This window comes from Diorhabda carinulata, chromosome 8 (genome assembly GCF_026250575.1).
Source record: "Diorhabda carinulata isolate Delta chromosome 8, icDioCari1.1, whole genome shotgun sequence".
NCBI classification, from domain to species: domain Eukaryota; kingdom Metazoa; phylum Arthropoda; class Insecta; order Coleoptera; family Chrysomelidae; genus Diorhabda; species Diorhabda carinulata.
This window is the reverse complement of record NC_079467.1, coordinates 4,672,754-5,249,469: the sequence shown is the minus strand read 5'-3', so window position 1 is coordinate 5,249,469 and position 576,716 is coordinate 4,672,754. Positions and strand designations below refer to the sequence as shown.

At 32.8% G+C, this 576,716-nt stretch overlaps 12 protein-coding genes across 30 annotated transcripts; 6 read left to right on the top strand and 6 right to left on the bottom strand.

Moving 5' to 3' along the window:
• The first annotated feature begins 65,692 nt into the window (after positions 1-65,692).
• LOC130897042 (broad-complex core protein isoforms 1/2/3/4/5) lies at positions 65,693-155,850 on the top strand. 4 transcript variants are annotated; one of them, XM_057805537.1, is made up of 7 exons: positions 65,693-66,149; positions 76,383-76,584; positions 101,451-101,639; positions 103,946-104,345; positions 107,993-108,364; positions 109,975-110,025; positions 142,853-155,850. In XM_057805537.1, the coding sequence occupies exons 2-7, from the start codon at positions 76,399-76,401 to the stop codon at positions 143,221-143,223; spliced, it is 1,569 nt and encodes a 522-aa protein (XP_057661520.1). In that variant the 5' UTR covers positions 65,693-66,149; positions 76,383-76,398; the 3' UTR covers positions 143,224-155,850. The 4 variants fall into 4 exon arrangements, with proteins under 4 accessions (XP_057661520.1, XP_057661522.1, XP_057661521.1 ...); XM_057805539.1 differs by having other exon boundaries at positions 142,424-142,928; XM_057805538.1 differs by lacking the exon at positions 142,853-155,850 and adding an exon at positions 122,966-123,319.
• A 16,936-nt stretch (positions 155,851-172,786) lies between these two features.
• Positions 172,787-199,755, bottom strand: LOC130897203 (GATA zinc finger domain-containing protein 14-like). 4 transcript variants are annotated; one of them, XM_057805942.1, is made up of 16 exons: positions 199,570-199,755; positions 198,390-198,523; positions 196,778-196,913; positions 196,424-196,686; positions 193,595-193,670; positions 188,793-188,841; positions 188,140-188,224; positions 184,463-184,741; positions 183,432-183,541; positions 179,821-179,859; positions 178,771-178,872; positions 178,151-178,369; positions 176,797-177,033; positions 174,655-174,684; positions 174,238-174,294; positions 172,787-172,983 (listed from the first exon to the last, which is right to left on the bottom strand). In XM_057805942.1, exons 1-16 carry the CDS (start codon positions 199,643-199,645, stop codon positions 172,962-172,964), a joined length of 1,914 nt encoding a protein of 637 aa, XP_057661925.1. In that variant the 5' UTR covers positions 199,646-199,755; the 3' UTR covers positions 172,787-172,961. The 4 variants fall into 4 exon arrangements, with proteins under 4 accessions (XP_057661925.1, XP_057661926.1, XP_057661927.1 ...); XM_057805943.1 differs by having other exon boundaries at positions 178,151-178,366; positions 199,570-199,741; XM_057805944.1 differs by lacking the exon at positions 179,821-179,859 and having other exon boundaries at positions 199,570-199,741.
• An 83-nt stretch (positions 199,756-199,838) lies between these two features.
• On the top strand, positions 199,839-207,333 carry LOC130897202 (cytoplasmic phosphatidylinositol transfer protein 1). The gene is made up of 7 exons (XM_057805941.1): positions 199,839-200,045; positions 200,101-200,249; positions 200,363-200,459; positions 200,517-200,588; positions 202,602-202,856; positions 203,806-203,965; positions 207,101-207,333. Exons 1-7 carry the CDS (start codon positions 199,995-199,997, stop codon positions 207,235-207,237), a joined length of 921 nt encoding a protein of 306 aa, XP_057661924.1. The 5' UTR covers positions 199,839-199,994; the 3' UTR covers positions 207,238-207,333.
• Positions 207,334-223,280: 15,947 nt separating this feature from the next.
• LOC130897628 (neo-calmodulin-like) lies at positions 223,281-489,142 on the top strand. 8 transcript variants are annotated; one of them, XM_057806573.1, is made up of 7 exons: positions 347,495-347,630; positions 380,212-380,469; positions 394,088-394,129; positions 465,464-465,718; positions 478,576-478,847; positions 481,070-481,218; positions 484,083-489,142. In XM_057806573.1, exons 2-7 carry the CDS (start codon positions 380,380-380,382, stop codon positions 484,112-484,114), a joined length of 840 nt encoding a protein of 279 aa, XP_057662556.1. In that variant the 5' UTR covers positions 347,495-347,630; positions 380,212-380,379; the 3' UTR covers positions 484,115-489,142. The 8 variants fall into 8 exon arrangements, with proteins under 8 accessions (XP_057662559.1, XP_057662560.1, XP_057662556.1 ...); XM_057806572.1 differs by having other exon boundaries at positions 347,519-347,767; XM_057806576.1 differs by lacking the exons at positions 347,495-347,630; positions 380,212-380,469 and adding an exon at positions 223,281-223,422.
• On the bottom strand, positions 256,231-275,244 carry LOC130897626 (coiled-coil domain-containing protein 186-like). 3 transcript variants are annotated; one of them, XM_057806567.1, is made up of 5 exons: positions 275,035-275,244; positions 267,883-269,544; positions 263,779-263,991; positions 258,149-258,436; positions 256,231-256,328 (listed from the first exon to the last, which is right to left on the bottom strand). In XM_057806567.1, exons 1-4 carry the CDS (start codon positions 275,060-275,062, stop codon positions 258,153-258,155), a joined length of 2,187 nt encoding a protein of 728 aa, XP_057662550.1. In that variant the 5' UTR covers positions 275,063-275,244; the 3' UTR covers positions 256,231-256,328; positions 258,149-258,152. The 3 variants fall into 3 exon arrangements, with proteins under 3 accessions (XP_057662550.1, XP_057662551.1, XP_057662552.1); XM_057806568.1 differs by having other exon boundaries at positions 267,883-269,537; XM_057806569.1 differs by lacking the exon at positions 256,231-256,328 and having other exon boundaries at positions 258,160-258,436; positions 263,759-263,991.
• On the top strand, positions 286,435-287,001 carry LOC130897631 (neo-calmodulin-like). Its single transcript, XM_057806582.1, has 2 exons — positions 286,435-286,614; positions 286,672-287,001. The coding sequence occupies exons 1-2, from the start codon at positions 286,447-286,449 to the stop codon at positions 286,969-286,971; spliced, it is 468 nt and encodes a 155-aa protein (XP_057662565.1). The 5' UTR covers positions 286,435-286,446; the 3' UTR covers positions 286,972-287,001.
• On the bottom strand, positions 289,500-300,844 carry LOC130897630 (calmodulin-A-like). The gene is made up of 3 exons (XM_057806580.1): positions 300,639-300,844; positions 293,459-293,648; positions 289,500-289,630 (listed from the first exon to the last, which is right to left on the bottom strand). The coding sequence occupies exons 1-3, from the start codon at positions 300,819-300,821 to the stop codon at positions 289,521-289,523; spliced, it is 483 nt and encodes a 160-aa protein (XP_057662563.1). The 5' UTR covers positions 300,822-300,844; the 3' UTR covers positions 289,500-289,520.
• On the bottom strand, positions 400,198-459,115 carry LOC130897632 (troponin C-like). Its single transcript, XM_057806583.1, has 6 exons — positions 458,895-459,115; positions 456,937-456,967; positions 445,124-445,267; positions 406,117-406,236; positions 405,900-406,031; positions 400,198-400,312 (listed from the first exon to the last, which is right to left on the bottom strand). Exons 1-6 carry the CDS (start codon positions 458,895-458,897, stop codon positions 400,284-400,286), a joined length of 459 nt encoding a protein of 152 aa, XP_057662566.1. The 5' UTR covers positions 458,898-459,115; the 3' UTR covers positions 400,198-400,283.
• A 24,349-nt stretch (positions 489,143-513,491) lies between the features above and the next one.
• LOC130897627 (ADP,ATP carrier protein) lies at positions 513,492-525,263 on the bottom strand. The gene is made up of 4 exons (XM_057806570.1): positions 524,911-525,263; positions 517,244-517,505; positions 516,944-517,178; positions 513,492-514,214 (listed from the first exon to the last, which is right to left on the bottom strand). Exons 1-4 carry the CDS (start codon positions 525,068-525,070, stop codon positions 513,969-513,971), a joined length of 903 nt encoding a protein of 300 aa, XP_057662553.1. The 5' UTR covers positions 525,071-525,263; the 3' UTR covers positions 513,492-513,968.
• A 1,894-nt stretch (positions 525,264-527,157) lies between these two features.
• On the top strand, positions 527,158-576,379 carry LOC130897623 (DNA-directed RNA polymerase I subunit RPA2). 4 transcript variants are annotated; one of them, XM_057806562.1, is made up of 15 exons: positions 527,158-527,409; positions 527,592-527,688; positions 527,776-528,105; positions 545,110-545,349; positions 545,410-545,582; positions 549,105-549,397; positions 549,455-549,679; positions 550,295-550,903; positions 562,115-562,401; positions 562,842-562,996; positions 566,450-566,657; positions 566,718-566,817; positions 566,920-567,230; positions 568,760-568,924; positions 576,134-576,379. In XM_057806562.1, exons 2-15 carry the CDS (start codon positions 527,620-527,622, stop codon positions 576,350-576,352), a joined length of 3,384 nt encoding a protein of 1,127 aa, XP_057662545.1. In that variant the 5' UTR covers positions 527,158-527,409; positions 527,592-527,619; the 3' UTR covers positions 576,353-576,379. The 4 variants fall into 4 exon arrangements, with proteins under 4 accessions (XP_057662545.1, XP_057662546.1, XP_057662544.1 ...); XM_057806563.1 differs by having other exon boundaries at positions 527,158-527,541; XM_057806561.1 differs by having other exon boundaries at positions 527,168-527,515.
• On the bottom strand, positions 553,827-560,927 carry LOC130897625 (UMP-CMP kinase). The gene is made up of 2 exons (XM_057806565.1): positions 560,411-560,927; positions 553,827-557,261 (listed from the first exon to the last, which is right to left on the bottom strand). The coding sequence occupies exons 1-2, from the start codon at positions 560,646-560,648 to the stop codon at positions 556,849-556,851; spliced, it is 651 nt and encodes a 216-aa protein (XP_057662548.1). The 5' UTR covers positions 560,649-560,927; the 3' UTR covers positions 553,827-556,848.
• Positions 571,127-574,348, top strand: LOC130897624 (uncharacterized). Its single transcript, XM_057806564.1, has 2 exons — positions 571,127-572,150; positions 572,625-574,348. Exons 1-2 carry the CDS (start codon positions 572,061-572,063, stop codon positions 573,999-574,001), a joined length of 1,467 nt encoding a protein of 488 aa, XP_057662547.1. The 5' UTR covers positions 571,127-572,060; the 3' UTR covers positions 574,002-574,348.
• Positions 576,380-576,716: the final 337 nt, after the last annotated feature.

The following is a 576,716-nucleotide window of genomic DNA, read 5'->3' as shown; positions in this document are numbered from 1 at the left end:
TTGTGTTTTTCTAGAACTTGGCACAATGATAGTTTGAAGCAAGCTAAGTGAAAGTCTCAATTGTCACGAAACCCTATACCCCTTTCAACCTCATCAAAACTATCCTTGAATTGTTCGAAGGTATCTTGCGAGGAATGGATTTGGTTTTGGCCCTTTTTTTCTAAAACATGGCAAAATCATAGTTGAAAGCAAGCTCATTGCAAGTCTTAGTGAGAACGAAACCCTAAAACATCCCCAATCCCTTCAAAACTACCGTGGCAGTGTTCGAAGATATCCTGGGAGGAATGGATTTGGTTTTGGCCTAATGTTCTAAAACTTGGCGATATGATAGTTCAAAGTAAGCTGATTAAGAGTTTCAATAGGCACGAAACATAAAAACTCCTCCAGCCCTGTCAAAACTACCCTTGATTTGTCCGATGGTATCCTGGAAGGAATGGAATTGGTTTTGCCCCTTTTGTTCTAAAACTTGGCCAAATAATAGTTGAGAGCAACCTCATTGTAAGAATTAGTGAGTACGAAACCCTAAAACCTCTTCAATCCCTTCAAAACTACCCTTATGTGTTCGAAGGTATCTTGGGAGGAATGGATTTGGTTTTGGCCTAATGTTCTAAAACTTGGCAAAATGATAGTTTAAAGCAAGCTGATTTATAAGTTTCAATAGACACGAAACCCTTAAACCCCTCCAGCTTTGTCAAATGTCCGAAGGTACTCTGGAAGCAATGGAATTGGTTCTGACTTATTATTCTGATTAAAAGTCTCAATGGGTACGAAACCTCAAGTATTAAGTGTCTGGGGTTACTTTATTTTACCTTAATTGACTAATAAATGTTTATAAAGTTACTTATGTAACTTATATACCCATTAACGACCCATTAAGAACCTACTTAGCGTGCTATCAATGTTCCAAACTCATGAACAATTGGCCAAAACTAATTTCTCTTCTCCAGGGCACCTTCGAACACTTCCGAGATAGGGAAATTTGGGGTTTCGTGCCCATTGAGACCTTAATCAGCTTGCTTCAAACTATAATTGTGTCAAGTTGTAGAAAAACTAGCCAAACTCCAAAATCAATGAGGATTAAGCGGGTTCTAGAAATCTCTGTTTTCACTTACGATTACGAAATATAATAGTGAACTTCATAATTGAATTTATAAATCTACTTAACAAATCAGTTATAGTAATCGCTACTGAATGACAACAATGTTCAACACTATTAAATTCCATTCAATTCTAAATGTATTAACAAATTTATACTAGTATTAAGTCTCTTTTCCTATTATTATTATTATTATTTTTGGTACCAGTCAAGTTGTCAATAATTTCATTATATTAGAACTTATAGTATTACTATAATTATAGTTACATAGATTAACATCGATGTTACAACTTTTTAGCAGTGTAAATATAGATGTAAAACTAACTGAAAAGTCCTCCCCTCGCTGCGTCGACTTTGTAGGTCGTCTCGATGATCATAAAGATTCTTTCTGCCTCTTGGAGGAGTATTTTAAAATGTAGTTGGTTCCTGAGAAGTCTAGCTTTATTGATTTTATGTAACTAAGACATTCTTCCCTACAAATTTTAAGTTTTAAAACTAAGCATCCGCGGCGTTCTATCTGCCCGGGAAATGCAAAGAAAATGAAGGAAGGTGGGTTGGCGGGGAACGAATGGGGGAGAGGTTAGGGGAGTTGAGCACACTGCCTGAGTTTTTCACTTTCATTAGTGAATATTTCAGGGTACGCTCCAACTGATAATTTCGCTATCATGGCTTCATTTTCAGATCGTTTCGGTTGAAATTTTCTTTGACGATCCCAGCCGATTCTGTGATGAATGGAAATTGAATACTCATGTACATTTCAGGGAAATAAGGCTGTTTCTCTAATCAAATTTTGTTATAAACAGAAATTTTTATAATTATTCCTCAAATAAATTAATTATGTGGGTCAAATTGCATGAAAAATACGAGATTCGAATAAGGTGGAAGCAGTTGAGCTATTTACAGAAAATTCACTGCAAATTGTTGTCTATTATTACTACTGACTCATTAGACTTATTAACAGCTCTCTCTTAAATATTAAATATCAAAAAAAGACTTTGGGAAACTACACAATCTGCAGAAAATGGAAAATTACTTGATAAAGTGACTAAAGAGCTCAAAAAACTCATGAACGATCTGAAGAATGAACAATTTCAAAACAATCTAGAATTATCAACCCCGACTGAAGCAGCCGACTATTCACTATAGAAAACCACAAGACATTTAAAAAGACCTCAACGAATGAAACATCCCATGAAAAAAGATAGAGGCTGGGTAAAAACCAATAAGGATGAAGCGATACTCTTGCAAACTTTATTCAAATCTTTCCCTAATAAAGCATCGCAAGAAATAACGGGACAGATCGAAAATAGCCTGAATACTCCATATCAAATGAGCTTAACGATAAAAAAATTGAATTAAAAAATATAATAAAAAACGAAATCCATCTCAACAAAGCACCAGGATTTTAGCTTATAACGGGCACAGTGCTGCAAAAATTGCCATTGATAGTCAATAGAAATTCAACACAAAAAAATTCGATGCAAAAAATATAAGTAGATACTTCCCTAATAAATAGAAAATTGTCAAAATAACGATTATTTCAAAACCAGTGATAGCCACTATCAACTTACTACCAGCGCCCCCTGAAGTTTTTGAGCAAATTTTTATAAAGAAACTACAAAAAAGGTGGCTATTAAAATAGAACATCAAAGTCATAGTCATGATTTTCTAGGATCTTGAGTTCGATTATAGTTCAGAGAGATGTATGAAACGCCCACCATAAAAAACGTTATGACATTGGAGAGGCCAACAGATATTTTATCACATGTTCTATAGAAAAGTTGGATGGTATCAGTATCAATCGTTTGATATATTCCATTCATTAGAAGTTAGCAGGGGCAATCAAAAAAGCATTTGAATCTTTGATATGAAACTCTTTGATAATAAGACATTCATGGAAAGTCCTCCTTTTTATAATTTCTGAAAATAATTTTTTCTAAAGAGTTAATGGAAGAATTGCTAATACATAAAAACAAGATGTTACTGAATTAAAATACAGGAGTGGCTTTTGAATAATAAATTTGAGAATATGAGTAGAAACGTATAATCTGTTTATAATTTCTAGAGTCGTTTTATGTATATTCCCATAGGACATCAGTTCAACTTGTACTGTACTTTCCAGTGACCACAAATAGAAGGAACCTTCAGTTTAATAAAAAATGCTGAAAATTATGTACTTGACAGAGTATCGTCAAAGTAATTACATTTCAAGAGATGAAAATTTTCATGTCTCTATGGTTTCTATTATTGAAACTCACACACAGGTTTCTTGATTAGTTGAAAGAGCTTAATTCTAATGCACCTCAACAATCATTTCAATCTAATCATTGTAAGCTTATTGTTCAGTCTTGTTTCTATCCTAGTTGTGAAAATAGACGTATCAGTACCATATATTGGTATATTATTTTTTCCACTGCTTCTTTACTCATTTCCCTACATTAATTTTCCGTTTCTTCACTGCCATATTAGAGACTAGCTCATTTTTGTGGCTTATTGTTTTGGAGTATGTTCAGTACTTACTGTATATATCTCTTCTGGAACTAGTAAACTAGTACAAGGGTTGCTACTTAAGTTTTGAAATAAACGAATAAAAATGAATATTTATAATTTCATATGGCTTTGTTTTTCAAAATAATCTCCATTAAGATCAATACACTTCAACATGCGTTTGAAAAAATTTTCAGAACATTCTTTCTTCATTCCAATTGAGGTACCTCGAAAACATGTGATCTGAACGCATCAACCATTTCTTCAGGTGTTGAAAAACTATGACCTCGTAAATTTTGACCTGCGATATTAATAGGAAATTATTGGGTGCCAAACAAGAAATGTACGGCTGATGATCCGTCAATTCATTGCTTAGACTGTTCAAAAACGTTTTTGTTTGAACCGATATATGAGAACTCGCATTGTCGTGGTGGAGAATGATTCGTTTCCTGCGATTTGTTTCCCTAATTTTTACGTTCTACGTTTAGTTCTACGTTGCTCTAATAAAACTGTGGCGACATGTCCGGTTTCTACAAAAAAATAGACGACCATTTGCCTCGAAGTGCGAACAACTTTTATTGGATTTGGCTTATCTTTAAAGACCCAAACAGTCGATTGTTATTTAGTTTCGGGTTCATATACACAGATCCATAATACGTTGCCTGTTACGATCATATACTTTGAAGCAGAGCAACTGAATTTCTCCAGCATTTTTTATCACTAATCGATACGAATTTTTTTTGAGCGATTGTCAAATTATGCGGTATTCAGCTCAAACAAGTTTTTTTGACCTAAATGCCCCAATATTTCTGCAATATTGAGTGTACGAAAGTTGAACCTATGCCCAAGTATGCCTCAATCTCATGGTATGTCACATGACGATCTTGCAAAATCAGTTTACACACAGTATCGATGTTTTTCGGCACAATAGCCGATTTTGAATGACGAAATCTATCCTGTAGCGAAGTGAAACTACAATTTAATTCGGAAAACCAGCGAAGCACGGTAGCTGGAGATCGTGCTTCATCACCAAAAGTCGAAGGGAGTTGATCGGTATACTGCCGTTGGTTTGGTCTACGTCGAAAGTCATAGAAACTCATATCATGTAAATATTGGCGATTTAAGTCTATTTTTTGGCCCAAACTAAAGTTCCAAGTAATTGTAAATAACTCAAGTGTCAGATTTGACATATTCACATCAGTGTTGCCATTTCTCAAAACTTGAATAGCAACCCACGTAGTTTACAAGCTTCTACGTATCCTATTTGATTTTCAATACCAGTAAATTTATATTTATTTTTTTTTTCTATTGCTGCGCTTTATTTGGTATATATTCAACTACGTTTCTATTCATATCATATTTGGGTCTAAATACCTCCAATTAATGATAATAATTAGGAATGTAATAAAACTATACGGCAGATTTAGATCGCACGGATCTTTTATCGTAAAATCTAAATAATTAATACTTTAACTACTCTGATACTTCCAACCGTTCTCAAAATTGAAATTTAGAAACAAAATGGGTACATTGAAATTTTCCAGACAAATATATTAAACGACATATTAACCATTAGACAGGAAGTTCAAAAAAGGACAAAATGAATCGGTGTCCTTCCTCAAGAACAGTCTCTCTTAAAATGTAGGCCAGTTTTTGGTGTTAAATTTTATTATATACAGTGTCCATCAAACCCAACTGTTCAAATTATTGTACATATGAACATTTAAACATATGACAATATTTGTACAAAAATTTATTTAGATTAGATGTGATTGTAGAAATATAGCTCTTTGGTTTTAATAATTTCAATTTAAATTTTGAATTTAAAAACTGTTTATTGTTTCCAAATACATTGAACCAAAGAACGCAATAAATATTATAGTAATAACAATTGAAAGGCTTCATACATTTGTGAAAGAAAATAAACACAAAAACTCTTCAAGCACACAGTGTCATTACTTAAATCAAGCTAAGAAACCAAGAAGCCATTTAGATCATACAGATGATATAAATAATAGTAGATTTGGATTATATAGAAATAATTTGTACATACCTACTGTTATAATTTCTTTTGATAATACCAAATAATTGATAACTTATCAAGGCAAACACTGGAAAAAATATGTGATCTCTTTGAAAACCCCATCAATTTCTTATTGCCGTGATTATTGAAATCGACATTTTAGTTCGCTTCGAGATTGTGAAAAAATCATGTTTGGAGAGTGTATAATTTAGATTACATACCAAAGATTTGAAAAGAAACCAAACTAAGTAACACAAGATGGTAAACTAAAATGAGAAATGGAATACGGTAATACCTATATCAATGAAAATATTCATCTTCTATTAAAAATAAAAATATTATGTTTAAATACCCACATCTAAATGAAAGAGAAAGGGTGTAACAGACTCTTTGTGTTATAAAGGTTCAACGTGTTTAATTGATTACAGGAGGTCCTTGTTAGTAAGGATCTTCAACGAAATGATCAAGAAAATAATCAGGGAAAGGAACTTTGACACAATATTTTGTGAGGGTACTAAAAGAGGGAAGAAACCACTCAAATTTTGCAAAGAAACAAGCATAGGAGCATTTGGAACTAGTACCACATCGCTCTGCCCCAGTCCAAGCATTTTTTTGTCAGAAATACTCTTTCTGATAAAATTATAATATAATTTGAGCGGAAACTATCCTAACTAAAACATATTAAGAAATTCTGATAGTTAACAGCTAACAAAGGAACATTTAAGCCTTTTATCGAATAAAATCGAGAAATACGCACTACTAAAATGTCTTACCGGTATACTGCTAGATCCAAAAAGTATTTTAATCCTAGTAAAACCAAACTACACTTTCTCACAAGCTTTTTTGCTGGAAACTGACAATTTAAAACACTCACTCACTGTATGAATCTAACCCAGATACTGCAAATTTGGAACTATGCCTGAGTTAACTCCTAGCCTACATCCATATTCGATGGATTCGAAAATATTCCAATCTTCTGGGATAAAATATTAGCGATAGCTATAGTTTTGGAATTAATATTCTAATTACCTCATGGTTTTAGAAAACTTATCATTAAAATAGAATTCACTTTCTCCGGAAAACATTCTGACGTGTATATACACAAAAAAAAACAAAAATTTATGATAAAAATCCTCCCACGGGATTTGTAAATTAACTACCATTTAGTTTATCAGTGTACTAGAAAGGGGATTCAATAAACTGTCCTTATTTTCACATGGAAACGGAAGAGATGGTTGAACAATTGCTCATAAGTGACTACGACTTAACTTATTATATTCTAAATGGAGGAGATACAACAGATGAGTTCAAATCATTATCAAATCAATTATTTCTTGTCATTCTCAAACCATTTTCGATACAATCATTCGAAATCTGTATTACGCACATTTGTGAGAATTAAAAACCAACTATATTTAGTAGTCGACGACTACGACGACATTGAAATGAGCCTATTTTTAAAACTATACGATGAATTTGTATTTCACGAACCGAATAAAGATAATCTTCATACTATAACAACAATTATCAAACAAAAAGCCCCGAAAAAAATGTCACCCCACAAAAGGAGCGTTGATTTGTATAATTAAGCAAATTGGAAACACTGAGTAAAAGAGGAAAATTCCAGTAATACCTACGAAGAAAAAAGGCTACTTCTCAAAAAACTAATAATGAAAGCTGAAAAAGTTTTCAGAAATGTTGACGGTCTCATATGAGGTTTCAAAATTGTAACAGCGTCACACTGTCTAAGACCGTCTGTGCGCCTATCGATTGAGGAAATGTTCAAAGAAACTGAGAACTTGTTTCTAAAACAGAAACAAATAAAATGACAAATATGTATAACATATAGATAGCATCAAACTTTCCAATCAAGAAGAGAGAGCAACAGCAAACAGACTTAAATCAAATATCGCACCAAGACCTGACCTTATACAATCTGAAATTGTACAGAGCATAGCCGGTAATGTCACAGGAAAATACTTGTATATAATGAATGAGTCGTATTCGCACAAATATGAATGATCGCTAGGATGCTTCTTCTGGAGAAACCTATAAAACCTGAGAAGAATAAACCAAGTCTTAGGCCAATTTGAATGAGAAAATTGCTCGAACACCTTGAGAATAGTAATTTGGATTTATAGAGGGAAACTGAACTACTGACGACCTCAAGCAAGTAATGGATAAAGAGGAAGGTTCCAAAGCGTTGCCTGGGTAAATCGACAGCTTCAAATGTTCATAGCGCCTGTGATTATTTAACATGGAAAGGCATAATCATCGCTCTGGCTGATCAAATTCACTTCACCAACACGAAAGGGTTAATCCTCTTGAATCTTCTTTCTTTTCCTTTAAAGTCAAGGAGCTGAATTACCTCAACATTGGTGTGGTGATGTATTCGTAGTTTATGGCTTGTGGCAAATTTAACTACAATTTGGTTAACAATGTCTATATCCAAATCCTTATGAAGACTTCTGTTTCGAATGTACCAAGGTGTATGTTCCTTTGTACTTTGTTTTGATTTGTAGACTAGTTTTAGTAGCACAGCCCCATATCTAAATACCATACAATCAGATGAGCTTGAAGGTATATGTATAAAGCATAATCTTAATATCGATGGTTATGTGTTTTGCTGTATTTGTAAATGAGATTCTACATTTATGTATATAGGTATGTGTTGTTGAGCTCTATTTTTTATTTTATTTTTGTCCATTAGCCTATTTTATTCGTTAATACCTGTAATTCTGTGCCCCCTCTTCATAGCTATTTCCTACTGCTAGTATATTAGTATCGTCTGCGAAGGTAACTGCTAATTTAGGCATGTCATGCGTACAAAAGAGGTATAGAAGGGGTTCCAAAACACTACCCTGTAGCACTCCTGAATTAATATAAAGCTCAAAGTAAGGTTCAATTATCTTATTAGGTATATTAGTATATTAGGTATACTAGGTATATTAGGTAGACTTGATCGATTATAGAATTGGTTTCTCCAAACCTGACTGATCAGATTTCTTTTTTCGATAATGGGTTTCAGCCGTTTAAACAGCAGTTTTTGGCTTAAAAAATGTATTTATTTAATGCGTTAGCTTAACTATTGCTTTTCATGGTAGTTGCCTTAGGATTTGGCCAGTAATGAAATAAAGTCTGGGAGCTATTTGAGGATTTACATTTTCTTTAATATCTTTTACGATTTCCTTGGAGGTCTTAGCTCAATCTATTTTTCTTGGTCAAAATCATCATTTCCTTCATTTGGTTGGAAAATGTCCTGTAGAAGTTTGGCGAATTTATTATCTTTATGTTGATTATTTATTTCTCATTTGTTATTTGGCATCCTAATTGGTGATATTTGTACGATAAGTTTTTTCAATCCTTTAGTGACTTTCTATAGTAAATAGTCTGCTGGCATCGTTGATAAATTCACTAATTGATGTGTTTTCATACTTTTTGATTTATCTTTTTAGTATCTGAGTAGCATTGTTTAAATTTTCTTGTTAATATTGACCAACTCTTAATGAATTTAAGTTCACATCATCATTTGAATAAAAATCCTACCTATACAAATACCATTATAATAATATACTTTGAATCTAATTATTCTTTTTCAATTAACCTTTCGAAACACACAAATTTTGTCAAAGTATTGGCCTATATCTTTTTATTACGAAATTAGTCTCCCTCAGTATAACACGCCTAGCTGAATATTTAAACTGTTAAAAAATATATTATATGGTACACACGCAAATCGTATGCTCGGTCCAATGATCCCCCTTTTCTTTTGCCAATGCCAAAACTTGCAACCGACATACAACTATGAAAAGACAAGGACAAACCTAATCGGCGGTGTTGAGAAATCATAAACAAAGGCAAGAAGCTGGGGAAGTTTTTTAACAGAGTTAAATCATTTAAAGGACATTTATAATTTAACCCCCATTTTCTTTTGGGACTGGATACGTTGAACGAATATTTTATTGTATGATAAACATTTCCATGTATTAAATAATAAATAGATAAGTTTCAAATATAGGTCTCTCAACAAATACAGAATGATATTTTCAGATCAAAATATAGCTGCAAGAATTTGATTTTTATATTTAATTTATACGAAACAGAACTTTAGTAAGAGAATTTATATAAAAACAATAGAAAAAATGAAAATTTGGGTTATAGATTATATGGCAACGGACATTCATATGAGTGGGTGTGTGAGTTTTAGAACTAGATATAAAAGAAAATTAAATGAGAGGCTGTTTGGAGCTGTTCGAGAACATAGAGCCAAATTTTTTGCTCAATTCGGAAAGATGAGACTAGACTAGCCATTATTATTCACTGGAATTGAAGCAACGGTAAGTTTAAAACAGCGGAGTTGTCTGAGTTTTCTGATTTAATCGTAAAATGACGCAACTTCATCAGTTGATAGGACTAAGTAATTGGTTTTATATGCGTATTGCTAAGGTGATCTACCGTGGAACTAGTATTTGAATCCAATAGCAGAGTTGATTCACTATAATTTCGCCTCTAGTTAATTTTGTAATTGAAAATAAAACATAAAAGGTAATGAATGAGAAATGGCTTCATTTAAAATGTGATTTTACCATTATGAAATGTTGTTTCAATATAACGGTTCAGCAACACGAAATGATTTTACAAAATGGTTTGAAGGAAGCATCAAAAGAAGGTACAGAGTGGCTATTTGGATAAATTGCTTTGACCAATCCTTCTACTTAGATATTAAATAGTCCAGATTTGATTCCGTTGGATACACGTTTATGGCCGTTTATGAAACATTTACTCCAATATAATGAAGGTACTCACATTATTAACATCAAAATTGAAGTATTTAAATATGAAGTGAATCAAGAATACGGTAATACAATTCTAAATAGTTTAATCAACAACTAATCAACTACTCTTTACAGTGCAATGTCTACCATGTCTGTAGATAAACCAGTATAGCCGTTGTCTTAGTTTGTATATAGGCCGCTTTTTTTTGTTCTGTCGTAAAAATGATCGACGTAGAAATACATCAATCGATTGTTGTGAAATTTCTCATTATTTATTTAAACAAATCTGTAAAAATGAATATTTGTTTTATCCACGTGTTTTTGAGTGATTTAAGCGTTTTTAAGATGAAGATCTTGAAGATGATTCATGTTCGGTTCGCCCTTCCATATTAAAAATCAATGAAATTATCTAAAAAGTCCGTAATTTTGTTTGCTGATTCTATGGGAATTGACAGAATGTTTACTGCAAATTTTAGACGGAAATTTTAACATGCTAAAAGTGTGTTCAAAGCTGGTGCCTGAAATCCTAACATTTGAACAACATGAAGCTCATACAAATATTTGTATTGACACTTTGAATGCCATTGATAAGGACTCAAATTCATTAGAAAAGGTAACCTGTGACGAATATTGATTTTTTACTTATGATCCTGAAACAAAGAGCTAATCCATACACTGGAAAACTTTACTAAGAGCCTATAAAGCGAAAATAAGCAAAACAAACTTCGAAGCAATGATAATTTTCTTGGAAATATATACCTTCACTATGTTCCTATTGGCTAACAATACTATCTTACTGAACTGTGTGAAAGAATAAATAGTAAACGACCCGAATTGTGGAAAGAGAAGTCATAGCTTCTTCATCAAGAAAATGCGCCAGCTCATTCCGTACTGTCCATCAAGAGCTTCCTACCTAAGTGAAACATCCTAGTGTTAGACCATCCACCTAATTCGCCGGATCTTTTACCGTGCAATTTCTACGTCTATTCTAAAGACAAATCTGCATTGAAAGGATTAATATTTGAATAAGCTGAAACGGTGAAAGAAAAAACGGCGTTTGTCTTCAAGGAACAAGGAAAAGACATCCCGCACTGTTTCGAACAATGGAAGATCGCATAGAGCGATCAAGGGATAGAGGAGAGGTGATAATAAATAAATGTACATATATAAAAATAAAATATCACCAGTCTTGTTATTTATTCACAAATATTGTTCAAATATGTTTCAAATGCAGAGTAATATGATTTTACATATTTGTTGTGTTTTGTATTCTATGTACCAGCTATTTAATAATTCATATATCTCAAAAATAATGAACGGATAGACCTACCTACCCCTCTATATATTTTCAACATAAAAAATAGTTATGTAAAAATCAAATAAGAAGGGAGGGATAATTAATAATTAAGAGCTCAGTATACTATTAACTTCAACATAAAGAATTGATTCTAATTCAGTAAGTTAACGGATAATAATTCGCGAAAACGAAAAAAAAATATTTTCATATTTTGATATATTCGTTCTAAATTCTAATAATTTGAAAAGTTCTCTTATAATTTGTAATAACAAAAGACTAACGGATAAAATTTGGCGAACGTTTTCAAAAACTCCATTACATAATTTCAACATCTGAATTGCATCGCAACCAGTAACAAATTATCCCCACTGCTAGCGCTCGTTCGAGACGGAACTGCAAGACCATCGCGCATTTTTTTAAAAGAATGATTTGGCAATAGTGCCGAAAACTATACCGCGGGGTTACTCCCCAGATGGACCACAATCTTAAATTTCGGATGTGCACTAACCTCGAGTTGCAAATCTTGATTTTCGCATAACTGTACAGTGTCGATAGAAGAGGGGGGATGACAGCTGCCTCCTTGGCCCCGCTCAGGTGTGCTTGCAGGTACCTATGAATTTTCAGCCAAATAAAAAGTGGTCCTGCAACTTTTAGGGGTTTTGGGAGTATTTGTGATGTTAGAGTATTACTAGACTCGACTACGGTTTAGACGCTAGTGCAGTGCTGAGCTCCGTGTTACCGAACTGGTGCGCCCATGGAAGCGATGACAAAATATTTAGAAATTTTATATTGACTTTTACGTTTTTTTTTTGGGGTTTACGTTTTTTGTTTTGTTTCATCCGTTGAGTTTCTGTGAGTTTTTATTTATTTTTATATATTTTATTTCTAATTGTATAATATTACTTCGGTTGTACGTCTATGTTTTTTATAAAATTGTTTAAATTTTTATACAAAATATACAACATGGCTTTTGATATAGTTCAATAACAATTTCTAGAAATATGTTTAGGAACAATTTTTGGATATTGGGATACCAAATTGAATTTTTGGAATTTTTTAAATAAAATTAAATAATAATTTAGAAATCACTCTAATATTTGCGCATTATTTCACTATGAATATTCAATTAGGCGCGATGGAAATGTTTTAAATATTTTTTATTGAAATAAACAACGTTTTTTGGTTGTTTAACTTTCTTATCATAAACGTGGGTTCATACTCTCACGTTTCGTAAAACGATTTTTATTAAATATATATTTTAACGTTATTCAAAATCTAGAAAATTCGAAAGATTTCTAGACATCACTATCCAACAATATTTATAGCAAATCTATATAAAACATAAATATTACTAGAGTAATGATATGTTCGGATGTTTACTGATACTTTATCCGAAACTGACAGGAGTTTGAAGGGAAAAAAAAAGTAATTATAGTTTCGTACAATTGTTGATTCGCTTTTTTTTTCAAAAAATTTTTTTAAAGTGAATCTAACTTGCATGAATCTAGTAAAAAGTAGTCAGGAAACTTGAATTGACATCACGAGAATATGAATTATGAACATCATCTTAATTAGAATTTGAGATACGAGGAAGGGTTAATATTTTCATTACAAATAAAATTTTTTATCATTATCTCAATTCCTATTCTTGGAATTAATTATATGAAAAGCATGAACATAGATACAAAGGATGAGATATACATGATGTCCAAACGAAAAAACCCATCCTAAATAAGAGTGGAGGTGAAAAAATTTTTCAATGAAATACACTAACTTTGATTTGGAAGATGATATATTATACCATGATACTTGATTTAACAATTTTAAATTAAAAAAAAAACGGATGATAAAATTTAAATTATTGTAAGTTTTGTTGAAAATTGACTTCCATCCGTTGTACGTATTTGTTGCTTATAAAACCTTTTCAAATTTATATGCAAAATATACAACATGGTTTTTTGATATAACACATAAACAGTTCAATAACAATTTCTAGAAATATGTTTAGGAACAATTTTTGAATAATCCGACACCAAATTGAATTTTTAAATTTTTTGAAAGAAATCGAATAATAATTTGGAAATCACTACAATATTTGCGCGTTATTTTACTAAGAATATTCAACTAGGCGCGATAGAAATGTTTTAAACATTTTTTATTGAAATAATTCACTGTTCTCTGGTTGTTTAACGATCTTATCATAAACGTGTGTTCATACTCTCACGTTTCCCGAAACGATTGTTATTAAATATATATTTTAACGTTATTCAAAATCTAGAAAATTCGAAAGATTTCTAGACATCACTATCCAACAATATTTATAGCAAATCTATATAAAACATAAATATTACTAGAGTAATGATATGTTCGGATGTTTACTGATACTTTATCCGAAACTGACAGGAGTTTGAAGGGAAAAAAAAAGTAATTATAGTTTCGTACAATTGTTGATTCGCTTTTTTTTTCAAAAAATTTTTTTAAAGTGAATCTAACTTGCATGAATCTAGTAAAAAGTAGTCAGGAAACTTGAATTGACATCACGAGAATATGAATTATGAACATCATCTTAATTAGAATTTGAGATACGAGGAAGGGTTAATATTTTCATTACAAATAAAATTGTTTATCATTATCTCAATTCCTATTCTTGGAATTAATTATATGAAAAGCATGAACATAGATACAAAGGATGAGATATACATGATGTCCAAACGAAAAAACCCATCCTAAATAAGAGTGGAGGTGAAAAAATTTTTCAATGAAATACACTAACTTTGATTTGGAAGATGATATATTATACCATGATACTTGATTTAACAATTTTAAATTAAAAAAAAAAACGGATGATAAAATTTAAATTATTGTAAGTTTTGTTGAAAATTGACTTCCATCCGTTGTACGTATTTGTTGCTTATAAAACCTTTTCAAATTTATATGCAAAATATACAACATGGTTTTTTGATATAACACATAAACAGTTCAATAACAATTTCTAGAAATATGTTTAGGAACAATTTTTGAATAATCCGACACTAAATTGAATTTTTAAATTTTTTTAAAGAAATCGAATAATAATTTGGAAATCACTACAATATTTGCGCGTTATTTTACTAAGAATATTCAACTAGGCGCGATAGAAATGTTTTAAACATTTTTTATTGAAATAATTCACTGTTCTCTGGTTGTTTAACGATCTTATCATAAACGTGTGTTCATACTCTCACGTTTCCCGAAACGATTGTTATTAAATATATATTTTAACGTTATTCAAAATCTAGAAAATTCGAAAGATTTCTAGACATCACTATCCAACAATATTTATAGCAAATCTATATAAAACATAAATATTACTAGAGTAATGATATGTTCGGATGTTTACTGATACTTTATCCGAAACTGACAGGAGTTTGAAGGGAAAAAAAAGTAATTATAGTTTCGTACAATTGTTGATTCGCTTTTTTTTTCAAAAAATTTTTTTAAAGTGAATCTAACTTGCATGAATCTAGTAAAAAGTAGTCAGGAAACTTGAATTGACATCACGAGAATATGAATTATGAACATCATCTTAATTAGAATTTGAGATACGAGGAAGGGTTAATATTTTCATTACAAATAAAATTGTTTATCATTATCTCAATTCCTATTCTTGGAATTAATTATATGAAAAGCATGAACATAGATACAAAGGATGAGATATACATGATGTCCAAACGAAAAAACCCATCCTAAATAAGAGTGGAGGTGAAAAAATTTTTCAATGAAATACACTAACTTTGATTTGGAAGATGATATATTATACCATGATACTTGATTTAACAATTTTAAATTAAAAAAAAAAACGGATGATAAAATTTAAATTATTGTAAGTTTTGTTGAAAATTGACTTCCATCCGTTGTACGTATTTGTTGCTTATAAAACCTTTTCAAATTTATATGCAAAATATACAACATGGTTTTTTGATATAACACATAAACAGTTCAATAACAATTTCTAGGAACAATTTTTGAATAATCCGACACCAAATTGAATTTTTAAATTTTTTTAAAGAAATCGAATAATAATTTGGAAATCACTACAATATTTGCGCGTTATTTTACTAAGAATATTCAACTAGGCGCGATAGAAATGTTTTAAACATTTTTTATTGAAATAATTCACTGTTCTCTGGTTGTTTAACGACCTTATCATAAACGTGTGTTCATACTCTCACGTTTCCCGAAACGATTGTTATTAAATATATATTTTAACGTTATTCAAAATCTAGAAAATTCGAAAGATTTCTAGACATCACTATCCAACAATCTTCCTAGCAAATCTATATAAAACATAAATTAATGCATCTAAATGTTCTTGATTTTAGGTCACTTCTGTTTTAAAATTAGTTTTTTTTTGATAGTTTTTAAAAGAAAGAAAAGTCGTAACGTCTTTCTTTTAAAAACTATCAAAAAAACTAATTGGAAAACTAAATATTACTGACTATTACAATTTTGAATTGACATACCGAGAATATATATTATGGAAATTATTTAAATTAGAATTTAAGATACTTAGAGGGTTTAATGTTTTAATTCACAACTAAAAGTGTTTATCATTATCTCAATTTCTATTCTTCAAAGTAATTATATCAAAAACATAAACATAGTTGCAAACGATGAGATATACAGGGTATTCAAACGGAAGTAACTACCCTATATAAGTATGGAGTTGATAACATTTTTAAAAAGTGATGAAATACGTTAACCTTGATTTGAAAGAGGAAATATTATACCACGATTTTTGTTTTAATAATTTTGATTTAAACAAAAAAAACGAGAAGAAATTTAAATAATTATATGTTTTGTTAAAAATTATCTCCTCTGAGTTTTTTACAACGCTATAATATAATTTTTATTAAAGTGGGGTCAATAAACCGCATTTTAGAACTATTTTTGACATATCTAATAAATATTCAAATTAAATGCTTTAGACATCAAATCTCAAAGGGATAGAGAGGAATAAGAACTTTAAGAGTTTAAATCGGGTGATAAGCTGGCCACTTCACAGATTTCCTTCCATTTCATCAACAAGGAAAGTCATTATTCAGAAATTAACGGACTGGTACTGCATAATATGTTGGAAACAGATTCGTTTCATGTTGAATGTTTATTTTTGAAATCCAAAGTTACTAAAACAGTTATTGTCGATATGTCTAGAAAAAGCTCCATGTTAGAATCTCAAACACATTACAATATGGTTGTAAGAAATATTTTGAATGAAGGGGGTAAAATATATCAGATAAATTATGAGATTATTTATTAAAATGATAATTTTCTACCAGGGAAGTAAAAAGTCCTTCACGATAGAATATCTCAATACAAAGATTGAAAATTCTGATCAACATGTAGCCATCTACAGAAAGATCAATAAAATATTTATATGCTAAGATTTTTCTTAATTTGGAAGATATTTTCACTAGTTCCAGCATAAGATGTAATTTATTCACATTATAATACAGGGACTTGATGTAAAAAATTCGGAAATTAGTACAAGACGTGAAAATAATGCTGTGACATAATTTTGAGAAATCACAAATTATATTTGAGTATATTATCTAAGTTGTACATTCGAACATTATGAATTTTGAAAGGATACTATAGCAAAAATGGATTTTTCAATCGATTTTTTAACAAAAAGGTACTCTTTTATTAACTCCATAAAATTTATGGTTTAGGAGATATGTAGATTTTTAGATCGTTGCACATGCCAAGGAAACCGTTCGCTATGAAGAGACATTCTGAAGAAAATTATCATAAATTGTAATTGTTCATTAAAAATACTTACAGGTCGTATTGAAACACAATCATACATTTTTGGAGAACTGATGAATAAATAAATTTGAACTACATACTATCCATACTTTATTACTGGCATAAGGAAAAAATTTAAAGAGATTAATAAAGAAAATAATGGGTGGATTGGTCAGGGAGGTCCATTTACATGGTCACTCGTTCCCCTGAATTGAATACAATGAATTTATTTTTGGAGATTTTATTATAGTTTTTTAATTTTATTTGATAAGCTAACCAATCAAATTTTTTCACGTTTCAATTTTTTCCTCACGTTGTTTGACAGTATACAGTTGAGTTAAGAATGTATGATTGTGTTTCAGTTCCCCCTGTAAGTATTTTCAATAGATAATTACAATTTAGGATAATTTTTTCAAAATGTCTCTTTATGGCGAATGGTTTTCTTGGCATGTAGAAAAATTTTTTATGTCACAGCATTATTTTCACTTCATCTACTCCCGAATTTTTCGCATCAAGTCCCTCTATAACTTCTTATATTGCGAAAAAATTGTTATTCGTTCTTCCAGATTAGGATTAATCCAAAATATTAGAGAGTAATTCTGAGGCCCATATAAAAAAAAGAGAAATTGATAATTGGAAAAAGTTCATGAAAAGTAATAATCTGAAAACAATAACCTTGAAGTATTGCTTCCACAAAAATCATATTCTCATAAACTTTTAACTACAAAATAATGATTTGGGAGTGAAAATAAAAAGTAATTTTGAGTGTGAATTTCGCATGTTACAATAAGAAAACTTTATTGGTGGTATAACACAATAATTATCTCTTTTCCAAATAAAAAGTGAATAATTGTTAACAACAAAAAATATGACTGTTCACAGTTTTTCCCAACAAATTTTAAAATAAGAAGACGATAAAATAACAATAATTAAATGAAATCCATGCATTTCTTATATTGACAATATTCACGATTTCCATTTTTAATTTGCAATTAAAACAAGGATCCAATCATTCAAAAGAGTGAGTATCGGAATTATCCACAATTTAACAACTCCTTTAAATTTTGTAACTGGAATAGCTACAAAAAACATCTTTTTTACAAAATTAATAGATAATCATGTATTAGAGACATTATGTCTTCCAAAATAACTCGAACTATTTATAAGTGTGTTAAATTTCAAGGGAAAGAAACGTAGTATGAATGAATATTAAGAAATCAACATATGACTTTATTTTAAAAGTACGATATTTTGATTAAATGTTGAAAATTGAACGTTATTTCATTGAATAGAAGCACACAATATCATTTTACAAAATGCAAAAAATAGTTAAAATGAATCATCACAAAAGGATTCGTAGATTATTATCAATAAAGTCATTATAGGTCACTCAAATTACATCATAGAAGACCAAAAGCATGAAAAGTGGAGAGTTCTTTCAGCACATGCTGAATTATAACATTCAATGTTATAATATTAACAATATAAATTGAACAAGATATTGTGTGTATTTAAATTAGAATTCTTTCCTTCTGGTTGAAATCTGTATCTTTCGATAGCTTATAGTATATCCATTTCACGTTCTTCAAATAACTGTTGGATACATTTTTGATAAGAGCATTCACTACAATGATAATTAAATTATTATCATATAAAACAAAATTTAATTATCAATATTGGAACTGATTGGAATCATATGCCATCCCAAATACCTATTCAAGAATCTTAAGGAAACGATATTCAATAATGGATGCTATTTTTTAGTGTTAAGAGGTAAATCATTTTTATGGCGTACAAGTAAATAGATTTTCTAAACATTCAAACTAAAAGCTCGACATAAAAATACAGGGCGTTGGAATAAAAAAATATCATTTAATATGTTGTATATATTCCACTTGTGAAACTGATTTGGAAAATATTTGTTGATTCACAGAAAGCATTTCTATTTATCTTGAAGTGTAACAACGTTTGGGGATGATCAACTTATAGTTGAAAATTGTAATAGATTGACCAAGGATTTTATTATATGAATGAATTATTTCTGATGCACTTCTTCGCAATAACGCACAAAATGTCATTTCAATGATTTATACGATATTGAAAAACTTATTATAACGTCAATATCTTTGATAATACTGATAATAACTAATCAATTTTAAACAAAAATCATGAATTAAAATGATATCTTTAGAAACATCTTGAGGTAATTCAATATTTACAATTACGATGACGCAACCATCAAGATATTTGTTTGAAGTTTATTAAATAGTAAAATGAATAATAGTTTATATATCATCACGCCACATTCTTAACTATTATTGATAGATTCAGGAACTGAAAAATCTGAGCCTGTTGAAATGTACTTACAGTAGAAGCCCGATTTCGAGATAATCACACCACAGAAAATTGATTGTGTCAAGCAAATTCACAAGGATAGTAGAAATGTAGAGTTTTAAATTTAAATGTGATAGAAAATCGTGTACAGGACATGCAATTGTTGTACTTACAACTGATACCGCACTCAAAAACATTAAGATAATCTCCTTTGTGAAGATTATTAGAAAAATTGTTGAAGATAGTGGTATTTCAAATGGCATTCACGAATGTTCAGAGATGCAGACTAGCATTTTCGAAAAGATATTTGCAGCCGTTTTTTAACATAATATAGACAAGACAGAAAAAATTTTCTCACCACATATCTGTGCGTGTGTGCGATTAATTCACTTCGACTTAATCTGCTGTTTTGCTACAAAACATTGATACTGTGCGTAAAATGATGTTTCAAGATCGTCATGTGACATACAGTGAGTTGGAGACATACTTGGGCATTAGTTCCACTCGCAAACATTCAATATTGCACGATCATTTAGCTATTAAAAAGATTTGCTCGCGTTGGATGCCGCTTAATTTGACAATCGTTCAAAAAACAAGGAATTGTCTTTTGGTGGAAAAAAATGCTGAAAAGATTCAATGGGGGTGCTTCCAAAAACGTCAATAAGATCGTGACACCGTTCCGATAGATCAACGTAGAACGGTCAATTCTGTATAGCATTTTTTGCCAGAAATGTTCGAAAAATTTAGAAAAACCGATCATTACCTACCAGGACAATGCGGGCGCTCACACATCAGTTCAAACAAAAACATTTTTGAATAGTTAAAACATCGAATTGATGGGTCATCCGTCGTAGAATCTTTGTTAAATTGAAAAAAATTGAATCTATTGAAATATTGCCTCGATATTAGTTCAAACGCAACAACAATCTATATGCAATTATAAATATTTGTTTAGTTTATCTACCTCAAAAGCAGCCCTGGTATAAGTAACAATGGATAAGTAACTGATCCATCGCCCTAATCTAGAGAATAGAATGCAGAGTAAGAATCAGAAACATAGAGGTATACCATTAGATAAAAATATAAGATGCAACTTCAAACAGAGGAGGTCATACTACTTCTATTTTCGAATGCTGAAAGGCATTTGATTTAGTTGAGTATCTATGATATACTCCAGATTTAGTCTGCAGGGATACCTGTTGTTTGCAAAAACTTGCGTGGTGAACGATTTTTTGTGAAAAGTTGAAAAATATTCCGCTAGAAGCGCATCAAAAATGCTAAAGTAACGAAAAAAATATCTGTGAGCCTTGATGCAGACTATATATTAAAAAAAATAATATCGTAGTTATTTTTAATTATAAGGGTGCCAGTTGCTAAGCAAAGGTATCAGCACTCGTTTTTAAACTAGTCTAGTAAAACACTTTTAATTAACTGACCTCACACAATGTAAATTACATTCATTTTCCATTTGTAGCCTTGTATTTATGTGAATCTATTATTAAAAATACGTTGAAATACTTTTTAAATCCAAACAAAATACGTAAAATGACATTTGTTTTGGTTTTAGTTTAATGTTGTTTGTATTTGTGCAAATTTCAAACTAATTTACAATCATTATCCTTGAACTCGGTTATATACCCACCTATTTGTTAAATTATAAAGGATATTTTTGTGTATGAGTCATTTTGTTATAGCGACAGTAATGTAGTAAAATAATTCCAAACGGTTATCATATATCTAAAAATTATTTTGGAATACGTGTTGATTTCATAAAATTTTCCAGAATAGCTTTGTATCAAGTCGTGAAAATATCTAAAAACGAGAGTTAGTGGAGAAATTATGTAATTGACCTAATATTATTATACTATACAAAGGAAATTGACTCTTATGACTTATAAAGAACTGAATCTGATAAAAAAGTTTAAGGAAGGAGTATTTTATGCGAGTTATCAATAAAACGTAGAAACTGGAACAAGATCTTCTTCACAATAAATATTTATTTATTCATCGATATATGATTTTTCCACTTTAAAGTAATCTACTTCTGACATAATACACCAGCCATTTATTGAACTTTTTAAGCATTTTGACTTATCTTTTCCAGTGAACCGGCCTTCACCTTCTCAAAGCTGTCCCCTCATATTTTTAGTGTAATAGATAAAAGTCGAAAGTTTCTATGATATGACATTAGTATTTTTTCACTCAAACTGTGACATTTTTTATTGACTGTATGATCTGTTGGAACTTAATAAGCACTATATTATTTTAATTGACCAAACTAGTATCAAAGTTTTTAAGTTTGGTCGAATCACGATAATTGGGTGATTCAAATCAGACTCTACACACCTTTACCACCTCCGGAAGCTTTCAGATTGTTTTTCGTAAAAATATCTCGGCTTGTCACGTAACCATTCGTGCAAGAAGGTTTCTACCTTTCAGACAAATCAGGATTATAAGGAGGCTATTCCAGTGTTTCCAAGCGCAACACGTTTAATGTTTCCATCGTAAGCCGATCCAAAACCTCGGTACACAACATCTTTCCCACTGACAGTATAACCTGCTCTTTTATTGGCGTGACCTCGTATTTTCATTCCATAGACGTGTATTTACTCTCCGGAGTATAGTGATGTCTCCTCTTTGAAAACGCTGCAGGTAACGCGTGCAAATTTCCCAGCGTGTGTATTTCTGCTTAAAATTCAGAAGTTTTGGTACCAATCTAGTTAAAATTTTGCGGTAGCCTAGCCGAATTATTTGTTCAATATTACATAGGCTGAAGCGTAATTCTTCAGGTATTTAACGTATAGTACTGAGTCAAAAACTCTTGTTCTGGGGCGCCGTGCATGTGGCAAGTTTTCTACCAATTCTCGGTATTTTCACATAATTATCTTTGATGAAAAAAAGTATAATGATGCGTTGCACAACAGACACTAGTACATCCTCATCGCTCAAGAGGCTATAAGTACAATAAAAAGTGACGTTACGAGGTCCCAGCCTTTCTCATACATCCAGTGTACTCACTTTCACCAAACTGAGTTTTTCAGGCGTTAATTGAAAAATTTCGTTTTATATTTGAACCACCCTCGTATAATATGACTAAATGTTTATTATTTCACTACCAGTCGAGAAAAAAAGATACATTTAAATTAGAAACTAGAAACAGACTAAATTAACTAGCAATTAAAATGAATAGACAGCTTAACTATATAAAATACCAAAATATTACACCATATTTCAGGAAAGATGGCATTTTTTATTGACTGACAGTGATATTTTGAAACTTAATATGCACTATATTGTTTTAATTTACAAAACTAGTAACATTTTAAGTTTGGTCGTATCGAGATAATAAGGTTTTACTTTTAATATTGTCAACATTTACTAGTAGAGAAAAAAGTTACATGTAAATTCAAATATTACACTATATTTTAGGTTAGATACTTAATTACATTACTCATTTATGGATAGATAATGGCTCTCAAATCTTGCATCAAGTTAGTTACTGTTTCTTGGATAGATATGATCAGTCCATAGATAAAGAGGTTTAGAATTGTCTATTTGAATGGCCAATCTATTCACGCATTACCACCTATCTCATTCGATATTTTTTATTCAGCCAATGCTTCACAGCTCTATCTCAGTGAAATAATTACCCATAAAGCTAGAAGTGGATTTATTCATTCCTCAATTGGTTTTACATCATTGTACTTGTTCTCAAATCTGCCAACATTTCTTTTGTTTTCTCCTTCTATCTTTTAACTCTTGCCCTATGCGAATCCGTTTCGATATGATACCACCGCTGATTTCCATTGTATGAGCCTTTGTTGCTACTTACATATATATGCGAGTTTAAATTCGATATTCCGAGATTCAACTTTTTTTACTAAGTCTTCTCAAGTTATTTAATTTATTATTCCTTTCTTTTCTTGATTCATTCTCTTCTGGTACTAACTCCAATTTTCGTTGTAGTGATCGTTTCTAATAGATATATTCTAAAGATGTACAACTGTATTTGTTTAGTTAATATATTCAATAAAGTTTCATATTATACTGAAGACATACTATTTTTTTCACTTTGATTATTTTTTGCAAAATGAAATATTATCTCATTATTCACTTATTCACTGAATGACGTATAACTTGATATAGATTTATACTTTACTCATTTTCAGTTTGAGAATCTTCCGAATTCTAGGTTGCCATAACTTTGTTATCAATAAATATTATTTTAGATGACATTCTGAATAATATTCTGAATGTTTGTTTGAAAACAAATCCCAAATGAGAATTTTCTATTTTCCATTATCAAAAACATTGTAATGTTCCGATCTAAATGAATTACACTGTATAATTATGTACAAGTTTCGAGATTACGATTCTCAAATTTAAAGCGTCATTAACTTTACAGATTCTAAATATAACCAAAATAAAATCGCAACTCATAATTTTTTTTTCTAGTAGAATACTCAGACATTACAGTACACTTTATAAATAAAATATATTTATAATAACATATATGAGCCGGTGTCGTTTGAATAACAAATTGTAGTTTCTACATTCATGTATTCACCTAAAGCGTCCATTACATTCACTGAAATATCGTACTTCTTTTTTGTGTCTCGATATTGTATCCACTCAGTATATATTTACCATCACAGGTTTTGCATTTTCGTAACTCAGTCAGTCAAAATGACGTCTTTTAATTAACAAATTACAGTACAGCGGTTCCAGGGGAACACCTCTCGCAAGATTTAAGTCATATCTAAACAACAGAAATAAGCTTATAAGGGTTGATACGATGTCTTCTTGCAAGCCGATAGAATGTGGAGTGCCGCGAGGCTCAGTACTAGGCCATATTTTCTTTCTTCTGTTTATAAACGACATCGCCCATCTAGACATCATATCTTTCTGCAGACGACACTAATTTCTCTTGATCTCACGGCCCTTCATAGGACCATATCTAGTGACCTAATCACCCTTAAATCATGGTGCTATTCTAAACTTCTCTGTCTCTACTTTTCTTGAACTAGAGTTTTATCATATAAAAATACATTGCAGCGTTTTTTATTAAATAACACCACCACTGACGTCGTCGAATCTGTAAAATTCTTAATGCTTGTTGTGGACAATTCCTTGAAATGTTTATTAGATACTTCCTAGGACTAAAAAGCAGAGCTCACTGCAGGGACTTCTTTAAAAGTTTGAAAATTCTGACTATTCCCTCCTTATTCACCTTCGAATTCGTTTGCCTAGCTTGTAAGAAAGCTTCTCCAATTTCAAAAAGGTCGTTGCACGGCTATCCACTTAGGAACACGGAGCACGATCTTCACCTAACACCACTACTTCAGAATTAGTTAAGGGCTCAATATTTTACGATGCAAAAAATGCACAATCACTTGCCGATTGAAATAAAATGATATCATCTTTTCCCGCATGCCGCAATAATTTGAGGGCATATTTACTGAAAAGTACCTTCTAATCTGTAAACGACTTCTAATCTAATAATAATATTTAGTTCCGGGAATGCTGCATACTGGTTTAATTTTTGCTATGGCCTTATATACTAATTACTACTATATACTTTCACCAGTAATTTTTTTAATCATTATGGTTTTATTCTGTATATTGAAATTGTATTTTATTCGTATCTTTATTTAGTTATTTCTATGTTTGTTTTTAAGTTTTTACAAGCTTTTGTCTCCAACTTTTTGACAATAAAGCATTTCTCTCTCTCTCTTTCTCTACCAGTGATTTTTATGGATTAAATTACTATGACCCAGACGTAAGCGTGATATTTTCACTTAGTATGGCTCTTTTGGATGTAGGTTGGGTCCAAGGATTCATTGATTGTTTGATTTTCTTCAGATTGTTCTCTGTTGGACTCTATATGTTTTGTCACGTTCTTAACACACTAGATTTAATTTCGAATTTCATATCTTGAAAATAAACTTTGTCTATTTGGATAGAGTCCTGTTATTTGTTGCTGATCGGCAACTCATCATTGTTTTATAAAATTCTAAAATTATAGTTTATTAATCACAAACGTTTCATTTTTTATAAAGTATTTTTGATAATAGAAATTTTCGGTTATAAATTGTTATGATAGCGCAGATAAATGAACTGTGATAGATAAATGTGATTACAATGTTGCAAATGAAAGTTTGACTATAATATCTATTTTTAACTATATTTAGTTTGATAACAGAATCGTATCCAAAAACTAAGTGAGAAAAAAGTGTGTTAAGAAAAGGGTGAGTTCATATCGATATTTTGAAAACATTTGTAACAATGAATGGGGTTTTCCTAGAACTCCTTTCAAATTTTTTTAAGCAAGCAACCGAACATATCCCTCGTTTCTGAATTATAGGCCTTCAAAATTGCGAAATCAGAACTTTTAAACCATTAAATACGACAACATTTACAACTTTTTGAATCATTATATCTCAAGAACAGTGGCTTGAAGGAAAAAAAGTAGTAATACGTTTCTTGTAAATAATTTTATGATCTACAATTTTTGTCTGAGATATTTTTATAATAAAACTCACCGTTTCGCTGAAAATTGCGAAAAACCCGTTTTTTTGACCTTTGACCTTGAATAATTTTTTTTCCATACACGGAAATGATGGGGAACTTTCAAACTTCATTTTCAATTATATTTTTAACAATTCGACTGATTTTCATCTTGCTGGGAATTTCTGTAATTTCGAATGTCTAAATTGACCGGATTATTAGTTAAATCAAATATTGTTTAATTTGTATTATACCGTAAGAAACAAATAGAACTTCCCAACATCATTCATACTTTCTCAATACCCAACCGACGCAACCCTCAGGTTGAACTGGAAGGGAATAATCTAAATCGTCTTCTCGGTTATCATGATAACGATTATACCTCGTAACATGATAAATATCAACTGCCATCGCTTTTCATAAATTTCGTTTGCGATGTTCTTAAATTTAACAGATTTTTTTCTATTTTTAAATTTAATATCTTTTCGGCAAAGCGAAGAAACAACTCTAGCGTTAATGAAAGCTACGACTATACTGATTTGTTTATGGTAACGCAACGTACTGCATTACAATTTTTTTTGTTAACTGTTGAATGCAGTTTATGTAACACCTCGTTATCAAATAGTCATATCTGGTATGTCAATAGTGGTATTAAATGTGAATCAAAACCGCATTCCAGAATAAAGACTCCATATAATGCAAGCAGTATACTTAATTTCTGAATCTCCATAATTAATTACTATATACTGGCGTGTAGAAAGTGAGTGAAGAATATACATAAATTATTTATTCATTTTCTTATAAGAATATTCTCGACTTTTTGCAATTACTTTGGCCTCTGTCACACAAAATATGATTAACTTTAATCATGTATGTAGGAAAAACAGGCTGTGGTATATAATGTAATTCAAAGAATCTAGTGTCGCTCTTTTTTTAGTGTGACACTGAGGGACGTTAAGTATTTATATATTATCTATTTCCACTTCTTTTATAATGTTATGGGTTGGTTCTAACCGCCAAAGATCTTCATTTCCTATTTCATACACCCCAGGTGTGATGCTCTGAAGTTATCATCTACATAACAAAATCTGCACGTTGCATCCTCTGCTAAGCCTAGCGTTTCAAGGTGTTCTATTTTATTTGCTCACAATTTGTAACCACCGACTCGTTTCCAGCTCAATCGACGGTTAGTTATACTACTCTGATGAGAGGTAATAACGTCGAAACTAGTCAGTGGTTACAAACTTCTCCTTACAATTACGAGCCATTGGGGATGTTAATATCAACATAAAGGTCGATTGACATCACGCCCCTCAGAGGATATGTAATTCAATATTCGCCGAGGCAGGAAAATATTTGTTTTTTCTTTTGAAAAACGGCAGAATACATTTTAGAAATATTAAATTTCGAAATTATTTCTGAGGTGGATAGTAGAAATAATTTATTTTGATATATTTGACACACTTCAGACTTTTTTCAGTTGTAAGTTATCTATTAGACAAATTACTGACTGAAACAAGTTCATTTTGTAGTATGGACTGTTACTACGAACTGAATTTGTTTACATTTTCAAATTGTTTTTGTGCAGTGATCTCCATAAAAAAATTTTATTAGGGCAAAAAGTCAAAAAGCATCTCTTTAGAAAAACATTTACTTATTAAAATGAACCTCAAATCAATGACATATATAATTTATTTTCTAATTTCGGAATATTTCGTTTATAAAAACATAATTCTGTAGTTTGACCTTGCATGAATATCATAAAAATGTTCCAAATGTTAATATTTGATTAGATCTGATAGTCAGTCATAAGAGCTGATAATAAAAATCGCAAAACTATGTTGATATAATTTATATTTTTACTACAATATGAAATTGGCAACGCTATCTTGAAAGATAAGACTAAATCAACAACTAGTGTATAAATCAACTCATTACGCTTACGTCGTCTCGTACCATACCTCCCAGTTTCTCTTCGACTATTTTCTCGCCCACTTAATCTCTTTTTTACCCTCATTAAACAAGCTTTCTTCCAAATGTTCCGATCATAATCGAATTTTCTATTAGATTTATTATTTAGTTGTAGTTAATGTTTTGGTTTTATTATTTCTCTAAGGTCACGACATGGATAATAAAGTAGGTTCTTTAAGCAACAGAACCTCTCATAAGATTTCCCAAAGAACATAATTTTTCTTTGTATCCATGGACAATAATTTTCTTTTATCACAATATTCGCATCAACCGTATACTGGTTATTAGCGATACAATTTTTTTAACTGTACAAGTTAAATGTTAGTATTTTATCTATAGATATTTGTCAATTTAATTTTATGATTGAGTTCTGTCCGAAGAAATTTTTGAGGTTAGTAATATTGTATTTAGGTTTTGTAATTTCAGATATTATTCGTGGTTAATTTAATGATTATCTTTCTACGTCAAAAGATGGACACTCTACGATTGTGTTTTATAGTCAATTTGCATTTGCAGTTGCACATTTAGGCTCAGGTTTAGCATCAAATAAGTAGGTATTGGTCAGTCGTATATGACCTAGAAGGAGACGTGTTAGAGGAACTTCATCTCTACGATTTTTTGATAGTACTGACCATGGTTTCACGGTATCTTTCACTTCCCGTAACTTGTTTGTGGACGTTGACCATTTGTTCTCCTATTCATTGAGAACTTTACGTTTCATGGTTGATTTAATATCGGCACTAGATAAAAAGTTCACGCAGCGTCGACCCCTTTTTCTATTTGAAATTTTAGGTTTGTTACTCACCCCCGTTAGGGGGTTAAAGGCGCAGATCGAATAATATGTTTAAAATGTGTCCCCCTCAAAAGAAAAATCGACGTGTCCGAGTATTTTTGAATTTAATTACGAAAAAAAGAGAAAAGCTAGGTGCAAACTTATCGTTGGACCACCCTGTATATATAATGTTCTTGATTTTAGGTATCTTCCGTTTTAAAATTAGTTTTTTAAATAATTTTTGAAAAATTGATAGAAAATTGAAATTGCGACTAATTTTAAGTCTATCAAAATATGATATTGACACTGACCATTTGCGTATCTATATTAATCAATAAATCACTTACATCATGGATATCAAAATCAAAATAGAACTTTGTTCTAATAAGAAAAATCAATTTTTCCTCACTCCTTACAGTTAATCAATCAAATTATTTTTAATTTTTTACTCTATTTTCTAAATATTGAGAGGTCTGCCCTATGTAGACATCGTCATAATTAGTACAAGGCACTTTATATATAATATTAGGTTGTATTATTAATTATTATGGAATCTAATCATTTTATTCAATACTTCAACGTTACATATACCCTTTTCGTTAATTTTTAGAACTCAAATACCTCTATTCGTATATCCTGTAGGAACTATACGTGGTTATGTGCTACTATATAAGCTTGTCCCGAAGTACACAGCAAAGAACCTTAATAAACAGTTTAGTATCTTGTGAACAGTCGATGCCTAAGTGAGAGAAACTATAATTCTCAATCAATTAATGTTTCGCTTAACGACATCTACTGGCAATGGCTATTTATTTAGTTATTGATTCATTCACGTCCCTGGTAAAGGTATTTCCAGAAGGAAATTGTTAATCTGATAATCTCTGTGTACTAAACTTTGAATTTATTTTATCGTTCAGAATGAGTAAACACCATGGTTAAACCCAGTTATATGCTATTGTGGTGGTCTTAATAAGGATAATGATGCGAAATAATACGAATTTATGAAATTAGTACATTTTCATCGATTCCTAAAGAGGTGGGTAATTTGTCTTAAAAATTGACACAACAAAATAGAGGAAGAAAGATAAATTGAGAACTCTACATACAGTCGCAATTAAACTTAATCAACTGCTGAAATAGATTATTAATCATTGAAACAGAAAACTACTAAAAACGAAAAAATTTAATCCCAATTGTGAGATTTAATTGAATAAACATTTTTATACAACAGTGGAAAAACAATGGAAGCGAAAACACACTGTGTGAGTGATTTTTGCTGTTGCATTGCGCACAAAAATTATCATTTAAGGCAGCATCGGAATACTTGTAAGAACGCAGTAGAATATCTACTTAGTTTCATATTTCTAAATCCACTGACCGATCATTTAATAAAACTAGTTTTCTAGCTTGTAGTCATCATCAGAATATTCCAATAACTCGTCATCTGATAAAATATCATTCAAACTGGGCTCAATTTCCTGCGGTTACAATATTCTGCGACGTTGACTAGACATAGTTTGCACATGCACTCTTCACCCGAAACGACGAAGAGCTAAATTGAAACAATCACTGCTCACTGTTTAGACGCCAATCCACCGCGAAACTATCCAGTGCAATGACCTGTTGTCGAATTACTACTTAGAATATTGGCGGGACAAAAATTTCCCGGTAGCAATTTTTGGTTAATCGCATATCTTTTTATTTACTATTGTTTTTGGAATAAAAAACAGATACCACGGTCGTATAGTATTAAAAAGATATTTCATGTATAAAGTATCTCAACTGGCGCAGTCAATAGAATATAGTATATTCAGTATAAGCGAGAGTAAAGCTTATGAGACCTATTCTGTGAAACAACCAAACTCAGTTCCAGCTCTTATATGAAAGTCTACATTATGTTGATTGAGAATTTGTCGAAATTCTCTTCCGGATTTATGAACAGCTGGTTACCTCTTACACTAAAATGTTTGTTTGATCTATTCCCACCTCAAGAATAAATCGAAAATAATAGTAACCTGAAATTCCAATGACTCTTGAAGGTTATCTTCTTCATCGACATCAAAAAAATAGTATCAACAGAATCTTCTCGAACGTTTATGGGTTGATGGGGTCGTAATCATATGGTACGATCTTTTCTACCGGTTAGTAAATGCGATTAGCTGACGGATTGTTTCATTTGTCTATGGTTTTTTGAATTTTAAAAATTATTTATTCCTCTCAAATGCCTGTTTACTTTTAATTCTCATGAGTAGCGTTATTGATAGGTTACTGAAGTTTGCAGTTTTTGTAATTTTCAGCATTTCAGCATAAAAATAACTTACTAATATTAAGCTTTAGTGCTAAATTCATGAAGGGGGTGAATCTTTGATAAATGCTTAGTAACAATAATTAATGAGAATCTATTTACAACTTAATAAATATCATGGAAGAATCAACGCAAAAACAAATAATAAAAAATCAAAGTTCTTGTAGATCATGTTTTAAATTTGGAATTCCCAAAGAAAATTGAACGCGACGTTCGGGAACTGTGATCTAAATCTCGTTCTGGATTAGGATAGGTAATGTTCTGGATAGGTAATCTACCTGGGTTATAATTTCCGAAAGGTGCTGGACAATAATGTTCGCTTGATCTAAACCTAAAATATCAATACTTAGATGGAATTATTCACAAAAATATCAAGAAGAATCAACTAAAACCTTTTGTTAGTTTAGAATATCAAGTTAAGAATACCAGGAATATCCTAAAACCATTTGAAATCGGGTGAAACTTGGTAATCCTTGAAGAGCAACAAATAGATACAAAAAATTGGATATACTAGTAACTAAGTTAAGCAAAAACCGGAAATGAAGAGCTTCAATCAAAAATTACAGAAAACAAATATTAACTCAACTAAAACTAATCTGTACAATTAGGCCAGGACACTTACGAAAAAAAGGCTTTTGGCGACAAAATTAATAGTAGAAAAAAACAACATCACCGTGTTCTAGAGGTTAAATAAAAGTTATGTGCATAAAATTCAACATTTTTTGTCTATGCGTTATTTTTTTAAACAATAAAAACACGAAAAAATCGGTACAAATTTTGTTTTTGGCGTTTTGCGCTGAGCCTATGCAAGACTTGTCTTTCATACTATGGACAATATTGTAGAAAATTGAAAAATCTTCAAAATAAGCTTCTATAAATTGAATTTCGATAATTTGTTGCTTAGATAATTTAACCGAAAGGAGAAAATTCTTAATTTTTTAAATTGTTCTTAATTTGTTTAATTTTAAATATAAAGGTTTCTTATTCACTCAAAATCTTGATGTACTTAATCAATGCTCTAAAGATGGGCTTTGTGGCCCCAATAGTTTTTGCAAAATGGCAATTAAACCACAGAAGGCTCTTTTTTTCAAAGGGCCATTCTTGCGTACCGCATGGTCCTATCATCATTTGGAATGTAGCGTTGGAAAGAAGAAGAGTTGAACTAAAAATCCCTCATCGCAGTGAATTTTTTTTGACCCCAAAAAAGTGTTCAAAAAAGAAGCAAAGATGGCTCGCTTAAAAATGCTACGACAGACTTCAAATCTGCGGAGCGCTGAAAAATATTAATTATCTCAGTAACTATTGGGCTCATTTTGTTCTTTTTTTTTAACTGGGCTAACTCATTCAGCTGAAATTAGATGTCACATTAGTTTTTTGCTAAAATTTAGTATGTTTTGTATGATATGTATGAAAATATTTTTATTTGTACCCCAATACTGCGAAACAGTAATTTTTCAGCTTGAATCTTAATACTACGTATAACATAAATGAATAATTAATTCCAATTATTAAAGAAATAAAATTATTGAAGCTGTCGTAATTTTTTTATTGTTTCTATGCAATAGGGTCTTAAAACTTCATCAACATCGTCTACATTATTATGTTTCGATTCAGTCTCATTTATATTGGGGACAAAAAAAATGTCTAACTTCGCCCCAAATTAAACTGCCAAAATTCGAATATGACATTGGCATTACGATATTTTTATAAAATGTTCAAAAAACAAAATTGTTTATAAATTTTTTACCCCTTTTTTGAACACTTTTTGAGGTCAAAATAAAATTCAAAAAAACTGCGATGAGGGATTTTTAGTTCAACTCTTCTTTTTTCCAACGCGACATTCCAAATGATGATAGGACCGTGCGATAAGCAAGAATAGCCCTTTGAAAAAAAGGGCCTCTTGTGGTTAAATTGCCATTTTACAAAAACTATTGGGGCCACAAAGCCCATCTTTAGAGCGTTGATTAAGAACATCGAGATCTCGGCTTTCAGTGAATAAGAATCTTTTATATTTTAAATTAAACTTTATTATAAACAATTTGAAAAATTAAAAATTTTCTTCTTTCGGTTAAATTATCTAAGCAACAAATTATCGAAATTTGATTTATAAAAGCTTATTTTGAAGATTTTTCAATCCTCTACAATATTTTTCATAGTAAGAACGATGAGTCTTGCATAGGTTCAGCGCAAAACGCAAAAAACAAAATTTGTATCGATTTTTTGGGGTTTTAATGGAGAGTGTACTGATAGAGTCATCAGAGAATATAATCGACTAAGTTTAATTGAAGCATTGAAATCAATATGACTGAAAAAAGTGAATATTTTAGCAAAAATTTGAAAAAAAATTTATTCTTCATTCAAAAGAATAATTAATTCCCTTTTCATCGATACTTCTCACATATCGTGACACAATTTTTTTCTACTCTTAATCTAGTAAATCATAAAATTCACATCAAAATCAATCAAGTAAAGCTCATATATATCGAAAAAATTCATTTCACCGATCGTTAGATGATAATTGTAGTAATTACAACAAAAACGCGTTTAAACGCCGTTTTAGCTTCTGTTTAACTTAACGACCACACTCTATTAAATAATCACAATCAGACACACGCGATGTGGAGAGAACGTAACAAATTCTTAACGAGCCGGTGGCCGTAATTTCCAACCTCTACGGCCTCGTAGCACACCTGAATAAAATTTAATATCCAGGAAAAGAGTTAATCAACCACGCATTGGAAATTGATCGTAATAATTGGGTTAATGCACCGATATGTCATAAAAAATCCTCGATAAATTTACAATTCATGTAAAATTATACGAGAACCAGTTAGTTCATCACACGTTGGAAAAATAAGAAATCTCGATCAAATGGATTGAAATAAAGAGATCAAAACATGTTAACTTATAATGCTGACAGAAACTAGGTGATATGGTAAAAGCTAGTGGGAATTCCATCTAAATTGTATTTACATTTTTGTTGTATATATTCTAATATATTCTAAAATTTCCTCAAATGTTTCTGACCTGAATGAAAGTCCATGAATGAGCTGTAAGAGAATGCTTAACTTCAAAAGACGCGAACACAGTTACATCAAATCCATATTGCAATTTTCATGAGTGCATCTTTTCTAATCCTCGAATAGTGCCATATTCTGTTTTATAAACAAATCGTGCCCATGGAAGAAATAGTCTCAAAAACTCATGTCGGCTGATCGTAGAGGCTATTCGAAGCCCGTCACATGCATAGCAAGCTGGAAAACCATCAAATGCGGTGTTCTTCGGTGTATTTTCAGAAAGTTTCAAATAATCACATTTCTAAATTGGAAGTTAACTGAAAATACTCACTTAGGTATGAAAAAAAGTAGAGAAAGGTATAAATTATTCACAAAAGCATCAATATTCACCGAATCATTACAGTTTCTCTCAATGGAAAAAGAACTGTTCCGAAGCAAAGTATCGGTTCTTTGAGTAATGTCTGTTTTTACCTTAGGCAGGGAGATAACCTAACCCAAGAACCCTCCTTCTTTATCCGGGTTTGGTACCGGCAACATTACCTTCTCAGCTACTCAATCCACCGATGGATTGAGTAGCGAAGTTATAAATCCTCATAGGACCGAAGGAGTACCGGCCGACCAAGAAAAAGGTGGAGTGACAACCTTGAAGCAGGATAGGAGGCAAGGATGTCAAAGATAAAATGGGCGACTACGGAAGTGTATCTGAAGTTTTGAGAAGTCTAATCTCAAAGAATTAAAATCTTTTTATCTGACCCCAAAGGCTTAACTAAATATTCACAACGAAACTGCGTTAGTTCTTGCAGAACCAAAATATTTTTTATTTAGGTAGATCTACACTGTGTGGTTGCTTCAACTTGGAAAATGTTCTCAAAAAGCTGTCCTTTGTTGTTCGGAATATTGTCAATTTTAAAGACTGCCACTTATTTTTTTATAATTCATGAGTGTTGCGGAAAAAAATACACTTCCTGCTAACGTGTTGAAACCTTAATGTTTCACAAAAACATTTAACTGGATCCATTTCAATTATGTTTCTAATAGTGGCTGCAAAATTCAAAGATTTTGTTTTTATTCAATTTAATGTGCTTTGTCAGCGGTGGTCATTGGCACATATAAATAAAATATGAAAACTATATATAAAACTGTAACAAAATAATACACAAATTATATTGGATTATATTTATTGTACAAGTAGCTTCAAGGGACTCAAAGACTTTCCTGATTTCTGAGTGGCGATTGGGTGTTTCCTTAAATGAATTGCGGTTTGTAGTGATTGTGCAATCGACAATGAAGTCAGTTTTGAAGGCATAGGTATGAAGGATTAAGTCAAAGTCTTTGGTTACATTTGAGTGTACCACAATTTTTGTGGAACATAATATAATCCGTTTTGAAGCCTTCAGGAACCTTTGATTTGTTTTGGGTAATTATTCATCTATGTTCACTTGCTAATGCACCCATTCTTTGTATTTTGCAATCAAAATTCCGTACTAGTCAAAGTTTCGTAAAGTCATCCAATTCGATCTATCGATTCCATCTGCATCAAGCTTTTTACACACCCAAGATATTTAATGCCTTTATCAAATCGCACTCTTTACCAAATATAATAGCCAAATTTCTTATTGACTTCTTCTAACTTAATTTCATTAAAATCTCACTGTCGCCTCGATGGACATTTGAAGATACTAGATATAGCAGATGATGCAGCGAGCAGATTCTATTGCACAGAGGGCGACACCTCAATCCACATTCTCTCGAAGTGTGAGACACGGAACTCCAAAGCACTAAAACTGGCAGCGTATGACGTAGAAGACGAAAGCCTCTAGCACCTACAGCCATCCAACATTCTAAACTTTTTAAAAGGAGTGGGATTGATGGATCAGCTGTGAACTCTGAAATCTCCAATATCCCAGCAAGAAAAGAGGACACAATATATCTTTTGGGTCGTGGTGTAGTGATGTTTGGCCAGCAAGGCTACCCGACCTGAATTCAATAGAGCAAAAGTGGAATACAATGCTGAATAAAAATTGAATATTTTGATAGAACAAAGGCTCCAAACTGCATCTGCGAAATTTAATTTTAAGTATAGGTAGATGCTGCAGGGCAGTTATAAGGACTAAACTCTCAATATAAATTCGTATATCTTAGTGTTAAATTCCTTATCGTCGGGCAGTAATATTAATGTTTTTCTCAGATTTCAATATAAAAAAAGTTGTATAATTCGTTAATTTTGTGTCAAATGTACAGTACTTTCTTAAAAAATATGTCTTTCTCATATGAAAATATAGAAATTTAAGCCGTTTCCGACATAATACTTGAAATTCACTTTGCATACAGCCAGGGAGTGTCGAATTTTCTTTTATCGACTATTATACACATAAGAATTTTCAGCAAATTTTGCTGTTTAGCTCAAATACATCATCATTTTAACGTTCCTCTAAATGATGTTTCGTGACAATATTACGTAACGTTAAGTAGTATAGTTCGCTCCAGTTGTTGGGAAATACCACATAACTTTGGTCGACCTTTTCGAATAAACTGTAACAAGTCTAAGAGAATATTCTAAATAATTATAAAGGCTACATGTCAACGAAATATAACATTTTATTCACCAATGTACAACCAAAAATAACACGAAACGTCCACTGTCTTTCCAAAACTTGAATAACCATATTTGATTTTATTCATTTCAAAATCTTAGGGTGATGTATACTTTGTATAGTTGATTTTAATTTTTTTTTTATATTTTTAAACTGACCCCACTGACTTGGTGAACTGTCGAGGGTTGGAGGGTTTCAACGGTTTGAGGGTTGTTTGGACAACTTAATTAATTACTTGAAACTTGTTCCTGGTTGTTTTGTTTATTTTCTTGATCGTTCCAAAGGATGTTGGAGTGTTTTTGGTAAAAAGAAAACAGCAACATTTATGAAATGAGAATAATTGTTATTTGGAGGGGTCTTCAGGTTTAAACTAATGATTGGATTCTAAATATTTTAATGTAAATAAACTAGTACAAATAATAAAACCATGAAACACAGAAATACCTGGCGCAACAAAGAAAACACAAGAATTTTGGATAAAATATATTTAGATTTCAACGTAATCTCCTTTTTGCTCCATACACTTTTCCCAGCAATGTTCAATAAGTTTGATACCCCATTTATAATAAGAAGCGTCAAGTTATTCAGAATAGTCATATACTACCAACATCTCCTCTTTATTGTTGGGAAAGTTTTGACCATCGAGCCATTTTTTCAAATATGGGAAAATTAAATAATCCGAGGGAGCTAAATCTGGCGAATAGGATGCATGAGGTGACAATTCAATCTTTAATCATTGATTTTGGCCATTGCAATAACGTATGTATGAGCTGGTGCACTGTCTTAATGAACCAACATTCTCTTCTTAGCCAAATGAGGCCGTTATTGCTTGATTTTCTCGCTCAAACGTTGCAATACGTTCGTATAATACTCGCCGTTGACATTTTTTCCTTTTTCAAGGTAGCCAATAAAAATTACTCCACGCGTTTCCCCAAAAAACGACACCATAGCCTTGTTTGCAGATGGAACGATCTTTGGAGCCGGTTATCCCGTTTCGGTCCATTGGTTTATTGTTCTTTCATTTCGGGTGTGAAGTGATGGTCCCATGTTTCGTCCATGGTTATGGAACGGTGCAAAAATTCTGCTTTGTGAACAAACACGTCGCCTATCTTGCGCACAGCTTTCTCATGTCCAAATTTTCGGTTGATATGTGATGTACCGCACTTTAGATTTTCTTGAGTCGTCACCTCATTTGGTGGACCACTGCGATGCTGGACTTCGCAAGGTCGTACGGCATCGTTTAAACACTTCTACCCAATATTTAAGTTGTAGTAGTCTCATACATATTAGAATCTATTGCAGTTTTTATATTGGTTGTGCTAGTGCCTTTAAAATAAAACAGAATGGGATAACCAAATTGAATACAGATAACATTCTGTGAATGTATTATTAATAATTTATTGCTATTATTATTATATATAGAGTGTTTTTTAAGAGTCCCCTCCCAACTCTTGTCTTTTAAACTGTAGAACTTACACTGATGAAACTTGGAGCGTGAAAATGAACTATGATAAGCTCTCTTCTAGTGGTAATAGGCAATAGTAACGTCACCAGGTAACTGAAACCAATAATATTAAATGGTACCTTATGGCAAGTGACACCTCCTTTGAACGCTAGAATACCTATTCAATAGTACTTGTAGTTTTTTTGTATATAAGATGTTTTTGATGGTTAAGATAAATAAATACTGAAATCTGAGTGTTAATTGACAACGTTTCGCTCTTTTTATCTTGTTTCTAGTACTATTTGTATCTGACAAAGTCTTAAGAGAAAGTGAAAGTTTGAGCACGAGGAACGGAACCTGCCTCCAAGATTCAAAATAAATTCTTAATAATTCTGTGGATATTCGGGAATATTTCTGAAAACGCATATTGTATACTGAGTCGACATTAGGTTGGTTAATTTTTAATGAGACGTCGTCATTAAGAAATGAAGGGAGCTAGAATGTTGTATTATATTATTGATCGTTTTTTTTTTTCATAGAAATTCAATTCCCTACATATACAATGAAAATTTTCCGCACTGTTTTCTCTATCATGTAGTGAGAAAATTCAATTAAAATATCTTCTAAAAAAAATTGAATATGAATGTTATGAAGTAATGATAGAGGTATTAAAAGGAATGAAGCGAACAAAAAAGAGAAGATGCTTACAAAATCTTTTCAAACAAGATTTTCATTGAACGTCACATATTTCCATCATAACTGGAAAACATTTAAACGTCAAATCACTTGTAACTCATATAATTTCTTCTTCATCTTATCGTATGTAACTTTTTACACCTTTCCGAAGGTAGTAGTATTGAGATTTTAGTTTTCATTCTCTTTTAATTATTTTTTTCCACCTCGAATCTTTGCTACTTCATTGGTCTGCTGTATTCTTATCCTTTATATTTCCCATTTCTGTGCTAATTGTAGTAAAGTTTTCCTAGGTCTTCATCACCTTCTTTTCTTAAATACTTTTACTTCTGTCACTTTTCTTATTAGGCTCTTATGTGTCCGTACCAGTTTAAACATTTATCAACTGTTCTGTTTTCTTCATATTTTTAGCTCAATCTTCTCTACTAAATATCTTATTTCTGTCCTGTTACTCTACTTCCTATCTTTCTGTACCAAAATTTCTTCACTACATTGATTATATAGTTTTCCTTTTTTCTTTTCTTCTGCTCTTTATAACTTCTTCGATATTATATAATTATTCATTTCAGAAACATAACCCAGCTATCTAACTCGTACTTTCAATATATACTACTTGGGTAATTGATAGTTGAATAAAAATGGTCATCATTTCCTAGTTTTTTCATAGATCCCTCCATCAGATTGAATTCTAAGCAAAATTCCCAAATTTGGGACGATATTGATGATATTCCAGATTGCAGCACTGCTTTTATGAATGAGGCATCAGGCCTCATTTCTCTTACAAGCTCTTCAACGCACCTTTTTAATTTCAGTATATTCGTTAACACTTGTGACCGTTAAATATTGAAATTAGTTTATCTGTTCCAAATGATATTCCTTTCCTTAGTCCCCATTCATTGAGTTGCTTCTTTGTCTTAGCGATTTCTCTCTTCTATTACCATATATCTCGTTTCCTATTTATTCATATGTAGTATGTGCTCTTTTCTTCCTACTTCGAACCTAGCACTTCTTTTTTGAAATTTAACTGTACTATTTCGTCAGCATAATCATTATATTGGGGTTTCTGTTGATGATTTAATTTTTCACCAAAAATGTAATCATTTTTTTTTCTATCACGTCTGGTTATCTAAAAATAGATCATTTTTATCACGAGGATTCAATCCTGGCCACTGAATAATCCGACACATATGACGCACCGCAGTGATTTGGGATTTACATGTACAACGTCGGCCTGTTATACGTCTGTCGGCACCTTCCTTGTAAGCAGCAAATTCCTTTCAATCATGCATCGACTGCAACCATCTTTTTCCACAAGCTGCCCAAAACGGATACAAACAAATACAGTATACGGTAGCTATTTAATTCGTCACTCTATAATCACCAGTCACCTCAGTTCATTGCTTGTTTATTATTTGATGTGTTTTGTCACATTTCTGGTAATATTATAGTAGTGAAACAGAGAAGTGACATAATGGAAGTCCTTGGAAGGCAGAAAACAAGAAGTAAATACCCTTTGGGATCCCTATGGTATGGTGAGAGCCGCAGAATCATTTAAATGACTTCTATTTTTGAAAGGTCAAGACTAGTGGATACAGTTCCAAAAATAAAAATAGCGTTGCTCACTACAGCATTCCGTCAGTAATAAAACCTGACATTTTGATCGATTTACCAGCTAAATCTGAGAGTAAGGCCCATCCATCAGAGGATGAATTTACTCCAGAAAGAAGCAATGAACCATAGCTGTTCACCCAAGTAGAATTAATTTATTTGGTTAGAAGTTCTAGGCTCAAAACTGAAATAAAAAATTTCTTAACCCCAGGTACATTCTTTCCATGGTATCGCTTCACAGAACTAGACTCACTACCTTTCTTCGAAGAAAAACATTAAATGGTGCTCTGTCGTAATTTTCTCGATCTAATGGGATATTTTGGAATCACTTACGAATCGTTTGAGTGGAAACTTTTTATTGATTCCTTCTCAAAGAAGTTCATAAGGAGCTCTTCTACATAATGGCAATAAATACGCCTCCAATCCAGTTGCGCATTGCATTCACTTAAAGGGAGCATATGAAAATATAGGAACCCTATTGGGACACATCAAATATGTGCTGGGTTATACTTTATCAAAAGGAGGCGCCTCATTCAAGTATTTTTCAAAAACATCTTCCCCCCATTACTTCAGAAAAAATCGAGATGGAATAGCTTTGATGAGATTAAAATCGTTTTGCGCGGATTTCTGGGCTACAATAAAGATCCCTAGTACAAAAACCTACTAAGAGCAATGTTACGCTATTATAAAAATCTTGGATGCAGCATGAGCATACACTTCCTACATTACCTCCTTGACTCTTTCCTTGAGAACCTAGGAGATTACAGTGAGGAGCAAACGGTTCCACCAAGACATAAAAGAAATGAAGAAAGGTACCAAGAGAGGTGGGATAAGAATATGATGGTTGGCTTCTGCTGTAATCTCAAGAGGGATTGCCAAGATACCCAGGAGATGTGGAAGAAATCCAAAAAACTATATTTCATAAGCTAAAATAAAATACTATAACGTTGGTTTCTAATTTTATATACTTCAAATTACCGTAGGAGAAGAATATGACGGTTGGCTTCCACTGTAATCTCAAGAGGGATTGCCAAAACACCCAGTAGATGTGGAGGAAATCAAAAAAACGAAATTACAGAAGTTAAAATAAAATACTATAACGTTGGTTTCTAATTTTATATACTTCAAATTACCGTAGGAGAAGAATATGACGGTTGGCTTCCACTGTAATCTCAAGAGGGATTGCCAAAACACCCAGTAGATGTGGAGGAAATCAAAAAAACGAAATTACAGAAGTTAAAATAAAATACTTTAACGTTGGTTTCTAATTTACATATTTCAAATTGTTTCATAATTTTTGCAAAATTAATTGAGAATTCTTCCTTTCTCAACTATTCATTTTCATTCATACATCTCTACACAAGTAAAAAAAAATCATATGTAGTGTGGTGTAATATGACTTCTTCATAATGAATTCTAATATTATGTCGAACAAAGCAGACGAGGATGGATCACATTATCTTAATCTTCTATCTACATTGAAAATTTTCCATACTATACACTGTACCGTCAACTTGCCTGTAGTTTATCCGAAATCATGACTATTAATTTGATTATTTTGATTGAGATTCCAAGTTATTTCATTACTTTATACAACTTTAGTGTACTAACTATGTCATATGCTTGCTTAAAATAAATGAAAAACGTGCGCAGTTGTAGATTCATCTCATAACAACAATGTAGTTGTTTCAGGGTAAATATTTCCCGTTTCTTACCTGAAGAAATACTCTTCAGTAATCTCTGAATCCCAATTTAATCATTCTCTGCTGGTATACTATTATCCATAGATCTTTTATTATTTTGAAAATGTTTCACTCCTGCTTGAATTTATTGTCCCTCCTCATTCTCCATCAGCTTCAAACATCTCTATTTCTTTGTCCTTATGTGTTATTCACTAGCTCTCCTCTTTAGAATCTGCAAGAACTTTCTATTCCGGTTATCTTTCACTTCCTTCTTCTCATTTCTTGGTAGGAATTTCCAATTTCTTTATTTTTTCATTTTTCATTCATATCTGAATTGTTTACTGAACTGAATTTTGGTTTACAGACAAGTATTAAACAAACAAATATTATTCTTAGTCCCTACATGTACTTCCCAGTTTGTTTTTTTCTTATAAAATTTTGACAATACTATTTTTTGCACACTATAGATATTAATAGGAATCTTGGATAAATCTCCTAAACTTCCGACCTGTTTATCCGCCTATGTTCTCAACCTTGCTTATTTCATCGACGGCATAAATCTTTTGAAACCTGACCTATAATCATCATCATGCAAGTGGTATGACGTAAGCAGACTTTCATTAAGTTTTTTACACGTTTTTATTACCTTTTATACTTAACAATGATACATGTATAGTAGTAAAAATACTTTTATTAAAAATGTTTTATTTATACCTATTTAAATTAATGGAGTGGTTTTTATCTACCAACAAAGTAGGATCTGGTATATCTCTAACGCTGTCTGCAAATATACAATTATATAGGAACCTACCACGACAAACTTAAGGCCAACTTATGATTTTGAAATGATCAAAGCTGTAGGTACATATAGTAATAGAATACCTAGTCACTTTATTACCACAGGTGTCACATTTTCATTCATCTCTAACGAGAACCACATTAATAAACTGTTTACCCTATCACTACATCAACACTCATATTACACTGACTGTCGCGCGTTTCGGAAACCAAATTATCGTCTTCAGAGACTGAAGGTAAACAGTGTACCTTGATGTAGTGGGGGTGTAAATAGTGCGCTCATTATGATGTAGAAGCTATAGATGAAAGTGAGGGAATAGTATATTGTGCAAGAAATTGGGAAAATGCAATTTCTTTGAGTGTGAAAGGAATTTCCCTATATTTTGCGCTCTATTCTTTTTATACAATTGCACGATATTCAAAAAAGAAGGTTAAAGTAACTCAATAAGTAATTTTATGTTTAGTAAAACTAAAAAAACACTACAGTATCTCATCTCCAAGGTTTCAAATATTTTATTCAAAATAATAGTGAGTACTGATAGGGAAATTTGCGCAATTTTGTATGACCAAAGCCGGAACCTCATTTATCTTCAATAAAATTTCGATTACATTAAAATTGATGCCTTAGAAGGTCTCAAGCAGTGACCTTTATAAAGATGGAGGTTTTCTATTATAATAAAAATGCAATTGTCTGCCATACTACCGAATTTGTTAATGCCAACTACCTGTGAATTTTCCGTGTTGGTTATTTTTCTGGTATTTCAGTCGGTCGAAGAGCAGCGTATCATTTATATATAAATCAGCGTGCCTCAATAAATTTCTAATATTTCGTATTATCTCAGATTTAAAATTCTCACAAAACAATAGCTTTGTCGCTTAACTCTGAGGTCTCTTTTATGCACACGCTTTTTGTCGCTGGTCGCGGGGCTACAAGTAACGCGGCGTTTTCTAAAAGCACTTTTTAAATGTGCGCTTTTATGCATCGACGTTAATCAGCCGCTCGCCGCCTGTGTCGCGGCGCATTGAAATCCTGTCGCGCGACAGGCGTTTCAAAAGTACATTAATTTCAATTTGTGCGTGCAGCCTGTTTATTATCGTTTGTCGTTGTCATTTTGAATAGTCAATTTGCAGAGTTGTGCTGATGTGTGAAGAAGTACCATGGAAAATCTGGACGTTGAGTTTTTATTGACGCAATGAAAGAAAAAACATGTTTGTGGGATTCATCATCAGAAGATTACGAAAACAGGCAATTGAAATGAGACGCGTGAAAGGAAATTAGCGAATTTATTATTCTCGAATCCAGTGTTATTGATTCAAACAAATGTGTATCTACACATTAACACTATTATTATACTTATTTTCTCAATAATGGTCTTTTCTTTGTACCTACCTCAACGTCATTGGTAACACAAAGCAAATCCCTGTAACAACTTCACATTTGTAATAAAAGTGCTTTTTAGCTCATCAAATGAGCCTGTCGACATACGGTAATAATTGAAGAATTTCTCCCTGTCCACTATTAATTCTGCATGAAAAGTCTTGCACTATTAATTGGATGCACATTCCAACGTCTCCGGCGTCTTTTTTCAATGAAATTTTTATATATCAAATACGTAAAAACACGAGGATCCATTTTTAATCACTGCCGTTGTGTGGCCCACTTGCAACAGTTGAAACTGATCAAATTTGAAAGCGGCACGCGACAAGAAACGCTTGGTTATATTAACATAAAATAACGCCGCGTTTCTCGTCGCCCCCCATGACCAGCGACTAAAAACGCGTGCATAAAAGAGGCCTAAAGGGTCGCTTTTTTATATCAGTACCCCATTTAATAAGCTTGGTTCAAAAATTTTCTGTCAAAATTCAATTTACTCATAATAATTGAGTATTTGAGAGTAGGTATTTGAGCTTTGCAAAAGTTGACAGAGATGATTATTTTCATAAAAATTATTTAATGAAATAGACGTGTTCAATTTTTTCGTCAACTTATATCAACTGAAATAAACCTAGAGTTCAATCCATCATTACTTATAATCACACGTACTATTATTATCATGAGTGCTGCCACCTGCACTACGTAGTGACAATTATTTTTGCACAAATTATGCGAAAAAGATATTGCGAACTATTTCTCCAAAATTGCAAATTCAGTTATTTTCAAATGGCTGTAACAAACAGTCTTCGTTTGAAGATAATCATACCCTATTTTTAGAGTTTTTTGAAACTAATGGCCTCAACTTGAAGAATGTAATACGTTTTTTCAAGGAAAATTTTAAAAAATGGTTAAAAACTGTTTTCAATATTTATTAAATAAAAAGTGACCTTTTAGAGTTGAGCTATAGAGCTCATTTTTGTGAGGATTTCAAATACATGTTTGCCCGTGATATTGAACTGATTGGAGTAAAAATAATCATTCTTTTTTTTACCCTTTTGTGAAGCTGAAATACTCAACTTTAAGAATATAACATGGTTTTTTGTATAAAATTCTGTGAATTATGTGTAAATTCAATTTTGACAGAAAATTTTTTAACCAAGTTGATTGAATGGAAAACTGAAATAAAAAAGGGACCCCTTAGAGTTGAGCAACAAAGCTAATGTTTTGTGAGAATTTTAATTACATTGAAAAATTTGAGATAATACGAAATTTTGAAAATTTATTGAGGCGCGCTAAATTATATATAAATGATTTGCTGCTCTTCGACCGATTGATATAGCAGAAAAATAACCAGCTGGGAAAATTCACTTGACATTAACAAAATCGGTAGTATGACAGACAATTGCATTGTCATTATAATAGAAAACCTCCATTTTTATACAGGTGACTGCTTGAGTCCTTCTAAGGCAACAATTTTAAAAAATGCAATAGGGGATTAACCCCCAACTTCTACAAACAATGTAATCAAACACTATAATTTTAAATAAAATATTTGAAACCTTGGGGATGGGATACTGTAGTGTTATTTTAGTTTTTTGGGATTTTTTTATATCGAATAGAAACAGTTGGGACATTATCAATTTTTTCAATTACTTTTCTCGACGACTTTATTTGAATTATTGTCGAATTTTATACCCACATCAAATAATATACGTAGTGCAGCAGATTCCGATGACGCTGCTTTAGTACCTTCACATCGGGATCCTCAAATTGCATCACAACTCTTTCAAACAGATCTCAAGGGTTCAAAATATCGTGAATTCAATTTAATGATTCTAAAACCATCTAAATAAGCTTCACAAAAAACGAGGAAGCTGCACTTGCGTCACAATAAATTTGGTAGTTTTGGAATTAGGGTGGTAGCCAAACACCTAGGCATTCAGTTGTATAGAAAACACCTGTCGATGTGAACTAAACGATTTGGAATTAAACGTAAATATCTGTATTAGTATATAAGATTCTACGTAAACCTATTTGGATATACATATAGCATACAGTTATTCAGCGTCTTCATCGAGTATAAATATCGAATAAAAAAGATGATAGAAAATACTCTACAAGTTTTCTCGTGTATAGAAGAGCTGAAAGTCCGAACCCATATCAGTCCTATAAGATTTACCCAGTACGAAATCGTTATGAAATTTTAATATTTGTGTTATCATTTTCTCTTTGTTAGTATCTTGAAAAATAAGGTACTCTAAGAAAAATTGTATTTCATTGTATATCATAATATCAATGTCTTAACGAAGTCATGTATTCACATAAACATGCGCACTGTGTTGCAAGTATAATAACTGGGACTATTTCCACATTATCGCCGTGCCACATCTGTTTAATCTCAATTGCGAGATCCGCATATTTGGCCAGTTTGTACTGGTTTTTGTAGAGATTGTTGTTGGCACTTTCTGCTTTTATCAAATTGGGTGTTCGGATCCTTAATCATATTTTTCTTGTAGTTATTCGTGTTAATAAGTTTATAGGCTTCATGAGTCTTTCAGATTTAAGCTGGTAAGCCATTTGTTTGAAGCTTCTTTGTGTGCCTTTCTTGACCACTGTTCCAGCTTCTCGATGTCTAATACTATATTAAAGTCAGATGATGCTGATGCGAGGTTGAGGGGTGTGTAATTAGCTGCCGAGAGTGCAGGTTGAGAAGGTCGATAAAGCCTCTCTCACCATCTTTTCGGTGTAATGTTGTTTTAATAGTGGATGACTTCGGGTAGTAGTTATTCTTCTTCGTCATCATTGTTCGCGTCAATTTTTGAATACCCTCTAGTTCTGTTTTCGTCTACTTCAGTATTACAAAAGAGTACGTTAAAACAGGCGTGGAATAGTGACTTCACTCTTTTCGTGTATTGATCCTGGATTCTACTTTTTGTCTGCTTGTGGTCCAGCCTGTTGAAATCCTAGGTATTTGTAGGTTTCTCCGTTTTCCATCGCCTGTACGATATCTCTGTTGGGAAATTGCACATTTCCGTTCATGACAATGCCTTTCTCGATATGTAGAGTCTTCCACATAGACAGTCTTAACTCCATAAGTATATCGGTGGAGAGTCGATGTGTTATATCGAAGAGATGATTGATTTGACGCTTATTTGCTGCGTATAGCTTGATATCATCGTCTTATTATTATTAATAAAGAAATTTGAATTTGGTCTTCTAATTAGTTCTAGTTATATGATTATTTCCATTAATTTCCTAGAATAATAAGAAATTCGTCAAAATATTTTCTAGATAAGAAAAAAATAATTGATCGTATATGAAAGTTCATTTTCACAATTCTTTAATTAAAAAGGTAAAAAGGACTTGTATTTGGTAATTGAGAATGCCAATAAAAAATGTGGTAGTTCTGTCCGTGATTTAGATCGAATAAAGTTCTGCTGAAAAAGTCGTAACTATTAAAAAGCGATTTGAATAGTATAAAAGGGCCTTTACCAAGGGAATTTTCAATTTCTAAAGCTCCGCCTTCGATGATCAGACAACGAAAAAATGCGAAACAATTTGCAATATTCCGTTACTCTCTCCAGAAACGAACGAAACAAGTATAAAATTAGAGCAAAAGTAGGGGCGTCCTATTGAACCCTTTCAGGGATTTTTCCTAGCAACGCACCACCCTTCCCCTCGTTCAACATTCTGCCTAAGGTATGTATATAACAGCAAAAAGTACGATAATAGTCGGGTGGCTTATAATAATAATAATTGTTGTTTTTTGTTCATATCATTTATAGAAAAACGAAAAACTGAACGTTAATTCAAAAATTCTCAAGTCGAAAAATCTGTATAATATAAAACGTATTTTTTGTTATATTTCCCTTTTTTGACAAAGGCGATTAGCAAAATTAACATTCGTTGCACAATGTTCACTGAATTGTTCAATATATAGGTAAACACTTTATTTATACCATTCAGAATAAGCCTAAGAGTTCTAGACATTTCCTAATAATGTAAATTCGTACACTGATACTTTAAATTAATCCTTCTCATCAAATAATATCTCAAATCTTATCCTTCATTTCGGAATTTATATCAATACCCTGGCTATGAATTATTAACAAGATATGCTGACTATTATTTTTATATCAAACATAATGGATCCCAAAATATGGTAAATTTGAGAATAGTTGATATAAGTTACTTTCAAATGCTTGAAAAAAAAAACTAACAAGAATTTTTAAATTTTATTTCCAACTACTAGATTTTAGATAATTGGTAGTAGAGTTTGAACAATTACTTCAAACATGAATTCCCGAAGTTGTTTCATGTTAGATATTTCTTGAAGGGTTGATTTCACAATTTTATCAGGAATTTTCATTTGTTTGAAAGAAGATGGACAATTTAATATTTTATTATAAATCTCAATTTTCTTATTCCATTTATCTTTTATATATGCTTCTGTTGCGGGGGTACATTTCCAGCTACCAGAACTTAAAATATTCGAAAAACTGAAATACAACAACGGTTACCTGAAATGAGAATGATACTGCAATATAAAAGAAGTTAATAGCAGCCATCAAACTATAAAGGGATTACATTGAATATGTTGCGGATGTAATGATTCGTAGACGTGCTATTACAAGATATTGATGAACAAGTTCAAATCTATAGAAATTTTTTGGTCATAAGCAGAAAGTTACATAGCGCATTCGAGTGTAACATTAAAGATGGCAAAGTGTTACTGTATCATAAGAAGTTTGTATGTGTTCCCGTGCGGTCCATAGGCTCGCAATTGAACTTTCCCCACAGACCAGAGCGTTCCTTTGGACCGCACGACGCGTATTTTGTTTTGGAGGTACCTCAACCGAACTAGAAAAAATGTTTCGACAATTGGTTCAAACGCATATTGCGAAAAAAAGAAAGCCATATCCAATTATAAATATTCGTTTCTATTTTTCATTTTTTATCTTCTCAAAACTTTAGTAATAAATTGTTTTTTTATAAAATTCTAATCTAATGCGATCTTCATGTTTATGCGAAGATATGAAATGCGCATTGGAAATGGGTGCACAAGTGGCTTCACTAAAACAGTAAAACAGACAACTAACTAACTATAACCGTCCCTAGAAACGCGGCGGCGGGACGGAAAAGAGTAGTATAGCGAAGAGGGATGCTGGAAATAAAGATGAAAACATTGCAGGTTTTATTGCGGTATTGATTATAAAATCAATAAAATATGGCCTGGCAAAACGAAACTGGAAAAATATAGCTGATTCACACAACTGTATATTTATTCTATAGGAATTAAAATGTTCATGCGCAAGCCGGGGTCTCCTGTTATCTGGCCGCGAAGAATGTAATGATTTTTTGGGGGTAAATTGGTGGAGAAGGGTGACAAGGGGGTGCCTCATTAGCATAGGCGTCGGCAATTAAAAATAGCCAACCCCTCGCAACTAGAGGCAATAGAAGCAAACCGTGGTAAAATCGCGCCACCGGCGGAAAAATATTTAAATTCTGACTGACGACGATCGATAAAGACCTTTCTCTTTTACTTCTCTGTTCTTCATCGAAAAATAATTTATATTATATCAATCCACATCACGATATTCTGATTTTAAAAGTATTTAGGTAACAAAAATTATTCAATCCAAAGTGAAATTTGTGTTATTCGCATATCCTATCAAAGATATAAAAATATTGATATATGTGGTGATCAGATAAATATAACAAAGGAAATGTTTATAACATCATAATATCAACACTTCAGAATAGGATGGAGAAATGCCAAGTAAAAAAAAAATAGAAAATTTTATTAAAAAGATTGAGTTTAACTACCGTACGAAAAGCTTCTACACTAGTAAACTCGAAAAGAGATGAAATTTTGTTGTAGTACTTCTGAAATTAAGTGAGAAAATGAAGTAGGTGTTTCCCCAATATTTTTCGATTTTGATTGAGTTTTTCTCATTTAATCCAAAATCGAATTAACGGGAGATGCATAGTTGTTTGATTAGGAGTTATGACATATCGTCTCACAAGTTCTAACATCACGTAAGTCAACATATATTTCTGTTTAAGAATCATAAAAAAAGATCGACCTCGAAATTTTGTATTAGTTGTCTAGAGGTACATCCTTCGATTTCCTATCTAACGTTATCTAGAAATCAAGGCATTTTTTGAACTTACGTGGTGCTAGAACTTGAACGGCGATATTCCTTTATACCTATATTTTGATTGATGTTCTATGCTTCCACATTTTCTCCCTTTGTATAAGCTGTTTTTTTCACATTTTTAATCCATAGTTTCTTGATTTATCTTTACAATTTTATCTGCTATTTTGGAATCAATCCTTCGATTCTATTTTCGTACATTCGGCATTTCAACATTTGTCCAAACCAAGTTATATATTTTATTTACAAGTTTTTCTCTATATGTATCATTTCTAATTCTATTTTTTTTTGTTCCATTAAAATTTCATTTTAATTTCATTAATATGAGTTATTTTTTTTATTTGGATTCGATGTCCATGTCCCACATCTGTACACTAATTTTTTCAAAATCTATCGTTTTCTATTTTCTAGTACTTATTTTTCCCTAAGGAATGATGTTTTTATAGTTTTCCTCTTAAGAAGCTTACAATAATAAATTTCAGCTGAATATATCATCACATTTTGAGATTTACATTCATAGATCATTTCTTCAGATTCATTCGAATTCACTACAGACGAGGATGGTCCCAGAAGTACATGGACTAACAAAGAAAACACAAAAATGTACATTTTTAACGTATTCTCTTTTTACCTCAATATACTTTCCCTAACGATGTAAATAAGTTCTATACTATTTTCATAATAAGAATCGTTAAGCTCCTCAAAATGGCCGACATCATATCTTCATTGTTGGAAAATCCTTGATCAATGAGCAATTTTCTCAAGTCTGAGAACAGAAAATAATCCAAAGGAGCTAAATTTGGCGAATAGGTTACGTGAGGTAGCGATTCAAACTCTAATTAATTAATTTTGGCCATTGCAATAACGGATTTGTGAGCTAACACACTGTCTTGAAGGAACATCACTTTCTTCTTAGTCAAATGCAGCAGTTTTTTCTTAATTTCTTCGCTCAAACGTTGTAATAAGTTCGCATAATACTCGCCATTGATAGTTTTTAGTTAACCAAGTTAATCAATGAAAATTATACCACGCGCATCTCAAAAAACCGACGCCATTACCTGGCCTGCTGATGGAATGGTCTTTGCCTTCTTTGAAGTCGGTTCTCCTTTGTTAGTCCCATTTTTATTGTTCTTTTATTTCGGATGTAACGTGATGAACTCAAAAGCCAAACATCTTCACAACGCTTTTTTTTGGTCCATTATGAGCAAACGCGGCACCTATCTTGCGCACAACTTTCTTATATTAAAATTTTCCGGATAATCCGCGAGGTATTGCACTTTTTGAAATGTCTACTATGTCTGCTGGCTCGCGCACTTTCATTCGACGATCATCCGAGTACCGCTTGGCAGATTTTCTTCATCATTTCTGGAGTCGTCACCACATTGGTCGACCACTGCGACACTGGTCTTCGCAGGTCGTATGGTCTCGTTTAAACTCTGCTACCCAATATTTCACAGTCGATAACGAAGAAGCAGTCTCATCCAAAGTAGAATCTAGTTTAATTTTATATTAGTTGAGCTAATGCCTTTCAAATAAAAGTATCGTGGCACATAACGATAACCAATTCTACTATGTTTACAAATTTACTGAAAACTTGCGCTATTGATGGCTGCCAAATACTAAACAACTAGGCCTTCAATCTTGAAACATATGCTGTTTAGATTGTGTACTTTCTAATACATTGATTCAAGCAACTACTGCTACTCTCTAGGTCAGGCCAGGTACTTCGGGGATCATCCTCGTGCTGCTAGTAAATCATAATCCAATGAAACTTAGTGTTAGTGAAGTGTTAGTGAAGAAATTACTTTTGAAGCTTTTCTCTTTCTTCTCTTCACAATAAAACTATATGTACTCTATTTACAAGATGATAACATCAAAACCCTTTACGTAAAAGATGGCACTTTTTGATAATCAATAAACATTTGTATTGAATTATTACATAAGTATGTAATCGGTTAAAACAGTATATCTAATCTAAAACATCATCGTCTTCAAATTTTCAAATCACACTTTGACATTGCTGATTAAATCAAAAACTCGTAGACTTATGGATTGAAAATGGTGTGGACTCATAATAATGCCTACCACATATCCAGACGTGAATCAATTAATTATTTAAAATGTTAAAGTCGAGAGATCGCTGCTTCATATTACGAAGAGAAAAAGATATTTATATTTTATGATCAAAATAATTTTTTATTGTATCTATCACTACTAAAATATTACATTCAATATCAGCGATTAATGTGACATATTTATGTCAAAAATTGATCCAAATAAAAAAGTTATTTAGCATTGTTTGCATGGAAAAGGTTAGAAATAGTGTTAAATATTTGAAAATACTAATAGTCAAAGTTATAATCGAAGATTTATCTACCGAAAGACAGAACCATAAACCATATATTTATACACTATTTACACAGATATCGTTATTTTTTTCTTTCAGACGAAAAATAATTTTAAGTTAATAAATATTAACAATAAATGATGATTCAAAAATCGTTCTAGATTCCAAAATATGGATAAACTAGTGAAAAGCATGTATTTGCTTCGAACACGATATTATAGAAACCGTTGTAGATATGTTCGGAGCTTGTGTACCATACCTTAGACACATTATATCTGTTCTTCCAGTAAGGAATTAGACGAATGATATTGGCCATGATGTTGAAGATAAATTAGATGTTCATTGAGTATGTTTTGCCAAAATCAATCTGGACGGATTTAATGTTCGACAATATGTGCAAATATTGATACTGTTTTATTAAAATTCATGTTCTGTTCAGGTGAAATTTCTCGTGCTCCGATCGTTTTCTAGTCGACAAACACAAGATTTATCGCTATTGTCTTTAAAAGTGTTATCAATATTATCGATTTTGCATCACCGACAAGAGCTCTGCCTTTTTAAATCCACAACCAGGAGAATTTTTCTTCGTAGGTACGTTAAGTTCGTATACGTATAAAGTACAATGCAAGCCCCCACGGTAAACAACGATGACTGTGGCTGATTGTGCTTTGGAATAGGTGAAAACTGACCAGAAAAAGTCACGTTTTGGTGTGAATTGTGAGCTGGCAGTATCATTGACCCATATTGTTTCAAAAAATCATTTGGCAAACCAACACCCTCAGCGACGAGCACTGTGAGTCGATTATTGGCAATATATCTTGGCCTAAATAGCCTAAATGTGGTGTTAATGAGATTGCTGCACAACTCATTGGATATTCTGCATTTAGGGCATGATCATTTCATGTGATGTGAACAAATCACCGATATCTCAAGTTGTAGCCTTGATTAATACACCGGAGCCATGGAAATAAACTTATCGGATGCGCGTCACCCAGAAAAGCTGTGATGGTTCCAAAGTGCTAATTAAAGACGATACATATTAACCTAGTCTTGGTCTAACAGAGAAGATTGTCATATATTTGAGGGTATAAGTTTAAAATAAAACATCTGCTCTGTTTATTTATCTCGATATAAATACCAGCACATAATTCTGTTTATTACTCATTAATAAAGTTATGCTTTTTTATTACTCCTCTCGTACGTTTACATATAAAAAGAGCACAGTGAAACATCTCAATTAAATAACAATTTTAAGCTGTAAATCCCAAATTTGTCACAATTTGTTTTTTGTGGTATTATTTATCTTTCAATTTATTCCACTGGAATATTCACGACATTCTTCACACTAATTTTAAGCGTAAGCGGATCTGGATATGTGTTTTCTCCATAATGCTCCTCCTTGCCCTACAACTGCACCAATGCACATACTTTCAGCGCTGATTGGACAATGCACCCAGCTCCTCCTTTCAAAGATAACTAATATCTTATCAACGTATAATTTTAGTATCGCATTTATGCATTTCTTCAAGTGTATTCGTCTGTATACACTTGATTTATTCCATCTTCCGCTGAGATGAATTCGTGAAATATTTCAACTCATAATATAATAAAAAAATTAAAGAAACGCAGATCCTCTACTTTATCAGTGACACAAATCAAGATTATGTATTTATATTAGAAAAATGAGTGATAAATAGGGATATACCAGTTCATATCACAGATGCTGGACTGAATCAAAATCATGATGGATTTGTTCCAACCTGCTAGTCTGGACCGTTCTTGGAAAGGTTATTGGAAGCATTCAAATTTTCTGTGCAATCTCCGACTATGCATAGTACTTACTATGAACCAAGAATCGATAAGACCGTCCCGGAAACGGTTCACAAACGATAACTAAGTCGGTTGGAACACAAAAGAGAATTGTTGGTATATCTGTAACTGCTCGGTGGGATCACGTAATTTCTATTACGCAGAATCGTCACCGTACCAAGACCTAACCTAACCTAACCAAGAACCAACGAACCTAATGCTTTCAGGAAGGCGCAAAGTTCATATTCTTTGCACGTAGACGCGTGGGGTTTCAAATGTTTCAAATGTCCGACTTTGATAAATGAATCCTTTTTAAGTGTTGTCACTGGTGTTCCATTGACTGAGATTCCTAGCTCTAGCCCCAACTTCCATCTTAAGTTTCGCAAAGTCTGGATCTGCATGAAAATGATTTTGGAATCCATCTAAATTGGAAGTAATATTTGTGGTTCATCAGTCAAAAGTTTTGGATCAAATCTGTTAAAATTCTTTCGAAATGTATATTTAGAAGAACAATTTTCGAAGGGTGTCCTGACTGTTTTTCATGCTCAACTGACTCATTTCCACTTTAATATCATTAATATTATTTTTTAGAGTTCTAAAGTTACCAAATCATCATCATAAAAAGATTTTAATACTCCGTAACACCTTTTTTAACTTGAAACAAAACTTAATGTTAATAGATTGCTCAGGATCTCAGTAAAGTAGACGAATCAAACACGTTTGTAATTTTCTGGGACACAGAAAAATCATATGTTTTCGATGAACCTAGTTTTAAAAAATGGAAAATACATGAGATTATACGATTTTTGAGACACTTTCCTACTCTCAAAATCTAGAAAATGTCTTGAACAGTTTTCTGCTGGATGAAAGCTATCCTAGAGAGGACCCCAATAAACCTCCAATAGTGAAGGAGAAAGTGTAAAGTAAAAAACTTTTGGAAGTTGAATTCGTTAACCAAATACTACTGAGATTTTCTTCATAATCACTGAATCAACTTCCACTAATATGTTGCAAATGACAGAAATTTTTATCTTCATTTTCTCTCGCAATGTCTACAATAGTTAGCCAAGTGTTAAATTATGGTCTATAACTTAATTTGTGCGGTTTGATGAGAGATGGCGTAACTTATATAATAATACATCGTCTTTTCAGTATATGTCTTCATTTGAAGCGTTAACAACAATAATTTTTTTTCACTCAAATATGTCGAACTTTGTTCCTGAAAAAGTGTTTTTGCGGGGAGCTCTTCTTCATTACTTTAATATGAAGAAAAATGCTACCGAAAGTCATCGTATTTTGGTGGAAGTTTATGGTGAACATGCTCTAGCTGAGCGAACGTACCAAAAGAGGTTTGCACGATTTAAAAGTGGTGATTTTGGCGTGAAAGACGATGAACGTCCTGGGGAGCCAAAAAAGTTTGAGGATGAAGAACTGGAAGCATTACTCGATGAAAATTGTCGCCAAACACAAGAAGAGCTCGCAGAATCTTTGCCATTTCAAAACGTTTAAAAACAGCTGGATATATTCAAAAGCAAGGAAATTGGGTTCCATATGAACTCAAGCCAAGAGACGTCGAAAGACGGTTTTGCATGTCCGAAATGCTCCTGGAACGCCTCAGAAGGAAGTCATTTTTGCATTGGATTGTTACTGGTGATGAAAAATGGATCCATTACGAACAACCCAAGTGCAAAAAATCATATGTGAATTCCTTCCAACCAGCCAATTCAACGACAAAGCCGAATATCCATGGTGCGAAGGCAATGCTCTCTATTAGGTGGGATAAGAAGGGTGTGCAGTATCATGAACTGCTAAATTCGGGTGAAACCATCAATAGAGAACGCTACCGAACACAATTAATCCGTTTGAAGAGAGCAGTAGCCGAAAAATGCGGGATTTTCCATCGGGACAACGCTCGGCCACACGTTGCTATTCCGGTTAAGAAATATTTGGAAAACAGTGGATGGGAAGTTTCACCTCACCCGCCTTATAGTTCAGACCTTGCCTCTTTTGACTACCATTTGTTCCGGTCGATGCAAAATGCCCTCACTGGAATACGGCTCAGATCAGATATCAAAACCTGGCTTGATTCATTCTTGACTGCCAAGCGGGCGCAGTTCTTTTGGGATGGGATCCACAAATTGCCAGAAAGATGGGAAAAGGTCATAGATAGCTTCAGATGGGAAATACTTTGAATAATACTACTGTACATATTTTTCTGAAATAAACGTTCAAATTTTGAATAAAAACCGCACCACTCAAGTTATAGACCACAATAATAGTATATTTTCTATAATGGAAGTTTATTTATAATCCTATAATAAGGAAATCCCTTCAAAGTCATCTAAAATTTTTAGAACATCAGTTTGAAATTCTATAGCAACATCATTAATTTTGAGTATAAAAATAACATGGAAAGAATCTTTATTTATCACAGGCAATCAAATGTGTCACAATTCTTGATCTTCATTTAATTTTCCCAACCACCTCTTTGCATAATTCTTCTCCATTTCCTAGGTATGAGCTACAATATAACCACTAAAAATTAACTCTCGTAACAATTTCTTCATGACATAAAAGTCCAAATATTGATTAATTTTTTTTTATTTAGTAACGGTAATGGTACACCATATTAAGCAGTTCGTAATATGTGAATTATTAAAATTTCACTTCAATAGGGTGTGGAAATCTTCTTGAGGTATCTCATTCCATGCCACTATATTTAATTTGGGACAAATCCGGGAATATTGGAGACCCAAGAAGGAGATTTGAGGATCTTAGAATGAGTTTATTATATGTCTATTTTGGAGAAATCTTGATGAATGTATATACGTTGATCTAAATGAAGTCTAAATATGAACTTTAAAAAATTACCATAATCAATAGCTATAACTCCTACAAGGTGATGTACATGCCACTCCATAGAGAATTACGGTTAACGACATTCGTCACATCACCTTCAATGGATCATCTAACATATCGAGGTAGAAAAGAAACTGATCCCTAGTGTCACGCTAGTCGATCTTAACACCACTTAAATAGATTTATACGAGATCCTTTCTCCCATGTTTCGTAAATCAGTGAGCTGCTATTCACTTTTGTCGAAGAGAAACGATCTGATAGCACTGGGAAACTATCTTCGCACTATGTTGTTCTGCTCTATGGTGTCTTGGTACAATACCTGATAACATGCGACATTTTCAAAATCCTTTTTGATATTCCAACGATTTTTTTCTTTGGACAGCTCAGCTTCCAAAATATATCATGTGAAAATATTGTAACTATTTCATACTTGCTACTTCCAAATTTCTGGAAATCCTGAATGAATCTTGGCTTTGCTCTTCTTTGTGTGTGTTTGAAGAAAAAATATTGAGATTGATTTAACTTTATCTAGCAAACTATAAGACGGGATTTCAGATTTTTGATCACCCTCAACGAAAAATTGTTTCATTCCTTCACGAGTATGTTGTTCATTTCGTAAATCATGCAATTTCATCACGATCATAGTAGCAGGTCCTCTGAAACTCCTTAAGATCATTATCGACCATCGGAACAGTGTGGACTACGAATTATTATACATAAAACGTTTGAAGCCATTTCGGGTATGTTTGCTCAAGCTAGTCGCCACAGCCCTGCAGGTTTCACAGTCATAATTCCAATACAAAGTAAAATAATACGCAGCAGTCCGCTAAAACCAAAATCAAATGACTTCAAGTTGAAACCGATGTTTACTAAAAACCACAAACCGTACTTCTATTTCATAAAGATCATACAAAAGTTTTAAGTTGCTAACAGATCTCCTTAAACTTGATGCCTCTTGTTAGATTTCTAGTTACACACCTGAAAGATTTACAACAGTGTTTCTTGCCAATCAGGTGCATTTCAGTGGCTCTGTTATAGTGGAGCTCGACATCTTCAGATTAAAAAATATTTAACTACTATTGTTTGAGATCGTTTTGTCATTAACCTTTTTAGTGCTAGTATTACTATTATGGGACTATTTTAGTTAGTCACAACAGACAAATGTTGAAAACCTTGCACTCTACTTTAGGGATAGCCCGCAAGTACAGAGCTTCACAGGCTCGACTATAGAAGGGCGTCGCAGCGGAAAGGTTTTAAATGCGACACCTTCCGTTTCAAAAAACTTTAATGGCGATCTTTTGCGATCGTTTTGCGATAATATACGATGTCATTAGATCATTTCGCGACGCTACCGCCGTAGCGTTATTTACGATAATGAAGGTGTACTTCAAGGTAGGTTAGGTTAGGTTAGGTTAGATTAGGTTACGTTAGGCTAGGTTAGGTAATAGTAGATTAGATTAGGTGAGGTTAGGTTGGGTTACCTTGGAGCACATCATATTAGCGTTAAGGACGCTGCAATGGCGATATCGCAAAATGATCTGATGACGTGGTAATTGAAATTTTTGAAATCGCAAGATGTCGTACTCCAAGGTAACGGAGACCTCTTCATTATAGGCGGAGAGAAAATATTTCAATAGATCTATGATTAAAACAATACTTAAATAAACCTACATCAGAAAATTATGGTGAGAATAATCGTGAAATGTTTTGATAAGAATCAATTGCTTATTCAACAAAATTAATAACTATCTGTTATTAAATATGATAACTAAGAAAAATATCCCAAATATCCAAAATGAGTTGTGGGACGCTAATTCGACGTAAAGCGATGTATTTTATACCTTGCATTGAATTTATTCATGAAAGATAAAAGTAGGTATTAGTTCTCGCGATAATGTTTAGTATAAAAAATATATATTTGCTGCGCCTAGAAACTAATCGAGATAGATTAGATTCTAATCTAATCATTAGGCCGACCTTAACAATTTTTTAAACTATTAGACTTTAGTGATTTTTTTTGTATCAGTGAACGCGATAGATAAACCTATCTAAATATTACATTTCTCTGGAATCGGGTTTTTATTTAAAATGGCAATAGACAGACTGAAGTTGTAAATTAATAGATAAAAGAGTGGATAATTTGAAGAAGAAATTATTATTTTTAAGAGGTAAGAATAGCCCTACGAGATTATCAACTATAGATTATTTAAAATATTTACGATCCAGGATGTAAACTATAACAAACATCAAATATCGGCAACGGAGAATTTATGGAACAAACTTTTATTTATTCCGTAACAAAATTTTTTTTCTAAAATTTAGGAAAATGCCAATTTCTATAGATTAGTGTCTTGAATTTATAGTAATCTCCACGAAGATAATAAGTATGCAGTATTCACAAATAGAAAATATTGGTAATTCGAGGATTTTTTTACTAGCTTTAAATTTTCATGGAAAGAATTAAGATTTATATTCAACTGAAAGTGTTATACAGATTATGAGGTTTTTAGTTAAGATTTACATTTTTGTTTGTATACTCTTATTATATACAGAATTTTTAGTTCTGTAATAATACGATATGATCAAATGACTTTGTTCAATACACAAAATCTAATAGACGGTACTAAGAAACAATTGATCTGGAAAAAAGTGCATTAATTGTTCTATAAAAAAGATACCTACTTTGGATAAACTTTTTGTACGAGAGTTGCTACTTATGTTATAAGTTGGACAAAAAAGAACAAAATTTATAATTGGATATGGCTTAATTCTCTTTCAAAATATTCTCCATTAAGATCAATAAACTTTTGCATGCGTTTGATCCAAATGTCGAAGCATTTTTTCCATTCCGATTGAGGTACCTTCAGCACCTTTTGTTCGATTTAGCTCGTTTTGAAAGATCCATGAAGTCGATTATTGTTTAGTTTCGGGTCCATATGCATAGATCCATGATTCGTGGCCTGTGGTATGTGACATGACGACCTTGCAATATCATTTTACGCACAGCATCGATGTTTTCTGGCACAACAGCTTTTGAACGATCTGCACGAAATTCATCCTGTAACTAAGTGCGACAAAGATTGAATTAACTAAAACATTCATGTTAGAGATGGTACTTGATCGGTACACTGCTGTTGGTTTTTGACAAAGATGAATATATTAATTCTCGTAAACATTCATTGAAACGGAATTACGTCAAACATTACAAGACAACTCAACTCTACATAAATTACATTGGAAGAAGAATGATGCAAAATTTGCGTTTATAGAAAAAGATGAAATTCTTTTCTGGAGAAGGCAACTTTCAAGTGAGATTACAATAGATTCAGTGAAAGCTGACAAAAATAATTTATTTTTCATTGAGATCTACCATAGATCAATAGAAACCCCTTTTTTTATAATGTTTGGAGGTATTTATAGAAGGTTTCTTCACTAGATTAACATTTTCGAATCCTAGAGCTCACCAATCACATATTTGAGGACAAGGAGGATTCGTGAACAGATATAAATTTGTTTCAAATTGTACAAAGTAATACCATGTAGAAATGCTGATTTTAATGAATTACTATTATATTTCAACCAATATATTACTGACCAAATATGTGTTAGTTATAGACAATGTCAAGTATTATTCAAGAATAAAGGAATCGTTATTTAATGAGAGATATGGGTAAAAACGGTAATATCCAAACAAATATTTTGCACTTATCTATATAATATTCATAAAATGTTAAGAAGTATTTTATATGAAATAGCAAAGAACACGGAATTGTAGTGTTGCCGTTACCGTCATAAAAACCAAACCATCGATATGAGAACATCGATATTTTCAAAAGTGAGATATGGATGTTAGAAACATCGAAGTTTGAACTAATCGATGTTTTTTATTATAAATAATACAATATTTCTTCTATTCTAACGTTTATTTTCGAAGAATAATCATATTTTAACAAAAAACAAGTATGTCATCTGCTTAGAGGTAAAAATCACTAAGTATAATTTTTTCCCAATTCTAGAAAAAGTCATTATGTGTTGTTATTATCATTTTCCACTAGTATAGAAAATCACCAAGTGAATATAATTGGGAAATTTATATATTACATAAGAATTCTCATCAAAGGTAAAGTTCATCATAGTCATTGATAAAACAGATTGCCAGGAAGCCAAAGAGCATGGAGAATCTGGAAGCAGCTTTCAAACCTTCACTTTTGATATGCGAAAAGTGATACAGCAACAAAGAAAAAAGTTTTTTGGAATGAAATAAATGTAAAAAGAAATGAAATTTCTATCCACGATATTCTCTACAATGAAAAAAATATTATCCGACAACTACATAGGATATTAACTGTCCTATATAAAGTCAAGCCATTCAGAGCTAATTGAAGATACTTTTCTAGAATACAACCACTCTTATATTGATTGTGATTCCATTCATTCCTTTACAGAAGGAAAAATATTCATCACAAATGATTACAAGTGAATCTTTGAAGAAGACAGGATCAAAAAAATACTACACTTTACAAATGCTTTGAGCTAAAGTATACAGATAGCTCATCAATTCTTGTAAGACTACGAAATTATGACAATTACTATCCAGCTCTCGTCCCTATTTATAATGCCCAATTACAGTTAAATAAAGCAGAAAAATACTCGATTCAACTTTGTAACAGAGGAATCATTGCAAGGAAGTCCAGTAGTTGCAAGTAATATAAAAAATATCTTCACTAGAAACTTCAGATGGAAGATCTGCAAAATAAATAGACTCTCGATCAATTTTAACCTACAAATTTTTTTTGTATGAGAATATGTATTATTCCATATTTGTTATGAAACATTTTGCCCTTTCAATAAAAGGATTATATGATAATATTTTATTTCCCTAGCACCAACTTATTATTTATTTCTCTCCAGGAGAATAGCTTCATATTAAGAGAATAACCGCTCACTGGGTACCGAAGTTGTCACGAAATGCAAATAGTTCATAGCTAAATTATGAAGCCTGGAAAATAACCCATTCATACCATCCGATACCTCCAACGCATTTCCCTTTATAGAAGTAACAGTAGATGACAGGAGCTGATGAAATTTGTTTCTGCTTTAGTTTTATATTTCATATTTTTTGTTTCATATTAATGTTTATCAATATATAATGGTAGCTGCATATTTCACTTTCACTATTATCGCCATTTCCCGATTCGTCAGTACTCATTTGCGCTCGTTTCAATGTGGACTAAAGAAGCAGCTGCTTCGTTTTGCGCGCGTTTGTGTTGTAGAGCGAACGAGACACTACATAGAAAAATCTTTTGTGACTAAGAGAGATATATGTTTGTGTGTATAGCTGACATCGTTCATAAAACATCATTTATGAAGAAGGATGTTACATCGATGTTTTAGTTTTCGATATCGATGTTAAAACAAACATCGATTTATCGTTTGCATATCTACTTATCTCTGTTAACTTTATATTAAACTAATATGTGTTACATATCAAAAATTTCACTATGCCATTAGCAAAATGTTATACCCGTAGAAGAGGTGAGAAAATTCCGGAAACTTGATATATTATTAAAGGAAACAAAAGAACGTATAATTATTTCTGACAAAAAAGAGAAAACTGATAAAGATGACTCCTTATCCGAAGAAAACAACAAATATTATTGTCTATTTTTGTTGAGTAATTGCACATAAATTTAATATATTTATTTATTAAATTTCAAGGGAATGACCTAATAAATTTTTCAAAATATGGATAGGAACTTTATATTGATCATTCACTAAGTACGCAATTTCGTGTTGTCCGTCACAAACATATAGAACTTTTGGTTATTCACCTGATTTCTGACATTTCTGACCAACTGCATTTGCAGGAAAAAGAATCAGATTCTCCTCACTCATCGATCATATATCTCACAGCAAGAGAATTAGGGAAAAGGATCAGATTCTATTCACTCATCGATCATATATCTCACAGCAAGAGAATTAGGAAAAAGGATAAGATTCTATTCACTCATCGATCATAGATCTCACAGCAGAAGGATTAAGGAAAACGGATCAGATTCTTATCAGTCATCAATTATAGATCTCACAGCAGGAGAATTAGGGAAAAAGGATAAGATTCTATTCACTCATCGATCATAGATCTCACAGCAGAAGGATTAAGGAAAAAGGATCAGATTCTGCTCACTATTCGATCATAGATCTCACAGGAGAAGGATTAAGGAAAACGGATCAGATTCTATTCACTCATCGATCATAGATCTCACAGCAAGAGAATTAGGGAAAAGGATCAGATTCTGCTCACTATTCGATCATAGATCTCACAGCAGAAGGATTAAGGAAAACGGATCAGATTCTTATCAGTCATCAATTATAGATCTCACAGCAGGAGAATTAGGGAAAAAGAATAAGATTCTATTCACTCATCGATCATAGATCTCACAGCAGAAGGATTAAGGAAAAAGGATCAGATTCTGCTCACTCATCAATTATCGATCTCACTGCAGGAGAATTAGGAAAAAAGGATCAGATTCTATTCACTCATCGATCATAGACCTCATAGCAAGAGAATAGGGAAAAATGATCAGATTCTATTCACTCATCGATCATAGATCTCACAGCGGAAGGATTAAGGAAAAACTATAATGATAATTTATATAATTAGGCATCGTTAGTTACTTTTTTTCTGTCTACAATCCTTTGCAATAAAAAACTGTGCTATCATGCATTTTCAAATGAACTATAAACATATTTTTTCCTCTACTATGACATTTTTATTTCTGTATCTCCCATATTGTTTCTTTCTACACAGAGAGTGAATTATTTGAAAGTAACTCTGCATTCGAGCTGTGGCTTTTAGCTTCAACCAGATGTTTCCGAAAATTTTACAAACAATTTGATCCATTTTCCATTACAGTTAACGATCTTTATTAACCCTATTTTTAACAGAGAATTATCAACTTCTAGGTGCTATTGAAAATGTAAAAAAATACGAATTTCTACTAATATTTTTGGAAGTTTGGAAACAAACAAATTAGACAACTATTGTTCGAGAAAAAATTAATTTTACTATTTGTATACTATAACAAATATCAAATTACATTCGCCAGGAGTACAGTACAAATTCATACTTGTAGTTTAAAGTCATAGACCGGTTTTGGCATTCTTGAACCTTATTATAACATACTGTGACGACTAGACAGCCATATTCCAAATACCGCTACTGGTCATAATTGAATATAGTGACAAGTATAGTGTAGTGGAAATATAAATATAAAATATGATGGGTGAGTGCAATTAATATCAAGTAACTATTACTCTAGATGTTTCTGGACGTAGATAACTGTAATAGAAGTTCCTACAGAGCTCTAGAATAATAGCAAGAGGCTGGAGCTCTCGATAGAGTACTTAATTGAATATTAAACATACGTGGCGAGCGATACAAGCAATCAGCGAGGCGAAAAATGATATCTAAAGTAAAGTGCTATTCACTGAAGTGTTGGTAGAAATGTAATTAATGTGATAATTGTGGTGTAGTAAAGTTTTAAGTGTGAAATGAATTTGTGTAATATTCTACTATAAATCCGATTGACATCACAATTATTGATATTGGATATTTGAATTTTTTCTAACAAAAATATTTTTATTTGATAATACCTGTTGAAAATAACTTAATTATTGCATTTTATGTACCTGCTACATCATTGTTATCATCATACAAATAAATTATCTATTTATCTGTATTTATTTTGTCGGAGACAAATTAATTGAATTTCATTGCTTATTGATTTGAAACAACGAATGAAAAAGATCTCCCTACTCCAAAAAATTGACCAAGTTTTGACCGGCAAACAGGTGACGTACTCCGTCCACGCGAATAATAAAGAAAAAGTAAGGGAAAGAGTTTCCTGGCTAGCAAAGCGGGCCCTCAGCAGTAGTCGCAACCGAGCACAGATTTAGTGTTCGATTTTTTTATTTTGATATTTTTAATTGCGGGCCTGTACCGCTGTACTCGTTATTCTGCGCATTTTCATTCTACAGAGAGCGCGGGAGAGGGGTAGCAAGGCACACGCACTATTTTTTAGTGCTAGCTTATTACAGCAGATGTCTCATAGCCATGTCCCAATAAAGAATAAGCTCCCGACATTTTTTTGCGCGCTTCAATTTTTAATATACGCCCGAAACTCGTGATGTTCTGACGAACGGTCCACAATAGCACGATTGCATTTGAAATATTCGCGAAGTGTGACTCATTTATATTTTAACTGAATACAGTTTTTAAATTTACCGCGTTTTATGTGTGTTTTCAAAACATCTGTGTAACAAGGCGCGAACTCACCGCACGATGATATTTTAACGTAATATGGATTCTGCAGAAAAAATAAAAACGTTTCAATGATTATTTTTTTTATCAGGTAAATCTTTCAACTATATTTGTTAGGAATAAGTGTGAGCGACAAACAAAAAAAATGCCATTTTCTAAAATCTTGACCTTTTCACAAAAATTTATACAAAGTGAAACTTTTATTCAATCTTGGAATTTTCTTTTTAAAGAATTTCAAGATCGTGTTCGTTGCTATGGTAACGGTATTTTAAACAAAACAAAATCGTCCCTGACCGGCTTCATAGTCAATAAGCGTAGCTGTGTCTAGCGCCGGCAAAGTACTTTCCCTTTCGTCCGTCTCGCTATAATTTTTTTCTTTTCACAGACAGCTTGATGGCCATGTTTCCGCATCCCCACCACACACATTCGCGCAATTATCCTATTTTTTTATGAAATTGCAGTTTATAGACCAGGAAATATATGAATTTATTTTGAAAAAGTGGTATTTTCGATATTACAAATTGATAAACTTATTATTAAAATCAATTTATTAATGAAATATATCACGTTTCCTTTAATGTGGGAGGAACAAAAAAAATTATTATAATATTGAAAATAATTTTTGTTTATTTCAAGTAGGTAATTGTTTGTCTAATTACATCAAATTCATATCATTCGAACTTCTAGTTTATCTGCCACAAAATTTTTACTTACTCATCAAACATAGCTTCCAAATTTATGAAATAAGTTATTTAATTTATTTTCATTCCTTTCAGTATCAGTTTGCTTCACTGCATTTTATTTTGAATGCTCATCTTATCTGCCATTATATTCCTTATTCTTTATTTATAAAAACGTATTATAAAGTATTTATATTGAAAATAAGAATATAATTTTCTTTAGTGATTTTGCATTCATAAATTTCTTAAAAATTATAGATTTACTGACCAATAAGTGAAAGTTTAAATTGATATACAAATTTTCTGTCATTATTCTTCATTTATGTCATATTATTATAATATTCATAACTACTGATGTCGGAACACAAAAACACAAAAACTTCTAAAAATTATTAAATGAATTTAACTGCGAAAAAATTAGCGCAAAGTCAAAACAAAAGACGATTTGTAGTTGTATTATTGAACATAGTCTCATATAATTTTCATACACAGTGTATAAATTATTAATAACCAATTTCTATTATATCGAATCTTTTGTGTATTATTTGTATTTTGAAAATTCTAAAAATTTGTAACATTTGATATCAAATTCAATAAATATCTTCTATCACCATTCTCGAAAGGAGATGAAAAGGTATAGTATTAAGTTTTTATTTTTTTAATTATCAAAATTGTGAAAATTATTTCAGTAAAAAATATTCCATCATTTAATCTAGCTTTGTGACTTTATATATATGAACTATTTCTTTTTTATCTATCGTATATTCTTTAATATAACATTCATCTATCTTGCACTTATTTTCTTCTTCCTTCTTAATCTATTTCATCTTTATTTATAGTTTTTTATTACTCATTCATTCTATTATATTCGTTAGTCGACTAATCCCCTTAGTTTTTCATTTTCTGTTATTTGAAATATATCACCTAATTTATAAATACTCCGTAGACACTTTTTTCCCAGGTGAATAGTTTTGTTTTGTTCTCCTATACACTATAGGTCCCAGAAGTCATTTTTATATTAGCACTTCATGATAATATCTCACCATTAGGACTCTCTTCAACCGATAAATATATATTAGATTATTATTCAATTCAGCTTATCGTTTTCTGCTAATCATTTGTACATTCTTACTCTATTGAAGCCTTACTTAATATATGAATATTTCAAACGTTTTCTTTTCAAATAAATTGCTCTTCTCCTGAATTTTTTTTCTGTCTCTGATCCGTAATAGTCATATTTATGTATCCATTGTCGTTATTAAAATTATTATGTAGGGATTAGTACATTATAAGATATATTCAACTGATTTAAAATTAGAAAGTTAAAAATTTGACGTTTCAGCTACTCCCAGTCTTTATCAAAGCTAACAGTAATTAGCACAAATATATTTATCTAAGGCACATTATGGATTATTTGCACAGCAATTTTTTTTTATTTTCATATTCCTTACACATTATTCAAATATTTCGACTATTATGTTATCCTCACCAGCAATATTAAGTTTATCTATGATATATCCTTTAACTATTCTATTTTCTATGTTTCTTCTAATTTTATCAGTTATACATCTAATGCTATTAGAAAAAAAAAACTAAACCAAACCTAACTGTAGCCGATAAAGAAACTGGCAAATGTGAGAAAGGTTTTGATATATTAATTCTAATTCTTAAATGATATTTCAGTCTTTCACTGTATTATTTTCATTTATTTTTTCATCAAAAACTCCCAATTCAATCAATTAATATTTTTTTTTAAGATAAAAGTGAGAAATTTCGTAAATAACCAAACATTCGATTCAAGAATTTTTTATGAATACTTTCTCTTGGAAACTTTGATAAATTTCTAAAACTCTTTCTTGAGTAGATCTTATTAGAATTCATTATGAGTAGGTGTACATATGTTTGAAAAAAGTTTATAAATCATAGTTCAAAAAGTGAAGATAGAATGAAACGAACCGTTAGCAAAATAAATTGTCGTTTTAAATTTTATTTCGAGAAAGCTCAGCTCTTAATACGAATATACAGGTGGTAATTCCAACAAAATTTCTCTTCTCAAATTTAATTGAAGATAGATACTTGAAATTGCTATTTACTCACAAGAGATTAATCTCGAGATATTTTCTCGTAACGGAAAATGCAAAATAAAATACAATTAATATTAAATGAAAAAAATAATCGTCAATAGCTTCACTTTTAATTATCACCACCACTCAGAAAATCATTGTTTGGTTGAGGAAATTAGATTATATAAAAGATCCTTCATAATTTCATACTGTTAATTACTTTCTGAATTAAGTAACACTTTGTATGAATCTAAATTTTTAATTGAAAACTATACAAAATTTTTTTTTGCTTCAATTGATCTCTCAGAACAAAACTTTGATTGGGCTAACCTCTAGTATTAAAACTGAAAGCTTATAGTTGAGAAGAAGTATATGAAATTATAATCGAAGATGTGTGTGGCCAGTTACACCATTCCCACCATACATACATCACGTCAATTCAAGCTTTGCAGTTCTTTGTATCACCATCCTTAGAACTCGATATTTGTATCAAACTATTCCATATTTTATACACTTTTAATTGCTCGATATCAATCTGATAATCTCCATTACATTGCTTTTCAACAAAGTATCATATATTTCGATACATAATAAAACAAATTTTTTTGAATATTCGGTTTTTTTCAAATGACCCTAAACTGTTAACCTGTCTAATGATTAATACCGATATATCGACGGTTTACATCTGATCGATGTCAAGGAATTGCAGTTGCAAGTTTGATGGACTTCAGTAAGAGAGTGGCCAGATTATGACCCCGTGAATCGAACAAATTTATCTATATTTGTAATACGTTATAGCCTCCTTGCAGAAGCTCAAATTCAACTTTTAATAGAAACAAAACTCTCTTCATTATAATTTAACTTTATAAACTACCTGCATATTGAGTTGTCACAATCAAACTAGTGATTCCTCGAAGTACCGTCACCAGCACCCACATTCATACTCATAACATATCTGCAGAAGCTGCCACATTGAATTAGAGGAAGAAATTGTTCAACGTGACCGGCACCTAAAAACAAAAGAAATTGCAGCACAGAACGGCATTTCCAAATGTGTTCTAAGGATCCTACATAAGCATTCGATTATGACAAAAATTAGTGCAACTAAATGCAAATGCAGCGTCGAGTACAATTTTGGTGAGGGATTTTAGAGCTTTTCCGCGTGGAGGATAATTAATTGTAACGGGTGATGAAACTATGGTCCTTTACTATGACCTGATATCCAAAAAAGATTTCATGGAGTTGTATCGGAAAGGAGAGCCCGTGACAAAGAAATCAAAGGTCACAAAAACACCAAAAAATTGATGAGTACAATATTTTGGAACTGCAAATCAATCCTTTTGATCAAAAAGCCTACATTTTCTATACCTTTCAGTGATAATTTTGTTTTTAAATTGGTGTTTCTAATGAATTGATGGGATTAAATAAAATTGTGTCAAAACATTATAGAAAAAAGGCGCGGCAAGATTAGTTGAGGTGTTCACTTACTTTATGACAATGCTTCAGTCCACATTGATTCGCTTTCCAAGGCTGTACACGAATTTGGTTTCAAATAGATTGAACACTCGCCCTATAGCCCTGATCTTGCCCCGTCCGACTATGTTTTGTTCACTAAGCTGAAGGCCCAGATTTAAAAGCGACGATGAAATTAAACAGACGGTGTACGAATTTTGACTAATGTGCCTCATATTTTGTAGTGGCATAGAAACTTTCGTCAGACGTTCTGAAAAGTGTTCACAGTATTTCATTTTTGACATTTCTTTTTATGCTAAGCTAAGAATTCATGGAATGCACTACGTACGTTCCAAATCAAGAGGCATTGATTTTGTATTTATCATAAACTTTTTCAAATTATTCAAATTGACCTCGTATTTTTTCAAAATAATTTTTTATGTAGAATAACTGAGTTATCTAGCTGATATAAAATAACGTAATAAATTTATTTTCTACAATCAAATGTTGGTAAAACAAATCTAGTTAGATAATTTTATCCATAACACGTTTCTTTAACTGACCACATTAACATTATGAACCATTCTAATTAAAATAATAATTATTTCTTATTAATATAGTAATTTAAGTTCTTTAATCATTTATTGTATCAAAACAAGCTACGAAAATATAATATATTACTCAATATAATAGCGTTTGTTTATAGTGATCAGTGAATTTTGGTCTTGAACGAGATTTTGTTTATTCAAAATATCTATTGACAGTCAAGGATTTTTCGAACTTGTCGTGATAACCGCATCATCATTCCTTTGATTTATTAGGTGCAACTAATGCAATAAAACGTTAAGAACAGCGATATCTGAACTGTTTTATCCACAAATATATTATATCTTCACTTTTCGCTTATTACGTACCGTCTAGAGAGTACTTAATGATTTCTTCCTACACACACCTTAATAATTTTTCGACTAATTGTCAAAAATTGTGACAAAAAACTTAATACTAGTTACATATGTACGCTCACATGCTTTTTATCCAGTATTCAACAATTAAATCATTACACTGCTGGTAAAGCTGTCAATTATTTCTCTTATTCGTGTATCTTGTATCTGGTTATTGAATCTCTGCATGAATTTACATACTTCGGATTCTATGAAAGTGACCTAATTAAGAAAATTCACGGATTTTCTTGTCCAAGTCTTCTTTCTTAGAGCTAATCATATCTTGTTCTGGAAATACCGATTTACTAGTAGGTTTATGAGTATTATTCTAATCCTAATGCTAACCTGGGACTCATGAAAAGCTCAATTACTTTTTTAAATCACATGTCCTCTCCAACAATAGCTCGTGGAGTAGTTGATCCTATTGCAAATCTATGAGGAGTAAAAATAAATGACTATCTTGCCTATTTCAGTATAGGAGATGCGCGAAAAAGTTAATAAGACTTATTTACCGAAAAGGCTCCAGTTGGTATGACTTTGAACAAGTTTATCACAGTCGTTTCAATAGATTCCTGCATACTTTCAAGAAATGTTCGCATTAAGGAAAACTCCAAAAGAATTTAATGCAATTGAAAAAAGGGCTAGAAGATCATCTTAAATCATCTAGAGATCAAAAGTTCGCTGTTGCAAATGACCATGTGACATTTTAGCAATATCTTGTCTCATACGCATCACTATTTCCAAGAACAATCACATAGAACACTCAATTGACAGTTAGAGCAAAATGTTTGATTAAAAATTTTATTCAATGTAATTTTTTTCGAATTCAACCGTTAATTACTTATCCATATTTTCAAAAACGGTATGATCTTACAAAAACACATTTCCTTCAGGTTTTGGAACCTCCTTGGTCGGTTTTCTGAAAATGATAAGCAATTCTTTCCATTAACCCGTTCCAACTTTTCGAAAATAACACTCAGGATTCCACAAGTTTCTTGATTGCACAACGTTGCTCGATTTTTGTAAGACAGAACGTAAATACTACTTCACAGATGGAACTGTCGAAAATAATGTATTAGAGGGACGCAGTTAAAGCTTGTGAAGTGGTAGGGAAGACCAAGTTGTTGAATCGTTCGCAGTATTTATTTTATTTATAATTATACACATTAGTTTTGCTCCGATTTTATCCAGAACCATTCAGGAACGATCATGCTCATGCGCATTACTAAAAAGGTTTGCCAACTGAAAATAGATCATCGGTCAGTTTTGAGAACGTTCCATCAGTAATTATTTAACCCTTTATGTATAACTCAATATTGAGAACCGAGATTGTTTTATATGAATTTTTTCTTCCAGTGCAGCAAACAAATCTCACAAAGCTGAATAAATATTTTAAGTGGATATGAGATTTAGATCTAAAATTGATTTAAAAATCAATCAAATAACAATTAGAGCAGTTTCTGGATCGATTCTTCACGTTCTCATTATTGTTGATTGGTAATGCTCGTTTATGGAAAATTTCTCATCAAATGATATTATCTTCAATATCATTCTCAAATTTCTAGAATGAAAGTTCAAAAACGCTAATCATTAATTTTTTTAATACGCTTTTAACACTTTAATTGCGTTCGTTAGGGCTAAGTGGGCTAAGGCGTCAAACTCCGGATTCACCGGTCGTGGGTTCAAATCCCGTTCAAGCTGCAAGAAAAATGTTTTAGAAATTAGCACTACAATCTTTCTCTTTACATCCAATCAAATCTTACAGCTGCCTGCCCTCTGTTGGAGATTTACAATGCTAATGATTTAATAATTTTATTTTTGACAAAAAATAGAAAGTGGAAAATAAATATAGTTTTAAAAACTTAAAAACACGTTTCATAATATATGAAACTAAAAAACCAAGAATATAATTTTTTAAGAAAGGTTTCAGTTATAAGCCAGTTATAAAATTAGTATTTTCCATTAATTATTGCTTTAAGCTGTATGGAAAAAAATATTTTTGACTTTTTAGTTAAATGTGCTTTGAAAGCGTGCTTTTTAGTTTTTTTTCAACTATATCTATTTAAATTATAAACATTTGCTTATTTCTACTTGAAATTTATTCAAATTATATTAAAAAAAATTCAAATGAAATTCAAAAAAATAAACTAAGTTTCTTCAATAAATGAAATAAAATAAAATAAATTCAAATTTGGATGTAGATAAATTCTTCAATAAAATTAAAATAATGTCGTCGTTGCCTAACCTATATCCCGGTTTATTTAGCCTGGATTCGAACCATTCCTAGGGGAAACTATCAAGGCCATCTGTCATCAAACCCGTAAAATTTTTTCGCAGTGTTTCATATTGATTTTTTATAATCGTTTTCGGTGGAAGCTCGTAAATACATACCCACACGCACACGTACACACATAATACGGCTACAGGTTTGAGAAAGATTTTGTTTTGGAATACCATGATTCAAGTAAGTGTATGTTGTTTGTTATATTTGTGGATTTCAAATTAGATATCGTATGTTTTATTGCAGAAATTGCGAAAATAGATAAATAACATCAAAGTAGTATATTTATTTGTATATTATTGTGTATAGTTACTTGAATAAGAGCGAGAGAATTGTTATTTTTGAATGTGGCTTGTGAAGTGATTATCCGATTGAAAAATATATTTGAATAGTGTTAATATGTCAGTTTACGTACGATTATCGTAATAATTGATAAGGTTACAGGTATTGTCTTGAATTAAGTAGAATTTATTAGAATAGAGATGGCATATAAATGATTATCAAATATCTTAAATCGTATATTTTTGTTTCGTTTTATATAAAACTTACAGTAAATAAAAATCAGTGCACGAGGTCAGTAAATAATATAAATTTTTTATATACGAGCAGATAATCGAAAGATTTATCTAGTTGTTAGATATCATGTACTTTTTGATGTTATTAATAATTAATTGATAAAATATATTATCAATATATCAAGTAGTAGAACTTCTAAAATAAATATTATATCTTTTAATATCTAATATATAGTGAAAGATAGGGTATGAATAAAAATTATAATATCAAATACTTCGAGATCATTTGCTAAGGAATCTATAAAATGGCTTCATAACTGTATTTTAAGACGAATAGACGTTATAAACATTTGTGATAAGTCTTGTAGTTAATGAGATACAGGGTGTCGAATTGTTTTATTATTTTATTAGAAACAACATGTGTTAACATACAGGACAAAAAGTAAATTTCAGAACATATGTTCAAACTCCAGCGAAAACGCAAACATCCCCTTGACGGGATTGTGTAAATGAGTGATTTTACGAGTATCGATCCATCATCAAGTACCAATATTCAAAAGGATTAAGGGGTAAGCAGATTTACGAGGATATGCTTATTACCCTTGGTGGTCAATGTCCTTCGTATGCGACCGTGAAAAATTGGACTGCAAGCTTCAAAAGAGGTAAATTTTCCATTGAAGATGATGACCAATCGGGCAGGCCAGTTTCTGTGTCAGTCCCCGAAAATATCGATGCAGTTCATGGCATGATTTTATCAGACCGTCGAATTGGGCTTAAACGGATATCTGAAGCACTGAATATTGCATACGAACGCGTTCATTATATAGTTCACGTCAATTTAGACATGAGAAAAATTGCTGCATTTGGCTCCGTTCGACTATCATCTCTTTCCTCAACTGAACAAAAGTTTAAAAGGTAGTAAATTTTCTTCCAACGAGAAGGTAATAAAAGCTGTGGAGGTCTGGTTTGCAGAGCAAGAAGAAACATTTTTTCTGTAAGGTCTCGAGACGTTGCAGTGTCGCTGTAATAAATGAATCCAATTAAGAGGAGAATATGTTGAGTGAAAAAATATTTTGACATTGAAATTTTGTTGGGTTCTATAGTAGGCTAAGAATTTTCCAATATATCCTCCTAGATATACCAACCCACATAAATCCAGAGGATTATGTCCATGTGACCAAGAAGGTCACGGGTGTGTAGATCCTTGTACAATCCAGTGGTCAATTATTTAAAAGCTCGCGTACAATTACTGCAAAATGACCGTCATACATGAAACAAATGCGCCTTCTAGTAATAAGAGGTGAATCTTCTAAACGATCTGAAAGTTTATTCGGATGATCTTCGATGATGCCATGTCAAACGATGACCGAAAAGGAGTTTTGGAACCGTGCTACAGCTGTTGCATGTGAATTTACATCTGCTCTATCAACAAAATAGTTTTTTCTGATGAAACGACGTTTCATTTAAACGTAACGGTTAACAAATTGTAGATATTGGAGCAGAGAAAATTCTCACTGGTTTTGTGAGGCTCATACTCAATATCTTAAACGTTTGGGCTGGAATGGAATTATTGACCCTTATTTATTTGATGGCACAATTAATGATTATTAGGTTTATCTAGATTTTTTTATTAACATCGTAGTGCCTACATTACAAAGACTTTTTCCTGAAGTTAATCATGCAAATAAGATAGATCGATCTATTTACTACCAACAAGACGGAGCTCTACCGCCTTTTGCACGTACAGTTAGAAATTATTTAGTTTTTCGAAATAGGTGGATTGGAAGACGTGTAACGGTCGAATGGCCGGCTGGATTTGACTCCTCCCGATTACTTCTTATGGGGTTATTTTAAATCTGAAGTATATTTTAAAAGACCAAATAATATTGCTGATTTAAAAGTTATGACAACAGAAATAATCCATGAAATCATACAAAATGTTGTTCGTGAATTCAGAGGTAGTGCTGGAGAGGGACAATATTTTCATAATGTAAACTGTTAGTTTAAGTAGTAAATACATAATAACGCTTAAATTGAATTGATTCCATACATATGGACCGCATTGTATATCTACTAAAATATCTGATTATAATAATAGAACAAATTGAAATGTACATTAATTCTGAAAATTATTATATTGAAATATGGGATTGGATTAAAAATCATATTTCATTATATTAAAAATAGATCTGATAACTATTAAAAATAGTTTCCAGACAACTTATGAATCATCACGTCAATTATGAAAAAAGTATATACTTTTTCATCAATAATTCCAAAAGAATTATACCAAGTAACTAAAAGATTCGTTCATACGAATGGATTACAAAAAATTTAGAGATAAAAATCCGTCAAAGGTAGCATATATTTATATATTCTATGTTCTTTCCAGGTGAATTTTATTTACAATGGTAGATACACAACATTTTTGTCTACGTTGGAACAACTATCAGAGCAGCATAACATCGGCCTTCGAAAACCTCCGTGACGATGAAGATTTTGTAGATGTTACGTTAGCCTGTGATGGAAAAAGTTTGAAGGCTCACCGAGTGGTTTTGTCAGCTTGTAGTCCGTACTTTAGGGAATTACTCAAGGTAAGAAGCTTCAAGATTTAACATTAGTAGCATAACACCATCAGGATTGTTAAAGAATATAATTTAAATTGTAATTAGAGTTGTTAACAGTCGACACCGGTTTTTTGCATTAATATATATATTATTTGAACTGAGAAATTATCAGAAAAAAACTCTCACAGATATTGAAATGAATAATATCGAATAATTCAGTACAATTGTACTGATTTCTAATTAATGAATTAACACAAATTGTCTGTTGATAAGCAAGATGTTTCTAAATGAATGAGATAAAATTAAAAAAAAATATTTTCCAGATAGAAATAGTTCTTTCCCATAATGAAATTCTCCCAGCTACAAAACTGATGAATTATATTGAGTTTTTATTTTTCAAAATTTAAGTAAAGAAACGAACTAGCAATTTGTTTAATTTTGTGTAGTCTCAAAACAACAAAACATTACATTATATCTTGGAGGTATAACACCAATAATCGAAAAAAATCAATTTTTTCAATAATTTTGGATATTTGTTGTTGCACAGTATTTTTAAGAGTTCCTTTTCTCCAAATAAAAAATGAAATTTCAATTTTACTTACCACCTTATGAGGGTGATATGAAGATAATAGGTTGAGGGAATTTTGTTACAGGAAAGACCCATTATAATTTTAGGTAATTTTATAGTTTCGCGGTCCCCTCGTTCTGTAGATCTAGAAAATCGAAAAGTCATCCGATTTCGATGGATTTTTTTCTCATATCTTCGTTTTTACGGCGGATTTATGCAAAAATTATATATCTCACCCCACGTAGTTTTATGTTTTATGGTTCATAACTTTTTTACATTAAATTTTTTTTGTTAATCTGCACAAAAAAACGGACATTTTTGAAAGAAAATTGAAAAATGTTTGTTTAATCATTTTTTATCTCGGTTGAAGATTTCATATGGTTTTCTGTCTTTAAATGTGGTCTTGAGATGTAATCCTTCATAACTTTTGTGTCAAGTTCATATGATTTTTTTTGTCAATTTACAAAAAAAAACGAATATTTTCAAAAAATAATTTAATAATAATTCGTAATGCAGTACTGCTATATTTTTGGAGTCCCAACACATTGTGATCAGGACCCAAACATAGAACCAATTCAGATTAAAATCAACGGACACAGCATTGAACTGATATCACATTTCAAATATTTGGGTAGCTACTTGAACAATGAGGAAACATGCGACGAAGATATAAAAGCAAGGATTAAAAAGGCACACAGGGCATTCATCAAATGGAAAAGAACCCTCACTAAAAGAAACCTCACAGTTCAGCCGCGGGAGAAACACTACGTGGTTACGTAAAGAACATTTTGCTCAAAGCTGACATCAGGAAGAAAATGAAAGCGTTCGAGATGTGGTGATATCGAAGAATCCTCAAGATCCCGTGGACTGCATATACCAGTAATGAAGAGGTACTTAGACAGCTGAAAAAGGATCCAGAACTCCTAAACATCATAAAAACAAGAAAGGTCAGTTGTTTCTGGCATAATGCGAGGTGCCAAATTCAACCAAATTTTTATGGAGATAGCCCACGCTTAAAGACAAACACGACACCGAAAGAAGAGAAGATTTATTCACTGTTATGTATCAACGAAGATTCTCAATTGAGTTATGTTTAGGTATCCAAACTTTCGGTTGAATTTTTAATGTGAGCGAGCTTTTGATAATCACCAAGCAATCACGGCACTCGCGTTGCAACCTTTTTATTTTTTATATGTGACGTTTCATGTAAAACATTGCATACTCGTTCGGTTGAAACATTTACTTCATTAGCTATCTAACGTTCGTAAATTCTACTAAAACTAGGTAGAGGGATGAGTATTTCATTATTCAGTAGTTACGATAAATGACGATATTGGACATTCAGCATCATCCGTTTCCATTTAGCCTTTTGGCACATAAACACCTACTTACCATTCCGTGAAAATGTGAAATTTTTAGGATAATATTTACGTAACTTTTTTTCGGTTTCTTGGAGTCAACGAAAATATGTTTAATCAGCACTCAAGAATATTTTTTTCCATATTCACCTAATAATGAAAACAGTTTTCTTTATATGAGTATTAATCTAATTTATCTGTCAGATTTATGTGAAATTTTGACAGTTGTCTTCAGTCCCATATCGAAAAAATGACAATTTAATCACTAATCACTCACTCCTAGAAATTTATAGAATGAGGGAAACGATCAGATCACGAAAAGAAAAGTGCCCGGTAACAAATTGGTAGATACAAGGAAGAGCTGCTGGATCTGTAAAAATACTAGATTATACGTTATTTCTATACTAATAGAATTCAAGCAGAGAATAGACAGACAACAAATGAAATGGCTGTACAATTAGAAAAAAATTGCAATCTAGATGTGGTTCTGATTCACCCACAAAATAAAAGCATGTACGAATAAAGAGAATGAAAAAATTATTCTTTTTTGGAAAATAGATACAAAACAGCACGGTCGATACTACAGCATAACATCTATAAACGAAAATTTAAATGAAAATGCGTTTTTTATCATATTCATATCGTTTAATTTATAAGGATTATCTATTACAAATGACATTTCTTAATAACTCCATGAAAAATTTCATATTCCGATGAACTTGGTGAACATTATCAAAAAACTAGCTATTAAGAGAATAATGGATTCTAGCTTTGATAATGTGGGTATAACATAATCAATTCTTGTTCAAAATCAATCAAAGCGTGTAATTAAAAATCCAATATTATGTGTCCATAGAATTTAATAACAAAGTATCGTTATAGTTAACAATTATTCATTCAAATCAGTTGTGTTAACTATTATATTAAAAATTTTTCAATAATAAAATATTGAATGTTTCTACATACTCAATCCTCGAAAGTGCCACTCATGAAAAATTTATAGAGCCAATGAGTTGAAGCCAATTACGTTGGGATTTCTGAGCTGAACACTCAAATAATGTAAATGAAATTCTCAGCTCTATTCGTTCTAATACAACTACAAATGATTTGGTTCAAGGCTTCTAAATATCTTTGAGATATAAACACCGAGGAAAATTTGTTTTCATACTGTACTGTAAAGTCGACTTCACGGTATTAATTTGAGTCCGGAAAAAAAGCGGTATCCTTGTACTTTTCAGTACCCTTAAATTGTCACAATCCCGTTTGAAATAATTAGAAATAAAAAATCAATCAACATCAATAATTAAACTTTTATTCTAATTTTTTAATGTTAACAGTAATGGTGCAGCTAATGTGACCAAAAATATTTATTGTAGACATTACTTGATGTATTTATTTTCAATAATGCTGGAAGATGTGTGGTTTCGGCTTAACACTTGTACAAAAGTTTCACCCCCTTGTATCATTCTTGCTATTTTCTTTTTGCTTTCGACGGATTTTTCCACATATTCTTCAGCCACTGATAACTCTTCCATCCACCATGTCGTTTTAAAACATTGATATCAGCCCCTGCGTTGGCTAACAAAGCGTTGACAAAGTCCTTCTGAAGCAATGTCCGGTGTACTTTTCTGGATGCTCAAGATTGAGGTATTCAACAATTTTTTTAGTTGCCCCACCAACAGTGTATATCCTAGCTCTCTCAACTACGCATTTTCGTTGCCTGTAGCCCACCAAAAGTGCTTTTAGTGAAAGGTGTTTTCACAAATTTTTATATTTTCCGAGCACATCCAAATATTGCACCGCATTGCTGTTGATCACAGTAAAAACCCGTCTAACATGTGTTTTTTTGTGATTAATACGAACCAGTATCCTCTACATATTCTTATTATATATAATATCTTACCTTCGACCACCCTCGGCAATGCCTAATTAATGCGATAACTTTCACCAGTCAATAGTCTTTGTCTGGGACGTCCCTCATAAATGTTTCAACTTCTTCCTTTCTTAGCATCTTCTCCTGGTTAGGATGGTAGTCTACACTTAAAAAAGCTATTAATCATAATAATTGGTTTGACCATCGAGTATTTAGACTGTAATGAAAAGCTATTTGATGTTTTTTATTGAAAATTTATAAATCAGGAAAAAATTGGTTCAGTTGTTCCTGTTTGCGTCTGCCTACATTCTAACTCAGTAGATCTGAGCCTATCAAATTCATTATTATGCTCTAATAGTGCAAACTTACCTTCCCAATAAATTCATTGGACAAAGAGATATTATTGAGTGGCCAGCTATATCGCCAAACCTCATGTCGTTGGACTTTTCTCGTATAAAACACCGCCAACTGGCATTGCATAACACAGTAATAAGAAATATGTCACTTCTAACTCCAAATAATAATCGAGATGAGTTATATAGTGAACAATAAGACCATTCATTTTAATACTTTTCACGTAAATATCATTATGTAATAATTTCCTCAATTCTTTAAAATGCATAATATATTTTGAAAAATATAAAAATGTTCCAGTCAAATTAGAGAGTAGCTACAGTGCTTGACTTATAGTATAGTCAAAATAAATAAAATTCAATTCAAAAGTTGATTTAAAATTTTCTAAAGTGAGGACATAAATAGTTGTATTCCGTATAAGTAGTTTTTTCATGGTGTTTATTATTCAGAGAAATATATTCATGGGGAAATTCCATCATACACGATAACGTGCAAATCGTGAAATGTACAAAATTTTTTTTAACCGACTATTTCAGTTATTTTTTATTGGTTTATTTAATTCTAGAGTAAATTCTATATTTGTCCAAACCGGTGCGGTGTTTGAAAAATAGCGATGTAATGAACCTTCCTCAAAACATTCCATTATTCAAAATATATTTTTTGTTTACAGATAACTTAGTAATAAAATATTTTTACTGGTTTTTTTGAGGCACTAATAGTCAAAACATTTCTTGTTTTTTTAGTCGCAGGATTGTAGTATTTCTAACAAACAAGATATATCCGTGATAATACCTAAAATGTAAACCAAACATATCTTCCTGGGTAGTACGTATTTTTATTGCAACTGTTATACAAGTTCTAAATGGAAAAAATTGGGCTATAAGTCATAAAAAGCAAAAAACAGTATTAAATAACCAGCAATTATTATGGTTGTATTGTTTATAAAGCCAAAGGTGTATGTAATGTTGATGCCGAAGCAAGTTTCGATCATGTCTGATGTTCAGTGATATTTAAACTGGTGTTAAGGTGAATTAATATACTGACTTAAATATGAACAATCTTGAGCATAGAATGAAATTCTGATCATAAATGAAGATTCTCAAACGATCGATTGGACATAAAAAATACAGGAAAAATAATACAGGAAATCTGTACAATATGAGTAATATCTTTTTTTTCCATAACTGTCCCGTCCATCTTATATTTTTCAAATTTTATCCTTCTTTTTCTGACTTCTATTTCCTCTAATCTACATCTATCTTGTGTTTTCATTTTAGATATTTTTTCTACTTCAATAAAGTTTCAATTACTGTTATTTCCACTTATGTGTTGATAAATTTTGTTTTAAATAGATGAATTTTTTATAACTGCATCATCTTTTGTTAAGATCCACGACACTCGCCTTGTCTCCGTCTCACACCTTAAAAATCAATTTCTAGGATGTTTAGAGTTAAAGGAAACACCAATTGTGATCGATATAAGAAAATTCATAACCTTATCAACACTTCTCACTCCTCTTTGATCTACCAGAAATTTCGAAAAGATCAACAATTCTACTAATCTCGATAGCTTGCAGGTTAGGCATGGGTAATTAAAAATTTTTTGATAAACGTGTGCGTGTAATATTTTGAAAACAATTTAATATGAACTTGGTGTTATGGTTTCTATGTCTTTGATTATATTTTTCATCAAATGACGTATATATTTCTTAAACATTCCTAATACTATCCATATCTAGTATCATTTGAGTAGATTATTTACAATAATTTATCCCCCCTTCACCTTTGTCAGAAAAATGAAGCTAAAATTTTACCCCCCTCCAATTCTTATAGACATAAGTAGCACTTGTAAATCTACAAATAAGAAATATGCTTAGGATAGAAGATTCTATCGCACGTAATATTCATCCAGACTAACTAACACGACATTGAACATATTACAACATATAAATATTCTTTTTCCTACTCTTTCAATAGGACCAGATCCTATTCAATCCTGTACGTTTGACCCTCTTCTTGGATCTTTCTGAGAAGCTGAACTCACTTCTTTGGTGGTCTCTCTACAGGTCTGCGTGTGTTCGGTTAAAGCCCACTTTGCCCATCTGTCTTCTGGAATTCTTTCTACGTGATCCCTCTAGAATCTTTTTCGTCTCACCACATTCTGTACGCCCAATTCTTCTTGTATGTCATCACTCCTTATTCGGTCCCCGAAGGTGACTCCCTTGACAGTTCGCAGATTTTCATCTCTGTAGTTCTCATTATTCTTTTGTTGTTGATGTCTCAGCTTTGCTTTCTGAGGCATAAATGAGAATAGGTCTCACACACGTTTTATAGATTCTGGTCTTGCTCTGTGAACTCATCGATTTGTTTCTCCAAACTATATCTCTCAAACAGCCGCTGACTTTTGATGCTTTCATTGCTTGTGATCGTACCTCCTCTGTCAGGTTCCTTTTACATATATTTACTCTAAGGTAATTGAATCTTGATACCTGCTGTACTATTCCACTATCGACTGCCAATTTGCATCTAATAGGATTTTTTGATGTTACCATTGATTGTGTCTTGTTGACTGAGATAATCTTGTTTTGAATATCTTGTTTTTAGTCGATGACATCCGAATCAATGATTCTAAGTTTTCAATAACTTTGGATGTTTTCTACTCACTCCATCCGATTTTTGTATGTCTACGTTGTTCTCATCGAGCCATACAAAATCTTTGTGATCAAATTTTTATCAGTTTATAAGCATAAGGTTGCTACTTTTATAGGTCTCTGTATCAATAAACGCGTTTGCATGTTTAAGTATCTTCACAATGTAACATTTACTAGCTTACTGGAAGCATTATGAGTCCACAAATTTTGGATGATCGACGTGCTTCAATTTTAGCGACGAACAAAAGTGTAGGGCATTTGCAGGAAATCAAATCATAAACTGTTTGTTTTCTTTTCACTGGTATTCGCAAGAATCCTGTTGCATTTTCTTGGACGACAGTATAGTACAGTTTAAAATTCAAAGCGAGTTTTCAATTAGGAAGACTTGCTCGAAATATATTTGGTATTATCATGATAGCTCTTAATTTCTCAGCTAACACATCTCCTGCATACTCGACCCTAAATAGTCAAGAGGCAATATCAAACAAGCGATTTCTCGACTAAGAGGGTCTATTCTGCGCTCTGCTTTGTTATAGGCAGGAGTATTGGTAGCTAAAAATTTGTATCAAGGTTATTCGACTTGAAGTGTAGTAAAACAAATACTATAACTTTGTGTGATAACGCAGAATTTTATTTTGCACTTCATCAACCGTGATGCTTACCACTACCAGTTTAACCTTGAAACTCTTGAATATGAGTAGTAGATGAACTATGCTTCCCACTTCTCAGTCGCTGCGTGCAGTTTTTCCCCAATTCACTTAGATAACATCAAGTTACTTAGCTTCTAACTTACGCCACACATTTCGAACTTTGATATTTGTATATGATTTTCCAATAATTTGTGGTATAACATTGACCTTCTACTTTAAACGACATCTTACGAAAATGAATAGCGTGCTGCAATTCCATTACTCGATTCTAAGCGAGTACCTAAACCTTTTGATTGTTTGTAGGAATCTCCGGATATATATTCCGTTGTAAAGCATAAAGAATGAGTTGCGTTGTAAATAATACAAAAGATAACTTCTGCTGACGTAATCACCATCTAGACTCCCCACATGTTAACAAAAATTAAGCAAACCAAAGACCTCCGCCACCTCCTTCAGTACTTACTTATTACTTGAAGGGACCCTCAACACTTCACTGGTTCTGTAGTTGATGAAGAAACTATTCGCCAAAGTTTCATAGTAATTTGATTACATCGTACTTGTCACTCATTGGGTTATTAGATTTGAAAACTTCATATTCTTCTACATTAAATCGACTATAAAATGAAGAAAGCTATGAAAACTTGATTTAGTTTCATTCCATGGGAGTTTTCTAATCAAGATTCTCGCTTGAAATTTCAAAACTATTTTCTTAAAACTCTATACGTCCATATAGTGAATTGAAATATAAAATTTTTTATTTAGTAGTCCGTACAAATAAAGTATTTCTGTGATGAGATTTACTATTATTATACGGCTGAACTATAACATAAATAATAATAAATATGTTCTACTAGCGACAACTTTCCAATAATAATTTGGCCATACACAACATGGGAACGGGATAGGCGACAATGTGCTTGTGGAATGAAACTATAGCAAGGAGGGGATCTCAAGAAATAGCCTCTTGTATTTTAAGATACAACACACATAATTTTTAACCGCTTCAAAATAGAGAGCAAAGAAAGTTATTTGTTCAGTCTGAGCGGGCTTTCAGGTGGGTACTTCACAGAGGTACATCAAAAGTTCCTGTACACTGGTCACAGTTTCTTACCATGTGATCGCGACTTTGTCCCATTGTGCCTTCACAATGGAAGTAATAGCTGGTGCAAGGCTAAATAAGGCGTTTCAAATTTTCAACTTCAAAAATGTTGATACATTCGAAGAGAACTTGATCATAAAAGGAAAGGCAATCAGGTCGATCAGTTTCAGGTCGGTCTAGTCTTAATATTTTGAAAACATTTGAAAGTTCTTTGGTTTTAAAACAGTTTCCATATCTGCCCTTTTCTTCAACTATTCACTTCCCTAGATTGTATCATGCTTCATTACCCATAACAAAAGAAAAAAGAAAATCTAATGGTTATGTGTAAATTCATTCCAGTTGGTAATGAGTGGTCTATGTTTTTCGGTAGAGAAAAACTATCAAACAAAAAAGGTTTATAATTAACAGTAAAGAACACACCCACTTGCATTCGTTAAAACTATAATTTATTTGAAATATATCAATATTCAGATTATACTACGGTGAGCCTAATAACAGCTTCCAATCGCTTCCATGGATCGAATCTTCTCTTGATGCTATCCAATTCTTGAATTAATGCCGTTTTAATCTAATTTCGTAGCTGGCGCAGAGTTTCTAGCCTGAACGTTTTTCTTAAGTTCATCCCATAAATACTCGATAGGATTTAAGTCCACGCTACGCATTGGCCAATTAATGGCGACATCCTGTAAATGAAAATGACTCAAAGAAAGACGTGATCTGCTAAAATTTCTTCAACGTATCTGGTCTCCGTTAATCTTCCTGTTGCACCGCCAGTTTCCATGAAAACCAACTCGGTTTTGGTTTATATTGGAATGCTGACCCAAACAATCCAGAAACCTGCTACAAAGCTACGTTTTCTTTTTTTACAACACTGCGCAAATTTTTATCCAAGTCTTCAGTAGACTCATCCTTTTCTGTCTCTACCATGCAGACACACTCTCCTTTCGTATGAGAAGACAATGGAGCCCAATTTTTCATCAGTCTATTCAACGTGTTCTCTGGCAAATCGTATACCTGCTCGGTACGATGGGGTTAATTTGGGGCCACTAGCTGTTCTCTTTTTGGCACAAAGCTAGCTGTCTTAAGTCTACTTCTTAGCCACTTACAGCCACTACTCTAAGCTCTTCCGGAACCACGTCTTCGATTAAAGTTACCAATCTGTTATTAACGACTCTTCTCGCTGACTCTGGCCTCGTCGCAAAAGGGTAACCACTTGAGAAGCTTTATCACTTGTTGTGTCCATTTTCAGGTAGAATTCTTGTTTGTTATTAACGAATATATATTTGAGTTGACTTTTTATGGCTAACTGATAGTGGTGGGTTGAGTAGATATTTTTTAAGGGTCAGTTACCCCTATTGAGCTCTATTGTAAACAAGCATAAAAAGAATGGATACCAAGTTGGATACCAATAATATCATATTGATGGACTGTGAGAGCAAGGAACAATAAAATGTTTTATATCATTTTGAAACTAAGGTTATTAGCTTTAAGATTTCAGTAAGAAAAATAGTTATGATAGTTGAGTTGGCAATAATTAGAAGACAAAGTAATACGAATCCGATTCTTCTTATGATCAAAACCAGGTCTACCCCGGTACCAGCGCTTCTATCATTAAATAAAGTGATTGAAATTGGAACAAATAAATTATCTATAACTATTTTGATTGAAAGATCAAAATCAAATCGCGACCGGACGACTATCGGTTTACCGTCCTATTTTTTGTAGATATCACTGCATTAGAAGTTTATTATCTGAATCATTGAGGTTTAGCATTTCCATATAGCTGGGTTTTTCCACATACACTGTTAATTTGATCAAATACAGAATTAGTGTTAACACAGTGACACAATGAAAATTTGAATAGATTAAATAGTATTCAATTTACCAAAATAAACTGTTCAAATAATATCCAAACTGTTTATTTGTGATGAATACTTTGGAATAACAATTACGTCGAATCTACACATTATTTTACTTCTTTTTAATCATTGTTCTAATATGATAAAATACTGGGTACACTGTTCTATGAATTTTTAGCACCTAATCTAAAATAAGGTGATTGCAATAATGACACATACAGTTATAGTTTTTCCAATATCAATTACAGAAGATAGTTATGCGAGGAATAATCAATATTTCATAAATACGCACGGCACTCATGTCAAATTCAGAAATGAAAAATAATGTTTACTCCCGGTATGAAATTCGGTAAACATCTAACAAACCGTCAGTCCACGTGGACTCATGATCTCCACTTCATAAAATACTACCGAATTTCTAATAGACACATAACTTAACTAGATGAAACATGGTTTGACAGTCACGATGTAGTGAATTTCGGTTCGGTTGACAATAGTAAAAATTGCTGGTTGAATGGGCCATGTTCTAAAGGGAAACGCCGGAAGCAAAGACGGTTTAGTACCTAATGCTTTATTAATATTTGCTAAAACAATTGAAAACTTTGCAGCTGATTATCATAAAGATATGACAGACGAATTATTTGAAAAGTGGTTTAATGAACAGCTTTTATCTAACATTCCAGTACAGTCAGTAATCGTTATGGACGACGCATCCTACCACTCGCGGCAAATCCTTAAGATACTAATAATTGAAGTAACAAAGCACAAATTTTAGCATTTACATCTAAAAAAAATATTCCTATTTCTGTCAGCGATCGTAAAAAAGGCCCAATCAAATAATTGCTTACTGTTGTTAAAGGTCTAAAGTTAGAGAAAATTTATTATATTGACAAGCTGTGCAAAGAAAAGGATCATATTCTTCTCAGACTACCTCCCTACTATTGCATAATTAACCCTATTTAGGGCAAACGTAAAATCAGAATTTCGAAAATGTAATCAGTCTCCAGAACTGAATAAAAATGTTGTAAAGCTCGTAAACAAATTTCTAGCAGTAGATCGTAAAGAGCTTTGTAAAAACTGTGTTGAACATGTTATCAAAGAAAAAGATGATTATATGGTACCACTCTCTTTACAACCCTTCATAATTCAATCAAATGATGACACTAGCTCAGACGATTCGGACTACCATTATTATTTATAAATTACTTTGGAATTGATATGTTTTTTTTCTCTTGTTTTATTTGCAAAGAATTTATTTTCTTTTATTATTTTTGCTTTGAAATTTCGTTTTCCAGAAAATAAAACGAATAAGGTACAAAAAGGTCTCAGTTCACGTTTAGTACTCTGTTTAAACCAAACGCACTTACAGGTAGGTACTTTTTACTCGTCTATTTACGTTTTATAATTTAATATTCAGTTGTAGCAAGTTAACGAGGTGAAATAATGATTTTTCTGAGTTCCAAGTAGGACTACTCCAATTTATAAAGATTCGATGTCCTTTTAACGAATAGTTTCTCGCATAACATATACATATTTTTAAAAGTATTTATAAAAATAATAAGTTCATGAAATGAGGTATCTACGCCTATGGTGGATCAAACAAAATTCTCGGCAAGGGTTTTTATAATCTGATATTGGAAGAGCTATAAAGTAGAGTTCGACAGAGTCAAACTTCTCTATCGAATCATTGAACTGATCATTATAGTTCAATATTAAAATTTGATACTTGACTGGGCCATTTTTCAGTCTACTAATCACGTCGCTCTTAGTTGCCACCATTGAGCATTTAAATTGTATTTTTGTTGTTTTTAATAATTATAAACTAACGAAAGACATGCAACCCAAGAAATCCCGTTAATAAATATAAAAAATGGTTTTTGTTTATTTTGGCATAGGATCGATCGTGAATATTTTAAATTAGAACATTCCTTGAATTTTTTATCAGGAGTGAATTATCCATAAGAATTGAGGTTTTTTTGGCACTAGTCTCCTTTTCTTTTCTACAATACAAGCAATTTTTGAACATCAAAATTTTGAATTTTGATTCATGTTGATATTAAATTTGATAATCTGTATGTCGTTTGTAGAAAATTGTTAAATTAGTATTCTATATTAGGCGTATACTCGTGAATATAAGTAGATAAATCATCCTGTATGATTTTACTTCTTTTCTAGAACCGCAAAGTGAAATAACGGACGTTCGTTGTGACCATGCCTTTGAAAAAACTATAAATATTTTAATTGTGGTTGTGTATTGTCTGGAATAAAATCGTTGAACTCGAAAGGTGTGTGTTTTGCACAAGATGAGTCAACAAGGTCAGCCGCAATAATTATTTTTTAGTTGATTTGTTAGTTTGTTAACGAAACAAAATAAATATTTTGGTGAATAATAATAAGCAACGATTTGTATAATTGGAATAACTAATAAATAAATACAATTTTTAAGATTTCAAATAGAATGTTTTCGAATCTCAACTTTCGTGAAATGTATGTCAAAATAAATAAGAAATATATTGAGTCACAAATAAGAATTTTCTTAAGTGTAAACGTGCATTTATAGTAAGAAATGTTGTATGGAAGAAAAATATGATTACCAACAAAATAGTAAGTGGATATCAAATTCTTTATAGCTCGACCAATCACTGGATTGGACGAGAAGAACGGCATAACCAGATTGTTTGGAATATAATAGGAGTTTTAAATACCATCCACTCTCGAATCCTCTATTTTGATGTTAACTTTTATTGTATCGATAAAGAACCCTGAGAACTACCTAAATCCAGAAAATCAGCGACATAACTAGTTTTCATGGGTTTTGGTTCTAATTGGGCTGTACTCACTGGACCAGTAGTGTCATTTTGGTTCTACCGCGTACATTCTGTGTTTCTAGTTTTAATTGATAAGTGCGACCGGTGTTGGGAAAATTGAATTATTTTTCTTCCTTTTTTTATAGAAACATACCATTGTTCACAGATATATTCAGTGCAGTTGTCACTTTCTAAAATATATAATATAGATAGAAATGTCCTTAAATTCAGTATATTACCTTCTGAACAGATTAAAGAGGATGAAAAGGTCCTCTTTGTTTTTTTCCATCTCAAAATATTCAATCAAACTTATAATAACTAATTTTCGTACTCGTGATTTAAGCTGATTTACAGCCATTTCGTGAAAATAACTGTTGATTAATATATCGTTTCAAGTATAATCAGGCATTTGTTTGACCAATTTCAAAAATTGTATGGAGATTCACAAATTGTACAAAATTATAAGCACTATTTACCACGTCTTACTGTAAAATTTCAAAAGTTTACAAATTAACGATTAATTATATACCAACTGATGTAAAATGAAATAAAAGTCAAATTAGTTCTTAAAAGAAAGCAACGCAGTAAACAAAGCACACGTCAAATTCAACTCATAATGCTGTCAGATATTCACGTTACGTCAATTATTTTTTTTTATTTATTTATTTAATGTCGCATCAACTACAAGGTTATTAGCGATATGTCAGTTGTTCACAATTTATGATACCGTTGAGTACAATTATTGTTCAGCAAAGCAACCATGGTGTTTGGGAAGTTGTTATCTTGTCTTTCGTTTTTGTACATTTGACAGTTCAACAATAAGTGCCACTGGCACTGTACTTTTGTTTTGATTGTCCCTTTATAGTCATTTGCTATCACTTCCCGTAAAATAGTTGCTTCGTTGTTATCTACTGCTTCTTTGGCACATTTGTCTGCATTTTCGTTTCCTGGGATGCCTGTGAGTGATGGGATCCAAATAATTGATACGTTTGCTGTGGTTTGGTGGATAAGGTGTAATTTGGCTTTAATAAGGATACTTAAAGGACGTTTGGGAAAAAGTTGTCAATTATATCGTTATCTCGTTTTATTATTACTACTGTCGATTTAAAGAAGGTATTACGCATGTCTTGTAGTTGATCTTGTGAAGAAGACAATCTATTTTATGTTGTTGTTTGATTTATTTTGATGGAGGAAAATAGGTGTTAGATAAATCGTAGATTGAGTCACGTCAAGGAAGACCTCACGGTTTCCACTATATTTGTGTTGCAATAATGAAAGATGATAATATGAAATATTTGAAAATCAGTTACGTATAAGACAGAAATCATAACTTTGTCGAAAATTTCTTCAAGAGCTGCTTCATTCTTTAGTCTAACAAAAGAAGTTTATAGCTGTCATAGTATGGAGTGCATAACAACCTCATTGGCTAATAGAGATACTAGGGACAAAGTAATTTCGGTTTTGTAGTATAAAATGAATCACTTCTCTTAACGAAGAATAGTTTTTTATCAATAATATATTCACCATTCTGCTCAATGACCTTTGGTCATCTTTAAATCAGCTTCATGATTCCGTGCTCATAAAATTTCTGCTCCTTATCAGTAAAAAACTGAACCAGGTGCGATTGAAGGTCATCGTCATTTATGAAAGTTTGACGATTCAAAGAATTCTGCAAACTTCGAAATAAATGATAATCAGATGGTGCCAGATCAGTGACGTATGGAGGAAGTGGCATCACTTCGCAGCCAAGCTCCAATAGGTTCCCACGAATTGCCAAAGATGTGTGATGCCTTGCATTATCATGGCATCAGCATTTGAATATTCTGGCCGTGTTTCTTTCATTGCTACATCCACTTTTAGCTTAGAAGCAACTCAAAAAACACAACACCTTTGTAATCTCACCAAACTGACAGCATGAGCTTTTCTGTTGTTTTTTAGCTTTCAATGTCGTTTGTGCTGATTCAACATGTTTGTTTCATGATCGTTTTCGAACTATGTTATTGTACAAGACCCATTTTCCATCACCAGTGATGATTCTTTTCAAGAAAGTGTCGGTTTCATTTAGGGTTTAAGGTGCACATCGCAAATGTTGATTCTTTGTGTTGAATAAATTTCTTTCAATTCGTGAGTTACCCAAATATCAAGCTTCTCAACTACCCAAAGACAGTTTTGTGTACGATACATGTAGCCTCTTCGCAACCTCTAGAACAGTTATATGACGATGTGACCAGTATCACGTGGCAAACGGCAAAGTGCAGCACTAACATAAGTTATTCACAAAATAAAGCAAGACTCTCTATCAGTAAAAAGCGATAATACTTAGTAACAAACCTTTTATATGACATTATGAGTGAGAACTTCGTTATAGCAATAAAATTTGTGCTACTATTTGTTCCCAAGAGTCTAAGAGAAGAGGCTAGATATTTATCACACCAAATACTATAAATTTTGGACTAGAAGCTAATTATTAATAGAAACGATAGGAATATGAAACCAATATGAAATCAGTCTATTAATATAAATGTTAATATCGATAATTAACAAATAGAATGTGATTAATTCGACATTTTTCTCCATTCCACCGCTAAAAGGAGTGGTACTCTACACAGTCCATATTTATGGACAAAATGGAATGCAGCTTATTAGAAATGAAATTCACAGTTGATAAATTTCCAAGATATGATTTAGATACAATAAACAGCCGATGAAAATTAGTTGGAGTAGAATTTGAACTTCTGCCAAATAACTGATAGTACATATGGATATTTAATTTTCCAGAAAAATGAATAGTATGATTAATTTAAATAATTCCAGATGCTCAACTTAGCTTTAATATCTTTATTTGTGAAATGAGTTAATTTCTCATTGTGTTGAATATTACGCACAACGAATATTTGACATTAGAATTCCAAATGGGTGATTCGACAGCTTATGAAAAAAATGTATATTCGTACACTTCGCTGTGATTTTGATTGATGTGTATCAACCAAGTAGTATTATACAGTGCTTTTCAGATAAAAGTATCCACCTTTAATAACTTTTGTAATACTGGTATTTAGAAAAAATCCAAAAACACGTCAATTTATGTTGGAAGGGGCAAGCATTATGGCTTATTTAAACTTACTGGAAAAGCCACCCCCTCACCCATAGCAGCATCCCCTTTATTTTTTTAAATTACTTTTCATATTTTTTATGTAAAATTTGGATACTCCTCTTTGAGCTGATTTCAAAAATGTTTAATACTTGTAGGTTAAAGTGGTTAGTTTATGAGATAAACAATTTTTCTTTTAAGAGCACAAATTTTACTTATTATTTACTTTCACCTTATTTGCCTGTACTAAAATGGGTTGTACAACAGTTCAAACTCTTTAATCTTTTTAACTGTGCTATTTATTCTACTTAAAAAATCCAAACAACAAAAAACTCTACTTTTTATTAAAGTTTGACATTGTCAACTAGAATTTGTAGTCACTATTGATAGTGTAATTTGATACATTATTTATTTTGTTTCTCTGAAATGGTTTACTCTTTGCAAGAAAGAATTGAAATTGTAGGTTTATACTACCAAAATAATAATTGTGCAAGAGCTGCTGCTAGAATATTTAACGAATTACATGACGGAAGACATGCAACTCATAAGTATGTAATTCAACTGATGGAGAAATTTACCACAACAGGGTCTGTTTGCAATAAAGTGCATAAGCGAGAGGGACTCGTAAATAACGAAGCAATCCAAGTGGCAATTTTAGGGCAAGTCAGCTTAGAGGCTCAACAACCCCAATCGTTGTCAACAATAAGTAGAGCGATCGGTGTTTCATCTTCTACAGTTTTCCGAGTTCTACATAAATTCAAGTACCACCCATACAAAGTTAAGTTGGTGCACGAGTTGAATGAAGATAATTTTGATCGTCGTCTAGAGTTTTGCGAATCAATGACGCAAATTATCAATAACAATCCACAATTGTTAAACAATATTTGCTTTTCTGATGAATGCTCATGGTCATTAAATGGCTTAGTAAGTAGGCATAATTGTAGATATTGGGCTGAAAGTGATCCACATATTATGCGTGAATTCCATACACAACATCCCCAAAAGTTAAACGTTTGGTGTGGTATCCTAGGTGACCACATTGTCGGACCTTTCTTCATCAACGGAAATTTAAATGGTGAATCATATCTTGAGTTACTCAGGGAAGGGGTTGACCCACGTATTACAACAATAATAGAAAATGATGATAACCTTTCCGAAGATTTACTGGTATTTCAACAAGACGGAGCTCCCCCACACTATGCTATGCCTGTCCGACAATTTTTAAACGAAACATTCCCCGCTCGTTGGATAGGTAGAAGGGGGCAGATGATGGAGTGGCCACCTAGGACACCGGATTTAATACCCCTAGACTTCTTTTTATGGGGGTATTTAAAAACAAAAGTTTATGCTACCCAACCAGAATCTCTGGATGATTTACGAGAGAGGATAGAAAATGAATGTCGACAATTAAATCCAGCCGTATTAAGCAATGTCAGAGAGGCATTTCAAAATAGATTATACCATTGTATGGAAGTGAATGGTACTCATTTTGAACACTTATTGTAACTTCATAATAAATAGCACAGTTAAAAAGATTAAAGAGTTTGAACAACCCATTTTAGTACAGGCAAATAAGGTGGAAGTAAATAATAAGTAAAATTTGTGCTCTTAAAAGAAAAATTGTTTATCTCATAAGCTAGCCACTTTAACCTACAAGTATTAAACATTTTTGAAATCAGCTCAAAGAGGAGTATCCAAATTTTACATAAAAAATATGAAAAGTAATTTAAAAAAATAAAGGGGATGCTGCTAGGGGTGAGGGGGTGGCTTTTCCAGTAAGTTTAAATAAGCCATAATGCTTGCCCCTTCCAACATAAATTGACGTGTTTTTGGATTTTTTCTAAATACCAGTATTACAAAAGTTATTAAAGGTGGATACTTTTATCTGAAAAGCACTGTACTATGATTCTACGAATGCAAACCGCAATTAGTTTATACATAGATGTAGGAAAATATCATGTTTTTTAAATGCTTCTCAAATAGGTAAATAGGTAAAGTTATTTATATTTAAAAATACAACTATTTAAATTTTGTCCATTGTAACTTACCGCAATCTACGAAACTAAAAATAAAATAAATTAGCTACATTATCGGTATATAAAAGTATCTTTGAATTCAAGTTTCAGTGGTGGAGGGGTCCATATTATTTACAATATTCCAATAGAGAATGTTCATGATAAATTATTCAATATGCCTTATTGAAACAAATATTCAATTGAATTCCTATATGTGGCTTTCCACGAAAGTAATTTATAGCATCCTTCCATACAAATGTAGTAACTTTATCTATAGCTGTCTTCGTCCATTCTTCTTCTTCCATAACTCAATGTAGTTTTATTTTGTTATTATTTAGAAAAACGGGAAACTATATTAATGCCGATTTGTTGATACGTTTTGATACCGAGAAATGAATGCTTTTGTTATTTAAGAAAACAGTTTTATTCCATCACGATAATGCGCTTGCTCATTGGTCCGCTATAGTCGCAGAAACATTAGCCGACGTACATCATATTCACTTGAGCTGGCTCTTATGATCACTTTTTGTCTCCAAATCTGGAGAAATGGCTTGGTGGAAAGTAATTATCGACAGATACAGAGTTTATTGTAACAACAAACGCTTGTTTTGCAGCACTTCTGAAATATTTGTTTTCGGATGGTTTGAAACAATTGAAAACGCTCTGAAATCAGTATTTGGAGTTAAAAGGTGGAGTATTCCACTTAAAAGTCACTAATCCATCGAACTGCTCTTTGATTACTCCAGAGTTTTTCGGAAACTATAACCCGGGTTCAGATAGATCCGTCTATCAGCGAATTACGGATCGCAACCCAGAACGACATTTAGATCAGTTTCCAAACGTCGCATTCAAGTTTTGGTGGAATTTTCAAATTTAAAATATGATCTACAAAAACTTCTGATTTTTATTACATTTTCATATTTATTTAGTTTCATATAAAATATTCTAGGTGTTTATTAATTGTTAGGCGTTTAAGGAGAATAAATAATTTTAAAAGCTCAAAAAACAAATGATCTGTCCGCTGATCTAATTTACAAATTGGTTTATCAGGGACAAACGACCTCTTCATATGACTACGTTCCTATGAACTCTGATCAGTTTTCGAACAACAATGAACGTGATCCCGGATAGTTTCCGAACATTCAGATCATGATTAAGTTAACCTGATCATAGGTTCCTAAAAGCCCAGTGAACCTCTTTCACATAATAAGAAACCTATAACTATTAGACTATTAGAATTACTCATCTATCATTATTCTCCCCGTGCTTTTTTAACAGAGTATATATAACAATAATTTTCACATCAACTGTATCAGTAATATTGAAATCATTCTAAATAAACGATAAGAACTACTGTTAAAATTATTTTCATATTTCAACACTAACCTAAGTCATTTATCTGTTAATTCGCAGACGAACTCTTATCTGTTTACAAAAACATTTCGAAAGTGGTCACGTTATCAATTTCTACGATTTGTTAATATATTAGAACTAAAATTTGCTTCGAAGTAACTACATTTTACAATTTGTTGTTTACAAAATATGAGTTATCTAAATCAAATGCATAATTTAAATTTCGTATCAAAGAAACAATGTTTTTCTACTTTTCTCCATCATTGTTGATTGTTTGAGGGTGTAGTTTTGGCTTTACAGCCACTATACACCTATACCTAGAAGATATTTTTCACAAGACTTTACACCTTATTGTTTTACTTCCAAAATACTTAGACACCTTCCAAAGGAGGCTATTTTTGAGGTTTTTATATCCCAATTACTTAGTATCCTTTAAGATACTTGAGCCTTTTAGCAAAATGTTATTCGAAAACGTAGATTCCATTTAGGAAGAATCACTTTTGAGATCACAGATTTTCTTTGTTTCCTATTAACTAGTTTACTGTCAAGATCCTTTACTCTCAACTGATGTTCAGTTTGTGTCTATGTAATTTTTATTCTCTTACGTTAAACATCTGCATTAAATTTATTAATTGCTTAAAGTATATGAGACACTTTGCGATAGAATGAAACATCATCAAAACAGTTTGCGATGTACAGAAAGTGCATAAAATCAGCAATCAAAAGTGTGCTCCTAAGTAACGCTTTTCGCGATCGGGTTCAAACAAAGGAGACATTTTGGGCCCTGTTGCCTTAGAGAACGACATTTTCCGATTTCAAAAGCACACACTTTTTGCGATCGGGTTTAATCAGAGATTAAATGAAAAGAGACACTTTGCGATAGAATGAGACACCATCAAAACAGTTTACGATGCACAGAAAGTACGTCAAATCAGCAATCAAAAGTGTGCTCCAAAGTAACGCTTTTTACGATCGGGTTCAAACAAAGGAGACATTTTGGGCTCCGTTACCTTGGAGCACGACATCTTCCGATATCAAAATTTCAATTGCGTTAGTTTTTCAATAGAATGCGACGTCATCAGATCATTTTGCGAACGATTGCCTATAAAAATACAAAATGAGAGCTCTGAATCTTCTAGAAATCTTCTTCTTCTTATTTTATTTTTAAGATCTCATGATCTGTTAGTTATGCAGGTTCCTCTAAGGTGGTCGTCCGGGTTCTCTTTTCCCTTTCATCACTAAGATAAATCTATTTTATTCGTAGTTATAGGTGATGCTGGCGTCGATACAACTTTTATTATCCTTTAAAAAAAATAATGCAAAATATAGATCTTATCGAAAGTTAGATATGCATAATCAAATTATTATTTTTAACTTCGAATCAAAGGACTTTTCCTTGTAATTTCAAAACTAAGGTTACCAAAAAACAAAAGCGATATGATTCCAAATATAGAAATGTTGCAAATATCACTAATATTTGTTGATTTCCTGTCTGGTAAACTCGACAAATAATAACGTAACTGACCATACCATACGAAAAATTAGACGTAGTAGGACAAGAATAATGATATTGTTTTTAACTACGAGAAGTTGATTTTAAACCGACCCAGTATAACGATGATTATTTTTTGTTTACTTCAATATTTGTTTGTATATAAAAATCGATATACTCATTAATAAACATGTGATCTTTAACGTATCCATCAGAAATTAGGAAATATTCGATAGATCAATTTCCTAATTAACTTATATTCGGAAATAGCCCGTTTTCTATTCGTTTCGTGAGAACTGTTTTCTTTGAAAAATCCTTTGCTCCGGCTTAGATAAGTTTTCCTGCTTTACTCAGTATTTCCACGCTACAAAGTGTCCAGATTTGATATTTTATAGTGCCTGTCATCAAGTATTTTGATAGATGTTTACTCTTCTAAACCACAGAATTTGCACTCGTCTTTTGCAACAGTTTGAGTGTACATCCAGCAAAAACAAGCTTGTCCAAATATTTCTTTCTTCCTTTGTATCGATTTTGGCCATTTCTTTGTGCTAGTTCACTACCTATCTATTTTCATTTTTGTTATTTCTATTCATTTCGTTAAGTATACTTGAACATTGTCGAACCAATTTGAAACTAATAACCGAAGACCATTGCGTTTTAATGGCTGTTTATCTATCCATCGTGATTATTATTTGCCATCTTTCCGATTTGATCAGATTTCCACGTGTAATATGTTTGGAGTTTTTGTCAAGCTTTGAGTTCTCAGGACCATATTCTCCTACGACAGTTCTTTTCTTTCAAACCGTTTGTGTATCATTAGGTAATTTTCTTGTCTCTCCAACTATGATGTTCCTATCCTCATCCTGTGGCGTGCTTCAGTATAACTCTTCAGTGACTAATGAGGAAAGACCTTTTTTTCAGCAGAATCCCCTTCCTACTCTGTGAGTCGTTATTTCGAATACCCTTTTCAGCACTATATACAGTAGCTTATAGCTATAGCGACTCCAAAATATCTCTTCACTACTTCTATTATAAATTTACAGACCAGCCTCACAATTTTGGATTGTCTTTCGTTGTACGTAGGTTGATACTACTACCCCAAGTAATAGCCTATCAGGATATGATAAGATGATACGAACCGCAAGTTTTTAGACAATCTAGTTATTCCAATGAATTATTTCTGGTTCTGGTTCACAAACTTCTCGAAATTACATACGTGTCTTTAATTGGTATTGTTTATTATTTCCTAATAAATGTCACAAAAAAAATCAATTTCGCTGGAAGGGCTACCTGAATAGCTTATGATTTTTTCCACTATTATGACTCGAAGACGTTCAATTAATATTGGGGGTATTTGAAACCTCTCATCGAATTCATATAATGTGTGAAACTAGCAATTCATAAACTTGAAATAACTGCAAAACTAAAGTAAAACAACTGGTAAAAATTAAATATAATTGTAATATGACAAAAATTGATTATAAATAGGTACTCATCCGTATTCACAAGGCTACAAACTTCCAAAAAATTTGCTTGCAAACTTGTAATTTTATTATTCACATAAGAAAAAATCATTTTTCATCATGATTATTCACCGTCTCACATAATTCTCAAAATTACTGCGATAGTTGGTGAACTGAACATCCACCTCATTCGCCACTCTGGGTTCCCTCTGACCTTTGACAGAGGTAATAGCAGCTCTGGAAAAACACTCATAAACAAAAAACTCAACTCTAGTCGCACGCATGCTCGATAGGATTTAAGTCAGCGCTGCAACAGCGCGCCAATCTTTCTCCAGGTTTTCTGTAAACTCGTCCTCTTCTATTACTACTATACAGGAATACTCTTCTTTCGTATGAGAAGACAATGAAGCTCCCTTAAGAGAACAGAACGGATCCCCATTGTTCGTCAGTCCTATTAACATGTTCTCTGGCAAATCGTAAACGGGCTGTTCGGTGGGCTGGGGTTTAGTTACGGCCAGTAGCTAGTCTTTTCGTCCCCAGGTTAGTTTACTTAAATATTTTTTTGACTGTTCAACCACTCACAGTCACACACCTCGAGTTTCTCTAAGCTCTTGTTGGAGTTGAGCAACAATGAGAGCCTAATTTTTCAGTGCTGATGTGCCGACAATAAATAGGTCATATCTTTCGGATGTGTTAATTTTTCTGCCGGAACTGCGTCCTCGATTAAAGTAGCAGCAGACCGACTCATTTTCAGCTCACTGAACACTTCTCACTGACTCTGGCCTTGTCGCGATAGCGTGAACATTTAAGCGGCTCTAACACTTGTGTCCATGTTCGGGGTAGAATTCTCGTTTGTTGTTAACGAAGATGTGTAATTAGCACCACTGTAAATAAGCATGAAAAGTGTGGTTACCGATCATAATCTTGCTGGACGGTATAAGCCAGGCAACAAATTTCGATTAAGAGAAAAAATTGCGGCGTCAAGATGGATTTATCAGAGAAATTACAAGAGGGATTTGAAAAACGGATCATTGCGTTTACGGCAACGCTTCTCAATGGAGAAGCAGGTCTAGGGAAAAATGTAATGCTGCCCGCAAAGAAATGCAAACTCTTCAATTGCCGTTCGGAGGTGACCAGCGATTGCAGGTGTTACACTGAGTCGATTTTTTTGCCCACGAATCTATTTTCCTAGATTCTGCCAAGCTCTCGCAGATATAGAATTTATAAATTAGAATATGGAAGGACTGTGATGAACTAAATTGAATACTGATGCTACAAAACCTAATGACGAAACTGAATAACCAGGAGTATAATAAAATGTGAAATTAAAGTGAAAGCAAATTAAAAAAAATAATAATTGAAATTTGTTTAGTGCAGTAGCAAGTAGATTTGAAAATAGAGAATAATTTTGATTTTATTCTACATTTAATTATATATGAATATTAAAAATTATCTATTGTAAATAAATAAACTGTTTTTGCATTGTTTGTTATAGAGTGCTACATGAGATAATTTTTATTTTCATACTTTATAAATAGATTTTATAGTCCTAAATCTAATGGATGCGATATAGTTGTATGGAGCATAAAATATTTAAAAATATCTGTATCTAGCCGTTCGATACAAAAAAATAGAAAAGTTAGTATCGCTTCTATTAAACAAAACGAACAATTTTAATAGAACTCTCACCTATACATAGACGTTACATCAAATCTTTATAAACTATTATAAAAATTGAATAAAAACTCAATAGGGAATGTAAAGTACAAATGTAGATTATCCCTATTTGTTGGAATAGTACTTGAAAAATTCTTTTCTATCGCTATTTTGAAAATTTGTGGAAATAATCGTAGCTTGAGTGAGAGATTACAACCCAGCAGAAACTCTCAACACATTAGATCAACAAAAAACGAGATTCCAAGGAAAACCATAGAATTTTTCGAATGCCTTGCCCTTCCCGTCGCGCTTCTAAATTGTGGAAATTCCCAAATAAATTCATTAATCAGTTTACCAGCTCAACGCCACACTATATTTTCATTAAACCAAAATTATCGCCCCAATCCATACTTCTTGAATATTGTGGAAGATATGCTACGAGAAAACCATCTCTTTGTATTAAAGACACACCAATTCACCACTGAACAGAATATACAATAACCACAAACAACCATATTCAAGATTAGGTGGATTGAGACACTAAACATTTATCAAATTAGTTTTTATAGAATAAGATGTTTGATTTATAAATTGTCTTATTTCAGAGTACACCTTGTAAACACCCGGTGATAGTCCTTCAAGATGTCGCTTGGACAGATTTGCATGCATTGGTCGAGTTCATTTATCACGGAGAAGTTAATGTACATCAACGTTCCCTCTCGTCATTCCTCAAAACGGCAGAAGTCCTCAGGGTTAGCGGTCTCACACAACAACACGGAGATGGTAGAGAACAGGTAAAGTCACTTTTAACTCGTAGATGCATTATACTTATCATATATCACCCAAGTCTAAATCTTGATCTTTATACTCCATTTATCCATATCCAGTAAATACAGAGTGATGTTAATAGTTGTCTTGCGGATCATCTTTATCCATTCAACGACATTTTTAAAAAGGAAGTTTCGTTTCGTGTGTGTTCCGTAGAATTATTTCATGTCCCCAAACATATTCTGAATTAGTAGCAGTGATATTCTGATGTTAAAATTTTAGTTCAAATCAAGTTCTGATAAGTCTAGAGGTGCTCATAGTTCTCCAAGTACACCTCATCTCTTAATGAAAGTTTCGAAAGTGTCAAAGTATGTATCATAAGGTAAATGATCAGTACCAGTTGAATTTTCTCAGAGAGGAACATCAAATATTTGGTAAGAATACTTCGGACGTACAAGAGAATACACGAATTATACAAAATGGTGCCAAAAATATCTAGTCATGACAGTTTTCGGAATTGATGCACCATGGATGTAACTTCCGGAATTGTTACATAATGTATCCGGAATAGCAATATGTCAATTGTTATTTCCAACATGGGAACTTCAAATATTTTGTTAGTCATACATTTCTCGCAGTCTCAGGCTTCGTACTCATGGTGGTACCTTTCCGTTCAAATTTATAAGTACATTATGTTTTCGAATGTATCTAAATGATGTGAAGGTGATAATGGGCTCGATTTAAACTTCGAACTGTTAAGAAATTATTGATTGAACACACAGCACATTGTTTAGCAGTAAATCGCTGTTACTGATTTCCAAGTCGCTGCCTCGACTTTTAATTATGCAAACGCTGTTACATCCACTATTCCGCGTAATATTTGACATATAAATGAGGAATACGTTCTGAGACCTGTATTCTACAACATAGCTAATATCTATGGATCAATTATAATTACGGGGTTTAGTTGAAATATTTATGAATGTTTCTATCTTTAATAGTTTGAATGAATTAAAAGTAACTATTTTGTTTTTTTAAGAAATTAGAAATTCTTTCTAATAGTCTTAGCTTGAGTGAGAGACAAAGTAAAATTACAAAGCAGCAGAAACTGCAAACATAAGAGATCCATTAGAATGGGATGGAGAAGATAACCTACGCAAAACATCTATTTCCAGCTCCACCCAAATCTACCAAATAACATTCCACATATGATAAATTTCGATTATAGTAAAACATACACAGCAACGGTTTTTTAGTCACCATTTTGAAGCTGCGACAACTACTAATAATATTTTTCTGGAGTGCAAGAAAAATGTGGCTATATTTAATCTATACATTTCTTTGATTTATCGTAAGTTTCCTCTTCCAATAAACATTCGCAAAAAAAATTTCTGTGGCCAATTGCCTACTCTGAGGCTTCTCTTCTCCTACTCACACACACACACACACGAACACACACACAGACCCAGAGAAACTATCAAAAATTCCCATGAAATCAACAGAATTTTCAATTGAAACATATGTTTCAATCTATAACAGTTTAAATGAATTTACAGTTGTTTTCAGAAGAAATGGATAATTAGTTGTCTCCCCATATGTCACAATGTTTTTTTTCCCAGAAATCGACAATTATCAAATGCTTCCACGTTTTTTAAGCCGTTATAAAGTTATTTTCTGTACAGATTAGAAACTCTGAAGGAGAAAACGCGCACCTTGAGTGAAAGAGGACCAATTAGATCGAAACCGATTCCAGCTAATGGAAGTTTTTGAAATTGTGAATTATTCCAAGATAAAGTGGTAAAGCGGCTTGAACTTTTCCAAATAAAAAAGGAGTATTAAAAAGTTTCCATCAGCAGCACTGATGAATTGTAATCTGAAGAAATTTATTGCAACAGTATTGTTGAAGTTGCATAATATTCTTTACAGATTTGACTAATCGTATTGATTAATATTTATTGAATCATCATTTTAGAATATCAATAAATTAAGTTTTCTGTTAATATGTATATCATTTGTTGTTGTTGTAGTTCCTCCATTACAGCATATTTTCTAATTATACTCATTCTCTATTTCTTTTATTTGCTTCTAATTCTACCACGTTTTCTGTGTCCTCCCTTATACATTTCACTTATTTCAATACTGTTTAAAGTAGAAAATATTTATCAATTTTATTTTTGAGGGAAGATTTCGTTAAATGAAAGCGTTCTTGGTTGCTACTTCCCTTTATAAAACACTGTATTCTTCCCTATTTGTCTAATCATTTATTTTGTCTATGTCACAAATCCCATAACAATATTTTGTCAATTTTTTTATCATGATATTTTTATTCTAGTTGGCCCAAGTACAAAGTATGGTCAGATCACAGCAACATTCGACGCCAGTATCCAACCACCATTCGTCATTCACGGATAAGCTAGTAGAAGATAGTTTATTCACGTCTCCTTCCTCCCCTCCCCATGGCGCTACTGTGAATCAGTTGCTCAGAAGAGCCGCATTGCAATACAGGAGAGAAAGAAGGATATCAATGGATCCAGATAATGAACATAAAAGAACAAGAATTGATCATATAATGGGCAATAACAATAACAATAACAATAATAATGAATTAAATTTATCGACGACGCATTCGCAACACCTCCCACCACAAACTCAACCGGCAGATTTTTCCCCTAGCGCTATGAAGAATAATGTGCTCAATCTCAATCTTAATTCGATAAAAACCGATACAGAAGGTAAGACGTCCACTTGGGCAATTGTAGTTTCACTCCTTGTCACATTTTCGGCGATCAATTCCACAATAATATTTTAATATTCATAATCTATACTGTTTGCCTCTAAAATCTAATACGTCCGTATCGTACTTCATTGAAGGCTTTAGTGAGGTCAACAAAATATACGAACTGTTTTGATTTTCTACAATTATTAAGAATATTGAGTTCACCGTCGATCTGTTCTGTCTGAAAGTCTGGTTTTTTTCTCAACGACGGATTCTTATTTTCAAATCACATCGAGGTGATTTTAGTGAACAGTTACAAAATTGGAATTAACAAAGTTATTTTTCGGACGGTATAATTGTAGTCATGTACATGACCAGTCAAAAGTTTTTGCTCACTATATTTCGGTGGACAATTTTGACAAGTAATCGTGGTCTATTTGATTCCATTCGTTTCTCAGGATATTCTCAAGAAGTGTAGAGTAGGACAATGATATCTGACTTCCCTTTCCCACAACAAGTCAATCAGGTTGAGGTCAAGAGACTATGACAATCGAATCATTAATTTCAGTAGATTCCTCCATTTCAATTCTTTAAAATACTCGTTGTCAAGCAGAAAGATAAATTTTCTGCCGATAAGGCGATGACCAGAATGTACTACATTTTACTTTATGATTTTTATAGCCTTCTTTATTCAAAATCTCTTCAATGTTTACCAGGTCTCCAGTAGCCCTTCCCCCAAATCATCAAAGATCCTCTGCTTTGCTTTTACAGTTGGTATTACACATGGATCTAGAATCCTTTCTTCTTTAGACCTGCGCACAAACTCTTTTCTTAGACCAAACAAATCAAATTTTGACTCATCACTTCATAAAACTATATCCCGCTATTCATGCGTCTAATTTTAATGTTCTGTAGCCCACTGCAACTTCCAAATTTGATTTTGACGTCTTAAAACAGTTTTGTTCACTGTAACGCTTCTCTCAATCTCCTTTTATCAAAGGCAGATCCCTAGATTCATTAATTTGAGCTGCTATTTCTTGGTCTGTGTGTCGTCAATCACGTTTACTGATCAATACAATACGTTTATTTTCAACGGTTGTGGTTTTTTAAAAGCTCAGTGAACTCTTCTATCGCAAAAGCTCCTGGTGGATTCATATTTTTCTTCGTTGTGTCCAAGGTTGTAGTCGAGGTATTTTCAATTCGGTGTCAATAGCACGATTACTTTGTTCACGGCTATGAAAACTTAAGATTAATTCACGTGTTCAAGCCGATAGTTCCTTGTTTTTACCCATTTTAAAACCTACAAGTCGGAACGAAATTCACAAAAAGATGTCTTGGTGCAAAAAGTACGTTCTTCCGTCTCACTGGGCTAACTGGAACTAAACTAAAATCATACAACTTCGAAGATATCATTCACAGTTAAAAATTAATGAAGTTTCAACTTGTCGCACTCAACGACAAAATATAAAGATGAGTTTTTATAAAGTAAATAAATAATTAATTATGGGATGGGCAAAATCTTTTGATCGGTAGTGTATATGATAGCTTTTTGTTTCTTTCCTGTAAAATCTATTTGGACAGCTTTGACTTGTTTTTATAATATAAATTTTTTGAGGTGTGGTGATACTTTTTATATACAATCCACTAAAAGCACATCCCCTTCTGCCTTTATCTTTATAAACTTCAAAATTCTAATATATTACTTTAATTAGTTTTGATCTCTAGTATCTTTATAGAAAGTAAGTTAGTAGAAGAATAATCTTTGTATATTAAAAATGCCTACCGAAACGCGTGAAAGATTAATGTCACATTAGCATCAGAGTAAATTCATCTGCAGCTGCTGCATTCATTCCATTCCCTCTGTTAACACCAGCGCTATTCTGGAAAGTCTTTAAATTGTGAACTTTGTTATTATATCAACAACGTGAAGCTGACAGTCTATTAACAAAGAAGGAAATTGTTATTATTCATTTGTAGGAATATAATAGAATGTGGAAGATATTAAACAAATTATAAATACCAAAAAAAATGATGGAAAAAGAAGATTGAGCCCACTATTGTCCATACTAACACTGTATAAAATACAAAAAATGTGAAGAAAGTGACGAAACACCTACAAACGAACATAAGACACCTCAACCTGATCCCAATAAACTTCGAAGCAGATGACATCGTAATTATGACATAAAATCACAAAAAGAAAATTGGAAACAAAGTCAAACTATTAATAGCAAAAGAAGAACGAATAGGAAAAGTCAAAAATTTCTTTCCTGCTTTATACCAACACGGAGATTATGAGTTGGGAAATATGATCAATTTCTTGCAAAAAGCGAAAAATTTCGAACCAAATTATGAGAGTCATTGAAGTTAATGAATTTGATTGTTATAAGCTAAGTACGAGTACTTCCGGGGGATACCAGCTGAAAGAGAGTGAAATGCTTTATTGTTAAAAAATTGTTACAAAAGCTTGTAAAAACTAAAAAAGATAGAAAAGAGGTAAAATTTCAAAATACAGAAAAAAACTACAATGAGTAACAAAAGTATAAGTAATAGTAATATATAATAATTAGTATATAAGTCCATAGCAAACCTAAACAAGTATGTAACATGCCCCGAAGTCGTTTACAGAGTAGAAGGCACTTTCCAGGAAATATGCCCTCAAAGTATTAAGGAATGCGGAAAAGATGGTATTGATTTGATTTCAATTGGCAAGTGATTGTGCATTTTTTTAAATTGTCATATATTGAGCCCTTAACTAATTCTCAACGTGGAGTAGGTAGGTGAAGGTCGTGCTCCGCATTTCTAAGTCGACGATTTTTCTGAAATTAGAGAAGCGTGCTTACGCTGTTTAGTCCGAGTAAATATCTAACAGCTCTCTTTTGTAGTTTGAATATTCGATCAAATTTAGTCGCACCTCACGTACCCCAGAAGAGAAGGGCATATCGGTGATGCGACTCAATAAGGGCATAATAAACTATTAAGGAGGTGGACAAGTTCAGTTCTTTGGAAACTCAACTCAGCGCAAATAAGAAAGAACTTAATTTTTTAGATAAGGGGACAATACGCAATCCCCATTTCAAAAAATGGTCCACAATAAGCCCTAAGAATTTTACAGAATCAACGACGTCAATGGTGGTGTTAGTTGATAAAAAAGGCAGAAATGTATTAGAAACTTTATAATAATAATGTTAATGAAAATATCATGAAAACTGCTTCGGTTCCAGCTCTCAGTTCTAGTGGTATCCAAATAACTACTGCTCAAAATTGGACGTTCAACATTAGTATAAATAAATATGTGGGATGCCAAATGAAAATAACGTGTCTGTATGTTATACTGTACCTACTTCTTAGTTTAAGGTCTTTAATATTCTTTGTTGGTTAGTTTCATAAATTTATAATATGAAAATGACTTATTATTTGGAGATATGTATAACATGGAAGTTTAGTGCCTCGAATTATTAGTTATACTCGGGAGGAAACGTAGCACTTTCCTCCCTTGTTATACAAATAGCTATTTAAACATCATCTACAAACATAAAATTTTATAAAAATGAGGTATTCCCAGATGTTGTAGATATTAGTATTTTTATTGATAGACTCTAAAATTTTTCGATTTAGCTAATACCAACTGTATGTGATTTTTGGCTATATTTACTATTTTAGGTAATAATGGGATAAGTAGTACGGATAGAGAAGCTTCGCCGTGTTCGCCGTCCCCCACCCTCCTCCATTCCCGATGTAACAACAACGACAACGACAACAATAACATAAAAAATGAACCAATAGAATTGCTCTGTAATACCAACCAGGACGACAACAGCAACGACTCAGCCGACATGACCAACGATAACGGGGGCAGTGTGCCTCATGGTGGTCCTCATTCGGGTAGTTCGGGGGGTGGCGGGGACCACGACGATCATGATAGCGCCATAAGTCCTTATTTAACGCCGACGGAAAGCAAATTATTTGCAACGGCGGCGGGAAGTTTTAATTTTAGTATGGCGGCGCTAGCGGGTGATACTTCTATGTTAGGAGGTAAGAAAAACTCATATTAGTCCACAATTAAACAATTTGTCATTTTGAATCTAGAATTTTTCTTATTGTAAGCTGAATCTTAGATATACAGGGTGTGCTAAAAAATAATATACATATTTTTCCCGTTTTTACCAAAACTAGTGGTAACACTATAAAGAAATTTTATACGAATATGTTTTGGAAGCTCTTACATCCCATGAATTTCTTTCTATATTTCTTATAGAGTTCACTAGTTATATGGTTCCACTAAGTAATATTTCAATGTCAATTTATCGATATAAATTTCAATTTTTACACCAAAAATGTACTCTGGATGAGATTAGATACGGTATAACTAGTTTTCGGAAGATTTTAATTTGAAAACTATGGAGTAATAACCATTGCTGGTGTGTATGAAGTAATGATAAAGTTACTAATTAAATAAGAAGTAACAAGACGAAAATTAATATGAAAATTAAGAACATGAAAGAGAATTTCATTAGACTTTCATCATACTTTCAAAATGTTCAACGCTTTCACGTCTATCCTTTTTTCTGAATATCCATTAATCTCCTAAGCGATTGGGAATCGGCTATAAGGTCATTGAAGTGACGTGGGATTCTGTATCCTAATTCATGGCGTGAATTTACCTCTGTAGCACAGACTTTTTCTAATATACGACCAAACTTTATATTCCAAAGGATTAAAATCACATGACTGAGGAGGCCAATAAATGGGGGCTTCTACACATCGATTTGTAAAATGGATAAATCTTCTAAAATCTTTTATAAATGATTATGTAAAGGTACATATCATTATCTATATTTCCAAACTCCGCAAACATTAATTTTACATAATTGTTAGTAATGTGACACCATTTTGACATGTCGGTTCTCATCACACCATTAGTTAAACATACTTATTCTGTTTATTAGAAGGATTTATTTGAATAAAAAATGGATTGAAAGCTATCCTTACTATTAATTTTTAAGAAAAATCCACTCTAACCGATAAATTGTCAGGCAATAGCACTTAGACTTGTCTGTAATGATAAAAATGTAGCTACTGCTCTTCAAAGAGCCTCCAAGTACTTGGAGAAGATGTATTCTTTACGCTGTTGGATCTTGGTCAATAATTTTAAATAATACAGTTCATATTGAAAGTTCTTGTCGTTCTTGGTCAATCAGAGTTCATTTTTTTGGTCTGACATTCCCAGTTTCTCTACAACGTCACTAAAGTTATTATTCCATTATTTTTAAACCAAAATATTCCGAAAACGGTACACATTATCCAGTTGTACCAATAGTACCTTTGACTGATAATCTAACTTTACGTTCAATACAACTTAGTACGAACCCTGTAACTTGTCCTCTATGAGTAGCAGGTATGAAAAAAATCACAGGATCCATCACAATGTTGCCATCAGTTTAAGCAAAAACGTTAATAACGTTTATATATTTTTTCTTCGTTTTTCTACCATTTATTTTTTAATTTTATAAATATCCTAGAGATCAGGTCTACTTTTTTTCAACACTCAGTATAAATACTTATAGTTTTCGAGTGTAAGCTAGAGAAAAACATGTAAACTATATATTCCGTAGTCAGTGAAATTCTATTCTTTGGTGTTGCAGGATTGAATCAGTCTCTACAGGGAAACGACAATTTGGCTGGGACTTCGCAAGGTAAGACTAGAATTCTTTATTAAATCTATCATTTTTCCTTGTTTGTAGTTGTCTTAACTGAATGTGCATTTGATGTAGTGTGCCAGTTAAGGTGACGTATTTTTTATTGTAAAGTGTTTTTTCCCGATATTACCATTCCGACTTATGGCAATATCATTTTATCTATATTCTACTACTTTATCTAAAACGAAATAATTCTCATGATTTCATTTGGCTAGCCCCATTTCATATTATCATAAATAGTTTTTTTTTTGATAAATTTAATACTTTTTTAATTTGATTAATTTTGTAAGTACGTCTCATAAGGGTAAGTAATGAAAATAAAACACTATGAGGCATCATATTTATTACATTTCAACATGTCTATGAAACCAAACAATGTTCCACTGAATAACGGTATATTTTAATAGCACCCGCATAATAAATTTATTCTCCTTATTTTTAGTCTATTAATGTCCACTTATGGACAGTAATAGGCGTCAAATTATTTCCATATCTGCTAGTTTTGAGCTAGTTAACGCCAGGTGTTGCCCGCAAAGAAAATTGTCGCACCTCGCACTTCAATTGAATTCTCTTGGTCTCCTGTTGGTATATATGTTCCTCTTGAGATGGGGTATTAGCGAGATCAAATGTCTTCATTCAGTACTTTAACAAACATCGTGTAAAAACCAAAGTTTTGTAACCAGATGATCTAGAAGTTTTTTGGAAATCTGTTCCCTTTCGGTAAGAAGAATTGAATTTATTCGATAATGGTGATGCTGTATATTGTTAAAACAATATGAAATTCATTGTACTTGATGTTTGTTCCATCATATCAGAATAATCTTCATTATCTTTAGTAGACGTCAACATCCGGTGATTATGATTTCTTGAAAAAACGAAACTAAAGTGAAGAATGATATCCATTGACGTGGCTTCTGATTTCGGCACTTTTACGTTTATTGGCAAGGAAGAATGTTTTGTGGTATTACAATCTGATTAGAAAGAGATTAATGAGCGAACTATGGTCTTACTAACTAATGGACCTTGGAGTCTAATATTTTATAACACTAAAACCAACGTGTTATACTTATCTGCAATATGCTCACTCAATAATTATTGCACTAACTCGAATGGTTTGATCCTCTTTAAGTCTATTAGTCATGTTCATGATATTTAGAAGCTGAATTGCCTCAACATTAACATGATGAAGCAGCCACTGTCACATTTGGTTGTAATTTGGTTAACAGTCTCCATCTGTAGATCCTGATAGATTTCACTCTTTTGGCAGTGCCAGGTTGCACCAGTCATGTTCTTTGGAATCTTATTCTCGATTCTCAAAATTGTATGTCATAACTCCAAATAGTTCTTAAGATTTGCTTGCATAAAAGAAGTTTTGTTGTACGTGCATAACTTCGTCCTAGTAGCCAATACATATTTTTATATTTATTATCAAGCTCTCCATGTTTTTTTTTTATATGGACTTTCCAACAAAGTCTGCCGTCGATATTCACACCCAGATATTTTTAAGTGGCATCTGATCAATACTTTTACATTTATTGGCAGAAATCTTTATGTATATTTAGTAACTATGATATAATTCTAAAAACTTGACTATTACTTGTAGTTGGAGTATCTTTTTAATCATTTTTTGCACACATAATATAAATTTCGATGTATAATGTAAAGTAACATAATTTGCTTATATTTCGATTTATTTTAGGATTACAAAAGGTTTTTTCATATAATTCAGGATATCTACAATCCATTGAACAACTATTTGAATTTAAAATTATAAAAAAAATTGTTCGGGTCAGAAAAGGTTAAGAACGAAATATGTCGATAGGTCAATTTTTACTTGTTTTTAGAAACAAAATTTCTATAAAATGACGTAAAATCTAAAAATTAATAGAATTTTCTGTTAATAACCTAATTGTCATTAGAGAAGGGTATAATGATGATGAGAGGTTAAGATGATTCGTTAAATATTTTATGATAATGATGGATAACTCACTTATTGAATTATAAGTACCAAATATGAATTGCCTAAGGGATATTACACCTATTTCATTCAAAAACCTTCACAGCCTTTCTAAGTTGAGTCCTCTACAAGAAAACACATCTCTGCTATTCATATCCATCACAAATTCAATTCTCAACCACAACGATTGTGAACATTTTGACACATAGACTAAAGTGGTAAATTACAAGATTTCGAAATTGTCTTCCTGATATGAGGTAGGATACCCTATATTAGGAGTAATATTTTGGAATTACTCTCCCTACGAAAACAAAAAGGTTGACTTCAAAAAAAAAACAAGATTTTATTGAACAAGGCAATTGTTTGGAAACTTTGTATTAAATGTGCAATAGCTCATCTAGAGGCTGAGGGAATATTTTCTTTATGTCCCTTCTAGGCACCTCTGTATTCTACACCTGGCCAGACATATCATCAATATCACGAAAAGCTTATCTAATTTTTTTCGACGAGGACAAAATCACCTATTTTTAGATAGCCTGGCTCAAAGTGGAAGAACGAATCTCCATCCACTTTATCTTCCACGCTTTCAGTCTCATCCCACTCGTTTCCAGAAGAGTCAGGCAAATTGTAAGCTTCTAAAACCTGATTCTTGGTATTGCGATTTGGATCCAAATCGCAATCAAATTACCAAAACTAAAATTTGGAGTATTCTGAAACTAAGTTTAAATGAAACTCTTCCATGAACTAACTTACAAAAAGTCGCTACTAATAGGTGAAGAGAAATCATTGGAAGTTATAAAATCAACATTTTCACATAGATTTAAAAAATATTGTACAAGAAATATAGTCTCTCTAAATCAAACCACGTTCCTGTTACATACTGTAGTTATTGAAAAGATATTGGTTCTAGATGGACTCAGGAACACAGAATAGAAAAGACTTTGGAATTTAATGTTTAAGTTTTATCGGCACCCGATTAATTCGAGTGGAGCCTACCGTGTGGAGACTTGTGAATATCAAAGTTCTGTAAGCTGTATTGTTCGTGAAAGACTTGTCTTGGTAGCTGATTCCAAAGGCTTCCACTTCTCCAAAGAAAGCCGATATCTTCACATTCTGGGCGTCTGCAGGGGAACTCTGAGTTCATGAACCACGTCTGCCTGTCGAGTGGGTCTTGCAGAAACTATTCTAGGTGGGGTTATGTTGGACAGCTCGGGAGAGCATCTGCCGTAGTAGTATCGGTCAATTCAAGTCAATCAGTGACCTTTCCTCTATGCTCTAAGCTGTCCAAGTTTCTGATCAGCTCTGAATCGCCTGTGAATCAAATTGGTCTCTTCTATATTGAGTCGAGCATCCTAATGGTATACTTGGATGCCGAGCTCCAAAAAGTTCCTCAAACAAGAAATGTATTCAGTAATAATTTTAATGATATAACAGGTGGATTTTGAGAAGGGGTACAATAAAAACCAGATTTAGATTTTCAGTTCTGTGAATGCCTCAAAACATTACAAGACCAAATAATCGGAATGCACTAAGACATAAAATATTTTCAAATCATTCAATTGTAATTAATAATTAATTATACCAACTATTTATTTTTGTAACAAAAATTAATTCATATGATGATTATCCAAAGTTCATGATTAAAAAAGGGGGTTAATTAAAAGGTTTGGAACAACAGTGCACACCCTGCATACTTCCAATCGTTTTATGCAGGTGGCCTGAATTTTGAAAAAAAAATTTTGTAAACAGAAATCGAAATATAACCAAGCTACGTAACAGTGTGAACATATCTTTTAAACTCATCTGATTAAAAAATATTTTTCCATATTTTGTCGTTTCCTACATCTACAGAGTGATAAGAAAACTATCTCCATTGTATGGGAGCGATGGGAAACATACCTGCATTCTATGAAGATTATGTTTCAACTATATCGACAGATGCCTTACAACTTAGCTCCAATTCCGTATATTCAGTGTCAAAAATCATTTTGTTGTTCAAGCATTGTACTCTAATGACAATTTTCGACTTATATATTCTTTCTAAGTTCCCTAAATTTGAATGGGTATATTGAAGAACCGAGACCAAAAGTTTGTTTCTGGCTGAAGTATCTTTGTTAATAATTTTTATATATAATACATTTAAGACATTTATATTTTAAATTTTGTATAATCAAATTATAAGTAAGAAAAGCTATTTGATTAATATGAAATATCGCTAGCCTCTTGATGAGAGTCATTTCATACTTTCGGAATGTGTTTTATTTTGTGTGTTTTTGTTTATCTTGTCCCTGGTCTGTTTTGTGTTGATTTTTCTTTTTCTTTTGATTCTGAAAATCGATATCGGGGAAGCCAACTAACTGAGGACGAAACAAAATGATTTGTTTGCGCTCAAACTATATATTTTTCATCGATGTTTCTTTTTAATTAAAATGTATTGTAAATTAGAATCTATTCCAAAATTTTTGTAAATAGGGAGTTTATAAACACAGGATTATAAATATGATAATATTTTGAATATTGATTGAATTTTCAATATGGATATCTATTTCCAAAAGAAGTTTGTAAATAATATTGAACTGGTCACTATATTTGTTGATAATAACACCCATGAACTACAGTGTAATAGAGTTAAGTTTAGACCCAGAATTTTATTTTATTTTATTCTATTTTAGTATATTGTGATTTTGATATGACCACGGGGGCTCCCGTCGAAGGGTTTTCGATAGTAGCGCCTATTTCAAACGGCGGCCGTCCACGACATCAGGGGTAGAGTCGGTTGGTGCAGACGATCAATCTTTAGACACCTGTTATTGTTTTTTCATTTCATTTTGTATCAGTCTAACCAATTAGAAACAACTCTAAACTTCCTCCTCACCTTTTCAAATAGTTCTACTTTATACATGTACCACCCGTCACCGTATTTTTTTTATTTTCTCGGGAGATTCATTTCTTAGGATAAATTTCTATATTTTTTTCTTATTTATACAAAATAACTATATTATTAAAAAAATAGATTATAAGAATGTAATTATACAAAAAGAATTCGATACACAATCAAATTTTTCGAGAAATCAACTTTTTGTTTTTACAAAAGTTACATTTTTCTGTTTATTTTAGATATGTAAAAGATACTCTCGCAATTTTCCCGTGTAGTTTCGCTACTCTTTGCAAAACTATGCCTATCTATTTTTAAATAAAATTTCTTTTATTTCTGTTATTCAGCCATCCAAAAAATTCTTATTTCATATCTTCTCGAGTGATTAGTGAACCGTAGTATGTAACACATAATGGCGGTCATCGAATACCCTTCGACAGGCATTTATTCGCAGTAAAACCACAATTTATTCAGCCACGACTAAGCCTCATACGGATAATATATTTAAACTAATTATGAAATATTTTAATATAATTTCCGTATACAATTTGATCTTCATAATATATTGAATTTGTATCAAACTCAGTTATTATTGAATGCTATTCCTGTGGTTAAAACTCCCTCAAAATTAAAAAAATCGAAAAAAATTTTGTATTTTCTGATAACTATTAGCTTGTTATCCATTTTTATTGACAAAACAGCATTTAATGAAAACACATTTTGGATGAAGAACAGGTCGAGCGAAAAGGCTGCTCGTTTTGTACCATTAAATTAGTCCCTCTCTCTCTCTCTTTTCAGTCAGTCAGAAATTTTGATTTGCAAAATTATCTTCAAGATTTTCATTTCCAAACTGTTTTTTTGAATCAGTAAACATTGTAAGTTATTACGATAGTTATAGCTGAAAGTTTCAAACTCTATCGATATAAGATTGTTGACGATACAAATATACAGTGTGTTTAAGCAAATATATTATTTTATATCATCAATTTTAGAAAATATTTCACTGAAAATAGCGTCTAAACCAAAATGTAACCATCAAACATTATTTGTTATTAGTTGTATATAAGGTATAAGGACTTTTGCTCAAGAGCGAGATGCCCTCATTATTAATTTTATTTGACATAGATGTCACTAATAACATTATAGGTAGACATCCCGAAAATTTGGGAAATAAATTGGAATCCATTTTAAAAGACTGAAGCGTCAAGTGTTTTTGAATGTAATTCAATAGCAACTGGAACCATGATTTAAAGCCAGTGACGTTGGGTGGATTCTCCACTTCTGAAAAGCCTTCTTGAGCTAGGGCGAAGGCGATTGGCCAACCAAATAAATTACAGGGATTGACAAGGCCTCCGATTTCTTATGAATAGTAATAATAATATTATAATGTCAAACTAACTTATGAAAAAAAAGGGGCCCCCTAAGCTTATTTGCTATTACAGCCCTTAATTCTGCTCAATAATTTTTTTTCAAAAATTCAGGAAAATATTATTTTTAATATACTAAATCAATATTTCAAATAACAATATAACATAAAATTCCTAAGTCAAAAACAGGAATGGCCATGTGGCTCCCATTACTCCATCCAATTGGGGTAATGAGGGCATGGGGCCATTATTCCTCCAGTCTTTTTGTTTAAAAGTTATAGTCACAAACAAAACTCTTTTGTTTTTCCAGTGCCACGCAAGCTTTAAGTGACCAATTCCCGCAAAAGATAAATCTTAACCAGATTTCATTATTTTTCCTGAATTTACCACAAACTAGGCATATATCTTGGCCAACTACATTTGCATCCCTCTCATCATCATCTTCTTCACCCGAACTTCTGTTGTTTGTAGAATTCCTACGCTGTCCCGATTTTAAACGTCTGGGTAACTTTATTCTCTTTACAAACGCTCAATCATCGTTAGAAAAATATCTTTCTTAGCAGTACCTTTCTCCTGGTTTCCTTCTTTGTAAGTTTTTTATTTGCCTTATCGAACATAGTCCTTGCTCGACATAGAAATTATATTACAGATATTTGTTTCTTTGATTGTCTTTTAGTTGCCTCTTTCCTAGGCTTCGACGCTCCGGGCAGAGGCAGAAGTTCTTGGAAAGTTGCTTCAAGAGCCACATTGTGTTTTTGTTGTTGATTAGCTGGTTGTGTATGCTGAGAATTTGTTCAGGCGTGTTTTGAGGCATTCCTTGCTGTTGTGGTTCATTGAGATCCGCATTGGACGGTACGTAGTCCTCCACGGAAAATGTTTCAGGATTATTAGGCCAGACACCAGTTACTTGGAATCATTTGGCCGCTTTTTCCAATGTAGTAATTCTCATGTAAGCTCAGCTATTTTAAAGGGAGTTAACTTTTCATACGCATGATTTTTCAAATATTTATTACACTTTGAATTAAATACTGATTTGAGCAGAGAAGTGGTTGTAGACGATGTGAAGTATGTGGGGGATTGTCAAAAGAACAATTCCGTTAGCTTTACAAAACTCATAGGCTTCCAGAGTGCAGTGTGTAGTATGGTTATTCATGATGAGTAGCACTGGATCTTCCACAGTTGCTTTAACAGTTTCTTGGAAATGTTTCAAATATAAAATGAAAAGTTTTTTCGTTATTCAGCCTTTACCTGAACAGCAATATGCTGCCATTGGAGGACCTCCTTTCTGAAGCACAGAATTCATTCGTTTTCTGCCATAAATAAACATAGGGGCGTCAATCATCACCTGCAGTTTTCTTATCTCTGTTAAAAAGGCATCTTAAATTGCTTCTGTCTGCATAGTGATATGCACATTTCTTGACTTCTTGTCTTGAAAGTTCATAAAATAACTTTGACAACTTTACTACGTATTCTTGTTCTTCAACTTTGGAAAACATCGTGGTACGACATAGATTTGGATCGTCATATTCATCCTTTTATATGGTGCTTCTTGGTATATTAAAAATTCGGGTGGACCGACTATTTCTTATAGCAGCGACAACAGCCTTAAGTTCTTAAGTCCAATACCCCTTATTGGTTGTCCTCTTGTGAAATCTAGGCATCTAAAAAGATGTTGAGCACATGACAAAAAAATTACGTAATTCGGGTAATAGTGGCCAGCTCCCATTACTCTTTTTGGAGTGGTTGTCATAACTTCAAAAAACACGATTTGCTTTTCGGTTGCCCCGACAAAAAGAATGATGAGAAAAGATATTTACCTTCAGTTTTCCGAATCGTACAGACCCTTGGAAATCACAAATGAAATGAAATTGTACTTTCTGAGATTTACTCCACTGCCATCTTATGGCAGCACAATACATTCAAAGTTCAAAATATAGTCGAAGGCTAATGAATTAGCTGGGAGCTCCCATTACTCAGGTGACCCCCCTTACCCTGACTTCCCATACTTTCTTTTTCTAAATAGGTGATTGTTCTATGATCATATTATATCCAAACATTTCTAACCAAATATTGAGTAACAAATTCGCATACGTTAAGCACTAGAAAAAATCTATAGGAGTAGTGTATGTTTATCTTGAAGGACAAAGAAATTCCATGAATTCGAATACCTGATCACAACACCATTCAAAATCCGAAGTAGAACATCTAGAAAATTTTGATACTTGATATTGTAGCAATATGGGCTTACTATATTTTTCTTCTTTAATTTAGATGTAATCTATAAATTCAGACAATATATGCTTCTAGCCCTTTTTTACTTTTAGCACTTTCTCCACTTATCCCAGCATCCACTACAATAAAAAACCTCAAAGACAAGTCACCATCGTGTCAGGAATCTTCCTTTTCTTCTTAGATATGATATCAACATTCGAAACTTCATTCAATATAGTTTAGTTTCATATTGGTCAATTGAAGATTATAAGGTTTAAATTCATTCGATTTATAATTCTTGCAACTGTACTTCTAATTGCGAAAGTTGTTTTTAAATTATCGTAGAACATAAATTGGAGACATATTGTAAGAATAAGATGGTTTTACTACCAAACACTTGATTAGTTAAACGTATTTTCCTATAAAGTTGCCAGAAAAGTATTTGTCCTAGTCAGCCTTTCTCATCCTCTGCCTTCAGTGACCTCAAATATGTCCAAATAACGCCAGGATTATTTTCATTAGTAACCAAGTCCTTAATGCTTCGAAACATGTGATAATAGCTTGATAAGTGCGTGGTCAAAGACTTTGAGGTAGTTCGTCTGTCACATCAGCAGTATGCAGTCGTGTATTGCCATTAATCAGAACGACGACATCAATTTTTCCGCTTTTTGTGTTCTTTGGTGTCAAATTAGAATAGTCTTTGAGAAACTCATTGTAATATCTTGTGAGAAATGTCAGGTTCAGAGCTATTCATTTTGTAGCTTTCGCTAAAAATTTCTGGAATAAAACGGTCGCAATAGTTTCTGAATCTTAACCAGGTACCCAAAGTTTGACTGCTGTGGAACCCTTGAGGTTTCTGTCAACAGTTTACTGTTCGTAAACCATCGATATTAGTTTGTTACTTCGATTAACCAAACTTACTTACTCAACTAACTTCGTTATGAATGCCTGTTAGACCTACGAAAGGTTTCTTATACAATTGTCTCGAATACTGTCAGCAACACTGCATTCTTTTTATCATTAAATATTTCTTTAAATTAAATTAAATAATTAATTAAATATTTCTTTAACTTTCCTATAATATAAATTTTCAATTTCTTAAAAAGCTCTTGAGCAAAATTCATATTTTTTGGCATGCCTTATAAAATAGGGAAAAAATAATATCTGATAGTTATTTTTGGCGTTTTATGCTATGCAGAGATTCGCATGAAATATGATTTTTTTTCTCCGAAAATTTGGAATAAAAACTTTGATCATATGTATCCATCTTTTAAAACACCCTGTATATCAATGAAAACCAGTTGATTGATCTTCTATTGTATTAGAGCAAAAACTATAGGCTTATTTGTGTCTCACCAAGTATTTGATTTATTGAAAAATGAATTGTTACTGATTCAATGAACTGTTAGAAATATGAAATTCGTGAAAAGTCTTGAATGGAAAATTAGGTTTTCGATCAACATATCAGATAAATTAAAATATTATAAATAATGATAAAAATCAATATTAAACTAATGTAAAGAACTCAAAATAGATAACAGTCAAAATAATTTTCAAATTAAAATGCTTGAATAAGCAGATAGAACAGAATTAAAAGAATTAAAATATGTGATACAGAATATTGACACCAATCTGTAGTTCCATTATTTAAAATTTATTTCATGGTATACTTAATGGCCGAAAGGGTGAATACACATACACATGTGAATACACGCTTCCGAGTTCTTTCCAATTTCCAGCTCCGGCTCGATACATTCGCCAGTCTCAATTGAATTGAATTGGCAAAAGGTTCTGTGCGCAAAATGGTAAAAAATTTTAGCAACTGCGATTTAGCCATGGTGGCACTTTGTTTAGAAGAGGAAGATAAAGTAAACCGGAAAGATTTCATAGAGAACAGAGGAAAACGCAGATTTTGGGTACATTCTGCTTGGGAAACAAGATCCGTAGAAGGAGAATATTCTACACTTTTACCTCATCTGTTGGATGACAGACAAAATTTTACCAATATTTTAGAATGTCGAAGGCGGTGTTTAACTTGTTGGAACTTAAACACCAAGAAACTTTGTCTAAGCAAGACACTTATTTAAGATAAGCAATCACTTCTAGACACCTTTTGGCAAAAAAAAAATATTCTTACCATCGAATATTGTGTATGCGTCTACTTGGATGTAAAAAGTAAGGATAATATTTCATCTGTACTGTACTTTTGACATTTGATTCCTTCGCCACTTTTTTCCAGATCATGTCTTTGTAATCGGTACTGCTCCTTGTCTGGTCATACAGTACTGGATTCTTCCTCACTTCTTCAATAAGCTCTTCCGGTTTTATACCCGACATTATTGCCAATTTAGTAATAAAAAACAAACATTCCAAAAATTCAAAAATATTATCACAAATTCAAACCGACACGCGTCCTGCAGCCTTGAAAAGAATAGACTGCACGATCGGATCACGATGGGGATCACGCCGCCGTCTTCCAAGCCGAGGAATTCGCTGTAATGGCATGCGGACTCGCGATACTCAATCGACACCACAGGAACAAAGTAATCTCAATTTGCTTTGATAGTAGAACTGCCATACAAGCTATAACGGCTGAAAAGGTGTGCTCTTGGCTACTGCTGGTCTGCAAAAGAGGCCTACAGTGGTGATGGCTGCAAGAACCATCTCGTTTGGTAGCCCGGTCACTCGGGAAACAAAGGCAATTACGAAGCGAGCTCACTCGCTAGACTAGGATCGGCCACCACATCTCTTAACGGTCTACTCACAAAGCGGGCTTGGCAGAGATGTGTAGAGACACCTGACAGACGGAAGACAAGCGAAGGCCCATATCGTGCGTCTCACACCAAACAACTGCTCCAAATAAACTAGCGATCGAACTTCTAACCGGACACTGCCATCTAAGATGCCATCTGCACACTTTGGACTTCACGTACGATCCGTAGTGCCGTTGATGAATGGAGGAGGACGAAATCGCCGACCACGTTATCTGCGAGTGCCCTGCACGCAATTTATACACGTGAAAAAACCACACTACATTGTGACTGTCAAACCATGTTTCATTTAGATAAATTATTTGTCTATTAGAACTTCGGTAGTCTTTTATCTGACGCAAATAATCTTGTCGCCATCGAACGACCCTTAGCGGTTCGCTTATTGCCATCCGTTTATTCAGTTTTTTGTGATTAAAACCACATGCTGACAAAACTTGACGCATTTTTTCTAAACTGGTATAATTGTATTTTGGATGATCTACTACCTTTTGCTGTATTACTTCTATAGTCATAACCTTTTTTTTCTTATATAAACTAAATTGTCCTACGTATAAAATCTTGAGTAGCTTTGTCAACTGATTTCATGTTTTCTTTACACATTTTTCAGTTCTATGATTGATCCACCTCAATCCCTTTCGTGACTACTTGATAAATGGAAAATTTATTTAATTTCCACATATCTTATTTTTTTATATTTTTTCATACATTCAAGACTGAACAATAACTTTCAATTGTTTACTGTAAATATCTCGATTTGATGTTTCCAAACTATCTTTTTCTCTATTGTTTTTGGAATTTTTTTATCATTTTTTACCCCCAAATTGGATTTATTAATCCATCCTTCAAAGATATGCTAGCATCAATTTATATTTAAAATGCAGGTTCGCTTTTCATATGTTAATTTGATTTTTATTCTAATGGACTACATGACAAATAACTTGCCAAAAGTAGTACAATATTGTACAGTTTTAGAAATATATCTAACAAATTAACGATCTATAGATTGATAAAAATTAATAAACTCTAGTGCAATTTCAAGATTTCAGATTGATCAAAAACCTAATAAGATATTTCAATATGCTTCAATAACAATAAATTTGATCAAAACTTGTTAAAAGGTATCATTAAAGTTCTTTCATTGAATATATAGCATTTTTGAAATTATCTCAAGTTCAACAGCAAAAAGCCAAAACGCAGCACGAGAGATTTCTTCAAAAAAATTAATAGATTTATTATTTATTACACAAAAAATTCAACAAGAAGATTAGATAGGACAGACAAAACCTTAAATGTAACGGATGACTCTAATATCTAGATCAAATTCGTCAAATTTTATTTCTTATAGATCACAGCCTAGAATCGTTTGAAAAGGATTCAATTTACTACATAAATAGAGAGTCCAGTCTTTTGTAATTCTCTAAATCTTCAAAGCGAAGTTATGGTTTTTAAAATTTTTTGTCTATGAAACCTTCAACTAAAGCATAAGATATTATGGTAAAGTTGATTTTATCTATTCTATTTTGAACCAAAAAAAATATATGGGGATAGTTTTTTTACAAAAATATGCTAGAATCCAGATTAAGATCTGTAGATGTGCTGCTAATTCCAAAAAATCATAGAAATCTCTCGTGGTGTGAATAATGGAAAAGAATAGTTGAAAAAAAAAACAAGAGAGACCAAATAGGGATCGCGTGTACATAGCTTTCCAAAAAAAGAAGCGGCTGAGAGGGGCTAATGAGGCTTCTTCTGCCGTCAGGTCTGGACGACTTTCGCTGTCCACCATGCAACAAAAGCCTCAGTTCCCTTACGAGACTCAAGAGGCATATTCAGAACGTTCATATGCGCCCTTCCAGAGAACCAGTCTGCAACATTTGCAAGAGAGTTTACAGCAGCCTTAATTCTCTAAGAAATCACAAGAGCATATACCATAGAAATGTAAAGAATGTTAAAACTGAAGAGATGATTACACCACATTCTTTTTATCTTTGAGAGATGCTAGTGGTCGCCCAAAAAGGGTTCAGAGGAATTGATTGGTTTTTATTTGGTTGTTTAATTGTTCATTTTAGAGGGGACAAAAATTCATTTTATTATTTTTAATGTCACAAATAGGCCAGTGGAGGTTTTGAATATATACTATACAATTAGAAAACAATAGTTTTTTTTTCTTCGAATACAAATTTTTTCTTATTATTTCAATATGTTTTCAAAAAATGTATATATTTATAGCCTTTGATCACTGCATGTAATAACGTACAAACGTACAAAACATTATGTTCCAAATTCAATTTTTATTTATTCCATAATCGTAAGTTGTTATTGTTTTAAATATATTTTTATCTATGATTCACTGAAAAATGGACGGAATAATTTTTTTGTAAATAAGGTTTGTTATTAAGTTTACATATTATTTTAAATAATTTATTAGAATGAAATCGTTCACAATAATTAGCATAGAGCTAAAAATTTTCACAATTATCAAGAATCTCGATTGATCTTGCTTCTGCAAAAACTTTATTCCAATTCAACCATCAAATAATCGATTCTCTTCATATTGTTCTAGAACTTTAAGAGCGTATAATTTTCTACAAATTCTTTTCATATGAATCGATATTGCTGATAAATTTAAATTGTTTTTGTAATCCATACACATATTATCTTCAATTAGTCCTTTTTCAGCATGGTTTCTTCTTAGATAAATTTTGATAATCTTCGGTATCTCTATTTCCTTACCTTCCTCCATTTCTATTATCTTTCTCAAATTTGTATAATGGAAAAATAGAAATGCATCTACTGAAACATATATACAATAATAGTCCTAGAAGTACCTGGTCCAATTAACAAAAACAAAAATTTCTCATTGTTGGCAAAGTGTCAGAATATAGCAAATAAAGTGCACGAGGTGGCAATGCAAGCTTCAATTCATTAATTTTAGCAATTGCAACAACGGATGTGTGAGCTGGTGCATTGGCTTAGTGAACCAACACTTTCTTCTGAGCCAAATGCGGCCGTTATTACTTGATTTCTTATCTCAAATATTGAAATATATTCGCATAATACTCTTCGCTGATAGTTTTTCTTTTTTCAAGATAGGCAATGAAAATTATTCCACGCGCATCCAAAAAAATCGACACCATGACCTGCAGGTGGAACAGTCTTTGCCGGTTCTCCCTTTCCAGTTCATTGTGTGAAGTGATAGACCCACGTTTCATCCATTTTTATGAAACTGCAGGTCATACGACCTCGCTTAAACACTGCTACCCAATATTTTACTATTCATAACGAATGAGCAGTCACACGCAGAGTAGAATCCTGCTCAGCTTAGATGATCAATTTTTTACGTTAATACCTTCACTGAAAACGTTCACTATTGATGGCTGCCAAACACTTAAGACTGTGGCGTCTTCAAACTTGAAACATATGCTGTATAAATTGTATATTTTCTAATACAGTGGTATTAGTAACTAGCGCCATCTCTAGGTCAGGAACTTCTGGAACCATTCTCGTATAGAGAACAGAATGTATAGTTATGCTTTCCTGTAGGAGATAAGGATCTGTGATAAATTCTCTTCAAGCTGCTATTTACATAAAAAGCCCAATCCAGCTTCTCCACGAGGCTGCATGAGGAAATTCGAGTTCGAGAGTGTGGAGGCTGCACTGCCCTCGCCTCGCTGTCATTCCGCTTTTTGTTATTTTTTCGAACAAGGGTCGAAAGAGGTAAGGCGAGGCAATCTACCACATTTTAGCGCGTTCTGACTTTTCTATTAACTGCTGCATAGTATAAAGTCGTTTCGAATTTTTTATCATGGTGGAATGGAGTAACGATATGTGTCGTTTTTTTGGAAACATACCAAATTGACCCAATCACTTAAAATCTATGAAATCACAAGGTTAAAAATAAAGCGAATGATCCAAGGAATCGAATAACGTTATCCATATTATTGGTAGTCACTTGAATCATATCCGTTTGTAGTAGGAGGTACTTTAGGACCGTCTAGAGCGAGCTTAAAACAAGAAAAATTACTGGAGGAAGGAGGAAGCAAAGTAGTTGTATTGAAATAATGACATTTTGTTAACAATTTAAATATACTTTGAAAATAATCCTCACCATGTTTATGGTTCAGCATTACATTTTATGTTCATTCCTCTGCCTGTTGACAGTTATTATTCTCTGATAATCCTTCTCAATTCTTTGAAATATCTTCGTATCTTCTTTTTTGACTTATACGCTTCATGCTTTCTTTATTTGTAAGAATTGTTTTCATTTTCCAATCTGAATAATTTAGATTTGCTGATACTACAGCTGTTTCCTAAAATCATCAAATATCGTTAGCTTAAGTGTTTTCTATATTTCTATGTTGTATTCTCACCCTAATCTATCAGAATCATCAATAATTTTTTTATTTGAATTTTCTTCATGTCGTCAAACACTCACAATAGGATAGAATGAAGGGGAACTTGTTTGTGATGTTTGGTAATACGTTCAAATATGAAAATATGAAAAAAAATGTATTTTTGATGGTTGACATCGGTTTTTTCTGGAATTTTGGAGAACCGTATAATCTTCCAACTATTACTTTATATACATCCTACATAACGTTTTTGCAGAGATGAATAAGTAGGGTAAGTACTCATTTTTAGCTCTAAGCAATTTTTTTAAAGCCTACCCAATTTTGGTTTATTTTGTTTATTCTGTTGAACAGAAACAATGGATACCCTCATATTATTATCTTCACTTATTTATCTCACGTAAAGCATATTTGAATTGTGAAAAAAACTTTTTTGTGTTAAATTATTCTTTTCAAAAAAATTCTAATTGTGAAAACTTTTCGCACCAAAAGATGTTCACTTTGAATGAATTTTCAGGACATGAGGCTTTTATATTTCTTCATAGATATTAAAGGTGAATGTCTGAAATATATCCAAATCAATTTGATAGGATTGTCTATACAGAAATTAATATTCAATCCCACCCGTTATTACCCAGAATTTCAAATTACACAACCATCAAATATGAATACTGAAAGTGCTTTAGTTTTTTAAAAATAACTTCAGATCTCATGAATTTACCCCTACTTCATATATTTCATTCATTCTTCTTAAGTTGTAGGAATTCATCTATTTTTTATAATAAAATCTCTGTTTCTCACATAATACTAAGCGTTCATAGATTGTATACAGGATGTCTCGCCAAGGTTGATACATACATTCATATCGAAATCTAAATGTCTATAACGTATTCTTATGATGAATAAACTGTTGTTGAAGGGCCCTAGTGACGAGAAAAGAATTGTTGAGTAGCGTATAGTAGAGATTTTCTAATAGTTCCGTTCTAAATCATAGGATTTTTGCACGAATTAAAAGAAATCGTCGTGGAAATAAGAGATTTAAATCATTCAATAATAATTGTGTAAACTCTCTCGCAACTCTACTGAACCAACTACATGATTATTTTAATAATAAATGTATAAGTAAGGGAGCTAACTCCCTGGTAAGATTGCCATCTCGATCACCGGATTTACGCTTATGTGATTAGTTTATGTAAAGGATATTGAAGATCAAGGTTTACTGTAAACAAAAGAAATGAACATTGCACTAGAATTGAATACAATAAATGCAAAAGAACATCCAGACCAATCTGTGTATTTTAGGCACTTTGAACAAATATTATATTATCGGTATCGAAATATGCATCCCATACTGGGCCATTTTTTTGTTTTGCGGATGAACCATGAGATGGATCAATATGAAATCGATACAAAAAATGTGTCTAATGTAGATATCTTACTAAAAAAAATTAGAAGCCTGTAGGGCAGCTTACAATTTTTTCGGAAAACTTTACACATTAACAGGATATTTCGTCTATCGTTAAGCTGTGCCGCAAGTCAACCTACATCCCAAAATAGTGATTATCTATAAAACGTTATATATAAAAACTTATTCAGGTACAGGTGTAAACTTGATTCCTGTTAAATCAAATGCAGAATAAAAATCTATTGAACTTTCAGACTTTTTCCAAAAAATGAGATATCCAATGTGATTAACGTCACATTTTTAATTCCACACCAATGTCAATAATATTTCTCTGATCTCTAGAAGGTTCTCATTGGTCGAATTGAGCGGACGCAGCGCACAGAATACAGTTGATTTAACAAATCTCTGATCTGGTTCTGTCTCAGTTTTTGTTCACTTTTCTCACGTTTGAGTTCCGCTCCATAACTTGTTGAGTTTGTAGCGTATTTCCACCAAACGATTCCGCTAGGGTTCAACAACAGTTTCAGAACGGTTTGTCCACTGAATACGACCATTCTCTATGTTTGTTGCAGTGACAGACTTTTATCTTCTTTAATTTTTCATCGTCCCATTTCTCTAATAGAAAAATAAGTAATTGGTGCCCCAAAAATAATTGAATGTTATCTTCATTTACTAACACAACAGATGATTTCTTTTAACAAAAAGTTCCTAATTCCAAATTTAAATAATTAAAAATTATTTTTAGCAAATCTTTGCTAACTTTGGAGAGTCAAGAAGACTGATTTTGATTCTATCATTATTTGAGAGATAATATTTATTTTAATATTCAATTCATATTTTTTGAAATTATTTCACGAGATGCTGAGAAATGATTCAATAAAAAGGTAATGATCTATGAAAACTGATAAAGGGTAATTAATTTTTAATGAAATTATTATTAATAAAAACAGGTGAAAAAAGTCTTGATGTAACAAAACTTCGGATGTGAAACAAATATTATGTATTATATATGTATACATACATATATGTATTATGTATTACAATGTTAATACTATTACAATATCTATCTTTTTACAAAACTCTTGGTAAACATAATTTATAAAAATTTATAAAGACGTTACCTAGATATATGAGAGGTTCTATACATAAAACTCACTCTGCACTACAAATATTGGAAAGCTGTTGATGCTAATCAAGTAAAAGTGGATACAGAATGATTCATAACGTGTAATAAATAGTTTTTGAACCTGAACTACTAAATTATAGAGTAAGAAAAAAAATAAACTTTTCCTCTATACATTAGAGACATCATTTCTCATAAAAGATTTAATCTTGTCTTTTATAGCATTTTTTTAGATGAGTAATTTTGGTTATTTCAGAATCAACGTCCAGCGTGAATAGATAAATAGTCTAGTCGCTTATCAAACGTTCAGATATCTTTTCATTCAATACAATGATAATCAAAAGACATCATATTATTTTAAATTTCACAAAATTGTTCCTACCTGTCAGTTAATTTTATATGTTGACATTCTGTGTGGTAAGTGCAATATTAAGTACATAAAATGAAGATTTGAATCATCATCCAAATCCTAGTTTATTTCCAATATAAGCATACATTTCAAAAGTTATAGTTGAAAAATACTGAATTTTATTTGGGGGGTAAGAAATAGTTAATAATATGAAAAGATATCAGAACAATTACAAACAAAAATGTAGGGATTTGAATTCCCTTAATTTCTTATATTTTCAATAAACATTTCAAATTTGTTGTTCCACCTCGTGGAATATTAAGAAATTTGTGGGAAACTATATTATCCATTCAAAACTTTTTCATATTTATTTGAGACATTTAAATAAAAGAAATTTCCACTTTTTTTATTCAATTGACTGAATAATTTAAAAAACTCACGAAATGTGGTGCCAAAATATGATCATTACCTTTATATTCAGCATTTTTCATCCATTTTTTTCTCTCGTACTGTCTGTCCATTTTTCAGGTCTCTTTTATTAATAAGAAGTCACATATTGTGAAACTAATTTATATATATATATATATATATACATCTATACATATACAAAAATATTATCTATATTGCTTATTGTACAAAAGCTTGAAGATTTTATATATGCTAAATTATTTTCAGAGGGATATAAAATAGTAGAAAGAAGGTAAATTAGTTCTAGATATTCGTCTTGCCGTGATTCACACGATTATTTTCCTTTATTCGAATATTATAGACAACAAAAGAGGTTCCTTAGTTCAAGGTACATTCATTCATACATTATTGTTTCATTTTACATTCATTTATATTTGTTCTGTTACATACAATATTCATCAAAAACCGTTGTTTATCTCACGCAAACTTTTCACTAGCTATAATTATAACTTCTCTTGATTTGAATTTACTTGTTATCGATACTGTATTTGTGATAGAAAATTTAAACGGATCAGAGGCAAGGTAATTTTCTACAACAAGCATTTTGTACAATTGTAAAATTAAAAAACTTCGCATCTCAAACAGAATAAACGAGAAATCTTTATGAAGTGGAGTGTAACCAAGTAGATTGGATTTCATACAGATAAATAACTCCTCTGTTATCTCGGAAAATGCTTTGTGTTACTTTTACCTTGAGGGTTTCATAATATGCTCGATATTCTGGTTGTATTTACATCGTTTTCCTGGAAACACAACAAACTATGTTACTATAAATAGACCACCTTATGTTCAGCTGTTTCTTGAACTAACTTGTCCAATATCTAAAGACAAATCTTTATATCAAAAACAATAAAGACTAAATTCATTAATTGATCTAAGTAGAAACATGAGAAAACATATAAGGAAAAGTTCAGAAAAAAAATTCATTAATAAACTATAGCATAGATAAATCGGAGCACGTGTGCCAAGATTACTGATCTGTGCAAACCTGCATGTCTGCCCAAGTTTTTGCATGGTTCTGTTTAATCCTTGATTACAGAACGGAATACGTGTCTTCCATGGGAAGAAATAGAAGTTCTCATAACTGTGTTTTACTATTAGATGAGTTAAGAGCGAAAAAAATTTTTGGTTGACTCAAATATTTACGGTTATTTGTAGGATCTGAACTTAGATCTTCCAGTAATCATGTATGAGTGTATCCGTTTCTCTTGGTCTCGTTGGTCTTTCACTTTAGATGTGATCTGTTTGAGATAACAAAAATCTGAACGCAATGTAAATACTATTACAATATCTATCTTTTTACAAAACATCATTTATATACAGATATATGAGGGGTTCCATACATAAAACTCACTCTGAATTCACTTAGCATTCGAACATGGACTAATTGAAATCAACTCAAATTTGCGTCCAAAACATTTATTAATCAAATAACTGTTATAATTGATTGTTAAGCGTATTTTCCTAATTTGGATCCAAAGTTCTATCACAAATGATTATTTCAACTTATAGTTGCCACTTTAAACTTTCATATCTGCTTAAAAATACAGACTTAGCCGCATCTATTCATCTACATCATTTTCTGCCCCCATATACTGTATTATACCTTGTGGTGATTATTATTTGGTTTCGATGAATTCGATGAAAGTGTGAATTCAGTTTGATGATAAGAATTCGAATAAATGAAGCGACGCTTTACTTATTCGATATCAAATATCCATTCCAAATTAACAAGATAAGATAGAGGGTTACTTTTCAACTGATTTGCCTTCTTTCGACGTATGAACGTACCTATTTTTAATACAAAACCATACTTAAGACTAGCTTGACCTACATTTACATAAACATAAGTAATAAAAAGATAATAAAAGCGGGGGCCTAATGGGTTCTTGTCTCTTGTTCTCGGTTGCTCTCGGGAATCAACAGCCGAACGTCGTCTCAGTTTCCCCCTCCCTTTGAACGCCAGCCACCGATGTGACGTTTGCGGCAAGCTACTCAGCACCAAACTTACCCTCAAACGGCATAAGGAGCAACAGCACCTGCAGCCGTTGAATAGTGCAGTCTGCGGTCTTTGCCGGAAAGTGTTTCGAACTTTAAATTCGCTGAATAACCACAGAAGCATTTATCATAGGAGGCAGAAAGACATTCATATTAATAATCCGCCTGTTAAGCCCCCGCTATGATGATTTTTAGTTTCTATTTTAGACTAGACGATGTTTTAGCCATACTTTTCTTAAATCTAAAGAGATAGCAAATTAATTTTGAGAATTTTAATACAGAGAATAATAATTTTTGTAATCTTGAATGATAGAAATATATAAAAAGAAAACACTAAAAAGTAAGTACATTATTAAACAGCGTGTCCAGTTAAGAAATACCCTAAACAAATAAATTATCATTTTTCAGATAGAAACTTTGTCGATAAGAAGTTGTATATTGAATTACAATTTTCCGATAATTTCATAATCATATTCACGTGTTAAATTAAGAAACCACGATTCTTTCTAAAATATTCTTATTTAACATTATCTTAAGCCTTAGAAGTTACTTTTGAATATCCAATTCAATTGAAATCTTTTAGAAAAAAAATATCAGATTTCTTTGTCAGCCAATCATGTTATCTCTATAGTTTACTTATTGCTTTTTGTTCCATTTTTCCCGAAGATTATTGCTTGTTAAAGATAATAATACATATAATATTTGTTGGGGTATGAATTGAGGATTCAAATTAAAAATTAAGCCTAACCTGAATCTGAATAAATTGTTCAGGTCTTGTGTACAAGTTCATAGAAATTATTTTAGAGTGTTTTTTATATAGTTCCTGAGCTCTTAGACAAGATTTCAAAATAACTTAAACAAGAAAAATTATTCTTCTAAAAGTTTAAAGCTGAGAACTAATATTTTTTGCTGTAGAGTCTGAACTAATTTTACTATAGATTTGGTTGATATAAAATCATTTTTTTGGACCTCAATTTCAAAATTGGTGAAAAAATGTCAAAACAACGATTTTATTTACTAAATTACAAATAGTCTAGTTCCAGATTTTTCGAATCAAACTGCGTATTGAAAAAGATTCTCTAAATAAAAATTTCACAGTAAGTTTTTTTTTCTAAATAATTTTTAAGATGATTTCTATCATTATCAATATAAATTTTCTAGAGTAGTTTAATTCGTGGACTAATAGAGGTCCATTTAAAAGGATAACTCTATGTATACTAATTGAAATGAGGGAAATATCTATTCATACCCCATAATCCTAGGTGAACGTAGACTTTTCAAAAACATCGTCTAGCCTATTTTGTCAAGCAGTCGTTAATTATTCCACGGAGATCATAATTTAACAATAAAAATACGCAAAACCTTAAATACAGGGAGATCTTCTCCTCCTATGCATTATTTTTCACTTAAGTTTTCAAAATTCATAAAGAATTTATATTGGTATGGAAAAAATTAGAATTATCACTAAAGCTTATTTCCCAAGCGTCATAATCGGCATCGATATCGATTAAACAAAATGAAATTCACGTCCACTTTTTGCTATCCCATTGCAAATTAATCGAAATTTAATTGTAACTAAAATCTTCTGGATCTATCTATATTTTACGACAATTCTATTTATGTCATTATGTTATTCAAATGAATTTTTTTCAGTTCAAAAGTAAAAGCTAGTTATATACATGATATGCATCAATCAGAATCGTTCAGTTACAAACCTCCAGATTGAGAGAAAAATCACATAGATTCAGCTCCTACGGATTTTTTGGTGTACTTATTTCCTTATTATTGGTAGTAGTAACATAAAAAGTGTCAGGATGTTATGTTTTAATGATTTGTCTTGATTTTAGTTCTCTTTTCACCTGTTATTTTCAACTTATTTACTGTGAAAAGATCAATCAAATCAAGACAAATTATCACGAAAAAAAATATCATTCATACATACTATTGTTAGTTATGAAAATATGGAAATTATTAAATAAACTCACAAACCATTAGATTAAATCCTAGAATTTCAATATCATTTGCTTCTTAACAATATACAAGGTGATTTTTCTTCTTCCCGTGCCGTTTTCTCATTGCAAATTTGGCGACCACGTTTTTAAATGTGTCTCTGTCCCTCGCAACATGAAGCAATTCTCCGACGGCTGAGATTTGTCCATACTTTTATGTTACGGAGCCAAAATTTCTTCTTTCTGCTGATGCTTTTCTTTCTACTTTGCCCTGCATTATGTTCTGTAACACTAGATATTTGTCGTTGTTTAAGACGTGTCCTATGTAAGATGTTTTTCTTATTTTAATAATCTTATCTGTATCTTAGTACTTCGTCGTTAGTGATTCTGTCAGTCCAGGGTATCTTCAGGATGCATCTTAAGAGCCACATCTCAAATGCCTATAGTTTTCTGATCATTTGATCTTTCAAGATCCAAGTTTCCACTCCGTACAGCAGTACTGACCACACATAACATTCCAAGAATCCTATTCTGACGTGGAGGTTTAGATTTCTGTTTGCAAACATTAAGGAGTACTTGGCAAATGCCTTTCGAGCCATTCCAATTCTGATCTTGATTTCTTCATCTGGATCCATTTGAGTGTTTATGACTGAACCAAGATACTAATATTTTTGCACCCATTCTATTTGTTTTCCATTCATTGTGATGGATGAAATGGGGTTAATATTAATATTTTTGTTCTTACTTATAGTCATATATTCAGTATTTTCAATATTTTAAGTGAGTCCTACATTTTACCATTCTCGGTTAATTCTCTCCAATAAAATTTGTTCTTCTTCTCTCCCAACCACTACAGCAATATCATCGGCGAATCGTAAGTTATTGATTAATACTCTTGCGATGTTTATATATTTTGATTAATCGTATATCGCTTGGATCTAAATTAATAGTTGTTAAATTCTCTATAGGTTTATCGCGTTGGACTTTATCAAAGGTCTTCTGGAAATCAATGAAACAGACATATACATTTCTGTTGTATTCTCAAGGTGATTGCAAAACATTATTAGCCTTGTTAAAGTAAACTTCTGACATTTCTCCGAACAAATCCAGTTCATATTGATTATCTTATACTTAATTTTTATTTAGACATTTTCATATTTCATTCAATAGGTCTATAACGGTATTTATTATTATATACGTTACAAAACTCAGCTTGTGTTGTATCTTCATAACATAGATTCGCTGATGATGTCGATAATTCATTCAAAATCCAATTATTTTATAGTTAACTATACTTTAAAATTTAAATTTATGAAAACAAAGTTTTAAGGACAATTAACACGCAGCTTCCTAACGAATATTACAAAATGCGTTTTTCAATTTATGAAAATGTTGAGGGTTCTAAAAATATGTTGCACAAGTATGATAAGCCACCCCACGACGATCATCATGGCCATTATCTCAGGAAGGCTAACAGATATCGAACCATGGATAACTTTGTTCGTTAGGTCTCATCATCTCATCTGTGTATGAAAAGTCATGATGATTGACACATGCACAGAAGAGTGTCTGTGAAAAAAGTATGCAAATGCACTTTTTTCGCGAAAAATCAATAGATAAAATGAAAATTCAGTAATTTTTAAACAAAAATAATTTTCCTCAACCAAATAATTTAATTGGACTTAAATCTATAGCTTTCACGTTCAGATTTACGACATTCTCGTCGCCATGTATATTATATGATTCAGTCATATCAATTATCTGAAGATACATGCTCTCAGAGGTCTCCAGCTGGCTTCAATTCTTTGGGTATGAACTTCGCTATCAGAAACAAATCTTTCTTTGTGATTGACCCACTCACGAGTGTAACCTTCATTGCTAAGGCATCGATAGGCTAGCCAGCCATCTGTATGAATTATGCTTCCTAGAGCGACGAGCTTTTTTGATAATAATGATGCGTTTGCATACTTTTTTCACAGAAACTCTTCTGCGCACGCATAAATCATCAGGACTTTCCATACACAGATAGATCTTGATGAGATCTATCGAAAAAGTTATTCATAGTTCGAATCTGAATGGCCACTATCTCCGGTATTTCCGGAAGTAAATATTTCCGCATATAATATGATAAATCGATTTGTCGTGATGATGATGATCGCCGTGGGGTAGCCTCTCATACTCTTACCAAATATGTTATCTAAACACTAATACATGTGACCTAAAAAGTACCAAATATAGTTCGAAAAATATATGTAAACGCAAAAATGAGTACACCAAAAAATATCAACTAAATACAATCTATGTGCTTGAATTTTTTCTCCAATGGCCAAATCAAGCATCTTACTAAATTTTTCTAATGTTCTAACTGGTGGTATAAATTCCAAGCAAAATGGTCTTCAAATTCTGGGGTAAGTTGCTGAATTTTCAATATAAGTTACTTTGGAGTGTTCGAAATAGATTTTTTGGCATCTCCGGGTAGGGGTGAGAAAAAATTGATGAAAAGTTTCTCTACCTTTGAGAAAATGGTTAAACTCATTTCAAAGTTGCAGACCTACGTTTTTACAATAAAATGGTGTACTTTCTTCACTATTATCTATCTACAGACTTAGGATGGCTAGAGGTTGTTGAAAAAAATATGTACATTTTTTTCAATCATTCATAACAAAGTTATAACTGACTTCTGATCTTAACTCATCAAGTGCGCTTGTGCCTTGTAAGAAAGATTTAAACACTCCTTGCACCTAGCGATATAGAAATTCCGAAGTGCTCCTTTCTTTATCAAAGGAGCTTTTTTCTATACCACAGAAAAAAACCGGGTTGTTTTTTCTTCTTAGCTAATCTGTTAATCCCTCGTACCATAGAATCTTCACTCATCAGTTTCATCTAGACCTAAACTCATCAAGTATGCCCTGTAAGAAAGATCTAAACACTTTTTGGAACTAGCGTTATAGAAATTCCGAAGTACTCCTTCCGAAATTATTTGTTATAGGAGCATGTTTCTACACTACAGAAAAAAACCGGGTTGTTCGTTCTTCTTTAAGAGTCTGTTGGTCCATTCATGTCTTATACAATTAGGTAACCAGGAAAACTATTATTGTATCATATATCATCAAGTTTTATCACATACTAATGGTTTTTCATGGAATTTTCGACACCAAGTTGCTTGAACTAGCGGTGGTACTACTCCCCAATATTGCAGCGTCAGCTTCTGTTATAGTTTTTGATCATCTGTTTACCAGAAACTACTCTTTTTTCCAAGTTTGAGGGGTTTGTTCGTTTTTCTTAGTTTTCCTTTTTACTTGGAATCATGGTAAATATCTTTACGATGTTTTTTCTCAAACGTATACAATGTTAAAAGTATAACAGGTATTGTCCCTTTCATGTAGATAATTTTTAAATTGTTCATTGTTGAACAAAAGAGTTGAGAAAAATCTATCAAGCTATATAGGAGAGGTGTTCCACAGAAAAGGTACCAAACGACACCGTGGATTTAACGTATAAGTCTTTATGCAAAAGTAATCACGAAAAGTCTAGACATAACTATCCCAATGTTCAAGGAATCAACAGCCTTGTGAAGGTGAAAACAGTCTTCTAGTGTGTCTTTCAGTTCATTGTCCGAATTAACGTAGCAATAAAACAAATGGAAATCACATGGCAACATGCCTGTGCTGTAGGACGGATTCTCAAGCTACTCCCACTTGAACTTGGTCAGTACACTTTGTGTGACCTTGAAGACATGTAAATGCGTGTTCATGGTTTTTCTATACTTGGGGAATTCGATGAGTATTTAACCTTGGACTTTGAAATAGATGGTGAGCATCCCCTTGACTGCTAACGACGTGGGCTTCATTTTTTAGAAGATCGTAACGACGCATGCGTTTATTCCATGCTGTGTTCTCGTGTCGAAGTGATTGCAACAGTTTTCCACGATAACAGACAGATCTAGGAAAGCAGAATGTTCACGATACCGGTGCTACAAATGATTCATTTCTAGCCCCTTCAGAATTTCATTTTACGATTAATTTATACATGCTTGGGAATTAAAGGGTAATGAAAAGTTCAATTGCTTCTTAGAATTTTATTATATGATTCAGAAAATAATGAGAGAAAATTCTTTTCTGAAATAAAAATTAATAACTTTACAATTACTCACTCTTTTTTAGTTATAAATTCTTATCATATTCTTAGCTCTAGCTATTGAACTCTGTAAATATTAGTAATAGCGAAAAAGGACAATTTTTATGTGAAATCAATTGAGTTTTTTCGCACTTACCCAGGGGATGATTCCGACAAATATATTTCGTAAACTTCAAAGTAACTTACATTAAAAATTCAGGAGGTGAAATAGTTCATTTATCCACTTGTTGGCTGTCGTTGTAGTTTACCTTGAACTCCCCCATTTTTTAACTATTTGATTTGAAATTTTGGTTTCTTTTATTGCGTATGTAATTTGTAGTTCGATGAATCAACTATTTGATTGAAAATGATAAAATAGGGTCGAAAAATAGATTAAAAGATTCGTCACCACCTAACTTGTTTAACTTTCATATAATGGCCGATTATTATTCATATCTAAGTGATAAAATAATGGAAAATCGAGTACTAGTAACAATATACGAAATTATATGACGCAAAGGAAATCTCTTATTATGCTCTTCATAACAAATTTAGATTTTCTGTGATTATTCAGCTTAATAGTGATTTTGAAGTAACATATAAGTAATTGATTATATGCCCAATAAAATCAGTTTAATCACAACACGTGTTCTTTTCTAATAGATAAATGTTAAAATATGATCTCTAGCGTTTAAAGAACATATAAGATTAGTATAAATCGCTCATATTCGTAATTAAAAACAATGGAGATACTGTATATAGAGAATTTTCAAAAAGTTTATTGTTCAAATTATTACTTTAAAAACAATTGTGATTGGAGCAATTTACTAGATCTAATTTTGATTTTAAAAAAATTTCATATATATTAGTAGTTTAATAAAAAAAAACTTGATTTATTTTGTGAAAGACACAAATTTAGTATAAGGACTTTATTGTTGAATGTGCAAAAATTTGAGGAGCAAAATCTATGTTTCACATCCACATTCAACTTTTTGTACGAAAGAAATTGAAAATAATTCGTAATCTCTTTTCTTATGTGTATGAAGGAATTTGTACCAAAAGGTATATTATATTAAATAATATGCAAATGTGTCCCAATAGTGCAGTGAAGCTCCTCCATACAGTTACACCAGATGAGCAAAACTCTTATGACAAATTAGTAGGAAAATAATATCCAATATCAAACTTCGTCATTACAAGATACTATTTAAAGCTTATAGAGAATTATTGGGAAATGGTTCGCTTTATATCTGCGGTATGTAAATTTATGGCCCAATTATAAAGATCAAATTCAGTTTTGTTGTTTTTTTAAATATTCTCTTGATATATCTTCAAAATATACGTTTAGAATACATCAAGCGCGTGAGTCAGTACAGAAAATCATCATCCAAGTAATTTGCTGTATACAGGAATAAAATAAAAGAAATAGATGCCAAATCAGGACGTTATTGTGGATAATCATGGTATTCCGACTTCTTTTCAGCATATGTATAACAACTTGCATTGGTTTAATGAAGATTTACCTTTTTTTTACTTTGCATGGATTTAGTTGGTCTCAAGAAACCCTTAGAATCAGTTGTTGCTTCATTATATAAATATTTCTCATTGTAAATTGTCGTAATACATTTCAAAACTTAACGTCCTGTTAACTTGATGGATATGGCATAAATCTTCAAACAAAACCCTGTATTTTTTGTAATCTATTGTTTGAATCACTTTAAAACGTAATAATCTTTTAAAAATTTTTCTCCAAAAGTAAAAGAAATTTGGTGTAAAAAATATGCAACACGCAGCGAAAAATTCATCATACCAGATTCCATTTATTTAGGTTTAGTTGAATATTTTGATTCATACTGGATGTTTATCAATCAATTTCAACGAAATTATGAATATAAATATATAGTAGTCAAATATAGATTGTGGATCTGTGTCTATATGCTGTCCACCAATCAATTTAAACTATTGGATACAGATTCTATTCCCAAGTCTTGGTGATCAAATTCCACATGAACATGTAGTGAAATTCTGGGAAATAAAGTCATTAAATAACCGTCAAAATGACTAAACATCACTTGTAATTACTTAGAAACAAAATCAAAAAGGAATTTTGGACACCAATTGTCATAAAAAAGTCACTAATAATATATTTGTACATATTACAAATTCTATCGCGTCATGATCAGTTTCAGACTAGAATAATCAAGTAAATAGTAAACCAAATTAAAACAAATCGACTTGAAAGTTCAAACTTTAAAATAGAAAAAATAGTATTCAACTTCCGAAATTATGCAAAAAATAGAAGAAAGTTATTGATTTCCTTAGAACTTGACAGTCGTCGAATTTGTAACAGAAATAAAGTAACTAAATTACCAGGAAATGTGCGAAAAAAAATTTCACAGCGTTTATAAATTGAAAAATGAACAAACTGAAGTTGATCTTTAATGAGCCGTGAATATTTGAAAGAAAAATGAGAAATAATTTGTCATTTTGCATTAAAATGATCGTCTATAATGACAAAAACTACTGATTATACCATTTGTTTATTAAAACAAATAAGTAGATTACGATTTCTTATCACATGTTCAATTACTCAAAACATGAACTTTATCGCACTTTTGATTCACCCTACATATACAATTTTTATAAAGTAGAAACAATACTTTGGATTGGAAGATGATCTCAATTGAAAAAAATTCGAAAGTATTAGAATATTTAACGGATCTCTTATAAATCGCATGTAGTAACAAGTTGTATTTAACAACTAATTGGCTGTGAAAACTAAAATATCAATCAAAAAGTATTTTCAGATCTAATTTTAACGACAGTATCTCCACGGTTTCATTAGTGGCCGAAAGTATTATTGACTAAAATACGTTATACAATTTTTTGGCTCTGTGATATAATCTGTTTATAAAAATTTGAAAATTTCAAATGTGTAACTTGCATTGGTCAATAATAATAATAAAAAAACAAAATATCGTATTTGCGTGAAAAAAATCAAAGCCTGTTTATATTTTAATTGGTGAAAGGGTTTTTTATATTTGGACATATGTAAAACTATATAATATATATACATTTTTATTTATCATTCTTATATGCTTAGAGAAAAAATGTTTGTAGCACTTAAAAGGAAGAAAAATTTGTGCAATAAATCGAATAGAATTGAAAATTGTGAGTTTAGAAAATCTAGTCGTTAATTACGAAAGTCTAGAAGAACTAGAATCAATTTTTAAAAATTCATATTCAAATTAGTCAGTCATAACAATTTCGAAATTATTTCAAATTCTTCTAAACTTTTGTGATAGTAAAAAAGCAATATTTGGTCGTAGGAAATAAATTGAAACTTAAATTTGGATTTTATGTGCTACATATTTTTATTCGGATTTTTTAAAGGCTTTATATATTGTTTTTTTTTCTACATATAACTATAGTACCTAGTTATTAGTATCCTATTTTTGTATTTTATAAAAAATATTAAGATGTTGCACTGAGAGACAGGACTTAGTTTTTAAAAGACTGAATTGAAACTGATTCTTCTCGGTATTTTTTAAGACTGACTATTTTGACTGATTTTGTTATTTCGGTGAGAGAAAAAGAGATTGGCAACCCCTTAAGTTTACAAAAAAATGAAAGAAATTGAAATTTTTATTAGTCCTGTGTAGTAACTTATTTGATTTTTTGCATTATACGCATGTTCTATGTTGTTTGATGCAATATTTATCATATTTTATGTATTGTTGTATAACATTTATTTGTTTAAATATATTTTTACAATCGCAAAAGCAGCTTGGGTTTTATTTTGCTTGAAATAGTTACTGCCTCTGTCCCTATTTTATTTTTTCTATATTTATATTTTATGTAATTGTGTGTGTATCTTTTCCCAACAACACTTTGTATGTGTTGCCGCCACCAGGAGTTCTGATACATTCTTTCCTTGACTCAAATACCGACGCCACCTTTGCCGCACACTCGCCCTGCATCTGTTCGGGACAAACACAAAGAACACCTTCTTCGGCACGAATTGCGTTTTGTGGGTGGGGGGAGGTTTTTTAATATTGATGCTATTACCGCAGAATTCACTCGAAACTCGTAAAATGACTAATAACCAGCTTCTCATTAGTATTCGAAAAAATATCGACTGATTAATGTTATAAATAAATATTTAGGTCTCAACTTTATAGAAAAAATAATAATAATAATTATTATTATTCTGGCCTGCATCTTCGAAATGTAAAATTTCTTAATATACATTTCAATTCAATTCAAATGATAGTCATATATTTCAATTGAATCAAAAGTTTGGTTTCTTTCTACTCTGATTTGATTAATTTTTTCTAATAAACAAAATTTTCTTTCAACACAAATCCCAAAACTTTCTCTTGACTGCATGAAATATTTAACCAGATTAATAGATTTGGCAAACATTGGCTTAAGACTTTTATTTCATATTTTTATAAATTCCTTCTAGCCTCAATTTTCTAGTACATTACAGTTATAAAATTTGGTTTATTTTTATTGATATTATTTATTGTAAAAATTTCTGTGGAGTTATATTACAGAAGTCCCAAAAATATATATTCAAAGTTAAAATTCATCGCTATCATTTGAAATATGATAATTTTAATTTTATAAATATATAAATGCTAATACGAAAATATTTCCCTACAAATATCATGAAATAAAGTGGAATAAGTTCCACAAAATTAAATGTTAATACGTTAAAACATTAATTAATTTAGAATTCTTTATTTATTACAGAAATTATTTTTGATTTTTCGACATAAGTTCGGATTTTATGACAATGATTTCCCAAAATTAATAATGGTCATATTCAAGAAAAAAAGTTAGAGCTTAAACTATTTTCCATTAAACAACTACTACTACAGTGAACCAATTGAATAGATGATTTATGTAATTTATTTATTTTTGCATATTCTCCAGAATTTATAATTTGTCTTTATATATCTTATTTAAAATGCCAAGCACGAACCGATCAGCATAAACCAAGAAGCTCAATTTAACCACATCTGGTCGAGTGGTTAAATTGTGTTACAGTATTCGTACTGATTCGTTCGTTATCTTTGTAAGAGTTAACACAATTTTATCAATAGCTTATTAATATTCTATGTTGATTGAATTGTGTATTTTATTTTAAAAAGAAAGAAAGAGAGAGAGGAAAGCTAACTAAATTTATATAAATTGAACGAAATTAATTACGAAATATCGGTGATTTGTGAAAAATAGTACCTGCGAACAGAAATGCTGAGGTCGCATGGCCAGATCGCGAGTGTGCGGTCGATAAAATGGGCGCCGGCATTTAGTAGTTAGTCAGTTGGTTAAAAAAATTACGCGATTTGCTTATAATTGAAAGTAAAAGAATAAAATAAATTAGTAGTAGTAAAATCTGCTGGTGGCAACACGCGCGAACAGACCAGTGCGAGCTTGGTTTTGCTGTTGCAGGGGCGTCGCCGAAGAAGGTGTTCACATGCCAGCTGTGCGGTAAGGTGCTATGCTCAAAGGCGTCCCTAAAGCGACACATTGCCGACAAACATGCAGAACGACAAGAAGAATACCGATGCGTCATCTGCGAGCGCGTTTACTGTTCCCGGAATTCTCTAATGACGCACATCTACACGTACCACAAGTCGCGCCCGGGGGACATCGACATAAAGTTCTTTTAGCCAGAGCACCTGCCCCAGCCGCTGCCTTCGACCATACTCCCAGGTACCATCCATAGCCCCTTTTTTACCCCGCTTGCCGCTACCGCAGCTCTATGTGTAGTTATGAATTGTGACGCTTGCTGCCGCCATCAGCCTGCATGTTCGCCCCAGTTGTTGTCCCCACCGACTTCGCCCACACCTCCACCACAGCCCTGTGCTGCTGTTGCAGGGCCGGTGCGGATGCCACCCCCCACTTCCGGAGGCATCAACGAACCCCAGGAGTGTCCTTACTGCCGGCGCACTTTTAGCTGTTACTACTCTCTCAAGAGGCATTTTCAAGATAAGCATGAGCAATCCGACACCCTCTACCTCTGCGAATTCTGCCACCGGCGATATCGCACCAAGAACTCGCTCACCACCCACAAGAGTCTTCAGCATCGAGGCTCCAGTGGCATGCTCAAACGATTGCTCAAGACGACGGCGATCAAGAGCGTCCTCAGTGCCAGTGCTGCTGCCACCGCCTCTTCACCGCCGATCCATCAACAGCAGCCACCGTCGATCCACCAACAACAGCAGCAACCGCCCCCGCGCCTCCAGTGAGCCGCTACTCTGGTAAAGGCCTAAAAGCTATTCGAACCGAAAGTACAAATCCCCACAGAGCCCAATGTAGTTTTTATATGTCTATATTTACTACTCACAAGCATCTTGGCAGGCAGCCATTTAAAACATCCCCTTTTTTCCTTTAAGTAACCCAACCCGATGACATATCTTCATCATATCACCCTCCGGTACATCACGTTCAGTGCATGTGTTGTATATCGTGATTTACCCATTTTATGAGACATTTCCCAGTGTTACTGTGATTCAGTTCAGATTATATTCCCCACTGTTTTAACCAAGCACTAGGTATCAACGAAATGATTTTGAATCGGTTTCTCAAAGTTGTGATTGGATATCATTACTTGAAATTCATTTATCAGAAATGAAAATAGAATTAGTAGCATTTTTCTATTCAATAAAATAAGTAGAGGTTATTGTTGATATAAATCGACATCCAATACCTAGATCATTCAAATGAAAAGAATAAGTTTACTCTCTATGTATAATTATCTCTAATTTTATTCATAATACAATCAAAATTGTTATTTTGTTAATATTTCATTTGACAAAATTTCAATAATGGAACTGTATCGTTTCAGTTCACTTTTTTTTTAGTATTATACAGTAAAATTTTTTCATAATCAACCAATTATTGTGATAATTAAAAAAATATTTTCATGGGGTAATATGAATTTATTAAGTGCTTACCATAACTTTGCACAAGATCATTTCGTTGCTAGATCTTGTCCTTGTGACGATAATTTTATCCTTCCCAATATCCCCCGCCCTTAAATATTTATCACATTCTTCTCCACAAAAATTGCATTTTGAATGTAAAAAAGGTGAATGATCGTTTTCTAATAATGTAAAAATAATTGTTGAATTTTTTCACAGCAGAATATATTTTTCTCTGTGTATGTTAACTTACGAAATGCGATTTTTTTAAACAAAGAAAACTTTAAAATGGTGAATATTTCATTATTAATCGTTACTTCTATTTGTTATACATAAATTCCACAATCTGAATGAATCCTTATTATACAGGGTGTTTTGAGATATATTTACTACTTGTAGCAGTTTTAACTGAATGTAATTAGAGAACTGTTTGAGTTAAACACGACAAAAATTATGTCTTTACATTCTTTTAACCAATTTATTCAAAAAAATATTCAAATCCTAGAATATATTGCATGCATTGCTTACTAACAATTTGGCCAACAATGTCATCCCAATGTTAAGTTATGCTTAGCTTTGTGGTTTTATCAATGAAATGTGAAAATTTGTGATGAAGTTAACCCCTCAACATGCGTAGGAAATTACGCGCCGAAACTATATATTCATTTTAAAGGGAGTAAATTTTGTTTTTATAACAAGAAGAAACGATATCATCTATTTCATGTTTAGCTTCAACAGTCGATAAATACTATTTAAGAAAAACAATTTACAAACTCCCTGTATAATCTATTACAGTTTATATCAGATACATTTAAAACGATAGTGCTGTAAAAACAGTTATCTGTATAATGGAACATATTTTAGTTGTTGCAGTATTTTCGGTTTTTCATATTCACTCTGTATATTTATTAGGATAAAACGTGACAAAATGGAATAAAACGAGGCAAGCAGGCCAACGACATCCAATATATTGGTAATATTTTGATATAATTTCATAAAAGATTACAATCAAGTCGAAAGTACTGCAGCGAAAAATTACGAAATTTTTGTTCTAACTGTTCTTACAATTATATGCAGTGTAAGTCTAAAGCATCTTGACGAACACATCAGGTCAATTTTCAAAATCAAATTCCTATTAGTTATGAATACTTAGATGACAAACATTCATCTAGTATATTAAAATAATATTTATGGTAGGAAATTTCTAGGTTTGCTTTGGAGTAGTGGATTCTAAGGTAGGATAACATTGATCAAAAAGCAAAAAGAATCTCAATTATAGCAGCATTCTCTTTGTCAGCTCTCATTTAAATGAAAGTACATTTTTCACAAAACTTTAGTTCGACGAACCGTTCGGGCTATAATTTATTATCGAGTAACATAATTCAGTTTTTATCATTTTATTCAAGCCATTTCCTCCCAAAAAATCATAGTTATCTTAAAGTGTGGAAGATCCTGTTTGATATTCCTCTATGGTGGAATATCGTAGCAAGGGGTCGCCTTCCATAAATAGCATTCTTTAAACAACTGTACACATCTCCAATTGCCGTTCCAACTTCATCAGTGAATAAATTTCTTGACCAGTTTGTTGGTGATTTTATACTTTACTCATTCTTAAACTGTTAAACTCACAAGAGGAGGCCAACAAGTCTGAGAGTGGTTAAGAAGTTTGATTATGACTTGATCGTAAGCAACAACATAAGAAAAGCATTTTTCTACTGCTTTTCTTATGATTTATATACGGTGGGGTGATTTATGCACAACGTTTCTAACTTAATCTATTTTTACACTAACACTAAATACAATAAACTATACCACTATTCACCAAACTATACACTTATCACTAAACATTTATCCATTTCTTATCAACTAATTTATTTAAACTCGTCAATCCCGTTGTGTTCAGGATGACATCAGATTATTTAATGACTACTACGGCCGTAAACAAATAAAAAAACCTTCTTAGAAATTCACTTTATAGGTAGGACCAAAACATACTGTAAGTAGGTTATAAAAACAATATAAAGAAATTGTCGCCGTATATAAAAATCATAATGTAAATGGTCCTTCTGGCAATTGTACCCACCGGATTCGCCAAACTTTTATGAATATAATAGATCAGGACCGGCTTCATGGTCTACGGCATCGGAGGAGTTCGTAACAGTAAAAAGTAATGAGTTTCTCAAAAGATTTTTCAGTCAAATATTTTCTAATTAGTGGCAATATTTTAGAATTTTGATTTAGCTGAACATAAACACTATCTTTTTGCTCGACACAATACATTAAACGTATTCAAACGTTGTTATCATTAAATGAGATAAATTAGTATTTCGCTAATTTGAAACTAGCTACTAAAGTCGAAATTAAATACGCGTGCTTTTTGAAAATATCAAATTTTACAATCGGAGAAATAAGCTCTGCAATCCCATAAGATTATTACGTTTATCATTTTCCGTTTTATCTGATTCAAAAATATTGGGGTTTTCTTAAGATCCATAATTCTTATTTTAAAATTGTTTAAAAAATTGATTAAGTATGGTGCAAATGAAAGGAATAAGTTCGTTATTTCGTGCACCGGCGACTTGAGGAAAAATTTTGAAACCAATTAATTTTTCTTTTTACACAGGCTATTCGCAAAGATATTTTTGACGTCATATCTGTTAGCGTGATGACGGCATTGCTAAAATTTTTAAATAGAAATGTGGGTGTTGCGATATATTACTTGAAAGGTCTTTCAAATACTTATCCAGCCATATACATATATCTGAATTAAATTTCTTATTTCTTAAACCTTTTGTTATATTAACGCTTCTAAATTTTCTTGATTTTACGTCTAATTTCAAAAGAAAAGAGAACTAAAATCAAGAACATTAAAAGCATTAATATAATTCAGCTATTAAGTTTGCTTTTATTAAAAAATTGATTAAGCATGGTGCAAATGAAAGGAATGAGTTCGTTATTTCAAAACCGGCGACTTTGAGGAAAAATCCTGAACCCTGCTAATTTTATATTTAAACAAGTTATTCGCAAAGATACCTCCTTATTTTTGACGTCATCGCAAGAAAGAACATCAAAAGAAAGGATTGAGGTTGCACAAATGAATCCAGAAGTTATAAAGAAGGTTCGCGACGCGTCCTTCTTTTCACTATATATAAAATTTATTGCCGGTTTACGAGATAACGAATTTAGTCCTTTCATTTGCACCATACTGCATTCACTAAGAAGATCAGGTGGCCACGGATGTACGATGAATTCAGAATGAGGTTATATTTTCCTAAATACTTCAAGAAAGTTTTTCCTTTAACTGCAAACAGGCTTTAATAACATTTATATTGTTTCGTTTCCAACGTCATCTTTTTCGACTCTCTTTGGAGGAACAAATTGTTACCTTTCTGAACCATGAAAGGCTGTAGCTTGGTTATTATCACTTTTTTCTTTGTCTGGATCTTCCAAGACTTGAGGAAATAGCTCTGGCGTAGGGCAACGGTTCTTGATTAATCGTCCGTAATACACGCCATTGTTTGCACTAAATTTTTGTAAAATTAAATTTCAAACATTTACTGACAGTTTTTATTAGTTTAATACTCCAAAAAAATGAACTTTTACTAATAAAGGATATTTCTGCATATTATACGTGTAATTTTTTGTGGAGATAAATGAAACATGTTACTTGACTCTGAACAGATTGTTGGTCAAAAAAAACGAAAATTCAAAGAAATTTCACGTATATTAACTCCGTTGAGAAATGAAGAATAGATTTTGAGTTTGTATCAAAATTTTGTAAGCAAACCTTAGATTTGCATCCAATTCCACAAAGAACTAAAAACTCAAAATTTTTCTGCTAGTGACTGTTACAAGCACATAACTTTTTATAACGTGTAACTAAAAAATGTTGGAATTAAGATGTTTTAGACTAAATCTCACTGTATTTTTCTGTTTCTATTATTTATAAACATGATAAATAGAACATCGATGTGAGTCGAAATGGCACAAAATGAATACTATGAAGATGATTTTTGTATAGTGAATATTTTGCAATGTGATAAATATTTGCTCATGTGATTTTAGTAACTTTCGTAGGTGAATCAATCCTGCTGAAAGTATCTTAGATGTTACTCTATGTATTTATGTTATTTAAACTTGGCTAGGTTAAAAAAAGAGAGGTTTCAGAATCCGATCAAATCACGGCGGTTTAACATAAAATTTTGTCATTTAAGAAAGAAACAATGTCTGAACATATCTTTTACTATTGATGGCTATTTTTAGCTATTTAAATAAGAGTTCACTGTTACGTGGATCAATTTCGAATTGTGCGTTATTAGAAAAGTCATAATGTTTCATAATTTCTGATTATTTGAAAATTATTAGTTATGTATGTTATTGAAATTTGAAAAAAATCCTACTAACTATTGGTTTGTTCTCGCAGAAGTCACAAACAGTTCGGATTTAGTGTAATAATTTTAATGGCTTCTCGAATGCCAAAATCTTTAGCTGGTTAATAGGGCACTTGCATTTCTCAAAAAGTATCTACTTTTTTTGTTTATTTATTATTATTTATTTATTTTGTATATTTAGAATCGTAAAAGTTTCAAATTTTTAACTATATAAGAAAACTATTCTCATTCTCAGTTGTCTGCTTGATAATCACGAGGTTATCGTTGCCGATAACGTAAAGTGTGCTGTTATAATACAGTTTTTATTTATTAGTCACCTATAAATAAATACATTTCTCTATATATAGGAATAAACCTTTTATAGGTTGACGTCTAACATTAATACATAATTACAAAACAAATTAAAAGCATAATATACTTAATTACTATGAAATATTGGAATAAGTTAAATTTGAATCTTACTTACATGGCAACAAAAATAATTACATCTCGCAGGATCGTTTTAACGATCAATATTTTCATAACATTTTTGTTGTACTACATTCGAATTTTTAGCATTATAAAAAAACTTTATCAGGTATTTTACTCGTGGTATTTTCACATCTTGGCACAAAATACGATTTATATACCATTTTTCATATTAATAAAAATTTAATAATAACGCTTTTTAAACTACCTACAAAATTTCTGGATTTTTAATAAGTTTTTTCTCTATGAAGATTGATCAAAGAATTGAAAAAAAAAATTCAAAAAAGTTGTATATAAACTATCCAAAACTATCTTTTTTTCTCAAATCGTGCAAGTACCCTATTGTCAGAAGCATAAGCAATTGAAAGAATAACAGAATTCGAATTCAATGTAATTTTTTTCTGTTCTGCTTACTATACAAATTATTTAATTTTGTTTGAGGAATTATGAAACGATTTATTCTATCATACGATTCTGGATTGTCCGATTACCTGAGAATCTGAGTTCGATCATGTCCCGGAAGAATTTTTTTCATCAAAATCATCCCAATTCAATCAAAAAGAATGATGGAATATTTAAGAACATTAACGCATTTTCAGATTTTACCCCGAGAGCATTAGTATTAGTTTTCAATTCCAAAAAATTAGATTTGGTGAACAATAGAATTAATATTTAAGTAACAGTTGACAAGCAAATCAAACAAAAGCAAATGGCAAACAAGTAGAGTGTTTTTGAAAGTCATCAAATAGAAAAAGTTCAGTTTAGGAGACTGTTGATAGAATTTAGGCGTTGACGTTTCATATCTGTCAGCTGTTCAGACAACAAGTTTGTTTGGAAGTTATCACTAGTTGTTATAAAATTGTCTGCAAGAACAATCCTCCTCCTTATTCTAAATAAAATGTTATTCCAGATTGTGTTATGTGATATCTTCCTGCTGTGTATAGGCATCATTGCCTGTTTTTCTTCACGTCATTGCCTCTGCTCAGTCACCTGGGAGGTTGTCACTCCACCTTTTCCTAGGTCTTCCAAGGCTTCTTTGTCCTGCTGGTGATTTGTCCCTTGATATTTTCACAATTCGTTCTTCCGTCATGCGGTCAATGTGCTCATTCCATTTTATCTTTCTATCCAGTACCCAGTCATTGATATTATCTATCCCGCATGTTCGTCTTATGTTTTCACTCCTTTCTCTATCCAGTAGTGTTCTTCCCGCTATTCTTCGAACTATTTTCATTTCTCTAGTCTCCAATATCCGTTTCGTTTTAGAGGTCTCAGGTCGGGTCTCTGCTGCATAGGATAATATAGGTCTGATTGCGGTCTTGTAAATGCGGGCTTTTGCTTCAGTTCGAATGTATTTATTTCGCCAGATTGTGTCATTTAGGTATGCTGCTGCTCTTGAGGCTCTTGTAGCTTGGTTTCTTACTTCCGTCTCCACGTCTCCGTGTCCAGATATTTCGATTCCCAGATATTTAAATTTCATTTCCTGGTGTATTATTTTGTTATCCACCACAAGCTTACATCTGATGGAAATTTTTAGAGTACGCCTTCATACACACTTTATAGAACCAGTTGAATTGAAAGTTTTCGAATACAGCTTTGAAAATATATATAATAATAAGTTTTTTGTTTTCCATATTTTCTTCAGTCAAAATTACTGATTTAAAAAAATTTGTGTATCACTTTTGTTTAGATGACGCTACGGATTCTTATACGTTGTGAAAATCCGTAAATTGACAGATGCAAGTTCCTCTTAATTTTAGAAATTGCATTGTCTGAAACTTTAAATTAGTTCTGAGACAGAACAGAATCAATTCGCATTAAAGAGTCATATATATGTTTAGCTATATTGTCGAAAGCAGAATAGTTTTGATTTTAATTTGACAGTCGTTTATGTTTTATTGTATGATGATTTGATTGTTTTCCTGGAATCGTAGAAACAGCTAGGCAGGTGTTGCTGTGAAGGTTTTTCAGACTTACATATCTCTCCAGGGTTCAATGTAAATAATAATGTGCCAATTTTTGCATTTGTTCATTATTAAGTAAAAAAATTAGGTTGGTAGACCAAGCAGCAAGTATTTTGGAAAAGTTGAGCAGATTCGTTTAAACGGTGTCACATATTATGCCAATGCAAATATCAATTTCGATTGCTTTGGATAAACATTTTAAATACCTAACCGAATTTTTCTCAACTTTATTTGCCTGGTCTATAGTTAGTTTGTATGCTAGTTCCGATATCACTCGGTATATCGTTTGTGGAACGTTGGGTGTCGGAAAAAATATTTTTTTTAAAAAATGGCGCCCAACTTGTGATTTTTATTTTTCTTTTTTGTTAAAAATTTATATTTTGGTATTTGATAGTATTTATTTGTTGTTATTTGTTGACTAAATTTATGTTTCTGTGATGTTTAGGTTAGAGAACAGACTATATACCGAGTGATAACGCGAACTCTTAAAAAAATTCCTTTTGATCTGACAAAAAGGCACGGTTACGTTTGACAACCGTTAGCATTAAGGTGGTTCACGACGTATCCAGAAACAGTGACACACCATAAAAAATACTACAAAACAGTATCCATAACGCTCGTTAATTGTACACGTCAAATTTGTGAAGATTTATAAAAAAAAAACGATTTTGCATTGAAACATTTTTTTTTGTTTTTGTCCTGATAACGAACAAGAAATATATTACGTATCATAAAATCAAACTTATGAGAGCGCACACAAAATGACTCTTTTAAAATGAATTATTATATAATATTTACTTTAGAAAACTATCAAAACATGCGAATAAATTTTTTGCATGCTTTTTTGGAAAGTGTTGATTGTAGTCACTTGTATTTTCCATAACAAGGTGGTGTCCTTAGAGAATGACCCAGCGCTTTCATAACCTTTATATGCCAACTTTTTTATCGAATCCAGTACAATAAGATGAATGCCACATTGGATAATCTGTGTAGTTGTGGATACATCCTTTTTATCCTCCAGTTCCAAACAATGCTATGAATCATCAATTTATTTTTCGTTTTGATGTACTGGAGGAAACGTTGCACCTATTTTCGATGTTTGAAGCTTGTGTAAAATGGTGTAGACATCGGAGAAACAACACAAGTCAAAATATTCGAAAGAATCAAACCTATAATTATTTACCGAATGTAGTAAACTTTGGAAACTGATTATTAACGGTTGTCATGATAGATGTAGTGTTCGTCAAAGATGATATCACAAAGTCACTTTGTCCAATAATTTTAAATGGCAACCCACACCTCTTCGATGATACTAATTTTTATGTGTTTTTGTGATCTTCATTCACTTCTTTATAGTGATTATTTCATTTTTAAACTTTCGTCTGACTATTTCAAATATGTCTGAAGATATGAAATCCGGTGGAAAATTCTATATGAACCTAATAGTCAAATAACCACGCTGTTCCGTCTTTTTGCACCATAATAGTGTGGAAAAGCAGCAGATTAGATTATCTACGAGAATTTCCAAAATTAACGATTCTATTGCATTTTGCGATATCTATAGATGAAACTCAGATAGATTGGTATTAAGAAAAAGTGCTCTAACAATGTTGTATTCCAGTCCATCTGCTTAAACATGTTTCACGATTTACTTCACTCCAATATTTCACATTATGTGTATTTACATTTCAATTTCATATAAAGCACTTTTATCGCTAAAAGAAATTGTCGTCGCTTTTGAGTGTAAACCTGCTAACCTCACTTTGAGGTGTTCTTACAGGAAAGAGAAAAATTTTTAATGGCTACTTTTGGGAAATAGAAGACGAGTAAATTGTACAGTTAGTAATTCAAATAGACTAACATAAAAAAATATTTCAAATCTCTTACGAAAATAAAACGTAAACTTTTCCCCTTCTTTTTCTCAAAATCAACAGTTAAGTAAAAATCGCGAAAAACTAGCTAAGTCCCAGAAATGTAGTAAAGAAAGTCTGCCAACTCCCAGGATAACGAACTTCTACAGTTAGGATTTAAAAATAATGTTTTTCCTTAAATATCAATAACTCTCACAAAAATAAAACCACACAGATGTTAAAAGTACTTACCTTTGTTAAATAATTATCACGAATTATTTAAACAGCTCGAAATGAACACAAAAACTGTTAATTATTGAGAGCATTAAGTACAAAATGGCGGTGACGCTGGATTTAGCCGCGAAAGTTTGCATGGTATGAATTTAGCAATTTTACTCATCACACATTTTTATACGCTGTCAGTAACTTTCAGATAATAAGGTGATTTTTTTCTTTCAAATGGTATTCATAAGTCATTTGAAGCCAAAAAGGATTTAGCAGGTTTACATTCAAATGCGGAGTTGTGCTGTCGGTTGATTTCCATGTTCATATTTTCATATAATTTCAGTTTTTCTTTATGGTCGTCGACTAAGAGTTGATGACTTGTCAATTCATATGCTTGATATTTTTCTAAACACCATGTCTACTACTTTAACTGACTTTACACGTTGAAAAAACTGGAGCTGTTTTAGAAGTTAGATTGACTATTAATTTTGCCAACATATCAACTTTTAATCATCAGAAAATTGTAGTCTAGCAGATTTTATGACACCATTAATACTAAAAACTTACGAAAAAGTTACCTCAAAGTAGTTTTAGTAACGGAAATCATTAAAAATTCGTTCTGCTGCTTGTATATTTTGTCTATTGGCATTAGGATCGCTGCTTCTACATCAACTGAAGATTCTTCGCTTCTTGAAGCCCTTAAATGTTTGGATTGATTGAAACAAATTACTAAAAGCTACTGAAATATTGAAAAGTTCGATCAACAATACAAAAATAATCAAATGTACAAAAATTTCATTTTGGATAGACGAAAACGTTACATTATTGGATTTATCCGGAAAAAATTTAGTACCAACCAATTCAATTCATCACAGCTTTGTTGTTAATAAGCCAGTTCTAAAACGGCAAAAATTACAATCAATATTTGTATCATTGAATGGAATTTTTGAATATTCTTGAAAACGGGTGTCACTTGCTAGAAGTTCCCATTCAAAATTATTGGTCACAATGACATTTTGACTACATCTTTGATAAATATTTCCATCGGGTCGCAAAAAAGTGTACCAACCTTTTGAAAATAAAAAATACTGTTCTGCTGCCTTTTTAGATATCGCCCAGAAATTTGACAAGATCTGGCGCGACGGACTACTATACAAAATTAGGAAAAACCTCCCGCACAACCTTTCCAAATCCTAAAATCCTACCTGTGGACAAACACTTCCAAGTCAAAATCTAGGACCACAACACAACTTTAAATCCAATTATGTCCTATTTCTTTGTGGCCAAAAACTTCATGTTACCTACACCAAACGGAGAAAGGCGTGTCCAACTGTTAAACGGACATTTTCTGCAGCAAAAAGAGAGTGCAAAATACCTTGTAATTTGGTATTGGGACTAACCTGGAGCATACACATACTAACCCATGGTAAGCAAATGGACCTAAAACTCAGCAAACTGTATTGATTAATATATCGAAGATCTCAACTAACAATCAATAACAAGCTGCTAATATACAAAATAACACTAAAACCTATTATGGTATTCAACTATGTGGCACTGCATCCAACTCAAATGTATCAATTCTAGACAGATTTCAGTCAAAAGTACTTAGAATTATTGTAAACGTTTCATAAAACATACCCACGTTATATTAATAGCCAAGGTATAGCCTGGAAGCAGGCGAGACAATTGATAGTGTTTTGTCTAGGTTCATATGAAATTTTTTGTCATCCTCTATAAACCCTTATGAATGTAAAAAGTCAACTTTTAGCTGGCCTTGACCACGTACCACTCTTCGAATTCAAGACTCGATCATAAATTGGAAAAAACTGTATCCTGTTATGCAGAATTTGTTTTTTGGGTACTTTTTGATCTTCTTTTTAATACCTTGATTTTATTTCCAATATAATACTCATTAGATCCTCCAGCCTCCCCCAATGCTCGGTGTACTTTAGGATGTTTTGCACCCTACAGTTTTCTAATTTATAATTGTCAAAATATATATTATTTTTATTAGAATGTTTCGATCTTAAGTTGGTGAATTGTTCAAATCTTGAGCGATTCACTCCCTCGCAAATTTTTTCTGTAACATTCGTCTTTTATAAAAAGTATGAAAATAATCCTGTTTTGATATATTTTTTATACAAATTGAACAAAAAATAAGAGAACGTTTAAAAATATTTACAAATATTTTGTGTCAATCTAATGGAATTTATGGTTTTTTATATGTCAGGTTAAAACAGAATTATCTCGATATGTTGAATATGAGGTCCACCCTGTATATTCGTGAAGTGAACCACCTTAGTTAGCATACATTTTGACTGTATATTTAGTGCTGTGACTCCTCAAACGTTTTGTCTGATTAGTTTTAAAATTATTTATTTGTTTAGTTTTGTGATACGGTCGAACCAAAGACATTTCATTGGAAAAATTTGTTTCTAAAAGATTCAAAAATATTTTTTTAAACGTGCCATTTTAAAGTAAATGAACATTGACATAAAGTGTCGGGTTGTTGATGGGAATCGATATGTAAGATGGTTATTTTTTCCGCAGAATAATATTATATCACAAAACAAGACCTTCAAGCGATAACGACTTTAATTATAGTTTGAGCATGCAGAATCTATTCCAATTTTTTTATGAGATGTTAAGCATAATATTATTGGTAACAGTATGTTTTTATATTACGGTACTACACACGTTATTAACTTGTAATTTTCGAACGTCGTTAAATGTGACAACTTGAATGTTAACTTTTGATTAAGTTTCTTAAATGTTTGAGTTAGATGAATCTTGGTGACTCAATTCTATGGATTTTTGAATATAAATATAAGAAAAATACAGCATCACAACGATTGAATAGTAATAGAAATTAAAAGCATTAAAATGATTAAAAAAAACATTGGTACATCCATTTTCTAATTAATAAAAATAACCACCAGAAAATAAACGGTTGACATTATTTCTGTTTTCCTATGCCAGTGGACTTCACTTAACGCTGCCTTGACGCAATTAGAATAAATATTAAAAATAGATTATCAATTTTTTATTAAAAAATAGCATTATACAACTAATATATAATATACCTTAAAAAGTAAAAGTTCCATCCAGGAACTTTTTGAAATTAAAAAAAACACGTACAAATCTGAGAGAATTTTCAGTTACAGCTCACATTTTGAATGATAAAAAATACGTTATCAGAGCATCCAGCCTACTGACATTAAGACGAAACGTTCCTTAGTTTCTTAATACGTAAGAAATTCTTCACAACTTTTGCTATATATTAAGTCCACGTTAAAGTGTATAATTATGTCGATTATATCTCTTTTTTCTTGGGTTGGAGAAGAGAAACTTTTTGGGTGATTTTAAGAAAAAACAATTGAGCAAAAGAATATCACATCGTATTTTGTATTTGTATCTGTAACTATTCTACTTCTTTGATATCAATAAAATCATATTGTTAGAGTCATTAATAATCATGGAATACTTTCTCTGTTACTCAAATGATAAAAAAGTTATTTTTGTCTCGCAGTAATTCTATAAAGATTCATGTATAAACTGAGTAGAAGCAACAAGAACCAGCTTAAACTGAATATAAGTTGAAAGAATTCCAGTGAAATCAGGTAACTATTATTCTATACAGAGTAGCGCGAAAGTCTGAAATAATATCATGACTCTTCAACCGGTAACTTAAAAATGAAACGTCGACATACATAGATTGATTTTATATTGGACTCAAAAATATTCTTCTGAAAATCAAATACTTTTTGGTGATATTGACGGGTGAATTACCATAGCAAATGTTGAAAATGTCCTCCAACCTCCACTAATCTATTCTAATTTTCAGATCTTCATATTAACGGACCTACTTTGACCTTGTCGTCCCCAAATCCCTAAAGAAAGTAATTTAATTGTAGCACGTCGATCGATCCAGGAGTCGTGGAGTAGCGTTATCTTGTTAAAACTATATTATTTCATAGGGGATATCTTCATTGGAAAACGTGACAGCTGGACAACGTAATAATTTTGTATCTATAGACCCAAGATTCAGTTTTTCATTATGCCCACACATACATTTACACTTTGGAGACTCGCTTCTAGCATTATTGTGTACTATGTGAAACAAATCTGAAACAGATCGATTTTTATTCTTAAATTCACAATTTAAAGTATAAAAATATTATCCCCAGCACCCCTTCGAAAATTTTAGAGTAGAAAGTGGGTCGTGTGGCATTTTGTTGGTGAGGTATTTTAGTTCTCTATTTAACAATATAAAGTTGTTCAAATTTAGTGCAATCATAACTGAGAAAATCAATTTTTAAGATATCTCTATCAGAGACATTATCAAAATTTTACACCAAATTTATAAAAAAACAAGGTGCCCCGACCCCTCTTCTTATTTAAAATTTTTGAGGGGGTGATTATAATTCAAAGGTGGTTACGGACAGGGATAATATTTTCATACTGTTAATTGTCAATTTGATTTGATGTACTATAAACGGTTCCCGAGATATGGCCGAGAGCCATTCTTATTCGGACACCCTGTACAATCTTATCTACGTTCCATATATGGCCGGCCACTTCTAGTCATATCGTTCACTGTACAATCTTCTCAAAAACTTCTAATATTAACAGTTAAATGCTTGAAATAATACACTTTGATTTTGCGATCTATCCCCATATCACAATATCAGGATTTCTTCAATCTCTCTTTTCCTAGACCTATTGATAAGATTATGCTTCTAAATGTTCTTTATTTTAGATCTCTACTGTTTTAAAATTAGTTTTTTTTAAATAATTTTTAAAAGCAGATGAATATTTGACGTTTCGACTTCTTTTAGTCTTTATCAAAATATAATAATCTTAAATCATAAGAATTTAAAAATCCAGAGTATTTAGAAACGTAAAAATATCAGGAACGATCTGACAATATCATTTCCACAAAAAAAATTTATGATAATATTTTCAATACATACACAAACTAAGGAACTAGACCCTTCAATTCGACTGAACAAAGAAATGTTAAAACTTTTAATCAACGTATAAACGCACTACAAAAAATACGAATCTTTTGAAATGCACTACTCAACAATTGCTAAGAGATATATATCAATTTTATGTTCCAGTTTTTTTAAAAACTTATATTAAAAAAGTACAGGATAAATCTAGAAAGCTTGGTATTCCTGATTAACACGGTTCGCCTAATTTTAATAAATTTCAGTAATATAAAATATAGTATTTTTCACACTAAGAAAGTGCCTTACTACCGAAACCTATATAAAAGTTGATAAGACATAAAATTCGTAAATTTATGGCTATTTATTGGGAAGGCTGCAATATTATATTATAATACTTGGCATCCTTATAGCTTAATGAGAAATTTGAATTTTTATATTATTTATTTGATTTTAATACAATATATTTGGTTTACATTAATGTATCATTGTTGGGTTCGATGAGACTTAAATTTTGATCATAAATCTACTTATTACACTTTATATTTATATTTAAATACATATATTACATTTTATTTATCACTAGATATCATTTAGTTTAATTTCTGTTTTGCTACTATCTTGCAAATCATTTTACTGATTCTAAACTAATAAAACTGTATACACACATCTATATGTTCTCTTTTTCTGTTAAATACAGTCTCTCCAGTTTGCTGCAGTTATATTTTTAATTTCCGTCTTTATCAACTTGACGACTTTAATTTATACCATATCAACTCGATCGGATTAAAAATACAGTAATATGGTGAAAGCCGAATTACTTCGTGATGTATTCTTTCGAAAAATCTTGTATTTCACTTTTTCTACTACTGGAACCTGGTATCTTTTCGCGACTAGGGTCTTCAAAAATTACTGCGGTTGTATCGCAAAGATAGAATCCGAAATATTCTTTGCTGCTAGTTTCCATCCTTCTTCTGGCCCGCCATGTTAAATAGTTATTCTTCCACCTTTATTAGATAGAGCTTTCGTGTAACATTTTTTGAGACATCAACCCATCCTTTCATCTAGGTAGATTATGGTTTAGTTTTCTGATCTGATAGCTGTATTTATTATTTCGAAATATTCTCTTCTAAGTTTTTGCTGTGACTCCATCACAACTTGCCTTTTGTCTATTCATCCAATAAAAACCACAAACGACGTTAAGTACATAACAAAGTTGTAGTAGAACAATTAATTTCACGATCAGTTTCCTGGAACGATCTCCTTGAAAATGACAATAACTTCGACACGTTTTGTTCTGCATACATTCCTCAAAGGTTGCGGCGAATTAAGTCTTCTTGAAAGAAATCGATGCACTTTAGTACACCATTATCTTTTTACAATTTTCCAGGGATGCTCGCTAGAGCTGAAGTCTTCTTCGTGGCGTGGCTCTATCAACTTCAAGTAAACACTTTCAACTTTAATTTTTACTTCAACGAGCAAACATTCGCACTGTTTGGTCAATTTTTTAAAAGACTTGAAAGTTGGTTACGTTGATTCGTTTAGTGGACTGTACTTTACAGTCTGATGTCTCTATTGGTATTCTGATTGATTAATTGCAGTTGAGAGTAAAATTTAATATATGTTAGCATAACTTTTATTTTTCTTTCACTCTTTTTCGACTTGCCTGTTAGAACAAAACATACGAACTTTATAATTCACACTCTTTCTTGGCTCGAAATGAACTAATACAGACAAAGACGTAATCCGACCCTGTTAGGGTCAGGTAGATATATAAGGATAGAGTCTATTCTATTGCATCTCATATGTTAACTGGAGCCTCTTCACTTCCTTAGATCTTCAAAAACCAATATATAAAGAAAGTGATGACATTTTCAACATCCGCTATATTAATTCACCTGCCGATGACACTAAAAAGGTATTTTTAGCATTCAAAAGAAATTTTTCTCGTCTCCTAATGAAGTTGTAAGTATAAGAGTATGATATATCAATAGCTTTCCAACACCCTTAACAAGACTTTTCTTTGCATTTGAAAAAAAAGTTTTGGCTGAAAAAAAATCATTTTACAGAAAGGGAAATTGTTTATGTACAGTTATTAGTATGGTAACTGGGTAAAGTGTTGAATTTTCATCTTCTTCTTTAATTTCTTATTTCTTAAACCTTTTGATATGTTATTGCTTCTAAATGTTCTTGATTTTACGTCTCTTCTGTTTTAAAATTATTTTTTTTTTCAATGATTTTTAATAGATTGATGAAAAATTGACGTTTCGACTTTTCTCTAAGTCTTTATCACAATATTTTGTTGAAAAGTCGAAACGTCAATTTGTTATCAATCTATTAAAAATTATTAAAAAAAACTAATTTTAAAATAAAAGAGATCTAAAATCAAAAACATTTAGAAGCAATAATTTTCATGTTTTATATATTTTAACTAATTTAAAGTATATGTTTTTACCCTTTTCTAGAGCTAAAAAGGGTGAAATAAACATCACCTTAACAGGTACTGTTTTGTGACTTATTGTTTAATGGGAATTTGGATGAATTTAATGATTAATTAAAATAGATTATACCGAGCAGTAAACTAATACTGTTTCAAAATATGATATGAATTGTATCGAGTTTAGAGAAAAGAAGTTTTATGGTTTTTATCTATTAAAAAAGAGAATTGGATTAGAATAAATGGAAACACAAGAAAATATTATGAATTATATGAAGAATTTGTTTCCACATAGGTCTTGTAAGTATTTTTGTCAACGTAGGAAATGTTTATTCTATTTTTTCTTCTTGTCTGTGAAAAAAATAACTAACCATATAACAGGGTTTCCATTGTAAATAATTTTTGTTATATATATGTAGTAAATAGGTGTAAGTTTTTAGTTAAATATAATTTGTTAGACAAATAAAATTTGCATATCTATATTCATGCCAACATACAATTTTTTGGATAATTTACGAAGAAAAAAATTATATATATATATATTGAATAAATTGAACAGTATTAAAATTTGTACCTAAAGGTAGCAATTTTAGATATTTTATAAAAAAAATATATACATATATTTAAAATCTATCTTTTTAATGATAAAATTCGATATTTGGACAAATGTAGCATAAGAAATATGGGGTTACAATAAAAATAATTAAAATCTTACTGCAATATATATTTTATAACTCTACAGAAATAAAAATAACTAGGGATAATAATAACCATCCTCGAAATTCAAAACTAACAAGTACATATTTTGATTCTGCCCTCTAGTTTGTATTTTTGGAAGGGTTATTGGCAATTGTAAAACGGCCTAGGCGCCGTAATAATCACAGATGTTCTAAAGTCATTGAGACGAATCATTTCAAATAGCAACCAACACCAAATATATTGAAAAAACCTATTCAATGATATCAATATGTTGATAGTTTAAATGGATTTAATCATTGAAATAATTATCTCAATTACTGATCGATAACAATTTTTAGAAATATGCTCCTTCTATTTACAGTAAAATCAAAATAGTACAATCCACAACAGTAACGTACTTTTTCAAATATTCTGCGACAGCTGTTCACCAAAAATCCAAACATGTGAAGGTGACTGAGCTGGTCATCATCGTCCTACCCGCTACCAACTACCAGAGAATTCCTCAATGTACCGTCACTTCAGCGTAATAATGCTTCTTGTTTAAATACAAAACGATTCAAAACGAATCATCTTTATTCAGTTTCAATTTCCACAATTAATTATTATATAGAGTTGAGGTTACTTTCTACCTTTACAAGTGCTTAATATGGCCTCCTTTAGATGTACAGGGTCCTTCACGACGAGCTGAATCGATATGCATATGGGACTAGTACTGGGACTAGTGACTACTGACTGAAAATTTGCTTGCATGGGTTTTCCCCAAACTTCATTATTTTAAACGGAATGCTATGGTTTTTATTAAATTTTTGGAATCTACGCAAAATTTCAAACCCTCCACTAAAAAATTATATTTCTAAGTTTAAGTGAGTCAGGTCTAATATTTTGGGATTTGGACAAATTACACTTACAGCTCTCAAAATCTGTGAAAACCTTGACAAAAATTTATATAGGGTATTTAGAAAATATTTCGCTATCTAAAAACGTCGAAAACTCAATTTTTTCAAATAGCAGCCCCCATTTTTCTCTTCACCATTGGATTCTACGCTTTAATTTAAGTGGACTTCGTTAGTAAATTCATACATCTCAGATTAACAGTTTTTGTAGAAACTTGAAAAAACTGAAATCTTCATGGTTTTTAATTGTCGGTTGTCTCGACCAAAAAAAAACAAAAGCTAGCATATCAACAAACAAACAAACAATGAAAACAGCTCGATGTTTAAGCGTTGCAAAGATGTTAAAAATGTCAGTTTCTTCAAGTTTCTACAAAAACCGTTAATTTGAGATTGTATAAATTTACCAACGAAGTCCCCTTAATTTCAAGCGTAGAATGGTGAAGAGAAAAATGGGGGTTACCATTTTAGCTGAAACGAGAATTTCGGAAAACCCATGCGAGCAAATTTTCAGAACACTAGTCGCGATTCTTTCCCATATACATATCGATTCAGCTCGTCGTTAAGTACATGTCTAACGGATACTCAGATTCATTTCACAAATTAGTATATCTTGAGTGATAGATTGAATGGCTGCTCTGATACGGTTCTTCAGCTCAACTCAAGTTGTTGGAAGGTTGAAAAGAGTGGGAATCAAACAGTTTCTTCCATAACCTCTTACAAAAAAATTACGAAGATTAATGTCCGGTTACCTTGGAGGCCAGTGATTGATTCTGCTTCCAGCTAATTGAAGAGACAGAAGGAACAATAAATTTTATTCCGTGAGTTTGCACGAACAACATTTGGTGAATCTCGCTCCTGATATAATTTGGTATGTTTGCTCGGTCTGTCATATCCTCACATTGTAGAAAGTTGCCTCGTCACTATACAGTATGCGTGATACAAAGTCTGTATCACTAAATTGCTTATACAATACTCATGCTCTGAGCTGAAATAGGATAAATAACACCTTGTATAGTACGTGATTCACATTGTACGAAAATCATAGACTCCCATCTACCTAACAAATCATAACACCAAACGCTTTCTGTTGTACTGACAACTACTCTGCTGGGCGTCAACATAACCTCGTGAAACTCCAAAGATTTCTCTTTTCAATAGTATATTTTTCGGTTACATAATATTCATGATGAATAGCTACGATTTTTATAAATTGGAAGATTCTTTTGGATTCCCAAATGATGGTTTCATTTTATTTTCCAAAATTTCGTCTGTATTGCTTGTGAAACACTTCCAGGTCCTATATCGTAGTTTCACATAAAACCTGCTCAAATATCCCCTTTTTGAGACCACTTTGAAACATTACAATTTGACTAGTCACAATTCCCACCAATTGGTGTGGTGGTAGAACAAAGTTTCGTTATTTGATTGTTGGTTAACATGAGTGACTAGATTTTCACAAAATACCAATATTCGAATCTATTTCGTCGTCCGAGAGTTGATTGAGATATTTTCATTTATAAGGGTGAATTTTATTTTTCATGTACACTCGATATAGAGTTCTGTCTTTCAAAGAAGTAGTTCCCTCAAATAAGCTAACAAAATTCCCACTTATCATTTTTCCAATTTCACTAAGGATTGAGATTACTGCTACTGAATAACCTGTACCATGTACTTATTGAAATACTTGAACAAATGTAAAAATTTACAAGAAAAAACGAGATTTCTTATTAGTTATCCAGAATCAGACTTTAAAATCTTCATTTGTTGAGCGCGAATTAGTTTCACCAAAACTAACACAATATTGTTATTGTTCGATGAGTTTTTCCAATAAGTATCATTATAAATTTTAGACTAGTTCAAACTGCTCATATTCAATTTCGATATTTCGCTAGTTTTCATATAACCATTCCAGAGATACATGGTAAAAGCACTTTTGAATAGCATGATTCACAATACAGTATAACCTTCACTATTGAGATATTGGTTTAATCATCAATTACAGAATCGTCAAAAGAATGAATGAAAATCAAATTGAAATTTATATTCTTATGGTGAATTTTTTAGAACCGTTAGTGATATTCACATTGAATACACTACCACTACACCAACACTCACAATTACACTGAGACACTGAAGGTAAACTCTTCAGTCTCTTGGTTGTCGCAACGCGCTTCAGACAGTTTAATTGTGAGTGTTGGTGTGATGATAGTGTGTTCAGTAGGAGGTTTTAATATATGTATTTCGAAAATTAAACAGTTGAATAATATTGAACTCAATAGCGTGTAGTTGAGAGTTTGATTATTTATATAGTAACCCCGGATATCTTGAACTAAAATTAATCTACGGTAGATTTTGTTACTGATGGACAAATTGGCGTGAACTAGAATATAGTGTATGTGGTGTTAAATTTTAAAATTTAAAATTTTTCTCATTGCCTCTTTACCCTCAAATTTTGCCAAATGAAAATTGTAGTTCTTTTTTAAAAAAAATGGATAAATAACATTGATTATGCATTTTAAATATAATCAGTTTCAACATTAAAAATTAAGTTTTGATTTGAAAAAACGATTATTTTATTGTGCTTTTCACAATTTCGTTTTTATTTTTGAAAAAAATGAATATTTTTTTCAATTCAAACTTAATTCTATCAACACTGTGTATAGTTTATAGAAACTTGAACATAATTAAATATTTTTTTAAAAGATCGTACCTCATATTACATAAATATAAACTTAAGCTATCTCTATTAACTGCCAATAGTATTAAAATAATTCTATTTTATATTTCTGTATACAAATATATCTTTATGAAGTTAGCGAATCAAACTGGGCCTAGATTTGAACCTCAGGGAACGTATTTTATATAAAAGCATCACTATAATTTTTTCTGGGCTTAGCTAGGAGCATGTAACCTAACAAATGGAATCTCACAGCTCAACAACGGAAGAAAATTTGAGGTTAGATTGGTAGATTTTCAAACAAAATATGATTATAAATATAACTGCACTGCCCCACAAATGAAATTTGGTTGGTGTTCCGCTTCTTATTAATGAAGGTGACAAAATAGAACAATCCTCTAAAACCAGAAAAAATGCTCCCGAAATATAATCACAAAATATTTCTATTAATAATTTCAAGAATGAACGGGTTCTTAGTTGGAAATTACAATTTTAATTTCAGAACTAGAAATGGATTATTACTTTACTTAAAACTTTTATAGCTATTGTTCCACAAATTTTTTTATTGAAAAGGGAAGCTATAGCTTACATTTCATATAATTGAGTTTTTTCAATAATTTTATTGATCCATTATTTAATCACCATCCTGTTGTCGGCATGGAGCATATTGGATGACAAACTCACCTATGAACTTCCGTAAGAGCATGTGGTGCCTAGTGATGCGATTTCTCATAGAAACAACTCATCACTCAATATTTTATGGATAATGCGTTTTACGATGCCTCTACCTACAGTAACATCTCTAGACTGTCTTTATCCATAAACTGCCCAATGGTGGAACATGCCACGTGGTTCCGCAACTTCTGAAAGTTGCTCATCACTGGTTAACACAAGATTTTGCTGAAACTTTCCTATCAAGCATGATACTACACGGTATGGTATTAATCCCAACGACTTCTACTAATTCATTATGACTTCCATCGCATTTATCCCTCAGATAACGGCTATTATGATTCAACATGGATTATCTTCCATCTCTCATAACACTCACCAACTGAGTGCTCTCTGCTCTCACTGCGCAACTACCAGCTATGACTGAATCATCTTTTGTTCAACACTATGTCAGCAGAACTTTCACAAGGCGCATAGACATTTGTAATTCGTTCACATATTTAGAAATGGCTACCCTGAATTTCTCATAGCCACAATTTTAGATAATATACTTAAACACTTCAGTTCCCGAAATTTTGTTTGTTCACAAATCCCGAGAGATGGAAACGTGTATCATCCCTTATCCAGAAGTTTTGAACAAACTCTTCTTCTTTTCTTCAACGCTGCCCAAAAACGTCGGGCAGCAAAATCGTTTTCGTTGAAGGCCTGAACCACTTAAATCTTATAAGGTGGTATTTGATGGTGCTAATCTGACTTCAATTTATGACGAAAATTTCATGACACTCTGCGGACGCGCTGACCTGGCGTGCTTATTCCTACAGCAACCCTCACGTGCTCTACATTCTCAGAAGTTCGAACGGATCTCGTACGCCACCTCTTTTGCTTGTTGCCCCAATATTTTCGAAATTTATCACCCATAACTTTATTGAATTTACTAGCTGATTGAGATTAACTTCAAAATGAGTATAAAAACAACTGTGAGCTGATACATAGTTACCGGTTTGGTAAAACTTTTTCACAATAAACGCTGAGTGTTGTTTTGACCACTATTTGAGGTGCAAGATTTCCTGCTGCACCCTGTATTAAGGCTGAAGTAGTATTATTAAAATATCATCTTCATTTAGTCTGATTGATTGTTTTCGACGTGATTCTGGAAAAAATTTGTGTAGTGTATTGGATCAATTTTCTGAAGCTCACTTATTAAGAAAAGAACTTTTTGATTATCTGAACTAAAATATATTTTAAGCTACACCTCCCTAATAAAAAAAATCGACTCGATAAAAAATTAGTTCTGAAGTTAATATCTCAGATTCCAACCTAGAATTGTTGCTGGCAAAATCAATACGTGAAATTCAAGTCAATTAATATGGAACAGAAAAGTAACTGATTTCTGAATTTTTTTTATTTGGCTTGGAGGATTATCCAGACATACTAGACGACCGTTGTGCAATAAAAAAAATATAAAAGGAGAGGTTACAACAGGTAATTGCAATACGGCGTTTAGCTTAATAACTACCTTAAGCAACAAGATGCCTTGAACCAGTACAACACATACTGTTTACAACAAAATGATAAATTAACTGTATTACCTCAATACTCAGAAAAAATTCCACAGATGTACTTATATTGTATTGTATTTAGGCTATAAGAAAAAAACTTGAAACATTTTTAGCTTTAGTAATATGCTCTATATCTTGGATCTATTGATGAGGCATTATGTTAGGTACTACTCCATTGAACCAACCTGATTTTTTCTCTCTCAAAACTGAAAATAATATATTTCAGTCGTTATTAATTGGAATATATTTCGACTAGTAGTCAAAAGATATTATTTAAAGATGTTTTTTGATTATTTCCATTTTCTAAGTCTTCAACTTCCACCTTATTAATAGTTAGAGTGAAATTATCTACATATTTTGTAACTTGTTCTACATATACCTATTTTTTTAGAAAAAAAAATGTTTGTGGATTAACCATTAAATTTTTGATGTTAATGATGGATTATTTTGAAGTTATACAAATTATTTGGGAACACACTCATCATAGTTTATGGAAACTTGCTAGCAAAATGCCCAGAAATAGAACAAGTGTACATTTTTTTTGTTCTTAAAACGCAATTGGTTATATGGGTACTTTACTATTTTGTAAATATATATTTTCATATGCTTTACGGGACTTTTTCTATTCTAGCTGCAACAATCCATACAAAATGCTTCCACATTATTCTTAGTTTTATTATTTTTTTGTTTAAATTTTATTTTTAAGGATAAGTTTTGTTATTTAAAACTTATGAATATACGATATGATTGTTGGTGTAATAAAATAAATAAATACACGCATTTTTTTCATTTTGTTCCCATTATATACCATGTGACAAATGAAACCCGATTCCCTAATCCTGAATATCTTCAATATATTTAGAATACATTTACGAATGTCGAAGATTACCTCATAAAGTTGAAACAGATAATAAATTATCACTCAAATTGTTATCTTGCCTGTAAAAGTCTTCAACAAGCAGTTAACGACCTCAAAATTATCTAATAGAAATGATTCTATCCTCTCTGGAATCAGCAAATAGAAAAAAAAAAAGAAATCTCAGCAAACATTGTTGGTACAGGCAATTGCTGGGAAAGTACCTGTACATTTTGCTGGTCCGTTGATAGACCTAAAGCAAGCAGCCGATTTGGCCTTGTATTTATTTATGTATGGATCTGGGGTCTCGTATACACTGCGACCCAAAGCATCTATTGCGCCTCTCTCAGCTGTAAACACTGCGATACTGGAAATCCTAGTGTTTACAGCTGATCCATAAATTTAAAAAATATAGAGTATTGGATAGCTTTAACCTTCGGAAGACCAAGCTATTTTTGGTTTCATGTTGTACCAAGGTTGGATAAAAAGTGCCACCAACTATTTAGTGTGTACTAACGCTTTTTATATATTGTATGAAGTGGTAAAATATTATGTAAAAATACGTCAAATGAAACGTATTTATTGAAAGAGAAAAACAATTAAAAAAAAATAAATTTCATTTCAATGATAAATACATATTTCTAAAAAAAGAGAAGAAAATTTCAATTACAATTTTCTATGAATTACTGTAGCAAGCCAAACACACGTAAGACTTTTGGGAATGAGTCCCACAAGAAAAAATTTTACGTTTGCTACAAATTATTGTAGTTTTTGAAATTTTTTGGGGCGATTTCTGCAAAAGTTTTTACCAAGTATTGATTCCATTCCCAGTATTAAGTACGTAGGAATTCCATTTATATTTTCTGATCTTTGCTCCACTAACGGTTTTACAATACAATATTTCTTGTAAGTAGATTAGCCTCCGATTTGTTTTGTTGCTATTACAAGTTGGTATGCTTCCAATAAACAATGTGTAATAAAGACATGGGTCATCTTCTCCCTTAGTTGAGTTATAAAATAAATTCAGTCAATCTTATTTTTCAACTCAGATCAGATTTTTCCGTTGGAATGTTGAGTAGATAAAAAATAAGCACCTTTTTTGGTTTTTCACGAGGGAAGTATGATACTAATGTAATGGGTGGTTGCCTTGATGCAGGATTAGTAAACGCAAAAAGATTCGAATGTAGTTGTCTTTTTTTGTTAATTTTAACTCCTCTGGGATTCCCTTTCGGTTTGTCTGCATGGTGCCTACAAGCGTGATGCCAAAATTTTAGCACAAGTCTTCTGCTAATTCGACAGATGTATAAAACCTGTTAGTGGTCAAGTTGCATCCTGTATGTTTTAGTGATTCTACTAATCTCTTCACAACCGCTGTTGGACCTCTTGATGCGGGTGTAGTGTCTTGAGATTTTCCAGCATATACTTCCATTCGCAAAACATATTTTTTCTCACAATCTGCCAACATTCTAATGAGAATTCCGTATTGGCCTAGCTTCTCTTTTATGAAGCCTATGAACGGGCATCGTCCTCGAAAAAGTGACAGCATCTCGTCTATAACAACATTTGCTCCCGAAACAATATAATCGAAAAGCAATGCGTTTAACGAAAACATTACGAATTGGGCCAAATTTGTTGGGTTTTCTGCGCTCTTCGCATGTGTCTTTTATCATCAAATCTAACTGTTTTCATAACTGGAACAAATCTATTTTAGTACAATGTCCCGTAACATTGTACTAAAATAGACGGACCTTCCAAACTTACTCGACCAAAGATCTTGATAGTCCATTTTGGTATTATCATTAGCGTCCATCAAAATTCCAATAAAAGCGTACATCTCGGAGTACTCGTAAGAGGAATGTTTTTTCGAATTGCCTCTTCGTTAGTGTGCATGACGATAACACTCATAATTTTGTTCGTAAAAAACTTTTGAAATGATTCTGTACTTTATCATTTTGCCGCAAAGTTGGTTTTTCACTCAATATATTCTGTAGAGAACGACGTGAGGTACCTCGAACATCTTTTATATATACCTTACCATTTTTCGCAACAAATCGTATCTTGTTAAGAGTTGTCTGGCGATAAATCTGGAGCCACTTCTTTTTCTCTAGACGTAGCTTCACCTACTTCACTAACATGATCTTCCTCATCACTATCACTCGAGGATTCGTCGCACTCCATAACCTCAAAGTCCGAAATATTCTCCACTTCTTCAAGTTCGCTCTGAGTGAGATATCGACTCATAATTGCACTTGTTTGAAGAATTGCTACCCAAAAATTAGTCAGTAACGTGCACCGCAGATTTCAAGTTGAATACTGAACAGAACAGAACAGAAAACAAAAGAATCAGCTGACGACTTTGCGAGTGAGCGTGTTGGACCAAGGCTTGGCACTTTTTAGCCAACCGATTTTCAGTTTAATTAAAAAAATACGACGTTGTAAAAACAGTATTAATTTTATAGACCCTACCGAGGCCACATGAATCTATAATTCTTCACCAATAACAATGTTCTGCCGAGAAAATTCATTTTTTCCGCAGCATTCAACATTCATCTAGCATTAATTATACATGTGACTTAATTTTATAAGAATAATGGTGTTTATTTCAAGTCGATAGGATTAGTATTAACAAACTCACAAAGTTTGGAAGTCTGGTTTTATTTTATACCGCCAGAGATCCGCTCCAAATAGGTACTACGTCATCAGCGCCGATTGTGTAGGAGAGCGGCCGGCTGTTGGATAAAATGCTACTGGCTAGAGTGACTTGTTGCTATTTTTGTTGATTTGTTGATAAAAATAGAGCTGGAACTACTTATTTTGGCACAAATAACAATTTTATGGCTGTTGAAATCTGGTGGATGTACCAGATGAATAGACAGGCAATAGAATGACATATCCATGGGGCAGAAACAAGATTTTATATGCAGTGAACCTCTTAATTTTGAGCTACGTTAAGTGTTAAAATTTGAAAACTATATATTACATTCAATTTACTTTACTCGACTTCGATTTTATTGGACTTATTAAAAGAGTGTCTGATTTTAACAACAAAATAATTAAGATAAGGTAGGGAAATACTGTTTTGTAAATTTTATAGTATCTCTAGATTTTGTCATGAAAATCAACCGATTTTATTTTTTACTCAAGTAGTCAAATTTGCTTCATGTTAAACGTGAATTTGAAATATTATTAGTTCTGAAAAACCGGTAGCGCCCCAATTTTCAGATTATTCAGATTAAATCCCGTATGGATGCCATGTCAATGCAAAAAAACAAAAAAATCAAATCTCAAACACCTTAAAACTAACTCATTGTTACAATAATATTTCAAGCTACCTTGTATCGTAAGATTTACAAAATTACTTGTACTTGATAAAACACTATATTCCTTTTACTGTCCTTTTTCATTGTATCACACCATTTGTTTCTGTAATTTTTCTCCCTTAGACATACCTTAAAATACTTCATTTGGTGCAGTAATAGTAATATTGGTACATTTTGGTACCATACAATATTTATAACAAACCTTTGTCTATCTATGCTTATACGACACGAGGTGATAGAATTGTAAAACAGAACAGCGTGATGTGAATGCTACTGTAAACTGGATAGCGAAACTAAATCGGCGCTGGTGACGTATACAAGCGATTTGAGCGTTGCAAGAAAAAATGAGGGCAAGATATTTTGTACAATACTTGTTCTGCTTCCAAAATACATAGACTTCTACCAAAAGAGATTTTTTGGGGATTCTTGTGTCCCACTTCCCTAAGTAATAGTACTATTCCTTCATGGTACTTCAGTCTTTTAGCAGAGTAGATGCTATGCTCTTTCCATGGCTTACTTGCAGAATCTGCAATTGTGTTCATCTGCCATGTCCATCGTATTAAGTTGGCATTTGACGAAGCAGTGACCTGTCAGAAGACCGACCACCAGTTTCATGTCTTTTCTGGTTATCACGAGAAGTTCTTCAGATAGCTGATGCGGTTATGAGTATTTTGGATTGTCTTAGACCTGTCTCCGTTAAGACTCAATCTGATTCTTTAGCCATTCATTCAGTGCGTTATTGATGCGGCATCTCGTGAGGCCACAGTAGGGTTCTGGTCCAAGGCATGGAGTCGTTGCCCGTTTTTGGGCAAGGCTGTCTGCTTCCTCATTTCTTGGTATATCCTGGTGGCCAGGAAGCTATATTAGGGTTACTTTGTTTTTGTTACCTAGTGATTTTAGAGTTTATTTACATTCCCACGCTCAATAGCGTGCAGAACTTTCAAGGCCGTTTGACTATCTAAAAACGTTTTAGAGAGGTTTCTATCCAAACACTCCTGAACACATTTGTTTATTGCCAGCAACTTTACCTAAAAAATGGTAAGTCACGTTCCTGGTTGTATGGAGAGCTTTTATTTTGGTCTAGAAATGCCCAATCCAGCGCTAACTACGAACCAACCGTCTGCGTACCAGAAAGATACATTTCGAGATTTTTGTTGGCACATGATTGGTGGTCGTTAATTACCATTTCGAATGGGGTATCTATTTTCAACATGGACATTTGGTCCATTGGTTTGTCATAGCTTTCTAGCTTTATTAGGTGACCTATCAAATTTCCTGGCTTTAGTTTTACTTATCTCGATTAGTCTGGGAGTCGCTAAATGCCTCGATCTTTATTATGAGATGAAGAGGAAGCAGATTCAATAGCGCCTCATAGGTTGTAACTGGGAAGGTTGACATTGCCCCTAGATGTGCGGTAAATTGCAAAATATATGTTTTCGCGTACCCAATCATTTAAAAATATAAACCAGACGTCGTGTACAGACCCATTCCCATCGACTCAATAAAAATACAGTCCACATCATCCAAAATAAATTGAGGGAACTATTGACAATTCTCACTTTTACCACTAGAGTTTTTTTTTAAACAGGTTGAGTTCTCTTAGCTAGTTTCATTTTATGCACTTTTTGTTTATTTCAAAATATTTATTTTCCGGACTCCAAGGGTTAATATTTAATACATCATAAAAATCGTTTTTTGGATGAGGAACTTTTTTCCCATCAATTTTTTTATTGCAGCAATACTTTTTTCTAAGCAATATTGCGGACCTAATGATCTACGGCACGCATTTTCACGAGCTTACACCCCATTTTTAATCATTTTCAACTTATATACTAGATTTACGAGTATTTTCAACACTGGTAACAAATCGAACGTAGATAGAAATACGAATGGAATACTTATAATTTAGAAATAAGAGTCATCAATTTTACAATTTTGTATGAAATAAATAGTTTATTATAAATGTATTGTTGTTACAGAGATATCAAGTTATTAAAGGGTTTATTAATTGCTATAAAATTTGTTGAATTCACTTAACAAATAAATAATTTACCAATAAAATTTGTAGAAATGAATTACTATAATAATTTACTTTTAATCTTATCTGCTTCTTCTCATTTTCCTGAAACCAAAAAAGAATTAATAAACACATACCTGAAAAATCAAGATGTTGAGACAATACGATAGAAAAAATACCAAATCATGAAAATTGATATTGTTCAGTGAATTTCTAAATTTATTCATTCGAATATGAAAATCAAATCAAAGTGTTATTCGATTCGTTAGACTATTTTTTTGTATCTTTAACTATAAAATTATGGAATAATCTGATGTTTTATAAGATGTTGAAAGAATCTACGAGACAAGAGGGAAATAGACAGATGGAGTGATTCCAGAAAAACATCGGATTAAATCAAAGTTTTTTATTTCACACATCAATGTAAAAAATTTTGCTGGGAGATTAAATCTATTTATAGAAACTTGCATTGTGGGTTCACAGATTACGTGGTTTGTAGTTTCGTCCTCCTTCGTGCACCAGCACTCTGGATAGAAGTCCGGTCACTAGTCTGATTTTGTGCCTATTTATCTTGCAGCCATCACTCACCAGATTTTGAAGGACTCCCTTACACTCCAGCACTAGCCTAGAGCATACCTCAGCTGTTATAGCTTGTATGGCAGCTCTGCTGTCTGAGCAGATCGAAATTACTGTGTTCCTGTGGTGTCGATTGTGTATTGCGGTATAATGAAGCAGTTGGTAAAGGCTATTGATAAAAGTGGATCATGCTCTGTGTAAAAAGTGAAAAAATGCCACAGTTGAGCAAGAAAAAAAATTAAAGCAGGAATATTTGTCGGTCCACAAATAAGAACAGATCTTGTCTAGGTATATCAATAGAAAAAAACATGGACTTCATTTATTGCAGTTGACAAAAATTTTCTAGACATATCTAAAGCGGAACACTATGTTCAACTGGTAAATGAAATGCTTAACAGTTTCATATTACACAGCCTTTTTCCAGAGAATTTAGGAGATTCCAGTGAAGAACAGGATGAAATAATTCTCCGAGATATGAAAATTATGGAGGAACGCTCTCAAGGACGATGAGATATGCACATGATGGCAAATTACTGCTGGAGTTTAAGAAAATGCGTTAAGATGCATTCGAGAATATCGTGTAAATAAAATTTTCGGAGTGTTCACTGAGTATCTGGCGACTACTTAGTCTCATTAATGAACCTTTCTTCTGTCTTTATATCTAATAAAATATTAATATCATATAATAATAAAATATGTATGATTTTTCAATTGACTCGTGAATTTAACTTATAATATTATAATGAAAAAATAAAAAATGTATTTAAATCATGCAGTACTTACTTTTTTAAACTAATTTCTCTTAAAACCTTCGGCCTAGCTGCTCGTTTAGGTCTTGGGCTGAAATAAAAAAAATCAGCTTAGTCACAAACATTTTTTCAAAGCTTAATTTAATATAAATCCTCCAGATTGATTTGTGTTATGCGTGCTAAAGAAAGAAACTGTTGAGTTATAGGCTTGGACCAGCTATTCAATTATAGATTTGTTGAGAACGTCGAAATATCAATCATCTGATATAAAAAATAACTTGAACAAGTCTCCAAAGTGAAGAAATCCACTATCGGATAATAACAGGAGAGTCAGATCACGTCATTTGAACCCCCCCCTCTCCACTTCACCACTTGATAACAAGTAATAACAAGTAATAACAACCCCCACGATTTATAAGTTGAAAATTATAGATTTAGAGACTATACTTACGACATAATTGTTTGTGTAGATCTGGGTGGCCTGAAACAAGAGAGTAGTTTATTTCACAAAAAAAAGGGAATACATCCAAAAAAGCATTTTCGCTTAACACATTGAACCCAACCAAAATCAATGAAGTATTTTCTCTCTACGGTTCAGACCCGTTCTGGGACCTGAGGATAGTTGCCTTCCAGCCCAGAGTGTGTGGACCACACATAAAAAACATATTTCGCTCTTTGTATTGCAAATATTTTTTGTTTAATTTCTTGCAGTATGAATCTTGCAAAACAATTTGTCTCTAACTTCTTTATTTTTAAACCTATGCTTTCATATTAAATATTAAAAAAAAATGTAAATGTACTGTATTAAATGTATTAAATTTCCTCATGACCCAACAATTTTTTCCCTGCTTTAATCTTCATATGACATTTTTTGTATGAAATGTAATTTTTCTTATTTATCTTTTTACATAGAAGCAAGAAAAAAATATTTTGCAAGTTTTATACAGAAATTAGATTGTAATTTTGATAAAAAATGAGGATATTTATTTCAAATGAAAAGGGCGAAAAGATTCATTTCTTTCATGCGCGGTCCATAGACTCGGTCTTGGCCCTGGAAAAAGTTGTATTGATAAACTTGCCTTCGAGCCCAAAGCCTGAGGACCTCACATAAAAAAAATATTATTTCAAATAATTTTCTTCTCTTTTTTTTCAAATTACTTGCATCATGAAACTTGCAAAATGTTTTTCCTGTTTTTTTATTCTTATACCCATGCTTTTATGTGAAAATATATTAAAAAAATTAAAATCTATGAAATTTTCCCGAGACCCAACAATTTTTTTCCTATTTTAGTCTCCATATGGTAATAAGCACTATAATTGACATTTGGTATATGAAATATAATTTTTCAATACACATTGTTTACTTTTTTTATACTTTTACATAGAAGCATAGGTTTAAAAACAAAAAAACAAGAAAAAATTATTATTTTGCAAGTTCCATTCCATATACCCGCTCAGGGCAACGGGGAAAGTTGTATCGACATCGTGCCCATATTGGGCTTGTACAGCAAACATAAAAAACATGATGTTTTCGTACTTTTTATTTCAAATATTTTTTTAAATCACTAGCAGTATTAAAGTTGCAAAATATTTTTTTTGCTTTTCTTGGTAAAAAATATAATCTATGTAATTTCCTGATGACCCAACAATTTTTTCTTTCTATTTTAGTCGCCATATGTGGTGTAATTTCAAAGAAAAATAAGCATCATTTTTTGAAATTATTTATATGAAATATAATTTTTCAATACACATCGTTTACTCTTTTATATTTTTACATAAAAGCATGAGGTTAAAAACACAGGAGCAAGGAAAAAATATTTTGCAAGTTTCATACTGCAAGTATGCAAGAGAATATTTTCAAAAATAAAATGAAAAGATTTATTTTAAATGTGAAGAGCGAAAAGATTTATTTTAAATGTGAAGAGCGAAATGATTTATTTTAAATGTGAAGAGCGAAAAGATTTATTTTTTCCTGTGGGGTTCATAGCCTTTCTTTGGGCCCTGGAAAAAGTTGTATTGATAAAGTTGCCCTTGGGTTTAAAGTGGGCCTGAGGACCATACATAAAAAACATGATGTTTTCGCACTTTTTATTTCAAATAAGTTCTTTTTTTTAATTACTAGCAGTATGAGAATTTCAAATTTATTTTTTTCTTGCTTATTTGTTTTTAAACCTATCCTTCTATGTAAAAGTATTAAAAAATCTAAAATATATTTCCCGGTGAGGTGTAATTTCCAAGAAAAATTCTTTATTTTTGAGATTTTTTATATGAAATGAAATTTTTAAATACATATAGTTTATTTTTTATACTTTTACATAAAAGCATAGGTTTTAAAATAAAAAAAGAGAAAAAATATTTTGCAAGTTCCATACTGCAAGTAGAGTATAATTTCAAAAAAATACAAAGATTTATTTCCATAGACCCACCCTGAGCCTTGGGGAAAGTTGTATCGATAAACTTGCCCTCCAGTCCACAGCGGGCCTGTGGACCACACATGAAAAACATGATTTCTTCGTACATAAGAAAGTGTGGAAGAAAACAATGCAATAATGACCAGTTTCGACTTAACAAAATAAAAGAACAAGTTACTTACATTTTCATATTTTCTTTTCCTTTTGAATCGACAAGTTTTTTCTTCTCCAAATTTTCTTCACTTTCAAAACCAGAACTTGTTTCCGATATTTTCAATTCTCTACTTCTTCTAATTTCAAGATCAGTCACCGTTGTTTTAGGCGTACTATCAGAAACGTTAGTCAGCCCTCGTACTGCCCTGCCATATTTGTCGAGATTCAATCTTTCGAGTATAACTAGTGCTACTTTGGTTCCGAGGCTGTAACATAAAATAAATTAGTACCCGCAAGTTTGGCTGTTGGATTCTAAAAGCTTTAGTTATGGAGAAACTCCTTTCCCTAAATGTATATCAGTACTATGTGATATAATAATATTCATCCTTCATGAAACCATATTTTGTTTTCTCTTTTAGCAATATGTCATCCACTTCCACCATTCTATGTTGTAATGAATAAGTTGTTCTGATTTGAATATTTTGAATACGATATATGATGCTCCTATAATTTTTGGTTTATTGTAGCTATTATTTTGTTATCTTTAATTCTACTTCTAACATCGTGTATAATGATTATTTTATGCTTCTCTATAGCCAATTTCTCCATTAAGTTTACCTTGTTTATGACCATCACTTTGACAACTACACCCTATATATGAAAATGTAGTGCAATATAATTATGTTCCATTGACACAAACAAACATATTGAGTATAATGGGGAATAATCATACCAAACATATCAAGATACAGTATAAATTGCAAGGCAAAAAATAAAAACTAACATTCTGGCAGCAGCAGAGGAAGCGGTTAGCAAAAGAAAAGTCAATAAGTCGTCTACAAAAAACATAAAGCCCTGATGTAGAAGATGGATGTGGAATTTTAATAAGTTCTAGAAAACTATCAACTATAGAACATATTGCAGCTAAGATTTCACCTAGACATCAAAATAAACGGAGTCAAAACTGCAGGAAAAGGATACATGATGGGAAGTAGCGACTTCCGAATTGTATGCTACATAGATGATGCTGTAGATCAAGACTCTCTACACCGAATGCTTTCAGATTCAGCCAATCATATAACTAGAAAATTCAGAGAAAGAGCGTTTGATCCAAAGTAAAATAAGATCGCTCTTTCTCCGCTCTAGAAATTCCCTGTAATAACTTCCATCCGCTAATGACCTGCTAGGTGAGAGTGTAGAAACTCTTAAAAATTCTCTAATAAGTACTAAATTTAAGAGGAGAGTTACCAAATAGTTTACAAGAAAGTGAGTAGAGTTGTGAATATTAGATAAATGATTCAACTAACAAAAAACAATGAAGAAGAAAATGCAACATCTCGGTATGGTTTCCATTTTTCACCTATATACGAACAAGTTACTTACATTTTTCTGTTTTCTTTTCCTATGGTTTGAACAGTGTGTTCATTTTCAGAATTAGAGTTTGGTTCCGACAATCTCATTTCTTTACTTCTCCTAATCCTAATATCAGTTGTCGATGTTATGGGTGTAGTACCAAAAATATTATTAAGCCTTTCTGTTGCACTGTCATGTTTGTCAAGACTTAATCTTTGGATTATTATTTGAGGTACTTTAGCTCCACTGCTGTAACATAATAGTTATTTATTATACAAGTGCGTGAAGTGATACTTTTACGCATGAGTTACTTAAAAGTACTTCACGCACGATACAATATTTTATCTAAAACTATATTGATGATTTCCATTGACATTGGCTTGAGTTTTCCGAGAAATATGCAATAAGAACTTTTTTCGTGAATTTTTCATTTTTTTAGTGTTAAACCAATCCAAAAAATTGCCATATGAATGGCAGCACTAAATAGTGACGTCTTTCAATTCCACTAGTACCCATTTTAGAGTCTCCTTTTCTAGCTTTTAAGACTGCTGACGTCGTTATACTAGCAGTAGTTGATTGGAATAAAATTAAGAAAAAAACAAAAAGTTTACCTGTAATTTGTGTTTTATTATAAATATTAAACAGCTTACCTTCCTTTTCTTTTTGTGACATTTGACCGTTTGATTTTCGTATTTGTTTGTGACTTATCATTTACCCTTCTGCTCTTTCGTTGATTTTGAACAGGTGTAGAGCTGCAAGAGAATATCAAAGATGATTCACAATAAAATTTTGTCTACAGAATGTTTTATAAATATTCGTAATAAAACTGGTAACATTTCAGAAAGGTTTAGGAAACAAGTAGATGAATTATTAGAGAGACATCACAAAATACTTAATTTAGACAAAATAGTTGAAGTTTTATGATTTGTCCAAAACAAATTTGGAGGGAAGAAGCTAACGGTATTTCAGTTAATGAGAAAAATTGTTTGCAGACATGCGAGCCTTTCAGCAATTTCCCCTACTTATATTTTTTGAAAGCTTGAATGATATATGTTGACAGTTAATATTTGAACTGAATCATCACATTACTTTTTGTTAGAACTAATGTGTGTGCCACTTCTGGCACACAATTGCTGGTGTACCATTCAGAATTAACCGTTCTACGATGCACTAATGGAACCATGGCGGCATGGCTAGCTATTCTTAAAACTCAGGTGACCATTTGCTACCTGTCAGCTTCCGCTGAAATTAATCATAATAGATGCTTCTTGAGACAATAAATATTTTTTGAATCTAGTGATATCAAATTCTTTGAAGGATTTTTTAATATAATCCAGACAGGGAAGGCGCCGAGGGTGCTATACTTTCGATTCTCTTCTTCCAAAACCTTTTATAGAAGCATTTTTCTACACCATAGCAAGCCTATCAAGTCATTCAGGACATATCTATATCTGTCTGGGCCGGGTCAAATTTTGTCATAACGCATTCTTTAATGAATGATATTGGATTAAGAGTGTTTTTATGGAATTGGAATTTCAAATATATAGGATCCACAGAGGGGTAAAGTCTTGGTATTGGCCAGCTTCAAAAGCTGCAGTGTCAGTGCCTAGCCTTACGATGGAGTGACAAGACCTTTAGGTAGATTCGAAAGGCCTCGACCAATGGAATAAATTCTATATATAGGTGGGGAATATACTCACGTCGTCATTTCTTCCCTGGTTTTTTCCATTAAACCCAGCCTAAAATGAATAAATAATACATTACATATTAAACAATAATTTGAGCCATTTACTTTATTATTTTTTAAAAAGAAAAGAATGTAATGTAATGACAGACGCTACATTGAACATCTAATAAGCAGTCATGACAACAAGGCGTCGGTCATGTTGTTGATGGTTCTAGGAGAGAAGACATACTGGAGCATTGCTAGTGATTATTGTTTGATGAAGTATGGCTTTTTTGAGTGGATATAGTGAGAAATTGACTCATAATGACCGTAAGAGCTATCAGAAGAAAGTTCAGTAGTGTGGTTGTGACCCTTTTGATCTACGGTACAAAGATATGGAGGAAGATAAGAACTAGTGGCCACGCGTAACCGAATTAGACAGACTGTTTTCCGCACGAGCTTCATAACCAAAGAAGCTATGAAAAATTACAAGGGTTTGGAAGCTCACAATTACCTCATCTCTAATCTTGTATTTTCTCTTCGTGTGAAAGTGCTACCAGAGGAACGAATGATAGTGCTTTACAAAGTTTATATTGTACATGAAGCACTGTAATGTTCTTATTTTCTCTTGTTCGTCTCTTGTTAGTTATAGGATATGACTCTTATAACATTTCATTTTAATGCCCGAATCACTTTTCTAATCACTTTCATTGCTTTCAATTCTCCTAAATCATTTTATGTGTGTTCATATATCTTTCCATTCGATGAAACAATATAAAACTGAATAGTGTTTCTTTCTTTCCACTTGATTTCAATTTCCCTGCTGAAATTTATGTCTTGCGTCCCTAGGAGTAATTGAGATTTTTTTCAGATATTGATATTTGTTCAGTCTCATTATTTCCTGTGCGAAATATCCAAAATTTAATCTATTATATTTATGTTGAACGGTTTCATCGGGAATATGGATTATTGAGCCGTGTAGAGTATATGTAAATAAAGCAATATGGTAATTAGTCGTTTTGTCGATTCTGCGAGATGTAATTATTTTTGTTTCCAGGATCACGTCAATATAAGTAAGATTCAAATTTAACTTATTTTAATATTTTACAGTAATTAACTTTATTATGCTTTTAATTTATAACGTGATTATGTAATAATATAACTTATAACAGGTTTATTCACTTTATTCCTATATATAGAAAAATGTTTTATTTATACGTAAATAATAAATAAAAACTGTATTATAACAACATACGCTATATTGCCGGCAACGATAACCTCGTGATCATCAAGCAGACAACTGCTCAATTATTTCATATCAAGAACTTATAAAATAAACAAACAACAAATACTTTTTAAAAAATGTAAGCATCCTTTCGCCTATGATGAATAAGTTGAGCAAATTTTTGGTTTTTTTACGTCAGTAAACTAGCACCATACACATACGAGTATATTTTAAGATTTTTTATTTCGTATTTGACACTTTCTTCTCAACATCAAACAAAACTTAAAGCATTGTTCAAGCACTGCAAACACGGCCATAACTGCAGACTAACAAGCCAGGAAGGTCATGAGACATACGAGGTTGGTTCGAAATCCCATCAAAGCTCATTTAGAGTCAGAGCGCTCTGCGTGTAAGTCGCAGTGAGAGACTGCTTGTTCAAAGTTACCTTTTTTCACCTTCTTCGAAACAAGTTTACGAGGACAATTCTCTGAAGGAATCAACCGTGAACAAGTGGTTAAGGAAGTTCCAGGAAGGTCGTGAACAAGTGGTTAAAGAGATTTGTGCATTGATTCGATTAAGGGAATTTGGATTGGAAGTTTTTTCTATAATATCAGGTTTAATAATTGAACTTGAACTACCGGTATCTACAAGTAATTTTAATTTAGGATTATCAATTTTGATGTAAGGTAATGCGTGTTCTACTAAGTTACTTCTTGTCGTAGGCTCGTTTGTATAAAATTTTTATTTTCTATTTTGCCATAGTTATGTACATTTGATTTTAATCAGTATTACCTGTAATCTGATTCTGATAATTATGTCTTTCGTCTGATTGTTCATAGTCGTTTGTAAATAGTTCTTCGGAAATAAAATTTGAATTTTGTCCATAATATCCAAATGGTTGATTAGAATTGTTATTATTTGGCCATCTTTGTATATGTGATTTTGTGGAGGGATTTCTGGAAGTGGTTGACATAGGTGTTGGTTTAGGAAGTTGTTTCATGGATTTTTGGTTTGGTCTGAAAACATTTTGTGGAGGTCACAATACTTGTCTATTGGTCGGATATTGTCAGGGGGATATTTGTCTAGGTTAGATATCAACAGGTTGACTAGGGAATTGATTAGCTGGTTTATTATTGTCAATGGAGTAATATGGTTGTTGGTATGTTGTCTTGGTCTTTTGGACAATATTTTTATTGTTGATAAGATTGTCGATGATTACTATTAAATCTGAGTTGATGCTCTGCTATTGTCATTTAGATTGCCGTATAATTTTTTAAAGTTTTCAAATTCATTCAAATTGCATCTTCCAGTGAAGCTGGATTTTTCAGATGCAGATTATATCTTAAGGTAGTACTACAACCTGTTATGAAAGTGCTAAGTGCAGGGAGGCCGAGAAGAAGTGAGAGGAGACTCTCGTCCAGGACACCCGTCGACATCTGATGAAAATGTTAAGCGGATTCGGGCTTGTGTTCTTAAAGACCGTAGATTGACATTCAGAATGATTGCTGACGAGCTGTCAATCTCCAAAACAATCGTTCACGAAATACTGACACAAAAACTTGAAATGGAGAAATTGTGTGCGAAAATCTAACCGAAGCTGTTGACTCCAGAAGAGAAATCAAAGAGAGTTGAGTTCTGTGAGGATTCGTTGGGAATCAGGGGAAGGAGTCATCACTGGAGATAAGCTCTGGTTTTACGAATTCGATGTAGAGCTCAAATAGATAAAAAACAAGGAATGGAGGCTAGCTGAAGACACGAGAACAAAAAAATCGCCAAAATCAAGGTCCAAAGTTGATTGTTTTCTTGGTTTCTAGGGGTATTGTTCGCAAGAAATGTAAAATGATGCTTTGCGGGAGATTTGGAAGCGATCAAGGCAGAGAAGATACGGCAACTAAAGACTTTCAGCAATGTTATGAACGGTGGAAACGACGTTAGCAGAAGTGCATCTTGTCTCAGGGAGAGTATTTTTAAGGAGACCATATTGTAATACCTGAATAATTGTGAAAATAAAATTATTATTCAACTTTCATACATATTTTCCGGAAAAATTTCGTAACTAGTTGAAATAGAAACAATTTCCCCATATTTTTTGATCGCAAAGGAGAAATAGTTTCAGAGCATTCCTACTTGAATGAAAAGTCTTAGAAGTGACATAACTACAGATAAAATGGAAATCAGATTTGATAAAATAATAGGAAGATCTGAAGAAGAAATATTGATGAAAGAAGTTATAGAGGCAAATTTAGAAAACTCGCAAAGAAGTGGTAAATAGGAATTGAAACTTGAGTCTGTTCTGCGCCAATTTTAATTGAACACCCATTCTATAATTAGTTCTGTATGTGTAAATATATATTCCGATTTATGTATATTTATATTTTTGTTAATTTCAGTATGATAAATAATAACATTAATATACTTACCTTTGCATTGCAGCGATTTTTTCATCTTCATTTTTGCTTAGATTTTTATTAGATAAACCATCTACTTCCAGTGAATGTTCATTTACTATTGAAGAAATGTTATCTGCAAACTGATATAAACAAATATATAAGAGAGAGATTTAAGTGAAGATTTAGTCGATGAAGGTTATGTTTTCATCCAGTTTCAGCAAGAAGAAGAAGAAGAACCTGATGCGATAGAGCCCCAGTCGTCATTAAAATCGAAACATTCTGTACCTGGTCCTTCAATTATCGAAGAAGAAACAGTTACTGACTCGATAGAGCTCCAGCTGTCAACAAAATCAGAACGGTCGGTAACTTCACTTTCAGAAATTATTAACTCTCAAAAAATTAAGGAAACAAATCAGGAAGAGTTTAAAAACAACCCTACTAACATCAACACCTAGTAAGAAGAAAAGAATGAAACAGAAAAAGAGAAGAAGAATAATGTATTGAAGCAGAAAATGAGAGGGAGAGGAAGCATTACTTAAGAATTCAAAGATCAAATCTATTCGTGTTGTCAAAAGGAAAGTTTTTGACGAATCATCATCTAATGAATCAGTAGCACTTTCCTATAAAGTAAGTATTGATTTTGGAAAAAAATCATATAGATTATTTGTCTTTACAGTCTGTCAAGTAAATTATGATGGTTATGGTGGCGTATTTTCTAAGCAATTCCCCACAACATTTCGTTTTCGTGATTCTTTCAGATTATCAACTTCAGTAGGATTCTCTGACAACATCGCCAAATAAGTTCTCGTTTAGGTTAACCTTTGGTATTTTTTTGTATAAAGATTAGATTTTTTCAAACGCCCACATTTTTTTTTTATTTGGGTTTTTATACATTTTAATTTTGGGACAAAAATAAACACTTGCGTACTAATCACCACATTTGCAGGGCAAGATTTTTGAAGATGACAGGAGATAACAAAACTGCCCTATGTGTACATACAATTAATTAATGAGAATTCTTAATAATTACGTGTGTGGTTTTTTACTAAATATTCACTTACACTACTAGATGCTTGATTCACGTTTTGCATCTCCATATTTGTGTTTTCAAAATTATCAAATCTTGATTCGGATGGTGATGGCAATGATATGTCAATAGAAGAATTGAGAATCGGCATCCTTCTACTCGGACTTTCGTAAAAATCGTTAAGTAAAGTATCATCAGAAATTGATTCGCTCGCTTCTGCAGTCAAAGAAGACGTTCTTTCTACAACCGACACCGAGGAGTTGTCGATGTTTTTGGTATGCTCTACTGGCACTGGGTGAAGGCATATTCGATTCTTGAAAAAAAAAAACATTATCAAATGATTATTTCGAGAAAATTCCAATTAGTTTTCATTCTATTACTCTGTATTCAGAAATGGAATTATTTTTATAACCTTATTTTTAATTAAATAAAAGTTTAACACGTACAATTTTGGAAACAAATGTCTGACTACACTGCCGGTCATAAAATTAGAATATATTTTAGAAATTTAATTTTTTTTGGTTTTTTGTTCGGTTAAACCACAAAAAGTTTTCATTGTTTTATTCTGAATACACTGTTTACACCATCACTACACCAACAACATTCACAATTACACTATCGCAAAATTAAAGACCAAAGTGTACTAACACTAATATATTTCCCAGCTTTCGAATACTTCATGTATTCATCGTCTGGGAATTATATAGTTAGATATTCATAATAATATTAAAATTGACGTTGGATAGACATAATGAGAGTATTGAATTTTGAAATTGATGAACCTAATGTTATTTAAAACATATTACAAATTTTAACAAACTGCAATTTTTAACTAATTTAATTCCAACACATAAGTATTCAAAAGCTGGGAAATATATTAGAGTTTGTATACAAGGACTAGAATAATAAGGATTCCAGCAAATTTTGAAATAAGAACCCTTAAATAAATTATATTTTCAAGCTTTAGGGAAGTCCTCTTCCAATTATCAGGGAGCTACCATATAGAAAGAACATCATGAGTTCGACTCAATTATTGCTATCCAAAATATAAGGATTCTAGAATAAATTTCAAAAATCTTCGATCGTCGGAACTATGGTAGTGACATTTGACCTACTTTGAGAGAAAGTTAACCGAAGGGCTTGGTAAATCAGTCACTTTCGAATAGAAAACCCATTAAAAGGAGACCTTACTGCAGTACATGTATGATAAGTAAATGGTATAGTGGGAGAACACCTCGAAATAACCCTCGACAGGTCATTTGATCAATTACAAAATAAAATCAGTCCTAAACGGTCCTAGGTTGCGCGGTGGTAACTACCACCGTGTGTTAATTTGTTAAGTTTAAAAATGTATTATTATGGTTAAAACTAACTGATCCATGGGGATCTAATAAAAGAAAGAAAGAGTAAATTTCCCTAATGTCTGATTTTTATTAATACAGTTTTTAAGTTCAGAGATGTAGGAAATTTATGGGAATGTTCTATTTATGTTGTATTTTTCGGTTGTTGTTGTATTTACTGAAACCGTTGGTGATATTCATACTGAACACACTGTTTACACTACCTCTACACCAACAAGATTCACAATGACACTGTCGGATGCGCGTTTCGATAACCAAGTTTTCGTTTTCAGAAAATGAAGGTAAACTGTTTACGGATGTACAATGGGCTCATCAATATCCAGTATTTTAGCGCAAATAGTAATGGAAGAACTTGAAGAGCAAGAAATAAAAAATTTAAAAATGAACATCCATTTTTTTTGATATGTTGATGATTGCATAACAACAATACCTAAAGATGAAAAAGAAAATGTCTTAAAACAATTCAATAGTTTTCATGAAAAATTACAATTTACAATGGAAGTTTAAGAAAGTAATAAAATTAACTTTCTAGATAGTACTTTATATCATAAAAATAACAATATAAAACAGAAAGGTTCATCAAGGAAGCCTGGTCATCTAGATACATTAATTTCAACTCCAACCATCCTTCTACTCAAGAGTAGTAGTCCTTGCGGATCGTGCTATTATACTTCAGATACTAAATACCGAAAAACTAACATCGCCAAGGCAAAAAATGCATTGCAATTAAATGATTACCTTATAAAACTAATTAATACAATTTTCAAAGACAGAATAAAAAATTTTATCTCACAAAATGATAATAATAAATAATTTATATCTCTTCCTTTCATTAATGGTCTGTCATATTAATTTCAACATTTATTCAAGAAATATGATTTTAAAATGTGCATCAAACGCAATAACCTTTTGTCAAAACTCTTTTTTATACTAAAATCAATAACACCAAAATCAAAAAGCCATAATGTTGATGAAATTTCTTATAATAACTGTGAAGGTACATATATTGGCTAAACAAGCCAATATCTGGAAAATAGAATAAAGAGTCACAAATATAGCAAAAAATGCAATAGCTCTAACAAAAAATGAAAAAGAAAAAAAAAACAGTTTGATTATACAAATACAAAAATTATTAAAACAGAAAACAATTTAAAAAGAGAAAAAGACGAAGATAAAATTAATGAGATCATATCACATACAATGCCACACATTCATTCTATTAATATAAATGTGTACTGTATTTCAATTGTGCTGTCCTTATTACGATGAGTTGAGTAAAAAATATCGACATGTAGTTTTTTATTAAAAAAAAGTTTTTAAATAAAAAGTGCAATATACTTTGACGACTTACACTTTGGATGAGTTAGATGTTGTATGTTTCGAAGAATAATTACTTTTAGATTATATATTGTTCGGAAACGTTTCCGCGGTCAGGATTATGAATAACAGGACTAGGTTCACATCAAAGGTGTAACAGACAAAATTTGCAAAATCCTCAAACCTCTCGGTATTCGCACAATCTTCAAACCCTATCAGAAACTCTCCCATCTAATTAGATCCGTCAAATACAAAATATCCAATGAACACCACGGAGTCTATGAAATCCCCTGCTCAGATCGCTCTCGTTCCTATATTGGCCAGACAAATCGGCGTATTTCCGTCAGAGCAAAGGATCACTTGTTGTCTGGCAATAATTCCGATATTTCCTCCACTCTTGCCCAACATCGTGTCTATACCGTACACACAATCGATTTCAATAGAACCAAAACTATCGCTCCACTCTGCTCCTTCAAGTCCAGGATTATTCGGGAAGCTATCGAAATAGAGAAACGTCCAAACTGTCTGAAGGCAAGGGACAACAATCAGAGATTGCCGACAACTTGGAAACACCTTCTTCATCCACTTCGCCCCAATACCACTCCGGCCAACAACACTTCCTCTAAAACCCCCCGTGAAGCAGATCTCCACAAATTAATCACCCCTTCCGCCAACAATGTATTTCCTACACGCGCCAAAAATCTCTAAACCCGTGAATAGGTCTCCTATAATTACAAGGTACAGGAGACTAACTCCTCAGTTAGATCATCACTGGCAGTAAGTGTCTTAGTGTCAACAGTGTTCTTGATGGTAAGCATATTATTTTTATTTTCTATTTTAATCATTTTATATTTGTTTCAGCTTTTTATTTCCTCTCCATTTATATTTTAGTTTCTCTGATGATGGGAAGAACACTTCCCGAAAACAAACTTGGATTTTTAGTTCAATAAATTTCAGAAGTTCACAATTTCCAAAATTTATTCATCTGGAAAACTCTTTACCGACTTAATATTAATTTAATAATATGTATTACCTCCTGAGGTCGATCAGTAAGTGTCTCACTTGAATTTGTACTGTTATTTTCTTCAGATTCTTCTGTGATCGTCCTCAATCGTGGCCTAAAAAGAAAAATTGTTTCAGGCACGATGGTGGTTTCAATTTACCAATGCTAGTTTGAAGTCTGCTGCGATAAATAACCAATACTGAGAAGTATACTTCTACTCGATTTAGTAATTTCAAGTAGATACCTACAAGATGTATTTTAATGAAAATCATGTCAATATAAAGATCACTCCTGAAATTCGAGAATTATGTAATATTATTGTTATATCCACATCCATTTTTGTTTATTTTTCTATCAGCATTTCGCTTTTACAAATTTTTTGAACAATAAGAAATATTATATGAATATTATGATCAAACTCTTCAATAAATGTGGAATTATACGTTATTTTGAATCAAAAATAGTTTTAGTGACAGAAATCCGCATTGGTGACAAGAAAATTATATCACAATACTGGAAATCGATATTATCAACAGTGAAAAATTGTGGATTTACTTAGATAAAATCAGTAATAAAATGCAAAATGTTTATAATGGTGCAAATCAAATGAAATAATTTAATACGATAACTTTGGATAATTGCTGCTCTTTAGATTGGAAACCCAAACAAATCTTTGTTCTCACCAATAATCTTGGTCGCTAGCTTCTCCATCTTCAACGCCAAATTCGTCATCTAAAAAAATAATAAAAACTCAATAATGCCATGAAATTTCACAAATCCAGGAAATAAAGCATTTTGTCTCGCAATTTTTTCGTCCTGCCTGGATTTACTTCACAGGGGCAGACATTTTTTTATATTCTGACTACAGGAATCTATGGAAAAAGTAAAAAATGTTTTTCACGTTTTTTTCGTGAAACTAATATTTTTTGAGTTGTTTGCGGTTGAAAGTAAGTTTTTTAACGTAAAAATCGATATTTTTGCGAATAACTCGAAAAATTTGATTCTTATCAAAACAACTGTAGAAAGCCAAATTGTCGTTTATCTTTATCCTCCCATGATTCTCTTTATATATATATATTATATATATATATATATATATATATATATATATATATATATATATATATATATATATATATATATTATTTATATATTATTTATATATTATATATATTATCAATACACTCAAAAAGTTTGATCAATTTAAAATGGGTAACTTTAGAAAAATTGGACTTTGTTGCAATTCCATATTTTTCACCCTTCACTCCAAAATATCTCCGAAAATACTGAAGATACGAACAAAATGATACGATACTAAATTGTAGCTTTTTTAATGACTAAAATTTTCTTGTTCATAGAAATTGTACACAGTGAATATTTGGCGAGATAATAATACGAGGGAACACCACCTTAACCGATTCCTAGCTCAGTCACTCAACTAAAACTACAAAAATTATATTACTACTGGGCTTATTGCGTTTTCTTGGAGAACGTTATTCATAAGTACCAGTGGCACAAAGATTCCATATGACACAATCATGAATGATTTCTAAAGCACCAGGAAGGTTCCATGAGACGGTAAGACATCAAAGAATACCATGAGTATATAACTGATTCAAATCAGGGGCAAAATTGGCAACTTTTGCGATAAGTCAAGGATTTGTTAGATCTAGTTCCGGTCACCAAGATTAAAAATACCGCTATCAATAAGAAATAAACAATAATATGAAAAGGGGTTAACTTAGTTTGATTTTAAGGACAGATTGTCTGCAACTCCGTTAATCACAGTACATTAAAGTTCGCTGCTATAGTTTTCTATACATTATTTGGATTAAGACTAGGCCAAGATATGTGTATGTTGGTGGAACAGTAATGGTATGAGGTCATCTTTGACATATTAGAACCTATACGTTTTGCTTTCGTTGGAGAAAAAAATGTCTCTCCTTGGTTGATAATACTCTACCACAGGACTTGTCCAAAATAACTTTGAAAACATCGATATCACAGCCATAGTAGTATGACCGCTAATCTCGATGGAATAGACTTTTTTAGTTGATAGTCGTTTATAAGCTTCATTAAGTGTAGCTCAAAATTTACACGAGCTAACTCTCATTGAAACTTTTCCGAAGCATTGAGTTTCAATTTCATATAATCTCGTGAGCAACAAAATCGACTCAAGTCGCACGCTCGTGGTTAAAAGTAAAAGTCTGTAGCTTTTTTTATTTTAGCATCTCATAGACATTAGTTTCAACTTCATAATGAGTGATCCACGTTGTTATTGAGTTTTTTTTTGTAGAAAAAAAAATCAGACAAAAATATTAAGATTCCTTTTCATTTCGCCACTAGTTTCAATAAAATCAAGTCGGTTTTTGTTTCCATTGAAATGCCCATCCAAACAAACTAAGAACCTCCTCCAAAAGCCACGTTTCCTTTTATGCAACATTGCGTGAATCTGTCTTCAGGTCTTCAGTGGACTCGTCCTCTTCTATCGCTACCATGCAATACACTCTGCGTTCGTCTAAAATAATGGAGCCCCATTGTTCGTAAGTCCAATTAACGTGTTCTCTGGCAAATCTTAGGCGGGATGCTCGGTGGGCTAAGGTTAATTTGGGGCTAGTAGCTGGCCTTTTTGGGTCAAGATTTGCTGCCTTAAGTCTTCTTCTGACTGTCCAGCCACTCACAGCCATTCCTTGCGTTGTCGGTGATGTACTGACAATTAATAGGTCATTTCTCTAGAAAGTGCACATTTTTCTTCTGGAACCGCTTCTTCGATAAAAGTTATCAATCTTTTGGTAACGACGGTAAACTATGAGAATACTAGATTGACTCATAATGAGCGCACGGGCCACTTCTAGCTAATTCTGGCCTTGTCACAAAAGGGTGATCGCTTAAGCTACTTTATCACTTGCTGTGTGTATTTTCAGAAATAATTCTTCTTTGTTGTTAATGGAGATGTGTATCTCTTGACGTTTTGTGGCTAACTGACAGTCGTGGATAAAGAGAGAGAGATTCGTCAGATAGAATTTAGTAGGACAAGGAATTTTTTTATAGGGTTTGTTGGAGTGGGCCTTGATATAGGAATTGCTCCTCTGCAGAGCAGGGGTTGTGGTGGTTGCGTTGTGTTTGCTAAATTTTCTGAAGAGGTAAAGTGAAGATTTAGGATTTTTGGCTAGAAGAAAACTAAAAAAACTTTTTTTGTTTATTTTAAATTTAAAAAGGAGGGTACAACTGCAACTGCGTTATTCCCTATGGTCGGCCATTTGGCTCAGAAACCGGTTCACCAGGTTGCAGGGAAACCACAGAAAACATGCAACACCGATGATCGACGAAGAGTGTGTAGGGTGGGTGTGGGAGGCAAGGTTTTATCTGATATTCTCTCCCGGATATGGGAGAATTCTTGGACTTGAAGTCACCCTTTATGATGGCTCCTTTCTATCGACGAGGTCGATAGAAAGTGTTTGGTGGGGGTGTTTGTAATAGGAAATGAAGGTGATTGTCTCGTTATTCAACGAGATATCGATGGCTATGCAATCCAGGTTCTGTTAAGACAGAAATGCTGGGAGTGGGTGGGGTGAGGAGGGGAGTCCATTGCCATATCAGTAAAAGTTCCTGTCCAAGTGGTAAGTGGTGTAATCAGTAAACAACAGAGGGAAGAACTCCTGTGTGTGAACTACATTGGTAGAACAATCGAACGAAATTAATTCTGTTAAAATACTTTTTTTCAGATAAACATATTGATTATTAATAAAACTACAGCAGATTAAATAGCATTAATCATTACTCTAACTTCTTCTTTGAAGTCTTCTTATCAACAGGATACTGAATACACTATTTACACCACCGCTACAGCAACACGCGCGTTTCGATATCGTCTTCAGAGACTGAAGACACACAATTTACCTGTCCGAAATCTTGAGTTTTTTCGTCCTTCCTAATTACATGTGACTTACACTCAGTCATCATCATTCTGGTGAGTTCTATTAATGTTTTTGGGACTTGCAATTTTGACATGTCGTTCCGTAGTATGTCTCTATCCATATCTTGATAGTAACACTTTTCTATAATTTTATTTAAAATCTATTGTTGATCTCCCGGACTTAACTCCATATTGACAGTCTCCAAGATGAGTTTCCGTATACTTTTTCAATCTTGTATTAACGATGGAAGTAAAATCTTGTAGACCATATTTAGTAGGGCGACAAGTCTGTAATTAGAGCACATTTTTGGATTTCCTTTTTTGAATATGGCTCCACTGTTCCATCCGTCTGACATTTGTTTGTTTTTCAGAGTAGCTCTATTAATTGGTGTAGTCTATTCAGTAGTTACTTTCTTCTGTATTTTACCGTCTCATCTGGTTATCCCGCTTTGTTTAGTTTCAATTTTTTAATGGTATCATCTACTTCATTGAGCATGTTGGTTGTTCTTCACCGTCTATAAAAGCCCCTTCTGTGCTCAAATCATTTTCTCTTAATATATTTTTAATGTTCCCATAATTTATCTCTCTTCAATGTAGTTTTTATCTATTTTCATGTTTGATAATTGTTGATTTTTTATGTTGTTTCTAATGTTCTCTTCTAATTCTTTCATTATTTTATTGTTCCACACTTCTCTTTTACGTTTATTTAACTTTGCGCTTCTCTTCCTCAGTATTCTATCTGTTTCATGTTCCAATCTTTTTGGTAGCTAGCCATGTTACTCTTGCCATTTTTCTTTCTTTTGCTGTTTTTAGTTTGTAGTGTGCTATCTGCTATGTCCAAAATACTTTTGCCAGTTTATGTTCGTGTCCGTTCCATCGGAGTCTATCTTTAAAAGTCTTTTCATCTGATTAATGAATTCTTGTGAACTATCTTTCAGTTTTTCTATGTTCCATCTTTTTTCATTTGCTCTGATTTCTTTTGTTGTTATGGTAAGATATGGTGGACGAAACTTTCTTCTTCTCCTTTAAAAAAAAAAAATAAAATCTTCAGCTATGTACCATCAATTTTTACCAAGCATTATCTCTATTGCAATTTTTATTGCTAACCTTAATACTACATTTCCTCAGTAGGTAATGACAAAATTAGATCACACTTACACTACTCACTATTTATAATGTTTAACTGTTCACTACTTGTATAATTTATTTAAATTCACTATTTACTATTTCTTTCACTATAACATTGAATTAGATACTGAGTACTCGCTGATAAACATAAAGTAATCAAAACCACAAATGAAAAAACCTTCATATAAATTAGTTTTTAAAAGCAATATACAAACATGTAAAAAACAATATCAAAGATGCCGCATTCGCCAAACTTTAGACTCTTGCATCATAACCGAACTGGACCGACTTCGCGGTCCATGTCGTGAACGAGTTCGTAACATTACAATAATTAGTTGATAATTCTATTTTCTAATAAAATTGTATTATTTATAACAAATAGCAACAAGTTTCGTCTGACATAATGCATAGATAATTATTATTTGTCATGAAACTACTTACTTTCTTCTTGTACATCCTCCATCTCGTCGTTTTCTGATAAAGTATTTCTTCTTCGATCTTGAGAGACATTATCATTCTGAAAAAATATATAAATGTAATATTAACAGTTAATAGCTGTACTCTGTGTTTAAAATATCTAATAAATGTATCATAATGTATCATAATGTATATAATGATGAAATACACTACCGGCCAAAAGTTTTGCACACTCCATAATACACTCATTGCGATACAAAATAAGACATTTTAACAAATTTCTCTTCTATATTGTCAAACGAAAACTTCTTATCGGCTAAAAATAATAGTGTCCGTTGTTATTTATCGGTGAGTGCGACAAGTTAAAACTTGCAAGTATTGTCTTATTTTTTCATAATTTGTTATCTGTGAATGATTTATTCGGCGTTTATGAATTGTAGTTTAGTCCCAATTAGCCTTGTGAGACGCAAGAATGTGTTGCTACTTTTTGGACCAAGACATCTTTTTGTAAAGTTAGTATACGAATTTTTTTGTTCTGGCAAATTTAGACTTACAAGTTTTAATACAGGTAAAACCATGGAACTATCGGTTGAAACTCGTGCATTAATCGTAAATCTAGGCAAAAGTAACTGTACCATTACAGCCGGACTAGAAATACCTGGAAGTATCGTAGACTACAATGTGAAAGAATATGTATCCACTAGGAGCTTTGGAGATATAACATGTTTAAGGAGGCCTTGAAAATCCAGCACAACTGAAGATTAACGTATTTTATTGATCAGTAAACGTGATCGATGACTCATGGACCCAGAGATAGCAGCTCAGATCAATGAATCTAGGCATGTACTTCTACGGTGAAAAAAATTAAGACAAGTTGGTCTTTTTGCAAGGGTGGCAGTGAAGAAACTCTTTAAAAACGTCAAAATAAAATTAAGAGATTGCAGTGGACTGAAGAACATTAAAATTGGACGCATGAAGAGTGGAAGAGAGTTTTATGGAGTAATGAATAAAAGTATGAGGTTTTTGTGTGCAAAAGCGGATGTTATATCCATGTGTAAAACACGGCGAGGCCTCGGTATGATTTGGGGATGTTCTGGAGGAAGAGTGACTGGAGACCTGGTCAACATTGAAGAAATTGAAATTTTAAAGGAATCTAGTATGTTCTGTCCAGTGCATGATCGACAGAATATTTAGCTACCACCATGACAACGATCGCATGCGTACCCCGTAGCTGGTTAAAGGTCATCACAGTCGCCGTACCTCAACTAGATTGATTTGTTGTGGAACAAATGGAACTAAATAGATGATTATTTGTCAAAATTATTACAGAGAATGCCAACATTGTGCACCGAAATAATAAAAGTAAAATATATATAATATATTCTTTAAAATATAAATATCAAAATTGATCGTTTTGTTTTTATTTGTTGTATATCATCCATCTATAGGGCGGGCAAAAACTTTCGACCAGTAGTGTATAATGTTATTTTATTTAATAATCGCAACTATATAACTGAAATAACCTTTATTCTGACCTCTATTAATGGAACACTCAATAAGACAAATATTTACTTATAACTGGGTATCTGAGACATTGGGTAAGGGGAATACCTCTATAAGTGAAACCAAATTTGCAAATCCCTTGATGTCACACTCAACCAGGTTCCACTGCATTACATGTACTCAACAAAATAAAAATTTTTATTAATGGATAAAAAACCAATAAAACATTGATAACCTTCAGTAACATTTATCAAATATTTATAATTATTTTGAATATATTTGGTCACAATTTAACTTGGTTGAAAAAAATTTTTATTTTAAAACTAAAAAGTTGATGGTTTTTTGGTTTTTCAGCATTTTATGCAAGAGTATTGGTAGTACATTTGGAATGGGAATGGGATACAAAACTAATTCTACAAAAAACCACCAAATTCTTCAACTTATTACATGAACAACGCTTTTGGATTTGATTTTCAACAAAATCGTGATTAATTTCATAAAAAAATGATTGTAATTATCATTAAGTTTAAAGCATGTTAAGAATAGCTTTTTAGATTACCACCAGGATATTGAAGGGACCCTTTTTGAGTCTTGGTTCAAAGAAAAATTGGTACTAGCACTACATGCAAAGTGTAATTGTGTTGAATCAATCAAGGCAAATTATTAAAATTTCAACTCAATATTCTTCCAAAGCAGACATACAGGAGTTTCTACTTGAACAAGATTTATATTTCAAAGAGCATTACACAAAGAAGCAACTCATAGTGGTTTTAGAAATTCAAATAGTTACCAACGAATATACTGTAGACAAATTAAGTTGAACATTATGGAACCGTTGGCGATATTCATACTGAATACACTGTTTACACCAGCATTGCACCCACACTCACAATTACACTAACGCGCGATTTGATAACCAAGTTATCGTCTTCAGAGACTGAAAGTAAACTGTTTACCTTCATACTACCAAGTATGAAGATAATGAGTGTAATGACATTGATCATGATGATGGAAGAGATTAAGGAAATGGATCTGTCGATAATAATCACAGTGTAAAAAATGAAGGACCCCATACTAAAGTTATCTTCAGTAACAAATAAAAAAAATTATATGAAAAATCAAAAGGTTCGACCAAAAAAGAAGATATCAGGTAGCAAGGCTCATATATAATAAAACAACCTATAAAAAATATGAAGAAGAATAGGAGAGAATCCTAAAATCACAAAAACCTTTTAATATGTAGGTTAACATTACAATACCTTTTATGAAGAGTTCATTCTGCATTATTGTGCTTACTTGATCATTTAAGTAACATAAAGATATTTTAATATTTATGTATCATTAACTTACCACTATCCCAGTTACCCCATTGTTTTCATTATTACTATTATTAAAAAAAGATGAAAAGCTTTCATTCAAATCTACACTTGTTCTTGGTGGAGTTGCATGGCTAGGTACTTGGTCGTCACTTCGGCTTTGTCTCTGTGGTGTAATTGATGGCTGTTCAGAATTATTTGGGGAATCTAAATAATTAAATCGAGAAAGCGTTATCGTTGGATTATTTATTATCGTCCCATTAACCATGTGAGGTTTCACTGTCAGTGTTTGTGGTTCTACAACGTATACTCATCATATAATATAACTGTAAATTGGGTAATGTAATACTTATTTGAGGTAACTAACTTTGAGAGAAACTACACTCACCCTTATTTAAGCCACAAACTGCAGTACCAACAGCACACAACTGCATTATTTTAGCCAAGTGTTTAACACCATCTGTCATCTTTGGCACAGTCAATCTGGTTGTGTTGTCAATTGTACTGAAAATACTTTTTAAATTCTGAAACAATAAATAATGTTTAGACATCCACTATTTCCAGAAAAAATTTAATTGAGTCTACACATATGAAATGTTACAATGAGACAACATTGAATGTATGTCGGAGTGCTTCATAAAATACAGAAAATAATTTCTAAAAAACATATTGTGGAATAATTTGTTTTGAATTAGAAACTGTGATGTTTTTCAATTTACACAATTTACTCTTTTTATGTTATCGGAGATACTGTTTTTTTTAAGTTTTGTTATTTTTTTTAATTGAATTGAGTCTTGTTAAATAAAATGTTACAATGAGACAGCTTTGAATATATGTCGGTGTGCTTCATAAAATACAGAAAATTATTTTTAGAAAATGTATTGAGGAATAATTTATTTTTTATTAGGAGCTGTGATTTTTTTCCATTTCCTACAATTTACTTTTCTAATTTTATCGGAAATACTGTTTTTATTTCTAGTGTTGCTGTTTTAAGGGGATATTCTGGTCTAGAAATTTGAAAATTTTTTTTTGAATATTTTCAAAACTTAGACCCTTAAGAATTGTCCTTAAACTGTCCAGTAGAATGAGTTATTCAACTAGAATTATTTCTCAAACTTTGAACACGTTTTTCTTGGAAACTATTTTTTTTAAGTGGTTGACATGATATTTCAAGTTTTACTCAACCAATTCCTTTGAAATTTGTAATCTTTTTTATATATCTCTCTATCGCGTCTGCCTTGGATTTTTAATTTAGAGTATTTTTAAAGAATTCGAAAAGGTCCCAAAGAAGTGGCAAAAAAAATTGATATTTCATGTCAATGCCATTTTGTGATATTTTTTGGCTAAGGTCAATGCAATAGCGACATCTTTACAGATTAAAAATTTTCCAAGGTCACTGCAAGGGCTGGAATCATGTCCCATGTAATTTATTGAAATTCTGATTTTCATTTACAATTTTTTTATATTCATAAAAAGTAAATAATTATATGAAAAACTGGACAGAAAAAGTGCCTAAAATTTAGGATTCTAGACTTTCATGTATAATGTGTAGAGATCCACTATTACCAGAAAAACCTATTGAGGAATAATTTATTTTAAACTAGAAGCAGTTTCCTCGGAGGCTGAGTACAGGTGTGGCAAGCCACCAAGGAAAAATTAATTTTTCCTATTAAAACAAAGTTCTAAGTTGATTTCATCCTTATTTTGATATTCATGATGAAGATGCAGGTCAGAAAGAAATGAAGTAGATGCTTCAAAAAATGTGATAAGCTGTAATTAAGTATTGCACATAGTTCAAACTAAGCGGCTACAATTCTAAATAGCATGTATAGCCTTGTATATACATCCAATTAATTTAATTATTAAGACCAAGTACCTTGTGTCCATTAAGGGAGTATTAAAGCAGTTGAATGAAAATATTGAAACCTAAATACTATCTTATTTACTCCATGGAAGTCTCTTTAAAACATTGTGATTATTATGATTATTATTTTACTTACTACATATTTAGAATTTAATTTAAAATATTCTTCTTGCATTTCATTAAGTTGTTTCTGAATCATTGCCTTTTCTTTTTGAAGTTTTGCCACACTTTGTACCAAATTTTTATTCTTTTCTCTCAGAGCTTGTATATCTGAAAATAAGATATATCTGGTATATTAAACTGTTAATACACAATATGAAGCAAAAATAAATAAAATGGAAAGAAAGATTTCAAAAGATAGTGAAAGAAATACAGAAAGGATCAAAACTCTAATCAGACACCTGAAAATGTGAAAGGAAAAGAATAAATTCCAATATATTATATGGTATGTCAAACTTATAAGGTACTTCAGAGATCTATGAGTATTAAACATATGCACAAAATAATTTTTACAATATTTGATATTGTAGCATGATTCCAATATGCTTTAACAAATATAAAAAAAATTACCTAAAAACATGTATAATATTTCTGAGATGTTCTAGCAGCTTTCTCTAGAATACCCATTAATATGATTCATTGAGTTTTAGCAGCATTGTTGACATTTTGTTAGCAAATTGTACAAATTTTATGTTTTATCATAATAAATATTCCCTATCAATAGACTTTTCTCTCTAATTGAATACAATTTTTATGTATAAAGAACATGCAATTATCAAAAAGAATTACTTTTAATCACTTTAAAATACCAAAATATTGTATAAAATTGTCTGGAAAATCTACGAGTGAAGTTTGGGGTTAAAACCATGCAAATTCCTAGTTTTGAACATCAGTTTCTATAAACTTTAGCAAGATGTATCTTATTGTTAATGAAAAAAATATTGTTCAAAAGTATTAGTCAGCAGCATTTTAATATGAAATCTTGTGCATTGTGCTAACTACCAGAAACAAAAAGAGGAAATTTATGCATAAGTATCAATCTATAATATATATTAGATAACCTATTACTTATGAACAACATTATTCATTGCTTCTGTGTCTGATTCATTTCAACTAATAAATATCAAATAATAATAAACGTAACCAAATAGGATATTACATATTTAAAAAGATTAAATATATATAATGACGTTAAAATCATCTGCCAAATAAATTACTTAATTGTTTGTTTAGTGTTCATAAAGTTAAATAAATCAGTTGAGGGATCATATGAATGTGTATATACCCAAATTCCATCTTGCATTCTATAAACTTACCAATATCCATTCTTACATATTGCTCGGATATATTTGCAGATAATTCTTCTGCGTTAGATTTCTTCCGTCTAACCATTTCAACTTAACATATTTTCAAACTAAAAATCAAAAAATTAAATTCCAATACAAATGGCTTTAGAGGTATTGACAGTTTATGTGTCTGATTAGTTGGTGGCCAGCACATTTAGAGAACACAGCCAGGTTTTATATATAATTCTGTGGTTGATGGCACTTTGATTCTATGGATTCTACTGGATTATTTCGGTTGACAATACTGTAGTATGTTTTGTGAATAACACTGACAGAAAGAGAGTTATTCACAACAAAGAAATATAAAGGAATTTGATTTTGCAGGGTTAATATTGATTAATTATTTATATATCCCTTTTTAATATAAAATATTTGCTTGACGATTTGTTATTACAATGGTTTTAACTAAAGAATACAGGATATGTATGCCCATGAGTGTCGAAGAGGTAAAAATAAAGTTTAATTGTACCAATAAAATAATTTGAATTTTATTCTTAACAGTATCATATTGGACAACTGTATATGATAGCAAGGCATAGTTTAGAACAATCTGGAGATGGGGAAGGAGTAGAAGTAATTGAAAACAGAGAATGTCTAGATGACAAACATGGAAAAGGGCAGTTTACAGAAAAGAGAATTCATCTGTCTAGGTACATTTATAATATATGTAATGAATTATTTATAAACTATCTAAAAGATAGGTTAATGTAGATGAAGACAAAATACCACATCATTTATTTAAATCGAAAATTTCTTATTATAGCCGACTTCCTTATTGGATACAATCCGTCATACCAAAAATATTTTATGTGACTGAAAAATCATGGAATTTCTATCCATTCACTATAACTGAATATACAGTAAGTAACTAGGTGAATGAGTGAATTTTAATCACTTAATATTTGTTTATCTTCTAGTGTTCTTTCATTCCAAGATTTAACATATCAATTGAAACCAAATATGATAACAATAATGGATGTACTGAAAATGTAAGTACTCTGTAAACTAATGACATATACAGAGTGTCCCCCATAAGAACTGACATAAAGCAGAGGTATATCAGGGAGCTCAACATTCGATGATTTGGGATCGTACACAACTTGGAGAAGCAATAGCTGAAGATGTGCTAGACATTTACTATAAGTTTGAAGTTGATCTAGTCAATAGGTTATGCATTGTTTTTGCTCAACTGTATTTTAAAGTACATTCTAAAAATGAGTGGCATAATTTCGAGTAAGTTTTAAGGTATTTACAAGAGGATGATAATCAATGCAAGATAGAGAAGATCTTGAACTACAAATACCGACGAAAATATAGGCAAAATCTATTAACTTGTTCCTTCAGGTCATTGCTTGACGATCAGATTGATCGAGAAACAGATGAATTTGAGCCGTACAATAGATTTTAGCTAGGGAAAGTTACCTTGACATATTTTAATCAATCAATAAAGATTTTCATTCTTTGAAACGTTCACCTCATGAAACAAAACTCCAAACCATGAAATAGCCCACACAAAATACCTTAAGGCAAAAAAAATTAGCAACTTAATCATTTAATGCATTCTGGTTTGTATTCTTTCAACAGGCAGGGAATGGTTCACACAAAATACCTCAAGGACAAAAAAAATGAGCAACTCAAACTTTGGACAGACAAGGAAGGACCCACACACAATACCTCAAGGCCAAAAAAAGGTCTAATGCATCTTTATTTGTATTTTTTTGATAGGGAAGGGCCTATACAAAATAGTTCAAGGCAAGCATCCTGTTTTATATTCTTTTGACAGGCAAGGAAGGGCCCTTACAAAAATCCTCAAGACGTGCATCCTGATTTCCATTCTTTTGACAAGCAGAGAATGGTCCACACAAAATATCTCAAGGACAAAAAAAAACAAAAGAAAAGAGCAACTCAATAATTTACTGCATCCTCATTTGTATTTTGACAAGCAAGGAAGGACTCACACAAAATACTTCAAAGTCAAAAAAAGATCTAATGCATTCTGATTTGTATTTTTTGACAGGGGAGGGCTTGTACAAAATACCACCAGGCAAGCATCCTGTTTTATATCCTTTAGACAGGAAAGGAGGATCCACACAAAATGCCTTAAGGCCATGAAAAATGAAAAGTAAGTCTTTTGATAGGGAATGGCCCCTGCAAAATACCTCAAGGCATCCATCCTGATTTTTAATTTTTTGACAGGCAGGGAATGACTCACTAGAATTATTTTCTTAAGATCCAGTAAACCAACACTTTTACCATGAGGCTCTTGAGACTTAGAAAAACAATAATGTGCAGGAGACTAAACATCAAGAGCAATTGAATCTTGCATCATACTAATGCGCCAGAAATATCCTTCTTACTAAGTTACATCCCTGAGGAGTTATAGGGCCTCAAAGGAGTGGTTTGAAACTTCGAAACAAAAAATATATTTCTTTACAACCCTTTAACTTAAAAATACCGAATTTGTCACACACTATGAGACTGTTAAGGGCATTAAGTAATTGTAAGTAGAAGGTCATCGAACGTTGAGAAGTTGATTAGGGGTGACCTGTAAAAATTTCACAGAAGTTTCTTATCTCTCAATTCATTTAAAAAAATTATTTTGTACTGTGGATACTTTGGCTTTTAAACTTTTATTATTACTATTACTATTACTATTTTTCATATTACTGTGTCATTTTCAAGTAAAAATCGAATATTCAAAGACATTTTTAAAAATGTTAATTGAATAAAATTTAGCAATTTGTCATTCATCTTCCTTTGGAAGAATTCTTCGCATTTTGGAAGCAGAATAGTGAGATGTCTTGTACAAAATATCTTCTAGGCATAGGTGCAGAGCGGCTGTAAAGCCAAAACGACTCTGCAAACAAACTACAAGGGATACAATTTGGTATACAGGTAAATTGGTAAATCCCAATAGTGTCCCCTATACGAATCTGCTCTGTGTCGATTCTTATGTGGGATTCCCTGTACATGTTTGGATGTAATAATACTTTTGATTACAGTGTCTTGGCTTAACTCCAGAAAAATTAGTGGACAGAACAGTTGATTACATAGATATTGCTTACGATGAAGTATCTGCCAAACATTACAAAGAAGAGGAGGATCCAAGGTTCTTTCAGTCAAGAAAAACACAAAGAGGACCTTTAGTAGAAGGATGGAGAAACAACTTTCAACCAATTATGTGTTCTTATAAATTGGTTCATGCTTCTTTTGAAGTATTTGGTTTACAAACAAAAGTGGAAGATTTTATTCATTCTGTAAGTATTGTAATATTTTATTCTTTATTTAAACGATTTCTATTTGTGAGGTGAATTGATAAACACTGTCTCCTACGTTCTTAATTTATTGAAATACTTTACACTACACTAACTCATAATATAAATCACTTATCACTCTCACTTAACTAACTTAAATAATTTATTTAAATTCTTCGATTACTTTCTATCTTTTTGACTGTTTACTATGATTATTTGTTATAAACAGAACTAAACTACTCTACAGAAACTCTTTATATATATATATATATATATATATATATATTTCTAAAAAATTCCAAAAATTCTAGAAAATAAACAAACCAAACAAATAAATAAGTAGACTTTCTTAGAAATTATTCAAAAGAAGCAATGTAAATAAGCCGCCTGCTAAAATAAAAAGTTGAATAAAAAAGTCCTGGATTTAGTGGAATATTTGAAAATTAATAAAATATACAAAACGTTTGACACAGTTATTTCAGTTATCCAAGACAAAGTGCTCCTGATGGTTATTCATAAATGTGGATATATTTTAATGGACTTCTATTCAGTTATGCTTCCTCTATAAATGACTAAAATCTACTGAGTACAATTTATTCGGTTTCCAGTTTTCAAGATTCTTGCACTTTTTCTGATAAAATCAAAAATATTTGAGTTATTCATGAAACATTGTTTAAAAACGTGTTTTTTTCTCAAGAAACATTAAAGTTTTCAATCGCGCATAATTAAGAAACTATTGATTTAAAAAAAGATGCTAAGAAAATTTTTTGTTTTCTATCAATTTCAACATAAAAATTTTCATCTTATATTTAAAGTGAAACTCACTCCTAGTAAATTAGATTTTGCTTTTTGAGGTATTTATTTACTTTCAATTAGCATGCTACTATTTTGAAGAACTGTACATTTAATATATTTCATCTGATTAACAAAGAACTATGTCTTATTATTTCAGTGTATAAGAGAAGTACTGCTGTTAGGTCATAGACAAGCATTTGCTTGGATAGATGAATGGATTGATATGACTATGGAAGATGTTAGAACATATGAAGCAAATTTACAGAAGCAAACAAATTCTCTATTAAAGCAAGCAGAAACGCCTATAACAGCTGCAGGTACCGTTTTTCTAGAACTTCCTTAGAATACCAGTGTATTTGGAGGCTACACAAATGAAATAGCTGCTAGTATTTTTGGGTTAGCATATGAACAATGTGTGTTAAAATATTGCACACAAATAATTGCAAGCTTTACAAAAAAAAACATTTTGTCCTGCTATTTTGGATAAAATACTATTACTGGTCAAGAACTTATAAACAAAATCTGTGCAAAAAACTTTGGTGAAATAAACAATCAGTGATTGACACTTTTAGATAACTAGATTAGTCATAATTTTATACACATTATAAAAAATATTTTATTTGATCTTCATTGGTATAATATTTGATGGATATTTCACTGTAGATGTGCCATAATGATTTTCCATTTGTTTTGTTTTTGAAATTATTTTTTGATTCAGAAAAATTTTACTACAAAAAGTCTATTACAAGAGTTGCTATTTAAGTTTTACGATGGACAAATAAAAACAAATATTTATAATTAGATATGGTTTTTCAAAATATTGTCCATTGAGATCCAATACACTTTGAATGCGATTGAACCAATTGTCGAAGCATTTTTTCCATTCCGATTGAGGTACCTCCAAAACATGTGAATTGAATGCATCAATCGCTTGTTCAAATGTAAAAAAAGTTCACATTGGAATTTATTATTGATCTGCGGGAATAATAAGAAATCATTAGATCTCACATTGTTGTGGTGGAGAATGATTCGTCTTCTGCGATTGGTTTTCCTGATTTTTTTAACACTTCTGTCAATCAAACGCCGATGTATCAGAATTGACCGTTGTCACATTTGACATATTCACCTCAGTGCTGCCATATCTCAAATCTTAAGTAACAACTCTCGTATTGACATCAATTTCTAATGGGAAACTATTTATTGACATCCTATACATGGACATATTAGTTTTTAACAAAATTAAAAATAATACCATGGTGAGCTAACTAAGCTTGACAATTTATTGAAATAAACAATTTTATTTGAATGAAATATGACAAAATATATCAAATATTATAAATAAAACATCCAAACTTTGACCAAAAATCCCTAAACTATGTCTACTGGTAAAGAAAATTAATATTTATTTCTTTGATTCATAAATTTCAGGGATTGGTAAAATTCGCAATATTGCCTTTTTATGGATGAAATAAATGGCTTTCCCATTAAATTCAAAAATTGTTTTGTGTTCAACAGATTTCATGCAAATAATTTCAATTTCTTCTTTGAAGATCCTTTGAACTACAGATACATATCTAAAGCTTGTATTATTTCTTTTTCCTCCCAAAAACGATGCAAGAATAAAATCTTCTACAAAAACATTACCACTCTGTGAACATTCACAGAATGTCTGCCACTTTCTTGCCACTCTTCATCTGAACTCTCAGACTCTTCGTCATGCTTTTTATTCCATTTTAATGTATTCTCAGATTTCTTAAGATTATTTCTGTCCTGAATCTCCTCTTGCCTCAGTTTCATTTTTTTCCTCTTTCTTCTAACTTCTTTTTTTTAATTTTCTTTTTATAGTAATATTACCGTAATGATTCAGATGTTACAACTGCTGGAAATGTTTTCTTTTCTTTTATCGTTTTGGATCCGGACAAAATAAAGTTTTTTGTAAACGAAGTTGGTACTTGACAATGAGGAAATCCTGAAAAAAACTTTTCTGAGCTTATCGCTTTTTCTCGTATTTCGATTTTATTACCTTTTCTCTATTTCGAGGTATGGCTTCGTTAATCTGTTAATTTATTCGATTTTGGGTTGCATTTTCATTATTTTGATTGTCTGTTGATTTTTTTTTTCTTCTGATACATCTTCATTACTAGGTCTTCTCCAAAGACTTGTATCTTCGATTGCATTATTCCAATTCCTGTTGTCTTCCTAACACACACAACTGAAACTATTTTTTTTCGAAGTTGTATATTTTTCACCTCGAAAGGTAAATCCAGTACAATGGAATCCATTTTTAACTATATCGGCTGTTATGTGGGCAAGTGCTTTTTAAAAAACTTCATGAAATTTTTTTGCATTCTAATACCTAAATTTTCAATTCTTCTTTTTGGAATTTCATTTTGTGCAACTTTCAGTGGCCTGAATACAACTACATCAAGTGGCTGCAGTAAATGAGTGGAATTTGGAAAGAGCTACTAACTGTATTCCATTTTGAGCACGAAAATTAGTTCTCTAGCCATGGATTGACGAAATTGCATTAATGTATTCCTAAAATGTGGCTGTACATATTCAACCATTGTCTGAGGTTCAGATACTCCATTTAACTGGAATACTTGAGGCAATGTCTCCAAGAACACGCTTGTAAGGAGAGACAATAATCATTGGTGACACCATATTCCCAGCAGTACTTGTAGTAACCAGGACTGTTAAATCTTCCTTTTCACCACGAGAGGCTGTGTATACATTTTTTGTCACCTCTGCTTCTTACCAAAAATAACACTTTTTCTATGAATAAAAAATAACTAATTTATAACGAAAAATTAAAGCAAATATTCTTTTAAACTTTCAAGTCGAATTAAATATTATTATTGATAAAAGTTTTCAGTATAGCAGACCTTACATGCTCAATAATATTGACAATACTGAAATAGCATGAACTTCTGAACAATCTTTGTAATTTTCTCTCTGACTTCCTCATTCTTTTTGCCTCTGCATCTCTTTCCCCCTCCTTGTTTTTGCCCTCCTCGTGTGTCAGCAACATATAACAGCCTCAGCATAGCTCCAAGGCATTTACATTCCTCATCATGCCAATATAAAGTTTTTTGTTGTTTTTCTCGAAAAATGTTGATACCACTAGTCATTAATACCCATGCGACGTACTCTTATAATATTAGAGGCTGCATGCATGGAGAAGACCGGAGATAAAAATGTGCCCGTTTAGGCAGCAAACTCAAAAGAGCACAACTTTCAAAAAATTATGACACCTACTAATGATAACTGATCAAAGGTGATTGTCAAAGGAAATTGAACTTCTGAACAATCCTTGTAATTTTCAATACTACACGATTTTTTCCACGTTCTATTGTTTTTTTTATGCCAAAATTCTGGGACCACCAGCAACAATATTTCTTGTTGTCTTTAAAATCTGTCAAATTAATAAACTTTTCTATTTTTTTTTGTAGATGGGGGTGGATCTTCGACATTGGTTGGAAACGACGGCGGAGGAGATAATGGAATTTTCAATAATACACTTGGTATAACCCCTCCAGAAACGCCAAAGTCGCCTGTAAAAAAAGGTTATTTTTCTGGTTGGTTTTAATCTTGAATTCAATAAAGGTTGCATCATAATTTATTGTGCAATATATAATTATTATGTTATCCATTTGAATCCAGTTGATTTATTAAAATTTGTTTCAGGAAAATGCATTTTATTTCAAATACATTTTCATGAATTATGATTAGTACGAGAATCTATCAATGATTCAATAGGTCTGTTCCAGCAGTTTGTTCTGATCACACCTACCCAAAAATTATTGCAGGATCACCACTGTAGTGTATGATTACATGGAAGGATAACGCTGGTAATTAATCTAAATAAGGACTAACCCCAATCGGGAATAATGGACGGGAATGATCACTGGGTTATAGTTGTACTCACTACATGTATTATTATGGATGCTGATGGATGTTAAAACTAATGGATGGTTGACCATATTCTTTGTACTGAAACATTAAAAGTACTTTTGAATGAACTATTTATTAAGTAATAAAATAATTAGTTAAAGTTGATTGCAATAATTCGACGACTATACTCGACGAATGCCAGACTATTGAAGTCCTCGCGTATGTTTAGAGACCAATTTCAAATACTAAACTCCTATTGTCCAAAAGGCTATAAATAATTATATGTATGGTCGTTAGAGTCACGTCGATATAAAATAAAAGTAATTTGATACCTTAATGGAATTTCGAGTTTCTAAGGAACTCTTGGAGTCAATTAACTATGATGTGGGTCCCCATTAGGATCGCGTATCATAAATCTTAATGAATATAAAAATCCTTAAGTTATGTAGCTTACTAAGGAACGCTTTGTATCACCCAACACCATGATTAACAGATCCTAATGGTTGCCAACAGGATGTGAGTAAATTTACACACAAGAGGTTGTATCTCTGTCTGGGTTATATTTGTGCATTGTTTTTAAAATTGAATAATTTTAAATATGAAATTATTATGTCAAAACAGACTGTTGGTGTATAATATTAAACATTGTTAGTAAAAGCGGCAACAGCGCTTAAAATGAAGGTTCAGTTTACCACAAATGATCAGCAAAGTATAGTTTAGTCAACAAGTGCTTTTTAGGTCAAAACTTTTTCGCAAGCTCTTGAAAATATGGTTTAGGTAACATTCGATTCGTAATCGCATGTAAAAAGTTTTTGAAAAAATTGAAGATGCGCTCGCAAAAATTACAAAAGTTATAAAACAATTAAAGAAAAAAAATGGGTTTGGTTTTTTGCTTATATCACAAAAACTATTTGAGATATAAATGATATGAAAAAAGATTCGAAAAGCGGAGGAAATTTCCTTAAAAAAATCTGCATGGCCAATATTTATAATTTTTATCGAGGGTTGAAAATATGTCCGAAAACAGGTATTCGGGTTACCGCAAGCTACACCTCCTTCGAACATTTCAACCAAAAATTTTTATTCGAAAAAATTTAGGAATTTGCAGGATCAACAATTCAATCGGCGCTGATGACGTAGTACCTATTTGGAACGGATCATCTTAGGCGATATAAAATATATCCAGACTTTGTAAGGTCTGTTTGTTTAATAGGTTTGTTCTTGGTAGCTGCACTAGAACTGTACTGAACTGGACCAGTGCAGGCCAGTTCATGAGTGTATAGAATTAGTTCGGATACAAAGAACGATATAGTGCAGAGAGCAATGGAGCATTTGTTGATTGTTGTATTTGGGGTTATTTGATGTGATTCAGGCATCGTAGTAATAACAATAATGGATAACGATTTAGTACTTTTTGATATTTTACATCCATCCGATGACGAAGATGTAGTGCCACCATTTCCAGATTACACTTATTGCACTGTCGTGAACTGCACTGACTGAACTGACTCTAGATCCAGTGCAAGCAGTACAGTGAACTGGGTGAACTTGTTCTCTTGCACTGCTACTAAGAACAGCGACACTAGCGCTGGTTCTGCTACAAAGAACGCTTTAGTGTACACTTCCTGAAATAGTTCTGCCAATGCTGCTACCAAGAACAAATCTAATACTAATCCAATCAACTGTGGAGGGTAGAGGTAACTAGAACCGTCTTGTTTGTGGGATTAGTTGAGAAAGTGTCCAGCTGTAAACAGCAAATTATAATACGAAGACTCGCCAAAATAGCGCTAGTGTAGCCAGTGGAAACGATATGAATTCAGCAGTTATATATTTTATGTACAATGTTCGAATGAATTTGTATATTAATAGTTTCTTTGAAATAGTTATGACTTTCAAAAAAGTCCACTCTAATACTCTTTGTGAAGGAATGTCAAGCAAGACCACATACGCCTAGTCGCTGGATCGTTCAAGTTAAAATGTTCTAACAGTGTGGGTTTGAGGATAAATATTGATAACAATTTTAGTTTATTCCCATAAACAAAAGTTAATTTATACTCCTCAATGTTAATTATAAAATGATAAAATTAATTTATAACAATTTTGGCTCGCAGATTACTAAATTCAATGTAGTCAACATTATTATTGGTAATTAGTAAATTTTTATAACCGACGACGATCTTAAGAATGCAAATAATGTCGTTGTCAAACCATAAAGGGAATTTTTTGAAACAATAATTGATACCAGTTGATATTGAGTAAATCGCTGTGGAGTTGAGGGAAATTAGCCCTTCGAAAGCTGTACCTCGGATTCGCTGGTGATGGAAAGGGAGGGCTGGAATCCATCCTCATGGGTTAACTGATCAACGTATCTGCTTACTGAAAGTTGATTCCGACTGAAAACTAACTCAAGAGTACGATTGTGACAGTTGATAACTTTGTTCAATTTGTAACATTAAGAAATTTGGTGAAGTAAGTTGTTTCAGGAAGTCACAAAACTATCATAATTAGTTGAATCAGCATGCATCCTATAGTATTTAGGATTATTAAAATCGCCAATAATAACAAGACCATCATTATTCAACAAGTGAACACAGTTTGTGAGAGTATTATAGAATGTATCGTATACATCTGAGCTCAAACTTGAGGGAAAGAGATTAAAAAAAAAATACCAACAAAACAGTCTTGATTCCAATAACATCAACCACAGGAAGCACGTTCCGACAGGTCGAAAGTGTTGGCGTAGTGGGGTACTTTCTCAATGCAAACAAAAACTCCACCGCCACTTTTGGTATTTGTTGATTCAAATTTACAATCTGACCTGAATGTTACGAAATCGTCGGTAAAAAGTTCAGATTCATGAGTGACAGAAGAGGAATCATCAATTTTTTTTTCTCTAAGGGCGCATTCTCGTGAACTTATTTTAGTTCAACGATTTTTATTGATCAAACAAAATGGGATAAATGTATGCTTGCGAATCATGTTCTCTTCAGTTGAACCTAGAAAGTTCGATCCATTCAAAACTTATCAATCAATAAATGCGTCAAAGGCGAATGGTAGTCAATCAAGTTATGTATAATTGCAGAAGGTAAAGTAAATGTAACTGATACCGATATTTAAAAACTTATACCGATGAAAATAGATAGGACGATATACATAAAAGAACTTACATTGGTATTAAAATCACAAAAAAGCGGCTCAGGAACAGAGGATATTCTAGTTTAAATTAGTTACGAGTAGTAACACATCAAATTTAATAACTATACAATTTTAATTTTCAAAGTACTTAATCTTGATAGATCACTTTATCTTGTCAATAGGTATACGGCACTCGGACTATAGAAATCTTTAATATATTTGTCCCTTTTCCAAGGGACTTAAGTTTTGAGATATGGCAACACTGATGTGAATACGTCAAATCTGACATTGTCATAATAAAGTTTAATATTTTTTATGGTGAACGTATTAAGAACGTGTCGTACTAGTACTATTTGAGTTGTTTACATATATCAAAAAATGGAATCAAATCGCGAACATTTTCGAGCGATGATTTTCTATTACTTTTGACGTGGATCAAACCAACAACAGTGTGATGAAGCGACAACTAGGGTTACCGTGTTTCGCTGCTTTTCTGAATGGAGTCGTGATCGCACTTTGCTAGTGGATAAAATTCGCAAAGGTCGTCCAAAATCGGCTGTTGTGCTAGAAAACATCGATGCTGTGCGTAAACTTATATTGCAAGATCGTCATGTGGTACACCGTGAGATTGAGGCATATTTGGGTATTAGTTCCATAAACATTTGGCTGTCAAAATATTTGTTCGCGTCCCATACCGCATAGTTGCGAGGTCAACGTTTTTCTACACCTGAAGAAGCGTTTGATACGTTCAAATCACATGTTTTAGAGGTACCTCAATCGGAATGGACATAATACTTCGACAATTGACTCAAATACATGCAAAATTGTATTGATTTTAATGGAGAATATTTTGAATAGGAATAAAGCCATATCGAATTATGAATATTTGTTTTTATTTATCTATTTTAGAACTCAAGAAGCAGCTCTCGCACTACATTCAAAAACAATAGTTAAATTAAAAAAGTTGGATAAAAAATAAACTTTTTAATTTAACTTCAAATCCTTCAATGAAAACAAGATGACCCCCAAGATTAAATCAAGAGTCTACATACTCGGCGATCTAAAAAGATTTTTGTGTACTACGATTTTAGAAGTATTCAAGGAGTTAATTTTCTGCTTTGTTGGCAACTTCACCTGCTCGCTCAATCGGAATTAGATTGAAAACATTTTACTTTGATTGCCAAGTTGGCGACCACGACAAGACTAGGTCTCAATCAGTTTGCTGTACGACTTGTTACAGTATTTAGATCAAATGGATCAAAGGTACTCGTAAATCAAAGCCATTTTCTGTACCTATGGTTTGCAGTGAACCTCGCTGTCATCTTACAGACTGTTACTCATCCTCTAGAGACAGAAATGGATTTGAAAGACTATGAAGATGAAGAGTATTTGGCTGATTCAGTTTCTCTGCAATCTTACCTGTTCATTCAATCGAAATAATATGATTTCGTCTGGGATTTGGAGTTACCTAAGACTAAATCACAACTTTTTGGATCGCCACTTTAACAGTAAAAAACATCTTCTTACAGGATGAGATAGTCGAACTTAAAATTACTTTTCCCGGAAGATAAAGGCCTAGTTCTCTGCCCTAAAATCTAGGATGGAGTTTTATTGGAACCCCAAATTAAACAACTTTTCCAAGATTCGACGTTTATTGTACACCTAAACCAAAAAGAAAAACGTTCTCGGCTTGCTATTTCTAAACGTGTGTTAGAACTTTGATTACCCACAAAACTGATAATTACGTCGCTCACGTCGAGGCATTGCTGTTAGTCATGGGATGTAATATGTAATATGTATGAAGAATTACACTTCCGGACTTCTTCTTCCCTGAAAATTTAGGAGCACTCTTCGATGAACAGGGAAAACGGTTCCATCAAGACATCGCTAAGATGGAGAAGAGATTCTTAGAGGAGTGGACTGCAAGTATATTGGCGGATTACGGCTGGGGTTGATTAATTTTTTCTGCATACCAGTGTAATTCATTTGCAAGCTGTTTAAACTTTACTTTTTCATTGGTTTCGCACCCAACGACCACACCAACAACATTTTAATGCAAAACTCACGAAAAAATAACGAAATTTTGTGAAGAAATGAATTCTGTTTCATCATGATCATACATCTGCTCATTCGTCCAGTATTGTTGCAAAAAAAACGAACTGCACTACGATTAATTGCCTAATCCGCCATATCCACCTGATCTGGTTTCCTCCGATTACTTTCAGTCAAATGAAGAGGTGATGGAAGATATAAACTCGTACTTTGAATCCATCTCAATCCCGCAGATTAAAAATAAACTGCGAGGTCAAAGTTTTTCTACACCTGAAGAAGCCGAAATCGGAATAGAAAAAATACCTCGACAATTAGGTGAAACGTATGCAAATTGTATTGATCTTAATGGAGAATATTTGGAAAAACAATAAAGCCATATGAAATCATAAATATTTCTTTTTATATGTCTTAAAATATAACTTATCAAGATTTTAATTTTAATTTTAATTTCGAACCCATATTCCATTGACAGTGAAATAATTCTAAATGAAAACCCTCTGGATTGAGAGTTGAGCATGTATATTACAGACATCACCAGAATATTGACGAATGCTACGATTTTAGAAGTATTCAAGGAATTAATTTTCCGCTTTCGATGTCGATCGACCGAATACTCGATCTTATAACATGAAATAAAGAAAATAGAAACCATTCAAACTAAAGAAAACCATTATAGATTGAATCCTACTCATTAATCTACTCTCAAAAGATTGTCGACGCCCCTGATGTTACTGTCGAGAGTTCCACATTCTGTAATTCGACTTAGTTCTCGACTACCTCGAGTTCTTCATTTAAAACTGAAATTTTCATCCATCTCCCCTTTCGGTGTATCTCGACACTCAGAAACATGTCTGTTGATCGTCTTGGGTCAGGATATGAAGAGCGGCGTTGTCAAGTTTCATCCTTATAAAATAATTCTATTGCCAAATCCGAGTAGATTGTAAACTATGGAATAATTTTCTCCAGTTTCCAACTTTCCAGATAAACTCAAAAAACAAGTCGCAACTTTAAAAATTTAATCAAGATAGTTTGAAATAGATCCTTTTATTTCCTGTTAATCTTTTAATAATCATACAATTACATTACAGGATCAAATTTTCTATACAATCTTCACTTTTACTAATTATTTATTAAAACGTTTCGGTCTCTACGTGTGCCCGTGCTGGTTTTTTGTGCCGTAATTGAACATTCCAGATAAACTCGAAGGCACTTTAAGAAATAGTAGTTTTCAATGAGTAAGCTATTTTATGTAAAAAATATTTTATTTTACATCGGAATCTCCTTTCAACCGTACAGGGTTAGTCCAGAGAATTCCCAATTTTTTTGTAACCATCCAAAAAATAATCTTTTCGTAAAATACGCTCTTCTTAGAGAAGAAGTTAGATCAAGTTGATAAGGAGGATGAGGCAGTAAATCATAACACTTTTCAGTTAATTTTTCTGACACAATTGTCGTAACAGTCTAAACAACCAAAATGCATATTCCTCAGATTAAGTCTGTTGTTTCGATTGCATTTTTATTGAAGGAGAATAGATAACAATCATCAATTTTGTGATAACCAGCGCATTTGGGATATTATTGAGCTTTATTGCGAAATGCACAAAATCACAACATTTAAATACATTCTGAACTCAATAGCATCATAAACTGGGCAGCAATAATACACCATCAAACTACCTCCTTGCATAGTTTCTTGTTGGAGCTTACATCTAGATATAATTCGCTTGATAGAAGATTTTATTTGTCTTTTTTAGAGGGCAAATGTGTATTACGTCAAAAATAGCAGTATCCGAAGAAATGTTTCGATTTGGTATCTTTAGGAAACTAGTTAAGCTATTGGTCCATGCTTCTCTGAGAGTCTAGAGATTCTTAGTCGGGGATTTAGTGTGCCAATTTCCTTAATATCATAATTGTCAGATATCACTGGTCTACATGAAAATCAGCCATGACTCCATTCTTGACCTTAGTTTCCCCCAATCATCCTCTTTTTGTAGGGGAACCCCTACGTCACTCGTCTGACCTTGCAATTTATCCTTGTTCATTGTTCAGTTGCTATCGTGCCTCTGTGGAACGTAGAGCATCGCGTTTTCGTGTATGCCAGTTTTGTGCGGAGTGGCGAATCAGTTCAACGCCTCTTTCGTCGAAGGTTTAACGTTCCTCGATATGGAGACATACCGAGCCGAAGCACCATTTTGTGATGAACAAGCATAAATTGCAAGGTCAGACCAACTCAAAAAACGTCCGTTTCCCGTGACGGATCCTACATATTAAAGTATATAGAAACCACAATGAAATACCAATATATGAGAACATTAATAAGAATGTAAAGAAACAGTTAGGCATATTCCCTGCACGACGCTTGCGCTGTCAATACCACCAGCACATATGTTCGCGGAGGAATTTTTGACAAGTTTAAACCTGCAGTGCTCTTTTTGTTATAGTTTTACGTTGCTTCGATTAGTACATCTTTAGCCGTTGTACAGGTAACTTGTCGACGTTTTCAGCGTAATTTCTGTGTGTTTATTTGTATAAAACAGTAAATATCTCTATACTCTGCGTTTTTTTCAAGCGTGATTTGTGGTTAATATTGGGTATTGATTTATTACGAAAACTTAACCCTATAACTTCTGCTATGTCTGCGAGGAATTTCCTTGAAAAGCACAACGAATACACCTTTGTCCGCTTCTTGAAACTGCTTATAAATTTTAGTTTAAATGCCAAATTGACAAAGAACGATAAGACTTGGGCTCCATCAGTTAGCTGTAGATTGACCTAATGGCTCAAATCAATGCCATTTGCTGTACCCATGGTTTGCCGTCGCTGTCATCTTACAGTTACTTCAGTATCCCAATGATCCATCCTTCAGCTTTGAGACCTGTTCCTCAGAACAAGTCCTTCCCAATCACAGTGCCCCGACAAACTCATACTCTAGGGACAGAAATGGATTTGAAAGACTATGAGTTACAACCTGGGGCATCGAATGATACGTTCACCTATGATGAAGAGTATTTGGCTGATTCAGTTTCTCTGCAATCTCACCTGTTCACTCAATCGAAATAAGATTATCTCGTCAGAGATTTGGAGTTACCTAAGACTAAATCACAACTTTTTGGATCGCCACTTCAGCAGAGGAATCTCTGAGGGGTCTTAAAAACACCTTCTTACAGGTACGAGACAGTCAAATTTTAAATTACTACTCTCGGAATATAAAGTTTTCTTCCCTAAAATTTATGAGGGAATTTTAGTGGGTCCTCAAATTAAGACTTTTCCAAGATTCGACGTTTATTGAACACCTAAATCGAAAAGAAAATCGTGCTCGGCTTGCTTTCCAAAAAGTGTGTTAGAACTTTGATTACACACAAAACTGATAATTACGTCGCTCACGTCGAGTCATGGGATGTCTCTTAAAATACACTTCCGTCACTCGCACCTGGACTTCTTCTTCCCTGAAAATTTAGGAGCACTCTTCGATGAACACGGGAAACGGTTCCATCAAGACAACAAGATGGAGAAGAGATTTTCAGGGGTGTGTACTGCAAGCATATTGGCGGATAACGGCTGGGGTTCATTCATTTTTTTTTGCATACCAGTGTAATTTTTCATTTGAAAGCTGTTTAAACTTTACTTTTTCATTGGTTTTGCACCCAATGACCACACCAACAAGCTATAGATTCTAAATTGGGTTAAGACCTTCATTCATAGGATTTATTATAGTTTATCTAACCGAGTTTTAGAGTTGGTTTGAGTTGAATCTTTGGCTTTAATCACAATAAAATTTGAACAAGAATTTTTAAAGCCACTCATATCATAGTTTTTCTCACATCTTGCAGCTCATGAAATTCATTCTCGACCATAATTTGCAGGTGGTCTTAATTAGAAATGAAGATCCATTGATTTTTTGGTAGCATTCCTTCATTTGATTTATATTCAACGAAACACCTTTATTAAAATTGCTCTTTAAGACTTCAAAATTTTTATCACAGATTATACTATATGTTTGTTTTCATATCCAACATTGATACTTTCTATATTGTTCATCATACTGTTATTACTATTTCACAATTATGAAGAAATTCGTATCGCTAGCGATCATATCTTGAGTTGTAATATCATACAAGGTGATTTTGGAATTCGATTGATGTTCAAAAACCGCGAAGACGAGCAGAATTTCATCAATCTTTTGTAAAATGATAATTTGTATAGTCTTAATCTTCGCGCCAACATTGTTTGATTGGAATGCGGAATTTAAGAGCAGAAGGACATTAGAGGACGAATCTTGTCCAGTGATTTCAAAAATTTAAACCATATGGATTATATAGAAAAGGAAAACGATAACTGGCCAATATTATCCTGATAGGATGACACATTTTAATGCAAAACTTACGAAAAAATAACAAAATTTTGTGAAGAAATGAATTCTGATTCATCATGACCATACGTCTGCTCATTCCCCCAGTATTGTTGCAAAGAAACAAACTGCATTTATTGTCAGATAAATGAAGGGGTGGTGGAAGATATCAATTCGTACTTTGCAGAACTTCCTATAAAAAATATTTTGGGTGATTTGAAAAATTTCGCGTCTCTGTCAATTTTTTTGAAGATATGCAAGCTTGTTTGATGTGTCCTTCAGGCAATATAATTGTTTGTCGTCTTTGATGGAAATTATGACAGTGCAGGAAAATAAGAAAAAAGGCGTTATGCCGATGCTATGGCAAAGAAATCAAAAGACTACAAAATGTCTCCCTGGAAATGTTTGTCGTGTTAGATGGAAATTTTGATTTACAGTGTAGAAAAATAAGAACGGAAACTGAGATGGCGACTTGCCGATGTTGTGGTGAATGAAATCAAAAGACTACAAAATGTCTACCTGGAAATGTTTATCGTGTTTGATGGAAATTTTGATTTACAGTGTAGAAAGATAAGAACGGAAACTGAGATGGTGACTTGCCGATGCTGTGGTGAATGAAATCAAAAGGCTACAAAATGTCTCCCTGGAAATGTTTGTCGTGTTAGATGGAAATTTTGATTTAAAGTGTAGAAAAATAAGAACGGAAACTGAGATGGTGACTTGCCGATGCTGTGGTGAATGAAATCAAAAGGCTACAAAATGTCTCCCTGGAAATGTTTGTCGTGTTAGATGGAAATTTTGATTTAAAGTGTAGAAAAATAAGAACGGAAACTGAGATGGCGACTTGCCGATGCTGTGGTGAATGAAATCAAAAGACTACAAAATGTCTCCCTGGAAATGTTTGTCGTGTTAGATGGAAATTTTGATTTAAAGTGTAGAAAGATAAGAACGGAAACTGAGATGGTGACTTGCCGATGCTGTGGTGAATGAAATCAAAAGGCTACAAAATGTCTCCCTGGAAATGTTTGTCGTGTTAGATGGAAATTTTGATTTAAAGTGTAGAAAAATAAGAACGGAAACTGAGATGGTGACTTGCCGATGCTGTGGTGAATGAAATCAAAAGGCTACAAAATGTCTCCCTGGAAATGTTTGTCGTGTTAGATGGAAATTTTGATTTACAGTGTAGAAAAATAAGAACGGAAACTGAGATGGCGACTTGCCGATGTTGTGGTGAATGAAATCAAAAGACTACAAAATGTCTACCTGGAAATGTTTATCGTGTTTGATGGAAATTTTGATTTACAGTGTAGAAAGATAAGAACGGAAACTGAGATGGTGACTTGCCGATGCTGTGGTGAATGAAATCAAAAGGCTACAAAATGTCTCCCTGGAAATGTTTGTCGTGTTAGATGGAAATTTTGATTTAAAGTGTAGAAAAATAAGAACGGAAACTGAGATGGTGACTTGCCGATGCTGTGGTGAATGAAATCAAAAGGCTACAAAATGTCTCCCTGGAAATGTTTGTCGTGTTAGATGGAAATTTTGATTTAAAGTGTAGAAAAATAAGAACGGAAACTGAGATGGCGACTTGCCGATGCTGTGGTGAATGAAATCAAAAGACTACAAAATGTCTCCCTGGAAATGTTTGTCGTGTTAGATGGAAATTTTGATTTAAAGTGTAAAAAAATAAGAACGGAAACTGAGATGGTGACTTGCCGATGCTGTGGTGAATGAAATCAAAAGGCTACAAAATGTCTCCCTGGAAATGTTTGTCGTGTTAGATGGAAATTTTGATTTAAAGTGTAGAAAAATAAGAACGGAAACTGAGATGGTGACTTGCCGATGCTGTGGTGAATGAAATCAAAAGGCTACAAAATGTCTCCCTGGAAATGTTTGTCGTGTTAGATGGAAATTTTGATTTAAAGTGTAGAAAAATAAGAACGGAAACTGAGATGGTGACTTGCCGATGCTGTGGTGAATGAAATCAAAAGGCTACAAAATGTCTCCCTGGAAATGTTTGTCGTGTTAGATGGAAATTTTGATTTAAAGTGTAGAAAAATAAGAACGGAAACTGAGATGGTGACTTGCCGATGCTGTGGTGAATGAAATCAAAAGGCTACAAAATGTCTCCCCGAAAATGTTTGTCGTGTTAGATGGAAATTTTGATTTAAAGTGTAGAAAAATAAGAACGGAAACTGAGATGGTGACTTGCCGATGCTGTGGTGAATGAAATCAAAAGGCTACAAAATGTCTCCCTGGAAATGTTTGTCGTGTTAGATGGAAATTTTGATTTAAAGTGTAGAAAAATAAGAACGGAAACTGAGATGGTGACTTGCCGATGCTGTGGTGAATGAAATCAAAAGGCTACAAAATGTCTCCCTGGAAATGTTTGTCGTGTTAGATGGAAATTTTGATTTAAAGTGTAGAAAAATAAGAACGGAAACTGAGATGGTGACTTGCCGATGCTGTGGTGAATGAAATCAAAAGGCTACAAAATGTCTCCCCGAAAATGTTTGTCGTGTTAGATGGAAATTTTGATTTAAAGTGTAGAAAAATAAGAACGGAAACTGAGATGGTGACTTGCCGATGCTGTGGTGAATGAAATCAAAAGGCTACAAAATGTCTCCCCGAAAATGTTTGTCGTGTTAGATGGAAATTTTGATTTAAAGTGTAGAAAAATAAGAACGGAAACTGAGATGGTGACTTGCCGATGCTGTGGTGAATGAAATCAAAAGGCTACAAAATGTCTCCCCGAAAATGTTTGTCTTGTTAGATGGAAATTTTGATTTAAAGTGTAGAAAAATAAGAACGGAAACTGAGATGGTGACTTGCCGATGCTGTGGTGAATGAAATCAAAAGGCTACAAAATGTCTCCCTGGAAATGTTTGTCGTGTTAGATGGAAATTTTGATTTAAAGTGTAGAAAAATAAGAACGGAAACTGAGATGGTGACTTGCCGATGCTGTGGTGAATGAAATCAAAAGGCTACAAAATGTCTCCCTGGAAATGTTTGTCGTGTTAGATGGAAATTTTGATTTAAAGTGTAGAAAAATAAGAACGGAAACTGAGATGGTGACTTGCCGATGCTGTGGTGAATGAAATCAAAAGGCTACAAAATGTCTCCCCGAAAATGTTTGTCGTGTTAGATGGAAATTTTGATTTAAAGTGTAGAAAAATAAGAACGGAAACTGAGATGGTGACTTGCCGATGCTGTGGTGAATGAAATCAAAAGGCTACAAAATGTCTCCCCGAAAATGTTTGTCGTGTTAGATGGAAATTTTGATTTAAAGTGTAGAAAAATAAGAACGGAAACTGAGATGGTGACTTGCCGATGCTGTGGTGAATGAAATCAAAAGGCTACAAAATGTCTCCCTGGAAATGTTTGTCGTGTTAGATGGAAATTTTGATTTAAAGTGTAGAAAAATAAGAACGGAAACTGAGATGGTGACTTGCCGATGCTGTGGTGAATGAAATCAAAAGGCTACAAAATGTCTCCCTGGAAATGTTTGTCGTGTTAGATGGAAATTTTGATTTAAAGTGTAGAAAAATAAGAACGGAAACTGAGATGGTGACTTGCCGATGCTGTGGTGAATGAAATCAAAAGGCTACAAAATGTCTCCCCGAAAATGTTTGTCGTGTTAGATGGAAATTTTGATTTAAAGTGTAGAAAAATAAGAACGGAAACTGAGATGGTGACTTGCCGATGCTGTGGTGAATGAAATCAAAAGGCTACAAAATGTCTCCCCGAAAATGTTTGTCGTGTTAGATGGAAATTTTGATTTAAAGTGTAGAAAAATAAGAACGGAAACTGAGATGGTGACTTGCCGATGCTGTGGTGAATGAAATCAAAAGGCTACAAAATGTCTCCCCGAAAATGTTTGTCTTGTTAGATGGAAATTTTGATTTAAAGTGTAGAAAAATAAGAACGGAAACTGAGATGGTGACTTGCCGATGCTGTGGTGAATGAAATCAAAAGGCTACAAAATGTCTCCCTGGAAATGTTTGTCGTGTTAGATGGAAATTTTGATTTAAAGTGTAGAAAAATAAGAACGGAAACTGAGATGGTGACTTGCCGATGCTGTGGTGAATGAAATCAAAAGGCTACAAAATGTCTCCCTGGAAATGTTTGTCGTGTTAGATGGAAATTTTGATTTAAAGTGTAGAAAAATAAGAACGGAAACTGATATGGTGACTTGCCGATGCTGTGGTGAATGAAATCAAAAGGCTACAAAATGTCTCCCTGGAAATGTTTGTCGTGTTAGATGGAAATTTTGATTTAAAGTGTAGAAAAATAAGAACGGAAACTGAGATGGCGACTTGCCGATGCTGTGGTGAATGAAATCAAAAGACTACAAAATGTCTCCCCGAAAATGTTTGTCGTGTTAGATGGAAATTTTGATTTAAAGTGTAGAAAAATAAGAACGGAAACTGAGATGGCGACTTGCCCATGCTGTGGTGAATGAAATCAAAAGACTACAAAATGTCTCCCCGAAAATGTTTGTCGTGTTAGATGGAAATTTTGATTTAAAGTGTAGAAAAATAAGAACGGAAACTGAGATGGCGACTTGCCGATGCTGTGGTGAATGAAATCAAAAGACTACAAAATGTCTCCCTGGAAATGTTTGTCGTGTTAGATGGAAATTTTGATTTAAAGTGTAGAAAAATAAGAACGGAAACTGAGATGGCGACTTGCCGATGCTGTGGTGAATGAAATCAAAAGACTACAAAATGTCTCCCCGAAAATGTTTGTCGTGTTAGATGGAAATTTTGATTTAAAGTGTAGAAAAATAAGAACGGAAACTGAGATGGCGACTTGCCGATGCTGTGGTGAATGAAATCAAAAGACTACAAAATGTCTCCCCGAAAATGTTTGTCGTGTTAGATGGAAATTTTGATTTACAGTGTAGAAAAATAAGAACGGAAACTGAGATGGAGACTTACCGATGCTGTGGTGAATGAAATCAAAAGACTACAAAATGTCTCCCTGGAAATGTTTGTCGTGTTAGATGGAAAGTTTGATTTACAGTGTAGAAAAATAAGAACGGAAACTGAGATGGCGACTTACCGATGCTGTGGTGAATGAAATCAAAAGACTACAAAATGTCTCCCTGGAAATGTTTGTCGTGTTAGATGGAAAGTTTGATTTACAGTGTAGAAAAATAAGAACGGAAACTGAGATGGCGACTTGCCGATGCTGTGGTGAATGAAATCAAAAGACTACAAAATGTCTCCCCGAAAATGTTTGTCGTGTTAGATGGAAATTTTGATTTACAGTGTAGAAAAATAAGAACGGAAACTGAGATGGAGACTTACCGATGCTGTGGTGAATGAAATCAAAAGACTACAAAATGTCTCCCTGGAAATGTTTGTCGTGTTAGATGGAAAGTTTGATTTACAGTGTAGAAAAATAAGAACGGAAACTGAGATGGCGACTTGCCGATGCTGTGGTGAATGAAATCAAAAGGCTGCAAAATGTCTACCTGGAAATGTTTGTCGTGTTTGATGGAAATTTTGATTGACAGTGAAGGAAAATAAGAACGGAAACTGAAAAAGTGACATGCGGTTGCTGTGGCAAAGAAATCAAAAAGACTACAAAATGTCTCCCTGGAAATCATTGAAGAAGATGAATAATATTCCATGAACAACAAAATTGAGAATCTCAATGAATCTTTGAATGTTTTATGGTTCATGCGATTATTCTTCTGAACACTTTTTCGTGTGTTTATTTATCTCGTATCAATTACTCTCTAGGTCTAGACCAACGCTTTACCTTCTACTTCATACATAGCGTTAGCTTCAATGCTAAAATCCCTTATCTACATTAATATTTACTGTTGAGAATAATAAAAATAAGAACGTTATTTCACGGTAAGGACAAATCCGAAATATGGACAAGTTTGATCAATTTGATGTATTTGATGGATCGTTTGCTCATTTTGTTTGATTCAAAATAAAATGAACAAACAAATTTAACTATGTATATAACGCTTAAGTAAGTGGAGGAGATGATGTTAAGTGTTATTGGAAAATCACGGTTCAGTTAAACAGTCTTCAGATTTTATCCTCCTTTCGATATATGTAACTTAAAAATATTTTTACCATTGAAATGAATAAATGAAATTTGGCAACATGCGTATTGGAATTCTGACCGTAGTTTTTCAACCTCGTGTCTGTAATTCTCAACTACTGACAGCTTCCAGTGTTCGCCGTGCTCTTCTCCTGTTTACACGTTCTCTCACTTCAACCAGGATCATATTTTTTAATTTTAAATAAACTTTGTCACTTTCCTAGTAGTCCCAAAGTCACCATGAAGACATCTTCTTTTTCTCTAAGAGTTATGCGGAGGGTAAGCTGACTGGCTGTTGGATGTCCATGTCGTGAAAATATGCTTCTTGTTGCAAATGCAAAATATACTATATACCTCAATGCTTTTGATGTTCTTCAATGTTTTTAATTTTATTAAACAACAAAACTATTGTTTATGTTTTTGATATGATTATATTGTTTATAATATATATATATATATTCTTAGGTTCTGTTATAGAAATAATATTTTGGTTTACAAAGGACTATAGTTATTACACTATACTATATATATTACACCGATATTACACTATATATACAGGATATGCCATTAGTAATGATGAATTGTAACAACGATATGTGAAAAAATTATCTTTGGAGCTGAGCAGAATTGAATGTATACAATAAAAATTTGTTACTGAATTAGCTTTAATTAACCCATGGCTTCAATAATATTCCATTCGCTCAACCTTATTTTGTTTTTGGTCTATTTTTCCCCTTTATTTCTTATACATAAAAATTATATTCGTTTCGGATTTCCTCATCTTGTCATTTCTTATAAGTCTTATGCAGCCCAATTTTTAGATACATATTTCTTCATATATATATCTTTAGATTTTCTTTTACCACAGGTCGTTCTCATATATAACTCTATTCTATTTTATTATATCCATCTTTATCAATTATTGTTTCGTTTTGATTAATTTGACAAGAATTTATATTTCTTCGAAAATATACATTTATGTGAGGATTCTTTTCAAAAACTGAGGCCTGTGTTCCTATTTGTATATGCTTTCATTGCGGAGTTTCATTGATTGACTCAAAACTTTCTTCCATCTACCTCAAATGGCTTGTTTCTTCTTGGTTATTAACCGAAAATTTTGCTTCTCTTATAACTCCACCATTCTTATTAACTCCTGTTTTTTCTTCATGATATTACTGAATCGAAAGTTAAATGTTAAAATCCTCCCTATAATCTTTTGGAATCAAAATATGAAAGCGTTCATAGAACTATAGTCACCGTCATTCTATAAGGCTGTATGGCGGTTAAACTGTTTACCGCAAATTTAGTTTGTGGTTTTTTCACTATGTAATAAATCAGATGCCGATCCTTGTTGCAACACAAAAGATATCTGATACTTTAAAGAATGCAGAGCCGTCTGAAGTTCGTTTTCAATAAAAGAAGCAAACACCAGGTTTACTCATTTTAATGTGATAAGCCAATTCCTACACAGATACGAGGATGGTCCCAGAACTAGCTGGCCTTACCTAGGAATGGAAGAAGTTGCTCGAAAAATAGCACTTTATTAGAAAGTACACAAAACATACAGCATGTTTCAACTTTGAATACATCACATTTCTTAGGATTTGTTTGGCAGCGATCAATACTGACGACACCTGAAATGTTGAAGAAATTTTACACAGCGGAACTGGATAACATTGACTGAAAGTGCGCGAGATAGCAGACATAGTTGACATTTCATCGCATATTATCTAAAAATTTGAAAATGAGAAAGCTGTGCGTAAGATGGGTGCCGCGTTTGCTTACAATGGAATATAAACAGTGTCGTGATGTTTCCATCCAGTGTTTGGCAATGTTTTACAGAAATAAAGCGTTTCATAACCATAGATGGAACGTGGGTCCGTCACTTCAAACCCGAAACAAAGAAATAATCAAAATAATGGACTGAGAAGGAAGAACCAGTTCCATAGAAGATAAAGACCGTTCCATTTGCAAGCAAGGTCATGGCGTCAGTTTTTTGGGATGCCCGTTGGATATTTTTCTTTGATTATATTGGAAAAGGAGAAAATATCAGCGGCGAGTATTATGCGAACTTATTGCAAAGTTTGAGCGAAGAAATCAAGCAAAAAGTGTTGTTTCATCGAGATAATGCACCAGCTTACACATTTGCTATTGAAATAGCCAAAATGAATGAAATGCTACCTCATGCAAACTATTCTATTTCCAGACTTCAAAAAATGGCTCGGTGGTCAAAGATTTTCCAACAATGAAGAGGTGGTGTCGGTAGTTAATGGCTATTTTGAAGAGCTTGATGATTCTTATTATAAAATGAGTATAGAACTTATGAAATCTCGCTTGGAAAAGTGTATGGAGCTAAAAGAAGATTACGTTGAAAAATGAATATATTTTTTCCCAAAATCTGGTGTTTTCTTTGTTGAGCCAGGTACTTCTGGAACCATCCTCTTATGTAAGCACATAACATAAAACAAACGATAAATATATAGATATATTTTTATAATAGATTATGTAATGGAAAAGCTTTATGATATCGCGATAATTATAACTGAGTTCTTCAATCAAAATGAAGCCTTTATCAAGAGATAGGTGAAGATAGGGTGGATATTCGTTCATTAGTAAGAAGTTATCCGATTCCGAGGTCTCAATCTGCCTACACCACGCCACTAATCACAACTTTTTTGGTGGATTCCATGGCTTCAATCTGTCTAATCCTTATAATTTCTTCGGGGAAATGGAAAGCTAAATAGAAATGAAAAGTAACATGCTTACCATCGAGAACACCTTGCTCACTAACACAATCACTGCTGGTACTGATTTAACAGTTAGCTCAAGACCTGTCAATCTTTGAAAACTACCGCGGTTGTATCACAGTGATAATCCAGGCTGGACTCTATTGTAATTTACCTTCTTTCTATTCTTTTGAATAAAAACCCTAAACGACGTAGAGTATGCCACAAGGTCGTAATGAAACAATTAATCTTACCATGAGTTGGTATTTTTTGTTCTGCATACATCCCAGAAGATTGCGGCGAATTAAGTGTTCTTGAAAAGAATCAATGTACTTTGGTACACGATTGTCTTTTCGTGTTTATTTAGGAATTATCGAATCATTCACAATTTTTGAAACTGTACTCTCAGGGATGCTACTTAAAGCTGAAGTCTCTTGCAATGAAATGTTTTCTTCGTGACATTTTGAAATAAACTATCAAACATATTACACACTTTCTTCGCTCGAAATGAAATAACACAGACAGAGTCGTTGGAACCATACATAATCTGACCCTAATAGGGTCTATTCTATTGCATGACATACATAATCTGAAGGCTAGTGAGTTTCTTAGATCGTGAAACATTTTATACATTCATACCACACTTACTGGAGCTATCTGTGAGGCCTCTTTAATAACATGTGTATTATACCATTTTTCGTCAAGATGCATTTTTACGTCCTCCTTCGCGTGATTCTGATTTGCTTTATGTAGCACCAACGAAGCGTCGAAATCGGGGTTGTGTACTTTATTTTGTATTGTTGATTGTGGTACTTGGTCAATTCACTTGTTGTTTTGATTGCTTTTGAATAAAATCATTCTGCCATTCCTTGGTGCAAGTTGTTTACGTTTTTGAGGTTTTGAGCACATGTACATTTACATATTTTCCAGAAAATATCATTGAAGTAAAAAATTTTCCAAATGAATTCACAGTAGAAATTCTTTATCTCGAATTGAAAATGAAAAAATAGCAATAATTAGTTCCATTTCCATATTTTTTCTGGTTTAAATGAGAACATTCGAAATTTGATCTACCTACCTCATTTTATAAATTTATTATTTTTATAAATACTTCTAAAATATGCATATCCTATTACTGAATATTAAATTGTAAAACTCAAATAGACGAGTAAAATGTAGCTACCTGTAAGGGCATTTGGTTTAAACAGGGTACCAGACATGACTTCAGCCCTTTTTGTACCCTATTCGTTTTATTTTTTCTGGAAAAAGAAATTTCAAAGCAAAAACCATTAAGGAAAATAAACTCTGTGCAGGTAACATAGAAAAAAAATTCCAAAGTATCTTTATAAATAATAATGGTAGTCAGAATCGTCTGAACTAGAGTCATCTTTTGATTGAATTATGAAGGGTTGTAAAGAGGGTGATACCACATACTAATCTTCTTCTTTGATAACATGTTCAATACAGTTTTTTCAAAGCTCTTGGCGGTCTGCTGCTAGAACTTTCTGCACGAGTTCTACCACCTCTCTACTCAGTTCTGGAGACTGATTACATTTTCGTAATTCTGATTTTACGTTTGCCCATATTAACTCTATAGGTTTAAATATGCAATAGTAGGGAGGTAGTCTGAGAAGAATATGATCCTGTTCTTTGCACAGCTGGTCAATATAATAAATTCTCTCTAACTTTAGACCTTTAACAACAGTAAGCAATTCTTTGATTGTTGGGCCTTTTTTACGATCGCTTATAGTATTAGGAATATTATTTATAGACATAAATGCTAAACTTTGAGCTTTGTTACTACAATTATTTAGTATCTTATGGATTTATTTATGAATTAAATAAATCTCACCAAGTGACACCAATGTCTGGTAGGAATATTTCGAAGAAATTGGGTATATACAGCTTCGACGAATAGAAATGCATTTATGTTTAGGATTCGATATTTTCATTGATAAACAGTGGAGGTGATGAGTCCACGTGGACTAACGGTTTATTAGATATTTACCAAATTTTATACGGGGAGTAAACATTAATTTTCATTTCGTATTATAGTATGAATGCCGTGCGTATTTATGAAATATTGATGTCTTCTGCAATTGATAATGAAAAACCTATAATTATTATAAATACTGAATATTTCTGCAATTCATTAGTAAGTATAACAATTTTCTGTAACAGTAATTTATACATACTTCTGGAAATTGTTTACATTTGCGGATTTCCGGCACTTTTGTAATAGTGTCAGTTTTCAAAAAGGACATGTTACATGGTTTCAAACCATGGAGATTAGTTTACATTGTCTAGTTACTTCCATAAGTTAAACGTTTTTCAATATACGTTTATTAATTTTAACTAGATTTTCTACCCTACCTATAAAGTAATTTCATTATCCATTCAACCTTTCAAATAATGTCTCTATTTTCACTCACGCACTTCTCAAAACGCTAATACTTATTACAAGATACCCTTTTTGCGTATAAAAGATAGATGAAACAATTTTCGAGGTAATTTGCTGGAATAAATGTTTATAAAGGAATATGTGACAATTTCTCTCCATGTGGGATGGGGTGGGGAGCGACATGAAATTTAATACAATAAGGTTCACAATTCCTCCGGTTAAAGGGTTTATCTATCCACTCAGTTTTAGACAGTAACTGCCAGCAAAGCATCAATTTCTGTCACAGAAGTTTTTCATCGTTCATGCTTCTCATAATTAAGTGAACTCGTGTGATCAAGGTATACTTTTGCTGATAGTAATCAGTGATTTTTTAAGAGGTATATATATATATATATATATATATATATATATATATATATATATATATATATATATATATATATATATATTGATTTTGAAAAAACCACAAAGAGTTTGAGAAAATTGATGTAATCTTCATTGGAATCGATAGAATCAGTATAATGTAATGTTTGAAGATGATTTCATGCATATGTTGACCGCGGCTCCGCTTTAGATAGCCCACTCTCTCCAACATATAGGCCGGTATTTCACGAAGAAATGCTTCAATAATGGCTTCCAGTGCGTAAATCGTTGCTGGTTTATCCCTGTAGACATTAGCCCTAACATAGCCTCATAAGAAATAATCCAAAGGTGTTAAATCACACGATCTAGGCGGCCAATTGACGGGCCCCAAAAGATGAATGGTTTACCGAAGGCGGCTCTCAATTTGGCCATTAATTCGCGTATCGTATGGCATGTGGTACCGTCTTGTTGAAACCACATGTCAGGCATGTGCAATTCTTCCATTTTGGGCAAAAAAATCGTCAATAATCATACGGTAGCGCTCGCCATTCACAGCAACGTTCCGGCCATCACTTTTGAAGAAGTACGGACCAATGATGCCACCGGTCCATAATCTACACCAAACAGTGACTTTTTCAGGATGCATCGGTAGCTCTTGTAATGCTTCTGGCTGGTTTTTACTCCAGATGCGGCAATTTTGCTTGCTGACGTTTCCATTCAACCAGAAATGAGCTTCGTCGCTGACCACAATTTTTCGATAAAAAAGTGGATCTTCCTCCCATTTACCAGCGCCCATTCACCAAATGTTAGACATTGTGGGAAATCGTGTAAATTCAATTCTTGCACCAGCTGTTTTAAACCCAAATCCTTTCGGAAAATTTTCCACGTAGTGGTGTAACAGAGGCCCAATTACTGCGAACGGCAGCGAACCGACATTTCACGGTCATCAGTAACACTGACGGATACAGCCGCAATATTTTCTTTGGTCCTCACTGTACGCTTGCGTGTTAGTGGTTTAATGTCCAATAGTGTAAACTGGGTTCGAAATTTAGTCACAAGCTTCCGAATAATTCCTCATTAGCCCGACCAAACTGCCCAAAAACTGAAAGAAGTGCGCGATGCACTCTCTTAACCGATCATGAATTTTGATATTAAAATTCAATAATTTGCAAACGTTGTTCGTTCGTACGTCGATTCATGATTAAATTATAGACCAATGGTCCAGTCAAATTAGTCCTTAAAAAGAAGTATAGGTTACAAAAATTCTCATAGAGGTAAAAACTGGTATGAATGTTCAGAATACTATTATAAATGAATTGTGAAAAGTCCCCATCAATCCCCTTTGTGCAAAAAATTTAATTGATGGTGAAAGTTTGCAAAAATAGATTTTTCGCGTTTTACAGCTAAATGGTGAGTTTTACAGCAAAAATAGTTCAAACAAAAATTGTAAATCATCCGATTCTCTACAAAAAATGTATCTACACTTTTTTTCATAAGTATTCCTATTTCCGTGATATAGCGGTTGAAAGAATTGAAAAAAATATTTTATTCGTAATATGGACACGTTTTCACACCAACTATGAGGTAGTGTGCATGCACGACCTATTGTGATCCCATTGAATTCAAATTGAGTATTGAAAATGATGAAGCTGTGTAAATTATGTAATATATAAATGGAAAAATAATTTTTTTTCGTACCAAGCTTGATTTAAAATATCATGGTGACTATCAATAAAGTATACGAATTGTTAACGATCCTGATTTTTCTGTAATAATAATTTTATCACAATACTCCAACTTCAATCGCGTTTTAATGGTTCTGTTATCTATTGTTGATTTTTTACAAATACTTTTCAATTCGTCTAATGTGAACTGACAATCATCGTTATTTTCAATATAGTACTTAAATATTTCTCTCAACGCAATATTTGTAGCTTCAACTTGAGGACAACCACCAGTGGTCGGTGTCAAAAATGAATTGTAGCAATCGTTATGATACTTAGACTCGGAAGGGACTAAATAATTTTCATATTTAATTCGAGCACTGATTGAAGCAAAATGTAGTTTCACTTCTTGCTACTTTTTCGAGTATAATTTTTTCGACGCTGCACATGAATTTTTACAAATGTCTGGCCTTTCAGGTACTCCGAAAACTCATCCCCTCATTCAATACTTACATCAATTAATGGTTTCATGCCGCGATCAACAGTAACAACACCACTTTTAGTCAAAGGCTGACTACAAAGTCTTATTTGACTGGACTAAAACACTTTAACACTCGAGTTGCATGAAGAAAATTCCAGAAGATTCTTTCAACTCCATAAAATTATTGTAATTTTGAGTTTAATAAAGTTTTTAAAAACAAATTTTCGGCCATCGACAATATAAAGCTCGTTATATTGGTAGTTATTTTCAATACTCACATAAAATATAGGGTGATTCATTTGAAAAAAATCTTTGTATCAGATTCAATGAATATTAACGAAATAAATTATTTCACAGAATTTTTGTTACTATTGGAATGTTTTGGCCGCAACAGATCTCCATTTTTGAATTACTCTTACATTGTGCAGGCTATCGAACTTGTTACGATTTTTATGGAAAATTGGTTATAATTTTTCATATACCTCGTAGAACACATCGCAATTTTATATCATTGTAATGAAGAGGTCAAGCTGATTCCAAAATATAGGTTGCTTTTTTCAAAAAAATGTAACTTTTATATGGCCCAGCATTCTGGTTATAAATAATTTTAAAATGTGAAGACTAATGATGGCTATCATCCCTCGAAAATATATTGAAATCTCAAAGGACAAAGAAAGGAATGAATTTTATCATACTAATTAATCACTCTTCCAAATCAGATGTTGAGCTTGGTGCTTAATACAGCTTCACGATTCTTTCGGTGCTTCTTAATCCCACTCTGTAAAATACCTTCTTTGTGGAGCTAATGAGCCCCAACTTCAGATTGGAAGACGGCTGCTTCTGCCTTACCTAATCCATCATAATTACAATACTTTTGAAAGTTTGCATAGTTTGTTTATTGTCTTATGATTTTCTATTTAAAATTTCTGTTTCCCTGACGCCTTAGGTGCTGTTTGAAATTCGTCACATTTTTCTTCTTTAATAACTATGTTAATCGTATGAAGTTTCCCCACACCCGATTAATTCCATTATATTCACAATACTTTTATACAAATGTTTGTAAATGATTCAACACAATTAAATATTAATGTGTTTTCATTAACGGGGCTCTGCACCTTGCAACTAAACTAAACTGTTAAGAATACACAACTTGGATCTCCTTGCTATATGGAAAAAATCTATAATCACAGTTTTGGTGAAATTTGTCGAGAAGAATTTGGAATTGAAATAAAACAAACATTATACACGACTTTTGACCAATCCAAACCTTTTTCTGTATAGCTTATGGTTATAAAAGGACAATAAAATCCCAAAAATGCCATCCGGCTTGTTACGTTTTTCTTCGAACATTTTATATATTCCTTTGTTCACGTATTGTGGCACAGTAGTCACTTCGCATTTATTTATTCTAGTATTCCAGTTTTTAAAGAAATTATTTCTTATCGACCTCCCACTTTATTCGAGAAAATCAACGTAAGTTTTTCTCTGCTTTTTTTTATTGTGCTCACAAAAATTTCTATGGATTCCTTTTGTTTTCTTTTTCTTATCAGCGAATATGAAGAATCCCTACAAATTTACTAAAATTTACTTTGATTTAAACTGAAGTGTAGATAAGTAGAGGACGATTTCGAATACATTCCGAGGTTTTATTGAATTTCTCGAATGGAGTAGGAGGTCGATAATAAATTAATTTCTCCAAAAACTGGAATGTTAGAATAAATGAATCCGTAGTGACTACTGTAGCACAATACGTGAACAAAGGAATATTCAAAACATTTGAAGAAAAACGTAACAAGACAAATGGCTTGTTACATCTGTAATAATATTTAAAATGACTGTGCTGAAGTTTAGTATTGATAAGTAGGTTTTATCACTTTCTCGTGCATAAACTTGGATTATAAAACAATTGAATTTTACATTCAGAAACATTGCTCTTCTTCTGATATCTTTGCTGGTACTTATTTTCTTCTTCCTATTTAATTTATCCAAATTCTTTTCTACTTTTCGTTGATTATCATTTGTTTATTACAATTTACTCATTAATATTTCTTAACGTAAACTCTAAAACATCAATTTATTTTTTTGCACAACTCTACGAGTATTTGATAACCCATGAATATAATTTGTTTGTATGTTAACATTTATCTAAATATTCTTATTTACACGCAAACGATTTATTCAGATGCGTGCTATTAGATAAACTCCATATTACGTGGACAAAACGCAAACTTGTTTTTGAAGAGGAATCTGTTGGCGTTGAGTTATCTCCGTAAATTGTTGCCAGAATTTTATATAGAAATTTTCTGATGTAAAGTAAAATCGTTTTCAGATAAGAGAATTAATGCGTTCAGAATATTATTTGCTCTACACCCTCGTCGTCGTTGGCTTACTTCTTTGTACGAATTTTTTTACTATAAATTGACTCCTCCTTTAGCTTAGTTATAAAGATTATGAAAAAAAGATATTCTCAAAAATCTTTTATTAGTTTCAACTTCAAAAACCAAATTATTCAAATGTTGCGCATTGATTAAAATTCGATTGGAATTTTATAAATGCAGCTACGCGATCTTAGCACCTCAGATGCGAAATTTCGATTGACCAATTATACCATATGAAAGGTTAGAAATTGGTCATAAAAGGTCAGTTGGTCTTATTAAGTGGTTAGCGTTAGAAAATTGTTCATTGAGGGCTGAAGCTTTTCAAGGTCATTTAGGAATTTTAGCAACTCATTCGCGAAAACAATAAAAAATCCACCTGTGCGTGATCGAGAAGCGTTCGGTAATAATTGGTCAGCTTATATAAATATATGGTTAGTTTTTTCATTTATTTTTGAGAGAAAAACAGATGCAAAACATTCTGGATGCAAAAAAATCTGTTGTGTCATAAAGAAATTTTCTCATACGACCCCTCGTTTCTGAGGTATAGGCTTTTAGTTGCGAAATGAAAACTTATACTTACATATATTTTCTAAATTATACATTCGAACATTATTAATTTTCAATGAATGATTACGTATTTCCATGTTGTGTGATTGAAGAAATAAATGATTCTAAACTACTATCTGAAGACCAGGGGTGGCTCATGCCCAATGGTTAACAATCTGTAAATTTTTCCAATTTTTTAAAGGAAAAGGTACTCTTTGTTTCACTCGACAAAATTTATGGTTTAAGAAATATGTAGATTTTTAGATCCAATGCCAAAGAAACCTTTCGCCATAAAGAAATATTCTCGAAAAAATTATCATAAATTGTAATGATTCATTGAAAATACTTACATGTCAAACGTGTCACAATGGAAGTTTATTCTATCAATCATTTCGTACTTAGCGTTTACCGATGTAGCATAAACTTACTCCCATTAACTCAAAAAATTGGCTTGGTGGAAAGCATTTTCAGATAAATATTGTGAATTTTGCAAAATTAATTTTTTGGACATACTTAACCAATTAAAAGGAAATTATATTTTGAATTTGTATATTTTTTTGAAGCAATGCATAGAATTTTTCACGGTCTAAGAAATTGACTAGCCTCTAGTCAATACATGAGATGTAATAGACTCTACCTTCATATTTATACCTAATCCTAACAGGGTCGGACTATGTATGGTCCCAACGCCTTTATTAGTCCAGGCTACCAAGGTTTTCACCTCGTATTGAACCTTTATCGATTTTAATGAAATTTCTACTGCATGTAGGTATTACTTCAAAAAACAGTATCCTTGGGGGGGAGTTCCACCCCAACTAGGGATGAAAATTTTTATGTGAAAAATAACCACGGAAAGCGATAGAGAACAAAAAATTGTTCTTAGCATTTTTTTTAAATCGATAGTTTTTGAGTTAAGCGCGATTGAAAAACCAAATTTTTTTCTGGAAAAACCACGTTTTCATGAATAACTCAAAAACTTTTGATTTTATCAGAAAGAGTATGAAAAACAAAAATGAAGCTTATAAAAACACGAAGAGTGCTTTTTAATTGGTTGTAGGTCAAATACAAACCCTTTTATTATTTATTGGAGCTTAAATACATTATTCGAACGAAATTTTTTGAAATTCAACGTGGAAAACCGGAAAAACGGTCAATTTTTCGTGAACATTGCATAGTATCATTTTAAAAAGCTTTGAAATTAGGGTTGGTAAAACTAAGAGAGTTATAGCCAAAATAAAATCGATTTATATTTTTTTTGTAGAAAAAAACTCAAACTCAATTTCACCCTTGGCGATAGGACCCAAATTGCAATAAAAAGATAATTCACTGTCGATTTACTTTATTCACGTACTAACAATGATTTATGGGAGTTTGAACGATTTAGAATGCATAATTTCAAAAAAAATTATGTTTGAAGTCGAAAAATTATTCTCGAAATTTTTGAAACTTTCCAAAATTTTGGAAAAACTATAGGATATAGGATATAGGACGCCAAAAGAATGAGATACTAAATTCCAGTAATAGAAAAAGTTATTGTATAATATAGATAATAATACAACGACAAATTCATTTTCTCAAAATTATTTTTAGGTTTTACTAACTAAAGCTGAGATAGGTAGGTGTTTATAAATAAAAAACTATGAAGTAAATAATAATATATAATGCATAATAGTATATTACGTAACAAGAGTTGTAAGTAACCCATTACGCACGAAGTGAAAAATTTTATGAGTGCGTTATGGGCTTACAACTCGTGAAACGTACTATATTTTTTCGACGCCCATTAATTTTTTTCCATTAAATAAAAATATTATAATAGTTGTTGATAACAATTGAACAATTATTGTAAATCCTCATTATTTAATGGTGATAAACGGGAATTTATAATTGTAGTACTGACGAAGAATGATAATTGGTAATTGCCTCCAATATTCGTACTGTGTTGTCATTTTTATTTTTAAGAGATTGATTCACACGGCATTTCGCCACTGTAGAAGATTGCCAAGTCGTTTTAATGATAGCATATCACCTCCTGCATCAACTAACATAGTTGCTGATGATCTCCTGAAACAATGGCCGGCATATTGCTTTTGTTCCGGCAGCTCAAGATATTCAGCAATTTTACGTGGTGTATTACCGATTGTGTTTATCTCTACAACATGTTTTATGCATTTTACATTTCTGTAATTAAGAAATAAAATAAGTTCCATTTCAGCAGGACACAAATTCATGTATTTTTGACATGCGATATAAAACGTTTCTGGTACTACAAATGAACGTCTCGTATAGTTTTAGAATCTGGAATATCAATTATCGGGGATTTTCCCGTTTCCTTAATGTGTTCCATTTTTATATTTCTAAGTTCTTGTTTACGGTAAGCTCCGCTTAATACAATAATGAGTGAGGATAACCTGAAAACCAAAAACAAAAACTTATTTTTATGTGATGATAATTATACAACATTTTAATTGTTTACCTTTGACAACAAATGTTTATCGTCTAGGACATCTTTCAGAAACTTATTAATTTGTTCTGTAGAAAGGATTTTCGATTTGTTACTTCTAAAACCATCCGATTTCCGCTTCAGTAGTGCGATTAGTTTTGGATAATTTGCTATGTTAATGTTATTATTAATGTCTAGTGTAGTTCTTAGCATCGAATAAGTGGCCCATAAAGAAGATGGCTTCATAGTTTTTGATATTTCTTCAAAATACGCACGTAAAACATTCTCCGAAAAGAATTTAACGTTATGCTTGTGTCGCCAATCCATAAATTTTTGTTAGGTAATTTCGTACCTTTCTTTGGATTTAAGCGGTAACAAATTATGTGTGGCAGCTTGAGTTTTTTCTAAAATCTTCGACGGAGTTCTAATAATTTTATCACTTTCACTACTATTAGACATATTCGTAGATAAAGTTGAGAAAATGTTCGGATACAATCATATTTTGTTCAAGAAATTGACAATATAAATGACATGACATTTAATTTCATAGCATGCTACTTAAGAAGACTTGTCCTATTGTTAAAGAAATTGCATAATGTGCTGCCTAAATTTAGGGACATCACTCTTCCAATCCCAAATATATCTCCCTAATGCTAAAAGCTTTTATGTTTTTTAATTGACTAAATTTGGGTAAATAGACCAAATAAAGTCTTACGTAAATAAAAATTTGATTGTAATTGAATTAAACTAAGAAGTTTAAGTTTTCTTCTCAAAACGCACGTGTATGTTATGAGATCTCATTACGTGCATGTTATTGTTAAATGTAATTTGCAAGGAATGTTGACAGTGCGATTTTGGACGTTTACAGACATGGGCGTAGAAAAAAATAATTACCTTACAGCTTTCCCTCAGGCAATATACAACATGCAGTCATATGAATGCATCTATTTTTTTAGTAGTTTGTCTGATTGTGCTTTTACAAAACAACTTTCACTCATCTTCGTATATGATATTTAATATCATCATATAATAATCAGATTATAACACTTCAGGAACACAAAATAAACAGGATATTCCTTCCAAACACAACCAACACTTTGTTTTGAAGACGATAAATAAAGGACGTGGCTTTTACCGTCTCGATTATCAATGCGTTTATCAAATTTGAATTTCGCTCGCTTATTTTCCACATTTTAATGATCATTTTATAGAATTAAAGATGAATTAAATGTCGATATGATGATTTCATGATAATACTGCGACTATAATGTTTCTGAGAAAAGAATAATCCATCGAATTTATACCACAAGCATATTCCCTATTGTAAATATAAAAAATTATGATTTTTCAAAGAATACATACAAAGTAAGCAGGTTATGAAGTAATTCGACTTCCACCATATTATTCCGATCGAGTTTATATGGCATAAATTAATGTCTAATGTACGTGCTCACAATAAACAGTAGTGAGATCGAATTGGTAAAGGCGGAAGTTAAAAATAAAACTACTAAAAACTGGAGAAATTGTATTCAACACATGAAAAAAATTGAGAATTCATATAGATGTATGTACACAAATATAGTTAGTTAAGAACTTAAAAATAAACTTATTATTATGTAAAATATTGTGATGATTTTCCTATTTATTTATACGATTTCTATTCGTGGGGGAGTTAATAAAAACTGTCTCTTACGTGCTCAAGTTATTTAAACACTATACACTACAATAATTTATTCAAATTTATCCATTACTTTCTATTTCGGTCTGCTCACTACGACTATTTATTATAAACTGAACTAAACTCCACTACAGAAAATCCCAAAATAATTCTAGAAGTTCTAGAATATGAAGAAACAAAACAAATAAATAAATGAACCTTCCTAGAAACTATTCAAAAGAAATATTGTAAATAAACCGCCTGCTATAATAAAAAGTTAAATGAAAAACATCAAAGGCGTCCACCGAACTTTAGAATTTCACTAAATCCAGGCAGGTCCGGACCAGGGCGGAGACGCGTTCACAACAATATATTTAATTAATATGATGTGTATGATTTAGTAGATGATAACAATGTAAACCAAATATACCCTGTACTAAAATCAAATAAATTTTATCAAATTTGAATATCTCTTAAAACTATAAGGAATATGCCAGGTATTATAATATAATATAATATGAAGATTGTTTAGTAGTTTAATTCGTTTTTCGTTTCAGAGGAATTGATCAATGGTGTGGCGGAAAGATTAATAGGTTTTTTATGTCTACTACTGTAAAATCGTTAATCGCATAACACCTTCAACAAGTTTTCTTATTGGTCGATAGAGATGTAAATCAGTCATAAAAATTTGAAATAATCAATTGTTAACCATACATAATATGCAACAAATTGTAAAATTAAGTTTATATCGTTAGAAAAATAATACTAATCAAGTCAATATGTACGTGACTTGAATTAAACACTTCATCTAACTTATCAAGATCATTAGTTTGTGAACTGATTTTATCAATTTTTCACTGCTAAACCAATTCTTCATGTTTGGAAACAAGATATAGCCACTCGAGGTTAAATCCGGAGAATAGGGCGGATGTTGGAATAAGTCTGTTGCTAATTAAAGGCACTGGTAGCAATAAAAAACTTAACGATATAGCAAATTGTCACATGATTACGTTTGTGGTCGATTGTCAGTACACGCGAACTCATGAAAAGAGATTAAACTGTAACTACCTAATTTAGTTTATTGCTTTTACAATTTCGCGCTTAACTCGATTAAGACCGGTTGAGATTTCGTACACTCCATGGTCTTCCTCTTCTGTGGAATCCACTCCATATTTTATTTGCAATATTTCCTTCCCAATCTTCCCAATACGTTCTATAATTGTTTCTTTCAGGTTCACGCACTAACCTTGACGTTCTATTTGGTCTTCTTATGGTGTCCATTTCCCTAGTTCCTATTTTTTACCCCAGAACTGGAGAGTACTAGTTATTATGCACAATGCCTTTCTATTAAATAGCCATAAGTTCACGACTTAGTAAAGGTACTTTCTTAAATTGTGAAAAATACTATACCAAATTTTCATATAAAAAGTAACCTATCAACAAAAAAACAATTAACGATTTCATATAACTTTTCTATGAAATATTTTTTTGTATATTCGTGAGTAAATCAAATTATAAGGAAAAAATCGTTACTTTGTACGAAACCGATTTACAGTTACTAAGAAGTGTTGATAGCCAAATTATGAAGTTAGAAAATAAAGCATGTTGAGTGATTTATTCAACAACGAAAAAAAAAAAACGTAAAACGTTCAATCATTTCAACCAGTTAACATTCTACGCAAAGCTACCGATGAAAAATGCGCCCAAAACTGCCATAAGCAAATAAGCTTCTTTGTAGCTCTCTTAAACATCCGAAGTAAAACGTCTAGAAGGCAAAGTGGAGATATAACTTAAATTTATCATCATTAAAATTTGGTGTTAAAATTTGAATGATGATAAATCTAAATTTCATTTCATTCAGACTATCCATCAATCTCATTATTAACTTCTATTTAACAGGACTGTTTCGAGAAAAATGTTTGATATGAATTTTTAAAAGTGCAATTTTCCAAGGTTTTTCTCATACGTCAAATTATATATTGTGTATTTTTGTTTTAATCATGTATAGTTATTTATTTATAGTGCAGGGAGTCTTTTTATGTGGGTTCCTGCTGGAAACGCGCCGCTTCTTATTCCACAGCTTCAACAGTCTCCAATTTGGTTCTTTTTAATGCGGATTTAACCTTAAGAAACATGTAGAAGTCGCACGGTGTAGGATCTGGTGATGGAGGTGGGTGGTCTAGCAGTGGTATGCTGTACTTAGCTAGCGACTCGGTGCCCAAGCCACGGCGTAAGGCGTTACCGACTTTTTCGAAATATCAGGTTTTGACGAAAATTTTTATACTTAGCCGGTGGTAAGATCAAACAAAATCACCGACTTTCTCTATATATCTGTTTTTGACGTGACCTGAACGTGAATAATCTTCAATGATCTTTTCGGCCATATTGAAAGCGATTAAACCACTCAAAAATACGTGGATGCAACTAACATTCATTGCCATGCACTTTTTTCAATTAATTATAAGTTTCAGTTGTAATTTCAAGTGAAATTTCATATCAATCCGTTGGTCTATCCGTCGATCATTTTTACGGACAAACAAAAAAAACTGCCCTTATACAAAGGAAGACTACAGAATGATAAAACAATACGACACGGAAGCCACAGACGGCGGTTTTATAGAGGGGGATAAAATATGGCGCATAACCCGACAAGGAAAAAAGGAGAAACTCCATACTTAATCAAGAAAAGGATCAATGATGACATCTATCGCATAAGCAAGATCCCCAATGGCAAACCGAAAGTAGTCCACCAAAATCGATTAGTGCAGTTTAAAGGAGACGACGATCTACAGGAAAAAGTGAACCAGTTGCGAGAAGAGCCTAACCTTGCCTCCAAAGAATCTATGGGTGCCTATGAAGGTTCCGGGAAAAGTTAGATATGGAGTCAATATCAAGAACCCATGAGAATTAGCAACCGTCTTCCGGAAGAAGTTTGGGCAGTTGAAAAAATTTGAAGAGCAGACCCCAGTCCCCGGCAAGACGCTGAGAAACAAACACGATTCGTGGAACATGTTTTTTCTGGTTATTAAAAATTAATTTCAAAATCTATCCACCTACCGCGATGTGATGGAATTGTTTCAGAGCCAACGTAAAGGAACTGGCTATGACCAAGATAGCAAGTAACCAGTTGGATTGGCGAGTCGTCAGGAACGAATGATAGAGGTAATATTCCAGGACACTGGGGTGCACATATTGTGGCTATCCACCCTATCATCAGTACTTGGTGAAAACGGTATCCTGTTATTTCTGCAGGACCAGAAAGTGCAGAAATGGCTCCAGTTGCCGATTTAATTATCCCATCTCGGCTATCTATGAGTTTTAGGAGGAACTATCTAAGGCCTATCCTGTTCAGCTACAATGGAATTTTAAAATTAGGCGAATTCGCGTGGCGTCTTTAACATTTTTTATAAATGGCGGAAGCGCCTTTGATGTGTCCTTCCATGAACTTTTTATTATAGAGGGTGTTTTTTTTTTTGATTCTAGAACTTTTTAGAATTCTATTTGTGGTAAATAAATAAGTGTAACCTTAAATCCCCGGCAGGAGACTGTTCCTCAGGAAGTGGTATTAGGCCTCAGTTAAAGTATATAAAAACTGGTACTCAGATGGGGTGAACAATTAATATTGAATTGGACGTCACCAGCTTTCTAACGAACGACCTTAAAAATTGATAAAAGAGGTGGAAAAGCTTAAACACCTTATGAATTAAATTAAAACAAAAGCAAAGTTTCAGCAATAAATAAATTTATTGGGAAAATAATAAATTCGCATTAACTGCGTATCCAAAAGAACACAACGAACAAAAACAACTCAGACATGTCTATATATTAAAGTTAAGGCTTTAGATGTTAGATGTTAGAGTTGGCGTTGAATTTGTAGTCTGATGGTTGGATCCTGTGTGGTTGAAGCTCCCAACCTGGCAGCCGTAGAGCTGCGGGAAAAATATAATGAGAAAGGAAACGGGAACACAGATGGAAATTACGGAAGAAGGAAAGAGTAGAAAGAATAGACTTGATTAGAAGGAGCTTACGTTCCAGCATATAAAAAAACTGAATTTATAATTTTTAAAATATGACCAAACAGGAATCTGTTGTTCCCCAAATAAATTGAAGATACGAATTCATATGAAAGATATAATACAAAATTTGCTTAAAACAAAAGGAAATCCAGAAAGATAACTGAAATTTTTGTGAGCTCAATAAAAAAAGCGAAGAAAAAGTTACCAATGAATATAAAGAATAAAATCACCTCAAATTTATTAAAATTTACTTTTGCTTGAAGTGTAGATAGGTAGAAGAAGAATTCGAATCAATTTCGAGGTTTTATTGAATTTCTTGAATGGAGTGGTAGGTCGAAAACAAATTAATTTCTTCAAAAACTCGAAAGTTAGAATAAATAAATTCGAAGTGACTACTGTGCCACAATACGTGAACAAGGAGATATTCAAAATGTTGAAGAAAAAAGTAACAAGCCGAATAGTATGTTATAAAAGTTTATGTAGTAAGTTAGTTTTAAATAAATAGTTGTAGTGAAAAAAAAAACGAATTAGTGATCGCAGAAATTATTCAAGTAATATTTATAAGTAAATTATTATACGTTAAGTGTATTGTATAGTATATTGTATAGTGTGTAAATACATTAATAGACAGTGTATATTAATGTACCCCACGAATAGAACGAGTGTAAATAAATACGAAATATTTTTATATGAAATGAATATGTATCTAAAAATATCTCAATACTGCAAATATAGAGCGTAAGTTTACCCCCGTTGAATACTTGAATCATTAGTTAGAATTTCAATTATTGAATTATAGGTGTGTGTATCTATCTCTAACAATTCATATTTCACTTTGTTGTTCATGCAGGTCCAATCCAACGATAAACGTGACCTAATATATCCTTCATTTGTTCTAAGAAATAGGTCAATGAAATATTTCCATCACGAAATTGGCAGTGAGAGCAGTAGCGTTTGTGTTAGTTCTTGAGGGTAGATAAGCGTAAACACCCTTGAAATGTACTGGCAAGTTGATTGGTTTTAAACGAGCATTACATAAACATCTCTGATTCTATTTTTCCACTTTCATATTTCCTATTAGAAAAAAGTTTTTAAAAACAATTTAATTCGATTCCTTAGCTAATCATAGTACAAAGTAATTAACATTATTTTAATTATGGATCTTAGGGGGAACGATGTAAGCATTTAAGGAGGTGATAAAGGAACTCATTTAAAGTGTTTTTAACCATACATGTCTTTGTGTAATATTTGTTGGATTTTAAGATATAGTCAATTTTGTATTTTTTTATTTTATGAGTGTTTTACTGCCGTTTGTATGAAATAAAACTAAAACAAGTTTTAAGGAGTTTATTGCCAATTAGTGCGCATAAGGTTAGGTCTCTAGTAAATCAAATAAAAGCTACATTACATTAAAAAACATACTAATTATCAAATTATAGCCTCAAAAATATCAGAAAGGTATTTTTTCGAAAACAAATTAGCTTTCGTAGCTTTAAAACAAGAAAAATATCGATGCTATTTTTATCCAAAATGCTTCAAAAACATCTTCATACTTTTATCTTCACATAAAGGCAAAAATCCCCCGCTTGTTTGTCTTCTGTAGTTGCAAGTTGCTTTCTAACTCCCTGCGGGTGACGTTATTATTGTGTTCCTCTATTTTGGTGTTATCACTCCGTGTTAAGTAGAGATCCGTTGGTAAAATGGCGCTGAACTCCTTCACGTTGAGTTGTTTTGGACTATTTTCTTTTTTGAAAGTTATTCGTACTGATTTCACGATGGATACATTCACAAATCATGAGTATGCAGACATTGTGTACATTTACGGGTTTGCTGACGGAAATGCAGCTCGGGCGCGTGAACTCTATGGTGAAAGCTATCTTCGAAGGAGATTACCCAATGCCCAAGTGTTTCGCGATACATATAGAAGGCTTTCTGAATGGGGCACAGTGCAGCATAGTGAACCTCGTGTCTCTGCAGCAGAGCTACCAGTAGAGGTCGATGAACAAATTTCAAATGCGTTTTCTGCTGACCCATCTACCAGTATTTCAAAAGAGGCCAATCAGCTTAATTTGACTACTTTCCAAGTAGTCACATTAAGCTGAATAAGGTGATCCCGCACGACGCATGATGTTTTGCCGTTTTTTATTAAATCAAGAAATTTGGGATCGTGACTTAAAAAAAAAACTTTGGAGAGAATCCAAATTTGATAGAGAAGGTACAAAATCTCCACAAAAAGAAGCAAACAACCTTTCAAAGAAAGTTCAGTCTTAATGTCTGGGCTGGCGTCATAGGCGCGACATTTATTGGGCCACACTACCTGCCTAATAAGTTAAATGGTCAAACGTACCTGCAATTTTTCCAAGAGGATCTGCCCGTGTTGCTGGAAGACGTACTTTTAAATACTCGAAGACGTATGATATTTCAAAATGACGGATGTCCAGCGCACTTTCATCTCTCAGTGCGGGACTATTTAAACGCAAATTATCCGCACCGATGGATTGGACGAAATCGACCTATTCTGTGACCGGCAAGATCTCCAGATTTGATGCCGGTCGATTTTTATGTTTGGGGTCGGTTTAAAGAATTAGTTTATGACGAGGAAATTCTTAGTAGGGATGATCTGATTCAAAAAATAAACATGGCTTGCGAGATGTTACGACAAGAGATGCGTTTACGCACCACAACCACGGAAGTGTTACGGAGAGCTCTAGCCTGTATTTGTAACCAAGGAGGCCATTTTGAGCACCAAAGACATTAATTTCAAAAGTTATGTTCTAATTATGTGGGTGTTAAGCGATAAAAACGATCTTTCTCCCATCGCGTGGTGTTTTTGTTTCATTGTGTGAATTTTATGTTTGTGCTAACTTTGGCCAATGATTTTTGTCTTTTTGTGAAGATAAATGTACAAAGATGTTTTCAAAGTATTTTGGATAAAAATAGCATTGGTATTTTTTTTTGTTTTAAAGCTACGCAATTACGCTAATTTGTTTTCGAAAAAAAGTAACTTTATGATATTTTCGAGGCCATAACTTGATAGTTAGTATGTTTTTCAATGTATTGTTGCTTTTATTTGATTGACGAGAGAGTCCTTACGCTCATTAATGGGCAATAAACTCCTTAAAACTTGTTGTTTTCGTTTTATTTCATACAAACCGCAGTAAAACCCTCATAAAATAAAATAAAAAAAACTCAAAATTTACCATATCTCAAAATCCAACAAACATTGCACTAAGACATGTACGAGCTTCTTTATCATCTCTTTAAATGCCTACATCGTTCCCTCTAAGACCCATATAGCAGATTTGCAGGTGTCTCTTTATAACAGCTGAGACATAACTAATGATACGTTTTTAATTATTATTATACATTAATGATTCACTTCGTTTGGGGTAACTAGTTGAATGTGTAGATAGCAAATATATTTTTGTCTTTATAGCGTATTACACAGTTATGTAAAGAAAAACAACTATCAGCATTTTATAAGTATAAATATGAATAACTAACAATACCCGTCGCGGCTTCGCCCGCGGATTATTGAACCTCGCTTAATATAGGGATAATTGAATGAGAAATGACTTATGTATTCTATGCATTAATTCAATTTGGAAGTGTTATAAAGAGAAGACACATTATTGTTTAAAAATTGCAGACATTTATTATTTATACGATAAATAATATAACATAAATAATTCCTACATACATTTCATTAACATAAAGTTATTAAATAAATGATTTATTATTAAAGTAACAATGATTACAAAAACGCGAAACAAAATATTGTATCATATATAATTTATGACAATACTCCTCCAATACTTCTCTGTAAACCACATTAGTTATTTTGCCATCTATTGCTAAAATAACTAAACTTGACGGAGAACTTACTCGTGAACAGGCTACATAAAATTGACCATGGGAGAAACAATTCTATCTCAAATCGATTCCTGCCATTTTCAACGATTAATCTTGTGACAAAACGGAGAAATCAGTTTTTAGATATTCACACTGGACCCATTTCTAAAAAAGAATCGCTTTGATATCTCATTTTGTCATGAAGAATTGCTAAATATATGGTTCCGTAATAAGAATTTTTGTTCAATTTTTTGAACCCTTTCCAAGTCGAATTTTGAAAATCGCAGAAATTAGTTTGTTCGTTTTAGTGCAAAAACGAAGTCGATATCTGAATTAGAGGCCGAGAAAAACGAAGAAATCGAATTTGCAATCCCGTTTTACCCCTTTAAAATCTAAATTTCGCAAAATCCTTTCTTAGCGCACCTCTACACACCGATACAAACATACCGTCAAAATTTCATGTCTCTATCTTTACTAGCCTTGGCTGAGCGTTGATGAGTGAATGAATCAGTCAGTCAGTCAGGACATTATCTTTTATAGATATAGATGAATCTAGTTCATTCAATGAATCTTGTTAATTCAATCGTGGAATTAATTAAGTTCAATCGCTTCAAAAATTGTACAATTGTAAAATGTATTTTTAGAAAAATAAATTGTCTGTCGTTTTATGTGTCGAATTTTTACATTAAATTTATATATGGCCCATTCTAAGAGGATTAATTCAGCAAAAAAATCGATGTCTTCGTTTTTTCTCAAACTTTGGGATATTGTTATAAATTCAATTTGAAAAAATATAGCCGATTCCATTTTTCCGAAAATGTTGACCTATCGTGACAAATTTTTTTTAAATGTGCGTTCTTCACTCTACTTTTAGCTGGTGTTCTCAGAATTAACATTGAACCATAAAATTTTCCGGACAATCCGGAAAAACTGAAAAATGATTTTTTGCAAATATCGATTTCTTAAAAACCACACCCTTAATTTACATGAATTTTGGATATGTTTTTTAGGAACTCCTGGCCTACCCTTTTGCCAAACGACAGTTAACCAAAATGCCTCGTTTGGAAAATCTGACCACGCAATGTCGGTTTTGACAAGCCTCACATACGTTATATATTTCACTCCCAGCGCTTACAATATAAGTTTTATTCTAAAATTAACAATTTTACCGTATTCTACATGAAAAAATGCATGAAAAACATATATGAATCTATTAAGAAACGTTTTTAATTGCACTCAGCTTATCCGACAAATAAAAATCGTCAGACGCTACTCATTTACAAATCCCCGGAAAAATCCAATATTATTTCCAAAGCTTGTAATAATTCATATTCTCGATCATTTATTTTGCAAAGAATTAATAGAAAGAAAGAGATAATAGAGTGATATATGTTTTCCATGTATTTTTCCACGTAGAATACGATAAAACCTACATTATAAGCGCCGAGAGTGAAATATATAACGTATGTGAGGCTTAGGTCAAAACTGACAATTTAGTTGCGGGGCCGTATATTCCGAACGGGGTATTTCGGTCAACTTCCGATTGGCAAAAAGGTAAGTGAAAAGGTTCCTGAAAAACATACCTATCCCAAATTCGTGCAATTTAAGGGTGTGGTTTATAAGAAATCGATATTCGCAAAAAAATCATTTTTCAGTTTTTACGGATTTCCAGGGAAATTTTTGATTCTAAGAACATCAGCTGAAAGAAATAAATAACGCAGATTAAAAAAAAAATGATTCCTCCAGCTGAATTTGGGCTATAATGACGGCCGTTAGAAATGCTTTAGCATATTCACAACGTATTTCGTAAAATTGAAAGTGGCCATCTTCAAATTGAATATAGAATGAAAGTTTGTGAAAAATCAATTGTTTTTGCAGGGTGAATCCTTTTAGAAAGGGCCGTATAATGTCTACACTACTTAATGTATTTCTGTATATACAGCATTGATAACTTTCACCTTACTATCTGTAAAATCGAAGCTAGAAATAAAAATAAGTATGTGGCTGCAGTGTATATAGATTTGCAGAAAGCTTTTGATACCGTGACATAGAGCTAATGTTGGTAAAGCTAAACAAAATGGGACTCCAGGGAACTTGTCTTGAGTTAATGAGAACTTACTCTACAAATAGACAGTACTGTACCGTAATAGTTGAAACTGGAAGTCTAAAGAAAAAAATTTAGTATCGGGGTGGCACAAGGGTCAGTACTTGGACCACTGCAATACCTACTCTATATTCACAGTCTACAGTTAGTACGAGTAAATCTCAAATCAAAGTATTACATGTTTGCAGATGACACTGTAATTGTTACATCCGGATACACAAAAGAAGACCTTGAAACATCTGTAAATAAAGATCTAAAATTATACTATAAGTGGCTGTGTCATAATAGACTGAATGTAAATATAAATAAAACTACTGACAACTGGTCATGGAGTCCCCATTTGGATAAAGTCATCTTTTTCTTCTATATCTATAAAAGAGGATGTCCTGACTGACTGACTGACTGATTCATTCACTCATCAACGCTCAGTCAAGGCTATTAAAGATAGAGACATGAAATTTTGACGGTATGTTTGTATCGGTGTGTAGAGGTGAAATTTCGATTTTAAAGGGGTAAAACGGGATATGTTTGCAAATTCGATTTTTCCGTTTTTCTCGGCCGCTAATCCAGATATCGACTTCGTTTTTGCACTAAAACATTCTCCGTACAAATACCTAAAAACGAATTTCTGCGATTTTCAAAATTCGACTTGGAAAGGGTTCAAAGAGTTAAACAAAAATTCTTATTACGGAACCATATATTTAGCAATTCTTCATGATGAAATGAGATATTAAAGCGATTCTTTTTTAGAAATGGGTCCCGTGTGAATATCTAAAAACTAATTTTTCCGTTTTTGGAAATTTCTTTTTGATATATTTAAAAAGGGTTAAATATGAAATTGGATTTCCAGCGTTTTACGCAGCTAATTCTACATAGATATATGATTTTTTCATAATGTGAAGGAGACCGTTTTCAGAAATCACTATAATTTTGTTTCATAAAAATATCTCTCACCGCGGCATACTTGAAATATCGGAAATGGTTCTTTATTTGTTTTCCGTTCAAATTATTAATTAGAAATTAGGCTATTACGAATTGAAATACGAATTAAATTTCTAATTTACTCTGAATTAAACTATTAACTTACTTTTACTATTGTTTATTGTGGGTCAATAAAAAGTCTAACATCAATATTTACCGATAATTCTGTCACGATCTTTACCTGTTGAAGTACATGTGTAAATTTGTTGGAGTGTCAAATTTAATGTTGTGTATAATTCAGACGGAGTCGAGAGTTGGGTTTACTGTAAGTGTTAATTTTAGTGATAATTATTTTTACTGTACAAATTTCAATTTGAAGGAACTACTTTCATAAAATGTCGATAGATAATCTCAACGTTACTGGGGTTAACATACCACATAAGGAGATTTCAATTATTGGCGATTGTGCATTTTAAGTTGATTTTCTTATGCAGTATACGACACAGAAGTAGAGAGGTTCGCGAAATTATCGTCAGGCACGTTGCTGAGAATTGGGATGAGTATTATCATTTGACTCATGATGCTGAAGCTAATAATCATTCAAGCTACACTGAGTCCGTTCAGGACATGGCGCAAGCTTCAACGTATGGTGGAATCTGCGATGGCAGCTGGACAAATTTTTCCGTTCTTATTTTAAGTTTATCGCAACAAAATATCTTCAAACTCATCCTGAAGTTCATCGTAAGGCCGTTTTCACGTATCAGCGAAGTCACCCTGTTCTCAATGTCTTCATAAGCGCTCCCACATGTGCCTTAGACACTTGACGTTATATACTTACTACCATGTTGGGGACATCTGCCTTAGAAATCATTAGAAAAATTAGAGAGACTACAAAATAAGTGTGAAAAAATAATCTACTCACTACCATATAGCACCCCCACTATAAATTTGTAAAGAAACTCGAACATTTTAAATTTTGAGAGACTGAAGCAGTTTGAACAAGTTAAGCTAATATATCAACTAAAAAAATCGCCACCTAAAAACACAAACAACTTTAGTGCAATTAAAAAACTGCCACTCTCACAATACAAATTTGTAAAAACAAAACAAGTCCAAGACTCGCCTTTATACTGCATTCAATATTTGAACAAGATGTTGTAAAAATAATGTACTGTGATTTAAAAAGTTATCTCCTGAAAATAGACTTGAAACATTTATTTACTAAATCATAAGAAATTTGTTAATTTAATTTTTATTTTCATTTTTTGTTATATTTAAAATATTTTAGTTGTTTTGTTAAATTTTAGGCCCTGGTGACAGTAACATTGCACTGTTAGTGTATTTTGTAAAAAAAGCTAGACGTCGAACTCCATAAAAATTCACTCATATTATATGGTGTAGAAGATTATAATAATATGTGCTGAAACGTTTTTTTTTCTAATTTATTTAAAGTACCCCACACCTGCCACCAATGTAATGTTTTACTTATAATCTATTTTAACCATTTTTTAACGGTAGGGTATACATCTACTTCTCACTTACTTGCTTAATTTATTTATAAAATGACAGAAAATATACTAAACTATGCATTAAGACTTATTACTAAACACATATCTAATACTGAAGATATTAATTTATTTAAATATACCATTTACTTGTTTATCTCGATGTGTTCGGGATGACATCAGATTATTTACTGACTCTCTCGCTGATAAACAAGCGTCTATTTATACAAAATGGATTTCTCGATAATTCGGCTCTAGAATGTAAGCAAACAAAAAGGTTTTCCTAGAAATTGATTCTACAGAGGTCGGTATAAGTCAGGCATTTGCATTAAGAGAAAAATGCAGCATCAAAATGAATTTATTAAGAGAAATTATAAAAGGGATTCAAATACGGCTTACTGTAAGTGTTCAAATTGATGTACATCTTTCTCAATGGAGAGGCAGATAACTTTGGCCCATTATGTGACGGCCCACGAGACTTCCCGTATGGATACCTGTCCATACACACACCCCAGGTAGGTTTAAACCTTTTTCAATGAAAACGTGAGGATTCTGGTCGTTCGAGTACCTATACGCAGTTATACCGATTGACCGTACCGTTCAGATTGAAGGTTGCTTCATCAAACCACAAAATGTAATTCTGGAACTGTAGATCATCCTGACTGTATTCGAGGTACTACTCGCAAAATTCTAATCTGCGATCGAAATAATCCAGTGAAATACGTTGAAGAGATGCGGACGGATAAGTTTCAGCATTCATCGCAAAGATCGGACGGATATTTGAAGTTCTCTCAATAGCCCCACTGCAGATTAGTTCGGCTGTGTTATTGTTACCATATTTTCGTTAATTGTTACAGATACCACTCGTTCAGAACGCGGCACGTCGGTAACAGAGCCCGTTTTAAAGAATTTCTCGTGAGTCTTCAACACAGTTTATAATTTGGTAGTAGTGAGAGAAGATATTGTTGTAGAAATTCATAATTTCGTAATCCGCTTTTGTACGCAGATACGACGTAATAAAAAAACTCTTTTTGAAGCATGAACTTGTATCGGTTATTCATTCTGAAAATGCGTCTATTCGATGACTACCTGTTAATATAATATGTAAACAACTGTCTGAGGCACGAACATGCTTCGTTTTAATATTTTTCGATAGCGTTGCCAGTTTTTTGAGTATTTCAGGACTTATGCGCCGATTTTTCGAGGTCGTTGCCTGACTTAAGCTGAAGTCTGTATAAAAACTACAATAACTGACTGTAAATAAGTTAGTAAAAAATATATTAAAGGTTTTCGCGTTATTTCTTTGAAATTTGTGACCAGTGCGTCCACCAAATCTTCGATTCTAACAGGACCAGTCTCACGGTCCATGTGTTGGACGTGTTCATAATAGTATGATCTACTTGATATAACTTAGCTATTTAAAGTGATAAGGATTTTATTTACAATCACCGCATAGTAGATAACCATTTTTTATAAGATGGAATGAGAATAATAGTACCAACATGTATACAATTGCATATTGTTCTGTATATTTATGGAAGACGAAGATCTCAATGTTTCTCAGTGTTTTCATTTTTTATCATATTTCCAAACATGATGGTGGTATTTCAACCAATTTATAATATCTTAGGAAACTATATACTGGAACTTTCAGCATAAACCATTCTATTCATTGGTGACAATCCCTTTAGTAGTTTTTCATTTTATCGCGAACAGACAAACAGACCCAGTGAAGGACTTAGTTTTATTCGCGATTCCCTAAACTAATGTCGCCAAAAATGTTAGCTCTGTTGCAATAACTTTTGGTTAACCCTTATAATCTTTCCATCAACTTATCCAACTAGCTCGTTCTCTTTTCAACTTTTATTTTCTATGTTTTTGTATTATTATTTTTAATTGAATTTATAAAAAAAATGTGTTAACATGGATTCATATCTCCTTATGTTTTGCGGCTTATTTCAATAAGTAATAATAGTAATTATTAATCGTAGTACTTATCCAGCATATTTAAGTAAGAGAGCTGTTACTAAGTTTTAAGATAGAGAATAAAAATAAATATTCATAAGTGGATATGGCTTTATTCTTTTTCAAAATATTCTCCATACTTTTGCATCCGTTTGAACCAATTGACGAAGCATTTTTTCCATTGAAGTATCTTCAAAACATGTGATTTGACGCATCAACCGCTTCTTTAGTTATAGAAAAACGTTGACTACGCAATTTATTTTTTATCTGCGGTAATAACGAGAAATCAAAAGAGAACCGCGGATGTGTGAGAGTTCGTATTGTCGTGGTAGAGAATGATTCCTCTTCTGCGATGGATTTCCCTGATTTCATCGAATACTTCTGGCAATCAAATGCTGCCGTACCGTTCTAGGTTGTTCTAATGGAACGGTCGTGACATGTCCAGTTATTCCGAAAAAACAGGCTTCGTGTGGTTGGATTTTGCTCACCTTGAAGGACCTATACAAAAATAGATTTGGCCTGGTGGCCTACCGACCTACCTTTCGGCAAGCGGTAAAATTCCTTCTCTCTAGCGACACCCCAATAAGGAAGAACACCATCCCATCAACCACACAACACATAAATTTAGATAATTTTGTATTTTTTCTGCAGCTACAGTTACCATGATTGCCGTGTGGTCTGCAAAGGTTGCTATGAACGTCTGCTATGAATATAATGTACAAAAATGATTATTATTTCAGTTTAAAACTGAAAGATGTTCATGTGTACTTGAAATTTTGATTGATAAATGTAACCTTAAAAAAGTTATGCCTAATACTACTTGGTAGGAAACGTGTACCTAGCACCCTCTTTGAGCATCAGACATAAAAACAAATTCATGAGATGTATCAGCTTCCAAAAACATGTATGCATCATTCATTACATTGTTCTCAGTAAAAGGGTACTTGCATTTTTTGAAAAGTATTTATTTTTTTGCTTATTTTATAAGCTCTTGGTATAAAATAAAGTCGGAAAGTGAAATATTGAATTCAAAGTGAAAAAATATCTAAATATTTAATTGAAAATTGCAAATTGGTTTTTAGTTGTGACGTTATAGGTTAGATGAAAACAGTTGTATCACGAGATGATCACGAGTTTATCGTTGCCGGCAATGTAGCATGTGCTGTTATTATACAGTTTTTATTTATTAGTCACGTATAAATAAAGCATTTTTCTTTATATAAGAATTAAGGGAATAAACTTTTTATGGGTTAAATTCTTACATTATTACATAATCACATTAAAAATTGAAATCATAATAAACTTAATTAATATAAAATATTAAAATTTGTATCCTACCTACATTAAAATGATCCTGGCATTAAAAATAATTACTTCTCGCAACGACCAACATTTTCAAACCATTTTTGTTGTATACTCAAATTTCTTGGCATCATAAAAAAATTTAACAGGTGTTTTAGTCGTGGTATTTTTACATCTTGGCACAAAACACGATTAATATACCCTTATTCGATTAATCAAAGTTTAATAATAATGCTTATTTTAGAATAATCGAGAGAATAACTGTCGTATCTTATGTTAAGTGTTTATTTTATATGACGTCACGCAATATAGCGGCCTTACTGAAATGTTGAAACTACCTACAAAATTTTGGAATTTTCAATAATTTTTTCTCCATAAATATTGATCAAAGAATTGGAAAAAATTATAAGAAAAGATGTAAATAAACTATCCGAAACTTTTCTTTTCTCAAACCATGCAAGAACCCTATTTCGGCAAAATTGTAATATGTATAATTTTTTTTTTCTACAACTCTATTTGAATACGGATGACGTAACAAAATTTTTGTAGCAAACGAATCTTAATCAATTTTACACACTTAGTAAGAATCGATGTCAGGTTAAGGATGGCGTTACACCAGTAGAAACATTTACTGATTAAGAATTGTTAGTCTGAGCTAGGCATCTACTGTCCACAAGATGCAAGGCAGAAGACTCTCGGCTGTTTGCTGCTGGACAAGCTTATGTAGTAGTACTCAACTCTATAAGACAACCTGCTATTCCAGTTATATGTGATTTAATGAAAAAATTATAGTTAGACATTGAAAACACGCTGTCGAAATCAATCGAAGCAAAAAATTAAAAATACCTTCCAGTATATGTTCAATAATGTCACTATTTTATAATATTTTTCTAATTGCTTTTGGTATTTTTTATTAAAACTGGTAAAGAATAAAACAATAAATATTGAGCACCTCACATGTTCAGAACCGTAACAATCAAATTCAAAGATCAAAGATTTTTCTTAGATTCAATTTCGATCAGGTAATCATTTACCCAGTTCATAAGAAGGGGGATTTGACAGACTGTGTTAGTTATAGGGGTATCCTTTTGTTGCATATCGTATACAAAGTTCGAGCTAGAATCACGAGAAAATACTTAGCTGAACAACTGGGTGAGTACCAGACAGGTTTAAAAAATGTCAACTAGTGATCAAATTTTTATTTTGACAATCCAGGCAATCCAGGCGATCCAGGCAATCCAGGCAAACAATAGCTATGACCAAGGATTAAGCTTGAAGCTCATCTTTGTGGATTTCAAACGAGAGTGTGATTCAATTAATAGAAAACAATTTTTTCAGGCACTAGCAGCACTCGGAAATACCTAAGAAGTTGCTACAATTGGTAAAAATGATAATGAATATTACCAATAATGGAGTAGTTGTCGAAGGAAGCCTACTGAAAAATTTTGGTAAAAAAAGAGGTTTGAAGTAAGGAGACCAACTACCAACAGTACTCTTCAACCTTTTATCAGAAATGATCCTGAGTAGTGGGATCCAAACCCATGGTAAAAATGATACTAAATGTTTGTGCGGGAGGAAACGGGTGGAGGTGAAGAGCAAACGCAGAGATAAGAGCACTGTGTTGTCAAGCTGAGATGAGATGTGTTATCAGGGCAAAAAGATTGTGTTGGATGGGATATATAGCCAGAACGGACAGAGGTAGTTAAGTGTAAAGATTATTATTAAGGGGAGAAGTAGCGAGAAAGATAGGAATGCGTTGACGGCAAAGGATGTAGAAGCATGTAGATAAAATATAGGAAAAATAGGAATAGAGAACTGGTGTGAAGCAGCTTGAAGAAAAATAATTGGAAGGTAATAGTAGACCAACTCCAAGCATTGATGGTCTATAAGACCAGTTGAGCTGTCCGAACGACGGTTGTTATAACACTCTGATGAGACACAATAACGTCGAAGCTAATCAGTGTTTACAAACCCTTCCTTGCAACTACGAGCCATCGGGGATGTTAATATCGATGAAGAGGTCGATTGATATCACGCTTTTCAGAGGAAAAGTAATTCGATATTTGTCGAGGCGTTAGCCAGAAAAATAGTTGTTTTCTCCTTTGAAGAATGGCAGTTTATATTTTCAAAATATTAAATTTCGAAATTATTTCAGACTTGAATAGTAGGAATCGTTTGTTTAATAATAGAGCCTATTATTAAATTTTTTCAACTACAATTTTTGAGAAACTTCCCGTTCAATATTATCTAAGATTAGACCCAAAGTATATGTACTTTTTCCAAATTTTATTCATTGTAATAGCTAGAAATACTTTAGCCCTTTTGTCGTATTTAAAATGGAAAAGCTAGAGTGAAAGAATAAAAGATATTCTAAAACTAAAACACCGGATCCTAAACTCCCCCTTTTGTAATTTTTATTTTATTTTCACTTGACACGCGTGTGAAAAACAGTAAAAACATGATGAAGTTTGTCTTTGGAGATTCTCAAATTTTTTTAATGTTAACTGGCATCAGTTGACTTGTAATAAATATCAAGATTGGATTTGGATAAAAAGATAACTAAGATAACGTACCATTACAAAATCGAAAATAAAGCTTGAAAATTGGATTGCGAAAAAGGAATTTACTTGGAAAAGACGATAACCGTTGCCTTATCGAAAAAATTAGTACTAACAATCACATATAAAAATTGGGCAAAAATTCATTTTATAGTCTAGAAGAATTAAACATTCTATTCAGCATGAAATTGGTGAAATGAAAACATTTATGCGAATGGTTACTTTTATTTCCTTTAGAACAAATTCAGTGAAAAGCAGTTTATGACAAGGGACAAGAAATACTTCGTACTTCATCTACCATATCTGTAAAAAAAATTTTAGTCATTTCAAACATATATTTTATATAGATGTGGTGTTTGTTACTAATATCTTGTAAGCTCTACCTCTATTGGATAACTACAATAAATAAATAAATAAATAAATAAATGAATGAATAAATAAATAAATAAATAAATGAATAGATAAATAAATAAATAAATAAATAAATAAATAAATAAATAAATAAATAAATAAATAAATAAATAAATAAATAAATAAATAAATAAATAAATAAATAAATAAATAAATAAATAAATAAATAAATAAATAAATAAATAAATAAATAAATAAATAAATAAATAAATAGATAAATAAATAAATAAATAAATAAATAAATAAATAAATAAATAGATAAATAAATAAATAAATAAATAAATAGATAAATAAATAAATAAATAAATAAATAAATAAATAAATGAATGAATGAATGAATGAATAAATAAATAAATAAATAAATAAATGAATAAAACACTTATTTTCACTCCTTTTTACTATCCCAATATTTCGAAATGACTTAGTTACTTTTTTTCTAAATTAAGATGAAACTTACTAGTAGTTGAGTTCTATGTAAAATTGTAAATGTGATGAAAAATCAATGGTTTTGTTTTATGTGTCCTTCATTTCTCTTATTTCTTTCCAAGCTCAACTAATTTGTCTTATCGTACTGGTTGTTTTTGAGTAATTTTTGAATTTGTTTTTGTTTCTAAGAAACATTTTTGCCAAAACCACTAATGCCAACTGCTGTTTTCAGCGTGAAAGATATTGTAAATTTTTGTGTAGTAAAATCAAAGAGTAATTGCCAGTTACTCAACCCCTTGTGGGAAATTTTGGATCGTATGGGAGAGATACAATTTGCCACCATTACCTTCTACCCCATTACCCAAAAGACGACTTCGCTCAAGTGAGTTTTTCCTCATTTTTAACTTTTAATTTTTATGTGATTGCTTAGAAATATACTTTATTTGATAAAATGATTAGGTAGAAGTGGCAAGAATGTTTCTTATGTTCAAGTTTAAGTTCTGATATAATATTATTTGCATTTAGTTACTTGAAATGAAATCGACAAGACTGGTTCTTCTTGAGTTGTTGGATAAAGTTGAAAGATATTTATAAATATGACTTATATTTGCTGAGTCAGATCTTTTGTTCATGCTGGACTGAATACTTTTTATATAAAAAGCCCATATATAGTCAGTCGTAAGCTATGGGTCATACAAGTATAGCATCGCTTGTTGTTTTTGGACAGGTTGGTCCAAGCAGATTTTGTTTTTGTCTAGTAGTAAATCTATGTTCAAGAAATGTGTAATTGATGTCTGTTATCGAATACCGTCATGTAAACAAATAACTGTCGGATGCATAAGTTCTTTTTTGTAAATATCTGTAGAACAGTTTGTTATTTATAGTAGATCTTTGGCTACACTGTTCTAACCAAGTATTCCATGTGTAGGGATTCGAATAAGCGCATGATACAGTGCTTTTAGATTGTTTATATTTAGGATTTTATTGAAGAATCTATGTACCGTTCATGGCAGGTTGTAAATATGAGATTCCCATCTTAAGCGTTGTTGTCGTGGTTTTGTCACAAAGAACTACCAGTTAATTTCGTCATAAGCAATCATTCAAATAAATGATACTATAATATTCCTTGTTGGAAACTTTTGTGTCGATTTTTAATTGATAAGTATACATGTTTTACATCATACAGAGAAATAAAAACGGAAAAACAAATTTTAATTCTGTCTCAATAATTATAGATTACCCTACAAATTGATACCGAAAGCCAAGTAATTTTACAAAATACTCACATTTTCAACAGTGTTCGCAATAGTTCTTATTTATTCTATCTTTCTCATATCTTTTGGTGATAACCGTCATACATTTACAATTACAATTCGATGTACATCTTTCTGTGGTCCCATTGAATATTCTAATGGTTATTGTTTCCAAATTGCTATCACTTCTAATAGTTCTTATTTGATTTTTTTTGTTCTTATATTCAATCAGACTTTTGACGCTTTTCGGTAACCTTTCTAAATCCGGACTTTCAAAGGAGGATTGATACGAGCATTTTGTTTGACTTTTTGTCGAGCATTCTGCAAAATTGAAAGGAGCAAATTAAATTAGCTGATATAGTTTATTGTTATGGAAGAGATAAATTCAATGAAGGGAATCTTTAAATGAATTTGATGAATTGTAAAAATTATGTATTCCAACGTGAAGTAATTAGTATTTTATAAAATATGTTTGCTACAGATTTGAATGTAATACATATTAAGAAACATAAACTTTTAACTTTTAATTTTTGTTTGTGTTTGTACTAGGTTTTCACTATAATTTAATAGTCTGGTCAAATCAGAAATGAAGAGGTACAGATATTAGTCAATTGGTGGAAAATCTTCATAGACACCGTACCAAGAAAAAGCAAAAAGCATAATCAATATTAAAGGTATCGAAAATTAGATTCTCGTGCTTTCCAGCAATACGCTAAGTTTCATCATAGAGCTAGATCATTCAAAGATAGTGGAGGCTCCTAGTTTTTCTACGAAATGAAATTTATAATAAAGAAAAAGGTTAACAATCTGGCAACAGTTTCTGACGAATTAATTTTACTTCAACAAATAAAACTACTCCATGTATGTATGTATAGATTTGGGGTCTGGTATACACTGAAATCCAAAAGGATCTATTGTGTCCCCCTTTCTTGCTGCGATACTGGAGAACCCAAGGAGAAAATTCTTACATCAGTAATACTTGGGGTCTGTGGAACCCTATTTTCCAAATTTCAACATTTACACATTTAACAAAATTTATTTAAAAAAATCATGTGTATTTTGTCCTGCTGAAAAACACATTTTTTTTTCTAAAAATCAGTTGAACAAAAATAAAAATTCTAGCCCTAAAATATGTTTAAGAAACAAAAGTCTAACAACAAGGGAGCGAAAAGAAAAGTCATAAATATATTTGAGAGTTACATACAAGTCATTACTCCTTGTCTGAATTAACACAATTTTTACATCTCAGCATTGCAGGCTCCAAGCATAATAATGAGCAGCAGCGTCCACAGGAGTATTGGGTTTTGCGATCTCGACTTCTGGGGCATACGGAACTCCTTCCTATAACCTTTGAAACCTTGACTGGTGGAGCTTCAACAATATTTTTGTCGAACTTTTCATTTTTCTGACGAATATTTTGGAGTATCCTCGGGTTATTATTCCTATCATTAATCTATCCTTGGATCAGTTGGATGGAAATCCTTCTCAAAAGTTTGTAATCTTGATTTTTGTCTTTGTATATCACATGAGCATTAATATCAGCTGTATTCAGTAAAGAAATTACAATTGTAAATGGCCATCTTCGTGAATTTCTTGTATGTTGACGAAAGTTCCAACACTCTAAAGCACTTTTGCAATTTGGTTAACACCAGGCAAATGTGTAATAATGTTTTCTGCTCTTGTTCGAACACGTCCAATTCCAGGTTGTTTATTCCACTTGGTTGCATCTTTTTCAACGTACATATTTTTGTTTTTTTGAAAGCTTACATTTGTATTTTCCAAATCACTTCGAGTTTCACCTTTTGATGTTTCTTTGTCCGGGTCATTGTTAGGCGTTTGATCTTCCATTGTTATATCTTGCTCAGAATAGATGTCGGAGTTGGGTTCACTTTTAGAAACCAAATCAATGTCATTTTCACTTTATGAAACCACTACGTCATCATCAGTTTCTATCTCAGTTCATAGCGTCAGGAGCCTTTTCTGTTTCTCCTCGTAAGACACGAAGAAAAATTTCAATCAACTTTTTAATATTATTTAACATAACTTAAATAAAAAAAGTTACCACGTGACTAAAGTAACGTCTTTAAACTTACTTTATGATAAATACCTTTAATACCCCCCAAATGCGTTTCAACAGCGTATGGTTTCATTCAGTGTCAACCAAGTATTTAGGAAGTTACAGGGACGGACTCGTGCATAGCTTTGCATTTGGTTTCATTTTCAAAGAGTTTTCCTGGGGTTTATTAAACTTTACGTGTGTAACGCCGGGTTAAAAAGTCTAGAATATGGGATTGCTTCAATTGCCAGAGATCATTCGCACCCAGGTGTAGAGTTTTGGAGTTCCTTAGTGTTTCACACTAATTTGGATAGAGGTTTCGTCCTCTTTGCAACAAAATCTGTACGCCGTATTATCTGCTAGGTCTAGAATCTTCAGTTAGTATCCGGAGATTGTTCTTACTTAGGTTGATACATTCAGCAGATCTACTCTGGTAATAGTTTCCCAAAAGAGTCTTTGCATATCTCAGCTCCTAATAATTGGTTCTGCTCCTATATACCTTCTTTTCCAGTACTCTTTCCATTGTTCTGTATATGATACCACAGAAAAGGGGTCAGGTCTCCAATCCATTGTAGGGTAATTTTACTTTTCTTGTCTAGCTTGCTTAATTTTTCTAGGCGATCCCAAACGAGTTTGTATTCTATTATATTGGAGCCTAGAGCTGTAATAGCTGCTTGACTATCAGACAGGATAATGATCTGTTTACGATAGTTCCTATCTAGATTGTTTCAATTACTACCCCTAACACAATTTTATAAATAAATATAAATTGTCGGAAGTAAAGTATCAAAGTTTCTGGAATTGTATATTTATTGAAAAAATCACCAATCTCGTATTAACTGCGTATTCAAGAAAACAAGTACAAGCAAAAACAAATCTGGACTGGTTGCGAGATTGCTGCAGTCCTTAATTGTGATCTAAGCTGGTGGCGATATTACCGTTGATAGTGATTTAGCTGTTGGTGGTTTGGTTTGATTCTATTTTTTATTACTTCTACAGAAGCTGCAGAGATTGAGAAAATTATAAAGAAACAAATGGGAACAACTAAAGAGGAACGAGTGCGTGGAACAGATCTGGACGAGAAAGAGCTTATGCTTCAATTCATATGAAAAACAAAACCAGACAAAAATCTATTCTATTCGTTCTAAATAGAGAATACTAACTTCATGGGAAGGAATTTACAAAACGCTTTTTTTCAATAGATATCTGAGTAACATAATCACTTCCACGTTATTGGTACGATCTGGAGTTTGAATACTTCATTTCTGAAGATTGTGAGTTTCACAACAACCCTTGGTAATTGCTGGAATATTTTTCTGTTTTTAGGTCGTATTCCGGAGCTTTTTTGGGATAAATGCTATTTTCAATAATTTTCATCACCTCTTTAAAGTGTAGTAAGCTCTTTTTTTTCTTAGCCTGCACTTTTTACTATAAGTACATTAGCCTTTCGTTGTTCGTCATGTGTCCAAGATTCATCTTTCATTTGAATTGGCGGGATCTGTTGAAATGGTCTGTTTAATTTTTTCGTACATTTCCACAGTGAATAGTCCGTGGTTTGATCAACTCTTAGTTCACTTGAATGGTTTAGGAATTCGTTTTTGATTTTGTCTTTTCTTCTTACCTGCTGAGTGAGGTTATTTAGTATGTTCTTATTTTCTGGAGTTCTGGTCTTCTGCCATGTTCTTCTGTTTTTTTAAAGAGTTCTCTGATTTCTTTGGGATAGTCGTTACCTTTCCTTTTTCTTGTAATAGATTGCAGTATATTTATCAATAAGTTCTCAGCTTCTTCGTCTAGTTATTCATTAGTTCTAATTGGTACATTTGAGTCAATTATTTCACTTAATTCTTGTTTCAAACTTTCTCAGTCAGTCCCGTTATTAGTTAAAGTTTGCTTCGATTCTCTTTGTTAGTAATTAATATAGGAGAATGATCTGAGTTTGTGCCTTCAGTATTAGTAGTAGTTCCTCACCTTTTGTATTGGTTAGCCTATAACCCCTACTAATATTTTTTGCATTGAACGTGGCACATCAATTAATTATCGAAATAGGGAAACCTTTGACGAAAAACGTAACATGTCAATTGGCATATAACATCTAACAAGAGCATTTATCATACGGTACACGTCATTTCTAGAAGGCCGGTTGGTAAATGAGGTACGAAGATTGCTACTTAATTTTTGACACATGGTAATACAGATGTGAATATGTCAAATCTGACATTTCCAGTATAAAGTTTGACATTTTTAATTGTGAATGTACTCAGTATTATTTTACGAGTGGTATTTGAGTTGTTTACAGTTACTTGAAACAAAAAATCGCGAAAATTTTCGTTGATTAAACCAAGAGCAATGAGCCGATTAACTCACTTCGACTTTTGGTGATCGAACCATCGTGTTTCGCTGGTTGTTCGAATTCAATCGTGGTCGCACTTCACTATAGGATGAATTTCGTGCGATGCCGTGCGTAAACTGATATTGCAAGAGCGTCATGTAACATACCGTGAAATTGAGGCATACTGGGGCATGCATGCATTCAATATTGTATGAACATTTGCCTATCAAAAAGATTTTTTCGCGTTAGATACCGCCTAATTTAACAATCGGTCAAAAAAGAGCTTGTGTCGATTGGTTTAAACAAAGCTGAAAAAATTCAATCACAGTGCTTGAAACTGAATTAACTGTGTGGGTCTTTCAATACAAGCCAAATCCAACAAAAGTTGTTCGTGCACGAAGCACTTAGAAGAAAATGGTCGTCTGATTTTCCGGAATAACTGGACATGTCTCCACCGTTCCATTAGAGCAACTTGGAACAGTAAATTCTCAATGGTACACTTGCATTTGTTTACCAGAAGTATTCGAAAAAATCAAGGAAACCAATCGCAAACTACGAATCATTTGAGATAAAACCGCAAATCTTAATTAATTATTTCCCAGATGATGAATACATAAGTATTAGAAACCTCGGATTATGATAAGTTTGTTGTCTAGACTTCGGTAGTAGATTTTGTATGCAAATAATAATTAAAAAAATCTGAATACTCATGGGTATTAAATTGAGTTGTTTCTTCTAAAAACCTTTATATTGGTCGATTTAAAAATCAATATTCAAATTTACGCTTGTTATAGAAATGGCTTCTAATGTTACTCAACATTTCAGTTGTGACTTATCTAATCCCAAGCGTGATTAGTTTTTTTTAGAGAGTTTTCTTTTGTATTCAACATATCCTCACAAAAAGAAGTCTAATGGAGTCTGATCAGGAGTTCATGCTGGTCATTCTGTCGATCCGCGCCACCGATTTGAGAAAAATTAGTTCAGGTACTGACGGATATCAATATTTGAGATTTAAAATTTAAGTTTGTGGATAATCTCTTTTATATTGACGAAATTGTAACCACCACACTTTCAATCGAGGAAAGAAGATTGTTTAAAAGTTATAAGGGGGATCGATTCGTAGTGAAAAACCAGATGCAATCAACATTTTCGTTTTATCCACCTTATACGTTCCTAACACTAAATCCAATATTACATACACTATGCTTTCAAGGAATTTTAACAAAAAATATGTAAATATCTAAAATTGTACTCTTACTAATATTTATTTTGGTTTACTTGTATTTTTTCTTCTGGATTTTTGAATGTTTGGTGTACTAGGTGCTCTTTGTAAATTTATGTAATCAACTTTTTTTTCGGGGCAGCTTCTACATCTTTGATTCGGCTTTTTATGCGGTGATGTACTTCTTGATCTATGTTTGCCTTTCCTAATTGTTTTCACTTGACCAGAATCTATGTGACTACACGTACAGCTTGGGAAATATGATTTTCCTAGGAATAAAACATTTTATTGTACATAAGCAAAATATGATAGTTATTTTTCTCATTAGCTACACAACATGTTTTCATTGAACAATTCTCACAATTTTCAATTATCTTCATTTGGTTTGCTGCTTGTTGAAAGATTTTTTATTTTTCCTCATTTCTCTGTTTCCAGTACCTAGTAATTTCTCTGTAATATATAGACCTTTGCTTAACCTATTTTGAATCTTCATTATTTTTTTCTCCGTTACTTGATTCAATCTAGGTTAACAATGGTGGATGACTCTTAAGTAATTTGGAATTAGATATTCCATTTCTCTTTGAAGGACACTATATCATAGGATAATTGGACCTACAAGAACGAGGAATATGCGGCGATGACTATTAGAATAATCAATAATATAGTTGAATCCCACAATTGTATAGAGTATCATATTGTAGAGCGATTCTATAGGCCGATTAAATTGAATGTTAACCCTCTACTAAAAAGTTGTTTTTGATAGTTGAATTTTTGAATACTGACAAAAAAAATTATTATTAGTTAATAAGTAAGTGAGTCTTAACAAAAACTGTTTAATTTTTTAAAAATTTACAAAAAACTTTCACTTTTAGTTACTCTCCAAAGACTATATGTTAAAATAGTTTCATGGAAAATGAAAAAATAGAAATAGAGGTGGAAGCTTTGACATATTTTTTTGACTATTACTTATTATTATTGGTTTATTAGTCATTACCAGAACAGGTTTTTATCAATTTGATCTATTCATTTTCAAACTCTTCAAATTTCCTGATGAGATGTTCGCGACAAAATAAAACGTTGTCAGCGTCTATCTAATACATCTAAAAAAGTAAACACGTTTTCATTGATTGCACCAGACAACAAATGTTTAATGTTCAAGGTAAAAGTTTTAATTATTCAATTAGGTTTTTGAAGACAAGAGTTGTATAAAATGAGAATTGATAATATTGAAAATAAGGATGAGTTTCATCTCAACACGATTCCAAATTAAAAATACGCATGCTAGTCGGTGTTTCACAGTTACAAGAGAATCCAATTCAAACATAAATTTAATACATAGATATCAAAAATATGGGAATTTGAGACCGAAAAACGCAACCAACAACCACTTCTTTCTATCATATAGAAATGGATAATGTACAAAATACGTTTCGACTTATTTCGGCATCGCTTCCCGTTGATTCGGATGGAGACTTTCTTCAATTAAAACAACATGGAGGATGAAAATCAATGATGTTGCCGAAGGTTATGTGAGCAATTCTTTGATCACAAAAAAAAATTTTATAAGGAACTAAGCACAGCAGATTTTTGAACTAACCTTCTACTTCATTTGAAATAAGAAAGAGATAGGACTGTTACCAATATTCACCAGTTAGATGGAGCTTTATCTGGTAATAAAACAGAGACAAGCTTGACTGGATCCAAAATTCACATACCGGGATGGTCCCAGAAGTATCTAGCCTGACCTAGAGATAGCGGTAGTTGCTTGGAAAATACCACTGTATTGGACGCCATTTTGTTTAGTATTTGTTTGGTTGCCATCAATAGTGGACGTTATCAGTGAATTTGTAAACATGGAAAAAATTGGTCATCGTTATGTGATACAATACTTTTATTTGAAACGTCTTAGCCCAACCAATATAAAAGTTTGAACTAGATTGTACTCCGGATGAGAGCTCTGCTCCTTCGTTATCAACAGTAAAACATTGGGTAAAAGAGTTTAAACGAGGCCGTACGACCTTCGAAGACCAGCATCGTAGCGATCGACCAAATTAGATGACGACTCCAGAAATGTTGAAGAAATTCCATGAAGCGGTACTGGATGATCGTCGGCTGAAAGTGCGCGAGCCAGCAGACATGGTAGACATTTCAAAAAGTGCGGTACATCGCATATTAACTAAAAATTTGGACATGAGAAAGCTGTGCGCAAGATGAGTGGCGCGTTTGCTCAAAATGGAACAAAACCAGCGTCGTGCAGATGTTTCCATCGAGTGTTTCGCAATGTTTCACAGAAATAAAGCCGAATTTTTGCACCATGGATGAAACGTGGATCCATCATTTCACACAGGAAACAAAATAACAATAAAAACAGTGGATTTAAAAAGGAGAACTGGTTCCAAAAAAGGCAAAGACCGTTCCATCTGCAGGAAAGTCATGGTGTTGGTTTTGTTGGGAAATAATTTCCATTGACTATCTTCAAAAAGGAAAAACTATCAACGGCAAGTTGTTACAACGTTTGAGTGAAGATATCAAGCAAAAACGTCCGGATTTCGCTAAGAAGAAAGTGTTGTTTCATGGAGACAATGCTCCAGCTCACACATCGAGTAAAGGAGATTCCATTGAAAAATAAATATATTCCTTCAAAAATTTTTGTGTTTTCTTTGTTGGGCCAGGTACTTCTTGAACCATCTTCGTAAGTTAACCCAGCAATAATTACATTGCGAAATGGAACAAAAATATATTATTTAGTTGTTGGTTTTCTTCATATCGTTGCCTACAATTAACTTTCAATTCAATTCAATTAACTTTTTCCATTCGTGAAAAAAGTGTCACTTTATGTACTTGTACCACAACGTTTTCTTTCCAATATGTTAAACTAATTATGATGAATTTGAGTAACAAATTATGGAGAACGAATCATTGATCGATAATATTGTTGAAGAGTTGAACAGACGAATCCAACAAAGTAGTATTTCAGCCGCGGTATACACTACATTTTTTAGACCACGCATCAGAATGTAACACGAATTCTATTATATTTTCTCTAGTTGAAGTTTTTGATTTTTTTGCAGTGTACCCTTTGTTTTATTTCTTCAGGAAATTGATGAGTTTTGGATATTTGTTGATGTGAACATCTTGTTTTATTGCGAGAGTACTTTTAATCATCGAGAAAGTAGACCATAAAGTAGAAATTTTCCAGATTCTAGATTTTTATGAAAATAAGCGAGCACTACGTTTTCCGTTGGGTTTTTCGCCTTTTTCTGGTGACACCACTTCATAAAGAGCTCGTACTGTTTTTCGAACCCTGCACGAGATTTATCCGACAACGAATTAAGAACGGCCGCATTGCTTTTTTCGGTGAGATCAGGTGGCGTGGATTCGACTCTTCATCGCTTATGTTTTCTTTTTCATCATCATTCATTGTTATTCATTAATTTAGTCAAAATTTCGGATAAAACAAATAATTTCAGAAAATTAACAATTTAAGGTTATGCAAAATCATAGAAGTGAAACTGTCAACTGTCAACATTGAAGTGGCTAGAGTCACTCCAGAGTGATTCCAAAGTGTTTTGCAGTACGGAACTGTCACTTTCACTACATGGAACACTCAAAACGAAACTTTCGGTTTGTGAATGAATATTAATAATATTCAAAAGTTAATTAACAATATAGAAATAAGCCAATACATAATTAATGACTTTTAATCAATTTTTCAATTAAAAGTACTAAAAATCTAAGAAAATTATTGTTAAAATACAAATTTTCCAAAATTGTTCCAGGGATGACCTATTGATGATAACCACTTATGAAAAAACGGAATAGATCAAATTGTTATGATCAATATTATTGCGGCCATCTTTCACAAATTTCGGAACCAGTAATCCATAAACATGACTAAAATTACGTTGCAGTTTGCGTACAGATGTAGAATCGATTGGATGGTTCCGTAATGGCGTCTCTAGCTTTTCGATGCGCAAGCGCTAAACTAAGACTCTACTACTGCGATGGCGCAATTTAATATTTTGACGTTTCTCGTATTATTGATGTTCTCATAAAAACCCTTTTATAGCTGGATTCACTCACATGGCGGCGTAGTTTAAATGATCAAAATAGAATAAAAAATTTATTTATGTCGTAAATGACTGAAGAAAAAATATTACCTGAAGTTAATTGTGGACGAACTACCCTTGAGCATTCCCTATTTCTGGACAAATCCTGGGCTCTATCAAAACAATCAACTAATTCTGTTTTAATATGTTTCAGATCTTGCTTTTTGGCAACAGCTTCCGCTAACAAATTCTTGTACTCCGACTTGAATTTTTCTATATCTTCATAGATATTTCCGAAGCAATTATTTTGATTTTTATTTAATATGTTACATTTTATTGCTAGGCACTGATTTTGAATCAGTTCCCCTTCTAGTTTACTTTTTATATAACGCATTTCCCTTTGAAATTTCGAATTCCGCTGTTCGATTAAATTCATCTCTTTCTCGCAGTTGACCAATATCTCGTTGCTTTTATCTAGACATTCTTCAAGACTAGTTATTATGCTTTCTTTGTTACTCAGTTGTTTCTGTAACTTTGTATTGATGCACTGTAATTCTTCTATTATTACGTCCACGTGGATCGCTCCATTTGATTTTGTGTCTAAGATAGATTCTAAACTCGAAATTTTTTTTTCCAAAAGTTTGTTTTTGTCTTTCAAATCTCTTATTGTTTTATCGCAAAAATCCAATTTGCAATATATTTCACTTAAGAATTTTTGTAATGATTTGATTTGTTTGAAAAAACATTCGAACTTTAACTGACAATCTTTGTATTTAGTTTCCATTATTTGACATCGCTTATGCTCATTATCTAAACAAAATAATTTTTCGTTGAGATATTTTATTTGCAAATCTTTTTTCGCAATTTCTGTTTTATTATCACCTTCCGAATAGTTACGCATTTGTAACTTTTTGTTGAGCTCTTCTATGGTTTTGTTTTTTTGTTCGTACATTTCTTGAAATTCGTTCCGCATATCATTTAATCTCTCAAAATACTCTTTTTTATCTTCATCTGATCTCAGCTTAGATTCTTTTAAACACTTTATGGTTTTTAGTAGGGAATCAATTTTTTGACAGTAGCAGCGATTCTCTTCTTCATATTCTAATAACTCCAAATTAGACGCTTCTAAATCTTTCTCTGCAGACTGTAACCTTCTAACTAATCCATCAAAATCTTGAGCATCTAAATTCTGGTGTTTGATTGATTGATTATTTTGGCTCTTTTCGTTCTTGTGCATCTCATTTTCTAGTTGTTGTTTCAAGCAATTAACGTTTTGTGCAGGCTCTTCTCTTCCCAACATCATAGCTCTATTATTGACATCTTTTTGCTTCAAACTAGAAATTGTTTTATCTTTTTTGTTAATAACGCATTGTAATCGTTTCAATTGATCTCTAAATTTATCTCTTTCCGAACAAAGGACTTCAATATGTTTCGATAACTTATCTATTTCACAATTATTATTTTCTAGTACATCTAAACATTTTGCTAAATTGGCCTGCTTTTTACATAAATTATCTTTTATTTTCTTGTTTTCTTTTTGGAGTTTCTTCAATTCCCTCTTCATTGCATCCGATGATCTTTCCTCTTCCGCACACGGATTTGCAACTTTCTCCATTGATGATTTTCGCAATTCTTCTAGAAGTTCTAGTAGCATCGATTTTAAAACCCGATTTTGAGTTTGCATCATTTCCTGGATGTTGCCAATTCTCTCTTTATTTTGAATGTGTTTCCTACATTCTGTGCAAGATTCATGTGGATCATTGTATCTGAAATCTAAACGTCAGATTATTATCACAGTAAAGCAAAATACTGCTTAAACAACGTCAATGACATGCGTTGTTTTAACTCTAAGCATGATGACTGATCAGTCAGCTGTTTCAGTGGTAGTTACGCACCACGCCATCAATGCTAATATTGATATTTGCACAAATTTAGTAGTTTCATAAATATTACATACTTATTAACGATATAGTGAAATGTCTAGTGATGCCAAAATCAAAGGAGTTGCATACACAAACTGGAAAGGAAAAGCAATTCCGGCACGTGTGACAAGACCAGGTAAGTTTTTTTATCCAAAAAGTATTTATAACTCCAGAGCCAGTATATTGTTTTTCATTTAGATGCAGTAAACGGTGTTTCAACGATCTTGTACAAAGCGACCTCGAACACAACATTAATAAAATGAATGGTTTTACCAGTCAGCAACAACATGTTGGAAAATCTCACACACCACGGAAGGAAGGTGCAGGTCTAGACTTCATTCGTTAATTTCATTATTTTGCCAGAAAAAAAGAAAGAAGTTCACAAAAGCATTCGAATCTGTTCATAACATTACAAGAAACCGAGTTAGAAGACACTGTAGCCGACTTGTGAAATCAATTACTCCTCATGCAAACACAAAACCTCCACAAGTTCTCAAGAAAACACATGAAGAAAACAAACGCATTATTTTGGAAGAAATATAAAACACCTTGATGTTCGCTTGAATGTGAAGAAGATGTTCATCTTTATTGAAGATAAATTTCCAGATTTTGAATTAAAGTATAAATTTTTTGTGAAATACTCGAAGGAAATTTTCTCTTTGCGATTTGAGAGACCTCAAGTGGCTACATGTATAACTTGTGAGGAATTGTGTGTGAAAATCGAAAGTCCAAGCTTTAATCAAAATGCCACATTAACTGCACATGCCGATTGGGTAATATACGAAAGAATGGCAAAGAAATTTCACAAAAAGATATCCGATGTAAAAAAAAATTAAATACGTGTTAATGTGGTAGCTATAACCTTGGATTTCATGCCGTGTTCATGTTACACATTACCGAGTGTACCTGTTCAGAAGATTTTCTATTTACGTTAACTGTGGGTTAATTGTTTCGGTATAAAAATGAAGGTGTGGCTAGCATAGGGGCAAATGAAGTTTTTTCAATGATACTGGATTACATCGAAAATTATTTAGATAAAAGCATAAGAGATCTTCTCGTTTTTCTGACAACTTCCCTAATCAGAATAAAAACCAAACGGTAGTAAGATTTTCACTAGATTTACCAGACACAAAACGTTTCCACAAAATAACACACTATTTTCCTATCAGAGGTCATTTTTTCCTCCCTAATAATCAGATGACTTCGGTGTACTAACACGACAAATAAAAAAGGGGCAGGGGCGTCCTTTAAAAACAAAACACCTATGGATAGCTTTCCGCGTCTTTTCTCTTTAATTTTTTCCCGTAGAGTGGTCAGTAATGTCGAATAGTAATCTCCAGTTATTGTTCTACCCTTATCCAAAAAATCAATCATGATCACTTCATGGAAATCCCAAACAACTTTTCCAGCAGATTTTTGGATACGAAACTTCTTAGGTCTTGAGAACCAGAGCGTCGCCATTCCATCGATAGTTGTTTTGTTTCTGGTTCGTAGAAATGTACCCAAGTCTCATCCATAGTAACAATTCGGCTTAAGAAGTCTACATCGTTTTCAAATCGAGCACAGATCGAACGCGATGCTTCTACCCTTGCATGCTTTTGGTCAACATTCAAACATTTGGAGATCCATTTTGCAGCATTTTTTCTCATGTCCAAATTGACGTGACATATATGATGAACGCGTTCGTATGAAATATTCAGTGCTTCAGAAATCCGTTTTAACCCAATTCGACGGTCTGATAAAATCATGTCATGAACTGCATCGATATTTTCTTGGACTGACACAGAAACTGGCCTTCCCGATCGGTCATCATCTTCAATGGAACATTTACCTCTTTTGAACCTTGCAGTCCAATTTTTCACGGTCGCATACGAAGGACATTGATCACCAAGGGTATTAAGCATATCTTCGCAAACCTCTTAACCCTTTTAGATACAGGTACTTGATGATGGCTCGATACTCCAATTTTTCGATTTTCACAATTTCGGTGGACATCTTTTTTCTTTTAATTTATTGAGTGGTTTACTTTTTTGACGTCAAACTTTACACTGACACTTCTAATAAGTTATTGTTCGTTGCTACGGTATCGCAATTTTTGTTTATGCATGGAACTGGTCTAGGCTAACTAGATATCAATACATCCTCGTGTGTTTCAGAAGAATACTTACTACTCCATTATGGCGAAAGCAAGTTCTGCTTTCTGTATTCGTGATGTAGGTATCTCAAATATTGGACTTTAGCAAGTGGTGACCCAAATATTACAAAAAAGATTGTGTGGCGGATGAATGTTTTGGAGGAAATATTACCAAAAGAACAAAAAATATTTTTCAGCAGTATGTACATACATTGGTCTTAAATACGACACAAACATAAAATGGATCTTTTCCTTCGAATAGGACATCAGCAGAAGTAACACTACCAACTGAAAAGGCTTACGCCAATGACTGTTTCTATTAATCCAAAGAATATAGAGAATATCAAACAGGTGAAAACAAGCATTCCCGAGGAATATTCATCTTTTTATACAAAATATTTTGGCTGGCCTTTGAATGTCGACATATCTGTTGGTAATGTGGAACCCGATGAAGACTATGATTATGTGCCCTCAAATAATTCGCATACTCCATAAAAATTTCCAAATGATTTCACATATTTGTTTATTATCGAGGTATATTGCTTATTGTAAAAATTACAATCAATACATTGAGTCTACAAAGATTTTAACCTAAGAGTAATGATACATCCACATAAGTCACAAATTTATTTTATTTTCTTACAAACACTGTATAAGATGCTACGATTAACCTGAAATGTGTATAGAGGGATTGTATATTAGTAACTAGAATTGTTTACCAAACTAAAAATGTTTTTATTTTATTTACCTTTTTGTCCCTACTAAAATTTGATTTTTTTGACTTAAGTTGTTTTTGAAATGACTGATTAAATTGTAGAAAATATGGTTTATACGAGGGTAATGCTATATACTTTGGAATACAACAAACCTATGAGTATTTTTTATGAAATAATTCTATTTATGTTCATAATAATAAGAACCTACATTCCATAACCTAAAAGCTTGATTTGCTTTATTCATCTCATTGCCCGTCGTGAAACGTTGACCACGTAGAGGTCAAACTATGTATATACAGGATGATTCATTAAGAATGTCCAATCTCTGAACTGTAGATTCTAGACCTCAAAATATGATGATTCTGCTCAACATGCCTTATGCAAATATTGCTAGTTTCCTAGATACGGGGCGTTTAAAGTTTAAATTTTGATTTTCGCAATAATTTTTTATGTTTTCACAATTTCTCTTTGAAAATTCGCAAATTTTACGTTTTTTGGCATGAGGAATCATAATTTGCACTCTAATTTAACATTGCTAATAGAGGGCGCTAGTTACACTTATTTGTGTTAATTAAATCAAAGTAAACCTTTCTACCTTTTCAATCTGAGCAAACCCGTTAATGCAAGAGGTTTTGTTCAGGAATATATTTTGGCACCGACTTCGCACAGACTTTTGTCATGTTTAATTTCTCATATAAAATTTTTCTGACCGTTTCTTTATCGGCGTTTACAGCCTCGACAATCATCCGGATGCTTATTCGACGATATGCACGTTTGCAATTTGGTTGATTTTGGTCACTGTTTCCGGAGTCACTGGGCGACCTGGGCACTGATCATCTTCAATGCTCTCTCGGCCCTCACTAAAGCGCTTACACCGCTCAAAAAAACAAGCACGAGATTGAGAATTGTTCTGATAGGCCCCTTGCAACAATTTATAGCACTCAGTCGAAGTTTTTTTCAATTTAACGAGAAATTTGAGATTGATACGTTGCTCCTGTTTTTTCATCACACATGGTTTTCGGCACGAGGAAAAAACACTTTCGTTTCAAACCACTACTGCACAAATACTATAATAATGACTGAAACGTGTTTTGAGACGTACAGAGACAAGATATCTAGATACCCATCGTTTTTTACTCCAGCCATCAAAGGCGCCCTCTAGGCGTGCAGTCTCGTTATTTAATAGCCAGATCTCGTAACTCAGTTTATGGATTGTAATTTCGATTCAGTTAAGAGGTCACTCATCCGATGGACTATAAATGTATTATGTGAAAACCAGCAAAGATTGGTCAGTACTTGGGTCTACCTAATATTAAAGGATACACGGGACATTGTAAAGTAAAGTAAAAAATTTGAAATTATGGAAATCTTGTAATATTCATGAAACAACCGTTAAGGTGATATCAGTCGGTTCACTTTTCATTCATTTCTGTCTTTCATTCAGCATAGTTCATTAAAAATGAAACGTCTAGGTATTAAATGAATCAAAAGTGATAAACGAATTTATTGGTGAACCAATCCAGCGATTTGGATATCGGCAGTCGGCATCAATCATTCGCACAAATGATCGAAAAATCGAAAAATGAAACGCATGAACACGAAGAGAACGTTCACTTGTTCGTTTGACGACATATTCGAGGAAATGAGTGAATTAAGTTCATTTATTTGTCATTTTGTGTGTGTCTTGTGAGCGTGGAATGAAAAAAAAAGAGAACATTCACTTGAGTGATCATTCATCCGAATGAACCGAAAAGTGAACCGTCTGATATCACCTTTACTTTTGTCAACTGAGTGACTAAGTAGCTACTTATATAAAAATCCTAGTCATCCTACAAAAAAAATCAGCTCTACAGTAAAAATTTTGGATTTTGAAACTTTTTCACCCTTTAGATCAATATTTATATCAAAAGGATTCCGTCAAATATGTTAATGTTAACCATATAGATAAAGTACAAACAGTCAAAAAAGTTAAATTTCTTTCTTATTTACTAAATCGTAGAAGGAATATTAATCATATTAGTCATAAGGATTATTTCTACTAAGTACAACTAAATATTGATTTGATTCAAATGAATATTGGTGTTGATGCATTGGACACGGAAATGTGTTTTAGGAAAATCAATGAAATGAATGTCGCTTAACTTAGGTAATATAATAATAAAACAGCTTCTCTGCAATGGAAAACAATTTTCTGAATACACTGAAACTCATAATTAAATCGTAATTTAAAAATTAACTGAAATAAATTGAGGAAAGACATTAAGTAATAATAGTGTATAAGTGGTTTATGTTATAGTGTGTTCAGCATTTCTATAATAATTTAAGGTGAACAGTAAATCTGCAGTTTCAAATGATTTAACAAAAATTTATTGATATGACCAGCAGTAATTACAAAAACTCGGAATCGGAATAACTATTCGCGTTTAGATTTCAATTACAATTCAAAGAGTTTTTAGTTTCTAATATAATAAGATTTTTTACAAATACATACCTTTGTGAATTTTAGTTTTACAATCCATGATGAGGCTTTTATAAATATGTCTGTGAATTAAATACACTACTGGTTTTTAACATCATTCGCAAATTGCCCGATTTGACCTTTTTCTTTTCTAAATGGAAGTCTGAATCACATCTTATTATTGTATAAGAAAAGGAAATGGAGCTAAGACATTGAAATGACGTTTAGATTTCAAAAATTTGATGTACGTGACAAAAATGAAGTATTTCATTTCTTGATGGTCTATTTTCTGATGATAAATATCCACATTAACTCAATTACTTATTTTTTTTACACAGATGCTATGAAATATTAGTTTTGTCATCGCTTCCATACGTTCGAAAAGGAAGATTTCTCACACTCTCATAAGTAGTGAGAAATGATTTCTCATTGTTATTATAATGAGTCAATCATGATTTTTTACATGTCAAATTGATACCGCATTTAACGACGCAATGCCGACGATTAGCGTGCGTCAATATTTACTTGGGCCACAAAAACATATTCTTAACAACACGACCAAAACATTACACACTCATTATTGCTGTCAACCTATTCCTAGTCCAGGTCATTTAGATCGAAGTCGACAGGAGTGAAGAAAAACTGGTAAGCAGTAGATCGAGATCGAGATGTACTTTATTGCATTATCTTCATAAAGCGGCCGCAAAAGAGTCAACATATAGTGGTTGCGTCGTTTTTTGAAACTTGCATTCTGGTACAATAAATTCATTTGGCAGTTGCATAATTTATCTAATAATTATACGATTTCAAAACCTGAAAAATAGCTCAAAAATTATGGTTTTGAATTTCGCCGCGGACTACAATTTATTACGACAGTATGAATGATAAAAATGTGAGTTCAATTCTAAATTTTATTATGAATAGTATGAATTATAGAAATTTTAATTCAGTCTATATTAGGAAGAGAGAGAGGGAAATGCTCTATTGTCAAAAAATTGTTACAATTTGTAGACAAAAACTTGTAAAAACTAAAAAACAAACATAAAAATAACTGAATAATGATAAAATAGACAAAATAAAATTTCATTATACAGAAGAAAACCACAATGATAAACAAAATTATAGTTCATAGTAATATGTAGTAATTTGTATATAAGTCGATAGCAAACCAGTAAGCATCATGTCCGGGATTGTGTATTATTATTAGAAGTCATTTACAAAGTAGAAGGCACTTTCCAGTAAATATGCCCTCAAATTATTGCGAAATGCGGGAAAAGATGATATCGATTTTATTTCAATTGGCAAGTGATTGTGCATTTTTTTGCATTGTGAAATATTGAGCCCTTAACTAATTATGAACTTAGAGTAGGTAGGTAAAAGTCGTCGGATTCAAATATGAATATGAAAGGAAGAGTTTGAATTTTGATCTTTCAAAGAAGTCCCTGCAGTGAGCCCTGCTGTTTAGTCCAAGTAAATATCTAACAATTCTCTTTTGTAGTTTGAAGATTTGTTCAAATAATAGACTGTTAAGTGCTTTGGAAACTGATCTCAGCAGAAAACAGGAGGAACACAATTTTTTAGATGGCGTCAATTTTTAACTCCCATTTCAAAGAATTGTCCTCAACAAGCACTAAGAATTTTACAGATTTTACGACATCAATGGCGGTTTTATTTAATAAAAAAAGCAAAATAGGGCCTAGTACTGAGCCTTGGGCCACTCCACATTCTATTGGCTTGCAGGAAGACGTCGTTCTATCAATTAAAAGTTGACTTCTAATTTTATGGTATGACTTGAACCATGCCAGAGGTGTTCCCCTGAAACCGTAGTACTGTAATTTTTTAGTTAAAATATTCTGATCAACACAATCGAAAGCCTTAAAAAAATCACAAAAAGTTGCAGTGGAGTGATGTTTGCTTATGCTAGAGTAGACATTATTTGGGAGGAAGGATATAGCATCATTTGTCCATTTTTTACTTAAAATATCAAATTGAAGAGTAGTAAGTATTTTATATTTAAACAGAAATGATAAAACATCTTTTTGAGCATTCTGTCTATGATATTAGATAACGTGGGAAATAGTGCAATTATGCATTGAATTTTATCTCTTTCTTTATGCAGAGGTATAATTATAGCCGTCTTAAGGCAATGTGGAAAAGTGCATTTTGAAATGAATCCTTAATTAAAGTGGTGAGGTGATTTTTAATTTTTTTAATGTAATTAATGTAATTCCATCAGTTCCAGAAGAGTATCTTTTTTTGATGTCATCAATAATACTTTGTAGCTCTGCTAAAACTACGGGCATAAAGAAGAAGCTGTGTAAGTTAGCATTAGCTTCAGGGAGATATAAAAGCTGAACATAAGAAGGAGTTATAGAATTTATTCAATTTTTGGTTACATTCACAAAGTAATTATTGAGGATATCAGAAGTAGAGATTATGCTCGATTATTTCTTAGATTATTCACAATGGAGCATGTTTGTTTAGAAACATTACGAGAAGTGATGAGTCTACTATTATAATCAATGTCTTTGGCAGCTTTTATTGTCTGAGAATAAATTTTTCTGTATAGTTTCATGGTTATTTATATGGTTATAATACATGGTTTATTTTGCTTATTTTCAATACGCCTGAAGGGAAAAGAATTGGATGCCAGACTAGTTAGTGTTATTATGAAGCTAGAAAATTAGAGGTCCAGATCACCATGTTCCAGTCAGTTGTTTAACAACCGTGCTTGAAGTTTTGAAATATTTTTCCGAAATGCTACGGCATAATTTGCGAGGAACATTTTTAGTCTTTGGATCTACGGAAATTTTGTTAACAATGCTTGATGATCGGAGTGGCCTGAATTAAATTCAATACAGCAGGTGGATTCTGAATAATACGCGATGACACGATATAGTCTGTAGTACTAGAATTGGTCTTAGTTATTCTGGTTGGTGCCATTATATGAATAACTATATCAAAAGAATGAAAAGATGTTCTTGACCAGCACACACACTGGAAAAATGAATATAGAGATCGCCGCATTTTAAGTTTGCTTTTTAGAGGTTATGAGATCTCCCGTGTTGACGAGAAAGGAATATGAGGTTACTCCGTGAATAGTCAGCTTGTGTATCAGCCGTTTAGTACCACGGTGTTTTCTTTTTTTATACAGAAATATAGTGTTAGAGTATTCAAATTACCTAAAAACCACCGAGCAATTATTTTCAGTGACTTTTTATAACCCTTGCAATTTTTCCGTAAGCCCCGTACATCTCCTACTTATTTTAATGCCTGAATTAGACTCAACATTACCGAAAATCCCTAAGAAATGATTTTTTTTGAGGTTTGTTAGAGAAATGCATTTGCAACATGCATTTATTGTACTAGAATGCAATTTTCGAAAAACCTCTGTAAGCTTTTTTGCGGCTGCTTTACGAAGATATTGCAAAACACTTCATCGCCAGATCTACTATTCACCAGTTTTTCCGATTCGGTTCCTATCTTCCCTGGATTATATAGATATTGATTGCAACTCGAATGATGTTTGTAATGATTTGTTTTCAAACATATCAAAACAAAAATATAATTCAGAAGAATTATCCAGACAATTAAAATCATCAACATTATGGTTAATTATTAAAAACTGTTCAGAAAAGCTTATGGAAAATTGCATTTTTATCATTAATTTCCGATTGCTTCAGCTATTTGCGCCGTTGTGTGGAAACTCGAAAAATTGGTGACGTGGGAGATGTTAAGTGAACCCTTTTAATGAAATTACTCAATATTAAAACCAAACTTCCTACAAATCACAGGAGAATTCGACCATGCACGGACGAGACAAGTTATTTTTTAATTTAACAAAAAGGCAAATGTACAAAACAACCCAATCAATAAATTTTGTAATATATCAAAAGATATAACGAATTTTTGCATTAATAAATATAGAATTATATACCCCGTTTCCCAAGGTCATTGCCGACTATTTTAGTAGAGAAGAGCATATCTTTCAACTCTAAAATGCTATGGATTTTGAAAATCCACTAAAGTTGCTGATTCCTATATGGATAACTCTGTGGCTAACAAAATAAGAATATCAAAATGTAGAATCGATTCATCCTTCAATGCCAATAGAACATGAAGGCTGTACAGGCTCAGTACGTTTCACCATTAACTTTAACTTTGACAAAAATGTGTTTATGCAAAACGATATATCAGAAATTTGTGTCCAAAATTGCTCAAATATAAGTTGTAATCACAATTTCAACATGAAACATAAAATTAGTTAATGTGACATGTATTATACATTTTTAGGATTTTTTTAAGTTTAAACAAGTGTCAGGAATAAAATTAAAGTGTACGACACCTAACAAAATTGAATATTCATCTTTCACTTGTTTTGTTTCTGCAGAGTAACATGTAATTTTGTTCACGAAAGATCGGAGCATATCATTCGTTCGTTTGCTCAGTATCGCTCTTCAGAGTTGAAGTAGACTTATTATGGTTCTTCACTCTTCAACTAAATAAACAAGAAGAACGCCTCGTTTATCCAAAAAACCACAGTTTTCTTTTGCTATTTCATAATTTTCTTCCAGTTTTTTCAATCGTTTTCTTTCGTCTCTGACTTCTTGTAGAGATATCTATTTTTAAAACGGAAATACCCGTCCAATAATAGAAAAAATATTTATTAACCCTAACACGTACCACTTTTCAATAGCTTAATTATCCCTGTTTACATTAGCAGGTAGGTAATTTTATAAAGAGGCGGTTGATATCGGTAAATTTTATGGCCGAAAAATACCTGAATTGTATTATTCAGAATAATAATAACATTTAAAATTAGTATTCTGTTGAGTTTCTTAGTAAGTGGTTCTCTGTTCATAGAGCAAAAGTGATTATAAAGAAAATGTCGAGCCAAACGCACCGCAGTTGCAAAACTTCTCCTAACAAATTTTGGTATATTTGTGGAGAATTTATGAAATCACAAGCCAGGTCATTTTCCTGTAATGTAAAAAAAAACTACTTCAAATATTTTAGCACTTCAATGTATCCAAATTTGCCGTATGCTATATGATCTATTCCCCATGACCGATTGCGCCTTTAGATCCGCAAAATATTAAGACAACGTATCATCAGGAAGCTCTGAAAAACAATGCACCGACCATATTTTAACTCCAACCAACGAGCCACATTTAATTTTTCAAAGTTGAATGAAGAGTTGAATGATTTAGCACATGATTTGGGATTATCGAAGCAACAGTCTGAATTTCTTGCCTCCCGTCTTAAGGAATGGAAGTTGTTAACCAAAGACACAAAAATTACTTGGAATTTGATATTGAGCATAATCCTAGTGAGTGATTCCTATTTATTGAGTCGTCTAAATACAGTTTAAAAGCAGTGTTGCGACCCAATGGAAATTGAGAACCATCTATACCAACTGATAATTCTGTGAAGATGAAAGAAACTTAGGAAAATATTCGCTTGCTTTTGTACAAAATGAACTAGAAGAAGTATAAGTGGCAGATATGTGGGGACCTGAAGGTGATTGGAATTTTAATGGTACTTCAGGGAGGGTTTACAAAGCATTGCTGTTTTCTTTGTCTATGGGATAGTCGGGCAGTAGATCAACACTATGTGAAAAAAAAAATTGGCAAGCAAGAAGAGAATTTCAACGGGGATATGAAAATGTTAAGTTTAAGCCCTTGTAGATCCCGAAAATGTCCTTCTGCCCCCCCTTCACATTGAACTTAGATCGATGAAAAGCTTAGTGAAGGCTATGAATAAAGAGGGTAATCGATTAAAACACCTTAGAGAAGTCTTTCCTCAGTTGAGTGATGCCAAATTAAATGAAGGTATTTTTATTGGACCACAAATGAGAAAATGCTGGACGATGACAATTTTGCAAAAAAACTCACCAGACAGGAACGTAGAGCATGGGAGGCATTTGTTAGTGTAGTGAGAGGATTTTTGAGCAGCAATACGGATCCAAACTACCAACAGTTAGTTGCTGAACTTCTAGACACCTTGGTGCTCGAATGTCATTGAAAATTTATTTCCTCCATTCCCATTTGACATTCTTTCCCAAAAATTTGGGAGTTGTCAGTGATGAGCAGGGTGAAAAGTTCCACCAAGATATTAGAACAATGGTGGTCTTCTAGTGATCAGGCCAGTCTCAAGAAAGCGCTGGTACACCTTTTCCACACCACAAAGACTAGCACCATTTCTTGCCACAACAATCGGATCTTAAGGCATTATGAGCCTGTTAGATCACTACACTTTGCAATCGTTAGGCTTTACACAAAGAATCAACAGTAAACTGGAAAACCGGAAAGGGAAATGTGAATGTTCAATTAGCGCAAAGGAACATTTTTCATCAAAGTCGTACTCGAATACATCGAATGACAGATAATGACAGCTGTTAAGTCTCGGAAAAAATTTGCTTCGACGTCTACTAATCCTTATCAATATCGACGCTAATATTATTCGCAATTTCTGAAGTGACCTCAATTTTTTGCTCGCCCGTGTATTTATACAAATTTCATAAGAAAATACTCGAGTTATAAATTCAAAATATATTTTAATTGTCTATTAAAAATAATGATACACCTGTGGATTACAAATGCTTGCTCATTTTATAGCTATTTAATTCATAAAAATATAAGTTTTTAGATACAAATGCTTCATGAAGCCCTCACATCATTAAAAATTAATTATAAACGGTTTGGATATTAATTCCACTTTTATTGCTTCCTTTCATGTGAAATTGCTTTGCATGTTTAACGAATGAACTCAAGCCAAAATTGATTGTGTTTCATAAAATTCAACCCATAACTTATTCCTATGCGCCTGCTTATCCTTTTTATCTAGTCCAGAGAAAAGCTACATCGGGTTACCATACGTGCTGCACATTATAAATACTTCGTATTGGAAACTGATTTTGCCACTATTCACACCACAATAAATCGAGTTCTCTAGACATGACTGGACTCAACCAAACCATAAAATTATTTAAAAAAAATACAGAGAATGTTACAATTTGATATACTCAGTTTTCTTTTCGCTGAACGAGATTATGATCGTGATAAGAATAACTAATAATCCGTCTGTCTGTAGCAGCCAGATCTCCACACAGCAAACATGTAGTGAGGTCGTTTTTTTTTGTATTCAATTCGTGTCTAGGTGCAGATGTGCCAAAACAAAAGCCATTATTAGAGAAAAAATTAATGAAATTAATCAAAATGAGATTTTCCTGTACCTTTGCAAAATTAAGTGCTTATAAAATTGAAACTTTTATTTATGATTTTTATACACCAATTATATGAGAATTGTCAAGAAAAAATAGGACAAGATGATCAAATGAATGAAATTATTGATATTTTTCTTGTTTTATTTTTTGTTGAGGTCAAAAGCTTGAAATACATTGGCACGACACTAACACAAGATGAAAAAATGGAACAAAAAATAAACGAGAAAATTGGAGTAGCTAGAAGATTCTTCAATGCAATCAAGACACAGTTGCTAGGCAAAAAATGGGAGGATATCGTTTACTAAGGAGGATATATGAAATACGAACTTACGAACAAAAAGAAAGAAAAACCGAGGATAAGATGGGAAGAAGAAATTAAGAAAGCAGGGTAGAGTCGAGGAAGAAAATGGCAGGAAATTGAACAAAAGCCACAAGGAGAGAATGAAAACTGTTGTAGAGGAATGCCGCACATCTGAAAAGGTACAAAGACTCCAGGATTTACCATTGAAACATTTTATTATGAAATAAGTTTTCTGTTAATATTTACTGATTGCTAAAGGTGAAAAATGAGTTATAGTCAGTCTCTCGCGCTGAGAGTGTGACAAATTTTTTAATTGTTATTGTTTATTGAAATTATATGCCTCATGATATATGTACACTAGAATCCCGCTAATCTGAATCCCATTAATCCGATTTTTGGGATAATCCGAATTACTGATCGGTAATAAATTTTATTTGCTTAAACTTTTTTCACGCTCTAAAAAAAGACAAGGTTATTAATCGTGTCCTCACTAAAACATCCTTTTGAACGGAAATTAAGATTCATTGAGGTTTTACAACATTGTATTACACCAATAATTTCGCAAACAGTTCGTCATGTCGGTCAATTTCAATAGCTTCAAAGAAGAAGACCTGTTTGATACAGGTGTAGACATGAAGCTCTGCTCTGCTCTGTGCAGCGCAGAGAAAGGTCGAATGCGGCTGCTGCGTTGAAGTGCGATACAACTTCATTGCCACCGGTGCCGCTTTCCTCGTCGTCACTTGTATCTGTTTCCGCTTCACTGCAGCAGCTATGTCCTCAATGGCAAGCTCCTCGTGGGTGTCGGGATCTTGTGCCAACCACTCATCGATATCTGAGTCGTAAACTTCGCTGCAATCAGAAATTTCTCTCAACAGTTGAAGAAGGGGTCCTTGGTTTGAACTGTCATCTGGCTAGTCAACAAAGTTAAGGGAAATCCAAATTTTTCTCCAGGCCTCATCAGTAACTGTATTCCATATCTCAGCAGACCTGTAAGCTACATCTTTTACTGTCACTTTATCGATTTTTTCAATGTTAGTATAGAATCTTCTTCAATAAGTAAGAAATTTCTTACAATTGGCTAATTTCATTGCCTGGAGAACCCCTTGGTCAATAGGCTGTATCAGAGCTGTACCATTGGGTGAGTGGATAAATTTTTGATTTTGCCACTTTGTAAATGTGTGATGTCTGAGTGAGATGGTGCGTTTTCTATAAACAAAATTTCCCTATGGCAAGTAGTTTCCTTTATTGCAACATTCAAAAGCCATGACGAACTCGTTGTGAAATCAGAGTTTAATTAGAGCCATGTCCATCCACGTTCGTGTTTGTTCGTGTAGTAGACCGGTTGGGACTATGTTTACACGCCCATTTCCTCCTGGAATTTTTTTATTTTCCGTTCATCATCAACGGTAATACCGGTTACTGGCAGTATTATTACATTTCATCAATGTAACTCGTTCCTAGTCATTTTAAACCCGGGTTTCTTGTTGTGAAGCTAAACTTTTGTTTAACTGAGCCATCAAATTTAAGCCGGTTTCATCAAGATTGTAAAACTACTGAGGAGAATATCCTCTTTCAGTAATAATAGAAGTGAACTCATGCAGATAAGCTTGTGCCGCAGCTTTATTTGAAGATAATTGCTCTCCAATTATTGTCAGTTGGCGGATGCCATGACGAACTTACCAAAGGATTAACCACCCATTGCTCGGAGTAAGCGGTTGATCACCATTCATTAAATTGTTAAGTCGCACAGCTTTTTCTTGTACAAGAGGTTCACTTGAGGGTGTGCCTTTTTTTTCTCTCTTTGACAAACCATAAATTGAGAGCTTAATCGATTTTGACGAACTTAGAAACTTTGGATGTTTGTCTTTGTCTAAGCGAATCAAAACCTCGAGTTTTTCTTTTAAGAAACAAGTCGTATGTTTACGTTTGGTACCGGTAGCCATTATGTTTAATAACCAACTTTAATTTAGGCCATAATAATAATTTTGTGCGAGTCAATAGATGGTGCAGCAAGCATTTAGCAAACAACCAGTTTGCTAAATGGTATGATGATGGTACCATTTTTGGCCACCTCAGATGTTTCGGAAAAATCAAGAGCAGATAGTTCACCATAAAGGTTCAGCGGCAGAAGACACATGGTTCGAACGATTGCACACTAACGTTCGTCAAACAATAATCATCACCTATTGTTTTCACAAGGATTTTCAGTTGAACAGACGATAAAAGAGGTCTCAATCTTGGAAACAACAGTTTCGTCAGAATCGGTGAGCGTCGTCTTCAACTATGCCCGTGAAGTTCGTATGGCCAGTTTATACCTAGCATATAAAGATGGAGGCCAAATTGGTGGGGATAGTTGCGTCGTTGAAATAGACGAATGTAAAATCGGACGAAGAAAATACAATAAAAGGCGCTTGGTCGAGGGTTATTGAATATTAGGAATAATCAAGCGTGGCGGCGACGGCTACCGATTGGAAATATGTTCTGATAACTCTAGAAGTGGAGAAACATTGATGGAGCTGATAAAGAAGCATGTCAAAGTCGGGTTTTTCATTCATACTGATTGCTGGAAAGGATATTTGGCGCTAGAAAGTGAAGGCTACCAGCACTTTACAGTCAACCATCAAGATCACTTTGGTGACCCTGAAACAGGGGCCCACACCCAAAATATTCAATCCAGCTGGAGGCAAATTAGAAGAATATCGAGGGGGAGAATCAGAGGTAAGTTGGACCTGCATCTTTGTGAATTTCTCTGGAAATGGCGACTCCGGCGAAAAAATGTGGATCCATTCGATGCAATCATTGTAGATATTAAATTTTTATATCCTGGAAAGAATGATCGACCTCCAATGGAAGAGGATGAGAAAAGTGACTAAATTTTTGTGGAATAAAATTGCTTTTTATTTATTTCTATTGTTTTTATTGCTCTTTCGAGATCGGGAAATACGTCGATGCTATGCTATAAATTCGGTCAGGTTAGGTTAGGTTAGGTTAGGTTAGGTTAGGTTAGGTTAGGTTAGGTTAGGTTAGGTTAGGTTAGGTTAGGTTAGGTTAGGTTAGGTTAGGTCAGGTTAGGTTAGATTAGGTTAGGTCCGGTGCGTTTACTGTCGTTTTTCTATTTTTCTTTGCTTTTTCGTGGCACTAATAGTCCTATTTAATTCACGTTTACCACGCATGCGCACGATCCCAAGTATATTTTCTTAGTCTTTATTCGATTGTGACCATTCCCTAGCATTTTTACCTTCCAATTCTTGGCGTTTTTCGGAAGTTTATTCATAAACTGGCGCAAGTAAACAAACGATTTGTCAATTTTTTCCGTTGTCCCGTTTCCGAATTCATCCCTCTACAGGTTTTGGAAATACGAAGAATAATTTTTTCCTTTTAGCATTTGAATGATACGATTTAAAGGTAGAGACATGTTTTGTTGTCTCAATATGAACAAAAACAACGGTTGATTAGAATCTGTATTCCTTACGATATACAATGAATTTACTCTCTTTACAGATTTCCTCATTTCCGGCATGATAATAGGGATTAGAAAACCAATTACTTCGTCTTTTTCTAATCTTGAAACTATTCCGGAGTGATTTATTGCCAAAAGGTGACTACAAACACAACAAAACATACATTGTTAAGTCTACTGAAAAATCGAAATGATTAAACAAGTAACTTTTATACATATCGTGGCAGCTGTTAAGTAATTTATCTTCATACCTCGGTCGAAAGTACGTACGAAAGTTTAACATTTACTTTCTGTGAGGTCACATTACACGGGCCAAAATTTGAATTTTCGGGCCTGCGTGTCATGATGCTCGAGGTAATACTATTTGTCGAAGGATCTAAAAACGATCCAATAGCATTATTTGTCTGATCTTGTGAAGACAACTAATTTTATTAAACTTCAGTTACCAAATTAGACATAATGTCAGTTGAAATAGATATTAGTAATGGATTCTCTGCAAATATTATTGATGAATTTAAAGAAGCCTTCACATTTTTCGACAAAAATCTAACTGGAACAATAACTACTGATAAAATAGGTGAAGTCATGCGAGCCTTGGGCCAGAATCCCACCGAAAAAGAATTGAAGGTGGTAAACTCCTTAAACCTAAAATTTGTTTTATTCTTATTCTCTACTCCTTTTTAGGATATCATACAGGAAGTAGATGGAAATAATAAAGGTACCATAAGTTTTGACGTATTCATAGATATGATGAAATGTAAATTATTCACCAAAGATATGGCGGAAGAATTGCGTGAATCGTTTCGTTTTTTCGACGAAAACAATACAGGTCTTTTGGATATACATCTTTTACATACTGTGTTAACTACAGAAGGAGATACAATAGAAGATTATCAATTCGAAGATTTCCTGAAAGATAATGAAATTACAGATAACGATGAAATTAACTATGAAAATTTTGTTACCTTCATTTTTTCCAAATAAAATAAAATGTATAACAATTAATCACATAAATGTCTTTGTATCAATTAATATTGTATAACTGTAATGAAAAAAAAATGCTTAAACATAATATGTTATCAAAAGGCTTTATTTGTTTCACTTATACAATAAATACACCAGAGGGAGAAGTAATGCAAATGAAACTAGAATTACCTGTAAGGTAACCTTTCATCTGCTTTAGTGTTATTGCCTCATTTGCTTACTTAGAAGGTACGTTTCTAGCTCCACATAAAAAGATTTGAATGAGAGGTGTTCATAGTTTTCCTATAATCTACTCCACATTTGATAGAAAGAAGATTTTTGAAGGCTAGCCTTATGATGTTGAGATACTTTATGAAGGTTATTATTTCTATTGAACAAATAAGTAGGTTGAGAGCTTTTTATTATTTTGTCGATAACACTAAGCATGTGTCGCTCCCTATGATTCTTCATGTTAAGAATGAAATTTCTGTTATATTATAATGTAAATTGAACGAAAAACGTATGCAGCTGCCTTGCAATTTTTCAATGGAGCTGGAAACTGCAACAGTTGTCGAATAAGAATAAACTATATTTCCGTAATCAAGTTGTGGCTTTAGAAGGCCAGATGTTGTTTAGATGATGTAAGATTTATAATCAGACATAAGCCATTTCCAGCTTATGTGACTCTCAAAAGAGAGAAATAAGTTCAAAAAAACTCCCAGCTTTTTGCTTCATTTATTATTGGTGTGTCTAAGTTATCAATATCCATGTCGAAAGTAGTATTTACATAAGGTAGTTGTTGTCTGCTGCAACCGAAAAATAATGCACAAAATAATTTTGTTATTCCGATCGTGTCACTAAATCTGGGATATCGAATTTTAAGAACGAAACGTTTTTGGTGGCAAATAGATGGATTTGTCTACCACCTCATTATTCTTAATTGAAACGCAATTACATGTGTTCTGGAGAAATGATCTGAAGAAGTCGCTAGCTGGTTTTGAAAAGTCAAAATAATCCAATTTACCTAAAGGCATATTATGATCAATGGTATAAAATGCTTCGCTAGAAGAAGCAACAAGCAGGTAGCCTCTCCTAGATTTTCTCTAGATCTTATCTTATTTACCATTTTAACCAGAATTGTGGACTTACTGAAAAATTTCCTATAACGTGATTGACTGTTACGTTTGATGCTAGACGAGTTGACGAGCTCGCCTGTTTGGTGGTGTCTTTCTATAATTTTTAATATCACTGGTAATATGCTTATTGGTCTTAATTCTTTTGCTTTTTTTTGATGTGTATTTTTAGCGAAAGGACTAAGATAAAGGAAAAACTCATTCCAAAAAGCAGCTGATAATCAAATTTATTGAATGCTTTATGCAATAGGGTAAACATAGTTTAAGTTCTCTAATTGAAAAATCGTCTTCACCGACAGCATTTGTATTAATGTCGTCTACTATCTCAAGATAACTTTTACATCGATTAAATTAAAATTTAATTCATTTAACTTTCTCATGTTTGTTGGCTCGTAGTCGTGTTTGACGATACTTCTTGAAAAATAGTTTTTAAGTGAATTTACGCTATTTTGGAGATTGAGTAACTCGAAACTCTTGTTTGTTAGCTTAAGTTCTCTATTGGTGTCCCAAAAATCTTTTTATTTTAATGAAAATTGTTTTTTCTCTGATTATTGCATGTGCAAAGAATTGGTAACATAAATATGTGTTTGTATCAATACATATTGATGGCTCATGGTCTACCAAATATAAATACATTTTTTAATTTCTTTAATTAATCTTAAATATTAAAGTTCTTCCGTCGCTATGTACCGCTTTAACGCCAAAGTTCAGGTATCGAATTGCCTCGGGGGCTAGTTTTTTATGCTCCACTTGCTACGGGCAGCTTTAGTGAAGAAAATAGAATCCTCCAGGGGTCAATACGTTGCTAACTCGAATGCGAAAGCCATTTGAACAAATTTTATTCGCTCTCCTGGATTGGTAACCTGGGTATTTGCTGCTGATGTTCTTTACGAAGCTTTCCATATATTGAGTCGTAGAAAAAAGGTGATACAAAGGCTTAACACAAGTCTCTTTTTGAAAAACTAAAAAAAAGCTTTACAAAAGACAGATAATTGTGAATAAATTATCCGGAAAAAGCAGCTATACCAAAAGTGTTTAAAAACTAAGATCTCGCATAGTCAAAGCACTACGGTAAATACTTAGGTTCTCAAATCTCGTGTTATCAAATTACCGCATGCGCGTTTACCAACTTGGTTGGCTGAAACACGACCATCACTGTGACAGGAAAAATCAGCTCTCTCAACAGCATTTTCGCGCCTCCTACTGAAAGATGAAAACTCAGTTAGTGCAGTAGTAGTTTTGTAATTAAAACGTTAACATTTCTTCAATATTCAATCCTTGATTTTATATAAAAGCTACATCATTGCTTCAGTTATATTTTTTGATAAAATGATGATAAAATTATTCATTCTACAAGAAAAATGGTACTTTATTTCCAATTTTTTCTTGGCAAACATATTATAGAAACAAAAATAATAATGAATGTAAGAACTTTCTTTATTTAGAAGTCATCATCGTAACAAATTCTTCATAATTTATTTGACCATCACCGTCTATGTCGGCTTCCCTTATCATCTCATCAACTTCTTCCTCGGTTAGTTTCTCACCTATGATAAATTACAAATTATAGTCCATTTTTATGTACCAAATAGTAATAAAACCTAGTTTCTAATCCAAAACTGAGTACGGTCATTTTAAATATTATCACAGAATAATGTAAATATTTTTTCATAAATCTATCTGAGCTAATAAAGAGAGATATGCGTTGTGTATATACGAGGATATATTGAAAAATTCTTAGCCTACTATAGGACCAAACAAAATTTCAATGTCAAAATATTTTAATAACCAACATATTCTTCTCTTAATTGGATACGTTCATTACAACGAACCTGCAACGTCTCTAGACCTTTCAAAAAAAATGTTTCTTCTTGCTCTGCAAATCAGACCTTGTCAGCTTTTATAACCTAATCGTTGGAAGAAAATTTACGACCTTTTGAACTTTTTTTAAGTTGAGGAAAGAGATGATAGTCGGACGAAGCCAAATCTGGTAAATAAGGGGGTTGTTTCAGTAATTCAAACCCCAAATCACGAATTTTTTGCATGGCAGCATGAGATTTGTGTGCAGGGGCGTTGTCCTGCAAAAACAGGATAGCCCTTTGGATAGCATTCCTCGTCTTTTCTCTCCAATTTTTTCCCGTAGAGCGATCAGTGAAGTCGAATAGTAATCTCCAGTTATTGTTCTACCCTTATCCAAAAAATCAATCATGATTACTCCGTGGTAATCCTAAAAAATTGAAGCAAGAACTTTTCCAGCAGATTTCTGGACACGAAAGTTCTTAGGTCTCGAAGAACCAGAGTGTCGCCATTTCATCGATTGTTGCTTTGTTTCTGGATCGTAGAAATAGAAACAATTCGGTTTAAGAAGTCTACATCGTTTTCAAATCGAGCAGATAGAGAAATCCAATGGTTGTAGTGTTGTAGTTTGTCACTACAATCCAGTGGAAAGGACATCACTTCGCCGTACCCTTTGGTCAAATTTAGTACCTTCACGTTCAAATGAGAGGTATTATCATTATATACTAAAAAAACACGCCGTTTCATGAATGGTTTGAAATGTTCCATTGATACAAAGCTTGAGCTGCAGCCCATCCGTTGTCATCGCCAGCTTCTATACAGGAGCACCACCATTGAGAAAGTGGCTCTTAAATAGGTTGGGAATCAATATGTGTCCATTTCTCCAATTTGTAAGAAAAAGTTTGACATTCGAGCATCAAATGATGTTATCATACTAAGGCTCTGGGTTATGGCTTTCGAATATACAGGGTGTGCCACGACAAGTTAAAAATATGTGTATGCGGCAAAATATTCATAGTAAAATCATGAAAATTTCTACGTTTGGGTTGTCGGATACGATCTATATATAGCATACCCTATATATCAATACATTTTTGAAATCTACGTGAAATTTAAGTTTACTTTTGTCAAAAAACTTTTCTCGAAAAATGCATACTTTTTTAGTTATTAATTTTTTTGTAAAAAAATTGACCCATATAAATTATTTTTTACGAGGTTATCCCTAAAGATATGAAATTGGTTTCTATTTGGTTGCTTTTAGCAAGATCAGACGTATTTGAATCTTTGTTAAGAACTACTTTACTTTATACAGGGTGTGTGTAAAAAGCGTTCAAAATTTAACTACATAAATATCAAATTTCTTCATTTTTTTAGATAGTACCAGTCGGTTTTTTCTATTTTAATGCATTCAGGGATAAAAAATAAGGCAAATTCATTAATACTGTCCTATACCTAAACCTTACCGTTTTCCAGATGCAGGTGTGTTCTAAATTTTATTTCTTTATCTTGTCAAGGTCTGTGAAAAAAGTCAAATCAAATTGTATTCAATAATCCTATTCTAACTTTTATTCGTTTCCGAGATATTTGAGGTTTTAAATTATTATTATATTTTAACAAGTTTTAATTTTTCATGTATACTTTTTGTAAGCTTTGTAATAAATTATTTAAATGTCATTAGTCAATTGTTGATAAGTTCGAAAATAGTTAAAATGGCTCGTTCTCAATTAAATAACGAATTGATAAAATGAATTTGCCTCATTTTTCACCTCTGAATGTATAAAAATAGAAAAAATCGGGTGGTTCTATTTAAAAAAATAAAGAAATTTGATATTTATGAAGTTAAACTTTGACCAATTTTTATACACACCTAGATTCAAATATGTTTGACCTTGCTAAAAGCAACCAAATAGAAACCATTTTCATATCTTTAGGGATAACCTCGTAAAAAATAATTTAAAAAGGTCTGCAACCGTCAAATTTTCATAACTCAAAAAGTATGATGCATTTTTCGAAAAAACTTTTTAGACAAAAGTATACTAAAATTTTACGTAGATTTCAAAAATGTATTAATAAACAGGGTGTTCTATTCGGTTCTATTGGAAGTCGGCTATTTTTGAAAATATCTTAATTCAAAAGATCCGAAAACCCTAACGTAGAAATTTTCATGATTTTACTAGTATTTTACATATACAGATAGTTTTAACTCATCGTGGAACACCCTGTATAGCTCCAAATTTCGCTTTCAAAGACTCAAAGATACTATTTTCCACCCATCTTATTGGCAGTTTAGGAGAATGAAATATTAATACCAAATCTCGTAGCACATTTGCAAATAAGTTGACGAACCTCTTTCGGGTAATATCCATAAAACATTGCAACAAGTATTTTCCTGGCTGGGAGTAAATACTTGCCTGGGTGTTGCATAACCCATAAATGAATCTTATCAAAGTCATCAGTTTGATACCAAATTATCTGCAAAGAGCATTTGTGTTTTCTCCCTTATCATTGAAAGCCTTTGCAGCATTATTTAAGTCTTTAGTACAGTAATAATATCTTGTAGTGTTATAAGACCTTATCCTAAAAAACTCTCAAATTTAAAACAAAGTTAAGTTTGAGAAAAAACGATTGGAATTATGAACAAAAAGTACATTCAATTTATGATAATATAACCATTACTCGATACTCCTATTTACAATTATTTTACTCTTTAATTGGCGGGTGTACTTCATTCCATCAACTGGCTAATGGCGAAACCGCGACAACCCTTTTCGCTATCTGATCTAATGTTTTTGCTCGCGGTGTATACTTTTGGAGGTATTTCGATTACCCAACTTCCCCCCAACTATAGTCTATTTCAGAAAGGTATAAAGTAATAAAACCTCATTAGGTATGCAAAGGGACCAACCACAGTGTGATCCAACGAATATTATCCATTCACAATCACTGAAAATAGTGTGCCAAAGGCGTGCCGGTAGGATACTCGTAAAAAGGAAAGCCGAATCTGAAATAGGGTTGGAATTAGGCAGAGGCACTAATAGAAGGTTAAACGGTACCTGTTCAACGCAAAACATAACTGTATAATCTACTACCTAAGTAATCCCTACACAATATTTCGATATTGACACTTCTGGCCAGAAAACATACTTTTCCTAATTATCTTACGCAATTACTTGAAATTTTAATATTACAATCAATATTATTTCAAGACCTACACCTTTGGCCGACACCGAAATTGAGCCGAAATGGACGGAATTTCCCATTCTATTACTCTAACCTTTCTGAAATAGACTATAGCCCAGCCTTACCCTACTTTGAATTCTAGTGGAAAGGATGATATCATTAGAAAGTTTATGGTTTGCTATGATATGAAAATATTTAATATTGTTAAATCTGTTAAAGAGAAAGAAGCACGCGTCCTGAAAATCTTGAGCGAAAGAGATTTGTTGTAGGGCTAGAGAAGGGCTATATATTGATGTGTGATAATACGTATAAATGTATGAATTCAAAATAAAGTTTTTCACAGAACCATTCAAATACATCAGCAATCTTTTTCTAAAGTTAAAAATTATTTCGTTCACCTAGATTTGTCATAACGTGTCTTAATTCAGCTGCAGTTATAAATCCGTTTCCGTCTTTGTCGAAAACTCGGAATGCTTCACGAATTTCTTCTTCGCTCTCGGTATCTTTCATCTTTCTCGCCATCATTGATAAGAATTCGGAAAAATCTATTACTCCATTACCGTCAGTATCTACTTCATTAATCATATCCTAGAATTGAAATTTTTCTTTTTAATTAAATGTGTACAGTTGTAGCTGTTGTAGTTGATTAGAAATTTGAGCAATATGTTCAGTGATTGAATTGAACTTTTAGGGATCAATCTCGCTTGGTAATAAAATAAAATAAAAAAAAATGTGTAGAACATATGCATTACTGAGAATATTCAACGACTAGATTGTCTAGAAAATCTTAATTGTTTCAATATCTGGGGTTCGTTTTCATACTTAATGATGATATAGAAAAACGCCTTTCAGTATCAATTTCCAATTTCCAATCTAGATTAATGAAAGACTTTTTGCTTCATTACTAACATTTTGAATCAGCACAGAGTATCAAAATGCAAATAATATGTAAATTTGATTCACGTAATTTATAAATTAACATTTGCCATTCTTTTCAATTCCTAGATATGAAATGAACGAGATAGAAAGACCCAGTCTGCGTATCAAATTGAAAATTATTCTTCAAGACCGAACAAGACTGATCCCCAAAATTTCAACTCAAAATGTTTTATTTGTTCTCTCATTCACATTATTTTTATCATCTTTATCAGTTTGTCGTACCTCTGACTCGGAATGGCTGAATAAGGACCTTAAATGGAATAATATTATCTTTAGTAGTAAATCGAGATTGTTTGATATCCGTGCAAGTATAAGAACGCTGTATAATTAAAAACTAGATCCTTAATTCTTCATGGCAAGGCATGTACATCAACTGTCGGAGTTATATATTATATCTTATGATATAGATGAGTTACATTCACGAGGAAGTGCTCTGTCTTATATTCGACCAACTTTTTTGAGACAATCCAGCCGATATGTTGCCTTGTCCCTCAAGATTACCTTATATTATAAAAGATATTTTGGGAACATTATTCAATTTACTCGATCCTCTATAGACTCTGATACTATGACATGGGGTACAGATTATTTGGGATGAAATACTTCATGAGGAACCCGATTAACGTGATTCTGTTGACCTAACCCTTCGACACAACCATTCACACAAAATTTTTGTATAAAATTAATAAATATTGGTTATTCTATTCGCTGTGCCACTTAGTATTCTAGAGTGGTATGATAAGATGAGGTATCCGCGATCTTAGCATCTCTTGTGCCGAATGTCAGTAATTGGTCATGAAAGGTCAGTTCGTCTTATTAATTGGTCAGCGTTAGAAAATTTTTTATCAAGGATTAAATTTTTTCAAAGTCATTGAGAAATTTCAGCACCTCATTCATGAAAAACAAAATCCCACCTGTGCGTGATAGAAAAGCATTCGCTGATAATTGGTCGGCTCCAATAAATATTTGGTCTCGTGTCATTGTCGTAACGCGATACTTTGCGCCGACTCATTGTATCAGGGCAGTGATGACTTAGGCCCCTTTCACACCAAATGAATCCGAATCAATCTGGATCACTCCGATTCAAGTTGAATCTGATTCGTCATCTCCACTCTTTCACACCAGATGAATCAACCTGAATCTATATTTTACCTGGAATGTTTAATTCTTCGCTAATTTTCGTCCACACAGAAGATATGAGATTTCTGTCATAAATCGCACTATTTTCTTCAACTTTTAAAATTAATAACTCCACGTCCATCTCGTATGGTTGTTGATTCAAGACTGACCGGACGAGGAATCTGACAGGTTGAATCAAGTGCGACCTCGAATCCAACCTGATTGAACCAGATTCGTCCGGTCTGAAGGCGGGAAAAGAGTCCCCTCACATTTAAACGGAGCGCTCGAAGCCGAATCTTGGTCAATCAGATTCAACTTGATTCGGAGTGATTCTGATTGATTCGGCTACGTATGGTGTGAAAGGGCCATTACGCTTTACTATGAACAAGATGGAGTGGGGGAAATATCCCTTCATAGAAAAGAATCTTTGACATGTACAACTATCAAATAAATGGAAATAAACACAGAGATATGATATGTTTTTAAAATACATGAAGGTCATAGTGCATGCATGTGATTGGGGAGATGATAGTTAACTAGCTTTTATAATAATTTCATATAAATAAAACTTTTTGAATTAGAAATATTCTATTAACTTATCAAATTACCTTGAAAATCAATTTCTAAAATATATTTTTCATAAGTTCTTCAACTCTTACTCTATATTTATACTACAATATACCTAAGTTTCTTTTTTATAACAGAATATTTTCCACTCTTCGTCTCGTTTATAGTAAAGAGTTGTGCGTTTTCGTTGCTGTGGCCTTGGTACAATAAACCAGCTTGAAGCATGCGCGTTACGACTATCACAACTCATTTAATTTTTTTTAATATGATATTAAACTGACCAAATATTCATAAAAGCTAATTAATTATCAGTGAATGCTTCTCAATCACGCACCCGAGATTTTTTTCGTGAATTGGTAGTTAAAATTCCTCAATGGCCCTGAAAAACTTCAACTTCTAATAAAAGAATTTTAGCCCTGACAAATTGATAAGACCAACTGACTTTTGATGACCAATTTCTGAGCTTTCAGATGGTATAATTAGACATTAGAAGTCCCATACATGGGGTGCTAAGATCAATGAGCCTAAGACGAACTAAGTAAAGTAAATAATAATCTATCAGGGAAGCACATCCAGCCCTCAGTTTGATTCTAACAAATACTTAGGTCTACTCGAATAGTTCCACTTTATATTCAAAACACTAACAATTTTGATTTAATACACTCAGTAGAAATTGATGATAAAATAGAATAATTCCACGAATTTGTACCATTGTCGTTGCCGGGTCCGATAGGTTAGAAGGTAACGGAATCCTTGAGATCTAATTTTTACCAACATCAAACAAACAGGCTAATTAAAAGTTTTGCACACTTGACACTACAATCATTCCATAAATTCTCATTATTATACTCATGTTGATATAAAAATGAAATGACTGATAAGAAAATTAATGTCACTAGTGCAAGAGATGCTTTGTACGACATTTTTCTCTTAAAACTATCTTTCGTAATAGATCTAGTAATGAATTATAACTCATATTAAGTACCTTACACTTCTAAAACAGTGATATCAATTTTATCGTCTGTCATTGTGCTCCCATATTCAGATTTTTCACTTTTTAGTTTTATTCACTTAAAAAGCGTGATACTTTTGACTGAATATCTCTCAGCTCCTTATCAATTTATCAGATTTACTTCAGTTATATATCAGATCTTTGTTTTTATTTATCAGTTTATTTTGTATTCCAATTCCCCCTAGCTAGTAACAAATTTCAGAAAAACAGGAAAATCTGCGATTGTTCAGAATTACAATGAAACTGAAGGTGATGTCGGTACATTCGACCAATTGTGCATCAGCAAGAGCTGAAACAGAAAGACTAGAAGATAGTCCTTATGTCTGCTATATAGTATGATCAATATGGCCAGCATCAACTCCTTTGTGATTTATTAGATTAATACTTGGGATACCGGTACATGATAGATTTGAGTCGTCGCCTTGCTGAGCCATGATGAAGATTAGCGACCCCATACTTTGAGGCGAAATATCCGCTAAGAAGTTGCTCTAATTTTGATTATTCAAAATGATTCAAGAAATACAATCCTTCAGGAAAAGAAGACGAATGACAACAACTGACACTACAGTGGAGACATCAATTCTTTGAATCGCTATATCACGAAAATGGCAATAATTATGAGAAAAAGTGTCGTGGCATATTCTTTATACAGACTTTTCACAATTCGTTTATAATAGTTTGGTGCTTCCTGTGTGTCTGTATTTGCGCTTTTCTGTGAGGTTAAAAAGTAAAGTGAATAAAGGGTCCTTCAGACAATACTTACATCTCTGTTATATTCAAAGTCAGTTTCACCATTATTTTCTGGTTACTTCTAGCAACTCTAAAGCCTTTTTCAGAGCAGAAATTTTTATATGAATAAATATTAGCAAAAAAAAAATCTAATAATGTACAGGCTACATATAATTTTCTGTGTCCTTTCTATAGAGCAAAGGCGCCGATTGGGACACGTATAGCACGTGAAATATGACACAGCACAGCACGTAGTTTTGTAATCTATAAGATTGAATCATTGACGAAAGTTGACGAGGCAGCGCTACCTGACACGATACGAGTGAGCTCACAGACGTGTCCCGCTGTAGTTCAGACACAGTTTGCTGTACTACACGTATAGGTAACTAGCAAATCAATTTTTGTATGAAAAAATAGCAGGAAAAAAAGTTAATAGAGGCGGTAAGAGAACACAGAGAGCTTTACGCTACAAACAGTAGTGATTATATACAGAACATTTAAAAGATGTCTTGTCGGATCATCTCATGCACTTCAGCAAACTAGTTTCCATTCACTCGGAAATAATGAGCAAAATCAATATCACTCATTTTAGTTGTAATTGTAAATTGTCCACTGTTTTTCTTTTCGGTAAAATAAATTTATTAGGTGATTCAAATATCTTTCTTATCAATGAATAAAACAACATTTTCTCCACAGCATCATCCGATTCTGATTCAGAACTACAATTCAATAACAATCATTGTTTTATTCGATTGACAAAACTGGCAGTATTTAATATTACATCTATTACATCCAGAAGAGCTTTTACACCTTCAAAAGGATTGATTCCTTTCAAATATCTAACAAATTAGTGAAACAAAACAAGAATTGTCCATCTGATCCCAGACGATTTGAAAATTTAGAAACTACCAATACATAATTTCTTTGTGCATTTTCTAAGTTGCAGCGAAATTTATTAAGGTCAATTTATAAACTTTTATCTTTGCGCCCGCGTTGGCGTCCTCATTCGTGTTCACAAATAAGTGTGATTTATAAATACAAATGCCCGCGTTCTGCAACGGGAACTCGAACCTAAAGCCGATAGGAGCGTTAGAGCAGGCGCCAACGTAAGAGTTTATAAATTCAATTGTTTTAATGTTTTTATTCTGTAGCTTTATTTGGTAGTTGGGGGAGAAATGCTTTTGTCAAAAAATTGTGAGAAAAAGGTGATAATTAGTCCATAGCAATAATTAAACCTGTATGCAGCATGTCCGGACTTGTATATTATTATTAAAAATTGTTTATAGAGTAGAAGGGACTTTTAAGTAAATATGCAATCCAATTATTGTGACATAAGGGACAAGATGATATTTCTGATAATTCTGAACGTGGATTAGATAGGTAAAGGTCATGCTCCGCGTTCCTAAGTGGATAACCGTGCAACGATGTGAAATTGGAGAAGCATGCTTACGAATTAGGCAAATGGATTCAAAGATGAATAAGGAAGAGTCAGAATTTTTAATCTTTTAAAGAAGTCCCTGCAGTGAGTGAGGTCACTAGATACTAGTATCGTTATAAGAAGAAGAAAATAAATAGGGCCTAGTACTGAGCCTTGGGGCACTCCACATTCTATTGGCTTGCAAGAAGACCCTTACAAACTGACTTCTGTTGGTAAGGTATGACTTAAACCATGCGAGAGGTGTTCCCCTGAAACCATAGTACTGCAATAAAATCGGAGAACATCTCATCGTTTTACCTTCTTTATTTCATTATAGATCACAATATGAGTATTTTTTATAATGCTCAAGCTCTTCTAGATCATTTCAGAAAGATGGAGTAAAAAGAGTATTTGTTGTTATGGATACAATGGCAAACAAGGATACTTTTAGTATTATTGAGTGATGGACTTAATACGCTTTAGTAGTCTTCAGAAGAAAAAAAAGATACACCCAATAACCTAATATTGGTAAACATGGCAGAATTATCCAGTCGAGAAAATGTGTATAAAGTTTCGTTATGCACCGAGTAGAATCTGAAAGCTGAATCTCATGCCGTCTTCAGTCACATTATTCTTACTTAGGTTGATCTTTTTTGGTTGGGTTGGGTCCACACATAAGTTATAAAATCTGTTTACTATTCCAACTCCCTCCAATCCAGTGTACTCCAGAATTCTTTTGCCTACTTCATTCAACTCTAGGTGTTTAAAACCAGGCTTGGGTGTTATTATATTGGAACTCAGAGCTGCTTGGCAATCAGATAAGAGGATGATCTCCTGTTTGCCATAATTCCTTTTCATATTGAACTAATATCTTTTTCGATTGCATATATGTCTGCTCGAAAAATTTTGCTGTATTGCCCAAGTTATCAGAGGCCTTTGTTCAGGGCCAGTACACTCTTATTTTAGTTCTGTCTGCTGATTTGGTGCCATCTGAGTACCACTTGATGACATCCATTCCTAATATGATGGTTTGTTTTAAATTAAATCTGTACTCAAAGCTGAAGTTTCTCGTTATTTTGTCCTGAAGCTTTTGATTTAACCCCATACTCCCCATGACTCCTTATCGAAACATCCTGCGTGAAGTTTTCCTCTCACGCTTGTCAATAATACATGAAGGTGTGGATGATTCCGGATCAGTTATAGTCCAGTCGTTGGAAATATTTTCATCTAGGTATGAGCGTGAAGATTGATTTTCTTAATATCCACAATAGAAATCCTAGATTCTTTCCTATGAAGTTTTTTTAGGCCATCAAGGTTTCGTAAATCTACTGGTTATCTCTTCACGTTTGCTCCAGACAGTGTTTTTTAAATATTTCCTCTCTATTTTTAACTCAAGTGCCACCGATCAAAACCATCTTGTTGTATAAGAATATAAGCTGAATAAAATTCGTGATTGAGAAACTTTAGTAAAGCAAATACTACAAAAAAATGAGGTTTCATTAAAATTTATTGTGACAAGCCTCTCCAATTAAAAAATCAAAATAAACAGGAACTTAAGTGTCATTAGATATTAATTTCTCCGAGCCATAGATGTGCAAATTGATGCACATAATGTATGTTATTTCAGATATCCGTAGTATACAAAAAAAACACACAAAATAATGAAATTACAATCACGTATAAAGACGAATTTGAATATTTTTTTGTAAAATTGAATTTCGGTAAGTGGAAAATAAGTAACGGTATCAAGAATGAAATCTAATGAAAGAGAAATCAGACGTAACTATAACATTACCTGTAGTTCAGCCTCAGTAGGATTTTGACCAAGTGACCGCATCACAGTACCCAATTCTTTGGTGGTAATGCTACCGTCGCCGTCTTTATCAAACAGGGCAAAAGCTTCTTTGAATTCCGCAATTTGTTCTTCTGTTAAATGATCAGTAGATTCCATTTTACCTTCGTTTGGATTATTTGACATGCTGTCAGTTTATAAATTCCAGCCAACTTAAAATTGTACATGTTGAACTAACTTTATAACCATTTTCTTCTTCTTTTACCAATATTTATTTGGTACTTTGACATTTTTGAAGCCTTTCAAAATGAATTTAGGTTATTTTGTGAATGTTCTCATGGGTTATTCCACCAATATGTGAACTTAATGTCAGAATCAGTGTTTTTGATTTTTCCGTTGTAAACAAAGGATTTCTTATCAGACAGCTTTATATTAAAAAACCATTTTGTGAAGTTATCTTGATATTATTAGAATTGATTTGCGAATATGATTTTTTGTTATATGTTTGCAGCTCATAATTATAAAAATAAGAATTATTTAAAAGAACTTTCACGTATATGAAGAGGAAATATATAGAGCTCACTTTGGCCATGATACTTATGTGGTACGCAACTTTTCAACCACAGTTAATTGCACTAACTATAAAGTCCATATTTCCGTTGTGTTGGGGCAAACAGCATACGTCTTGAGATAACTTAAATCGACCAAAATAAGAGCGAAGAACCGATGTTTATAATGCGTTATCTTTGAATATTCCCTAAAGAATGTTCGTTTAGAGACAAATCATAGATTTTTTAGGAGCATTGAAAACCGGAAAACCGGGAATATCTCTGAGCCGGAAAAAACCCGGAAATCGTCACTAATTTTCAATAATTTCAAGTGAGCCAACCGGACATGGCAAGTTTATGTTAGTATAGCTCAAAAATATTCCGACTGTTGTTGAACATTGTCTAATTTGATCGATACAGTATGTTGAACCTTCCTCGTAACTGCACTCATACGGGCTTACTTATTTATAGTCTGACGTCGCCTGATTGACATCGGTTTTGGGATTCCCCTGAAGCTTTTAGGGTCTAATGTTGTTTTTTACAAAATTAATTTTAAGTGAAGCTTTTATTTAGTGCAAGGTTACCCACCATTTTGTTTTATTCATATAAGAAGTGCGATTAACACGCAGAGTGCCATAATGGAAATACAAATATTAATGTCTTTCTGGCCAAAGCTTCTTTTTATTATATCACTTTATTTTTAGTCAAATAATAATAAAAGTATGGAATACAGTGAAATATTAAAGTTATTTTTCAAAATAACGGTCTTTTTCGTCGTCGAATTGCATTGATCCCCCACAGCCTCAAGCGACTGATATGCCGCGTGGGGAAAAGCCAATTCACGCGAGTAATAGTAAAAGTAAAAGTAAAGATTTACTTTTTTAAAAAAAATTTATTAATTCGATTACTATAACATTAGGTGATCGAATGAAAACTAACTGTATCAATGAATTAACAAACATTAAATAAAATGAAAAATGCTGAATACAATAAAGTGTAACAAAATGATTGTTATTATAATTACATGATGTCTACATATGTCTGCAGATAACATTAAAAATATTCTCAGGTTTTATGAGAAAACTAGAAATGCTGAATACAATTAAATATAAAAGAAATAGTAGATATTTGTTAACAGGATGTTTCTACACATGTTTGCTGATAAAATTAGAAAATTATGATCAAGTTTCGTTATAAGAAAATAAGGTCTGTGAACTGCACTGTTATCACTCAATTATATTGACTTATGTAATTGTCTCTATATGACTCGCGCATTCTTGTCTATTGCTGTGTTGTTTAGCGCCTTTGCCGCTTGGTATTTGTTCTAACTTGGTGGAGTTCACGTAGTTTACGTTTCTTGCCAGCGATTGCAATTTAGGATTTGTACTGACTCCCTATATTGACGTGATTTGGATTCTGTATTGTGTTCAGAATTACAATTAAGGGCATCTGTCCAAATAACGGCGTAAAATGCCGTCCCATTTGTCTTTTAACGAATGCTTTTCCACATAAGATATACATATTTTTAAAAGTATTTATAAAATAATAAATTTAGAAAATGAGGTATCTACGCCTATGGTAGATCAAACAAAATTGTCGGCAAAGGTTTTTACAATCTGCAATTGATATTGGAAGAACTATACATAAACAAATGTATTTCCAATCTTTAACTACATCATTCAGATTAATTGTTGTCTCATGAGGCTGGGAAGTTAGACCTGACGTCTGAAGATATAAACTTTTAATGGTTTTCAATTCCTTCTTTTAAGGCCACATAATACTACATGTCCCTCTTTGAAAACCGCTCCACCGTCTTTTAGTTGTTTGCTTCTGACTCCAATATACTCCATGATGTTAAAAAGGGTTACTTCAATTTTTAGACCGATTCTTAGACACAACTTTTCATTCCAACCACACATACACGCTTAGGAAATAAAAGAAATTGGAAAAATAAAGAAAATTCTACCAAAAGCACTAAAAGCACATAAAAACTGAACAGCATCAAACCACCCTACAAATTGTATTATTGTTCACCGCTATAGAACTCAAATTCAGCGCAATTTAGTGACACATGATTTTCGTCAATAGGGCGTAGACTTATCAAAAAATATTGATCCATTAAAAAATATATTCGTTTTTATGATTCGAATATAATTTTAGGTACACTGAGATAATGAATCGATAAGATGATCACGTTATTTCACATAATTTCTAGTTATATATAAACATGCTCTATTTGATCTTGTGTAACATTTAATTAGGTTAATTAAACATACTTGTTTTAATTTTCATTTATTTAAAATGAACGTGACACGTGAATATTGGGAGCGGCTTTTTACTTTAATGTACAACACATTCTACACTTGTGTATTAGATTACATATCAAAAATAATAATTATAATTATAGAAAAATAGATTTAATTATAATATCATTTACAAAACCTCGTAACGTTGGCTATTTTCCAAGGTATAAACTATCCTTACTATAACCTCAGGTTGACTTAACAAAATGATCTAGTTTGGGAAAAATATATCTTCACTCCAACCACATAATGTAATCTCGGATAAATGAAGTGTATAATTGAAAGAACTTCAAGACCACCACATTGAATATGCATGAAATCAGAGACTGAATTTACACTGGTAACGTGTATAACCGATAATTAAGTTAATTTCCAGTTTTAGTTGGATTCTAGACCAAATCTAGTCGCAATGTGATTATACACGCCTTTAGTATTTGCTCTACGGCGAGTAATTGCGATAATAATGCCCTTTGGGATCCTGATTTGGAATAAATTGTGGATATTACGAAATTTGATAAAGCTAATTATGGAAGAATTAGAATACACTGATATAATACTAGTCGTACAACAATTTCAAAATCTTTGAAAAAACATTATTAATATAAAAAAAACAATAAATAGAAAAAAAAAAATCAGTCAGAGACCGATAGAGAGGAAATTCTTTCAATATGTGAATATAATCATCAACATGTATGCAAAACTCAGCTTTGCTTTCGCTTAAAGGCTACATTGTTTTGTCAACAGAGATATTTCATCCAAATACCTTTGATATCAACGGTAAATCATAGAATCTTCATCGATAACTTTAGGAATATACATCATTTGCTCATACATCACAATTAACTGCAAGCCCTTCTACATTTTTATCTTTCATAACACTTTTGTGTTATGTGCATTAGAAGTTTAGAACTACAGACTATACACAAATTTATTTATGAAACCAAAACTACCCTGATACTTATATTCTCCTTTCAGAAAAGCAAAAATTTCAATAGAACATCAACGTAAAATTGTGCTTTTATACATAGTTTTGTTTGGAATAAAAATCAGCAGATGCTCACGTGAACATCAGTTGAAATATTGTTATGAAACAGACCCAGTTTGAGCTCACAAACTAATCCTTAGAAACACCAGATCCATTAACATCACAACACCAGACTTGAACTATTATCACACCTTTATTCATTTCGCTTGAAAATGTAATTTGCAATGAGTTTACAGAATCTTTATATGATTAGGAGCTTTTCACTCAAAACCCACAAAATGCCTTTACCAAGAAGCAAACTAACTTCTTCTCTGGATTCGAAAATGCCTCCTCATTTTCTAGAGAGCCACAAATTTCTTAAATCCATTTATTCAGATCACGCATTAACTACATTTTGATGTCTGATTGTTCAATAACTTCTCTCACTCATTTGTCAAGCTGGTAACCATATTGCACATTGCTCCCTGGATCAACATTCTTCCCCACTCCAATTCATATTTATATAAATACAAAAACAAAACGACATTGATAATTTTTTTCAGTTTCATAAATATCGAATTCAATCAATTCTTTTCACTGACTCCTACAAATTAGTTACAGGAATTGTTTCGAGTACTGTATACTTCCGGCAGTTCTCACCCTCATGAACTTCATGCTATTCTCCAGGTCACAACTTCAAGCATATTTTCGGATACACCCTATCAAGAACATATCCACTAATCACCCGTTAGATATACAGAGTATATATGAACAACTCATTTCTCAAATTTCTGTATTTATTATTATAGAGAATTTGGCAATTTCCTCAGTAATTCAGTTGCAATCCCTTTAGTTGCCATCACCCTAGCTCCTGGAATATATCTGGAATTGGGCGCTACTGACTTGTAAGTAAAGCTCTTCCTCTACGTTAAATCTTAGAATTTTCCTCCGTGCGTTACTAAAACTTTGACAGGCTGTGTATCGTAGGCTTCTCATATATTCCACCGAACCAGAACTTTGACTCAGTGGCCCTGCCTGTATCGTATCTGTGATCACCGCCTCCCACTTACCCTGTGATTAGTTTCCTTTATCCAGGGAACCAGAACAGCTCTATCGCCCTTCCGATAGCTTACTCATAGAAAAATTTGTAGTATCCTAGAATCATCTTTGATTCGGTGATCATGTTTTGCAATGATCAGTGTCGCTGCAATTTTACTGCAGATGTGCAAACCAATGTGGGTATTATCTTGTGCGGCAGTTTGGATCGCAGTGAGTATGGACACTTTGTATTATTATATTCCTGTTTCAGTTAGCTTATGATTTTTAAATTCATCGGAGTAGTAGGTGTCACCAAATGAAGTCAAACTTATCACAGTTTGGTTCTTCTTGCCCCAAAAGTTGGCATTCAAATTCCTTTGTTTGATCCTGACAGGGAAAGTTCGATGTTAAATATCCTTTGGATACTAAATGGAGAAACCTTATCTAAACGTTCATAAAAGAACATTCAAATTTTTAAAGATCAAATCCGACTTTGTCAAAAACTTATGGCAAGAACATTGACAAAAAAATAACCTCACACTATTCTATGCGACATAGAACCGCTCAACATGCACGGACTCTTCAGATATGAAATAATTATAAAGATGATTGAGTACTGATCATACTCGCTCAACTTACTGTCACCTCTTATCACTTATTATTGCTTTAAGTTGAAAATTTACCAGAGGATGCCTTAATTTGCTACCCAAAAGTCATCTTTTTGGTCCAATTAAACCAAGATTTAGCTTTTTTGAATATACCTGAATAATGGATAAAATATGAATCTACAGTTAACGTCTAGACACCTGATTGTTATATTATTCAATTTAACTTTCATTAATATGCTTCATATAATGTAAATAACAATTTATAATATTTCGTAGTTATGAGGGTTGCTACATAAATTTTGAGGTACGGCAGCACTGATGTGAATATGTCAAACCTCACATTTCCATCATAAAGTTTGACATTTTGACATGTTACCATACGAGTGCTATTTGAGTTGTTTACAGATACTTGAAGCATTCAACTTGTTCAAAAAGTGACTTTCGGTTTGGAGTAAACCAACAGCAGTATGTCGATTAACTTCTTTTAGCTTCTACTTTTGGTGATGAGCCACCGCTTTTCACTGGTTTCACCGAATTCAATCGTGGTCGCACTTTGCTACAGGATGAATTTCGTTGAAAATTGGGAGTTGTAACAGAATACACTGATGCTGTGCGTGAGCTGATATTCCAAAATCGTCATGTCACATACCGTGAGATTAAGGCATACTTAAGCCCCAGAAGATTTGTTCGCATGCCGATTAGTGCGAAAAAATACTGAAAAAAATTCAATCGCGGTGCGTCAAAAGACGTCTATAAGATCATAACAGACAAGAAATTATGGATTTATCCATATTAACTCGAAACTAAACAGCAATCTACTATATGGGTCTTCCAAGACGAGCCAAATCCAACAAAAGTTGTTTACGTATGAAGCACTTCGAAGCAAATGATCGCCGATGACTGGACATGTCGCCTGCGTTCCATTAGAGCAACATAGAATCGCAGATGACGAATTATTCTCCACCACAAGAATTCGAGCTCTCACACATCAGTTAAAAACAAAAACGTCGTATTGATGAATCATCCACCTTACAGTCCTTGTTTGGCACCCAATAATTTCTTCTTATACTCGCGGATCGGAGATTAACGTTTTTCTACACCTGAAGAAGCGGTTGATGCGTTCAAATGACATATTCTGGAGATACTTCAATCGGAATGAAAAAATGCTTTCAGAATTGATTTAAACAGTTGCGAAAGTATATTGATCTTAATTGAGAATATTTTGAAAAACAATCAAGCCATATCCAATTATAAATATTTGTTTCTATTTGTCTATTTCAAAACTTAAGTAGCAACACTCGTATATCAATAATTGTAATGCTAATTGACCAAATTTAATATATGATTAGAGATTTCACTACATATTTCCCACAAATGAGAAGGTGTAATAAAATTTCAATTCATACTTAATGTCCCAGAATGATATTCTCGGAAAACATTGGGAATCTTATCATCTCTAAATCCAATTATTTTATTTGCGTTGACAACCGACTAGACAGTGAAGCTTTTAGTTTGTATTTCATTTGCATTTGAATTATTCTGATTAGTCATAACTTCACAAAATTCCAACAGACGACTAATGAAGTTGATGAAATAAGAGGATCCTAGAAAGCTGTGTTAAACGGTTGGAATGCAAATAATGTATTCTCTATGAATATTCCTTTGTAGATACAACGATTATTTCATTTCGTCGAAATTTCTATGCTTCAACTTTTAACATTCTTATCAATTTTTTAACGACAAATTCATGTCTTCCAATTTATGTATAAGTCATTTTCTCGTAACTACATTAAGTAGTGAAATATTTAACTCAATTTGGTGATACTGTCACTCTGAATCTTTTCAATTAAAAAAGGAGTAATGCGAAACTTTTTAATGAACCAACTGTTTGTCATTGAGAACAAGAATAGAGGTTTTATAAAAGTAACTCACCACAACAATTTCCAATATAAAAAATGTCTAAAGAGATTTTTAGAACGAGAAAAGAGATTTAGAAAAAGGTTTAAATGTTCGTTCCAACTAGAATCCCAGGATGAACCAATAATAAATTCAGGATTTTTGAATGATCATAGGAAGATTCTATAAATTCATGAAATTTCACTTTTCTCTTGGGATGGATTCCTGATTGATTATTTATTTGTCTATTTTCAAATAAAAATTATTATCATAATTTAAATTCGCCTGTTGCAAACGTTATTCAAGATCTGCTTAGAATTGGCACTCAAGATTTGGAAGCGGAAATGTCGTGGGATGGGAATACATCCCAGTCACATAAGTACATAAGTACATACACGCTTTGGCTAGCAAACGATAATCAAATATACAGGAAGGAAAGGTTATATCTACAATGAATGGAATATTATGGGATCAAACAATGTCACAAGCCAACAAACAACCAATATATAACTCGATTCTTGAAAGCATTGTAACATATGACAGTGAAGTAAGGTATATCAAACATTCTAGATCGTAAAATCAGCCAGGTTAGTAGCTCTAGCAGTCTTAACTTGATGTCGAGTGAAACATACCAAAAGAGTCTTATCCTGGGAAACAATGAATCCTATATTATTAAATCAAGTTATTTAAACATTTCTAATAAGAATCTTGGGTGAAGTATCAAATAATGTTATAATTGACATCTCCTAACCTGTGCAGATAAATGTTAAATAAGATAGGGCTCTGAATAGATCCCTGAAGTAAGCCATTATAGACTGTATATGTATTATAATCACATAAAAATATGTCTACCGTTTGATTAATTACAGTTTTTTCCATTTTATTTGCTGAAATATTTAGATCAGTTAAATCTACGAACAAACAAAGTGTCTATTGATTTTTTGAAAAACTTATCTGTTTTACCGTGTCCTTTACATTCCAATCGAATGTTTATCAACCTTTCGAAGGTTTTTGCGATACAAGATATGAACGAGATGGGACGGAAAGACGGAATGATGATGATAATCCAGGGTCTCTATTAGGTTTAGGTATGAGAGAAACTATAATATTTCCTATACCAGTCATTAAATAATTGTAATAAGATAAATTTGGTGGACTGTTTATTTGTTATTAAGAAAAACTCATTATTGTATTAAAAAAAATTATGGAATAGAAGTCTGAGCTAGCAAAACAAACATATCTATTAGTATCTACTTGAAGAAAAAACATTTTTCGTTGAATTAGACCCAAAATCAAGGATATTTAGAGAGATAGATATTATATATGAATAGAGGGATTTAAGGATTTTCCAATATATAAAATGATACACCTCCAATATCTTTTCGTATCCACTCCACTCCGATCTAACGAAATTCATTTCAGAGTGAACGTATTTCCTCGATAAATATCTGTTTTTAGGCAGGTTGACATCGACATAGCACTCCGTTCATAACAGTAATTAGATTATTATATTTTCACATTAATTAGTATCATTTTCAGGTTGAAAACACAATGATAAAATGTCAGAGGAACACTTCGTTACGTAGAGTTTGATCAAAATGAATTAATTGTCTCAAAAATACGAAAATCGAAATGAATGAAATCGTTGAAGAAGAAATATGAATTTGACAGCATCTATTGCACATTAAAATTCGATAAGAGAATTGATAATTGTTTTTCTGTTAAGTATACAAATCAATTTAATTATACTGTCAGAAAAATAAGTAGAAAACTCCTACGTTAAATTAATTTCAGAAACTAAAGAAAACAACTTTTAGAAGTAAATTTCAATGTGGGAATGAATTGATTAGACTGATTTTCCAAATTAATTTTAGTTAAACAAACATTTGAATGTTATCTGCTCCAAATTAATTCTTTTGCAAAACTACGTAGTCTAGAAAGGGCGCTGCTACTCTTCATAGCTGAATGTCGAATACTGCAATGGTCTACAGCTGGTCGGTTACAACCATTTCAGTGTTTCCTACTGTTCCAAAATAACGTTCTTACGGATGAGTTTGTAACGAAAAGCTTCGTAACGAAAGTCAGTGGCAAGTGAAATCTGTTCAGCTTATTTCAGCGCATTCGTCATCATATTGCACCATATTGACCTGGAGTATTATATTTTCTTCACTAACCCTGCCAGGTTCAAGTAGAGCACACCACGATAAAAAACCTGACCCCGAGGCAATTTGATATATATATATATATGAACTTTGGCATTAAACCGACAGATAGCGATGGAAGGACGTTATAAGTTTTTATCATAATGAAACATCTAGAAGGACTCACGTGAGGTGAACAAAGAGTTTGAAAATTCACAAAACATGTTTCATATTAGTCATTCATTGATATTCCTCAGATTTGTCTGATGAACAGTGTTGTGACTTCTTCTTAAAAAAATTATAAAAGTACCGAAACATCTGTTTTATTGAGTTCTGCTTAAATTTTACAAAAGTTTTTGTTGTATTGTGTTCGAGTCTGAATAAAAATCTGATAAGCCCAAAATAATTCTCTTTTATTTCTAGAGTGATTGAATACGGTTTCAGAAAAACCATGACTACACATTACCCACTGACTCGATAAATTGAAAATAAAAGTGAATGTCTGTCGCCCTCTTGTTCCTCTAAGCTGCTAGCTTTCCATCTCGTACAAGTGGCAACCACTTGAGGAGCGATATTTTTCATATCTTCATTCTACAAAATAATAAAAACGTTCAGTCTATTTTTCGAATTCATAAGTGAGCATCTGAAACATAAATTCAAATGTACTCACTAGAATACACAAAAATCTTCATTTCTACTATATTATGTTAAGTCCGAAGGGTCCAAAGACTCAACAGTCAGCTAGGAAGTTTATGACTTCAGTACTTTGGGATGTGCATGGAATATTGTTCATGGACTATCTCCAAAAGGGAGAGAAAATGAGTAACGAATGCTACATAGAGTTGTTGGATCATTTGAATGCAAAAATCAAAGAAAAACGGTTTTATATGTCAAAGACAAAACGACTATTTCACTAAGACAATGCACCGATTCACGATGGCAACGATGCGATGATTAAATTGAACGAATTACACTTCGAATTTTCTCCTCATCCACTGTATAGACCAGATCTGACCCCCAGTGACTACTGGCTATTCGCTTATCTCATAAAAATTCTCAAATGAAGAAGAAGTTGCTGAGAATGAAGCCTATTTTGAGGCAAAATTCAAAAGTGCGGCATCGAGAAGTTAGAGAAGCGTTGAAATGATTGTATTGCTCTTAACGGAGATTCAATTGATGAATAAAATCGATTTTTGGAAAAAAATGTGTTTTTCTTAATTGGTCACACCACTTATGTGATGTGTTATGACCTTCTATCACTTTTCTGATGGAACCAAATTCCAAATTGCAAAACTTCTGTGGTTTCTGGACGAAAAACTAAACCAAGTGATTCTACTAAATCTCTTTTGGAGTCAAATTTATACCAATAAGAGAATTTTGCAAGAGCTGGAATAATATTGGCCAGGACCACATATGTGATGCAATATTCTAAGAGTTACCGTAAAATAGCACGTTTATTTTGTATCAAAATTAATTCTATTATATATCCACTGGTTGTTTGATTTCTAAAAAATGAAAGCTGTTCCCATTTACCCTACAGTAGGGGTGAATAGGAACGACATTGAAATGTTATTGTGTTGTTATTTGAAACATGTGTGTGTGTGTGTGAGTGTGTGGGAATAGAAACGGTTTAAAATACATTAAGTTAGAGGGGTTTGAGTAGACCTGTTACAAGTATAGATTGGGTCACTCATTTTCTAAAAGAAATCAAAAACATCATACCTTTCTTGTAAGGGTAAAAAGAGTCAGTGAATGGTATAAGCACTTAATTCTCTGATACATGTACAGAGCCCAAGAATCTGTCAGATTCACATGCTCCAATTCGCTCTTCCAACTAAAAGTATCCTATTGAGTTGGAACAAACCTCGATCTTTTTGTAACACAAACCAGTGTATCTCACATTATTAGGTTCTACAGCTTAACAAACATAAAGACGAACATTTTCTTGAGATTTTCCAAACAATTTAATGAGTAAAAAGTCCTCGACTGAAATGTCATAATTTGCGGACGTTGATACAAGCTCAGTTTCATCTTCAGATGTGCGCAATAGCACCAACTCAGCATCATTGTTTTGTAAAGAATATACATCTGATTCCTATGTCTAATAGATGATTTCTTTTCTTTCTCTTGGCTGTGCTGTGTTCCTACTCACCCTGCACTTCAGAAAAGAGTGTCATCATAACCCAAAAAATTCGTTGCTAGGAAACTATTGTAATAATGTATTAAGCAAAATATTTCATCATAAAAGACAATTTAAATAACAATCATAGTATACTAAATAAGCTTCACACTTACCGGTTAAGTTTGTGAACATTAAAAAATCGTGTGAAAACTGTTACGAATTCTCAATGGTGTAACCAATCGGACAAAAGTACTACCAACCTAACAAAACCAAATAATTTTCTTATTTATGCTATAGCCAACCTATAACACTAAAATTAATGAATATATTGAAAAATTCTTTGCAAACTAGAGAACTAAACAAAATTTCAATGTCAAAATATTTTATTACTCTTACTTATATTCTCTTAATTGGATACGTTCATTACAACGAACCTGCAACGTCTCTAGACCTTTCAAAAAAAATGTTTCTTCTTGCTCTGCAAACCAGACCTCCGCAGCTTTTATTACCTCCTCGTTGGAAGAAAATTTACGACCTTCCAAACTTTTTTTCAGTTAAAGAAAAAGATGATAGTCGGACGGAGCCAAATCTGGTGAATAAGAATTTTTTGCATGGCAACATGAGATTTGTGTGCAGAGGCATTGTCTTGCAAAAACAAAACACCTTTGTATAGCTTTTCGCGTCTCTTCTCTTCAACTTTTTCCCGTAGAGTGGTCAGTAATGTCGAATAGTAATCTCCAGCTATTGTTCTACCCTTATCCAAAAAATAAATCATGATTACTCAAAAAACTGAAGCAAGAACTTTTCCAGCAGATTTTTGGACACGAAACTTCTTGGGTCTTGGGGAACCAGAGTGTCGCTATTCCATCGATTGTTGCTTTGTTTCTGAGTCGTAGAAATGTACTCGAGTCTATTCCATAGTAACAATTCGGTTAAAGAAGTCTACATCGTTTTCAAATCGAGCACACATCGAACGCGATGCTTCTACCCTTGCACGCTTTTGGTCAACATCCAAACATTTGGGGATCCATTTTGCAGCAATTTTTCTGACGTCAAACATTATACTGACACTTCTGATAAGAATTAGATATCAATACATCCTCGTCATTACACATTAATATTGAAGTTTTCTTCCCATTCACACCACTGTTCATGTTCACCACATTTTACGGTAATGACGATATGTCGAGTGTTGTCGTGATGGAAGGTAAACGCCTTTCTTCATCGCCCTTTGCGTCCATATGGATTTTGCAAATCTTATGAAACTTTTTCGGGCTTTTATCAGATTCAATTATTAACGTACGTGATTCATATTTCACCACCAATAAGCATTTCTTACAAATATTCGATGTTCATGAGTTTTTTTATATGCATTCTTACGTAATATTGTTTTATGGTCAACGTTTAGTTCCGTAGCGATGCCGCGAGATTATATGTCGGTCTAGTTTGATTTTTTATCAACTTTTCCAAATCGAGCAAATTAATTTTGATACTGCTGTTCACTCAAACACGATTTTAAAGAGTTGTTCATATATATTTTGGTAACTAAGACAAGGAGTAGATACAAAATTGGAGATTTTATGTCTCTTGAAAATCATTTTCCTCTTTCCCTATTTTTTTAGGCGACAAGCAAGAAGAGCAGCTACAGCAAACTGCTTTTATTTTGTACTTGTGCTCTATATATGTGTTTACAATTACCAAATTCCTTTAGGCTAAAAGGATGGAAACGTTCCAAATGTATCAATTGATGGAATATTGTTTTCCAATTATCTTTTATTCATTCACGCTTAGTGGAAGGTATTAAATCATGACAAATTGTCCCGAAGCGATGTTCTACATTTGCCAATTAATTGAGTTGAACATCAGAAAATCATTTGGCAAGAAAGACATTTCACGCTTCATAAATTTGTTGATGGATATCAAATAATTTTACTATCGATTTTTCAGTATCTCTCGGATGTGTGCATAGACGGCACAAAAATTGAATTTCATAAATAATATATTTTGGAACGAATTCTCTGGTGGTAGAGATTGATGATCATAAAAAAAATTTCTAATAAGTTTATGAGGTACACTTGTGAGCAAAAAAATCGACTTAAGTCGCAAATTCGGGGTCAAAACTCGCTAGCAAAAAATCTATTACTTACCTTTTTTTTCCTGATCTTAGCCATTAGCCTCAGCTTCGTAATGAATGGTCTATGTTTATTTTTTTCGGTGAGAAAAAAATATTAAACGAAAAGGAATCTTAAACAAAGAAAAAGGGTTATAATTAACAGTAGAGTGAATACAAGTGTCAAAATAATAACTAACCTATCAATATATCAATATCTAGTGTTCCTCCTCTGGCCCTAATAACACCTTCCAATCACTTTTTCATGGATCCAATAAGTTTCTTCAGTAAACTCCGTTTTGAGGTTCGATTTCGTGGTTTGTACAGGATTTCTAGCCGGAACTTTTCTCTTAAGTTCATCCCTTAATGCTCAATCGTAATTTAGTGCGAGCTGGCTAATCCGTAGTGGTAATTTCTTCGATATGTAAAGAACGACTTAATTGCCTATAATTTTGTCTATGTATAGGTTAGCCGTTAATTCCCCTGCTCTACCACAGTGTGAATAAAAACAAACTCAGCTTTTTCTTCAATTAAATGCTTGCCCAGACCATCTAGGAACCTCCTCCAAGAGTCAAGTTTTCTTTTATGCAACACTGCGTGATTCTTTTTTCACGTTTTCTGTAAACTCGTCCTCTCTTATCGTTACCATGCAGGCTCACTGTGAGAAGAGTCCCATGTTCGTCAGTCCAATTAACATGTTCTGTGTCAAATAATATATGGCTCTTTGGTCTGGGTTGGGCTAAATTTAAGGCCAGTAGCTGGCATCTTTGGATAAAGGTCAGCTACCTTGAGTCTTCTTCCGACTGTCCAACCACTCGCGTTGCTGTAGGCTTTTGTTTGACTCAAACACCAATGAGGGCACTAAGAGATGTGCTGACAATGAATCTATTGGTCTTCTCTGTCGGATGCTCTCATGTTTGTCCGGAACCTCATCTTAGATGGAAGTCACTAGTCTCTTGATGCCGATGGTAAACTCTGGAAACAGCTAACTGACTCTGGCTTTGTCGTACGAGGGTTACCCCTTGAGAAGCTTTATCACTTGTGTCTATTTTCAGGTACAATTCTTGTTATGTTACTGATGTTTGATGGCTAATTGATAATAGTGGGTGAGAATGATAACGTTTTATAAGGATTACTTACTCCCAATTAGCATTATTAGAACAGGGTGGTTACCGATTACAACATGTTATTGGACTGTGAGAACAAGAAACAAAATTTTATATCATTATGAAGCTTATACCATTAACTTTCTATTAAAAATGAAATTTTGTCTTCAGCTCTTTTGCCAGCGACTTTAGCTTGAGCTTTAGAAATTTTGAAGAATTTGTGGGAGACAAAGCTATTTCAAATTTAGTGTTTAGTAGGTAATGCGCATTATGACAACTATTTTGTAAAAAAAATATATACTTTCGTAATCAAATGGACTAAAATGGAGGATTAGTTGAGAAAAGTTTTATTTCGATTAATAACGTTTTGTTAAATCTGTGTAAGCGGGAAAATTCACCATCACGTTATTCTTAATAATAACATTCGATGATGTGCTCAGTAAAATGTGTGTCAAATTTACAACAATGACATCAAATTTAATTTATAAACCTCACCCACATTTCCCTTAAATTATGAAAAAGTATTGAACGACGCTGATGGTTTTCTATTCGCATATGAAGCACTTTCAAAAACTGGAGGAATTTAAAACATTTCAGGTGATGATAATGACGCTCCATTTACCCAATTTTACTGCGATGGTATATGGGGAAGAAAAGGGTAACGATGACATGAAAAATGAAAAAATAATGAGAGAATATTTCAAAAGAAAATCAAGATAATACGTTGTACGGATCATTTTTAGGGGTTAACTTTTATTTTTAACTAAAGACGAGCATTTTTATCGAGAGAATTCTGGAATTATACAAATGGGCGTTAATAAAGATAGCTGAGTCGGTGTAATTTTAGAGAAGAAGCTCTGGAACAACAAAATTATCCGTCTTTGGAGAATATACATCCTGTATCTTCATTTTATTTATGTAAGGGTTATTTTTTAAGTAAAAACCGTTTTGTAATAGTGTACGACAAACATTTAGTAGTAATGGAAATTGTCTGAGGGTTGGTTCATAGCTCATGGCATTTTTTTTCATTTTGATATATGAACAGAGCACAAACAAATACAGGGTGAGTCATTAGGAACTTACTACTCTTACCATATGTAGGGAGGCTACTAAAAAGTATCAACTCTTCTTTATTAATTTGTAAAATTGACCATAAAGTTCAATTGGCTATAGTGTTTATACAGCTAATTTGATTCCTTAAATTTCTTAATGGTGAAGTATACTGCTATCAAGTATTCGTTAAGAGTTGGCTTAGAAATTCCAGGACCGGCTTTGGAAAAATCGATTAAGGGTTTCATAGTAACGTACTCTAAAAAGATTAAAAATTAAAATGGGCGTTGACATGTAATTCAGAAATCTGCGCAGAAGAAAATCAGGTGGTAAATCGTACGAGGTGGAATAAAACCACGTTGAGCACATAAAAATAGTCGTTCTTCACAGGGAAATCCAATATAATATCACGATGAATTAGTGAACATCCTTGGGAAAAATTTCCTATCACCGCGTTTCTCTATCTTCTCGATAGCTCGAAAGCTGCTTTCATCTCACAGGACGCTCACCCCCTGACTAATTTTACAGCCCTAGTAGCGCTACTATAAGCTATCTCAGAACGATCTTTTATATCCATACCCTCTATTCCTGCAAATCTTACACATGAAAGATATACATTTCTAATCTGCTCACACACAGACAAAAAATAGTTACCATGACTCATGCCCTAAACCTCATATTTCAAACTAATACATAGACAGTCTTTTTTCCTTTCAATCGACTGAAATTTTAGAAAAAATGTTACTAAGTCATAAAGAATAACAATTCTACCTTGTCAGGTTAGGTTACCTGGGAACAGAACCTATTAATAGGCATCTTCAACTTTCATCCATCTCCCAATCTTGTAACTATCTATTATAGTGCTGCAGAATGGTCGCAGGAACATGGAGATTAAAGCTCAAAATTATGAACTAGATGTACAAATCCATTGTATGACCTATCATAAACGATGCAGCTTTCATATGGTGACCAAAAGCAAAATTCAAAATTGAGGAAATATCACTAGATAAGATGCAATGGGCGGCCTGACTTGTGATAACAGGTGCAGCTCCCTGTAAACACCTTCGAAGAAAGTGAAGCAATAATGTGGGCAATGACAGCATATAAGGAACAGAATATAGATATCCATCTAGGATTCTAAAGGAATGTGAGCTGCCCATAGATATGGTAAAGGACACCATGTCTTCTAGATTATGCTTTACCAAAAACTATGAAGTTTAATAACAAATCGACAGCAATGGATTGCGTTCCCACAAGCTTTATTAGTATTTTACACTGATGGCTCGAAAAAAGAAATGTAGAGATAGGAATATATGACCCAGAAACCAAGCTCGCTATCCCAATGAACAAAGCAACCCTGCAAACACTTGAATCTTATAAAATTGAGTCAAAGCAAACACGGAACGTCATCAAATCTTCGAATTCAATGGGAGCAAACAATAAAGTTACTCTTATGTGAGTGATCAAGTCATGGTCATAAAGAGGTGGGAAAATGATGAAAAATCAGAAGTATGGAATAAGACCCCCAGGTCTAGAACAATCTGATTTCCTATTTTACCAACAGGTCTAAGAAGGTCCTTTTATTGAATAAACACGAGCTAAGTATAGTTACTGGTATGCCGAACACGTCCTTTGTAAGTGCGATTCAATCTATTAACCAAGACTACGCTTCTTACATTCAAGCTTTTTAAAGCCAGAAGATGTAAGCTCTCAGAAAAGTAGTTCACTTTACAAAGTCGAAGCTGTCTCACCGCTAAGTGTTCGTGGTAAACAATAGATGATTAGTTCATAGTGTTAGCGATGTAGATTCACGACTTTACGCCATAGCTTATACAATGCGGTCCATGTGTATGGAATAAATGGGTTATTTTATTGTTTTCTTCCGTTATCCTAGATTTAAAATCAGCAATATTGTCTGATCTAATAAAATATACATTAGATTCAAAATAACTCCATAAGTAGTAAGAGGAGTCAAATCGGGGGACCTAGCCAGCCATTCGATCGTTTCACGCCACCTTCCAATTTGGATGATTAACAACAGGAAAAAGTTTTCGTACTCGTAATGTAGGCACTGAGGAGTTAATCAAAAAATCTAGATTTACCTCACTAATAGCTGCGCCTTCTAAAAATAAGGGCCAATAATTTTATTGTTGATGTTGCCAGCCCAAATGTTCACTCCTTTAGAGCATTGAGGGTGAGCTTCACATATCCAATGAGGTTTTTCTCTGCTCCAAGATCTACAGTTCTGTTTGTTAAACGTTCCGTTTAAATGAAAAACTCCTGAACCAACTGAACTCTGTAAGGGTGGTATTTGTCTCAATGAAAAACTCTCAAAATAGATGTTTTACTTACATCATTGTCGGCAACAAGTTCTCGAGTTGTCTTATGCGGATTCTCTTCAATCTCTAGGAGTACATCTAACTGTTCTCATCAGTAAATTGAATTGAATCGAATTGAGTATTTCTACCTGGCTTTTCAATATTTTTCACATGTCCAGTTTCACAAAACTTGTTTTCAAATTTCGAAAACACATGCATTGTATAATGTAATCTAATCTACCTATTTTCATAAATCTTACCTTCGCTCGCTCATAATACTAAATAATATACTTCTATTCCTTTACTCAAAATTCCATATTATGCACATGCTTTTGCTTCTTAATAAACACACCACGAAAATTATCGCATCACTCATTATTTTTTAAATATTTCAAATATGTTGCCTGTTTTTCGAATTTTATTCTTTTTACGAATTAAAACACCAATAAATACGCCTTTTGCAACATTTATTTTATATCAGTTTAATCTACAGATGGTCCTAGATGGTCTCAGACATGCTCTATTGGGTTAAGGTCCGAGCTACGTGCAGGCCAATTCAGGGTGGGTATCTCGACCTCTTCTAAGTACTGCCGAACCACTCTAGCAGCGTGTGGACGAGCATTATCGTGCATTAGCACAGATTTATCACCGATATGAGGCATATAGGGGCACTACATGGGGTTCTAGGATATTGGTTATGTACCTGTCAGCATTAAGTCTTCCATTATTCACTGGTACTTACTCCGTGCAACCCTCGAAAGAAATTCCTCCCCAAACCATGATAGAGCCACCACCAAAGCTTTAAGTTTGACAAAAATTAACCTGATCGTGCCGTTTACCACGTCGCCTATATACTGGTACACGCCTATCTTATGAATACAGACAAAATCTTGATTCGTCCGTCATTAAAATATTGGACCAATCTTGAATATTCCAATTTGCGTGCTCTCGAGCAAATTCCAATCTTTCTACTCGATGTTCTCTGGTAAAACGTGGACCTCTAGCCGGCACTCTGGCTCGCATACCTGCTTCTTTTAGCCTATTTCGAACTGTTTGTAGGCTTATTTGGACATTACGAGCAGCCAACAAATTTGTTTGCAGCCTTCGAGCTGTGGTATGTCTAATTCTTAACGCCGTTAACCTCAAATATCGATCATCTACTACCCTTCCGGGGCCTTGTCCGGGTCTTCTGGTTAGCTACCCTGTTTCTTGGTAGCGAATAACAACTCTGGATATGGTCCTGGTTAGGTCTAATTCTAATTACCCCGGCGACGTATCTTTGACTGCGGCCATCTTGTATGAGCGCGATGATTCTAGCGGCTTCTTCATTCGTCACATGTCTTGTTAAACGTTGAGGCACATCCATTATTAACAAAATAATTCAAATTTTCACTATACAATAACACAATTTGCTTAGAAAGTTCTCGATCTCAATGCATTCTCCAAGACAGAAATGATTTACTGGAGCATTTTTGCTTCCAAAAAAATTTGTAAGAAATTGTGTTATTTTTTTGCTCACGATAAGAAACCAGAAATATATATTGTTGATACATATACAGATTGTCCAAAAAAACTGAAATTAAGTATTAAAAATATCCTGGTCTGTATATTAAAAGCATACACAAGCTTCTCTGTTGGACTCTTTTATATCTATCAGTGTTTTTATACCCAATTAAATTCTTCAAGTTTTATTTAGAGGATGATTTAGTGAGACAGTTTTGTGAATTAATCCAAGAAAATGATTACAAGTTTTAATTAACCTTTATCTCATCAGGATACTACAAAAAAGCTCAGAGCTGGAGTTTCAATAAAAACTATTTTTTTGAAAGGAATGAATTCAAAAATGTATTTCTGCAGAGCAGATCAAAAGGTTTTTCCGGTTGCTATCACTGATTTCTTGTATAACGTATTCTGAACCGAATATTCAGCTCTTTTGATGTGAAAACAGGAGAATAAAAGTATAAAATTGATACTTATCACATATCCGAACAATACCAACCAACATAATGAACCTGAAATTATATCCATTCCTCCAGGTTGATCTTTTCATCATTTTATACGCATGCTTATGAATGTAAATTGGAAATTCTCAATTTACCTAAAATTCTCCGCTGCATAATGCTATAAAATCGTCATCCGCCTCTACGATAAACTGTTAATGGTCCCTAACTTAATAGAAATGATAATGGTCTCCATTATCTTACTTCACTGATTAATTGAGTTATATCGCTGACAACAAACAGGTGAAGACAACAAAAGTTGATTCATGAATTTTGTATTACTTCAAACCAACAATAATTTATGGAAGTTTCGAAATGGCGTACTTAGCTAACAATAGGATGAAACTTTAGAATTAAAAGTTAAATTTTAATTTGTTTTTGAAAATACGTATAAATGTTTATTAGTAAACAAATGAAAAAAAAAATGTTTGTTAAGGATATACGAAATTGCATTTATAAGCAGCGGAATAAGCTTACGCCCTGGTTTTGAATTTTTTTTTTGTTTTGTTCGATTATAATGTTTCTTATATAATTGACGTAAAAAGTGATTTTTTCAATTCAAACTGACATAATTAACACTTTGATTCTATAACAAAGCGTGCGTATAAATACTTTTAACACTAATTTAAAAAAAATAGTGAATCAAAATATATTCACGCATAGTGCACCTGATCAGAGTTGAAAACGATAAAGCCGAGCATGTAACAGGACCGCATTTAAGAAATAATTCGCGGTTTCATACAGCTGATTAATAATATAAATAATTATGCACATTTATTATTACAACAATATACAATTTAAACGTGAATTTTGGAATCGATACCAAGTGAACAGCTAAAATATCGAACAAAATCACTTAAAAATTTAGAAATAAGTATATTTAACCATTAAAAAAATCTCAATTTATTACTTCTATAAACATATTTCCTTATTATCCATCAGATGGCAGCTCCCACGGTCGTCAACATTTATAATAAGGGGCTCATCTTGTTAGGTTAGGTTAACAGGGTGATCTCCACTTTTCAGCCGAGATCCACTCGGAGACCTTAGGCCCATTGTGATGCCATTGCTGACTTTTCAGTCGGCACCATTTCACTCCCCTTCCCTATCTCTTCCGTTGCCAGGTCCTTGCCCCATTCCCAAGCTTTTCCAGTTTGCAATGAGAAGATAGCAAAAGATTTAGGTTCTTAACACCCAGCTCCGCTGCGTCTTCCAGACATTCCAATGTTCCCCTTCCCATGCATTGTAGTCAGTGACACATCAGGTGCTCTTTTGTCTTTTCCTCTTCACTGCATTCTGCACAGAGATCTTTGTGGTTTCAACCTTAGTTTCATGAAAACTATCTTTAACGTCAGAAAATTTAAGTGTTTTATTCTCTGATCCAACATAATGTTCCACATTTACCCAGATCAACCTAACCTAACCTAACCTAACTCAAACCAGAGTTCACAATGGTAGGTCTGTGATCGCAAAATGGTTTTATTCTGTTTTTTGGCCATTTCGTCAATGAAGTTTGCCTCTGCCTTAACCATCGTTTCATAGAAATCGATGTTTTTAGGATTAAGCTGACACCGTCACTTTTAAATGCAGCTACCCAACATTTTACGGTAATAAATGACGGTGAAAAGTCTCTGTACGCAGCGTTTTACTCCTACTTCATTTGCGTAGGCGTAGTGACTTTCAATAACAAATATTTATTGACAGCTCGATACTTAATTTTTTCTATTTTCGGAAAAATCGTTATAACGATCCACCCCAAGATTTTCTATTTCATACACCATCAAGTGGAATGCTCTGGAGCTCCGTAGTCTCTCAGACTTGGAGAAAGTATGATAGACATTACGTTCTCTTCGTAGCAGAATATGCACATCCTAACGTCTTTAGAGGTCCGTTGTGACAGCAATTCCTCGAAAAGACACCTCTAATATCCGGGAATTATTCTTATCGAGATTGATACATTCATAGATTTTGTTAGATTATCAGAAGTTTTTCCACCAGTAAATTATTTTCATCCAATCTTTTTTCTTTTGTAGTGTTGATCTTTAGCTAATTCAATAGAAGCGATCGGGTCCTACAAAGTTTTCATTTTCCAATACTTCTTCTTCCTCTTCTTAATCGTACGTTAGGAATTAGTTTTTGCATCAATGGTTGCTTAGCTGCAGCTGGGATGATGAAGGCCAGCTTTCATACCATCTTGTATGTGGTTGTCCTGGTGGTCGGGATGTAATCGGTTTTTCTTCCTTTGCTATATTGCCAACCTGTCATCTGATATTCTGTCCACGTGGTTTCTCCATTCCCTTTGCCGATATCATGCCGTTCTCACTACATTCTGGATGTTACCAATACATAAGGAGCATATGTCTGCTGGTTCATTCTCGTTCACTTCATTTTGTTCTGGAATCCATTGGAGAGTAACTCCATTTCCCTAACTAATCTCACATGTTCAATAATTTTCAAAACAGCTTGAATCTTATGGCATTTGAACTCGTAGCTCTGATTGCTGAATGGCTATTGGACAAGATGATAATCTTCTATTTGCGATCATACGTTTTCAAATTGTACTGAACATATTATTCGTTTGCATATATTTCTGTTTAAAAAATGCTTGTTCAGTATGTTCTAAAATTTCAGTCTATTCAGTTTTACTCACCTGTAATAATTTTTGTAACATATATTATCTTGTTCAAATACCTCCCATTGTTGTTTCATTAAGTAAGTTTTCAAGAAAACGTGGCAATCTTCTGCGAAAAACCCCATCTTTGTAAATATTTTCGCATCAGTTGTAACGTATTTTTTTATCACAGGGCATATCATTCTATTTATCTATTTTTCACACCAACCGTTCAAAGTAGGTGTTTTATTGTTAAATGTTAGACCCAATTTATGCCAAATCAATTCAGTAGAATCAAAAATATTAATTTATAACCTGCTTCCTTTCCAATTTTGTCACAAACGTATTTATTTGAAAAATTCTATTCCACTTTTTCTATCACTTAAACATAGTATCATATTCCTTCAGCGACTATGTTAGGTTCCATTATCCAAAACAATAAAGGTATTCTTCAGTACATTCAGCATTAATTTATTTTGAAACCAATCTTTGATGATCCACTCTGGAAACGGAAATATTCTTGGCTGCTACAAACAGTTCTAATATCTATCTTTTTTCTGACCCATCATGTAGAGTATGTATTGTTTTGCCCTTATTGAACGGAGCTTTTGTGTAACATTTTTTTTAACTATCAACCCATCCTTTACTGTCTCATCTAGGTAGATCATCGTTCAGTTTTCATCAAGCTGTATTTATTTTTTCGAAATATTCTATTCCAAGTTATTGCGAGCACTTTGACTCCGTTATAACTTGCTTTTTGTCTATGCTTATAAATAAAAACCGCAAACTTTGTAGAATATGCCACAAAGTTATAGTGGAACAATTAATCTGAATGTAAGCACCAAGCTGACGTTGGTTCGAGCGCATGGTGTTTTGAGCGCCCAGATTATATAGGAGGGTGCATCGAGCGCACATTTGCAGGTATAAAGACGATATCTTCAATCTCTGTATTTAGCTTGAAATGTTTATTATCGTGAATAAATTTAATACTTTCTCATCAATGCGATTATAGCCATAGTCTCCTAGCCTAACCTAACCTTTTTTTTTTTGGTGTGGGTGGGAAAATCTTCAAAAGACGCCTGGGAAGGTGTCCCAGGTGTGTTGGATTCGTCCGCTCGGACGCCTACCAGCTAAAAACCCACCCTCTTCTCCACCGACGCGTGCGGTACCGCTTCTCAGCGAGCATCGCTTCACACGCGCCAACTGCGCTTCTTTCTCCTTGTCCCGTTCTCCCGCTTCTCGTGTCTCTGTGATCAAGGAATTCATATCATTTGCTCCGCTATTTATCATTATTGTAATAATAGAGAAGGGATCAAGATTAGAATTCCTATTCTATTTTCGTAATATCAAATTTGATACAAAAATAAGTTAAATAAATATCTAAATAACCTAACCTAACGTAACCTAACCTAACCTAACCTAGCCTAAACTAACCTAATCTAATCTAACCTAATCTAACCTAACCATTATTATATTAAAAGGCTCTTTTGTGAGAAATTCCAAAAAACGTAATTTTTTTATTATTTTGAACCTAATACCAAAAATGCACTCATTCATAGAAAAAGTAATTTTATCTACGAATTTTTGTTTAATATAGTATTGAATATTTGCTCATTTTGGAAAATCTAAGATGTTGCTAATGGTTTTTCGTTTCGTCTCTAGGACTCACTTCTGTAGATCAAATTTTCTTGTGCTCTCGTCGAACTATCTTTCGGTTTCGACACAGGTAGTGCCTGTGCGCTCGGTGTACGTGCGCTCCTCGCATCCCATCAATTAATCTCACCATCAGTTTCTTAGAACAGCCTCCATAAAAAGATTACAGCGAATTAAGTCTTCATTAAAGAAATCGATACACTTTAGTACACCACTTTTAACATTTTTGTAGAAGCTATCTAAATAATCACAATTTCTCAAACTGAAGTTTCGGGGATACTCGTTGAAGCTGAAGTCTACTTTATTGAAAAGTACTTTCGTAGACTCGTTCTACTAACTTTAAGTAAACATGATTGACTATAATTTTTTCCTTAGCGGATGAACATTTGCGCTGTTTGGCAGACATGTGAAAAAACACTATAGAACTTATGGCTCGAAATGAACTGCCACAGACAAAGGCATTGGGGCCATACATTATCTGATGTTATCTGCATGTCAAATATTAACTGGAAGATAGTCACTTCAAATAACTTTTCTGCGACAGAGTTTCAAAAATATAAAGTTCGATCAAAGGATAAATTTACAAATCAAATGAATTAGTTCTTGCTGGATAGTATCTGGGTATCTTTATCAATATTTTTTAAGCAGTTATAGTTTTGGTTATGTCTAAGCTTCATACTTCTACCACTTAACCATATAAGAAAGAAATAATTGATATTTTCAGATATACTTATTGGACAGAACATATTAGATATTAGCGCAAAAAGCCCATTGTCCCATTTATTTTTCATTTAATACCATACGATTTCTACAAAAGCATAATTTCTTAATAGTTTTTTATTAGATACAATTCAACTACTCCTTTATTTGCAAAATCTTTAATTCACTATTTGTTATGTTCTTCGATTTATTGCAGAAATCGAAAAAATATTACAATTTAATCTTTCGATATATATACAGCTGATCCAAATTACTGACAAATCTTTTTTGATATCTTTTCAGGCTCAGTCCAAAGCAGCTTACATTTCAATTTCCTCGGAATAGCGATCTGCCTCTTATAGTTCAGTACAATATAAACACAAAATAAAACTAAGTTATCACTGCATTCATGCGTCGCAGCATGCTTGATATTAAATGTTCAACAAAAGCTTGCGATATATTCTCCAATTCTTTAATAGCGACCTCTATGAGTTGGTTATGATTAGAAACAGGGAAACTATGACTTCTAATCCTCTTTTTGGGATAGGATTCATATCCGTACTGTTAGGTGTAATGAGCGTTGTCTTGCGTGAATAAAAAATTTGGCCCAACAAGTGGAGCATTACATGTTCGACAATAATGTTGTCTAAGTAACACTGGGCATTCATAGACCTCGTTTGAATAGAGACCAGATCCGTATGAGTATCGAAGCAAATTCCTCAAAACATTTTAGAGCCACAACCAAAAAGCAAAGAGATATTACAGCTGGAAAACCTCTATCTTTGCCTTCGCCAGACACGCTCACGTCTATCTGTAGTTTTAATGTTTAACTCTAGTTTCATCAGAGAACAGAACCCTTTCCAATCATTGATGGTCCAATTCTGATGTAGTCTTAACCAAATTCAATCTTTGAACTTTGTATTCTCTGGTAAGCAAAAGTTTTTTGGCTGGTATTCTGTTGCTTAATCCTATTTCATGTAAACGTCTTCTAACCGTTCGAGACCATATTCGAACATCCCATAATTCATTTTTTAGCAGATTTCTAGTGACTCTTCTGTTTCTGAGAGCAAGTTGATTTGAAAAACGATCATCAATTTGATTAGTGCAATATTTTCATTCTTGTCTTGGTCTCCGAAGGTACGAACCGTTTTCATTATGTCGCCTGAGTATGCGACTCATGCTGGAATGATGTTTTCCCAATAAACCAGCAACATTGAGTATCCTCCATCCAGGAGATTCGATGCTCGCACTGCCTCATTCGCTGACAAATTTCTTTTGTGGCTCATACTAGATCACTCGAAATATTCCCAAATAAACTTTCAAATGTAATAAAATGTGTAATGACCCATATGCATGTAATAAAAACAATTACAATCAACAATTTCTAACAGAAACTTTGCTTTAATCAGACACAGTTATAGTCTATAGTCTAAAATGAGGTTAACTACGGATTACTGTCAAAACAAGATTATGTGACACTATAGTTAACTCAAATAACAATTGTCGTACCGTAAGTTATTAATGAATAGAGAATATCGAGAAAAATATAAGTGATGTCATTTGGTCAAGAAGTTTATATATAACGATGATGTTTACATCCGAAGTCTAATATTACAACTAATAGGGTACAGCTTTAAAAGTAAATAAATTTGATAAATGAATAAATGAGATTAAAATATATATCCGCTTTGAAATTAAATACATGAAAACAATTCGTTTATAAATAGTGTGAAAACACACAAGTATATTGAATCAAAAACTAATTGTACTATTTAAATGTTAATTAAGGATGTAATTAATCTATAATTTGTAACACAAAATATTTAAAATATTCGAGGTCTGGCTATTAAATAACGAGATAATTAATAACTAGAGGGCACCCTAGACGGTTGGGATCAAAAACGTGCGTTGGGTATCTAGATATCTTGTCTATGCACGTCAGAAAACACGTATCGATCTCAAAATTCTCGTCAAATTAAAAAAATTCCGACTGAGTTCTATAACTTGTTGCAAGATTGTCCCCCTATGGGGACAATTCTCTATGTCGTGTGCGTGTTTTTGAATTGTGTAAGCGCTTTAGTGAGAGCCGAGAGAGCACTAAAGATGACCAGCGCCCAGGTCGCTCTTTAACTGTTCCAACTCTGGAAATAATAACCAAAATCAACTAAATTGTGCGTGTAGATCGTCGAATGAGTATACAAATGATTGCCGAGGCTGTAAACGCCGATAAAGACGGTTAGAAAATTTTTACTCAAGGAATTACACATGACAGAAGTTGGTGCCAAAAAATCTGACTCCTTACCAATAAGCTCTTGCGTCAACGGGTCTACTCAGATTTCCTTGAAAGGTTAGAAAAAGATCTGCTTTGAAAGGCACCCGATTTGATTCGATGGAAACGTGGAAGCAAAAAACGGCAGGGCTCCTAAAGGCCCTCACCAAAGAAGACTTCCAGCATTGTTTCGATCAATTGAAAAAACGTATGGAAAGGTGTGTGGCTAGGGGAGGGGAGGATATTGAAGGGGAGTTTTCGAATGTAGAATAATTTTCATAATAAAACCATTTTTCGTAACCAATCTCGTTATTTAATAGTCAGACCTCGTAAGTAGTGTTCTGAAGGAAACAGAATTATACAATTTACAACAATACTGTATAATTTAAGGACATATCTGTTTTGCATTTTAACGTTTATTGTGTGATTTTTGTATAATTTCAATCATCCGGTGGAAAGAAACAGAAACTTTGAAGAAACTCACATAAACAATTGAGACAAAGTGTACTATTACTAATATATTTCCAACCTTCCGAATACCTATGTATTCATTATCAGGGACTGGAATTATATTCAAAGTAGAATTTTTTTATTAATATATAGCACTTTTACAATCTACTCTATCGGCAGAGTGATGAGTAAATTGTCTATAAGTCAATAAAGTGAGCCAGGAACCATCCATTGACAGTAATCTGAGAGCATTTATTGTGAGAGATTAAAATTTTGTATCTTGTGAAAAAGTTCTTTATCATATCAGATCGTTATGAACTTTTTGACTAGGAGGGTCTATTCAACATGCGCAGTATTTTGGATTGGAATGTTTGAAGTATCTTCATATTTGAAGATTAAGTGTAGCCCCATAGCTCTATTCCATACGACCAGATTGGTATGAATATAGTTTTGTAGATGAGCAATTTATTTTCGAGTCTTAGTTGAGACCTTATGTTGTGTAGCCAGTGCATATTTTTTATTTTCAAATCTTACTGTTTTCTCTTGTTTTTGATATGTGTTTTCCATGAAACTTTCTCATCCAAATGCAAACCTAAGTACTTGACAATTGGTTTTATCGGAATGGGAATATTATTGATGAACATTTGAGGACAAACAGATTTTCTTGTTGTAAATGTTATTTGTTCTAATTTACTGGCATTGACGTTGATTTTCCACTGATGGAGCCAGTTTTGTAACAAATTTAGATGATTTTGTACTTTTTCTGCAGCTACAGTTGGGTCTACTTCTATTGCCATGATTGTGTCATCTGCAAATGTTGCTATGAAGATTTCGTCTGTGCTTGGAACGTCTGCTGTGAATATCAGATACAGAATTGGACCTAGAACGCTTCCCTGAGGTACTCCAGATTCTATCGTATGGTAATTTGAGTAGGTATCTTCAAGTTTGACTTGAAAGTAGGGGTCGGTGATATGAGATTTCAAAATAAAGTATAGTTGTTCCGTTAAATGTAGATTTAGTTTTTAGAGGAGACCATCATGCCAGACTCTGTCGAACTCCTGTTTTATGTCGAGAAATGCTCCAGCACACACATTTTTTCCTTCTAGGGTTGTTTAAATTATGTAAACTATCCTGTGGCGCTGTTGAATTGTGGAATGTTCGCATATGAAACCGAATTGTTGTTATGTTATGAGTTCGTTTATGGGAACAACTGTTTGCGGGTGTGCCAGGATTTTGAATCATAATAACCTGGGCATTTGTCCATTATATTGGATAGTGTCGGAGGCGTGATATACTATTACAGATAATTGTTAACAGCACCACTGCTTTTCTTGGTAGCTTCTGTAGTAGTTCCCCTGTTATTAGATTATACCCAGGAGCTTTCTTAGAATTTAGAAGTTTTATTTGTTGTCGAATTTCTAACGGGGTAAATGTCATTAAGGGTAGAGATAATTGGCATAGTTCTTTATGATAACTATTTATATTTTCATCATTATTATTATTTGGAGCTGAGAATACATTTGAAATGTGCTCTGCAAAAACTGTGGCATTTTCTAAATTTGTACGAGCCCATGTCATATTTGATTTTAGTAAAGGTAAGTTGCTTACTGTCGGTCGTTTAAGTTTTTTTTGTAGCTTTCCAAATAGTCTTTGACTTATTCTGTTGTAGTATGTTTCGTTTAAGGGATTTCTAGCGAATTGCCATATACATCGCGCTCTTCTTTTTTCCGCTACAAGTTCTTTTATGTGAAGGGGATTGTTATAGTTTTCTTGTACACTTTTTTGGCGTTGTGGTGTTGCTTCTCACCCTGCTTTTTGTATAACTGCTTTGTATAATTTTTTTTCCCCAGTTAAAAACTAGTTGTTGATATTTATCACTTAAAATCATCACAATAAGGACTAGCACAATTAAAATACGATAAACATTTGTACTGATGGATAGAATATGTTGTATTGTAACGTTAACTAGAGGTATGGTCTGACACTACGTCTAGAACAAGTTGCAGCTCAAATTGATGGAATATAAATGATATTGAATTTTTTGTTTGTTTTATGTTTTAATAATTTTTGTGTTTGTTTAATCGAACTGATATTCTTCTCTTCCTCATATTTTGTTAAAGCTGTAGTTTTTTTTGTCATATTTGTGACTTTTTATTCTATTTTATTGGCATGTTTGGCCAATATATTACAGTTATTACATGAAATTTCATGAGCAATATCAGTCTTTTTTTATTTCGGTCTTATTGATTTCAGTACAATGTTTTGATAATAGGTTATTGGATTTATTACATATTTTCAAATCATATTTCTTGAATAAATGTTGGAATTATTGTAACTAATCTATTATAAAGGAAGGAGATACAAAATGTTGATTATTATTATTATAATTATATTTCTTTTTATTTTTCTGTTGACTGTAGAATTTTCTATATGAAAATTGTATTTACTAGTTTTATGGATTGTAACTGTCATGTAACTGCAATGCCTTTTTAGCTTTCTCGATGCTAGTTTTGCAGTATTCAGTATCTGAAAGTTTGATAGCACGATCTACATCAACATCCATCGTGAGTTGCAAACTAATCAATTGTTTTATGATATTTTCTTTTTCATTTTAAAGTACTGTTGTTATGCAGTTATCAGCATATGTATAAACAATGAAATTTCGATGTATTATTATATAATTAACAATTTTACCAATGTTTCAATCGACTTAAACCCAAAAATAAACGTACTAAATATATACAATCTTTTTTTTGTTGTAACCACCATGAGTATGCCCTATTTCAATTATATCTTCATTTTGATCATATTGATTTCTCTAGTCTCTATAAACTGATCCTTTGGAATGTTTCCAACTTTAAAAATAGTACGAGGAGAAGTTAGATGAAACTTTAAACTCTAAAACTAACAAATTTCTCAATTAAAAAAAAAAGAGAAACACAGATCAAGAAGTAGATCACCGAGTAAAAAGTCGGATCAAAGATGTAGAAGCAATCCCGAAAAAGTTGTTTATAAAAGTTAGGAAGTTTAACAAACATTCAATAATCCAGTAGAAAAAATACAAGTAAACCAAAATAAATATTGGTAAGAGCCCGGTCTTAGATATTTATGTATATTTTGTTTTAATTCCGTGAGAGCTTAGTATCATAATATAGTTTTTCACTGTAAATCAACTTCTCTTTTGACTTTATCTCTGAAAAGAAATTCTCCCAAAAATGGGCTAAAAATCTTAAAAATCTTTCTGTCTATTCAAAACATATTAAAAAATATTAAAATTATTTCATTAACTATTTTTATTAGGTTTAAGTAGGGGTGGTCAACCGAAATGATCTACTTTTAGAATACATTACGATTGCGTGGGTCATTTTTTTATTAAAATAGAAAAAAATTACAATATGTATGCAAATAGTACAAAAAGTAATAGTGTTGAGATTTTAGCAGATCACATATGAAATTATATTAAGATTAATACAAAAAAATTAAAAAACTACAAATAAACCTTTTAAACAGAATTAATTATTTATTAGTCGAAAATATAATTTGCTATGACTTGCTATATTTACTATTACCTACTAGTGTTTTATCCGTCCGTTTTTTTTTTGTTTCCAGTTTCTGTATAGCTGTAGATGTTTCGAAACGAAAGACATTTTTTGCATTATTAGAAAAAATTCATTAAATTAACCAAATGTGATTTTTTCCAAACAAAATTTAATTTAAACTTGCAATGGATCAACATAAAAATTGAATGAATCAATTATTTCATAAACCAATCATGAGAATTGTCAAGAAGTAATGAGGACAAAATTATTGGATAAATGAAATTATTGATATTTCCATGAAAACTCCGTTTTATGGCTCAAAATTTTTTTTTAATAATTACTGATTGCGTTTAAAAATGCGCTATTGTCTCTCAGGCCCAAATTCTCACGACTTTTTTACTTGTTTCGAGATAAGCTTAGAATTATTACTTTTGCTGCGATTACTTTGGTAATAATACGGATTCCGAGTTGTGCGGGCATTCCAGAATATTCTATTGGCGCAAAAATAATTTTTTTTTGTAAATGTAAATAAACCTAGCGAACCGTAACATTTTCCGCTGGTTGGCCGTTCCTGGGTTGAATTATGTATAGTATATAAAAGGTCCAAAAAAGAAAAACTAAATTAAAACTTTATTTTGTTACGAAGTAGATTATTTTTATAATTCAATCAATATTGTATTCGAGTAATTAACATAAGAAATCGGTTTTGTAGAGAATCAGATGATAGTAAGAACTAAAATTTGAAGAAAACAAAACATGTAAACATGAAATGTAAATCCAGCTGTATCCGAGATTTGGCGTTTAAGTCCTAAAAGAATTTTTCCCCATTGAAGAAATTAATAATAATAAGTTTTTCTAGCATATTCTAAACGAAAATGTTACATAAAAAAGCTGAAGCAAATGGAAAAATGAAATCTATGTTGGTCTAAGTATCAACAAATCAAATTGAAGGGTATAATTCTCTGGGTTTAACAAGTTCTTTTATATCGGTTCCATGCACATTCTGGTTGCTTCTGAGAAGAGAACGAAGCCCCATTGTTCATCAGTCCAATTAACGTGTTCTTTGGAAAAACGTAGATGGGCTGCTCGATGGGCTGGGGTTGATTTGAGACCAGTAGCCTTGCCTTGCCTGGCTCAAGGCTATCTGTCTTAATTCTTCTTTTGTCTATTGAGCCTCTCAGAGGCACTAATGGCGTTTCTCAGAGCTCTTATTGAACACTAGTGAGGGTCCGATTTTTCAGCGATGTGCTTACAATGAATCGGTCATCTCTCTTGGATGTGCACCTTCTTTTACCACGTCTTTGGTGAAAGATACAAGTCTCCTGGCAACGCCGGTGAACTCTGGAAACAGCAGATTGACTCATGTTCAGTGCACTGGCCATTGCTCGCTGATGGGTGACCGCTTGAGCAGCTTTATGACTTGTTGTGTGGATTTTCAGGTAGAATTCTTGTTTGTTGTTAACGAAGATGTATATTGGTTTACTTTTGATAGCTAACTGATAGTGGTGGGTCAAGTACATAATTTTTTATAGGGGACAATTGACAATTACCCCTAATTAGCACTAATGTGAAGAAGTATTAAAAGGGTGGTTACCAATCAAAACATATTATTGGATTGTTAGAGCAAGAAAAATTACATATTTCATATCATATATATATGTAATTGCAGGGGTATCTTTATGTGTATAGTTATAATTGATATAAAGTCGAACACAAACTATTTTGTTTGATGTCGTTTTTCTCCCCACCGTCATTAAGTTCACCTTATTATGGATTGAAAGCAAACATCGTTCCCAATACAATTCTTATAATTATTTTTGTTCTAAATGCCACGTGTATGCAAGATCGAGGACTTTCCGTTATATCATTATTTTGATAATATCAGTGATTTTTCTAGTATTTATAAACTGATTCCTTGGAATCTTTCCAAAAATAAATATATCACGAGAAGAAACTGGAAAAAGACTAAAAATTCTGAAACCGACAAACTTTTCCAATAATCTTACACTAATGGAAAGTTTCGTTGGATCAGAAAGAATATGCTGGGAGAACAAATTGATGGTCCAGGGTATCATACAGGAAAACGTTGATTTAAATGATTAAAGTAATGCATTCGAATAACTTGATGATCCTAGTAAGGTACTTTGGATATGGAGGAACCAAGAAGTGATAACATTGACTTATATTAATAATATAATAATCAATAATTATTTGTAAATAACGTAGTTTATAACATAGTAAATAGACTACAATGTTGACGATTTTGAAAATCTTCGTCATTTTGAACTATTTACTATATTAAAAACTACAAAAATCTAGAAATCAAGAAAATCAAAGTTGGGGACAAAAGGAATGACGCGCATGTTAAAGTATTGTATGCAAAAGCAAAAACCAGCAGTTAATCTTAAGCTATACTAAACTGACATGCTGAGACGATTACTCCTTTGAAAAAGTGTTTGACTTGTGCTTATTCTGTTCTGTATAAACTTACTCTATCGGGATATATATTTCATATAAATTTATGCTTACGATACAGTATACCCAAGTTTTTTTATGTAAATAATAAGCACAAGAGGATAAACTTTATTAAACTCGTGTAGTGTTGCCTGCCGTGTGGAGATGCCTGTGCATATTGATCTTGAACTTCTGTACTTTGTAGTATTCGGGAAAGACGTGCGTTGGTAGCTGGTTCCACAGGCTTGCACTTTTCCAAAGAAATTAGTCCCGATAAATTGAAGTTCTGGGCCTCTGCCTGTTAAATAGATCTTGGAGATACTGCTCAGGAAAGCATTTGCTTGGTAAACAGAGTCAGTTAGATGACCTTTCTCCCGTGCTCTAAGCTGTCCAAGTTTCCCATCAACTCTGGATCCCCTGGATGAAGTCGAACTGCTCTTGTCTGTATTTAGTCGAGCATCCTCAGGGTATACCTGGGAGACGAGCTTCAAATGTGTGAGCAATACTCCAAAGATCGACGAATCTGGGCCTTGTAAAGGATTAGAAGTTATTGTGGAATCTATAGAATAAAATAACATGTGACCGAGTTTCTTCTCAACTTAAAATAGATAAAAATCGACTTCAGTCGCCTTTATAACAAGATTTTATAAACAATGAGTTTTCTATTCGCCTTTCATGATTTAGAAAAAATTGAAATAATCGATGAAGTAGTTTTAACAAGTCAGTTACTTACAAAGTTGTTATTTGAGTGCTAAGGATGCTCTATATAACAACATCGAAAACTGTTAAATACAGAGGATATTCCAAAGAATGGTTTTTGCTATTACAGTATTATATATCTAATTCCTAAAGTCCATTTTCCATCATTTTTATCACACCAATAATTTATTTACACACTATACAAAACACTTAACTTATAATAATCACTTAAATAATTTTTGAGATTATTTTTACTAATTCGTTTTTTTTAATACGACTATTTATTTAAAACTGAACTAACCGCGCTTACAAAAATCATTTATATAACTAAATCAAATTCCGCAAAGTTCTAGAACAAAAAGATACAAATAAATAAATAAATAAACTTTTTTAGAAATTATTTGAAAGAAATTCTCTAAATAAACCACCTGCTATATTAAAAACTTGCTCTTCCACTACTTAATAAAATGTGAAAGACGCCGTGCGAATTCGCCAAATTTTCCAAAATTCCATAGTAGCTGGACAGGGCCGGCCTAGGGAACCGTTTTTTAATGGGAAGAGAATACTGCAGTATATTTTGAAATTCGTTGTAACTATTGGCAGTTATACAGTATGTGGTTTAAAGTTTGGTGCTGAATTTCTTTTTTTTATAGTGCCAAAATTGCGTTAAAACCCTAATTTTAAAAAACTTCCTGGGTCACCACTTTGCTGAGGGTATTCCATATCCTCCATACCTCACAGCAGAGAGCCCCTTTACAGGTTTTAACTATGAGCCCGAAATGCTTTTGGTCCGGGCCTGGTTTAGGGTCAATTATCACTCCGAGATAGTTCTGAGACTCTCTATGAATTGATCTATAACAAGAGCACAGAAATGATCTAAACAGCAAGTACTACTTTCGTCTTCGCAGTGGTCAATGGCATACGATATTCATTTAGCCATTCTTTAATTTTTTCACCATCCTTTTCCTTAATATTAATATTACTTTCAAGTTACAATTTCATTATTATTTTAGAATTACCTGGCAACGTTATTTTCCTATGATTAAATACTTGAAAACAAATTTAATCGAATATTAACGATAAACTTTAATATTGGAACATGTCATCATATTCTACTAAAATATACAGGGGAAATGACACACATAGATTATCAGCTCAACCTTAAGTATTTGGGTGAATTTCAAGGACAGCTCTTCGACTATTAATGGTTATCGACCGCTTCTCCACTCCTAGGTCATGTTTCGTTTTTGGTATTTCTATCCTCGTCTAAATTAATTAAGTCTCAGAAACTTTTCATCGGATTACGATAGAATCCATACCGAATAAACTGAAGTTATACTGATTGCCAGAATATGATGAAGTTGTTTATATGCCAAGACTACTAGCGATAACTTACAGTGAAGTGTAGAAGTGGGAAATTTTGGATTATTTGAAATTATATAATTAAATGTGTGTTTGATTGATAGAATGATATCCAAATTTCTCTATAACTTTGACTAAATTGTCCTATACAAATTTGTATTAACACTTTTTTGATGAAAAATTATTGAAATTGAATTTTATTTATAATACTATTCCTAGTACATAAAATGAAAGGCAAAAAAAGTTTAAACATTAACAAGTTTCTAAACTTGATCAAAAAAAAAGTATATAAACCACTGACATTGTGTGTTCGGTTGAAGCTGGAAAAGAGGAGGAGGTAAGCGTCCTGAATGAACTGACAGAAACACTGTAGGGAGCGTTTTTTAGGTAGAGATGAATAGAGGAGTATACGAGGTCTGGCTATTAAATAACGAGACTGGTTACGAAAAAGGGTTTTATTTTATAAAAATTATTCCACATTGGAAAGTTCCCCTTAAATTGATCGAAGCAGTGCTGGAAGTCTTCAGTGAGGGCCTTTAGGAGCACTGCAGTTTTTTGCTTTACAGATCCATCGACTCAAATTGGGTTTCTTTCAAAGCAGATCTTTTTCTAACCTTTCAAGGAAATCTGAGCAGATCCGTTGACGCAAGAACTTTTGGTCAGGAGTCAGATTTTTTGTCACCAGCTTCGCACAGACTTTTGTCATGTATAATTCCTTTTGTAAAACCGTTTCTTTATCGGCGATTATCATTTGGATGCTCATTCGACGATCTGCACGCACAATTTAGTTGATTTTGGTCAGTGTTTCCAGAGTTGGAACAGTTAAAGGGCGACCTGGGCGCTGGTCATCTTCAGTGCTCTCTCGGCCCTCACTAAATCGCTTACACCACTCAAAAACATGCGCACAAGATAGAGAAGTGTCCCCATAAGCGTCTTCCAATAATTTATAGTACTCAGTCGGAGTTTTTTTCAATTTAACTAAAAATTTGAAATTGAAATACGCTGCTCCTGTTTTTCGGCACTAGGAAAAAACACTTTCTTTTCAAACCACTACTGCACAAATACTATAATAGTGACTGAAACGTGTTTTGGAGCGTGCATAGACAAGGTATCTAGATACCCAATGCACTACTTGTTTTTCATCCCACCCGTCTAGGGCGTCCCTTAGGTGTGCAGTATCGTTATTTACAAAACGTTATTTACAATGTCAGTCTTGCAGTTTAATATTTCATTATTCTATTGAAAAAACAACTAATACACATCTGGTGTGAAAGAGAGAGAATCGTTGAATAGAATTTGGTAAAATAAGATAAATATTTGAAGGAGAGGGCCATGATATAGGAATTGCTCCTCTGTAGCTCTGGGGTTGTGGTGATTGTGTGGAGTTGTGTTTGCTAACTTTTCTGGAGAAGGAAAAGCGAAAATTTAGGATTTTTGGCTAAAAGAAAAAGTAAAGAGAGCTTGCAAGTAAAAACGGCTCTTCTCGTTTTTTTGATATTAAAAAAATTTTTTCTTGTTTATTTTAAATCCAAAAGGGGGCGAGCGGGTACATCGGCGACCACGTTATTCCCTATGGTCGGAAACGGTTTACCAGGTTGTAGGGAAACTGCAGAAAACCTGTAACACCGACGATCACAGCTGTTGATAGAAAACATAGAAGCAACAATTGAAAACTTCTTTTTTGAACATTTCTTTCTGATAACCGTCATTACCAATAGTAAGCTTTTTATCGATAATGTCATATCAAACTTTACCACATAATCCTATTCTCAAAAATGCTTGTATATTTGTACTTTTTATGAGTAGTTATGAAGGGAATGGAAAAGAGAAATTCACGTTTATTTTTTTTTTGGATTAGAGAAAGTTAATTTCGTTACGAAGATCCGTAGCGTTGGAAGAGTGTTTCTGACTATATTGAATATATTTACATAGCCAACGAATGTTTCACGCGAGTCAGGACTGTATAATACGAATAAGACTTTACAAATATGCTGCTTTGCTATTCTATAGCTGTTGGTCGGATGTAATTTTCATATTATTCAAATTTCACTATAAAATTATGATAATTTGACACAATTTGTAAAGTACGGCATTGGTAGAGGAAGAAAACTATTAATAAAAATTAGTATATACACTACTAAAAAAAAAACGATTCAGTAACAGATTCCGAAAAGAAGTTGGAAGTTTATACAACAAAGATAATTCTCCGACCCAATTATGAAGACACTACAAGAATTAAATGGATCCCATTCACTCTATACATGTATTGAATTGATCTTTAATATATAATTTTGGGAACAACTTCTCAACAATGATAGTGAATTACTGATTAAGAAACAATGAAGTATATACGGAGAAGTACTATAAACACCAGAAATGATATTAGAAGCTTTGTGAGAAATATTCTACTCGAAAATAGTTATTTGTATGCCAAGGAGTGAAAGTGCTACTTTGTTGGACGAGTTTGCAAATTGGGAGACGAGCGAAGTAGTACCTATTTCAGCCGAGGAGTACACAACATTTTTTAGACGACGCATAAGATCCAAAACATTTTCAATTACACTGAGGAAAGAAAATAAATAATAGAGAATAATAAACATTTCATTTATTGAACAATGTAATTTTTCATCATCAATCATTGTTATTCATTAATTTAGACGAAACTTCGGATAAACAAATAATTTCAGAAAATTAAATATTTAAGGTTATGCAAATCATCAAAGTGGCTAGAGTCACATTCAAGGAATTTAAAGTTGTCAACTCCAGAAAGTGTTTTGCAGTACGGAAATGTCACTACATGGAACACTCAAAACGCAACTTTCGCTATGTAAATGAATACAGAACGAACCACTTTCAGATGGCGTTGTATAAAAAATAAATGAGATGATACAGCTGAAAATGATAGTCTCAAAAGTGTAGTACATGTTGATTGCGAAAATTAAATAACACCCTAAAAAGGAATTTTCTATACATTCTTTTCTTTCAATACATCAGTTTAATAAATTTTATTCGACTCAACGTGAAATTGATTAGAAAATAAGATTTACAGGTTGTTTCAAAGAAAAGTGATCCCGTTTCTAAGATAGATAGATAGCAAAATATTTGAGGCTTTCTCATCAAAAATAATTTGTAATCATTTAATTTTACACCAAAAAGGTACTATTGATAAAACTCGATACTGTGTACCGTTTTCGGAACATTTGGACTTGACAATTATGCTGGTATGAAGTATTGATAAAGTTATCAATTATTATCACTATTTATTATTAAGCATTACGTGATTTGAAAACTTTTTTGTCGCGTAAATGAGATCCCGTCGATAAAACAGATACATTTAAAAAAATGGGATAAAGGGCTTTCGTTTCTCGTAACGTTTCGCAGGGGTGTAGAAGCTCCGATTCATTGGCTTCATCAGTCATGCGGTTTTTTATATACACATTTATTAAGTGTCAGATGTGAAAGTCCCAATATCAAGCCCCAAAATTATGAAGCTGTGCAAATAGTTTTCATTTTCACGTGGAAAATATAGTGCCTATTTTAATTAATAATTGTGGCTGTGTAGAGTGTTTCAATCGAGTTATAATATTAGGTATAAAAACTACATCTTTTTCAAGTGCGTGCTTTGAGTTTGGAAAGGATTCGATGTGTTCAACGTACCTCAAAACTGGAATTAAAATTATATTGCGAGATTGCGAATACACTCACAAAAAAACAACGACGCAAAGTTAAAAAAAAAAAGAATGTGAAAAGGCGATAAGACGCACACAAAAAACCACGATCAATCAAGATTGAACTGAAGATAAAACATCAAAAAGACTAAAGGGATAAATTCAATAGAAATCAAACAGTATGTATATACGAAAGTGATTTATTTGCTAGCACAAGATTCAAAATTTTCGATTTATGAAATAACTTTGCGACATTTTAGATTTAACTAATTTTTTGACTGCGCTACAACTCGGTAACTATTTTTTATCCGTTGAGATAAGGATGTGCCAATTCGAGACGGGGATATTTCAGCTAAACGAAAAGGTAGTCAAAGTACATAATAAAACTCAACGGATTCATTGAGAGTATTGCCACCACCATTTGTCAAAATAAAACAATAAATTCGTTGCTCTGTTCTTCATTCTTGGTGTGGTGGTGTGGGTGTTGTTGACAAGTTAAAAATGACGTTAGGTTAGTTGGTTTAGAAAAATACAAATATTGGGATTAGTTTCTGATTATAAAAAATCTGATCCTTCAGGCAAACGACTGTAACATATATTTTGCTTACTTTATCTCTCTCCTGAAAAAGTAAGTCAATGCTTTGTAGATAATTTCACGACAGATATGCCAAATAGTTTAACCTCTTCAAAAATGGCTGATTATTTAGTACAAAATTTCACAGCCGAGGTTTGCAATGTTTCCTACATATGTATGGAGTAATGTCACTTATGACCAATCCGTGTAAGTCATTTTTACTTTCCTTAATTATTTAACCATCTTCATCCAAATATATCACTCTTATAAAAGTAACTCCTAGCAGAGTATCAAACTGCATTATATATAAATTAATAATAATAAATATTTTATTTTTGTTCTTTATTTCATAATTAAGCTGCACAATCTTCCGTCACGAATTGTCTAATCTTCATGACAACCACGATCACGAGTTGGCACATTTTAACAGAAGTTGAAATTTCATGGCGGGTATTAAATCATGAGTTGACGCACGTCCAATTTTTGTGTTGGTGAATAGCTGATTTTCCTATACCATAACATGCTTACTGTAATCACCCATCAACGAATTAACTTTTGGTTCTTAAGTGCTAATATCGAGTTACCTCTGATTAGAATATTGTCAGCGAAAGTTTACGAGGTCGGTTTGACCACTGTCTGTTGCGTAGCGCATAAGTATTCGTTTTTTGGTTAAAGATAAAGTAAAATCCAAAGAAATCCGAAGAAAGTTACGGGAATGAACGCATGGTGCTCTGCTCTCCGAGAATACCGAGAAGTGATGGCAAACGTGCCACATACGCGTTGCTCCAGAACAGACGAGAACGTCAGCGCTGTAGAAAAACTGATTTTGGGAGTCCGACGCTGTACGGTACATGATATAGCTGATGAATTGGGCATAAATATAGGTAGTATTGGACAAATAACGGCTCAGCACCGCATTTCAACCAGATGGATGTCAAGACGTCCGAATTCTAAGGTAGTCTTCACACATTAGGAAGGTGGTACGCGTCTTCTACAGGGGTATAAAGAGGAAGAAGGAAATTTAGGTAAGAGTGTAATGAACCACTCCACGACGATCATCATGAAACTCTATACATAGACTATTGATGATACGAGAAATCGATTAATCATATCTATTTTACGCGGAATCATTTACTTCCGGAGATACCGGAAGTGGCTATTATCTCAGGAAGGCTAACAGATATCGATCCATGGATAACTTTGTTTGATTGATCTCATCAAGATCTAACTGCATGATGATTGACGCATTGGTAGAAGAGTTTTTGAGAAAAACGTATGCAAATGCATCATTTTTATCAAAAAAAGCACTCGCTTCAGGAAGCATAAGTCATACAAATGTCTAGCTAGCCTATCGATGCCTCAGCAATGAAGGCTACACTCAATTACAGAGAAAGATTTGTTTCTGATAACGGAGCTCATATCCAAAGAATTGAGGCTAGCTGGAGATCTCTGAGAGCATTCTTCCGCGATAGACATGTACGTTCAGAAGATTGAATAGTCAATATTCACCACAGACGAGACATGGGTACAGCACGATATTTTGTAAAGCGAACGCGTGTCTATAGAGTGGAGAAAGGAAGACGAAGGCTCGGCAGTTAAAGCGAAGGTCACACTGTCAGCGGAAAAGGCGTTGTGTATCGTATTTTGGAATATAAAACGACTAATTGCCGTTGATTTTCTTACTGAACAACGAAATGGGAACGCCTAGTATTATTGTAAAAAAATACGGTCAAATCTATCCACGGATCAAAACGACGCAATGTTCCAATCCGTATTGCGATTTTGGCTGGAAAATACTGGAACACCCTCCTTATAGTCCTGATGCGCCACCATGCGAATATTATTTATTTGGTCCGTTGAAATAGTCACTTGGCGGACTTCGAAAGCAATGCGCCTGTGGTAGCCTGTACGCGAATGGTTACTTGACAAGCCGGAAGATTTTTACGAGAAAGACATCCGGAAGCTTCTGGAAATGTGACAAAAGTGTTAAGAATCTGATGGAAACTATCTAGAAAAACTGTGAAAATTTTAGCTTGACTTTGACTTGACAATAAAAGTTTTTACAGCAAAATTCTGGTTTATATTTAAATCATCCTCGTAGATTATTATATGAATAAAAACGTACATAATACAATTCTATTTTTCAATATAAATTCCATTACAGTTACATTTGAAAAAACCTTTTTATTCCCATTATCCTTTATTTGATGAATACAATATCAGGTAATATAATACTTCTACTGCGGGTGTTCGTAACTCATTAAGTAAAAGAAGTCATAGGAGGTAGAAAATTTGAATAATTTGAATTTCATACGACTCAAGCCATTTGCACGTCCACTTCGCAAATGTTGCAAATCTAATTATCCCTATATGCAGTAAGAAAAAGGAACTCTATTGTATCTGCTTTCATTATATCATTTGCTTGTATTTCTGTAAAATCTACGCCATAAAAATCTTGAAATATATGGAAATAATACAAAAACATTGACCAATTTAAGAGTGCTCCATTTCATTTTCACGTTACCTGCAATGACAAAATGTATGGAACGAAAAAAAAAACAATTACCAGGAAAACTTTACACAAGACTAAGTATGTTAGTCCATTCATCTTAGGCCAAATTAGGTGTATATCGCGGATAATCAAAATACTTAGTATATTACCACGTATAGACGTGTATTTTGGGATCCTAACACTATTCTCAAACATATAATTGGATGTTTTAAAGTCGGAAGTCAAAGGTCACAAAAATCGACATTTTCTAAATTTTTTTCCATACGCTATAGGTATTTGTTATCAAAATTGTAGAGAATTCTATTGTCTACAACTTTTGTATTTAACATTTTTTTATACCTTGAAAGGTTTTCCAGGTAGAGCGCGCGGTCAAAAAATTATCTGAGGTCAACAGATAGTCCCGATTAAGGTTATAATTTATAGCTAGATGTATAATTATAATTTTTATCAACTTTTAGATTAAATTCATTTTTTTGGTGACTTATCTATTTCTAATTAAGTGTCAATTTATTTAATAACACTTTCCTAGCCATGTAATTAAGAAATTGTTGAGGAAAATACCCAAATTTTAATTCTTATCTAATTTATACTAATGACTTTCTATATAAATAAAGGAAAAAAAAGATAAATTTTTACTAAATATTTTATTAAACGTGTCATTCTATAAATATCTTATTGTCAAAATTAATAAAAATTATGAGAACAAGTTTTAATTTCAATTCTCTTCTTCTTCTTCTATTTCTTCTTGTCCATCATCGTCGTCATCGTCCCTCTGCTGCAGAATTAATGGACCGTGGACTACAACGTGAACAACTACATCCACCAGGAGTATTGGCGACAGAAAACGTTCTGGGCGACCTAGAAAAACCACAACCGTTGAAGATAAACGTATTCTATTGATCAGTAAACATGATTGACGCATCACATAGATATCTTCCTTTAAATACTTCTACTTGAAAAGAAGAAAGAGAAAAGCTGGCCTTCTGGAAGGGTAACAATGAAGTATCATTTTTAAAGATGTCAATATAAAATTGAGAAATTGCAGTGGTCTACAAAGCATAAAATATTGATACATGAAGAGTATTTTAAAGAATTGGAAAGGAATAATGTAGAGAAAGTGATGACCCGATTTGATATGGAAGTAAGAAAGCAGTGTCCTATTAAACTTCTTATTTTGAAATATGCTGAGAAATAAATAGAACCAAATAGACGCCAATTACACAGGTCAAGGATGAAAAAACTTTTTTACTGAAAATACCTCATTCTTATGTTTTATAGGTTGCTGAATCCAAATATGATGCTTAAAAAGCTGTATCACCCACCATTTATTCATATTTTATAGTTACATTTATGAAATTAAGCAACATTTTTAGAATTTAACAGCTTTTTTATAGTTGAAATAAAATTGAAAAAATAGGTCTAATGAACCAATGCCGACTCCATACCTATCTAGGGGTATTTAATGAACGAAGATGATGTTGGTGGTACTGCTGAAACACGTGCTAAACAGCTGATGTTTAGTTTAATTTCAACCTAACCTCAGTTTCACGTTTCCGTTTCCTGTATGTACATGTGCTCAGTGCAATGCCTAATCGCGGTTGTAAAAACTCTGCTGATAGGTTTTGTTATATTTGTGGTGAGTTTGTTATTAAAAAACACCAAAGAAACATTGCAGATTTTGTAAAAAAGGTTTATCTAGCATACTTTGGAATGAACTCAAAGTCAGGATCAGGACGCCGCATAAGATTTGTTATGTATGCGTTGAAGACCTTAAAAAATGGTCAAAAAAAGAGAAAAAACACCTCAAATTCGCTGTTCCTATGATATGGAGGGAACCTAGAAATCATTCCGATGACTGTTACTTTTGCAGTGTTGATATTACTGGTCATACCTCTAAAAATAAAAAGTTAATAAGCTACCCTAACCTTCCGTCCGCTATCCGACCAGTAGGGCACGGTGTAGATTTGCCGGTCCCTGAACCACCAGAGGACTTAAATTCTATTGTAACAGAAGATTCTCTGATGTACAGTCGGAGTTAGACGAACACGATGAAGAATTTCAATGTGTTACAGAAAATGTAGAGCCTAAATTGTTTACTCAGGTCGAGCTTAACGCCTTAGCTAGGGATCTGGACTTAATGAAAGAAAAAGCTGAACTGCTTGTCTCTAGGCTAAAAGAAAAGAACTTGCTGGCGACTGAAACTAACGTTCATGTGTATAGGAAGAGAGAACAGCAATTTTCAAAGTATTTTGAACAAGAGGGCGATTTGGTGTACTGCTCAGGCATTCCTGGACTAATGAGTGATTTTGGAATTGAGTACAAAAAAGAAGACTGGAGGCTGCTTTGATTCATCCGAAACTAATTTGAAGGTTGCTTTACTACACAACGGTAACGTGTATGTTTCTGTACCTGTCGGTCATTCTGCACATATGAAAGAGAGCTACGAAAATCTAGAAATAGTGTTAAATAAAATAGGTTATTCTGCACATGGTTGGATGTTATGTGGCGATTTGAAAGTAACGTGCATGTTCCTTGTTCAGCAAAGTGGTTTTACCAAGTTTTCATGTTTCTTGTGTAAATGAGACAGTAGAGCTAGGAATCAACATTGGTGCAAAAAGAACTGGCCTTCTAAAGAGTCTTTAAACCCTGGCGAAAAGAACATTCTACGCAAAAGCCTTGTAGACACAAAAAACGTGATTCTACCACCAGTACATATTAAGTTAGGCCTCATGAAACAGTCTGTAAAGGCTTTGCCTAAAGACGGGCCTTGTTTCAAATATCTCTGTTAGAAATTTCCCTCACCTTTCAGAAGCTAAATTGAAAGAAGGCGTCTTCACCGAACCTGATATTAGAAAAATGATGTTTGACGTTAACTTCGAATCCACAATGACCTCAAATGAAAAAGAAGCACAGGTATCCTTCAAGCAAGTTGTCATCAAGTTTTTGGGAAATGGAAAAGACCAGGAATATTGGTACCAACATGCTAAAAAAGTTTGAAAAGTTAGGATGTTTGATGAGCCTGAAAGTTCACTTTTTGAACAGCCACCTCGATTACTTCCTGGACAATTTAGGAAATGTTAGTGAGGAACAAGTTTTCACCAAAATGTTAAAGTGATGGAAAAATGTTACCAGGACCGCTGGAACACCAACATGGTGGGGGATTACTGGGTCACTTTACTGGGAAGTTCAGCAAGTGAATCATCGCAGAAAAAGTTACACAAAAAGTTTCAAAGGTAAATACAAACCATTTTTATGATGTAACATAGTGTTTCATTGATTTCCCTATATACCGTATTAGATTAGGGGTATTAGATTATAATAAACTTGGAAACTATGGGTGATACAAAAAAACTAAGGCCAGATTTGGATTCAGCACATAAAAATCTATAAAGATCAGCTATTAAAATAAAAAAAGTTTTCAAACAAAAGTTTTTTGTTGGTCTGTGTTATTTTTGGAAATTGTTACAAAGAATGCCAAAATTGTGAACTAAAATCAAAAAGGTGCAAATCGATTAATCAAAAGTTAAAAATGTAACGATTACGTTTTTTTATTATTACTATATTCTTATCTATATATGTTCTTTAAAATCGTATTGTATTAATTTGTTGTGTATCACGAAAATTATAGAGTGGGCAAAAACTTAACCGGTAGTGTATATCTTTCGAATTGATGGCGTTAAGCTAATCAGAACGGACTGTGTAGTTCGTTTTTGGGTATAGTATGATTTTCAACTGTCTATAAACTACTTTCATAATTTTTTTCACGTGAAAAATACTGTTCAATAAACTTTCAGAAATACAGATGTTTTTCCATATTCAACCAACAATTACATGAGTATCGAAACTAATCTGACATATCAGAAACATGGCGGAAACTATCTACACGTAGTGCTGTTAATGTGTAAAAAATGACTCATCAAACCGCCCTCGTAACAAATATGCTAATAAGTTAATGACAGTTCTCTTCCAAAAATAAAAAAATCTTCCAGCTTTACTCTTAATACATCCTGTTCTATCTTCTCAGAACCCAGCAAACTCCAACTCTCCAATTTTTGGTTATGAATCGTCTAAATTATACGTTTCGTAACAAAGATATTCGTAGAAAGGTGTAGGTGAGAAATCGGGTGCGCGGCACCATTTGGTCGTTATTCTATTTCGTTTAGGCAGTCCCTTCGTGACTCGCGTCCCGTCGAGTGATTCCTAAAACCACGATTCGACCACGTGCTTTAGTGTCGTTCATGAAATATGGAGAACAATACCTATTAACGATTGTTTTCGAATATAAATTGCGAGGAATATTCGTAAATAGTTTTTCCATTATTTTTATCATTAACTAGGTCACAGACGATTGGAAACAATAATATGAATCAGTTTCGAAACTATTGAATTCAACTAGACTAAATAACCGTAGTTTTAGAAATATTTGGAAAATTCATAGGTAGACAGAATAAAAAAATATTAATTTCTGTGCCTCTTACAGGCACTTTATTTTATATAGGGTGAGTTATGAGCAACTTTACATACTTTTACCATATGTAAAGCCTCTTAGGAAGGATATCATGAGGTTACTAATAAGTGTCAACTTCTTTTTTCTATTAATTTACAGGGTGATTTGTGAAATTGATCGTACATATTAATTGGCTATAATGTTTACATTTGAGTTTTTATGATGCAGTACACTACTATCAAACATTCGACTGGTATGAGCTACACTTATAAATAACAGGACTGACTTTGAAAAAATCAATTTAGGGATTTGTATCAATGAATGAATGAATATTGCACCGTGTATAAAATTTTATGCGGAAAGTACATAAATAACAAATTAAAACGACATATTCTAAGAAGTTGTGGGATTTTCATTAAGTTTTCAGTAAACGATCGAATCTTATCAAACATAGAATAACCATAAGGCCGTAACACATTATTAATATGTTCTACAAGCCATGTAGGCCTAGGGCAAGAATTGTAATATTACATAGTTTTATATATTATATATCAAAGTCCTCTATTTTGCATTTTCCACACAATATTTCTCCATTCCTTCCTGTTTACAGTTTTTTCTTTCCAATTCTGAACATTACTATTTTTTGTGTCTTCCATTACACAGTCATACCATCTCTTCCTTGGTTGCCACTTTCTCTTTTTCCTTATTGGTCCTCTTTGCAATACTAATTTTGGCATCCGTTCTCTATGCACTCTCAGCATGTTCCAACCATTTCATTCTCTGTGGCTTAATAAACGAGATTATTGTAGCTTCTCCATAAAGTTCCTATAATTATTTATTAGTTCTTCTCCTCCAGCCCTCTTCTGTGTGTACTCCTCTCCCATCTTTCCAACATGGCTTCATCTGCCTTCTTAATATCCATGTCTCACATTCATATGTTGTGGTGGGTCTTGCTACCGTTTTATATATTCTTATTTTTGTTTTTCTTGGCGCGTATTTTGACTTCATCAGTGATCTAATACTTCCGAATTTTTGTGTTCCTCTAGTTATTCTGGCTTTCAATTCTAATTCTTCTACTCCCTTGTCTTCTATTACTTCTCCTAGATACACAAAGTTGAAAACTCTTTCGAGATTGTACTCTTTGTGCCTGGTGGTCCTAAAGGACAAGTAATCTTCTGTTTCTCTCTGTGTATCTCCCATGATCATATATTTTGTCTTCTCTTGATTTATTTCTAGTCCAAAATTTTTGGCTTCCTCTTTCAATTTTATTATTGCTTTCTTCAAGTGCTTCTTGGATTTTGCTATCAATGCTACGTCATCTGCATTCCTTATTAAAGATTGTCCCATCGCTGTTTAATTTAGAATTTTGGATAAATACATCTAAAACCATATTAAATAATACAGTGGAGAGCGGGTCACATTTTCGGAATCCTCTATTGACATGAAATTCTTCAAACTTATACCCTTTCCATATCACTTCATTGTTTGTTAGTGCTTAGTGCTGCGTACATGTTGTTCCTATTTATTATATTATATTATATTGAGAAAATCTGGTCCGTTGATTATCTATTAGCTCTAAAGCCTGCTTGATATTCTCCTAGTATTTTCTCGGCATATTCTTCTAGTATTTTCTTTATTATTTTCGTTAGCACTTTATAACAGGTATCTAACAATGCGATTCCCCTATAGTTTTCGTAAAGCAGTTTACCACCTTTTTTTGGAATCGAACATATTAGTGCTTTCCTCCATTCTTGGAGCATGCTCTCTTCTTCCCATATTATTTGAATTAATCCGTATAACTCTCTTTGCAACATTTCTCCTCCTCCTTATTTTAACATTTCAGCTGTAATTCCACTTTCCCCTGGTTTCTTGTTGTTTTTCTGTTCTGCTATTATAGATTTTACTTCTTCTTCACTTGATACTTCTACTATAATGCCGTCTTCCTCTAGGTCACTTTTTTCTATTTCCCTTGCTTGTTCTGCTTCGTTTCCGTTTAGTAATTTCTGAAAATGCTCTTTCCATTTCTGCATTACTTCTTGTGGTTCATGCACCATTGTTCCTTCGTCTGTTTTAATGTAGCTGGTTATTGTTTGATCCCCTTTTTTCACTTTTTTTTTATTTCTTGATAAAAGGATGTTACCTCTTTCATCTGAAATTTTTCCTCAATTTGTTTTAATTTTTCTTCGTTATATTGCCGTTTTTTTTCCTACATATTCTTTTCATTTTTCTTATCGCTTGGTTATACTTTAAGTCGATACTTCTATCCCTATTTGTTAGCCTCAGGTTCCTTAGTTTTCACTTATTATTCATTGCTTGTAAACATTCTTTTTCAAACCATTCCTTATTTTTCATTTCTTTGTTTTTTTTTTCTTAGATATGTTTTATCTTTGTTATTGCTTTTTTATTTTGTTCCATTTATTTTCGATTTGTAAATTTTGTTCTTGTTGATCGAGTTCTTTGCTCATTTCTTCTTGGTATCTCTTTTGTATCTTTTCTTTCTATTTGTGTACTTTTTACTTCCATGTCCTTTTAACAAACGAAATTTATCAATCTTTGTCCATTGTTATTTGTTTCTTGGTGCTTGCTGTGTTTACCTTTTATTGGAAAGTATATATTTTCTTTGGCGATCTTTGCATTTCCGTCTCCTATTACTATTTTGATATCATGTTTAGGTAAATTTTCATATTCGTAGCCAAGCTATTCATAGAACTCATCCTTTACTTTTTCTTTTTCTTCGGAAGGAGCATGTATATTATTAATGCTAATATTTTTGTTCTTTTCTTTGAATCTCAGGGTACAGAGTCTTTTAGAAATCGGTTTAAATGCTAATACATACTATGTATGTATTAATTTGAACAAATTTTATAAATTTCCAGTATGTATAAATTCAAAATAAATTCTCTACTGTCACTTTCTATTATCTCTGAGGGCAAAATCAAATGTTTTCCTATCTTGAATTTTTTTATCGCATTGGGGCATTATTTTCATAAATAATAAATTAAATTGATGAAAAGTCAAACCTCACGTTTGTGTAAAAGTGCGTTGTTTATAGACGAATAAAGTTTTACGTAAGGTGAAGATACATTGTATCAACTGTACCAAATAAAAATAACGAGTAACTCTAATAACCTTTAAAGTCAAGATTTGGGTTAGTTTTTAATTATTTGCTAGAAAATGCCACTTTTCGTAGTGGAAAAACAAAACGACGAAAAATGGAGCTCAAGGAGATAACATCATTGACTCTGTTACTATTAACCCTACAATAAGTACTAGACATTTAAGTCGAGAAGTTGAGAAGTTACTTAATCCAACAAAAAAATCATCTGTACCCATATAATATTCAAATGTCTCAGCAAGTACATCCTCCTGCACATGAAATAGATAGGTTGGAATTTTGTAGATGGATTAACAATCATCGACCAACGCTGTTCAGGACTCTATTTATAGAGGAAGCTCAATTAACAAGAGACGGAATAAATAATACCTGTAATTCACATGTGTGAGTTAAAGAAAATACCCATGTTATTTGAGAATGACGTTCTCATTTAGAGTTTTCGGTTGACGTGTATATTGTTTTCATGAACGACCAATTAGTAGATCCTCCAAGAAGACTATTTGGACTTTCTACAACATATTATGCCGACTTTGCTGGCCAACGCGAACATTGTTATCCGAAGGATGTATTTTCAGCATGATGCGACATCCCCCACTTTTTACTGGTAGTCAGACAACATCTAAATAATGTTCATGGTAACAATTGAATAGGACGTGAATGTCCTATTGGACGATTGATGCAATATTGATAACCGACAACAAAAATTAATTGATAAAATTTGACTTTTTTGTAATAATATTAAAAACGATCTCCAAAGTATCCGTAATTCGATAATTCGTCAAAAAAATGTGTAGAGTCTGCTGGATTCTATTTCGAGAATCTACTTCAATTTATTTTTATTTTGTTGCAATTATCGTTTATTTCTAGTCCTTATTTGTGCGTCTCAGCAACATAATTTTAGTTTTTGTTTTAAAATAATTGCTCGTTATTGTTGTTAGTTACTTTTTTGTGTTGTTTGTCTTGGTCGTTATTAAAATTTGCTACATTTTACATACAATTTATAACATTTGTTCAAATTAGTATCTTATTTTGTGATACGTCATTATGATTTGATAAGATTTGATCGTTCAATAAAAATTTAATGGAAATCCGATAACTTCTTGGCGTATATCGTTTTCATTGTTTATGAATGTAGTTTGCAAATCACCTTAAAAAAATATTATATAGGGTGCAATACTCAATACAAATCCCTAAATTCATAACCGGTCCTGGAATTTTTAAGCTTGTCTATTACCAGTCGAATGCTTGATAATAGAGTACTGCTTCATGAAAAAATTAAGAAAATCAAATAAGCTGTGTATACCGCATAGCAAATTACAATTTATTGCCAATTTGACAAACCACATTCTGTTAGTTAAAAAAGAAGAGTAGTAAACACTTGATATCCTTCCTAAGGAGCTCTACATATGCTGAAAGTATGTAAAGCTCCTCACGACTCGCCCCGTATTCTATAGTATTCATGAGCAATAACAGACACATGAAAATAAACATATTCATTCAATTTAGGTTAGGTTAACTAGTTAATTACCTGTTATCTGTCCCATGTCCGAGGATACATTCAGAACACGTTCGGAATTAGAAATCTGTGCTCCACGAAAACAGGATTTTAAATCTTGAACATGTTTTATTAGTACCGCGAACGCACAATTTCAAACTGCGCATGAATCTGGTGACGGAACACGTTCAGAATATCTACCGCGACAAAGCTATTGACTACTTGTTTTAATATTCTAATTTGAATACAAATATTCCACCTTTAATGAGATCACAAATATTTACATTTCTTTCTTCAAGCTTTCATGGAGATATTGAGAAAATATTGTTTAATAATAATGTAAAATGTTTGACAGAATTCTTATATTTGTTCTAATCTATTGTTAACATAATAATACAATGTAATTGATTGATTATTATTCTAGTTATGAACAAAAGATATTTCAAATTCATTATCAACGAAACAATATGAGTTGCCATAATGATTTAATTCCTATCAATCATCAAACATGTCTATCGTTTGCTAGAATTACTGGTAGGTGTTTTTTAGATGAATTTCTCATCTGTAGAAATATATTTCGTTCCTAGAAGATACAAGGAATCATACTAAATATGAATAGTACCTATTCATATCGAAAAATCCACAATATATGGTTCACAAAAAAGTTTAATAGAAGTATGTCGAAATAATTCAGTCCATCTGCATAATACGATTGGAAAAATACATTTTGCATCAGTACTCCAAAATAATTTATTAACATTTTAGTTTGATTGATGCTATAGATGCTATAATGCGCTAAATAACTGAAAAAGCCATAGAGTTTAATAAGGCAGCATTTATGTGCTTCATTGATCTCACCCAAGCGTTTGATAGGATACGCTTAACTGATGTTATAACTCTACTAAAAAAAAGGAACGTTCTCCCCAATATAATAAGAGTTATCGAAAAACTTAACACCGATAATTATACCTTTGTGAGAACGGCAAACAAATTAGGCAATAAAATACCTGTGGCAACTGGTATCAGACAAGAGGATATCCTAAACCCAATCCTGTTCAATACTATAATGGACAAAGAGATAAAAATAATATGCTATGCTGATGACGCAGTAATCATCTCGGAAGACGAAGATAACCTACAGAAGCTCCCATATAAATTCCAACAAATAGCGAACACGTACAACATGCAAATATCCACAAAAAAAAACAAAATCTCTGACAATATCTAAAGAACCGAGAAGATGTAAACTAGCGATCTACGATCAGACTGTAGAACAAGTGATGTCCTTCAAATATCTAGGGACAAACATAACAAGCGATAGAAATCTAAAGAAAGAAGTAAAAGCACAAACAACGAAGGCAGCATTAATATCAGGATACCTTAGAGATTTAATTTGGCGAAATAAATACATGAGCACAAAATGTAAAATTAGAATATATAAAACTTGCGTAAGGCCGGTCATGACATATGCAATAGAAACTAGAGCAGAGAACACAACCACTAAACGGCTCCTAAGAACAACAGAAATGCGGACTCTGGGATCAATAACAGGACATACGTTACTCGATCGGAAGAAAAATGAAGAAATAAGGGACATGTGCGATGTTCAGGATGTAGTAAGATGGGCAAGGAGCCGCAGAAGAGAATGGAGAGACCATGTTGACAGAATGCCAAATGAACGGTTAGCAAAAATTGCAAAGGAAAAGAAACCAGATACAACTCGACCTCCTGGACGACCACGTATAAGGTGGTATGAAAGCTGGTCCTCAGCATCCCAACTACTCCTGGCAAACCCTTGATGAAAATACAGGACCTTGTCCCAACGTAAGAAGAAGAAGAAGAAGATATTAGTTTGAATAGTAAGAATAGATGAATTATTTATTTTAGAATTATTAGTTTGTGTCAGGAACAAAAAAACTTACCAATATTATTCAATGTCATCTAAACACGGATTACCAGCTAGCACTGTCTACAATATTTAATTATGAAGCCAAAATATTGCAAATATAAGAAACAAATAAGAAAAGAATTTTCAAAATCACTTTTCGAGTCTGTAACGATTGATTGGTGAATTTTAAGAAGCGCCATGAACTTGTATTTAGAAAAGTTTGCAGTGTGAGTGCAAGTTACACACTTTTTATAAAAGATTATTTCAAATATTGACTCAAGTATTACATGAAAGATAAGGAGATATAATACGATCACTTTATATATAACAGATGGTTACCTTCCCGTGGTCTGCTGTACTTACGTAGTAATTGACTAGTTAAAACTGCAATAGCTGCTCCACCATCGCCAAAATTTTTCAAAAACCATTCTTATGCATGTTTAACTATCACTAAGTTCTCGAAAGTAGTACAAAGAAAAAAATGTGTCTATGAGCCTATACACCAAAACAGCGATGCAACAGACACACATATATACACACATGCACACACACGGCTACATTGAGCCCGACAGAGCTCAGGAGAAACGAGAGGAGAGATGGCACTGATCTCTGGCAAATCTCATGGGACACCTCGACCAAGGGAAGATAGACTCACCACTTCTAGCCGCATCTAGATATCTGGCTTAACTGGATCCATGGAGAAGTTAATTACTATCTGACCCAAATGATCTCCGGACGTGGATGTTTTAGGGAATACCTTCACAGGCGGAAGCATGAAGTTTCCCCGGGGTGCCCAACTTGAGCAAGAGTTAAAGAAAGTGCGGAGTACGTATTCTTCACATACCCACGCTTCAACATGGTTCGTCGTACCTGGGAAACAGCACTTTTAAGAAGGGTCACGCTTGAAAATATGTTGTAAGCTATGCTGTTACCAGAGTCTGCATGGAGAGCAACGAGCACGTTTGCAGCTGAAGTGCTGAAATACCTCCGCGCTGAAGATAAAAAAAGGAAGAAGTAGTGAAATCGTGATAGTGGAAGGAAGAGCTTGACAGCTAAATCCCTTCCTGCGAGGTAGTGCCTTACGGCTACTCCGCAGGGGCCATAGGTAGAGGAGGTTTTTAGTCGGTATGGGAAAGGCTTCCGAGTCCGACATACCAGGCGCCGAACAGCTAGTCCTGACGATACGTAAAAGTATTCTCCTACCTCTGAAAAAACACACACACACAGCCTTTTAATACTGCAAAATCCATAGATAAAGAGATTAAAATAAGGAGGGTAAATCAATTAAATACTAAAAAAATAAGCATTTGAGAAAACAGAAGTGAATGTTCCTACACAGTATGGTGGAAATGAAAGGAATAAATCTATTATTTTGTAAACCGGCGAATCCCAAAACCCATCTATTAGTAAAGATACATTTTCTGACGTCATCTAAGTGAGCGCGATGACGTCATATCTAAAATTGTCTATAAGAAATGTGGGTGTTGTGATACATTATTTGGAACGTTTTTTAAATATCTATTCAGTTATATCAATATATAACAAAAAATTGATTTGCTTAATGTCACAAATATTATGGATGATATTTCAACAGATTTCTTGATAAAATATGAGGTATTGGTATAATGTAAGAAATTGATAGAAAGTATCATGTCAAAGACCTTCCTAAAGGTGATAGAAAACTACTTGAAGACAAACAACTAGATGTTCTGTAGCCTTTCAAGATAATGGCAACCCTACAAAGTAAGATGGTTTTGATAGACGAATTGAATTTTTGAAATCGTAATAAAAAAAATAACAGAGATTTGTTTTTAATAAGGTTCTTTTCTCTGGTGAAGCTACATTTCTACTAAGTGTTCAAGTCAATTGTCAAACTTATTGGTACTGGGCTACGGAAAATACACATTGGATGCAAGAGTACCGTAGTGAATACCCAGAGAAAAATAATATTTGGAATAATAGATACTTTTTCGAAGAAACCTCGATATTCAGAATTTCTTCAAAACTTCTCCTCTGAATTGAACTAGTTGTTTCCGAATAGAAATGATTTCTGGGTGTAGACTATGTGTAGACACTATGTTGTAGACTCCCCTCGATTTCATTTTACGGGGATACTTGAAAAGTAAAGCTTAATCAAATACATCACAAAATATCATCCATTCCAAAGAAAATATACTTATTGAGGTCACACAAATAACTACGTCTTCGAATTGTATTTCAAAAATTTGAGCTTTTAATTCAAGTTTCTTATATTTGACGAATAATGAAATTTTCAATTTTTTTGACAAATACAAACATAATATACTCAGATATATTGATATGACTGAATAGATATTTGATGTTCTAATAATGTATTACAACATTCAAATTTTCATTCAAAAATGTTAGCAATGACGTCATCACGCTAATATAGATGACGTCAATAATAAAAAGTTATCCTTATTAATTGTTTATTTGGAAATAAACATGGACGGGTTTCAGTTTTTTCTTTATAGTAGTCGGTTTACGATATAATGAATTTATTCCTTTCATTTGCTTCATACTGTATATAAACAAAGAATCTGTAAAATTATTATTCCTGAAATTATGCTGGGAGCACATTATAGGCAAACTTACAGAGAAATATTTCACGAAAATCGATCTTCTCTGTCGGAAGTTCAATTAACTCCATTTCAAAATATATTTTCGCTAACTTTGCATATACCTTGAAAGATTTCAGGAAAAGTTGAAACTGGGATGCTTGTTAACATGCGACTTACAGCGAAGTTATTATTTGAATAACAAAATGATTTTTACTCTAGAAAATATAGTATTCGGATTGAAAAATTCAATTTATCGAACAATTTGTTACAAATATTTCGACCTAGATTTTTTTGAGTCAAGTTACTGCTTTCACGAGAAAGGTGGATTAAAATTGGTTTTTAACATTGAAGTAAAGATTTGATTATTCACCGATACACTTTTCGCATTTGACCTCAATTTACTTCAATACTTTGTCCTCAGGTAATTCACATTGATTTTCTCAACGGTGTAATTCCGAAAAGCATTATTTGCTGTTTCTTCACATTGCCAAGCCAATCTGTTTTCTAGAAACGTCATGGCTCAATATAGAAGAATTGGAAATACCTGGAGTGTTCTGATTAAAAGATATTATTTACATGGAATCTAATTTTTAATAACAAATGCTACTTAGTTTTGGTTGTGGTCCACAATGTTAGTCTTGAGAATAGAGTCCGAATAGTCGCTGAAGAGTATAGAATTCGATTATTGATTCATCGTAGAATATATACATAAAGGTCGAAAAATCAACAAAACCGTGCAAATCCCGCAGACTGTTCATTTAAATTATTTAAATAATTGGTAAATTTCGAACAGTACTTTAAAATGTTCTGGATGAAATAGAGCCGGAGGCTTCTAGAAATGTCCCTAAAACTCGATATATATGTTTCAAGCCGATATCTTCGAAAATAGGGCATTTAAATAATTTTCGTTAAAACAAAAAATTAATATCCTTTCAATATCTACTAAAGTTATACCAATGATTTTTTCGCAAGATCAGTACTTTTTGACAAATCCAGGTTAAAAACCACATGATTCCAATACTCAGGAAATGTGATAGATGGCGAATACAAATGAAAAACCCCGGGCATGATGCATGCAAACATGATGTTTTTCCTAGAGATAAGTGTTTGAAGCTAAAAAATTGATCCAAAACGTGTGAATGTCACTTTTCCCAAGTGAAAACAGCTTTAATCCTTAAGATTTTTGATGAAGGAAGTTATGTTTCAGGAGACCAAGACATTCCTCTATCCAGTATTGCTAAATTATTGCAAAATTTTGACAACATTGCAAATATTTTTGGAAAAATACCTGAAAATTATGTTTCAAATTGTATTTATTGTAGAAAATGTATCCAAAATTGGAAATACACAAACAATTTGACATCAATGAATCAACAGGTCAAATCTAGTTCTTTTTGCTCAATTTTATCCGATCTTTCTTCCTCCCTCTATTTCTTTCTTTTTCCTTATTTCTCCTTCCTTATATATTACTTTCCGATGCTCCCGTTCACCACAACATTATAGTAATTAAACATTTGAATACATTTTTTTGAGAAATAGATAAGTCCAAGAACGTGGTATCCATAATCTCCGAATTCAAGAGAAATAAACTTTTTTGGACTCACAACTTCCTAGTTGTTTAATTTCTTCACTTACATTAGACATTCTTCGGTTACTTCTCTATGTCGTTCCCTTCCCTATGACTATTTATTATAAACTAACTCCGCTAAACAAACTCGTTTATATAGCCAAAAAGAATTTCTTAATATAACATAAACAGACAAACAAATAAAAAAAGGCCTTCTCAGAAATTACTTCTAAAAAAACAATGTAAGCAAATCACCGCTATGATAAAAACATACATCAAAGGTGCAGCGAATTCGCCAAATTGTAAAATTTTCATTATAACCGGACAGGACCGGCTTCACGGCCTATGCCATATCAAAATAAAGATAAAGACTTAAATTCTTATCCATCTTACAAAAACTATTTAAGAAAAAACTAATTTTGAAACAGGAGAGACCTAAAATCAAGAAAATTTAAAAACATAAAATTCCAGTTAACTTGAAGCGAGATTTTATCTCCGCACAATAAACAATTATAGTGTTGAATAATTGTAGTTTTAATAACTTCACAGCAATGATAAAAGTGCGCGACAACATAAAACATGTTCTTTGTAATTAAAATGATATGTTCTATCTTCTATGAGTTTCCGCCACATTTTTTTGTTATTGAAGATGTACCAGGTGTACTAATAAGAATAGCTCTTATTTATACAAGGTGTTCCGGGAATTGATGCAAAAAATATTGGGAAGTGAGTAGATGACGTGAAAATAATGCTGCACTACTATCTGAAGGTCAGGGTCGGCTCATGTCCAAAGGTTAACAATCCGTAACTTTTACAGGAACAATCTGTACAATCTAATGATAGCAAAAATAAATTTTAGTTCAAGAGATATATACATCTTTGGACCATTGTATAAGTCAAGGAAGCCGTTCGCCATAAAGGGAGATTCTGAAAAAAATTATCATAAATTGTAATTATTTATTGAAAATACTTATGAGAGGTATTAGAACACAATCAAACATTTCCTAATTGAACTGCATACTGTCGATCATCATGTTACTCACATGAAGAAAAAATGAATTGTAGAAAAATTTAGTTGGTTGGCCTACAACTTTTCAAATAAAAACAAAAACTATAATAAATGTTCGAAGTGGGCAACTCGCACTTCTACACACGTTTGGAGCCTACTGAGATTATTTCGTTGAATTCAACATCTTCAATATCTTTAGGTTGTACAGTTTGTCCTTGTAAAAGTAACGGGTTGTTAACCATTGGACATGAGCAGCCCCTGGTCTTCGGATAGTTGTGTAGAATTATTTATTCCGTTAAACAGACGACATGGACATACGTAATCATCCATTAAAAACTCGTGATGTTTGATTGTATAATTTAGAAATTAAACTAAGTTCTAATTTCGTAAAATTAAAGGCCTATAACATAGAAACGAGGGGTCGTATGAGAGAATTTTTGTCATGTCACAGCATCATTTTCACGTCATCTACTCATTTCTGAATTGTTTGCATTAAGTCCCGGAACAACCTGTATAACTTGTATACAGATAATTCCTTATGTAACATACATAACCAATTATGAATTTCCGTAGCAAGGATTTTTTAATAATAAATGAAAATGTTTATTGTTCAAAAATAGAAAAACGCAAACATTAGCAAAAACACCGACGTTTCCATCGTATAAACATCTCTCTAAAAATAATTTCTAGCCCAGAACGTTATTACAGAGATCCACCAGAAAATAGAACATTTATGTTCATCATCGTGGTGGCAATTTTTATACAAAGGACCATTGTTCGCATCTCAACATACTATGACGTCTTGATGGAACCTAAATCTACTCACCTGTTCTCTTTCGTATTGTAATGGAATATTCAGCTGTAACCTTAATATTTGTTCAGTCAAAATTCCGTGTGAGATAAAATTAGCAAACGTTTTCTACAGCTACAAATTTCAATTTGATCATTCGTAATTTCACAAACATCTTGATGATGTTCCTCATTATCAAAAAATATGTCATTTGACAACAATATAAATTCACATAATTATTTTGTATTGAATTCTTTATCAATTAAAACTACTCGTATATTTTGAGATACAAAAAAATTACTAGTATGTGAACAAAACTATTTTTTATCCCACCTCAAGATTTTTTTAGGGGGGTCAAGTTTCATCTAAATGTCCACTATTTTTATTATCTCTAGGACTCTCCTCCTTTTTCAAAAAGTAAGCTCATGTTGCCTATTAACATGCATGAAAATTGTTGAGGGGGGCTAAAATACAGCCAAAAGAAAGGTTTCAATGATAAAAATTTTCCAAAAAATGTTTCAGGGATCAAAATTGAACTCGAGAATTTCATCAGTGCCGGCTTAAGGGGATCCGTGATTTAGCGATTTGATTGAGAATCTGGGAAAAAAGATTTTCGGAGATGAGTAACCAATAACGATATCAGTTTCACCATAGGACTTGAGTGACTTGTCTAAAAAAATATAAACGTCAATAATTTTGGTTTTTGTCGCCTGAAAAATAGTAATTCACTCATGAATTCGACCAAATGCTGGATTTGGTGTTTTCAGTTGATGAGAATCCTTGTATGTGAATCGATTTTCAGAAAAATTTTTTTACTTCTTTACCTGCAGAATTTTTAAAAAATATTTTTTCTTAATCTTAATCCAAACTATGGAGATTTCTTACAAATTGAAATCGTCATATAAAGGTATATCTTTTTATGAACCCAATATCCAATTCTTTTATTTTATTTAAATTGAGTTCATAAATTTTCGGATAAATATATTCCTTAAAAAAGTATATGTTCCACGTCTATGGAATATTGATGTGAAAATGTACAGGATACAAAAGCTAAATGTTGATATTATATGAAAAAAATATACTGTCCTATCATATATTTGGTTATAAAACAAAAAAATCAGTGAAAAAGTGAAAAAAAAGTTGATTAACTACATTTTGTAGAAATTATACAGGGTGGAACATGAGACACATTTTTGTCTCAAAAATAACACCATAAGTATCCACAGTATCTCCGGTTCTGGAATGGGATTGATGTAATATTGGAAAAACAAAAGGAGAACATGGATACAAACATAGAAAAAATATACCTGCTTCTCGGTAATGATACAAGGTGAAATAAAAGACATAGAAAAAAATGATTTCTGAATCTGATCAAATTCCACACAGAGGGGTTCTTCAATATGGGAATTACAAAAAGCAGTTTTCAGTAGAAAATTTTCAAACAAGAGGAAAAGTTCAAATTCAGTTAATTTTGTACATCCTTTTTTGAACAATTGGTTGTGGGGAATCTCGAGTGTTGCGTTATCCATTACTATTATACCGTTTTAAGGAAGAATTTCTAACATTTGTTCAAATTATTCTTCAAAAACATCAGCTTTCAGGTCCCTATGGCAGTCATCGGAACGAGTTTATCCAAAAGTAAATGAACTACCTTCAACAAAAATGCTTAAACTGCCGATGTCAGTCTGCGAACCTCCCCTGTTAGTAGATAAATTAATTGAAAAAGCCTGTCTCCGACTTTTCGTCAGTTTCATCTTACCAATAGTTATTTTATGTATTGTATATTTCTTATTAATTCATAGTCCTTAGGTAATTTCCTCCCCATACTACAATATCGTTTTTTTTCTATTAGAATAGACTGTTTTCAGCGAAAATATTTTTCTTTTAAAAGTTTCCATAGTGTGCTTCGATTCAATTCAAAGGAATCTCTTAGTCTTAATAACTCTAGGTTGTCCCAATAGTTGGTTTTGTTCCTATCTACCTTCTTTTCCAATGTTTCTTCTATTATGCTGTAGTTGATACGACAAAAGGGTTCAGTTCCCATGAAGAACTTGTCTACCCCTACTTCGACTCAGTTCAAGGGAATCTCACCAAATTTCTCTTCTTCAATAACTCTGTAAATCGTAAATTTCCCACCACCAAGCTTAGGACTAATTTCATTCTGTCATTACCATTTCAACGTGAATGTTTGTAAATGACTGATTGACGAATTTTCTATAATGACGGTAGAATTCACAATAGATTGCACACTGCACCTTGCAAGTTGCAAAATCATTTTTGGAATTAAAATGAAACGAAACTTATAGGGCTTTTCACCAGTCCAAACATTTTTCTATTGGTCTATACAGTTTGTAATAATATTTAAAATATCCATACTAAGTTTTGGATTGATAAGTAGTTTTTATTCCTCTCTCTTACGTAAGAAAAGACTATAATGATATTAGTAAAGTATGATTATTTCCCTTGGAACAGCAGGACCAGAAAGTATCAGTATTATAAAAAAATAATGGCATATTCCAAACGAGTATACTGTAAGCAAAATGAACATCAAATATCAGTTGTTAGTAGCTTCAACAACATTAGTCTCCTTTTATGAAAAACTTTATTGTGGAGCTAAACAACAATTGAGATGCTTTCCGATTTTTACAAACCTTATTTCTAAATATTACAAAAGGCAAACTAGAAGAAGGAATATTGTTTTGGAGAACGAATCCGTGAAATTACGAAAAAACATCGGTATGGATAGAAGAGAATATGTCATCGAGGATCCATTTCATTTTCATAACGTTTTAAAGATTTTTGGGAAACGTCATTACGACGTATTTCGGGTAGTGAATAATATATAATGGATGATTAATGTTGGTCTATAAAAAGAATAAACGAATATTTTAACAAAGATTGAATCATGAGTTCTTAGACAAACTGATATTTATGGAATTAGCTCTAAAATTATATCCAACAATATATTTTATGACGTCGAAAGTACTCAGATGTTATAGGTAAAAATCGTTTCAATATTGGAGAAAAGACCTATTCCTTAAAGTCCATGCAATAGTTGAAAAGAATTTATTGTGAGAAAGTCTCGCTCAGATAGGTTTTCCGGCTGTAATTAGTTCTCAAAGAAAGAGAATGATTGGCTGGAAAACTAGCTTACCTTCATTCTCTAAAGATTACAGCTTGATTATAAAATCGGGCACTTGACATTGTGCAGTATTTTTATTAATGAAGAATCATCGTACAAGACATATCAAATAAAATACACACTTGATTCGGACTTAGGGATATGGCTATATTATTATTGACCTAAAATCATAAATATCATCAGGGAAAAAGTCTAAAGGTAGTATTTCGGATAGAAAATATTATATAATAGAGTATTAGTGTAGTCTATAATCAGAGTAAATGGCCCAAAACGATATAAAAAGGAGGCCATATTTTATCTTTTTTAATTATTCTATTATTGTTCAGATACACAGGGTATTTCTACATTCGACCGACAACGCTCTACCACAGATAAATCTCAATAAATGATTTATTGTGATATAGGAATACGAAACCTCACGAGCCTTGTTGCTGAGATATAGGGTGCTTAGAATTTCAATTCAAAATCAAAAATTAGCCATAATACCAATATGCTACTTTATAAAGTAACTGGAGCAAATTCTTTATCCAATTTTGTTTTAAATTGCCTGATTATTTTCAGTTGAAAAACTAATAACCTTTTATGAAGCTAAAATGAACGGTGCTGTAGAAATTTACCTCTAAACAAAAGTCTGCAAGTACGTAAGTAATTTACAAATTAATTAATTATTCATTCAATTTCAAATAATGATTAAACGTAAGTTGTTCTAAACAAGTAAAAATTATTCATAATCTCAAATTCAAACAAAAATATATTACAATAATAACAAAATTGACAAAGTTACAGTAGCTGCTCAAACTGTTGACCACTTACTTCAATACACTTATTACACCGTTTTGTCATTGAAAAACGTGTCTTTGAGAATAAATTTGGATGTTATTGAATGATTTCTGCCGCGCTTGAATTCTAGCAACATTGTTTCCAGAAAGCGCGTATAAATTGCTCCATTTAATTTATTTGGTGAAATGTAAGGATCGAATAAGCAATCTCCAACCATACCCACCCACACATTAACCGAATATTTATGCTGAAATCCCTTTTCACGAACAAAGTGCGGATTTTCTTCATCCCAAACGTGACTATTTCTAGAGTTCAATATTCCTTCCCTAGTAAATCTAGCCTCGTCGGTATACAGCACATATTTCGGAAAATCGTGTCAAATCACCAATAAGTGTCACGATCTATTAAAAATATGACGCGTGGATACTAGATTATAATTTAGAAATATTGGGTGGTATTTAATTCCACCGTTCATTTTATCTTTATAAAAGGTTATTAGTTTTTTAACTAAAAATATTCAGGCAATTTAAAACAAAAGTAAAAAAAGAATTTGCTCCAATGGCGTGAAAAATAGGGGGATAAAAGTGACAACTAACCCTGACAGCGCGCCACTGGTTACATTTTTTCAAAATTTGTTGATGTCAAAATATTACTTTATTAAGGAGCATATTGGTCACCAAATTTGAAAAAAAAATTCAAAGGCGTTCTTGATCTATGGCAAATTTTTGATTTAGAATTTTGATTACCCTATATCTCAGTAGCTAGACCCCGTAAGGATTCGAATTCCTATATCAAAATAAATCATTTATTGAAATTTTTCTGTGTTATTGCATTTTCGGTCGAATGTATTATCATATAGCATTTTTATTGAGTTAAGAAACCACGTAACTGAACTATATATGTATAAACATTTTTTGTATTGATAAGTCGTTTTGATTTTGGTCTCTTTTGACGGAAAATTAACATTAAAAAGATTAAGTTTCTTAATATTCCTTTTTATAAAATTAACAACAACTTGGTCCGCAAAATATTGCATCTTCAATTCATGTCAACTTTGTCACAAAAAAGATGAGTGATAAAGCTATCAACTATCACATCCAAAATTCAGTTGCTCAGCTATTCAAAAATCGAAAACTACATTAAAGAAAGTGAAAAATTAAGAAACAACTTTTTAAAGGTATGAAATGATTTTAAAAAATTCATCTAAACACTTTGAGAGTTTAATTTTTCTTTCATGTCAATTTTTCAACAAACTAGATTGTTAATTAACAAAATTTTCCCAAAGTTTCTTAATCGTTATAGATTTAAAAAATGTTCAAATAATAATTGTCGTAAAAGTTCTTTGCTTCATGAGGCCCTTTTTATATTCATACAAAACAAGATTTAGCATAGAAGTTTTAAAAATATGAAGCTTTTGTTCGTTATAATTTCAATTAAAAATTATAATGAGTAGAAATTTGAAAAAAAAAAATAAAAAAAATTGCACGATAGTTCTCTACAAATTACGAAAAGAGTCTTTTTCAAAGTATTAAAAAAAACGAATTATAAGAATTATAAGAATCAATGAATAAATTAATAGAGGAAAAATTGTTTTGTATGTATATAAGAAGTACGAATGAGTTCACAAAGACAAAAAAATTCACGACAATTATTCAAATGTTCTCTTAGTTTAGATTGCGAGAGTTTTTTATCTTTCCATTCGACTAGTGTCTTGAAAAATTGGTTCAAATGAAAAACAACAACGGAAATGAATTCTATTTTTATTCACTTTCGATACCCGCAATCTAACAATGATGAGTAAAATAAAATTTTTAGTAATAGAAGTACATATCAGTGAACTTTTTCAGTAAATTTCCCCTTTTTCAAGGATCTCTTCATAAACATTCGTAAATATACAATGCGGTCCATATGTATGGAATAAATTCAACTAGCTTTTACCCGTGGCTTTGCTCGCATCGAATCCATTAAATAAGTATCAGAAATCATTATAATAGAAAACAACGAACTCTGTAGCTATATTAGAACCTGAGATATAGATCTTTGAATGTAGAAAAATTGCCAAAAACCTACAAAAATCCATAACTCCACATTGAATGTCCGCGCCTAGCTCCTCTCCAACTCAACCGATTTAAGTCTTCAAAAACTCAAAAGAAAGAGGATGCTTTCACGAGAGTTCTTAAACCAAAACGAACTCTGTAAGTATATAAGAACCTGCGATATAGATATTTGAATGTAGAAAAATTGCCAAAAACCTACAAAAATCCATAACTCCACATTGAATGTCCGCGCCTAGCGCCTCTCCAACTCAACCGATTTAAGTGTTCAAAAACTCAAAAGAAAGAAAGTGTTTCAGCGAGTGTTCTTAAACCAACACGAACTCTGTAGCTATATTAGAACCCGAGATATAGATCTTTGAATGTAGAAAAATTGCCAAAAACCTACAAAAATCCATAACTCCACATTGAATGTCCGCGCCTAGCTCCTCTCCAATTCAACCGATTTAAGTGTTCAAAAACTCAAAAGAAAGAGGATGATTTAGCGAGTGTTCTTAAACCAAAACGAAGTCTCTGTCTTGAATAGAACCTGAGATATTGAGGATAGAACGTGTGTATGTGAAAAACTCCCATAAGTAATGTACAGGGGGAAATCGCATTTGAATATAACTTGAAAATGGTGAAAATTAGATGAAATCCGATGGTTGATGGCTGATCTGTGCATCAATACCTTTCATTGAAAAAAAAATTAAGCAAATCGGTTGGGTAGAACGCCTGAACGGACTCGGAATGGAAATCATCAATTTTTTTAATATATAAGATTATACCGTTATTATCTACTACGTGAAAACAATCTGCAACAGGTCAATTCTTATTTTTGAATTGACAGTTTGAAAATATTATCCCCCTCCAGCACCTTCTCTGAATTGTAGACACACCCTCGATAATTTTAATTAAGAAAGGGGTCGTGTGGCACCTTGTTGAAAAGTCCAATATAAATTTTTTTCAAATTTCGTGCAATCATAATTGAGAAAATTAATTTTCAATTTGTAAAATTTTGATAATGTATCTATCACAAAACTTTACGTATGCTTAATATTTAGAATGTATTTTTGAAAGTACTTCACAATTCAATTAAATGTAATGTTCAAAATGACCACCATTCACTTCTTGACAATAACCGAGGTGATTTTGGAATTCTCGTACAATATTTTATATGACCTCAGAGGTTATTTTGTTAATTTCTTCCGTTATCCTTCATAACTTTTAATGTTATATTGTCTGCTCTGTTAAACTATTGAAATATACATCAGATTTCAAATAATCCCATAAGAAGTCATCGAGATGAGTCAAATCGGGGGACCTAACCGGCCATTCGACCGTTACACGTCTTTCAATCCACCTATTGGGAAAAACTAGATAATTTCTAACTGTACGTACGCAAAATGCGGTAGAGCTCCGTCTTGTTGGTAGTAAATAGATTAAGTAGATTGGATGATTAACATCAGGAAAAAGTCTTTGTGATTCAGGCACTAAGAAGGTAATAAATAAATCTTGACAAACCTAACCATTATCTGTGCTCTGAAAAAAATAACGGACAATAATTTTATTGTTAATAATGCCAGCCCAAACGTTCACTTTTTTCTTGAAATATTGATTCTGAACCTCACATATCCAATGAGGATTTTCTCTGCTCCAATATCTACAGTTCTGTTTAGTAACCGTTCCGTTTAAATGAAAAACTATTTTGTTAATAAACTGCGAGTCTGCGTTAATTCTATCCATCATCAATTTACAGAATTCTTGCCTTCTGTCATGATCATCTTCATTTAACTCCTGAACCAACTGAACTTTATAAGGGATGTATTTTCCTCAATCTCTGAAAGTACATCTAACTTTTTTCATCAGTAAATTGAACATTCCTACCTGGTTTTCTAATATTTGTTTACATGTACAGTTTAACGAAACTTTTTTCAAATTTGCTAACTGTAGACTGCGAAAAGTGTTGACCAGGGTGGTTGTTATGCAACATTTAACAAACCTCCTTTGAGTCCTTGTTTTATTACGACAACAAATCATAATTAAAATGTCTATTCTTTTAATCTCGGACAAATGAGCCATGATTACATTTAATACGCGCACAAAATTATACTGAAGCCTTTTAGTAACTTTAAATACCTGAATAACAGCAGCCTACCAGATTCATATCAATTGTTTATTTGGCTATTCGACTAATATTTTGGTATCCTGATGTCTAGCAGAACAGATACGATAATACCTGATTCTTCATAAAGTATATTTTAATAGACCAGACAATATTGCTGATTTAAAAGTTAAGATAACGAAATAAATTAAAAAAATAACAAAAAATGAATGGTAGTCATTTTGAACATTTAAATTAATTGTAAAGTACATTGAAAAATACATTCTAAATATTATGCGACATCAATATCTTAATTTAACGTGAAGCTTTGCGATAGACACATTATCAAAATTTTACATCTTAAAAATTTATTTTCTCAATTATCTTTGTTCCAAATTTAGCTTCCATGGACGTCAATTCATGACAGGTCATTTTCCATTTCATAAATCAATTCTTATGAGAATTGTCAAGAAATAATGAGAAAAAATTTATTCAATAAATGAGATTATTGATTTTTTTTTGTAAAAAATGTGCTTTAGTCTTTCACACTGAGAGTATAACGATTTGAATACTTGTTGTAATATGTTATGAGCTAATTAACTTTTTATGCACAATAATTAATACAACATTTAGCATCGAATGAGCTTATTCACGTAATTTCAGTAATAGTATGTCTAGCACCAATTTGAACTTGTAGTCTAGACTAATTATGATGAAACAAACATTTAATGACAAAAAATTGTGTTTTGAATCAATAAGTTTAAGAGTTAATCAAGCTTTTGCGTAGTTATTTATACTGGTTGTTTTAGTTTCTAGTAACTGTCTCATGAAACGGGTTATAGTGGAATCAATGTAACAAAAAAATTATTAATATTGTCAATTGTGGCGACGCTCAAGAAATAAGGCGTGATTTGTATTTTGATATTCTATCAAACATAAACAACTCAAATAGTTTTGACCAGAGAAACAAATTTTTCATATTGTAATTATTTTCCGACTTCGTATATTTTAACCACAACTCCAAACTTGTTTTATCAGCGACCCATTTTCTCGTTAGCTCTTAATACCCAACAAAACCGTATTAACCGAGAAATTCGAGGAAAATGCAACTGCAATTATACGTTGGATCGAACAAAAGCTTTATCCACGTTTTCCAGAATAAAAGAAGTTTGTAATCCAGCCTCTCGGAAAATTTACGAGCCGTTACTGGTTTCTTTACTATCGGAGTGTATTTTTGAAATATTACAAGTACCAAACAGTACTAGGCTTCAGTATCTATGGAAATGTGAAACAGTTTTTGTTCATATTTCCATATACTTGAGATGGCAGCACTATTTACTGCTACCACTACATCAACTTTTGCAAACACTGTTTTTTTTTTGATAATCAAGTTATCATCTGTAGATACCAAAGGTATACTGCTTATTAAGTATACCGATCTTTACACACTACTTACTTACTATGAAAAGGAATAATTGATCATGATTATCTATTTAAAATATGTTTACATATAAGAATCTAAATCTTTCCAGAAATCAACAATTGTTGTATAAATTTTTCATTGATTAGCAATAGGTTATAAATTAAGGTCTCTCATTGGTTGTTTCTAATCGCTGGTACGTTTTGTACAAACATTGCTAATCGCGGGTAGATTTTGTAAGTGTCGAAAATCCTAATTCACATGAATAGGTCGTTGCAAATGGTAAAAGTATTGCAATAGCATGCTTAGAAAGCAGAAAATATTAATTTTTTATACATAGCCAAAAATGTTCTAAATCTGTTTATGAAAACTTTAATTTCAATGTGGGATCCGTTTTCGTTTCCATCAGTTCTTCCTGCTTATTTATTGGTGATTGTTCAAAAAGAATACACTCGGAAAATGGATGTCGAATTAAGTCCATAGGCTGCAAATCAATCTTAGAAAAATAGATCTACAAGAAGTGTTTGACAATCAAAGACTGAACTCTTTTCTCTAGATCAGCTGCCATGACATTCGGGAACCTTTCATTATTACTATTGGTGGTGAGACTGATCCATAGCTCCAATTTAGCGCGAAAGCTTTCAATTTCATCCAACGAATTGGGAATTTATGCCTTGCATTTTGTTATTAAGTTCATTCAAGTGAACAAATATATCCGACAGGTATGCAAGTTTTGCAAGCCATCCTTCTTTTTTAAACAAATACTCATAATCTGAACCTTGAGACTGCAAAAAGACTCAGTCTCATTATTTACTACATTAAATAGACGAAAGTTCAGCGGTCGCGACTTGATAATTTCTTGAAGAACACACAATAGTTCCTCTGGCAAAGATTTTGTCACAAGAGCTAACCTGTGAAAAAAAGTTGTTTTTCAATATTAACTTTTTTTCAGCAACCTTAGTTATAAAACCTTTCCTGTCATAGCTGCTGCCCCATCTGAGCAAACACTTATACAGTTACCCCATTCCAAATTATGTTCATTAAAGTATTCTTCCGTTACTTCAAATATTTCTTCGCCAGTTGTATGGTTAGGCATTGGCAAACAAAATAAAAAGTCCTCTTTTAATTCACATCCATCAATGTATCTAACTAACTATGAGTGGACTCAACGACGTGTAGCGCAAATACTTCACTTACTATCAATTTTTCAATCAACGTCGATTTAATATCGTTAAATACGTCATTAATTCACCATGAAATAGTTTTTGCTGATGCAATTTTTTTGCAGAAAAATAAAACTAAAATTTCAGCAAAGGAGTGCGGCTTTTTGCTTTAACTAACATGTTTTTTTGTGCTTTGTTTGAAGTTTTGAAAGAGCAACTCATGAAATTTACCTGCTTCTTCGATTGGTTAGGTTGATTCGTCTCTTCGAAATGTAAAACCATAACTTATGAAGCTTTCGTTATATTTTCGATGAAAAATTTTGGGCATCTTTTTCGTTTGCCATTATTTTCTTCTTTTACAACGAGCATATGGTTTAATGCATTATAAACTGTCTTGTAGGAGAATTACCCTTCACTTAAAAAAATCGTTTTATCGAGAGATAACCACACCACACAAGATGCCTTCTAGGCCTCCGCTGGGTTGAGCTCTCATTAGAGGTTGATCTATGAACCATGCGGTAAGAATAATTTTGAGAGAAGTGAGATATTTCTTCTTTAACTGACTCAATTTGGAGGTCACAAGCGATATCGCTGTTGGGTACATACCAAAGAGCATCTACACAACAATTCTGAGTACTTTCGATTGAAATCTTTCTAGAATTGCTATACTTGAGTTGGATGCAGTGCCTCATAGTTGCATAACATAAATCCAGTTGGGTTTTATTGTATATTAGCAACTCATTGTCGATTTTTAGTTGCGATTTTCGACCTATTAACTAGTAGTTCGCTGAGTCTTAGACCCAATAGCTTTCTATTGGTTAGTATGTGTGGTTAGTCGTCGGTCGAAATGAATTCCAAAGTATTTTGCACTCTCTTTTTGTTGCAGAAGATGCCCGTTTAATGTTACAGTTGGACAGATTCCTCTTTGTTAGGTGTAGCTAACATGGACAGATTTATTTTCATTTACTTTTATTTTCCAAGTTTTTAGCCATAAGGAAATGGCATCCATTTTTGTCTGCATTATATGAGAGGCCATAGCTGGGTCCTGGTGAGGTACTGGTGCAGCTGTGTCATCCGAATATGTTGCGGTAGTTACGTTGTTGTGTGGGAATATCAGCTGTGTACATAAGATAGAGGACCGGGCCAATTGTACTTTCCTATGGAACTCCTGACATAATTGGATGTAGAGTCGTGATATAATCTTGAATTTTGACTGGAAAGTGTCTGTTCTGCAGGTAGGATTTTAGGATTTGAAAAAGGTTATGCGGGAGGTTTTCCCTGATTTTGTATTGTAGTCCATCGGGCCAGATCCTGACAAATGGCTGAGCAATATCTAAAATGAACTTGGGGGCATGCTGCTCTCTAAATCCAAATTGGTCATTAGGTATTAGTCTGCTGGCTTTTAGGATCGGTTCTATTTTCTCAATCAATAGTTTTTCAAGAAGAACTGGTAATAGGCTTATTGGTCTCTAAGGTGTAGTGTCTTTTAAGAGATTTCCCTGCATTGTACAATTGTGTTAGGAACTTCAGCTCCTTATTTGATAGTTCCTTCAGGATTTCGTACTAATTAGGTCATATCCGGAAGATTTTTTGAGTTTGAACTGTTGTATTGATTTTTTGACCTGGCTTACGGTGAATTTTCCGATAGAAGTCTTCAGTTTATATGGAGATTCCAGAAAATTATTGGCTTCGGTCTCAATATTGAAGTTGTCCTCTATTTCTGGGACTGAAGACTTGTTCTACGTGTTTTGTCTTGGCTTTAACTAGGCAAAAAGTAGCCCATTAACCTTCAGGAGTGCGGATAGGAGGATTTCTTAGTTGCGGTCTATTTAATTTTTTCAATGTTTTCCAGTAAGTTGTATTCAGTTGCTTCTTTTACGACCAAATTTCTGAGGTAGTTCTGCCAAATTTTCCTTAATTTCGTTTTGTCCATAATTTTGGGTGTGGTAAACTTAGCTTCAATTGGTGTTGAGCCGTAAGTTGCTGTAGGATTGATTTTATGGGATGTTCAACCATATTATCAATGATTTCTTCAGTTGTTAAAGGAACTTGAAGATCCAGCAAGCTATCCAAATGAGCACGAAATTCATTCCAATTGGTATATTTGTTGCGTAATCTTGGTGGTATTTCTTTTACTATTATTTGGGTGCAGACTGTGGTTAAGACGGGAGTGTGATCAGAAGATAATTCAGAACTAGATTGTGCATCTACACACTCTTCTGGAATGCTTTTGCAGACTCCGACTGATTGAAAAATTGTTTTTTGTATTGCTTTCCTTTTCAATTTTAATAATTCGAAATAATATAACAATTGGCAAGTGGATTTTACACATACATTTTTGATATACCTATTGGTTACATTTTTCTTTTCGTTTACCGTGTACCAATTTGAATGAACAATATATGAATGACCAAAATTTTCAGTAGCTCATGTTATTTAGCTTATAATCGACCTATGCGTTACTGAACGCACTGTATACATGAATATATGGAAGTTTATATGAATGAATTGTTGAGCCACTACGTATTTAGTTATAAGTCGAAAATAGTTTGATCTCATAACACAAGCAGCCTAACGCAATCGAAAATATACTAATATAATTATAAAACATTCGCAAATTGAAAAATATTTGGTACATGGAAAATTTTCCATGTTTGTCTCATTTATTTCTCAAATTACAAAATAATTACTAAAAAATTCGGTCGCTAAATTGCGGAACACTCGCCTTAATGGGATTTAAAAAAACAACCTCTACTTTACAAGCTGAACCGTTCACTAAAAGAAAACTTTTATAATTTTACAGCTTTTTATCTGCCAAAGCCCTTTTATATAACTTTTTAATTTCGAAAACTTTATCGAAAATATATTCTTAATGGACAATAATTGTTTAATGTTTACGTTTAAGACTTTTTATTATTCATAAAATTAAGTAACGGTTTTGCAGCTTTGACGACCTGATAAATATCATTTTCTATAATAAGGAATTATTTGAATGATGGTAATTTTATTAAAGCCAACTTTACTCCCATTTACTTTTAATGAAGTCGACAAAATTAAAGTTATCGGAACATTGTCGCATTCAACAGATAGCTGGTAGTAGATACAAGGCTTGGGTTATTAGAAACGGTTTTCTTTAAAAACACAGTACTGTCCTCATGGCTAAAACGAAATATTTTGGATTTGGACATCGTGTAGAAATAAAAAATGAAACAAAAAACACTACAGCAAACACCGCGAATTTGGTTATGTATTGAAACCGAAAACGAGCAATCTAAAAAATTGTGAATTATTTGTGAACTTGTTTGCTCGATTTTACACCTTAAGATTTCCGGTCTCATTGCGAGCGCTGCTGTAAAATTAGTCTGAAATGCAAGTATGTTGAAAACTTGTGGAAAATGGGCATGATTCTGACTTAAGCTCTTTTCAACTAATGAGAAGAAGTTAACCCCAACTAAAGTTTTTCTTTGTACATTTCAGCTGCCACTGGGTTATCATTTTGCAACCTATTTATGTTTGATAAACTTGAATGCAATGAATGAGTGGAAATAAATGCTAAAAAACTCTCTTGATCTCAGTACAAAATAAATACAAGTGTTCTAAATTTTGTGATTTGCTTGAAAGATTACTTGTAAATTGACTCAAGAAACTGCAAAAATACTCAGTTCCAGTTATATTAGTTTCACTGAAATATATCTAAACAGTATCTAGTATCGATTGAGTCCTTTTAACATCATGAAACAAAAAAAAAACAATACAAAACAACTCTCACAACTGTAAAAACCAAGAAAAGCTAACACGCGTACATACGATAAAATCAAGCAGTTTGACATAGATTGCCTAATTCTTTGGTCTCCATTCCTGAAAACACATCAGTCATAAAGGCAACTACACCATAGATTAATAGAAACGAAGACCCATTACGCCGATTTTAATTAAGCTAATGTTAGTACCTGACAGATATGCCACGAATAGAGTCGATTTTATCGACTTCAACTTATCAGCACTTATCAATGTAAGTACTGGGTCTATAACTTGGCGTAACTTGTATAATATTACATCGTTCCAATATTCCCAACCTGCGTTGGAAAGCTACTGTTATTGTACGTCTTTTCAGTATATCTCATTCATTTGAAGCGTCAACAATAATAATTTTTTTCACTCAAATATGTCGAACTTTGTTACTGAAAAAGTGTTTTTGCCGGGAATTATTCTTCATTACTTCAATATGATGAAAAATACAAGTAAGTCGTCGTGGATATTTTCGTGAAAATGTGAAAAATTGAATTAATTTAGAAAGACTTTACAAAAGATCACATTTCAGAAGAAAAACGCAAAATATTTCACATACCTCATTGGGAATGTTTCGGATTTTTTGCAATCATTATTAACTAGTAACCTTTTCATCGGCCGTGAAAGCGATTGAAACTGTTTTTTAAGATAGCCATAGGATTGTGTTTATCTCTAAAAAGTTAGAACATTAACAAGAGAGTTTTACGCATCATCTCTTTAAAAGGTAACAGAGAAATTGCATTAAAAGTGCTCTCCATCGTAAAAATGCACCTTCTGACATCTCGGTGTTTACCCTACTTAAAAATCACTAATTGCACTTTGAATCGATTTATCACCCACCGTATTCAGAGGATCTGGCACCCAGTGACCTTTCTCCTGTTCTTGAACTAATAAAGTTTCACTTGTAGGATAGAGATTTATATCCGACGAGAAAGTTGCCGAATACGTGAATTCTTATTTTGAAAAGAAAGTCGAAAGACTACGACTATTATTTGGAACGCTTAAAAAGGTCAAAGCATCGTTATAAAATGCGTATTGACTTGAAACGAAAATACCATGAAATATGAATATTCGTGATAATCATTCTACGTAAGATTGATCTTGAAATCTTGAATTTGTGACGCCAAATTACAGTAAACTTTCCATAATATTTCAAAGGAGAAAACTCAATTTGTAGTGAGCGAACTGAAACGTTTTTCAAAAAGAATATTACTTGTATACTTTATCTGAATGAATGGTAGCAGCTGATGTATAAGTGAAGAGAGGTTCCCAACCATAAAAAAGATCGTTAAGGTTTTTTAAAGCTTCGTTGTTATATAAAATATTCAGAATATGTGACAGGTTTCCAACGAGGACACAGAGGTTCCTAGATGTATACCGCTCCTAAATTCGCTAGTCCTCAAATGTTATATGTTGCGAATTTCTATGTCTTGATGGATTCGAAGTTATATGGAACTTTGATGTAATCTATTTTCACGCTCTAAAATCCTTTAAGCTTCGGAGAAATGCAATGAAACTTTTCCAAAAAGTATAAACAATATGTCAAAATCCTACAAGGAAAATTTATTTTTTCAATCATAACAATAACTACTGTTACTACATTGAAACTAACTTTTCCAATGTCTGGCACGCGTTTAGATAATCAAATTATAGTCTTTACAGACAGAGAAGTTTACCGAAATGTTTATCCTGAGGTTAAAATATGATTTTTGGTGCAGTGGCAGTAAGTAATTGGCATTATTACGATAATGGAAATTCATATTATGAATCATATGGTGAAAGGATATTAGAATACAAGTAATAAAAGGCTTCATTATCAATCCAGTTATCCACGAATGCTGGAAAAGCCTTCTGTTACGAGTGTTTTATACTATTTTCTCTATTTCGGCGGGTATTCACATTATTCATTTGAAAAATTTTCAGATTTATTCTTCTCTCATTTTTATATTATGACTCGTGGTTCCTATTCTATTAATTAAATGGTACAGTTTTGATTTGCAGCCTGGAACTTTGAATTTGTGTCAATACAACAACTTAAAATGTTGAAAGAAATATTTATGTTGGATTCGTAGAATTTTGAAATTAATTTCTATGGATAAAATTGAGAGTTCTTAATATATAAAATATCGGTTTTTTCTCTTGGAACTCTACGAACTACTTTGCATACAAATCATAGGTTTGTTCAAACCAATCAAAAATCTGTCCTTGGTACAGTGACGATAGTTTTTGAACAGTTTCTGTCTCGATCTTTTCGATACTTGGTTGACAGCAAGTACTGTTAGCACAATCGTGCATAGAAATTGCGCAGAAAATATCATTTAAACGCTTCCAATAACTTTTCCAACCGATCCAAATTAGAAGGTTGGGACAAATCTCATATCGAAATGTACCCAACTGTAAAAACATCAATGTGAGATCCAATAGATAGTGATAAAATATTGGATATAATCGTAGACAAATAATTAGGCGATACAATATAGTTAACAAAATCTCTAACTGATTATAAGGTTATTAATACTACTTACAAAAATTCAAACAGTATTATATTTCATGAGGGACTTTGTGAATTAGGTTTCAAGAAAAGTATATATTCTTATACTATTTGGCAACGAATATATGAAATGTCAATAGATGAAAATAGTTATTTGTATATCAAGGAGTCAAAGTGCTACTTTGTTGGACGAGTCTGGAAATTGCGAGACGAGGGAAGCCAGGCGAGCAACAGACGAGTCCAACAAAGTAGTATTTCAGCCACGGAGTACACAACATTTTTTAGACGACGCATAAGATCCAAAACTTTGTCAATTATACTGAGGAAAAAAAATAAATAATAGAGAACTATAAACATTCTTTTTATTGAACAATATAATGTACTTAATGTTATTTGCAAAAAGTAATGTTGATTGTACCTCCAGGACAATTATTAATATTTATTGGATTGGATGCAGATGGAATATGTATATTTCTACTAGATGTTGATGGAATCTCTGTAGATGTGTTTGTGATTTCGATACAATTTGTAGATTGATTCGTATTTGAGGTGGAAGAAAGTTATGCAAAATCATCGAAGTGAAACTGTCAACTGTCAACATTGAAGTTGCTAGAGTCACATTTAAGGAAGTTAAAGTTGTCTACTCCAGAACGTACCGAAAGTGTTTTGCAGTACGGTACTTTGCACTTTCACTACATGGAACACTCAAAACGCAACTTTCGATATGTAAATGAATACAGAACGAACAACTTTCAGATGGCGTCGTCTAAAAAATTAATTTATTCAAGGGATTGTGTGGTTAAGTGAATTTCGGATTTGAAATACGTAGAATACTAGTTAAAGCTCTCATTATATTTTCATAAATTATCAAACTGAGTTTATAAGATTTCAAATTATAACATTTAAAAACATTTTAATTTGATTGAATTCAATTTAAGTGATAGATACTTAATAAAATTGAATTCTCTAATTGAAAACAAACATTTTACAATACTTCTTGACAATATGTTTTTTTCATTAACTAGCAATATTAACTCAACATTTCCATAATATAAGTAATGTGTTATTTTTTAATTTGGAATAAATTCAAACGATCGAATACTTTTTTTTTGAAATAATAGGACCCGTTGATTAGTATTTCCAATTGCAATGACTCACATACCATGATAATGCCTCCAATTTCGATATAAGTCGTTGATTTGATTTTGTTAACACTATTTTCATTCAGACAGTCATTTTTATAGCTGCCAAACATTTTTATTCTACAGAGGTTGCCTCATACGAATGTCAGTTTTCATATGTGAAAACTTCTACGCCTTAATTTAAACATTAAGTTGGAATTTCTGGAACCGTTGATGATATTCATATTGAATGTTCACGCTACACCAACACTCACAATTACACTGACGCACGTTTCGATAACCAAGTTATCGTCTTCAGAGACTGAAGATAAACTGTTTACCTTAAGTGTAATTGTAAGTGTTGGTGTAATGGTGATGTAAACAATGTATTCAGTATTTTGTAACCTGCTAAGACAAATCTCTAATTCTGAGGAGAGTACAACTGCTTTACTTCCTTTCAATCTCTGTCTTTGTTTATTGACGTACTACATTTTTATAATGAATAGTTTGGGATGCCATAAATATGAAATTCTTGTGTTGTTAAGACTTTATTGGAAACATGAGTTTAAAGCAGCCGCGGCAGCAAAAGGAAAACGTGAAATTGAAGGTGAAGATACAGTTAATGAGCGAATAGCAGGTCTTTGGTTTAATCGTTTTAATATTGGAAATCTGAAGCTTACAGATATTGATTAGGACTCCTTTGGACCTTCTAAAGATACCATATATCGCTATACTACAACAAAATTAGATAAGATCTATAAAAATTGTTGAATAGTGCTTTGATTGTTCTGCTGAAAGATGATCATTCCATTAGTAGCATTGTTATTTGCAATGAATTATTTTAATTTTGAGAAGGTTCATTAGGCAAGCTGAAATGGTTAAAAAATCATAATTCCGTGAATTGGCTATGGGAATCTTTTAGTAGTTACTTCGCAACTGCACAGCAATTAACATTTACAAGAAAAAATCAAAAAAATATATTCTAGGCAACTTAAATTTTTCTTTATCTTCAAATATTATTATTATTAGAATTCCCAAAAAATATTCTTTGGGCAATCTGAAATTTATGAGACGTATTTATTAAGTTACATACCTATAAATTACCAGACCACATTGCCAGTTCTAAATAATTCCCAGAAGTTAAGCGAAATGACCGCTTACTTGCTAAAAGGCTCCCAAGACAGGATTCGCCAATTGACGAAATTGTGATTTCTTGCAATTTCATTTTGTCTATAGAACTGGAATAATGGAGGCTTAGTTTGCTTAGTTTCGCGGAATAGGAGCGAAGAACTTGGTGATATTGATTTTCTACTGCATCCAGCATTTAGTCCGGATCTTGCATCATAACATTAATATTTGTTTATTCATATCCATGGCGAAATTTTTGTGTGGGAAAGCATTTGAAGCCAAAGAAAATGTAGTGCGACAATGTTTTTGCATCCAAACCCAAAGAATGGTTTCACCGAATCTATGAAAAGTTGAAATTACTTATTTCAATCAAGCAAATGCTCATAATATTATCCATCCATAAGTTTTTTAAAATATCCTGAAAGCGATCGAAACTCTCAATAGAAGAAATCCGAAGTTACCGTTGAAAATGTTCGATACTATCTATTCTTGAGAATATGTCAACGAAATATTCCAGAAAAAGGATAAGCGCACTATCTTGTTCAATCAGAATACCTCTATGCTGAAACTAGTATGTAACCAATTGTACAAACTATTTTTTCATAGTAATTAGGGAATAAAAATTATCCAATTTGATTTCTATTCGAATTTCCTTGGAATTTGTGAGGAATATAAATCTGAAACTTGTCAAACATCATATAAAAGTAGTAATCAAAATGACAATGTCACTATTCATCAAAATCAAAGAGCTACACATTATTGTTAATATAAAAAATCCCCCCAAATCATGGAACTATTGAATTCATTCCAAATTGCAGACTCGTATCGTATAATTTTTAAAACGACAAAGGCCTGAAACTGAAAGCAATAAAATAGAAGTTGGAAAACAATATAATTCCTCGCGAAATTACTTTCGAAAGTAAATAAGAAAGTACAGAGTTCAAGTCTGTGTTTATGTGTTCCTAGACATCGTTTGAAATCGCAAAATGGCATTTGCTGCAGCTAGAATGATCCTTAAGGATAAGAGAAGGAAGCCGTCTAAAGAAGAATATGTACCAATTAGGAATAGAAGCAAGGTAAATAGTTGAAATTGTTTATCTTTGTTTTACTAATTATGAAAGAATATTATAAATACTAATGAATTGAGAAACAATTGATTAGAATGAGGGAAAAACTCATATAGATTTAAATTTTTTATATCTTGACCTTGACTCTCAATTGAAAGCGAATATTTTTGAAAAGTATCAAAATGTTAAAAATCAGAATATTTCTTGCGAAACAAACATTTTAGCCACTTTTCTTATCATTACTGAATCGATAAAATCTATGGTGATTTGATGGTTTAAAGTACTTACATTTTGTCAGTTTAACATATTTTTTTTATGTCAAAATATTTTTATGTAAAAATTTTATATGACATACTAGGTGTTTCTAAATTCGTGCGACAAAATTCAGGAGGTGATTGCTCGTTTGAAATCAAGATCGGTTTTTTCCATATCAAAACTTCCTCAGCCCATCCCTTTTCGAAATATCACTCTTAAAAAGTGGTGACTAAAATTGAGTTTCTTTTTTTTTCTAAAATTTCAGTAAAGCAAGAATCTTGAAATTTATGTAATTTTCGTGCCTTGGAAAATTAGCAGCCCTCACTATATTACATATCAATTTTTTTTTCAATATGAAGTTATATAAAATGAAAAAGTAAAAATATATGAATAAATATATAAATAAAAATGTGTGTGTATGTGAGTGTGTGTGAAAGGCTTGAAAGCAAGTCCATCAGCCACATATTTTTTTATATTAATTTTAATAACTTTGATAAAATTTACTAATAGATCTTGAGTATGTACGTTATCTATGCTTAAAAAGTGTGTGAGATTCAGAGTTGAAGTATTTTTTTTTAACTGACTGTAACAATCATGAATGTGATTGCTGCATTCGAAAATAAATGTCATGGATTACCGTACACATTCAAAGATTTGAGGTGTATTTCTTATGGTGTCACACGGTATTCAAATACGATTCTTTAAATCGTTGATATCATCTTTGTGTTGTGGAGACTAATGATTTAAGTTTGCTAATTTCACCTCTGTATAATGTAACAGGAATATTAAAATAAATACCTGTAGTTAATCCTTTGCACGATAATTACAGTATTTCAAATTTCATTATTATTATTGAACTTTTAGGAGAATGAATACTAATTTTAATTCACCACCTTTTAAGGATGATATCTCGGAAAGTCATATGAGCAAACACCTTCTAAATTTTGTTGCATGAATTTAGAAACACCCTGTACATGCTATACTCATACAAATCTTGTTTTACGCAGAAAAAAATTGATGAAATTGAGGAAAAGTTTGAGTGAGTTTTATGTATGGAACGCCTCAATTATCTCGGAAACGACTTGTACGATTTTCATAAATTTTTGTGCGCAAGGGTCTTGTAATACGGCCGGTATTATGATGGTGTTTACATTGTTGTCAGATGTTTCCTTTTTTTGAATAAATCTTTTACTGAACCAGTTTCGTTAAGCTTTCTTACCAATTTACTGGCAATAGATCTTGTTATGGGATTTCGGTTAGGATATAAATTATTAAAAATATTTCCTCGTTGACAATACAATACAATATTTTCACACAGCAAAGTGAATTATTCTTTAAAAATTCGCTCTTCTTTAAATCGCCCTCGTATATCTAAAAAAAAAATTGTCGACTGAGACTCAAAGCCGAGGCCAACAAGCACCCAATTCGAAAAGAAGCTTCTATTACGTCACACACATACTAAAATCGCAATCAACATTTGGATAGATTGCGCATAATAAAAAGTACACAACAATATTTGATTCTTGGGTGTGGAGTATTTAACATTAATACATCATTTTCACGAAATATTTACTACGTTTTTTCGTTTTTTCCATTGATCGAAACAATGCTGGAAGTCTTCTTGGTGAGTGCCTTTAGGAGCTCTGCCGTTTTTTGCTTTACCGCTTCCATCGACTCAAATCTGGTCCCTTTCAAAACAGATCTTGATGCAAGAGCTTTTGGTCAGGACTCAGATTTTTTTGGCACCAACTTCGCACAAACGTATGTAATTCCTCATGTAAAATTTTTCTAACCGTTTCCTTATCGGCGTTTACAGCCTCGAGAATCATCCGGATGTTCATTCGACGATCTGCACGCACAATTTGGTTGATTGTGGTCATTGTTTCCGGAATTGAAACAGTCTCAGAGCGACCAGGGCGCTGGTCATCTTCAGTGCTCATTCGGCCATCACTAAAGCGCTTACACTCCTTAAAAACACGCGCACGAAATATAGATATTGTTCGCATAAACCTCTTGCAACAACAGTCGGAGTTTTTTTCAATTTAACGAGAAATTTGAGATTGATACGCTGCTCCTGTTTTTCGTCACATATGGTTTTCGGCACGAGAAAAAAAAAACACGTTCGTGTCAAATCGCTACTGCACAAATACAAAAATAGTGACGAAAACGTATTTTGGGACGTGTACAGACAGGATATCTAGATACCCAACGCAATACTCGTTTTTTACCCCACCCATCTAGGGCGCACTCTAGGCGCGCAGTTTCGTTATTTAATAATCAGACCTCGTACTTATCGCTAAAAATGTTTAAAATTGTTGCTGATGATGACGCACGATCCGTATTGAATAGACTTGGTCCAGCAGCGGTCGGCTGCGCACTGAATCGTGCAGGCATTCCATATTTTGGTAGATACACACAAAGCAACCTTTTGAAGTCTTTGGTAATCAATCAAATTATTATAATTTATCAAACGTTCAAGATTATAGAGTAATTTAAACATGATTCCGTGTCCAATCAAGTGAGTATACCATGGCAGCGAGAAAAAATAGATGCAAAGATATTATAAAAAAAAACTGTTGGAGAAGGGAGAACATATATTGTTTGGGACACAAAGTACATGTTTCATAATTTATCTTTGATAATTTGATAAGTTATTTAAGGTAAAAATAAAACCAATGTTATGAAACTCTTTGCGAATGTTATAGTGATTGTATCTATATTCCTTCATCATTTCTAGTGAAATTTCGCCAGATATCCCTGTAATTTGAAACTAAAATGAAAATACTTTCGGAGTGCTTGGCAATGATCGGATTCCGTGTGTGGCACGCAAAACATGCCGACCGTTCACTTTCGACCCCACCAAGCCGAATCTATTCAGTGTGCGTCCTGCTTAAGTATGGATCTAGTAAATCTAGTAAATACTGAGTGATGTATGAATTTATTAAATATTCACCAGGTCATATGAGAAAGTGGTGACACCAACAATATGGAATTTAATATACTACTAATTCATACTTGAAATACGTCTCAACTTTTTTTGTTTTTGGGAATAAATAACAATATTTTTATACACTAACTATGTTATTTTCAAGTTTTCTGTATTATTTTACAGACATACAGAGATTGATGAAGAATTCTTGTACGTTAAAACAAATATGTGAATGATTTATTTTGTTTTCAAGATGTCTTTTTGGAAAGGCGATTTCATGAGCTTAAATTCAGTACGACTGCTTAAATTTATTGCAACTGAGTACGTTTATGAAGATTACATTCATTATTACAAAGAAAAATGACGATATCCCGATATGAATATGTGTTAATTGCGCTCTTTGCCTACTTATCCACAGAATTGAAGGCATCTAAGTAAAGGGTGCATTCAGTACAAAATGAGATATTGATATTACGTAGGGGAAAGGGATTGCAGTGAATCAACCGCCAGATTTTTTTCAATATGACCTAAACTACGATCTGAACTAGATCGATATATATATATATATATATATATATATATATATATATATATATATATATATATTAGTCGAGACGGAATATCGTTGTGACAGCGAAAAAAATCTTTTTCTCTTTTTTTGTATCATTGAGTATTCAGCATATTTTCCTTAGACACGCCAACTATGAAGATCTTTATGTTGTTACACATACAAGCCATTTTTTATGGACTCTTGTTATGTGGATTGATAATAATTCAGTTGTCGATTGGGTACAGTAAATAATTATTTGCTCAACCCCTTCAATCCTTCGATGTTTTTGATGATAGAAGATACAGCAGTTACCAAAAGGATTAAAAAATGGGTGGAAAGTAACGGCACTACAACTACTAGAGACACATTGAACTCAAAATGCAAAGAAGGTAATTTGACTACATTGATTCTTTTATCTGCAAAAATGTGGATATAAGTCGGGTGATTTGATCCATTTTTTAGTTCTTCTAATAAAGTTTAAGCAGAAGTTAGTATATACTGACATGAATTTGAAATAATTGTTTTTCAATTTCAAAAAGGATGCATTCAACAAAAATGAATTTGTTTTATTACTAAACAAGGAGTCGTACTTAAAGTTATATATCTTCTATATACTGAAAATATTCTTGCAAAATCAATAAACTCGCCTGTAACATACCCAAATTTGGGTATTGTTTATTGTTTATATTGTTTATAGATGATGCAAGCTAACTAAGTGCTCATGATCCACGTCTGCTTGTAGAGTAGGTCTTGCAAAAACCGCTCAAGGTGGATTTGTTAGGTAAAATAGAGTCAGATCAGCGAACTTCCTTCTATGCACTAAACTGTTTTTGGTCAACTCTTGCTCTCTTCGGTATTGAGCCGGGTATCCTTCTCCAAATGTCCGAGAAATACTTCGAATATGGACGAATCTGAACCTTGTAGAGGATTAAAAGCTGTTGCGGGGTGTATCGCTTCTTGGTCTTAAAAAGGCCTCCAAGTTTTTGTGGAGCTAACTAAACCGGCAACGTGACTATGCCAGCAAATATTGCTTCCAATCTCCAACAAGCAAATTTGCGGTGATGGCGATAGACAGAACTAAATCCTGAGTTGCATTGCCAGACTTCTTTGTCGCATTTAACTCATTCAGATTGCTTTCACCCCTCAGAAAATTTTCAAGATCGGTACTGATAGTGGTGATCTGTTGCTGTCTGTTTTCGTTATTTTTTTGGTATGGACTAAACTCGACCAATTTTCCAATCTGCAGGGAAGATACACCTTTAGTATGATTTAGAAATTTGCAGTTTAAGAAAAAAATTAGGGTTTCAGAGTGAATTTTTTAAATTCTATTATAATATATGATGGCTTTTGGTGGAATCAAATTTCAAATGAAATAAAAGCTACTCTATATCCATCACAGTATGAAAAATATTCTGCACTTTCAATCAGATATTATATCAATTTCTACCATATGGCATCTGAATAGTTTGCAGAACTTTTTCACTTTACATCAACCAGCTATAACCCATTACTCTCCAAGTTAAAATAAAAAATTATACCTTCATTCAAAGTCTATAAAAAGAAAATATTGCTATAAAATTATCGATTGATTTTTGAATCGACTTTTGTACACCTAACTTGTACTCTGTGACGATTTTGGGAACTACATATTTTAAAAAACAATCTGAAACGTCAAAAATTTTTACCCCACCAGAAAAATCGATAATATCAAAAAATTATTAAAAGAAGAATAGGAAGTATCTGAGTAAATGAGAAATTCAAAAGGATAACAGTCTCCTTTAGCATAGAAGACAAAACGATAATTGGTGATGATCTTACTGTTCATTATGATGAAGTCTCATAGTGATTATGTAGAAAATTCCACAATCTCTGACTGTTGAATCATTGGGAAAATTGGTTTTGGTTGAGTTTCTGAGGAAAATCATTGAGAATATTATATTGAAAAAGTATTGCGAGCCGAATGAAGTAATCTAGAAGTGAGTTCCTAAGAAACAGAATTAAAATTATACATACCAGGATGTGTTCGATATAATCTGGAAAACCCATCGCGAATGTGAGCTCTCACACATCATTTATTACAAAAACGTGGTTAAACAGTAGAAACATCGAATTAATATGTCATGCGCCGTACAGTCAAGGTTTTTGTACGCATAAAGAAGCGGTTGATGCGTTCAAATCACATGTTTTGGAGCTACCTCAATCGGAATGGACAATCGGTTCAAACGCATTCGAAGGATTTTTAATTTTTTGTCTCAAAACTTCAGTTGCAACATTCCATATGCTACATATGCCGAATATTATGAAATGATTGCTGCAAATTTCCAAATTATCTGAAAATATAAAGCTACAAAAGAGATTTCATATATTTTGTAAAAATATTTAGCGAATTTATTCATTCCAAATTTTTGAAAGAGCTGTGATTAAAAAAGTTGGTACGTCGAAGTAACAACTATAAACTGAAGAGGTCATAAATTTCAAGCCAGGCTAAAAATACTTTAGAGTTTGAATAGGAAATGAATTTCTTAATTGGAACTTGATAAAATTCTTTTTAAAATAAATGTAATAAAAAAACGTTTAACTCAACAAGCACGACTTCCAAAAATGATATTCACTTGCATTAAACTTATATTTGTATGCATTAAATATAGATACATCATTCTGTTTCTGAAAACGTGAGCTGCGTCAGTAAAAATTCGTTAACGGAAATTAACTACCTCTGCTTCGGTTACGAAAAGGTCCACGGATCACGACAACTTAACTAATGAAAGCTTATAACGCACGATTTATATTTTATGTTTACTGAAACGAAAAAAACTGAGTAGATTAAAGTGATATGCTAGAGTTATGAAACACGTTGGTCTAATATACATTCCAACCAAGTCTTAATTGATTTATGAAATTAATCTAGAGCCAATTAGAAATATAGATAGATAATTGAAATGCAACGTTGACTTAATGAAAGTAATTGGAACTAAACTGTTGAAATTCATTTCATCAACGACTATTTAGGATGTAAGAGAGAAATTTTGTGATTTATAGTATAGAATGGCTCTTTAGATCTCTCCTTGGGTATCAAAGAGATAAAACAATTTATTCCCTTTACTTAACGATTTCTTTGCTGTTTGCTACTGCTAAAAATTCATTGTACTTATTTTTTCACTTGATGACTGAACATGGTACCTTGAAACGAATGATTGATACATGAAATATATTTTCAAATGTCTTTGCCTGTATCATCTCCTATAAGTTGTCCCAATAATTTTGCTCCCATCTACCTCCTTTTCCAGTGCTTTTTTCATTGTTTCGTAGCTGATACCACAAAAGAGCTCGGGTCCTATGAAGATCTTGTCTACCCCCGCTTTAATCCGTATCAACTATCAGCTCGTTTAATTTTTTAGACAATCACAAACGAGCTTATTGGAGCTAAAATCTTTAATGGCTGCTTAGCTATCGGACCGGATGATGATCTCCTGTTTGCGATAGTTCTTCTCTAGATTGAACTAAACACATTTCACCCAGGGTTTTAGATTGTTTGTTTCTGGGCCCGTACATTATTCCAGTTCTGTTTGGAGCTTCCACAAATAGTGAGGACCTGAAGCCTCATTCCAATGGAGTCTTTTGAAAATTACTCTGTCAAGTAATAAGCATTGAAATTGATCCTGGCCAATTGCCTTGTCCTCCTCGTCTAAGGAATCGATTTCCGTATATAGTGTTAGGAAATTGATAAAGTACCTAACATTTTTCTTCGATTCATGGCTATCGGATAGGATGATGATCTCCTGTTTGCGATAGTTCCTCTGTAGTTTGAGCTAGACACATTTCACCCAGGCTTTTAGAGTGTTTGTTTCTGGGCCCATACACAGCTATTCCAGTACCATCTACAGATCTGGAGCCTCATTTTATATCACTTTATGTTTGGTTCAATTTCTTTGCATAATTTGAAAGGAAGTTGATATAATTTTCTGTTGAATGCAAACTATACATACTATACATGTAATTTCACAAAGGAATTTTATTTTAGAAATAAGTTTATGTGGCCTTCATTTGCACGTATCACAGCAGCACATATTCTTGACATAATTTATAAGTTATACAATAAATTTTACGCGATTCTGTCCAAAGTAGTGGAAACTTTCAAAGCTTCTGTATGGTTAAAGGTCGTCCATAGCTTTTTGTCAATGACTCCAGACATGCTCTGTAAGCTTTCGTCCAGGTTACCTAGGTCATATAATCAAATAATCAAAACACTCTTAATCTCTATATCTATTTTGTCATATATCCAACCAAACATTCAACTCAGTACGACCTCCAAAACCATTCCTGACTTATTGTGCCTCATGGAAAAGGGTGAATTTCTTGGATGATCATTCGATGCAAACACATTAATGGATTCATATAAATTTGATCTCATTTTCTATCCGAAAACAATCCATAACGAGGCTCCTATTTGAAGATATGAAGTCTCCTGGAACTTATCTTTATAATGACTTTTTAATACAGATTCAGTCGATTAGTTGTGTTGAGCCCGCTTCGAGTAATCCAACAGTTCTAGAAGACTCTTCGATACTTGATTTTCCTCTTTTAATGATTGAAAGTCAAAACAATAACAAATTTGTACAGCCCTCTAATATTTTTGCTCAAATTGATATAAGCAGTTTTGAACAGGACAAATACAAAAAATCAATTTTTATATCTAATTTTCAAAAAGCTACACATGAATAAAACTAATTCAATTTGTTTCTAAAGATAGCAAATTTTGATAAATGGATTCAAATAGATCGATTTAGTCACGAATACATTTGGATAAGAGTGTAATAGGTAAATATCAATTATAAACTTCAATTTAGTCGCATCTTTGTATTCTAGCGTGACTCGATATAATGGATATCATAATCCTGTTCATTTCCTAGGGTACAATTAATAATCAAAAATATCTCTCGGAATAACGCAAGAGCAACTATCAGGTATTAATAACAGGCATAAGCGCCTTTGTCCTAAATTACAATGAAATTGATTGAATTCGGTGATTATGGAACACTTGCAAAGTGAAATCTGTCGATAAAAGGGCTACTATTAACCAATTAGAAACAATTGAGTGGCTTGATATAATTTTCCAACAAACTCTGAGCATCTTTCACTCCACAAGTTTTAGTCTATCTCCTCAAATAAGAGTGATAACTTGTAATGAAAAAGATCCTATCCGGTTCTGCCGATTTCTATAAATTTGTTTAAAGAGCTTTCGGGATATGAAGTGAAAATAATGCTGTGACATGAAAAACATTCCTCATACGACCTCTCGTTTCTGATAGTCCTTTAAAGATGCGAAATCAGAATTGTTGTGTTTTTGACGTTATGAATAATGAATATGAAAGCGAAATGGTGCTCATTCCCATTGGTTAACAATCCGTAACTATTACAGAGACAACCTGTACAATCTAAATTAGCAAATATGAATTTTTCAATCGATAAAATTTATGGTTAAGGGGATATGTACATTTTTAGATCATTATACATGCTAAGAAACAGTTCGCCATAAATTCTATTAAGGGAGGTATTGAAATACAATAAAACATTTCTAATTGAACTGCATACTGTCGAACATCGTTTTATAGTCCGGTCATAGCGGAATCAAAATAGTTTTATTCAAATTAATAGAAGATAAGTATAGGAATAAATTAAGCTCGGTATGCGTGGATTCCTATTGCCGAAACAATTAAAAAAAAATTATTAAAAAAATGGAAAAATGTTTCACCAACATCGCGGATATTATTTTTTTTATGTATTCGACAGTAAATTTTATTGGCTTTAAGAAAAAAATCACGTAAACCACTTTTTCTTGCCGGAAGGGTCTGACATACCTATTTGAAGTGTGAGATGAGGGCTAAAATCACTCCATCATGCCGGAAACTTTTTTCATTTTTTTATTTTATTCATTTTTATGTAATTTTTAAAAATATCTTGGTATGCGCGCTCAAAAACTGCCGGAAAAATCCCTCATACCATCTTGAAGTGCATAAACTATATTAGTCTACTCCAAAATGTACATGTATGTTCAATACATTTATTTTGCAGTAAATCCTTTTTGTAAGATGTCTTTTTCTCTTCTTAGATTTAAAAGAATATGAGGATTAATATGATTTAAGGATTAATAGGATAGATATAGAAGAGATATAGAATAGAAAATCACCAGGTACAGACAATATCCCAAATGAACTACTGAAGAACGGGGGCCCAGAAATCGAAAAAGAATTAATAAAACTGTACAATAAAATAGAAAGAACTGGAGTAATACCCGAAGAATGGAGAACTAGTATAACTATACCTATATACAAGAAAGGCTTAAAATCAGATCCGAAGAATTACAGAGGCATAACGCTACTTAGTAGTGTGTTAAAGTTATTTACCAAGATACTTGCAAATAAGATAACTGCTAAGGTAGGCATCTCAGAAGAGCAACAAGGCTTCCGCCCAAACAGATCCACTATAGACGCAATATTTGTATTACGCCAGTTGATAGAGAAATCCATAGAATACAATAAACCCATGTACACATGTTTCGTAGATCTAAAGCAAGCATTCGATAGAGTAAAATTCAACGATGTAATCCACCGACTAAACCAAAAAGGCGTCAAGAAGCATTATACAAATCTAGTAAGGCAACTTAACATCAACACCAAAACAAGAATAAAAACAGACTGTGGGCTAACAAGAGAACTCAAAGTCTCATCCGGCATAAGACAGGGAGATAGCCTCAGCCCATGCCTTTTCAACGTAATAATGGACCAAATAATTGAGAGCGTAAACGAAGTTAATGCAGGATTCGAAATGAATAACCGTCGCCTGAGAATCCTTTGCTACGCAGATGACGCTATACTTATAGCTGAAAATGAAGACGATCTACAACGCCTCCTTCATAAATTTAACCTGACGGCACAGAGACTTAACATGCAAATCTCATGCGAGAAAACACAAAGCATGGTAATATCCAAAGACCCAATAAGATGCAAGTTGGTAGTAAATGAGCGCATTATAGAGCAAGTAATGAATTTCAACTACTTGGGCGTAGAAACAACGAGCAGCAGAAACATAACGGACGAGGTAGATAAGCAGAGAAATAAATATATGAGCATAGAAAGTAAGACGCGAATCTACAAGACCTGTATCAGACCCATACTAACCTATGCCGCAGAAACAAGGGCAGACACAACACAAACAAAGAGAAAAATGAGAACAGCAGAGATGAAGATATTACGAACAATAAAGGGTACCACACTCCACGATAGAATACACAACACAGATACCTTAAGAGAACTGGGAGTACAAGATGTCGTTAGATGGGTAAGAGCAAGACGCCGACAATGGAGAGACCATGTAGAACGAATGGCTTCAGAACGGATTGCCAAATGGGCTAAAACACAGAAACCAGACACAAGACGCCCAATCGGTAGGCCACCAAAACGCTGGTACGTTAGCTGGACATCGGCGTCACAAGAGGGCAGATGACAGACCTGACAGGACCTCGTCCTACTACAAGAAGAAGAAGAAGAAGAAGATTAATAGGAGAATTTTTATTTTAGATAATTGAAACAATAAAATAATATTGGAATAATTGACTAGAGTTTATTCTCAAACTTAGTATATTTATTGAAAATCATCATTTTTCATTTTCTAATTCTTCACTTTCTTCTTCATTTAATTGGCCACTAAGAATATCTTCAACTTTTGAAAGTGCTGCTAGACATTTATACCACGTTGGTTCCAACTTATTTTCTTGATTCAGTTGCCATGCACATTCTATTGGTTCAAATGACATACAAATTGGCTCAATGGCATTTTGCCACATTGCATTTATAAATATGGTGCGTAAAACTTTTTGTGACAAAGTTTCTAGCATGGAGGAATATTGCTTGAATTGGAATTTATAAGACCTTTGTAAAATTCTTCTTTGTCACTGATGCTTGCAAAAAATTTCAAGAATAATTCAAATCTTGCACTATCATCATTATTTTTGTCTATATTATACATTTCGTTAGTAAATCTTTGGATAAGATCTGTTTTCTCTTCGTTATTGATGTATTCCGGATCCATCAAATGTTCAGACATATTTTGGTATTCTTCATTCTGTATTAAAATGTTGGAGGTTTTGATTTTTCCTTTACGAAAAAAGCTGCTGTATAATCCGGAGAACGGAGTAATCTTTTCATTAGTAGTTCAGCAATTACAGTAAGGAAATAGGAAAATTTGACACAGATATATAAATGTTTCACCACAAACTACAACACACTGAATTAATTGTCACTGCGACACAGTACAAAAAAACAATATGAGTTGATAATATTCAAAAATATAAAGATGCAACACTTCTATCCAAAATAGAAAACGAAATGACGGAATATTGGACACTTGAAGGTAAATCAAACTGAAGGGACAGAATAGCTTGTACCTTCTAAAATGTCCAAAGACAACCTTGCCTGAACTAGAGAATATATACACAGAAACCATGGAGACTATATAGTCTATTCTCCTGTACTAAACTATATTATGTATGGAAAAAAACATTCAAGTGCGCGAATCACTCTCTTAACTGAGAATGAATTTGGATACTAAAATTCTTTAATTTGCAAGCGTTGTTCGTACATTTTAAAACTCAATAAACTGAACAATTTGTCAACTTTGGACTTCTTAACAAAGAACCCAAACCCACTGAAAATAACAACATACTAAATGGGATGTTAGCGCTGAGGTATATGCAAAAATAGTCGAAGCGAGAACAAGTTTTACAAATTACAATGACAATATGATGAGCAACCCTGGAAAATACGATTTTCTTCACTTCGTAATGAAGAGCAAAATAATGGGTAGGAGAAGCAGAAAATCAACAGCTCAGGTATTCCGAGCAGTACTAAATAAAGCAAATGATAGTCAAAGTGTAAGTCAACGTAAGAGTCAACGATCAATAACGGTAAGGAACGCGTGGAATGAGAAAATAGCCGAAACTATGATAAAAGAAAGATAAACATTCATTTACTCCAAAATAAATGTATTGAACATCGTACATTTTAAAATAGATGCTAATATAGTTTATGCACTTTTCCGGCAGGTTTTGAGCGCAAGATATTTTTAAAAATTACATAAAAATGAATAAAATTAAAAAATAGTTCCCGGCATGATGAAGAAATTTTAGCCCTCATCTCACACTTCCAATAGGTATACCAGACCCTTCCTGCAAGAAAAGGTGGTTTACGTGATTTTCTTTCAAAAGCCATTTTTTTAATGATTTTTTTTTACATTTCTTCGACAATAGAAATCCTCGCATACCAAGCTTAATTTATTTGAATCAAAATTTCAGTATTGCCGGCTCGCCGCCTATTACTTATATAAGGAAAAAATTTAAATAGAAATGGAAAATGTCAGTTGGTTAGCCTACAACTTATCAAATGAAAACAAAATTATAATAAATGTTCGAGCATATTGACGGGCAGATAGATAGATTCTCATGATTTAACAATAATCGAATGTTTAACTGTAGCGAAAATAAAGTGAAAAACTTTCCAATCTCATTTTTCTTGCCCAGAAATTGCCTGAATTGAACCAACACGTTAACTTGAATATTTTCACAATAAAGTAACCGAGATGAAAGCAAAATAACAAACGTTATCGTATGAACAAGTGAGTAAGACAACTTTATGCATAATGAATAATGAATAACATTAACTATACTAATCTACTCCAACTAGTAAGAATATTTGCGATGTTACTATAGGTTCCTATTATAGCTTGCACTAAATTTGTTGATTGATAACATGTATTAAGCTTTGATAATTCTTTCTCCTGTGGCACAAGATTGTTCTATCTCTTCTCTACTTTCTGGCTGATTCGATATTTGTTTACAGGCGCGAAGTGGAAGCGCTAGTAGCTATAGAAGTCTAAGTCAGGTAATATTGAGTTACCACTTTAGTTTTTTCCTTAGTGGACTTTTATCAGTAGTTTAGATCAAAGTTATAATATGAATCCACAATATTGTATTTAATTGTAAAAAGGCGTTACAACATGATAAATTTTTCACTTTATATAGTATTTAGGTATTTTATTAGTCAGTTGCTTAAAGAATAAGAACATAGGTTTGTTATGAATCTGAAATATGTTGGAATAGGTGTCAGTAACAACAAATCCTATTACTACTCAAATAAAAACCTCAAAAGTAAATATCAAGTATAAGTGATGAACGGTACTATTTTGAAAAATATATTCAGTTTCAAATATTTTACAAAACAATGTTATCCCCTTCAATCCCAGGTACTTCAACTGTTCTAAACATTTTTTGTACTGGTCTGTAGAAATGGATGACAGCCCTTTCCCTTTTTTCTTTTTTCTTGAACTCACCAAAGTTGTGGAGTTCGAAGTGTGTCAGATTAAGTCACACGGGACCGGGTCAGGTCATTAAGGTACGTAGGCCATTTTGAGCCAGAAATTGTTAAACAGAGGTGGCTGTGTGTACAGGTGCATTGGTGGAAAAGTCAGTCTTCTGTGTCTCACAAACTCTTTTTCGGCTACTTTTACACAATTTATAATCTGTGGGAAAAATTGCATGGTATCAGCAACAACAAAGCAAATCAGCATTGTTGCTTTAAATTGCATTAAATTGCTTTGATGAACATAGCACCGTGACTCATCACTAGTGATGACTTTGGACAGTAAATTTGGATCGTTTCAAGAATCTTTCATTCCCAAATCTTCTGTTAATATTTTTTAAAGAGATTTCCTAGATATGCCAGTTATAGCAGATTTTTACTGAGCAAAAAACATAATTTCACATCTGCACAATGTTTAGTTGAATTTGACATCATAAAAACAAAAACCTATTCAACATCATGATGAATGAAATTATCAAGGAAGTCAACAAAGTCAATGCAGGATACAGAATGGGTCACCGCTCCCTAAAGGTATTGTTTTATGCCTTAGCAGAAAATGAAGACGACTGACAACGTCCACTGTATAAGATGAAAATTTCTGCCGAAAAATTTAATATGAGCATCTCAGTCAACAAGACTCAATCAATGGTAATATCAAAAAATCCTATTAGATGCAAATTGGCAGTCGATAGCGAAATAATTGGGAGTGAATATATCTAGTGAAAGAAACCTGACAGAGGAGGCACGAACACAATCGATGAAAGCATCAAAAGTCAGCGGCTGTCTGAGAGGTATAGTGTGGAGAAACAGAGCGATGAGCTCACAAAGCAAGACCAGAATCTATAAAACTAGAGCCGAGACATCAACAACAAAAAGAATAATGAGAACCACAGAGATGAAAATACTACGAACCATCAAGGACCGAATAAGAAGTGATGACATAAAAGAAGAATTGGGCGTAAAGGATGTGGTGAGATTGGTCAGCGCACGAAAAAGATTCACGTAGAAAAAATGCCAGAAGACAGATGGGTAAAGTGGGCTAAATCTATAACAGCACATTTCCGAAGCACTAGCAAGATATGCTCCGCAGTTTCTTCAGATCAACATAAGCTAAATAAGGACAAAATTGACAACAGTCAATTTTGCAGATTGTTATAAATTGCAACACCGCAGAAAAGTTCTTATCACACGAATGGTGACTTTTGACTGTCTGTGAAGATAGTATTTGAACTAGATGTTCTTTTCTTTTTCTTAACTTCCTCCACAGTACTCCTGTTTCTACATTTCCGAGGGCTTTGATTCGTCTATATGATAGGTTATATGGAACTAGATAGGACTACGTCTCTTCCAGTCTTCTTAACCTAGTACGGTTATTTTGAATTTTGATTTGCTGCCGACTATGGATCTTCTCTCAAACATTTTCATTTCAAATTTAATCATAACATCAATAGCAAGTAACTAGAAATTGTTTGACATTTTGGTTATATCAGTAAATCTAGACTGTTTATCAAACTTTAATTTTGGTAAATTCCACTTAATTGTTACTTTAATATATACGTACATTGGGCTTCTTTAATGTTGTGAAATAAGTGACTTTTCATATGTCTTTTCATGGATGAGAATCAGAATTAGTCAGACGGAACCAGGTCATGAGATTAAGGTGCTTGAGACAGTGTTATGGTGGTGGGCGTGTGTGGTTTTTGTCTAACACTATTGCACAATTTACACTTCCAAATAAACGCTCCGATCTGAGGGAAAACCTGCATGCCATCAAAAAAACAAATCAACATTGTTTGATTTGACTTGACTTGATTCCTGAGGGAGGGTTTATGGAGTCATCCATTGAGTTTCTTTGATCACCAGTAATGTTCTGAGGCAATCAATTTGGATCATTTTAAAGGTATCAGGTCAAGACACGATAGGCTTCAAATCGATCTTTTTCCTGATCGCTAGTCAGAGCCTGAGAAACCGACCCTTTTCATTTCCAAATCTTCCGTGTGCTTTTTCTCTAAGTCTGCTTCCAGTAAATATGTCAATCAAGCACTGCGAATTCAAATTTAAAAGATTTTGATAATACCAAATACATGGCTAAAGCTAAAGCTTTTCGTAAATGTATACAATCAATTTTTTGATATATTTTTTTTAATCTCTACTGTTATTACGCCATTTTACTCTTAAATATAAGTGAGCTTTGTTACTCTAGAGTGACATTAGATTGTTCGACAATAGAATATGACTTTCATGAATTTATTAAACATTCTAAATAATCTTAGATAAAAAATTGAATCATAATTTTGCATGATTTTTTAATAGAGGCAAGCTTTAATTTAGAGGTTGTTATAATCTTTTGTACTGTGGGAATCATATAAACTATATTCAATATTTAATTAGTTTCATGTATCAGTAGTACAAGTTAAATAAGTTGAATTACATTGAACGGTTGGTTGGGTTAATAATGAACACTAACAGGAACCAACACATGTACTGTCTGACAGTACATCATCTTCAGATACCTGAGGTAAGTTTAAAGCACTCTCTATAAGTTTCCTTCTTACAGCTTTTTTTGTGGAATAATTTTATATAGAGTCAAAACTTTAACACCCGTTTTCCTCTAATAAGTGAACGATGGTTTGGTGAAGGCAAATCTACAATCATTCGGTGAATGGCATAAATCAAATCCAAATTTGATCCAATGGAATCTAATGCCTTCAGTACATTCTTTGTATTAGTTAGAAACGTTTATCATCGGTCTTATTTAATCTATTGAAGAGCCAAAAATGGCAAATAGCTACATTAGAATTGTGCAGAGGCTGTGTTGTACAATTTAGTCCCCTGATGGCTACACGTCCCTCTAAGCACCCACCCCCGGATAAATCCACGGATGGATACAAAGAAGGACACTCCTCAAACCCCCTGTCACTTCGACAGGTCCTCATTCTCTTTCGCGTCACAGTTTCGCGCGTAGACTTCTTCCTCTTTCCCGAGTTCTATGGGAGATTCTAGGAAGTCTTATATTTTTGTTAAGAGGTAGTCTGATCGCTATATACTCTTAGCTTCTTTTTCTGTATGTAAGTGTGTTTCGTTGCGTCGGGTAAACCCTTTCCAACCTTCTTCTGAGTAGTCCTTCGCCTCCTCTATAGCTGTACCGATGTATAACTCGGCACTTGCTCATGAAATGAGGAGTTACCTTGTCGGAGGTGTCTCGGTGAACCTAGGATTTTTTTTTTAATTTTTTGTTTTTTTGTACTTTTGTTGTGTTTTTTAAAATTTTTTTACTATTCTAACTTAACCTAGTGATCCTGTTGTCCAAGTTTTACTTTACCTGTTGAGCGATGAGTGTCTGCATGTTCTTCATTACACTCAATAGCTGGGGCGTGCCTTGTCTTGTTGGGACTGTCGTTTTCTTAGCAGCTAGTGCGTAGCTGCCTTCTGATTGTGTGGTGCTCGTAGCTGGTATGTTTCCTTCTTCTTCGGGTTTTTCGGGCACCCTCTGTAGTTCCTCGGGTGCACTCCTCCGTAGTTCTTTTATTGTGGCTTTTCTGTTCTACTTAAGCTGCAGTCTGCTGCTTTATACTCTCCCGCGCATCTTCATCAGTGCACGTCCTTATTGCACGTACTTTGACCGTGGTTAAAACCATGGCATCTGTAACATTCTACTCTATCACACTTAATTTTGTGGGACAAGCTTCTTGTAATATTGTTCCTCTGCGGGCTCTATTACTACCATGTATATCTGAAGTAACTTTCGGGTGTCATCGGTGTTTTTTTGTTTACGGTTTTCCATATTTTTTTTTTGGTTTCAATCCATTTTCCTTTAAATCTGTCTCGACTTTCGACGCAGAGGTGTTTACTGCCAGTTCTTTTACGACTAGCATCTGCATTCTGCTTAAATCCTCTTTTGTCGATGTCGTTATCTTCCCTGTGTGAATTCCTATATTACATGGGCTTGTATTTTCCTCTGCACTAGCTACTTCCGTAGTGCTGTCCACATGAGTTAGGACTTTAATATCAGGCGGCCTTCTCTCCGGTTTTGTCTGTGTTTTCTGTTCCTCTCTCCTTATTTTTCATAATTCCTCTTGAACTTGTTTGTGCGTTATGTCTTCTTCTTCGGAGGATTACCTCTCTGGTTTCTTCCTCTTTTTCTTGTTCTTCTCTCTTTTCTTGTTTTTTGACATATTTTCCTTCCATGGGGCAGTCTTCCATTTGTTTTTCTTTGTCAACTCTGGCTTTCATTGATTGATTTTTGGGGCTCTCATTTTTATTTTTGTTCTTTTGACTTCTATAGTAGTAGGGCAGACGTCTATCGTCGATATTCTGTTTTCCGCAGCTTCGACTCTCCGCATAAGCTTCGACATGTTATCTTCCATTTCTTGGATATTTATCAGAAGAGTATCGGTTGTTTGTTTGTTTTTTTTTTCAAATAAATCCTTTTTTTGTCTAATAACCCGTTTTGTTCCTCCTGATTAATTATTATCGCTTCAGCGTTTTTTAATCTATTGGCCTCTGTCATAGGGTTTCTCCCTATTTCTGGAGTTTTCAGGCTTACGATGGATATAGTGAACAAATTGGGTTGGGGAACACTGGAACACCCTCCTTATAGCCCTGATTTGTCTCCATTCGACTATTATCAATATTTCTAAAATGTATATCGCCGTTATTCATAGGAGAAACAACTACTTCCCTGGCTAATGCCTCGACGAATATTGAATTACATCTTATTGAAGAGCGTGATGTAAATCGACCTTTTTGTCGAAATTAACATCCCCAATGGCTCGCAATTGCAAGGAGGGGGTGTAACTACTGATTAGTTTCAACGTTATTACGTCTCATCAGAGCAGTTTAACAACCCTCGTTCGGGCTTGAGATACGAACTGACGACAACGTCAAAGAGTGTCGCATTTGGTACATGATGTTAAACATATCCCAGAGAACGCTAAGTGGCGACATCCTCACTTCCAACTGTGAACTATTGGACAGGTCAGAAATCTAGCGTAGTCGCGGATAATATAGATTTCTATGATGAATGGGGTACGCAAAATGTATCAAAATTAAAGATTTCTACTATTCACCTCTGAAATAATTTCGAAAATGTATTCCGCTGCTCTTCACAGGGAAAACAACTACTTTCCTGGCTAATGCCTCGACGAATATTGAATTGAATTGATACATTTTGCATACCTCATATCTTTGAAATCTTTCTCTCTAATTTAATTGGGGGGTGGGCAGGTACAGCTGCAGCTGCATCATTTCCTATCATCTGTCATTTGGCTAGTGAACAGTTTCACCAGGTTACAGGTATAAACCATCTAGTAATATGATTCGGCAGCTGTACCTGCGGATTCCATAAGAAGTTTTTTGGATCCAAATTCATTTTTCATACATGCCGATATAAAAATATTATGTGAATTTGTTTTTTCAATTATTATTTTATTTATTTTGCGCCCTTAGTTTGTTTTAAGATACACATTTTTGTCTTCAAATAATTATCTATTGTCTTGTTGAAATTTCCAAAATCTTAGGGAAAGATAATGTCAATAATGCCTTAATGGTGCACCTTTTTTCATTGGCAATGGAAAGTAAAACAACTGAAGTTAAGACCAATATTTTATTAATGAAAAAATGAAATACCAATAAAAAATAAAAACATTCCACACAATTAACTGCTATACTCGTTCCATTAATCTCCAGTCATCATTTCCATGAATTCTAAAAAATAAAATATGTATATCAGTCCTTAATTTCTTAATAAAATCAAAATATATCATAGAGTTCCAACTATCGTTAGAATTTCTGAAAACTCTGTAAATGAATCCATGAATTCAAACTATTTAACCGTATCTGTCGTTACGAGGATGTATTGATATCTAGACCAGTTCCACGCATAAACAAAATAAATTGCTTCAAAAGGGATACCTAAATGTTTGATGTTGACCAAAAGCGTGCAAGGGTAGAAGCATCGCGTTCGATCTGTACTCGATTTGAAAACGATGTAGACTTCTTAAACCGAATTGTTACTATGGATGAGACTTGGTTACATTTCTACGATAGAAATTTGAGAAAATATGGAGAGAACTTGATCGGAGACTACCAATGCCGGTTTAGATCTGGAAGATCAGTCACCATATTTGTACTCTGAGGCAAATGCAATCTGCCAATTTACATACATTTCCAAAAAGCTTACGATATTAGGAACATAAATAATTTGTACAGCACTATGTACATGTATTTTAAAACGCCAAACAAGGTAATAAGTCTTACTAACATGACACTCGAACATACAAAAACGAAGATAAAGACAGATCAAAGAATATCAAAATGTTTCCACACCAATACAGAATTAAAACAGGGAGATCCGCTATTCACTACATTGTTCTATATAGTATTAGAATGGATAGCACGTAAAATCGGTTTAAACAACATGGTAAACGTAGACGATGTAGTAATCCTTTCAACATCGGCAAACGATATGAAGGAAATTTGCAGCCTTGATAGAAACGGCGGAGACAGTGAATTTACGAGTCAACGAAGATAAGTCGAAGTGATAATGACAACATAACAAAAGAAAGAAGCGACGGGAAGTTTTACAATACAATGGAATAAAAAAAAGTAGCCTAGAACAAGCTCAAAATTATGCACTTATGTATATCTTATGGTGGTTATCAAGGACGACGATGACGAGGGAGGAAATCAAGAAGCAAGAATGAAGAGGAAAAGTAAAAAATTGGGAGCATTGAATACTATAATAAGTTCCAAAAAAATCTCCAGAAAGGAGAACTAAATCAATACAAAACACTAGTAAGACCAGCAGTGAGCTATAGAAGCGAAATGTGAATTCTTGACGAAGTAGAAGAAATTGAATATATGGGAAAGGAAAATACTTAGGAGAATACAAGAGGATAAAAAGAAGAGAAAAGTGTGGCTAAGAAGAACAAATAATGATCTATTTGGACAAGCAGAACTAAGAAAAATAATAACATCCAAAAGAATAGAGAGGTTTGGTCACATCCAAAGAATGTCAGATTTCAGAGCAACAAAAAATGATACAAACAGGAAGGAACAAAAAAGGAGAACCAAAGTAATGGAAAACCTACGAGGGAAGGAATTAAGAACTGGAATATAAAAGCAAAAATAATAGACTGGAAGGGAACCACAAAAACAAGCCGTTTAATATTAACAATAGTTCAAATTTCAATATAAATATTAGTATAAGTAATAATTGGAATATAAGGATTAAAATGCTTCTAATTTTGTTTTATAAATGAATAATATAAAGAAATGTGCTTCACTTATTTTTCTATTAATGTTAATAACTAATCCACACGGTTTCCGAAAAAATAATGTATTTAACACGACCGGAAACTACTTTTTCGGACTCGCAGACTTCCAAGGTTCGCCTGCAGCTCATTCGCATCTGGCCTACTCGTGCGAAGAAACAGTACTTTCCAGACTATTCACGTAAATTAGTTTTCTTAAAGGCTATACGCATACGCAAATGGAAGAGGAATTCGTCACTGTATACCAAGACTGCAGTATAATTTTGGAACGTAAAAGCTTAGGTAGCTGAATTCGAACATGACCATCTTAGCGTGACTGACGACGAGCGTTTGGGAGGGCCAAAAGCTGCGACAACTAGTAATATAATGAAAAAAGATCATCAAATGGTTTTGTACGACCGCTGTATTAAGGTTAGAAACATGGAAGAAGCTATCATTTCTATTGACACGTAAAATACGTCGATTTATAATATAGATAAACGCTGAATCCAGCAGTACACTTCTGAAACAAAAAAAAAGTCAAGAAAGTGGATTGGAAACGGCGAACCTGCTCGGAAAAAAGGAAAGAGAGTTTCGTCAGCCGGCGTTCTTCAGAAATGTGAAACAATAACAGGAAATTATTATAAATAATTGCTTGATAAGATGAAGGGAGATATTGCAAAACAGCGATCACATTTTAAAGTGCATATCCTTTGGAACAACGCACCTTCTCATACTTCGGTGATCGCCAGTGCTAAAATTTGATAGTTACACTTGGCATCGGCGAATCACCTACCGTATTCATCAGATTTGGCCCCTCAGCGACCTTTTTCTATATCCCAAGTGATCCGACGATTATGTTATCGCTCAGGTAAACGCCTATTTTGAGGAGAAAGATGGCAACTATTATTTTAAAGGGTTGAAAAGATTAGAGCATCGCTGGACCGAGTATATAGTCTTGAAAGGGAGCTATGCAGAGAACTGAAAAGATGCCCTGTTCCATTGTTAGGTTGGATTCATTTTAGGCAACTAACTTACAAGTATGCGACCCCAAAAATATTCTAAATGAAAGAATTTCAATAATGATTTCATATAAAACAACTTAAAATGATAATTTTTATTATAACGGCTACAGATTATTGCGCCAGTTTTTATATGCATAACTAGACGCCATAGATTATAATTAATTTATTTTTTGCCTGATATAATTTCATATAACATCAATTCAATGTCCTTTGTCTGCTATCTCAATCAACCCTTTTGCACTACCTTAGTTACGCTACTGCAAATAGTCTGCTGTTAATATTCCTACGATGTATATTTTCATCCCGAAACATTTGTAGTTTTTGTGTCATGGGGATAATCAACTTTAAGCAATTGTCCAAATTAAATTCGTATAAACTGAACTGAGGCGCTATCAACTTAACACAAATAAATGTGTCGGCCTAGTTTAGTTTGTTAAAACTTTCCAAACATTAGTTTGTCTTAACTAGGCTCAAAATGAATATTTATCCTATTTCTAGGATCTAATTAGATCCTTTCGAAGTTTTGCCAAAACAATTTGCTTATCTCGAATCCATTTCCAAGTAGATGCAACTCATCCGGATTATTGCGACAACCTTGTTAGTATCTCCATTATACAAAGTTGAAAATATTATTATTCCTTTACTTATCTCATAGAGCTTTGATAAAATATTTACTGAGCGAATGGTGCTTTAAAATTATCGACATACAACTTGACAACTGAGTTTTCTAAATAAATTTTAGAGTTTTGAACAGAGGAAAGCAGAAAAATGCAAATGGTGTCGCACTCTAAAGAATGAAATTGATTCCACCACTATTTTGTGTATCCCGTATGAACAAGAGCCATTTTGTATATTTTGATATATCATGAAACCAAAGAAGACACTGCACTCAAGCACAGCCATTCTTAAGTAATAAAATCTAATTGCAATTGATTCGTTGCTATAACAAAGTTAATAGTAGCGCAAAAATTACGTGAAACTATACAGAAAAATTTATCATCAGACAATAAAAGCTACCAAAGATATTAATCATAATAGAAGACTTGTCAATTCTCGTAATGTTTCCAAACAAACATGCTCCATTGTGAATGATCTGAGAAATAAGGCGTCTTCAACGAGCATAATCTCTATTTCACCTGATAACCTCAATAATTACTTTGTGAATGTGGCCAAAAATTTATCAAATTCTATAACTCCTTCTTATGATCCGATTTTATATCCCCCTGATGCTTATACGAACTCACACAGTTTCTTCTTTATACCCGTAGTTTTAGCAGAGCTTCGCAGTACAATTAATGACATCAAAAATAAATACTCATCTGAAACTGAAGGACTTCAAAACGACACTTTTCCAATCACCTTAAGACGGCTATAATTATATCCTGCATAAAGGAGGAGATTAAAATTGCACTCCTTCCCACGTTATTTTCGATCATAGAAAGATTGGTCATAAAGAGGCTTTTATCATTTCTGTTTAAATATAAAATACTAATTACCCGTCAATTTGGGTTTTTAAGTAACAAATGCACAAATGATGCTATATTCTCCCTCCTTAATAATGTGTACTCTAGCCTAAGCATCCATCACTCCACTGCAATAACTTTTTGGTTTAAGACATACCTTATCAACAGAAGTGAGCTTGTAAGGGTTAATACAACGATGACTTCTTGCAAGCCAATAGAACATGGAGTGCCCCAAAGCTCAGAACTAGGCACTATTTTTTTCTTCTGTTTATAAACTATATCGTCTATCCAGACATCACTGGTAAAATATGTCTATTTGCAGACAATATTAGTTTCTTTTGGAGCAACTCTGATCTCACGGCAATCCATAGGACTATATCCTAGTGACTAGTGACCTAGACCTAGTGACCTAGACCTAGTGACCTAGACCTAGTGACCTAGACCTAGTGACCTAGACCTAGTGACCTAGACCTAGTGACCTAGACCTAGTGACCTAGACCTAGTGACCTAGACCTAGTGACCTAGACCTAGTGACCTAGACCTAGTGACCTAGACCTTGTGACCATTTAAGATCAATGTTTTATTTATATATTAGTAAAGTGTCAATAAATTTTCCAATATTTCACTTTGTTCTAGAGCAACGATAGTCATAGACTAATACTTTTTATTTCAATTAGCAGCAGATACACAACTGTATATAAGAACTACTATATCTTATCTAGAATCTCTATTTTGGTGAACAATTGATAGTGAAACCACTTAGCTGCAATCGTACCATTCGTAATATAACTATTTGTTATTAGAAAAATATTCACGTCTCTTCGTTTTCACTGTGTGGTTTGTTGAATGTGACATCAGACGACAGTTGATACCGACGGATGCAGAGCAAAATCAAATAAAGCTTTTGAAGTCTTTCTTCCCATTCTCCCAATTTTAGTTATCCCACTACTCAGAGTTTTAAATAATATTGGTGATAAACTGCATCCTTGTCTGAAACCTTTCGAATGAGAAAATGGTTTTGATAGGCTATTTCCCAACATGACTACACCTTTTGACTTTCTGTATATGGTCTGAATAGCTCGAACATAAACATTGCTGAGATCAGATTTAGTGAATATATCAAAAAGCGATATCAACGGTGTCGTAGGCCATTGCTGGGGTCTGAAAAAATGACAATATACAAAGTCAGAGTGGAACCTATTCTAACTTGGATGTGAGTGCTGGCAACTTACAGATATACAGGAGAAAAATATAGAGTCTGTGGAAATTAACTATTCAAGAAGATCGTAGAGAATATCCAGAACAAAGCAAATACGAAATGAAGATACACGAAGAAGAACGGGTCGAGTATACACGACTTCAAAGAAAATACAGACTAAGCCACTGTTCTGGTAAGGATGGAGGATGGAGCAGAACAGATAGCCTAAGGAAGCATTGATCTGGACCTGGATGGAAGGATTTGAACAAAATATGGAAGATACAGCTAGAGATAGACCCCTTCAAATTCTGAGCTTAATTTTTAACGTTTTTTGAATGTGTGACTAATTTTTACCTTCGAAATCGACTGTACCGGAGGAGTCGGTATCAATTTCTGCAATCATTTCATTCAATTGATCATTGGTGAGCTGATCGTCGAGGGCTGCCAAGATTTCCCTCAAACTAGACGTAGGAATATATCCATTACCTGAAAGAACGTAGAAACCATGTTCAAACAGACATAGTCAATGGTAAACTACCATTGTGAGTATATAAATGATATATTTCATTACCTTCTTTGTCATATAATCTGAAAGCGTCCTTCAATTCTTTTTGTAAAGTTTCGTCATCTTCATTTTCCAAAAAGTGTCCAGCCACCCTGCAGAAAGAATCAAAATTGACCACACCAGTATCTGTAAAAAATGATTAATATTAATCATTCACATAAAAAACAGGAAATTAACTCCTAAATCCGTAAGTTCACTTATTTCTTATGTTTGCCTATCCTCTACGCTCAACAATATGATACATATACAACTTGTTTGGGTTACTCAACCAACAAGGACAACAAAGAGGCTGATCACTCGCTAAATTGGGTTAAGTAAAACCACCAAAGGCATGTTAGTGGTCTCCTCGCAAGACAAAATCTGCGGAGGTGGATGGAAACAAACTAAGATACACATAGATGGGCCTTTTACCAATATTAAAATTTCTGTTGTCGATTGCTCACTGGTCTTAGAGCCAGATACGGTCAAATAAGATACCATCTCCATACTACAGTTATCACGGAAGAACCGGAATTCCGCTGATGTACGTAGCAGAAAAAACTGCAGACTACGTCACTGGTAGGTGTCCAATACTCACATGCAAGGTTTAAACACTTGTTAAAGCCTCACAATTTGTTTAGTGACGTTGAAAGATTCAAGCCAAGATACCGGATTATGTAATACTCTCAAGTAACTTCTTATCTCATTCCATGACGTCAAAAGTTTTCAGCTTATTTTTACATGTTTTCTTTTTAGTTACATCATTCAGTACTCTGATCTCTTACTGATTTTACAGCAGCCCTAGAAAACATTTGAGAGTATTGTCTCACAATATATCCTCCCACTGCAATACACAAGCCACAATTCAAGATAAATCCTTTAGGACGAGCTAAAAATTTTGATCAACTATATGTGGATATTCAAGCCAAAGTAAATGACATTTTGACTTAACCCCTAGTCGTGATGACATTCGAGAGGAGATTTCCTCTGACTGTTGGAAATCATTACAGCGAAAAGAAAACAACACATAGGAAAATTGAAAAAACGCACTGGAAGGAAAGAGAACCGAAAAATAATAGGAACATACAAGGTGAAAAATGATAATTAATGTGTACAAGGTAGGTAAATCCAATAAAATGAGTAGAATGGATAAAAAAGAATGGTAGGACTCCTACCAAATATCGATTAAATTAAGTTAATAGGAAAATATTGATATTTATTTGTTCAAAATTATTCACAAACATTTATATAAAAGTGTTAATGACACAGTGGGATTAGTTAGTAGGATGCTTCGTGTGTAATCATTTGAAAAAATAAGACTTCCAACGAAAGTACATGCGTTCTTCTTCTCGACAATAGACTAGGTTCCTCACACGGTTCGCGATGATGAGAATTAGCCCTGAACTGTGTCGAAACATGCTATGGCAACTTTAAAGAAAATAGACTCTCGCTGGAAAAACCATTCCAGAATGTATATTTCAATGAAAAGAAACAATATGAGACACCATAGAAGAAATATATTTTATTTAGATGAAACATAAATCAATGAGGGACACGGTTTTAGTCCACCAACAGGAGAGGACGCAGACTGATAATAGTACACTTCGACAATGAAAATGGTTTTGTTAAAGGCAGTTGACTTTTTAAACTACTCGTTCCGGTGACTAGCAAAAGGAAAAGAAAGCTGATGTTTTTAAAGAATGGTTCGAACAAATAATAGATCTTCTTCCTCAGAACTATATAATAGCAATGGATAATGGAAGTTATCGCTCGAGGATTTTAGAAAAATAGTTCACAAACAAATGGTTAAAAAAAAAAGCCGATTAAACTGATATGAGAACAGATAAAGAGAGAAGTTTCAAGAAAAGATAATTCTTTTGAAATGAGGCTTAATATAGTGTGGAGCCTGAAAACTGGGAAAGGCAGTGAACCATACGAAAAGAAGAGAAAATGCTGGACAATATTACTTTTGAAATGATCTAGCCATTTATTTTGAATACTTATTGAGTGTTAAAGTTCATCTTCTGATTCCGATTTTGATTTGAATTTGTTAGAAGTAGCTCTACTTATAATGGTCAGTTTTATATTAAAATTATTCCTTATCAGTGTAAGGTTGTTTTAAAATCAAAGTTTAAACCTTCTTGCCTATTTTAGGTATCATTACGAATGCTTCATCATCTCATTTCTCTCTCATTGTTAAAAATAGACTATAGGTTTGTCCTACGTCTTTTTAAGTTTAGTTTTTAAATACGCAGTATATCATAATTCTCATGCATAAAAAATTTGTTCTATTTAAAAATAGTATCTAGTATACTATTAATCAAATATAATGTTTCCCATTAATCTATTAAATGACCATAATAATCTCTCCTTGTACTTTTGAATCTTTCGTTACCGTTCTTTGGTGGAATTTCTCAAACTTTTCTCAAATCTTTTCACAAGTCAACTAAGCCATCCATTTAGCTTAAAGCCACTGATGAAAATGATAGTGTTCACAATGCTAGGACTATTTTTCTCACATTTTTATTGTTATAAATCACTTTTATCGGTAGAAATCCGAGGAGTAGATATATCGAGAACTTGGAATTAGTCGGAAAGGATAAATCATTGCGTCCAGTGTAGGCATATTGAGACCAGGGTATAATCACTTACTGTAAAGTGTGAGCTAAAGCACCGAAAAATCATTCCCAGCTATTCAACTCATGAATATAGTTCAAAGTTTCATAATTTTAACCACGGAAATCTTCTCAAACTTCATTTCCTTTACTATTAGAAATTACACAAAAATTATAAAGGTAAAAAGCAGACGAAGACATAGTAACAAATCTACAATTTTTTGTAGACAACTTTCAAAGACATTTATCAAATTATCTACATTAAAAAACTACATTGGGAGAATGGTCATTGAGCTGGCGGCAGATATTAAGAGGCTCAAGTGAATGATTTATCAAAATGAAATAGTTTTTCTCAAATAAGAAACAATATTTTTACTCAAGGTACCACTCCAAACATTTGAGGACTATCTTGACACTTTATTTCACTTCCAAATAGAAAAAAATCGAAAACATTTCTAAGTAGTAATATTATTTGTTGTTGTACCTGTTCACATTTATTAAAAATAATTCGCAATCAATTGTTGATGTAGGGAATCTCAAGAGATTTTTCGAGTCGATCCGTAACTTATATCTAGCTGGAAATATTTCGAATCCTGAGAGCCAATAAAACATTTATTCCTTTGGATTGAATCTATTCATCACTTTTTGGAATACTCTTTTATTGGGCTGCCGAAGATCGGGTCGAATATCGCCCATAATAGACACGTGTAGCAAATAAAAATTCTCATTATATATGTTCGCAAATTGAAAATGCATCGTTGATATTTGTGAAATGATCATAATTTGCAACAAATTTGAAACTAAATTGTTAATTTCTGGCACATATTTTTTAGCAACATTGATTGTAATCAAATACGAGCTCAGTTCAAACATTAATAACAAGAAATATAACAAATTTGTGAATAAGAGTTTCTAAATAAAAAATTGTTTCTACTTCCTGACCCACTCTGTATTAGATTTAACAAATATCAGCAATATCAATTATTTTTATCACTACAGACTAATTGCGTCCCGCTGTTAACCGGAACTGTAAATGTCTATACTAGTTGCGACTATTTTCTTATCTATAGGCTAAAGTTACATTAGGTTACGTCATAAAATTTCAACCAATCACTTCAAATTCATCCCCATCAATATATATATATATATATATATATATATATATATATATATATATATATATATAGATTTGGGGTCTCGTATACACTGCGATCCAAAGGATCTAATGTGTCCCCCTTTCTTGCTGATCCATAAATACCACTCCATCTAAAAAGATCTTCGTCTTCTATTTCAACCGCTCCCATGTATAGTGCTCTAGAGTTCCTTAGTGTTCCACACTTCCAGAGAATATGGATAAAGGTTTCATCATCTGTGCAACAAAACTGCACGCCGCATTATCTGCTAGGTCTAGCGTCTTCAGGTATTTGTTGAGGAGACTCCTGTCAATATTCATAGATTAATCTTACTTATGTTGATTCATTCAGCAGATCTACTCTGGTTATAGTTTCCCGAAAGAGTCTTTGCCTCTCTTAGCGCCTGTAGGGCTCGTTTCCATCCACGGTAGTTATCCCAACATGAGTGGGGGTGTTATGATTAATAAGTTGGTAACATGCATTCCACTTAAGCTCCTTGCAAGAAAATGATCAACCAGAATTCGGTACTTAGATATCGATAATTCTGGGAAGTATTATAAGTAGAAGTATTTCTACCACATTTCTTGTAAGATCTTCAAGACGCAATTCATATACAGTAACCCGGATTTACGTTTGACCGCGGATAGCTACTCGTATGAAACCGCCAAGACCAGAACTAGACTTATCAACCTTTCTTCGCCCAGTGCCTGCTTCATTATAATGAAGGTTTGCAATCATCCTTTGGAATTCCTCACGATCTTTAGTCATGCGTATTAGATTTACGGCATCACATACATGGAACCAATCTTGAAGGTTTTTCAACCATGAAAATATTTTTCTACCCAGGCCGCGTCTGCCTCCTATCTTCCCTTTCATGATCAACTGTAACAAGGCATATTTTTGATTTATAGAAATGTGGCCAAGGTAGTAAGCTTTCCTTCTCTTTACAATTAGTAATAGTTCTCGTTATCTGCTCATTCGACTTAGCACCTCGTCGTTGGTCACCCGATCCATCCATGGTATTTGAAGGATCCATTTAAAGAGCCACATTTCAAAAGATTCCACCTTACGCATGCTGATATTCAAATAGAGCGAGAGCTGACTGCAAAAAATCTGGCCTATCAAGTAACCGGATGAAGTATTTTTTTGAAGGATACTACTCACTGGAACTATTGAAAAAATCATTTAACCAGGCTAAATACGATGCACAACATAAACTATACCTTTCGAGTAACCGCTTGACTGATTTCAAAATTTGGTTTCCAGTGAGTGAAAAATCATTATGAACGAGTGCCTTGTTAAATCTGGTGCTAATCCCATGGCACGATACATTCTTGTAATAACATTCATAAGTTAGTATCATTAGAAATATATTTAAGTGCGATAGGATCGAAATCTAATGTTATAAATTTCATTAATTGCACTAAACTAGCTAAAAACTTGTGATCTTGTGTGTCGTTCTTTGCCCAGTTTCCATGCATACACTGGATGCGATTATACAGCTAGCTTTTGCAGAAAAGATAAAATTAAGCCTTTTAAAGAATTATTAAGAAATCCACAAGTTCAACAAGTATTCGCTAGTTTAAATAATATTGATGGAATTGATAATTTAAGAAGTGTGAAAATATTGCTAGAATATACTTGTTAAATTATGGAATAAGTTGTAATAAATTTTTCAAAATCGATTTACTTCAACGTCTGTAGCAGAATATTTTATGAAAAATGTAAAAAGATTTGATTCAACCCAACTTCCACCATGTTGGAAATCACCGAAACAAAAAATTCTACTAACCATTTATGTAACCTCAATGTTGCAAAATGCTGCAGAAGCTAACTGCATCAATTTTTCACCAGAACAATGAGGATGGACAGTTAATGACAAATAAAATTGAACCGCTTTGGTTCGAAGGTGATCCGACACCTCTCTTAGTTGAAGACATGGTTATGGTAGAACTTGATGATGTAGACCTTGATGAAATTGATAATTGTGACGATGATTATTATTATTATGATGACTGCAACAAAAATAATGACAGCGATCATGACGATAATAACGATGATAATCCTTATGAAAATGAAGGTGACCATGATGATAATCATGATAAAAGTGACGATGATCATGACGATAGTGATGATCATGGCCATGATAACATTAAATAATAATTCCATATATATGTTTTAATGTATATTTTAAGATATTTAAGTTTTTTATTAATTTTATAGTAAAATATATTTATTCCCCAATATTTCTGTTATAGGTTATATCAGCAATAGTATAGGGCTTGAAGGAAGGCATTTGACACTAGAATAGAAGTGGCACTAATGTATTTTCTTAATAAAACATGTTTAAACTTCAATTTGATTATAATTTGATGGGGTTACTCGATAGGTACGATAACGCAACAGAATAAAAAGTTAAAAAAGTGTCGTGCCATTGGATTAGCACCAGATTTAACAAGGCACTTGTTCATAATTATTTTTCACTCACTAGACACTAAATTTTAAAATCTTTTTCAAGCGGTTACTCGATAGGTACAGTTTGTGTCCAAAAAATGTTCCGTAGAAAAAATATAGCAATGTTGTGCACCGTATTTGTCCTGGCACTAAATGATTTTTTCAAAATAGTTACAATGAGTAGTATCATTCAAAAAATACTTCATCCGGTAACTCGATAGGCCAGGTTTTTCGCAGCCAGTTCTTGAACTAAAAGTCCAGCTCTCAACACCATGAAGTAGGGGATCTCTATTCTTGTTTTTCTTTATCTGGGTCCCACTCGTCATTCAGCCAGCTTCCCAAATACTTAAAACGGTGTACTCTCTCTATGGGTTGGTTATTAATTGATAGCGACACATCATTAATGCTAGTTTTCGATATTACCATAAATTGCGTTTTACTGTAGTTCATTGCAAGTCCGTAATTTTCACTGTTAGTAGTTCACTCTGTATAATAATTGTTTAAGATTTTCCCATTAATTTTAACTCCAATTTCAATGTGTTCCAGAGCCTCCTGGAAAATTGCCTCTGAATATATATTAAACAGGAACGGGGGAAGAACGCAACCCTATCTTACACCTTTCATAATTTTGATTTTTTCCGAAAGACGGTTATCGCACTTTATCTGTGTCACTTGATTCCAATACAGTTGTTTAAGTATAGTGATCAGGATATCATACTTCGCATCGTCAAAAGCCCTTTCGTAATCTATGAAGCAAGCTATTACGGTTGTCTGTTGATATAGACATTTCTGTATCAACCTCTAAAACAGTTTATTATGCTCTTCTGAGTCGGATCTTTGATATGCCCTTTCCTTCCGAAATATATTCAAAACATTTTTGCTCTATTCGAACCAGTACTCAACAAGTTCAATTTGTTGCTAGAAGGTAAAACTTGTTATTCATTACATTGAACTTGATACTGTTGGAACGCAGTTACAGACTATCTGCTCGAACAAATCTAATAATAATGTTTAAAACATGTTAATAAGCTATTTTCGAGTAACTTTAAGTATCTAATCTAATGCAGATTGCTTGGATTATTTGAATTTTTGTATGTAAACCTAACAGGAAACGAAGTTGCATTACTTTATGAATACACTGTATAATTTGTATGTAGGAGATAATTAATTATATTAATCCAATAAATTTGTGTATTATTATCCTTCGTAAAATTTCGTTTCTGCATATTTGACTGTCCGCTACAATGATTGAACAAATTTGGAAGAATCGATAAGTCCTCTTCTCCTGTTGCTATCCAACATCTCATTAAAATTGAGCTGTGTTAGTTCTACCGAAATTAGTGACTTTCCAACCTAAAATATTTATACAGAGAGAGAGACCAATTTCCACTCTACATTTCAATTGAATTTTCGTGCTGACTTGTTTACTTTGGAAACATAGAGAAATCTCAGTAGCCACAAGCCAGTTTGGATATTTATCTAGAACGAAAAATAGAATTTTGTGTGCTCTATCTGATCTTTAAAAAAAATATATATCTATATTGGATTGAGTATAAGCGTAACTAGATAACTATTAGATTTGTCAAACAACAAACGTACTACAAATCAAACGTTGAACATTTATGTGTCTATAAAATAGTTACTGTTAAATTCAGTTTCCCATCTAACTTACTCTATTTTTTTTATATTTTTGTTAACGATAGTCAATACTGTAGCTATAATGGGTGCAAAAAAGAAATATACAGAGTACTTCATTGATATTTTCTTGTGACGGCTGTTAAACCAAAAGGTCGTTAAGAAATAGTAAGGCCACGATAAATCGAAAACGTGAAATCGACCGGTTAGTCTTCTATTATAATTAATATCTTTGACAGCTCTTATTGTCTTATGATAAATATTTCTGTATAGTTTCGCGTAATTTCTGAAAAAGGCACCATCCGAAATAAAAAAAAAACATTTTCAGCTGATTCGCTACGAAATTTATTCATTTATCTGAGGGATTTCACTTAGACTTAGACTCGTTAGACACAGAAATTTACTTCCGTAATCGTTTGAATGTTCATCACATATTGTTTCTACTATTATGAAAGTGAAACGTTCTTTCTAACACAAATGTTTCATTCCATCTATTGTTTGTTGCCGGTCGTGGATCAATGATAGAGTGAAAGGCACTCATAATAGGCTAATATGGTGACATCCGTAACTTGTGTAGCGTTTATATTTTCTTTTAACTTCGGTTGCTGTACACTTAATATCGACAAATTACAAAACTGCTAGTGAGTCCAATAAACCAGCCAATAGTAGAAAAACTAAGAATAGTATGAAAATATCCGAGGAAGATTTGATTTCATACCGTAAGATCTAGAATACCGAGAGAGTTTATTTCATTTTTATGTTGAACTCATTATAATTTTCAAAACTTCTCACTGTTACAAATGAATAATAATTAATTTTTAGTGCTTCAATATGTATGAACTAATTTTATATGAATATTTGGTGAAATATTTCAATTTATATCTGATCTACTCTTTGTATTCAGTCTTCTAGTTAATTCACAAATATTCTTAATTCTTGTCCTTCTTATAGGCCCATGGGCTGAAGTCTCTCCATTGTTTTTCTTCTATTTCTTGTGTTCACAGTTGTATTGCCCAAGTTTACTATCCCTAGCTTCTGTAAGTTCATTTTCTACTTGGGCACCCTCTTTTTGCGCCTTCTCCACTTTTTAATGCTCTTTTCTTCTATTCTGTCTATATGATCCAACCAACGCAGTCTTTTTTGGCCAATAAGGCATCAGCATATGCTCCCTCAGATATTTTCACGATTTGCAGGGTTTTTATACAACGCACACTTTCTTTGAATTGGATGAGCAGATATTTATTGAATCATCTATAAATGTGTTCAAAATCAATGGACTCAAGCCACCACCTTTTCTTACTCTTTCTGTGGTTATAAAAGCCTCTGAAATTAGGTTTTTACTTGACATTTTTCATATAAGCTCATAATTGCATTACGTAAGTCAACATCTCTTTTTCTTCTTTCTGAACTTGACCATATATTTGCTAAAGGTCTTTGTCAAAAGCTTTCTCTATATCAATAAATCCAATTAATGTAAGTACGTGATCTTGTGCACTTTCACCTTTGCGGAAACCACTTTGTGCATCATCTAGTTTATTTTCTACTTTTACTCTCAATGTGTTGTTTAGGATTTTCTCAAGTAATCTTTCATCGATGTAATAATAGTAATGTTATTCCTCTATAGTTGTTACATTGCTCCATTATCTTATCTTATTGCTTACATTATCTCCTGACTTAAAATTGGTAGTAACAATGCTATATCCCTGTCTTTTGGTATCTTACCTTATTCCAAGGTATGTTGCATAGTTTTGTGAATAATTCTATATCTGTCTATCCCATAGCTTCTAACATTTCAGGTATTATTTCTGCGCATCCCATTTTTCCATTTATTAGCCATTTGATGGCTTCTATAACTTTTTCCTGGTCTCTTTTTCACTTATTTTATTAATCCTATAGCCAATCTTTGCCTAAGCATATAACCTTTTAATCTCTGCATTCGTTCTTGCTCTCCACTCATGTTGCTCTACTCGCATCCTTACAAAATTTCTTGACACTACTTTCTTTCTTACTCACCACACAGCATCCACTACCATATAACACCGTAGGTTGTATAACTTTTCTAAAGATTCTTAGATGCGCTACCCTTGAGATGTCTTTGGACCTTACTATGTTTCCTAAAACTCCAACTCCAATCTTTTGTCGAATTCTCCAATTTCGTCACCTTCACTAGTTACTGTCATTCTCAGATATTTATATTCTTGTACTCTATCGAACTGGAGCTCTTTGTTTTGTTACTAAAAACATTTTTGTAGATCTTGTTAATTACTCTGAGAAAAATAATTAATAGGAAACTGAACAACTCCGTTGATAACGGGTCGCCCTGTTTCAAACCTGTTTTTGCTTCGAATTTTTCGGAAATCATACGCTTGTTTAAAGTGTATAAATATTAGCTTCAAAATCAGTTTCCAACACAAAAATTTCTTCACTAATCTTCCTTGATACTCCTCTTCTTGTTCGTCTAAGTATTTGTTCAACCTATTTGGTATTATTCTAGTTATACACAACATCCATTAAAGAAATACCCTTATGATTACTGCAGTCAGCCTTATCTACCTCATTTTGTATTTAGCAAATGATTGCTTTGTCCCATTGTTTATTGTTTCTCAAAATATTTTCCATAAAGATCAACACACTTTTACATAAGTCCGAACCAATTGTCGAGACATTTCTTCCATTCTGTTTGACACTTCTGGGAAACAAAAGCTGGTGCATAATCCAGAATTGAATTTAACTTGTTTCTCCCAAGTTGCTTTTCCTTTTGAATCCACCGTTTTGACAACGCATTACTATCTTCCAACTAACCAAATGAACATGAAAATGAGTCGATTGCCGATCGAGCTTGCAGCTAAAGCTTTCAAGTCTAAACAGGCTTTGCTCTAAGCTCGCACACCTAAAAGTATGAAGATATTTATTCGAGCTTGTAAGCGCTTGCGTCGCTTGTCTTCAGGTACCATAAGCATGAGCAAGCTGAGCAGCTTTTCATGGTTCTCTTAATACTCGTATTCAACCAATATAGTAACTAAATAAATAATTTCCCTCTCTCGAGACCATTGAGGTCTTCAGGTAATAGTCGAGGAACTCTTATTTGTCACTTAAAACTATGTACCATATATCAACTTTCATAATGTACTGATAGATATTTGAATGACCAAAGCCTATCTCCCGAATCTATGAAGAGATATAAATATTTTATAGCGATTTTGTTGAGAAGTTTGAAATTTATTCTGTTTTAATTTGATCTCAATATAACGATTTTATATCACACGAAATCTACTAGTCACGCAATTCTTCAAATGAAACCACCATTCAGAAACTATGAATATCGTGACGTGTATTCTGCGTATTCTAGCGGAACGTTCACAACCTATCAAATTACTGGAGGTTTACGACAGAGGCAAATGACACATTGAGCTTTTTCAAATTATACATCACTGGCGGAACGGAGATTTTAGCGAAATTTTTCGATTTCTATGTTAATATATACTCTTTTTCTTCAACACGAAACTTTACAGTCGTTTTGATTAATATTGTGAATTAACTATGTCAGTGCTTTTGATCCATAAGATTACATTTATAACGCAAATAAGTCAGTATTAAGATTCAAACATAACCATTCTCAATATTTTATAAAACTGAACATGAAAATTTGTCGCTCCAATAGGAATCCAATGAAATCAATTAACTCGAAGTCATCTGATTGAAGACAACCAATCAGTACAACTGAAAACAGATCCCGTTAGCATGTATATGGTACAGACCGTTAATGAAAAATAGACCTTATATAAAAGGACTAGTCCGTATAGAAAAGGACAGAGGATCTATGTGTGTAAAAAGCTTGTCTTCTAATGAACTGTCTAGTCCGTTTGTGAAAGGTCTAGTCTATTTATATAAGGCCCAGCTGCACCTACGCCATATGTATATTTCTAAGATATTTAAACACAATTATTTATTTATTATAGAAATGAGTTATACATAAAAATACGTAGGTACGTAAAGAATACAAATCAGGACATTTCATTTTTTTATTTGTTTGTACAACTTAAGCTATTATGGTATTTAGAATTACATAATACATTAACTTTTCGACAAGCACATTTCTTTGATTGACATTTACCCTTACAATTACATTTTTTAAAACCTTGCCCATGTCCTGTCGATTGAGCAGTAGCCACCGATCTAAGAGGGATTCCCTGTCTTTGGAAACTTCTTCAATTTTAAAATTGTTAGCAGGGCACGTACTAAATTCTAAACGGCTATAGTTTTTTGAAGTCACTCCCTGTTTTGCTCCCAAGCAGTAAAATCCATCTTCTATGGCTTCCAGTACTACAGCTAAAACTGACCTAGCATCTCCTCTGCCTCGATCGTTGTCTGGAGCAGGAATTCTTACAGTTGATCCAATTTTCGGTTTTGGATGAGTGCTATCTGATATTACTTTCATTCGTTTTGACCGTAGCTGTAATCCATCATGAGCAGCTTCTCTTTCCATTGCTATGTTTCTGTTTCTAGTGCAAAAACTGCAAATATTTTCCCAACATGGGTTTCCAACATTGAAACATTCTTCATTCACGGGATTAAAACAAGTACTGCATATCGGACATGAAATTTCTTGACCATTATGTTCCTTCCAGCTACTCTTCTATGACCTCTTCTGTTTCTGTAACAATTTCTATCGATTTCTGCATTGCCAGCAATGCCAGCATGAATGGAATTAATCATATTTTCCAAGTCTTCTTTAGTTTTTACGTCGTTGAAATTTCACATGTCGGGTTAATTTCAAATAAAATACTTTGTAAACAACAGCAAAAAAGCGGTCCACGTCCACGTGCTTGGAAACACTGCCATCGAGCAAACGACCTGAATCACAACAGTCCGTATATAAACGGTCTATGAAATACCATAATTTTTACATACGTATACATTTAGACCGTATGTATACGACCTGAGCCATATATATGGTCTGTAACATAAACATATTGATTTATTTCGAGTTTGACGTTTTACATATTTACAATTTCAAAATATCACGATTTGGTTGTAAAACTGACGAGAATATTAATGAAATTATAGAATCAAACATGCCAAAAAATACCGTCTACAGTAAAAAATTTGTGAGGAAAGCATTTATGGTCTTTTTTTAATGATAAAACATATAAATTATATGAAAATCGAAAGGACAGAAGAATTGGCATTCATTTGAAAGTAAAGTTTGGAGAAACTACGGTCAAAACCACGTGGAACCTAACAAGTAAGCTGTTATACTGAACACACTGTTTACACTACAACTACACCAACACTCACAAAATAACACTGTTCGACGCACGTTTCGATAAGCAACTTATGGTCCTCAGAAACTGAAGATAAGGTGGTTCACCTTCAGTCTCTGAAGAAGATAACTTGGTTATCGAAACGTGCGTGTGACAATGTTTTGTGAGTGTTGGTGTAGTGGTAGTTTAAAGTGTTCAATATGAATATTCCCAACGGTTCCAAAAATTCCAACGATGCTTCTGTAACAAATCGAGTTGAATATAACCCTGTATTCAGCAAGGCTTGTCAGTATGGCTCAAAAATGTGTACTGAAAGCTAATTTTTAAAAGAGAATAATGACAGCAACGTTTGTCAATGAGATTATTTGAAATATTTCTTAACTCTTTTAAATACAGGTAGTTGATGATGGCTCGTTACTCCAATTTTTCGATTTTCACAATTTCGGTTAACATCTTTTTTCTTTTAATTTATCAAACTTTACACTTACACTTCTAATAAGTTATTGTTCGTTGCTATGGTAACGCAATATTTTGTTCATGGAAGTGGTCTAGACTAACTACTTAGATATCAATAGATCCTCGTATATATGTTATTAATTTTTTTCTAGGCACATAATTATTAATGCGAATATTATCATTTTAAGTTGTGACGTAAGTTGTAAGACATATTACCATATAATACAAACCTGGATAAATTATTTCTTGTTAGTATTATACTTCTAATATCACTGAGTCTACCAGACAATACATTTTATAGATAACGTTTAATTTGACAATTTTGTTGTAACAAACTCTCGATGTAACCACCGTTTACTTCAATAAGCTCATCAATTCTAATCTATCTTTTACTTTTCAAACATATGGTGGATGGACAATAGAATTGGCGAAATTTACTATTTGCTTTCGGCGCAGTGTATGAACGTATAATCGTTCACATTCGCTTACAACGAATTATCTCTTCTGATTTCGCCGAATCTCGAATACCGCACAATTGATGTTCCGAACTTGAATAATCGAATTGATGCATTTCTGTTTGCTGGAAGCTTATCGTTCAAACACGAGACACATATATCAATGGTAGACACTGCACCGAACAATGACAAAATTTACCTCACTAACGGTATACAGGGTATTTTCTAAAATATTATAGTGGGCGCTTCATCACGTTTTAAGACTAAAAGTTTTTATGTATTGTATTTAATGAGAGACATTATTTTATTAAAAGCTATAACATGTGTAAAAAATGAAGGGAAAACAGTGCATTTCAGAGCTATGTTCAAAATGTGTACCTCCAGCCAAAATACAAGCATTCCCTGGACGTCTAATGGACTACTGAATACGATACAGCCTTGCTTGCTACGATTTTGCTGATCTCCTAAGTTTAATATCGGTGTTGTGTAAATTAGCGATTTCAGATATCCTCATATACCAAAATCCAGAAGATTGCGTCCAAGTGGCTACGGGTGTGGAGATTCTCGTCCGATTTAATGGTCTGGTAAAACTCGCGCACAATCACTGTTTGATTTGGAGAAACACCGTCACGCTTGAACCACATCTGCCTTCTAATAATAAGGAGTGAATGGAAAAATTGGACTATCGAGCCATCATCAAGTCATCTTCAAGAGCCGTAGTAATTTTCTTTCCTTTGCGGAAATAGTGTAAAAATGCTGCAAAACGTTCGTTTTTGCACTCCATTTAAAAGTAACCCACAACTAATAGCTTTAAATAATGCACTTCTTGCAAAGTACAGTACTAACTTAAGTTATTCAAAAAATGAAGCAACGCTCTCTATCAGTAGAAAGCGAAAGTACTTATTTGCCAACCTTATTATCACTATTTTTAGTCTTCTGGAGTACATATTTGCAATATAAATATACGTTTCATCTTTTCAAATAAATACAATCAATAGAATACAGATTTATCACACACTTTGAATTTATTGATTGAATTTAAGGAGAAATATCGAATGCAAACAAATAACCCTGCTACTAATAACTACTAGTAGTTTCTTATGTCTTCATAACAGCCAGCCTACGTATCGGCATTGTGATAAGTAAATTCTGATCATTAAGTTGATTCAATTCGTCGCATATTGTTTGAAGCGCCGCACTAAGCTTAGTAAAGTTGTTCACACGAGAAACCCGAACTCAAATCGATCTTCCAAGTCTGTCCCATTTGATTGAGGTCGGGACAGGAAGCTGGCGAATTGATACGGTGAGTTAGTTCGAGGTTTGGAACTTATACCAATTCAAACGTTCAAAAGCATTAGAAAATCGTTGTCCTCGTTATCCGGAATCTTATCCTAACGTCCGATAACCTCAAATGAAACCTGGACTTATTCAAAAATAAAACGTTATTCTAATCTGCGTAATTTCAGTATTCATACCCATGTAGGAGGCCCCAGACTTGAACGACGGAACTTAGCTTGGGCCAACGCTGCTAAACCCGGCCTTGGCAAACCAAAAATGGCCCAAACCTAGTTGAAATCTAGGTCACTTAGACCTGGTCATCCCATATTCATCCAAGACTGCCTGAACTCGGGGTACCCCGATCTTGGCCATCCGATAGTCACCCAAACCGGGCTGAGCTCTGAGTAACCCAAATTCATCCATCCTATAGTCAACCAGGCTTGGCAGAACTCTAAAGAAGTATATAAAATTTTGTTCTAATATCTTATCCATAATAGATATCTTAACATTAAAAGTAATAACCTAACCTAACCTGGCCCAGGGTTGCAGTTCAGTCTTGAGTTTGTCTAGACAACCAGGCCTGGTCCAGGCTTGCAAATCAAGCGAGGGACATTGTTATAATCCCAGAGTTCCACCAAGTCTGTGCCAATAATGGCTTCCAAGCTAGTGCCAGAGTTGTAGATACTTGGCTTAAGTCTGGGCCTATACTGGGCCCATCGAAAAATCCTATATGGGTATTCATTTACAAACAGAAATGAGGCTCTACAACGTTCCATGGATAGCAGTGAATAAAAAACTGCATAAGGAGCCAAAAAAATGGATCGAAAATGCAGACGTTTGTCTTCTACAACCTGATACTGGCTTTTAGTATAATTATTGGTTGTACTTAACCGCTTAATGGCTATTTGAGCAGTATAACGACTTACCGCTAGCATCTCGGTAGCATAATATTCTACACTACCATCTTGCTCTAAACCAATGCTCTTCGATCCGACTATACATACATATGAAAAAAAAGTAACATCAAATTATTTAAGAGACGATTATCTCCCCGACATTTTACAAGTGGAAAAACATCAATTCAAATAGGTAGTTAATGACCCTAAAAACAGAATAGAATTATTCAAATGACCTTTTATTAAATTCAATTCTGTTAAATTTCAAGTGAGTAACATGTATAGTCTCATAAACTGCAAGCAATAATTTAAGCCCAGTACGTTCTGATTATGTCAAGCTCATTGCATAATTGAATGTAAACAAGACATTTTGATGGAACGATTGGATTTCATGAGATTAGCTTCTACTACTACATAAATTCAAAGTCTTTTCTGAGACTAATATAGGTTCATTTTTTATAAATGATTTATATAATATCATTAATTGAACAATTTTATCACATACAATTTTATTGTTTTGACAGAACGAATTATTATGGAAGCTCTTCTTTCCGAGGATACGTTCAATAATTTCAATTCTAGTCTATTGCTTTGTAATGTCAATTTCTATCTTAACACAAAGCTCCTTCCATTGTACGGAAATAAAGAACGGGGTAAAGAATGGAATATCCATGTGAAAATTGCAAAGTTAGTACAAGAACTAAAGACTGTTGGGCACAAACCAAAACCACCACAAAGGAAAGGTTGTGTTCATTTTCTCGAAAAAATTGAGAATCAAAATATATCTAATACTAAAGACATATAGAAATGATTGAGCAATCTTCTCTTTGAATATGACATTTGAATGAATTGAATCGGCCTCAAAGTAAAATTGATTAAAAAAATTGGAACTAAATCGCTATCATTTTCGTGCCATGATTTCTGATGTGGATTAAACCAACAGCAGTGTGCTACTTCAAATTTTGTTGATGAAGCATCATCTGGAGCCATTTTGTTCCACTCACATACATTCAATATTGCATGAACATTTGGTTATCAAAAAGATTTGTTCGCGTTGGATACCGCATAATTTTATAATTGCTCAAAAGAATCTCGTGTCGTTTGGTGCAAAAAAATGATCAAAAAATAAAATCACGATGCTTCAAATAACGTCTATAAGGCTGGAATTGGCGACGACTATGAGTTAAACCCGAAACTAAACAATAATCGACTGGATGGGTCTTTCAAGACCATTAAAAATCCAGCAAAAGTTGTTTGCGTACGAAGCACTTCGAATCAAATACTGTTTTTTCGGGATAACTGGACATTTCGCCATCATTCCATCAAAGCAATGTAGAATAGTCAATTCTTAATGGTAGATCAATATTTCTTTGCCAGAAAAAAAATCTCGTGTCGATTGGTGCACAGAAATGTTGAAGAAACTCAATCGAGGTGCTTCTACAATCTAAAACGGTTAATTTTGATTGGTACACCAGCATTTGTTTGCCAGAAAAAATGTTTTTGAATGGTACAAAATTGATCGGTCATCGGTCGTACAGTCATTGGTTGATGCTCAATGATTTCTTCTTATTCCCACAGATCAAAAAAAAATTGCGATATCAACGTTTTTCTACACCAGAAGAAGAGGTGAATGTGTTCAAATCACATGTTTTGATCGATCTTAATGGAGAATATTTTGAAAGAGAATCAAGCCATATCCAATTAAAAATATTTGTTTCCATTTGTCTATCTAAAAACTTAAGTAACAGCCCCCGTAATTAGTGTGAAATATCATTAGCTTAATATCAAGCCCCAAAAATCTGCATTTCCTCCGTGGAAATTATATTGTTCATTTTAATTAGTTATTGCAACTAAAGTGAGATTTTTATCGTAATAGAATATTAGGAACAGAATATATACTGTTTAAAGTGAAAGTTAAGTTTGAAAAGGATTTAAGTACCTGAATAAAAAAATCAAAATTGTGTCGCGAGATTACGTGTTCACCCACGAACAAACACCGAGGCAAAGTCAAGAAAACTATTTAAAAATTATACATTACCTCATGAACCTTTGTATTTAAATAACGAAAATTATATCTGTGATAATTGAAATATATAAATTTTCAAAGTAAATAACAGTATTTTAAAGTACAATTTAACTATTACCTATCTATTATTAACTCATGGAAGCACTCAATATAACATCTTAGTCATATCTTGAAAATAATGGTATCAACCATTTCCCTGGTCGTAAATTATAAAATTATTTTTCTTTGTATATATCTAGTGCTCTACGTTCGATTTCAGTTAGAGATGTAATTAGTAACTTTCCAAACTTGTCTTACTTTAGGATTAATATCCTGTTTCGCTGTATATACATCAATGTTTCCCTAAAATATAGACCGTAACGTACCCGAAACGTTCATCTTTTAAAGAAGGCTACGACACGCTAAGCTAAATATTTCATTCAGGAGATGGCATTTTATCCCTAATTCATGGCCTCATTTAACCTGTTCGCAGGATAGATTACAGTGAGAGTAGGAAAATGTATTTGTTCAACAATAGCGTAATTTCCAAAAGAGTATCATAGAAAAATATTTAGATTTTAGTTCACTTTTTGTAAAATATAACATTCACGTTGTAATCAGGAAAATATGAAGCGTAAACCAACATTACTTCTTGTTTTATTCTTTTTTTTTTAATTTCTTATTTCCTACCCCTTTTTGTTATATTTATGTTTTTAAATGTTTTTGATTTTAAGCCTCTTCTGTTTTAAATTTAGTTTTTTTATAATTTTTGTAAGACAGATAAAAATTGACGTTTTGACTTCTATTAGACTTTATCAAAATATTCAAAAGTCTAAATATTATAGAAAATCTCACCTCATATGTTATTTAAAATCATTTTTCTATGACTTTTATCGAATTTCAGTTATTTCCAAAAGCCTGGAAATTTATTAAAATGCAATTCCACTATGAGGATTATTCTGGAATAATTTTTTAGGAAAACAGTTTAAGTTTTTAGATATTTCCAATATAGATATTCTCCTTTATCTTTATCAGTATATAATTATCTTGCAGGTATTTGTGACTTTTCCAAAATTCACACAAATTTATTCTACTCATCACTAGGAAATGTGCTGTGATGAAGAATTATTTATTCATAAAACTTGTCTGTCTAAAATTTTTGTGCTTTCATTGTTGATCCAGGTACTTCTGATACCATTCTCGTAAGTTTCTCCTCGGTTGAATGTTGTTCTGTGGAAAATTTCACTTAAGCTCGACTTATATTAACACCCTTTTGTGAATACATTTCTGTTATACCTACCTTTCAGAACTTCAAAACTTTCATAAAACTTTTAATGAAAGCAACTATAATTAATCATGATTTTAAGATTTTAATGAACTCAGTTAAACTGTAACGAGACCAGAGTATGTAATGTTTATTAAAACCGCGTCATTTCCTTTCACAATTATGGAGTAAGTTTTTGGCATCATAAATAAAATAAAGCAATAAAGTTCAAAATAGAGCAATCTAGTGGGAAAGCGCTAAATGATACAAAAAACTAAATACTGTAGGAAATATGGAATTTTGAAGATATAATGGTATCACATTACAACTCCATTATTTTGTAATTAATACAGTATCTGAATAGATTTTGCTACAATAGTATATTACATAAGCAGAGCAGAGTCCTATCGGACCCTGCGCCTCAGTGGACACCTAAAGACGCTGGACCTAGCAGATAATGCGGCGTACAGATTTTGTTGCACAGAGGACGAAATTTCTATCCACGTTCTCTCCAAGTATGAAACACTACAGAGCTCAAAAGCACTACACCTGGGAGCGTATGAAATAGAAGATGGAGATCTTTGGCAGCTACAGGCATCGTACATTCTGGACCTTTTTAAAGGAGTGGGATTAATAGATCAGCTGTAAACACTGGGTTGGCCAGTATCGCAACAAGAAAGGGGGATACAATAGAACCTTTGGGTCACAGTGTATATGCCACTCCAATATCTATATGCAGACACACATACATAAACGAAAAAATTAGTTTCACACGAATATTAATGTTGTGAACAAGCAACTGGACTAATGAAATAGCGCTGAATTGAAAAATTTACTTTTCAGCCAGTATTGGTTTACGAATACTCATCACATGAACAACTTGACATTGCAATTCATTTTATATATTTTTTTATAAATTTCTCAAAGAAAATCAAATAAATGGCTGCTTTTAGTTTCAGTCTTCAAGGAACTCAACATGGCTGACCTTCCTCATTTGGACCATTGTTCATCTAGATGAAATGAGAAATTCTTCTAAGTATTGTCAAAATGTTGTATCAAATTTACTAAAATATACACGACATATTAACGAATATCTCAATTAAGCTATTCATTCAATAATAATGATAATATAAAGGACAACATCTAAATTGAAGACTTCACATATCGGAAAGGTATTGTACAAACAATGGAAAACTCAGAAACCTACAAATATCTGGGATTTCAACCGGCTAGGTTATTGGACTACAAGCAGGCAAAAGCTACAATCCTGGATCAATACTGCAGAAGATTAAAATCACTTATGAGGCCAGACAATTCAGTCGAGATAATCAACATCTATGCCATGTCTGATTTAACTTACTCTATTGGAATCCTGAAGTGGACGAAAACAGACCTAGACGGTATCAGATGTTAACACGAACAATGATGATGAAGAACAACAACAACCCCCGCAGTTATCAACAATTAGAACAATATTACCCCGAAAAGAGGGTGGGAGATGTTTAATCGAGTGTGTTAACCTACATTCGCGATAAGTGATGAAAGTACGTAAATTCTTCTACTGGAAATCTGAACCGTTAGCCCTACATCGGATTTTACGTATATGAAACCACGCCCTCTAGCATTCACGTTGCTAATTTATATATTAGTATTCATATATTTTGTATTGCTGGACAAAAGCTCTTTCAAACATCAAATTTAAAAAATCAGCTAAGTCAAACCGGGTTTATAGGCAGGTTCCCACTCTCCCCTACCTCTCATATGATAGACTAAACCTGATAAGATAAAAAATACGCAGAATTTGTTATCAAATTCAATCATCGTATCTAAAATACCCCTTAATAAAGTGAATTTTCAAATATTTTGCTTTTTTAATTCTATATTTTCAAATATTGTATTGGTTGTCTTGAAATAATTTCCATGTGCCTCCCAGGGCCACATTTGTTATAATGTTTTTTCCGTGAAGCTCGTGCTGGATGAAACAACTCCCAATATACCCAATCTTCTCTACAATTAAAAGCCCGTATAACTTCATATTAGTCAATCTAATAGTTCAAAAAATCTTCTGTGGTTCATTCAATCAACGGATAAAATATGTCTGATTAGTCTATTTTTATACGGTTTACCTAATTTTCTAAAACTCTATAAGCATAATAAAGACTTCAATCTAAATACCTATTCAACGATCCACCACAGTTATTCACTATATGTCGTGGTTACAGAATTGTGGTCGTTTAAATTAGGAAAATCAATGACATCTATGTCGGTTAGTTGAACCGTTGATGAATTGTTTCATATCTGCGTCTCTAACGCGGCTATTCCACTACTCACAGCTTCTCTTGTTGCAAATGCCATAAATTCGCTATTCGGTAGATTTTACATCCAGTTTGTAACAATACGAACTCGAAATATTTCAAAAGAATTGGTATCAAATGAAATGACAAAGACATTTTATACACTACTAGTACAAAGTTTTTGTCCATCTCATAATCCATTCATTAAGATTCAAAATATTACACTTTAAAATATTTATCTTTCATATTATCAACTGAACCAATGTAGAAACCCCCAGACTAGAACGACGGGGCTTATCTTGGGCCAACTAATATTTTTATGGGCATTAATTAGTATAGTGCTTTAATAGAAATTTTTCATAAAACTATAATTTTATTAACAATATATTAAAAATCTATTTATACAAGCAACTAGCCTGGCCCAGGGTTGCAGACCAGTCTTGGATTTATCTAGACAACTAGGCATGGTCCAGGCTTGCAAACCCAGCGAGGGTCATTGTTATCATCCCACAGTTGCACCAAGTCTGGACCAATAATGGCTTGTAAGCTAGAGCCAAAGATAGCAGCTCAGATCAATGAATCTAGGGAGCTGCCTTTGAGTACTTATAAAGTGAAAAGGAGAGATGCTGGAAGGATGGTAGTGGATAAACCTCGTCATATTAAAATTAAGAGATTGCAGTCAGCAGAAGAATATAAAAATTGGACAGATGAAGAGTTGAAGAAAGTTTTATGGAGTCCAAGTTTGAGGTTTTTGGATCTATGAAAAGAGTATTAGTACGCAGATCAAAAGAAGAACGGATGTTATATCCAGGTATAGTCTCGACTGTTACGCAATAAAAATTGAGAAAAAATGAGGTTACAAAAAAATATGAAGTGAAAATGTATACTTTCTGGCCAGCGACGATCCCAAGCATTCTTTGAAGCTATGCAGAGAGTATTTGAAAAAATTGCCAAAGAAGAATGTTCTGAAAGTAATGATTTGGACGTCAAAGTCTCCCGACTGAGTTGTTGTGAGACAAATTGGACAGGAAAGTTAGAAAGCAGTGTCCGACTCAAACTTCACACCTTTAGAATATCATGAAAAACAAATGGAACCTAATAGACGATTATTTATCGAACTTGTTCACTATATTCTCATTTATATAATGTTCTTCAAAATATAAATATCAAATTCAATCATTTTTTATTTGTTTGTATCGCGCAGAGGGTCGGCAAAAGCTTTTAACCGTAAGTGTATATTTATACTGTGTCTAATTAACAAACAGAATATACATAAATTGAAATTTGGCATAGACAAAAAGTACTTTTTATCGCTTTAATGGACTCATAGCAAATTCCTCAGAACATGATTTCTCAGCTTCAAAAAGAAGAAGTTACAGCGAGCCAAATCTGGCGAATACTTTGACTGAACGATGACTCTTGTTTCGTGTTTGGCCAAAAATCCAGTCATAATCATGCTGAATATGGCAGTATATTATCTTGGTGAAATATCCGTGAATTGTCTGCTCACAAATCTGATCGTTTACGACTAATTGCTTCACGTAGACGCCTCAAAACGGCCAAGTGGAACTCTTTATGCAACTGACCGTCTGGAATGAGTTCATGCTGAAGCACACCTCGATAATCCAAGAAAACATAGAGCATTACTTCGATTTTTGATCCACTTTGACTCGATTTTTTTAGTTTCTTTAGGGTACTCAGCTACGTTTTATTTTCTTGCTAAATATTTGTTCTGTAGTGAATGATGCCAGACGAACTTTTTGCATCGACGACTCCGCAACCCTCACTGAATGCTTTGTTGGGATAACTTAGATTGTGTAAAACACTTCTGCAACATTTCCAACGAATCTGTAGCCATAATCTGTAGCCACTGTTCTCTAGTCAATAATGCCAGACATTGTAAACAAACAAACAGCTTACAACACAAACTAATTGAAATATGGTGCTTAAACTTCAAACATAAATATATGTCATACCAATTTAAGAAAAAAAATGTTACCAAATAAATAAATATATATATTGTTATTGAAAATAGCAGAAACACATCAGAACTAGTATTCAGGGAAACAATGATAGAGAATCCTTCAAGGTTTTCTTGGAAATATATAACTAGAATATCAGATCTTATTCTTTTTAGCAAATAATTTCTTCCATTAGTATGCCGTCTAAGAAACGTACGCGATTAATTGCTACTACATAAGCTTGTCCAACAACAAACAGACAATAAACTAGCAACAGCATGATTAACCGGATGCCCACCATCTTGTGGACAGTAGGCTCAGAATGATAATTTTAAATCGATTAAAGTCCGTATTTGTCATCAGTAAATATTTATTAAGTATAGTATAAACTCCGTTTCTGAGTTTACATCAATGGAAAGTTATTGTTGGACGAACGAGAAAAATTTGCACCTTCTCATAGTCTCTTTACAAGTGAGTAAATTATTGAATTTATTTGAATCTTTAAAGCGGGTGAAAGAACGAGTACAAAGATTCGATTACAAGCTTCCCTGGTGCTCCTTGCAGGGATAATCGTATTTTGAAGTGCTAGAGAATAGATTTCAAAGATTCCGTTACATACAAGTAAAGCTAACAAAACCATATTAGAAATCTTATAATATACACTGCAAAATGAATTACAAAGTAAATGACATGTTGATTAGAAGTACGCATGATCATTAAATCAAAAACATTTCCTCGGCATTTTTTCGAATCTAAGAAACGATAATGTTACCGCTTGAATGAGTTGAATTTTAATGCCAGCATTACTAATCCATATAAATCTATTTTGTGGAAAAAAATGATATTTATTATATAAAACCATACAGACATGAAAAAAACCAATAACAATTTCATGAATTACTCTTGCAAAAATTGGCTAGATATAATCAAACTAAGTACCATTCTAACTAACTAACGAAGCGATTGGCATGAATCCAGGTCAAAACACCAGCAATTTTTCATTATAGTCCAGTCATATTAGGAGTTTCACTTCGAAATAAGAAATAAGCTGATAACTCGTATAGGCCATTATCGGTTTTTGTAAATATTTCGTATACTTTAAATGCTATTTACTTTCATTATAAATATTACAGAGAATGGAATTTGCTATAACTTTTGTTTAAAACGTTTCTTATACATCACATTGTTTTTGGAATAGAACACACAACACTCTGAGTTGAATGCTACATTAACTGACAGTTTTGAAATTGATTGTTTCTGTATTAAAAAATTTTTAACACAGTGTTATCAATATTGGTGAGATCAGATAAAATTGAAAGAATAATTTTGGAAATTGCAAATTTCTATTATCACCATTTAGCAATCATTACCTTGAACATCAATATTAATCGTACAACTAGATGAATTGCTAATATTAATGCCTCTCGACGTTAGGGAACTAGTAGAATACTGGATAATGACGTTCCTAAATCTGCTGAGTTTTTAGAGGTTGAGAGAATTTTTCCACAATGGTATTTATAGAATCGATGGAATGATCAACAGACCTCGGCTACCATCCAAGACTTCCATCCACTATGTTATTTTATCTCCGTAATATTTGCTCCTGATTCTACTAACAAAGAAGAGGAGGATCTACGAAGACTTATTGCTTTGGTTCTGGTATTTTGGGAAATTTGGCAACAATAGAAGGCATTTTCCAGAATATATTTATACCAATTTGATTGGTAGGGAATTTTTTAATCATGTAATCCAAGAAACATCGACGATGTTTGAGAACCAAAAGGTGCAGTGCAATGTACTTATAGAAATTTTCAACATATTTTTCAATAATATAGAAAGAACGACTAATTTTCATTTTTGTGTTTTGAAGTTGTATAACCAATAGTTTATTAATTTTTTCGATACCTTCCTCTGATAAATTACATAATTCTCCACGCCGACAGGCTCCAAATAATCGAAAAATAGTTCCAACCTTAACTATCAAGTATTTATCATATCATGTGTGAGAGTTTTTGATTTTTAAGGGACGATACTCTTCACTTTCCGTTCTAAATATGTCATTAACTTAAAATATTTATTAAAAAGTGCGCTTGACTTGATCATTGAAAATTTGCTCCACAAAATTGATGAGCTCCATATTTTTGATTTTATTCGTAAGTATGCTGAGAAAACCAGTTCACTAAAGTACATCTACATTTTTCAATTCACAACAGGCCAGAAAATTAATATGTGCAACTGACAATTGAGTTTAACACATTTTTCTCAAATGCTCTAGCATTTTGATACATCTCTGAAAGATTGTTCAACCTCCGAAGACCACTCAATTACTGAGCATGATTTTATTATCAGAAGAAAATTGTTAATCACAGTAGTTCTTTTTCTTATAAAACTGGTAAGTAGTCCCCAGTGACTACCCAGATATACTAATTCGAAGTCTACCTAAGTTATAGCGTCTGTTGTGATAGCGACTCTTGGACTGAAAGCACTATCCTGACACTACAAAGCAACTTTCCTCTTGTAGCAGAAATATTTACATGTGCCGTCGCATTTAAAAAGACATATATACAAACATAAAAAGTCTAATCTTTCTTTCATAACCTTCTTTACGTCCTAATAACATGCAATTCACTTAATCCTCTCCGATATACTGTAACCTACATGTCAGGAGAATACAAATAGGACCATATCCGTGGAATGCAGTAAGAAATTAAAGAAATTCATTCAGTTAATTGTCCCGGACTAGTTAGTTCCACGAGTCAAAGTTTGACGTTAAATACAAATTAAGGTCCTATATCCAAAACTAGTTCCCTTCTCCTTATTAGAAGTCAATTAACAATTTTATATTCCAGAATTTTTGAAATCGGCTCCTTTAGGCTAGCTAAATCCCGCTTTTCAAAAATCTCTTGAGAAATCAATCTTCACGCTGCCACGGTCGCTGACCAAAGGACAAAGTAACTACCTCTCCAATTTAAAAATTTAGAATCAAATCCATAATGAAAAATTCCACATCGGTTGACAGTGAAAATAAAAATATGAATGAAGTTAGCAGCAGACTTCTTGAGCCAGGTGCAACAATATCTCAATTACAAAAACACCAGCTAACAAATCACTCATCAAAACAACCTTTCAACAGACTGAACAACTAAAAATGAATATCCGCAAAATTTACAAAAATACTGCACGAATAACTTAATTCGTGATGTTGCTCGAACCTTTTAAAGGGAAGCAGCTTGGCTCTTACAGCAACATAATTCTGCAGCCAGTTATACCACGTCTGGCAAATTTCGAATAATGCTTGCATCCTGTAGACCAAGACTTAACCTCAATAGAAAATAAACCAAACATTCAATTTGTTTATATAAAAATAGTTCAACAAAAGGACAAATTAAACTGTGCTAAATAACTTAAATTCCAGGAGTCCAGTATGTCACCAACAAGTACATACAATACTACAAAAGAGGTATGAAATATAATATGTAAATATTTCTACTCAAAGATAATATGACAAAATATCTTATAAAGAAAATTATTTACAAAAAAAAGTTTTTTGTTACAAGAACCCAGGTAAAACGTTGGTTCAAACTGTTTAACCGGATAGCAAAGCGAATACATCTCTTAGTGAAGGTACGCTGTTTCTAGAAATTCGGCACGCGCGATTTGGTTTAATTTCTAATATATTATAAATGCGAAGAGTTTGTATATTGTATATAATGAGCGGGGAACGTGGCAATAAAACACCAAAGTGGACTAACTTCATTATATTTTACGAGCTTTCGAATTCTTATGTATTCATTGTGTGGGAAATAATTAAGATTTTCGGTGGTTTTGATTTGAAAAAATTCTTGTAAAATTCAAATTGAATAATGAATTTTGAAACCTATGAATTTGAAAATTTTTACAGGAATTGATAAAAATCAAAACCACCGAAAATCTTAATTATTTCCCAGACAATGACAATGAATATATAATTATTCGAGAGTTCGGAAAATATATTAAAGTTAGTCCACTTTGGTGTTTCATTGCCATGTTCCTAATAAGAAACCGCTAAATGTTTATGATTTTAGGTCTCATCTGTTTTAAAATTAGATTTTTTAATAATTCACATTTAAGTAGCAAATTATAAACTGAAGATAAAGTGAAGCTGTTTACATTAGAGTTAACAACAGATAACAAAAAAATCACCACTTTCTACGTCAGGTATATTATGTTTTATTTTTTTGTTTATTTTAATTAAATTTCTTTCATTCGTTCATTTCATTCATTGCATTTGATACCCAAAAACTATGAACGATGAAAAACAAATTCTTTCGAATATTTTTAAACGAAAATCTCATTTTACATTTCGAAGATTTCTGTCAGTAAAATATTCATCTTCTCATATATTATATTGCATATTGACCTTTTCGTTTGGTAATATTTGAATTTGGCAGCTGTATGGTATCATTAAATTTCCACAAAATCTTCCGTTCTACTTTTTTTTGCTGAGACGAATACAACTTGCAATATAACTTTCAAAGATAGACGTCACTTTATGGATACGGCCATGATCGCATCTCAAGTTTCCAAACTCCTGAAACGATTCCACATCGAATGCTACGCGTATTTTATTCAACATTTTCAGCAAAATTATAGTGTTGCTTACAACGAATAAACATCGAGGTCCCAACTGTACGATATAAAATCGAGTTTAAATGTAAACTTATCCTTTTGTACGAGTAAAATAAGTGGTAGAGATTTACAAACATCCACGTTTGCAAAAATACGGTAAAATGTGGAAAATAAAGAACAGTAACTCAGTTTTCATCCTGCAGGATCGTTAACTTTTTTCCTCGAGATTAGGAAAAATTATATCAATTTTGTTTTGTTTAATTGTCTACTTCAAAATATTAGAATAAGATGTATTCAAGAGACCGGTTTCTTATTTGCCAAAGCTGTAATTTCATCTAAACAACCTCAAAACAGTTACACGAGGATGGTTCTAAAAGTACCTGGCATGACCTAGAGATGGCGATAGTTGCTTGAAAAATACCACTGTATTAGAAAAAACACTATCTATACAGCATGTGTTTCAAGTTTGAAGACGCCACGTTGTTTAGAATTTGTTTGGCAGTTATCAAAAGTCAACGTTTTCAATGAATTCAATATAAAAGTTGAACCAGATTCTACTCTGGGTGGGACTACTCCTTCGTTATCAACATTAACATATTAGGTAGCAAGGTTTAAATAAGGCAGTAGGACCTGCGAAGACCAGCATCTCAGTGGTCGAATAAATAAGGTCTCGGCTCAAGAAATGTACAAGAAAATCTACAAAACTGTAGTGGATGATCGTCGACTGAAAACGCGCGAACTAGCAAACATAGTAGGCATTACAAAAAGTGCGGTGCATCGCATATTAACAGAATTTGGTTATTAGAAAGCTGTGAGCAAGATGGATGCTCACAATGGAAAAAAAGAGCATCGCGAATATGTTTCCAGCGAGTATTTGGCAATGTTTAATAGGAATACTCGTAAAGCCGAATTTTTACGCCGTTTTATAACCATGGATGAAACGTGGGTCCATCATTTCACAATCGAAACTAAAGAATAATCAAAACAATGGACTGAAAAGGAAGAACCAGCTCTAAAGACCGTTCCATCTACAGGCAAGGTCATGGCATCGGTTTTTTGGGATGTGCGTGGTATAATTTTTATTGACTATTTTGAAAATGAGAAAACGACTCTGCAACCTGTTTTTTTCTAATTGAGTGTGATGTGAAAACGACGGCTTTCTAAAAAACACGTAATAATAGTAGTACGTTCCCAATCCTCTGTTTTTCAAGTAACTTATTCGTCAATGAAAATCACATTTATTTTCCTTCTTATTCCTCTACTGAATAAGATTTAGCACTTGCTCTCAGCATGATTTCCTTTTCCGAAAGCTGACTCTGGGATTAGTTTGTTGATCCAGTTATTTGTTAAATGTTTAGATATAGTTACATAATCATTATTTTGCAGAAAAAAAACAAAATATCTCAAGAACTAATAATTTCAGGTATAGGAAATGCTGAATAAAAAATCAAGTATGTTGATAGTACTTTTCGATACTCGCATAAAATACATGGTGGTTCATTAAAAAAAACGACGAAATAATGTATTAGTATTTTGATTCACCCTGTATCAGTCAACGACTATCAATGAAATGAATAATTTTCCAAGATTATTACTATAATTCGAATGCTTTTGCTGCAACAGATTCATTCATTCTTAAATTTATTTCTTCTTATTATTATTGTGTAGGGCATGAACATGGGCGCAGCCAGGATTTATAACAGGGAGGGAAACCATGGTCATGGTCCATGGTCGTTCAAAATGTAAAATTTTAGGATAAAAAGAAAAGGCAAATGAAAACAAAACTTTGAGATTATTAATTATACTTAAATTGAAGTAATAACATTTTTCTTGGGTTTAAACTAAATTTTTCCAAAACTTTCTTCACTATGCAGCCCTGATTTTCCTTCAAAAATTTTCAATGTACACTCATCAAACCCACCCAGAGTCTATCCAGAGGTTTTCACCCTTCGTAGGGTACTGAACGATTGTTCCACAGTAGCAGTAGTGGATGGGAAAGCACTTAATATTAGCAGTGCGTGCCGTGTTCCAGGGAAAAATCATTAGCTTCCTCCAAAGTGCAGCCACTTCAATGTCCTTTAATTTGTCTTCTGCTAAATTCTTTTTCTTCCACATATTGTACCACAAATCTAATTCTGCAGAGACATCACCCAACTCATAAAATTCCATGAAAGATTCTGCATTATTTTTGAAATCTTTTGAAGCCATTCTGAGCATGCTTGAAGGATGAAGATAAGTTAAAACGAAAGGACACAGGACACGCGAATAATATTATTTATCAGAGCGTATTAATTGATTTTTAAATGTTCATAAAAGCAATCAAATGACCCAGCAACAAACAAAATATATAAAACAGATAACAAAAATATATGCCGAACAGAAAAATGTGTATATTCTAGATTTAATTTTTTATCATTTTTATAATCATGGCGGAACTATACCCCATCAATGCAATGTACGCTGACGAGACGTTGGTGTTGATGTTTTGTAGCATCAAAATAACAAAATTTTCCCATATTTCTAAAACAATAAACTACCTATAAATGTCTCAGAAACGGGGTATCTGCATCTCAGACGTATAGCTAGTAAAAACAGTTCATTGCAATACCAGTTTCACATTAACGAGCAAACTATCTTTCCAAGCAATATCCTAAAGTACCTAGGGTCTATTGTGCAAGGAAATACACTTCGCGAAACAAGTGCTAAAACTTTAAATTTCAATGAGCAGACTTTATCCTCTAATATGCAAACACAGTTAACTCTCCACAAAAATAAAACTTGTACTATGCAAACAAATCATAAGACCAATATCAACATTTGCAGCCCCAGTTTATTACACAGGAACCCAAACACAATTTCCTTCCCTTGCAGGTGGTTCAAAGCCTGCGTACAGGTATAAAACATTTAAGAACTTCTAAGAACCTCGTGGTTACATGATATAGCCGAAATGTCTACTGTCAAAGATTCATAACAAATATCTTAACAAACTTTTACAATTATAGTCTGTGGATGTAGGCTTCTGCATGGTTTACTCTTCACCTAGTTTGGTTCTCGAAAACAACAGCCCCGATCGATTTTTGAAACCCTGTTTTTCAGCTGCTTTTCAGGGATAACTCAGTCAGAAGATTCTGGGAGTCGCAACTACTTCTAATGTATTGTACACGCATTCAATTTGTGGATAATGCTTTAAACAAAGGGAGTCAAAAGTTCATCTGCAGATGCACGCAGATCATCTGAGGATCGCTAGAAATATATATAAACAGCTCAACAGGCTACCCATTTTAGTTCTTGGTTGCTTCACGCCAGTTCCCTATTCCTATTTTTTCTAAATCTCCTCTACATGCTTCCATCCATTTTCTCCGTGGACGCCCTCTTTTCCTTTTCGCCCCTTCTCTCCTCAACAAGGAACTTTTCACCCAATTGTCTTCGTCCATTCTGGGTATATATATATGCCCCATCCAACGGAGTCTTTTTGCTCTAACCACACATCCAATATCAGCTTGACTATACAGTTCTTGTATCTCTGCGTTCGTTCTTCCCCCCACCAGTTTTGCTCCTGCACTCCTCCGAAAATCCTTCTTAGGATTTCCCTCTCTAATATGTTTATTTTAATTTCCTCTTTTTTGTTCATGATCCAACACTCACTGCCCTACAACACCGTTGGTTGTAAACTGTCTTGTAAATGCGTGAATTGGTTGCAGCTATTCAGATCCCTTCCAATCTCTATATATTTGGCCTTTTGTTCATTTATGCTCAGTCAATATTCTTTTGCTTTCTTTTTGAAGAAAAGGGCAAATTTTTTTCAGATCCTGTTTCGTTCTAGTTATAAATACCACATCATCTGCTTTGGTATGCAATAAAATATAGAGCACTCTAGAACACGCTGTTGGAATGTAAATAATTTTAAAATATGAAGACTATTCATACCTATAAACCTTCAAATTTTTAAATTGATAACTCAGAGGACAAAGAAGGGAATAAATTGTATTACACTAATCAACCACCCTGTATGTAACAAGCTTTGTAGCTACTAAATTTTCAACTCTTTTCATAGTATGGTAATGGAATTTAGTTTACTCTTTTGCTCGAGCCGTGACATTTGTGAGCAGATTATATCTAGGTATTTATACATAAATTCAAGGGTTTATCCAATTCCATATTATAGCGGGAATTTTATCGGGAAATGTATTTCCTAGTAAAAATAAAGTTCTCCTATTAATCACCAACACACATATGCACAAAAAGAAAGATATACTGCAAAATGTCAAAGTATTTAAATTAATTTTTCATAGGCGCAACGTAATTCGTTGTATGTGAATGTATTTATGTATTTGGAACTATTATTTCTTATTTGAAAAGGGTTCCTATGTCACGCAACAATATTTATCACTGTATAACATGTGATTTGGTCTATTTTATTTTTCAAGATAAATACGAAATTGTATATTAAGATAAAAGTCGTCGAGAGTTATAATTTCAGAGAGGGTGGCTGTTGAAAATATTTATATGACGATATAAAATTATTTGTTTATAGAAACAAAACCCCGTTTTAGAATCTTAAGTATTAGCTTGAACTAACAAGCAAAAAATGATTTTTTTAAACTAAGAACCTTAAAAAATGAGAAACAAGGGTTGTCACATTAGTCACATTACATAATCATCAAACCTCGTATGTACATAATTTGGTACTAGAAGATTATAGGGAGAGCTGAACTTTTTATTGAAGCCATGGATTTATAACTTAATTCGTGCGGTTTGATAAGAGATGGCGTAACTTGTATGATATTACATCGTTCCAATATTCCGAACTTGCGTTGAAAAGATACTGTTATTGTACGCCATTTCAGTATATGTCATTCATTTGAAGCGTTAACAATAATAATTTTTTTTAACTCAAATATGTCGAAGTTTGTTCCTGAGAAAGTGTTCTTGCGGGGAGTTCTTCTTCTCATTACTTCAATATGAAGAAAAATGCTGCCGAAAGTCATCATATTTTGGTGGAAGTTTATGGTGATCATGCTCTAGCTGAGCGAACGTGCCAAAAGTGGTTTGCACGATTTAAAAGTGATGATTTTGGATTGGCAGACGATGAACGTCCTGGGCAACCAAAAAAGTTTGAAGATGAAGAACTGGAAGTATTACTCTTTGAAGATTGTTGCCAAACACGAAAAGAATCTTTGGGTGTCACTCAAGCAGCCATTTCAAAACGTTTAAAAACAGTTGGATATATTCAAAAGTGAGGAAATTGGGTTCCACATGAACTCAAAACGAGAGACGTCGAAAGGCGGTTTTGCATATCCGAAATGTTGCTAGAACGCCACAAAAGGAAGTCATTTTTGCATCGGATTGTTACTGGTGATGAAAAATGGATCCAATACGACAACCTCGAGCGCATAAAATCATATGTGAAGTCCAGCCATCCAGCCAATTCAACGGCAAAGTCGAATATACATGGCGCGAAGGTAATTCTCTCTATTTGGTGGGATCAGAAGGGTATCCTGTATTATGAGTTGTTAGATCCGGGTGAAACCATCAATGGATAACGCTACCGAACATAATTAATCCGTTTGAAGTGAGCAGTAGCCTAAAAACACCCGGAATATGCGAGCAGACATGAGGCAATAATTTTCGATCATGACTACGCTCGGCTCCATTTACTATTCCGGTTTAGAAATATTTGGTAAACAGTGGATGGGACGATTTACCTCACCCGCCTTATAGCTCAGACCTTGCCACTTCTGACTACCATTTGTTCCGATCGATGCAGAACACCCTCACTGGAATACGGTTCACATCAGAGCAAGATATCAAAAATTGGCTTGATTCATTCTTGGCTGCCAAGCCGGCGCAGTTCTTTAAGGATGGGATCCACAAATTGCCAGAAAGATGGGAAAAGGTCATAGCTTCAGATGGGCAATACTTTCAATAATACTATTGTACATGTTTTTCTCAAATAAACGCTCAAATTTTCAAAAAAAAACGCACGAATTAAGTTATAGACTACAATACCATTGTGAATATCAGGTAAATGCATATGCCGATGATTCTAGATCAAAAAAGGAAGCTGGAAAAAGCATTTAATAAATAAAGATTACGTTCAGAACAAACTTATAGTTTTAATAACCAAATTATCGTCTTCAGAGACCTTTCACAACTCAAGGACAATATTTTTCTCCTTGAAGTTCAATACGAGTTCAGGGCTACGGAAATAAAAAATCGTTTATTAGATTCACAACTTTCAGCAGACCTTCCATCTTCAAGTGACGCTGACGAATTGATTTCAAGCTACAAGGAAAACACCAAAGGATTCCCAACTTATTTGAATACCTTAACGATTTAAAAACAAAATACATTTTTATAAATATTCATTAGAATTAGATTTAGACCATTTTGTGAAATTTCGAATGTTTCAAATGTATCACAAACTTTGAAACATTCGAATGTTTTTAAAATCGTTTTAGTAGAGATTTCAGGTGTTAGTCAGATCCTCAGAATTTTAGTTCTGAATACTATCAGAGTAGATTTGCGATTAGATCCTCTTTACTAAAAATTAACTGAAAGTGGGTTATACTTTTCATGATTGGCGGGGCTCAAAGCTTCTTTTGAGATCAATAAGCATATTTTTTCGAATACAGCTTCTCCAACTTAGAATGTATGAAGTCGAAATTGCATCAATCTGTTAAAGTCTATCTTAGTATCTTTTTAGTTTTTCTTGTAAGAATCTATATAATTCAACCGCTTTATTTTTTGTATACCAATCCAATTTAAACTCACCGGTAAAGTATTTTATAATGCTGTCCTCTAAATCGCATTCTTGCGGGCCTTGATAACACTTGAAAGACTTTCACGTTGTATTCAATTGCGAATCAATTTAACAGCACATTCCATACCAAGTTGCTCGGTGAATTAAAAATTCTTTAGAAATTTGATCGAAAACTTAGACATCGAAAATGTTTTTGTTCTTCAACTTTTCGAAAAATATACAGAGTGACTTTTATGTATGGAACGCCTCAATTATTTCGGAAACGGCTTGTACGATTTTAATAAATTTTTGTGTACAAGGGTTTTGTGATACGGCAGGTATTATGGTGGTATTTACATTGTTGTCAGATATTTTCTTTTTCCCGAAAAATAATAAACTTTGTTATTTCAAATAGATCACTCTTATATTTTTCGCTTTTCGAAATCCTTAAAAAATACTTGTTATTTTTAACCTAATGTTCCCTATACCTAAATGCCATAATTTCGGAGTTTTAGATACATTTGCGTTATCTCCCCGTAGTTGAAATAATACGTTTAAGTGGCTATGAATGCTACAATAACAAAATTGAGGTTCCAATAAATTATTATTGTTTAACGAAAAACCTCTTTAATAATTTATATCCTAACCGAAATCCCATAACAAGATCTACTGCTAGTAAATTAGTAAAGAAGTTTAACGAAACTGAAAATTGATAAAAATCGTACAAGCCGTTTCCGAGATAATTGAGGCGCTCAATTCATAAAACTCACTCTGTATTTTCTATATAAACATTTGACAGTTATTTATGAGAATTGTAATGGACCAAATAACTATGAAGTAAATAACAAATTACAGAACTGATTATTGAGTCGAATACACACGGATCAACTCAAGAGTAAATCATTTCTGACGCAAATCACCAACCAGTTGGTTAGTGGTTGCGAACAAGTCAGCAATACGTTGGCAATCGGTTTAAAAAAAACTCAACCTGGCTAGTATTTTGAATCACCCGCCTGTCGAAGGTTTCCATGGACAAAAGTTATTTTTTATTTTCAATATGATCACGACACGAGTTTTTCACTTCAACACATGTCCAAAATCTGCTGGAAAAGTCCTTGCTTCAGTTTTTGGGATTGCCATGGAGTAATCATGATTTTTTGGATTAGGGTAGAACAATAACTGGAGATTACTATTCGACATTACTGACCACTCTACGGGAAAAAATTGAAGGGAAAAGACGCGGAAAGCTATCCAAAGGTGTTTTGTTTTTGCAGGACAATGTTCTGCACACAAATCTCATCCTGCGCCTTGACTTGAATATTTTCCTGTCCTTTATTTTACATGTACACTTTTGAATTTGAAATATTTGCGTCACGTGGTTAACCAGTCAGGATTTAGAACATTTTCTTTCTACGCTACGGTGGCGCGCAAAATTTTTTCTGGATATGATTCTTTTGCTATTCGATGGCTTATTTTTTTCTGAGCATACTGCAGATTAAGGTATCGATATGCACATTTCTTATATTTACAACAAAAACAAACAAAACATTGAAAATAAGTTACCGAAAATCGAATCTATCTTTTCAGATCATCCTAAAATATTCTCCATTAAAATCAATATACTTTTGCATGCGTTTGAACCTCCAAAACATGTGATTTGACGCATCAACCACTTCTTCAGCTGTAGAAAAACGTTGACTTTGCAATTTATTTTTGATTTTCGATTACTATATACATTTTACTCATTTTGTTTCAATTCCTTGGAACTATAGTTTTTTATGTAAAAAGCAACACAACAAAAGAAGGTACACCCTTTTACACTCGAGAAATTGGTACCGGCCGTGTGGAGATACCTGTGTTTGGTAACTGATTTCTCAGGCTCACACGTCTCCAAAGGAAGGAGTCGTCGAATAGGTCCCGCAAAAGCTACTCTAGGTGGTATTATGCTGGACAACTCGGAAGAGCATTTGCCGTGGTAGTATCGGTAAAACGGATTTTAGATCGGCGACCTATCTTCTATGCTGTAATGATTTTATTCAAAAACCTGAAAATCTTAATCAACGTTGTACAGTTTATATAGTAAAACTGATTCAATCAAGTCTCCTGTATTTATTATAATAGCTTATACTAATTTTTTCACTTTTCTATTATATAGATTCATCTCTATTCTGTTACCGTCTATTTTACAATCCTTGCTGATTTATCTTACAGAAATCTCAAAATTTATGCTAATATATTTCACTTACGTCGCACTTGACTCGGTATTAAATCTCATACAAGAGTCTCATTTATAATTCCATTAATTATGAAAAAGCTCACGAAATTTGCTCTTTAAATCTTTTCTTAAAGATTTGAAACGAGATCGTTTTTGTGTAATGATTCAAAAAATTTATTATCCAACTTCCATAAAGAGAAAACCCACCCATGTAATGATAATTTGAATCAAGATGGAAATTTATGCAGAAAAAGTGAATCATTATTCGTGATGATTTTATTCGCATTTGAAGAGTTTCAAATTTAACAAACATTGGAATGAATAAAAGATATTTTTCGATAATATTTAGCATTAAGAGAAAAATAATTATCTATCACTTACAAAAAAATAAAGAGTCGTATAGTGGCTTCAGATTAAAATAATCTACACTGAAAATTTGAATTGTTGCTTTGACAAAACGTATCATCGGCCAAAGTCGGAATCAATTCAACAATAACCAGCATTCAACAAGAGTCAGTTTCACGTTTTGGTATAGTAATAATATACACAGTGTTCGGTGTGATACCACAAATGGTTCGTAATAGCCAGAAGAAGAAATAGAATTATAGTTTTTCATGAACAAAAAGTGAGGTATCTGTTGTGTCTCTTTGCTGTGAAAATGTAAGTTGTTTTTTATAAATACCCACAAGACATATGATCCCATATGTTCTTTTTGAAGCAAATTTAAAATTTTGTTATTCAATTTTTCAAGTTAAAGTGTTACATATTAATAAAATAAAACAAATAGTTTTTAATTGATTATCTATTTTCTATTTTGATCTATGACCTTTTGCCATATTTCTTTCGGCTTCATGATCAGCGCTCATAAAATGTCTGGTCCTTATCAGCAAAAAACTGAACCAGGTGCGATTGAAGGTCGCCGTCATTTATGAAAGTTTGACCATTCAAATAATTCTGCAAACTTCGAACTAAATGGTAATCATATTTCTTCCCGATTTGCCAATTCAGGCCGTTTGTCGTTGATTGTTTCATCCAGTTTCATTAATTGTTAACAGTAAACATCAGAATTGATCGTTTGGTTCCTTGGAAGCAGCTCAAAAAACACAAAATTTTGGGATCCAATCAAACTGACAGCATGAGCTTTTTTTATTTTTTTTTCAGCTTTCGATGTGGTTTGTACTGGTACATCGTGTTAGCTCCATGATCGTTTTCGAACTATGTTACTGTACAGGACCCATTTTTCATCACCAGTGATGATTCTTTTCAAGAAATAATAAAGTTTTATGTAAAAATTACATTTCTTGAATGAAATGATCAACCCATTAGTTGAAATGATAATCGATAGGATTAGTATTAATAAACTTGCAAAGTTTAGAAGTCTGGACTTGTTTTATACCGCTCGAGATCCTTTCCAAATAAGTGTTATTTTGATGACAAAAAATTGATTTTCATAGCAGTTGTAGAAAAAATTATAAATTCATAAATAAATTACAATATTACAATGAATGAAATAACTTAGTTTTACGATTGAATAAAATAACTTCATTAAATGGTATTTTGCAACAAACATTATTTATATCAAAATTTATGCTGATTAGGTGCTCAAAAAATATAATATTTTTACATTCAACATTGTCCAGATTTTTCTAGATATAGCTTGAAGCAGTTTTTGTATAACTTTGACTGCGTGTGTAAACTGGATTTATTAAGCACCCTTGAAAAAAATTTCCAAATCGATAAACTCAATCCATATACTTACTTTCTGGATCTTCTCCTGATATCAGAGCGTCTAATTCAGAGTCGTCATAATGATGACCGAGGGTGGTAAGTATTGTCCTGACTTTTTCTGTGTCTATATTACCTTTCTTGCTCGAATCGAACATTGAAAATGCCCTCTTGAGCACTGAAAATAATGAAATTACTAGAATTGTCGGAATATATGATATTCAACTTATGAATTATTATATACAGGGTGTTTTATCCTACAAACTTCTAAATATGATTGCCAATATAACATAATAATGGGTTTTCTTTTATAACAATGAGACATAGAGAGGTCAGCATGAGTCAGGCAAAAAATTTGCATTTAGAGAACAAAATGCACAAGGAACTTATTTAAAAAAATACAAAAAGAATTCGAAAAAGGGTAAATGTAAGTGTTCAAATTGATGTCCATCTTGATCAATGCATTTACGGCAACGCTTCTCAACGGAGAGTCAGGTTCGGCGGAGCATGTCAAGCTGTCCGCGAAGAGTTTCAAATTTTTCTTAAATTGCAGTTTGGAGGTCGGGAAGGGTGCGTGGCCCTGTTGCAAAAACGCAGTCTTTGAGAAGGCCCCACAGGAATAAATCACAGGGAGTCAGGTGCAGACCACTCAACGAATCATGAACATTGAGGTACTCCCGTACAAATTCCCAAGAATAGCATGGACAGATAAAAGACAAATGATGACAGCCATACAAGGTCATACTATGAATTCTTCAACTACAAGATAACCAACCTATTGGCCCAGCAACTTAAACAAATTAATTACATTCTACCTGGAAAGTTTGGTCGTACCTACAAGAAAAAGTTTATGCTACAGAGGTAAATTCACATCAAGACTCCCATTCTTTAGAAAAAATAACTTCTGTGTTGTGTATTCGTGAAAACGAAGGACATTTTGATTACCTACGCTTATTGAATTCTATTTTATGTTATTACCTTTTTTAAAAATTTTCATCTTGTGATATTTTGATTAATTAATACATTTATTCTTACTTCATACTATCATCGGGTATTACTTTATAATTTTCAAATCAATATATTGCTAAAATGGTACACAGTGTCGAGTTTTATCCAGAGTACCTTTTTGATGTAAAATTAATTCATGTTTAAGTTCACTTGAATTTTGCTTAATAAATCTAATATTGAAAAAATTATGTTCAATGCTACTTGGTACGAATCGTGTAACTAGCGCACTCTATGAGAGTCAGACATAAAAACAAATTCATTGGATGTATCAGCTTCAAAAACATATTCGTATAAAATTTCAATACAATGTTGCAAGTAGTTGCGGCAAAATCGTAAAAAATGTGTTCTTCAACACCTAAATTTTTTTTCAGGTTTCTAGTCCAGTCATTTAAGGTAGTTCCCCTAGAAAAATCGAGATACCCATCTATAAAGTCGTTTAAATTTGTTCATTTGACATTCTAAAAATCCCGTCAAAACTCATATAATTCGATGTGGGCAACTTTAAAAATCGAGGGTCAAAAGTAAAAAAAATCGATTTTTTCCACAATTTTTTGCAAATAACTTGTTTCCTATGGGTTTTACGCTATTTGTATTTATTATCAATATTGTAAAGCATCAAATTTTCTATAACTTTTGTTTGAAAAATTAAATTTTCTCATACGGTGAATCGTTTCTGAGATACAGTAGAGTACGAGCAGTTAGAATCCCGTTTCAAATCAACTGGTAGTCCCGATCAAAATAATAATAATTTGGATGAACTTGCAGCAGCATTTGAAGAAGAAAACTGTCCAGTTCAGTGAGAAGACGACGACGATGAAGAAGAAGAAAATTGAAATTAGAACTTATTGTCCTTATAATTATTTTTAATTTGTTTTTTTAATTTTAACAATCACAAATGTATCGAATGACATTTTTTTATTGAACATTAATTACATTTTTATTTCTTTCCTATTATTTTTTATTTATTTAAGAATAATTATTATAAATAAAAATTAAATTATAAAATGATTAAAATTTTTTGTACACGGGCAGGTGAGTGCTATTAAATTAATTTATACTTGATTGGAAATAAATAATTATAAGAAAAATATTTAAATATAATGCAATTGTTGCTAAAATTCGAGAATTTCATGTTCTGCAATATTGATAATAAATACAAATATCATAAAACCTATTTGTAAAAAATGTGAAAAAAATCGATTTTTTTGACTTTTGCACCCCGATTTTTAAAGTTGCTCACATCGAATTATATGTGAGTTTTGAGAGGAGTTTTAGGATGTCAAATAAACGAGTTTAAACGACTTTATAGCTGGGTATTTACCGAGACTCTTGCCTAAATCTACCTAAAATGACTGGACTATTCTATCTATCCTAGAGACGGTATCACCTTTTATGGAAACATAAAACATGAATTTATATTTAATTCCTCTTTTAGACTCAGTCAATTCTATTTGTCACAAATCCAAAAATTCATGTCTCTAAAAATATCAATTTATACCTGCAGCAAATCGAACATATTTTGTAATGCACGTAGGCCAAAATGATCAAATATTTCCATGAAAATATTTCACCGTAATGTTTCACGCCAAATAAAAAGTTGGATCTATAAATCGGTACAACGAAAACATCTAATTTTAATAACTGAATTCCTCGGGATATTAATAGACACTTAAAAATAATTGCTCCTTTATATCTTGCCAAATTAATCAACTATTTTGACATTCATATTTGAAAAACATAAATATTCAATTTTATGCGCACGTGATAACAGTTTTGTTGAATGGGGGAGCTTTATTATTTAATCGAACCATCTGTTGAACACACTGTCTTATTTTTATCAAAAATATGCTTTGCTGATAGTTTAAGAGGAGATAGAAATAGATTGAAAGTCTATGTTTAGATTGGTATCTTGAGAAATTGGTTTTAAGAAACTTGTAATACAGCTTGTCTCAATTTTTCTCATATATATAACATTTGACAATATAATTGACGTTTCAAAATTTATGACGAGGAATTGATGATAGTGATTCTAAACGTACTAGCGAAATTGGGAGAACGAACTAATTTAATATTTTTAAGAGTACCCACAATGCCATCACATTCAATAGCTTGGAAAATTTGAAAAAAGTATATTGTTTTTGAACGAAAATAAACAAAACTTAATTTTACAAGAAAAATGGTGTTTATTTCAAGTCATTAGGATTAGTACGAACCTAGAGATCGGGTTTGCAGTTTTGTTGAGTAGCTTGTTGATGTACAGGTGCGTAGTTGCAAGATACATGGGTGATTCCGTTCTAACTGTGATTTTTTGTATTCAAAATTTCAAGATTTTAAAATTTAACTTTTCTAACTTTTTTATGCATATTATTCATCTATTTTACTGTAAAAATAAAACTCTAAGAGGAATTTACTACAACTTCAAAGTATCACGAGCAAGACACAAATGTCGGATTTTGAGTTCCACGGTACTGACTCATTTATCCACGGTACTGACATGGTAACTTAAGATATTAAACAACAAGTGCATCAATTTTCCTCAGTTTGATCATAAACATTAGAATTTATAAGGTAATTAGTTTAAATCATTTGTTACGACAAAAAAAATTAATAATTTATCGGTAAATTCTAGGAATGGACATGACACGGTACTGACATGGTAACTTAAGATATTAAACAACAAGTGCATCAATTTTCCTCAGTTTGATCATAAACATTAGAATTTATAAGGTAATTAGTTTAAATCATTTGTTACGACAAAAAAAATTAATAATTTATCGGTAAATTCTAGGAATGGACATGACACGGTACTGACATTCAAGTGATGTAGTATAAGTTTTCTTTAAGTGGCAAGTTATATTGTATAAAAATAATGTTTAAATATCTTAAGAATTATTCAATTAACACAAAATTTTTATTAATTGATTATTAATTAATGACTAGTACAAAAAAACAATACAGGACATTGAATATCACAGTTAGAACGGAATCACCCACATACCTGGAAAACACCAGCATTCACCTCAAACCTTTCTGATGTGCTACTAAACCAGTCGATAAGTGAGGACGACAAACTGTACGATCTGAATTTGTTATACATTTAAAACCGTTAGAAATAAACATTATTACTAACATATTCTCGTAATTATACAGTATAAAAGAGCCAAAAGGAATCAATTGATTATATTGGTTTATTTAAAACGGCGGGTGTAATTTGGGCGCTAACCATCCTTCTTTACCTGTCTGACCAAGAAGGGTAGATAATCCGACATGTATTTTCGGCGCTAAGAAGTGCAGGTAGGTCGAGTCATAAAATAACCCAACAGAGGGAAAGTTGATAGATTTTTAAGTAGGTTAGGTTATGTAAATCTCTTATTTTATATGTAATATGTACTTAAGTACTAAATAAAAATATAGAGAAATATAAAATTTATTTTATTCTGTAGAATGTCACAAAAATGTTTTGAGGAAACTTTATTAAGGGTAGATTTTTCATTTAAAAAAAGTGCAAAGTAGCAAAATTTTTTCAGATAATAGGTCACTGTATTTCATAAATCATGTACTTCAGTCGGTTAACGCCCAAAATACTCATAGGATTAAAATGACCCTTCGGTCTTGGGGCCTAGTTTACATGTTGTAAAAAGTACATTAATCCTTTAGCGCCCAAATTACATCCGCCCATTTAAAAATATAAATTACTGGAACACGTCAACTTTGATTCTCGAAATGGTATTCTTCAATCTAAAAATATTGTTCCAATTTGCAATCATTTTCAAACCACCCCAAATTTTTAAAAGCGAATAATAAGCTTGTTATATACTTTTTGAAAGCTCTTTTCTTCCTTTGTTAAAGATATTGTCGGTCTTAAGTTTATTACAAAAGGAATAGCCGGCTACTATCACCTAATCTGACTAAACCAAATCCTTAACACGGACGAAAAAATATTGCTCGAAAAATAGTTGATCGGTGCAGTTTGATGAATTACAACCATATTATCACGTCATATCCTATAAATTATTTTGAATCATCAAAGCAAAGATCTAAAAATAAATTAAGTAGCATTGTTCTATTATTTACGAAATTATAAGTTCTTTGAAAATAGAAACATGATGAAACTTTTCGAAGCTACAAACACTCAGTACACTCATAAAACTGTTGGAAGTAAAAAAAATTGAGGTGTTTTTGAAAATCTATTATTCGGGGATCGTGAAATAATTTATGCGCTCTACAATGTCGTTGTTGCCAAAATATCGTTTTGAAATTCTTATTGTTGATAAAAATGTCGTCGTGAATTATTCTCATGAATATCGATTGGCTGCAATATAAATATAGAATTCGTGAAATTCCATGGAAATATTTTGTAAGAAATCAGCAAACAAGCATTGACTCATTGTGAAAAATGATTCACACACCGCCTTTCAAATATTTATACCTTGTTTATTGGTATGCATTGTGAAGAATTCGGCGGAAATTTGAAATTAAAAACATGATCTCCAAGCACTTTTGATTTTTATCACTTTTTTGTGCGTTAATTCTTCCATGATATTTATTTAGTTGTATAATGGATCCTAGATGTTTAATACAATTGTAATTGGGCAGTTATCAACGATCTATTCCCTCACACGGATTTGGCAATAAAGTTTAATACAAATAAGCTATTTTTATGCTGAAATCCCGCAACCACAAACTTCAGTAACCTGTCAATGACGCTGCTCAAGAGAATGAATAGTAGACAGCCATTTAAGGGGAATAAATAATTTTTAATATTTAAAGAACCATAGACAAATGAGACATCCCGTCTGATGATCGCATTTACCTATTGGTGACCCGATTAACTCGATCAACTTTCAAACAACAATGAATGTGATCCAGGTTAACAAAAAACTGTAACCAATAACAATAATGAGCAACAATTTTTGAACCATTATTAAAATTGTGTAATTCAGACGCATGGATGAAAACTGAAAAAAATACAATAGTTGCAACAAAATAAAAATAATTTTAGATTCTAGAAATAGTACCCGACAGTCTCTATTATTCTTTGTATAAATTAGTTGTTTTGATCGCTCTCAAATATCGTAATCAGCGGGATTGGAATCAGGAGATTTTGAAGACCACTGAATAGTACCTTCACGTTCTATCCACCTGTTGCCTTAAAGCAGATTCGGCAAAATATTTTGTATATAATCCGAATAGACGGACGATAAAAAAGTGAGGACCTACTAATTCTTCATTTATGACACCAATCCACATTTTACCAAAAATTTCATTGGGAACAAGATTCCCGGATAGCATGGTGATTTTTTCTGCACACACTTGTGAATTACCTATTTATCCTATCTCTCGTAAATTCGGTTTCATCTTTAAATAGTGTCCTGTACAGCGTTGGTCGATGATTGTTAATCCATCTACAAAACTCCAACTTATGGATTTTATCTCTAGGATGTAGTCGCCGAACCATTTGAATATGATATGGGTACAAATGTTTTTTTATAGTGTTGTCATCTTCCTGCACTTCATCTACATATCACTACGAAAAGTACAATTTTCTCGCAAATAATCAAAAACTGACCCAAATGTTGGATGACTGAGAGTTCGACGATCAGGATCTTCTCTTCTTCATAGTACGTTAGAACTTAGTCCTGTGTTTGCATCAATGTTTGCCTAGATGCAGCTGGAATGCTGAAGACCAGCTTTAATACCATCTTATAGGTAGTTGTACTGGTGGTCGGGATGTATTCGGTTTTTAATCCTTAGCAATCTTTGCCTACCTGTCATCTGATATTATGTCCACGTGGTCTCTCCATTCTCTTCGCCGATTTCTCGCCCATCTCACTACATCCTGGATGTCACATATTATATCATCATTTCTCTTATGGTCAAATAATGTGTGTCCTGCTATTGATCTCAGCGTTCACATTTCGGTAGTTCTTAAAAGCCGCTAAGTTATGGTGTCCTCTGCTCTGGTCTCTATACCGTATGTCATTATTGATCTCAAACAGGTTTTGAATATTCTGACTTTGCTCCTGGTAGTCATATATTTAATCCGTCAAGCCTTTCTTGTTTGGGCTTCTACTTCATTCTTTAGATTTCTATTACTTCTTATGTTCGCTCCTAGATATTTAAATGACATCGGGAAATCTCCTGGGATATTCTCTAGCAGCAACTCTACCATTACCATTAAAGAATCCATATCAAAAATTATGTCGGCATAATATGTGGTCGAAAACTGATTTTGGCATATTGAACGAAAGTAATAGAAGTTATACCAAAGATAATATAGTAGTAAATAGCGCAGATACACACAAAAGAAATATATATTTTTGTAATATAAATAATGGTTAATAATGACAAAATTATGAATTATCTAGAAACGTCAACCGTTCAACGCCAATCTTGAAATCAAAACTTTTTGGAATTGTTCGTTATTTTTATTTAGTACAGTTGATAGAATGAGTAATTATCTGACAATATTTTAATCATTTACGATCAACACATTTTGTCTAAATATTCAAAATTGGGATACAATTCATTCTGCCCTTAGAGATTATACAAAGTGACAGTTATGATGTACCTATAAGATTATGTTGTAGGTACTCATTTCAGTTAAAATATTCGAAATTTATAAAATTTGTTTGAATTATTACCTTACCATGTGATACGTCATTATATTCGTGATCCTTCACTAAAAATTGGTACATTCGTTACTTATGTAGATTGAAAATCACTAATTGCATTTAAAAAAATTATATATAGGGTGCAATATTCAATACGAGTCTCTAAATTGATTTTTCCAAAGCTGGTCCTGGAATTTATGAGTTGAACTAATACTAGTCGAATGCTTATAGTAGAGTACTACATCATGGGAAATTTTAAAAAATCACATGAGCTGTGGTAACACTATAGCCAATGATTCTACAAATCACCCTGTAAATTAATGAAAAAGAGGAGTTGACACTTTGATTCTGTATTATTTGGTTTCTATATAGAATTTTGCAAGATTCCACTGAGAGCTAAATTTTGGTCCCCAGGAAGTGCGAAATCCACATGATATGTTTGTACCCTTTGCGTTGTATAATCATATAAAATCGTAGCCATAAATAACGCACCACCCTTTATTTCAATATCAAAACCTTAAATGTTAATCTTTTGGGCTTCTTTTTTTTTATATCACAAAAAGTTAAAGTATTTTATATGTTAACGATAAAACGTAGCAAAATTTCTTATCAGCAAATAACTGTTTATGTGGTTTTTTAAAATTTTATTTCTATGCATATTTTAATATTCCTTTCATTCTATTGTTGTACCAACTAGTTAAACAAAAAATGAATAGAGTTGGGCAGTTAAGTGAATGCGAAGCTGAAAGGATAGCCGAGTTAGTTGGACAGGGACAAAGTTATCGTGAAGTGGCAAATCTGTTTGGCGTACACCACACAACCACTGGCAGATTGAGGCAAAGATTTCGAGAGACCGGTTCACATTCTAGGAGTCCTGGACAAGGGCATCCTTCAGTTTTAATTCATAAAGAAATCGGTCAATGACAAATGTCGAGCTCAACAGCCTTTTACGAGAAGTCCGAAATGTGAATATCTCTGACAGATAAATAAGACCACACTTCCAGAATTCTGGTTTACACAGCAGAAGAGCACCTTTGCTAATCAGGCAGCATCGTGTTGATAGACTACGATTTGGAAGGCAACATTTAGATTGGAATTTAGAAAATTGGTGCCAAGTTTTATTTACTGATGAGACAAGAATCAATCTAAGAAGTCCAAATGGACGTAATCAAATTCGAAGACGGCGAAGAGAAAGATTTGCGCAGTCTTGTATCATGTTTTGGGGAGGAATTTGTTTTGATGCTCGCACAGAATTAGTGTCTCTTCATAGACAGGCCCTTAACGTAGCAAGATACATAACTGACATTCTTGAAAATCATGTCGTTCCGTTTGGACCATTTATTGGTGATGACTTTCGTTCAATGCATGATAATGCTAGACCACACGTTGCGGCAGATGTTCTGAAGTACCTAAAGGAAGTAGGAATTCATATCCCGGATTGGCCACCAAGTAGTCCAGATATGAATCCTATCGAGCATGTCTTTAAATGAGCTTTAGCAAGCGGCATTGGAGGAATGGGAGAACATAACTCAAGAAGTGATACAGCACCTAATTGAAAGCATGTCCAGGAGAATGTTAGCAACAATTACATTCAGAGGCGAAAATACACGCTGCTACCGTTTTAAAAAAAGGAACGTTATTGTTTAGAATGAAAGTTTTATTTTTTAGAAAATTTGGTTTTATTGCAATGTTTTTATTTTTTTACACATTAAAAATCACTCAAAATTACTACACATTTCTTATTATTTCGTCAAAATGTTTGAAAACAAGTTAAATAATAGCAATATTAATTCAAATTTATTAGACAAAAAAATATTGTCAGAAATCGGGGTGGTGCGTTATTTTTGACCACGAGTATAGATTGTGAAAATAACTAATATTATTACTTCCATCTACCATCCAAGTCTTCTTTACCATCGAATATTTAAACTTCAGAGACCTCGAGAAAACTTTTCGGATAGATCATTGAAATACCCCTACAGTTTCATCAATTTCTTTGTTCTATGGATCTCTGAATTTTCTCACTAACAGGTTGGCGATGCAGTCTCAGTTTTTTGATAAATTTGGTCAATAATTTTGAAAATTTTGTTTCTTTTTTGGATTTTAACTTTGATAATACATATCTCTCCAACAACAAAAACAAAGACAATAATAACGTCAAGATTTTGTCGCAGTTAAAATAAAAAATTGTGAAATTAAATTCGATTTTATAAATATATTTATTATTTGAAACAAATTAGTATTACATAAAATTATGTATGCATCACTTACTATTACCCTAAAGCAAATTATGACCCTCGGGCCAGAGACATTCAGCTTTGTAAGACTGACATTCTCAGGGAATAATCATCTACTTAGTATCCTCGATGCATAAATAACTAATTTCTGAATCGGTCAAAAAGCGTACAAAAAAAATACCGTAGCGGTTATTTTTTTTCTCGTTTTTGCGTTAAAAAAATGCCGTAACGTATCATTTTTTAACGCAATTATAAAATTGTTTTATCAAAATAGTACCCTATGAACACTTTCTTTCTCATGTCAATTGGTTTTTTCGATAAACAGTCACACTTTTATTTCTTGATATTCGTTCAAGAAACTCCGTTTTGTGTCTAATTAAAATGAATGTAGCATTATTAGTGATGGAGAGTAATAGTGAAGAAAGTTTAAACTTCACACCAGATGATTTGAATCGGCAACTGCAGCGAGTATGAATCTTCACCCTGAGAAATCCAGGGAACAGTATTTAAAGGAATATAGTTCTTTTATGGAGTGGCGTACTATAAAAGTCATAAACAGCTTCACAAAAAGAGTGTTGCTAGCTTACTTTGAAAGTAAATCCAAAATGTGGAAGTCTTCAATACTGTGGTGGATTTATTTAAAACTGAAAGACACCCTAATGGTAAATAACAACGTAGTCATCAGTAAATACTCGAAACTAATTGCTTATTTATTTGTAATAAATCAGTTGGCTAGGCTAAAGACCCAAAAGAAATTAATAAGTTTCTGTTGCAAGCTCCAGATGATCATAATCTCTTGCATAAAATATGATAGCTACAAATTTTAATATAAGCTTAGATATTATTTGTAACATTTTTCAGGTTGCTTTAATATTCGGAATGGCAGGTGCTCTGCGGAGAGAGGAATTGTATAAAATTAAGTGTAACGATATTAATAATACCGGAAATGATTTGATTATCACAATACCTGATACAAAAATTCATGTTCAACGTCGATTTACTCTTATTGGTGAAATATCTGACAATAGATTAAACTTGGTAAACATTTATAAAAACCAACAACCCACAAATGTCAAAACAGATTTTTTTTGCAGTATAAAAATGGACAATGCAAAACCCCAGTTGTAGGTATCACAACATATTTGAATTTACCAAATCCAAAAAACTACACTCGGCATACATTTCGACGCTCTTCGGCGGCGTATCTATTAGTGGATTCCGGTGGTGATATAATTCAACTAAAGAAGCACGGTGGGTGGAAGTCCAGTTGTAGAGGGTTACGTAGAGAACTGAATAAAAAACAAAATAGGTTCCGCAGTGAAAACTTCAAAAACTAATTCGACTTCAAGAAATATTGTAAATGTTTACTATCCACCAACAACCCAATAAGTGCTAATACAACTATAGACGAAGTTTTGTCGATTTTTTAAGCCTACGGACGTAGAAAAAATTTTGTATGAAACTCCTGAGTAGAGTAACTTTTTTTCACTCGTAGGAATTGTCGCACTAACCGAAGGCGGTTAAACCATTCTACTCGTGAAAAAAAGTAGAGTAATAATTACTCTACTCACTAATTTTGACTTTAAAACAAAAAGACATGTGCAAATTATGGACTATTTTAGCTCTAAGTAAGAATAATCAATATCGAAGTCAACTTTTCCAGAATTTTCATTCTTTCTAAAATATTCAATACAGATTTTATGATCCATTTTTTCTATATAGTCAAGGATACTAAAATACGTGTAAGAATGCAAAATCGATTATTATATTAGCATATTTTAGTGGTATGTGTATCAACATTATATAAAATTGGTAAAATAAATATACACAAGCGGTAAAATATGATTAGTGGTCTCATTTTTTAATACACGCGTGTGCGAATTAATACTATTGATCTAGTTTCAGTCTTTCCGCTTTCATTGAAAATTTCATCCAACATTAATGAAATATTAAGTGAAATGTTATTTTCAGGAATAAGATGTACTCACATTTGATTTGTTCCTCATCTAGTGCTTCAGTCTGAAAAAAAAAGTTTAAAAATTAAGTTGAATGAAACCACTACCTATCACATATATCCCATTTATTGTTTTAAAACCCTTTGAAAGCCTTATTATAAAATAATAAAATAAACCTATTTCTCAATATGTTCTTCCTTGATTTCCACCCACTGATCAGAACATCAGTCTAAAGTTTCTATGACACTACTCATAAAAAACTATGATGCATCGTCAGAGTCGAAATGGCATATACACTTCTTGATATAACAAGTGGGATGATACTTATCTACGGGAGCTGATACTTAAGTTTTGAGATAGACAAGTAAACATAAGTATTTAAAATTGGATATGGCTTAATTGTCTTTCAAACAACTCTCCATTAAGATTGGAGTACCTCCATATGATTTGAACGCAGCAACCGCTTCTTCAGGTGTAGAAAAACGTTGACCTCGCTGCTTAATTTGATTTTGTTGGAATAAGAAGATATAATTGGGTGCCAAACAAGGACTATTGAGCGGATGACCAACCAACTGATGTATAAGAGTTCGCATTGTCGTGGTGAATCATTCGGCTTTTGCGATTGATTTTCCTGATTTTATCGAACACTTTTGGCAAACAAATGCTGGTATACCATTCAGATTTGACCGTTCTTCGTTGCTTCAAAGGAACAGTAGAGACATGCCCAGGTATTCCGAAAAAAAGGCGATAATCTACTTTGAAATGCTTAATGGACTAAAAACTTTTGTTGAATTTAGTACCAATACAGTAAATTGTTGTTTAGTTTCGAGTTTATATGCATACATACATAATTAATCGCCTGTTATAATCTTATAGACGTCTTTTGAAACACTGCATTGAATTTTATGTATTATTCGCTTCAAACTACATGAGGTTTTTTTAAGCGATTGTCAAAGTATGCAGTATCAAACGCGAACATATTTTTTTGACAGTCAAATATTCATGCAATATCTAATGTTTACGAGTGGATCTAATGCCCAAGTATACCTCAACTCGTGGTATGTCACATGATGATCTTGCAATATCAGGTTACGCACAGCATCGATTTTCTGGCACAACAGACGATTTTGGACGACCTTTATTGGCAATGTCAGATTTGAAATATTCAGATCAGTATGGCCATGTCCTAAAACTTAAGTAGCAACCCTTGTATACAAAACTGTGATTTTGTATTCAATATTATTCTCAAAAAAAAGAAACAAAAAGATTATAGTTAATATCTTCAGCGATCCGAAACTGATATTACTCAGAATATAATATGAAGAAGACAATTAGTAAGCAATATGAAATGAATCTTCTAATTAAACATAATATTAAATTATCTTTCTTAGGAGGATGCAAAGTCATTTCAATGCTTCTCATAGCATCCAGCCATCATACAATATCAATCTTATAAAATACCGGATCCTCACAATATTTGTACATTTATATTATTATATTGACTACAAGGAAATTTTTTACTTGTATTATCGAGTTCGAATGGCTAAATTTGTTTTTGAATACATTTATAAGTACTGATTTCTTAAAAATTTTACTAGTTTATACTATTACAATAACTGATCTGAACGAATCTCCTATCCCAAAACATAGAAGATAATACCAAATTGATTCAGCTGTATTTTGAATAATCTTCCTATTTTTTAAAATTCCAATGATATTCTCAAAATTTTCTCATACCAAAAAGAAGTTTATTATCAAATAGAATCTTCTAATTTCAATTATTAATTGAATAAATAATTTAGTAGTTCTTGGGGTGTCTTGTTCAACTAATTAACCAGATTCATATTAAAATGCCAATTAGATCTTCTGTATCAATAAAAAATACTCCCTATATTCTTTCACATTTTCACTTTTAATGTAAAACACACTACCGTTCACAAAAAAATCACATGAAATATCCCTCTTAAGTTAAATCACTTTAATACACTAACCATTTTTTAAAGAGCTGAGTGACTGGTTCTTCCGGAATTTCAATATACAAAGAGTGTTATTTTTGTGTCTCTCCAGATTATATACCTTAAGGAATTCCACAATCGCCTGCTACACGTGAGAATTTTTAAAATTAGAAACTTTCCAGCAATCGACTATACTTTAGAGAACAGTAGTTATATCGGAGAGAAAGAAGAAATATATATATAAACACCTACTACCGTTTAAAAGTTGTTTGACGTCGAAAATAGGATCATTCCTATTAGAAACCTAGTGAAAACTTACTAATTTATGATACTGGTTTAAGAGCGTGTTATTGCTGCTGGGATTGAATCTAAAATTATTCTTTGTTTTGATTTTATTAACAAAAGAATTTGTATAGTACATTTTTATATATTCCATTTGTAATAAACTAAATTTTCTGCAGATACTTTTCAGGTACGAAACATCAAATTACTGTAATGACAAATTAATGAATAATCCTTAATTATGAGTAAGGCTTGTTTACTTGACATTCGTGATAACTCTTCACATATTTCTTGACATCTTTCTCCATTTGAAATTTGCCCTTATCTTCTTTAATAGTCTGTTTCCTACATGCCCTCCAAATATTTGGTACCACGCAGATACATACTTGTACATTATTTAATCTTCTATTACCTTCTTTGTTCTATTTTAAGTTTTATCGACAGCTTATAAAGTTTTTTCCTGGTATATGAAATCTGTTACTCTCTTCTATTGTAACGTTCTGGAGGACTCCGTTCGTAGGAACTTGTGTTAATACTTTCGTTTTTTCACATGTTAACTGATACTCCTTACCTCCTTAGCTTAAGCATTTGGCTTATATGCCTGATTGATTTTTCTTCTGATCTGCAAGTCTTCGTTTCCATCTTTGGTAAGCATCTACATCCTGGTATGTAAAATCTGTTACTCGTTACTCGCTTTATTAAATAACATGGGTGCTACTCCAACACACCGTTTAAAGCCTCTAGTTATCTCGAATGGTGGTCAACTGATTCCGTATGTTTATTTCTGTCAAGGGAGACATCATAGACATGTCTAAAGATGTATGTTAATATTCTTTATGTGGTACATAAAATAGATCTACGGCGATAATTTGTTCATGATAACTTTCTAGTACATTGAGAGTATGATGCTGCTTTCCTAATCTTGTGGCATTCCTCTTTCGACAAGATGTCTATTTATATTCAGTGAAGATGTTAAGCTAAGTTTAACACAATGCCAGTCATCAAATAACGAAAATCTTATGTTTACAAAAAAAGATAAAGGACGCCTCATTGCGAACTGAATAGTTATCAACTTGTCCAGGTCCGCATTACAATATTTTATTTTCAAAATCAGTGAATCATTTGAAAGTCTAGATAAACAATTTTACTCAAAAAATTAGTCGTTTGGAATTCCTAAATGTATATAAGGTATTATACATAACACTTTGCCCAAAAATTGAACTGGAGAAATGCCATAAATCAAGTAAAAAGAGTTGAAAACCGATATATGCAACCAATGTACCAATTCAAAATAGACTTGAATTGATTTAAATGACAGCAATTCTGAGGAAGATGCACGTGATGTAATTCTTTCAAATTACAAATAAAACCTTGAACAAACATATTTATCCCTGTATTTAATTTTACTGAAATTATTTTCGCTTGTTTTACTAAGTTCAGCTCTGTACAATTCTTAATATAATTTTACAATTAACAACAATTAACTAGCATTTTTATGAGTGAGAGAAATCGGGTTATTTCATGTTTTTCTGTGCTTCCAGTACCTTCCAACAGTTGTGTAAGACAATTTTCTTATACTTTTTGTGAAATTGTAATTAATGTAAACTAAAATTACTGCTTCTACCGCTTCATTAGTCAGACATTTTTTCATGAGTTCCTCACTTTGTTTGCTGAATTTTCCCTCACTGCTAATACGTAACCGTAATGAAGCCCTTTGAATGAATTCGCTGTTTTTTTGCATACTTTCCATTTTCTAAAAAAAAACAGGATTATTGTGGGGGATTGCCTCTGTAGTTTCAGACATTTTGGGCTCTTAGCTTCTGTTAGAGAATATAAAGCAGGGCAAAATAGAAGGAAAGAAAGGCATCGGCAGGAAGAAGAAATCCTGGCCCCGTAACATAAGAGAATGGATAAAGGGAGAATTGTTTTATGTTATGAGGAACAGAGCCGCATTTAAAAAAGTGGTCGCCAAATTACAATGAGAAAACGGCATGAGAAGAAGAAGAAGATGTTTTTGAAAATGGAAAAATTGAGGCTGGAGCTATTATTGAAAGAAGAGTTAGATACGGATATTCTGCGCCTTCATTTACGACAGTCAACTTTTGAGTAGATTAATTCAGTATCAGCTTGATTGACGACAAGTTTTCGGAACTGTGACAACCAGCGGTGTCATAGAGAAAGTTCACCAAATGGTACTGTTGGCATATCAAAATGCATTTGCCACATTCTGACTAAATAATTATGCATTCGTAAACTTTCCGAGCTTACTTTGGAACTAAAACGCATTCAAATGAACATTTCTCACGCCTAAAGCAAAATGAATCGATTCATAATTGTATATGAAACTTGGAACAACCACTGTACTTCTAAAATGTTTGAAGAAAAATATTCATCAGGACAACGCAACTTCTTACACTTCGGTAATCGGCATTGTTAAAATTCACGAACTGCACTTCGAATTGGTTGACCACCCACCGTATTTCGCAGAAAAATGTCTTGTTCCTTTTTTAGTTCAGAAAATTTTTAGACAGAAAAGTTTTCAATCTGAAATAGACCGTTTGTTTGTCATTTATCTGAAGCATCAACCATCATTTTCTACTCTTAACACTATAATTTCCTGTATATTTTTTTTATGTTTTTATCATTTAATCGACAGATTAATATTCAATTAATCATTTGTATATATTATCTACATACAAACAACTATTCCTACATCTTTCCGAGCAATCAAATTACCGTCATTGAGAATTTTGCCAAAATCTCTCGGAATGTTCCAATTAAATTTAATTAATGATCTAGCAAATAAAATAAAATTGTACGACACTTAAATTCTAATTGATAATTATCTAGCTGCTACGTAAACATATTCAAATCGTCAAGATTAATTCGTTTTAAATTTTTATGTGATGAAACGCATTTTTATCAGACCACCTGCATGTAAAATTAGTTTTAAAATCATAACATTTTCCAAATAATATACAGAGTTGTGCAAAAAACCGTTGCTGTTTAGCCAGTTACTTAATAAAATAAAATGAATGAAATAACTATAAGTCTGCATAATTTTTTTAAATACAATAAAAAAACATCAGACTGTAACTCAACATAGCAATTGATGAAAATGTCCTCCAACTTATATTAGATGACTTCCAGGCGGTAAGGCTGATATCAATAGCTCAAGATGAGCCAAAGTGGTCAGAACAGCAAATTTCATTGATTCGTTATGTTTAAAACCGATTACGCAACCTAGCATCACTATATCCATTGGAATTTATGTTTTTGAAACAAAGAAAAATAAAGCAGTTAATTCCAAAGATACATTGCATTCCTTAAATCAAGTTTACCACCTTAATATTAACTAGAAATATCATTTATTATTCTATTCGGGGCACGAAAAGTCAGGAAAATAGGTGTTTTGTGAAAAAATAAAGGAGATATGTGAAAAACTACTCAAGGACGATAAAATAGTAATAAGAGCCTTCAACGCCCAAATCGAGAAAAAGCAAATAAACGAGTACATAGCTGGCAAAGAGACGATCCATATATCAACAAAAAACATTGGACTGAGATTGGGTAATCTGGCAGCAAACACGAATACCTCCAAAGTGACTACAAATTTTGAACACCAAAAACAACATAAGACAACATGGCTAAGGCAAGGATCATTAGAGAAGAATCTAATCGATATGAATATTCATATTGAGAAAATAGAAACATATTGTATGGTATTCGAGATCTTATAGAGAAGCAAATGCAAACTCAGACCATTCCTAGTATTAGCAAAGATTAATATGAACATAATAAGACAACGCAAAGTCAGAATTTGCATAATTCCTAAAGAGTATCAAGACAAACAAGAGAAGGTCTGATGCAGGATGGTCTCAGCTCTAAAGATGAAAGTGGAGAAATATAAAAGAAGCAGTAACAAATGCAGTACACTGAGGAAGAAAAAGTCCAATAAAGGTGAGTCTGATTTAGCAAAGAATACAAGACATACACCATGAAGAAAAGAAACGGGCATTGCTGAATTGGCTCACAACAAAACAAAAAACCTGCTTGCAAGATACTTACAGTAAAAGAACGAAGCACTAAAGTGCTGCAAAAGAAAGAAAACAGTGGATAGATGCATTGCTTTAAGAAATGGTGGCAAACAGCAAAAACAGCAGAAAACTTTTCCACTACACCAGAGCGTGAAATATGCCCTGGAGGGCGCTATTGAGAATAGAAAAGAAAGGATGGGAAATATGCTTTGTGGCCACTTCCATAGAAACGAGCAAACAGCACAGAAGTAAGCAAGATGGAAACGATGAAGATGGCAATAAGGCGATACCATAATATGAAAAATAGCTTGAAGTAGTTGGCCGGCTGAGACAGAGGAAAGCACCAGGACTAGATGACATTATATATGATTTAGTTTTAGTAGCAAACATAGAACAATATGCCAATAATGCCAACAATAATATACAGAATGGAGTATGGGACTGATCATTTCAATCCTGACTGACTCTTAAAAGATAGACTAATGGGATATATTGAAGAAAAACTCGAAAACTATCAGTAGTGTTTTCACAGCCGGCAGATCAACATAGATGCAGTGCATGTGATGTTTCAGTAGATGAATGATAAATAATAGAAAAATCAATGAACACGGAATGGACCTGCATGTGTTGTTTGTGGACATTAAAAAGGCTTCTAATAATGCCAACAGTAAAAGAATACAGCAGGCGATGAAAAAGAAGGGGATCTTCTCAAAACTTATTAAACTAAAAGCTTCTTAGACTTTCGTAGATTCATAATCAAATATTTGGAGGACAAAGGATTGGAAGACGTGATATAGTTGAATGGCTATCAATATCACACGACTTGACGCTATTAAATTACATACTTCGGAGATATCTAAAAGAGAAGGTGTATCGAAATATATTGAATATTGAAAATATAGATTTAGTTTGGAAACCTATAAAGAGGTTATTTATAACTCCATAGACGTGCTTTACCTGCCTCCGCATCCGAACCTGCCAAGTAAAGATGGAAGACATTTTTAACATCTACCACGTTAATTCACAGGTTGAAAGGTCTTAAAAATATTTATGCAAGCGTTAGTAACCAGTCTCTACAAGCTTCACACAAAGATTCAACTTGCTGCTTCGATCCTTTTTTTTACAGTAGTGCTCGAAGGACCACTCTGTCGAGTTGCTTAGGAAAATGTTTCAAATTGAGTTTCGCGCTGCAATAAAATTTTTCACTGAAGAAAGATCAACATCAAGACAAATCCAATGCAGAATTCAGGCTGTTTGTGGTGACTTTTGTCACCAGTGGAAGAAATTGCAGCACAGACCTGCATTTCCCATTACTCTTACTAACTAAGACAGTTGCGTCAAAAAATTATCGAAAAGGCGCGGCAAAATCAGCCGAGTTGTGTGCTTGCAGAGATCGAACACTCACCACATGGCAAAGCTGAAGGTTAAGTTAATTAAAATGAAATTGAACATTTTGACATGTTTATAATGGCATACAAGCTTTAGATTGATGTTCTTGTGTGGAAATAAACGAACTTTTCTTTTTAGATTAAACTATGATTTCATGAACCGCAGTACGTAAAAAGGTATTTTCGACTTACAATAAAAAATTGGTAAAGAAACCATTTTTTGTTTTCCAAATTAGTTAGCATTGAGGTTAACAAGTTTTTTGACATTTCACATTGACATTGACTCACAAAAAAAAATTGTTCAACCTCGATCTGAATCGTCTTTCCTGCAAGTTATCCTGATGCAAGAGGAGCAAAGTTTTCATAATCTGCTGAAATTACTTCTCATGTACTCCAAAATGCAGTTAGTACGTTATTCCCTGTTGAAGTCTACGTATATTTTTTTGGCGGCACAACGTTACTTGTAAGAAAATTTTCTTGACTTGTCTATACTGCATTCAAAAACGACTGCTACAAATATTTGCTTGTTTCCATTTGTTAATATTCGACAATTCCTTCATGTTCAGTTCGGCAGTAAAGTATATTATGTAACACTTATAACGTATCCACCAAATATTTAGGAATTTGCGTTGAGTTCAACTCTTTTAAATGCAAGTATTCAATCACTACGCTTGGCTCTATACGATTGATTTCAATATTGAATTGTGAGTCTCTTTATTGGAGCTTTACTGTAAGCACGCTTCAATGCTTGAAAATCTATTTATCAGTTCAGTGGAAGAAAAAAAATTGTATTTGCAATAAATACGTCCAACGAGAAATGAAGCAACTTATTTCAGCATTTTTCTTTCAATTCACTGTTGGAATATTGGGTATACTTACAGTTTTCATTTTATTTCAGGCCCGAAATAAACCCGCCGACGGTAGTGGTCATATTGCACAAAAACAAGCTGGTCAAAGAACCCCGACGCACGGACCTAAAAACACCGGGCCTAAAACACCTTGCAAACCTGGTCAAAAACCAGTGGTGGCACAGAAAGGACAACCCATCAAACAAGCACCTGCTAAAGTCGCAGCAGCTGCTGTTACAAAAACTACAAAGAAAACTAAAAAAGGGAAACATCACCAACACGATTTAATAGTTACTATTAATTTGGTAAGTATTCTCATTTTACACCCTCTGAATGAAACGTATCACTTTTTTCTCAAATTTCTCTTGGTTCTCTTGAAAATGGCCAGTATTATGGTGGCATTCACCTTTTTGTCAGATCTTTCCACTTAGTGAAAATATAATATTATAGAATTCAGATACTGCGATCGTCACAGATTAAGTGGGGTTTCAATACAAAAAAAGTTGATACTATTTATGAATGAAGCATCGAACTGATGAAGCTATTGAAAGTTACGATTATAAAGCTAGAATAAATGATAGAGATTTTACAGGAGTTTACAGGAAAGTAGATTAAAAGACGTGGAAAGACTGGCCACCCATATTTTGATCTTTCCCCTTATTTTTTTCTGTGGGGATCTTCATAAAGTCGAGTCTACGTTAACGAAAAGACTTAATGGAATTAATTAAGCTTGAGATGACTCGTATGACTTGATAAAAAAACTGTGTAGATCAAATCCTCTATCGTATTCGCTTATTTGAACGAGACTACAATCTGGTGGTGGTGAACTGAACCGCAGTATTGTAACCTTGTGATAGGTACAGTTCTGTATAAAAAAAATATCATTTAGTTATATTCTTCGAACGAATTGTTGTATTGCCAATGTTTCCTAGATAAATATATTCGATTTTTTTTTAATTTGCCTTGATATATTATTCAAGTATCAAAATAATAGTCTAATTTCGCTAACTTGTCTCTTGCCAAGTCAAACATTTTATGAAAGTCTCAGTTGGCCCAGTAATTTCGCACAAAACAGACGATAACCATCAAAATATTTTTGTCAAATTGATAAAAATAGTGAAGGTTGGAGTTGTTTCCCATAAACATCGGTAATTTTGAAACGGATATAATTAATTAGTGATCTACATGATTTTCCTTGAAAAACTTTAAAAAATGACGGAAGCCGAAAGATACGGCCGTGAATATTGCCGATTAAGAAGACTGACTAGTAATCTGGATGTGCAACAATCTTGCGTAAGTCTAATTTTAAAAATGAATAGTGATGAAGAAGGGAGTGGATAGTTATTTTTGTAACGGCTACGTACACGGGTATTTTCTTTTGTTAAACATATAAGCTCAGTATCAAATACCATAAATTTTACTATAAAATAGAAATAGTCATATATTATGTTTAATACGATCCTCAGAAAACTGTTCTAAAAGGGCGTGCTTCCTAAATACGGTTAATTATTTTATTACTAACAAAAAGGTAGTCCAAAAATGAATTATATCCTTTAGAGTACTGAGATTCGTTAGCGATACCCTGCCGTAGCCTTTTCAATATAAGGAATTGTGTTAAAACGTTACGTTTTCAGAACCAGAACCAGAAGTCGTATAGTGCTAAATGGTATATGGACATACAGGGTTTGTCCGGAAAGTAATAGGACTGATTTTCTTCCGCCGCGATTGTACTTCAGAGCGTGCGCGCACCGACTGGATGCGGTAGAGGGCGTTCCTAGCCAACAAACGAGCGGCTGGTCAGTTGTCTCCGAGCACCTGGAGAGTCAGGACAGGCATTTTCGCGCGACGTGTTTCTGTGAGTTGTGCAAGCCGAAAATGCAGCGTTCGTTAGAGCAGAGGTACGCGATTAAATTCTGTGTGAAACTCGGTAAATCTGCGACAGAGACGTTTGATATGATCAAGCAGGCTTACCCAGATGTTGCTTTAGCAAGAAGTGGTGTGTTTCGGTGGCACCAGGCCTTTTTGGAGGGCCGGGAAGAGGTCGCCGATGAAGACCGTGCTGGAAGACCTTCGACTTCGACAAACACCGACAATGTGACTCGTGTGCGCAAAGTTTTGAACACAGACCGTCGACTAAGTATTCGTTTGATTGCCCAGATGTTAAATTTACCAAAATCTGTGGTTCATGACATTGTGACGGAGCACCACGACAACGCCCCGGCTCACACCGCCTTTCTTGTGAACAGCTACCTGACTAAGGCCGGCATTCCAACACTTCCGCAGCCGCCCTACAGCCCAGATGTGGCCCCCCGGACTTTTTTTTGTTTCCTCGCCTGAAAAGGCCGATGAAAGGCAAGCATTTCGAGACGACAGAGGGAATCCAAGCAGCATGCACCGCGGCTCTCAAGGCTATTCCGGAGAATGCCTTCCGTGACGCGTTCAATGCTTGGAAATCGCGCTGGCAGCGCTGCATCGACGCAGAAGGAGCCTATTTTGAAAGTTTTTAAAGAATTGTAACGATTGGATCAATAAATTTTTTTAAATCGACTCAGTCCTATTACTTTCCGGACAAAACCTGTATATGTTCACAAAAATCTTGTAAAATTTACGAATGTTTCATGAAAATGAACTTCACAATCGAAAGAAAAAACAATGACCTCTATGTTAGATTTCGATTAACCGTAGAACGACCAAGGCTTGGCCCTTTATGCCACCTTGACACATTTTTTTGTATCTTCTTTAAATTATCAAGAAAAAATTCTATACTTACATTGTTTTTAGGTTCTTACTGTTTCTACCAGGTGAACATAAACTGCGTAGTACAACGTCGTACTTTTTCAATTAAACTCAAAATCGGTTGGCTAAAAAGTACCATGCCTTGGTCCAACACGCTCACTCGCAAAGTTGCCAGCTGATTTTTTCGTAAGTTTTGTTCAGTTTTCAACTTGAAATCCGCCTTTGCGCATTGCTGACTCATTTTTGGGTAGCAAATTTGCAAATAAAAGTAATAATAGTTTATTTTTTAAACAATACTTCAAACAAGTGCAATTTTGAGTCGATATATCTCTCAGAGCGAACTTGAAGAAGAAGTGGAAAATATTTCGGACTTTGAGGTTATGGAGTGCGACGAATCCTCAAGTGATAGTGATGAGGAAGATCATGTTAGTGAAGTAGGTGGAGCTACGTCTAGTGAAAAAGAAGTGGCTCCAGATTTATCGTCAGAGAACTCTAACAAGACACGATTTGTTGCGAAAAATGATAAGGTATATATAAAAGATATACCTCGAATTTCACGTCGTTCTCTACAGAATATATTGCGTGTAAAACTAAGTTTGCTGCGAACTATATTAGAATCATTTCAAAAGTTTTTTACGAACGAAATTATGAATGTTAACGAAGAGGTGTTAACTCGACAAAACATTCTTCTTACGATTACTACCCAGATGTACGTTTTTATTGGAATTTTGATTCTGATGGGAGCTAATGATGATACCAAAATGGACTATCACGATCTTTAGTCGAGTAAATTTGAAAGATCCGTCTATTTTAGTACAATGGACCGTAAACAATTTGTTCAACTTATAAAAAAAGCTGGATTTGATGACACACGCGAAGAGCGCAGAAAAACCGACAAATTTGCCCCAATTCGTGATTTTTTCGAAAAATTAAACGCATTTCTTTTCGATTGTACTATTCCGAGAGTAATTGTTGTTATAGACGAGATGCTGTCACTTTTCGAGGTCGATGCCCGTTCAAAGTCTTCATGAAAGGGAAGCCAGGCAAATACGGAATTCTCATTAGAGTGTTGGCAGATTGTGAAAAAAAATATGTTTTACGAATGGAAGTATATGCTGGAAAATCTCAAGACACTACACCCGCATCAAGAGGTCCAACAGCAATTGTGAAGATATTAGTAGAAACACCAGAAAATACAGGACGCAACTTGACCACTAACAATTTTTATACATCTGTCGAATAACCAAAAGACTTGTACCAAAATTTTGGTATGCTTGTAGTCACCATGCAGACAAACCCAAAACGAATCCCAGAGGAGTTAAAATTAACAAAAAAAGAGAACTACATTCAAATGTTCTTGCGTTTACTGATCCTGCATCAAGGCAACCACCCGTTACATTAGTATCATACATCCCTCGTGAAAAACCAAAAAAGGTGCTTATTATTTTATCTACTCAACATTCCGATGCAAAAATCAATGCTGAGTTGAAAAATACGGTGGACCAGGAAGCACTCTACAAAAAGACCAACAAGAAGATAGCCCATGTCTGTATTACACATTGCTTTTGGAAGCATACCAACTTGGAATAGCAACAAAACAAATCAGAGGCTAATCTACTAACAAGAACAGAAAATATAAATGGTATTCTTATGTGAATAATACTGGGAATGGGGTCAATACTTGGTAAAAAGTTGCGAATGCAGCTCCAGAGGCAGGAACAACAGGTCGATGTCATATTTGCTGTTGGAGAAATCGCCCCAGAAAAATTTCCAAAACTACAATAATTTGTAGCAAATGTAGATGTTTTTCTTTTGGGAATGAGTTCCTACGTGTGTGAGGCTTGCTACAGTAATTCATAAAAAATTGTAATTAAAATTTTCTTCACTTTGTTTGGAAGTATGTATTTCTCATTGAAATGAAAATTATTTTTATTTAATTGTATTTCTCTTCCGATAAATACTTTTCATTTGACGTTTTTGTTATTTATACATAATAATTTACTACTTCATACAATCTATAAAAAATGATAGTACACACTAAATAGTTGGTGGCACTTTTTATCCTACCCTGGTACAACATTAAACCAAAAATAGCTTGGTCATTCGAGAGTTAACGTCTTTTTACGAGATGTGAGTCTCTAGTTTTCAATTAAAATCTCAAAATTTTTGTCTTGCATCTACAATAACAATGATTGGCAATCTGTACGAAGATGATATTTCAATTCTACGTTTCCATGAATAGAAAACATGATTTTCTTTCATTCTTCAGTCTTGGAACAAATTTGATACTCAATTGTCTCTATCGCAAATAATGTGTTGCATTGAACGAGACCATACAAGCTTCTCACTAAGCTCTCGAATAGTCAATCGCCTATTGAACGGAAAAGGTTGTCCAATTTTGCGCATATTTTCATGTGGTTATATATTTTTCAGGTCGAAGGACGTTCCTCATCCTTAAATGATTCATATGATTCATTAATAATCCAGTAGAGCTACAAAACTTCACATTTATAATACTTAATAACTCAATTGTATACAACTTCCATCTATTTCTTCTTATTCATTCTTCTTCAAAATATTTCTTATCACGTCGTTCCATGTTTCTTCTGATTTCATTTCTATTTCTATATCTTCTTATCTTTCCTTTCACTCTTTTCAAATATTTCATCTCTGTAGCTGGTAATTCACTTTCTGTTGCTAATTAGCATCCTTCTATATGTATGTGCATTATTCTCTCCGTTGTTTATTGTCGTTACCCTTCTAGTACTTCGTTTCATATAATTAAGCTTTGTCGTAATGTATTTTCAGTCCCTGTTATTAATGCTAGATCATCGATAAATTTGCAATCTGAAATTTCTACTCTTACTAAATATCTATGTCCAATATACATGTTTTTTTGCACCTTTCAATTATATCCTCCATACATACGACAAACAGCATTAGGCCTAATCCTCCTCCTATTCTTAATCCTTCCTTTGATGTGCCTAACCTTCTGTTTTTGCTTATAACACCATTAAGATTGCTTCCATACATCATCTTTTCTACTACTCCTATCAACAGTTTTTCATTTCTCTACCGTGAACTTTTCCATACTTTTGCTCTTCGAACCCTATCGAAGACCTTCTCCATATCGATAAATGAAAAATACTCCCTTCGTTTCGCTATCAATGCTTTGTTTATAATTTACTTCAGTGTAAAAATGTGGACTTGTATACTTTGGCCTTTTCTAAACCAATTTTATTAATCTGCTAGTATTGGTTCTACGATTCATCTTAACGTCTTTTCTATTATCTTTTCATATACTTTCATCACTATAATGATCAAATTCATTCCTCAAGAGTTATTACAATCCGCTTTGTGCCCTTTTTGTGCTAAATCGTTCATACCACTGAGCTCAATGACATTTTTTCAGAATTGAAAAAAATCTGCAGTCAAAAGTCGGATTTTCTTACAAACAACAAAAATAAATTGAAAACACAGAAACAAATGTCAACATAAAACAAATACGCTACAATTTAAACACTTTGAAACATGAAACAAGGTGACTAAAATAACGACTGAGAAATAATGATTAAAGCTTAAGCAACACAGAAAATCATTAGGAATATTCAAAAAATGTATACATGGAGCTGCAGAAGAAGCACTGGAAAGATACAATGAAAATCAAAACTATACTGGTGGGATAAGGATATAGAAGAGGAAATCATGAAATAGCAAAATAACAAACATAAATATTTAATAATAAATAGGGAGAGCGATACAACAAAGTACAAAGAAGTACAAGCAATAGTAAAAAAAATAATCCAGAAGAAAATGGCTATGGAGCTATGGAAGGAAAATTATCAGATACTGAATACCTAATTGGAAGGTGAAAAATCTCAGAAAGCTGGAAATTTTTAAAAAGAAGAAGGTCAAACAAAACAAACGACATGAGTAATAAAAAGAAATCTAGCAAGTATGTAAGTCTCTGAAAAACCCCCTCAACCAGGCGAAATTACTGCCAAATTGATTAAACATACTGTTCCAGAATTGTAAGAACGACGCGGAAGTACCAAGGGAATGGAACATCTCCTTAATGTCGATAATCCACAAGAAAGGCAGCAGACACCAATACAAAAATTATAGAGTGCAGTGACTATTAAAATTAGCAAAATGTATGGGAAAATACTGCAAACCAAAATCGAAAGAAAATATGAGGACCTCGAGGGGAGACAGCAGGCCGGTTCCAGGGCAAGCAGATCCACAGTTGATCACCTATACTGCGTTACACATATGATAGAAAAAAAACTTCGATAGTACAAGAAATCCATTCATTATATGTGGATCGGTAGATCGGCATATGACGGTGTACCACTTGGCAAACTGTGGACAACGTCATAACAAATAAACATCACAAACAGGTTATAAAAAGCACCACCACCTGCGATTTCACATCCTCTGTATTTCGATCTGCAGGTTTTCGTATTTAAGTAACTATTCTGTTACTTTTTGTGGTATGTTGTGGTCCGATGGAATCGCTTCATCTATCAATATACAATGTTTTCTATCCTAATATTTTATTATGAGGTCTCGTTTTTTGCTAGTACCTTTCCCATACTATTGTAACTTCCTTCTGCTTTAACAACTGGGTCACAGTGACGTTTGCACTACTTTGCATCTAATTCAGTGTTTTAGTCTTTACATATATTCCAGTGTAGCTGTTTTACAACGGTGTTATGCTTAGTATGTTAATTTCGAAGCTTTTCTGGTGATATGCCTTTTTGATAACAGTTGTATTATATATTCCCGCACAAGTTCTACGGTATGTTTGAATTGTTCTTGATTGACACGACAATATTCAATAAATTCAGTATTGTTGTCTCTTAAGTATTTTATTATGTAAATCTGGAAACATCCTTCTTTCTTCCTCTTCGAGTAACATAAGCGCCGCAAAAAGTATCAAATTTAATTCCTTTTTTATATGACACTCTAGCACTTTATGTCGCCTACTGCTGTGAACGAGACGTCGTCGTTCGTTTATGAGATGTATTGACCGCTGACGCTATGCCTGGCGTTCAGACGTCGATCGGAACGTCTGCTTATAACATTTAAAAGGAAACCGAAACCATCTACAATGTGATAGATTGTTTCATTAAATATCCAGCACAGTCTGCATTTCACGTCTGTGTTAGCTTTTATGTAATTTGTGGCAATTGCATTTTGCATTGTGACCAAGCTACTTAAGAGGTGCAGCACCGGCTGGTTTGTCCCAAAATTTATGAATTTGTTAAACATAAAACATTTTAATATCATGCTTCAATGCTCGTTAAGAGCAATAATTAGAAGAATATTAATTAAATGTTCTACTTTGTTTCCAATAAATTAATGATCGTATTTTTTTCGAACATTCGTATATCAATTTCATTCTTTTCAGTTTGACAGTCTCCAGCTTTACGGCTTATTACTTAGTTTGACGTAGCTGCTGATTACATTCCTTAGAATTGTTCGAATATTTATATCGAGGCATCACTTGTCATCACACTAATCTGATCATCTTCGTCGTGAGTTCTATTATTTATGACCCTGACATTTTATTCGTAATCGTAATCTATATGAAACGCTACATTTACAGATATGTCTTCTTTAGTTATTTCTCCATTTGCTTTCCGCAAATTTCCTTTCTGCAAATTATTCGTTGGGTTTGCCTTTAATAACACAGTACAACGATAAAAACACTTTTTTACTTAAAGTACGAGGATATATTGAAAAATTCTTAGCCTACTATAGAACCAAACAAAATTTCAATATCTAAATATTTTATTACTCAACATATTCTTCTCTTAATTGGATACATTTATTACAGCGAATCTGCAAAGAGATGATAGTCGGACGGAGCCAAATCTGGTGAATAAGGGGGGTGTTCTAGTAATTCAAACCCTAAATCACGAATTTTTTGCATGGGAACATAAGATTTGTGTGCAGCTTTCCGCGTCTTTTTTCTTTAATTTTTTCCCGTAGAGTGGTCAGCGATGTCGAATAGTAATCTGCAGTTATTATTCTACCTTTATCCAAAAATTCATTCATGATTACTCCATGGCAATCCCAAAAAAACTGAAGCAAGAACTTTTCCAACAGATTTTTGCAAACGAAACTTCTTAGGTCTTGGAGAACCAGAGTGTCGCCATTCCATCGATTGTTGCTTTGTTTCTGGATCGTAGAAATGTACTCAAATCGAGCACAGATCTAACGCGATGCTTCTACCCTTGCACGTTATTCTTATGTTTTTAGTGTGCTAAATCTGATATGATACTTGAAGCTGTATCACCTACCATTTTATTGTCAGTTATTTTTAAAGCAAGAACAGATGCTAGATAGTTTAAATTAATGAAAAACTATATATAATGTATCTACATATTTAAATCTTTTATCTATAAATACCAAAGAAAGAATACTGATTTAGTAAAAAAACATCTATTATACTTTAAATTTGGGATCAGGATAAATCTTTTGTGTCGCATAAGTTATAGTATGTATGTATTGAAGATCTGATAAAATTGTTAAAAACAAACTCTCTTTGTAGTATGGAAGAAGCAATTTTATTGATTGCTACTCCAAGCGGTAAAGTGTGCAGTACATTTACTAGTTCTTAGACCATGCTTTAAATATACAGAAGGTGAATAGATTGGGATTAGCGAAGAAAAGAGCTTGTTGGCTCTTGGAATTCGCATTTATATGTATAAAAAAGGAAAGGCAATTATCCAATCTATTTGAACAAGAATTTATTGTACTGATCAGACATTTTCGGTCTTATGAATGAGAAAAACTGGAGGCGATGTTAGCTAATCCACAACGAATTTAAAAGCTGTTTTAGTGCACTGTAGTTATATGTACGACGATTGTACCAGAACTACTTGGCCTGTCCTAAAGATAACGGTAGTTGCTTAAAAAATATTACTGTATTAGAAAGTATACAATCTATACAGCATATACAGCAAGTTTGAACACACCAAGGTGTTTAGTATTTATTTGGAAGTCATCAATAGTGAAATTTTTCAGTAAATTTGTAAACATGGAAAAAATTGGTCATCGTTATGTGATACAATACTTTTATTTGAAAGGCATTAGCACAACCTAGATTCTACTCTAGATGAGACTTGAGTAGCAGATTTTCAATGAGGCCGTACGACCTGCGAAGACCAGCAATGAACTGAAAAGGAATAAGTGGCTCCAAAGAAGGTAAAGACCGTTCCATCTGCAGACAAGATCATGGCTGCGCGTGGGTTAATTTTCATTGGCTATCTTGAAAGAGGAAAAACGTTTGAGCGAAGAAATCAAGCGAAAATGGCCGCACTTGGCTAAGAAGAAAGTGTTGTTTCGTCAAGACAATACACCAGCCCACACATCCATTATTGCAATTGCCAACAATAATGAATTAGCCCCCCCCCCCACCTAACCAACAATGAAGAGGTGATGTCGGCAGTTAATGGCTAATTAATATTTTGAGGAACGATTCTTACTATAAAAAGGGTATGGAACTTATTGAACATCGCTGGGAAAAGTGTAGGTGTAGAGCTAGAATGAGATTACTATTTTTTTCAAAACTTTTTTTGTTTGCTCGGTACTTATGGAACCATGCTCGTCTCCAATCTTGTTGATTCTCTCTGTACAAACTATGGAAACGTAGGAAAAGCGTTCATGTTCATAGTTAATGGTGATGTCAAAGTGACATATTTGTTTCTTGCTCAACAAAGTGTGTTTATCAAATATTTCGCACACTGAGAACGAGAGAATTTGCGGAAAATTAAGGTTGAAAGATTGAAATTTTTTTGTGTGCAACAATAATCCTTCCTTTCATTAATTCATTACATTTTGCCGTTTATTTGAAATTAGAATATTATTTAAGATATTTGTATAAAAAATATTTCGACTTGTGACGATACAACTTCATTTTTTGTTTGAGTTATTACCATTCCATAAATACAAATTCATTGAAAAATTTCTTCAAATCAGTGTTGATTCTCCAAATTTTGTACTTCTTAAATATAGTTGAATGTAAAAGCTAGATGTAGTTAAGTAAAAACGTTTTAGGAACGTCTGATTGATCAAACGAATACTCAAACTATTTTATAAAAATATACATACAATGTAATACAAATAAATAAAATAATAGTTTTATAAAAAATTAACAAAATCATTTTTTTAGTCTTAATTTCCTCTTTTATTGGTAACTTTTCATAAAAGTCAAAATACGTGTGCGGAATGTAATTCTTCTCAAATAAGGATATGAAATCTTTTTTTGGTTGAAAGGGATTCCCGGTGGTGACTTGTATGCTGGCACTGTCCATTCTTTCAAGTATATTGATTTATCTAGTCGGCCCTGTTTGGTCGAGGACAAAGCCGATGGTCTCCTCCGTTTTTTAATTTTCTATTCTTCAAAAAATTTTGTAGAATCGTCAGTAGTTTTGAAGTTTTTGTCAAAAGAAGTTTTAAAATGCACCAAAAAAAGATTATTTCTTTCCATTCCAATAATCGATACATCTCCAATACTAAATCGTTGTCCTTCGGTGTCTTTGATGAAGTTAAGTTCAAGCTTACAATTCAAAACTTTAAATCAAAAAAATCATTGAAAGATAGTCCATTGACTACGTACAGAGGTGGATTTTTTTTTAAGTTCTAATTAGCTATATGTATTGTTGAGGTACGAAAATCGGTCCAGATTTTCTAGCTCTCGATATTTCCTTTTCAATTGTTGAGTGGATTCCGTCCGCTTCATTTTGTGTGTGACCTGTAATAAAATATTTGTGTGTAATCTGAGAATCTTTCTGAAATCTAGTCAAAGCGTACATATACATAGTCGCAGTGAATTGATTCTTTTGTTGAAGGCAACAATTGTCATTAAAAGTGTGATTCCATTGTTTTTAAATGTTCAGATTATTTCTTAAATATTTCAAACAAAATCCATATTCGTTTTATAAATTGTTTTAAAGTACTTAATGAATTGTGAAATTTTATATTTGGAAAGTGTAGTTAGGCTTTCAAGAGCAAAATGATTGAATTATCAAAGCTGAGACAGAAGAATAGCAAAGTTACATCAAAGAAAAAACACGATAAAAATTGTCACAACGCAAAAAATGTCATTGCTTCATGTGAATAATATATAAAACTCTGTCACAATGCAAAAAGGAATCCAATTTAAAAAGCTTAAGACAAATGTAGAAATGTGACGTTGCTTCATACTCTAAACTATAAATGCATAGTCACAACTCAAATAGTACCAAAAAATTGTTAATAAGGTGCTCAAATAAAAAATAGAACAACAAAGTCGTCATAATTAAAAAAAATGGCATTGCATCATGCATGAAAATCGAAAAGAAAAGTTACATCTCAAAAAGTGACAACAAATTTCTTACCTCTCTCCTCATAGTCGCAGTTAATACTGACATGTTAGGAGTTGTGCCTATGATCCACAGACACTTGCGCTCTCACGCGGCTTATACGAACAATAGAAAAGTGACGTTGCTACAGAAATGTTCAGCTGTAAAAGATGAATCTACTCAAATTCAAAAATCGATTTTTTTAGTTGTTACCCTCTTCTTCTCAGTGTCCGATTTATGTTTCTTATCCAGTAATTCGCAAACCAGCTTGGATTTTATGATATTGAAATTCACAACTCTAATGGCTACTAGGCTATCGGAAAAGATGATAATAATAAAAATAATTCTATTTCAAATTGAACTGAACCTACATTGCATGTATTTCTACCTGGAAATACTCGGAGTATTGTCCAAGCTTTCAGAGTTTTGAATTCTGTTGCCATAAACTCCTATTCCAAAGCTGTCCGCTATATTCAAATTATTCGTGTACTACACATACCCATATATTCCTAATACGCTGCTTTGATTCCTTTCACTTCTGCAGCTTAGTTTAAATATGGAAATAAGAACCTTAACTAAAAGAATGATATTTTTTTAAGTTAATTTTGAACCTAGAAAGACTAAGAGTACAAAGTATCATTTATTCTCTTTATTTATTTCCCGTTGCACCAAAAAACATACCTTGATAGGTAACTCCTTGTGATCACATCCCTGAGTAGTTAGCAAGCGACTCATCTAAGAAACTACTACACAAAATATTGTGTAACATAGTTTGGTATCAATACGTGATACAAAGTACTCAAAAATAATGTTTTTGCTGACGGAAATTGTTCCTTTTTAAACCGGTCTAAGTATGGTTTGAATTGTCCATAAACCAGCCCTAATTGTCTAGGTCTCAACTATGCGCTGTTCACATCGCATTCGAAAAAATAAGCTTCAGCTGGCAGTCTTTAATTATATATGCTCTCTCCTACTTGGGATTTTCCATGTACCAACTAAATAACTTTTCGATGAGAAAATAAAACGATTTTTTGTTTATTCTGAATAATTCTCAATTTTATCTTATACCTTAGACAGAGTATGGTCTATCAGAAGACCAAGTGGCCGAATTCAAAGAAGCCTTCATGTTGTTCGACAAGGACGAAGATGGGACAATCACCGTGGCTGAGTTGGGAGTAGTAATGAGATCTTTAGGACAGCGACCGACTGAAACCGAATTAAGAGATATGGTAAACGAAGTGGACCAAGATGGTAACGGTACCATAGAATTTAACGAGTTTTTGCAGATGATGTCTAAGAAGATGAAGGATGCTGACGGAGAGGAAGAATTAAAAGAAGCATTCAGGTAAGTGGACGACACCTTACGAAATCCAAATTATCATTGTTTTGGACTCATTTTTTGAAAATATAAGAAATTTAAGGTACATCTAAACTCTGCCATACAAAATAACATTTAAATAGTATAAAACAAACTTTGGTTAGCTGATATTTTCAAACACGTTTTTATTAGCTGGTTTGTTGGTGATTGTGACTGTTTTTTTGTGGCTTATTACTGTTAGTATATCACACCACTTTAATTTCCTTCGTTAGCAGACTCCATTAAGGGGTAAATTTGTTTTTAAGGAAATATTTTTTTAGAAATAATTACTGCAAATTTTCTCATTATACCGGAACATATTTTACAACGTTCTGACCTCTATTGGATATTTATTATCTAGCATGCATCAGTATTTCTTCTTAATTTAACACCTTAAATTTTATTACGTTGTGCGAGAAGGAATTTACATCCGTGCACCCTCTGTTGGAGATTTACAATACTAATGATTAGAACTTGAAGAAAAATTTAGTTTAAAAAAAAAAACAAAAATCACGATTTCAAAGCTTATGAAAATAAAAAGTGCTAAATAAATACACAGAGTGATTTTTATGTATGAAACGCCTCAATTAAATCGGAAACGGTTTTTTACGATTTTTATAATTGTTTGTGCGCAAGGGTATACTTGTGATACGGCTGGTATTATGGTGGTATTTACATTGTTGTCAGATCTTTCTTTTTTCCGGAAAAATAATTAACCTTGTTATTTCAAATAGAAGTACTCATTAATTTTCATCTGATGTTTCAATAAATTATTATTCTTGAAGTTTATTGAAAGTCACAATAGATCGTTTATCTGAAAAATAACGAATTGATATTTTAATGATATTATGATATGGTGATAGGCGTAGAAGTCAACAAGACACGTGTAATATCTTTAATAATTTATATCCTAACCGAAATCCTATAACAAGATCTACTGTCGGTAAATAAGTTTAATGAAACTGGTCCAGTAAAAGTTTTATCCAAATCAGGGTACAAAAAACAGAACCAACTGAAAATCTTTACCTGTTTGTGTCCTATTAGAAGACGATCCACACTTGAATACTACAAAGTAAACGTTACTTTGTAGGTTCAAGGGTTGTCAGATGACGATTTTGATAGACATGAAGATTTTGCAGACAATGATGGACAAATGTTACAATCAAAACAATCGAATCTCACACCCAATATAATATTAAGATTCATTGGAAAATAGTTTTATACCTGAGTTGGCTCGGGTATTTCCAAATCCAAGTAAGTATTTTCAATTACATTTAAAAAAAACTTCATTATTAGAAATAATAATATTTCAAACGACAATATTTGGCTACAACAAGATGGTGCCCCACCTCACTATGTATGTGTGGTGAAGCAATACTTAAATATTGCATTTCCCAGAACATGAATTGGAAAGCGTAGTTTTATCGAATGGCCCCCGTGATCGTCTGACATGAATCCTTTAGACTATTTCATGTGGGTTCACTTAAAAAACATCGTCTATAAAACAAAACCTGCCATTATTCAGGAATCAAAAGATAGTATTACGACAGGGATAAGAAGAATTGAACAGTCAAGGATGCTGCAAAATGTATTGCAAACATTGTGAGCATCTACTATAATCGCCTTTACTGTATGTTTTCTAAAATCATAATTTTTCTGCATCACAAATGTGGATTTACTTCTAACATGAACCAAACATTTAAAGATTTGTCTTCAAATGATATAGGGTTTCTGGGTCATGATTTGGATAAATATTTAACTGCACCAGCTTCGATAAACTTTCTACTAACTTACTGAATCTAGACCTTGTAACGAGACTTGTATTTGCATATATATAAAACTCACCCTGTAGTTTAAAAAAGTTGGGAAACACGTTTTCAAACTAAGAAGTTAAAATAAGTTTAAAACAATAATGATGAAAAATATATTATTATGAAAAAAGCGTGGGGCGTATTTTTCACTTTTTAGTTTGATGTGCTTTAAAATCGTATTTTCACTTTTTTTAAACTACTCGTATATTTATTTCTCTTGAACGTGTTTATGAGGAAATCTGTAGAAAAATTAAAAATCGAACTCCTGCGAATATTAATTTGTGACAACTATCGGAAATCGTAAACCGATGTTGACAAAACAACATTGATTTTATTTAAATAATAATTTAATAATGCATGATTCACTTTAAGTATTGTTCTAATAACAGTATGTTTCAGGGTGTTCGATAAAAATAATGATGGATTGATATCATCAAATGAATTGCGTCATGTCATGACAAGCCTAGGTGAAAGACTGTCTGAAGAAGAAGTCGATGACATGATCAAAGAAGCTGATCTTGACGGAGACGGTCAAGTTAATTACGAAGGTATATTTAAAACTTTATAAATTATTTATAAAGCTATTTAATAGCTGAAATATGAAGTGTGTTAATGAAGTAACGTAATTAATATTTAGATTTATTTTAAGCTTAAAAAGAAAATGTTTCAAGTTTTTCATAATTATCTATTAATTTCGAAATGCACATGCGAAGAGCACATTATTCTAAATGTATTTAGTCCACAGTTACTGGGAAAGTGATTTACACCAACATTTATATTACATAAACAATTGATAGTAACAAATACCAGGATGGGTCAAATATAAACAGGTATAAAAAATTTTATTGTGAAGTTACCGAGATGAAACTTTTTTTTATCTCGGCTTGTCACATAAATTCTAGCTGCTCATTGATTTCTAATCGCAGTCTACCAAAGACTCTTTCCAGTGTTTCAAAACCCAATTCGTTTAATGTTTCCATCGTTAAGACAAGCTGTTGCGACTTAAATATGTATGAATTAAATGAGCGATCACTTCTTTTCCGATCACAAACATTTTTTATGTAATTTTAATTCCAAAACACTGTAATTTTGTAAGTATTTAATATAAAACTATGAGATATTGATGGTTCTATTTGTAATGCAATAGATTATGAATAACTTCAAATATATATTTATTTTGACATATATATGTTACAGGAAAAGTGGATTTTCCAGTAAGAGTTGACTCTTCCTAGGTAAAGTCGAATTTTACTGAACTTTTTAGTAAAAGTTGATTAAAAGGAAAAAGTGATAAATTTTGAACAACATTTACTAGACAGAGTTAGTAAAAGTTGACTTTTTGCAAGGAGAAAACCGATTTGGCTTTGGTAAAGTCGACTTTTACTGATATTTTCAGGAAAAGTTGATTAAATGGAAACAGTGATATTTTAATCAACAAGAAAGTCAGAGTTGACTATATCTAATCAAATTATACTCTTACTACCTTGAATTAGTGAAGTTGACGTTCTGTAATGAAAAACAGTCTTCCTAATAAATAAATAAAAAAAATAAAATGAAAAAAATGAATAAAAAACAAATAAAAAAGCAAAAACTCCTAACCTAACCTAACCTCAAATTCGGAGAATCACGACACACATTAGGTAGATAACTTTACAACTTTAAACTACTTCGTTTACTGGGCTATTAATGAAGTTTTATAACAAACTGCAACTAGTTATTGAAATGTAAACATTTATTGAATCCTTGGTCGCTGTTGTTAATAGCATCAAATAGATACGTGAACGGGAAGACAAGGGTAAAGACGGTAAACAACTAGAGCTGGAATAAACATAAACAAAACAAAGATATGCGCGCGCAGTTATATGAGAAGAGCAACATCTCGGAATAAACTTTTACTAAACCACAGTAGATATAGTTAACTCTGTTGATCTGTTTATTCTCATCCAACTTTTACTGAAACTTTTAGTAAGAGTTAACTCTTCCTAGGCAGAGTCAACTCTCCCTAACAATCTACTTTTCCTGTAACATATATACATTTTTTTGATGTTACGGTGTATAATATGTACTTTTAATTTAATAACTCATATATCCTAAAATATTTGAACAGAAATCGGGAGCTATTTTATAGATACACTCATGAGCAAAAAAGTCGCTTCTATTCTTTTCCTGATTTCACCATCCAAAGCCATTAGTGTTAGCTTTATAATAAGCTGTCTACGGTGTTATTGAGAAAGTTTCTAGTCTCTTGGTAACGACTGTAAACAGCAGGCTGATTCATGTTCAGTGCACTGGCCACTTCTTACTGACTGCTTGAGCTACTTTATCATTTGTATCCATTTTCAAGTAGAATTTTTGTTAGTTCTTAAAGGAGATGTGTTCAGTTGATGTTTGATGGGTAACAGATAATAGTGGATCAGGTTATAAGGGTCAGTTACCTCTAATTATAACTATCGTAAACAAGTATAAAAATGTGGTTACCGATCATTACATAAAATCATTTTATTAGCTTTAAGAAAACTACAATTTCGTATTCAGTTTTTTTGCCAGTGACTCGAGATAGATTTTTTTGCTCGCGAGTGTATTTTTCGTAAGAATCATCTTAGGTCTATCGAAACAATTCTATAGAGACCGTAAGAGACTTTATTTTAAACTGCTTTTCTATCAAGAACAACCTAAAATCAAGACGAGTTGGCACGTTGAACATAAATAGGTATAAGACGTGAAAGTTATAGAAGATTCCATATATTTTGAGATGTCACGAAACTAGAGGAGCTAGAGCTGGCACCACTGCATTTTTAAATACTACATCATTTATGTAGTAAGCTCTGGCTACAGTTGAGTCGCTGCTATCACAAAGTACATAATTCAAGTGTTGAAGCAAGCTCTTGGTATTAGATCCAATACATGATAATCTTAATGTGAAAAAATCGTTACTCGTTGAATATCACACATGCTCTACGATTTTGTGTGGTCAGTTAAAACGTTAGAAATGTCAAATCATAGCGAAAATCGTATTATTTGTGATGAAAAATATGCCATTTTATGATATTGATATGATTAATGACTACAATTAAGCTTGAAGATCAATATACAGTTATAGCAAATTGGTATGCTACAAATTGTTCACCTGCAATCCGCCATGATTTGGTCTCGTGTGGTATTTGGTTATTATTTAGCCTAAAGAAATATCCACGTGTTCCATCGTTTCATGATGAAGGATGAGATATACGAAGGAATTCATCAACTTTTTGATAGCATTCCAAAAATTGCTTTCAAGTTGAGAAAGCTTTGAACATAAATAAAATAATTTTTCTAAAAAAACTAGTACTTTTTTTGTATCTCAAAATATATGGTCTCACCTTTTTATTTATAAGTTACGTTACTATCGTTACATTTACTATCTTTGTTGCAGAATTCGTTACTATCCTCACATCAAAGAAATAAAGAAAGACTGCAAGAAAATGGTCCAATTTTTTTTACAAGATGATATTCCATGATGTCACTATTGATAATGGAAGAAGTCTTCAAATCTCTTCTTATGTACTCATATTATAGTATAGCACAGCTTTAGATCTTATCAATCTGCGTTTTAGAGAGGTATAGCTAACCTTACATTAAAGAACTGATACTATCTGTTGAAGATTACATGCAGTGTTAATTTTAAGTAATAAATGATTAAAATTAAAAACGCCCACGCCAAATGTCCACTTTTAATATTTCTCAATATACATTGTCAAAGATTTGTAGTTTAAATATACTCAAATACATAGAAACGCCCTCTAAGAATAATTTTATTTCATTAATCGTAAGAGGGGAATTTAAGATTTCAAGCATCAGCTTCTATTCGAAGCTCCACGATTTCTTCCATATTCCTTAACGAATCTAGTGATTGATATTTTTCTGAGGAATCTCATTCTATGTCACTTCTGTCTCATATTCATCTGAGCCATCAGTGTTTTAGGAAGATACTGTGAATATGGTTATGAATATGTATCACACATGAGGCTGAATAAAAATTTTGATGACCAAGGTTGAAAGTGAATTTGAACTTGGTGTAGTAGCTCAAGGCTTTTCTGGTTATATTTTCTTATTGAAATGTTTGATATTGAATTATCCATATGCTAAAAAAAGTAGGAGGTGACGTTGAACTCGTCTGCATTTCTCCCTCGATCCAACATCATGCATGTCTGATGATCATCCTTTTCTGATTTCACGCTAGTATTTTTTTCTTCTATGTTCGATGAGTTAGAGGTAATAACAATTGATGTAACGTGTTATCAATAGCTGGCAAACATGATGTGAATGATTCAGATTGTTCAACAACCTGATGACGCGGAAATTCCAAAATATGTCCATTTTGTCTCCATAGTTCAAATGCAGATGGTTCACATTTTGTGTCAAGTCAAGTTCCAAATACATGTTGACGTAGAAAATTCATATAGTCTTGGACATATTGACTCCCGTATCTCATACAACATCTAATTGTTATGTCTCCTCGCAAAAATATAGACAAAACCGATGAAACTGTAATATATGTTGTGACTAATCTTCAGCTTGATCCACATACTTTAAAACTACTTCTTGCACAAGAATTTGGTAAAGTAATGAGCTCAATACAAAAATATTACATTTAACAAAGTTTTTAGTTCTTGTAGATCTTGGAAAGCGGTTAGTTTTTTTGTTAAATGTCAATTAAAAATTAAGTTGTAAAGAACAATGGCTAACTAAGAACAATACATTTTTTTGTCAAAAATCGATTTTACTCATCAATGTAATCTCCTTCAAGAGCCATACATCATTCCTACGCTTCCCTAACTTCTCGATGCCGTGCTTGTAGAAGAGTTTATCTTTTGCCTCAAAATAGGCTTCAGTTCTAGCAATTGCTACTTCATTTGAGCTAAATTTTTTACCGGCGAGCATTTTTTAGAGATCAAAGAATAGCCAGTAGTCACTGGAGGCTAGATCTGGATTATACGGTGAATTAGGAAGCAATTCTAACTATTATTCGTTCAATTTATTTAACCATCGACTCATGAATCGGTGCATTGTCCTGGTGAAACAGTGGTTTTTCCTTCAACATATGAGGCCAACAACTCTATGTAGTATTCGCAATTGATTGTCTCTCCCTTTTGAATATAGTCAATGAACAATATTCTATGCGCATCCCAAAATACTGAAGCCATAACCTTTCCACCTAACTGTTGTGCATTTGGACGCTTCGGACGAGGTTCACTGGCTGCAGTTCACTGAGATGATGATTCAGGAAGGAAGTGATGGATCCATGTTTCATCTATTGTCATATATCGATGAAAAAAGTAAACAAGGTCAAACACTGCCATGAATCATCAACACGTTGTTGTTTTTGATCGACTGTGACGCGTCACCCACTTTGAAAAAAGCTTTCTCATAGTCAAATATTCATGCATAATTGTAAATATACTGCCTTCTGATATCTTTCGGCCTCAGATATGTCAGGCAATTTCAATTTACGATTAGATGTAACCAATTTGTGGATTTTTTTATGGAGTTTAAATCTCAAATGGACGACCAGAAGGTTCACCATCATCAGTGTCAGTACGACCACGTTTAAAGTCAGTTTTTTTCGATGGAGCATAGTCCGGATAACACTTTTAAAACTATTGCTGAGCTTATACATTTTTTTATTTTTTCATCAAGGAACAATGATAAATTAACACACGAAATTGTTTTGAATTCATTGATTTGAAAATAACAAAAGTAGCTTCACGACTAATCTGAGTGTCAATCACACGACTTATTGAGTGATGTTATATTTTCTCCAAAATTACTTGGACATATTCCCTTAAATAACAGACAAACAATGTGGTGTCAGCAAGATACCACAACTCAAATTTCTTTTGTGGTGTTTATTGAAGGTATAGTTTATATCACATCCCCGACTGTTTTAAAAAATTGGGAGAATAAAACGAGACAGGGTTGTCAGACCGTAATATCCGAAAATATTGGAGAAACAAATATAAGAATCCTTCTCACTGGTATTGAACATTTTAAACTTTTCAATTGCCCACATTATTATTAATGTAATGATGACAGGTGTCGTTTCGTTGAATCTATTTTAGAAAAAAATGTCAAATCATCTAATCACGTAGCTAGAAATTATAGGGAAAACGGAAGACATCCTACTAATATTATAAATGTGAATGTAAGTTTTAACGCGAAAACTACTTAATCTATCATTAAGGAAGGAATTTTGTACACAAATTCTTGGATGTATAAGAAATAACGCCATCTAGTAATGAAGTTCCAACCCTGAGTACTGTAATGTTGTTGCAGTATATTATCGACTTCCACGTCAATATCCAATCCAATTGACTTTAGTTTCAGATGTTTGGAATTTTTCTATATTTATTGCTATTTTTTTTTCTATCATTATATATTCAGTATAAAACTTTTTGAATTTTTGAGGTTAGGTGTCATTTTTATGGTAAGATGCTATTCATTATGATTCCAATTATTCACAGTCTATTCAAAAGAGTTCAAGTTCAAGTTTAGCTTTGCTGTTACTATAAACAAAGCACAAAGGAAGTTATTACAGGTAGCGGTAGTACATTTAGAATAACCATGCTTCTCTCTTGGTCAAATATATGTAATCCATTCGCTTGTGTTTAATGCCCGGAATTCACATAATCAATGTGGGGCTACTTTGCACAAAATGTTTGTTTTTTTTAATATCTATGGTTCTGCAGGGAATTATAAAGCCCGCTTTAACTATATGAAAATTTGATACTTTGGCTACATAGTTTTGTAATTAGATAGCATAAAAAAAATAAGAACCAAATTTTTTAAAAGTTTGAAAAGTTGGCAAAGTTACCTCGACTTTTGGGTTACTTTGCCGATTGGCATTTTTGCACGTTTTTAAGCGTATAGGCCAAATTAACAGTCTCGAAGGGTTACTTCGCCGTCCTTTAATTTGTTTCAAAAAAATATCGATATTAAAAAAACAAAAATTGCTCTGTGATTTTAGTCTTAAAAACATTACATTACAGCAGCCTTTCTTTGTCAATAACTTGTGCAACAAAATGCTTGTATTGTTTTTTCCCTAAAAGTGCTACAAGTAGAAAATCGGAATTTTTAATTCCATTCTTGACTGTATCTAATTCTAAACTGTCCTTAGATTCACTTTCCATGGTCCAGTCATATTCTTCAGTTTCTTTATCACGTTTCTTCTTTTTTGGAATACTTGTCGTGAAATCCTCGCAACTGATTTTCCAGGTTCAATTCTTATCATCTTCTTTCTCTTTGAGGTGCTTGCTTTTGAAGGAACTCTAATTTTTTAAGGAAATCCAACAAGGTCTTACTAATATCAGTATTGGTTCTATCAAATCTTTTTTTAGGCATTCTATTAAGAACCTCCTCACTGTTACATGGGTGTATTCTCGTTGCTCTGAATCCATTTTGAATGATTTATTCGTCTTCTAGTTTTAATTCTTCAATGAGCTTTTTCATTAAATGTGGAAAAGTGCTTTTGTCTCGTGGATCTTTGATTTAGTAGGTTGTTATATACGGCGCCAAACTACCTTCAAGAGTTTAAAGAAGCGCACATCGAAAGATTGTGTCGAGTGTGTTGAATTTTAAGATATAAAGATGAATACATTATTGTTTCTAAATCTATTATTGTTTCTTTGACACTTTCTGATGATTGATATGTTCAAATGACCCGATAGATTATTTCCGATTAGAACTTTCGGTCCATCAATTTTTTTGATCAATGGTAAAACCATTTTTGTAAACCAATCCTCAAATGCGTACTGGTCCCCCGATACACCAGAAAACAAATAATCTCTCCGCCTTTTACATAACATATTGGGCAAACAAGTTCCTAACATGACGGATATTGAGGATTTGTTAAATTCATAATGCGTTCAGGGTATTTAATCCCTTTTCTGAAAATACATTTTGACGATCCAGGATCTAATCTATCAGATTAGTTTCGTCGTAGTTAACGATGGAACCAGGTGGAATTCCTGCCACGTATCTTTCTAAATTATCAAAGTAATTGTTCATTTCCTCATCTGTTTACTCAGTCCTTGTGGTCTGTTGGATAATTCATGCTTGTGTCTATGAATAAAATTCTTGCACCATTCTACACCGGGATTGTCTTTGAACTTCTTTAGGCGGACACCTTCTTTGTCTAAATGACTCTTCAACACTACTCGCAATTCTGTCTTGGTTAGGGAGCAGCCATATTCGGAGCTGGCTATTATAAAGTCGAAAATGGACCGTTAATCTCCGGGGTCATTAGCTGAGGTGCTCCAACAGTACCTTCATGTTTTCTTTTAACTTTATTTACTAGAGTTCTTCCAGGAATATTGCAGGAATATTACTTTTAATCAATAGAACGGATCTACGCAACTGTTCTTCGGTATAATCTTTATAACGCCGTGCACTCACTTGTCTTTTATACGTTCGAACTATTTTCTAAAAAAAAAATAATGTGGGGCAACTCTGCCAACCGCAAAAATTATTGGAAATTTAGCATCTGGAAAACTGTTAATGTCAGAAATAGAACTCACATATACACAGGAGTAGATGATGTTAAAACCAGAATTCAAGTTTCATTAGTTTTTATTCACGTGAATTTTTATATTTGAGACCTCCTTCGCCGAACTCCGGACTCGTACTGCCTAAGACCTGTTGATCGCGTAGTATTTTGCCACCAAATGCATTAGAGCAGCGTTGCCACATTTACAGAAAATAATTTTTCAGCTTTTTAAGCAATGTTGCCACGGCTGGCAAAGTATCCCCACTTTACAGTTTTGAAAAATTGATAATCCCTGCCAAGTGATAATATATGGTGATTCATTTCTATTGTAATGTCCTCTGATACTTATTTAATGGATTGAGTGCGAGCGAAGCCGCGGGTAAAAGCTAATTTCATGATAAATATGAACATCAGCTTCGACTGTTTATAGCTGCCAAACTTGATAAATGTTTTTGTTGAAAAATCATATAGACTGTATATTAGTTAGCTATACCCCTAAAATGTTCGAAATTGCAACGTGTTATTATTAACCCTTAAAATCTAAACCGCTAAACTTGGAAAAGGGCGTAAAATGGAATTAGCTGAGAGAGCTAAAACTGTTTTCAAAAAAAAATAACATTATCAAATCCCTATTTGGAACAAAAAATGACGTTACTATATGGTAACATTAGGAAAATAATGATCCAAATTTTCTTTGAAACTTTGGCTAGCTAATTTTTGAAAATTGTATCTTTCAATACTATTTTGTATAAAATAATGCAAAACATTTGATACATTTGAAACACCGCCTTCTTGTCAGGGGTGGCAATAACCAGATGGTTTATCCGATGATATCTGAGAGTTTGAAACTCTATATCACCATCAGTCTCAAATATATTTTTCGCTGGGTAGCCCTAGAGAATACAAATTGTTACATTTTAGCTCTTCTTGGGATGCTGCGGAATCTGCGGGATTTTTAAAAGTTACATAGGCTGATATCTACTGTAAAGTGTATTTAAAAACTCCGTCATCAATCAGAAATCCAATTCACATGCTTAGCAGCTAGTAAATTTCCATTTTCTGGAGCACTACTAATTCTTGTTTATGGGGGTAATTCTGCATAACTATTCATACTGTTAATTTAACATCGATGTAGTTAACATCACAATGTTAAATCAAAGTTAACAGCGCGGTTAAAAATCTTATTCTGAATAATTGAACGTTTTGGTCGTTGTTATTTTAACAGCGATGTTATTATTCATCGATGTAAGCAACATTGAAACCATGGTAACATCTGTCGATCTTGAAAATTAATAGCGCTGTTGCTGCGAAAATTTTTGTACAGAATAAGCCCATATTTTACTTCGGCGGGATCTCTGACTTGTCCTTTTGATAAATTATCAAGGTCACTGCCGCACAAGAGTTTTTCATCAGTTAAAACGTCATTAGCCTCTAATGCCTTCTGTATGGTCAAACAGTCTTTACAAAAAAGAGGTATAATGTAGTAATGTAAAGTCTTAGTGACTTTGCTAGCCTATTAGACCCTGATCTATAGAAAGTGACCGTACATGCATTACTCGGAACATCAGATCACAAACTAATTACAGCAACATACGATTTACAAATCCTAACTCAGGATTCACCTAGACCACGTAAAGTTTGGCATTATAGATGGGCCAAATGGAAGCACCTGATCTAACATAACCTGAAAGAGTTTCTTTTTATGTTTCCTTGGAATGACAATTCCAATGACACTTCGGTGTGTAAAAACGAAATTTTGGAAGTAATCGTGGCAGGTATGGAAGCCTATACTCCGTACTTCTTCAAGGGCTTTTTTGCCGAAAACAATCCATGATTTGTTGAAAATTACAATAGAGCAGACAACAACAAAAAATGCAAAATGCTGCTTATCGTAAATGGTGCTCAAATCCTAGTACCAAAAATCGTATAAAATTTGTTGTTTCGAAAAATACCTGCAGCAGACCAAGGAACGATGTAATGAGAGATGATGAAAAACAAACTTTTCGATTGCCCAAATGGATCAAGATCTTTCTGATTTGTTAGAAAAGCAGTCAGCCAAGGCTTTTGTAAGTCAAAAAATACACCGCAAAAGAGAAGGGGGACTTGTTGGGTCGCAAGTTAACTTCAAATTGAACTCTTAATGCGCGGGGAAAACTACAACCTAGCCTGCTTGGAGTTGCTACATCTATGAAAGAATTTCGATAACGAGATGTGGCAAAACTTCTCAGAGCCATGATCATCGATAAAGCGACTAGCTCAGATGTAATACCACCTTTCTTATTGATGAATTGCGCTGAACTAACAAGTGCGCTATCAAACTCTTTTCTCTATCGTATAAAAGAGGTATTTTCCCTGCAGATTGAAAAATTGCTCGGGTACAACCCATACCAAAAAAGGGAAAAAATACGGTTTCCCAACAACTACCACTCGATTGCATTTCGATTGCTAAGGTCATGGAAAAGTCATTAACCAGCAAATCTTGAGATATCTTGAGTCTGCTAACATCATCAGCGACCATCAATACGCCTTCTATAAACATAGATCAACCGAGGACTTTCTGATCTATGTCACCAACGTATGGACTGAAATTATAGAGAAAAATGGGCAATCAAGAACAATCGTACTGGACATATCGAAACATTTTACAGGGTTTGACATGACAACCTTCTAAATAAATTAAGGTTTGTCGTCTTCATTTATCGACTGGCTTAGTAGCTTTACACAGATCGATCCATCCAGGTCGCTATCGACGAACACACCGCAGATTTCAGGTGTTCCTAGGGATACATCTTGTCAAAGACTCTCTTTCTCCTGTACAGATCACCACTATCAATACCGATCTTGAAAACATCCTGGAGTGGGTAGGAACAATCTTATTTAGTTCAATGGAGCAAAGACCCGGGCTGCTATTTTTACAAAGAAGGCACTGCAGCTCAGGATTTGGTCCTGTCTGGACATAAAATATCACCTTCACCGCTTGTTGGGTATTGATGTTGGAATTAATATGTCCTAGCATAGGCACTTGGCCGATTTAGCCGAGGCAGCTTCACAAAAACTTGGAGCCCTCTTTAAGGCCAAAAAGTTATATGCTCTGCAAGATCTCTTAATCCTCTGCAAGGCCCAGATTCGACCATCTTTAGATTCAATATTATTAGATAACAGTTACCAATCAAACAAATTGTAACCAGATATTAGTAGGTGAATGTATCAAGCTGAGATGAAACAGTATTTACCCCGCCATATCTGCTGCCATCTACAAAAATTTTTCTTCAGCTTACAAAATACAGTATTATCGAAATTTAGTTACAACAGTTACCATATGGTAACGCTAGGACTTTAAGGGTTAATTTCTCTTTGGTCTACCACATATTTACACAATTTTTATCTTAATCTTATGCTTCGAGAAATTTCCATTATTTTTTATAAAATTTCAGTTTTATATTATCATAATAAATATTGTTTATGATTAAAATGGATGTTTCTCTTGGAAAAAATTGGTGAGAATCATCCATTATCTTATTTGTGTAATATCGATTTTATTTGTCCGTTTAAAGTTAAAAAAGAATTGCCAAATTTCAAATCAATTTATTTATCCGTATCAAAGTTATCAAACTAACTGTATTTTTTCATGAAATCCTCGATTCAATTCATCACTGTGAGATTCGAAAAAAATGTTAAGATATTAAACATCATTCTCATTTGAAAACTGATTAGGGAAACCTTTTTCTTTATATCCTTTTACATAGATGGAAAAATATTTGTAAGATTAAGCAAGCTTAATCTGAATAAAAGGAATAGATTTCAATTTTATTGATTTATAAGTTGATAAATTACAAATGCCAACAGACATTTAATATTGGAGATCCAATTTTCCATCCAAGGATAGAAGTAACCATTTCTTAATCAATACAAATTATTGATTGATGTCTTCGCATTAGATTCTTTTCAAAACTAGTGCAATGGTTTCATATTTTTTCTTCACTGTGTAAAGGTGTGTATTATTTTTTGCTAATTAAACAATACAAGAGTATTTTCGTTAACGAATATAGACAGGCAGACCCTTACCTCTTTGATGATAAAATCTAATACAAGTACCTAAATAAAGTAATTCCTGAACTAGTATTTCTTCTGAATACACTACAGATCTTCTTGTAGAATCTATATTGGAGAATGTCCATCTGTGTTTATTTGTCTCTTTAATATTACCGAGACAAAATCATTATGACCTTGCAGTCCGGAATAAAATATTTCCTTCGTTTTTAACCTAGAAGCAAGTATTCCTTCAAGAGGTTCTGGTCTTTAAAGAGATTATTCAGTTTATTTCAAGAAATACATCAGAACTATTCAATATGCTCCATATTTGTATATGCATTATCTTCTGTGAGTTACTGAAAAATGAAACGAGTATTTTTTCTGAGTACACCACCATCTTCTTGTAGAATCTATATTGGAGAATATCCATCATTCAGTTGATGTAAGCTGTGCTTTAAAAAGAACTTACTATCAACCCTTTCGGCCCTGAATTTGAAAAGTACATAAGTGGAAGTACCTTGTACAATCTATCATCCTTATTAGATTTCTCGATTACTAAATACAAATTCGTCGAATCTATTTCTTGAAATAATGACATATATTTACCTATGTGGTAATTCCCGTAAAGACATAACCTAGGAAACTTGGGGTCCAAATTCTCATAGGAATAGGCATACCTCGTAAGCAGTGGTTTTAACGCTAAAACCATTTTGTTTCGCGGCAAACAGTCTTGTATTTTTTGCCATTAATTTAAAAATTTCATCTGGTATACATTTATTAAAAAGTAAATATAGATCCGTTAATTCAGTAAACTCATCTACTTCTTTTATCACATCTTGTATTTCTTTAGATGGACGGGTAAAATCAGTTGCTCTCCATTTATAGTTAGTGTTTTTTCTTTTTCGGCTTCTTTATCTTGTTTATCGCTTTTCTTCTTGGTCTACTTTCCGTTCCATAACTTCAGAATCTGAATCTGCATGAATGTCGTATTCTCCATTTGATTAAAAATTATATTCTTCTTCTGTAGTATGTTCCTCTGTATTGAGATTTTCCATATTGTCTTGATTTTCACGTTGCTAAAACAACGCTCATGTAAAACAAATTCGTCTTGACTTTCTGACAATTCTCCACTCTCGACTCTCTATCTCCAATTTCCTCATACAACTTCTTGTCGGTCGAAAGCCAACTATGATTCCAATGTCTTTTTTTATATTTGATAGGCCTAAAAATTGAATTTTTCATATAATGCGTAACTGTGTACTTCACTAAAATAACCTTGAGACCTGATGGGAACATTTGTGATCTTGTAAGTAGAACCCATTTTTAGACAAACTCGGAAACGCGTTGGTAAGTAAAACTTTTTGAAAACAGTTAATGATAAAATAAAACTAATTATTTTGGTAAATTGCTGTCATTTCTAACAAACAAATCACTGATTTAGTTAAGTTTCAAATACTTAGATAGCGCCACGAGTCCAGTTTCTCTGTATTTAAAATCACGTATTCTTAGTACTCAACGGTGAAAATGTAGATTTCATAGAGTATTACGATTAAAAGTATATGACGTTCAGTGCCGAAAGGGTTAATGAAAATTAATTAAGTTTGAATCTGAAACACGGGAAATAATTGTCCAACACTATCAATTAACGTTTGGCAGTAATCTTGTGTGAAACTGTTTCAAAGTTCCTGGAAAAAGTTACGTTATTCCGAAACGGTTCTTGCGGGATTTGATCTGAGATTTCCTTACATTTCATACCACAAGATCCATTAATGTACATAGGTCACATTAATGTACTTATGAGAATTATAATATCTTACATAATGTGTCAGTTTCCCATTCCTCCAGCTGATATGGATTTCCAAATTCTCAGAGAAACTGGAAACTTAATTTTCTTTTTAATAATCGTGCTAAAACATTGCATCAATTCTTAGAACACGATTCTACAACTACACAACATATAGTTCATATTGTGGTCTATAAATTATTTCGTACGGTTTTTTTTTAAATTTGAACATTTATCTATGAAAAACATGTACAATAGTATTATTCTAAGTATTGCCTATTTGCAGCTATGACCTTTTCCCATCTTTCTAGCAATTTGTGGATCCCATCCCAAAAGAACTGCACCAAGAATGAATCAAACCAATCTTTGATACCTTGCTCTGATGTGAACCGTTTTCCAGTGAGGGCGTTCTGCATCGACCGGAACAAATGGTAGTCAAAAGAGGCAAAGTCAAAGTTTTCCAAATATTTCTTAACCGGAATAGCAACGTGTGGCCGAGCGTTGTCACGATGGAAAATTATTGCCTCGCGTCTAATCGCATATTCCGTGCGTTTTTCGGCTACTGCTCTCTTCAAACGGATTAATTGTGTACGGTAGCGTTCTCCATTGATGATTTCAGCCGGATTTAGCAGTTCATAATACAGCACACCCTTCTGATTCCACCAAATACAGAGCATTACCTTCACGATATTCGGCTTTGCCTTTTAATGGACTTGTTGGCCAGATTTCGGACATGCAAAACCGCCTTTCGACGTCTCTCAGCTTGGGTTCATGTGGAGCCCAATTTCCTTGCTTTTGAATATATCCAACGTTTTGAAATTGCTGCTTGAGTGACACCCAAAGATTCTGCGAGCTCTTCTTGTGCTTGGCAACAATCTTCATCGAGTAATGCGTCCAGTTCTTCATCTTCAATTTTTTCTCGCTGCCCAGGACGTTCATCGTCTTCCAAGCCAAAATCTCCACTTTTAAATCGTGCACACCACTTTTGGCACGTTCGCTCAGCTAGAGCATGTTCACCATAAAGTTCCACCAAAATACGACGACTTTCGGCAGCATTTTTCTTCATATTAAAGTAATGACGAAGAACTCCCCACAAAAACACTTTTTCGGAAACAAAGTTCGACATATTTGAGTGAAAAAAATTATTAGTAGTAATATTATTCAAGTTACGCCATCTCTTATTAAAACGTAAGAATTAAGTTATAGACCTTTATCATGTCAAATAATTTTTTTTTCGTAGACCATGTATTCTTTTGACCACTTTAGTCTCATTCTTTTGAATTTTTACTCATAAAATATTGATTTGAAAAAGGAGGAAAAAATTTACAGTATCAATTGGCAATATTGGTCATTGCTTACAAAAGCTCCTGTCCTCTCCTATAGTATTGAGACGATGAGAAAATGTTCAATTACCTAGATTTTCAGTGATGATAGTTGATGGTTTTTAAGTGTTTAAGCTAATTTATGTTTCAAATAGTTGATATTGATAATCTGGTGAGGATGAAAAACTTTTGATGATCAATTGCTTGAATATATTTTCATATACATGGTGTCAATTTGAAAATTTCGGCCCCTACAAAAAATTTAATTATATATAAACGACAATAGCTCAACTGAATTTTTCAACTCTCAAGCTGCGGCGGACACAACCTCTACAATCTTAAATAGAAATGGGGGTTGATTGATATCACATTCCATAGATTATTTAATTACCTTATTAAAAATACCACAACAACACTGTGAGCCTTGCCCAAGTGTTTGAACCGCGCTCTTGTAAATTCCGGGGACTCACAGATGACGTGGGCTGTAGTTTCATCCTCATTCATGCACCAGAGGCACTCCGGATCATCCGTTATGCCTATGGTGCCATGCTCTTGTTTCTAAATCCATCTCCGCTGAGCCAGCCTTGCAAACAAACTGTTGAGCGAGAGCATGAGCGACACTTTCAGTTAGATCAATAATGGGTTCTATTCTCATTGGTAAGTTTGCTGATCCCAGTCTGGCAAGCTCGTTTCATCGTTACCCTTATTGCTCGAATGATCGAGTACCTAAACGAGCTGGATCTTGCAGCCATTACTCACCAGATTTTGTAGGACTTTCTTGCACTCCAGCACTAGCCTAGCATAAGCTCTTTCGGCCATTATGGCTATAGCTATAGCGTGTTCCACATGTGACTTCTGCAGAAGCCTGCTCTGGCCAAGCTATTTATCCGTGTCCAAGCACCTCATCCTGCCATGAATATCTTGACCATTACTAGGTCTATAATACATAAACCTGGAAGTGTGAAGCATGACACGTTCCCGGTAAAAATCTAAACACGCAGGTTATCGTAGTGTACACAGTGCTGTAGTGTACCACCTATTTAACCAGTTCTCATCCTTTCCGTGCTGTAGATTCACTTGTAAAAATGTTATTACCTTGCTAGTATAAGGTTTGAGATTGGTTCATCTTTCGGATGGGGATCGTATGATTGCTTAAGTCACCACGGCAGCTACTCTTCCGTGAAGCCAATATCGGGTTGTCCCAATCGACTCACGGCCAGCTGCAGATTCGATTGATACTGCCGACTTCACGTAACCAACAACTTCAAGTAAAGTTTTAAGCCTTTTGGCGCCAACCCACTGATCTATGGGCGTCGCACCAGGGGTTCTTGGCCTCTTGGAGATTTTAATTGGGTCTCCAGGTTGGAAGCATTGGTTGAAGGAACGCAACCTTGTTATGCACTGAATCGTTTCGATAGCCATTCTCCTCTTCTTCCCCGCACCACTAATGTTGCTGAGCCTTATCAAAAGCACCGGTGATGATGCCTTAGGAGAACGATTTGTCGCGGTCTCTGCTCTTGTAGCGCAACTGATAGGATAACAGGTATCTATGCGCCTTTTTCTTATTACTCTTATCCATGGCGTTCTGACGAATATTTCGGGAATAAAGGTCAACAGTAACAGAGCACAAAAAGGATAATGCACTGCGGAATTTTGCGCAAGCATCATTCGCGACACCTAATGTAGTCCCCTCTTAGCGCTCACGTGCATGAGACGGGTGATCGCTGAGCCCCTCACTAACGTCAAGGTCCAACGGCTTCTTAAAAAAATTCAAAATGATACATGATTTGCAATAATATTCATATGCTCCCAAATTTTGCACTCAAAATACGTAAATAGCGCCATATAGCTAAATATTTCCCTCGTTATTGTGTGAAACCAAAAATAAAATTATATGGATTCACGGGTGCAATAAAAATGCATCAGTATATTTAAAATATGGGAAATTCTGAAACTAAGTTCTCGGTTGGTCAAATTAACTAAAAAGATTTTTTTCAGGTTACCACTATTTTATTTGAGATTATCGGGATTTTCCGCTCCTTCTAGAGGATTCATGTAATTGAACTGAAGGAGCTGTCGCCCTTAAAAATTAGTGCAATGCGGATATTCATATTTTTCAATTTGCTATAATACAGATAGTGGTACGTTTTTAAATTGACGCCTAGTATAAAATATCATCGAAATATCTCATTATTCATATGTCAATATGAAATAAATTCAATGTAAACATATCATTTGTAGACTAAGTGTATTTTGTTATGAATATATTATTTCCTAATTTGAATTTACGTTTTGAAATGTCATCAAAAATATTATTGTAATTTCAAATATATATTGCACTCAATTAAAAGAAATGTAGGGGAGAGTGGGTAACAATGAGACGCTTTTTTGTTGAATTTTCATATTGATTGGCAGTACTTCTTAGTTGGTAGTTAATCACTCTGCACGTTGGAAGAGCATTAGTCTCATTGTTACCCCATTCTTAAAGCAAAATCCATTTCAGAGGAAAAATAAGAATTTCGTATGACCATAATTTCCCGGGGAAAGTGAAATCATTCTTATGTCATTTTTGGAAATGTCAGATGTATCAGGAACTTGTGGAATATAAAATTTATTTTGAACTTTTTCACTTCTTCTTAAAAAGGAATTAAAACATTTTATCCGCGGTAAAGGACGACAGTTTTCCAACATAGTAAATAATTTTAGATTTTTGTTGTTCTGTTTCAAATTATACGAGAATGTAGTCTTCCACCTCTGGACTTCATTCTAACTCCTTAAAATGCATTGGGTCTGATTCCATCTCAATATTATAGTCTGAAGAGTCATCCCATTGTCACTCTCCCTCTTCATCATTGCTGTTATTAATTTTTCGTTTAACTGTTCTTTTTTTGTTGTTGCGGTTTTTTTGTTACAATGTTTTTCTTCTAGCTCGGCTTAATCTGGTGTGTCCGTTGGTATCATGCTACTTCTTTTTTGTTTTTTCTTTCCGGTTCACTTTTCTTTGACTTGAACCTTTTGATGTCATTAGACAAACTGTGAGGGTTGCCCAAGTGTTTGAACCACGCTCGTGTGAATTCCGGGTACTCACAGATGACGTGGGCTGTAGTTTCATCCTCATCCATGCACCAGAGGCACTCCTGATCATCCGTTATGCCCATGGTGCTATGCTCTTCGCTTATATCTATCCATCTCCGCTGAGCCCGTCTTGCAAACAGACTTTCAATTACCTCGATAATGTATTCTGGACCCATAGGTGAATTCGCTGATCCGAGTCTGGCAAGTGAGTCCACTTCGTCATTGCCTTTGTTTCCCGAGTGGCGAGGCATCCAAACGAGCTGGATCTTGCAGCCATCACTCACCAGATTCTGTAGAAATCTTTTACACTGCAGCACTAGCTTAGAGCACATCTTTTCATTATGGCTTGTATTGCAACTATGCTATCTGAGCAGATTGAAATTACAGCCGTTGTAGCTTATATGATAGCTCTACTGTCAGAGCAGATTGAGATTACTCTTTTCCTATGGCTTCGATTGAGTATTGCGCGTCCGCATTCCATTATAGCGAATTTCTCGGCTTGGAAAAAGCCACGGAAGTCTTCTGGTGATATAAATTGACCAAACGCATTTTCTAAATTCATATTTAGACCTAACCTAACCTAACCGACGTCCAAAGGTTGTGATTTGTTGGTTGCGTCAGGTGGAAATGTTACTATTGTGACACCGTTTTCTTTTGCGAGATTTAATACATCTCTAATATATAAAGTTGCATTCATCCTTCCAGATGCTGCACCAGAGATCATGTGTTCTTTATATTGGAAATACCATAGCAGGAGGTAGATAATTCTCAGAAACACTTGTTACCAACAACCATTTTTCACCTCTGGTGACCTTAATAACTTGTTTTGTTCCTTTTTGTGCCAAAACTTTTGGTGATTTCTGAACCATCACTCTCGTAGTCTCATCTAAATTATTGCCTGCAGTCTGATATACCTCCCAAGACACAAGAGTGTTCAATTTATTTATGGTTGCCATCTCGTTAGCAAAAAGTCGTTTTTTGCTCTTCACTAAAAATTATATTGACGACATAGTTGGGCGTATATCTAATTATTTAATTTCCATTTTCTTTGGTTTTCTTTTTTACATGAAAATATCATTAACATTCTATTTTGCAATTTTAAAACTCAATCTTTTTTCTTTTGCCACGGACCTTTCACTGTGACAATTTAGTAAAGCCTCTTCATTACATCCTCTGAAAAGATTCACCGATTAGTTCTTCGTGGAGGGTTTCTAGGCATTTTTGGGCCTTCTGGAAAACCGAAATAGTTCATTATAAGTAAATATTGGGTATCAAAGAGACCTGTCTCCCATAAGGAACTGTCTCATTGTTACTCAATTGAAGTTATGAATAATCAGGGTCTTGGAACGTCATCAAACACTACTCTCTAGTACACTTTAATGTCACGAAAGTTGTTCAATCTCGAATGTTCATAAAACGTCACTTAGTAAACTGTGAATATTTACTTTCAGCGCGAAATTTCACCACCTCATCAGCTAATCGCAAACTGACTACATTTGAAAGTAAAATTATGACACGGTGAACTGTTATGATTACCAACATGTACATGTAGTGCCAACTGTTAAATATAAAAATTAACTATAATATGGGGTGCGTCTCATTATTACCCTTGTCTCATTGTTACCCAATCTCCCCTACGGATAAAGGTTTCTATTATGAAATAATCTGAACTGTGAAATATGTAAAATAATATTAGGAATAAATGAATGTAGTCTTGAATAAGACATTAGACGAAATCGGCTCAATTTGTTCACAAATTAAATCCAAAAAATCGATTTATAATACAAATTTTTATTTATTATCTATTTCAAATTCTTATTGTACTAAATATGTATCTTAATGTGCTATGCTAGCTTAAGGCGTATTCCTTAAATATTATTTTATTCAAAATTATTATGACTTATATCGATGAATACATTTAACAGCTCTGGTTTCGATGCTTTGTTTTTTAAAAATGTTTATATATATTATTCAAAAAAGAATCCTTGTGCAGACGGAACCAAATTTTAATACAATGTGTCTCATTCTAGTTTCTCTTTGGCAAAAGCTCAATTAGATGGAAATTTATAATAAAAACGCTTTATTGTCAAAAAACGACATCGCTTATCTAGACATCAGTTGTAAAATATGTCGATTTGCAGATAATAAAAACAAAGTTTTATCATATGAAAAATTGACGTCGTTTTAAAATTCTTAGTGCTTGTTGTGGACAATTCCTAGAAATGGAAGTTTATATTGCCACCTTATCTAAAAAATTAAGTTCCTCCTGTTTTTCGCTGAAATCAGTTTCCAAAGAACCACCTCCTTAATAGTTTATTATGCCCTTATTGAATCGCATCTTCGATATGCGCTTCCCTTCTGGAGTACGTGTGGTGCGACTCAATGTGAGTGAATCTTCAAACTACAAACGAGAACTGTTAGATATTTATTCGGACTAAACAGCCGGGCTCACTGCAGGGACTTCTTTGAAAGATTAAAAAGTCCGACTGTTTACCTACCTACTTCACGTTCAGAATTAGTTAATGGCTCAATATTTTACAATGCAAAAAATTGCACAATCACTTGAAATCCTTTGTCAATATTAATATTAAACTAGTCATTTAATGTTAGAAGGCACTTTTCACTATACATGCCTTCAAATCCTTGCGAAATGCAGTAAAAGACGTAATAGATTTGATTTCAATTGGCAAATGATTGTGCGTTTCTTTCGCGTTGTATAGTACCGAGCCTTTAACTAACTCTAAACGTGGGGTAAGTATATCAGTGCTCCGCGTTCCTATGTGCATAGCTGGGCAATGAAAAGTGCGCTTACAGATTAGGCAAACGGATTCAAATATAAATTAAAAAAAGAGTCAATATTTTGAATCTTCTAAAGAAATCCAAGCAGTGTCTCATACTGTTTAATCGGAGTGCGTATATAACAGTCGTCTTTTGTAGTTTAAAAATTTGCTCAAAAGTTGATCAGTTTAGTTCCTTGGAAACAGACAGAACTCATTTTTTTCTGAATAAGAAAGAATTGTCTACAACAAGCCCTAACAATTTTATAGATCATTAACGTTTATGGTGTTGTTATTTGGTACAAAAGACACAACTTTATATACAACAAAACAGAGAAGATTAAAATCATACTATGATTTAAGGGTGATTAGATAGATACGGTCCTTTGCCGGGACATTAAGGTTGATCCAAGAGAAACTAAAATCGTTCCAAAGAAACATATTCAACCGCTGAGGTCTAGAATTGTAATGTCGCTAATAAACAGAAGAAACAATATAGAGCCTAGTATTGAGCCTAGAGGAACCCCGGATTCTATTAGCTTGCAAGAAGACATCGTTGTATCATCCCTTACAAGCTACCTTGTGTTGATAATATATGACTTAAGCCCTGAAACCGTAGTACAATTTGTTAATTAAAATATCATGATTTGCACAATCGAAAGTCTTGGAAAAATCAATAAAATTTGTTGTTCTCCATGCTGAAGTGAACATTTTTTATGAGGGAGAATGAAGCATCATTTCTGCAGTTGTTTCTTAGAAACCAAATTAATGAGTCATAAGTTTTTCATATTTAAACAGAAATGATAAAAGTCTTTTTTGAACCATGTTTCAATGATCTTATATAAAGTGGGAAGTAGTGCAATTGGACGATAGTACGATTCTTAATCTTGATCTCCTCCTTAATACAAAGGTATAATTATTGCCGTCTTAAGGCAATTTGAAGAAGTGAATTTCTCTCTCTTCACCCTGATTTTCAGAATCAAAAAGATGGATTATCTTATAAGACTTCAGTCGAAACAGTTTCTTGTAAAGTACTAGGTCTCCTTCTGCGAATATGTGGTACTAGATAAGTTTTTGTTTTCAATGGCTATCTCTAACTTTGACTAATTCATACACACACACATCTAAAAATCCAACTTTTTTGCATTGGGTTGTAATATAAATTTTGTTTCACAATAACCCATCTTTACTGTACTGCGATAATCCGAACCACCAACATGAAGAAAAATCATCATAAAGTACATATGACAAAAATAGTGTTTACTAGTGTGATTGATGCAATTAATTGAACTATTATTCAAAATGTTCAAACTTGAAACATCTGAAAGGTTCCAATTCAAGTCTAAACTTGTAAGCTTTTGTCCAATTTCATCAGTACCAATAATGTTAAATTTTACTACCATATCTTCATTTTTAATGTTAACGTCGTTTGCCATTATATCACTTGTAATTTAATAAAAAATTACAATTTGTTAAATTGAAACAAGTGACATTCGTCTACATTGAAACGAATCCCAACGGAAGCTCTTCGATTAACAAAATACGTTACGAATATGTCTCGGGCGTTATTCAAAACAACTTTGCTTGATGTACGAAATTGTTTTATTTTGACAATAATAATAAGAACTAATTTAATATTTAAGGAACGAACTGTTCTCATAGAACATTCAAAAAAATGTTGTTAAATATACAGAGTGTTCCGGGACTTGATACAAAGAATTCGGGGGTGAGTAGATGACGTGAAAATAATGTTGTGGCATAAAAAAGATTGTTTCATACGACACCTCGTTTCTAAGATTATAGGTATTCAAAATTGCGAAATCAGAACTCATATTTGAGTATATTGTCTAAATTATACATTCAAACATTATAAATTTTTTATGGATAAAGACCAGGGGCGGCTTATGCCTAATGGTTAACAATCCAAGACTTCTACAGGGACAACCTGTACAATCTAAAGATAGCAAAAATTATTTATTCAATCGATGTTTCAACAAAAAGGTACACTTTGTATAACTCGATAAAATTCGTTTAGGAGATATGTAGATATTTAGATCGTTATACATTCCAACAAAACCGCTCGTCATAAAGAAACATTCTGAAGAAAATTATCATAAATTGTAATTTTACATTGAAAATACTTACAGGAGGTATTAAAACCCAATCAAATATTCCTTGAATAACTAATGAATCAATAAATAAAAAATTGTACTACATACTATACTAAAAGGCATAATTTTGGAATATTCTTCCAAGTTCAGAGGAATACCCGGAAGTGTGTTATAGTTATAGTAAAATGGCGGATAATAGGGAGGGTTCAATAAAAAATAGGTTTAATGTATTGCACTGTTACTGTAATATTTTTATTGTATATTTAGAAAGTAAACATGATATTATACAGCAATACAGTACAATAGAAAGGAAAAATAATAAAGTACAAGAACAATACGCAGGTACTGTTCCTGAAGCAATTTCACGAAAAAAAGAAAATCTACATTACAGTATACGCTAACTCTACAGATTAAGAAATTACATACAGTACTGTAAATATCAAACATGGAATATAAAACAACTAAAATAACCTTACGAATCAATTTAATGTTATTGATTTATGTACTGTATAGATAATTCAGAAGGGAGAGTTCAGAATGAGTGAAAAAAATTAGAGATTTTTGTCTGCCGTCCTGATGTTTCCCGCTGCTTTGCTGCCAAGTCTCGCCATCTCTGGAGCATCATAATGTCGACAACTCTGACTTCTTCTTGCTGTTCAGCGTATCTAATGGCTGCTTTAAAAATTTTTACTCCTTCTTTATGTTCTACTTTATGGGGCTCAACAGTCTCAGGTTCTTCAACATCTTCAGCATCATCACTGTTAACAAATGTGACAATTTCTTCGTTGGTAATTTCTTACTGGTTATCTCCAGAATGCCACTCTCCTACTTCAACCAAAGATGCTTCCTCACTTTCAGGGATACGTTGAATTAAGGGCAAAATATTTTCTTGGATTTCATCTGGTATGCTTCTCACCCAACAGCTTATTCCTTACAATAATTTGTGCCCCGACATTGTCCCAGGCACTTGTAATCGAATAATCCACACATTTCAAATTTATGGTTTTCAACTTCTTGATTAGGTCTTGGCCATCCTAAATTTCTTATATGACGGTCGAAAGAAGCATTCTCCGATAATTTCTTTTAAGTGTTTCCAAAACACCTTGGTTCATTGGTTGACAAATCGCAGTCACGTTAGGAGTGAGAAACATGGCTCTTATATCCCCATCTTTAAGATCTTCTGCATCAGGATGAGTTGAGGCATTATCTAGCAGTAAAACTACTCGAGGAAGATTATTATCTTTTAAATACTTTTCTGACAATGGTACAAATTCTTTGAAAAACCAGTCTGTAAAAATGTCACTGCTCATCCATGCACTTTTTTGATTGAAATATTTTACCGGCAGAGCATGTTTTGCAATTCCCTTAAACGCCCTAGGATTTTTCGTCTTTCCTATCATTGCCAGTTCCATTTTGTGGTTTGATGTAGCATTACTGCAGGTCAAAATCGTGACTCTTTGTTTGCAACATTTGTAGCCTGGAGCTGCTGCTTTAGTTTTAGCTGCGAGGCTCTTACTTGGTAACATTTATAATTGAGACGCTTTTCATCGCAATTAAATATTGATGATTATCATTGTATTAATTAATTTAAATAAGTACCGCAAGTACGGCTGATAAAACGGAAAAATCAATTAATAACAATTTATGATAATTTTCTTCAGAATATCTCTTTATGGCGAACGGTTTCCTTGACAAATATAACGATCTAAAAATCTCCTAAACTATAAATATTATCGAGTTAAACAAAGAAGATCTTTTTATTGAAAAATCAATTTTTGCTCTCTTTAGATTGTACAGGTTGTCCCAGTAAAAGTTACGGATGGTAGTGTAGAATTATTTATTCCGTCGAGTACGAAATTTATAATGTTCGAATGTATAATTCAGAAAATATACTTATAAAAATTTTTTTTCATGTTACAGCTTTATTTACAAATTATCTACTCACTCCCGAATTTTTCGCATCAAGTCCCGAAACACCCTGTACCTACAACAAGCATGTACTGTTCTAGATAAAATAAATGTACCAGATGTTTCATGGATGTTGGCTATTTATATATGTATAGAATAATCAAACTCCGTATTTTTATTCGATTAAATAAACAATCAAATGATATTGGAAAACTATGTGAGTTTTATATTATCAGCAGGGTGTTTCTACTGTGAAATCAAACAGGCATAACTCCAAGATCCATATTTTTCACCTGAGCATGTCATATTTTCCATTTAACGTCCGTTTGGTTCACCTCAATGATAACTTCTATAATACAGTGTTTTTAACCCTACATGTTTGAGATGTAGTCAATTTTGTGTTTTTTATTTTATGAGGGCTTTACTGCCGTTCGTATGAAATAAAACTACAACAACAAGTTTTAAGGAGTTTATTGTCCATTAATGCGCATAATGAGTCTAGTCAATCAAATAAAAATATCAGAAAGGTATTTTTTTTTTCGAAAACAAATTAGTTTTCGTAACATTAAAACAAGAAAAATATCGATGCTATTTTTATCCAAAATAATTTAAAAAAATCATTGGCCGAAGTTAGCATATATAATAAAGTGGAGTTAGTATCAATCAATATTTGTCAATATTTATGCGATGGTAACATCTAACACGAATTGTCTGTGGGAAAATGTCACTTGAAATGTAAACGGTTCTTTGATGTGCATCTAAAATATTACTAAGTCTAAAAGCCACAAATTTCTATAACATTAAATAAGTAATGTCTGTTTGAGACTCATTTATGCTAGAGGGTTCGGTTTGGCTATGACCATAAACAAATCCCAGGGGTACTCATTAAGTATTTGTTTGTTGTATTAATCTAGAAAACGTATGAAAATGTGAAATTGTAATTTTTATTGATTATTACAAGAATTTTAGGTATTTCATAATGTTCATTTTTTGATATAATATAATTGTTAACTTTTTCTTCTTATTGGTAGAACCGGCGTCTCAAATAGAATAGTGAGTGTTATAAAAACTAAAAAACTGGAGAATCGTCTGTTAAGGCGGATTCACACCAACTGCTGCCTCGGGATCTCAATGGGAGTGTTCTCACTGGCGGGCACGGTACGGTATGTGGTGTGAATCCGACTTTAGGCGTTATCTACGAAGTTTGTTGGGTCAGCTAGTGAATGAAAAAAATTTAGACGAATAATGCTTATGGAAGTGGTAGTAACCTAACAAACAACTAACCGTGGTCGATTAGTACAGTCATTGTTGAAGCGTTATTGTTCCGAATTTTTTTACTGAGAACCGATTTGCATGAAATTTTGGAATTATGCTCATCTTAGAGTGAAAATGATCCCGGTGATGTATATATATTTTTTTTTCAAAATAACCTCGATAGAAGGCCTAATTTTGAGAAAAAAAAGTTTCATAAAGTTTTTCAAAGCACCCAATACTTTTCAAGATATTAGTAATTGAAAATTCGGAATTTTTCCGCGTTCTTCCTCGGCTTTTTGCAAATATCTCCAAAAATATGCATTTTAACGAAAATTTTATGATAAAAAAATTGTTACAGGTAAAAAAATGAACTAGTCGGTCTTTTATAAAGTGTTCTATGTGCAATATTAAGCAATATATTAAAGATCAAAGCCGTTTTTATTTTGTCTGAAATCCAATCAATGTATTCAAAGCCATCTAGCGGCGAGCAGATACATTTTCTGCATTCCGATGAAATAGGGTTTTGTAGTGCTTGAGATAAGCTTTAAAATGGGCACTGTTAAAAGTCTTTTGCACGTAAAATGAGTGAGCTGTAATGCAGATAAGAGGAACATCTAATGGTTTTCAAATAAATGGTTTCATAAGTGCCATTTCCACCAAAACTAAAATTAATCGTATTCCGTCTAGAATTAACTTTAATATAAAGAGTTTGATAGATTCTAAGAGTTTCCAAAAAAATCAAGATTTTAAGAAAAAAAAATTTTCGAATTTTCGAATTTTCAAAAAAAAACACCTTCTTTTTATAACATCTCAAAAATGATGAAAGATACGTATAAAAGTATAATAATGAAAAATGTAGTTTTTTTTTCTGACAAAAAATTTAGTTGTTTTTTCTGTCACACAAAAATTGAGGGAGATATGATTGTTTAAAGAGCGCGCGGCAGCGCAATCGCAGTCTCTCTCTTGTCCTTTGACCCTTCACCGTTTTAGAATAAAAGGTTTTTCACTATATATCGTAATAAATAAAGTTGTAGCTCTTTCAATTACCTTTAAAATGGTTTTTTATAAGTTGTAATAGCATCAAAATTGGAGGAGTTATGGTCCAAAAACTAATGGTATTGTTTTCTACTTGGTAAAATGAAAATTTCGGAGTGTGAATATCTGGAACAAAGTGAAAGTACACAGCAATAGAGACCCAAATCTATTGTCTTGTGTGTATATATACATATTATGGCACATATACTTTAGAAACGTATATACAGTATGGTGCAAATGAAAGGAATAAATTCGTTATTTCGTAAACCGGCGACTTTAAGGAAAAATCCTGAAACCCGTCGATTTTCATTTTAAAACGGGCTATTCGTAAGGATAATTTTTAAATGGAAATGTGGGTGCTGTAATACATTGTTTGAAAGGTCTTTTAAAAACCTATTCAGCCATATAAATATGTATATTAATTGATTTTTGTATTTGTTTAAAAAATTAATAAAATTTTATTATTACAATAAATATTTAATACTCATTTAATACAACGAAACCTAAAGACGTGCCACGAATTCTTCTCGAACCTCCTTTATAACTTCCGGAGTTATTTGTGCAAACTCAATACGTAACCTTTCTTTGAGTTCATTGATTTTTTGTAGTCTATTTTGGTACACTTTACTTTTCAAGTATCCCCCATAAAAAGAAATCAAGAGGAGTCAAATCAGGTGACCTAGGCGGTCATTCTATTGTTCCTCTTCGACCTATCCACCGATTTGGAAAGACGTTGTTCAAATAGTTGCGCGCCAATACAGCATCGTGTGGAGGCGCACCATCTTGCTGCAACCATAAATCATTTCTGTTTTTCTGTAGCCCAGTACCGATAAGTTGGACGATTGACATGACCGTTTAATAGAAATGTAGCTTCATCCGAGTAAAGAACCTTTTTTAAAAACATCGGATCTCTGTTATTTTGTTCCATCAAAATCATGTTCCATAAGCTCTTATACTAAACTGTTGAATGGTCCATGTCATTATCTAATGCTACTTGCCGTGAACTGGTATGGGGATTATGTTGAAAGGCTAACAGAACATCTAGTTGTTTGTTTTCTGATATTGGTTTTCTACTACCTTCAGGGAGGTCTTTGACATGACCCGTTTCTCTGAATTTCTTCTCAATTTTGCTTATAGTGGATTGTGAAATTGGTTCTCGGTTGGGGTATTTATTATCAAATAACGTACATACTTCTTTCTGCGTACGTGCTTTATCTCCACAACCAATCATTATTAGAATTCCAATTCTTTGCGTTTCAGTCAGCTTCATGTTGATAGATACAAAGACTTTTTGAATTCGTGTTAATGTTGATGTTGATAAGGTAACTAGATTTTTAAAAATGGTAAACAGTAGGTAGATAAGACGTTTCATTATCAGTGACGGCCTTTACAAAATTTATTTTTATTTGTTAATAAATACATCATACCAATTCTTAATACAATTTAGGGTAATTATACACTTTCACGGTCACCTGGTTTTTTGGCTCTAGAAAATCGAAAAATGGATGGATTTTAATGATCTTGGTCTCACAATATTCCATTTTACGGCGGATTTATAAAAAAATACGAAAATTAAAAAAAAAATAAATATTTTTTACAGTTTCATGACTTTAAATGCAAAAAAAAATGACTTTCTACATATAATCCTTCGTAACTGTTTCTGACGTCGTGGAATCAAGTTCGTATATTTTTTTTTCGCAATTTACATAAAAAAATGAATATTTTGAAAAAAAAAATTTCAAAAAAGTTAATTTTTCGGTATTTTACAGCCTAAAATGTATTCTATTAAAAAAAAGGGTAATTATACACTTTCGCGGTCACCTGGTTTTTTGGTTAGGTTAGGTTAGGTTAGGTTGGCTCTAGAAAATCGAAAAATGGATGGATTTTAATGATCTTGGTCTCAAAATGTTCCATTTTTCGGCGGATTTATAAAAAAAATACGAAAATTAAAAAAAATAAATATTTTTTACAGTTTCATGACTTTAAATGCAAACTATTAACATTGAAGAATATAGTACGAAACTATTCACGAAAATTGATTGTTTTTCATCGATTTCATTTTAAGCTATAAAAACTGAAAAAATCATTCTTTTTGGATTTTTTTTTAAATTGTTTATTAATTTATGTAGAATACAAAAAAAAATATAAGAACTTTATCTGATAATGAGATAATTTTTTGTAAAGGATTATTTTGCAAAACCGTTTTTTTTTGCGATTTAAAACAGTAAAACTATGAGAAATTTTCATTCCAGCTATTTCTACTATTTTTTTTTTATAAATCCGCCGTAAAATGGAACATTTTGAGACCAAGATCATTAAAATCCATCCATTTTTCGATTTTCTAGAGCCAAAAAACCAGGGGACCGTGAAAGTGTATAATTACCCAATTTAGTAACAAAACTGTTGAAATTTCATAAATATTTGTGACAATACGCAAATCAATTACTGTACATATTGATATGACTGAATAGGTATTTAAAAGACCTTTCAAATAACGTATCACAACACCCACATTTTTATTTAAAAATTTTAGCGATGACTTCATCACGCGCATATAGATGACGACAAAAATTAAAAGGTATTCTTACGAATAGCCCGTTTTAAAATAAAAATCAACGGGTTTCAGGTTTTTTCCTTAAAGTCGCCGGCTTACGAAATAACGAATTTATTCCTTTCATTTGCACCATACTGTATATATAAACACATTTAATGAATGTATATTGCTCAGATTATACCTGGTAGATTTTTAAGCTTATTGTCGTAATAATTTAATTAATAATCTTTCAAATTGTCACCAAATTAACTGGTAGATTATGTAAAGTACAATTTTTAATTCAGCCCATTTGTTGGGGGTATTTTTTACATAAATATTGATTACTAATTAGTTCTGCCCTACATAAATAATATTTTAAGCAGTGGAACTCGTTCATATTCTACCAAGATTTTAATATACTATAATTCGTATAATTTAATTTAAAAAATTAAAATTGACTTTAAGTGACCACTTAAATTTTAAATAAATCGTTATGAATAATTGCAATAAATTTATGGGTGTAAATAGTATTATTATCAACATTATTTGTTTATTTTAGTATTCATTATTTTATCAATTCCTGTTGGAATAATTGTGAAAGAAATAAGTTCTTTGCACGTGCATCAGTCAAGTTTTTATTTAAAATAATGAGTGCACAGTTTCGTATTTATATTGGCTACTTTTAAATGTTAATAAAAGTAATGCATTAAGCTAAAAAAACAAATAATGAAAAAAATATATTAATTTTTTTCCAGAACAGTTTATATTTTATTCAATAAATGGTGATTTCTTACTCTACAATTAAATTTTTTTTTAAATGTGTAATCATATATATTTACTGTTTTAATTTAGGGGTAGTTTTAAGGGTTGAAGAGCTTGAGAATATGATAATCATTTTCGAGAATGTGGAATAACATTTAAATCCTTTTCATTTCATAATTCGATAATTAAGATAGAGATCATAAAATATTATTTACTCTATCTACTTCAATCTTTTTATGTCATACCAAAGTAAGTTTTTGGGATTTTTTCAATTTAGGGGTCAAAAAGTAACTTTCGGTATGTAAATGAATACAGAACGAACAACTTTCAGATGACGTCGTCTAAAAACGATTTTTTTGATACAAACATATTAAAAAGTCATTATTTGCACCATATGCCTGTTTGATTTACCAGCGACGACATGTATTAGCTTAAATTTTTTTTCATAAATTAGAAATTTTTTAATAATTAATATGTTCTAATAGAGGTTGAAATAATTTCCATAACCATTAGGAATATTTTCTACTCAAAATGATAAAAATATAAAACGAATATATTAATACGAGCTTAAGTTAGATACATTAATGTTAAGTATGATTAAGAATTATTTATATTTAGACACCATTTTATCACTTTAAATTTTAAGTTCAAATATATCCAATGTTTTGTCGCGGTGTTTTTATTTCTTTTACCAACAAATACCTACGTACTAGTATGAATAGTACCGAAAATTAAATATAAGTATATAAAATGTTGAACAATCCAATAGGAATTGTAACCGATCAATTTTGACTCGTTTCATATGGTGAATGAACAGGGCCGGATTAAGATTTATAAGGCCCGGGGCTAAAATATTGACGGAGCCCCCTTAAGGAATTCGAAAACCCGGAAAAATTCACAAAATAATATCAATACGTTAGATTTGTGGTATCAACACGTCAAAAAATACAGAATGATTTCCAAATGATGGGGCCCTCTTGGACCTGGGGCTATAGCCCCCCCCCCCAAGCCACCAGCTTAATCAGGCCCTGTGAATGAACCTTCGTTTTATTTATTTTTTTTTTAAACTAAAGATTCTTGCATGTTTTGGCTTCTCCTGCTATTTTTTTCTATTTTTCCCTGTCCATCCACGGACTCCCATTTTGTTCACATCGTTCGTTACTTGACTTTCTCATTGGCTTTTTGGTCCTCCTTATAAATCTGGTGATAGTTCCTTCATTCATTATTTTTCTAATTTTATTGTTCATAAGGATTCTATATTGTCCGTCATCCAACTATTTTAGTTTGTATTTTTTTTTTTTTTTTCGAAGGTGTTGAGTTTTTCTTCACCAGCTTTTGTTAAATTCATCATTTCTTTTTCCATAGGTTACAGATTAGTCCAGAAATCAAAGCTGACCCACGAAAATTAGTTAAGTCGCTGATTTTCTGGATTTAGATAGTTCTCAGGGTGCTTTATAGATACAGTGAAAGTTAACATCAAAATTTTGACCGCTAAGCGATATATTTTTGTTGAAATTTTCAAAATTTCGAATATTGCAAATAACTCGAAATATATGCCAAATTTTAGAAAAAGTAAAGGGATCAAAAATGTAGTTTAAGAATTTTTTTACAAAAAAGGTTGCTTGTAATTCCCTTGGAGCTATCATTTCTTTGTTTGATAAAAACTCAATATATTGTTACGAATAATGAAGAAATAAAACAAAACTAATCCTGTTTTTTTGTTTTTTATTAACCACCATGATCATGATGAAACGATATTTAAATAATTACTTCTTTTACATGTAATGAAAATAAACAACCGTATAACGATCAATTCGTACACGTTTAAAGGTATTACAATTTAAAATCTACGAGGAAATTACGAAAAAAAATCGCATAATTTGCGATACTGTTTGACAAAAAGAGTCCGGAGAATTTCGCCCGGGCGAAGGATCGAAAAGTTTCTTATGATAAATTCAAAATTAAGATTGGAAATAAATAATTTTACAGCTATTTACATGGTTCTCCGAGCCGCGCTCAACAATGGATGGAGGTGACAGCTGAACCATCTTCAAGATAGTCGGCCTCCTTCCGGAATGGTTTGAAAGAGCGCGGCCGGGAGTCGCTTTTCAAATTTTGCTAATATTTTCCTAAAGTGGAGTGTAGATAAAATTACGCGATCCCTGAATTAATGAAAAACAAAAATTTACATTATTAAATTCTTAATTTCGTCGTACATAACCAGTACAATGGCTCCACCAGTACCACGAAGGATGTTGGAGAAGGCTCCCTTGAAGAAGGCGCCGGCTCCTTCAGTCTTGGCAATGGTGGCCCAACAGTGAGCTGTGCTTCTGTAGACAACTTCGGCCTTCTTACGTCCAGATTGCATCATCATACGCCTACGGACAGTGTCGAAGGGATACGAGATAATTCCGGCAACAGTGGTGACAGTCTAAAAAAATAATTTCATCAAGGGGATATATCTAAAATCTCTATTAAAAAAATACATATTCCAACTTTAGTACTTGCGTTAAAAATCATATGAAATAAAATTGATTGTTATTACAAATTTTTAATAAAAACAACAAATTTGTAGATTTGACTGTTGTACTGTCCACAAGGAACCAGTAGCGTGTCCACAAGAGAAAACGAGTGTCTCCAAAGTACTACTCCAATCAGATTCAAATACTTTCATTGTGAAACTCTGTCACCAAAAGAAAATATATAACTGATTTTCATACAACAGTGATATTTCGAAAATGCTCGAAAATGTGAATTCATTTAAAATATGCAATTAGTATTTATACTGAAAATTCCCAAACTCTTTCAGTATCACCATGGCTCAATCTGACATGAACTCTACATGTTTACACATTACTGATCAAAAGTTTTTTGCTCAACCCATAATCCATTCATTAAATTTCAAAATTAATACACGTTAACAAATTTCTCTTTCTTATTGTCAAGTGAAGGTCGTGTTTATGATTGTAGTTTAGTCCCAGTTAGCCCCGAGAGACTAAGAACGTGATGTGATTTAAACTTTTTGGGCCAAGACAATTTTTGTGAAGTTTGTATACAAAATTTTTTTTCGTTCTCACAAATTCAGACTCTAATAGCCAATCTTAATAGTCTAGGCAAAAGTAAGAGTACCATTGCCACTAAATTAGAAATGATCGACGACTTATGAGCACAGAGATAGCAACTGAGATCAATGAATCTAGGGATCTGACTTTGAGAACTTCTACAGTGAAAAGAACATAGAGAGAAACTCTTTTTTGGAAGGGTGGTAGTGAAGAAACCTTTTTTAAAACGTTAAAATAAAAAGTGTTTCAAAATTGGCTGTTAAGTTTGAATCGGGGAAATCCACAATCACTAACTTCAAGAAAAACAGATCAGAAGAACAGTTTTGTATTTCTTCAAAGACTAATTGTATTGCATCTCGTCGTCAGTAATAACTACATCATTGAAGAAACTTGACAATGCTCTGTTTGTTTGGTTTTCTCAAGAGAGAAGAAAAAGTATCCCGATTAGTGGGCGCATTATCAAAAAAAAAACTCTACAATTCAATCAATTAAGCAACGGAGACGAGTCTTTTTCTCCTAGTACAGGCTGTCTTGATTGTTTTAAGAAACGTCATGGCATACGTCACTTTTCCATTACTGGGAAACGCCTATCGTCTAATGAGGCTTCTGCAACTGAATATTGAAATACATTTGCCGACCTGATTGCTGCAGGGAACTATTCACCGTAGCAAACATATAATGCTGATGAGACTGGCCTTAGCTTTAATGCATTTTCAAAAAAAGTTTGGCTACTGAAAAAGAACAAAGTGTACCAGGTTTCAGAATAATCAAGGAAAGATTAACAGTTTTAGCCTGTAGTAATGTTGCAGTAAATCATAAACTACCTCTTATGGTTATCGCTAAATCATCAAAACCAAGTGCATTCAAGGACCTAAACGTAAATGCCTAACCTGTAATCTATAATAACTCAAAAAATGCATGGATGACTTCAGAGCTACTTAAGGAATGGTTTGATAACAAATTTGTTCCCAAAGTCACTCGATTTTGTAAAGAAAATGGGTTGCTTATTCGTGCTTTACTTTTTCTCGACAATGCCTCGGATGACGAGTTAGTTTATGGAGATATAAAGGCCGTTTTCTTGTCACCCAACGTGACCCCATTGATCCAGTCCATTGATCAACATGTACTGCAGCATCTTTAACGCTCATACAAAAGAAAGTTATTGAGACGAATACATGAAGATGAAAATGAAACACTCTCACTATTTCAAAAGCTCAAGATAATAGTAAATATGAAAGACATAATTTATTGAAGAAACCCCAAATCAATAAGCATACAGAAACAATGTTGTACAGGTGCAGGAGCTATTACAAAATATTTCTGGCTGTGAGAACGCTAATGAAAATGATGTGGAAGAGTGACTACAAGCTGAAGATAACGATCATTAAATTTTAAATGATCAGCAGATTGTTGATGTGGTTCTTGAAGAACCAGACAACGTATCAGATGAGAGTGAAGATGAAGCTGACGACAGGGTATCTACTCGGACGCCGCGGCTGCCTTTGATATAGCACTACGCTATGTTGAACAACAGTCAATCTTGACCCCAGCGGATACGTTGTTTTTGAGACTTTGCCGCATGAGTAGGTTTTCATCAAAAAACTGTAACGGACTTTTTTTAAACTAGTATAGTTTAGAATATTATTCTGTTTTGTTCATTACACTTTACTGTATTCGGAAGATACTATTGATACACTAATTATTTTTATTCTGTCTTCGTTTTTTCATACTTAAAAACATCCTTATTTCAGTTTCGGATTAAGAGGACTTTTGGATTACTGAATTTCGGATAATCGGGAATCCACTCTAGCTAAGAAAAAATTAAGTTTGTTTTGGCACACCGTACCCTGTATATTTGAGCCGACAGTACAATTTATCGCAATTTTGCATTTAGCTAACAGATTTTATCATTAGCAATCAAATACAAAGCTCGCTAAAGCCCTCTTAAATATGTTTGCAGACAAAAAAAACAAATATGATTCAGTTGTAGGGAACACGAAGGAATTAAATCCATCAGTACTAACTTTGGGGTAGTTTGTTCATCCATATAATATTCGATAAAACAGTAAAGGGTATAATTAATTTTATTATTTCTCACCTGTGCAATAGCCCATGAAATGATGATAGGTGTGTTCTTAGGATCAGGTAAAATACCTTTAGCAGTATCATAGAAACCGAAGAAAGCGGCACGGTAAATGATGATACCTTGTACAGATACACCAAAACCACGGTATAAACCTCCCAAACCATCAGCTTTGAAAATTTTAACCAAACAGTTGCCCAATCCACTGAATTCACGTTCACCGGCTCCTTTACCAACATCAGCAGCCAACCTATAAAAAAATTATTCATTTGTTAAATGGAGATGGTTCTTTGAATGTGATTATCTCTTTATTACCTGGTTCTGGCAAAATCAAGAGGATATACGAAGCAGAGAGATGTGGCTCCGGCAGCACCACCAGAAGCTAAGTTTCCTAAGAAGTAACGCCAGAACTGTGTTTTTTTGTCTACGCCACTCAAGAAGATCTGCTTGTATTTGTCTTTGAAGGCAAAGTTAAGTGCTTGTGTGGGGAAATAACGGATGACGTTAGCGGTGTTACCACGCCAGTATGCAAGTACACCTTGTTCTTTAGGAATACGTACAAAGCAATCTACCATACCTGGATAAACGATAAAGAATATTATTATAGGCATATCACAAACTATAAAAATATCTATATTTGTTTTATTATTAATATTTTGGTGTATATTTGATTTCGGGTCTACTATATAAGATGTCCCAAAAGAAAGTTCACCTTTGTATTGTTTATTGCGTGAACGCAGGTATACCGAGAGGTATGTTAATCGGTAGCCTGGCTCTAGTCGCTTATGTCTTGGTTCATGATACCAAAATTACCAAATACCAAAAGCCCAGGGTGGCAGAATTCAGGAAGCGGAAAATTTTGGTATAAAAAGTTAAAATATCAACATTATTCCAACAATTAGCATATTGATTGTTGAAATTCAAATTATGTCTTTGCATAGACTTTTTTTTAATATATGCAAATCCAAAAAATTTATCATAACTAATCATTATTTTCAAGATTGGTCCAAACTTCGTGCAGTGCAATATTTTCTGTACAATTATAAAATTTTATGTTAATATATCCCTTACATAATACCTGTCAGCTGATTGAATGAGAGGTCTAAAAATATATCCCGTAGATTAACCAAATGACCTTCACAAGTGGTTTTGGCCGAATTTAAACTTGGCAACTACACCTATGCAACACTCGTTTGAGTACAGTTCAAATATGTAACAAAAGTTGTTTGCTATATAATTATTTTTGGTATTCTTTGATAAAATAAATATCAAACTTGGTAAGGATCAATTAAAAATTAGTATACTGAAAATTTTAAATAACAAAGTTCATTATTTTTCTGGAGAAAGGTAAGATCTGACAACAATGTAGATACCAGCAGTATTACAAGACCTTTGCGCACAAAAATTTATAAAAATCGTACAAGCCGTTTCCAAAATAATTGAAGCGTTCCATACATAAAACTCTGTTTACATAAAAATTTCAGTCTCAAAACTTTTCTTTTTATTTTGAACATCTTTAAATGTGGATGAGTAAAATCAATATTTGAAATCCGTAAGATAATTATATCATTATCAATTAAAATGAAATTACTTTCCTTGGAATGTACAATTTAACATAGATAAAATTTTATCAACGTTTTCAAGAGTTCAAAGTTATCAAAAATATCAATTATATGGCAATTATCAGAATTCAAGGAATTGTGATATTACATAGTAAAGGCCGTTAGAAATGGAGCAATGCAATAATATGCAATTTCTCGCAAGAAAGGAGAAAATAGTGCATATAACATTTCATTGTAGCTAGCACTAAACAAAACTAACCCTTTCCTTTTCTGTATGACCCTCTAATATTAAGCAGAAAGCAGAAAAAGCGCGATTGTAGATTGAAATTTCCAATTGCATAAGTTTCTGCTTGAAAAGTACTTGGTTGTTGCCCAAGCTTTCAGAGTTCCGTCAGCTGTTTTTCATCCGATATACATGTACTTTTAAGGTTATGTTTACTAGCGAACCAGCGTCATGTTGGCGTTCATTCTATGCAGCTTTAAATTTGGGGTACATTTTTGACAATATGAACGTCTAGAACGCGTCGTATTCATGATCATTCTCTGCATCGTTTCAAGATTAAGGCAAATACATGGCACAACAAAATCATTTAATAATAAAGTAAAATTAACCTAAAATAATTTAGTAATTACTCCAATCAAAGAAATGCAGTTGTGTATATATATATATATATATATATATATATATATATATATATATATATATATATATATAGGTATATAAATATAATAAAATTAACCTGTGATAATGAGCTCATTAATTGAAATGGCAGATGTCAATCACTGGATGTTCTCGCAGTAGAAATTAATCAAACTATAATTTATTTGATACTAGAAGTGCCTAAACAAGTTATATATAATATAATAGTTGGAATTTTCTGGTACCGTTTGGTGATATTCATAATGAACACACTGTTCACACTAGACCAACACAATTACACTATCAGATGCGCGTTTTGAAAACCTTCGGTGTCTGAAGATGATAACTTGTTTATCAAAACGTGCGTCAGACAGTGTAATTGTGAGTGTTGGTTTAGTGGTGGTGTAAACAGGGTGTTCAGTAAATTCAGTTGATAGATATATTGTTTTTCTTGGTGTTTATACATGCTGAGCACAAACACTAATTACTTAACTGGTAAGCACCTTAGAACCGAACAAAAATTAACCTGTCTTTCGTTGTTGAGATTTTTTTAAACATAAATTTCATAATCTGGCATCAAGGCCTTAAATTATTAAATATTCACATTTAAACAATATAATGAGGTAACTGGTGTTAAATAACGACACAGTAACGGGTGTTACAATTTTTGTAAATTAATATTTAAGGTCTCTTTTTACAAATTACTTAAATTATATCAATTGTTTGTACAAGTATGATTCCTCGGAAATATAGCCTAGATTTTATATTGAGTTTATTATAACTAAAACTTGTATGAATACTGTTTTCTTAAGTCTATACTTTAATATACTGTTTAATTGTTTTTTTTTAACTAATTATAGTACAAGATTTTCAACATTTGTTTCCATTAGGCCTCGTAAATTTAAGGCTACTCGTATCCTTTTTTTTTTTTTAGAGAAAGGCACATACTGACAAGAAAATTTTGATGAAAGCTTATCGGGAGCGATTCAAAGCAAAGAAAGACAAGTATCAAGAAGATTTGCTAAAAGAGCGGGTTAGTGACAAGAAGAAATTCCATAGTTAATATTTGATAAACGTAAAAAGTCTTTAGAAAACATCGTCAAAAACTTAAAGCTGAAAGTTATGTGAGATTATCTCGCCGATAGGTAGTTAAGTACAAATACCAACAATCTTTTGGAAAAGCAGTAAATAGGTTGAAGAAAAACCTACCAAGTGAGTGCAGTTAAAGAACACCCTATCGATTGTTAAATGAACATGATAGTGTTCATGACAGATTTTTATATTAATGATACTATCAGCAGTCAAGCACCAGGAAACTGGCAAAAGAAAGCATGTAATAATGACAACGAATGAAACTTTTCATGAGTTTAAATTGAAAAATCCTGATATAAAGTTAGAGAAGTCTTTGTTTTTTCCCTTCGTCCAAAACATGTTCTACCCGTTTCTCAAATGCCACATAATGTGTGTGTTTGTAATAACCACATTAATATCAACTTTTTATTAGAAAGCATCTCAAAAGCAGTAACGTATTTCCCCAAAAATCACAAGAAATTCTTGGCATATTTATGTTGCAATATATCAAACAGAAGTTGCATATTAAACAAATGTTCAACATCGTCAACAAGAAAAGCAAGTGACCTTGTAATTCCGTTTGGCAAAGAAAAGAAGATTTCTTGGAAAAATAGATTAAAGGAGGAATCTCATTAATTGTATATACTGGTAGTTTAAAAGAAGCAATTACGTTGGAAAATATCTACGATTTGCATTATCATATTGTAACATGCCAACTTTCATAATTATTTTTTTGATTGTTCTTCTAAAAATTGTTTAAATCAAATGACTACAACAATAGGTGATAGAATGAAGACTAACTGCATCAATGAATTAACAAACATTAAATAAATGGAAAAATGCTGAATACAGTAAATTGTAACAAAATGATAGTTATTATATTAACAGGGTGTCTACATATGTCTGCTAATAACATTAAAAATATTCTCAGGTTTTATGAGGAAATCCAAGATATTTGTTAACAGGATGATTCTACACATGTTTGCTGATTGAAAATCATTTAGAAAATCATGATCAAGTTTCATTATAAGAAAATAAGGTGTATGAACTGCACTGTCATCACTTCATTATATTGAATGATGTAATTGTCTCTATATGACTCTTGGAAAATAGTATTTTCTATTTATTTGGTAAACAGATCGAAAAGAATAGAACAGATTTTTGACTGGTTATATTTTCAAAACATTTAGTTTTTATATGTGTTGATTAGACCATAAGCCTCTTTATATCCAAATTCAATAGTTTCCATTACCTTACATGCATAACAGGATCAAACCAAACCACGAACAACTACACTCTTCAACCTTCAACCTCAATTGAGGGCTGCAATCAGTCCGGGTTTCCACATATAGTTACACTTCTTACTTCGGACATGTAAAAATCTAAGTTGTTTTTAATCTCAATTTGCTTTGAAGTCGTGCTTTCTTGAATAACCTTTTATTAATTTGGAGAATGGTGATCGGGAATGGTTGTAATCGTTCTCACTTTGTGATGAAACTTATGCTATCGTTCAAATAGACTTTGCTGAAAATTAATCATTAACTTCAACTAAATTCAATCAGCCCACTGCAGCCATCAGCAAGTAGGCATTTTCACATGTTATTCTTTCGTTGCCAAGGAAAGTAACAAAATCTTAAGCTGTGGTAATCAATGACACAAGTCATAGTAAATTTTGTGTATGGGTTTTTGCAACTAATGAAAATAATTGTGCTGGACAAATTTAGATTAGATTTCGATGTCAGCTTTTTGTAAAATGGAAGCCGATTTCAAAATGGCAATAGAATGGACCTTTTTTGCTTCAAGCCACGGGAAAGGTGCTGTCGATGGTGTAGGCGGGACAGTAAGGCCCCATGCAGTCAAAGAGAACAGAAATATCTAGTTAGAAACTGCCAAAGACTTCCATACCTACGTAGATAATAAAGTTAATGGAATAAAAAGCTTCTGAATCTTGAGTAAGTGCTCCAAAGTTATTGGGAACAGGTCATAGTCATTTCAAATATTTAAGTGGCATCATTTCAGAGTATATGATTCAAACCACCTCATAGTAGCTAGGACTTCCACTTCTGATATGACAAAGTCAGCAGTTTTTTATTGTACAGGTAATAAAGACTCTGAAACTGGAAAAAGCATTGATCACTAGGCCTACCTAAACCTGGCAGCGCTTCCAGGATGTATATTCAAACTGTTCAAGTCATGAAGATATTATTGTTAAAAGAAAGAAGTTGTCAGTGAAGTGCTTTAAAATGCTTCAATTTGTCGAGGAAGTGTGAATGATAAGAACTTCATTTCAGTTATGTCTCATAATTCTACTAATACAACTTTCTTGGCAGATGATGAAGTTATCAAACATGTTAGTTTTAAGAACATTTTGGGAAGACTACCTAATCCTGTGAAGGTAAAAAGGTTTTCTCACAATTTTGTATGAGTTTAACAGAGAAATATATTTTTTAGAAAAGTAGTGAAATAAACATTTTGTAAACAGCAGTACCATAATCTAGGTAAATTTAAACAAGTCTCAATGGTTAATTTAACTTAGTTTATAATATAATTTATAATATTTGGAAAGGTTTTTGTATCCCACTAGGTTTAAGCTATTGTTAACTAATTTCAAATTAAATAAATTTTTTTTAAATCAATTTTTGATTTGGTGTGAAATAAACAATGGGAAATTTTAGGGTTCAGTATTATTATACTCCTCAGACTTCTATTTTGGGTAAAATTGCAAATTAGCTCAACTTGTAACACCCGTTATCTATATATCTAAAATCCAAAGTCTATATACTAAATTGAAGGTAATCATCTCATCCAATAGGTACAATTCTTCCAATGTTTTTTAGTATTATAATTCAAAGAAGTTTGATTAAAATCAGGGCACACTTCACGTACCACATCCAATTTGCATAACACACATTACTGCAAAAAATTCTGTTTTGGAATGAATTAAAATTAATTTATAAGAACTAACATAAAATTATGCTGCAATGCTTTAGTTCTACACAAAGACCCTTCTTTTAAGGTTTTTATTAAATTTATTATAGATATTTTTGAGATTTTTGTGTCTGAACCTAACTAACCTAACCTAACTTAATATGGAATGGATGATTTTATTTACTTCAATTTTGTTATTAGTTTAGCAATATTAACAGACTGTACCACTGGTACTCTGTGATGTCTGATTTTGGTCATGCCATATCTAGTATAGGACCATTTGCACTTTTAAAAGCAATATGAAAAAATATAAATAGCTTCAAGACTTTTAATAATTTCGGTTTACTTAATAATTACTACCTAATAGCCCTGCCTTAAATATGGAAAATAACCTTAATTTTCTTATTTAAAATTGTTTTTTTTTTCAAGAAATATCCTCACTGTCTCCATTGTCTGCTACTGGTGCTGTTACCTTAGCAGTTATTTCATTCAGTTAAAAGTAGTAATATTTTCCTCCAAATTGATTCAAGTTAGAAAGAGGCATTGTTAAAATTATTTATTAATTAAAGGTTACATTTTTTAACCAAATTTTGAATTGTGGAATCGAAAACGGGCAATATCCAAAGACATGTTTATAAAACTTTATATATGTTTAGTGACAATTTAGAGCACAATTAAATTATTTGCACTTGTATAAAATGAGATTAATAGAAATCTTTAGATAAAAATTATGAAAGATGTGCGTCAACCTTACAAAAATATGTACTTATGACATAACCAGAGTATATACAATATGGGACTACAAGTTAAAGTGTTAAACTCAAGGTTGTTACAAAACCCTAATATATTATTTACAAATTCTATGTATACATAGAACACATACAATTTTATTTTTAAATTGGGAAAACATTATTAAACGTTTTCTTCGTCTAAATATCCGCCATTTTGCTACGAAGTATGTATTGGAATGGCAAGGTTATGTTAAGAAGCCACGTGGTAACTAACATTAATATTTTCATGATTAAATTCTCTAAGCAAAATTCAATGATAAATAGGTATATGTATGATTTTGAAAAAAATTTATTGATTTGCGATCGACAACGGCTAGTCCCAGGTTAATGATTGTTCAACAAACAGATTCATTTTGTATGAACATACATAACTAGATAAATTAGTAAAGATTCTATTATAGATAGTCCTTGTTATCTAAAAATTCAAGGTTGTCATGTATACTTTGCCCAACTGAATTATGTAAGTCTCAAAATTTAATTTTCTCAAAAATATACGCCAATGAATCGGCTTTAAATACACATTTACATAAGTCTTTACACGTGTCCTAGAAAATCTTGTACTTGGCACAATTTCAGTAAGGTAGTCTCATATCGATCCAACTTGTTATATCATGATTCTTCTTTTCTAATCATTTAATTTATCTATGCAATTGTAGTAGTAAAATTTTAATCGAAACTAGTGTAAATTGGAATTTAAACGCATTTACTCCTTTATAACCTTGAACCCATATTTAAATCGTTTAATATACCGAATAAATTGTGAATATTAAAAAAAATTGGCAAACACGTTTATAAAGATTAAAAACTGCAATTTAATGAAAAAAACATCAATAATACACAAAACTAAGGGGTTTTATAGCTTTCAGAAAAAATCCGATTCGATTATGTAATCGCTTAATAAATCAAACACTGTCACAAAAAAGTGGACATTGCCGTAACTGGCAGCTCCTGTCATTAAAAAATATATACAATAAAACTAATAATTCTTACCCTTATAACGTTGATCAGCAGAAATTTGTTTGGAAATGTGTTGTACTTGCAAAAGCAATTTTACACGTTCGATTGGAGCTACACATGTTTTCGAAATAGCGGCTGAGATACCTCCAGCGAGGAAATCTTTCATAAAAGCAACTGGATCGGCGAGAGACATGTTTGTGTTTAATTACTTTTAAATATTTCCTCGAAGAATATGGCAGACTTCTTGGTTTCGGATCTTTACAGACCGCGCACAGAACTGCAAATGAGAAGGTGGCTAGGCGTTGGTGATTGTCATCACCGCGCGTCGGTCATGTGCTTTCCCAGTGCTCCTATCCCAGAATAGTAGACATTTATACAGAGTTGCCATGTCGACTATTATTCTTCAGAATTAATAAATTAGGTCACTTATACTAGTATAGCTACCAGAATTATTGAACTTCTCTACGTAACTTTACCTAGACATACCTTTTTCAATTCATTCAAATGGGGCATAGTAATATTCTAAAAAATATTAATTATAATCAGGAAAATACCAATATTATTTAACCTAACCAAGGATATGTGAATTCGTTTTATATCAATCTCAACACGATCATTCAGAAAAATGGTTCACGAGTAATCACCAAGTAGTCAGAGCAGAATGAAATTACATTGTTTTCACTAGGTGATCAACTCGGAAAATCTGCTAAAATGAACCCAGGAAAATTTTCTTTGGGAATGAAATTATAGAAGATTATAAGTTACACAATATAGATACTTTCGTATGACATTGAAGAAGAACAAAAGTTAGGCTTCTGCCAAAACACATTTGGATAGACCAAAATTGCTCTGAAAAATCTTAGACTTCTGTGAAAATACGTTTTCAATAAATTAAGACCTAAAATCAGCAAAATTTATTGAGTAAAATAGACATATAAGGGTCTTAATTAATAATTTTCCACGATATTCTTTTGGGAAACCATATATTTCTATATATTATATATAATTCCAACGACACATGTTCACTACATATATTCAGGGCAAACATATTTTACTCCCATGTTATTTATTCAATTATCATTAATATAATGCGACTATGGCAACTCTGCAAATGCTTCGGGAAGTGATCAGTGACGTCACAAAATGTCTGCGTTGTATAACATTATTTAGAGATTGGGAATTTCATGTTTGTAATGCTTGAATTAAGTGATAAACTCAATTTCAAGATCTGACCATCGTAGGAAATTTGCTTCAATTGATTAATTTTCGATCCCCCTAGCATTTTTCTTGTTTTTAAGGCTCAATGTGACCCTTCTTCATCAGTATTTTACTTATCACAAATCTATTATTTCACTGTAAATTATTGTACACTGACGTCAGCACTATCGTTCGTATATGACGTAGAATTTTGTAGATTTTTTTGTTGAATTAAAATACATTTTCAATAATTAAAATATTTTTTGTGAATTGCAATTTCTATACAACCTTAAATACTAGTTTATGGGTAAACAAAATGATTCATATTTTGAATCGGTACTAGATTTTCTAATTTACCTATTGTCTCAATGGTGATAAAACTGTTGTGGGACGTAATAAATTATTCTATATTAAAATTACAAAAAATTAGTTTTTCATCCATTACTTCATACATATATATATATATATATATATATATATATATATATATATATATATATATATATATATATATATATATATATATATATATCAATTAAATATCAAGAATCTCAATATATGTATGTATATGCCTATTTTAAGTTGGCTAAATGTATTGACACATATCACTCAATTTTGAGGTTTTTAAACATTCAGATATCTTTTTAGTTACACAATAAAAATGATGAAATATAACCATGTGTCTATACCTCTTGGGTATTTCTCTTAAGGCGGAGAAATAACATTACGGGAATATTGAAAATTACTTAAAAGTTCATAAGTTCAAAATCCTTTTTATTCATGAAAAATGTTTGTTAGAATAGAAAGAAACATTATTTTGAATAGAAACTGTCCTCTTTTTATTTTAAGCCACTATTTGTTAATTGAAAACTGTTAAACTGCATTCGGCCGAAGCGATAAAATTTAATGGAATTCTAAAAATCCACGTGTTCAATTGTTGTTCCCAATTTATTTCAATGTCGAAAATAGGACAGAGGACTAATCTCCTTTTTAAAGTGAAGTTCAATGAAAAATCTTTTTAAACGTTAACCTTGACTTTTGAAAAACTAAAATAGGTAACAAGTATCACATGTATGTTGCCACGAGTTTTTCTGTTGGTATAATTGACTGATTGAAGGTTATCTATCGGAGAAATGCCTTGGGTTCAATACATTGGAAAATTTGCAAAAAATTGAAATTTTCGTGTTTTTGATACAATACAATTTAATTTCTGCACATAATTATTTTATTACATAATCTCAAAAAATATCATTAAATTACATAACGTTTTCTTCTTTATATGTAGGCAACTAATTATACATATTATGAATTTCCGCCAATTCAAATAATTGACAGGTAACCAAGTGTTTATAGTTTTTGGTTAACAAATTCTGAAAACTATTGTTGTGGCTGTATATAGTGATACAAATAATATTCTCTGTATCTCTGTGATGTTTTAAAGGTATCGTTATTCATAATAAAAGACTAGTATGTTATCATTGTAATAATATTCGTCAGCAGTTAATTTAAAATTTTAGGTGTTATAATAAACTAACTGCAAATAAAATGGAAAATCCTTCCTTAAAATATATAACAAATCCATATTTTGGAAATCCTCCGGAAAAACAGAACACTGCAAGTATTTTATACGATAATTACTATTTGTATACATGCACATGTTTATTTTTAAGGTTATGGTTTTAATAATACACAAGTTTTCAGATTTTACAAAGCAATGGAGAACCTCACATAGCAAGTTTTAATTATATGGTAAATGAAGGTCTAGCCGATGCTATTAACGATTTAAACGCTGTAGAATTCAAGCTAGATGATAGAAAAATCAAACTCGCAATTAGCAACTATTCTTTTCAAAAACCGCAGGTGCCCCCTGAGATGGTGCTAGTTAAGAATAAGACCATTTATCCAACGACTTGTAGACAAAGTTCCAATACTTATAAAGGAAAATTATTTGTGGATGTTGATTGGTTTATAGATGGAGAACAGCAACAATCATTCACTAAAGACTTGGGAGAAATACCAGTTATGGTAAAGGTGAGTTAATTTTCTACTTGTATTAAATATATTTTTTTAATCAGCATGGGATTTTTCACATCTACACATGATTATCATTACGAGAAAATTTGAATCCATTTGCATACATGCAAGGTGGTCCAGAATTATCTAAGGGAAAGTGGGAAACAGCGAGAAACTTTTTTATTTTTTAATTTATGAATATGTGGAATTTTTTATATTTAAACATACCCACGTTTTCCAATTTTTATGAGTTAATTAAAAATATATGAACCTCTGTTAAGTGTCTTAGTGTTACCCAGTACTGGAGTACATTGAGAAGGTAGATAGATATCAGTGAGACAGATGTAATAGATGGTAATATTGTAAATAAAAACAGAATAAAACAAAACCTGAAATCTAAACTCTGAAATAAAAAAATAAACATGCTACTTGGCCTGACCTAGGGATGGTGAAAGTTGCTTTAAAAACACCACTGTATACTGTGTAAAGAAAGTACACAATCTATACAGCAGTTATTTTGCAATTGAAGATGCCAAGTAGTTTAGTATTTGTTTGGCAGTCATCAAAAGTGAACATTTTTAGTGAATTTGTAAACATGGGAAAAAATGGTCATTGTTATGTGGTACAATACTTTTATTTGAAAGGCCTTAGTCCAACCAATATTGAAGCTAAACTAGATTCTACTCTGGGTGAGACTACTCCTTTGTTATCAACAGTAAAATATTATGTAGTAGAATTTAAACGAGGCCATATGACCTGCAAAGACCAGCATCACAGTGGTCAACCAAATAAGGTCACAACTCCAGAAATGCTGAAGAAAATCCCAAAGCAGTACTGGATGATTGGCCACTGAAAGTGCGCGACATCATAGGCATTTCAAAAAGTGCATTACATCGCATATTAACTGAAAATTTGGACATGAGAAAGCTGTGCACAAGATGGGTGGCACGTTGATTCACAATGGAACAAAAACAGTGTCATGAAGATGTTTCCATGGATATGAAAGAACAATCAAAACAGTAGACTGAAAAGGGAGAACCGGCTCCAAAGAAGGTAAAGACTGTTCCATATGCAGGCAACTTTCATTGGTTATCTTGAAAAAGGGAAAACTATTAACGGCGAGTATTATGCGAACTTATTGCAATGTTTGAGTGAAGAAATCAAACAAAAACAGCCGCAAGTGGCTAAGAAGAAAGTGTTGTTTGATCAAGACAATGCACAAGCTCACACATGCGTTATTGCAATGGCCAAAATTAATGAGTTAAAGTTTGAATTGCTACCTCATGCATCCTATCGCCAGATTTAGCCTTCTCGGATTGGTGGTCAAAGATTTTCCAACAATGAAGAGATGATGTTGGCAGTTAATGGCTATTTTGAGGAGCTGACGATTCTTATTATAAAAAAGGTATCAAACTTATTGAACATTGCTGGGAACATTGTATGGAGTATGGAGTTAATTTAGATTAGCTATGTGTGACAAATGATTTATAAAGGCAAAATCTGACAATATTCCTGATGTTGATTATTTATGTTAAGAATTTTAAAAAAAATGACGTTCGGTTCAATTTTGTTGAAGTTCGAGGTGCCAAAGTTTTCAGCTAGAATAAAAACATAAATGAAAAGAATTATTATTATAAGAACAGAAAAATGACAATTACATAAACCTCAAAAATTCTATTCTAGTCCAATAAATAACCTAGTATAAGTTATAAAGTTATATTGTAGTATAAGTATAGTATTAATATAGTATATTATAAGTATAAGTTATAAAATTATAAAAATATCGAATTGAATCCCAATCATTGAATAAATATACATGAATTTATTATTAAAGTACATTAAATTATCAATAAAAAGCTTTTTAATACTATGATTTTAAAGGTTATGATTTGGAGTCCAGTTAAAACAATTTATCGACTGAACTTTACTTATTTGATTTGTATACTTAGATAAGTAATAATTAATAATAATAAGAATACTTATTAATAAAATACTTACATTATAATGATCTTCACAAAAAATTTTTTTTTGGGATTATCTCGGTGCACTGCTTGAAACCATTTGTTTCGGCGTTTTTCATCTTGGGGGACATTTAAAAACATTTTTTCTGGAGTAGTTTTAGTTATATTCGTACATAATGGTACAAAACAAGTAAGATAACTTTTGAGGTTTGACATTTTCAATATATATTTGAGTATTTAACAATGGGAACCAAATTAAATAGATTAAAATACTGTACTTATTATCTCCGTATACTTACTGTATTGAGTAAAAACTAACATTTTGACACGCGCTCGGGCCTATTCGTGAACTGTCTCGAATAGTCTTCGGTACTGGATTCAAAAAATTTTTGATACAACTATTGAAATATTGTAAAAAAAATTTGTTATGAAACTTATATATATTTCTATTTAACACAAAAAAATCCGACTAGTGATCGGACTTCTAACCAGATACTGCCATCTAAGACGTCACCTTCACACCATGGGCATCACGGATGATCCGGAGTGCCGCTGGTGCATGGAGGAGGACGAAACTGTACACGACATCATCTGTGAGTGCCCTGCACTCACATGGGCGAGGTTTAAACCTCACACCCTGCCTAACGATATCAAAGAGTTCAAGGCAATGCGCCTGATCGGCTTCTCAAAGAACATCGGACTTTGGTAACGTCAAGTGGGGAAGGACGTATCTATCTGAAGGTCTATGTGCTTAACGGCTTCAACGTTCGCTCACACCTATGAACTATCCTCGAGGTATGCTCGGTACGAACACTGAAAAGTTTTTCTTTCTTAGTTAGTTAAATAAAGGATATGATTTTATTGATATTTTTTAATTTTTTCTTCTATGACATATTTTGCATACAGAAATTCTTCCACACAGTGTTCTTCTTGGAACAACTGTCTACTTCTCTCCAGATCATTAGGTAAAATCCAATCTTTTGAAGGTCCAAGTATAATTTTCCATTTTTTCTTTCTTATAATTCTAACCATACCTGATAATATTATAAGAAAAAATTTATCTACGAGACCTAAATTATTATATTAATAATACTTACACATAAATGGAATCCAGATGAGAATAACCGCGACAATAATTTTTTGTAATATCATTTCTTGGGATGTCAATGTGGTATTAATAAAATATTGTGTTATAATCACAATTGTTAGAAACGGTACCACGCAAACCGTTATTATTAGACATACAGACCAGAAAGATGATGGAACATAACCTAACATAAAATGTAAATCTTCTGTAAATTTCAGCAAACCATAAACCACTACAACCTAAGAATATATAAAAAAAGAAATAATTTGCAAATACTTGACAATTTAATTATTTGAATGCTTATGTTGATGGAATTATATTATCATTATATCTCCTTTCTATTGAGTACGTACATTTAGGCCGATTACACACGGATCAACTCGAAAGAAACTCATTTCTGACGCAAATCACTAACCAGTTTGCTATCAGTAACAACCTTTGTATTTGAATGGGGAACTACAGACGGGGCAACTGGTTTAAAGAAACTCGAACTGTTGATTCGCTGGCAACTTCAATCACCCTCACCTCAAAGATTTCAAAGGACGAAGGTTATTTTGGCTTCAATCTGATCACGATTCACTATATTTGTTTTTTTTTTTCTTTTTATATAAAAACCAACCCCTTTTATAAGCGTCGGATTAAGGAGTAGAATATTTCCAAACAATTTTTGGAAAAAAAGCAAATTCTGTCGTTGATCCAATATTGCTTTTAAAATAAATTTCTGGGGCACCTGCGAGGCCCCTATCTGCTCGAAGCCAGGGGCTTCAGACCACGTTAGATTCTTCCTAAATCCAACGGTGCTTTTTTACACTCGAGTAGTTCGAGTGGCGCCTGCCGTATCCAAAAATTTAAAAACGAACCATGTCATGCAACCTATAATTAAAATTGTAAATTTTATAAGGGGCAAAGGACTAAATCACCGCCTGTTCAGGCAATTTGAACAAGATTTGGACGAAAAGTTTTCTGATGTCCCTTATTTCACCGAATACCGTTGGATCAGTCGAGGAGTAGTTTTAGAAAGATTTTTTGCATTACGTGACACTATTCAAGCTTTCATGTTAGAAAAAGGCAAACCAATTGATTATGACAATGACTGGTGGATTGATTGTGCCTTTTTGGTGGATATGAATAAACATTTGACTGAGCTAAATATAAAATTACAGGGTAAAAATCTGATTGTACTCAAATGTATTCTATATTCAAGCCTTGGAAACAAAGCAAAGGCTGTGGGAAAATCAGTGAAAAAATCAAACTTTGGACCATTTTCCTCATTTAAAATCATTTGGCACAGTGAAGCAAAAAAATTTGGTTGAATATTCTCAACTTTTGCAAAATTTTATTACGGAATTCAACAATCGTTTTGAAGACTTTCAAAAAAAAAAAGAATGGAATGAAATTTCGAATTTTCAACAATCCATTCAATTTTGAAGCGTCACAGGCACCAGTTCATTTGCAAATGGAGTTGATAGATCTTCAATCAGACAGTATTTTGAAAGGAAAATTGAATGAGATTAACGTTCTTACACATTTTATACACAATATTTCAATAGTTGGGATAATTACCCGGAATTATAAAAGCATGCAGCACGCATTCTCTGCCTGTTTGGTAGCTTCTATTTATGTGAGGAGATGTTTTCCTTCATGAAAATAAATAAGAACAAACATTGCACAAGACTTACGAATGAACATCTCCAATAAATTCTTAAAATAACTACAACGAATATGATACCTGATATCAATGAGCTTGTCAAAAACAAGAGAAGTCAGGTATCTGGATCCTCGAGCTAAACATAATTACCTACCATCTTTTATTACTTTGATATGATTTTTAACAACCGTATATTATATAATTATATAATTTAATAAATAAAATATAATAATCCAGTCCATTTTTTTTTATTTTCAATCTGGCCCACCTACGAATTCAAAATTAATTATATGGCTCTCTGCAAAATTAATTTTGACACCTTCGATCTATAGATTAGATATGCCAACATCAAGTTTGTTTATCAATATCGCTCTTTTCATGACTAGTGACGTAAATAACTATTAATAACTAACAGTCAATAAAATAGTTAAAACAAATAGGTAAATAAACAAATAATTGTGAGAAACCAAATCTAAAAACTTCTATTTACGATTTACAAAAAAAATAATATTGATTTATAAATGTTAAATATCCTCCGCTTCTTGTTCATATGCTATTTCTTCGAAACGTTGTGTGTAAATGACTCTTTCATGCTAACCTCACAAACATCGATTACATTTCTTCATTTCTTCACAAAATTCATTTCCTTTTCTGTCTTTTCGTCGATCGCATAAGTCACACCTCTTTTTGTTTTGATGACTGATGCTGAACAACCATTATTTTAAGCTTCTCTGGTGCCTTAAACCGTGTGTATAATATTTCTGAGCTTCTTCGGAATCTTCACATTTTTTCAAAGAATAGGATAAGTTTTTTTAATAATTCCGATCTTGCATTATTCGAGTATGATTCAAGGTCACAGCTCTATTTGTATAGCTTGAAACTATTCAAAAAGTCGACTACATCGTTTAGTCGTTTTATTGTGACACAATTTGTCGAGTACATCCACTCCTACTTTGGTGATGTTATAAAAGTGTATCACATCTGGCAATCTCGAATTGCAGTCGATATCTCCCATAGAGTGCATTGAGGAAACAAGAACAACTTTTGAAGGTTTCTCTGGATCACGTATTAGCATCTATGGTGGAATCTGTGGCTTGTTTTTCCTTATGGTCCCACCATAAGATGCGAATCAATTATCAGATTCAATGTTTCTCTTTGTTCCATAATGTTATTTATTTAGTTCCAATTGATATTCCACTTATCTTTGATGCTCCTCTTTACCAACACATGGTATCCGTCCCAAGAAGTACGGGCATCGCATGAAACTATTATTTTGAGCCCATATTTATTCGGTTTTCTAGGATTATAAGTTTTGAAAGGGTACCGTTCTCGGAAACTAAGAAAAGTCTCATCTACAGTAATATATTCCGATGGGTTGTACCATTTGGAACAGTTAAAAAAACCAATGTCCCATAATTCGCGAAAAGCTGCAATCTTATGGGAAGATTTTCTTATTTCCCTTTTACTGTCCAAACGAATGTTTCACTAAAGAAAATGAAAACGCTTTCTCGTCACGGTACTTCTGAATATTGTAAAGCCGAATCTAGAGGAGAACAAGTCTTCAATGTTCAACTCTGAATTCTTTACGATTGCTTCTATCTCCAAAGCTTCTGTATGGGCTAAGAGATATTGATTCACTTTTGATTCTTCGTACTTTTCCTTTCGATACTAGCAAATGAAGAATTTCTTGAGAAAATTTTTCACCTAAAGGATTATCCGATCAAATAGTTTCTTCGTCCTTTATATACCATCTGGTTATTGTGAAATGGGTTGTAAATCATAACCTCTGTCACTTTCCACTGAAGAAAAACTATCTTCCAGTTTATCATCTTTTATTAGAACGCAATATTCGTCTTCGGAATTCGAAACATCAGTCAGAACAGTCTCATTGTCAGATTCCTCTTGCTGGAGTTGATAAATATGTTTACCTCTCCATAGTAGTTCACAAAAAACTGACGCTAGGTTCGGATCCGACTCCAACCTTACCTTAGAAGGGTTAAAACAACTATCGGAAAAATTTTGGTTATATTTTGATTAGTAACAACTGGCAGAACAATGTCTACTTAACTGTGACCTTTTAAATATAGAAACCTTGTTTATTCTAGATTTAAACTAGAGTTTAAACCATAGTTTAATCTCCAGTTTTACCTTAAGTTGTAAAATTGGCTCTAAACCCACGTTTGTTCGTGAATTTCTGATCTGCTCCACGTATTGTCATCAGAATTAAATTATTACAAAATTTCAAGTCAATAGATTAATTAGAATTGGGTTAAATGTTGATTATAAAAAAGGTTCTACGAAGAAAGACAAACAGATTGAGTTTAGTGTTCCAAAAAGTGACGTGTCATGAAATTTTACTCACAGATATTATTTGGAAACTAGTGAAAGTTGGTAAAATAATGGTGGTAGCAACCGATCTAATCAGATTTCCAATATTTGGACCATAATTTGTATGTAACAAACAACCGATGAAATACGTAATCAAGCAGAAGATGAGGCAACAAGTCTTCATAAATTTAGATAGTTTTGGTCGCACTTCATAGATAGCACTCAAAATCGCCGATGCCATTAATGCTGATGAACATAACCCTAAAAAAATTATAATGTATAATATAAATTAATTAAATCATTTGTAAACTTACCCCTCAAGTAAATACTAGAATAAAATACAAATTGCCAGCCTTGGGAGGAACCTGGTAAACGATTTAAACTATTTGGAATAATAATAAAAATGTCATAAAAATCAATATCATCTGATGGAAATCTTTTCGTTGAATCATTGTAGATTATTCCAAAAATGTTGGCAAATAAGACGGCAAAAAAAATTGAGGTTGTTAAATTCATTAAATTGATCCAAATTGCAATTTTGAAAATGGGTTTTCGGAATGAACCTTGGGCCGCTATACTTGAAATCCCACCTGAAAATAACGAAATTACTGACAATGATTTGAAGATTTTAAATTATACTAAGTTACATAGAAAACAGAACCCCCAGAATCAAGCATATAAGCATACAGGTTTTTGTTTCATCGTTTGTTCTAATAAATTTGTTTATCAATACCTAGATTGAGAAGAAAAAAAATATTTTTAGTGTAGTTCAATACTACTATTACTTGAGTAAACCTAGTTTATCGGCAATGAGGATGCAGAGACGTTCACTTACGGTAGTGGAATCAAGAAGGTTTTACATAAAGATCTAAAGGTGCAGGACTTGTCGGAAGAACCACCCCGCTTCAAGATTGTCGCCTTAGGCTTTTAGATCTACGAGACAGCTCCAAGGACCAATGGTTTGCAGGATGATATGGCACATATTACAATTTGAACTATTTGGACAACTCATCCTCAGTTTGTTCTATCTCTCACCCCTAGTCTATTGAACTGAAGCAATTTAATTAGCAACGCCAATGCGGGGCGTTCAAAAGTAAACTAAATTAACATTGAAATAGCGAAAACCGCATGTCGATATCTTCTTTCTGTACCAAGGTATCTGAAGAAATATGTAAACCTCGAGAATTTTTCTTCAAATTTCTATTAAGCTGGTTCGTGCGAAAGGAAATTTTTATATTGGCCAACCGGCAAAAAATTTGAACTATATTCAATGGTGTCTTTTAAATATAAAGCTAATATTAGTAACAATGAGAAAAAATCATTTAATAAACCATGTAACAACTGGGGTTAATTTTGGGCCAGTATCTGGCCTTTTAGCTCAAAGTTAGCTGCCTTAAATCTTCTGATTATCCGGCTACTCGTTTCTCTAAGCTTTTGTTAAACTTGAACATTAGTGACAGTGATAGAAAATCGTAGACCTGCTCGGTGGGTTGGGGTTCATTTTGAGCCTTCTTGGTTCAAGGTTAGCTGCCTTAAGTTTTCTTCTGAATGTCCATCCACCGATAGCCACTACTCGCGTTTCTTTGAGCTCTCGTTAGACTTGAACACCAGTGACAGTCTGATTTCTCAGCGATGTGCTGACAATGAATCGGTCAGTTCTCTCGGATATGCACCGTTTTCTATTGGAACTGCGTCTTCGATGGAAGTTACCAGTCTCATGGTAATGATGGTACACTCAGGAAACATCAAACTGACTCATGTTCAGCGCACTGGCAACTTTTCGCTGACTCTAGTCTTGTCGCAAAAGGGTGACCGCTTAAGCAGCTTCTTGTGTTCATTTTGTTTGTTGTTAACAGAGTTGTATATCGATTGAAGTTTGATTGCTTACTGATAGTCGTGGGTCAACCTTTTATAAGGATCAGTTAACCCTAATTAGCACTATTGTAAACAAGCAAAAAAGGGTGGTTACCGATAGTAATATATTATTGGACTGTGAGAACAAGAAAAATTACAATATTCTATATAATTTTGAGGCTAATACAATTGACTTCAAGATTTTACTAAGACAAATACATTTTTTTGTTCATTTTGTTTACCAGTGACTTGTGATTGCCGAGTTGATTTTTTTGTCCACGAGTATATTCAATTTTTGATATTAATATAAATACTTTGAGTTCCGGTCAATTAACTCCATTACTTTTTCAATGGTGGAGGCTTTTAGTGTAACAATCATTTCAATATCCATGTAGCCTTCTTGGAATTTCATAAATATTTTCTCAAATTTGTTTTATGTCCTTCCGAAAGTAAGATTCGTTGAGGTTATCTATATAGGTATTTATTTGTGAGATATTATTGGTGTCTCTAAGGTGTTTCTTTAGGTATGTAAACACGAATATACCCACTCGTGGCTAAAACCGGAAAATAAGAGATACATGAAAGTAGTTTGTAGCTCAATTCATGGATTTTTATGAAAACCGCAAATCTGTACATTTTTATATTATCTTGGTGCAAAAAAATGGTTGGTCCATTACTTTATTGGCCCATTGTTTTTACTATAATTTAGTCTCTGGTATGTTGTGGCGAAACAAAGTTGTTAAACGATTGTGTTTATGGTCAATTTTGAACAAACGTCGCACCCATCTTGTGAAAAACTTTCTCATACCAAGGTGATAATCCACAATTGAAACTAAAGGGCAATATGAGATGCCGATGTACGATCTATGCTGCTTTAATTTTTCGATCAGATAACTCTATAAAGGGCGTCGCCAAGGGTGGGAGCGGAGGAGCAGTTGCCCCCCATAGAGATCAAAGTCCTAAGGCTGTGCGAGCAATTGACTTCCTTACCTATTAATAAATTCCGCATCGCATGACAAATTAAAGTTCAATGTATATTGTAGAAAGTATTGAAATGTTCAGAATTAAGATTTTGACATCCATCTGCAAAAATGCAAGGCCATTAAACAGTGCAAAAATATGTATGGTGTGTGTGTACAATTTGTGTTCAATCTGTAGCTTTGGACGTGGTCAAAGCTTCGGAACACGTTAAAAGGATTAATTACTTTTAATTAAAAACCACCGTGAAAATCCGTAAAAAGTGACAGACGAAATTATAAAGGAAGCTGCTGTTGTTGCAGAGAAAGTCGGATTGGAGGAGGACATTACATCTATGCCGCGGGAAACAACGTCGTAGAAGCAATCATCCAGCAGAAAGCCCTTCAGAATAGTGGAAGAGGTCTTTAGTAATACCATACTTGGATTCAATTATCACCTTCCTTGAAGTACGTTTTGCTGAAGAAAACACGCCATCATTCGCATTATCAAACAAACTTGTGAATCTATTGCCCAGTTTCATGATTTACCGAACATAAAGAATGATAGGCAGCACGATAGGCTTAATCAAATAAATCTAACAATTTTTGATGTCATAAAAGAAACAAATTCCTTCTATCCCGAAACGGAAAAAGCATTAAACATTTTGATCGCTTTACCTTGCACGATTTGTAAAGTAGAACGATCCTTTAGCAGTCTCAGAAACTAAAAACATGGCTAAGATGCACCATGGCAGAAGATCGCCTTAATGGTCTGACCATGATTAGTATACAAATGGCTATAATAAATAAAAACCTAGGTTATGTTTTAATTAAATATTTTTTTTGTTAAAATAAATAATTATTACTGTGTTTAAAAGATTATTGTGCTGACGAGGACTTGTGATGTTTTATACATTGATTTTGATATTAGAACCGTTCTTATTACAATCGTCATCGAGGCAAAGACTTCCAAAGGCACCAGGCGTTCATATTTTTTATCCTCCTTAAAATTGCCACTCTTTAGTCATAACCTGCGACGCACAACTGGGTATCCATAACGTTTGATGTATGTGCTCACTGCGAAATTCAGTAAACCTCTTTCTTACCTTACCTTACCTTACTTTTTCAAAAAAATCTTAATAAGCATAAGAAACTGTAGAGTCAAACTAAATCTAAAAGAAGTTATTAATACGTTTACCAAAAGTAAGACCCATAGAATATAGATAATTCTGAAACACTCGATAAAGAACTGCTTCCTTGTTCCAAAATAACAGGGTATTAATATTGAATCTAGCGGAAAATACATCTTTGATTCCGTCCCAAGCTCCAGGTACTGTATTGACTACACAAAAGAAAATTCCATACTGCACTAGAGATAGACCCAAAGTAAACGGTAGGGTCAATTCTAAACTTGATATTCCTCGTAAATTGAACAAGAACACCAAAACCATGTGACCCAATAAATAATATATAAGTTTCCAATTAGGGTCTCCTGAAAAAAAATGTTAATTTGTAGAAATTTTGTCCTCTTTGTCGAATTTCAATTTTTTTATTGGCTTCTATACTGAAATGATGGATTGTTGGAACGGTTCCCACATAAGAAAAATAAGAATCATTAAGCACTGCTTTACGTTTTTACCGTTTGTTATACAGAGGTCGGCATGAGTCAGACAACAAATTTGCATAAAGATGAATGCATTAATTTATTCAAAGAAATTACAAAAGGGACTCAAAAAACGGTTACTGGAAGTGTTCAAATTGATGCCCATCTTGATCTATGCATTTACGGCAAAGTTTCTTATCGTAGAGGCAGATCGAAGGTCGGAAAGGATGCATGGTCCTCTTGCAAAAACGCGATACTTGAGAAGGCCCCACAGGAAGAAATCACAGAAGTCAAGTCCTCGTCTGCCTATTCATTCTCCACTCCACCCACTTAAATCTTCGAACATATCCAGATAACTTTCACTCGCACGTGACGAACCCACGAGACCTCCCGCATGGATACCTGCCCACGCACACACACCTCAGGCAGGTTTAGTTCTTCTTCAATGAAGACGTGAGGTTTTTGGTCGTTTCAATACTAGTAGTTATGCCGATTGACCTTACCCTTCAGCTTGAAGGTTGCTTCATCCATCTACAAAATAGAATGCTGGAACTGCGGATCATCTTGACTGCATCCGACGCATACACTCAATGGGCTTCAGCATTCGTCGTAAAAACCATCGGATATAGGCGCCACGGATATAGTACTCGTGCCGAATATACGATAATTTCAGAATTTTCTGACAACTACCTTAAGGGATTATTTAATTTTTACCTGTGTAATCATCGGATTTATGAATTTTAATAACCTCAGAATACCAAAATTTTTCTGCGTCTGACAAGTACTTATCTTCTGTAGAATTATTGTTATTAGAACAATTATTTGAGGCACTGTCGCAATCGTTTAAATTTTGATATTTCGGTATAACAGTAAAACAGTAGAATAGTAAATAGCCATTAAGCACGTTATAATACACTTGAAAAATCGTCAATAGTATTATTTTTCCGTAACCAGTTCCCCTAAAATAAATACTTGATTAATTGAAGATTCAAATATATTTGTATTTTGAAGTACTTGAAGAATGGACAAAAATCCCAGCATTGTACTAACGACTTTGAAGAATACTGACTAAGAGCTATTTCCACTACGGTCAAAGGTATTCCCATAATAACCATTACAATTGTATGAGATACTAAGAAATTCCAAAATCCAATTTCTGTTATCAAATTTGGAGTGTGTAAAATATTTGTTAGACCCATAGTCCACGATAACATTGCTATCGTATACGTCGTGTGTGATTTCCATTTTAAGCGAGGAGTTTTATATTCATTCACATTTTCCATAAATGCCAAAATGACAATTTAAAGACATAACCTCATTTTCTAACCAAGAAATCAATCATTCATTAATTCTGTCAACATCATATTACAAATTCAGTTTTTCTGTGCCCGTGGAATTTGCACAAAGCAGAATCGTAAGTCATACTTTGCTGTGCTTTCCTCCATGACATTTTCAATTTTTGAATGTTGATGTTTTGTCGGGAAGATATTGGAAAAATAGACCCGATTCGTCAGGGTTAAAAATATCGTTGGGATCATAATCATTCACTAAATTATGTAATTCAGATTTCCATTCTTGGCAGACTGATTTGCTTATGCTTGCATTTTCGCCGCACATTTTTTTAAATGCTAAATCATTTCGTTTCTTAAAATTCTCTAACCAGCCATTGCTGGCTTCAAAATTTTTTATTTTCAGCGAATTAGCTTTTTCTATTAGAATGGGTCCACTAACACTGATGTTTTTGTTTCGACACTATTTGAACCACGTAACCAAACATTGTTCTAAATCAGGGAATTGGGCAATTTTTCGTCTTTTATATTTATTATTCTGATTTTTGTTTCTTCAAGATTTCAGCTTCTTTTTTATTGATCATTGATAATGTACTCTCATGTATCCCAAACTGAGCCGCAACTTCTTTCCTTTTCAATCCATTTTTCGCCACTTCTATAGCTTCTAATTTATCAGCTTGTGTGAGTGAGAGTTTTCTTTTTGTACTCATTTTAAGTCAGTTTTATCACACAGTAGGTAAAGCGATGTTTCCAGAACAATGATCAAAAACTTATGATCCAAGTAAGCCGTTGTCTTAAGGCTAACCGCCGTAAAGCTTTAGAGAATTTCGAAGAAGCCAACAATAGGTTTGTGGTGACATACCATATGTTTCTGAGGAAACCGGCCATAGGATTTCCCGTGTTACCATTTAAACTCCATTTTAACCTGTGCGGTCAGACCTTTCTCGCTCCGGGGGGGCGATCGTCCGTCGACCTTTTCGGGTCAGTCTTTCTACCTATGAAATGACAGTATTCTCTGCACTCGGTGAGGATGTGCTTAACAGTCACAGGAACTGGACAACTTTGCCAGACAGGACGACTTTCTGACGACATCAAATAGCCGTGAGTAAGTTTCGAGTGGTTGAAGCGAAGTCTTCTTATTGTCACAGCTTCTTTTCTATTCAGAAAGTTTAGGGAACACAAGACTTTGAAGAAAATTTCAGCATCCGATTTTCATAACTCACATATTCAGCCCTCCTCCACACTCCAGCTAAATTCTCTCGATATTGCGTCTGTCGATGCTCCTATCAATTTAAATGAACTAAAATTCGCGCTATCGTCTTACAAAAATTCTGCTGCCGGTCCTAATGATGTCCTCTATAAATTTGTCAAAAAACTATCCGATTCTACCCTCTCCAAGCTTCTTGACATTTATTTAACATTATTTGGAATACTCACCAATTCCCTGCATGACGCAACTCTATAAGCATCCCAATTAAAAAAGCAGGTAAATCCACATCATCCCTAAGTCTTTCCGTCCAATCTCACTCACCTGCACTACTTGCAAACTCCTTGAAAAACTAATAAATAGAAGAATCCAATGGTTAACAATTTAACTAGTGAAAACATGCAAACAATAAATACCGAAACCTTTTGTTTTGCACACTCTTTCAAAATGACTCATTGACAAACAATTTTATTTTATATAGGTTGTGGCCCCATTTCTTTAAGTTACCGAGGGCCAATACAGAGATTACTTATTTAAGTTATAGAGGTTTTGGGCTCTGATGGGAAGGGAATATATTTATTTTACGAAGTTATAGAGGTTTTTAAGTTACCGAGGTTTGAGTTATCGAGGTTCTACTGTATTACTATTCGATATATTTTCAACGTTCACAAAATCAGCGTCTTTTCCAATCGATTTGCTACAACAAATTTGCAACGAGGATAAAGCAAAACATTCGTTTCATATATCTTGTGCAAGTTTTCGGAGCCCGCTCTTTTGTCCCAACGACATGTCATAGTAAATCATTAACCAACAAAGCTTGATAAGCCAATCAACAATAAGACGTATGCAAACTTGGTTGAAAATTACCGAAAAATACTTTTGCCAAAACTGAATATTATTGTCTGACAACATTACATTTTACGTTACGGTGTCGATAATATTCATTTTCTCTCTCGTTCGAGACACTTTATCCATACTGCGCATGCTTAAGAATGCGCAGAACCGAGCTGGAACCTCAGAGAATAGAAAAATCGTTGCCATTCTGTCTTCCTCAATCGGAACAGCTTCCACTTATAGAAACTCTCTATATAAAAGTATTACATATATGCAGCATTACTATTCAGGGCTGGATTTAGCATTTTGGCACCCGTAGGCCTAATAATTTTTTTCGCCCTTTAGTCTGATTAAAGTTACTTTGCTAAAAACCTCTAAGAAAAAATTGTAATAGGTTTATATGTTAATAGCTCAAAAACTACTTCAAGATGCAATATTTTTGGAATTTACTCAATCGTGTGATAACTTTGGGACTGTTTGACGTTCTTCAACATCATTATAGACAATTTTTGTACTATAAACGATACGTGGAACCACCACAACATATCATAGACCAAATAGCAGTTAAAACATTTGAATTACTTGGGATGAATCAGCACCAAAGTAGATTTTTTAGGCAATAAAATCATGGTGAACTGTCTTTTTGTGCAGTATACTCCACAATGTGAAAATGAAAAATTATTTATTTCAAAAATATATTTTCTGCCATATGAATAAATACCAAAGTGATATTTGGCACATGCATATCTACAGTAATCTTATTTAACGCTAAAAACAAATTGCGAAATTATTAAGATTTAGTAATTTTTAAAAGCTTTATAAGCATACGATTAATTTCAGTAAAGATAATCAGTCGATGAAGACTATAATTGATATTTCATAAAATTAACATTTTATTCATAGACTGAAAAATATATAAAAAATTGAACCATTATATATTTTAATTTTTTTGCCTCTAAAATTTCGTCATTTCAAAAATTTTGCCGCCCCTCAAATCTTGTCTCCCTAGTCCCGGGCCTCGCGTGCCTAGGCGTAAATCCATCACTGTCACTATTTGTCAACTTACCAGGCTGAGAAGCAAACCATTACTGAGTTTGTTGCTAGCCTCCGAAGCAACCAACTTGACTGCAACTTTAATGGCTTAATGCCTGTACGTTCTCCAGATATCCGACGAAAATTCGAGAGAATACTATTGCACTTAAAGCCTCGCAATTCTATAGTAAAGAGCTTATTACTCAAGGAAAAATCTCGAATCTGAAATGGTGTCAAGTTCTAAATAGTCAGTGAAAATTATCCCATGCACATCCCAAAAAACGCCATAACCTTGCCCGCAGATGGAACGGTCTTTGCCTTCTTTGGAGCCGGTTCTCCCTTTTCAATCCATTATTTTGATTGTACTTTTGTTTCCTGTGTGAAATGATGGACCCATGTTTCATCCATGATTATGAAACGGGCTTATTTCTGTGAAACATTGCCAAACACTAGATGAAAATATGTTCACGATGCTCTTTTTGTTCTCTTGTGACCAAATGCGGCATCCATCTTGCGCACAGCTTTCTCATATCCAAATTTTTAGTTAATATGTGATGCACCGTCAGTTGACAATCATCCAATACTGCTTCGTGGATTTTCTTCAACATTTCTGGTGCCATCTCCTCAATTGATCTACCACTGCGATGCTGGTCTTTTCAGGTCATATGGCCTCTTTTAAATTCTACTACATAATATCTTACTGTTGATAACGAAGGTGCAGTCTCACCCAGAGTTCACTATTGATGGCTGCCAATTAAATACTAAAAAACGTGGCGTCTTCAAACTTGAAACATATGCCTTATAGATTGTTTACTTTCTAATACAGTGTAATTTTTCAAGCAACTACCGCCATCTCTAGGTAATGGCAGATACTTCTGGGACCCTCGTCGTACAATTTAAAGAATATATTCGAAGTCAATTGGATAGTGTTTATTCATATTCGTCTGTCTTTTATACATGATCGACACCTCCAAAACGGTATGGTTATAAATCTAAGATTAGGATATTCAGGGTGTTTCTAAATTCATGCGACAAAATTCAGGAGGTGATTGCTCGTATAAAATCAAGATGAAATAAAGTGAAAGGGATGATCTGAGGAAATTTTGTTATAGGAAAGACCCATCTTGATTTGATACGAGCAATCATCTCCTTACCACCAGCCATTCGTTCACATTCTTATTATTATCTCACTATTATGACTAATATTATTATTGCATTTCTAGTCCGACCGTTGCAACTTGAACAAAATGACTCCAAAAGAGCTGGTCAAACACGGAGAGCACGAACAGGAATGGGGAGGATACTTCATAATCAAAGGTAATGAAAAATTGGTCCGAATGCTATTGATGACTAGAAGAAATTATCCAATAGCTATCAGAAGATCTGGATGGAAACAAAGGGGGGCTTTGTTTTCGGAATCTGGTGTATCTATACGATGCGTTAGGAAAGATCAAACTGCAACAGTAAGTATCTCTTGATATTACATAACGATATCGATCGTTAATGATTTTTTTTTCTTTTAGAATAATGTTCTCCATTTTGTGAATGATGGTACTGCCAAACTCATGTTTAGTTATCAAAAAGTACTTTATTATAGTCCATTATGTTTGATTTTAAAAGCTCTGTGTAACTACAGTGATCAGCATATTTTCCAAAGGTTGATACAAGGCTGTGAAGATGATACATACTATGTTGAGTAAGTCTAACCACTTGAACCTTTATAGTGCAGGACAACAAACCTCTAATACAAATTCTACATGTCTCACCTTTGACATTCATTTTAAACTACCAAGCTACATTTATCGATTTTCTTTTTAGTTTAATCCCTCTGTAACTCCAAGACCGGATTTCCCAATAATCCCAGGCCTATGGGCGCAAACTTCCAGAGGGAGCCATAACTTGTTGAATTAATTAAAAAAACCAGGCTAATGAAACATTCTAATTTTAAAGTTCATTGGAACACGTAATTGCGACTGAATTTCGCTTATGGTTTAAAAGATAAAAAGAACTATTATTAAAGAGGTTCGCAAAGAAAAGTACTTTGGTATTGTGGATTGGATTAAACACTGTATATTCCACATGTTGATCAGCTAGAGGACAGTTATTCTCAAACTTTGCCGATAAAATCGATTACCTGCAATGAAACCATCCAAACACTGGTGACTTTAATGTTCATCACGTCAGTAGGTTAAATTTCTCCAACAGAACTGACGATGAGAAGCGGGAAGCTGAAGATTTCAACAACAGACCCAACAACAGACCGTGATTTGTACAACGCGACTGTACATGCACCATTCGGAACAGCATATCACAAACTAATTACAGTCACGGGTGACCAAATGGAAGCATTTGGAAAATTTCCTTTTTATGTTTCCCTAGAATGATGTTTGCTTCAAATTCAACTTCTGATTCGCGGGGAAAACTACCACCTAGCCTGCCTATAGTTGGAAGGAATACCACCAATCGTATTGAAGAAATGCGCAGCTGAACTAACAAGTAACAACCCATAAAGAACAGTTCCCAACAACTACCGTCCGATTGCTTTAGTCGCAGCTATTGCCATGGTCACTGAGAAAGTCGTTAAATGTTGAGATATATTGAAACTGCTGACATCATCAGTGACCATTAATACGGCTTTCGTAAACATAGACAACAAGGGACCTCCTGACCTATGTCACTAACGTATGAAATGAAGCTATAGAGAAATACGGGGAATCCAGAGCAATTGCGCTGGACGTATCGAGAACTTTTGACAGGGTTTGGCTTGACAATCTTCTAAATAAATTAAGATCATACGGTTCGTCGTCCTCATTTATCAATTGGTATAGTAGCTTTCTCAAAGACCGTTAAATCCAGGTTGCTATTGATGAACACACATCAGAAAGGTTTGAGATCAACACTGGTGTTCGCGCATTGATGTCTTTGTTTAAAAAAGCCGCCCTAATGAACTCTACTAACACCAAAATCCGAAGGCACCACCATTACCGATCTTAAAAACATCCTGGAGTGTGGCTTAGAAGCAATCTGATTGAGTTTATCGCAGCAAAGACGCAGGTTGTTTTGTTTACAATGAAGGCTGGTACTGCAGCTCAGAATTTGATCCTCTCTGGACATAAAATATCACCACATCGCAAATTAGCTTGTTGAGTGTTGATATTAGTAGCAATATGTCCAGGCATAGTCACGTGGCCGATTCAGCCAAGGCAGCTACACAAAAATTTGAGCCCGCTTTAAGACCAAAAAGCTATATACTCCGTAACAGTTTTCAATCCTCTGCAAGGCCCAGATTCGTCCAACTTTGAAGTATTGCTCACACATTGGAAGGTCGGCTCCAAAGCATACCCTGAGGATGCTCAACTCGATACAGATTAGAGAAGTTCGAATTATAAACTATCCAGAGTTAAGTAGAAACTTGGACAGCTTACAGCAACAAATGCTGCTGACCTGACTCTGTTTTACCAATACAAGCACGGCAAATGCTCTTCCGAATTGTCCAACATAATCCCATTTAGAGCTGTATTTACAAGACCTACTCGACATGGCTCACGAAGTTTGCCTGCAGACGTCCGTTAATTTATCGGGACTCCTTGGAGTTCAAGATCAATATCCACTCGGAACTACTCGAGTGTATTAGGGTTTACCCTCTGGTGCTTTTCTTTTACATAAAAAAGCTTATTTTCGTTGTATGATATGTTGACAAAGACAACGTGCCGATAGAAAGGTTCTGTCCCAAATATCGGACATAAAAAGCTGATCAAATTGCTCCCACGGTTCTTGAATTGTTTAACAAATTTCATTTGGACATTGCAGGAGCCAGACGTACGCCAACGCTACGCTCAATACATGGGTTGAAAATCAAAGAGGCACTATTTGCAGTTTACAAATTGACTGAAATATATTGCTAAAAGTGTCTCAAGACGGCATTTCGTTAGTCCCAGAATGTTGAGTTGTATTTGAACAATAAACATATAGGCCTGATATAATTTTTAATGGAGGTTTCATGAAAAATAACTGGGGGGCGAAAAAAAATTATTGGTCCTAAATCTGACTCTTTGTAACTGTATATGAAGCTCCCTTAATTTATTCCAAACTTCTTTATTATGAAATCTTTACCACTTGAGCCCTATATGTCTGACTAAATTATCCCTTTATTCAATATTTTTAAGTTCACGTCATAATCAATCATTACTTTTTTCATTTCTGTGCAGGGCCGGATTAAGATTTATAAGGCCTGGGGCTAAAATAATGACGGGGCCCCCTTAAGGAATTTGAAAACCCGGAAAAATTCACAAAATAATATCAATACGTTAGATTTGTGGTATCAACACATAAAAAAATACAGAATTATTTCCAAATGATGGGGCCCTCTTGGACTTGGGGCCCGGGGCTATAGCCCCCCCAAGCCCCTAGCTTAATCCGGCCCTGTTTTTGTGTAATTTGAATTCTTATTCGTTATTTTGAATGCGGTTCTTCAACTTTTGGAATTCTAACCTAACCACAAATTTTTTATGGTCTACCCATTTTAACGATTTCCAGCATTAACACCTTTAGTTTTGTTTCTCATACATTCATTATAATTTTTATCTTAGTGTTATTTGATTTTTCTTCATTTGTATGGGTACCATTTCTCTTGTTTGGATTTCCAGCTATTTTCTACTTTACATTTGTCATGACTTAACCATTTCAAGGATTTTCAGCGCATCAAAATTTTAAGTTTTCTTTCTCAAACAATCAGTTTTTTTCACCATCACAATTTTATCTTAGTGTAATTTGATTTTTCTCCATTTGTACGGGTACCGTTTCTCTTTTTTGGATTACCACCAACTTACTACTTCACATTTGTCATGGCTTCATTTTAATGATTTCACTGCGCCTTTCTTCAATTTCTGAATTCCAACAATTTTCTATTTCACATTTTTCATTTAAATTTAAATTTCATTTAATAATATATTTAATTATATGCAAATTATTTGACAGAAAAGTTTTACAGTGATTAAAATTATATTTTAAAGAAATTTAGATTTATAAATAATAAATATTATTAACTAAATTTGTACCAGCAGTTGCGGTTATACAAATAATATAATTTAATCCATGATCTAAAATTTTAATGATAAATTTTAATTCAAACCTACCCATTCTACCATAAACAGTTTTCATCCATATCCACCTATCCTAGCTGTATCCTCCATGTTATTTTAGTTCAATGATTTTTCAGTTGTGTCAAAAATATGCTGAGAGCAATTCACAAAGAAAACCTCCACAATAAAGAAGACTGTCGGTCGTATATAGGAAATATGTTTAGGGTGAAATTCCGCGAATGTCCGGAATGGTCAACCGACCAAGAAATAGCCGATTTTATATTCAAAAAATGCATTTTAATACACTTGGACACTAATGAAGATAAATTCAATATGTTGGTGTTCATGACTCAGAAACTGTTCTCGTTTGCTCAAGATAAATGCAAGATAGAAGGTGCGGATGCCGTAATGATGCAAGAATTACTGTTAGGTAAAAAAGTAAATGAATTTAACCCACTCTATATATAAAACGGAAATATATTTTCAGGTGGCCATTTGTATCTACAAATTGTCAAAGAGAAACTCTACTCTTGGTTGAACATATTAAAATTGAGCATTATTAAATTAGCCAAATCTACCAACTTTTCACTCAGCCAAACAGAAATTTTGAAAGCGGCGAGATACAGCGGTGGAATTGAGGCTGCCATGTCAAACTTCTTAGCTACAGGAAATTTGAATAGTATTTCCGGATTAGGACTGATGCAAGACAAAGGTTCGAGTTTACTTTTTTATACTTACTAAGGAGGGTATGTAGTATGTGTTAAATATGGGTGGTGCCACATTAGCATCAGAGTTAATTTATTTTACATTATATTTACTACATTATTTTGTTCAATGTCTTTCAAATTCATTCATATACAATTGCTACATTCATACCACACCTTTTGACTACCCCAGAGCCATTCAGAAATATTTTAAACTGTTGTTTATTATATATAGTTGAGCTTTTTTTAACATTGAGATAACGCCATCAGCAATCTTCAAACTATCTTGACCAAATCAGCGAACCGAAATCAGTGTGCTTCTGCCATCTTCATGGAGGTCCAGGAGGCTTTCGAGCTGGTCTGGCATTTCATTCTCTATGCTATAATCTGATCGCTTCACGAATCCGAACCGGGGGTAAATCTTTGGATTAAAGAGTTTCATTTTAGCTCTGATTGATAAAATGGGAGCCCATGCTTTCAAAACATATTCAATCGTTAATTCACATAATTATAACTAATAAATGCTCGTAAACTCAAAATAGCACTTGAAAAGTTAAAGACAATTCGAATGAAAGTTATACTTTTGAAATACGATTTCATTCCATAACTTTTTAAATTTTCAGGTTTGGTGATTATGGCTGAAAATATCAACAGAATGCGTTACATGTCCCATTTTCGAGCTGTCCACAGAGGGGCCTTCTTTCAAGAAATGAGAACCACCGAAGCCAGACAGTTACTCCCGGATGCTTGGGGGTTTATATGTCCTGTACACACACCGGACGGTGCACCTTGTGGTCTTTTGAATCATCTCACTTTAAACTGTATCATAACCAATGTACCTGATCCAGTTAAAGTAAAGAATATTCCATTGGTTCTAACTGAACTCGGTATGAAACCTCCAAAATATGCCGACACCACAGATTTGAAAACCAGTTATGTAGTACAATTGGATGGTAGAATTATAGGTTATGTTGATGGAAACGACGCCGCAAAACTTATACAACGACTGCGTCTGTTCAAAATAAAAGGGGTAATCATACCGGAAACTCTAGAAATAGCGTTTGTTCCTTTAAAAAAAACCGTCGCTCAATATCCCGGAATATTTTTGTTTACCGGACCGGCTAGAATGATGAGACCATTGATGAATTTGTATACAAACAAGATAGAATTGGTGGGGACGTTCGAACAGGTCTATATGGATATATGTGTAACCCCCGAAGAAGCATATAAAAGTAAGTACTAATTTTTTACTATAACATCCTTGTTACGTTGAATTATTATCGTCACTAGTAGTCACGAGGTTCTTAGTGGGTCTGTTGTTGGTCCCCTTTTCTTTGTGATCTACACATTGATTCAAACAATCCCAGAAGAGCTTATACACTAAATGATGTGGAGCTTATTACAGTTAATCAGCATTTTGATCTTGGAGTTATAGTGACCGAAAACCTGAAATGGGATGTACATATTAACCAAATAGTCAAGAAATCCAATTCATTCACTTATATGGTACAAAAAGCTTTTAAGAATCACTACTGTGCACTACTTTTAGTGTGAACAGTATTCTGAAAAACTTTCATGTTTAAATTTATAAAACAATAGTTTCATCGGTTTTTTTTCTTTTAACCGTCTACTATTGTTAAACAACAATAATAATAATAATAGTACTGCAGCCTTAAGGAGGACCTCGACTTTCTCTAGCCCCAACGCCATCACTTCTGGTATCTTGCAAGAACCATGCAGTTTGCACTAATCTTTATAGCATTTTCAGAGACGCCGTTTTTGGGTTAAATTCAAAGTTGGAGGGGGGAGTTGACATGATCCGCCTCATCAATATTAATTCGAACAGTTCAGCCTGCTGCAGCCTCTTCAATTCTATATTGAGCTCCTCGAAATCACGCTGAAGGCGCGCAACATGATTGACAATTCCATCGTGAGCATTCATGATTCCATAAGAAAAGAAAGTATCTAATCTCTGATTTACACTCAGTTCATATACAGAACTCAACTTGGCCCTAATATTCTGGGCCATGAGTTCCTCATTAATAGCATTCAGCGTATTTACCAAAAAGAAGTGAGCAAGCGAGTCCTTGGTTTCGAATTAATCCTTAATACTTAATCAGCAGCCAATGTCAACTCACCATTTACGATATCCAAAACCTTTTGATGTATAGTACAGGTGAAATAGGATTAAGGGATTCTAGGAGGTTTTGGGATAGTGAATAAGTCTAGCATGTCTTCACAAAATTACAGGCACGGGTTTTCGAAATTTTGAAACGCGAATACCTCGAAAACTATGAGGAATTCGAAAAAACTGCCCAAACAAAAAATGTAGAGTACAAAATTTTCTATAATTAAGTTATTTTTCATTGGAGCCACTATTAATGAGTAAATCTCCTTAAACGCCAAAAGCCAGAGCGTCCAGTGCGAATTCAAGCCAATTTACGTTCCAGACGTACAAGGAAACTGCTATAACTCATGGAAAACTACTTTGTTTTCAAAAACCAAAATGCCTCGTGATGGTTGAGATCTCTATTTTCTACGCATAATTTTCGAAAATCTTGCGAGACGAAGATGTATATTGTCCACATAAGCACTTAGAGTTTCAATGGATGAATATAATTAATCACTCGCTATATATAAACAAACAAATTCAACGAGAGATTTGTTGTTCGTATTATAATCAATATTTTCGTGTATATAACACTCATGAAGTACTTCTTGGTTTCAAACGAACTAACTTTTAAAAAACGCTATCATGAACACTATTTTCGTTCTCGGTTGTTTATTATTTCAAGATTCAGACTTCTTAATAGTTTCTTTTTGTTGTCTACATTTTTTGCTGAAGCACTTTTTTTCGAATTCCTCGTAGTTTTCGAGTTATTCAAAATATTTTTGAGTGTATAATCCCATTTGTAACGGAAATTTTGAGGTTAGCAACAAATTGAAACCTTTTTTGTACCCAATGTTGCGCTCCACATTTTTTTCCCAGCAGTTTGTGTCGAAATCCTCATAGTTTTCGAGTTATTCGCAATTCCAAATGTTTTTGAGTACATGAACCCGTTTTACAGTGAAAATTTTGAGGTTAGGAAAAAATCCTTAAACACCAATCTGTAGAGAGCATTTTGTGCTGTACACTTTTTTTTTCGAACTTCTCGTTTTTTTCGAGTTATTCAAAATATTTTTTTGAGTGTATAATCCTATTTGTAACGGAAATTTTGAGGTTAGCAACAAATTGAAACCTTTTTTGTACCCAATGTTGCGCTCCACATTTTTTTCCCAGCAGTTTGTGTCGAAATCCTCATAGTTTTCGAGTTATTCGCAATTCCAAATGTTTTTGAGTACATGAACCCGTTTTACAGTGAAAATTTTGAGGTTAGGAAAAAATCCTTAAACACCAATCTGTAGAGAGCATTTTGTGCTGTACACTTTTTTTTTCGAACTTCTCGTTTTTTTCGAGTTATTCAAAATATTTTTTTGAGTGTATAATCCTATTTGTAACGGAAATTTTGAGGTTAGCAACAAATTGAAACCTTTTTTGTACCCAATGTTGCGCTCCACATTTTTTTCCCAGCAGTTTGTGTCGAAATCCTCATAGTTTTCGAGTTATTCGCAATTCCAAATGTTTTTGAGTACATGAACCCGTTTTACAGTGAAAATTTTGAGGTTAGGAAAAAATCCTTAAACACCAATCTGTAGAGAGCATTTTGTGCTGTACACTTTTTTTTTCGAACTTCTCGTTTTTTTCGAGTTATTCAAAATATTTTTTTGAGTGTATAAACCCATTTTAAGGTGAAAATTTTTAGGCTAGAAACAAATACCTGGGATACTTTTTGGTAGAGAACTTTGTACTCTATATTTTTTGTTACGACAGTTTTTATAGTATTCTTCATAGTTTTCGAGATATTCGCGTTTCAAAATTTTTTGGAGTTCAAATAACATTTTTTGGGGGTACCTCAATCGGAATGGAAAAAATGGTCCCAATGGAAAATATTTTGAAAAACAATATCGAATTATAAATATTTGTTTTTATTAGTCTAACTCAAGACTGAGTAGCAACTGTTTTATTGTATTTTAAGGTTATTAAAATAAGATGAAAGCTTGAACAAGTTTTTTTATACAAATATGAAAAAGTGTGTACCAAATGAAGTGACTATATAAAAATAAGTCTATGAATAGTTTTATTTCGCCATAAATATAAAATTACATACATATATAGTTTCCAGTGTAAGTACAATTATTCAACAAAATCAAAATTCATTATCATACCTTAGTATATAATAAATCAATTTCAACCTAATAATCTATCTAACAATTTGAATATTCCATCTTATAATTTTTATTTTAAATATCCAATTTCGTTCTGCTTACAAAAATTGTTTAATTAGCTCAAGTCACACTTTTTTTTCTATAAATATAATATGAAATGATAATAAAGTGACTCAAACTTAGGTCAAAACTAATTTAAATACTTAATACTTGACAATTATTATTCTTCTCATTATACAGGATGTCTGGAAACTTTTCTGCTAAATGCAAACTATAGATAGTATATGTTTTTCTATAAGGTTGGTAACTAAGTACTTTCGCTTTCTACTGATAGAGAGCGTTGCTTTATTTTTTGAATAACTTATGTTAGTGCTGCACTTTGTCGTTTATCACGTGATACTGGTCACATTGAAGTAACTTTATAAGCAAGTAGTGCGTGATTTTCATTAAAGCTTCTAGTTGTGGGTTAATTTCAAATGGAGTGCAAGAACGAACATGTGTGGGTGTGGAGTCATAAAATCCGTACATTTTTTGACAGCTTAGCAATTAAAGTAGGCGTTGACTGAGAATGTTAGAAGTTTAGTTTTAAGTATGGAAAATCTAAAAGAAAACGAACGACGTGAAATAATTGTCAAGTTTTATGAACAAAATAAAGATCTGAACAAATTAGTTTGTAAGAATGGGAATACCAGGACAAACAATTTAGGATATCTGTCAGCGTGTTGAGACTGGTATTTCGATTGATAAAAAGTCGGGATCAGACAGAAAAACTAAAAAAATATCAAAAATTAATAGAGAAGCTTTTGTTAAAGTAGATAAGCTGTAAAACTGAGTTCCCCAGTATCGTAGCAAGAAAAGGGAACACGATAGATCCTTTGGGTCACATTAACTCTTAAAAATGGTTATCGTTGTCATAATTTGTTTATGTAAAAAAATCAGCTAATAGTCCAGTATATAGCATTCCATAATTTTATTGGTCCCTGAACTTATCCTGTAGAGAAATTCTGCTCTACATGACAATCACTTGTTGCGAAACCTGAATCCAATCTCTTATATAAACTAATTATTGGAACAATTCAATCATTACATACAACCAACGTAAAATCATTTTTACGCACTTTGAAGCAAATGGTCGCCTGTTTTTTCGGAATAACTGGACATTTAGCCACCGATCGATTAGAGTAACGTAGAACGGTACACCAGCATTTGTTTGCCAGAAGAAGAAACCAATCGCAGATTACGAATCATTCTCCACCACGAAAATGCGAGATCTCACTCATCAGTTCGAACAAAAACGTTTTTGAATAGACGTAACATCGAATTGATGGTTCATCCACCGTACATACTTTGTTTGGCACCTTATTTCCGCAGATCAAAAAAAAATTGCGAGGACATCGTTTTTTTACATCTGAAGAAGCGGTGGTTGTGTTTAAATAACATGTTTTCGAGGTGCTTCTTTCGGAATGGAAAAAATTGGTTCAACGTATTGAACATGCAAAAACGTATTGATCTTAATGGTATTCTCTTTTCAGTTAATCCTGATTACCAGGTTTTGTATTGTACCAAATATTTTTCGGATATCAGAAAAAATCTAAAAAATATCTGGGTGGGAGGTCTCATTAGAGGTTGAGCCAATATGTTGGAATGGATTTCCATGCGGTAAGAATATTTTTGGGAGAAGTGACTATTGGGTATATACCAAGGATCATTTACAATAATTCTGAGTACTTTCGATTGAAATCTCTCTAGAATTGCTATACTTGAGTTGGATGCATAGTTGATTACCATAACTTCATATGGGTTTTAGTGTGACTTTGCATATTAGCAGCTTGTTGTCAATTGTTGTTAGTTGATACATATTTTTGACCTATTAACCAGTACAGTTTGCCGAGTTTTAGACCCAATTGCTTTTTCTTGGTTAGTATGTGTGTGTTCCAGGTTAGTCGTCGGTTCAGATGAATTCCAAGTTATTTTGCACTCCCTTATTGTTGCTGAAGATGCCCGTTTAATATTACAATTGGACACTACCCTCGTAGGTACCATGCACAGATTTTTCATTCACTTTTATCCTCCAAGTTTTTAGCCACAAGGAAATGGCGTTAAGTTTGTCTGTGATATATGAGAGGCCATAACTGGGTCCTGGCGAGATGCTAGCGTAGCAGTGTCATCTGCATACGTTGTGGTAGTTATGTTGCTGTGTGTGGGAATATCTCTATTTCAGTTGACCCTGATTATCAATTTTTGTCTTGTCCGCAATGTTTTTCGGTCATCAGAAAAAATCCAAAAAAGATCTAGCGGGAGATTTTATTATACCGATCCATGTATCTGGGAAAATTTCATACAAGTACTAATATTAGTAATTATAAAAAGTTTGAGTTTGAGACGTCGAAATGTCTTTATAAGATACACGATGACAGAAAAAAGAAGAAATTGTCTAGTTTGCTGAATAAAATAAAAAGAGAGGAAGAACTGGAAAACCACGCCAAAATCGTTTTTGTTCGAAGCTTAACCTAACCTATAGCAGTAACTGTTTTTTTTTTTTTTGAAAAACAGTGCATACCTGCGAATTCCAAACAGGAGAACATTTTTCAGAAAAATCCTCATAATTTTGAAATTAACAGTGAAATTAAGCAGAATAGGAAATTTGTATCAAATTTACAGTAAACAAAAACCCTTGAAAAACATGTTTTACGAAAGTGGACATAAAATCACATCTAGTATTTGTAGTTGTTTCTAGATACCCTATATAAATAATTTAAAAAAATAAACTTTGCATATTAATAAAATTACCATGTATACCATGAAAAAACTGGCATAACGCTATCTATATAATCACCAATTTTACCTAAAAATCATTTTTATTGACCATGACGTTGACTTAAAATATTCTCAATTATCTACATTATCGCTACTAGTGGTCTCCTGTTGCATTGCCAAGAAAAATCTGCTTCACTTCATCAAATACTTCAGCTTCTGTTTTACTTGCATCTATTCTTTTAACCAAATTGTATTTTTCATAATGTTCAATGATGGGTCTTGTTTCATTTATATATACATTGCAACGTTTCTTCAAACTCTCTTCGTTATCATCAGTCCTACCACTACCTGAGGCTCCTCTCTTGATACATCGGTCTAAACATACATCTAAAGGACAGTCAAAGAAAAGAACGAACTGTAAGTCGATTTTATTAGCAACTACATTGTTCCAACCATCCAAGTTGTTTTGATTTCTGGGAAACCCATCGATAAGGAATTTTTCTTTGCCGGACTCTTTCATGGCTTTTTCTAAAAGGCTGCACGTTATTTCTACAGGTACAATTTTTCCTGTAAAAAGTAAATATAATTTTAACTACGAATAAGGAATTTTCAAGGTTACTACAAGTTTTTGTACTGACTAACGTTCAGTTATTTTAAAAAAATCAAATTCCATAAATTTTCTTTTGTTTTTATCTCCTTTTTATGATTATCGTATCTATTATTTTGATAAAATGCAAATTTCCTACAATTATCCAATAACATTGGTAACAAGTGGCGCAATAAAACGAGCAAATTGCATAATCTTTTTTCACTTGGTAAACGGTGCTGGAGCGGGGGGAGCCTAGAGTGGTTGGATAGTTTCACTCGTGGAGTCACTTGTCACAAATGACTCTATGGCGGCTGTGAGACAAATGTCTCCTGCAAGACTAATTTCCAAAAGAGGTGATATCCCTTGGCCCCCACGTAGCCCTAAGTTAACACCTCTTGATTTTGTTTTTGTGGGGACACCTCAAACATAAAGAATACATGAACAATCCGAGGGACATCAGTCAGCTAAAGGAAAATATCCGTCAGGAAATGACAGCAATCACCCCAGATTTATTGACAAGAGTTTTCACATATCACAAATTCATTAATTACCTAATCAGCATATCTTTTATTTCAACAATACCTTAAGTATTTATTTTTTTACCCTATACTTAATAAGTGCACGTTCTATTGCGCCATCCTGTATATAAATAAAGGTCAATTCAAGGTCTCCTTTAAAAAAAGCTAGAGCCTAAGAATTATCGACATTAGTAATATAGAATTTCTCCCGTAAAACATGTTTATTTAGTATTGCTAATTATGTTCCTTAGCAGGCTGATAACCTACTGGATACATGGAGTAGCAATAAGGGGTGAATACTGAATACACTGTTTACACCAACACTCACAATTACACTGTCTGACGCGCGTTTCGATAACCAAGAAGTGAGTCTTCAGAGACTGAAAGTATTCCTTTAGTGTATTCAATATGAATATTACCATCGGCTCCAGAAAATCCAACTTAGTTATAAGGGGTGAAAGTCCAAAATTTTTGGTGAAAATGGCCCAATTAATTAAAATCCTAAAGAGCTGACACCTAGGTGGATACAAATTGGATGAAAATTTTGGGTAAAAATCGTCATCAATAATATGTCTGCCATATGACCCCTAAAGTGTCTAAATCAGAAGCGTACCAAGGCGCAGTGTCATTGTGACAGATAGGAAAAACACCCCTAAAATAGTGTAGAATTAGAAAAACTTCAAATAATTTGCGGTGGTCTGTCAAAGTGAAAATAACATTTAGTGAATGTAACTGTCTCTTATTATAATATTATATAAAAAAAATTATAGGCCGGCAACATAACCAAAAAATGTGATCCCCGAAGTTAGCTTTTAGTACCGACATGCCTAGTTTTAACCAAATTTCTCTAAACAGAAAGTTGAAATTTAACCATGGGTTGAAATCATATGGTTAGGCCAGGTACCATCCGATTTCCCATGCAATTTCGATAATCAAAGTCGATTTTCTTGAAAATTGTTATGACATCGACATTTTTTCGCAAACGTTTAGTATATTTTGTGAAAGAATATTTGTGATAGAAATTGGTGGATAACTTCACATGGGTATTTGCAACATTAAATGATAAAATTAAGACACCAAAGCACATTAGATTAGGTATTACATTAAAAAGTATAACTAGTAGTAGATATTTGCAAAAATATGGGTCACTGCCATAGTTACAGCGTTGTTGAAGAATTAGAGACAGAAGCTACTTACTTTTTCAAAATTTATATCAATCATTTGCCCTTTTGATACTGTTTTGTTGCCTGGCTTAAGTACAGGAGTAGCATATGACAATTTCAATCGATATGTTGAAACTTTTACAGGTAAAAAAACTTTACACGATACTGTTGAAATTTTATATCGAAATAAGTCAGTGATGGAGAAATCGAAGAAATTACCAAACTTTATCATCTTTAAAAAAAAGGAGAATTTTTTATGCGTTTATGCCTGACATACAAAACTATTGATATCACTTGTTGCCTCTTGATAGCTGAAATGTTAGTGGTACCAATGTTGGAAATATTAAAAGAAATTGATTTAGCATGGGTGTCGTCACACTATTTCAAGGTACCTGATATGCCAATGTGGGTAGGTTTTAATAGGAAAGTAATTAAGGATGATAGTACTAAACTGAAAATTTGTTATTGTCTATAAAATTTATACATATAAAAATAGGTGTTTAGAGGTTCCTGTATCGATATTTTCCTTTTAAAAATTATTCTATTCACAAAGTGGAAATGTCCAGATGTTTGGTTGTCCAACAATTGGTTTATTAACTTTATCTAAATAAATTCCATTATTTTGCATAAAAATTGAAGAAAAGAAAATAAATAAACTAATAATATGTTTGCAAACTGAATTAACTGAATTTTACTCCTTTTTACTGCCTTGGGTACCCACCTAATTGTCAGCCCTTTTGGACACCTCAGGGGTTCAAATTCAAGTGGTCAAAATGGCCAACATATTATCGATGACGATTTTTTCCCAAAAACTTTAGTCCTCTTTACTCCTCTTTGTATCCAACTAGCTGTCAGCTTTTCCCCAAAAATTTTGCACTTTCACCCCTTATTGCTACTGCCTGTATCCAGTGGTTTGTCAGCCTGCTCGGGAACATAATTAGCAATACTAAATAAACATGTTTTATGGGAAAAACTCCTTATAACTGATGGCAATGATTTTTGGGCTCTAGTACTTGAACTGTTATTGATTCCCCAAGTATTATAAATATTTTTCATTACAATGATTTTAATATTCTATCCTCTTTATAGTACAAGAATGCAAGAAAATATAATTCAAAAACTTTGGATGTGCTCAATTTGCTAAGAATAAATTAGTATAAATAGCCAAAAACCAACCCAACGAATTGTTGAGAAGATTTTTATAATTATAATTATTACTTCATATTTTGACTTAATGTGCAAGATTTGATCAAATAATAACATAAATGTTTGCTAAAAATACAATCCACAAACTTGAATTTGTTTTAATAAATGAATTATCATTTACCAAAGTATGTAATATATGTTTATTATTTATAGATAAAATGCAAATTTCTTATTATTAAAATAACTGGTTAGTAATAATCATTTGAGTCAAGGTCTTTTATAAGAATTATGATATTTTACCTTCTTTAATGTAATTTTCAATAAGTTCACCATACTGAGAACCTGGATTATTTCTCTCCGCTCTGAGTAAATCGCCGGCCGATAAATGTGTGTATCCGAAATGTTCTACAATTTTTAAGCATTGGGTTCCTTTACCTGCACCCGGGCCTCCCAAAACAAAGACAACTTTCGGTTTCATATTGAATGCAACTGTAACGACTGTCCGAAACACTCTACTGCCAAGTAGTAAGGCAAACATAACCTCACATTGTAATCGACTTTTTTCCTGTTGATATGACAATTACGTAACCAGTCACTTCCCCTTAACGTATATCGATAAATCCACGTGTTTTCATAAAAATGGTTTGAAATTAATATTTATTGCTTTTAATCCTCTTTCCATTCTAAAAATATATACTGTCATTAGAAGTCGTAGAAATCGAAACTATAATAACAAAGATAGACATATATTATTGTCAATGGTAAAGAAAGAAAAAGTAGATCTGTCTGTTGACCCAGAACAAAACTTCACTTTGCCTTGATAGTTTTAAATTTTACAGTGCCGGCTTTAGTAATTTTAACTATTGAACCATTGTGTAATAATATACTTAATTCACGACAACTAAATATTTATAAAAAAGTTTTTTTGTTCGAAAATTTTGTTACATTATTAGAAACATTTTCTAACAAATATTCTATTCATTATATTATTATTCATATATACACGGGATATAGATGTGGAAAATTATAAAAATCGTATCTAATATTACAAGATGAAGGTATTTACTTATAATTATTATTAACTCCTTTTCCCAGTTCAAAAAAGATTATTAGGCCATATTAAATCCTTTTCTTGACTTTTCCAACAAAAAATTTAATGAGGCAACTTCAGCAGCTTCTCTAATTTCTTGATGTCTTAAATGAAAGTCATTTTCACTTTATATATCCATTACAGTTGATTTTTTAACAAAATCAACACATATTCGCTTTTTGGTTGTTGAAGTTGGAACCAATATGTCCCGACATAGTCACGTGGCCGATTTAGCCAAATCAGCTGCACAAAAACTTGGAGCTGTCTTTAAGACCAAAAAGCTTTATACTCCGCAACTGCTTCTAATTCTTTACAAGGCCCATATTCGTCCATCACGTCCGTCCATCATCGTCCGTTCTACTCACTACAGAAGAGAGCAGTTCGACTTATAGACGATCCAGAGATGGCCAGAAACTTGGACAGCTCAGAGCACAGAAGAAAGGTCGCTGTCACCGTTACTACCACGGAAAATTCTCTTCCGAGTTGTCCAACAATCCCGCCTAGAACTGTGCATACAAGGCACGTCTTTTCCAAGCACTACAACCTACAGAAGTTCAAGATCAATATGTACAGAAATCTTCACACGGCAAGCACCACTAGGGTGTAAAAGGGTTTACCCTCTTGTGCTTGAGTTTTACATAATAAAAAAATATCAAAACACTGAGAAGTCTACGCACGCAAGCAATAAGGTTGACAAGTTTCAGTGAAATTTATTTCGTTTCAAAAGCTACTTCGATTTATAAATTGTTACGATCCTCTGAGATTAGAATCTAAGGGGTGTTGATTTTTTAAAAAAAATTACGTGTAGAAGACTTAATTAAAAATATTCATGGTCATGGATAAAATTATTTTATTAGAACTGATGATGAGTAAAGAAATCATATGAAAAAAATGAGAGTTCCAATATTTTTCAGAAGTCACTACTCATATGGAACTTTCTAAGACTGGCTTTCTATCAAATTTGGCCCAGCTTATTCCGATGCCAGATTGTAACCAATCGCCCCGTAACATGTACCAATGTCAGATGGGGAAGCAAACAATGGGTTCACCATGTCACACATGGGATCTCCAATCAGAAACCAAACTTTACAGACTACAAACTCCCGGAAGTCCCCTTTTCAGACCTGTACATTATGATAATATTCAGTTGGATGATTTTGCGATGGGGACTAATGCAATCGTGGCCGTCATTAGTTATACAGTAAGTTTAAATTTATGTTTCTGAATTTTTTAATTACCAAATGTTGTGATGTTGCAAGCTGCAACTAAACTAAAACTGTTAAGAATGCACAACTCGGACCTCCTTACTATTGGAAAAACCTGAAATCGTATTTTCGGTGGAATTTCGCAGGAAGAGATTCTTGGAATTAAAATAAAACAAAATTTCAAACTTTTATAGGCAAATAAATACTTATAGGGTCTTTTGACCACTCCAAACCTTTTTCTATTATTCTGTACAGCTTATGGTTATAAAAAACCGATAAAAACTCGAACATTTGCATTAGCTCGGGTACATTTATGAAAATATTTTTCTGTAATATTATTTAAAATGACTGTACTAAGTTTTGGTTTGATAAGTAAGTTTTATTACTCTCTCATACTTAAAAACAGATTATAATATATAAAGATCATTTTCTGTAGGGTTACGACATGGAGGATGCGATGATAATTAATAAAGCATCAGAAGAGAGAGGGTTGTGTCATGGAAGCATATACAAATCTGAATTTGTGACATTGGATCATGCAGGCTCCTTTTTCGAGAGAGATCCTGATTCCAAAGATACATCTTTAGCCAAGTAAGAAATTCTTTAAAAAACTTCACCATTAAATGAATACAAGGTGTCCCAAAAGAAAGTTAACATTTTAAAAAAATAATTTTGATAAAAATAAGGAGTTTATAGAAAAAATGTTTTCCTGTAACGGTTCGGTAGGTATTCTTCATGATGGTGCCATTTTTTGACAGATATTTTCTTTTAATTGTGACGAGAAAGTCGATTTGTTAGCGTAAACTTTTGATTTTACATAACCCAACAGGAAACAGTCCGTAGATGATAAATCGGGACTGTGTGGGTGCCAATTTGTGTCACCTTTGCTGGAGATGTATTTGCTTGAAAAAATTTCACGAACACTTGGCAAACATTTATTGAAAGTATGTGAAGCTGCTCCATCCTGCTGGAACTACGTTTTTTGGTTATAACCATTAAATTTTTGCTGGTCATACGCGAAGAAATTGTCCAACATCTGCACATAACCCTCTGAATTCACTGTAACTGTGCGTCCCCTTTCAACTTTCAAATTCCTTAATTTAGGCAAATGTAAGGGTTTCTGATGTGTGTTTTGCATTGACTGCACTCCAGTAACGAGAATTTCACTTTTTGACATCTTCATTAAGATGAAAAACAGATAGAAAGCGTTCAAGCATCTGGTTTACGAAGTCAAGCCTCCATCCAGCATCCTGAGACTTCAATGATTGCACCCACTGAATTTTGTAAGTGTGCAGCCCCAAATATTTGTGTGAAATGCGAAATAATGATGATCTATACAGATTTAACTCAACAGTACGCTTTAGAATAGATAAAAGGGTCAGTAACACTCTCTACGTCTTCTAGAAGAAGAGTTTGGACGCTCGGTTTTTGATTTAATTGGCGATTTGGTCTCTTCAAACTTCACGATCCATTTTTAAATCAACCGAACGTCTGGTGCATCATTTGAGTGACGAATATTGAATTTCTACGCACTACAGTCGCCGAATTTTGTAAAATTCACGCACACACTACGCGCGATCCGCTCCATAGCGACTCAATTCCCAAGAAACAGGCTAGCGATTGACATACCTCAGCGCCCCTCCGAATAGATGCGTTGAAGCAATACAAAGACGAACTTTCTTTTGGGACACTTTGTATATAAATGATATCTGGAATGATTTTGTTCTAAAAAACAATAAATTAAAAATTGAACTCAAACATATAATGAAGAATCAAAGTAGTTCTTGCCTTAATGTTCTCTACAAAATTTCATGCAAAACAATCATGATTTCGTAGAACCTAACCTAACATTCTTCGTTAATTTTTGCTGAAATCTAATGGGCATTTTACTTTCTTCGGTGTCGAGCTATTGACAACACTGCAATTCATCTTTTTGTATAAAGAGATTACTGATTTCAGCCCCAGTGCTCGTTATAATCAAAACATTTCAACATTTATAATATAACCAGCCGCTAATGTGATTATTTCATTGAAAAAAATTAACCGTCATCATAAATCGAGTAAGGTTCCAGAATTTAAAGGTGGATGATATCATAGATAGCCAACTCGAGCTCTCGTTTCAGCGCCATCTCTTGGTTCATGAGCAGTACTAAACTTACATGAGTTAACATTTTTCTTTATAGTGTTATTTATCGTTAAATCTATAAACGTATTAGTTGTGCTCATGAACCAACAGAGGACGCTACAGCTCATTTTCCCTTCCACCGCCAGCGAGTTTCTATACCCTGATTGATATTTTCAAAAGCTCAAATTTCTCAAAACAATTATCTCTTTTTTTCATTAACGCGAATACGTTCTACTTTTACCTTCAAATCCTGAGTATTATCAAATTGCTAAACAATTTTAATATTAAAATGCGATCTAGTAACTTGTTTTTTTTTGAGATATACTGGAGGATTTATTAAAAAAAAATGTATTTAATTTCAAAATTTTACTTAAAATACTCATACAAATTAAAACTTATACATTGGGCCCGCTGCTATGAACCATTTTTCATCTGTACAAGTTGCTGATAGTTCTTTATTGATCTCTTCAATGTTGTGGTTGTCCTTTTATGTCTATTTTGATACGTGGAGAAAAGAAAAAGTCGCACGGAGCAAGGTCAGGCAAGTAAGGTGCCAAAAACTGTTGTTATGGTGGAAGAATTATTCTCTTTTCTATGGTTGACACTGGAAACAGCTCTAGTGTTCTTGGGAACCAAGGTTTTTCCCTTATTAATTCTCTTCATGTACCTATTGAATATGATGCTTCAATACATATCACTACTGCTGATCGTGTACCACAGCAATTTATGGGTTTCATTACCGTTCCCTTTACTGTAAATAATGTACTAAAGCTATCAAGATTCTGATTATATCTTCAATTAATCATTCGCTCATTTTAGGCATGGATTTTTTGAGTCGATTTAAAATAGATATCAGTTTTAATGATTTGTCCTACCCACAAATCGTTTTTTCGCTAACACTGTTGCACAATATTCCTAAAATTTGATTCACGCTCTGACCTAGGGGAACAAGTTCTACATAAGATATAGTTCATAGTTAATTGTGGGCGGCCAAGGGGCCGTTGAGCACTTAGTCCTTCAGATAAGCCCGTCGTGCCCCACTTGATGTCACCAAAGGCCGATGTTCTTTGAGAAGCCGATTAGGCGTTTTGGCTTGAACCCTTTGATGTCATTAGGCAAGTTGAGAGGCTTAAAACCGCGCTATGTGTGTGTGCAGGTCTGCGGTTTCGTCCTCTTCCATGCACCAACGGCACTCCGGATAGTCCATGATCCCCTCGGTGCCTAGATGGCAGTGTCCGATTAGAAGTACGGTCACTAGTCGGATTTCGCGCTTGCTTAGTTCGAACAGTTATCACACGAGGTCCATCTATATATGTCTCAGCTTGTCTCATCCATCTCTGCCGAGCTCCCCTTGCAAGTAGACCGTTTAAAGACGCGGGAGCAACGCTTTTACATAAGCTATATCTTTGGCAATAAAAACTATCATTTTTCTTTGTGATTGGACTTTACGATATGTGGGTCTTAACTATAACACCAACAGTGATGAAAATCTGGATCAGATTCAACAGTTCTTTTAAAGTACGACATATTTCAACTCGATTTCTTTTTGATTGTCAGTTAGAATCCAAAAATCAAATGCATAACCCTTTTCTTTACCAAATCTTCCGTTACAATTCTGAATAGATCTTCAATATAACCTATTGGTTGTTGTTGTTGTTGGCAGTTAATTGTCACTCGACGGATTGTTAGCTACAAGATCTCGAAAATTTTGATGATTCGGCCTGTTTTTGGACGTCTGCAACGAGGTTTGTCATCAATCGACATGTTTAAACCATGCAAACTACTTGAACACTTTCCCCAGTTTCCCATAACATTTTTACCCACTTGAAAAGAAATGTAACAGCTGTAAATCGTTCACTTGAACTTGCTATGCTATTTCGGTTATTATTGGGTCACACTATATATAATTAATTATTTAGGTTTATAGATTCCGATGGATTACCATTTATTGGTAGAATACTGAAAGAGAGTGAGCCGTTGTACAGTTATTTCGATGCCGATAGGTCAGTGTACATTGTTAAAGTATTTAGAGGCAAAGAAGAATGTTATATGCACAGTGTGAAGTTGTGCGCCAACTTCGACCAGAAGAATTCGAGGAAGACAGTCTGTTTTACGTATCGAGTACCAGTTAGTATAGATACTCAAGCCTTTAGATAGTACATGATATATAACTAGTTTTTTTTTTAGAGGAATCCAAGTGTAGGTGATAAATTTGCGAGTAGAGCCGGACAAAAAGGAATTTGCTCTCAGAAATGGCCCACCGAGGATTTACCTTTCACGGAAACAGGTGAATTTTATCCATTCTAATTTCAATCTTCGTATCTTCTATCTACTTCTATTGCTGATTCTTATCAGTTTATTTCTAGTTTTACAGTATTTCATTTTCTAGGTCTTGTGCCAGACATAGTGTTCAATCCCCACGGTTTCCCATCCCGGATGACAATTGCTATGATGATTGAAATAATGGCTGGTAAATCTGCAGCATTGCACGGTCTTGTACATGACGCGACACCATTCATTTTTACCGAAGAAGATACCGCCATAGATTATTTTGGTAAATTATTAGAAAAAGGCGGTTATAATTATTACGGAACCGAAACCATGTATTCAGGCATCGATGGTAGAGAAATGACAGCGCAAATATTTTTTGGAATCGTACATTATCAACGGTTGAGGCATATGGTTTCAGATAAGTGGCAGGTCAGTTTTTCTGAAACTGCTTGTTATTATACACAGAAAAATCTAAATAGTATTAAAATATCTGTTGTTTGTAACTAAGTTGGAATTTCTGGAATCGTTGGTGATATTCATACTGAATACACTGTTTACACTACCACTACACCAACACTCACAATTACTCTTTCTGACCCTAGTTTCGATAATGAAATTATCGTCTTCAGAAATTGTTCAGCTTCAGTCTCTGAAGATGATAACTTGGTTAACGAAACGCGCGTCAGAAAGTGTAATTGTGTTGGTGTAGTGGGGGTGTAAACAGTGTATTCAGTATCTGTTATTTGTATTAGAAACACTGATTTAGAAAAATCCCTTCCTATATCTAAAAGTGGAGGATGCAACCCCTATTTGTTCTATATTACGACGAACCGATACAAAGAAGTAATCACGTTGTTCCCTCCGCCAGTTTAATTGGCGAAAACTTCAGATACCTACGGTAGTTAATCATGTGTGAGTCTTCTGTTTCTAGAATTTACCGTCGTTACCAAAAGTCTAGTAACTGTTATAGTATATGCGGTTCCAGAAGAAAACGGTGCTCATCCGAGAAAGATGACCGATTCATTGTCAGTATATCGCTGAAAAATCGGACTGTCGCTGGTGTTCAAGTCTAACAAGAGCTCAAAGAAACGCGAGTAGTGGCTATGAGTGGATGGACATTCAGAAGAAGACTTAACGCGGCTAACCTTGAACCAATAAGACCCCAAATTAATCCCAGGCCATCGAGCGGGTCTAGGATTTGCTTTAGAACACGTTGGTTGGACCGACGAACAATGGAACCTCGTTCTCTTCTCAGACGTAGGCAGAGTATGTCTGCATGGTAGGAATAGAAGATGTCTCTACAGAAGACCTGGAGAGAGATTTACGCAGTATTGCATAAAAAACTTGGCTTTTAGAGGATGATTTGGGCCGGTATTTCGATGTAAGCAAAAACTGAGTTGGTTTTATCGAAATTAGCGGTGAAACGAAAGGATTAATAACGAACCTACACATAAAAGAAGTTTTAAGGAATCTTGTAGTTTCCTACGACAGTTTCATCGGTGAAAACTGGCGAAATTCGATTAATCGAAAATAATCGATTATATTTTTTGATAATTGCCCAGGCTACCTCAAAACGGCGCGCACTTAAGAATGGGATAGCATCGAACAAAATCGAGTAATAAAACTTATTCGATTCATAAAAAAGCGATTGGAACCTGTTACTAGGGCCAGTGGAGGGAACAATAAATAATGATACATTAATTTCAAATAAATGATTATTTTTACTAATTTAAGCTTGTATTTTCTTTACCGGTAATTATTATATCATTGTTTAAGATTTTTATTCGTTCGACAACATAGACCACTCATTATGTAGCTAAGACTAATAGCTTTGAGATGCTAAAATCAGAGCTACAGAATTTTTGCTGTAAACTATTGACCGCGAGTCTGCGACTTGGGTCGATTTTTTTGATCACGAGTGTATATTTAATTAACATATTTTTTATATTTACCTCTAGGTAAGATCAACGGGACCCATAAATATATTAACTAGACAACCGTTGAAAGGAAGAAAAAGAGGCGGTGGTGTCCGTTTTGGTGAAATGGAACGAGACGCCCTCATTAGTCACGGGGCGTCGTTTCTGTTGCAAGATAGGTTATTTCATTGTTCAGATGAAACTACGGTAAGACATTACACACATGTGACATTTGTGCCCATGTAAAACGTGATTTAACGCTTTTGAACTATTTCTTGTGAGACCATGTTAAATATATTGTCTACAGGTATAAACCAACAACTATTGACGCACTGGAAGCCAATATTGAAGCATTTATTCGGCCAATATGTTGGAGAAAGTGTACCAAAATTGGACCTTGACCTATCTAAAGCGGTGCCATGGCCAACATTTGCATGAAATCATCTTCAAACATTAAATTATACTGATCGTTCTATCGATTCCCATAAAGGTTTCATCAATTTTTTCAAATTTTTTGTGGTTTTTTTCAAAATTAAATCCTATACTTCTTAAAACATCACTGATTATATATGATAATTCTTATCATCTCGATCCCTCGCAAGAACTGTCGGAAACTCTTTTCTAATAAAGTTCGTTTGTAATTTCCTTCGAAGTCTTTCCTTGAATTGTTTTCCATATCGCCATTCCAGAAGAACAGTGACGTAAATGCAAAAATTTTGTATTGGAATTTTTTTGTTGAAAGTAGATACTGTCGTCTATTAGTTCTTTCAGCGATTGCATAAAATTTCTGTCCCTGGATAATTTAAATTAAAGAAAAAAAAACAACTTTGAAAACTATTTATTTGGCGTTGTTTCAGGTAATAACAGCTGATATTTCGACGCGAATACCCAACGGCGGTCATGAGTGGAACTACAGTTATGTCCTTGTTCCCATTTGTATGGAATGTATTTCTTCATTGTATATGGAGTTTTTTTTTGTATTTACGTCATTTTTTATCCGGAACAGCGATGTGAAATTTTGGTTTTCCTTGAGCTTTATGTGCTGTTTGAAACTCGCCTCATTTTTCTTCTTTAATAAGGGGTATTCTGGTCTAGATTCTAAGCATTTTTGGAACTAACGTGAAAAAGTGAAAAACATTTTTACTATCCATTTTTTATGATATTTATTGACTTATTAAGAATATAAAAGAAATTGTAAAAAAATCAGAATTTCAATAAATTTCAGGTCGATAAAGTGGGGGCTACAAAAAAAAAACGGTGCACCTTGGTGGATATGATTACAGCTCTTGTAGTGATCTGGAACAAAAAATTTGAAAAATTCTTAATCTGTAAAGATGTCGCTATCGTATGGCGTCGACATGAAATATCAATTTTTTTGCCCCCCTTTTTTTAACCTTTTTGATTTTTAGTAAATACTCCTTGAGAAACAATTCGAAAAAATCAATTTTTCTAAATTTCTAGACCAGAATACCCCCTTAACAATTAAATATTAATGTTTTTTCATTAACTGTCAAAGGACCGATTTTCCGGCATTGGCAAATTGCTACTTATAGAACTTATGATACGGCTACGGCAGCGCTCTTGACCAGTCCAAACCTTTATCTAATATTTTACACAACTCATGGTTATAAAACACCAATAACGGTACCCGAAAACTATTTAGATTATTCTGTAATAATATTTAGAATGGCCTTACTGAGTTTTGGATTAGTGAGTAGGTTTTATTACTCTCTCACGCATAAAAATAAACACTAAGGTTTAAAGTAAATGAACAAAAAATCAACTAATATACTAACTATACTTTTTGCGTGTAATTGTAGCGGGCTTTAATTGATAGTCGAAACGCAATTTTTTTTTTGTTTTTCAAAAATTAATTTTAAAACAAAACTAAAATCAAGACGATTTAGAAACATAAATATATATACAAGGTCTAAGAAATAAGAAATTAATAGTATATTTACGAATGTATAATGAAGCTTATTATTCATGAGGTAAAGTTTATTATCACGAGCGCTAGCGAATGGAATAAATCACGGAGTGAATAATATTATACGCGAGTAAAATACTATACTTTATTCACGACTCTTATATATTTTTGTTGAAACTAATTACTTTTACATATACCCATTAATAAAGCCACCATAAATTACAGAATGTAATGAAGTAGCTGTGTAAAAGATTTACTTAATATTTCACCTTTGTTGCTAGGTATTTATCATTTGATGCATTATTTGAAAAGTTTTTGCTTATTTATGATGAAAACCTGATTTGTGTTTTAATAATGCTCGTAAATTTTTTATAATTTTCTGAATTTATACCTTGATGTAAGGTTATCGTACACATTGAATAATAGGTCCATAGCGTTGAAGTTAATAATTTACGGATAATTCAGTATATATATATATATATATATATATATAAACTTCTATCATTGTTGCGTCCATAAACATCCCAAACACATACACTATTGCTTCCTTCGAATTATTGCGTCCGAATATCGGACGCAACAATGTCAATCCATGTTTTTGTGGATTTTTGCCAACGTTTGTGAAAAATATTAACAAGAACAGTCAACAAAGGTTCCTACATTTCTATTTCTTTATAAAACTCAACGTCATCTAGTGATCTCTCTATGATTTTATTGGATTTTCTATTTGGAATTGGACGCAATAATATTACTAATATGGATGAAAATGTATATTGTTAGTTCATTGATTTTCCGGCAGAGTACCAAATATTGTATACACACTTAAGTATATATTTTAGAAACGTAATATGTTGTTGCGTCCGAGATATGGCAACACTGCTCTCTATTTTTAGACCCAAAATATTGTGTTTTAACGTTTCTTGTGCTTGTGAGATCGTGTTATTCTAAGACATTGTTGCTTCCAGTGTGCTAATATGACAAGGCGCATTGATAAAATATTTAGTAACTTGAGTTTTGATACTGAAGAAGGTAAGTATTTTTATAATATATATGAAATTATTACATTCGTGATTTTCTTATGACTTTTGTCTTTATAAAAATTTTCAGTTACCTCCAATTACTAATAATTATTGGTATTGTCACTCATTGTCTTTTAGTGAGTAAAAGTGATAGTTTTGAAATTTTGCAATTTAATTTAATTTTGTAGCTACTGAAAAACATGTTGTCATGTGTTAATTTTTCTACAAATATTTTTCAAATTCAAAATAGGTAAAACGCCTTCTCCTTCATTTTGTATTTTGTATTCCCAAACAAAACTAATAATTTCTCCATTATCCAAACGTTTTTTTGCTTTTTATATTTTAGTCAGAACTGAATATTACCTCAAACAAAATATTTGAATATGATAAAATTCAAATGAATACAGAGTCATCTCCATGTACACCGGAAGATCCTTTTAATGCTTCGTCAAGTGAAGATTCTCTATATTGTCCTAGTAGTGACGAAGTAAGTAAAATTTTTTTTCCATTTTCATTAAATTGTGAATATAGGTTTTGGACCTTGCCTGTGAGTAGATAAATATCCAGGCCCATACTGATTTCCCGGAAAACGTTTACTTTGTGTTGGGATTTGAAAGCGTCGAATTCTACTTTGTTAAGGGGTTTTAGAAAAACTAGTATTACTTTTGTTCTTAGTGATTATAAAAAATTGCAGAAATAGTCGATCAAAATTGCGGTGAGGGATCGAAGATAAAACCTTGTATATTATACATGGCATATTCTTGTTTTATAGTACTTTTGTCTGGTAAGAGAATTAGCATACAGCTCGTTCGGCAAACTTCCAGACGCGTACTATAAAACACTTATTATGGCACTAAGAACTTAAATAGCTATTCACAAAATTCTTTCTAGTTTTAGAAATTCTTATACATTTATCACCTAATTGGTTCACGAGATAATTCACGTTACATTTTTTTCGCAGGATAGCTGCTCAGATGTTGATGAGAATCCAGCACCGAAGAAGACTAAGAAACCTAATATAAACAAAAGCTCAACCCAGATGAAGATTACTACTGATTATGTTAATTCGCCCTCTATTGGAGTGTATGATACAGCTAAAGATAACGAATACGATTTAAATGTACCGAATACTTCAAGCAGTAGACAGTTGATTACTACTAAAACGATGGATAAAGACCAAGATTTATGTAACAATTCAAGGTTACCGAGTACTTTAAGTTGTACAAAACCAATTAAAACACCATATAAGAGTAAACCGGATCATTGTGATTATTGCGAAACTAAGGTTCTAAATTTCGGCCGCCATGTGATACGGAACCATTCAAACGAAATAGATGTAACAAGAATTTTAGCAAAGCCCGTTAAAAGTAAAGAAAGAAAAGAGCTATTCAATGACCTTAGAAGAAAGGGAAATTATTTGGCCGACGGTGGCACTTGTTTTAAGCCTGTTAGGGAGGGTTATGTACCAGAGAGAGATAAAGTACCTTGTAACAACTGTTTAGGGTATTTTTCCTCGAAACTTTTATACAGACATAAGAAAAAATGTGTAAAGAGAGATTCTGGTAGCTCTCAAAATAGCAAACAGTTAAAACTATTCCATAATGCCAAAGTAGATCAACGACTGAAAGAGGAATTCGCGCATATGAGAGCGGACAAGTTGTCTTTGGAAGCTCAAAAAGATCCACTTATTTGCGAGTTCGGAGCTAAGTACTTAAAAACGCACCGTGAAAAACATTTTATTTACGTAACATCACGCAAAATGAGAGAACTTTCTAAAATCCTTTTGGAAATAAGAAAGTTGGATCCATCCATAACCACATTCATTTCAGCTTTGAAGCCAAAGTATTTCGACATTTTCGTGGAAGCCACAAAACGAATTGCTAAATATGATTCGGAACGAGATGTTTATCTGTCTCCAACTTTCGCCATGAATATTGTTACGTCTTTGAAACAGTGTTGCGATATTGCAATTACTTTTATTTACACTAAAAATAAAGGTACCACTTTATCTACTGCGGAAATAGAGGCGGACTTGAAAACGTTGATTCGTCTTTTTGAAACTAATTGGAGTTGTGAGATTTCTTCACATGCCAGTTACAACCTTAATCTTAACAAATGGAACAAAGTAACCATTGTACCTCTTGCCAGTGATTTGCGTTTATTAAGGAATCATCTCATCGACTTATCTGGAGAATCTTTAAGAGTCCTAATTAAAGGAGCTGAGGATATGAAATATATCATAGAAGATGATATCGACCATCAGCAATATCAAAAAAAGTCTGATACAATTCAAGCATTTAATAATCTGACATACAAGACAATATCAAAAAAATGTTAGAAGTTAGACACCATTTTGTGACCATAAATAACCCATATCTTTTCGCAATGGCGAATTCAAATTCACATTTGATAGGTTATAAAGTGTTAGCCAAACATGCTAAATTATGTGGAGCACAAAACCCATCATCAATTACGTCAACCCGACTGCGCAAACATCTTGCAACTTTATCGCAATTATTCAACTTATCAGATGGGGAAATAGAACAGTTGGCGACATTTATGGGACACACAAGTGGTGTTCACAGAAATTCCTATCGACTACCCGATGATGTTTATCAAACGGCGAAGATATCTAAACTGTTGATGGTAATGGAAAAAGGCGGAGCAGATCAATATAAAGGAAAATCTATTAATGAAATAAACATTGATATGGAAAAAAATCTTCTAAGTGACCGAGACTCTGATAATGATAGTGACGAGGATGAAAATCCAATAATAAGGGAACTGTTAGATACGTCAAAGCCATCTACTCAAGATTTTGTTCCAACAAACAACGTTGATGGGAAACCTGTTGCAGGGACTAAAAAGAAAAAAACTCGTAAACTGGTTCCTTGGACAGATGACCAAAAAAAAGTCACACTAAACTATTTTAAAGATCATATTAAAACTAAGAAGCCCCCTAAAAGATTCGAATGTGAAGATCTGAAAACAAAATATGAAAAAATTCTAAACAAAGATTGGCTAAAAATCAAAGTATTTGTTCAAAATTATTATACTAAAAGCAGAAAATAGAGTTTATAGTGCATATAAAGGATTTCTATTATATTTTAAAAAATCAATAAAACTGGTATAAATTTAGCTTCATGATTTATTTGTACTGTTCCCTTTCTGTCCCTAGCTATTGTCTCAATTTCTGTTTTCTCTTTATCAATATCCATATTTTCGATTTGGTCAATCCATTTCCTCCTGGCTATTCTCTTTAAAATACGATTAAAAAGTTGGTAACAATTGACTTTGCACGATTTATGGTTATTGTTGGATTGCGATGTTTCACAAGTATAGTTATCACTTTCCTCTGGAGGTATATTTTAGAGGCATACCTGATCAATCCCCACATGCTTTCCATTTTTTGAGTCGGAAAAAGTGTATACCAGTAGCTAATTATTAGAGTTATTGCGTATTTTACATTGTCTTTTCCATATTCTTAAAATCAGAGATATATTTCTACAAGGAAACTCTTTTAAGATTATATACATTTCATGTGATATTTAATGATAGTATATTATTGCGTCCTGGCGGTTTGACAACACCGCACGGATGCAGCAATGTATGGTGTAGTCATTATATGGAGCTGACAAAGTTACTTGTTATAAGGAAGCAGCATTGTTGTAGAATGAATGAAAATTTGTATATTTGAAAATTGTGAATATCAATTATCTACATATAGTCCTATCCATCTACTTCATTGGTAAACCAGTATACACAATAAGATCATGGTTAACTCTTGGTTTTCTTGAGGACGCAACAGTGTATGACTTTTGTACGGACGTAATAATGTTTATATTTATATATATATATATATATATATATATATATATATATATATATATATATATATACTTTCCTTGACTTTTCCGGTAAAAAATTTGATGAGGCAACTACAACAGATTCTCTAATTTCTTGTGGTGTTGAAGAGAAGTCATTTTCATTTTCTAACTCCATTTTTAAATGATGTTTCAACACTATTAAACACACAAACAAACAATAATTATGATAGTCAGATGTATTTTATTTCAAAAGATTCTTAGATTCATAAATTGTTTCGAAAAATATGGTGTATTAAGAAACGCATATTACAAGTCGCTGATGACTCAATTGTTGTTCCGTGCCTTCCAACTCTGGATCTCGGGTTCGAATCTGGTCTAGGAAAATTCATTTTTAATGTTTACATAACTCAATTGATTATACAAAAAATGATAATAAAAAAGACAATACAATATTATAGTTAAACCAACGAAGCATCTGACAGCAGTAATTAATAGGTTCATTAATCACTGCCTTGCTTAATGGGTACTATTAAGGTCGAGCAAACAGACGTATAATGGGTACATTATACAACAATCGTGGATAAAATATAATTATTGATCCTCTTTATTGGGAATATCGCTCTAAATTAACTATCTGTTTTAGGCTTTCATTTGTACATCTTGTGGAACATTGCTGGGTCCAATTACAGCGATTATGAGATTATCGGATAAACCTCAACATACAGAAACAAAAGAAACATGTCGTTTATGTGATACGGACGAATACATAAACAAAATAAAAATACCATACATTTTCAAATTTTTCATTACTCAGTTAGCTTCATGTAACATAAATGTTAGATTAGGTTGTCAAGAAGTTTGATTAAAATATTGTTGCTGAGTACTTTTATTTATATTGTATTATTTATCCTGTTGTTGGATGATATAATTAATTCATTTACACATTTTAATACTATAAAACTGATTTATTGTTTGCAAGCACTATTAACTAACTAATTTATATTCGCGTTACGAGTCCTCGGTTTTCGCATTAGTTAAATTATGAAATTAATCCTCGAGACTTGATTCAAATTTAGCAACGTAATTTCTAGACCTAGAGGCCCCTCGTACATATTCATACCCCTTGATCTCTAAAGAGTCATGTATATGCCTTATTAGCTGTGGTGATTATGACGAAAAGTATATTGGACAGACTAAGAGATCCGTTATTTTCCGGTTTAAAGAGC

Bases quoted from the DNA above. Each gene is read 5' to 3' on its own strand.
- LOC130897625 (XM_057806565.1), bottom strand. From the start codon at position 560,648: ATGTTTGCCTTACTACTTGGCAGTAGAGTGTTTCGGACAGTCGTTACA. The intron at 557,262-560,410 runs GTAAAATATCAT...TACTTTTTACAG, and splicing joins TGAAAATTACATTAAAGAAG to GAAAAATTGTACCTGTAGAA.
- LOC130897626 (XM_057806567.1), bottom strand. From the start codon at position 275,062: ATGGATTGTAAAACTAAAATTCACAAAG. The intron at 269,545-275,034 runs GTATGTATTTGT...TCTGACGTTTAG, and splicing joins TAAAACTAAAATTCACAAAG to ATTTCAGATACAATGATCCA. The intron at 263,992-267,882 runs GTAATATTTTTT...TTTTATTCCTAG, and splicing joins TCGTCCACAATTAACTTCAG to GAAAATCATATTTCCCAAGC.
- LOC130897202 (XM_057805941.1), top strand. From the start codon at position 199,995: ATGGTTTTAACTAAAGAATACAGGATATGTATGCCCATGAGTGTCGAA. The intron at 200,250-200,362 runs GTACATTTATAA...TTCTTATTATAG, and splicing joins AAGAGAATTCATCTGTCTAG to CCGACTTCCTTATTGGATAC. The intron at 203,966-207,100 runs GTACCGTTTTTC...TTTTTTTTGTAG, and splicing joins AACGCCTATAACAGCTGCAG to ATGGGGGTGGATCTTCGACA.
- LOC130897624 (XM_057806564.1), top strand. From the start codon at position 572,061: ATGAATACAGAGTCATCTCCATGTACACCGGAAGATCCTTTTAATGCT. The intron at 572,151-572,624 runs GTAAGTAAAATT...TTTTTTTCGCAG, and splicing joins ATTGTCCTAGTAGTGACGAA to GATAGCTGCTCAGATGTTGA.
- LOC130897631 (XM_057806582.1), top strand. From the start codon at position 286,447: ATGTCAGTTGAAATAGATATTAGTAATGGATTCTCTGCAAATATTATT. The intron at 286,615-286,671 runs GTGGTAAACTCC...ACTCCTTTTTAG, and splicing joins CCACCGAAAAAGAATTGAAG to GATATCATACAGGAAGTAGA.
- LOC130897628 (XM_057806573.1), top strand. From the start codon at position 380,380: ATGGCATTTGCTGCAGCTAGAATGATCCTTAAGGATAAGAGAAGGAAG. The intron at 394,130-465,463 runs GTAATATTGAGT...ATTTTATTTCAG, and splicing joins GCTATAGAAGTCTAAGTCAG to GCCCGAAATAAACCCGCCGA. The intron at 481,219-484,082 runs GTATATTTAAAA...TCTTTGTTGCAG, and splicing joins CGGTCAAGTTAATTACGAAG to AATTCGTTACTATCCTCACA.
- LOC130897632 (XM_057806583.1), bottom strand. The intron at 406,032-406,116 runs GTAATGAAATAT...ACGTTCTTTCAG, and splicing joins CAGATTATATGACAAAGAAG to GTAATGGATATATTCCTACG. The intron at 400,313-405,899 runs GTAAAAATTAGT...TTTATTTTTTAG, and splicing joins CGGTACAGTCGATTTCGAAG to AATTCATGGAAATGATGACT.
- LOC130897203 (XM_057805942.1), bottom strand. From the start codon at position 199,645: ATGGTTAGACGGAAGAAATCTAACGCAGAAGAATTATCTGCAAATATA. The intron at 196,914-198,389 runs GTAAGTAAAATA...TTATTGTTTCAG, and splicing joins AATTAAATTCTAAATATGTA to AATTTAAAAAGTATTTTCAG. The intron at 184,742-188,139 runs GTAATACATATT...TTTTTTTTCAAG, and splicing joins TTACTGATCGACCTCAGGAG to AATCGAATATGCCTTCACCC.
- LOC130897627 (XM_057806570.1), bottom strand. From the start codon at position 525,070: ATGTCTCTCGCCGATCCAGTTGCTTTTATGAAAGATTTCCTCGCTGGA. The intron at 517,179-517,243 runs GTAATAAAGAGA...ATTTTTTTATAG, and splicing joins CTTGATTTTGCCAGAACCAG to GTTGGCTGCTGATGTTGGTA. The intron at 514,215-516,943 runs GTGAGAAATAAT...TTATTTTTTTAG, and splicing joins TTTCATGGGCTATTGCACAG to ACTGTCACCACTGTTGCCGG.
- LOC130897630 (XM_057806580.1), bottom strand. From the start codon at position 300,821: ATGTCAAATAATCCAAACGAAGGTAAAATGGAATCTACTGATCATTTA. The intron at 293,649-300,638 runs GTAATGTTATAG...TTTCAATTCTAG, and splicing joins CTACTGAGGCTGAACTACAG to GATATGATTAATGAAGTAGA. The intron at 289,631-293,458 runs GTGAACGAAATA...AATTTATCATAG, and splicing joins ACACGTTATGACAAATCTAG to GTGAGAAACTAACCGAGGAA.
- LOC130897623 (XM_057806562.1), top strand. From the start codon at position 527,620: ATGGAAAATCCTTCCTTAAAATATATAACAAATCCATATTTTGGAAAT. The intron at 549,680-550,294 runs GTTCGAGTTTAC...TTAAATTTTCAG, and splicing joins AGGACTGATGCAAGACAAAG to GTTTGGTGATTATGGCTGAA. The intron at 562,402-562,841 runs GTAAGTTTAAAT...CATTTTCTGTAG, and splicing joins TGGCCGTCATTAGTTATACA to GGTTACGACATGGAGGATGC.
- LOC130897042 (XM_057805537.1), top strand. From the start codon at position 76,399: ATGGTAGATACACAACATTTTTGTCTACGTTGGAACAACTATCAGAGC. The intron at 76,585-101,450 runs GTAAGAAGCTTC...GTCTTATTTCAG, and splicing joins ACTTTAGGGAATTACTCAAG to AGTACACCTTGTAAACACCC. The intron at 108,365-109,974 runs GTAAGAAAAACT...TTGGTGTTGCAG, and splicing joins TGATACTTCTATGTTAGGAG to GATTGAATCAGTCTCTACAG.